We start from the raw sequence: 523,206 nt of genomic DNA, 5'->3' as shown, positions 1-523,206 counted from the left end.
CTGCTCCCCTTCCCCCAGGGGACTTACTTAAAAATAAGTCCCGGAAACCAGCCCCAGGTAACAAAGCTCAAACACAAGGGTGGGTCAGGCCAGGTGGAGACATCCGATCAGTGGGGGATGCATACTGTCTCCCTAGTTACCAAGGAGTATGGGCCCCGCCCTTTGGGCACCTTTTGGGCGCCAACTCTGACCAAGGTGATAGGCTGGTTCAAATGTCTACTAGGGTAAATTGTAATTCAATTGGTCATCTAGCATGACTATGCAGCTTTCTCTGTGTGTTACAGTTTCATTGGTCACCTGTGCGTGGCCAGGCCCAACCGCATGGCCTTTGCCCTTAAAAGCTAGTCTGTGAAACAAAGAAGGGTCGCCCTCTCTTGTAAGAGGTGCGTCCCTGAACGTTCGGTCTGATTCTTGATGCTTGGCGCGGAATAAACCTTTGCTTGACCTTCACTTTATATCAGTCTCACTCCTTTAATCATGGGCCCATTTTGGGGGGGGCATAACAGTAGGCAGAGAGGCAGGCAGAGAGAGAGGGGGAATCAGACTCCCCGCTGAGCAGAGAGCCCGATTTGAGGTTCGATCCCAGGACACCGAGACCATGACCCAAGCCGAAGGCAGAGGCCAACCCACTTAGCCACCCAGGCACCCCAACAGTGGCCTTTAGAGTTGGAAATAAAGGCAAAGGTAGTTGTCTTTGTTTCTTGCCCAATAAAAACCACATTGTTTGTGGTTTTAATTGACTATAAAGTAGAGGATAACCAATGATCATCAAAGCCAAGACATTCTAAGTATCATTAACATGTAAGCATAAACTGTATGGTTCAGAATAAAAAGAATTTCTATTTTGTTGCACTTTCTCTTTTGGGCCCATCCCCGTTATTCCTCACATCTTTCCTAAAGGCCAATATGACTCTCTACTTGATCTGTTAATATATCAGCTAGGAATAGAATACGTAACCAATAATGAGAGCACAACTTTGAAAATTTGGCCATAAATTCAATATTTTTTGGACCAAGTACTTAATAATAACCCACCACCAGAAAAGATAACTTTTTTTGCAATGACAAATGGAACTAAAGGTATTACTCTGAGTGAAATAAGTCAATCAGGGAAAGACAATTACCATGTGATCTCACTGATATGTGGAATTTAAGAAATGAAACAGAGGATCATAGGGGAGAGAGGAAAAAATAAACAAGATGAAACTAGAGAGGGAGACAAACCATAAGAGACTCAATCACAGGAAACAAACTGAGGGTTGCTAGAGGGGATGGGGGTGGGGGTATGGGCTAACTGGGTCATATATGTTAAGGAGGACACATGATGTAATGAGCACTGGGTATTATATAAGACTGATGAATCACTGACCTCTACCTCTAAAATCAATAATACATTATATGTTAATTAATCAAATTTAAATTTTTAAATTTTGCTATAAGCCAGACTTGTAGGAAGCTAGACTGCTATCTCTAATAATAATCCAGGAAACTAAATAATAACTTTTGTAACAGTTGGCCCCAAATGGCCAGGACTTGATTAATAACTACCAGCTTCCCTGACTTTTGTCTGAACTTCCAACTTAGGACCAACCAGAGAAGGCCATCTATGCTCCCCTAACCAATCACACAGAATGCCCACCCCTATTCTCCCATCCCCAGCCTCCAATCAGGGCACACCTGCAGCCTTCCTTCCTTTTTTCAAAATAAAGCTTCCCCACGTTCCTGTCTGCTTCTGAATTTCTGCCAATATGCCAGTGATGGTGGCTGACTCCCCTGTCCAGCAAATTCTAAATCAATAGCCTTTGCTTTTCTCGTTTGGTTGGTCTCTGTTTACTCCACAGGTTTTATTTTTTTTTTATTTTTTTTTTTAAGATTTTATTTATTTATTTGACAGAGAGAGATCACAAGTAGACAGAGAGGCAGGCAGAGAGAGAGAGAGAGAGAGGGAAGCGGGCCCCCTGCCGAGCAGAGAGCCCGATGCGGGACTCGATCCCAGGACCCTGAGACCATGACCTGAGCCGAAGGCAGCAGCTCAACCCACTGAGCCACCCAGGCGCCCACTCCACAGGTTTTAAACAGATGAGTGTCATACATCATCTGTCTCAGATTTTGAAAGGATCAGTGCCACTGTTGCATAGAGAACAGACAGTGCTTGGGAAGAGGAGGGCAAGAGCAGAGAAGGAGCCTACTTAGGAAACAACTGGACAGCCACAGAGAGACAACAGAGGTTTGGATCTACAGAGGAGCCACAGAGGTGGTGGGGATTGCTCGGATTCCAGACATTTGTGTGAGGTTGAGACCACAGCATCTGCTGATGGATATAATGCAAAGTAAAAGACAGGGTGAAGGAAGACACCTATGCTTTTTGTCTTTGTCTGAGCAGCTGGAGATTGGAGTGGCCCTGACTGAAACAGGGAGGTCATCAGGTGGAGCGGGAGAGGCAGGAGGATCATGAGTTTGCTTTTGTACGAGTTAAGTTTGACATGTCTCTTTGACTTCCCAGTGACCTCCCAGTGGAGATGTTGGGTACCATCTAGGTTTGGGAAAGAGGTCCAAGCTGAGATGTAAGATTTTTCCACATAAAGATAATTCTTAAAGCTCTGAGGCTGGAAGACTGTAAATCCAAGGACTAAATAACCATGAATCTGAAATATGCTTTTTCGGAGCACCTGGGTGGCTCAGTTGGTTAAGCGTCCAACTCTTCATTTCAGCACCGGTCATGATCTCAGGGTCCTGAGATCCAAGTCCTATGTCAGGCTTTGAGCTGAACATGGAGGCTGCTTAAGATTCTTTCTCTCAGGGGCGCCTGGGTGGCTCAGTGGGTTAAAGCCTCTGCCTTTGGCTCAGGTCATGATCCCAGTGTCCTGGGATCGAGTCTCTGGGCATCGGGCTCTCTGCTCGGCGGGGAGCCTGCTTCCCTCTCTCTCTGCCTGCCTCTCTGCCTACTTGTGATCTCTGTCAAATAAATAAATAAAATCTTAAAAAAAAAAAAAAGATTCTTTCTCTCTGTCCCTCTCCCTCTGCCCCTCCCTACCTGCTCACTCTCTCTCTGTCTCTAATAAATAAATAAATAAAATACGGTTTTTTGGTTTTTAATCTGTAAACACAGATCTTCATCATTCTTCCTAACAGCTGCCTTGTACACTGGGATGGACATGCCGGTTTATTTGCCCATTCCCATACGAGGGATATGCAGTTTTTTCCAATGTCTCACCATAAATGCTCTCTTTGTGCACATGCATGTTAATATAAGGGCAATAATAAAGAGAAGAATTAAATTTTCTTTGAAGGTATGATTTTTTTGAACACCCCAGACAGCAAGATCAGCATACCCATCTCTTCATTCAGTGCTCCCAAGCCACCTTCAGATTATAGTTTGGTTTCCCAAGCACATTTGCCTCAAGAGGAAGTGCTATCCTCAATTCACACATGCAGAACCCACTGCTTGGGACAGGTGTATGTCTCATTGTAAACTGCCTTTGTTTTAGGCAGTGTGTGTTTTAGGTTTTTCTTTTTTTTTTAGGATCTATTTACTCACTTTAGAGAAAGAGAGAGTGTTGTGTGCACACATGGGGGAGGGGCAGAGGGAGAGAGAGAATCTCCAGCAGACTCCCCGCTTGAGTGCGGAGTCCGACGACCCCTCAGTCGCACAACCCTGAGCTCACCACTTGAGCCCAAACCAAGAGCAGAATGCTCAATCAACTGAGCCATCCAGGAGCCCTTTTATGTTTTGTGTGCCTGTGGGCAGAGGTTCTTCTAGAAGTGTAGGAGGAAAAAAATAAAAAATTTTAAAAAAATAAATAAAAATAAAATTGTAGGAGGATATTCTTTTTTTTTTTTTTAAGACTTTTATTTTATTTATTTGACAGACAGAGATCACAAGTAGGCAGAGAGGCAGGCAGAGAGAGAGAGAGAGAGAGGGAAGCAGGCTCCCCCGGTGAGCAGAGAGCCCGATGCGGGACTCGATCCCAGGATCCTGAGATCATGACCTGAGCCGAAGGCAGCGGCTTAACCCACTGAGCCACCCAGGCGCCCGTAGGAGGATATTCTGAAACAAGTTTTGAACTGTTGTGTTAGTTTGGAGGCTATCCTTTCTGATAATCCTGATCCATTACACCGCCGAGAATGAGAGATGTCTACGCATTTAACAGAAAACAAGTTGGAAAAAAGAGCTACAGAAAAAAGAGCTTAAACATGAAGTCATGGGAGCAAATTTTAAGTCACTAAACATGTTATGCAAGAGCTTCCTAAAGCTGTCGAAAGATCTAGAATATATCACCGACAGTTGAAAAGTGGGGTTTTTTGTTTGCTTGTTTTTAAAGATTTTATTTATTTATTTGATAGAGAGAGACACACGGAGAGAGGGAACACAAGCAGAGGGAATGGGAGAGGGAGAAGTAGGCTTCCCGCTGAGCAGGGAGCCAATGCAGGGCCCATCCCAGAACCCTGGGATCATGACCTGAGCCGAAGGCAGATGCTTAACAACTGAGCCACCCAGGTGCCCCTGATTGCTTAAGCATAAACTTTTTAAGTCAAAAGGAGAATACCAAGAAAAATGTGGCTTGTAACTTTAGGAGAAAGAGTATTTTCCTCTCTTTATTTATTTATTTGACAGAGAGAGATCACAAGTAGACAGAGAGGCAGCAGCGAGAGAGAGGGAAGCAGGCTTCTTGCTGAGCAGAGAGCCCGATGCGGGACTCGATCCCAGGACCCTGAGATCATGACCTGAGCCAAAGGCAGCGGCTTAACCCACTGAGCCACCCAGGCGCCCGTATTTTCCTCTCTTAATAAGGTGTTCCCAAGCCTGGGTCGTGCTCTGGTAATACAGAGAAGCAATAAGTGGAGGAAATAATGTAGATCACTTCACCCCACAATCACTGCGATAATGATCTTCTTGACGTTCATTTGGGTAAAAAATCATCCTTCATTACATTTATGTTTTCAGATGTTGGAATACTAAATTAGGTAGTTGTCTTACTAATAAGCCACCCTGGGTATTACCTGTGTATGCCCTATTCAGACCAGCTGTTCAGGAAAAAAATTAAAAATGGAAAGGGGAGGTGGCCGTGGCATTAGACAATGTTGGTGGCAAGATCAAGGAGCCGTGGGACAGTTTTGGATGATGCAGTTGAAACACCACTTTCATAAATAACATGAGCAATAAATCTTCCTCTAAGGACGTAGAGGACATTGATGTCCATTCAGCTTTACTAACCATTGGAGACTATCGTGTTAGTTTCCCACGCTGTTTTAACGAAGTCCCACAAAGGGGCGCCTGGGTGGCTCAGTGGGTTGGGCCTCTGCCTTCTGCTCGGGTCCTGGTCTCAGGGTCCTGGGATCGAGCCCCGAGTCGGGGCACCTGCTTTCCTCTCTCTCTGCCTGCCTCTCTGCCTACTTGTGATCTCTCTCTCTGTCAAATAAGTAAATCAATAAATCTTAAAAAAAAAAAAAGAAAGAAAGAAAGAAAGAAAAGAAAGAAACAAAGAAACAAAGTCCCACAAACTGGGTGGCCTAAAACAACATAAATGTCTTCTCTCAGAGTTCTGTCGGCTGGAATTCTGAAATCAAGGTGTCCGCACCTTGACACCTCCCGAAGGGTGTAGGGGGAAGATCTTTTCTTGCCTCTTCCAGCTTCGGTTGGCTCTAGTCATTCCTGGCTTGTGGCTGCATGACTCCCATCTCAGCCTTGTCTTTTTTTTTTTTTTTTTTTTAATTTTATTTATTTATTTGAGAGAGAGAGTATGAGTGGGGCAAGGAGCAGCAGAGGAAGAGGGAGAGGGAGAAGCAGACTGCCCCCTTAGCAGAGAGCTCAATGCAGGGCGCAATCTCAGAACCCTGAGATCATGACCCAAACCAAAGGCAGACGCTTAACCAACAGAGCCACCCACACATCCTCTGCTTTGTCTTCACATGGGCTTCTGTGTCTTCTGTCTCTTATAAGACACTATTCAACTGGACTTAGGGCCCACCCAAGATAATCCAGGATGAACACATCTCAAGATCCTTAATTATACCTGCAAAGACTCTTTTTCCAAATAAGGTCACAGTTTCAGTTTCCAGAAGTTAGGACAGGGACATATCTTCTGGTGGTCCACCATTAACCTCACTGCAACTACCATGTCTGAATATTTACTCCTTTGGATGGTTAAATATCTTATCATCTCAATAAAATAATGACAAATCACAGCAAAAAAAACAAAGGCTAACTTACTGTGGGGTCACCAAAGGGACACTAGGGCAAATACCTCACTTTTATATTTACTTGGATTTTCTGGTTAGTTCTTTCACGGTTATTCGTTAGAAGGTCAAATCCTCCGGGTTGACTGAAATTGGAGCAAGCCATGAGAATCAAAAGTTAATTTAAATTAAGAATCTTTGATAAATCTCTTTCTTACATTCATCTTCTGTAGCATCTTTTTAGGCTCCTATTCCTTTGTGAGTCTCTAATCAATACAAGACCTAAATGTCCACCACTCCCTGAACACAGAATCACACTGTAATTGAGAATCAGTTTCCTCAGGCTGAAAAACACATAATATCTGGCCAATTTCATTCCTTACACCCAACTGCATAATCATCATTCAGGCACTGGACACACTACTTTCCAAGCCTCAAGCCTTCTGACTGGGTCTCTATTCAATAATTCTGGCATTCACTCACAGCCATGTGTTCATTAGGTAGCCAATGTTACAAAGCTGCTTAGTTAACTGACACCTGTATTCAGAATTCAAGTTTAAGTCAAAAAAAATAACATCACTATTAAATGCATCTGTTTTTAACTCAGAGCATTTTTTGAGATATTATTGAGATATTATTTTTACACCCAACATGGGTCTCGAACTCACAACCCTAAGATCAAGAGTTACATGCTGGGGTGCCTGGGTGGCTCAGTGAGTTAAGCCTCTGCCTTCGGCTCAGATCATGAACTTAGGGTCCTGGGATCCAGCCCCGCATCAGGCTCTCTGCTTGACAGGGAGCCTGCTTCCCTCTCTCTGCCTGCCTGCTTGTGATCTCTCTCTCTCTGTCAAACAAATAAATAAAATCTTAAAAAAAAAAAAAAAAAAAAAACGAGTTACATGCTGAGTCTAGCTGGCTCTGTCCAGTCAGTGCAGTGTGTAAATCTTGATCTCGGGGTTGTGAGTTTGAGCTCAATGTTGGCTGTAGAGATTATTTTTAAAAATAATAATAATAATAATAATAAGTAAAAGTTGCACATTCTACCAACTGAGCCAGCCAGGGGCCCTAACTCAGAGGGTTTCTAATCCATGGGGCCCTGTGTAGCAACTATTCCTACTTCAGTCTTAGGGTACCCCCTTGTAGTAAATAGTCATCGTTTTCTTTTTGGCTGCTTAGTATCTGAACCTCCTCCCCGGGTCCATAATCCCTCAGGTTATGAGACAGAACCCCCTCCCATTACAGCATCCAAATACATATCTATACCAGCCACCCAGTCTCACGGACAACAAGGGCAAGGGTTCAGACCTAGGCTCTGCCAACAGACACACCTGCCAGAGATTTTAAATCTCCAGTTAAATGTGGAAGCAGAAGCAACACCATTCTGAAAAGGGTGGTGATCTCAGAAGGCTCGGTTACATAATTTGGAGGACACACTGAAAAACCCAAGTGCAGTTTCTTGTTGGAAGGGCAGGAAAAAAAGTGCCATTGAGTATTGAAATATATAGCTTTTTCCTTTAAAAATACTTTATGACATATAAAATAGAATAGGAATAACAGTGATACATGAGTAAAAACAAACTTAAAATTGCAAAAAAAAAAAGACTGTAGTGTTTTAATTTTAAGAACACAATAAGACCTAATTAATGGATATCTTGATAGATCATAAGACTTTTCAGGCTGACTTTTCTGCAAATTCATTCATTATGTCACCAAAATTTATGCTCCCCCCCCAAATGCGTACTTCTTAAAACTTCATTTTCTTTTTTTTTCTTTTTAAAGATTTAATTAAAAAAAAATTTTTTTTAAGATTCTATATATTTATTTGACAGAGAGAGACACAGAGAGAGAGGGAACACAAGCAGGGGGAGTAGGAGAGGGAGAAACAGGCTTCCTGGAGAGCAGGGAGCCCGATGCAGGGCTTGATCCCAGAACCCTGGGATCAGGACCTGAGCAGAAGACAGATGCTTAACGACTAAGCCACCCAGCACCCCTAAAGATTTTATTTTTAAGTTATCTCTACACCCAATGTGTGGCTCAAGCTGACATCCCCAGGATCAAGAGTGGCATGCTTCACTGACTGAGCCAAACAGACACCCCTATATTTCACTTTCAAATAGCATAATTGAATATCATTTGGCAATTGTGCTATCACAAATAATTTGTGATAACGACTTTTCTGATGATGCAACTGTTACTGAAGTTTTGAAAACTATTTTATAGGCCATGGCAAATTTGAGCCAATTCTGGTAAATTATTTCAAAATATAAATTTTAGCACATTCATTACTGATAATTTTCATGAAATAATTTTTTTTTTTTTTAAAGTAGGTTCCACACTAATGGTGGAGCCCGAACTGGGGCTTGAAGTCAGGACCCTGATACCAAGACCTGAGAGGAGATCAGGACTGAGATGCTCAACTGACTGAGCCACCCAGACACCCCGGGGACAATTTTTATTTTTAAAGATTTAGGTCTTAATGCAGATCAGACAGTGAGGCCTAAACTTAATTTAATTTAAAAAATTTTTTAAAGATTTTATTTACTTATTTGACAGAGAGATCACAAGTAGGCAGAGAACAGGTAGATAGAGAAGGGGAAGAGGCTCCCTACTGAGCGGAGAGCCTGATGTGGGGCTCAATCCCAGGACCCTGAAACCCAGGACCCAGGACCTGAGCCAAAGACAGAGGTTTAACCCGCTGAGCCACCCAGGTGCCCCTAAACTTAATTTTAAATGCAAATGTATACAATATCAGTTTAATGTTTCCTCTGACAGTTCCTATGACTCATGGAAGTTGTACAAAAAAAAAGGAAGTGGATTTATTATTTGTACCTAACTCAGAACATCGGTTTATGCATTACAGGAAAAAAATCCATTTTAAAATTGTCTTTGTTAATAATTGGCTCATCTGAAGCATCATGTGAAAATCGTGTTTTTTCATTGAATGTGACAATCTTTACATTTAATTGCTATTCCTAAATCTGTGGATATTGTCTTGGCAATGCTGCAGGTAGTTTTCAGAACTGGAGATCCTAATAAACTCATTGAAGATTCTAGTAACTTTTTAAAAAGATCTGATTTATTTAATTTATTTTAAAGATTTTATTTATTTATTTAACAGACAGAGGTCACAAGTAGGCAGAGAGGAGGGGGTGGCGGGGTGGGGGGGTGACTGCCGCGGGAGGAATCAGGCAGGCTTCCTGCTGAGCAGAGAGCCTGAAGCAGGGCTCCATTCCAGGACCCTGGGATCATGACCTGAGCCGAAGGCAGAGGCTTTAACCCACTGAGCCACCCATGCGCCCCTCTAGTAACTCTTGATATGCTTTTCTTTTCTTTTTTAGGTTTTATTTATTTATTTGAGCTACAAAGATAGAGCGAGAGTGAGCGCGAGCTGCGGTGTGGGTGGCGCGAGGGAGTGTGAGAAGCAAGCTCCCCGCTGAGCAGGGAGCCGGATGCGGGGCTCCATCCCAGGACCCTGGGATCATGACCTGAGCCGCAGGCAGACGCTTAACCAACTAAGCCACCCAGGCGCCCCTCTCCATATGCGTTATTGTAATGTCCACCAGCACGCCTTTGTTTGTAGTAATTTACTGACAACGTTTCCAGGCCAGAGAGGTGCTGCTGGTTTGGGCTCGTGAGATCAGATATATGGATGCCCACCTCCCTCGTGACTTCCCAGGTGCAGCAACCCAAGACATCACTAATCTGGGCTCAGGGCGGGCAGCAGCCTGGGACCGCCAGAGGTCGGGGCATGCGAACTAAGCGCCAGGCCAGTGGTCCAGGGGTCCACCCGGTGAAGCCCGGAGGCGGAAGTGCAGGCCCTGCAGCCTGTTGATTTATCGCTTCTCGGTACCATCAGCCTTTACTTTCAAAACACAAGTTCCCACATAAAATTATTAAGAATTTCAAGACTGAAATCTTGCCATTTGCGACGACGTGGATGGAACTAGAGGGTATTATGCTTAGCGAAATAAGTCAATCAGAGAAAGACAAGTGGAGATGCGACGTGGGTGGTTTGGGGGGTAGGAAAAGAGTAAATGAAACAAGATGGGATCGGGAGGGAAACAAACCATAAGAGACTCTTAATGTCACAAAACAAACTGAGGGGGGATGGGGGGAGGGGGGGAGGGAGGGGTTGGTGGGGTTATGGACATTGGGGAAGGTTTGTGCTATGGTGAGTGCTGTGCAGTGTGTAAACCTGGCAATTCACAGACCTGTACCCCTGGGGCTAATAATACATTATATGATTATAAAAAAATAAAAAAAATTATAAATAAAATAAAATGGTTAAAAAAAGAAGAAGAAGAATTTCAAGACTGTAGCAGAGCATTAATCAAGGAGCGAGGGTCCTCTGGAGAGGCAGGGCTCTCCCATGCCCTTAAGGCGTCTCGCATCCCTGATGTCTGCAGGACAATAAGATGCTTGGCCCCAGCGGTCACTCTAGAAACACATTTTAATGTAAAGTGGATTTCAGATGAAACAAAGGAAACGGGAGTCTCCATCCATATAGTGGGTTTCCGCCACTTACTGGCTGTGCGCCCTTGGGCAAGTTGCCTACCCTCTCTAGACCTCAGTTTCTTCATTTGTAAAAGAATACAGCATTGTAGCAATGTTAATTTCCTGGCTTTGATCGTCCTGCCTTGGCTATGGAAGAGGTTAACATTAGGGAAAGCTGGGTGGGTGGTTGATGGGAATTATCTACATATTTTTGCCCCTTCTCTGGAAGTCAAAAATTTCAGCAACAGATGCTTTGGGAAAAAAAGGAGCACCTCCCACCCAGTATTAGGAATAGAATGCACAGGTACTGACAACTCCCGGCTTGGACTCAAGATTTTGTCTGGAACTAGTTATATGCCCTTGAACACACTGCTTAACTTCTAATCCTTTATCTTACTGGGGAAAATGTGGATATTGAATTGGGTTCTTTTTTTTTTTTTTTAAAGATTTTATTTATTTATTAGAGAGACAGAGATCACAAGTAGGCAGAAAGGCAGGCGGGGGGGGGGGGGAGCAGGCTCCCGCTGAGCAGAGAGCCTGATGCGGGGCACGCACGATCCCAGGACCCTGAGATCATGACCTGAGCTGAAGGCAGAGGCTTTAACCCACTGAGCCACTCAGGCCCCCCTGAACTGGATTCTTAATGTCATTTCTAGTGTTAAAATGTAAGAACAATGGAAGGGCCTCTAGGTTCTCATTTGCCTTCTTAGCGCTTCCTTATTTTTATTATTATTATTATTTTTTAATTCATGCTTCCTGTCCTTTCTAGATGTGCTTTCCTCTTATTTTTGGTCCACTTGGTATGTCCTTAGCTCATCCAAAAATTAGTAAATTATAAGCAAAGCAGTTCTTACTACAGATGAAAGCCCATCTCTAGCATATCCAAGTGAAAGAAGGTGATTGTAACCCAGCCATTTTCAGCTAACTTAGTGTCTTTAACTTCCTGGTGCATTGAAATCACCTGGGAAACTATTTTTAGAGAGGTGGGGAGAGAGAGAGGGTCCATAGTGGAGGAGGGGCAGAGAAAGGTGGAGGCGCTAAGAGGGGGAGAAATAATTTTTTTTATTTTTTATTTTTTTAAAGACTTTAATTGTTTATTTGACAGAGAGAGATCACAAGTAGGCAGAGAGGCAGGCAGAGAGAGAGAGGAGGAAGCAGGCTCCCCACCGAGCAGAGAGCCTGATGTGGGACTCGATCCCAGGACCCTGGGATCATGACCTGAGCCGAAGGCAGAGGCTTAACCCACTGAACCACCCAGGCGCCCAATAATTCTTTTTTTTTTCTTTAAAGATTTTATTTATTTATTTGACAGACAGAGATCACAAGTAGGCAGAGAGGCAGGCAGAGAGAGAGGAGGAAGCAGGCTCCCCACCGAGCAGAGAGCCCCACGTGGGACTCAATCCCAGGATCCTGGGATCACGACCCAAGCCGAAGGCAGAGGCTTTAACCCACTGAGCCACCCAGGTGCCCCCCAATAATTCTTTTTTTTAAAGATTTTATTTATGTATTTGTCAGAGAGAGAACGCGGGCATGCGCGCACAAGTAGTGGCGAGGGGCGAGGGAGAGAGAGAAGCTTGGCTTCCAGCGGAGCAAGGAGCCTGTCTCGGGGCTTGATCCCAGTCATGACCTGAACTAAAGGCAGATGCTCACCTGACAGAGCCATCCAGGAGCCCCCGCCTGGGAAACTTAAAGCTAATGATGCTCCAATCCCACGCAGAGATTCTGCTTTGATAGGGCTGGGTGTGACTAGGCGAGACTCCACTTTTTATATTTGGTGAGTTTGTGTTTATTAAATTGTGTTTATCATTGCTCAGTTTACATGAAAATCAATCCTATTAAAGCACATTTCAGTCTTTTTATAGAACATACAACACCCCCCTTTTCTTTTTTGCCCATATCATATAAATCCTCTCTCAAGTAAAATTATGGTACAAAAACATGCAATAATTTACAAATTGCACCAGATGGAAATGGGTGTAGTTACATATACTTTTTGTTTATACAACATGCGCGTCAATACATTTTTTTTTTTTTTGAGATTATAAACTCCAGTGGCACAGGGACCTACATTTTTTTTTTTTTTTTTTTTTAAGAAGACCCTCTGGCCTCTTTTTTTTTTTTTAATTTATTTGACAGAGAGAGATCACAAGCAGACGGAGGCAGGCAGAGAGAGAGGGAAGCAGGCTTCTTGCTGAGCAGAGAGCCCGATGTGGGACTCGATCCCAGGACCCTGAGATCATGACCTGAGCCGAAGGCAGCGGCTTAACCCACTGAGCCACCCAGGCGCCCGGGACCTACATTTTTTAAATAACAGCTTTATTGTGATGTAAGTCCCATACTATGCAATTAAAGTGTACAATTCAGTGGTTTTTCTTGTATTCACAGATTTGTCAGGGACCTAAAGTTTAACCTTCGCTATACAGGAGAGCAAATGTGAAAGGACCAACAATTACCATTTTATGGTAAATCTTTTAGTACTTTTTTTCCTCTAGCCATGTTATTCTCTACAAGCCTACTTAAAGGAAAGAAGGTAATTACCAATGATAAACTCATCTTTAATGAAAAGAAATTCACTAATGAGAAAAAAATGTCAGTTTTTTCTCCATGCTCATTTATCTTCCCTGAAAGGACATAGAACACTTCCAAACAGTGATGATTAGATCCAAAATTTATATGCTCTGCTTTATATACTCTTTGATTAATCCATAACAACCAATTACCATTACCTACCTTTATTATTAGATTTTCCCAGCACCATTACACTCCTGACTGATGAAAATGCTGAGAGTCTATTAACAGCATGCACAATATCATTTAGCTGATGCCAAATGGTAAATTGTCTTCAGAATCTAAGAAGGCATGGTCTTATGATCCATGGGACTGTGACTATACATCAGTGAGTCCATATAAAGTTTAGAAGAGCTCATAGCACAAAGTAAGTGCTCAGTGAGTAGGGGGATAATATAGAAACGGGGACACTTTTCAGAATGGCACTCAATGTATTAGCTGTTATTATCAGCACACAGCACCTATCTGTTTTACGTAGTTAAAATGAAAGTACCAATGGCCATTCTTAACATTCTTAAAAAAAAAAAAAAAGATTTTATTTATTTATTTGAAAGAGAGACACAGCCAGAGAGGGAACACAAGCAGGGGGAGTGAGAGAGGGAGAAGGAAGCTTCCTGCTGAGTGGGGAGCCCAATGGGGGGCTTGATCCTAGGACCCCAGACACCAGGATCATGACCTGAGCCAAAGGGAGATGCTTAACAACTAAGCCACCCAGAGGCCCCCATTCTTAACATTCTTAATTTCTAATTAAGCTTTGGGAGCTCAGGCAGAAGAGCATGTGACTCTGGATCTCCAGGTCAGTGGTGAGTTCAAGCCCTGCATTTGCGTGTACAGATTACTAAAAACAAACAAACACGCAAACAAACTGCTTAAAATCTTGGCAGAAAAATGCACATAGATTCTTCAAGATTTTCCTTAGAATGAATGTATATATAAATAAACAAAACAAGCATTATCCTCATGGGCTGCCACTTTTGAATCACCCTATACCCCCAACCAGAACTAGATGAGCCACTATACCTCTTAGTTATTTTTTTAAGATTTTATTTATTTATTTGACAGAGAGAAATCACAAGTAGGCAGAGAGGTAGGCAGAGAGAGAGGAGGAAGCAGGCTCCCTGCTGAGCAGAAAGCCCGATGTGGGGCTTGAACCCAGGACCTGGGATCATGACCTGAGCCGAAGGCAGCGGCTTAACCCACTGAGCCACCCAGGCGCCCCCCTCTTAGTTATTAAACAGCCAAAATAATACATGTGTTTGAGCCTGGTCAGTTCTTCTTAAGTCAAACATGCAAGCGCCAGCGGTGTGCAGATGCCAGCCCCTTACACATTTGGATTTCTGGAGCAATTAATCTGTCACTTTTCGACATCTGATCAATTTTCTAATAATTGAACTTTCAGAGGAATCGGTAGACAATGGGTCTTTGTACTCCAGCCATAAAGAAGTAAAAACAAATGAATTTTCCAGGTCACAGAAGCTTCTATCACCAGTGCTTCTCATCATTTTAGCTAGAAATCTTTCTAAATGTGTGAGATTCATAATGTTTTCCAAGAAAGTCTGCGTCTTTCTTTTAGAAAACCTCACTACAGATCCAGAAAAAAATATGGCTACTAGTCAGCCCAGTGCTTTGTACGTTTAGAAAAAAGAAAACATGAATGCTGGGGCACCTGGGTGGCTCAGTGGGTTAAAGCCTCTGCCTTCGGCTCAGGTCATGATCTCAGGTTCCTGGGATCGAGCCCCGCATCAGGCTCTCTGCTCGGTGGGGAGCCTGCTTCCCCCTCTCTCTCTGCCTGCCTCTCTGCCTACTTGTGATCTCTCTCTCTCTGTCAAATAAATAAATAAAATCTTAAAAAAAAATAAAAAAATAAAAATAAAAAAGAGAGAAAGATTCAAGAAGTAAAAATAGACAGAGGTTGGTGAGTGATTAGTTTAGGAAGGAAGTAAATGAAGAGTCACACATATACCAAGACTTCGATTTGGATATATCTGAATATAGGTGGTTTTCCACATTGGTGATTCCCAAATAGAGATCCCAGAAGAAAAGTGAGACTTAAATGGAAATATTATTAAATTTTTGAACATACATTTACAGGAAGAAACAGTAGAGTTAAACTCTGTTTGCCTTTTATGTTCCCAAGCACCTAGTAACTGCTCAATTGAACAAATCATTTAATGAATGAGCGAGCAGACGTAGGTATGGTTCTGAAGTCCAAGAGGGATTTGGGCTGAAGGTAGGGATGAGAGAGTCATTAGCAAATAGTGTTTGAAGCCACAGAGCTGGAGGAGATTGTCCTTGATGAGTGTGTACAGTAGAAACAGGGGTAGGAGGTAAGACAGAGTTCCGTGAAGGGCCAACATTCAAGGGAAAGACCAAGGAAGCAAGGCTAATAAAGAGGAAGCCTTGTCAGAGTGATATGAAGAAAACGAGAAGCTGGCTTCTCCAGTCAAGGAAGCAATACGTGCGTGTTCGATCTACAGATACAAACACTACTGACAGGATAATGAAGATGAGAGAAGAGTCCTTTTTTTCCTTAAGATTTATTTTTTATTTATTTTAGAAAGAGCAGGAAAGCACAAGTGGAGAGGGGGGCAGAGGGAGAGAGAATCTTAAGTGTACTCCCGGCTGAGCACGGAGCCCCACACGGGGCTTGATCTCACAACCCTGAGATCATGACCTGAGGTGAAATGAAGAGTTGGACGCTTAACCGACTGAACCACCCAGGTGCTCCAAGAAGAGTCCATCTTAACAACCAGAACAATCTTACATCCTAATCAAGAACTTCTGGGTGGAGAGGAGGGAACAGAAGCCAGAAGGCAGTGAGGGAGGTGGAAGGTGTGGAGGTAGAGATAGTGAGTGTGCAAAATTCTTGCAGAATTTTGGTTGTAAAAGGGAAGGGAGAGGTGGCAGTGATAACTGGAGATATTCTAGGGAGAGCTTTTGTCTGTTTTTTTGTTGTAGTTTTAGAAGAAGGGTTTAGAGTTGGTGTTGGTGAGGAGGGTATAGATAATAATGGTGATAATGTTATTGTCCTTGCTGTTACTTGAGATAGGGACACTGGAGTGATTTGAATGAAGGGAAGGAGGGAGAGACTAGTCCTTGATTCTGAGGACGGAGGAAGGAACGCGTGGAGAAATCTAATCCAGAGTTTGGGATTAGTTTTTGATGGAATAAAGGGCACATTTCCCCTTTTGTCCTGAGGGAAGGAAAGCAGAGTGAGTCAAGATGTAATTTAAGTACAGAACAGGCCAGAACATAAAGGCATTCTCTTCTGGTGGCTCCCATTTTTTTCTGTGAAATTAGAGACTGGGCACATTTGCTGATGGCATTAGAAGGCCCAGAGGTTTTAGGAGAGGAGAGGTTTGAAATAAAAATTAGGATGAGTGGAAAAGCAAGCTCACTAGGGCAAAGAAAGACTTGCCAGGCGGTGTTGAGAGTTCACCTGAGGTTGGAGACAGAGGCTTCAAGAAGGCAGCACTGAAATGTCCCAGTGTTTGGGTTTTGCTCAGTGAAGGTGACGAAAGGACAAAGGGCGAAAGGCTATGGCAGGAGAGTGATTAGAGTCCCCGGGACAGGACATCTGAGCTGGACCAGAAAGAAAGTAAAGACAGGGGAGGGGCAGAAGATTGAGAAAAAGTAACTAGGCCACCAAGGTATTTTATTTTCTGATGTCAGAAGCTTAAGTTTACAGCCATGTCAGACAGAAATCTCTGAAAGGGCATAGGGAGGAAGGTAGTTCCCTGACATAAGGAGTTATTTAAAATAGAGGGAATTTGGGACACCTGGGTGGCTCAGTCAGTTGGGCATTCAACTCTTGGTTTTGGCTGGGGTTGTGATCTCATGGGTGGTGGGACTGCCTGGAGGGCTCCAAACTCAGTGGGGAGTCAGCTTGGGGATTTTAGTCCTCTGCCCTCCCCCCTCCCTCCCTCTCTCTCTCTCTCCGAAGTAAATAAATCAATCTTAAAAATACATACATACATACATACATATGTAATAAAATGAAGAGAATATGCACTTCATCAGTGCATATGAAGTCAGGCATTATGCTATGAATTGCACACATGGATTAATTCATTTGACCTTCAAAATAAACCTAAAAATCAGGGATTATTCTCCCTGGCTTTTTTTTTTTTTTTAAGACTTTATTTATTTATTCGACAGAGAGAGAGAGATCATAAGTAGGCAGAGAGGTAGGCAGAGACAGAAGGGGAAGCAGGCTCCCCACCATGCAGAGAGCCTGATGCGGGGCTTAATCCCAGGACCTTGAGATCATGACCGGAGCCAAAGGCAGAGGCTTAACCTACTGAGCCATGCAGCCACCTCTCTTTCACATCTTTTATTTTATTTTTTTTTAAAGATTTTATTTATTTATTTGACAGATAGAGATCACAAGTAGGCAGAGAAGCAGGCAGAGAGAGAGAGAGAGGGAAGCAGGCTCCCTGCTGAGCAGAGAGCCCGACTAGGTGCTCGATCCCAGGACCCCAGGATCATGACCTGAGCCAAAAGCAGTGGCTTTAACCCACTGAGCCACCCAGGTGCCCCTCTTTCACATCTTTTAAAATTTATTTTTATTTTTTCGGGGCGCCTGGGTGGCTCAGTGGGTTAAAGCCTCTGCCTTCCACTTGGGTCATGATCCCAGGGTCCTGGGATCGAGCACCTAGTCGGGCTCTCTGCTCAGCAGGGAGCCTGCTTCCCTCTCTCTCTCTCTCTGCCTGCTTCTCTGCCTATTTGTGATCTCTATCTGTCAAATAAATAAATAAAATCTGGGGAAAAAAAAAAAGAGGCTCATGCTCTACCGACCATGCCAGCCAGGTGTCCCCAAATTAATTAATTTTTAAAAACTAGTTTAAAAAAGATGTGAAAGGGTGCCTGGGTGGCTCAGTGGGTTAAGCCGCTGACTTTGGCTCAGGTCATGATCTTAGGGTCCTGGGATTGAGTCCTGCATAGGGCTCTCTGCTCAGCAGGGAGCCTGCTTCCCTCTCTCTCTCTCTCTGCCTGCCTCTCCATCTACTTGTGATCTCTGTCAAATAAATAAATAAAATCTTTAAAAAAAAAAAAAAGATGTGAAAGAGGGGTACCTGGCTGGCTCAGTGGGTAGAGCATCCAACTCTTGGGGTCATGACTTCAAGCCCCACGTTGGGTGCAGAGCTTACTGAATAAAAAAAATAATAAAAATAATTTGTTAAATTTAATTAATTTAAACATTATTCAAAAATTTAACCCATAAAGATGTATAACGAAAGCCTTCAGGTGAGGCTGGTGCAGTAGAATGTATCTCCACCACTCTTAGTTTCTTCAATATCCTACTAGAATATTTCCTTGCACACACACATAGATGTGTATATGTGTATATACACAGTTACATGTGTTTTTTTTTTTTAAGATTTTATTTATCCATTTGACAGACAGAGATCACAAGTAGGCAGAGAGGCAGGCAGAGACAGAGAGAGAGGAGGAAGCAGGCTCCCTGCAGAGCAGAGAGCCCGATGTGGGGCTCGATCCCAGGACCCTAGGATCATGACCTAAGCCGAAGGCAGAGGCTTTAACCCACTGAGCCACCCAGGCGCCTCTACATGTGGTTTTTTGCCCTCCTTTCCATATATAGCGATAGATATTGGAATTATTTGCTACAACACTTTTTCCCTTTTCAGACAGCCCAATATTCCCGAGTTACCAGAAATTATTTAACCCTACAACAGATTTTAGGTTATTTCCCATCATTTCTATTACAACTAAATTAGTAATTATCACCCTTGCATATGTTTGTCTCCATCTGGAATTTCATTTTGAGGTGAGAAAGCTAATTACCTCTACATCATTTACTGACTAAATTGTATTTTACCTCAGCGACTTGAAATGTCACCTTTATCCTATACCATACTAACATCTCAAGTGAATTTTCTATATTTCCATACTTCCTGTCGTGTTTCATTGATCTAAATATTCTTGATCCGTATATTCATGTGGCAATATTAAATTGTTTCACTGACTGACATTTTACAAAACAGTTTGAAATCTGCTAAGAAGTCCCTCGTTCCTTTTATTTGCTGATTTTCCGAGTTTTCACAGCTAATATGAAGAAATTGCATGACTTCGAAGAGAGGAATTAATTTAGAGATACTTCTCATTTCCATTTTATTTTTTTCCTTTGTTGATTTTTTTATAACTTTTTAAATTTTTTATAAACATATAATATATTCCCATTTAAATAAAGTATATACTAGAGAAACTCAAAGAATCAGAGATTTAACTGGGGCAGGAAAAAGAGGGAACATTCAGATGTTAATTAGCTCAGCTAGCCCACACAGACACCTTCCTGAAAGAAAGAGAAGGGGGAAGAATTTCTACAGAGGAAGGGGAAGAGGAGAGGTGAAGCTGGCACTGCGCCCCCACCGACCCCCCCCCCCCCCCCCCCCCCCGCACCGACTTCCATCTGGCTTCTGCTCTCTCCACTCCACTTGCATATGTTTGGACAAGGACACTCGGTTTTCTGGTTCCTAAATACATGGATTCTTCTCTTAGGGTCCTGTGGCTAGTCTCCAAAATACAGCAGGACTTTGCTGGTATCTTCAGGAAGCTGTGAGACCAGGCGCAGTTTAAATGGCTTCAAACCTCAGCTCCTTTAGAATTTGTCTTTCCAGTTGGAGACAGTCCAATCCCCACACAGTAACATCCGGATCACACATAGAAATCTCTGCTTTATTTCCAGGCTTTCTCCTCCTCTCCACCTCACTCCCCACCTCGCAGCCTCCCCCCGAAACACAGTCCTTATTCTTGTCCCACTTGAGTGCCTAAGTATTTTGAGGGAGGCTGTGTATGGGGACAGACGGAGGGAGACCCAGAGGTTAGAAAAGATTCCCCAAGCATCTCCACCATTTGCCATACAGCATAATTTACCCGAATACATAGCTCTCTCCAGTTTACAGAGTCCACAGTAGTGTCTAGTACAATGTCTGGAAGCAGAGGTACTCACTATCTGTTGAATAATCAACTACCAAATTATCTGTTGCTTATAAATAAAAATGGCTGCCGTCCTTAGTGACAACTCTAGGTTATCCTAAAGAACTCATTCCTGTGGAACTTGACAAAGATAAAATTTGTTATAAATAAGTATAGTTTCATTGACATTTGGTCTACGGCAAGTAAATTACCCAATGAGGTGATTTATAAATTCATTCAACTTAATTCTCTGATAGGAAGCTGAGCAACGTGCTCTGGTCATTGGGTCTGATTTACATCAGGAAAATGTACAAAAGAAAATGGAGGTTCTCTATCTTGCTCTTGTCCTCTCCTGGTCTCCTGTTACTATATAACAGGCATCTTTTTCCTTTAATTACCTTCTTCATGGCTTGAGAGCTTTGATGACTTGATTAAGCCTTGCAGTGCAGTTCCAGTCCCTACCCATCTGATTAATTAGCCCAAACCTTATTAACTTCCTAATTCAGATCAATAAGGCACTGATGCTAAACTGTGCAAGGGCAAACTAAGGAGGCAATTTTATTTCAAGACAGAGAACCATTTTACTTGCTGCAACAGTCCTATTTGATTGCACTATTTGGGGACCTTGCATTAACAACACAAGACCTCCGTTATTCTGGGAATCAGGTAGGTGTTGCCCATAGCCAGAGAAAGAATGTGATGATGACAATGATGATGATGACCTTCTCTGCAGGAAACTGACAAACCAGATAACAAGAAACTCCTCCTCTCTAAACCCAAAAAGGGAGCTCCCTACCACGAACAGAATAGTTCAATATTCTAAACCAGCATTATCCAATGGAAATATTTTAAATTTTCTAGTAGCTACATTCAAAAAGGTAAAAATTTACAAGTGAGATTAATTTTGAAAGCACATATTTTATAATCCAAAACATCAAAAATATCATTGCAACATGTAAGCCATACAAAATTATTATGAGAGGGGCACCTGGGTGGCTCTGTTAGTTAAGTGTCTGACTCAATTTTGACTCAGGTTGTGATCTCAGGGTTGTGAGATTGAGCCCACGTATGGCTCTGTGCTAGGTGTGGAGCCTGTGTGGGAGTCTCTCTCTGTCTCTCCCCTCCTCCTCTCTCTCTCTCCTTTACCAAAAAAATAAAATAAATAAATAAATAAAATAAAATTTTATATATATATATTCTCATATATATTCATATATTATATATTCATATATATATGAATAATATATATATTCTCATATATATATATATATATATATATTCTCAGGCACCCTGAGAATCTACATTTCTAATAAACTCCCAGGTGATGCTTATAGTACTGGTCCTGAAACCCTACTTTGAAAACCATTGCTTTAAAAATAGGACTGAGGGGGACGCCTGGGTGGCTCAGTTGGTTAAGCAGCTGCCTTCGGCTCAGGTCATGATCCCAGCGTCCTGGGATGGAGTCCCACATCGGGTTCCTTGCTTGGCGGGGAGCCTGCTTCTCCCTCCGCCTCTGCCTGCCATTCTGTCTGCCTGTGCTCGCTCGCTCTCCTCTCTCTCTGACAAATAAATAAAATTTAAAAAAAAAAAAAAAAAGGACTGAGGGGCACCTGGGTGGCTCAGTGGGTTAAAAGCTCTGCCTTTGGCTCAGGCCATGATTCCAGGGTCCTGGGATGGAGCCCGACATCGGTTTCTCTGCTCAGCAGGGAGCCTGTTTCCTCCTCCTCTCTCTCTCTGCCTGCCTCTCTGCCTACTTGTGATCTCTGTCAAATAAAAAAAAAAAAAAAAAAAACCTTTAAAAATAGGACTGATTTCAACCCATCTTCTACAGGTTCCAGAGATCTGTACAAAAGCGATATCCCCTTCCACCCTCTTAGGGTCATGACTTCGTCTGGGTTCTGTTTCCCTCCATCGCTTTTCTTTTTTTCTTTTCTTTTCTTTCTTTTTTTCCTCCTCCATCACTTTCAATCAAAATCTGGTTTAGCTTCAACCCTCCAATTTCCTCCCAAATCACATGAAATTCGAAAGTTTAAGGATTTGACTAGATTTTGTTTTGAACCCTGAAATCAGGTCAGCACTAAGCATGTATAAGCAGACACCTGTTTCCCTGCCAGGGGCTCTCTCTACCTTGCAGAAGCCTCTGAGGAAGGCTTTTTACTCACCAGACACCAAGGCTCTGAGCGGCAGGGGCAGGGCCAGCTTCTGGCTCATTCTCTCAACCAGTCCCTCCCCTACCATCTCAGGCTGCTTTTCCCTTTACTGTCAGCTTAAGAAAATCACCACCGAATGAGCAGTTTCTTATTTTCGCTCCACTTCTTTTCGCTAATAAAGCAACGCACGCGCAAAGGAACCAGTTCAGACACTACAAAAGGGCAGCCAGTGAGAAAGTAGTGCCTCCTTCCCCCTTGTCCTGGTTTTCTCCATCTAATTGCCCTCCTAAGAACTTAAGGTGTTCTGACTGTTCTGTGTGCCTTTTCAGAGATAATCTACCCATAAATGTATATATACGCTTTTACACACACACACACACGCACGCACGCACGCACGCACGCACGCACGCACGCACGCACTTTTCTTTTACGTGAGAGAAACCAGGCAGCTAGCTGGCGGTTTCAGCCCTACTTCATCTCGGAGATGTAAAACAATCATAATAAATCATATCACAAGCACAGTTCCAGAGCCAATAAATACAGTACACGGCTCCCACAAAATTGGATACAACAGACTTTTCACGTGAAAGATGGGGAAATAGAGAAAGGTGAACTGCAACCAGCTAACAGCCTTGAGGTTTAGGCAGAGTAACTTGATGACTGAGCAATCTACATTTTCATTCCAGAAAGCTTTAAAAAAAAAAAAAAGAAAGAAAGAAAGAAAGAAAAATCCACTCTAATACTCAATTTTAAAAATTGGCATTCAGGGTTAAGAAAGCACAAATTAGCTACAATAAAATCTGATATTAAGAACAAAATAGGGGGCACCTGGGTGGCTCAGTCATTAAGCGTTTGCCTTCGGCTCCAGTCATGATCTCAGGGTCCTGGCATTGAGCCCCACATCAGGCTCCCTGCTCAGCGGGGAGCCTGCCTCTCCCTCTCCCATTCCCCCTGCTTGTGCTCCCTCTGCCGCTCTGTCTCTCTCTGTTAAACAAATAAAATCTTAAAAAAAAAAAAAAAATCAAAGAATAGTCTAAAAGGAAGGAAGGGAGGGAGGGAGGGAGAGAGAGAGAGAAGAAAGGAAGGAAGGAAGGAAGGAAGGAAGGAAGGAAGGAAGGAAGGAAGGAAAAAGAAAGAAAGAAGAAAGAAAGAAAGAAAGAAAGAAAGAAAGAAAGAAAGAAAGAAAGAAAGAAAGAAAGAAAGAAAGAAAGAAAGAAAGAAAGAAAGAAAGAGAAAGAAAGAGGAAAAGAACCGAGGGGGCACCTGGCTGGCTCAGTCTGTAGAGTGTGCAACTCTTCCTGTCAGGGTCCTGAGTTCAAGCCTCATGCTGGGGGTGGAGCCTACCTAATATAAAAATTAATAAAAATAAGGGCACCTGGGTGGCTCAGTCAGTTAATCTTCTGCCTTAGGCTCAGGTAGTAATCCTGGTGTCCTGGGATCAAGTTCCCACATCTGCTTCCCTGCTCAGCAGGGAGTCTTCTTCTCCCTCTGCCTTTCCCCCTCACTGGCTTATGCTCTCTCTCTCTCTCTCTCTCTCTCTCCCTCCCTCACTCTCTTTCTCAAATAATAAAATCTTTAAAAAATAAATTAATTCAAAAATCAAAACTAAAGAATCAAATAACATTCAAAAAAGAGAACAAAATCAAACAACATTCAACTTTTCAAAAAGAATATAAGATTTATAGCCAAGAAATACTTCGATATCATTGATTTGCTAGCAAAGAAATATGCACGTAAGCACGCTTCATAAATACTTCTTCAGTGACTGGACTGTGACTTCTCCAGATAGACAAGAAACCACAATTCCTCTAAATCTTAAAAGGAAATTTCAGAAGCTTAAGCTCTTTCTTCATATTCTGAAGATTGCAAAAAGAATATTGGGTTTTGGGGCACCTGGGTGGCTCAGTGGGTTAAGCCTCTGCCTTCGGCGCAGGTCATGATTCCAGGGTCCTGGGATGGAGCCCCACATTGGGCTACCTGCTTGGCAGGGAGCCTGCTTCCCCCTCTCTGCCTGCCTCTCTGCCTACTTGTGATCTCTCTCTCTGTCAAATAAATAAATAAATAAATAAAATCTTTTAAAAAACAAAGCAAACAAAAAAGAATATTGTGTTTCATAAAACAATCTTTTAACTTTGAAAAAGCAACACAAAAGACGTTCACAAAAGACGTTCGTAAAGGATTAGAGAAGCAAGGTGGGGAGGGGGGTAATTAGGTTTCAACCAACAGCTCTGTGTCACTCTCTTCAGCACTGTGACCATTGTTTTAGGGGAAGATGGCCATTGTTAGAGTAATTCAGAAATATGATCTGCCCACTCATACACTCACATTGCCTCCAAATGTTCTCCCCACTCTCCAGCCTTCTGGCCACCTCTGCCCGTTGTCCATAGTGCCATCGGAAAAGTCTACAGCAGCAGTCTGGGGTCGTTCTCGAAACTCTCCAGCGACCTCCCACTCTGGCATTCACGGCTTACAAGTCCCCTGCCTGATTCTGACTGTCATGTCTTTTCCATTCCCAGCCTCCCACTTCACCCTCCATCTATGGGACTGCTTCTACCTCCTTGTCTTCATCAGGATGTCTTCATTTTTGCTCTGCCTTCCAGCATCCTGTTCCCTCCACCTGGAAAGTTCTCCCCTTCTTTGTTTGGCTAACACTTGCTTTCCTTTTAAGACTCAGTGTAAGCACCACTTTCTCCAGAAAGCTTTCCCTGACCACCACTGCCCCGCTGTAATAAGTAACAACCTTCTAAATGGAGGTCATACCTCCTGACCTGACAAAACTGTCATGGGGATGGAAGGAAGTAATGATCATAGAAGAGCGCTGAAAATAATTAAGACTTTTAGATTGTTGGACAGCAGGGTATTGGCAAAATAACAGCAGAGTGGAGATGGGGGTGGAGGTGTGCTTGTGGAGGCAGACCATCTCAAATGTTGGCTCTGCCATTAGCAACTGTGTGACCTTAGATAAGTTCTAGCACTCTCTTAACACCTTGGTTATTACATCTCTAACATGCATGAGAGTCAGCCTCTTTCTCTGTGGCCTCCAAGCAAGTAGAGATGGAGGGCTCTAGGGTGTTGAAAACTCTGCCTTTCACAGACCACTCCCAAGGTCAAGACCTCAAACTGGAGTACACATACCCTGGAGTAGACACTTTCCAGAGATCATACGACCTTGGATGGTCTTAAAGAAATTATTTTCCAGACCCTTTACTTCTGTAGTTACTCAGCTTTGCAACTGCTTGATAAAAGAAAAGTGCAACTCTCATCCATCCCAACTGAACTGTGGTCCATTGCTCCAAGGTGTACAGCCCTCCTGGGGCCCCAAATGACCACACCCGGAACCTTTGATAAATCCTTGGGACTTGCATTTCCCTGTATAATCACAACTCTATTAAAGGAAAAGCATGGCCTTAGAAATGTGGTATTTTGGGGGTGCCTGGGTGGCTCAATGGGTTAAGCCGCTGCCTTCGGCTCAGGTCATGATCTCAGGGTCCTGGGATGGAGTCCCGCATCGCATCGGGCTCTCTGCTCAGCAGGGGGCCTGCTTCCTCCTCTCTCTCTCTCTCCCTGCCTGCCTCTCTGCTTACCTGTGATCTCTGTCAAATAAATAAATAAAATCTTTAGAATTTAAAAAAAAAAGAAATGTGGTTTGCACTTGGTATTTTGGTTTTAAATATATGATAGAGTAAATGGTGGGATAAGGAGAATTTTCCTCTTTCCCTGATCATTTGTCAAAGAATGCTTCATTCCTGAGAGCTGGTGCCAAGAAAAAAAGGAAAGAGCATCAGTAAGGCATGTTGAATGCTAAAAAAGACAATTATTTTTCAGTTTTTCTCAATACTCTATCCTGGGACTCTGCACTGTAGGGGGGTACTTTTAAACAGGCAAAAGAGTGTAGATCAGTAAAACATTTATTTCATAAAATGTTCAATATCTTCTACATCGTAGTAACTCAAAATGAAACTATATGTAGCGGCTGGATCAACTTGAGCATTTTAGGAGCATTTTAACTCTCTTTCATTAAACACATGGAAAAATGTAATCACAATTCATGTCAATAAAAGACGCATTTTCAGTAAGTTTACTTTTTATGATACTTGTCAAAATATGTAGCATACTTATACCAATTATGAACAAATAATAATAATGATAACTGAATACAGAATACATTTGTTGACAGCTGCCTCATGGTCACAGAAAATAAAACATTTAAATTCTATAAAAAATTTATTTCTGTGTTCCATTGTGAGAGAGACATATTCTATATGAAAGATATATTAATGGTTCAAGCCAGAAAATGTATAATAATCCATGGAGTAAGTGGAATACAATGTTCAGAGAGAAAGAAAGATATAATTTTTCCAAATGCTAAAGAATTAGCTTATTTTTAAATGGATAATGGTGGCTATTAAGTCATCAATATGCTGGGATTCTAATAGATACTTTTTTTAGATTTTATTTTATTTGAGAGAGAACAAGCAGGGTAGTGGCAGGCACAGGGAGAAGCAGGCTCCCCAGTGAGCAAGGAGCCTGTTGTGGAACTTGATCCCAGGACTCCGGGATCAGGACCTGAATCGAAGGCAGACGCTTAACTGACTGAGCCACCCAGGTGTCCCTCTACTAGATACTTTTTAAAAAAATAATATATATTTTTAAGATTTTATTTATCTATTTGACAAACAGATATCACAAGCAGGCAGAGAGGCAGGCAGAGGGAGAGGAGGAAGCAGGTTCCCTGCTGAGCAGAGAGCCCGATGTGGGGCTCAATCCCAGGACCCTGGGATCATGACCTGAGCTGAAGGCAGAGGCCTAACCCAATGAGCCACCCAGGCACCACTCTACTAGGTACTTTTTTTTTTTTTTAAAAGATTTTATTTATTTATCCGACAGAGAGAGATCACAAGTAGACAGGGAGGCAGGCAGAGAGAGAGGGAAGCAGGCTTCTTGCTGAGCAGAGAGCCCGATGCGCACTCGATCCCAGGACCTTGAGATCATGACCTGAGCCGAAGGCAGCGGCTCAACGCACTGAGCCACCCAGGCGCCCCTCTACTAGGTACTTTTTAAAGAATGTACAACCTTGGGGTGCCAGGGTCCTGGGATAGAGCCCTGCCATGGGCATCCTGCTCAGCGCAGAGTCTGCTTATTCCTTCTGCTCTACCCCTCCCCCATGTGCTCTTTTTCTCTCTCTCAAATGAATACATAAAATCTTTTTTTTAATGTACAACCTTTTTATTTTTATTTATTTTATTTATTTTTTTTAGAGAGTATTTTTTTTTTAAGATTTTTTTTATTTATTTGACAGAGAGAGAGAGAGATCACAAGTAGGCAGAGAGGCAGGCAGAGAGAGAGAGGGGAGGAAGCAGGCTCCCTGCTGAGCAGAGAGCCCGATGCGGGGCTCGATCCCAGGACCTGGGATCATGACCTGAACCAAAGGCAGAGGCCTTAACCCACTGAGCCACCCAGGCGCCCCTAGAGAGTATTTTTTTTAAGATTTATTTTTTTATTCTTTTTATTTGACAGAGAGAAATCACAAGTAGGCAGAGAGGCAGGCAGAGAGAGAGGCGAAAGCAGGCTCCCCGCTGAGCAGAGAGCCTGATGTGGGGCTTGATCCCAAGACCCTGAGATCATGACCTGAGCTGAAGGCAGAGGCCTAACCTGCTGAGCCACCCAGGTGCCCCTTTTTATTTATTTTTTTAAGTAGGCTCCATGCCATCATAGGGCTTAAACACATGACTCCAAGATTATGAGTAATGTGCTCTACTGGCTGAGCTACCCAGGCATCCCACAACCTATTTATTTTTTATTTTTATTTATTTTTATTTTATTTTGTTTTTTATTTTATTTTTTTTAATTAATTTTTATAAACATATAATGTATTATTAGCCCCAGGGGTACAGGTCTGTGAATCGCCAGGTTTACACCCTTCACAGCACTCACCATAGCACAAACCTTCCCCAATGTCCATAACCCCACCACCCTCTCCCTACCCCCTCCCCTCAGGCCCCCTCAGTTTGTTTTGTGACATTAAGAGTCTCTTATGGTTTGTCTCCCTCCTGATCCCATCTTGTTTCATTTATTCTTTTCCTACTCCCCAAACCCTCCATGTTGCTTCTCCATTTCCTCATATCAGGGAGATCATATGATTGTTGTCTTTCTCCGGTTGACTTATTTCGCTAAGCATAATACCCTCTAGTTCCATCCATGTCGTCACAAATGGGAAGATTTCATTTCTTTTGATGGCTGCATAGTATTCCATTGTGTATATATACCACATCTTCTTTAGCCATTCATCTGTTGATGGACATCTAGGTTCTTTCCATAGTTTGGCTATTGTGGACATTGCTGCTATAAACATTCGGGTGCATGTGCCCCTTTGTATCACTACATTTGTATCTTTAGGGTATATACCCAGTAGTGCAATTGCTGGGTCATAAGGTAGCTCTATTTTCAACTTTTTGAGGATCCTCCATGCTGTTTTCCAGAGTGGTTGTACCAGCTTGCATTCCTACCAACAGTGTAGGAGGGTTCCCCTTTCTCTGCAGCCTTGCCAGCATCTGTCATTTCCTGACTTGTTAATTTTAGCCATTCTGACTGGTGTCGAGGTTGTATCTCATTGTGGTTTTGATTTGTATTTCCCTGGTGCCGAATGATGTGGAGCACTTTTTCATGTGTCTGTTGGCCATCTGGATGTCTTCTTTGCCGAAATGTCTGTTCATGTCCTCTGCCCATTTCTTGATTGAATTATTTGTTCTTTGGGTGTTGAGTTTGCTAAGCTCTTTATAGATTTTGGATACTAGCCCTTTATCTGATATGGTGTTTGCAAATATCTTCTCCCATTCTGTCAGTTGTCTTTTGACAACCTATTTATTTTTAAAAGTCATCCTCTACGGGTGCCTGGGTGGCTCAGTGGGTTAAGCCTTTCCCTTCGGCTCAGGTCATGATCTCAGGGTCCTGGGATCGAGTCCCGCATCGGGCTCTCTGCTCCGCAGACAGCCTGCTTCCTCCTCTCTCTCTCTCTGCCTGCCTCTCTGCCTACTTGTGATCTCTGTCAAATAAATAAATAAAATCTTAAAAAAAAAAATCATCCTCTACAATTATTTAAGCTTACATTAAGCACATTTAGATGTTAAGTTTAAAATGTGGAGAGAGTATCCATGGTGTTCCGAGATTATTTTAGGGAGTAGGTGAGCCAAAGCAGTGGGGGAGCACCTTCGTTGCTGGTATTGGGTCTCCATGTGAGCTGGGCCCCATCCTTTCAGGCATGATGAGGAGTGGGGGAAAGGTCAGCTTGAGGGGAAGCTGCTCTAGCCCAGTGGGGTGCTGTGATTTCTTTGTGACATGTGGTTTGCCTCCCGGGCACTGGGGCAGTGTCTGGTCACCCTGCAACTCAATCAAGGCTGAACACAGCAGACCTGGGGTGGGGACATCCCACGTTCTTACCAGGACCATGGTCACCAGGGTTATAGAGGTTCCGGCAAATTCTATCAAGGCTGGGCTAGCCCGAATCATAATTTAAAATAAAAGAAACAGGCGCACCTGGGTGGATCATTTGGTTAACTGTCTGACTCTTGATTTCAGCTCCAGTCATGATCTCAGGATCATGAGATCAAGTCCCACGTGGGGCTCCATGCTCAGCCTGGAGTCTACTTGAGATGCTCTCTCCCTCTGCCCTTCCCCTCCCTGCTCACACATGCATGCTCTCTAAATAAATAAATGAAATCTTTAAAAAAACATACAGGAAACAAGCGAAAACTGTGCCCTCCCTTTTTCTTTTTCTTTTTTTTTTTTTTTTTTTTTTTTTCCCCTTTTTCTTTTTAATGGAAATCCTAACATTGCTGGAGGAGTCCCTGAACTCAGGGACCTGGCATCCTGGACCTGGTTCAGTTAGGAGTAAGAGCCTGAGATAACCTGCTCCCAGTGGAGTAATAGAAGGAAAGCTACATATTTGAGCTCTCCTCCTACTCTTGCCCCGGGCTAGGATTCCATCCATAGATAAGCTTATCAGTCCAGAGAATCACTGACCGCTTCAAGAAAGACCCAATCTCCCATTCACTGGGCTACTGAAAATATTTCACCAAAAGGCCAGAATTTGGGGAAAGTGAGAAAGACCAAGATTCCATGAGAAGAAGCCAGCCGTTTCGCCCACAGATCTACATATGGAGTGTCCTGGGTGCCTGCTGTGTGCCAGGGGGAGCTGGGGGCCCAGTGTGTAGGTGCTGAGGCTCCCCAGGGGCCGTCCCCAACCTTTCTGCTGCACACCTCTCCGCATCTCCTTGGCAATTTCAGCTTTCTTTGGATTTTTACTTTCACCCACATGCTGAGGGCTCCCAAATCTACGTAGCCAGAACCCAAGCCAGACCCTGATCCCCCAAAAGGCCTGAGAGCACCACCAACAGCAGGCAAATGCAGACTGGCTCAGACTATGCGTGATGGCAGTACAGATGGAGAGAAGCTGGCAACAGTAAAGGATACGAGAAAATAGAACCGATGGGACCAGACATCGTGTCCAAGTGAGAGGAAGGTAGGGATCAAGGACAAGCCCTTTATTTCTGACTCGGCATCTGGTGTCTCGGGATGGGGTGACAGTTACTGAGGGCACTGCTCGCTTGATGTGCCTGTGGGACATGCAGATGGAAAGGGCTAGTGGGACGTCTGGACTGGAAAGTTAGGTTCGGCAACCAAATGTGTAAATGCGGTATTTGACGTCAAGGGGATGAATGAGATCCCTAGGGAGACAGAGAAGAGAGTCCAACCCAGAAGCTTGGGGACCATTCAACATTGAAAACAAGGGCCACCAGGACAAGAGGACTCCCCAGAAGCCATCCTGTTGAGAAGCGAAGGGCAGAGAATGTTTCAAGGAGCGGGAATGGGAAATAACCAGCCCAAAGATGAGGACTGAAAATAGCCATTTCCATTACCACCAAAGCAATTTACATTTTTTATTTTATTTTTGAAGATTTTAATTGTTAAAAAAAAAATATTTTCTTTGTTTATTTGAGAGAGAGATAGTGAGAGAGAGCATGAGAGGGGAGAAGGTCAGAGGGGAGAAGTAGACTACCTGCTGAGCCCAGAGCCCAACGCAGGACCCTAACACGGGACCCCAGGATCATGAACTGAGCCGAAGGCATACCGAGCCATCCAGGCACCCCTAAGGACTGCTCTTCACATGGGTGGTGCAAACTAAGCTCTCTGCCACATTTTTGCTCATGCCAGCTCTGGTTCCTCATGAAACTCAGTGATGTGGATAGATAATGTTATTATTTTCTAACCAGATCTGGACAATGTCAAACTTCTAGACTACCATTTATGTCTTTTCCCTCAGGATTTTGGGAACTTTTCCAACCTTTTTTATAATGTGGAACCATTTAAATGACAGGCCTCATCTGTTTCTTAAAGGTTGCACAGATTCACATAACGTATAAAACCCTTGGGTCCTCATACCTTTTTAAGAAATAGATCTTTGGCAACATGTTCAGTTTTTTTCTAAGGTTATTGTCCTAATCAATATTTCAACCTATTTTTTAAAACAACTTTGTGGGCGGCTGAGTGGCTCAGTTGGCTAAGCCACTCCCTTTGGCTCAGGTCAGGATCCTGGAGTCCCGGAATTGAGTCCCACATCAGGCTCCCTGCTCAGCAGGGAGTCTGCTTCTCCCGCTGAGCTCTCTCTCATGCTCTGTCTCTCTCTCAAATAAATAAAATCTTAAAAAAAATTTTTTTAAACAACTTTGCTAGTTCATATATTCATAGGATATACTGAAAGAATATTTTTACATTCAATGATACATAGTTTCAAGTTTATTAATATTTTAAGTAAACTGTCCTAGTTTTTCATTTTCTCATGGTTTGCGGGAAAAAATCCTTTTCAGGATTTATTTCTTACTCCTAATATTTTTTTTTAAAGATTTTATTTATTTATTTGACAGAGAGAGATTACAAGTAGACAGAGAGGCAGGCAGAGAGAGAGAGGGGGAAGCAGGCTCCCCGCTGAGCAGAGAGCCCGATGCGGGACTTGATCCCAGGACCCTGAGATCATGACCCGAGCCGAAGGCAGCGGCTTAACCCACTGAGCCACCCAGGCGCCCCTTACTCCTAATATTTTTTTATTGGTATTTTCTTTTTATTTTTCTCTCTTTTTAAAATTTTATTTATTTATTTTTAATTTATTTATTTTTAAAGATTTTATTTATCCATTTGACAGAGATCACAAGTAGGCAGAGAGGCAGGCGAGAGAGAGGAAGGGAAGCAGGCTCCCTGATAAGCAAAGAGCCCGATGTGGGGCTCGATCCCAGGACCCTGGGATCACAACCTGAGCCAAATGCAGAGGCCTTAACCCACTGAGCCACCCAGGCGCCGGTCTTTAATTTTACCTTTGTCAGATTTCTCTATTTGCTGTCCCCCCCCCCCCCAAATAACCAGATCTTGATTTTATTTATATGTCAGCTTTTCTTTCATTTTCTCCATTAATTTCTGCTTTCCCCCAATTCATAATACCTTCATAATTTATAATCTGTCACTCCAGTTACGTTAATGTAAATTTTACCAGTCTTTTTTTTTTTTAAAGATTTTTTATTTATTTATTTGACAGAGAGAGATCACAAGCAGGCAGAGAGGCAGGCAGAGAGAGAGGAGGAAGCAGGCTCCCTGCTGAGCAGAGAGCCCGATGCGGGGCTCGATCCCAGGACCCTGAGATCATGACCTGAGCCGAAGGCAGCGGCTTAACCCACTGAGCCACCCAGGCGCCCAATTTTACCAGTCTTAACGATACACCAAGAACTAATTTTAAGAAGGCACAGAAAGATGTATTGATCAATACTAGAAGCCTTATAGATATTCATACGTCTATATTGCTCTAAGATTGGTTACATCTGGGTTTTTTTTGTGTGTGTGATAATTGCATTCTTTTTTTTTTATTGGTTACATCTGGTTTTAAAAATTTTAGGCCATACTAGAATTATTATAACCATGATCTTGTAGAGTTGTAGACCTCAGGGCTCCCAGGGTTCCCAGGGCTCCCAGGGCTCTAAGTGTCCTTTTATCTGCAAGTGAAGTGTGGATTTAAAATTATTTAAAAGAGAATTCTGGTCCTGTGAGCTGTTGCTGCCTTAGCCCACCTCTGCTGAGCTGGGATTGTGCTTTATGGAAGCACTGGTGATCACTAGGCTTCCCAGTTTTCACAGGTGCAGATGAATTTTTGTCTTTGTTCAGAAGGGGAATATGAAGTTGGCTCCTCAATCTCACTCGATTTGTTTACCCATCTGCAGAATGGGTATAACAATAAGTTACTCACAGTAATCTTTTGAAGACTTTGAAGATAACAAAAATAAAGCTTGAAAATATTTACTAATTTGCCTAAAGCCACACAGTGGATACAAAGTTGGAAGGAGCTACATCAGGGGTCAAGAACGCTGCTTCCACTGCAAAGTCTCCACCTACACGTTTCCTCAGTTTGACTCTTATCACACGTTTTTAAAATTTTCAACACAGGAATGAAGCTTATGATCAGTTTGCATTTAAGATATTACATATAGCATCTTAAATATAAAGAAATATGCTTCATTTGAAGGTCAAGTAGAAGCCAAATGCAACAGAGAGCTGCTAAGATTTTAAAAGTGTACTTGCGGGGCACCTGGGTGGCTCAGTGGGTTGAAGTCTCTGCCTTCGGCTCGGGTCATGATCCCAGGGTCCTGGGATCGAGCCCCGCATCTGGCTCTCTGCTCTGCAGGGAGCCTGCTTCCTCCTCTCTCTCTCTGCCTACCTGCGATCTCTCTCTGTCAAATAAATAAATAAAATCTTAAAAAAATAAAAATAAAAAAAATAAAAGTGTACTTGCAGGGGTGCATGGGTGACTCAGTGGGTTAAGCATCTGTGTTCAGCTCAGGTCATGGTCTCAGGGTCTTGGAATGGAGCCCCGCATCAGGCTCTCCACTCAGCGGGAAGCCTGTTTCCCCCTCTCTCTCTGCCTGCTTCTCTGCCTACTTGTGATCTCTCTCTCTGTTAAATAAATAAATAAAATCTTAAAAAAAAAAAGTGCATATGCATTCGCCAGTTAGGAGTTTATTAATGATCTTAGCAAGAGTAGATTCAGTGCTGTTCTGAGGACAGAAGACAATGAAAAGATTGCAATGGTCATAAATGCTTTGATGTAATAAGTGCTTTTATATTATACAGCATCATAGCACACCACATGCTCCTCCGAGTACAAGCTAAACCCTTCCGATGGCCTCCAAGGTCCTTAAAGACCCTGTGGTCTGCAACCTTCCCCCCCCCACCCCCAACTCCCACTCCTCTATCCTATCATTCTCCCTGCCCCTGCTCCAGGCAGCCTGGCTACCATGCTGTCCATTCATCACAGACACATGTTGCCCCTAAGACCTAATGTGCCTGCTCCTCAGACTGGTAGGACCCTCCCCAGATAGCCACCCACGACTCCCTTACCTTGGTGGTGAGGCCTGGCCTGACTCCCCTTGGGCAAATATAGTCTCCCAGACCTGGCTTGTTCTCCAAGGCTCTTGCTTTCAGACATACTAAACGTCTTTTATCATTGCATCTGTTCTCCCTGACTGTCTCCCTGACTAGAACTACCACTAGAATTTAAGCTCCGTGAGCTCAGGGGTCTGGTTTTTGATATCCATGTGTCCCACCCACCTGGAACATACCTGACACAGCATAGGTTCTCAAAAATATTTGGCGAAAGAATGAATGAACGAATTAACACATGAGAAAGAGCGTACTAATTACGTGTTTACACTTGTCACTCACACTTAGAATTCACATCTGGGCTCTGCCACTCACCAGCTGTGTAACCTTTTTTAACCTTCATTTCCTCACCTGTTGATATAAAAAAAAGACATCACCTCACAGGGTTACTGTTTAGATTAAAGAAGGCAATTAAAGTACAGTGCTTAGCACCATGCTCAGAGCATACACAGTATTTGCTCAGGAAATGTTAGAGGCTATCTTTCATTTATCATTACTGTAATCATTGTTTTATTTAATTTCCACACAAATCCTAAAAGGTTGTTATTATCCCTATTTTATTTTATTTATTATTATTTACTTATTTATTTTTAAAGATTTTATTTATTTATGACAGAGAGAGTGAGAGAGGGAATACAGCAGGGGGAGCAGCAGGCAGAGGGAGAAGCAGGCCTCTGCTCAGCAGGAAACCTGATATGGGACTCCATCCCAGGATGCTGGAATCATGACCTGAGCCGAAAGCAGACCCTTAACTACTGAGCCACCCAGGTGCCCCTATTTTATTATATTTTAAAGATTTATTGGAGAGAGAGCGTGTAAATGAGGGGAAGTGGGGTAAGGGGCAGAGGGAGATGAAGAGGGAGAAGAAGAGAAAGAGACTCCCTGCTGAGTGCAGAGCAGTGGGGCCCATGGTCATCTCATGACCCTGAGATCATGACCTAAGCCAAAATCAAGAGCTGGACATTTAACCCACTGAGCCACTCAGATACCCCTTATCCCTACTTTAAAGATAAGGAGGGGCACTTGGTTGATTTCATTGGTAGAGTAAGAGATTCTTGACCTTGGGGTGGTGAGTTTGAGCCGCACGTTGGGTAAAGATTACTTAAAAAATAAAATCCTGGGCGCCTGGGTGGCTCAGTGGGTTAAGCTGCTGCCTTCAGCTCAGGTCATGATCTCAGGGTCCTGGGATCGAGTCCTGCGTCGGGCTCTCTGCTCAGCAGGGAGCCTGCTTCCCTCTCTCTCTCTGCCTGCCTCTCTGTCTACTTGTGATCTCTCTCTGTCAAATAAATAAATAAAATATTTAAAAAATAAAAAAATAAAAAATAAAATCCTAAAGATTTTTTAAAATAAAGATAAGGAAAGTGAGCAGAAAAAGGTTAAATAACTTCTTCATCGTCAGAGCTTAGTCTCCCAGCTAGTCTGCTGAACACCTCTTTTCATGCCTCCTCGGTTCAACTGTTTTTCCTGCCTGACCCTGGAGTCCTTGGCCACCAAACTCACTGGCTCCTCCTACAGTTTCCAGATGCATCTAATTCATCAGACAGCAGAGCTTCTCCAGTGGCTGCCCAAGGGATGCAGACGTTAATTCCCCATGGCCAGAAGATTAAGTCCCTCTCCATTTTGCCTTCTGAAATATTTTGTAGAACATATTATTGCTGTAAAGTCTTCCTAGAAGAGTGTCTGTGGATGAGACTGTGTGCCTTCATAAAGCAGGGATCTCGATACACACTACTTTTTATTTTCTTCCTTTCTTTTTTGGGGGGGGGGCGGTTGGGCAGAGGGAAAAAGGAGAGAGAATCTCAAGCAGACTCCCCACTGAGGGCTGAGCCCAACCCTGAGATCATGACCTGAGCCAAAATCAAGAGTTCGAGTCAGACACAACTGACTGAGCCATCCAGATGCTGCCCCCACTTCTTTTCTTTCTTCCTCCTTCCCTCCCTCCCTCCCTTCCTCCTTTCTTCCTTTCTTTCTAAGTAATCTCTATACCCAACATGGGGCTAGAATACATAACCCCAAGATCAAGAGTCACATACTTGGGGCTCCTGTTTGGCTCAGTTGTTAAGCATCTGGCTTCGGCTCAGGTCATGATCCCAGGGTGATGGGGTTGAGCCCTGCATCAGGCTCCCTGACCCATGGGGAATCTGCTTCTCCCTCTCCCACTCCCCATGCTTGCGTTCCCTCTCTCACTGTCTCTCTCTCTGTCAAATAAATAAAATCTTAAAAAAAAAAAAAGTCACACACTCTACCAGGCACCCCACCTTATATTTTCTTCCCATCCTTTCCTGTTTCATTTTCCTTCCCTCTTGTTTCTTGGAGTCCCACCTCCCAATAAAGGACCAGCACGTAAGCCTTGCCTCAGGTTCAATTTTCTATGGAACCTAGAATAGATAATGGGCTAACATTCTGGACCCAAATCCAAAGCCCATGCTCTTCCCATCATTCAACACCTACTTTATTGACCACCTACTGTATGCCAGTGCTGCTTCTCACGACTCCCTAATGTAAGGTGTACAGGAAGTATGATGGTAGAAACTGGTGACTTCTCTTTTCCCAGGGATAGAAAGGAGGTGAAGTGCTCTGTCCCAGGAGATGGGACTAGAAATGGAGTACGGAACCTGAGAGAGGTAAGGATTCAGAACAGCCACTGTGAGGAATAGGAGGGAGGCTGACTGACCCCTAAGTGTGATTGGGACCCTGATGTCCAGCTTCAGGACTGATCTTTATTTCTAAATGGCTGGTTTATAGTTGTCTAGTCAATGGAAAGAGAGACCACATTCACAAAACATTTATTACAACATATTGTTATAATTGTTCTATTTTATTATGTTGTTGTTAATTGCTTACTGTGCCTAATTTATAAATTAAACTTTATTATAGGTATGTATTCATTGGAAAAAACATAAAATATACGGGGTTTGGGGCGCCTGGGTGGCTCAGTTGGTTAAGCACCTGCCTGCAGCTCAGGTCATGATCTTAGGGTCCTGGGATCGAGCCCTGCATTGGGTTCTGCACTCAGCAGGGAGCCTGCTTGTCCCTCTTCTCTTTCTGCATCTCCTCCAGCTCATGCTCTCTCTCAAATAAAATAAAATCTTTAAAAAATTAAAAATAAATATTAATTAATTAATTAATTAATTAAAACAGTTTTAAAATCTCCAAACTAATTACAGTACTTGGCAGTACTGTAAGGCTAATACTCTGCTTACAAAGCAATTATGACTGAGTGGGGGTAGGGAAGGGTGAGAAAGAGAGTAAAAATGTGGGCTTTGGTGCCTGGGTGTCTCAGTTGTTTGAGTGACTGCCTTGGGCTCAGGTCATGATCCTGGAGTCCCGGGAGGGGTCTGCATCAGGCTCCCTGATCAGCAGGGAGTCTGCTTCTCCCTCTGACCCTCTCCCCTCTTATGCTCTCTCTCTCACTCTCTCTCTCTCTCAAGTAAATAAATAAAATCTTAAACACACACACACAAAGTGAGCTTTGCTTCCAATATAGTGTATACTATGTTTAAAAATATCAGGGCAGGGGCTCCTGGCTGGCTTAGTCAGAAGAACAGGTGACTCTTGATCTCTCTCCTGGTTCTAAGTTTGAGCCCCACAGTGGGTGTAGAAACTACTAAATAAATAAATAAATAAATAGACAAAACATTAAAAAAAAGTATATATCAGGGCAGCTGTAAATAGCAGGGGAAAAGCTTTGCATGGAAAATAATAGAATAACTATCACTAACTTAAAAAGAATCTTGTCTAGAAAAATACCCTGAAACTTCACCAAAATTAACCCCTAGTAATAAATATAAAACAAAAATGTTATCTTGTTCCTGCCTTGATAATCGAGTAACCTAAATGGAAGACAGAAAATTCCAACTCTTCTGTTTAAAAAACTTCAGCTACAGGCTTTCCTGGATGGCTCAGTGGGTTAAAGCCTCTGCCTTTGGCTCGGGTCATGATCCCAGCGTCCTGGGATGGAGCCCTGAATCGAGCCCTGCATTGGACTCGTTGCTCGGTGGGAAGCCTGCTCCCCACACCCCCCACCTGCCTCTCTGTCTACTTGTGATCTCTGTCTGTCAAATAAATAAACAAAATTAAAAAAAAAAAACTTCAGCTACAAGAACTCAGGAGAATATGAATAGCTTTTCCACTTACAGGATGCTCTTAACAGTGAGGTCCTGTCCTCTTGTCTTCTACTCTGCATGAAGTACAATCTGAAATAAAAGATTTCACAATGAAAGCTTCCTAGACACCAACACTGATCTGTGAAATTACGCTCCTCTTTATTGCTCTACAAGGACCTTGTCAAATAGACCACAAATGTGGGTGACACTATCTGAAAAGATGTAGTTATTCTTCTGTCTGAGGAATATGCAGTCTCCCTCCCTCCTGTTCCGTTACTCAGTCTTTCACCTCGTTTGGACTGACCCAGAAATTAACTTCATTTTACAGCTCGTCACACCCAGCATATGCTCCGAGAAATGGATTCCTTTGTCCGGAGCCGAGTAAAATCTCTGTCTCCCCGGGGATTCTGCTCTAGCATTTATTCGAGGACAGTAATGGATGTCCTAACCAGTCCACGTTTTCTAAAGCAATGACAACTCAAGGTCATATCTTCAAAATGAGGCATGTTCGATATAATGACTGCAAAAAAGTGTACACATGCAACACACAGACATTCCCAGTGATGTCCATCATGCATTTTGCTTCTTTTTCCAATATGACATTTAATGGGGATTCTTATTCTAAGAGGCATTTGAAAAATCAACAAATCAATTTCTAGGAAGAAGCCTTTTGCATGAATTAGAGCAAATGTTCAATCAGTTCCCAGTGTTTGCTCAGAGATGTGTACCCAACCAAAATACGTACCAGATGATTAATGAAAAAATGGTCAAGACTGTATGTTCTCTGAAATTCATGCCCCAAGCCAAAAAAAAAAAAAAAAAAGATTTAGTTATGATCTCCACCAAACTATGTCAAAAGATAGATCAGCAACTCTCTATCTGAAATTCTTAGACAAAATATTTTCAATGATTTGGAGTTTCTTGTTCAGGAAGATAAATTGCCCGGTAAGACGGAAGACCGAATACATTTCAGTAACGAGGTTGTGACTTTACAAAGGAAAAAGAAAAAAGAAAAATGTCTAGAACAAAAGGACATTTCCCCAAACAAATGGGAAAGACAAATTTGGAATTTCAGGGAATGTGCAAAAAATGCTGCAGGACAAATCACAGAAAGTTATTCGAAGTCACATAATAAAACCAAAATACCTTTGGTATTTTTGTATTTTATATTTTGGTATTTTTGTCTCTTGCAGGCAAGTAGATTAGGCAATGCTTTCTGAGTATGAAAACTCAGCTAAAAGAAATAGATCAATTAACAGCTCTTCTAATAACACAACGAAAATAAATACCCATTGACTGAATTGGAAGGAGGTAGGTGATTTTGCTTTATGTATAGCTTGAATAGATGTGAATAGAATTTTTTTACCCTGTTTACACACACCTTCCAAACAATTTAATTACTCTAATCTAGACTTCACTCAATATCCATATTGCATATCGTAAAATCATAAAAAACCACCTGAATATGGATTTTTCATGTATAATTTTTACTTGAGAAAACTCAAACCAGTATGGGATTCAAAACTAAAAATGGTGGGCGCCTGGGTGGCTCAGTGGATTAAGCCGCTGCCTTCGGCTCAGGTCATGATCTCAGGGTCCTGGGATCGAGTCCCGCATCGGGCTCTCTGCTCAGCAGGGTGCCTGCTTCCCTCTCTCTCTCTCTCTGCCTGCCTCTCTGTCTACTTGTGATCTCTCTCTGTCAAATAAATAAATAAAATCTTTAAAAAAAAAAAAAAACTAAAAATGGTAACAAACATATAAAACTGAGCTTATCAAAATGAGCATGGCTCAGTATAGTTAAGCTGTTCTAGAATTATGGGTGCAGAAACTCCTGGTCCTCCTGAAAGACATCAGCCACCAGTGCACTGCCCAGCCTCTGAGACCCCCTCATTGCTCTTCCCTTGGCGGATGAAGGTTTTTAGTGAAATCCAGAACAGAGCTAGCTGAACAGAAAGAATAAAGAACAAAACTATATTGACAGGGGCACCTGGGTGGCTCAGTGGGTTAAAGCCTCTGCCTTCGGCTCAGGTCATGATCCCAGGCTCCTGGGATCAAGCCCAGGGCATCGGGCTCTCTGCTCGGCAGGGAGCCTGCTTCCCCCCTCTCTCTCTGCCTGCCTCTCTGCCTACTTGTGATCTCTGTCTGTCAAATAAATAAATAAAAAATCTTAAAAAAAAAAAACTATATTGACACAATTTGGAAAATGATCACAAAAATGGTAGAAATCACTATTAGATTCAGTGTTTTTTCTCTTTCACTGAGTATAATAAGAGACAAAAGCAAAATCATAGAAGACCAAAAAAAAAAAAAAAAGGAAAGAAAGGAATTAAAAAGAAAATTGGTCTATGAGGTAGATGCCAATAGAAATAATATCAGACAAATTTGAAATCAAGGCTGAAGGTCTTAAAGGGGCCAAGAGGAATATTTTAAATTCATAAAAGTTATGATCCACCAAAAATATAAAACAGCCAGGTAACTTTATGTACCTTAATAGCAGATTCAAAATATATACAGCAAAACCTGATAGCAGAGCAAAAAGCTACTGACCAACCCAAAAGAAAGTGGGAGATATTAACCTATCACTCAAAAATCAACAGATCAAATTTATGCAAAAAATGTAGATGGAGGGATTAAATAATACATTAAACAGGTACAGATTTTCTTACCCAACAACAACAAATACACATCCGTTTCAAACATCCACTGAATACTTGCCAATGTTAGCTGTATATTCATGAGGCCAGTAAAAAAGTTCAATGAATTCTTTTTTTTTGTTTAAGATTTTTTTTTTTTAATTTATTTGACAGAAATCACAAGTAGGCAGAGAAGCAGGCAGAGAGAGAGAGAGAGAGAGAGAGAGGAGGAAGCAGGTTCTCTGCTGAGCAGAGAGCCTGACGTGGGGCTCGATCCCAGGACCCTGGGATCATGACCTGAGCGGAAGGCAGAGGCTTAACCCGCTGAGCCACCCAAGATGCCCCGACAATGAATTCTTCAAATTAGAAATTACAGAAGCCACATTTATTGGCTATAATGTACTAAAACTTTAAGTTAACCAAAAGGTATGACCCTCTCTCTTTGGAATTTTAACCTTACTGTTCCAAAAAATTATTGGCTTAAGGAGGAAATCTCAAACTAGTCAGAAATCAAGAATGTGGCCAAAGTAATACTCAAAGGAATTATAGCCTTCAGTGACTTTATTAAGAAAAGGTGTTCTGAATATCTTCTACTGGTCTTTCATATTCACTCCTCCCCTTCTACATACTGTTTGGACCTGGAGAAAATGACCCTATGGATCGCATCAACGAGCTCCCTACCCTCTGGGGTCTTCAACACTGGCAGATATCAGAGAAGGGCATAAGGTCTGGTGTCTACTCCCCCAGACTCCCACCCTGGTCACTGCAGTTCTTCCCTCTTAGTCTACAGAAAGTAGAGGAGATCACACCTTTATAAGTAGTTCCTTTCTTCAACTTTCTTGAAGCAACCCTGTTTCCTGCTAGAATTTGCCTGGTACAAGACTGGAAACAAATGTCAACTCAAGAAACTAGAAAGAAGAGACACACAGTATACCTCTAAGAAAGCAGGAACAGTGATGGATAAAGATACAAACAGGGGCGCCTGGGTGGCTCACTCGGTTAAGCCTCAGCCTCTTGATTTTGGCTCCGGTCGTGATAGCAGGGTGGTGGGATCCAGCCCTGCACCCCACTGGCCTGGGCATGGAGCCTGCTTAACATTCGCTGTCTCCCTTTTTTCTCTCTTCCCCTTCCCTCCTGTGCTTGCAGGTGCTTGCGCGCGCGCATGCGCACAGTCTCTCTCTCTCTCTCTCTCTCTCTCTCTCTCTCTCTCTCTCTCTCTCCCCCACCAGCTCTCTTACAAAAAAAAAAAAAGAAAGAAAGAAAGAAAAAAAAATAAAGAGGGACGCCTGGGTGACTCGGTCGGTTAAGCCACCGCCTTCAGCTCAGGTTGTGATCCTAGGGTCCAGGAATCGAGTTCCGCATCAGACTCCTTGCTCAGTGGGGAGCCTGCTTGTCTCTACCTCTGCCTGCCACTCTGCCTGCTTGTGCGCGCCACTCTCTGACAAATAAATAAATAAAATCTTTAAAAAAAAAAGATAAAGATAAAAACAAAAATTGTTTATATAGGAAGCGTAAAAGCTACTAGAGTGGGGCCACCTCGGTGGCCCTGTCAGTAAAGCGTCTGCGTTTGGCTCAGGTCATGATCCCAGGGTCCTGGGATTGAGCCCCAAATAAGGCTCTCTGCTCAGCGGGGAATCTGCTTCCCCCTCTCAAGGTCTCTGCCTACTTGTGATCTCTGTCTGTCAAATAAATAAATAAAATCTTAAAAAAAAAAAAAAGGCTACTAGAGTTGATCAACAAAACAAATGACCAACAAAAGAAAAAAGTTTGTGTGGTATTGAAAAAAAAAAAAAGAGGACAAGAGAATGAGAATGAGGGAGAGACAGGAATAACATTAGGAACAGAAAACAGACATAATCCAGACACCAAGGAGGTTTTCAAATTATGAGAATGGTTTATACAACATTATATCAGTACATTTGAGGATGAAGTAGGCCCCAGACTTTTTAAAATGCTTATCCAAAACAAAATAATAACCTGAACACAATTGTAAAATTTATGTAGAAAAAAGAAATGAGTAATAAAAGTTATCCCCTCATTCTGGTATGTTCCACAGTTACATAGGATGTAATCAGTGGGGGAAAGGGGATATAAATACATGGGAACTCTCTGTAGTATTTTTTGCAACTTCCTTTAAACTTAAAATATTTCAAATGAAAACTTTGGAGACTTACGCAGTTTTACAAAGTTATAGCATGTCCTCACTCTAGCTCTCTAGGCTGTGATATCTATGCTTCCAAATAAAGCTATAAGCAGTAGCTATCCCCAAATTTCTATATAACATGTATATATTGCCATTTCTTTTCATTCCCTCTGTCTACCCTCACAATATGCTCAGAGTTATACATATTATTCTTTGTCACTATGGATGTAAATATTGTTCCCAACAGAGCCCAATTATGTACTGGTTACAGTGTAGTTTTCCTTTTTTGTGTGAATTTTTTTTTTTTTTAATCTCCCAAGTTAATAGCTATATGCCTTTTTTGGTTGTGTGCTTGCTTGGTTTCTGTGGGGTTTTCTCACTCTCTTCCCCATCCCTTTGGGATGTCCCTCCTGGTGGCCTCCATCTTTTTCTGTTTGGGACTGCTGTGTGACATGGCATCCTGTGACTTCTTTTGCCATTAACCTGGGATACAACACATCTGTGTTGTACCCTCTGTTTCCTGGATCCTATGACTTCTTTTTTCTTGGTTGAGGCCTTTTTTTTAGTAGAACACCCTTCTGAGCGTTCTAGGAAAGGGTGCTTATGGGGTAAAGGGGAACCTGTCATTTCTATTTGGATTTGGGGTCTTCTGAATTGAACTTTTAATTTTTTCTTCCCCATTTTCCTTTTTTTTTTTTTTTACCTCTTTGGTCTACTTTCTAGGTAATTTCCTCAATTTCAGCTTCTGCTTTTCCAACTCTTCTGGGGTTTTTGTTTTGTTTTTTGCTAACTTTTTTTTTTTTTTTTTTTTGCTAACATATTTTTAATTACTAAGAGGTTCTTGTCCTCTGGGTTCCCGCTTAGTGGCCCTGCTTTTGTTCCATGAATGCAAGATCGTCTAGTATGTCTCTCTACTAGAGGTCTGAGTTTTTTAAGAAGTTTTCTCCTGCTCTATACATTGTTTCCTCCCAGTTCATTTTTTGTTTGTTTGTTTCTTTTTTTTTTAAGATTTTATTTATTTATTTGACAGACAGAGATCACAAGTAGGCAGAGAGGCAGGCAGAGAGAGAGAGAGGGGAAGCAGGCTTCCTGCAGAGCAGAGAGCCTGATGCAGGACTCCATCCCAGGACCCTGGGATCATGACCTGAGCCGAAGGCAGAGGCTTAACCCACAGAGCCACCCAGGTGCCCCTGTTTGTTTGTTTGTTTCTTATTTTTATCTCTGTCTGGCATATTGAAGGGTTTTTCAGTGTCAGTGATCCTTGTTCAGGATAATTAGATGTACACTGTGGCATAAGGTGAGGACACACAGGCTGGGATAAGATCTGAGGATCTAACCAGTCCTTGTAAAACCTTCAACCAATTCTCTTAACTTCATCCCCACCCACACTCCCCCTGGCAGAAGAACTGGTTGTCTCATTTCCTGAACCTTCCTGGGATCTGTGGAGGGCTCCTCTTGGTTCTTGTCAGTCTTGGGAATCAGCTCTCTCAGGAAGGCTTCGGCTAACACTTGACCATCTGCTTTCCAGCTTCCAAAATTTTGTCGGAATATCTCATCCTCTGTTATTTCTTTTCCCTTTGTCCTTATACTTTGTCTGCCCCCCTTTTTTAGCCGTTTTTTTTTTCAAGATTTTATTTGTTTATTTGACAGAGAGAGAGATCACGAGTAGACAAAGAGGCAGGCGGAGAGGGGGAGAAGCAGGCTCCCTGCTGAGCAGAGAGCCCGATGTGGGGCTCGATCCCAGAACCCTGAGATCACGCCCTGAGCCGAATGCAGAGGCTCAACCCACTGAGCCACCCAGGCACCCTTTTTAGCCTTTTAGTATCATTTCAGTAGGGTTTTAAGAGGGAGTGGATATAAGCATCTGGGTTCAAACTTACATGTTTCCTCTGAACTTTCCAAACCAAGCAAGCAAAATAAAATCGACACTTTTTTCCTAATTTACATTTTTGCACAAGCTTACAGACTTAACCAATTTTACCATCTTTATCACACTTGCTCCCAGAAATACAACGAGGACAAAATAAACCTTTAGATTTTTCAAACTGCTTGACTTCTTTTATGATTTACCACAGCTTAAGTCAATCTTTCTAGTATGACAGTCTAATGAGACTTCATCCCTCTTCTTGAATGTGGTCCCTTCATTTCTCTGAAATTCTGTTCACAAGGTTCGCCTTGCATAAAGCTTTCCCTTCATTCCAGTTTCATTGTGTCCAACCCTTCTGGTTCACTGGAGCTCAGTAGGGGTACACCAGGTGCATATTTCACATTCATGCTTACTTTTTTTTTTTTTTTAAGATTATTTATTTATTTATTTGACAGATAGAGATCACAAGTAGGCAGAGAGGCAGGCAGAGAGAGAGAGGGAAGCAGGCTCCCTGCCGAGCAGAGAGCCCAATGTGGGGCTTGATCCCAGGACCCTGAGATCATGACCTGAGCCAAAGGCAGAGGCTTTAACCCACTGAGCCACCCAGGCGCCCCTCATGCTTACTTTTACACCCGGAAGTAAACACCGTATACCTCTCACGATTCATATTCCTCCACTTTCAGTGGACTGGAGATGACAGAGACAGATAGGATGTGGAGACATAAGGATGTGGAATTTAGCTAGGGAAACGGTGACCCAGGTAGAGAAAATGATCCACGCACAGGTCTCCATGCCCATCCTAGTCAGAGGACATTCCCATTAACTATGGTTCACAGGCAGGAAGCATGAGAGGCCGCCTATATTCGCGTACCTGATTGCTGTTTTGCACCAAGCTTTAGCTCTTTCCCAAAGAGTTGTATACAGACAGGTGGGTTATATATTAAAAATATATGTTCAGTATATGAAAGTACATATCATATGCATTTTCATCTATCAAGGAACAACTTAAGTGTAAGAGGTAGGCCCTTGCATTCAAGAAGTATACACAGCAGTGAAGGGTATACAGAACGTCAGCCTTCGGGAGAGTGAATAATGGAAACACTCACAAAATGTTAGGTGCGTGGTCTGCCCCAAGCTTGGACTCAAGGCTTCAGCCCTTCACTCCCTGACCAGCTCTCAAAACGAGAAGGTAAGGATGGAGGGAAAAGGCTACCCGCCCTTTGAGGTCTTGCTTCAGCCCTGCCCCACCAAGAAGCTCTTTCTGAGGTTCGGGACACGTGCCAGCAAAAACAAAAAGGTCACCAAGAAACACCAGTCCGCCCCATTTTAGCGCGCAGGTAGACAGCCCTGAGTTAGACCCTGTCCTCAACTGCCTGGTCTCTACCAGCAACCTGGGCGGCTTCGAAAAGTCAGAGGAGAGCCCGCCCAGCCTCCCGGTTTAGGGCGGTGAGCTGGGTGGGCCCGGGTTCAGCCTGGGGCGGGTCTAGGAGGAGCTCCAGCCCCGGGCTTCTCCTGGGGCTGGCGGGGGCTCGGGAGGGAGGGCAGGCGCGAGTCCTTGCCTCAATTCTCTCTCTCTCTCTCTGCAGGGCTCTCTCAGCCGCTGCGCTCTTCCGCGCCCTCTCTAGCTCGAGGCCAGACTTGGCGGCGGGGCTTACCACTCACCGGGGCGTGAGGGCTCCGGCAGCCGAAGGTGGAGGGGGAGGAGGAGGTCCGAACATGCAGGGTTAGGGAGGGAGAGGAAAAAGGGGAAAGGGAAAGACTGTGGGGTCCCATGGCCAGCGGCTCAGAGGAGGGTCACCAGTCGTCCTGGCCATTGTCACGAGCCCCCCCCCGCCACGCACACGCACGGGGGGGGCGGTGTGCCGGGCCCTGGATGTCACCTGGGAGGGACATCCATCCACAAACTGGATCTGGACCCTGTGTGTGCCTCTATCCCCTCCAGCACTCCCACCCCCACTCCCGATGAGGACCCTCTAGGCGGGGGCGGTCCTCCCTACCTGGGAAACCTCTGGCAGTCCCGGTGAAATCAGGGCCCTGCTTACTCCAAGAAAGCTCTGAATAATAATTAAGGGGGGAGGGGGGAAAGCCAGAGGGTAAGTTAGAAAGAAATAACAATAGCCACTGTGGAGGGCTCAGCCACTGCCTTAGTCTCTCCGCGGTGCTGTCAGCTATCTGCACACCTGGGCCCACCTTAAATCTTCCCATTCCTTCCCTATGTTTGGTCCCATTAGTTTGCGTCTAGAAATCGATTCGAATGAGGAACACTCCGGGTGCAGGCAAATATTTATCTACACAGATGTTTAGCACAGCTCCTCGTAATATTGAAAAATTGGAAGCTACCTAAATAGCCAACAGTACGCCATTGATTCTAACTCATAGGACATCCTTCTAGTGGGATTTAATGCGCACGTTGAAAGTCGTTTCATGGAAGAATACTTAATGATACACAGAAAACGTTCACTACGTAATAAGGGGGCGGACAGTTTACAAAACCATTTATGTTTAATAAAGAAGACATATAGACATAATTTGAATGGGCAGAGACTGGAAGATAATTATCTCTAGGTGGCTGGATATTACGCATCAACTTTCCCTAAGAGCAAAAAGGAAAAGAGTTATTTTAGAATTTCGACTCTGCTCCTCTGGGAATCCTCTCTCCCTCCTGCGTCCTCGCGCTGTCCGTGGGGGAGAAGGGTATTCGCTCGCGTCCCCTCCGCGTCCCCCCTCACCCCTGCCCCGGGCCCCTCCACGTGCGGGGAACCCACGCTTCCAAGGTGCGCTACAAGCCGGGGCCGAGAGAACGAGGGGTGGGGGTCGGCGGGACCCCCGCCTTCTGCTGGGGGGTGGGGTGGGCCGCGGGCCGCAGGCCGGGGTCGTGGCGTCTCCACCCTTCTCGCCGCGAGTGTTGATTTCGGGAATCGATCGGAAATTACAAGGCCAATTAAATGCTCTCCGATATAGAGTTCTGGTTACGCCCAGGAGGCTTCAAACAGCCCCTCTGTCCCTTGGAGGTCTCCGCCGCCGCGGTGACCTTTGGCCTCCCCTCACCCCGAAATCTGCCGAGGGCAATCACTGTAGGAAGGAGGAGGCAGCGCCGCGCCTCCCCCCGCGGCGCTCACCCCCACCCCTCCTGCTGGTGGGAAGGGAAGGTCTTAGCGACTCCGAATACTCACCAGACCCACGGCCACTCAAGACCATAGAGCACGGAGGGGGTGGAATCCGGGGCGGTCGCTGGCCCCCGGGGACGCAGCCAGGATAGGGTGTCCCGGCCATCTGCTGGCCCCGAGGCAACCGCTCGCGGGTCCCTAGGAGCGGTGATTGTATTCTTCACCACCTGCCCTGTTACCCACCCCATCCCCCAACATACTGGTCGCCCTATTCTGTTCTTTTCTCTCCTGCCTCAATTCCCCTGTTGGAAGCTGCTAGCTATTTCTAGAGTTTTCCAATTCAAATGTTTATTAGCTTTGCACCCCAATGGAGCCTTCCCAAATGGGACCAAGAAATAGGAAGTCCTGACAATGGCAGATGTTAACAGAGATGGTGGCTACCTTGCATATTTATTTGTTCACAGAAGCCTTAGCGATAATAATAGGGTCCCACCTCCTCATTTGACAGAAAAGCAAACTGAAGCCAGTGGAGGGACAGGCCAGTCCTGGATGGTGTGATCCCTTTCTTGCTTAGAAAGAGTCTTGAAAGAATTCGAGTTAGACCTGAAGAAGCTTGTTAGAAGGGTTTCCTATGTAATTTCCCTCCGCCTGGGGACTAACGCCTGGAAAATTGTCATCTTTATCTGTTTTAAATGAAGAGCTACATGTACCAATCTCTTTATAGACATACACTGCTAGTGAGAGTTTGGACTCTCTTTGGCCTAGCATTATATTGTAAGCTTTTCCCAATGTCACACTGGTTTGTAGAATGTCAAGCAGTCTTTGAAAAACTTCAAGAGCCACCCAGTACCCCATCCTATCGTCCTGCTGCGTCTTACCTTGTTATCCATTTTTGTTACTAACAACGGTGCAGTGCGGGCAAGAACGTGTTTGTTCACAAACCTCTGCACGTCTGAGTCTGTAGAAAGGATTCCTTGAACTGGAGCTACCAGGTTACAGACTACAGATCTTCTCAAGGCTTTGGATGCACAGCACATAACTACTTTCTAAAAGGGTTGTGCTGGGGCGCTTGGATGGCTCAGTTGGCTAAGCGACTGCCTTCTACTCAGGTCATGATCTTGGAGTCATGGGATCAAGTCCCGCTCCTGGCTTCCGCTGGGAGTCTGCTTCTCCCTCTGACCTCTTCTCTCGTGCTCTCTCTCTCTCTCTGTCTCTCTCTCTCTCTCTCTCTCTCTCTCAAATAAATAAATAAAATCTTTAAAATTATTTTTAAAAAAAGAATTTTGCCAGTTTTATATTGTTCCTGGTAGAATGAGTGTGCCCACCTCCTTTGATTACTGGTGATGCTGAGAACTTACTGAGTGTATGAAAGTAACAAGGTCTAGAAGCAGCTGGATGGTGGCCATATGGGATTTTCCAGAGGCATTACAGGGTAATGTACTTTCTTTTTTTTTCTTTTGAGAGAGAGAGGGCACAAGTGGGGGCAGAAGGGGCAGAAGGAGAGGGAGAGAGAGACAGACAGAAAATCTTAAGTAGGCTCCACGCCTAGTTCAGAGCTGGATCTCAGGACCCTGAGATCATGACCCGAGCTGAAATCAGCAGTCAGATGCTTCACCAACTGAGCCACCCAGGCGCCCCAGTGGGGTACCTTCTTTACTGCATCTTGAACACACTGTACTTGGCATCTCTAGCACCTAGGCCTTTGCATACTGTTGACTGAGTAAATGCGTTCCCACCTTGCCTCCCACGTCTCACCCCCAATCCCACTGGTCCTCCGGTGGATCTCAGGGCTGTCATCGCTGTCTGCTAGCACAAGATATAATAAACTCATCACTGTGCTGTCTTTCCCTTCCTTGTCTTCACACATGCTGTGCTTTCCTGTTTGTTCTTTTGCTTGGTGTCCTTGTCTTCCCTCCCCGGGCTGTCAGATATCCTGGGTAGCTGCTGTCACTCTTACATAGGGATATTTTAGCTCCACAGTAATGACAATAAAGGGAAGGCCAAATCTTGTCTTTCTTTCCTACACTTGTCCATTCATTTATTCATTCCACAAATATTTATTGAGCCACTACTATATCCAGGGCAATATGCCTGCTGGAAACGTAGAAGGAAATAATTACAGATTTTAGTATCTAACATTTATTGAACATGTACTAAATGCCATGCACTGTGTGGAGAACATGGTTTTATTTAACCTTATATTAGCTCATTTAGGTAAGTACTATTATTTCCCCCATTTTGTAGATAAGGGAACTGATGCCTGCAGAAGTTAAAGGTCACACGGCAGGTTAAATGGTGGAGCCTAGACCCAAATCCAAACAAGTGGCATTTAAAGCTAGATTCCAGAAGAGTGGGGAATGTAAAGGCCCTGGAGCAGGAAAGAGTTTGGCTCATTGGCCAGAGCACAGAGTTCCAAGAGGAGTGTGTCTCAGAAGGAAACAGGAAGCCTTCTGGCTAGGGTGAAAAGTTTTTGTTTTTGGTTTTGTTTTTCCCCTTTTTCAAAGATTTTATTTATTTATTTGAGAAAGAGAGAGAGTACGAGCAGAGCAGGGGGAGCTGTAGAGGAGAGGGAGAAGTTCCTGGCTGAGGAAGCCCGACAGGGGCAGTGCGTGGGGGCTCATCCCAGGACCCTGAGATTATGACCTGAGCCGAAGTCAGACGCCAACCACTGTACCACCCAGACGCCCCAGGGTGAAAGGTTTTGAATTATGAATGGGAAGTTAATTAAAGGTGCTCAAGCAAAGAAATGATAACAGATACGTGATTTGAAAAGATGCCTCTGGTGGCCTGGCCAGGAAGCAAATGATTGGAGGAGGGCAAGAGTAGACATGATAGCTACCCTGTGGGCCCAGGTTGAGATGATGGGCCCTTAGTTTTGTTTTGTTTTTTTTAATTTCTTCTTTTCTATTTTTTTTTTTTAATTTTATTTGATAGAGATCACAAGATCTGGCAGAGAGGCAGGCAGAGAGAGAGAGGAGGAAGCAGGCTCCCTGTTGAGCAGAGAGCCCGATGCGGGACTCGATTCCAGGACCCTGAGATCATGACCTGAGCTGAAGGCAGAGGCTTAACCCACTGAGCCACCCAGGCACCCTGGGCCCTTGGTTTGGAAATGAATTGTATGAGCTGCATGTCAGCCGTGACAACCAGGTTCCTAGGATGGCAGCTGGCGGGACCATTCGTAAGACAGGGATGTCGGGTGGGCAGTCAGGTTTGTAGAAAAGATCTTAAGTTTGGTTTCAGATGTGTCGAAATCAGTTGCTTCCAAGGCACACAGAGATTCCAAGTAAGAAGTCAGATCAAGGGACGCCGGGGTGGCTCAGCTGGTTAAGCATCTGCCTTCAGTACAGGTCACAATCCCAGAGCCCTAGGATCTAGTTGTGCATGGGGCTCCCCGCTCAGCGGGGAGCCTGCATCTCCCTCGGCCTGCTGCTCCCCCTGTTTGTGCACTCTCTGATAAATAAATAAATAAAATCTTAAAAGAAAAAAATAGAAGTCAGGTAAGAAGGTAGGAATTATCAGGGTAGAGAAGACCAGCGGAGCCAGCAAGGCCGAGGCAGGAGACTGGGATGACAGTGTATAGTGAGAAGACAATGCAGGATGGCTGCATTTACAGTTGAAGTCAGGAAGGGACCCTGTAAGGGCTCCCGAGGAAACAGGAGTGGCCAGCACGTCGGGAGGATTGATGAATTTCAGACACAGACTTGCATCTCTCTGACACCAGGTGGACATTAAAATAGACATGGGGTCGGGACGCCTGGGTGGCTCAGTTGGTTAAGCAGCTGCCTTTAGCTCAGGTCATGATCCCAGCGTTCTGGGATCGAGTCCCACATCGGGCTCCTTGCTCGTCAGGGAACCTGCTGCTCCCTCTGCCTCTGCCTGCCATTCTGCCTGCCATTCTGTCTGCCTGTGCTCGCTCTCTCTCCCTCTCTCTCTCTGACAAATAAATAAATAAAATCTTTGAAAAAAAAAAGTAGTCGTGAGGTCTGCCTGAAAGGCAGGTGTGGAAGTTACTTGATCTCTTTCTGGGCTCACACACTATGAGGCTGCCTAGCAATCCTCCCTCTGCCTCCGTGTGTTTCAGCAGGACAGGATTTTGAAGTGACTTTGAAGGCCTTTCTTTTTTATAGTCTCACCTAACAACAACAGAAAAGGGGGGTAATTTCATGAAAGAATACTTCTACTTCACTGTACACACTTTCATTACTCATAGTTCCGTTATGTGCACTATTAGCCACTAACAAATAAATACAATTGAACTTTTAAAATTATCTTTAGAACTGCACTAACAGAAATCGCTAATCAGCGGCACCTGGGTGTCTCACTCGGTTAAGCATCTGCCTTCGACTGGGATGGAGTCCTGCAACAGGCTCCGTGATCAGCGGGTCAGTTTACTCTTCTCTCGTTCTCTCTCAAATAAATAAATAGAATCTTAAAAAAAATAGTGGATCAAAATTTTTTTTAAAGATTTTATTTATTTGACAGAGAGAGAGAGATCACAAGTAGGCAGAGAGGCAGGCAGAGGGGGAGGGAAGCAGGCTCCCTGCTGAGAGCCTGATGCGGTGGGGGGGCTGGATCCCATGACCCTGAGATCATGACCTGAGCCCAAGGCAGAGGCTTAACCCTCTGAGCCACCCAGATGCTCCACAGTGAATTAAATTCTGGACCCTAACCTTTAGCAAACATCAGTGTACAAGTCCCAATTTTTTCCCCCTATCCCTCAATGACCAGCCTCATTTAGGCCCTATTTTTAACTCAACAAACTTGATTCTGTCCACAATCACTGAGTGTCAGTCATACAAGACACACAGCTGCTGAGATGCTCCAGATTAGGGGCTTGGTAATTATTTCATGAGTGTGAGATGTTGGGGGGGGTAGGGAAGAAGAGAATTGGAAGGAATTCTTGCCAAAGAGAGACCACAATTTGGTGGTAAAGATTTTCTTTATTTTTTAAAAAATTATCTTTAAAGATATTTGGTTAAATTATGGCACTATGCTTGTTTCCCATGAAATTGGTGGAAAATAAATTTCTGTGACTCTGGATCTAATAGGCATGCGAATATAAAATGCTCTATGGGAGATGAATAGTTTTACATAGAGTGTATAGACCAGTGGATTTGTGTTTGAAATGAAAAAATCAACTTAAATCACTCTGCATGATGGCTCTAGGCAGTGCACCCTGCAGGAGAGACGGTTTCAGCATATTTGCTTTTTAGCAGTTTATCAAGCAATCATTAAGTGAGTTAACTCCTCATCCAGGGAATGCTGATGGCAGCATTAGCCATAAATAAATAAGCTAATATGTACCATAGCTAAATGAATAGACTTTTCCTGGGTGTTTTATGGCCTGAAAAGAACGCAGCTTTTCATTAAAGGAATCATTTGAAAATGTGGAAACTGATACCAGCGCCGTTCAGCGCTCTCTTGCCCATTGATAATGGGCTCTGTATTCGTTGTGGGGGTGGGAGACTGATGTCCATTTACTTTAGCAAAGATTGTTATTGAATGAAACCTTTAATAGGGGCGTTTATGATCCCACTCAGCTAAGAGCTTGGGGCTGCCTTAGAATAGTCTTTCCCTCCACCTTGACAGCTCTTAGACAATCAATACAGGTAATATGTCAGCTGGTGGTCAGCAGCCCTGGGAGTAGAAAGGTAGAGCTGAAATGGAAACTGACAGGTAGCCACTTAGAGAGGGGGTATGGGGTAAACACTGAAAGTGAAGCTTCTCTCGGGAGTGAGGGAGCATCGGCCCTCAAATTCTGGGATCCCATAGGAAGGGATTAGGAACAAAGACTAGATAACAGGGGAGTAGTCATGTGGAGTTCAGGAAAGGCCTTCCATCTGGGTGGTACTTTTTTCTTTTGGGAGTGGATGGTACTTTTAGAACCCCAGAATTCAGATGGTTTGTCCATTTATAGTACCTGCCAATGTCTCAGTTTCTTAAAAAAGCTTTTTTTTTTTTTTTTTTTTTTTTTTTAAGATTTTGTTTATTCACCTGACAGAGAGAGAGCACAAGCAGGGGGAGCTGCAGGCAGAGGGAGAGGGAGAAGCTGGCTTCCTGCTGAGCAGGGAGCCAGATGCAGGGCTGCATCCTAGGACACTGGGATCACAAACTGAGCTGAAGGCAGACACTTAACTGCCTGAGCTACCCAGGTGCCCCCAAATTTTATTTTTTAAGTAATATCTACACCCAATGTGGGGCTTGAACTCACAACCCTGACATCAAGAGAGGAAGGTACCTTTTTAAAAAAAAAAATTTAAAAATTGTGGTAAAATAGGGGTACCTGGCTGGCTCGATTGGGAGAACATGCCACTTTTCATTTTTCATCCCCCCCCCTTTTTTTAAAGAGTTTATTTATTTGACAGACATCGATCACAAGTAGGCAGAGAGGCAGGCAGAGAGAGAGGAGGAAGCAGACTCCCTGCTGAGCAGAGAGTCCTGATGTGGGGCTCAATCCCAGGACCCTGAGATCATGACCTGAGCTGAAGGCAGAGGCTTTAACCCACTGAGCCACCCAGTGGCTCCCACCACTTCTCATTCCTACATGGCAGTTTTAAAAGCCTCTGAGACCCAGAAAGCCTTCCTGAGATACTTAGAAAAATAATGCCTGGTTTGGAGCATCCCTCCTGCCCTCCCCACCCGTGCCCCTCAGCATTTACTATTCAGAGTATATACTACAACAATGGCACAAAATGTTTTTAAAGACATTTCCCAAACTTCTGGTAAGAACCATCTGGGTGTTCATAAAAAGTTCAGATTCCTAGATCTTCACCTTACCCAGGACCGGGAGTCAGTGTTTCGGAGGAGGATTCAGGGGACCGAGGTTTAATAGGCATCCCTATTAGGGATCTTTAGGCAAGTTAGAGAAACTCAGGCGTTAGCTTGATATAGACCCCTTCACTACCAACAAACTCCTTCTCTTCAGGAGTTAAAAACATCAAACTTGGTAAATGAATGGCTGGTTGTATTTCTTTCAAAATATGGATTCTTGGTCTTTGTGATCTTTGTTATCTATTCTTGGAGTTTGTTATCTATTATTAGAAAGTTAGGGGCCAGGCACAGGATGAATAAGTGGACATCGGTAGCCACAAACCCACCCGTCTCATTTTACATCTGAAAGTAGTCTTTAAGTCAGACTGATAGACCCCACGGATGACCGACCTTGGTTGTGGGATTACCTTTCTCAGAATTCCCCTATTCTGTGCTGAAGTGTTTCTGCGATTAATATTATTCACATACAGACTCCCATTTTTTTTTTTTAATTTATTTGTCAGAGAGAGAGGGAGAGAGAGCGAGCACAGGCAGACAGAATGGCCGGCAGAGGCAGAGGGAGAAGCAGGCTCCCTGCTGAGCAAGGAGCCCGATGCGGGACTCGATCCCAGGATGCTGGGACCATGACCTGAGCTGAAGGCAGCTGCCCAACCAACTGAGCCACCCAGGCGTCCCTAGACTCCCTTTTTTTAGTGTCTCTTAACATTTTTTATTTGTTATTCAAGTGATACAGGTTATGAACACCCATTTCTTTTCTTTTCTTCTCTTCTTTTTTCTTTTCCCTTTTTTCTTTCTTTCTTTCTCTTTTTTTTCTTTTTTTTTTTTGATAGAGAAATAGAGAGCACAAGCAGCGAGAGCAGCAGGCAGAGGGAGAAGCAAGCTCCCCACTGAGCAAGGAGCCCGATGTGGTGCTCGATCCTAGGACCCTGGGATCATACCTGAGCCAAAGGCAGATGCTTAACTGACTGAGTCACCCAGGCATCCCTGAACACCCATTTCTTCATTTGTATTTCTCTTCACTCAAATCCTGCCACTCCTTGGGAAAAAAAATTGCATGTAAATACCTTGGCAACTAGTGAACCAGGAGAGGCCTTTGCAATTCATTTTCTTTCCTTTTAAAAAGTTTATTAATTTTTTACTTTGTAATGTCTAACACCTAACATAGAGGTTGAACTCACAACCCCAAGATCAAGAGTCGCATGCTCTACTGACTGAACCAGCTAGTTGTCTCTGAGGCAATTTGTATCAAAGTTCCTGGCAGCCATGCTCAAAGGTCATCTTTCAAACTTCACTGGCAAGCTCCCAGAGCTGGGGACAGCCAAAAGGGGCTCTGGTTTTTGTATTTGTGCACTATCTATCTTCAGCACTAGTCCTTCCAGGACCTTCAGCCTTCCCATCTGCCAAATGGAAAAGACTGGAATCCCATCTCAAGCTTGCTCTTGACTGCCCAGCCCTAGGCTTCCAGTCACCTGGGAAAATTTCAGGCCCTCCTGCTAAGGGAATAAACTTGCCTTGGGCTTGTCCAGGGATGTATTTGTAGCTGAGGGGGTTTGGTATTTAAGAATGGGAATGGCCAGAAGACATGAACAGGTCTTTCTCAAAGAAGACATAAAAATGGCCGACAGACACGTGAGAAAATGCTCCACATCACTCGGCATCAGGGAAATACAAATCAAAGCAATGAGATACCACCTCACACTAGTCAGAATGACTAAAACAAGTTAAGAAACAACAGATGTTGGCGAGGATGCAGAGAAAGGGAATCCTCTTACATGGTTGGTGGGAATGCCAGCGGAAGAGCCACTCTGGAAGACAGTATGGAGGTTCATCAAGAAGTTAAAAATAGGGGGGCACCTGGGTGGCTCAGTGGGTTAAAGCCTCTGCTTTCGGCTCAGGTCATGATCCCAGAGTCCTGGGATAGAGCCCCGCATCGGGCTCTCTGCTCCGCAGGGAGCCTGCTTCCTCCCCTCTCTTTCTCTGCCTGCCTCTCTGCCTACTTGTGATCTCTCTGTCAAATAAATAAAATCTTAAAAAAAAAAAAAAAAGAAGTTAAAAATAGGGTGCCTGGGTGGCTCAGTGGGTTAAGCCACTGCCTTCAGCTCAAGTCATGATCTCAGGGTCCTGGGATCGAGTCCCACATCAGGCTCTCTGCTCAGGAGAGGAAGAGGGAGAAGCAGACTCCCCGCCCCACCTTGCCCATTTTTAGTAGAAGAGTTTCAAAATCAAATTGAAGAATTTGGCTCTGTCACCTTTAAATCAGATAATCCACAAGAGTGGAATTCACCAAGAGGACTCCTGCCCCCCTTCCCTCATTCAGGTACTCCCAGTCTTCCAGCAGTCAGAGGTTGAGAAAAGCTTTGCCAAGGAAAAATGCTGCTATGTCAAAAACAAGCTCAAAGGGATGCGGGTGGACTGTGTTGCCTTCTTAGTTGTCTTGCTTCGTCTAACTGGTTAACAATGAGGAAAGAGCTTCATACTTGGTTCTAAAATCTTACCTGTTATTTTTACTAGCATTTTACAAAGAATGGCTGTAGATATATGTAGATATATACCGTGAGAGCAAGTGCAAGAGCACGTGGCATTCTTAAACCATTTGTAAAAATCAAGAATGGACTTTCAATGCTTTTGATATATATCTACATATGTATATTTTAAGATTTTATTTATTTATTCATGAGAGAGAGGGGGGGGCAGAGGGAGAAACAGACTCCCCACTGAGCAGGGAGCCCGATGTGGGACTCAATCCCAGGACCCCAGGACCACGACCCAAGTGGAAGGCAGCTGATTAATGGACTGAGCCACCCAGGCGTCCCTGATATATATACATTTTTATTTATTTATTTATTTTTTATTTTTTTTTTTTTAAAGATTTTATTTATTCATTTTACAGACAGAGATCACAAGTAGGCAGAGACGCAGGCAGAGAGAGGAGGAAGCAGGCTCCCCGCTGAGCAGAGAGCCCGACGCGGGGCTCGATCCCAGGACCCTGGGACCGTGACCCGAGCCGAAGGCAGCGGCTTTAACCCACTGAGCCACCCAGGCGCCCCTATATATACATTTTTAAAAGATTTTATTTATTTATTTGACAGACAGAGATCACAAGTAGGCAGAGAGGCAGGCAGAGAGAGAGAGGAGGAAGCAGGCTCCCCGCTGAGCAGAGATCCCGATGTGGGGCTCGATCCCAGAACCCTGGGATCATAACCTAAGCTGAAGACAGAGGCTTTAACCCACTGAGCCACCCAGGTGTCCCTATATATATTTTCTTGATAGCAAACTGCTTTCAACCCAAAGTACCATGCTAGAAATGAATCCAAATCAAATTTCATGAGTGTATAGATAGAATTTATACGTGAAAATGTACACAATTTATCCCACTTTTTAATATATGAGATTACAAAAATCTTGAGATAGATAAGACAAAAAAGTGACAGTGAAAGCATACTTCATCCCGAGAACGTATGCAAACATAAAACCACAATCTTCTCCCTGAAACTTCTTTACTTCTTTTTTTTTTTTTAAAGATTTTTTATTTCTTTATTTGACAGACAGAGATCACAAGTAGGCAGAGAGGTAGACAGAGAGAGAGGAAGGGAAGCAGGCTCCCTGCTGAGCAGAGAGCCCCATGCAGGACCCTGGGATCATGATCCCAGCTGAAGACAGAAGCTTTAACCCACTGAGCCACCCAGGCATCCCACCTTCTCTACTTTTGCTGTGATTAGGGCTAAATATGTCATTTCAAAATATTGCATTTTATCAATGTTACTTTAATTCAACAAAAAAATAAAGTAAGAATTCTTTGCAACAATAAAAGAAAGCTTCATGTGCTTTGTATCTTTTGTATAACTTCTTAGGGTAATCCAGAAAACTATCGTTTTCTATGAGATTGCCATACTCTATGAAGAGACTTTCGATGAGGTAGTTTATCTCTATATTATTTTAACACTCTTCTTCCTTAAGGGTTTTGGTTATTCCCTTTTGACGTATGTCAGTCAACAAAAAAAGTGCTGCAATACTATGTTCTAGTTAACTGGTTCTATGGAAAGAATTCAGTATAGAAATTTGTTCTTCTGAACTTTGGATAGCGCTCAAGAAATCACAGTTGGGTGTGATTACTGCCCCTAAGAAGTCATAAATAACTCTCAAAGTACTTAAAATCTTTGAATGAAATACTATATAATCCATGATGTCCAAATTAGGTTCGCAGATAATCGGTGGTCTAGGACAGTGTTTGTGACCTTATCTCTATCACGTAGTGAAGGCAGCTCCTCCCAGGCCCACCCTGCCCTGCACTGCTTGGGTACAAAGGGTGCCATGACTTTATGGCCCTGAGGCTGAACCCAGTGCAAGCGTCATAGAGGTCCGGAGCATCTGTCTGCTTTGATAGCTTTGTTCATTACAAATAGCAACTTCCCCCAGTCCTAGAAGGACGCCCCGAGGGCCCATTAAGAGCTCCATCAATATCAGGAAGACCACTTTACTTTGAGCCTAGTTATTTTTCCAGGGTTCAGATGTCCCTATTTATACATTAAAACCAAAAAACCAAAACAAACAAAAAACAACCTAAAAAAACCTCTAATGATTGAACAGATGATATTTATCATTAGACTTAGACTCAGATTGGGAAAAGAAATATAACCAGAGGAACTAACTCATAGAAGGCTTCTAAATTCCATCCATCCGGTACGAGCTGCAGAAGGAGTTCTGTTATTTCCAACGGTAAAATGACAAAACTGTGTTCTGTTGATATCCATTGTTTCAAGGAAGAGCTCTAGTGTGCCTGTAGTCTGCATTCTAATGGTTCCTTCTAAAAGACAGCTTTTGGGATTTTGCCCAGTCACCCAGCTACTTACTCAGTTTCACCCATTGCTACGCTGTAGGGCCAAGTTAGAGAAATCCAATACAGCCATATTTCTCAAATTTTAATATGGATTGTGGGCCCCTCCCCCCAGAATCTCTAATTCAGGAGATACTGGGTAGGGCTGGAGAAGTCGCCTTTCTAACAAGTCCCCAGGTGATATTGACACTGCTGATACAGGAATCACACTTCTTGAGAACCCTGAAAGGATAGATAGCAACAATAAAACCGACCTAATTCTCGCTTTGCGTGACTCACAAGAGAAAGGAAATGGCTTTCATAAGTATCACCCAGAATGGAAGTTATCTCATTTTATTTAATCCTCATCACACCCTACATAATTATGACATTATTTCACGGATGAGAATGTTAAATCTCAGATATGAAATGACTTGCCCGACATTATGCAAATGAGGAAATGGCAGACAAAACAAGTTTGTCCAACTCCAAAATCCGTATTGTAGGTGTTATGTTCGAGCAATGTCCAGCCAGTGTAATTGTATCAGCCCAGAGCTTTAATTTCACCCTACTTTTATGTATGGTTAGTCTTCTAAATTGACTGCCTTAGTCTTTTTAAAAATTATTGTTATAAGCGACTCAAATTATCTTTAAGAATTTTTAAAATACATATTTAAGGGGCATCTGACTGGCTCAGTCGGTAGAGCATGTGATTTTTTTTTTTTTTAGATTTTATTTATTTGACAGGCAGAGATCACAAGTAGGCAGAGGCAGGCAGAGAGGTGGAAGCAGGCTCCCTGCTGAGCAGAAAGCTCTATCCCAGGAACCTGGGATCAAGACCTCAGCCCAAGGCAGAGGCTTTAACCCACGGAGCTACCCAGGTGCCCCAGAGCATGTGATTCTTGATCTTAAGGTCTTGAGTTCAAGCACCATATTGGGTGTAAAGCTTTCTTTAAAAAAAAAAAAAAAAAAAAAAAAAGATGAGATACATGTTTTCAATAAACACAAGAGAGCTTAAGGGAATTACTAAAGAAGGATGTTGTAAACTGACTCCATTTTCCAAAAATTGAGCTCTGGAACCTGATCAGGATGATCCAAACCTTGTGGCCTGCTTGGTACACATTAAGTGCTATTTGGCATGCGGGCATTTTGGAGTGACTGTTAGAAAAGGGCAAAACAAAAACAAAAACAATAACAAACCCCAAAACAAAACAAAACAACACAAAACCATTATTACCTTCCTTTGCTGCTATGTTAGCTGGAAGAACAAAGTACTTATTTCGAAGGATTCAACTAGTGAAAAAATCGTCATCACATGAGTTCCTGATGTCTTGCTTTCCCGTTTGATTGTAGAATGAACTAGCAGTCAAAGAAAGGCTGCCTAATTACAGGATGAGCCCGGATTTTTTCAAAAGACCATTGTTCTGACTTAATTAACATGAACTAAAACAATCCTAAAACAACAGGGCACATTCCCATTAGGATAAATTACTCAGCTCTGGTCAACGCAGCCGAGGAGTCCCCAGAGGAAAATCTGTCACTGCCTTTCCACCTGCACTATGGCTCTTTCTCAAAGGACTCTGCTACAGCTGGGAGCCTCCCTCTGGATGGGGCATCTGTTCCATATTGAATTTGTTCCACTTTGAAAGCCACGGACCACGGATAAAGGGTGAAGAGAACTCCTAAGCAGTCAATATCACCATGGCTAGGCATGGGACAGAACAGCTTAGAAGTTAGGGTCACCATGGAACACCCATTCTGGTCTTAAATGTCCCATGTGAATATTTAAAAGTAGGTCATTGTTTGCTTTGATATAGGGATAACTGATAGAAAAGGGCCATGTCCTTACCAGGATTCATAGGAAGCCGGGCGGTGGAGTGGGCAGACCTGGCTTTGTCCCTTGGAGATGAAGGCTGCACCACTTCCTGACTCTTAAGCCTTGATTTCCGTCTCTGCAGATGGCGAGCGCAAGGGTACCATCTCACAGGGCTCATGCTCATTTATAAACATCGGCTACTGTTACGCACATGAGATGAGTTTCTCTCTCGCATGTTAGCACAGATATCCCCCCAAGATTTGCATCAGCCCACTGATAATGGATTTGGCACGTTTTTCTCTTCAGTGGGCCTCCTTTTTTGACATTCTAAATACTAGTGTGAACGGGCTAATCAGAACTGAAAAGATTCCACTTGTCTCTCCGAATGAAGTCGGGTTTGAAACTAGAGCAATACAAAAACATTTATTTTATAGTCGACTGCAATTTTTAAGCTTTTCTTAATTTGGTAATAAGAATTTTTCTTCCCCAATTACAAAGCTCAAGATGAGGTGAATAAGTAGCTTCTGTGTCCTAGGAGTAATTCTGTACAGTGCTAAACAAATTAACAGGCTTCTGTCATGTGATGGGGGAGGAGTGGGTTCTAGGGGTTGAAAATCAATCCAAAAAAGATGGGAGATTAAATTTATGTCATAACACTTAGTTGCAAGACTAATGAAGCTCAGGGTTGGATGAATTTTTAAAGAATTTATTCTATGAAGAATAGACCAGGTAACAGCCACAGCCATATTACAATTGGGGACCCAAGGCAACTAGTAGAGAAAGGGTCTTTTTCATCACAAAATCAAACTCTACTCCCAGTCCCCAAAGTAAAATATAGTCCCTCTCTCAGGGTTTGTCTTGAGTTTCCAGACCCGGAAGCTCAATATTAATAGCCAGCTCACACTATTTCTAGATAAATTCACCAAAACTCCATTCCTGAGAAACACATTTCTGTGCAAGCTGGCAAAAATCAATTTGATATTTTCCACTTTTCTGTTTCTCATCTCCATGTAGTTACCATCTGCCCCTATGACACACCCCAAAAGCAAGGAAAACCCAGACCGGATCCTAGCCTTTGGTCTTCCGTGGTCCCCGTACTCTGAGGGCTAGTAGCCTTCATGGAGCTTCACGTGGGAGTAGAATGCTTCTTGATCTGGGAAGGTTTTTCCACAGATGCTGCAAGAGCAGCCCTCATCCTCCTTGTGCGAGCGTCGCACGTGGCTGTCATGGGCAGCGTGGGATGCAAAGGATTTACCACAGTATTTGCACTTGAAGGGCTTTTCCCCGGAGTGCTGCCTGATGTGTGTGCGGAGGATGCTGGAGGCTGTGAACCTCTGCAGAGAATGAAAAGCAGAAGAAAAGGTAAACTTCCTTCACCGGGACAGCCAACTAGACCAAGGGCTTAAGTTCACCGTTACCGAGCCTTAGTTCTCTGATGGATGAATCTGGGTTTTCAGGCTACAGAGCAGCACGTCTGGTCAACAGTAGCCACCTTCATAAAAAAGGGCTTGACCGACAGGAGGCTCAGGAGCCTCCATTTCAACCAGAAATCCCAGCGTAGGTGGATCTAGGACCACAGCCCAAGAGAACTTGCATTAGGGGAGTAGCTACTCTTGGCCAAGGTCTCTGCATCAATCAGCATCTTACTGATTTTTTTCTTTTCTATGATTTTATTTTTAGGTAAATCTTTCTACCCTATACAAGGCCTGAACTTACAACTCCAAGATCAAGAGTTGCATGCTCCGGGACGTCTGGGTGGCTCAGTTGGTTGGACGACTGTCTTCGGCTCAGGTCATGATCCCGGGGTTCCGGGATCGAGTCCCACATCGGGCTCCCAGCTCCATGGGGAGTCTGCTTCTCCCTCTGACCTTCTCCTCGCTCATGCTCTCGCTCACTGTCTCTCTCTCAAATAAATAAATAAAAAATCTTAAAAAAAAAAAAAAAAAAAAAAAAAAGAGTTGCATGCTCCACTGACTGAGCCAGCCAGGATCTCTGGTTCCCTTTTTTTTTTTTTTTTTTAAACTTAAAACTTTCTGAGGGGCACCTGGGTGGCTCAGTTGGTGAAGCATCCGACTCTTGATTTTGGCTCAGGTCATGATCTCAGGATGGTGGGAGTGAGTCCCATGTCAGGCTCTGCACAGGGTGTAGAGCCTGCTTGGGGTTCTCTGTTCCTCTTCAATCCACCCCTCCACCTGACTCACACGTGCTGGCTCCCTAAAAAACAAGTAAAAACTTGAAACCTTATTATTGGAGATTCTGTGTACCCTTTACGGAGTGTCCCTGAGTGCTTGCCTCTTACATGACCATAGTACAGTGTCATAGCCAGGACGCGGATGTGGGCCATTTGTCAAACAACGCCTCAGGTTGCCCTTTTATTTTTTAAATTTTATTATTATTATTATTATTATTATTATTATTTTTTAAAGATTTTATTTATTTATTCGACAGAGAGAAATCACAAGTAGGCAGAGAGGCAGGCAGAGAGAGAGGAGGAAGCAGGCTCCCTGCTGAGCAGAAAGCCCGATGCGGGGCTCGAACCCAGGACCTGGGATCATGACCTGAGCCGAAGGCAGCGGCTTAACCCACTGAGCCATCCAGGCGCCCCTTATTATTATTTTTTAAAGATTTTATTTATTTACTTGACAGACAGAGATCACAAGCAGGCAGAGAGAGAGAGGGAAGCAGGCGTCCTGCTGAGCAAAGAGCCTGATGCGGGGCTCGATCCCAAGGACCCTGAGATCATGATCCCAGCCGAAGGCAGTGGCTTAACTCACTGAGCCACCAGGTGCCCTCAGGTTGCCCTTTTAGAGCCATACTGATCTCCCCCCACCCACCTCCCACTTTTTTCTTAAGCTGTGGCTGTCACTTATTTGTTTTCCATTTCTACTGCTTCACCCCTTCAAGATTATGTTTGGGATTGACTCTTCTCACTCAGCATAATTCTCTGGAGATCCATGGAGGTCTCCATGGATCCAAGTTCCCCCTCCCCTTTTATAAAGGTTTTATTTATTTATTTGAGACTGAGAGTGAGAGAGAGCGAGAATGAGCAGGGAGAGTGGGAGAGGGAGAAGCAGGCTTCCTGCTGAGCAGGGAGCCGGATGCAGGGTTTGATCCCAGGACCCTGGAATCAGGACCAGAGCCAAAGGCGGGGCTTAACTGACTGAGTCCCCAGGCGCTCCCAGTCCAGGCCTATTTAATTGCTGAGAAGTACTCCCTGGTGAGGGTGGGCCCCAGTCTGTTCAATCACTTACCCCTTGAAGGATGTCTGGGTAGTTTCTGGTCTGGGTTCTTAAGAATAAAGCTGCGACAAGCATTTGTGTACAGGTAAAGCCTTCACTTCTGAGGTTGAGTGCCCAGGAGGACAACGGCTGGGTTGTATGGCAGTTAAGAAGTTTCATTTTTAGTGCAACTGCCAAACTTTTCTAGAATGGCTGTAACAATAGTACTTTGCTGTTTTTACATTTTTTCTTGGCCACTTCTGTTCTTTCCCCGATTTATAACCTTCTCCTCATTCATTTCAGTACTATGCTTTGACCTTTGTCACCTTCAGGCAGTATATTAGAGATATAGTGACTCCATTTGGGGGTCCACTGACAGAAAACACCAGGTAGAACTGGTGGCTTCAGATTTGGGGGGCTGGGAGAGAAGCACCACACTCTGAGGGGTCTGGACTTGGGTTACTACCTAGGAAGGTGCACAAGCCACACTTGTTTGGAACATGTCAGTCTTCATCAGTGTAAGTAACTGGAGTCTAACCCGGGATGCCAAATAACTCGTTCATGTCCTAAGTGGATTTAGTTCCCCTTCAGAGAATCTCTCAACCCCAGCTGAGCTACAAGTCCAAGGTGGGGATCAGAGTAAGAACTCCAGAAACAGGATGTGTTGTGGGGCTATTTTGACCTTGCTCTGAATATTCTGCTAGACAGAATGTATCCCCCAGGATAGCTTGCCTTTTTCACACTAATTCATGGTCACCTCCTTCACTCTGCTGGTTCCATCTGGTCTACTCGTGTCTCAGCCTCATTTTTCTCTGTTGATTATTTCCATTCTATTGATATGCAATTTCTTCAGCAGTATTGTTTCCCTAAGCCTGGTACGGTACACTCAATGTTTTATGCTTCTTTGGGAGGCTTAGATGTCCCCCTAACATGGCCTGCATTTCTTTTATGGCTTTATCATAAAAAATTTAAGTAACTTGACGATAGGGTCAGTTTATTCCAGTGCTGTCAAACAGGGGCTTTCTGCAGGGATGGAAACATTCTATGTCCATGCTACCCAGCTTGGTGGTCACTAGCCACATGTGGAGGATGAAACCAAAATACAGAATTTTCCATTTCATTTCATTCTTATTAAATAGCCACATATGGTTAATGGCTAACTAAGCACTGGGCAGCTCAGATGCTTATCCTCAAAATAAGACATGAAGGGGCGCCTGGGTGGCTCAGTGGGTTAAAGCCTCTGCCTTCGGCTCAGGTCATCATACCAGGGTCCTGGGATGGAGCCCCACATCAGGCTCTCTGCTCAGCGGGGAGCCTGCTTCCCCCCTCTCTCTGCCTGCCTCTCTGCCTACTTGTGATCTGTCTGTCAAATAAATTAAAAAAAAAATAAAATCTTAAAAAAACAAACAAACAAACAAACAAACAAAAACATTAAGTGGGGCGCCTGGGTGGCTCAGAGGGTTAAGCCTCTGCCTTCAGCTCAGGTCATGGTCTCAGGGTCCTGGGATCAAGCCCCACGTTGGGCTCTCTGCTTGGCAGGGAGCCTGTTTCTCCCTCTCTCTCTGCCTGCCTCTCTGCCTACTTGTGATCTCTCTCTGTGTCAATATAAATAAAGGAAAAAAAAACAACAATGAGGTATTTTGGTAAGATTTCTAAAGCATGGTCAAACTACAGTTCTATTCCAGAAACCCCTAACCACTTAATTGTCTCTTCATTTTTATCATTCAGTATTCTGTATAATGTACATTAGATTCCAGCTGGGCAATGTTGGTCTAGAACGTTGAGAGCCTGTGCTCTTACATACTATGTAATCATGTGTGCCATCATCAAGTCTCCCTATAAATTAGGGGCATAAATTTTTTTTTTTTTTTTTTTTTAATTTTGTTCGGGGCACCTGGGTGGCTCAGTCATTAAGCATCTGCCTTCGGCTCAGGTCATGATCTCAGGGTCCTGGGATTGAGCCCTGAATCGGGCTCCCTGCTCAGCGGGGAGCCTGCTTCTCCCTTTCCCTCTGTGTTCTCTCTCCCTCTATTAGTCTCTTTCAAAGTAAATAAATAAAATCTTAAAAAAAAAAAAAATAGGGGCACCTGGGCGGCTCAGTGGGTTAAGCCTCTGCCTTCAGCTCAGGTCATGATCTCAGTGTCCTAGGATTGAGCCCCGTATTGGGCTCTCTGCTCAGCAGGGAGCCTGTTTCCTCCTCTCTCTCTGCTTCCTTTTCTCCCTATTTGTGATCTCTGTCTGTCAAATAAATAAATAAAATCTTAAAAAAATAAAATAAAATTTGGCTTGTTTGTTTATTTAAGTACTCTCTACATCCAATGGGGAGCTTGAACTTCCCGACTCTGAGATTGAGTCTCATGCTCTACCGACTGAGCCATCCCAGCGACCTCGGGGGTATAGTTCATGACACATGTCTTAAATGCCAATTTGGTAATAGGAGGTCGTATCTGACCATCTTAAGCAAACTGGAGCTTTTTTTAGGGGTGGCAATGGGGATGGGACTGATAATGGACTAACCAAGAACTCCTTATAAGCCAGGCTTTATGCTTCAAGTTCTTATCCATGAACATCCAAACAGGGCTCAAGGTAGATCCCTTGGAAGGAAGTTCCATTTACCTTTGTACAATATACACACTGGTATGGTCTGTCTCCAGAGTGGACTCTCGTATGTTTGTTCAGGCTGGAAGACTGAGAGAAACATTTCCCACACGTAGAACACTAAGGTGTAAAAGAAACATACAGTTAAACTCATGTCTTCATTTTACCATTATGTTTATCTGGGAGTAAGAGGTGAAATATTGTATTTATCTAGTGTATGGCTGTAGGCAGAGGTTATAGAACTCAGGCTGATGGGTCTAATTAGGACAGCAGAAAGACTACCCAGGGCTACGCTGACGATTCTGGAAGTATGGTTCTGGTCAGATGCTTTAGTTAATACTGCAAAAAGAACAGATCAAATCTCAAGTCTAAATACATGATCTGAAAAATAAGATTAGGGGACTGACTCTCTGAGAATGAGGACAAAAAAAATTAAAAGTTAAGCACAAGGAGGTAGATTCAACCTGATTATCTGGCCAAAAGGAGTTCCAGGAGAGAACAAAGTTCTAGGAGACAGATAATAACCAAAGAATGAACAAGAAAATTCCTGTCAGTTTATTACTTGTGCGTTCAAACGGAAACAGTACTTTGTACTTCACTGATTACAAAACAGGAAAAAAAGGAAAAGATATCCAACCTGACATGTTCTGTTAAAACCTCAGAATTCCAAAGATAAAGAACAATTTCCACAAAGAAGAAAACCAGTTACTTATAAACAGATAAGAAACAAATTGCCATCAAATGATGAGAGAAAATAGAAAGATGCCTTGAAGGTTTTTGAAAAGTTTTCTACCTGAAACTTTGTATCTAGTCAAACTATCAAAAACATATGCAAGTAAAACGTCCTCAAAGAAGGGGCGTCTGTGTGGCTCAGTCGGTTAGGCATCTGACTCTTGCTCTCAGCTCAGGTCTTCATCTCAGGGTTTTGAGTTCAAGCCCTGCACTGGGCTCCACGCTGAGCATGCAGCCCACGGAAAAGAAAAAAAAGACTCAATTTTTTCACTATGTACTTTTAAAAACAATTATTTGAAGATACACCCCAATATTACAAAAAGAAAATCAAGAAAGAGGAAGAGTGGAATAAAAAAAAAAACAGTGGGGGGCGCCTGGGTGGCTCAGTGGGTTAAGCCGCTGCCTTCGGCTCAGGTCATGATCTCAGGGTCCTGGGATCGAGCCCCGCATCGGGCTCTCTGCTCGGCAGGGAGCCTGCTTCCTCCTCTCTCTCTGCCTGCCTCTCTGCCTGCTTGTGATCTCTCTCTGTCAAATGAATAAATAAAATCTTAAAAAAAAAAAAAAAAAAAAAAAAAAAAACAGTGGAACTAACTAGGAAGGTGATGATAGCTGTCCAAAGTTGGCAGTTCATAGGCCTAGAAGGCAACAAAAGTTCCAATGTAAGTTTCCCTGTAGAACGCTTTCAAAAAGAATGTCAGTTATCATTACGCAATTAGGAAACTACATCTTCCACTTGGAATTAGAAATCCTAGTGAAAACAAAAAGCTTAGAAGTCAAAACCAAAATACAAAGAAAGTTAAAAGTCTGGCATAGTTTTGAGCAATTGATGGAATATAAGAAACAATGATTTTTGGAAAAACAAACTTCTCTCCACTGGTCAGGAATTTCAGGTTGGAGAGGACTGACATTTCTAAATTCCTGGATAAACTTTTGGGACTCAGGGATTTCCTCTGACATTTTTGTGGTCTTCGTTAATTTTGCTTGACCAGTCATCTGAAAAGGAGGCAGGTGCATTTAGGTTTTAAATGTTGGAAACAGGGGTGATAATACAGGGCTTTCCACTGCTGGTTATGCACCCACCATCTTCTGACATTTTTGTCAATTAATTTTTTTCTCTTTCATGAAGAAACTGAATGTTTTTGTTTTTTTGTTTAATGATTTATCTTAGTTTCTGCATGTCTGCTTCACTGGAGACTCCCTACCCCCCCTTTATTTTTTTCAAGTTAAATGTTTTGTTTCGAGCTTCTGCAAATTAAATATATTTCACCACCTTAAAAGCTAACTACCAAACTTAGTGTAAAATGAAGAAAACTAAAAGAGCATAAAAAATGCTTGGCAGTACAAGTAAGAAACAGAGGTGCCGTGAGAAACTCCACTTGAGATGCTCAGAATGCAACTAGACATACGCTACATGAGCTCAGGACAGAATTCTTGGATAGAGGTCCATACCCATGTGAAATGCTATTTATAGTCATGATGTATATATTTTAAAGGTTTTACTTATTTGAGACAGAGAGAGAACAGAGGGAGAGTCAAAGGGAGAAGCAGACTCCCCGCTAACCAGGGAGCCCGATGTGGGGCTCCATCCTAGGACCCTGAGATCATGACGCCTGAGTGACCAAGCCACCCAGATGTCTAACCAACGAACCCCGCCACCTGCCTCCTCCCGCCGAGTCATGATAAAAGACAAGACCACTCAGAGAGAGTTTGCAAAGAGAAGATCACTAAAGAACTCTCCGGAACACGAAGGACACAGGACTCATCCTCTTGAATTGCCAGTTTAAAATGATTATTCTTGGGGCTCCTGGGTGGCTCAGTCATTAAGCGCCTGTCTCTGGCTCAGGTCATGATCCTGTAGTCCGGGGACTGAGCCCCGCATTGGGCTCTCTGCTTAGAAGAAAACCTATTTCTCCCTCTCCCACTCCCCCTGCTTGTATTCACTCCCTCCCTGTCTCTCTGTCAAAACAAAACAAAACAAACCCTTAAAACAAATAAGTAAAATGATTATTCCCCTACCCTTCCATAAAACTGGCTCCTTGCTTCACTCTTCCCAGATTCCACGCCTTCCTTGTCATCCCTGTCATCTATGGACAGCCTGGTCTATGGTCCCCCAATTTCAAAGATTGCCGCAGCTGAGTACAGCTTCTCCCCTCAAACCCCTACCCGAGACCACCACTGTCTCCAGAGTTTAAGTGAAGGACACAGCCAACATTTTAGCAGAAATATCTTGATGGAGCTCTGATGACCTTCAAGAAGCCCTTCAGCTTTTACTTTCTTAACCAACACCCTTTGATCTAGCCGCAGCAAGTCTGACAAATATCCCAGCGGTGCACATCCCCTCAGGTTAGGATCACTTGGTATGTTAACTGGAAAGGAAAATGCTTCCAATGAAAATTATGGCATACCACCCCTTGTTAAACACATTCGGTTTCCAAAAACATAAGCTTCAGAAACATAAAAACCTAGAACTGATAAACTATGGCTTGTAAAATAGTATTACAAAAGCACGTAGCAATAGACCTATTTTCCAAGGACACATGTGGACAGATCACGTGACAAATACAGAGAGCCGGTAAAATATAGTTCAAACGTTTAATCCACATTATCAATTAAGATGCACATTAAATCAAGATACTATTTCATCTACCAAAATGGCAGCATGGAAGGACAACGGTTGGTAGGAGACCCTGCATTGCCTCCTTCACGGCAAGGCTCACCGTCTGCATTATAAACCCACATCTTCCCCAGAAAGCTGTTCAGCTCTCCATTCGAGCCTTCAAATTATACACAGTCTATGACCCAGTTTTTCTACTTCTAGGAATCTATCCCAAGGAAGTCATCAAACATGGAAAATTGTGATGATTTCCATGGGGTATAGTTCACTGCAGACACACTGGGGAGAAATCCGCACGTCGGGTGATCTGTTACATAAGTGAAGGCCCATCCATGTCACTGATGCAGTCATTCCCAAGTTTACAAATTACTCATGATGTAGAGTTAAGTCAGAAAAGCAGCCTCATCGTAACCCCAAGTATATTAAAAATATGTGCATGTTCACATAAACACATCGAAAAAAAATTACACCTTAAATGTCTTCATGTGGGGCATGGCCTATCAGGTGGCTTGCTGGGTTCTCTCCAAATTCTATTACCAAGCATACATTCTCTTCTCATGTTAAAAAGTAAAAACTGGAAATAAAAAACTAAACGTTGACTGAGTGAAAGTGAAAATTGCTCTTGACTTTATTCTTTTTTTTTTTTTTAAGATTTTATTTATTTATTTGACACAGAGAGAGAGATGATCACAAGTAGGCAGAGAGGCAGGCAGAGAGAGATAGGGGAAGCAGGCTCCCTGCTGAGCAGAGAGCCCAATGCGGGACTCGATCCCAGGACCCTGAGACCATGACCCGAGCTGAAGGCAGAGGCTTAATCCTCTGAGCCACCCAGGTGCTCTCTTAACTTTGTTCTTAATCATACTCCCAAAATGACAGCGGTTGGAGGCATTACTTGGTGTTTTTCCATTTGTGTGTGAGCATCATGCGTGGCCTCCATAATAAACCATTTCAAATTTCAAAACCATTATCACTCTATACATATTCTGCAACTTGTTTTGGCTTAATAAGCAAACCATAATTTTTACAGCCACTTGTGTTGATGAACACACAGTATCTCACTTTTTAATGTCAGAATACTGGAGTGTAACTTTTCCCCTTTTTCCTATCAATGGGTGAGAAATAATTTCACTTCATACTTCAAATGTTCATAGAATTCTGGTTAAGTATGTGCTTTTCTGTGGGAAGTGGGATTTGGAGGGGTCCGGGGTATCGTGGATATCTTCGTAGATCTAGACCACCAAGAGGCTGTTAAAAACTAGTTGTAGGGCTACCTGGGTGGCTCAATGGGTTAAGCCTCTGCCTTCAGCTCAGGTCATGATCTCAGGGTCCTGGGATTGAGCCCTGCGTTGGGCTCTCTGCTCAGCAGGGAGCCTGCTTCCCCCCTCCTCTCTGCCTGCTTCTCTGCCTACTTGTGATCTATCAAATAAATAATAAACTCTTTAAAAAAAATAAAACTAATTGTATTACATGTCTTTTAATGAGCAAAAAGGAATTCTTAGATTATTATAAAGATACTCAAACTTTAATGCCATGACTGTTTGGGATTCTTCTGGAAGCGTAGCTGTGAATGGGAGGGGTGCAAAAGGGCAATTTTATGAAAACCACTCTCAGTTTTCTAAAGAACAAGACTGGGACTCTGGAGTCACTCAGGTGGTAGCCTCATCAGCTAGTCCTGACAGGGCCGGGAGTCAAACCCACATCTATCTGCACCCAGGTCCCCTCCTTTCTTCTAGGTAAGCCCAACGGTCACTTGTACTTTTTTTGCACCAAGCCTGGCAGCGTGACCAGCTATATGGAGTGGCAGAAAATGGCTCCCTATTGCCATTGTTGCTTTTCTTCCTGACAAAATCCTCGGCGTGCCACAAAGGCCTTCCATTCCCTGGGTCATGCCCATGCTTCATGTTTGTCTATAATTGTAAATATGCCTGCACAGATAATGGAACAAAATGCAGTTACCTAAAAGCATGTATAGGCTCCTTCCCACCTGGAATGACTCAACCCTCTCCCATCCCCGACCAACCCTGCCCTGCATATAAATCAGACACCCGCTGTCCTTCTAGACTCAGCTCAAGACCACCCCCTTCCTCTGCGCCCCTCTCTACCTGTGAATCTGTCCCAGCACTCTGTCATGGCGCTAGCTCACATCTGCCCTTCAAGGCACCGTTCCCTCACAGACCCTGTGTCATCAGGCACTGTGTCCTAGCAGCTCAGACCTAGGGGACCCTCAGTGTGGACTCAGGGGTTTGAGGAAGGAGCACGGAAGCCAAGGGAGTCATGGGCCGCCCTTTATTCCCCGCCCTCCTTCTTACCTTGTGAGGCCGGTGCTTCTCATGGACGTGAAGGACATGGATCCGGAGCCGGTCCCGCTTCTCAAAGGATCGTTTGCAGAGATTGCAGGGGAATTTCCTGTCACCCTTGTCCACACACGGGGTGTACTTCAGATGCTTATCTCTGTAATATTTGTAGGTAAATACTTTTCCACATCTTTCACATCTGTAGCCTTCTGCAGCCTCTGTCAAACACAGGGGAATAAGGGCCCGTGGCTTAGTCAGTTCCCGTCCCTCATTCTTAACTTCCTCCAAAAGGATTTTTAAAAACTTTCATGACAGGGGCGCCTGGGTGGCTCAGTGGGTTAAAGCCTCTGCCTTCGGCTCAGGTCATGATCTCAGGGTCCTGGGATTGAGCCCCACATGGGGTCTCTGCTCAGTGGGGAGCCTGCTTCCTCCTCTCTCTCTCTGCCTGACTCTCTGCTTACTTGTGATCTCTCTGTCAAATAAATAAATAAAATCTTAAAAAAAAAAACTTTCATGACAGACAATTTTAAACATATGCTAAAGTCAAAATAATGGAATTATAAACCCTCATGGGCTCAACACCAAGCTTTCACAATGACAAACTCAGAGCTAATTTTGCTTTCATTTGTATCACTTGCCTCCATGACTATTTCAACACTAATAATCATTTTGGTTCATAAATACCTCAAACTGCAATCTTTTAAAGGTAATACTTTTTATTTTATTTTATTTTTATAAAAGATTTTATTTATTTATTTGACAGAGATCATAAGCAGGCAGAGAGGCAGGCAGAGGGGCAGGGGGAAGCAGGCTCTCCACCAAGCAGAGAGCCCGATGTGGGGCTCCATCCCAGGACCCTGAGATCATGACTTGAGCCGAAAGCAGAGGCTTAACCCACTGAGCCACCCAGGCTCCCCAAAATTAATACTTATTTAAAAAGTAGTAACCATATTGTCATACCTAAGCAATTAACTCTTATTCCTTAAAGAAATACATGTGTACACACAAGTTTAATTATTTTCCAATCAGTTCAATTTCAGAATCAAAGTCTTTTTGCTGTCTATGGTTTGTTATGTTTGTTCAATCTCTTAATTTGTAGGTTCTCCTTCCCTTTTGTGCCCTGAAATGTATCTGCTGAAGCCCTGCCTCCAGCCCTATTTAAGAGCACTTCAACCTTACAGTTCCTTTTTTTTTTTTTTTAAGATTTTATTTATTTATTTGACAGAGAGATCACAAGCAGGCAGAGAGGCAGGCAGAGAGAGAGGAGGAAGCAGGCTCCCCGCTGAGCAGAGAGCCCGATGCGGGGCTCGATCCCAGGACTCCAAGATCACGCACGACCTGAGCCGAAGGCAGCGGCTTAACCCGCTGAGCCACCCAGGCGCCCCCTTTTTTTTCTTTTTTTTAAGGTTTATTTATTTGAGGGGCGCCGTTTAGCTTGCCGTTTGCCTCCCTGAACTTCTGGAAAGGATTCCAGAGCTAGAACCAAAAAGCTGGGAGTAAGGATGACCATTATCTTGCCCTCTCTTATATTCAGAGGGTTATCATGATGATTAATTTAATCCTATCACTTATTGAGCTCTTACCAATATGAGTGATACTATCACTGAGTGATAGACTTAAGACCCAGAAAGGTAAATCTGTTTTTATCAATGGAGGAGGGAGGGGGGAGAGAGGTTAGAGAGGGTTCAGCGGACTCTAGCAAGGGAGGCCCCAGGTCCAGGGGTGTCTATTGTTGGGGGAGGGGAGAGGACTGGGGCCACCTACAAAAGCATCCCTGCTGAGGACACTCTGGATTCCGGAGGATCAAGTGGCTTTGACTGTGAATGCATCACTGAGACGCCATTGTCTGGCCCCAGGGAGGGAGAGAAGAGCCAGCAGTAAGTACATGCAGGAGTCTGTAGATGGAAATCTTCTTAGCACCAGGTCTGCAGGGAAGCTATCCATCAGGGGCTTTGTTAGTAGATAACTACATCCCAGGCACGTTTAACAGGTGGCTAAGGAAATAAACCATTCATTAAGTAAATAACCAGGAAGGCAACGGCCAACCCCAGGACTGTCCATTGCCTGGGATGTCTATCACTTTCATTGAGGTGCTAATCCGCTCAGAATTCCCTTGCTGGGATGGTTTTAGATCAGAGCTAGCATTTTCATTGGTCAAAAATACCGGGTCTTCCTGTTCCAGCAGTGGGAAGAGAGGGTCTACAAGATAGGGATCAGTAATATTACAATTCAAAGCACTAAAGCACAGCAAAATTCAGAATCATGGTTCAATATTGAGCGTGCAGAAGAACCGCTTAGGCAAAAAAAGGACAAGCCACCCTTCCTAATTAGGGCTTCGTTGCCTACATTTTCTGCTCAGGTCTTTGGAAATTTAACTTAACCTAATGCTTTTATCCTGCTCCCTTTTCTTCTTTCTTCCCCTCCCCGCCCCATGTCCCACCTTGGTCAACTACTTTTTTTAGCCAAGGGGTTTCCCGATATTGACAATGATGCTTCCTGCCCCACCACACACAGTTCAGAGTTTCGTAACAATTAAGAGCCCTCTTCACATTCCACACCTCCATCCCCCAAAACACACACTCTGCAGGCCTGCATACTCAAATAACCCGCCCACATAGGGTCCAGACTCTTCCCTCCCACTCAAGACCTGAAAAGGCGAAGTTCCCACCAATCCTCGCCAAAAGCCTTTGAGGAAAACAGTTCTTTTGAGAGGAGAGAGGAATTTTCATTTTTCTTTCATTTTTTTATTTTTTTTCTTTCCTTTTTAAAACTTATCCCAAACCACTTCACAATAGAAATGAATTCATCCATAATTCTTTCCAATGAATTAAATTGTTTACCAAGTTCCTTCCACACGTTGTCCCAAATACATATTATTCAACCCCATTTACTATTCTAAGCCTTCATCCCTATTCCTTGTTACCGGATGGGGATTTCTGATTTCTGCATATTAGTCTATACGGTCATATATCATCATTTGTGTAGGAATTATTCCGCTATTGAGCAAAATGCTGTAATAAAAAATAAGGGAAACCTTTGGTCCGTAGGATTTTTATTACGGTGCCATCCCTATTAGTGAAAATAAAAATCCTCACGGACAAAAGGTTTCCCTTCTGGACTATTTTCTGAAGACAAATTTCAGGAAGAGTATTCTTGAGTAATCAAAAGTCATGATCACTGTAATAGCTGACTGTAGTTTGTGAGTTATCAAGCATGGATTTTTCTCAAATCCATTTTTCACTTTTATTTCAAAAACAGTACACTTTGGAAGTGACCAAAAAGGTTACTTGGTTTGGTGCTAAGTAAGAAACAACTGTGAGGTCCACAGACCTCAGAGTCCTACAATCTCACCACCACCCCCGACCTTATCCCCACGCCATTCATATGTTGGGGGTAGCAGGAAGATAGTTTACCAAAACAATTCTGACAGGCCCTCATTATTTGGACTCTCGAAACAAGAGGCTGTTCAAGATTCACTTCCTAATCTCTGCGAGCATGTCTTTTCTTTGGCTTCACTATTACCCAAACTTGGGTTGCCTTCCCTCTCCCAGCCCAACACCATCTCATCCCTAATCAGCTTTTCCCGTGTTGGTCCTGATGTCTTCTGCTTTCATTCAATATACACTGGGATCCAGGAGACGGGGATATTAAGGTACTTAGAATTCTTTCCTGCTCTGAAGGGTCTCGGTTTACAAGGGAGATTTGCATGCATACAATCACGTAGTGTGTGACGAAAGCAATTCACTTTTCCTTTTTAACTTGTTACTTATTACATTTATTATAACATAAGGTGGGCTTCCATAGTATTACACGCATAGAGTAATTTGCATTTATCTCATATAACCTACTAGATAAGGGGTTCAGCTTTGGTGTGTATGCAAAGATCAGTCAGAGAGCGTTTTAAAAATGCAAATTCCAGAGGCTCACTCCCAGGGAGTGGGTTTCTGGTTCTCTAGGTTTGTGCTGCTCACATGTGGTCCAGGGGCCAACCGCATCAGCCTCCCCTGGAAACTTGATAGAAATGTGGGATATCTCAGGTCCCAGCCCTGACTGAGAATCTGCATCTTTCCAAGATCCCCAGATTCTCACATCCACATTAAAATTTGAGAGCAAGAGTGTAGCTCAATGCTTCCCAAAGGTAACTAAGATCCACAGTAAGAAAAACATTTTCTATTTGAGACTCAGCACACACACACATCTCCATTTGAAACAAAAACTTCACCAAAACAATGCTTGCTCATACTTTAGATTCGCATCGACAATTTCTATTCTACTTTATTCTAATTCCGTTATTTTTTTTCCTTTAAAGATGGTCTAAAACACTAAATTGATTTCCCACCACATTTAGATACTGCAACCCCCATTTGGAAAGCCCTGCTCTGGACAGAGCGTTGATGGAGTCATCGGCTGTATTAGTCTGAGCAGAAACGAACCAGAAACTGGCTCACCTAGGCAAGAGGTTGCATCCATTTATTTTGCTTCTATTTTTTTCTCCGGAAGGAGGTGAAGGGGGAAAAAGAAAAGGTATCCTTGTGAATAGAAGTAGCTTCAGCAGCTTTGGAAAGATAAAGGCATTTTCCTCCAGCCGGGTAGTGCCCCCTGGTTAGAGACACCCTCCCTTAAGTCTCCTGGGCAGCATTAGCCTCTGATGGGGAAGAGCTCCACAGGTTAGCAGACATGCTGTTGGGGGTGGTGGTGTTTCATGTTCAGAAAAGAGCCAAGTCCTTCCATCAGAAGAGCCTCACTGGGAAAGGCAAAGGTGTGCACTCACCTTCAGAGGGCCCAGGTGCCTGCTTCCCCTGTTCTGTGACTTGAAGGCTCACAGGAATATCCAGAAACTTTTCATAGCAGTCTCCGTACCACACAAGGAGCTCTTGGTTTGGGCAAATCTCCTTGCAGCTCTCATAAAAGATCTGCCCTTGACACTGCACGGCAACTAGGTTCTGCTCCTTGGGGAAACGGGCACAGTTGACATAGGACATCCAGTTCCCTGCACCTCCTTTGCCATCTATAAAGTGGCTCAAATGACCATCTTCAAAGATCTAAATAAAATAAAACAAAGTTTAAAATGTATTCCCCCCCAACCTATAAAGTAAAATTACTTACTAAAAATTTATAGTCCAAATCTCATGCATGAGTCCACTGAATATATTTATTATTTATTAGTATTAAGCCCAAATAGAATTATTAGTTTAAGACTATCTCTATAGGTGCTGTGACATTCTTTTTTTTTTTTTTTAAAAGATTTTACTTACTTGATAGACACAGCGAGACAGGGAACACAAGCAAGGGAAGTGGGAGAGGGAGAAGCAGGCTTCCTGTAAGCTCCCTGCTTGAGGCAGGGCTGGTTCCCAGGGCCCTGGGATCCTAACGACTGAGCCACCCAGGCGCCCCTGCTGTGGCATTTTTAAAAGATTCTTACTCTCATCACTTGCTTAATTTCCAAATTTCTATAGCGAGTATGTTAATTCCATAAGCAGAGAAAAGGGGAACAAGAGAAGGTTGCATTTAATTCCCAACTTAAAGACAACCAATTAGTTTTGTGCTTTATCCCCACCTAGTTGTCATGCATATTAGCGGAGCCATATTTTAATTCTTTCTCTGCTGTGGGCAATTCCAGCAGCTCCAGCGTTTTGTTATTATAAGCAACTTTGTGATTAACATCTCCACATACTCCGAATTTCAGATTACCTTAATAAACCATATTCCTAGAAGTAGAAAATGAAGGTCAAGGGGAGGGATCGGATATATTGACAAACCGGAGTCCTACTAGCATGTCCCAATCAGAATCAAGAGTATCCGTTTTTTCAAAATCTACAGCTAATTTCATGGGCAAATGATATCACAAATTTTAAAATGTGTTTTTATTCTCTTTGGCCTGTTCTCAGTACACTGTGTATAACCTCTAAAGCATCTGGTGTTACCTATAAATATAGACAAATACTAATTCTTTGAATGTATATTCCATTGCTACTCTTCCACAGAATACCAAGAATGCATGCAGAGGTGTTATCTTGGTGGAATGAGCATCTGCCTTTCCTTCTCTTCATCTTGTAAAATGGACAGCTGGGACAGCTTGGACAGCAAGAGTGTGCCCTCTCCCAGGCTAGGATTCTCCCAGAGGGCCAGAAGCCAACACTGTTCCCCACCAGTGTCAGTTCCCACTTTGTGGACCCACAAGAAACATAATTTCATTTACCTCCCACATCAGAGAATTGTCTCCAAAGGTCTTGACTTCACTGGCGTTGACCACTTTACCTTGAAAGGGCCCAAACCTGACTCCTTTAGCAATGAGGCTGCTGCAGAACACTCCAAAATGCCGCAGGTCACCGAACGTCGTCTGCTTGAGGCAGAGACCTAGCGGAAAGCCGAGGTAGGAAAGCCAGTGAGGAAACTGTATTCCTTCAGGGACAGAAATCCAGGCAAGAAGCCCTGCCTACCTTCTGGTAGCTGAAGGGAGTCTTTATCCAGAGTTTGACAGAGAGAATCGGATCCTAGAAAAAAGGGTTTAATTTTATTTTTCATAAGGTGTTTCCTTCCCTACTTCTTGGAGGTAACCATTATCCTTTATGTTTTTCCTGATCCTTTTACATATAAAATTTCTCCTTTGAGACTTAGAACAACCCTTGCAAAGCTATGTAATTAACCTCATTCTGCAAATTTAAATAACTTGAGAATCAGAGATAATGCTGGGACTAAGGTCAAGCAAGATGGTGAGGCTGGGACTCCAGGTAGAAATTGCATGAGGCTCTCAAAGAGATACCCGGTACATCCTGGTAGAATCTGATCCCAGCTGACAAGTCCACTGTGTGAACCATGTGTCTCCTGACCCTCAGCTTCTGCTAAAACCAACCTTAGGAATCATGCATTTAGGCAAGTAGAGCCTCAGAAATGAGCCGGGTGTCCCCAAGCTCCATACTCTGATGGGAAATATATACACTTTGCCCCAGACTTGGGACAGTCTCAGATCCACCTTGATGCCCCCTTTTCCACTCTTGCTCCCACCTCTATTCCCAGCCAATCTGACTCCCTCCCAATATGACAACCTTTACCAGAACTGTCCGTGGGGACCAGGAAGCCGGAAATTGCATGGTGCAGCGGGACGGAGTGCTCCACGCTGGGAATGACTCCGAACAGAACTAAGTGCAGGTCCTCCTGGGTGAAGTGGTAACGGTGAGACGACTTTCCTTGTTGGCTCGGGAGTCTGGAACCCTCCTCAGACCGCTTGCTGGGGGAGCAAGGTAATAACTGGGGCGTCTTCAGCCCCTCCGGCAACAAGGAAGCATTTGCAGCCGACGGCGGAATTAAAATCTCAGGTCCACAACATTGGCCACTGTCGCTTCGGCCACCAATGTGCCCCAAGTCTTCACTGGTGGCGCCTGTATACTCGTGGCTGCTGTTGAAGCGAGGCACCTCTCTGGGGAGGTGGGGGACTGGGTACCACGGAGGCAGCTTGCTGTACCAGGGCAGGTCGTAGAGCGGCTCCCTCTGCAGGGCCAGGCTGGAGCTCAGCAAGGGAGGCGCCGGCCGGAAGGCGAAGGCGGGCAAAGCGTGGGATGCAGACACTGCGGCCTCCAGCTGCGGAAAAGGTTGGAAGTCTTCCTCCGCAGCGGTTAGCATGTTACCATAGTGGCCATAGGGCGGGAAAGGCATGCAGTAGGCGTCCAGGTGTTGAGGGGTGCGCTGGAGCCTCTCGGGCGCGTAGCACACCTTGTCCTGGGGTCCAGCTTCACCTGGTGGCCGCAGAGCCATCCCCGGCAACAGCGCGCCGCGCGTCTGCGGGAAAGCAAGCGCAGCTGAGGGGCGCGGGGACGCGGCGGCCCCGCTGCCACTTGCCTACCCTCCACCATCCAAGCTAGCCTCGGGTCCAAGGGAATCGCATAAAGCTCCCAGTTCGATCCCGCAAGCCCTACCACCACAAACAAGGCAAAACAAAACTGCAATGCAAACAAACACACAAAACCCCAAACGAAAAACCTTCCGGGATCTTGCTCGACTCCAAGTTCCCGGTAAGTGTCGCTTTTGCCTTCCCTCCCCAAGCACACCTTGACCAAGCACAGCTGGTTTCCAACAACCCATTCTCTACTACCGAACCCAAACCCGGCTCCTGCAAAATCCTTTTGAAGTTCCCTCTTCCGCCCGCTCCTCTGCTCAACAAAACTCTTTTACAGGGTGGATCGGAGCCCCCCGGGCCCTCCCACTCCAGGGAACTGGAGCCGAGCGCGAGGCCTTACTGGGCTTTGGAGCAGGCGACTGCTCCAGGAGCTCCTCGGTACCCAGAGGCGAAGGCAGGGTCAAGGGACCCCGGGCAGTTCGCGCGGAAGGAGACGCGCTCCTGGAGCCAAGGGCAGGTCCGAAAGGCCGCCGCCCCTCCTCGAGCACAGGGTCTGACCCCGTGGACCCACGGGTCCCGCTACCGCGACGAGGAGGGCGCCACCTTGGGCTCTCCTCAGAGCTCCGCAGCCGGCGCCGGGTCTGCCACGTGGGCCGAGTCCCGCCACATTCCCCAAGTCCCTCCGGGAACCCCGGTCACTCCACCTGGGTGGTTAGGGAGTCTGGGGTCGCAGACAAGGACGAGCCTCAGGCCAGGTGGGAGACACGCCTCGGCGGCCACCGCCCCCACCCCGAAAGGATAGCGTTTTAATGGACACAAGTTCACCAAGGCCGAGGAGGGGAGCCCCTTCAGGGCCGGCGGGTCTCGAGGGCAAGATCAATGAGCCCAATAAGGAAACCCAGCGGGGTCGTGACTCAGAAATTAAAGAACACGGGGTCAGGAGAAGAGGTCAGCCACGACGAAGCATCTGCGGCTCCTCCTGAGCCCCCAAAGGTGCTCGACTCCTGCCCTCCCCTGACCGCAAAGATATGCCACTTGGGGCTTGCAAGCCACTTGAGTGAAAGCCCCAAGCGGGCAAAACGGCCACCCAGGACGAACTCCGCCAGCGTCTGCTTCCTACGCTCCCCCACCGCCCAGGCGGACGACGGCCCCGGGCCACCGCGGCGCCCCAGCCCTGCACCCACCTTCTAGAGCGCCGCCACTGGGCGGGCGCCTCCAGGACCCTGACGGTGGCGCGGGCTCCGCACCAGCAGGCTTTGGGCGGGCTGGGAAGGTCGAGCGGGGGGTTTAAGAGGGCAGCGGGCGGGCGGGGCCGCGGGGCATAGAGAGGGCGAGGGTGAGGAAGGGACGTGGCCCACGCAGGTCCTCAGTCCGTCTCCTCCCCGCCCACCGCAGCCATTGGCCGACGCTCCCTTTAGCCCTCCAGTCCCCAGGGGGTCGCGCATTTAACTCCTCAGGTCTCCAACCCCTCCCTGGGACCCTGCCGAGAGCGCTCGCCCTCCGCCTTCTGTGGCTGGCACTATTGCCCCTCCAGGTTTGAGAGCTTGGACAGGAGTTGCCAAGGGTCCCGGGTAAGGCCCCGTGCTCACGCATCGACCCCGACCCCGCCGGGTAAGGCTGGGACTTGCGTCCCGGGGTCTCGCCCCTGCCTCTCGGCTTTGAGTTCCCAAGAACCAAGCCTGGCCGAAGGCGGCGTCAAGCCCCAAGGACCGGGTGGATGTTTGTCCCTGATACCTCGAGGGGAGGCTGGCACCGACCGCCCCTTGGGCTGGGAAGCGGGGCCTCGCGGGTCGCGGGTGGGGGCACCTGGACGCGGTGGGCTCGGCGTCCGGGACGCTTCCGAGGTTTCTTGGGGGTCGTTTAGCCCTCCCCGGGACGTTTTCTCAAGTCGCTTTCGAAGTCGGAGCTCCCGCCCCTTGCGCCGCCACGGCTGCCCCCGGGGAAGTCGCCAGACCCCGGACGCGCGGGACTCAGAAAAGCAAGGTCCAGACCCGTACTCGGCGCTCGAAGACTGCATTTTTATTCTGTGTACCGGCCATTGAGGGAAAGAAAGGAGCACTTAGGGCCATTCACATTCACATGCAAGCATCTAGGGTGGGGGAGAAACCCTTGTAATGCCGGGTGACCTTGGCCAGGTTCCTTGCCACCCCAGCCGCTGCTGCTTTGCAAAGTGGGGCGTAAACCATCACGCCAGGCCTGACCTTGGCTGGTTACTAAAGGAGGAGGGCGGGAAAAGGAGGAAGCATCCAGACCGCTAAGAGACGCGGGAAAAGGTCCCAAAGCTGGCGGAGGAGAGAGACCCTTGGTCCGGCCCAGCTTCCTCCATGGCCGCACCGACCTTCGAGAGCCGCCGGAGCGGGGCGGGCGCCCAGGCCGCGGGTGCTGGAGCAGGGAAGGAAGGCGTGGGGGCCCGCGCTCTTCGAGGGCCCCCGGAGTGCGCGCCTTGTCGCATCCCGCTCGCACGTGCAGGGCCAGGTCACCGCGCCCGGCCTCCGTCCGCGGGGCCACGCTGCTCGCTTGCAGACCGGTTTCCCAGCCGCACCGAGCATGTGAGATGAGAGCGTTCTTTGCTCATCCCGGATGGGGTGACAAGGAGCTCAGGGTTTCCTTCTCTCCGTGTGTTAGATCTCTACCCAGTGCTTAGGAGAACTTGGCAAATAGTCTAAAGAGTTCCCGACGAATCTTTTCTCAAGGGACAGCAGCTCTAGAAAGGGTCTTCTCCTTGGAAAGGCCCAGTTAAGTCCTGCTGCCGGCTTATCCAGGAGGTACGCCCACCCTCGGACTCCACTACCCACTTCCATTACTCTATCCTCCTTCCGCCCAGACCTCACCTGTAGGATCTGAAGACATGCGCTGACACTTGGGTGGTCTGTGGCAGTCAGGTCCTTAGGCGCCATTTTTCTAGAGCGGTCACACACTGGCTTTATTTTAACAAAAGCAACGGGAACCTTATCTTTAAGCCTTGTTATGGAAATAGAGTTTCAGATATTTTTAAAAAATTAATTATAAGACTTGCTGGTTTAGAATAATCATAAAGTAAAAGAAGTCGCTGACTGCCTCCTCTCCCTACTCTCCGGAAGCAATACTGATGAATAGTTTGGTTTATTCCTATCCCCACTGGTTTATTTGGTTTAGTCCTACCCACATTCCTTTTTAAAAAATACCATACTTGGGGCGCCTGGGTGGCTCAGTGGGTTGAAGCCTCTGCCTTCGGCTTGGGTCAATGTTCCCGGGGTCCTGGAATCGAGCCCCGCGTGGGGCTCTCTGCTCCGCGGGGAGCCTGCTTCCTCCCCTCTCTCTCTACCTGCCTCTCTGCCTACTTGTGATTTCTCTCTCTGTCAAATAAATAAATAAAAAATCTTAAAAAAAAAACATACTTTTAAATTGCGTTTATGTATGTGGGATTTTTTTTAAACAAAATGGGATTATACTTGTGTGCAGCTTTTTCTCACTATTAATCATTGCTCCTATCAGTACAGAAGAATTAACTGTATTCCTTATAATGGCTGTAGAGTACAGAAATTATTTTTATGGGTGTGGCTTAGTGTTTTAGCCTCCTCTGGAAAAGTATTTAAGTTGTTGCCAGTTTTTCAACACTTCAAGCAACTTCTGGGAACATTGTTATACTACCGTGCCTGTTGGATAAGTACCTAGGTATGAAACTGGTGGCTTCACAGGTACCAACATTGACTTTTTTTTTTTTAAGATTTTATTTATTTGACAGAGAGAGACAGGGCAGAGAGGGAACATTAGCAGGGGGAGTGGGAGAGGGAGAAGCAGGCTTCCTGCTGAGCAAGGTGCCCAATGTGGGGCTGGATCCCAGGACACTGGGACCACGACCTGAGCCAAAGGCAGATGCTTAATGACTGAGCCACCCACATGCCCTAACGTTGAACATTTTGATAGGACTTCAAACCATGCCGATTTATACCTCCACCAAGGGCCAAGTGCCCTGCTTCTCCACACCCTCACCTAATACTGAATATTGCCAATCCTTTAAAGCTATCTTTCATGTGAAAAGTGGTATCTTATTTTAATTTGGTTTTAATCATCTATCCATTAAACTTCCCGAATGCCTTAGCTATTGATGTGCTGGGCACCAAGCCTGACCCGGGGAATACAATTGTGAGCAAAGCAGCCCCATCCAGCTTTGGTCCCTGTAACAGTCTTATGAGGAAGATAAGTGTTTGTGTGATTACTTGACGGATGTGCAGCTATGAACTGTGATGGGCCCAGAGAGGAAAATATAGGGTAAGGGGAAGAGGAGCATGTCCTGACCTAGGCAGGGAGGACAGGAAAGGTGCCTGCCCTATGAGATTGGCAAGATCTGCAGAAGTTAACTAGATGATGAGAGCAGGTGGTTTTCCATGTCCAGGGCATGCTTGGGGCCAAGACCCTGAGGCCTGGAGGGAGCACAGCTGCTTCACAGAACTGAAGGGCTCCTGGCATGGTGGAGACAGCTGAGGAAATCACAGAATCAGCAGAGGCCAGGTCTTTCAAGGGACACTGGTAAGTGTCCTTACTTCCTTACTTGCCAGTGTTTATTGAAGGAGTATTAGGCAGTCTTTAAAAGGGGTAAGAAGGGGTGCCTTGGTGCCCCGTGGGTTAAGCCTCTGCCTTCGGCTCAGGTCATGACCTCAGGGCTCTGAGATCGAGCTCCCCACTCTGCTCTCTGCTCAGCAGGAAGCCTGCTTCCCTCCCTGCCCCCTACCTGCCTCTCTGCCTACTTGTGATCTCTGTCAAATAAATAAAATCTTAAAAAAAAATAAATAAAATAAAAGGGGTAGGAAGCTATTACAGCCATCAGGACACTTCATGCCTAAATAATTTCAGCATAAATATTACAAACCGAAGTTCAATATATGTGGTTCTTTGTGTGTGTGTGTGTGTTTAAGGTTTTTTTTTTATTTCAGAGAGAGAGAGAGAACAAGCGTGGGAGACAGACTGAAGGAGAGGAAGAAGGAGACTCCCTGTCCCACAAGCAGGAAGCCCGACGCCAGCTCTGTCCCAGGACCCTAAGATCATGACCTGAGTGGAAGGCAGATGCTTAACCAACTGAGCCATCCAGGCGCCCTATGGTTCTCTGTTTTAAAGTAAAATTTACATATGACAAAATGCACACATATTCAGTGTACCATGAGTTTTGGCAACTGCATAAATCAGTGCATTCCTAGTCCCTCTCAAAATATGGAATGCAGGGTGCCTGGAGAGCTCAGTCGGTTGAGCATCCAACTCTTGGTTTTGGCTGAGGTCACGACCTACCTCCTGGTGGTGAGATCGAGTCCCATGTCTGGTTCCACCTCAGCAGAGTCTGCTTCAGATTCCCTCCCCCTCTGCTATCCCCAGCCCCGGCACTCCCACATGCAAGTGTACTCTCCCCCCCCCCCAAAAAAAAAAAAGGAATGCATCACCCCTTCAAGCCCCTTCCCTGGTAATCCCTGTATTTAACTACCCCAGAGACAATTGTTCTGAGCTTTCTTTCCCCCACTGATGAGTTTTGTCTGTTCTATAACATCGTATAAATGGAATCATACAGAATGTGCTGTGCTGTGTATTCTCAGAGCCTTTACTCCGACCATGAAATGTTTTGATGCACCCTGGGAAAAAGCATAAGCAATAAGAACATATTCAGGCTTCCCTGCAGGCAGTGATTATCTGCAGCTCATTTAGAAGACTTCAGATGGATCTTGAGGTTTGGACTCGTATCCATGCCCTGCCTCTCATGGTTTGCTTTTGCCTGGAGTGTATCATTGGCAGACGAGAAGTTCCCAGCAACAGCCTCACAGTTTAGAATGATGACCAGTGTCTGGACCACCTGTGTGGCTCAGTTGGTGTCCAACTCTTGATTTCCACTTGGGTCATGATCTGGGGGGGTCCTGGGATTGAGCCCTGTGTCCCGCTGCCTCTGCCTCTGCTGCTCCTTCTGCTTCTCTCTCACTTGCACTCTTTCTCTCTCAAATTAATAAAATCTTTTTTAAAAAGAGTGATTTTGAGATCTTTATGGCATAATCAGCCTGATCATTTACCATTTCTCCCTGTGGCTATGACCCATCAACTATCCGGGTCGAATGTGGACTGTCCAAAAGCATTTCTAGTAAGTCTGCAATGGGGTATGAATGATGCTTGTATAAAATGCCCAGGAAAATATGTTTTCCCTATTTCGGGGCTGGAAGGAGCATAGCAAGGTTCAAAGGCTGACAGTACTGAATAGAGATAAGTAATGATATTGCAGAAGATATAAAGTGTCTCGGCTAGGATCGTAGTATATTTCATTAAGTAACAAAGGTTGTACAGCTTGGGGGATGATTAGGTTCAAGGAAGATTCTAGAACTTCAGGTAAATTAGACTGACCAAGGACAGAGGATGGTTGAAGAGCTAGCTCCAGTCAGCAAAAGGTATATTCATGTTTGTGTTTCCAGGAGAGGGGCTCCATCACCAAGGATTTAGTCTGGTCCTAGAGAAGAAGCAATCTCAGGGAAGCTGGGAATTCTGTCTACCATGTCTCGTGAGACCTAGAATAATTTTTAAGTAGTGAATCTTGGCGAGTTCTGCACAGCCTGTCGTCAGTCAATTGGAGATAAGCAATTTGCCTGAGGCAAATCATATCCCAGGTAATGACCCTTTTGCTGGAGAAAATTGCAATTTTTTTGTCCTTTTGTGCTAAAAGTCAAGAAAGTTGATAGAATTTATTTTCATGCTTTCTCTAAGCTTTAAAGCTTGGTGAAAGCTCATCCTACAGCGAAACTTTGAGGTCCCGATTAAGAACTTGTGATATGTAAAGGACAGTGAATCTCTGGGGCATGATAATGCAGGTATACTGTGGGTTCTTCAAAAGACAGGTAAGTAGGTGTTTTTTTTTTTTTTTAAAGATTTTTATTTATTTATTTGACAGAGAGAGATCACAAGCAGGCAGAGAGGCAGGTAGAGAGAGAGGAGGAAGCAGGCTCCCTGTCGAGCAGAGAGCCCGATGCGGGGCTCGATCCCAGGACCCTGAGACCATGACCTGAGCCGAAGGCAGCGGCTTAACCCACTGGGCCACCCAGGCGCCCCAGTAGGTGTTAATTTCAATATATGAGAACAGGCTCTGAAGAAGCCAGATCATAGATGCACAACCCTAAACCTGATGGGTTTGCGTGGGGTTAGGATAAGAGTAGTATGGTATTGGCACCGTAGAATGTGAGATGTAATTTTATTAATGCTAACCCTGAGATAGCGAATAAATCTGTACACCCAGTTACTTAATATTCAGAGTGTTATAAGGACTAGTGCAAGGTGAAATGAGTCCTTTGTCTATTACTCCTTTTAGCATGGGCTTTAATTCATCCTTTTCTTCAGGCTTTAAGGACACTGCAGGCTTGGGTGAAAGTTGGGATGGATCAGTTTAAACCTTGAGGTGCTCAGCCTCAGTAATCCTGAAAATGGTAGTAAATTTTTAGTCCATTAGGACTCTGGTACCTCACAGAAATCTTCAAGTTATATCAGATTGATGTATTTGTTATCCAGATTTGCCGTGATCTGATTATGACTAGGTACAATCTCAAGAATTTCATGGAAGAGACCCATACTCTTATCCATAGTGGCCTCACAAATTCACATTCCCATCAATAGTGCAGGAGGGTTCCCTCTACTCCACATCCTTACCAACACTTGTTATCACGCATCTTTTTGAGTCTAGCCATTCCGATGGTGATATCTCAGCCTGGTTTTGATTTGCATTTCCCTGATGATGAGTGATGTTGAGCATCTTTTCATGTGTCTGCTGCCATCTGTATGTCTTCTTTGGAAAAGTGCTCTCTGCCTATTTTTTAATTAATTGTGTGTGTGTGTTTAGTTGCTTTAGTTTCTAGGACATTTTCATCTGTCAGTTCCATTTCCATAATAAGTTTTTCTACTCATTAAGTTTAAGCTAATGTGATATCATAAGGGAAGAATATGTTTTCAATGAAAAGACCAAGAGTAATAGCAGCTGAGACATAGAGGAAGTCAGGGCTGTTGGAACTACCCACTTAAGTTTTCACTGACTCTAAGGGAGAGTGATGAACTTACATGCAGGGTTATTATTAAAAGTATAACATGCGTAACTGTAAGAAAATAGTGTGGCCTAGAATAGTTTATGATAATTCTTCCTATGAGTTTTAAGGAAGGAATTTAGAGTTGTATACTACCTTCTCCCTTGAAACTCTCTCATTATCTATTAGATTTTTCCTTGCCGGGGCGGCTGGGTGGCTCAGTGGGTTAAGCCTCTGCCTTCAGCTCAGGTCATGATCCCAGGGTCCTGGGATCCAGCCCCGCATCGGGCTCTCTGCTCCACAAGCAGTCTGCTTCCACCCCCCCCCCGCCTGCCTCTCTGCCTACTTGTGATCTCTCTCTGTGTCAAATAAATAAATAAAATCTTTAAAAAAAAAAAAAAGATTTTTCCTTGCCAAGAGTGGGAATGTTGGTTTTCCAGCATTCTTTTTGTTATTTGTAGCAACAGGTATCCTTATCCATGGACATTTTGGGGAAGGCATATGGACTCTCTGGGGCCATCCCATTGTTTACTTTGAAAAACCATTAATTTGCTTATGGTCTAACTCTGTTTTTGTTCTACAACCTTCTCAGAATGTTTGGAAAAAGCTATAGATCTATTAGAGGAGTAATTTCTTATACCAGCCTTCAAATAGCCAAATCCTTGGTTTCTGGCTTACAACTATTCATTAAAAAACAAAGGTAGGGGCGCCTGGGTGGCTCAGTGGGTTAAGCCGCTGCCTTCGGCTCAGGTCATGATCTCAGGGTCCTGGGATCGAGCCCCGCATCGGGCTCTCTGCTCAGCAGGGAGCCTGCTTCCTCCTCTCTCTCTGCCTGCCTCTCTGCCTGCTTGTGATCCCTCTGTCAAATAAATAAATAAAATCTTAAAAAAAAAAAAACAAAGGTAATATGATCTTCACATTATTGATCTACCCCAGATTGTTATCTGAAGTCGATTTCTAAAATTGTCAATGAGTTTGCTCTTTCAAAAAAAATGGGAGGGGCGCCTTCCTCACCATGGGGTGGCTCAGTGGGTTAAGCCTCTGCCTTTGGCTCAGGTCATGATCTCAAGGTCCTGGGATCGAGCCCCACATTGGGCTCTCTGCTCAGCGGAGAACCTGCTTCCATCCCTCTCTCTGCCTGCCTTTCTGTCAATTTGGGATCTCTCTCTCACTGTCAAATAAATTAAAAAATCCTAAAAAAAAGATGGGATTAATGTCCAGTCAGTATGGATTCAAAATAAAATAGGTATTGTTTTTAGAATTATGTCATATTTTGTGCTTTCTTTTTCATTTGTTTTTGTTTTTTAAAATATTAAACTACATTTGTGTTTTAAATTTTATTTTTTTATTTTGAAAATTTAAGTCCAATTAATTAACATGTAATGTATTATTAGTTTCAGAGGCAGAGTTCAGTGATTCATCAGTCTTACCTAATACGCAGTGCTCATCACATCCTGTGCTCTACTTAATGTCCATCACCCAGTTACCCCATCCCCCCTACTTCCCTCCCCTCTAGCAATCCTGTTTGTTTCCTCTGATTAAGAGTTTTATTTTTTCTTCTCTTCTCCTATGCTCCTTCATCATTTTCTGCTTTCTTTGGTTCCTGTTCTATTCTGTTTGATGAACTTCAGGAATATATAGTTTCCCAGGTTCTTCTTTTTATTTATTAATTTATTGTTATTATTATTCCTCTATCCCATTATTACTGTTTTTTTTTTTTTTTTTAAGTAGGCTCCTAATATGGGGTTTGAACTCAGGACCCTGAGATTAAGAGTCACATGTTCTACCAACTAAGCCAGGCAGGCATCCCCCAGGTTCTTCTGACACTTTCAAGCAAGGGTTGAACATATGAAGGACCTATTAATATTTGTGCTAGTTCAGGTAGGTGAGTGAAGCTGGGATCACAGCTTCCCTGTACTATCTTAAATCATAAAGTTCTTCATATGGGTCATAAAAGGCTGACAACTGAATATTAAATTAAGTAATTAATTAAATTTGCTGAACCTCCTTTTGCTCCTTTGTTTTAAAGTGCTCCTAAGATGGACAGTTTTGCTCATACTGAAAGTTCCTCAAAGTGGTCACTTGGCAAACTATGCCATTTTGTAACATATACAGAAGCGTTTGGATTACAATGAGAATATACAGGGGCACCTGGCTGGCTTGGTCAGTGGAGCACGTGACTATTTTATCCTGGGGTCATGAGTTCAAGCCCCACTTTGGGCATAGAGCTTACTCAGAAATAAATAAAATAAAATAAGACTATAATAAGAAACAGAAGATAAGAAACTATAATAAGCCTCCCAGAAGTATGGGCTTGGGTGCGATGACCCCATAAGAATTTATTATGAGGGGCGCCTGGGTGGCTCGGTGGGTTAAGTAAGGCCTCTGCCTTCGGCTCAGGTCGTGATCTCAGGGTCCTGGGATGGAGCCCCACATCAGGCTCTCTGCTCGGTGGGGAGCCTGCTTTCCCATCCCTCTCTGCCTGCCTCTCTGCCTACTTGTGTTCTCTGTCAAATAAATAAAATCTTAAAAAAAAAAAATTCATTATGATCAGTCAGTTGTTGCTTGTATACCTGCCATCAAACCCCAGCCAGAGGTTGGCTATCTCTGGCCAGAGACTTAACAACCGCAGCTTCTGATGAGTCAGATTTTGGAGTAATTTTTTTTTTTCCCCTCCTAAACCAATTCTTAAGGATATAAGGACAGGTTGGAGGAATAATAGACTTTGTAAGCTTTTTACGTGGTTACCCAAGGCAGATTTCACTTGCCCGAGGAACATAGGCATGACAAGACCTTAAACTTTTGAGTCTTAATGACATGGACCTACTTGGATTCTGCTCATTCACCCTTCTTTACTCTTTACCCTGTTTAGCCAATGACACATTGTAAGATAGGGAAAAAAAAAAAAAAGATAAGTTTAGATGAGGAACATAGTTTCACCAAGAATTTTTAGAAATCTAGGTCGAATCTGAAAAACAGAGATTTCAATGAATGACATCAAATTTTCCAGAGAAAATGATGAATATCAATGAGAACTAAGCTCAGATGGAGTGTGTGACTCACCTCTTTCTGTTTTAAGTCAGAAACCTGAAATGGAAGAGATGCAAGATGTCTGGTACTCGGGTCCTGGTACCTAGCAAGAGGTCACGGCTGAGTCCCCGTGGGACTTCCAAATTGTGGAAAGCCTCTTTCAACAAAGCAACTTGTGAGAACATCCCACATACAGTGCTGAAATGCTTCTTGCTATGGTAAATTAGTATACAAATTTTATTTTTATAGCTTGGGTGTGGAAGTTTCTAGGATAGGATATCAGAAGTGAAATGACTCTGGCTAATTTCTCAAAGCAATAGTTGATAGAAGTTCTGGTTGAAGAAAGAAGTGGTACTCAAAGCACAAAACATTGCCATGATTGTAACTGAGGAACTGATAGAGTTGTTGCTTGGTTCTGTCTTACACATATGATGTTCACAATTATGGCAGTCAAAGCCATAAGTAGAAAAAAGATTCATAGCTATACTGCTTTCTATTTTCTTTCTTTCTTTCTTTCTTTTTTTTTTTTTATATAAGATTTAAGATTTTAAGGCAGAGAGAGCGAGCGAGCGTAAAAAGGGGAATGGCATGCAGAGGGAGAGGCAGACTCCCAGCTGAGCTGGGAGCCTAATGGGGGATTAGATCCCAGGACTCTGGGATTATGACCTGAGGCCAAAGCAGATGCCCAACCAGATGAGCCACCCAGGTGCACCAGCTAAAAATGCTTTCTAAAATGATTTTGAGGGCTGCCTGGGTGGCTCAGTTGTTGGGTGTCAGCCTTTGGCTCAGGTCATGATCCCGGGGTCTGGAATCTAACCCTGCATTGGGCTCCCTGCTCTGTGGGAAGCCTGCTTCTCCTCCCACTCCCCCTGCTTGTGTTTCCTCTCTGGCTCTCTCTCTCTCTCTGGCAAATAAATAAAATCTTTTAAAAATTTAAAAAAAAAAATAAAAATAACAAGACAAGGTCCTACCAACCCATGGGGCGCCTGGGTGGCTCAGTGGGTTAAGCCTCTGCCTTCCGCTCAGGTCATGATCCCAGGGTCCTGGGATTAAGCCTGGTATGGGGCTCTCTGCTCAGCAGGGAGCCAGCTTCCCCTTCCCCCTCTGCCTGCCACTCTGCCTACTTGTGATCTCTCTCTCTGTGTCAAATAAATACATGAAATCTTAAAAAAAAAAAAAAAAAAAGAACTGTGAAAGTTTGGGGCACCTGGGTGGCTGAGTCGTTGGGCGACTGCCTTTGGCTGGAGTCATGGTCCTGGGGTCCTGAGATGAAGGCGGGCATCTGGCTCCCTGCTCTGCCCGAAACTTGCTTCTCCCTCTCCCACTCCCACTGGTTGTGTTCCCTCTCTCACTGTCTGTCAAATAAATAAATGAAATCTTAAAAAACAAAACAAAACAAAAAAAAACCCTGTGAAAATCCTGAGATTTCACCTTATTCAAAGTTACCAAGATAGTCTACCACAGTTTCATGATGGCTGGTGGAAGACACCAGAATCCTGGGTCAGAGATTGATTGATTGATTGATTGATTGATTTATTTATTTATTTATTTATATTTATTTATTTACTTTTGCACCAAAACCGCTCTTTTTTTGAGGCCGAACGTGCAGCAGCCCCTACTCCCCCACCATGCAGGCCCCTCCCTGTAACCCCAACTTTGCCCTGTACATCTCCCATTCCCCGCCCCCCTCCCCCTGGGCGCCTCCCCACCCCTCTCTAGCAGGACACCTGCCCATCTCAGCTCAGGAGGCGGACTTCAGCCTCTGAGTTTGCCCACCACTGGCTTCGAGGGCTAAGCTCTCAGGTCCTGCTGGTCCAGGAGGAGGGACAGCTGCCTGCGAGGTTCTGATAGGGTCCGGCCTTGGCTGCCGCATAGGTATTCAAGGCCAGGAGGCGGGACTTCCTGAGAGCTTCGGCAGCCTGGCGGAAGGCTGCCTCGCAGAGGCGGGGGGAGGGCCTTGAAGGCAGCGTCTGCCTTCACACGCCCGGTGGCCACGTCCCTAACTTCGACGTCGGTGTCGCTTAGGCTCCAGCTGAGGTTCAGGCCATGGGAGGTGTTAGAGGTAGGAGCCAAGGGGACCATGGGGGCCACTGCATACAGGTGTGGCGTGGTATGGGCCTATGGAGGTGGCAGGCACGGCCCCAAGGCCCTGTCTAGGTTGGGCTGGGTGTGAACTCTGCTGGGTGTGAACTCTGCTCAGAGTTGGGGGTCATGGGAGGGGTCAGCCAGGAGACAGCTGGTGGCATAGAGGGCGGGCAGGAAGTGGGCGAGCAGGGCGCAGCCCATGCCCAGCACGCCCCCACGCGAGCCCGCTTGTCACTGGCGGAGAGGCAGCCCCCATATGTGGTTTATTACTCACAGCAATAGCAATCTTTTTTTTTTTTTTTTAAAGATTTTATTTATTTATTTGACAGAGAGAGATCACAAATAGGCAGAGAAGCAGTCAGAGAGAGAGCGCGGGAAGCAGGCTCCCTGCCGAGCAGAGAATCCGATGCGGGACTCGATCCCAGGACCCTGAGATCATGACCTGAGCCGAAGGCAGCGGCTTAACCCACTGAGTCACCCAGGTGCCCAGCAATAGCAATCTTAACTGAATTTTTTCCAATGTCATTTTAAAATTTTGCAACCTTTCTTAATAGTATATAAGGAGAAGCAAATGTCTTTTCATGATGGATGAATTTCATCCCGTTTTCTTCTTGTTTTGTCACCTGTTCTCCTTAGTGCCTGTGTTCTCCTCTTTTTAAAATATCTTTTAGGGGCGCCTGCCTCTGCTGCCTATTTATGATTTCTCTGTCAAATAAATAAAAATTTTTAATAATAAAAGAAAAAAGAAGCAAAACAGTGATAATGGAGAGGGGAGGATTACTGGGAACTCGGCTACCGCGAAGCAGGGAGCTTCATGCGGGGCTCAATCCCAGAACCTTGGGTTGATGACCTGAGCTGAAGGCAGACGCTTAACAACTGAGGCACCCAGGCGCCCATTTTTCTGGTTTTCACTACTTTTTGGAGTTTCAGTAATTTGTAACATAGACAACAGATTACTCCTATGTATAAAATTTTTACCTTGAAGAGCAGGATTCTCGCTGCACCAGTACAGCCCCAATAAGTAGTTATCTTTGTTGAACATTCTGTTAGTCTGGGACCAATCAGGAAAGAGAAGAGGGAAAAGCTTGATATAAAGGATATTAGGGACACCTGGCTGGCTCAGTCAATAAAATATGTGACTCTTAAGGCTCAGGGTTGTGAGTTCAAGTCCCACATTGGGTATAGAGCTTTAAAGAAAAAAGTAAAAAAAAAAATTATCTGTAGCACAAGATTGCAGTGATGAGGGAATGGTGAATAAGAAGCAAAGAGAACTCTAGAGAACATAGGAGTAGCAGATATATAATAGTAAACATAATGTATAATACTACATCTATTAGCCACCCCACACCCTATAAGTTGAGATGTAGACCTTATTGAAGTGGCCCCTGAATGCCGGACAAGTTGCCATGGTGCCTCTCTAGTGGAATTTGCTGGAAATGATCCCTCTAGTGTGCTGGGGGAAGTTGTTCATAGGGAGATGTCTCACTGGAGATACTCTGCTACAAAAGCACCTGAGGGGGCTGCTGAAGAAGCCACCATCATGGTGCGGGGGGGGGGGGGGGCGGATTGTGGGGGGGATACCCCTCCAAGATCCAGCAAAGTTCCTTCCTCCTATAGTGCCTTTGCAGTGCGCTTTTCTGACAAAGCTTCAGCGCCAGCTATCCAAAGGGCTCAGATTCATTTTCATAGAGCACTCCAGTGGGCTGAATTTGGGGCCAAGAGGACGTAGGTCATAAAGTCCAATAGGGAAACAAATCCAGGCCTTTTCCTGCTGCAAATCTAGCTGGATTTTCCTTGTTTTTAAAATAGTGGTGCTGGGGTGCCTGGGTGGCTCAGTGGGTTAAAACCTCTGCTTTTGGCTCAGGTCATGATCTCAGGGTCCTGGAATTGAGCCCCACATCCGGCTCTCTGCTCAGCAGGGAGCCTGCTCCCCCGCCCCCCGCCTGCCTCTCTGCCTACTTGTGATCTCTGTCTGTCAAATAAATAAATAAAATCTTAAAAAATAATAAAATAGTGGTGCTGGGGGAACTTAAATGTGAAATGCTTTTTGATTCTAATAGTTCACTATTATTTTTATACCAAGTAAGTGCTGAACAACTCCTCCCTTCCATTCTGTCCTCCTATTACTTTAACTGTGCTGTCTCATGAGTGCTGGGGGTTAGTTCAGCTGAGAAGGGTATCACCTTCGCTGGAATGAAGGGCCCAGGTGCCAGTGGGCCCATTGCTTCTGTCTCTTCTCATCTGTTGGAGGGGCCTGGGCAGTGGCCTTTGGTCTTAGCAGGGTATCTGTACATTGGGAAAACCCTATGGTTTCTCTCCAAACGTGGTCCCAGAGGGCTTCCCTACCAGTGAGGAGGCTGGTAGCACTTCCTTCCTTACCTGGAATAGGTCTCTCTCAACTCCCTGAGTCTCAGTCCTGCTCCTTGGGAAACCTTAAATGCTACCATTTCCAGGAAACCTTCCAGTGCAAAGTAGACACTCCAATTCCCTATAATATTTTATTTATTTGAGGATTTATTTATTTATTTGAGAGAGGGGTGGGGCAGAGCAAGGTCAGAAGGAGAGAGAGAATCTCAAGCAGACTCCACACTGAGTACAGGCCCTCGCCAGGGGCTCGATCCCACTATCTTGAGATCATGACCTGAGCTGAAACCTAGAGTGGGATGCCCAACGGTCTGGGCCACCAAGGCACCCCAACCCCTATAATATTTTAAACTGACTTCACTTGGGGTTACAATAACTTTAATCCTACTTGCTTATGTCTCTATCTTCTGGGTAGACTGTAAGCACATTCTTAGTGACTTAATAAATCAGTATTTTATGACTCAGCAAAGGAATGGATTACACGGGCTGCTCATCATTTTCTTCCCTTCCATTTTCCTCTGAACAACACCCCACCCCATCCCCTCCTGGCTCTTTCCCCTTTCCTCCTCTCAGCCAAAATGCTCCTGCTCTGTCTTTTCCATAGTTACATGCTCGAAGCCAATCTACCCAGTGGGACAGAAATGTGCTTTTCACTGTTGTGACCACAGTGTGCCAGTTTCTTAAAAGGAGCCCTTATACACCAGTCTGTCAGGAGCAGAAATAGAGGAGAGCTTCTTGTCACCGACACACACAGAATGCCCACACCGTAAGTGAACATGTGTTTGCCCAACAGTCTGCTGGTGAACGCATGTGTAATTCGGCACTCACACTACCCTGCAGATCCCGCGTGGGCACCCAGTGCCCTTCCACATGCAGGAGCCAGACCCCAGAGCGGTGGTGTGCTTTGTGTCGGAGCCCCACACTAGAGCTGGGCTAACCTGGCTGGATATTTTGTCCACTAATTTTGAGTCTCAGGGGCTTCTAGAAAATCAAAGCAGCCACGAAGGAGGGTGAACAGGCTAATTTGCTGTTTAGCATCACGGATTCTGACAATCCAACAGAACGTTAAGGGGAGTCTGTGCTGGTGGGCACTGGGCATGAGAGAACTCTAAGGGGGTTGATGAATTCAGGGGTCCTCATCTAGACTGCAAGGACGTTACCCAGTGATTGGAGCTTTGTTTCATTCTAAGAGGGTAAATAGATTCAGCAGGATTCGTCTTCATTTCTCGAATGGCGCTGTCTGCCCCTCCGAGCTGCCCCCAGGGCTTCCATGGTCCTGGATGGAGTGCAGTGTAATGATAGACACCCCACATTTCTCCCTTGTCTACCTGTCACTCACATGCTCGTCCCATGGGGACTTCTAGGCTGGGGGTGCAGGACGGATGGCCTGGGTCTCCCCTGTCTCCTGACCCTCCTGGTGTTAGCTGCTGTTACTGCGTACACATCAGAAATAGAAATGTACCCACACTGAAGTGAAATAAATCTCTAGGGTGGTTTAGAAAGGGACGATTCAGAGAAAGCACTTACTTTGTAGGTACGATCATTTTCCGTGATCTGTTTTGTTTGTAACTCTCCTTGTGTTATTCAGACTAAAAAAGGTCTGTTAGGAGAGCTTCCCTCTCTGCTGGAAAAACCACTCGCAGGAGAGTGTCAGCCTGAGGCTGGGTGCAGGGCTGTGTCTTTGAAACGGCAGGGAGACAGTTCAGTAGGAGAGAAATGGCCAGCTTTTGGGACCAAAAATAAGGGATCAAATTTTGAAAGGCAAAGCTTCGGATGATCTGGGTTCTATGATCCTGAGTGGGCTCTTGAGAAACTGCAAATACACTCGCTACTCCCCCTTCTGGTAGGCATTGCCGCCGGCATTAGCTTAGGGTTTGGGGCCCCCCAGTGGGGGAATCGTCATGCCTTTTGTGCACAGGGCTTGTGCGTGTGCATTTCTGATAATAAAAGTAGTTCATGGTCAGTCATTCTAGGATATTTACAAAGGTTAAAAAAGAGTTGAAGAAAAAAGTTATCTATAATCGGCTCTTTTTAAAGTTTTTTTTTTTTTTTTTTTTTAATTTGACAGAGACCACAAGTAGGCAGAGAGGCAGGCAGAGAGAGAGAGAGAGAGAGAGAAGGGAAGCTGGTTCCCCACCTAGCAGAGATCCCAATGCGGGGCTCAATCCCAGGTCCCTGAGACCATGACCCGACCCAAAGGCAGAGGCTTACACTGAGCCACCCAGGTGCCCCTATCAGCTCTTTTTAAACATCTCTCACAGTAGAAGAGAGAAAGAAAAATCATGCTAGTTTATAGTGGTACAAATATTCTTATACTGTTGGTGACAGAATAAATTATGGTGCATACTTTCAGAAAATCTTTGCTATGGCAGATAACCTGAAATACAGACATTTGTCAGCACAAAATTACTTTGGTACTATTCATATTATTGAAAAGTTAGAAACGACTAAAGTCAATGGGATATTATGTAGGCTATTAAACTTGTATAAGCCATTTTTTACTGACATTAGAAAATGCTTACTTCAAATAAGAAAAGTGGGATACACAAGTTTGATGCACTGGAGATCCAGATTGTTTTTAAAATGCATATGATGATGGGTGCCTGAGTGGCTCAGTGGGTTAAAGCCTCTGTCTTTGGCTCAGGTCATGATCCTGGGGTCCTGGGATTAAGCCCCACAATGAGCTCTCTGCTTAGCAGGGAGCCTGTTTCGCCCCCCGCCCACCTGCCTCTCTGCCTACTTGTGATCTCTCTGTCAAATAAATAAATAAAATCTTAAAAAAAATAAAATGCATATGATGGAAGCCATCTGGGTGGCTCAGTCAGTTAAGTGTCTGCCTTTGGCTCAGTTAATGATCTCTGGGTCGTGGGATCAAGTCCTTCATCGGGCGCCCCCTTAATCAGCAGGGAGTCTGCTTCTCCCTCTCCCTCTGGCCCTGCTCATGTGGTCTCTTTCTCTTTCTCTGACTCACTGTCTCTCAAATATGTAAAATTTTAAATAAAATAAAATGCATGTGATGACTACAAGAAAACATGTTAAAAAAGAGTGTCTTAGGTGAATTAAAAATAACACCCTCTTTCTGTTCCTTTTCTCTTGTAAATGCAATTAATTTATTTTTGGACATGTGGAGGATACAGTAAACCTATAGTGAAGGGAAAAAAATATCATCTCTATCTCTCTCAATGGAGAAACTACTGTTACTATTCTGGGCTATTTTTTTCCAGACTTTTAATGTCAAATATTTATTTATTTATATTAAAGTGTGGTTTCTAGCAATTTGCCTTTTTTTTTTTAAAGATTTTATTTATTTATTTGAGAGAGAGACAGTGAGAGAGAGCATGAGCAAGGAGAAGGTCAGAGGGAGAAGCAGACTCCCCATGGAGCTGGGAGCCCGATGTGGGACTCAATCCCGGGACCTCGGGATCATGACCTGAGCCGAAGGCAGTCATCCAACCGAGCCACCCAGGCGTCCCGCAATTTGCCTTTTGTACCTGTTTTTTCTTGTGGATAAAATTTAGATTATTTTGGCAAATTAAAAAAATCCCATTGAAACATGAGTTGAAATTAAACTTACAAATTAGCTGTGAAAATTTGACATTTTCATGTCCTTCTGCTTAAATCTTCTTTTATGTTCCTTAGTAAAATGAACTTATATACATTTGTAAATTAGGTTATCCTTAGGAACTTTATAATTTAAACTGGTATTGCGAATGGGAATTTTGTATCCACTATATTCTTTTTTTTTTTTTTAAGATTTTATTTATTTATTTGAGAGAGAGAGAGAGAGAGCATGTGTTTGCTTGCCAAGCAGGGGAGAGGGGTAGAGGGAGAAGCAGGCTGTCTGCTGAGCAGGGAGCCCCAATGTCAGAATTGATCCCAGGACTCCTGGATCATGACCTGACCTGAAGGCAGATGCTTAACTGACTGAGCCACCCAGGCGCCTCTAACCATAGCTCTTTAGTGATATAATCCAAGGTAGTCCAAAATTCCAATTAAAAAAAAAAAAAAAAGGGAGCTATGGATGACTAGATGCTGGGAGAAGAGGAACAGCAATTATCGACACTAAGACAAATAGGTTCAAATTGCTTGCCCCGAAACAAGCACTAGTGTTAAAATCAGCCGGAATCTGATGGTGGGTTTTCAGGCAACATAACACATCTCAATTTAAACATTCCTTTTCCTCGGAACCCAGAAGGTCCAAGGCACTGTTCCAGCGCCAGCAGCAAAGCTTTTCTAGCCCCAGGCTGCCTGGACCCACAATGGTGCCAGTTCAGAGCCCCCATCCACTCAGATAGCATTACCTTCCTCAAACTCCCGTACATCTCAGGGCCCCAGGACTGGCCGGTGCAGATTTCCTGGAGTGGCTCCTGGCCTGAGATTGAGTCTCTTATGGTTTGTCTCCCTCCTCATCCCATCTTGTTTCATTTTTTCCCTCCCTTCCCCCATGACTCCCCACCCTGCCTTTCAAATTCCTCATATCAGAGAGATCATATGGTAATTGTCTTTCTCTGATTGACTTATTTCGCTTAGCATAATACCCTCTAGTTCCATCCACATCCCTGCAAATGGCAGGATTTCATTTTTTGATGGCTGCATAGTATTCCATTGTGTGTGTGTGTGTGTGTGTGTGTGTGTGTGTGTGTGTGTGTATGTATATATATATACACACACCACATCTTCTTTATCCATTCTCTGTTGATGGACATCTAGGCTCTTTCCATAGTTTGGCTATTATGGACATTGCTGCTATGAACATTCGGGTGCACATGCCCCTTTGGATCACTACATTTGTATCTTTAGGGTAAATACCCAGTAGTGCAATTGCTGTGTCCTAGGTAGCTCTATTTTCAACTTTTAGAGGAACCTCCATACTGTTTTCCAGAGTGGCTGCACCAGTTTGCCTTCCCACCAACAGTGTAGGAGGGTTCCCCTTTCTCTGCATCCTCGCAGCACCTGTCGATTCCTGACTTGTTAATTTTAGCCATTCTGAGTGGTGTGAGGTGGTATCTCACTGTAGTTTTTATTTGTATTTCCCTGATGCTGAGTGATGTTGAGCACTTTTTCATGTGTCTGTTGGGCATTTGGATGTCTTTGCCGAAATGTCTGTTCGTGTCGTCTGTCCATTTCTTTCTTTTTTTTTTTTTTTTAAAGATTTTATTTATTTATTTGACAGAGAGAGATCACAAGTAGATGGAGAGGCAGGCAGAGAGAGAGAGAGAGGGAAGCAGGCTCCCCGCTGAGCAGAGAGCCCGATGCGGGCCTCGATCCCAGGACCCTGAGATCATGACCTGAGCCGAAGGCAGCGGCTCAACCCACTGAGCCACCCAGGCGCCCATCGTCTGTCCATTTCTTGATTGGATTATTTGTTCTTTGGGTGTTCAGTTTGATAAGTTCTTTATAGATTCTAGATACTAGCCCCTTTGTCTGATATGTCATTTGCAAATATCTTTTCCCATTCTGTTGGTTGTCTTTTGGTATTGTTGACTGTTTCCTTTGCTTTGCAAAGGATTTTGATCTTTTTTTTTTTAAAGATTTTATTTATTTATTTGACAGAGAGAGAGATCACAAGTAGGCAGAGAGGCAGGCAGAGAGAGGGAAACAGGCTCCCCGCTGAGCAGAGCGCCCAACGCGGGACTCGATCCCAGGAACCTGAGATCATTACCTGAGCCGAAGGCAGGTAACCCACTCAGGTAACCCACTGAGCCACCCAGGCACGCCGCAAAGGATTTTGATCTTGATGAAGTCCCAGTAATTAATTTTTGCCCTTGTTTTCCTTGCCTTTGGTGATGTTTCTAGGAAGAAGTTGCTGCGGCTGAGGTCGAAGAGGTTGCTGCCCATGTTTTCCTAAAAGATTTTGATGGATTCCTTTCTCACATTAAGGTCTTTCATCAACATTGAGTCTATTTTTGTGTGTGTTGTAAGGAAATGTCTAGTTTCATTCTTTGCATGTGGCTGTCCAATTTTCCCAGCACCATTTGTTGAAGAGACTTGTCTTTTTTTCCATTGGATATTCTTTCCAGCTTTGTCGAAGATTAGTTGGACCGTAGAGTTGAGGGACCATTTCTGGACTCTCTATTCTGTTCCATTGATCTTTGTGTCTGTTTTTGTGCCAGTACCATACTGTCTTGATGATTATAGTTTTGTAAAAGAGCTTGAAGTCTGAAATTGTGATGCTGCCTACTTTGGTTTTCTTTTTCAACATTCCTCTGGCTATTTGGGAATCTTTTTTGGTTCCATATAAATTTTAGGATTATCTTTTCCATTTCTTTGAAAAAAAAATTGATGTTATTTTGATAGGGATAGCATTAAATGTGTAGATTGCTTTAGGTAGCATAGGTATTTTCACAGTATTTGTCCTTCCAATCCATGAGCCTGGAACCTTTTTACATTTCTTTGTGTCTTCCTCAATTTCTTTCGTGAGTACTATAATTTTCTGAGTACAGATTCTTTGCCTCTTTGGTTAGGTTTATTCCTAGGTATCTTACAGTTTTGGGTGCAGTTATAAATGGGATTGACTCCCATAATTTCTCTTTCTTCTGTCTTGCCCTTGGTGTATAGAAATGCAACTAATTTCTGTGCATTGATTTTATATCTTGACACATTACTGAAATTCTGTATGACTTCTAGCAGTTTTGGAGTAGAGTCTTTTGGGTTTTCCACATAAAGTACCATACCATCTGCAAAGAATAAGAGTTTGACTTCTTCTTTGCCAATTCGGATGCCTTTTATTTCTTTTTGTTGTCTGATTGCTGAGGCTAGGACTTCTAGTACTATGGTGAATAGCAGTGGTGATAGTGGACAGCCCTGCTATATTCTTGACCTTAGGGGAAAAGCTTTCAGTTTTTTTTCCCCATTGAAAATGATACTCGCTTGAATGATACTCGTGGGTTTTTCATAGATAGCTTTGATGATATTGAGGTTTGTACCTTCTATCCCTACACGGTGAAGAGTTTTGATCACGAAAGGATACTGTACTTTGTCAAATGCTTTTTTAGCATCTATTGAGAGTATCATATGCTTCTTGTTCTTTCTTTTTTAATGTATTATATCACATTGATTTGTGGATGTTGAACCAACCTTGCAGCCCAGGAATAAATTCCACTTGGTCATGGTGAATAATCCTTTTAATGTACTGTTGGATCCTGTTGACTAGTATTTTGGTGAGAATTTTTGCATCTGTGTTCATCAGGGATATCGGTCCATAATTTTCCTTTTTGATGGGGCCTTTGTGTGTGTTTGGGATCAAGGTAATGCTGGCCTCATAAAATGAGTTTGGAAATTTTCCTTCCATTTCTATTTTTTGGAATAGTTTCGGGAGAATAGGTATTAATTCTTCTGTAAATGTTTGGTAGAATTCCCCTGGGAAGCCATCTGGCCCTGGGCTCTTGTTTGTTGGGAGATTTTTTTTTTTTTAAAGATTTTATTTATTTATATGAGAGAGAGACAGTGAGAGAGAGCATGAGCGAGGAGAAGGTCAGAGGGAGAAGTAGACTCCCCATGGAGCTGGGAGCCTGATGTGGGACTCGATCCCGGGACCCCGGGATCATGACCTGAGCTGAAGGCAGTTGTCCAACCAACTGAGCCACCCAGGCGTCCCATTGTTGGGAGATTTTTGATGACTGCTTTAATCCTCTTACTGTTTATGGGTCTGTTCAGGTTTTCTATTTCTTCCTGGTTCAGTTTTGGTAGTTTATACGTCTCTAGGAATGTATCCATTTCTTCCAGATTGTCAAATTTGCTGGTGTACAGTTGTTCATAATATGTTCTTATAATTGTTCATATTTCTTTGGTGTTGGTTGTGATCTGTCCTCTTTCATTCATTATTTTAATTATTTGTGTCCTTTCTCTTTTCTTTTTGATAAGTCTGGCCAGGGGTTTATCAATCTTATTAATTCTTTCAAAGAACGAGCTCCTAGTTTCGTTGATTTGTTCTACTGTTCTTTTGGTTTCTATTTCAACGATTTCTGTTCTGATCTTTTATTAAATTTCTCTTTTCCTGCTGGGTTTAGGCTTTCTTTGCTGTTCTTTCTCCAGCTACTTTAGGTCTAGGGTTAGGTTGTGTACTTGAAACCTTTCTTGTTTCTTGAGAAAGGCTTGTATTGCTGTATACTTTCCTCTTAGGACTGCCTTTGCTGCATCCTAAAGATTTTGAGCTGTTGTGTTTTCATTTTCATTTGTTTCCATGAGTTTTTAAAATCATTTTTTAAGGGACAACTGCCTTCGGCTCAGGTCATGATCTCGGAGTCCCGGGATCGAGTCCCGCATCAGGCTCCCAGCTCCATGGGGAGTCTGCTTCTCCCTCTGACCTTCTCCTCGCTCATGCTCTCTCTCACTGTCTCTCTCTCAAATAAATAAATAAAATCTTTAAAAAAAAAAAACATTAAAAAAAATCATTTTTTAATTTCCTGGTTGACCCATGCATTCTTTAGTAGGATGCTCTTTAGCCTCCCTGTACTTGAGTTCTTTCCAATTTTTCCCTTGTGATTGAGTTCTAGTTTCAAAGCATTGTGGTCTGAAAATATGCAGGGAATGATCCCAATCTTTGGTACCGGTTGAGACTATTTGTGACCCAGGATGTGATCTCTTCTGGAGAATGTACCATGTCCATTAGAGAAGAATGTTTATTCTGTTCCTCTGGGATGGAATGTTCTAAATATATCTGTGATGTCCGTCTGGTTCAGTGTCTCATTTAAAGCCTTTATTTCCTTGTTGATTTTTTGCTTAGAGGATCTGTCCATTTCAGTGAGAGTGTGTTAAAGTTCCCTACTATTATTGTATTATTGTTGATGTGTTTCTTTGATTTTGTTATCGTTTTATATAAATTGGCTGATCCATGTTAGAGGCATAGATATTTAAAATTGTTTCTTCTTCTTGTTGGATAGACCCTTTACGTGTGATATAATGTCCTTCCTCATCTCTTATTATAGTCTTTCACTTAGAATCTTATTTATCTGATATAAGGATTGCCTCCCTAGCTTTCTTTTGATGTCCATTAGCATGGTAAATTGTTTTCCACCCCTTCACTTTAAATCTGGAGGTGTCTTTGGGTCTAAAATGAGTTTCTTGCAGAGAGCGTATTGATGGGTCTTGTTTTTTTATCCATTCTCATACTCTGTGTCTTTTGATTGGGGCATTTAGCCCATTTACATTCAGGGTAACTATTGAAAGATATGAATTTAGTGCTATTGTATTGTCTGTAAGGTAACTGTTACTGTATATTATCTCTGTTCCTTTCTGGTCTGTTACTTTTAGGCTCTCTCTTTGCTTACAGGACCTCTTTCAATATTTCCTGCGGGGCTGGTTTGGTGTTTTTGCAAATTCTTTTAGTTTTTGTTTGTCCTGGAATTTTTTTTTTAAAGATCTTATTTATTTATTTGACAGACAGAAATCACAAGTAGGCAGAGAAGCAGGCAGAGAGAGAGAGAAGGGGAAGCACGCTCCCTGCTGAGCAGAGAGCCTGATGTGGGGCTCAATCCCAGGAGCCTGGGATCATGACCTGAGCCGAAGGCAGAGGCTTTAACCCACTGAGCCACCCAGGTGCCCCTGTCCTGGAATCTTTTTATCTCTCCTTCTATTTTCAGTGACAGCCTAGCTGGATATAGTATTGGCTGCATATTTTTTCTCATTTAGTGCTCTGAATATATCATGCCAGTCTGTTCTGGCCTGTCAGGTCTGCTACCAATCTAATATTTCTACTGTTGTACGTTATAGACCTATTGTCCTGAGAAGCTTTCGGGATTTTCTCTTTGTCACTGAGACTTGTAAGTTTTACTATTAGATGATGGGCTATTGGCCTATTTTTATTGATTTTGAGGGGGTTTCTCTGTGCCTTCTGGATTTTGATGCTTGTTCCTTTCACCAAATTAGGGAAATTCTCTGGTATAATTTGCCCCAATATACCTTCTGCCCCCTTCTCTCTTTCTTCTTCTGGTATCCCAATTAATCTAATATTGTTTTATTTTATTGTATCACTTATCTCTTGAATTTTCCTCTCATGGTCCAACAGTTGTTTATCTCTCTCTTTCTCAGCTTCCTTATTCTCCATCATTTGGTCTATATCACTATAGATCATATATCACTAATTCTCTTTTCTGCCTCATTTATCCTAGCATTAAGAGCCTCTGTTTTTGATTGCACCTCATTAACACCTTTTTTAAAATTTCAACTTTGTTAGATTTTAGTTCTTTTATTTCTCCAGAAAGGGATTCTCTAGTATCTTCTCTGCTTTTTTCAAGCCCAGCTAGCATCTTGATACTTGTCATTCTGAACTCTTGTTCTGACATCTTACCAGTGTCCATATTGATTAGGTCCCTAGCCATCACTACCACCTCTTGTTCTTTTTTTTTGAGGTGAGTTTTTCTGCCTCGTTATATTATCCAGATAAGAATAGGTGAATGAGAGAACAAAATACTAAAAGTGTAGCAACAACAGCAGAAAAATATATGCTAACCAAATCAGAAGAGACCCTAAACCCGGTGGGGTGGGAGGAGAAAGGAGAAAGAAAAGAGAGAGGAAAAAAAAATGTGTATATACACATATATCATTAGAACAGAGCCACACACTTGATTTTGGGTGTATTTTGGTCTGTTAGAAGAAACTGCCTCCCCAAATTTTAAAGAAAGAAAAACCTTTATATGTATACAAAAATAAAGGTAAACACAATGAAGGGATGGAGTATGAATGTAAAGATGAAAATTAAAAAAGATTCTAAAAAAGGAATTGATAAGTTGGTTGAATAAAGTAAAAAGGATGAAAAAAGAAAAAGGAGAGAACGTGATCAGGCTGGAGACTAGAACAAAGCATACGCTAGATTTAGGGTATATTTTGATTTGTTAGAAGAAACTGTATCCCAAAATTTTAAAGAAAAAAAAACCTAACATGTATACAAAAAATAAAGTTAAATACTATGAAGGGATAGAATATAACAATGAAAATTTAAAAATATTTTATTTTATTTTATTTTTTTTTTTAAAGATTTTATTTATTTATTTGACAGACAGAGATCACAAGCAGGCAGAGAGGCAGGCAGAGAGAGAGGAAGGGAAGCAGGCTCCCTGCTGAGCAGAGAGCCCGATGTGGGGCTCGATCCCAGGACCCTGGGATCATGACCTGAGCCGAAGGCAGAGGCTTTAATCCACTGAGCCACCCAGGTGCCCCTTTAAAAATATTTTAAAAAGGTATTGATAAACTAGTTTAGAAAGGTTAAAATAGGAAAGAGGAAAAGTGTAAAAAATGGAATAAGAAAAAAATAAAAAAATTTTGAAAGGCTAAAGAATCATGGGAAAAAAGCCGTGAAATCTGTGTTGCATTCCCCTAGCTCTGGAGTTCCACAGTTCTCATTAATCGGTGAACTTGGTCTTGGCTGGATGTTCTTGCTGATCTTCTGGGGAAGGGGCCTGTTGTAGTGATTCTCAAGTGTCTTTTCCTGAGGTGGAAGTGCACTGCCCTTGCCAGCCTAAGTAACCTGCTTGGGTTCGCTCTCGGGAGCTTTTGTTCCCTGAACGCTTTCCATAGAGCTTTTGGAGGATGGGAATGAAAATGGTGGCCTCCCAGTCTCCGGCCCAGCAGAGCTGAGAGCTTGGGGCCCCACTTCTCAGTGCACTGTCAGAGAAAAGCAGTTAATCCCTCCCACCTCCCTGGTCTCCAGCCATGCTCCTAGCTCACCCAGCCTGTGACGGAACATTTCTGTCTCTGGCGCAGGGCCCCCTTGGAGTCTCCAAACCCAGCAGATTCCTGCCGTGTGCTCCTGTGCCACTCCTCCTGGAGGAGGAAGGAGGGGGTCTCCCCGGATCTGCCACTTGTTAGGTCCCTGCTTGAGGAGCAGTGGCCTGACTGTTCCAGGAATTACGGTTTATGGCAACCCTGAGCTGAGAGTCCATGCCTCGGCTCTGTCTCTGCAGCCAGCTTCCCTGCTTTGATACCTGGGAGCTCTGCCACACTCGGACACCCTTGGTCTTTTTGTGACCCCGTGGGTCCTGAGACCACATTGTCCCTGTGAGGGCTTCACCCCTTGCTTAGCCTCTGGAGCATCGTCCCTCAGTGGAGCAGACTTCTAAAAGTTCCAATTTTGTGCTCCGCTGCTCTACTGCTTGCTGGGAGCTGGCCCCTCTCCCTGCGGTCTACTTTCCTGTATATCGCCTTGGATTACTACTCCACACTTCCTACTCTACAGAAAGTGGTCACTTTTCTGTTCCTAGAATTGCTGCTCTTCTTCTCTTCGATCTCCTGTTGAGTTTGTAGGTGTTCAGAATGGTTTGATAACTATCTAGCTGAATTCCTGGGACCTGATGAAATTTAGGTCTCCTACTCTTCTGCGATCTTGCCCCCCCCCTTTTTTTGCCTTTTTAACAGATTTTTATAGAGTGCAAGTGCACAAGTGGGGGGAGGAGCTGAAGGAGAGGGAGAGGGACAAGCAGACTCCCTGAGGCCTGGCTATGTGGGGCTGTGTGGGGCTACGTGGGGCTATGAGGGGCTATGCGGGGGTGTGTGAGGTTATGTAGGCTCTTGAGGGGGGGCATTGATCCCAGGATCCTGGGATCATGACCTGAGCTGAAATCAAATGCTTAACTGATTAAGCTAGCCAGGTGCTCCCAAAGGGGTTAACATTCTGACTGCAGATCGCACTTAATACTTTTCTCAGTATGCACCCCCTGCCCAGCCCTTCTGTTAAACTTTTCTGTACAATATAACTTCATTCTGTCCAGGTTGGGGAGATTGTCTGCTTGGAGCAGAGAAGCACATCCACCAGCTTTTTGGCCAGGCTTCTCACACCCACATCCAGAGGCATCGAATTCCTGAGACTCTAAGAAGTTCTGTGATGAGGATGCCTGGGTGGCTCAGTCATTAAGCATCTGCCTTCAGGTCAGGTCATGATCCTGGGGTCCTGGGATTGAGCCCTGAACTGGGCTTCCTGCTCAGTGGCAGGAAGCCTGCTTCTCCCTCTCCCAACTCCCCTTGCTTATATTTCATCTTTCGCTGTGTCTCTCTCTGTCAAATAAATAAATAAAATCTCCAAAAAAAAAAGTTCTGTGGTGAAACATTGCTTGCTTTCTGGCATCACTCATGGCTAGCTTAGCATTCAGCTTATAAACCCTTCCTGCTGTTGTTTTTGGCTCCTATCATCCCTGTCCTTGTGGGTTTATGCCCTTGAATGGTCTTTATTGTTTTAGTGGGATTTAAAATTTTTTTTTCTTTCAGATTTTTATTTAAATTTCAAATACATAGTGTAGTATTAATTTTAAGAATAGAATTTAGTAATTTTTCGCATATCCAATTCCCAGTGTTCATCATAACAAATGTCTTCCTTAATATCCATCACCCATTTACGTATCACATCCCTCCATCAACCCTTAGTTTGTTCTCTATCTTTAAGAGTATCTTAGGGTTGGGGCACCTGGGTGGCTCAGTGGGTTAAGCCTCTGCCTTCGGCTCGGGTCATGATCTCAGGGTCCTGGGATCGAGCCCCGCATTGGGCTCTCTGCTCAGCAGGGAGCCTGCTTCCCCCCTCTCTCTCTGCCTGCCTCTCTGCTTACTTGTGCTCTTTTTCTCTGTCAAATAAATAAATAAAATCTTAAAAAAAAAAAAAGAGTGTCTTAGGGTTTGCTTTCCTCTCTTTCCCTTTTTTTTTCCTTCTTAGTGGGATTTTTTTTTAGATGGACCTGAAGTCCTCCATCCTCCATTTTATTTTATTTTATTTTATTTTTTAAAGATTTTATCCATTTATTTGACAGACAGAGATCACAAGCAGACAGAGAGGCGGGCAGAGAGAGAGGAGAAAGCAGGCTCCCTGCGGAGCAGAGAGCCCGATGCGGGGCTCGATCCCAGGACCCTGGGATCATGACCTGAGCCGAAGGCAGAGGCTTTAACCCACCAAGCCACCCAGGCGCCCCTCCATCCTCCATTTTAAACTGGTCTCTTCGATAGCCTATTAAACTGGTTTCCTATAGGCTATTCTTCACACAGTAGCCAGTGTATTGAAAACATAGATAGATCATGTTACTCCCTTGCTGAAAACTCTCCAACGGTTTCCCATTGCACTTAGAATAAAATCCAAATTCCTTGCCTAGGCCTATAGGACCTTATATGATCTGGCCCCTGGCTGGCTATAAGGCCTGAGAATCAGGCCTTATATCCTGCTGCTCACCCCATCGGTTAGTTCTCTTCTCCAGTGTCAGTGGCCTTCTTGCTGTCCTCTGGACACCAGAGCTGTTTTCACTTTCATTAATTATCTGTTCCTATTCCGTGCTCATTTCCTAATTCTTTTCATTTATTGTTTTTAACATCACTTTGTTGCATTGTTTGCTCTTTCTTCAGTTTAACTTTGTTGGTAGAATATTAAAGTTTTATAAATTTATTCTTAGTAACTATTTTGTAAAAAGATTTTAATTAATTAATTAATTGAGAGGGAGAGCATGCGTACCCATGCACCAGCAGGGGGAGTGGAAGAAGCAAGCTCCCTCATGAGCAAGGAGCTGGACGTGGGGCTTCATCAGGGTGCATGACTTGAGCTGAAGGCAGGCATTCAACTGAGCCAGGTAGCCCATCTTTTGTCCTTTAAAGAATGCCTTCAGGGGGCGCCTGGGTGGCTCAGTGGGTTAAGGCCTCTGCCTTTGGCTCGGGTCATGGTCTCAGGGTTCCGGGATCGAGCCCCACATTGGGCTCTCCACTCAGCGGGGAGCCTGCTTCCCTTCCTCTCTCTCTGCCTGCTTGTGATCTCTGTCAAATAAATAAATAAAAATCTTAAAAAAAAAAAAGTGGCCAGTTGTTTCAAAATCAGTTTTTTGAGTGCATTCCTACTAATTTGACTAAAAATGCCATCTTTCATATAATATATGTATAATTAATCTATTTCTGGGTTCTGTTCTTATGTATTTATCCATTTCTATATAAGTATTTTACAATACTAATCAACAAAAGTCCCACATTGTTTTTTTTTTTTTTTAAAGATTTTATTTATTTATTTGAGAGAGAGACAGTGAGAGAGAGCATGAGCGAGAAGGTCAGAGGGAGAAGCAGACTCCCCATGGAGTTGGGAGCCCGATGCGGGACTCGATCCCGGGACTACGGGATCATGACCTGAGCCGAAGGCAGTCGTCCAACCAACTGAGCCACCCAGGCGTCCCCCCACATTGTTTTTCTTATTCAAAATTTCAATGATTGTAGGTCTTATCTCGCAAAGGCATTTTTACTTCTTAGATTTTAATTGGGACTTGTAATGATTTTGGGGAACTGATGGCTTTTAAATATTGGGCCTTTTTTTTCCTGGGTTCAAGATGTCTCGATTTTTACAGGTCTACTTTCCTAGATCTTTTTTTTTTTGTCCCTTCTGTGTCTTTTAAATAAGAATTTATAGTTTTCGGGGTGCCTGGGTGGCTCAGTGGGTTAAAGCCTCTGCCTTCGGCTCGGGTCATGATCCCAGGGTCCTGGGATCGAGCCCTGCGTCGGGCTCTCTGCTCAGTGGGGAGCCTGCTTCCTGCTCTCTCTCTCTCTGCCTGCCTCTCCGCCTACTGTGATCTCTCTGTCAAATTAAAAAAAAAAAAAAGAGTTTATAGTTTTCTTCACAAAGGATTTTCACACTTTGTATTAGCTGTAATCTTATTTTATAAGCATTGCATTATTGAATGGAGATTTGAAAAAATTGATTTTTAGTGTGGACAGAAGGTATCAATTTTTGTATATTCTAGCCATCTGACCGAGATTTTTTATTCATTCCAAAAGCCAGTTGATTCATTTGGGTTTTCAGGATAGATGGTCAGATTGACTAAAATGTTTTACCTTGTCTACTCTAGTAGTTATACCTCAATTCTCAGTGCTGGTAATGAGGTTTCCTTGTTTTGTTCCAACTTAATGGTAAAATATTGTCTATTTTTAATATTTTTATAATTTGACCATTAAGTAAGATGTGTCAGTGGGACTGCATCAGATAACCTTAAATAACTTTAGGACATTTACTTTTCCTAGAGGTTTTCTCATGAAAGGGGGCTGAAATTTATCCTATGCAAATTTACTAAAAGGTATCTACTGAAGTTAATCAAGTTTTTTCCTTCCTTTAATTTAGTACAGTTAACAGTATTGAGAGTTTTTTTTTTTTTCCCAAATATCTTATTTTTGAAGTAAATTTTTACACCCAGTGTTGGGCTTGAACTCAAAACCCGGAGATCAGGAGTCACATGCTCAGGGCGCCTGGGTGGCTCAGTCAGTTAAGCCTCTGCCTTTGGCTCAGGTCACGATCCCGGAGTCCTGGGATCGAGTCCCTCAGTGTGTGTGGGGGTTTCTGCTTCTCGATTTCCTTCTGCCCTTCTCCACCCCCCAACTTGTACTCTCTTTCTCTCAAATAAATAAATCTCAGGAAAAAAAATAAGTCACCTGCTCTACTGACTGAGCCAGCAGGTGCCCCAGCATTGATAAGAGTTTTCTATTCACTCATGTTGGTTTTATATCTTTTAAAAACACAATTTGGGGGCGCCTAGGTGGCTCAGTGGGTTAAAGCCTCTGCCTTCAGCTCAGGTCATGATCCTAGGGTCCTGGGATCGAGCCCCGCATCGGGCTCTCTGCGCAGCGGGGAGCCTGCTTCCCCTTCTCTCTCTCTCTGCCTGCCTCTCTGCCTACTTGTGATCTCTGTCAAATAAATAAATAAAATCTTAAAAAAAAAAAAAAACAGTTCTGGGGTGCCTGGATGGCTAAGTCAGTTAGGTGTCTGCCTTCGGCTTGGGTCGTGATCTCAGGGTCCTGGGATTGAGCCCCACATCTGGCACCCTGCTCAGTGGGGAGCCTCCCTCTCCCTCACTCCCCCAACTTGTTCTCAATCTCTGTCAAATAAATAAATAAAATCTTAAAATTAAAAAAAAAAATACAACACAGTTCCAGATTATATTTACTAGTATTTCCTGTAGTTTATGACTTGGGTTTTAGGAACTGTGCTTGTATTGTTTATCAACTATTAACAAACCAATCGATTAAAACCATCACGGGGGGAGGGCGCCTGGGTGGCTCAGTGGGTTAAGCTGCTGCCTTTGGCTCAGGTCATGATCTCGGGGTCCTGGGATCAAGTCCCGCATCGGGGTCTCTGCTCAGCAGGGAGCTTGCTTCCCTTTCTCTCTCTCTGCCTGCCTCTCTGCCTGTTTGTGGTCTCTACCTGTCGAATAAATCAATAAAATCTTTAAAAAAAAAAAAATCAGGGGGCACCTGGGTGGCTCAGTGGTTAAGCCTCTGCCTTCAGCTCGGGTCATGATCTCGGGGTCCTGGGATCGAGTCCCACATCGGGCTCTCTGCTCTGCAGGGAGTCTGCTTCCTCCTCTCTCTCTCTCTGCTTGCCTCTCTGCCCACTTGTGATCTCTCTCTGTCGGATAGATAAAATCTTTAAAAAAAAAAAAAAAAATCACAGGGGCGCCTGGGTGGCTCAGTGGGTTAAAGCCTCTGCCTTCGACTTGGGTCATGATCCCAGGGTCCTGGATCAAGCCCCGCATTGGGCTCTCTGCTCAGCAGGGAGCCTGTTTCCTCCTCTCTCTCTGCCTGCCTCTCTGCCTACTTGTGATCTCTGTCAAGTAAATAAAATCTTTAAAAAAAAAAAAATCACAAATATCCTAAAATCTAACATATAACCTGAATAACCAGTCAGAAGTCCACATTGTTCTTATGTTTTTGGAGAGATGTGGATGAGAGGTGGATAGTCTGGTGAGGAGAGCAGTTGACATCATCTGGGATTCACTGGGCCTCCGTTCAGTCTGTATTTGCCATTAAGTTGCTAGATAATCTTAAGACATAAACTCTCAGCTTCAAAGTGAAAATCTGTGAAATGGGGGCACCTGGGTGGCTCAGTGGGTTAAAGCCTCTGCCTTCGGCTGAGGTCATGATCTCAGGGTCCTGGGATCGAGCCCCGCATCCGGCTCTCTGCTCAGCGGGGAGCCTGCTTCCCCTTCTCTGCCTGCTGCTCTGCCTACTTCTGATCTGTCAAATAAATAAGATATAAAAAAAAAAAAATCCAAAAAACAAATTTTAAAGCCTCTGCCTTCGGCTGAGGTCATGATCTCAGGGTCCTGGGATCGAGCCCTGCATCGGGCTCTCTGCTCAGCAAGGAGCCTGCTTCCACCTCTCTCTGCCTACTTGTGATCTCTGTCTGTCAAGTAAATAAATAAATATCTTAAAAAAAATGTTAAAAAAAAATCTGTGAGATGGGTCAGCAGGGGAATCAAACATTAAAGTGCCAGAAATAGCATCAACTACTGTCTGAATGTGAGAAATGATTAAACTACAGGTCAGGCATTTTAAATTTAAATGCAGTTATGAATGAAAATACAATATAAACACATTAAAATCGCCCAAGCCATGTAAAACCCGAAGGCATTAAAATTTATTAAATGATGCAATAACAACAGAATTCTTTATTTACAATAGCATTATTTAACATCAAATAAGCAAATAGCATCAGCAAAGCAATATTAACTTGCATAAATGTATTTAAAATTTCTCTGAATATATCTACCTTTGCATAAACTGCTCACACTAGAAATACAAACATCAATGCAGGTGAACAAAGTGATGTTCAGAGTCAACTCCATTTTGAAAATAAATCACAACCTGAAACACTGTAAGCTTTCTCCTGAAGAACCATAGTTAATATATTGCTTAATTTTACCCTTGTATAATCTTTTCATATACACACATCTCAGATGCAACTTCATGAGGAACTGTACAAATAAAACCCACAAATGACAAAGGAACAAAAATGACAGTTAAATGTTTGAAGAAATGTAGCATCATCACTATTCAACAACATAAAGGTTAAGTGATGATGCACTTATTCAAAAATTGTACACAATTCACTATACAAATATAATACATTGGACAGCTATGTAGGAATATACAAGACTTAAAAACAGATCTAAGGCATTATGCTAGATTTTAGCATTTTGAGGTTCTTGCACATAGCTTTTACCTGTAGTAAGAAACTTAAAAGATTTTGTTTTAGTCTATAAAGAAACACCAGGGAGAAAATTCTAATTAAAATCGAAGCCACTACAGTAATTTTCTTTTGTGCAGAGAATGCTTTGCTCTTAGGCAGCATACTACCATACAAATACTAGAAAATTTTAAATTCACACCAACAATTAATGGCTTAAGTTGCATTTCAAAATTGATTGTGTATCTTTGGGTTCTGCAAGTGGATCTGTGCCACCCATTTCATGTGTTAAGCCCATATGAACTCCATTTTTAAACACAGATTAAAAATTGCATTATATAAACTGCAAAAACATTGCTTTCGGTTATTACAGGCCATAAGAGATACACGTGGGAGGGGCATTTTTAGTCTTTGAGTCAAACGAATTCATTGTAGTAAAACAGCTCACTTCACTTGTTAAACTTAGCACATTACATGAACACTTAAATGAGTTTTACAACCAAGTTAATGTATGTATACTTTTCACATTATGTGTTTTTCACATTTAGTAATATAAGTAAAACACTGATTATTTTGTTCTATTAAACAAAACCAAGTACTCAGTCTAACAAATTTATTGTTTACAGCATGAGAAATACTGATAATGAAGGGGACTGATTTTGGCTTTTGCTTCTATAGTGATCAATATGATCAGAGGATTCCTTCACTGACTTTTCTTAATTAGATGTAAAGCAAAATCCACTACCTGGTCTGAGCCACAGGAGAACTTATCATCTCTTTTCCTTCAAAACAGTAATGATCATGAATTACTCTAAATTACCAGTATCACAGGTTTGCAGATTTGTCTGAATTGGGATGGACATTAAGACAGTGGGCAGATGGGTCAATGATACAAGATACACAGATATTTTTTGGGACAGTGTTCTGGTGAAAAGGGACTGAAAACAAAACAAAGCCAGTTTAAACTCCATTTCTCCTTTGTGCTGTGTGAAGCTGAAGTCATTCCGATTCACATATTTCTAAAAATCAACTTAAAACCGGTCACAGTAAACTGTGTCATGTGAGCCTCATCACACCGATGAGGTCACGGAGTTCCGGGCCAACATCTGCTCATTTTTTTCCATCTCTGCTGGGCAACCCAGTGGTTCGGTGGAGACGAGCAGAGCCTCTCGAGGGGCCACGTGAACTGGTGGCCGCCGAGAAGTGCTGTTCCTTGGCCACCTCCCTGTAGTGAGACCCCTCTCAAGTGGAACAAGGTATCGAAATGCAAATTTCCAGAAAATTTCTTTAGTATGGAGCAACACTTTCAGACTGTCTACTTAACCATTTATCTTTGGGCTAGATCTCTTTCTATACGCCCTTATTTGCCCATAGAGAGAGAGAGAGAAATAGGGGGAGTTGGTACATTTTCCACCCTGCCACAAATAAACGAACAATCAAATTTCAAGGAAAAACCTCTCTGTTCCTAAAAAGCCTGGCTAATGAGATATAAAATGCTTTGCTTTTTAGACATCAAAAAGACATCATTCTGAAATTTAGGTAAGAAAGTATGTGAATTAGGGGTTGGGGGGAAATAGCTCAAAAAAGGCCATCAGCTTCTCGGTATTGCGGTTGTCTGAAACTGACGCCAATTAATAAAAGATTATTCCCCTACCAGAGTGGGCAAGAAAAACAACCATAAAAGTGGCCTGCTTAGTAACATGTAGTCTTTCTAAGGTTCATTAAGAAAGAATATAAACATATAAAAATCAAGAATTGGTTCCTACAGCGGCTGCATATCAGATAGATAAATGATTTGTGAGCAGAATCACGAGGTTTAGAAAATAAAAAGTCTTAAGTCTACAAATTAGGTCTAATCAAGGCATCGATATCCTTTACAAAACACTTTAGGAGACATTGCTATGAAGATATCTAATTTAATACTGAAGTACCTCAATTTTGAGTCAATTCCACAATATGTATACCTCACAAAAATTATACAATTAAAACACTTAAGTTCTCAACTTAAATTATTGCTTGTTTACATATAAATTGGATTTTATGTACCTTACAAAACTTCGGCTTAGTCAGCACTGCTAAAAAACAAAATAAAAAACACATGGCGGAGGTTCAATCTGTTGTGATATCTGCTGTCAATTTTAAACACACTGTTATTTTTGCCCATTTTTGTAGGCCAGTGTTGCTGGGGAACAGAATAAACATGCTTCCAAAGCAGGTATCCTTAGTTTGATTGGTATCAAGTCCTAACTTTGCTCCTCTCCTTGCCAGTAAATGCATTTTTCTAAAAGTTAATGATAATTGTTAAGTGGCTGGCAAAACATTTAAGGAAATAAAGGGCTTACCTGGTTTCTGTTGCTTTTAAAATTTTTTTTCTAGCAAGATGAGTGAATGTAGGAGAGAGGGGAGGAAGGCCGAGAGGGGAGGGAGGGTCGGGATCACACAGGGGAAGAAGAGGTGCGAGTCAAAGCTGTCTGAGCAGCCTAAAGGGAGCTTAGTTTGGAAATGAACAACGTTTCTTCTCGATTCACAATTTAGGTGAACTAGCTTGATTCTGACAAAGGAAAAAAAAAAAGGAAAAAGCACTTGATCTTACTAACAGCCCTCTCACAGGCTCCCTTCATCTGTTGGTAACTGGAAACTCTTCCCAACATGGTCTCTAGAACTTCTACAAAGATACAACTATGATTTTATCGGTCTTCACTCCTTGGGTGTCTGTACATACAGCGCTGTCCATGGTGTCTGCTCTGCTTTTATCCCAAATGCAGGCTTTAGTTTAGAACACCTCTAGTTTGATTTTTTTGTTTGTTTGTTTAATTCTTTTCTTTCCCCGAGATGAAATCTTAATCTTTTGCACTAGACTGATAAGCCAGGGAAAACAAAGCAAGAAACCAGTGTCTGGAACCAAACAGGAACAGAACAAGAGCAGGGTTGTTTTCCTTAAATACATACATTTAAATACATTCAATCTGACACGGGTATGAAATTTGCCTGTCGACATTTACTTTGCAGGAGAGATCTAAGTTGCACTAAGGTGAATGCAGTGAACAGACTGAGCAACTGTCTGGACGTGAGCTTCAGACTGTCAAGAGAAGAGGCCGCTCCTCCGGCAACAGCCAAGTGGACTCCACCCTGGGAGCCGGGGCCCAGGCCCATCTGCTGACCTGGCTCTGGCAGAACTGGCTGGCAGGTCGATTGGGTCAAAACAAATAGACACAGCTCTCCAGGCTGGTACATGTTTTGAGCAAGTGAGGCCAGTCGGCTGAAGAGAGAAGCGACCAGCTACCTTCAGGGTCAGCAGTATTTCTGCAGGAAAACAGAAAAGCGTCAAGTACTTCTGAAGTTGATATAAACACCGCTGTAATACTCATCATGAGATCATCAGAATACCTGGCCATTTTATTTTTTTAAATTTTTTATTAACATATAATGTATTAGTAGCCCCAGGTACTTGGTCATTTTAAATACTGTCTGTCCCGAAGGCGGCCTCTGGCTGAATTACACTCGATTCTGATGCAGACAGGCAGAAGGCACTCGTCCTAACTGGATGCGTTATTTCCAAAGGCAGCGGATCCTACGTACCGTTTTGAAGACGGAGAGACTGCAGTGGATTATTCATCTCTCCTGAATGACTGCTGCTCTCTTGCCAGCGATATCCCAGACCAGTTCAATCTCTCCCACCTTCTCCAACGAGATTACTAAGATACCTCGTTGCTGAACTGCCCTTGCTTTGTGACAGCACAGTTCAGAAGTGGCCACCACTTGCTTACTCCTTCCTCAGAATCATCTGGTACAAACCCACTTTCAGCAAAATGTCCATCTTGGCTCTCTCTTGTGGAGAGATGCCCCGGGTTCCGCGGGTGTTTTCCTGCCTTTAGCAAACTGAATAAGCAGGGTTTGGCTCTCAGGGGATTCGTGCTAGTTTTTGGCTGCTATGCAGTGACGGTCTGAATGACTGAACACGGAGGGCTGGAGTGAGCAAGACCCCGGTGGAGGTTATCTGCTTGGTTGGCGCCAAGTCTATCTGTTAGTGCTTTTCTTTGGCTATTGACTATGTTTCCCCCCGAGATATTTTATCCATGTAGGAAATACTCTGTGCCAGGTGCTGGGGATATCACTGTAACAATACATGTCTGGTCACTGCTATCAGAACACTGAGTGGGCCAGGCGGACACAGAAATAGCATGGTCCGAGTTCCGAGAGAGGAAACACTGGTTGGTTGCTGTGGGCACGAGTAACAACTGCTTCTGGGGTTTAGATCTTTAGGCACAGTTAGCACATCACGGCCACTAGAGATGGTCTAGTTTAAGTCAGATTGGAGAGGAAGTTTCACCTAGTCCCTTGGAAAGAGAGATCTGGGCAGACTGCTGCTAGATCGTGCAGTCTCACGGTCATAGGGGGGCTACCACCCCCCGCCCCGGCCGGCTGCGTGGCTCCCCCAAGTTTAACCCGTGTGCACGAGACCTGCTCTGGCTACAGCTCCTCGTGGAGAACAGTGAACATCCTTCTCTCTGTAATAGACAGTTGATGTCTACCTTTATTCCCAATTTGTGTCACTTACGTGATTTTATATAGAAATATTCCATGGCTCTGACTGAAATAGGAAAAAAGTCTTTCCATTTTCCAGTTAGTCTGGAAAAACAAATTCTATTGAGAAGTATCCCTGTCCTTAGCCACTTGAAGGCGGCAGTGTTCTCTCACACGAATGGACACCACTAAACAGCCATCAGGCAGGATCGGTGTGGTGAAAGAGAACACGGAGTGGGACACGCATCTCTAGAGGGATGCCGCTTGGCTTGGCCTCTGGCTGTGTCACTCTGGGGGGGGTGTCACTTAATCCTTCTGTCCCTCAGACTTCCTAGGGCTGTCATGAGGATTAAACAAAATGATGTGTACGTGGAGTCATTAAGTACTTCTCGCAACAGGGAAAGTGCTCGGTTGGTGTCCTCGCCACTATCACCATCACCACCACCTCAGAGCGGGTCCTCGTTAGTGATCGATTTCCGTAACACGAGCCAGTACAAGTAATTACAGCCGCGCTTTATACAAGAGCCCTGCAGCTGAGCGATAAACTCAATTTTGATCTGTTTAAGTATACGTAAACTGCAGAGGCGTACTCTTAAGTCCTTGTAAAGGAAGAATCGTTGGTGATACGAAATAACCGCTCTTCTCTAAATGGTGTTTTGGTAAATCGCTCTGCTTTAAGCAAGGTACAGTTTTAATCTCCATTTTAATATAAGTGGAACATAGATTCAATTAACAGTGAATCACAGTGGCTTCCAGCTCAACAAATAGAACCAGGTTATGGATAAAAATTCTGGAAACAGTTCTTTAATTCACAACAGCAACAAAGCTATTCCAGAAACACAAGAGGCTGCAGATGACTGGCTCGCCCTCTGTGCACACATCAGTAGCACGGTGACAAGGACGGGGTAACGGCCAGTCATCACTCATGGATTAGAAGAGCTACACTGTACATATTACCCCTGGAGGAAAGAAGAGCATCTGACAGACCGTTCTCTGGCGTTAACATTCACACGAACCAAGTACAGATGGGTGAGCAAGATTCAAGAGGGGGACTGGGAATAACAGGGAACGTGGGAGGGGCACGAATGGTCCAGGCTAGATGACAACAGGCAGAGCCTTCTTACCCTGCATCCTGATGGATACTTGGGATGGGCAGAACATCCTGTATTTACTGAAAGCTGCTTTTTGTGGTGCTGATCATTCCATCTCAGTTTTAGCGGGCACCCATTGGGCGCCTAGATGTGCATGCAGGTAAATACCCTGGGCCTACCGGCCCACCTTCCCTGCACCTCTGCCTCTCCACTGTGCCCAGGCCCCCTCTGTGGATTAGTCGATACAGTCTGGGAAGTCCTTGCTGCATTCTGCTTCCTGGAGTGGTCCCCCTCACTTCTAGGAGGGATACCCCCACACACTTGCTGTATGGAGTTGGCCAAATTCCCTAATTCTGAGTCTCCGTCTCCTCATCGATGAGCGCGGGGAAGGGCTAAATCTCTGATGGGCCCAGCATGTCCCTGTACGCTAGAGACTGAATGCTATGTTCCCTTTCTTCACATCAGAGGCTTTTCCCTCCTAAGATGAAGTTTCCTAGTGCCTGACGATGAGGGCTCTTCTCAACATGGAGCTGAATATTTACTGTCTGCCTGTCCTACAGAATGTGGGAAGGTTTCTTTTCCCTTTAGGATCTATAAAATGAGAGAAAGGAAAAGCAACCAATTTGTTTTTTGGGAGCCTTCTCCAATGTTACTTGCATAAAACCTTTAGAAAGGTATCACGGGAACTCTGTGTCCCCTTTGGGGAAGTGGGAGGTAGAGTGCAGGGACTGGGAATGCACCCTTTGGGGTCAGCCTGCCTGGGTTCCCTTCTTGGTGTGACAGAACCTCAGGAAAGTCATGAAACCCTCAAAACAGTAGTTCTACCATACGGTTGTGATGTGGTTTAAGTGATCTAGTTTAAACCAAGCCCTTGGCAGACAATCATGCTTGTGGTAAATGCTCAATACCTGTTGGTTGTTTCTGGAAAGACTATGAGGATGCTTGGGTGGGCTCAGTTGGTTAAGAATCTGCCCTTGGCACAGGTCATGATCCCAGGGTCCTGGGATCAAGCTCTGAGTGGGGCTCCCTGCTCAGCGGGGAGTCTACTTCTCCCTCTGCCCGCCACTCCCCCTGCTTGTGCTCTGACAAATAAATAAGATCTTAAACAAACAAACAAAAAAGACTACGAGTGCCTGCTTTGTGGGGGTGTTGGCCTAGGCTGGCACATAGTCACACTGAAGGTGGCCGGAGGGAGGTCTCATCCTGTGGTGGTGGGTTCAGGGAGGAAAATGTGATCCTGGCCCCAAATGCTTTCTTCCTCCCACAGAGCTTCAATGTGCCCAGAGGTTAAGCTCCCTGGAACTTCTAGGTTAAAATGGGCTATCCTTCAGTGGACGCCTAATTATACTAATGTCATTGTTCCTCTGGGAAGTGCCATCCTAGGTTTTAAGCATCTACTTTCTGCACACAAGGCATCAGTGGGTTATGTGGCCACTCTCTGTAGAAGTGCAGTGGGGTAGGGGTGGGGTGGGGAGGCAGGACTGGCAGCAAGAAGATGGCAGCCCTGTAAGGGGCTTCACACTTCAATAAATGGCACATTTAGAGTTTAAACACAGGGCCAATATGAAATATATTCTATTTTCTATATGATTCACTATAGCAACATTAACCATTTAGATGAGCTGTGTATCTGGGTACTTGCAGAAAACATCTATAGAACTCCCCACCCATGGGCCTCTCTGCAATGCATGACTATGGTTTTTTTTTTTTTTTTTTTAAGATTTTACTTATTTATTTGACAGAGATCACAAGTAGGCAGAGAGACAGGCAGAGAGAGAGAGAGGAGGAAGCAGGCTCCCTGCTGAGCAGAGAGCCCGATGGGGGGGCTCGATCCCAGAACCCTGGGATCATGACCTGAATGAAGGCAGAGGCTTTAACCCACTGAGCCACCCAGGTGCCCCGACTATGGTTCTATTTTTTTTTTTTTTTTTTAGTATTTTACTTATTTGTGAGAGAGAGTGAGCATGTGTGCACGCATGAGTGGGGGCAGGAAGGGGACGTCAGAGGGAGAAGCAGACTCCCTGCTGCGCAGGGAGCCCCATTCAGGGCTCGATCTCATGACCCTAGGATCATGACCTGAGCCAAAGTCAAGAGTCAGATGCTTAACTGACTGAGCTACCCAGGCACCCTGGATCTATTAATTTTATTTTACTTATTTTTAAAAATATTTTATTTATTTGATAAAGAGATACAGTGAGAGAAGAACACAAGCAGGGGGAGTGGGAAAGGGAGAAGCAGGCCTCCCGCTGAGCAGGAAGCCTGATGCGGGGCTCCATCCCAGGACCTGGGATCATGACCTGAGCCGAAGGCAGAGGCTTAATGACTGAAACACCCAAGCGCCCAATGGATCTATTACTGTTTAAACTTGGGTATTAACAAAACCACCCAAGATCCACTTCTTTTGTAGGAAACTGAACACTGATCCTACATTTTCTCCACTGAGAGAGAATTTTTAACTTAAAAAAAAGTTATCTACTGCTAAGGATTATATCCCTTAGCTTCAGAGGGCCCCTGTGGGCTCATTTATCTATGTGCTAAACTGCTTCCAGAGCCTTCCTGTTAACGGATCTGCTGCTAGGCACACAATTCAGTTGTGTTCTAAGTACCAATTATTCTTTTTAAAGATTTGATTGAACCCGGTAATATCATTCTCTTTAGAATAAGTGTTGAAGATAATAGACAAATAATATACATGACTATTGCCCAAACAAAATGAAATATAGAGAAAACCCTTAAGAAGAATAAACATACACTTAATTAAGGGATAGAGAACAATTAGCTCCTCTTCATCCTCCTCAAGATCTAACATCATGATTCAGAAAAAGTAAAAATAAAAGTTTGCTCAAACGTGACTGCTTTTTTGGCTAACATAATATCATTTCAGAGCAAAATTAGTGTTCTTAATTCATAACACCACCATTAGCTCAATTAAAATGAACTTAAAGAAATAATTTTTCATAGAAAACCACTGTATGCCAGATAAAATTACAAGGTATTTTTCAAAAATCACAAGCGTTACAACTATCTTCAGTCTACTTGCTGACAATGTATCTGCCAGTTTGGGTCTATAAAATACCCACGTTCACTTTACCACCCTATTCACCCTTTGCTATTTCTTACCCGTGATGTGTCTCCCTCCTGCTTAATCATATCCATTCCAGGCAGCTGGTTTGGGAAAAGGTTGCCTCCCCTCAGAGCAGGATCATTAACCTGAGGGCACAAGACAGCACAGTGGCTACCTTCAGTGGCATGTCCAAAAGTGTACTAGGGAAAAACCAACCATCAATCTTCCTCCTTGTCTTGGTTTTTAGGAACAGAATTATGGAGAAAGAGGACTATATAAAAAGAGCTCCATCCCTGTATCCACTCTCCCACGTATAGACTTGGGAGTATGGAGGAACAAGAAAATAAAAGTCACACTAACTGCCTTCAAAAGAACTGTGAAGAAATTTGACAGAGACAATAATACTAGAAACATTTTCATGCCTTAATATGTTCACCTTTTTGGCTGGTTCTAATGATACTGACTCGTATATGGGAGTATATAATGACTCGTATATGGGACTTTAGAGTCATCTGAGAAGCTCCTAGTATCTTCGCTATTTAAGTTAGTTATTGATTAGCAAGAGCAACTCTGAGCACCCAACAGTGCTGAATTTGGGAAATCTTCTACAACCAAGTGAACTATTCATTAGTATTCATACAATTAGTAAAGGTACAAATACTAATACTGTATAGGACTGATTTTGTCTGAAGAAACACACTACAGTTGTATTTTTTTGGCTTCTCAAATTAATTCTGATATTCAAAAGGTTTAAATCTATGCACAGGTTTCTATACAGAAGTGATCTGGGTTATAAAAAATGTACCAGTTTACTTCCAGATAGGCTGAGTAGGACCCATGCTAGACTAGACTATGTCAGTGGCCCTGGCTTTACAGTTTCCCTAGAAAGAGAATCAGGAACCACTACTGGTTCCTTTTTGTAGAAAATGCAAAATCAACACCATGTCTTCTCCACTGAAACGATTAAGAGTCTATCTTTAATTATGGTCCGTTTAATTTACCCAAGTAAGCATTTAGCCACCATCAATTCAACTACAAGAAGTGCAAATTATTACACACACAGAGCTTTCTTAAATTGCAAAGGGCTTTGAATTTTCTCATGCACTACTCTGCATTTTTATTAACATCTTCTTATAGAATAAAATGCTGAGGTGCTGTAAAATTTAGTAAAATTTTCACACAAACTGGTTTACCGACATCAGATTAAATAGACCTAATCAAACTCTGAATCGTTCACCATTCTCACAATCATCATCTAACTGGAATATACAGTTCTGTCAGTGACTTACTAAGTCATTTAAACCCTCCATGCCTCGATTTCTCCGCATATGAAGTAACACTCAGGGTCCTTGCCACATCTCTACTTTGCATGAACTACTGAGGTAGCAGAATGCCAAGCCATTTTGTGCCCTTTAGAAAGAAGTCTTCTATAAATACGGTTTAAAAATTACCAACTGATATTTTTACCTGTGGCTCAGCTGCCCCAGGTTCTGAATCCCCGGCTGGCGGAGGTAACAGTGTGCTGAGTCTCTTTGCCACCAAGTGAAGTTGGTGTGCTCTTAGGGATAGTAGAATCACTACAGCCTTAGTCAGAATTATAGTCTCAAGCAGAAGCCTTTTAAAAATACTGGCCAGAAAATTATGGCGCGCACATCCTCAAGATGATGTTTAGAATAGTTTTTGGATGACCGGTGTCAGTCTCCCTGCACGCATGATGTGTCATTTAAAGCTAACTGGATGGGGACCGGGCGGGGGACCGAGTGGGGAATAAAGCTAACGGGATGGCAGGCAGTTAGGTTCGGCCTTTGCGATTCTTCTGATTTTTCATTTAGAAGAAAATCAGTTCTTAAGCTTAAATCCAAAATAAAGCCATTTAGGAAGCACATTTACCATTCCATTTCTAGAGATTCACTTTAGAGATTGCTAAGTTCCTCAAATACTTTAAGTGACAAAGTTAAGAAGTACTTTCAAATATCCTTGAGCAGTCAAGAAGCCTTTCACGTTTATTTCGTCATTAACAAGTATTTCTGTTAATGGCACTAACACAGGTGAAAGTAAGGTGAGGAAACACTCATCAAAATAAAAGCGGGAGTTGATGGTAGATGTTAAGTACGTGGCAAGATACACTGAGTGCAGAAATAGGCAAAGAGTTTGGATCAGAAGACAGTGGGCTGCTTCTCAGGGTGCTCACCTGCTCGGGACCCATGGAGGACAGCCCTGACGTAGGCACGGAGGTCACTGAGGTCATGCTGATCTGTCCTGTCATCTGGTTCATGTTGCTCATCCCACCTGTGTTGGTCGCCATGGATACACTGATGTTCATATTGTTATTGTACATGCTGGTGTTTGCTTGTTGCCCAAAGTGTGGTGGGGACTGTTGTGAAAACATGCTAGAACCCAAGGAAAAGATGAAAATGTCAAGAGTTGCAGGGCAAACAGGCAGACAGTTCTGAGCGCTGGCTTCTCAGGCAGTTACTTCATTTACTTCAGAGTGAGTAAGTCTAGGCTGAAAGAATCCAGGGTGGGGCCGCCAGCAGGGGTGAAGCCCGAAATGGTAAGGGGAAGTGCTCAAGGAAGCTGCAGGGGTGACCACGCTCCTCTCCTTTTCCTAACATCACTGGGAAGGTCTAGAGATCTAGTTTCCACTTTCACGTCTGCACCTAACAAGCTTTTTATCTGGTTGCTTTTATTACATGTACTGATAAAGGATGGCTTCTAGGGCACTGCCATCCAGAGTAGTTTCCAGCTTGAACTGGTGGGGTGATACCTTCTGAGGGGAGTTCCTTTCATTCCTAAGGAAAAGATATGCTAAGCTTTTGTAAGTTCTGGCAACTTCTGCCCTAGGAAAAGTAAACCTCCTTACTTAGTAGTTTATTTGACACTGCTTGCTTGAGCAAAAAGTTAAGAAAAAAACAGAAAAGATGGGCACCTGGCTGGCTTAGTCCATAGAACAAGTGACTCTTGATCTCAGGGTTGTGAGTTCAAGCCCCTCTTGGGCATAGAGCTTACTTAGTTAAAAAAAAAAAAAAATACAGAAAGAGACAGGTGGTCTACAGAAAGATTCCCTGGTGATCATTTATATCAAAATGCCACATAAACATGGCATACCTGTTTCCAGCCATATTCCCCTGCGCCCATCCGTTCATGTCAGAGGAGGCCTGGTAGGCTGGATTTGCTTGAGACTGCTGCATCATGGGGCTCTGGGTATGCGCCATTCTGGGCGACATCAGAGGGCTCTGGGGCGTCGTTGCCCCGGTAAAGCCTGGATCAGGCTGCTGACTTATTCCTTCAAAAACAAAACAGAAGTTGGAAAGAGATTGTTAGTGTTATGGTAGAGACTAGGGAGAAAAAAAGAGAACGTTCAAATTCACATACACATAGAAAATTACTTTCAAATACCTGATCATGTGCTGGTTAATTATATACACCTTAAAGAGACTCCAAAATGGGATATAATTCACGAAGCAAGAAATTTCCATATCTTACTTCTCTACAGTGGTCACAAGGGTGCCTAAGAACCACATTAACCACCATGACTAGAGATGGAGAATATATTGTTCCGTCCCCTTATCCCTCTCCAAATCAAGAATGAGTCAACAGGTATACTTCTCTTTTACCTGAAATAGTCTTTACGTTTTTATGTATCAGTATAACTGGGTTGTTTATAAACTTTAGGTAAGATTAAAGTTCAGCTGTATATAAAAAGTTAACACCTGAATAATTTTTTATCGAATCAAGTCATTCTGTGATTAAATCAATGCATTTTAAAAAATAAGTAACTGCATCACGATTAGCTTGTTTTGTCTTTAGAAAGGGCTCTATGGTTCTTCAGTGCTATCTAAGATGAGCAAGAATCAGACAAATTCTATGTAAGCTTCTTGTTCAGTGTAGAAGCAAATGGCATTTGTGCTACAAGGAAAGAAAGAACTTTCAGAAGACTTTTCGAAGTCAACAAAAAGGACACAGAGGAAAGGAGCTTCGAAACAAAGGCAGCAACTCAGGAAATTTCAAGGACAGTAAGGGAAGCGTGTTTCTGCCTAGATATATGCAACATGCAGATTTAATTGATACTTCAATTAGCTGTGAAAGAGAAGTTTATGATTACACAGAAAAAGCTGCACAGTATCTGTTTCTTTAAAGAAACAGGAGTCATGAATGTAAGCACCACACAGACTTGATATTTATAGATAATTCTGGCAAAAGATAGGTAAAATCATTTCGAATAGGAACAACATAAGCACTTTTATCAATAATTTAACCATTCATTGAACGTGACATGCACACAAATATTAATGTTTATGACATCAGACGTCTGTCTCTTAAGACTGACATTAAACAACAAATCAACATGAAGAAAAACTAGAGGCCTTCCACTGGGGTTTCTAGATAACACCTCTCACAAATTATCGATTCATTAAAGCTTTATCTTTTTTTCAAAAATTACAGAATGTCTAATCGTTGTATTTATATAGGTCTTTCAACATTTTGTACGTTATCTGTTGATTTGAGTCAGACTCGAGGTTTTCAAACATAGCACATGGCTATGTCCCCGTGTGTCCAAACGCTGACAGAAACACGTGTATTCACACACACTCACACACACACACACAACCGAAGGACTGTATATACACACATTACTTCGGTCACTTTTAAAGTAAGACCTGCACTCAGAGAAAAGGCGGTACCTGAGCTGAGAGATGGGAAGGTACTGTGCTGGACCTGGGGGCTCCTGACCGGCCCCAGCTGTCCTCCTGGGTTGCCTATCACTCCCTGGTTAGCCAGACTCATCTGGGAGCCATGCAAACAGCTGTGAGGGCGGAGCTGAGACCCAAGACCCGGGGACACTGGGGAGAAAGGACTGGTGAAAGGTGGTGGGGATGGAAGCCCAGTACCGTAGTTCGGAGGGAACGGAAACTGCTGCGTGTTTGCCTGGGGCATCCGGGGGTTGCTCAGAGTTGCTGGTAAGCCACCAGGAGCCACCATGCTTGAGGTCATATTCAACCCTTGTCCTCTCATCATCAACGTTCGCTGCTGAACTTGCTGTTGCTGATGCATCTGTCTCTGTCGAAGATGCTGGTTCAGGATTTCCCTCTGTCTTTGGGCCAGCATCTGTGCGTTAATCGGTGCCTAAAATAGGGGCGAGGTGGGGAGTACACAGAGGTAAACATTGGGGGAAGACACAGGTTGAAAAACAAACTATATATTAGAAATAGGACAAAATCATTTGGAAAATAAAATAACAGGAAAGAACATTTTAGAGGTGAACAGTTGGTGGGTGAGGATGTGAGCTTCTAAATTCTATAGAGATGAGGATTTTTCTGAAACCCTGCAATGACTTAGAAGGGTACGTTCACTGTTAGTTCAAGTAACCAGGAACTCACTGTGAGAGGCATGGTTAACTGGAAGACCCCACAACATCAGTGCTATCTGTAAGACGAATGTCATAGAAACCTTAAAGTGGCAACCTGGGTCTCATTCAAGGGACATTCAGGTCTAACAGGAAATCAAACCATCTGTGCCAAAATGTGGCTTGAGGCACTTTGGAAAAGGCTGAATGGAGGCAGGAAGAAAGTGGGGAGTATAGGGAGAGGGGGTTAATAGGGACATACAAAACAGTCCAGGGCAGAACGAGGAGGAGGAAAGGAGGGATGGATGCAGGGAAGGGGTGCCAGTGCTTGCTGCCAACAAGAGGAATAAGGCCGTTTATGGGGTCCTAGCGATGCACAATCAATCTTCATCATTCATGGATTCCATACTGGTGAACTTACCTACTTGCTAAAATTTATTTGTAACCTCCAACTCAGTATTCACAGCACTGCCGCCATTTATGGACATGTGCAGAGAGGCAAAGAACTTGACACGTCCAAGGTGCGTATCGTTCCCACCAGAGGCTGAAACAAGGCAACACTGCCTTCTGTCTCAGCCTCACACTGGAAAGAAGTGCCCTTTTCGTGGACTCTTCAGATCCAGAATCCAGATTCCGTCGTGCTTTTCCCCAGTGAGCCTGCTGTTTACAATGGTTCCTAAGAGGAGTGCTGAAGTGCCGCCTCATTTTTTTTTTTTTAAGATTTTATTTATTTATTTGACAGACAGAGATCACAAGTAGGCAGAGGCAGGCAGAGAGAGAGGAGGAAGCAGGCTCCCCGCTGAGCAGAGAGCCCGATGCGATGCGGGGCTCGATCCCAGGACCCTGAGATCATGACCTGAGCCGAAGGCAGAGGCTTAACTCACTGAGCCACCCAGGCGCCCCATGCCGCCTCGCATTTCTAACAGCGAGAGGCTGTGACGTGCCTTCTGGGGAAAACACGGGTTAGATGAGCTTTGCTGATCAGGCAAGAGTCATAGCGCCACTGTCTCTGAGTTCAAGGTAGCGCATCATCAGTACGTATCACATAAAGTGTCTTCAAACCCAAACACACATGAGAAACAGGGTTCTGTACTGATGGACTGAGGACGACGTCATCACCACAGGCCGGCAGGAACCGAACCCTTTCTTTCTCCAGTTCGCTAATTCAGTGTCTGCGTTAACTTTATGGAACACGACCAAAGTAAATACTGAGAATCGACTGTACTTGGCAGTGAAAATGGCAGTGTTTAGGAGGGAACTACAAAAGTGACAGGCTGGGGTGCCTGGATGGCACGGTCGGTTAAGCACCCGACTCTTAGTTTTGGCTTGGGTCAAGATCTCAGGGTCATGAGGTCGAGCCCTATGCTGGACTCTGAGCTCAGCTCAGAGTCTGCTTTGAGTTTCTCTCTCCCTCTGCTCCTCTCCTAAGCATGCATGCTAGCTTGCTCTATCTTTCTGACATAAGTAAATCTTTTTTTTAAAAAAGGGGGCAGGCAAGATGGACATGTGAATGACACGACAGATCCATGGCATTGATCTGGGTCAGATGGCTTCTGAGTGACTCTGCACCGAATATCAAGGAGGAAGAAATGACAGAAAATCAACAGAGGCCGTGAAAGCGGACAGCTGGTCGGCTCCTTACCTGTGTTGGTACTCCAGGCCTCAGAGTCAAGTTCACGTTGGAAACATTGCTGATTTGATTCATAAGCGGCTGGCGATTCTAAATGCATGCACACAGAAGAATCAATACGATTTAAAACAGCGTATATTTTAATTCACTTTTATTGAGAGATCACCCTCCCCAATGTAACCTCTGATTGCCATTAGATACTGAAACCACATAGTTTACGGTGGAATTCCCTTAGAAAGCTAATTATCAGTAAGGTTTCACACTGCTTAAACAGAGAAGGTATTTTGGACTATTGCTGGAAATCTGTCTAGGCTTGTTTCAATGAGAACGCATGTGCTTGAGCTATCTAGGTGTTCCATAAGGCAGCACTGCTCTGTCCCCATTCAGCTAAGAGTGACTATTTCTGTCACGCGGCAGGACTCTGGACTGGAGCTACTGTTTTCCTGCGGGCTCACACTGGGTTAGAAACCACGTGAGGTCCTTTTACTCACGTACTCATTGTGCAACACCACACAACAGCCCCATTTTACAGACAGGAAAATGGAGGCTCGGAGAGCTCAAGGCTACATTGTTAATAAATAACAGGGCTGGGAAACACTGAAACAGACGGACAGCTACTCCGGGCTGGAGTGGAGTTAGCTGAGGGGACAGAAGAGAAACCGGCAAAGCAGGCAAGAGCAGGAGATGTAGGAGCATCCTGGAAGGGCTTTCAGCACTTCCCAAGGACACAGGATGGTCATGCCCCCTCGTGCCTAACTGCCCCCCAGCTGCCACCTTCCCAGGCACCCCAGAGAGCGCACCTGCTGGGCCTGGAGACGGTGTTGCAGCTGGAGTCTCAGCTGGTTTGGCTGGTTCTGCACCAGGCCGGTGGGCCTGAGGCCCGGTCTGGGCTGCATGCGGAGTGTGGCGTAGCTCGGCCGCTGGCCCATGCTGTGAAAGCTTGGGTCTTGCATGGCAGGATAGCTCCCCTGGGCCATCTGTGCCTGAGACGCATACTGCTGCGGGAAAACGGCGGCCTTCTGCTCCAGCATGATGTTCGAGTCCTGACTTGGGAACTGCTCTGGATCAACTGCCTGGCTCTGCAGAGAAAGCCCAGACACGACCCAGACAAGTAAGGAAAACCACTGGAAACAGCAGAGTCAACATCAGGTGAGTTTCTCTCACGGTCACATAGCTGAAGCTTTCTATCCTCACTTACGACTCAAGGTACCTGGTTTCCTCCTAAAGAGTATCTTTGTTCAACACACCCCTGTGTGTGAGGACAGAAGCGGTGCTGGCCCGGACTCCCAGTGATGCTTCTTCCAAAGGAAGCGAGAACGAGGCCTCGACCTCGCAACTCCTCCTCCTCACTTCGCCAGTCAGAGACTGACCTGGACTTTAAAATGTGCGTGTCCCCTAGAAGTGTTACATGTTCTCACTCATTTTTCATACCTGCATCAATCATTTTAGTCAGACAACCACCCTGGAGCCTAGCTGTGATCTGTTGTGTTGGGGTGCCCACCACTGTTACTCCTATTTTGCAGCTATCAAACACTGAGACCTGCAGCTGAGAGGCAAGCTGCAGCAGGCCCCTCTCGCTAGGTAAGCAGTGGGTCCCCCTCCGGTTGTGAGACAGCGCCCGAGCTCCTCGCCAGCGTGATACACTGCCCTGGTGTAACTGTCTTCTATGGCCGACAGAATTCTCTACAGTTGGCCCCCATCTTACTACCTCCTAGACATATCTGATGTGTTTGTTGTTCTTGACTTCTTACGGCTGCCTTATCTATCTGGATCAGAATGAGATAGGTGTAGAAAATCCAGAACTAATGCCAGGGGGAGCGTCTCAGTGTCTGTGTCTAGGGCATGAAGGAGCACCTGAGAGTTCCCTTCCTTCTACTTCTGGGTGGATTGCTCCAAACCTCCAGATGTAAGGAGGGAAGGAAAGGCATCTCTTTTGAGTTTTCTTCAGCTTAGTCATGTCCTAGGCCTCACTCAGACCAGTCTATCCAAGGTAGAGCAGGAGCCTGGGGCCGCTGCCTTCTCCTGAAAAAATGTGGATGGAACCTACCCCGGGGAAACCATTCATTATTGAATTACTGCTCTAACCACACCTACAAAACTATCTCAGAACTTTAAATATTTGCCCATCTTTAACAGAGAAGAAATTTAATTTTTTTTTAAAGATTTCGTTTATTTATTTGACACAGAGACACAGCGAGAGTGGGAACACGAGCAGGGGGAGTGGGAGAGAGAGAAGCATGCCTCCCACCGAGCAAGGCACCTAGTGTGGGGCTCGATCCCAAGATCACGGGATCATGACCTGAGCCAAAGGCAGATGCCTAATGGCTGGGCCACCCAGGTGCCCCAAGAAGAAATTTAATTATATAATTTCCATTTTTAAAGATTTTAAAAAATTTGTTATTTATTTGACAGAGAGAGAGGGAGAAAACAAACAGAAGGAAAAGGAGAGGGAGAAGCAGACTCCCCCACGGAGCATGGAGCCCAATGAGGGGCTCGAGCCAGGGACTCTAGGATCATGACCTGAGCAAAGGCAGACGCTTAACCCACTGAGCCACTCAAGTGCTCCAATAATTTCCCTTTTTAAAGAAAACACACAACTCTGATGTGTACAAATAAATCCATTTGTACTCTCCATTTCCTGACTCCACTGAATAATGTTTCTGTAATTCAGTTTAATATGATATTACTATACTCGCGACAGATGTGATGAGACAAAATAGAAGACAAAGAGATAAAGGAGACTAAAAATATTAATGATGAAATGACACTAGCTTTGACAAAAACAATGCTACAGGTGGCTCGCAATCCCAACAGCCATATTTTTAAATGTCACTTGGAGCAAACCTGAGGATAACAATACCGACGAGGCCGACTTCTAACTACCGCTAAAGCAGAGCCAGCTGGCCACACAGGAAATATTTAAATTCCATGCTCCTTTCTCGATTTACTTCAGGTTATATCATGTAACCTCTCCAGTCATTTCTTTCCATTCTGCTCTTCTCGATATGAATTGACAAGTCTTCACCCCCCCCCCCCCCCCCCGTCTGCTGCACGGCGGGCATGATGACAATACTGTTTCTGTGCTTTGGAGAAGCCTCTGCTGGCTCTCTGTTGCCTTCACACAGACCCTCCTGACACGCCACGTGCCCGAGAAGGAGGGTGGACACGGGAAGGTCCTTTTCAACAGTAAGAAATAAAGATGATTTGTGCTGAAAAAAGAAGATGGTACCGAGACTGCGATGGTTTTTTTAAATCTGTGGCTGTTGATATGCTTTACAAAGTGAATCAGGAGGTCTGCTTCGCGCACGGTTAGCCGAGTAGCCAGATACAGAAAATACGGTGCTATTGCATGAGACTGCGTGAGGTTTATTGTATTATTGCTATAAAGTACTCTTTAAAGCAGAGAATTACTTGAACCAACTAATTGTCGGGAGGAGGAAAGCTAAATAAGCACATTAAGACTGGTTAACTCCCTTATATTCCCATTTATGCTTAAATATCCCCCAAATTACTGTGGGCTCAACCCACACAAAGGTAAAAATGACTAATGAACTGCAGCTACTTCTAAAATGACTTCTGCTAACTTACGTGCAAAGTATTCGTTCAGCACAAGAGCTTCCTATCACCAGCCCACAAACGTAAAGACTGAATAAGATGATCATGGATACGGACTGGTTTTTTAGAAGAAAGGGTTCTAGGTCACTGGGGCAGCAATGCTCCATTCCTGACTTCCCTGTTCTCTGCTCCTTGCGGGTCTCTCCCTGTCATCAGCTGAGCCGGCCCTGACTTTCTGCCTTTCAGCTCAATAACCCAAATTCTATGTAAAGCACATTTTCAGTGTTTTCCATCCTTGGGCAAAAGTTTATGTGATGGTAACAAGGAGGGCAAGAAAGAAAACAGAGTTAGTTTGTTAGGAGGTAAAGCAGCACTCTAAGAAGCAGACTGCAGATCAACATAAACAGAAGAAAATGGACAATCTTGTGCCCACAAGAGTGCTGGGCCCCCACCAGTGCTCCGTGGCACGTACCTGGCTGACCAGTTCGGGTATCCCGAGCGCTCTGTCAATCTCCTCAAGGCCATCGAAGTTCCGCAGGGCCAGATAGAGCTGGTCCAGGAGAGCCCCTTCATCACTCGGAGAGTCTGCCGCAGGATGCGGACACAGCAAGTCATCTGGAGGGCTGCCGAACTGTGGCCTGTAAGGAGACAGACCTCACCTCAGGCCCGTGGAGACACTAGCAGACTAGAGAACACTTGCTTTCTCTTAAAACTTAACAAAAGTCAACCAGTTGGCTTCCAGGGTCTTCGTAATAAAATACCGTACCAGCCAGACATAGAACAAAATGCCAAGTCACCATGACAGACATACTTTTGTTCAGTGCCTAACACAGGCCGGACCCAACTCGAGGCATGGGATGTATGATTTCTGTTGTTACTGCCCCCACTTTAAGGCTCATAAAGCTAAATAAATAACTGTGTAATCGTCTCGTAATAAGAAAATTACTTCTAAAAATAAGAGATACACAAGGAAAGTAGGTGATGCGGAGGCTGAGGGACGTTCAGCCACGTGTCGGGGATCACAGGAGCGGACGCTGTGGTGCAGGGACACCAGCACAGGCATGTGTGGGTTTAGGGCCTGCCCGATCCTCATACTGCCACACGTGTACGCGGAGGTTTCAGGCGTGTGTATTTACTCTGCCCTGAAGTAATCAAAGGATTTTTCTGAACGTTAGTAGGAAACACAAAGTTGACGGAACAGCCTTATTTCATATGAGACTCTGATGACCCACCTGGGAGAGACTAGAGACCTAGAAGCATAAAAGGTATATTAATATTTTTGAATTCAGCTGTCGCTACACTAACACGGGCTGGACTAATTTAAACTTCTTAAACTAATTTAATTTAAACTTCTTAGTCATGCATAAGCAGGCCTTGTGAACATTTCTTAAAGCCCTCAGGAACTGTGGCTCTTGGCCTGAGTTAGAGACTCAAGAAGAGTAGATCACAAATGTACACGTTATATTTATTATTTAAGGTCATCGGTGATATAACCATAACACTAAATTCCCAAACTCTATGGAATATGAAACTCTTATAATTTAAATCAATTGACAAGTTGTGGGGGGTGTTTAAAAAGAAATTCTGAGTTAGCTTAATATCAGAAGGGAAAATGATACTTGTATTTTGCCAAAAGAGTCTAATCTGTACTCTTAGAGTTACCATATAATGTTCTGGAGAAAAGAAAAGTTTATGAGTAAGCAGCTTCATTTTTAAGTCACTGAGAATAGATCTGTCAAAGGATGAAGTTCTCTGACCCCCTTTCATAGGCCATGTTTTCTAAAGACAGCTTAACATGCCACTCTGGCCTAGAGTCCTGAAATGCTGACTATTAAAGCCAATAATTAATTTCAAACAGTTATAATACAGTGCATTAAAAAACAATTTATACCCCCCATTTATCCCTAGTAACTTGCAAAGAAAATCGCCCAATTTTTATGGCACCCTCGATGACACTGCTCGCCTGCTGTCACCGCCTCCGAGCCCACATTCCCACCACCTCTGAGCCACTGCAACCCCGCTATGTAGCCACCGCCACACGCCAAGCGGTGTGTGATGCAGCCAACCGGGTCCACTCAAAGGGTCTCCCGTTGCTAAAGGCAACTGCCACTCTTGGAGACTCGTGCTCTGCAGTTCTGGGGCCTTTTCTCCACCTGCCTCTTCCCCCTGTCACTGCCTGGCTTCTCAGTAAGACATCATTAGTGAAAATGGTTCCTCCTGCCCTTCCTGCTTCTCCAGCATCCGCACTCTTCCAGAATTCAGTTTTGAAACATTAAGGGTGATCGGGTCACTTACCGAGCGGGAGGAGGAAGGAGCAGGTGTAGAAAAGTGGCAACATGGAAGAGCAACACCACATGTGACAGAAGCAAAAGGAGGAGGAACTTCCCCAGAGGAGTGACCAACATTCGGATGTGGTTAAGTTTCATGAAAAAAAGAGTACAGGTCAGCCAAGAGTGTATGTTGTCTGTTTACCAAATCGCTTATACCTGGGACCTCATTCCCAAAGATGCTAGTTACATGAGGCATTAAAAGATTTTCTTGGTCTAGCTTTATTCCCTAATTTTCAACTTCTGTTTCTTCCCACACAAGCATACCCCTTCACCGATGGCAGGCTAAGGTGAAATTTACTCTCTTTTTTAAAAGATTTACTTATTTGACAGAGAGAGAGAGAGAGAGAGAGAGAGAGAGAACATGTGCATCAGCTGGGGGAGCGGGAGAGGGAGAAGCAGGCTCCCTGCTGACTCTGGGATCATGACCGGAGCCAAAGGCCGTCACTTAACCAACTGAGCCACCCAGGTGCTCCTGAGATCTACTCTCTTAAGTCTGGGAAGGCTGAGGGTTCGCATGAACCCAGAGTCTCCAGTTTTGGAACAGACGGAAACCCAGTGTCAGAAGGGAAGGGAGGTACAGTCGCCCTTTGCAAGACAAAGCCACCCCAGGAAAGATACATCCAAAGGCGTAAAGGAGAAAAAAAAACTAATGCAAATGCTTATTCGCATTTAAAAGAATTTCCAGCATAATAAAATAACCCATTTTTGTCCCATGCTTTTCTTTTCTTAATTAAAAAAACATCAAACCTGTGCATGATGCTGACTGAAAGTCAAACAGTACTTCCAGGCCTTCCTACTCTGGTCAAGGCCCTTGTCGAGTCAGCCTCTCTTCAGTTCTCCTTATACAAAGTTGTCAGGTTCCTTTTCCTAAAACGAATTTTACTGAGCTGATTCAAAATTCTTATTTCAGCTCTCTCGGAAAATGTCTATGTCCCCGGACAGGTGGTTGTGGTGGAATTTAAGTACACATACACTTTGGTAAAGCCGGATCGTTCCAAAACTCAATGTCCACAACTTCCCTGTCAGCCCCAGCCAACCTGGGCAATTGATCTTTTTCCAGAAGATGCCTTCTACACCACTACAAGGCCACAACTTGTCATTCCAGGCTTCCCCCTCTCTTTTCCACTTAAAACTTATATTGTTATTTATGTTAAAGACATCAGCTTTGGACTATACCCAGTGAAGAGATCTCAAATCTCCTTGTTACCCCAGTACTTGAAACTGCATAGGTTCAGTAAATTTCCAGCAGATGAAAATAAAAGGCTCCTGATCAAGCCAGGATATCATACCTTATACTCAGAAAAGTACAGTGCATTGTGGCTTGATGTGATAAACTTGGGCATACCACACATCTGTCACTTCCTAGAGACATCATAATATGACTGGCTTATGGGGAAAAACACCAATCCAGACTTTCAATCCCAACTTTAAAAATGCCTACCTATTACCCTGCATTTGGGCAATTACAAATACAGTTACAACTTAGACAGCATCTAGATCATGACCTGAGTTGAAACCAAGAGTCAGATGCTCAACCAACTGAGCCACCCAAGTGCCCCTGAAATCTGTTATTTTTTATTTTTTTTAATATTTCATCTATTTATTTAACAGAGAGATCACAAGTAGGCAGTCATCAGAGAGAGAGAGGAGGAAGCAGGGGCCCCGCTGAGCAGAGAGCCCGATGGGCTCGATCCCAGGACCCCAAGACCGTGACCTGAGCCGAAGGCAGAGGCCTAACCCACTGAGCCTCCCAGGTGCCCCAAAACCTGTTATTTTTAAAAAAGGTTTATTTATTCATTTATTTGAGAGAGAACATGAACAGGGAGAGGGCCAGAGAGAGAGAGGGAGAAGCAGACTCCCTGCTGAGCAAGAAGCCCAATGTGGGACTTAATCCCAGGACCCTGGAATCATGCATAACCTGAGCCGAATGAAGACACTTAACTGACTGAGCCACTCAGGTGCCCTAAAACCTATATTTAAAAAACAAAACAAACAAACAAAAAACCAACCTCTGGAAATGTACTCTACTTTATGACATTTCAGAAACCCTGTTGCCTTTCATCATCTGTGCATTTGGTAAGAATATTACATTATTTTAAACTAGAATAATCCCCAAGGGACAAAATGCTCAGTCTGCAGTAGGGTCCTCTTTGAGCCTCCAACTCCCAACTCCTTGTATATGAACCTCAAGTTCGTATTTCAAGTTGCTATAGTTTAAGTTTTCTAACAAGTTTGCTTTCTGGAAAACACTGTGGGCGCATCCTTTAAGCTCCCACAGTGCCTTCTGGCTTAGGCTTCTATCTCTCCACATAGGGACTCTTGCCATCCACCAACCAGCCAAGAGGTACCATCACCTAGGGCTCAAGGTCACCTGAGCACCATGTGCTTTCAGTGCACCACTAAAAACGACGAGATTATGCACAGAACATAATTGTGATGTTGGTTTGCAGGGATAGTGGAACTCTCAAAAAGCCAAGCACAAACAAAAGACCACCCGTGAGCTAAAACTTGAGCATCCTGAGCCACTGGTGATAGGTGTGTTTTATCCATAAAGCAGTAAGAGAGGGGGGCACCTGGGTGGCTCAGTGGTTTAAGCCTCTGCCTTTGGCTCAGGTCGTGATCCCGGGTTCCTGGGATTGAGCCTCGCATCGGGCTCTCTGCTCAGCGGTGAGCCTGCTTCCCTTCCTCTCTCTCTGCCTGCCTCTCTGCTTACTTGTGATCTCTGTCAAATAAATAATAAAAATAAAATCTTAAAAAAAATAAAAAAGCAGTAAGAGAGTTAGGGTTTTGGAGTGAAATAAAAGAGTTAACTTGAGGCTGCTGGACTGAACTGAGGGAGCCTGGAGCAGACCCCCACCCCTGGCAGAGAGCACTGCAAATTCACTTTTAAGGAAAGTGTCCACAATTTCGACCTTAGATGTTTCACTGGCCAAGAGACACTTACGAACTTCCAATGCAAGATTACCAAAATACTCAGGGAAATAGGCCTTCATAAGTGAGAGTCAACATTGGATTTTAGACCTCTAAGAAATCCAGATATTGGAATTAAAGAAATTCAGAAAAATAATGATGAACTTAATGCTTAAAGATATAAGGATGGAACCACAAAAATAAACAAACAATGAGGCTGTGAAAAGCAGACCAGGCAAATACAACTTATAGAAATGAAAAACATGACTGGACCAAACACAGCTGAAGAGATAATTAAAGAACTGGATAAAAATTCATCCTGATGTAGTACTGAGAGACGAGATGGAAAATACACAGATTAGGAAAGCAGAGTTTATTTTGGGGGGGAGAGGGGCAGAGGAGAGGGAAAGAGAGTCTGAAGCAGGCTCCATGCCCAGTGCAGAGCCCAACTCGGGGCTTGATGTCACAACCCTGGGATCATGATATGAGCTGAAATTAAGAGATGGATGCTTATCTGGCTGAGCCACTCATGTGCTCCTGGAGGGCAGAATTTTTAAAGATCCCCTGTTGGCAGAGAAGGTGTAACATAGGTCTAACCAGAATCCCGGAAGGACAGAATAGAGAAAATAGAGAGGGGGTAGAATATAAAGAGATAATGGCTATAAATCTTCCAGGACTGATGAAAACCACGAATCTACAGATTAAAAAGAGTACAGCATACACCAAGTACCAAGCAGTATAAATCAATCCACACCAAGACACGCTGTAGTAAAGGTACAACACAGAAAATACCAAGAGTATTTCAAAAGCAACTAGACAGAAAAGATCACCCACAAAGAAAAATTATTAGACTGATAATCTGAACCAAAAAAATCTCAATCAAACATGATCACTTACCACTTCCTTTCTCAAAAAACTTTTTCAGTGGCTTAATGAAAAAGTCTGAATTCTTCAGAGTTTGGGATTTAAGACCTATTACTAATCCCTCTTCTTGCCAAGTCTTCTCGTACTGCCTTTACTATATTAAGTGGTAAAATATATGTTGACAGAAAACTAGACAATTTTCAGTTACCCTAAACACGAGCTGTTTCTGCAGCCTCCAGGCTCTGACTGTGCTGCTTTGACCCGCTGGACTGGCCTCCTGCCACTTGCCTCCTGAAATACATCTTTCCTTCCAGATTGTGAAGCCTTCTCCAACCACTCCAGTTGGACGCTCTTTCCCAACTTATTCCTCTTAAGGCATTTATAGTACATACTACTTTCTATTGCAGTTATTAATGTACATCTTATTTTCCAACTAAATCATAACTTTTTAAAGACATGCCCTAGGTCTCCCTGATTTTTCGATTTCTCCTTCTCTATACCCTCTGTCCAATAACTGATGATCTAGTCTGAATACATGAAAACTGGCCAGGACCAACTGTTTAGAAGAAAAAGAGTAACTTCCGGCAGAGGTCTAAAGTAACTTCCAGAACTCACCATGAACCACGATTCTCTTGGATTTCCTGGGTGCTCAGGACTTACCTGTTTTGGCTGGCAAAGGATGCCTGGTCTATAGGCAGGATGCTTTCGGGCCACGGGGCAGTCTGATTTGGAGGAGCTTGTTGTTGGCTGTACTGAGGTCCCCCCATGTTCATCTCTAATTCAGATGGCCCTGAAAAGACAGAAGACAAAAATCCAAAAACTTCACAACTTGTCATCAGGGAAGTGCCTATTTCTGTTACGTAATATAAAGTGAAGTACCTGGTTTACATAAAGTGAAAAAGACAGATGCAATGATCATTAGGTGAAAATAAGAAGACTGAATTTTTGGTCTGAAACAGAAACAAAGGCAATGAATATCAAGGCCTATCACCCACTTAGGCAATATCTAGAATGCCAGCTCTAAACTTTTTATAGTCTCTTTTTTTTTTTTTTTGGAGAGAGTGAGAGAGAGCAAGTGGGTGCAGTGAAGGGGCAGAGGGAGAGGGAAAAAATCTCCAGCACACGCCCTACTGAGTACAGAGCCCTTTGGGAGTGAGGTGGGTGGAATGGGGGGGCTCAATCTCATGACCTGAGCCAAAAATCAAGAGTCAGAGGCTTAACCAATGAACCAGCCAGGCGCCCCGGCACCCTGATCCTGTAGTTTTGTTGGTGTGGGTTATATCTTATTGATACTTACTGTATGGGGAATTAACATTGGAAAATAGAAGGAAACAATTATTCACTCATTTAAAATAATTATAAGGGCGCCTGGGTGGCTCAGTGGGTTAAGCTACTGCCTTCGGCTCAGGTCATGATCTCAGGGTCCTGGGATAGAGTCCCGCATCGGGCTCTCCGCTCAGCAGGGAGCCTGCTTCCCTCTCTCTCTCTCTGCCTACTTGTGATCTCTCTCTGTCAAATAAATAAATAAATCTTTAAAAATAAATAAATAAATAAAATAATTACAATAAATCCACTATATGTTAACATAAACAAGCTTTTTTGGTTTGTTTTTTTAAAGATTTTATTTACCTATCTGACCGAGAACGAGAAAGCAAAGCAGGGGGAGGGGGCAGAAGGAGAGGGAGAAGCAGGCTTCCCACCTAGCAGGGAGCCCAACTCAGAGCTTGAACCCAGGACCCCGGGATCATGACCTGAGCAGAAGGCAGTTGCTTAACCAACTGAACCATCCCAGTGCCCCCGAACAAGTTTTTTAAACAAGAAATGGAAAAAAAAAAACCCCTATTACTGGCATTGTTTCAGACTTTGGAAAATCACTTTAATGTCTGGATTGACAGAGGAGAGCCAGACAGAGACTACTACGCGCTCTCATATTTCCCCTACGGCGGTAGCGCACAGCACGTAAATTCCAGAACTCTACCGTATGCTTGTGAGAGGCGAGAGTGAAGACGGCCAGGAGGGTCTCAGGATTATTACGGAACTGAGCTTTTATGTTAACGGTCATTCAGTTGGCTCTTCCTGAAGAGAGACAGTGGAACAGAAAGCAAGCCCCGACAACTCAGATGTGCTCTCTCTTAGAAGTTCTTTTTAGAGGTTTAAAGCTAATGGGTGACATGAGCTTTTCAGTGATTTTTTTGTTACCACCATCTGCAGACCTTTCATTACAATAGAGAATTTTCTGTTGAGTTTAGGGCTTTTGTGAATTTGTTAAAAATCGGAGAAATTCAGCAACACAATACACAGCTCAAAGGCCAGGTGAGGTGCCCTCCAGTAAAGAAACACAGAGAATAAATTAAATTTCCGGATATAAGGGATTTATTAATTATGATATTTATTTATTCTTTTCTTTTGTATTTCAAGCAACCTCCATATCCAACATGGGGCTCAGACCCACGATCCTGAGCTCACGAGTCACACGCTCTACCGACTGAGCCGGCTAGGTGCCCTTAATTATGACATTTAAATGAATAAATCAGGGGCGCCTGGGTGGCTCAGTGGGTTAAAGCCTCTGTCTTCGGCTCGGGTCATGATCTCGGGGTCCTGAGATCGAGCCTCGCGTCAGGCTCTCTGCTCAGCGGGGAGCCTGCTTCCCTTCCTCTCTCTCTGCCTGCCTCTCTGCCTACTTGTGATCTCTGTCTGTCAAATAAATAAATAAAATCTTAAAAAAAAAAACCAAATGAATAAATCAATATATTACAAGTTTCCCAGCTTAATTCTGGATGAAAATCTGGTCATTTTTAGCACTGTTCCATAGAAGCCTCAAATTATATGAATTATGTTTAGAAATCACTCATTAATTCGAAGTACATTCTCCGCAGAAAGGCTATCTGAATGTCACCTCTCAGAAACATGCCAAAATGTGCTGAGCAATTACACAACTAGGTAGGAAAGCGCAGACCAGAGGTAGGATGAGAATTCTGCATTGTCTTGTCAAAACAATCCTGGTAGCTTTCCGTTAATGATTTAGCTCTTACTCATTGTATCATACCTAAGTATATGACAAAGGACATAAACATTAACTTATCTGAATTATGCTAATGTGCAAGATTTAGAAAAGGTTATTATGTCAATGATTAAGAAAACAATCTCAAGTATGAGTTGTACAGACCATTAACATTTTTTTTTAAGATTACAGTTTTATTGAAGCATAATTGACGTGCCACATAATTCACCCATTTAAAGTATATGACTCAGTGGGTTTCGGTGTATTTGCAGAGTTGTACGACCATTACGACAATGGGGCTTAAAACATTTTTATTCCCCCAAAAAGAAGCCCCATGACCATTAGGAGTCACTCCCCATGTCTCCCATACCCCAATCCGAGGCAATCACTTCCCTACTACTTCCTCTCTCTAGAGATTTGTCTATTCTGGACACTTTGTACAAATGGTGCCGTATAATGTAACAAACCATTAATTTTAATAACATATGAACTGTATCCAAATAGAATTTTAGCTAGCCTCACACTTTATGAGATGTTCTAGAAGACCCTGTAGATGTACTAGAAGACCTTGTCCAGAAGAACCTGGAAAGTCTGGTTTAATAGTCTAGGATGGTGGCCCCAAGAATCTACATCTTCTTGTCCTGAGATGATTCTGATGATCACCCAGAGCTAGGAGCCACTGCTGTGACATTAAAATACTTTTTAAAAATAGCATATGTATAACATTCACAGTGTGACACTCCAATTCACTTCCCCCCAAGGTTGAAATGAGATAACTTAATAAAAATAAAACACTACAAATATAGTTGGTTCTCTAATGTAACTAGAAAGCTTTTCAGATTTTATGATTCTATACAGAGTTCTAGCAAAATCTCCCTTATGACAGCTTGCCATGAGGAGAATCATCTAAACTGCAAATGAAGAGCATATCTTGAAAAAACTTTTGGAGCTGTTACTGTCTTCTCAGAAAGCATGGTGATTAAAAGTAAAAAGCACTATAGGGGTGCCTGGGTGGCTCAGTCGGTTCAGCGTCTGCTTTTGGCTCAGGTCATAATCTTGGGTCCTGCGATTGAGCCCCATGGCAGGCTCTCTGCTCAGCGGGGGGGCCTGCTTCTCCTTTTCCCTCCATCCCCCTGCCTCCAGCTTGTGTGTGCGTGCCCTCTCTCATAAATAAATAAAATCTTAAAAAAAAAAAAAAACCAAAGGCACTAGAACTACCTTACCTATATTCATGACCTGAGACTGAAGCATCTGTCTTGGGCCAGGCTGGCTGTTGGGTCTCATGGGGAGGCTGGCTGTTGGGTTCCGAATCATCCCTCCTTGGATTGGCCGGTTCATGGCACTGGTGGTAGCAGCACAGGTGACTCTTACCGCAGAACTCTGTGGTGCCCATTCCCCAGACGGCATAGCGGGCCGGGGAGGATTGCTACCCACCATTCCTGCAGGCAAGCCAAAGGGAACAGACATAGAGTAACTGAAAGCAGAGGCAGCACGGAGGAACACCAGATGCTCTTACTCTGTATAAGATAGTCATTCTGTAATACACAGTTAGCCCAACAGGTAACGCCCTCGTTGGGACAGACGCAGACCCTTGGCGAAGAAACAAGAGTTGGCAATTTCTACAGTTTTCAAAGCACAGACTTGCCACTCTTCATGGTTCGGAAAAGCTGTTAAAATTGTTCCCATATGTACGCAGAAACAGGTGCTGTGGTGTGTGGATAACCCCAACTTCCTTCCTCAGGAAGTGAATCACATTAGCTGATCTACACGTCAGTGCTTTACTTTCCAAAAGGGAGGTGAGGGTGAAGAGAAACAAGGTTTAAGCTGGTCATCAATACTCTGGTTATAAATCCAAATCCCAAAACGGCCCATAAAGCTGATGTCACATCTTTAAATCCTCAGATCCCTTTCGGAGTACTATCATTTGTTAAGCTTCGAAACTGACCATGGTAGCCTCTAAAACATGAAGAAATTACAGGAGCTTTCTACCACAGTTTTTTATATCCAACGCAAGGGAACTCCCACTTCTAGGGAACTTAAGCATACTTGGACCACCACATTCCTGATCACATAGGTCTAGAATGGCTTAGGTCAGACTGGTAAAAATCTTCTTATATTTGAGATGTTATCAGTTATTGGGCCACACTTAACAGTAAGAGCACAATACTCCAGGCAGGAGCGAGTGTTCGCTCTCTCTGGCCTGGCCCTGCTGACAGTGGCCAAATATTGGCTAAAGGGGAAAAACTCCAAGTGAGAACCCAGCATTTTGAAATGTTTAATGATGGGTCTATAAAAGTCTTGCTTTCATGATGGGGTACCTGGGTGGCTCAGTCGGTTGAACATCTCCCTTTGGCTCAGGTCATGATCTTGGGGTCCTGGGATCAAGCCCTGTGTTGGGCTCCCTGCTCAGCCGGAGTTCGTTTTCCCTCTGCCTCTCCCTACCTCCGCTCATGCTCTAGTAAGTAAATAAAATCTTAAAAAAAAACAAAAACAAACTTCTGCTTTCAAATAGATGGCTTGCTTTCATTTACTTGAATTACGATAACTAAAAATGAGGTATATTTAAAAAAACGGAGAGAACATGTATTGTGGGTTGCTTTTCACTGGTGAAATGAGAATGTGCTACGTTAGGATAATCAGGAATAAAGGGTAATTAATCTGACTGAAAAAGTTAGAACAATATTATAGTACCATATATATTTATTTTATTTTTTTTTATTTTTAAAGATTTTATTTATTCATTTGACAGAGAGAGATCACAAGTAGACGGAGAGGCAGGCAGAGAGAGAGAGAGAGAGAGAGAGAGGGAAGCAGGCTCCCCGCTGAGCAGAGAGCCCGATGCGGGACTCAATCCCAGGACCCTGAGATCATGACCCGAGCCGAAGGCAGCGGCTCAACCCACTGAGCCACCCAGGCGCCCAATAGTACCATATATTTTAAAAACCATTTGAAGATTAAATTTGAACCACACAGGGGAGCCTGGGTGGCTCAGTGGGCTGAGGCCTCTGCCTTCGGCTCAGGTCATGATCCCAGGGTCCTGGGATCAAGCCCCACATCAGGCTCTCTGCTCGTTGGGGAGCCTGCTTAACCCCTCTCTCTCTGCCTGCCTCTCTGCCTGCTAATGATCTCTATCAAATAAATAAATAAAAATCTTTAAAAAAAAAAATTTGAACCACACAGTGTATTATGGGAGAACAGGTATTGTATTTTTCAGAAAATCTGGTCTCTAAATAATGTAACAAGATTATAGCAAGTCCAGAAAGCAGAAGGAAAAATGACCTGCAATTCAACAATATTCCCGCAATTATAGTAACTGGGGACTCAGTCTCTTTCAGGCTTTTTCTTTTCTGAAGCAAATCACAGGCATTATATGATCTTCAGAGTCTAGACATCAGTGATCTCTGGCGGCCCAAATTTCAAAACAGGTGTACCCCTGAATTCCTCCAAGAACTCAGAGCTTCTTGTGTTCTCCTAATAAGGAGGCACTTTTTTTTTTTTTTAAGATTTTTTTAGTTATTTATTTGACAGAGAGAAATCACAAGTAGGCAGACAGGCAGGCAGAGAGAGGAGGAAGCCCCGATGCGGGGCTCGATCCCAGGACCCTGAGATCATGACCCGAGCCGAAGGCAGAGGCTTTAACCCACCGAGCCACCCAGGCACCCCAAGGCACTTTTTTTTTAATTAAAAAAATTTTAAAAAAATTTATTTAACAGACAGAGATCACAAGTAGGCAGAGAGGCAGACAGAGAGAGCTCCCTGCCGAGCAGAGAGCCCGATGTGGGGCTCGATCCCAGGACTCTGGGATCATGACCTGAGCCGAAGGTGAGGTTAAAGCCGAAGGCAGAGGCTTTAACCCACTGAGCCACCCAGGTGTCCCTAAGGAGGCACTTTTAATAAGCCACTGGCTCCTCTGGTGTTACAGACTGCTGCAGAGAGCAGTATTTTTTTAAAGATTTAAAAAAAAATTTTTTTTTCATTTCATTTCATTTTATTTCTATTTATCTGAGAGAGAGAGAGAGAGAGAGCACGAACAGGAGGAACAGCAAACAGAGGGAGAGGGAGAAGCAGGCTCCCGACTGAGCAAGGAGCCTGATGCGGGGCTCAACCCCAGGACCCTAGAATCATGACCTGAGCCAAAGGCAGCCACTTAACCGACTGAGCCACCCAGGAGTCCCAAGCAGTATTTTGTTTATATAAATCAACACTTTATCTTCAATTATAAAATTAATACGGCCCTTATTTCTGTGGATATATAAAGTAGCAGAGTAGTCAGTGCCTGGCACATATGGTAGGAGCCCAATAAATATTTGTTGAAGGAATCAACGATTTTAATATAGCACGGTACACATTTCCTCATGAACTGCATCAATACCCGAAAATAAATAAATCCAAGTTTCCCCTTAAACTGAACTCTAATTTTCAGTTAGCTGTCTAAAATGGCAATGTGTATAGAGATTACACAACTAAGCTAAAAGAAAAAAAAAAAGAATACAAATTCTTTTTATAATATCTATTTCCTCCAATGACTTTTTCCTGAGTACTTCATTTTGCCAAAGAAGAAGGCTATGAATTGTGAGTTCTTCATTAGGAAACTTGGCATTCTGCTACTAGGTCTGTGATAAACAGATAGGGGGGACAGGACATGGTGGGAATAGCAATCATTGTTGCTGAGATGATTTCTAGCCTTCATTAGATGGAAGTTGGGGAACGTGGTAGCTGTGAGGATACTGACTACCACTTAGCAACTGTGCAGGGGCAACATGGCAGACACCTGAAGTTATAGCAAGCCAAGGTCCAAACCAGATCACAGGCAAAGTCAACCATCTTCAAAAGGGGAGCCCTGGACCTGGTCCTCATAGACCGAGCATATTACCATGTAAAGTTCTTTATTTTTAATTAATATTTTTCTGAAGAAATGTATCATTTATAAGTATGAAAAGTTGGCTGCATTTTAAACTTTCATTCTGAAATTCTCCGAAAACAAATCATCAATTGATAGGAAGTTTTAAAGATTATCAGCAGATTACATGAGATGCCAGCAACCACCAAATTATTTTACACAGAACACTATAATGTCTAGAACAGTAAACTGGAATAGAAGATATCAGCCTAGGCTATAGGATTAATGGTAAGAAACCTCGTCAAAGTAATGATCACAGTATAAAATGGTCAGCTTATGGGAATGCTTCCCAATGCTTCCATACCACTCTCCCAGTGAAAGTCTGTAGAACTTTCTTACCTTCTAGTATTAGTTTCTAACATAAAAAATTCATTTGAAAAATCCTACGAGTTTGATGTGGATGAATGCATCATTAAGTGAAATAACCCACCAAGAAAGTAACAGTGCATTTGAGCCCTTACCTGTACTACTGTTCCCTAAATTTCCTTGGTTTCCTATCATCCCTTGATTACCCATCATTCCTGGCTGAGGTATCACTGAGTAGGGACTACTGTTTCTGATTGGTGGGAAAGGTCCAGCACCAGTTGGGCTTTGCAATGTGATGTCAAGTGGTAAATTCTGGTTTGGCAATAACCTGCCCAGTTGCCCTGGTCGTGGGTTATTAAAAGCTAAGGAGAAAACAAATGAAAATTGAAGGTTAATATAGGATAATGGAAAAGAACAGCAACAGAAGCAGTCTTCAGGGAAAATGCTGTCTGTAACTTATCAAAGATATGCCCATCAGGGACCAACTGCCTATTAAAGAGAAGAACTCACAGACACCAAAACCATATGCAACACCAAAATGTGGACTCGTAATCGAATCAACAATTCTCTTATTTGACTCTTAACAATCTTGCACAAAGAGAGGAAAAACCTGCATGTCTTTTACCATGTGTTTTCTTCCCCAACACTAATCTCTAACATGTAGTCATATTTGCTAGGTAAAACGCTCAGATGGCCCTGTCCATTTGTGCCACTATCCATCCAAATTTAGGCTCACCGCTTTGACACAGCAAGGAAGCTAGGCACCGCTCCTGTGGAGAGCGCCAAACCCAGACACATGGGGTTTGGACGTATCATTTCTTAACTGGACTTTCCTGGGAGTAGAATTAGGTTAAAAGCATCTATTTGCCTTGGAAGTTAAAATCTTCTAAGTGTGAACTCTGCCCCCTGAAGTCAGTATTAAAGCTTTAGGGCCCTGTTTAATCTTCTAAATACAGCTTCTTTAAATTCTGGACACATTTAGATTTGAAAGGATTCCTATGGGTGTCTGGTAGGAATCCACTGTGAGGTGTGCACTGCATTGTACTGTCACAGAGACAACCAATAATTTGATGAACATGATTAAATTTTAAAAGTATACAGATACTATAAATAACAGTTTATAGAGCTACTTTGTTAAATAATATCAAGTATTTTATTTTTACTGACTTACATAAACATAGTATGAAACAGAACATTCAGAATAAATAAGTTCTTAACAATTAGTAACAGAAATAAAATATTTAGAAGAATTAGGGCTCGGAATGGAAATAGTCTACGCTTAATCACGACTCCCTCAGGTTTAGCTCTCTGGTTAGCACTCAATAATCTGATTACCATCAGGAGGTACAAACAGAGGAGAAAGCGTGAGTTCCCACGCCGCCCTTCATTAATGCCTCTGATTAATGAGCATAAGCTCTCTAGTGTGCTTCTTATTCACTCCCCAGCTCTTTGACCATGAGCGCCCATGGTCCAGAAGTACCTTCCATTCCTCAAGAAATACAAAGGTTTGAGAGATGATAACAAACACCAACTATTTTGTTTTACCCGTTTCAGAATCATTAAGAATTACTTGAGAAAAGACCTAGTGACTAAAGATGTTTTGTGAATTGGTTGATGGTTGCTGATTCTGGTTTCAGAACAAAGGCTGAGCACTCAATCAGACTGTACTCAATGAGGGAAAAATCATTCTGTCTACCAAATTCACCCTAAGGACGTCATTTATGTTTGTATAAGTTACGTCTCTTTGTACAGGAAAGATATTTTCTTCCACTCACAACTGTTGGACAACTTCAGGTAATTATTGAGCTTGTAAACTAAGTAATTTTGGTGAACAAAGAATTCATCTTAAACTTACAAAAATCTAAAATAAAAAGAATAAATGAAGAAAAAATGTATTTTCTAAATAGTCTAAGGTCTCCAAGCTTTATATCAAATTCGTTAATGTGCACTTAGAAAACATGTATGATAAAGTTCCATTCAAACTGACATTTCTAAGATTATTTCTAAGAGACAGGATGAGGTATTTTTAATGTGTGTCGCCCATTTATTAAGATTAAATATTAAGAATTTTAAAGAGCATTTTATTCCTAAAAAATCAGCCTAACTTTCTTATTTTCTGTATTTAAAGTATCCAGTTATATACTAAAACACATAAAGTCTATTTTAAACTCCATTTCTGAAGGCAGCAGCAAAAATAAAGGGAAACACGACAACCATCCAAAGAACTTTATCTATGTAGGTCAGTCTTACTCGGGCGCTGATGAAATGAACTGCACGAGAATGCTGGAAAGCCCTGTTCACTGGAGAGACCATTTTGAAAGGCGTTTTGAACAACCTGGACAGTAGATGGTGCTATTGGATCACAGAAACCTTGAAGTGACTAAGCTGTTTGTATCAGATTTTAATAATCACTGTTTCTAATGGTGATTATATGGGAATTTCTTGGCATAACCAATATCGCATACTCACTGCTCTGTGAAATTCGCAATGCTGTTTTCTGGGCTCCAACAGGTGCGACAGGACTGTTTTCGGCTGTGAGTTGCATGAGGTCATTGATGATGGCTTGCTTGTCAACTGATCCAGCAGGGGCGCCTGGCCTCGTGTCTGGGAAAAGCTGTGGTAATTGACTATTCTGCAAATCATCCAAAATCTCCTCCAAGTTGTCCAGCTCACTGCCAGGCTGCAGTTGACAAACAGAAGAGTTTATCCCGTCCCACCCTGAGAGTGGGCACCCCAGCCCCAACTGCAATTACAGACCCAGCTGGCCCGAGGCACCACCACGGCCACGCAAAGGACGCGGACACATGTGAGGACCTCTGGCCTAATGAGGGGCTTGATCATCTTTTAAAAAATAACTGACAAAGGCCAAATAACTTTAATCTCTTAGTCCTCTATTTCCTCATCTAGAAGAGTCGTGACTGAATTAGAAAGCTCCCTTCCAGTGCTGTGCTTCATGGGCAATGTATAAATTCCCCTTTATTGTATGCTAATAATAGTAATAATAATAATAATAATAATGTATGCTAATAAATAATTTAATAATTTATTAGTTATAATAATAAATGATTATAATAATCATCAGTCATGAGTATATGTATATTTCTGATTAACTCTGAGTATACTAGACTTAAGAGTCCAGGTCTAGGTTTTATGGTTAACTCTAAGAAATAACAACAATGAAAAATTGGTTAAAAAAAATTATCTAAATGTACACTACATCAGTATTTTGTAGGTGGTCATTCCCTTCTAGGACTTTTTTTTTTTTTTTTTTAAGGGGGGGGTGGTAAAATGCAAAATAAGCGAAAAATCAGCTCAAAGTCACCATGAATAGTTACATGCTGCCTTTTCAATTTGACTGGTGTTTTTTTTCCTGCTCGCACTTTCAGTTTCAAACGCCACTAGCTCTCTCAGTCAGTCACCAGCTTAGGCGACAAAATGTAGGGAAGCAGGATACAAACATGGGTGTCCCCATACACGGACGGCATCTATTAACCTGACTTCACAGAAGGCAGAACAGGGTTTCCTAGGGCTTTTCCTTCTACAGAAGTCATTTCATTTCAATGACCAACATCAAAATAATAAGGTACGTATTACCACTATCTCTCACCTACTACTTTTCCTCCAGAAGGCTCAACTTATTTTATATTCTTTTAAGTAGAACCTATCAGGCAGTGCCAACCACACAAGAAAAGGAAGACATTAAATGTTAGAAGTTGTTTCTTATGAAGAAAGTGCTGATCTCTTGGATGTGTAGGTGGAAACACAGAAGTTATGTAATTCCCCCAAAGTCATTGGATGGACTCGGAATCCTTGACCATGACTATTTTGTCCACCCAGGGCATTCAGATAGAATTGTTTACACCTGATAGGAGGTCTGCTTGAAGCAAAATGCCCCACAGTTTTGTTATACATAATTCCTATTCCCCATGCAAAGGTTGAATTTACTAAGGTTTTCTGCAATTTATGGCACATGTAATACCTGTATGAGAAGTCTTACTGGCCATGTTTCTCAAGTTAGGAAAGAGAAACTGAAGTAACATTTTACTTGATTCCTTCTTCAGAGTCAACTAGCTTAGAAATAACCTAAAGATCCACTTTTGAGGAAATTCCCAGTGTGTTGCTGGGGCAATCACGAGACCATTTTCTAGTTTAGTTTAGCCACCCATTTCAGACAAAAGATGGAGGCATCAAATATGGGAATGATACCTCTTAGGTAAGGGCTGGGCTCTGAAGTCAGTATCCTCGAGTATAGACAGAGAGATAAAATGAGACACCTCACTGTACACCTGTGTCCCCTCCAAGGACAGCACAGTCAGTTTCTCCTCCGGAGAGGAAACACAAAGCTGTTTTTTCAGCTGCGTCCTAAACAGTGTAGTGTGTAGCGTGTAGAGGCTGTGCTGCTTTAAAAACACGTAGCTACATGTTCACGCTGTTAGAGCCACAGGAGAACCCACACCCAGTGAACTCTTGTCACCCACCTCATGATCACTCTGCTAGGGTACGTACTGATGGGGTATAATGGTGGGCAGAACTGCTCACACTACTTAACCACTTCGTTGCTGCCCCCTTCCTTTCTTCTGAATGTGTATACAGGATTTTGTGCAAGTTAAATGTACAAATAAAGTGATTCCACTGCAAATCTATCTTGATCATGTTTTACTGAATACAAAAGGTATAAACATCAGCATGAACATTTATTGTCCTCCAAGGACAGTTCCTGGAACATAGTCATGGACACTCAGTCAATTGAATGAATTCCTTTAACCATATTATCCTGTGATTTAAGAAAATTTTTCATGATCAACTATATTTCTCATAGAAATTCCTATAATTGCCATTATTTTCTCAGAAAAATACTTAAGAATGTGTGATAAATACCCTTGCAATTGTATCATTAAAATAACTATAGACATAAGAAAGAAGTTCTAATAAACTGAAATTTATTGCTGTCCTATGAAACCAAGTTTCCCTACTATGCTGCTGTGCCTTGTCTAGAGCATTTTAAAAAGTGGCCCTTGAGGAAGCTCACTGTGTGTGTGGCAGAGGGGTGGGGGGGAGTTGGGGGGTGAAGGAGGACGAAGGAGGGGTGAGTAATAAGCTGCTTCTTGAGAAAGCTTTGCATATTGCCTTGGATGAGAAACAGCCAAAATAAAAAGGTTCATATAAACAATAATAAATATAAAGTATATTATTATCCTCAATAGATGCTCTTATACTTGCCCCCAATCCCATTTATGTGTAGAAGAAAGTTTTTTTTTTTTTAAAGATTTTATTTATTTATTTGACAGAGAGAAATCACAAGTAAGCAGAGAGGCAGGCAGAGAGAGAGGAGGAAGCAGGCTCCCTGCTGAGCAGAAAGCCCGATGTGGGGCTCGAACCCAGGACCTGGGATCATGACCTGAGCCGAAGGCAGCGGCTTAACCCACTGAGCCACCCAGGCGCCCCTAGAAGAAAGTTTTTACAATGTAGATTAACAACAGCCTGTGTCTAGACTCCTATCTTTCCTTTTTACCTTGACTCTTATCACGCAAATTAAATTATACTTTAAACCATGTCCATCAAACAGAAAGATAACTATCATCATAGTTTCAAAGAGTTCTGTCAACAAGATTCGTGATTCTTCCTTTTGTAATCTACTCTTGTGTCTAATATAATGAACTGAAAATAAGTCTAAACATTATACATATAAAATGTTAAAATATATTTGGATGGCTTGGGTGCCTGGGTGGCTCAGTTGGTTAAACCTCTGCCTTCGGCTCAGGCCATGATCTTGGGGTCCTGGGATCAAGTCCCACATCTGGCTCCCTGCACAGTGGGGAGTCTGTCCCCCTCTTCTTCTGTCCCCCACCCCCAGCTTGTGCTCTCTCCCTCTCTCAAAAAACAAAATCTAATAAATTATTTGGATGGTTTAAATCAACTTATTGGTTTTTCAACTTCAAATAATTAGAAAATGTAAAATCCAATATTTTCCTTGGTTGATTTTTATTTTTAAAAAGCATGTATTATAAAAAAGCAGGTATTAAAAACTGATTTCCAAATTTTAATCTGTGCCATTTTAATTGCTGACCAGATTCAACTAGGGGATCAGTCTAGTTCCGACAAGTAACTGAACACTTTTTTGTCTTAAGAAAGCCACGTGGGCACTTCTTGCTTTCATATTCAAAAGAAATTGGTTCTTTGGATCCCCATAACTATGGGCATTATTTGAATTCTCTCAGCTCTCCATCAGAAGAATACATTATGTAATTTTCCCCACTAGAGATAATACTGTTTTGCTTGTGTTTATTTCTTGTTAATTTCTGGAGTACACATTTAACATTCATCAGATTGTCTTAAGTATACTTTAAATGTTCTTGATCAAGGACATAAAATTCAGAATGTCTATTATAACCCCTTCGCCTGTTTGGCAATAAAATCTGACAATTATGGAATTTTCTTCTGTAGTCATGTAAGTTTTAGAAGGGATAGATTTGATCACATTAAGTTTCTGATCAAATATTACAGCCTCCCCCCCCAAATTCTTTTAAGCTTTAATTCTCACGGAAAGTTTTCTAGTCCATGTCTACTTTGTTAGGCATTTTCTTCACAAGACAAAAAGATTAATGCCTTCCTTTAAAATGCTTTGCCAAGATTCTTCAAAGTTTTGCTTAGGCATCTATTCGAATGCTCAAATTAGCCACATCAATTTGAATAGTTAGTTTAAACTATTTCAGGCAGAAAATGAGTCAGAAAGATTTTTATAAAAGTTCTACAAAATGAAAATTGGACTTGATTTCTTTAATTTTTCATTTTTCTGGTTTTATGAATTTTTCATGTGTCAAATCAACTTGTTCTCTGAAGGAAATATAAAGAGCACATGCATTTTAATAACATAAGTATTTTAATAAGTTACAAAACATCTTTTCGAAAATTTAAATAAAAAGTGTAATTTTACCACACTGGCCTAACATAAAATTGTTTAAAAAAATGGTGAAATTTTAAAAAGACGGTAATATAAATATACCCCATTTGGAGGGAAATTTTCAGGACACTGCCCATTTAAAATATGGTTTGCCTTTTTAGTGGAGCGAAATAACAACATGTTCCTTTTAGAAGATTTCTAGGCCCTCATTATAACTGGCCCAGTAGCATTAGAAAGAACCTAAGACCATCAACATGCTCACTGGGTAAGTAAGTATGTAACTTGAAAGTCGGTAAACATATTGGAAATTTTTCAGTCACTGCTTCCTGTTGGTGACGAAACGCCAGAGAAACAAATGTTGTTTAAATACTCTACCCAGTAAGGAACACTATTTTGGGTATAACAGCCCCATCGAAGTACTTCCTGTCCTTAATAAGTTATAGGTAGCTTAAACACACACTCGGTTAATGGCTCTTTTCTGAGTCAAAATAACACGACAGTTGAGTGTATAATTCGGGCTCCCTAACAGTTTATCTCATGAAATAAAAAACTCGCATTCCCCTGAAATGAAAGAAAAACTTTAACAAACTGGTCCAGCAGTTAAAAGGAGATACAATCAATCTGTTTTGGGAATAAAGGGGAGCAGCCGGTGAAAGAATCACTGGTTTTTCCTTAAAGTAAGTCATTCTGACTCTGATCTAAATTTAGGTAATGCACACTTCCTGTGGTAACTTTTCTTTTCAAGTTGCAATGTTTTCAATGTTAAATTTGCTCTGAAGCAGGATTTTTTGGTGGAGTTTTATTTTTGAATGGGAGTGAATGGAGGGTGAGACCAGGGACTGGGTTTCATTAAGAAAAAAAAATTCTACGTGTATGTGTGTGTACACTGCTTTTCGGTCCATCCAAAATAACAGGTTTGTGCTCATGTTCCCTAGGTAAGATGATTTTGATTAGAAAAATGTTTCTCCTAAACAACAATTAGAAATGGCAAGTGACTCAAAGTCTTAAAAAAAAAATTCTTTTTCTGTGTGTGTCAGTTTCTTGTCTGAAGTTAGCGTCATCACACACTAAATATAGATATGCCAAACAGTGTCCCCCTTCCCTGACCCTCTAAGTCCCTCGGGCCTCAGGCCTGGGAATGAAACAAATTCTGCGTATGGAGGGAGGGGCCGGCCGCTTAGCCAGGGAGCTAAGGTGGCCCTCATGAGTCACCCTCTTGCCCTCTAGCATGTGTTAGGGAGATCTGGGGGACAGTATCTGTGCCTGCCACCCACTCTGTATATTCTAATCTAGTAAACCTCAACACCGACAGTCATCAATACAGCTTCACCCTACACTTAATCCAAGGTATTGCTCTTAACTTTCTGCTGAAAGAAACTCTTGAGTTTCCCCCACTTAACAGATTTCATGGCATTACAGAATAGCTGTATTGTCAAACCCTCCACTAACGTCTACGTTCCAGGGTTAATTATCAAAGATGATTACAGAATTAGGATGTTTCTCTGGTGAACGGCACATAGGTTTAAAAAATCACGTCTGTCTTACAGGAATGTAGCAGCTGCCAAGACATCAAAGTGAAAGAAATGAAGGAAGCTAAGTACTTAGAACCTCGGTGGATGGAGCCCAGCTCTAGGGGCGGGGGTGTTTGGCCTCAGCCTTCCTGACTCCTGCTTTCAATCCTAGCCCTGCCCCTGGGACAGCCTCCGCTGACTCAGCAGAGTTCAAGACTGCAGCAAGGGAGTGCTGCCCTCTTCTCTCCCCATCCACACCTAGTCCCCCAAGACAGTGACACATAAACTCTCCACTTGCAAAATGAATTTCCAGACAAATTAGTGAACCATTTCAAGCAGAAAGGCCGATGTGGCTTCTTCACTTGTTAACAATCAGGACTTAAAAGATTTGAAGTCCAAGGCTGTTCCCAGGGATTAGAAAGCGAGCTGGTGATGCAGGGTGAAGTCCTGGATCATTAACCCAGCCCGACACTGAGTCCCCAGGAAACATCTTATGCCAAACCACTACATCAGAAAGAACTCTTAAAAATAAAAAAGCAAAGAAAAGAATTCTTTAACATTAACCAGAAGGTTCAGCTGACGATAAAGAAGGGTGCGATGATATTCATTAGGCTTGAAAACCAAACTCTGATCTTAAATAGAGAGAAAGGTAACTGGGAAATAATTCAATGAAGTCTGTCCTGACAGAGCCAGTTTCAAGGATGTGATTATCTCCGATTCAGGCATCTTCTATTAACAGGGGCAGCAAACTACAGCTGGCCTGTGGGCTAAATCCTGCCCACCACCTGTTCTCCTATGCCCTGAGCTAAGAATGGATTTACATTTTTTTAATAATTAAAAAAAAAATCAAAAGAAGAGCATTTTGTGACCCATGAAAACTGTATCAAATCCAAAGATCAGTGTCTGTCAGTAGAGTTTTATTAGCTCTCACTTGTTCACATAGTATCTATGGCTGTTTTTCGTACCATAGCGGCAGAGACTGGACGGTCCACAGAGCCTAAAATACTTACCACTGGCCCTTCACAAGAGGGAAAAAAAAAAAAAGGTCAGTCAGCCTACCCCTGGTCGATGGCGATGTCACTCGTTGGTAGACGGGAGTATCTCGGGCAGGGAGCTTCAGTGAGAATGAACTCTGTCTCCACGTAGGAACAGCAAAGGAGGAGGCTTACTTCTGTCCCATCACCTGCAGCCTCCCCGTGAAAATCCTTGCTGGGTATGGATTGGCACACCTGAGAGAACACAGGACCCAACTTACCTGCTCACTGGGCTCAAAGCTCATCTCCTCCTTCTCAGTTTTCATAGCTATTAATTTTGTGTTGCTGGCAGGGTCTGTCTTACTGTCCAGTCGCTCAAGTTTGGGGGTTATTTCTGGTAAACCAATATCTTTAGTATCATCTTTGTCTAGCAGGTAGCGAAGTAGTGCATTCTCTTTCTTCTTGGGGCTCACGGGCTCTTGTTTAACGGTCACTTCTGAGCCAGGAGCTGTGCTGTTGGCCTCCTGGCTCAGCTCTTTGCCCGTGGCTTCTGCTGTTAGCTTGGCCAAGTCCACGGGGGAGCTGCTGTCCTGCAAGAGTCTGTGCAAAATCTTATGCTTCTCCTTGAGCGAGGTTCCGTGTGTCGAGCCAGAGCCAGGCAGGCTCGCCGTGGAGTCCTTGTTTGTGTCCGACAGGGAGCTGGATAAGGGCGAAGGCTCCATCTGGTCAGATTTGGTGGTCAGCAGCTGGAGGAGTTTGGTCTGTCCCTTGCTGTCATGCAGCCGATTCTGTCCATCGGCTCTCTCACTGCTCACGGCCTGGGGCATGCTGGAATCGCTGGTCTCCTTCTGCTCTCCCGGATGGCAGCTGCTCTCTGCTTGACCAGGTGTACCTTCAGAGGGCTCCCCATAAAGTCCAAAACAGTCTTTGGAGTCTAAGCTTCCCATCTTGCTGAGTGGGGGAGGATTCATATTAACGGGGGAGTTTTGCAAATTGCCCATCTTTAGGTCTGGTGAAGCCAGCGACGACCCCAGTGAGACCCCGTGCCCCTCGCTGAGGGCCTGAAGTGCGTTGAGGGAGCTGTTGGTGTAGCTATGGCTATTTCCTGTGCTGCTGCAAACTCCCACAGGGGAATGCAAGCTTCCTGCAGGGGAAAACTGACTGGGTGGGATTCGAGGGCTGCCAGCCACTCCAGGGCTCATGCGATGCCGTGGCGAAAGCATGGAGTTGGGCTGTCCTGGATTCATGCCAGGGCTGCTCTGTGAGGGACTGTTCATTTTGAGTGCATAGTTACTACCCTGAGGAGTGGTTGCTTGCATGCTTGACACATGGTTCATTCCCCCGGAACCGCCAAACCTGCCCATGGGCATGCCCATTTGTTCCTTTGGGCCATTGATGGGAAAATTTATATTGCTACCGAGGGTCATGTCCTGACCTGGGTTCCCACTGCACATGGCCTGATGGGCAGGGCTGCTAGAGCTAAGTGGATTCAATGGCTTCCCCATCGTTTGTCCAGTCAGATCCGGATTCATTACACACACATTCTGCTCTCTGTACGATGAGGAGAGAAATATAAAAGGAAACGCATTTAGCAAGTTGTTATTAATTTTTTAAAAAATGAGATGGCCTCTTTTCTTTATAAAAGAACAGACTACATTTACAGGACAGATAATACTTGGATGAAACAATCTGCAATTATGGACAAGACTGAGCACGCATAATTCTGGACCAGGAGGGATGTTTTGCAGTCAACTCATTAAGATGTCTGCGGTTTTACAGAGGAGCTGTCTTTAAATGTGACTACTACTGGATTGAAATCGTAGTTACCAGACAAGACATGAGCGGGGTTCCAATTACATAATATTATCTTTCTCATTACATGGTATATTATCGTGGATAACTGAGAACTTGTCCCATCTTCAAGGAAGGACCCTAACAAGCAGAGCTGTCTTCAGTTATCCGCCAAATCACAATTCCTAACAGTAGACACATTTGTAAGCCCAGAGAGCCCTGAGGTATACTACTTGGCTCAAGACGGACAGCAAACTTCAAAACTGGCGGGTGGGGTTGGGGGAGCCCACCTCAACTAGTAGGAACTCCGCAAGTACCAGAGCCAGTGAAGTTATTGAAAGTATTGTGAATTAGATCACCTTGTCCAACAGAGCCCCTTGCCGGTCAAAGCAAGAGACTCTAGTACAGACAATGTGGGGCCGAACTTTAGAGTGACTGTGCTCTGTGATCTTACCCCCCAACGTCCAGACAACTCCAATCCACTCCCTTACTGGTGACTCAAGGCAACCTTTCTGGGCTAGATGATTTTCCAAGCCCTATGAGCTTTAATTTACAGCCTTGGCAGTCACTTGTGAGTTACCACATGTGTTCACAAATCCAAACAAAACAGGTTTCACAAATCATCAAACATCAGCTTTCACTTAGGGGGGTGAAATCTGGCACATCTGTAATCACTTTCAAATTGTTTCAGTTTGAGGTCAGATTTATTAACAGTTGGCAAACAGGACTGCCTGATTTTTTTAATTCCCAAATAAGAAAGGATACAATCGAGAAGTGTAATACAAGGGGACTCTTTCACCAGAGCAACTTTATGTATCTTCTGATAGTACTTCATAAAGTTTTATACAGTACATACATAAATATTTATGTAAGGCGAAATGTAATCATTTCCCTAAATTTGTGCTCTAAAACAATATAGTTTATGACATTTATTTTAAAATCAACATTCAATTTTCTGTACTGTAATTTTTTAATGGAAATGTTTATTACTTTTCAGTTGAAAGGCTAATGGCAAGAAGTTAACTTAAACCTGAGGGGGAAAAAGCCCTAAAACAAGTCCTCTAAGTAGATATACTTGGAAGTTTCAGATTTCCACGCACAGGAGCAGAAGTCCTGCTAGTGGCTTTCCTACTTCACCGCACGTGTCCCCACTGGGGGGACGGCCCAACTTCCCTTCCCTTTTAGGCGAGGCTTTCCTGTCGGCAGAAGCCTGTGTTCTTCCAGCGGGGTTTTAAAATTCACTAGTATTAAGGCACAAATTCAAGGGATAGCCCTCCTTTGCCGGTATCCCAAGTTGTCTCTTAGTCAGAAGTTAATAGCAACTAAATTTTATATTGTACATGTGTGCGGTCAATGAACAGACATGTCTAACAAGGCTGAAAAGCTCTAGGGGGATCTGTTGCTTTGGAACCATTTCCTCTTGATTTGGGGAAGGGAAAGAGTGATTTCTTAGAACGAGGATTACCTGTGAAGCATATGTAATGATATTACAAGCTGAGGTTCATTAGTAGTCTGAGAACGGATGAGTTTGCTCTTCGTCTGTGCAGCAACAAGAGTGCCATCAGACAAGGAAAAACGGTAGATTTGACTGAACGCCAATCCTTGTCTCAGCACTGTGGGCAAGCAAGGAAACAGAATTCATGTTTACAAAAAAAATAAAACTAAAAATCAGAGAGTGGGGGGGCAGGATAAGACACACTAACTAATAGTAATAAATTTCATTTTCATATATTCCTACTAGCATGTTAACAAGAGTTGGAAATACTATTTCATGATATTGAAATATTTTAACATTTTAAAAGCACATTTATTTTTTTACTCAAAATACTAGTAAATTCAATGTACTGGTTTTTTTTTAAATATGGCTTGGACCCTCGAACTATGTTCTTTTTTTTTTTTTTTTAGATTTTTTATTTATTTATTTGACAGAGAGAGATCACAAGTAGACAGAGAGGCAGCAGAGAGAGAGAGGGAAGCAGGCTTCTTGCTGAGCAGAGAGCCCGATGCGGGACTCGATCCCAGGACCCTGAGATCATGACCTGAGCCAAAGGCAGCGGCTTAACCCACTGAGCCACCCAGGCGCCCCCCGAACTATGTTCTTTTTAAAATCTTCAGTACCATGGTAAAAAAGAGTGTAAACCATTTGTTGGCTTAAAACTAGCTTTGCAATGGTATGTTTAAAATACCAGAAAACAATACAATGCATAAACATAATATCTTTAAAGATTACAATTTGCCTTTAATTTCCTTTTAAAATAAAAATATTACAGTAAAATTTATGACATTATATTCTCCGAATATTCATCTTCAAGTTATTACTATTCATCATCTCATAATACTATCCCCCATTCTGTTTCTCAGTGTGTAAGAAGTATTATTTCTGTGGACGGGACTACAGGAAGTAAGAGATTAACAGTCAGAAAAGTCTCTTCAGAAGAGAAAAAGGCTAAATAGAAAACTGAAACAATAAAAGTATAATTAGTTTAATTTCTGAATAAAGAATCTGGTGTTTCCATTTTCAAGGCAAGTGAAGAAAATATAACAAATCACCTAGGTTAAAATAATGTCTCTTAAAATAAAATTTCAGATTTATCTTTTAAAACAACAAATACTGCCTATTAAAAAGAACTTAAAAAAAAAAAGAACATCTCAATTCAGAAAAAAAGTAGACACATAATCTGGTAACCCACTTAAACAACTGTAAGAAAACTATCATGTTTTTATCACATAATCCTCTATACAAATTCTGTAAGTTGAAGAGCTAGCCCCACGAATAGACAGATTGAGCACATTCATGACTTTACAAAATTGCCACAAGGGAGTGAGGGAGGGAGTCGCTGACACACAGTATGGATTTGGGTTTTTCTTGGTAAAAGTTCACTTTGAGCAATTTCCCTAATGAAACCCCCTCCGCAGTTTCAGTTACATTCAGTGCTTAGGTATTTCTGCCATCAAGTGTTGCATGAAATTACTCAGGAGTGGCGGACCTGGAAATGAATTACTGTGCGTATGTGTATTTTGCGTTTTGCAGTGAGTAGGTTCCTATAAGGCAGATTAAATACAATATTTATAATAGGATTCCTATTTTGAAAAACTTACAATTTTGGAATTTCGTCTGTGATCCCTTAAGATTTTCTATTTCCATCTGGTCTACACCAAACATCTGTACTTAATTAGACATAGTTAAGCATGCACTGAATTCATTTAGGAAGCTCTTCCATTTAGACACAAACTTGCAGATTTTTACTCAATGTGATTGATTACCTTCGATCTTACCTACTTCATACGTTTGGATGCAGGGTATTTCATATGTTTTGTAGTTTCCCTTCAGTGGGTACCGCCTGTTTAAGCCTACCACAGTGCCTGGTACATTTCTACAAACCCTTTTGTAAGGAATCGGAAGACCACAGAGTTGAGTGTAGGGCATTGCTACTCAGGGCTCAAGGACACTGAATGTGTTTGCTCATGGTGATTTCTTATCCATGTTTCTTATTTTTACTGTTTTTTATTTTATTATTTTTAAAAGAATTTTTATTTATTTATTTGAGTGAGACAGATGGCACAAGTGGTGGGAAAGGGAGAGGGAGAAGCGACTCCTTGCTGAGCTTGGGCCTTGATCTCACAAACCTGAGATCAGGACCTTGGTGTCAGATGCTTAATCAACTGAGATGCCTAGGTGCCCCCTGTTGTTACTATTTTTTGGGAAAGATTTATTTGAGAGTGAGAGAGCAAGCGTGTGCAAGCGAGAAAGAGAGGGAGGGAGAATCTCAAGCAGGCTCCACGTCCAGCAGAGCATGGAGCTGGGCTCAGGGTTCAATCTCACCACCCTGGAGATCATGACCTGAGCCAAAAACAAGAGTCAGAGGCTTAACCAACTGAGCTGCACAGGCACCCCCATTGTTACTATTCTTTAAATTTTAAAACAGATCTGGTGAAATAGTAGGTTAAATACTGATTTCTGCCAAATATAGAATCTTTACTTCCTCATTCTTCCCAACTAAGAGAAAGATGCTGAAAGGCACAAATTGCTGGATTATGTACTTACTTCAAAGAAGGATAAATAAGATGAAAAAGAGGAATAAGATGAGACAAAAATAAGGGGATGGGGAGAGAGGTCATCTACTACGATTTGTACTTTTCCATAAGTGACCTTAAAGCACAGAGTGTAAGCATACAAACACTACTGGTAAAATGCTAAGGTCACAGATGCACATTAATGGAAGAGGACAACCTAAAACTCTGTCTTCAATTGGGGACTTAGGACTTTTTTTCTGCCAAAATGCGACAATCTGCCAAACTGAGTTACCAGGCACACTCTGCTGGGCCCCACTGGTCCCAGGCCTCACAGCCCCTCCCTGGTAATCCAGGCCTCCTACCCAGGTGCCCCCTGCCAGGACATGCAGTGTGCATGAGAGGACCGAAAGATCAGGAGAAGTGTCTCCTTCCCCCACTTAGTTCTGAATAAGTGCCAGGGAAAGGCAGTTTTTCTTCGTTCTCACAGATAGAACAAGAAACCAGAAGGCACTTGAGGAAATGTGATTGAGTACGAAGAGCTCCAGGAACAGCAGAGCAGAGGGACTGCACAGCAGAGAGATGGCAAGTTAGGCTCCAGTGCTGACAAGCCAGTCATTTCACCCGCTTCTAGGTCCCCATCTCCAGGTCGAGTCCTAACACCTACCTCACAGCTGTGCTGAGGGTCCATAAGACAGTGTAAGGAAGGAAGATAACTGCATAAAGACCACGTGCCCAGGAGGGCTGCTATTATTACTGGCGTAGGACTTTGAAGTCCTGGGTTTAGTTCTAGCCATCTCGCTAATTAACTGTCAGCTAGCTGACCCGTGACCTCAAGACAAGTGACTTCATTTCTTTGGGCCTTCTAGAAACATCTTCAGGGGTCATGATCTAGAAGGAGAGCCCAGGATCTCACTGTCCCCTCTACTAGAAATTCAGCTGTTCTTGCAAATTTCATTTCATTCTTATTTCCAGATTTTCCTTATGATTCAGAGATTTCTTTTGATATTAAGTGGCCCCTTATTATACAGTCTTATTTATGTACAGAAGCCTTGGGATCAGAAAAAATGATCTCTTTCCTTCCCTTTCTTCTGTTTTTATGAAATGACCTCCGATTTATCTCATTCTTCTGTCCTACAGGTTCTATTAAATTTTCCTTTTTTTTTTTTTTTTAAGATTTTATTTATTTATTTGACAGAGAGAGAGAGATCACAAGTAGGCAGCGAGGCGCCACCCAGGCGCCTCTTAAATTTTCCTTTAGATGGCGACATTTTCTGGGCCAGACGATGCAACCACATCTAAACATAAAAAGTCAACAGATCCAAGTTTCCTGAGGTGAACTTCAGGCTCACGGTTTCAGAGAAAGCTCCCGTAGGAAGCAGTCATACAGCAATGTCAACTGCAAGAGGAGTAGCACGTGGGGACGCTTACCTTCATGATGATGCCTCTTAGCATAGGACACAGCCTCCCCTTCATGCTGCGCGTGGAACTTCTGAATGCACCTTCTCACCAGGTCCTCCCAGCCTGGTTTCATGGCTGCCCTCATGGTGCTTGTGTCCAGTGAAGTGATCTTGCCTATGAAACGACAGCAAGCATTACACCTACACACTCATCTACTGTGTATGGAAGTGATTAGCATTTTACAAGAGAAAAATGTCCTTCTTTAGAATAGGCAGCACAAGTACATGGACCGAAAGGGCAGACAGTGAAAAGAAGTGTCCCTCCCTCTCCTTCCTGCGGCGCCTCGAGGCTTCTGCCCAAGTGCCCGTCACCATCCCCAGCTTCTTCGTTATCTCCTGAACAGAGCCCCTGCCTTACGAATAGGTCGATATTCTCAAATGATTGCTTTGGAGAGAAAATGTACCTTGGAGATCTTGGCGAGTAGTAAAACTTTCTGATGAGGGAAGAACTGGTCTCTCCTTCATAGGAACTCTTCTTGCCACACAAATCAAGCAGGACTGCAAATCTTCAATCACATACATTCATGGTTACCACATTAGGCCTTTCCAGCGAGTCACACAAACTCAAGTGTATTTATGAAAATGCGACCTTGCCAATCAGCGCGGGAGGGACGACCGAATACTGTGCACCCTGCTCTTCCCCAGCTTCACCCTCTCCCTGCCTGAGTGGGAAGAGCTGGGGGATGGGCAAGGACGTGCTGTGCACGACGAGCTGGGGGAGGTCAGGGAGACCGCTGAAGCCACGGACACATGTGGCCGAAGTCCACCCACCACAGCGGCTCCATGATCTGCAACCACCTTCCCGGGGACAGCGGGGGAGCGTGGCGGACCTCGACAAGCAGCTCATTTCAACATCAATACACAGAGGATGAAAACTCAAATCCCATACTCTGCTCTGACTGTCAAGCGTTTGGTTTTTGAGTTTTTGGTTCACTACGCTACCGGAACACTAGACGTCCCCTTTACCCAACGATGTGGCTGCCCCCAGAATGGCAACATGCGCTTTCAAACCAAGAATGTAAACCGAGGCTGGAGGTGACCTCGGAGAACAAATACTGGAAAGTGCAGCATGTGCCAGAGTGGCTGCGTTACCGGTCAGAATCTCGGCCCTGGCTGGCTTCTCACAGAGCCATGCTGAGCCTTCATTCCTTACCCACTGACATTGTTTTATTCATCCGTGTTCACTTCTAGAGAACAGGGAAATGTTTTATTTATCTTTGTAACATGCACGGCACACTGTGTAGCTCTTTCAATTTCAAAATGCTGGAAAAAAGGTCAAAAGCAGTTTTCATATCTTATGTTCTTGATTTATGATTGCTCATCTTGAAATCTGGGGAAGGAGTTCTTTAAATATACCCAGGAAGGGCGCCTGGGTGGCTCAGTGGGTTAAAGCCTCTGCCTTCGGCTCAGGTCATGATCCCAGGGTCCTGGGATCGAGCCCCGCATTGGGCTCTCTGCTCAGCGGGGAGCCTGCTTCCTCCTCTCTCTCTTTCTGCCTCTCTGCCTGCTTGTGATCTCTGTCAAATAAATAAATAAAAATCTTAAAAAAAAATATATACCCAGGAATAGTGGGTATCCCAAATATGAATGTAATCCTCGTTCTCAACATAATAAAAAGCTAAATTTCTGAGCACACACTACGAGGCAGACATCTCTTTTAGCTGCTTTAGAGGCTACCGGTTCGTGTCGTCCTTGTGCCAGCTCTATGAGGCAGGTCCTGGCGTTCTCTCCATTTAACACAGGAGGAAACCACAGCACAGAATTTCAGTAAGTTGCCCAACACCGTACAAAGCTGGTGAAGCCAGGATTCGAACCTGAGCACACTATGGCTCAGAAATCCCCCTCAGCCATACTGTGTTAACACTGAGAACCAGACGTTAAATGTACAAAAATGTTTAAATATACAGCACAAAACCACAAATTAGATCAGCTATATCTTTTTTTTTCCACTTTGGAGTGGCGTCCTAGATGGGTGAATTGGCAGTACTTAGTCTGTTGCATAAAAAGAAAAAAATATCCCTCAACATTGCATACTTACGTAAAAACTTAATTTTGAAAAATTATGTCATCTATGAGAGCTCCATTACTTTTCAATAAAATTTAAATTACAAATTACTTTCACATTCTTTAAAAAAAAGAATGAACTACAGATCTTCCTCAACTTACAATGGGGTTACATCCTGATAAACCTATTTTTATTATTCTTTTTAAAGATTTACTTATTTGAGAGAGCGAGCGAGAGAGAGAGAAAGAGAGTGAGAGTGCAAAAGTAGGGACGGGGCAGAGGGAGGAAGAGACAAGCAGACTCGCTGCTGAGTGTGGAGCCCGATGTGGGGCTTGAGCCCAAGACCCTGAGATCACGACCTGAGCTGAAACCAAGAGTCAGACATTCAACTGGTTGAGCCACCCATGTGCCCCCCCTTGACAAACCTATTTTCAGATGAAAATACTGTAAGGTGAAAATGCATTTACTACACCTAACCTACCAAACATTGTAACTTAGCCACTGCCATCTTAAATGTGCTCAGACACACTAGTCTACAGTTGGGCAATATCATCTCACACAAAGCCTGTGTTTTCATGAAGTGCTGACCACCTCATGTAATTTACCAGATACTACAATGAAGGCGAATGACACAACGGGTGCAGAACAGTCGGAAGTGAAGTGTGGCTTCCTCTGTGGCTCGCTGTCACTGCCCAGTATCCTGAGAGAGGACTGTAGGCATATCGCTAGCCCGGGGAAAGAGCTGAATTAAAAAATTTGAAGTATTGGGGCGCCTGGGTGGCTCAGTGGGTTAAGCCGCTGCCTTCGGCTCAGGTCATGATCCCAGGTCCTGGGTTGGAGCCCCACATCGGGCTTTCTGCTCAGCAGGGAGCCTGCTTCCTCCTCTCTCTCTGCCTGCCTCTCTGCTTACTTGTGATTTCTCTCTGTCAAATAAATAAATAAAATCTTTTAAAAAAAAAATTTGAAGTATGGTTTCTACTGACTGTGTATGGCTTTTGCACAGTCCTAATGTCAAAAAACAGTAAGTCAAGCCTCGGAAGTTGGGGATGTTCTGGACTATTTAATGCTGATCATGGTTCAGGCGTATTCATTTAATCCTTACTCTGATACTGGCATTGTTGATCTCACTTGATGAGAGGAGAGAGCAAACTGATGCTCAGAGAGGTCAAAAGACTGGCCCAAAGCCACAGAGTTGGGAAGCGGCTGAATGAGGAGCTGGCGTGTCTGATGATAAAGCCCGTTAGGTTTTCACCCCCGAGTGCCCCTCCGCACTTTCTCTCTTTCAAAGCCTCAGAGGAGAGAGGGACACTCAGAGGCACAGAATGGCTTGCTTGGAGGGCATCCGGGTGGATGCTACAGCTGCGTCCTTTAAGGGGAAAGGACTAAGAACCTGAGAGCTTGAAATCCCCTCCCTCAGTCACTCCCATCTCTATCCTCTCTTGTGGATCATTCTAGTACACTGCATTCTGGACCCTGCATCCATGGATCAACTGTATGGAATCCATGAACCCCCAGAAAGGATATGAAAAATACTTTTTGTACTTGCGCATTTTTCTAGGTCTGTGGCTCGCTGCTTGCAGTAGACAATCCAGAGGAGCCTCGGTTCCCCGGGAAGCTTAACTCTTACCAGAGCTTCTTTAGTACTACCACTAGTGGCTAGGTAAATGGAAACTTGATAAAATACAAAATTCAGTCCCCCAGTGGCATTACTGAAATTGCAAGTGCTCAGTAGGCACAGTGGGGCCTGCACTAGACACAGAAGATACACAAAACTGCCATGACTGCAAAACAGTCTACTGAACAGCGCTGTTTGAAAGACTTAAAAATCGAACCTAAGGGATATCTGGGTGGCTCAGTCAGTTGGGCGTCTGCCTTCGGCTCAGGTCATGACCCCATGGTCCTGGGATCAAGTCCCACGTCAGGCTCCCAGCTCAGTGGGGAGTCTGCTTCTCCCTCTGCCTGCCCCTGTCCCCTTGCCTGTGCTTGCGTGCACTCTCTTTGACAAATACATAAAATCTTTAAAAAAGACAAATTTATCACAAGAATTAAGTAGGTTAAAGAGAATGGAGAAACCACTTCTACATTCTTCTTTGTGTGGCCACTCATTTTAGATAATTAAGTATGAAAAGAGCAGCACAGGGATAAACACACAGACATGTAAGACAGCCTGCAGATTTTGTCCTACCTTCTCCTTCTTCTTTGATGGACTTTGGTTGAGAGACAGCAAAGCACTGCATAGTTTCGTATTTCTGGTGTGCTTCCTGGTTATCGTGACCTTCCTCTTCCGAATCTGGTAGAGGTTTTACCAGCATCCGACAATTGAAGGTATGGCTGTTCCGCCTAGGAAGTTCGCCAGACCAGGATCCCCCATTCACTGAGGGCGGTAAAAGCAATCCGACAATTACAAACCAACACCAGGCTCGCCGCTGCCAAATTATCGAAATGATGCTGATGCTGAACAAGCTGGGAAAAATGCTTGGGATTTCCAAAATAACTTTTAGCCTTCTTACTTTTCACCCTGACTCCTTCCTTCAAGGTCAGGCCTTGGTTAACTATTGTTAGAACACTGCTCTTCATTTTTGGATTTTCCTTACTCTGGTGTCTTGGAAATCTGGTTCAACCTACTTGTACTTTAGATATTTTACGCCCTTTAGATATGTTATCCCCGCTCAAAAATCTGGAACTGGCACCAAGTGCCGCACGCATCAAGCTCTTTAAGAGGATGCAGACTTGATGAAGTCAGGGATACGAAGGCCACTGGAACTGATGGACTAAATCTCACTAAGCGGCCCCATCTTACCCATCTAACCAGATCCCCCACACTGGCCCGCACAGGCCTCCCCCCGCAGCCTCCACACCTGGTCCCACAGGGACACCAGTGCTCCTGCCACCTTATCTGCCACTATTTCTCCCAGCCCAGCATACCCGGCTCTGAGGCCGAGATCTCATCATCCCCTCCTCTTCCAGACCTTTCTTCCGTAGAATTTTACAGAAATTTTGGTATGTATTGTGTAAGTCAGCTGTTGCTGAATGACTCTATTTTGTTTCATGCACATTTCCTCAAGTCGACTGAAAACTCCCTGCAGAGGCCCTGTTAATATCATTTATTTTTTACCAAGGGAGAGGCTACGTCACATGTCTTCTACTTTAGTGTCAATCCTTAGAAATGTATTAATTCAAGAAAGAGAGAACGACACAGAGGAAAGACACTTTTTTGGGGAAATGGGTTAAGCAATCAAGAGAAATCAAAGAAGAGCTGGAATCAGAACCAATCCTAATACTCATTTTGGTATCTTTTTCTTTACTGTTCTTTATGTTTTATCTAAAAAATATTACAATCAGTAGGACAATGAAAGAGGGGATCGAAAAAAAAGGGCCAGTGGTTAAGATAAGCAAACACACTCTCAAAGCTCACTCGTGGGAAAATACTTAAAAGGATATCTAGGTGCTCTGGTGAATGCGATGCTAAGCCCATAGCCACTGGGCTGCAAAGGAATAAAAAAGAAAACACACCCTGGAAAGAACAAAGGAAATATCAAGTTAACTGCAAGAAACTGTTTTAGAATTACAGGAGGAACCATAGCTAACTTTATACGTCGTGCAGACATTTGGGAAGTTTCTTCCGCCATCGGTATTCTTAAAAGCTTATTTACATAATGGATACTACAAAGAGAAAAATCAAAGAAGAAAGAAAAAAAGAGTTCTTATTAACTCAGGTTAATAAGTAATTTTTAAAATATAAAAGAAGTACAGTATAAAGTCAGGAAAAGAGCTCTTTAGACACGTGAATTAATAATAGTGAATTAATAAGTACAGGTCCTTTGAGGAAGTCATCAAATTACTGAAGAGATCTGAAATATTAGTTACTTGAAGAAATCCCATTTTCTTGTTCATATACTACAGAATATAATAAAAGAATCTCACATGAATATTCATGTGTTTTGTCTTACTGTTGCAGTCACTTTGAACAAAGGGTTATCCTGCCAAGGAAAAGCTAGCCCTCATGGAATTCAAAAAGGGCCTTCTCCTATTTACTGTGGTAACAATAAGACCGGCTAATAGAAACCGTTTGAAAAAAAAAAAAAGAACAGAAATACTTGCTAACTCAGGACTTGACCTTATTCTGTACTAAAATATGCACTTCCTTTTATCTGTGAAGATGTTCTTAGCATCATCAGTCTAAGTGAGAATATTAAAAAAAGAACCACTTAGTAAAGGAACGGCAATACTCTGGAGCAGCAAGGAAGGTGGGCCTACGCTGCGAACCACCCACTTGAAACCGTGGCCCTCGAGACTCCTAGACACCCTTGGGGAGCATCTTTAGAGAGAAAGGAAGTCGGCGCTGTGGACCAGGGAGAGTGGGTAAGGAGGCAGAGCCACCGAAGCATCTGGAATATGGAAGAGCCCGCTCAGGGCTGCTGGCCCGACAGCATCTGACCCTCCATGTGCGTCTTGTTCCTTAATGTCATGGCCTCAGGATACTGGAGGCACCCACACACAGACTCTCTTCATTAGCAGCACTCAAAATTTTGTTTTTCTCAAGTCCAATCTCAAACTTCTCATGACCTTCTACTTCTTAGAAACAAGGAGGACAAGCCCAATCAGAGGCGGCTGGCGCTGGACAGAGTGGGGGGCAGTGTGGCACCCCCTTAAAAAAACATTGAAACAAACCCTATGAAAACAGTTGCCACAGGAGTCCCTTCCATCTGAACTATTTTCATGTACTTTAAATAGAGGATCAAAACAATCTTTCCTTCAAGATCACTATCTGCAGATGTCCTCTTCTCCACGACTTTGAAGCTTAAATAGTTAATACAAGCCTCTCTGAAGAACTACCCAGTTACCCTTATCCCCAACTGACATACCACCCAGTTCTATGTGACCCCCTCCAACCATGGGGAAGGAGGGAGCAGCAGACAAGCATTTACCTATAGACTTTGGCAGCAGGTTTTTGACAAATTCAGTGTGGTCCCCAACATGCAGGATGCTATATACACTTTTGTTCATCAGCTCTTCTTGGTTATACCTTAGGTATTGTGTCACGTTCTCTGAAACAAATACAACGTTGCCTTCCAGGTTCACTACAAAGAAGAACCCATCAAGGGCCTAAGGGAAAAGGCACAAACCATGTTAGAAAGGACACAAGAGAAAAATCATATGCAGCTGTTAAGAAGGGATGATCCCCTTAAGGGAAAGGGTGGAATTCACACATGGACAAAAAAGAGATTTCTCTTTCTCTCTCGCCCCTCTCCTAGTTTCGGGGAACAATGAACACATTTTTGTGTGGTGAAATTGTTCCGTCTTAGTAAGTGGGAGAGAGCCTACATCAGGGTTTCTTGTCGCAAACTAAATGACAAATACTAACTCTGTTATGTTATCAGGAGATAACTACTGCCATGTAAGTGCAGGCATTTATCTGTATTTTCCAAATTATACTGATGGACTCCACCTGGCCAAGGACAACGCTTACGTTACCAACCCGGTACAAAGCGATTATGTTCTACCGTTTCTCATGTAACACAATGGGAGGAAAGGGTCATCGATAATTTTCCTTCAGTTTAAGGATTAAGAAACCCCAAACTTTACTACCTTTAAAGCTGCCAGGGTTTAAATGAAAAGAACTGCAGATGTTCTCAAACATCAATCCTTTATTGTTTAGGGGAAGGGTCTGAAGTATCTCTCCGATAACGGGGACCGCACGCTGAGACATCAGTGGTAGAGTCTAGAGACTGGAAGGGGACTTGAGGTTTTGGTTTTTGACAGTGAGAACTGGAAAGTTAACTAACTGTGCTCTTCTCTATGATTTGTTCCCTAGTCATGGAGATGCAGGTCCCTAACCACCTAGATAACATTAACATTTTCCTGCAATGTGGCTTGGCCCCACTCCTCCTTGTTGTCATTCCAATCTAGATTAGGGAAGGACAGAAAGACTCCAGGATCATTTGAGGAAATAAAGATAATGAGAGTAACTACCAAGCATGTTTACTGTGCCCAAACACATCGGGTCACCTGAATATTTACAACTCTGGAAGGAATGTGCTACCTTCTTCAATTAGCAGAGGAGGAAGAAACTGAGGCTCTAAGAGGGGCAGTGGTTTACACAAGCTTTTCCGACTCAGTCAGTGGCAGAGCTAGAATCTGAATCCAGGTGGACTCAAAAGCTCCGGCTTGCGATTACTCTGCAGCAGAGTTCTACTTCAGTGTTTGCCCCAAATCTTTTCCTATCATGTTCACCTTGGTGATACGGAAGTTTAGAGTTTGGCGTGTTTCTCTTTGTGACTCCTCCTTTTCCTTTTGGGTCTGTGCTTGTCAGAGCCCTGTTTTACAGATTAGGTGAGTGATCAAGACTACAGAAGGCTAGGGGCACCTGGGTGGCTCCGTGGGTTAAGCCTCTGCCTTCGGCTCAGGTCATGATCTCAGGGTCCTGGGATGGAGCCCCGCATTGGGCTCTCTGCTCAGCAGGGAGCCTGCTTCCCCCCTCCCCCGACTCCCATCTCTCTTTGCCTGCTGCTCTGCCTACTTGTGATCTCTCTCTCTCTCTCTCTGTCAAATAAATAAAATCTTAAAAAAAAAAAAAAAGACTACAGAAGGCTTGATACTGATCAGGTACACCTTGACATAGGGCCTCCTGGTCTACCCAGCTTGTGTCACACAGCTTCCCTGTGCTATGTATTTAGTATTGTTTTTGACATGAAAGTTACGTGTACATATTGACATGACAATGTGTATGGCTGGGGCACGAAGTATTTACTTTTATCCTAGTTTGCTTTTTCCTTAAGTTATTACTTAACAGGCTCCTATTTTGTGAGCTTTCTTTGAATATATTCCATCTTTAATTCTATTTTCATCACAAAACTAAGTGCTCTCTCAAATTAGAAATGACCATAAGGCACCAGTGAATAGCTCTTCAAAAAAAAAAAAAAAAAGTAACACCATTCAATTTTAAGTCTTTCTGAAATATTCTGTCAGGTTTTACCAATGGTGTGAACGATGTGCAGGGCAAAGCAAGACTGTATGTAAATGGCCTTCCACAACAGGTTGGCAGCAACCCTTGAAAGCCTTGTGTGAGTAAGCACATGCGGGTGTATGTCTGTGAAGGGGGAAAGGAAGGAAGTCAGTTGATGAGTTATGTGCCACGTGTCTTTCTAAACTAACTGCTTCGGATATACATTCACAGGGATTTTCGTAATTATATTACCTATAGCTCCCTTTTGAAAATGCAAAGAGCTCCCCACTGCTTTGCACCATGACAAAAAGACTGATTTATAGCATAGTATGACTGAAAGATGAAAGTGTTTCATCTTATAAGACCGTGTTTTTTAAAGCACACTGTGATATGCTCTGATGAAAAAAACTGACATTTGGTTTTGTTGCCTAGCAACCACTATGCTATGATGTAAGCATGAGTGTGCATCTATGCCTAGGAACAGCTCAAAGAGAACAAGTTTTCCCTGTTTAAATTATTCCATGTAAACAGGGATAAAGACTTCAAACCTTAAGCCACTAGATTTGAGCATTAACCCTCTAACCTATTCAGCACTGAAGTCCTGCCACAGAAGTCCTTGCCACTGAATTCTCAGAAGACTATTTTTTTAAAAATTTATTTATTTGACAGACAGAGATCACAAGTAGGCAGAGAGGCAGGCAGAGAAGCAGGCAGAGAGAGAGGGGAAAGCAGGCTCCTTGCTGAGCAGAGGGCCCGATGCAGGGCTCGATCCCAGGACTCTGGGATCATGATCTGAGCCGAAGGCAGAGGCTTTAACCCACTTGAGCCACCCAGGCACCCCAGAAGACTATTTTTATACAGTAAAAATGCTGGTCTGATTTTGTGAGAGAAGGCCCACTAATACCCAGCAGTCTGATTTCTATAATCAATGAACTTGCTCTCAGAGGGCCTGAATCATAGTCTTGTGGTTACTTCAAACATGTCTTTTTAGAAGTCTCAATAACCTTTTCAGGAGTTTCCACCCTCCTGTAATCTTCCCCCATATAGGGAACCAATGCAGATATCTGGGAATTTCCTAATAAGTTAATAATTTAGGTTACCATAATTTCCAAATCAGTTTTGTTTATAATTAAAAATTTTTTCACAGAAACCTATCTACTTTCATCTAATTCTAAATAGTCCACTTGGTTAGAGTTCTCTGATCTGCTTCTTAGAACCAAGCAGGAAGTAGCACTCTGGCTTTCCTTGTTGACTCTGGAAAATCAGGTTAAGTGTGTTTTTGCTTTTTCCCTGAAAATTGTACTTGGATACTGTCAAGCTAGTGACTCAAGAGGAATAAGCAAGGGACAACACAGGGTCATTGAAAGTCTTTTGGCTAGCAGGGCCAGGGTCAAGAATCTTGTCATTTCTAAATTCAAAGACTGGGTCAGACGATTTTTAATTTTTTCTGTGTCCCCCCACCCCACCTTCCAAGAGTAGGATAAATTTTCACAGAATGATATTCTCTAAAAATAAAGATCATCACATGTACCAACTGAAAGAAAGGGGGCAATTACTGGTGATCTTTGCTTTAAAAATCCTACTTTCTCCTATACTGGCAGCTACTGCCACGAGGTAAGTGATTGTACGTGACGAAGCCACCCAGCTTGTGGCCATGCGGTAATTTTCAATCTCATCATATCATCCGCAGAGTAAATTATCCTGAGATCTGACATAATTTATGTCTCAGGGCTCCTCTGCTTCTTGTTATATATTCACTGACATTTTTTTCCCCTCATCTTCCCATAGCCTACATCTTGAATTTTAATTTCGGAATAGGTACAGCAAAGCACTTGGTGTTTAATACTGTACTAGCTAATAAAAGAGGAAAACGAGACTTCACAAATTCTAGACAGGAGTCTGGTCATAAAACTTCTCAAAGTTAATAAAGAACAGGGAGTTAAGACCAATCACTACACTTGTGATGCTTACCTGAACAGCTCTGCCTATTATTGCCGTTTTCATCTTTATGAGATAAACTAGTTTGAAGCAGCATAAATAAAAAACATAAGCCTCCATCTGGTCCTCGAATTTTAACTGCCTGTATGGACATCCACACATGGCATAAGTAAAATCTAAGAATTGGGGGAATATTTCAAATGAAAATTCTATTGCTGAATTTAATAGGACTTGTGAGCATGATTTTCCAAAACAAATGCTTACTTTGTCAATTTATAATCTAGCTCAGGCAATGCTCTGATATTACTGGAAAATGTATGTAGGCTGAAATCTGGAGCCAGGCACGTATGTATTAGTAAGCTCCAGAAGTCAGCAGTACTTCAAGCTTTACGACTGAAAACTAAGTGTAGATTGTCGTGAAATTATATCCACCTGAGAAGGGAACACAATAATGTGACGACCAATGACAGGGTAGGGGACAGAGCCTGAACGAGGGTACGCTACCTCAAGCATCATAGGCCCCAGCGCATCCTTGTCGATGACGCCCTGCCCGGTTGATGACACGTCTGACTTCTGCACTTCATCTACGTTGGTGGCTGCTGCTTTTTCTGCAATAAACAGAAGTGTGAATTAAATGGCTGAGCTTCTTCAAGGACAGAATGACACAGAAATATCGTCATTGTAATGATCTGTAAGATCTCCAGTGGAATCAGCCGGGGCGCTGGAAGAGTCCAAGTCCGTCTGCACCGCCACCGAATGGGAGATGCTGCTGGAAGCAGGAACACAACACCACCTTTCACCTCCAGAACGTGGGGGCTCAGAGACCCTGCCAGGCAGTTGGCAAAATGAGTTTAGTGGTTTTGTGTTAGTCCCCGACAAGCATTTTTTTCCTCAACTACAAAACTGTTACACACTACGGCACAATTAGTCTCTGCTCCGGGGACTCTGCAAACTGGGATAACGAGAGGTCTGTTGTTCAGGACTCAGGAGCATAATCAGAGGTACATTTGCAGGTATTTCAAGAAGGAAGGAAGGGGAAGTCACTCCTGCTACGGCTGCTCCCACGTGATGTGCTCTCACAACTCCCTTCTGGACGCTTGTACTGCTCCACCTCCTGCCACGCTCACACAGGAGTAGCCTGAAAGAGGGGTCCCTATCCTGTAGAAGGTGCTCACCGATTAATAGCAGAGAGAAGAGGCACCCTCTCAGGCACAGGAGAGGTTCAGTGGCTGCCCTTTTGTCTAGTACAGAGACACACAATACGGGCTCCCGCGTTACAACGTGCAAGGCAGCATTCGGGCCCCGGGGAGGGCCTGGGACAGTGCCCCATCATGGATAATTCTCAGAGAACAAACAGGTGCGTAGTTATCGACATATATGCAAACTAATTATTTTAAGAACATCAAAAAAAAAGTTTAAAGCTTAACAGATACATAGCGTCAACTTGCGAGAAAACAACACAAAAACAATGTGTCGATTATTTGTACCTGAATAAATTATATCCTTGTTTACACTGCATGTTAGCATTGTAATTAAATGCAAATAAAGAAAGCTGTAAATCAATTTAGTACTCAGGATCAACCTGCTTTCATGACCTTGGTAAATCTGGCTGTCCCTCCTCCTCTCTCTCTCTCTTTTTTTTTTTGGTAAAAAAGATTTTATAGAGTATTCTGAAGATCTGGAAAACTTCACTTGTCCCCGAGAACCTAGAACATAATTAGGAATTACGTAGGTCCTCCAAATCTTGCCGCTGCTGTGATGGAGCGCTGCCACGTGTACACTCAGTGGGAAAGGGAAGATGACCTGTGTGAGGCTCAAGTCTAAGTTCAGCCATTTAGAATTACGAGCCAGAGGAAGTCATTCCAACTTTTTAAGGCCGGAGAGGACCTGCCTTCTGTACACCATGGACTGTGACAGGAGAAAACTGGATGACAGGTAAAATATGCCCTAAAAACTATAAAGTAGTTTACAAATGCAACTTACTACTAGCCTATCTGTGTGTGTTAGTTCTTCCTTAGGTAGAAGAGTTCCAAATGTAGTAACTTCTTCACAGAGCTTATCACAAGGAGACTGTATCTGCTTTTCCAATTACTATATTCTTGGTTCACCTCCTTAGATCTGAGTAATTGTGACATCCCATTAAGAGAGACAGGACTTGAGGCACCTGGGTGGCTCAGTCGCTCGGGCCTCTGACTCTCGAGGTCAGCTCAGGCTGTGATCTCAGGGTCGTGAGATGGAGCCCCGCACTGGGATGCTTGCTCAGCATAGAGTCTGCTTGAGATTTTCTCTCTCTCTCTTCCCCTCCCAACCCCTAAAACAAATAAATAAATCTTTAAAAGAGAGAGAGAGATGACTTTTCTGGTAGCCTTTACAACGCAATAAATACGTGAGGATCTGTCAGTCTTCATTTAGTTCCCTTCTTGCTGCCTTCCCTAGCTCCTGATGGCTGGGTACCTTACCACCTGGCTCTTTCTGCAGGCTTGGTCTCAGCTCAATTCCTCAGCCTCAATGGGGCAGGAAACAACTCAGGCTTTCCATACAATTACTGCATATGACCTCCCTCCCCCAAGGCCGTCCCCATTTTCCTAGAATCTTTTTCATTGCCAAATATACCCCAAGTACATGCAAACTGGGGCATATACATTTTTTTCCCCCTACCCTATGCTGGTTCACTCTGTAAGGCTACAGATTTCTCTTCAGTTTCCACTCCCTTTCCTATCCACCAGTCCAGGGACAGAACCGACCTGATCAACTACAAGTTCATCTAATTTAGCATCTGGGTACTGTGGAGGTCCCAGCAGGCTTCGGGCCTAAGGATCCTGAGTTTCATTAATATTAAATCTTAAAACTCATAAAATGGATATTATATATTTATGTGGTCTTCCTGTATCCTAATTCATTTTTTGTCTTTCGTGTTGTGGCACTGTGAGTGCGATGTGCCGAGAGCCCACAGAAAGAGGCAATCGCAGCCTTTGCTCCGCTTCCTCGCTGTTGGCAGGAGCGCTGTGCTCCCATCAGGAGCCTCCGGTGGCAGCAGCCAGGATTCTCAAACCGGAATGGTGTACATGAGAAGACAGCCTCCCCAGAGAGAATCTATCAGAGTCTGAGGACTAGAAAGGCCTTCTTTGCAAGACATTCTGGTACCTCTTCCTAGGAAGAGATTACTCCACTACCTGGAGTAATCACAGTCCAGGAAATAGTACTTGATCCCCCTCGGAAGGTTAAGTTTCACGGAGGGGGCACTGTGTCTGCAGCCGCAACGGGCACCATCCCTGTTTCAGAGCAAGTTTTCACTAAGTATTTGGAGGCTAACAGACCAGATGCACGTCGGGCACGTATTCCCAGATATGGAAGAGGCCACTGGAGGTGGGAGTGGGTGGAAAAAGGAATACAGTCCCCCACTTTAGGCAAAACAGCCTCCTAAGGGTGCAGGGGGAGGAATGGGACAGATAGGCAGGGTCAGAAATATAGGGAAAGGGTTTCCTGAGGAAATAAAACAGATCATCTTGCCCTGCCTTGCTCAGTAAAGTTTCAGGGCATCAGGTGTTCTCTCAGGTCTCCAGTTCTCTCATCCTTCCACTGTTGAAGCTGGCAGTTTTGTTCTTTTTAAAGAATGGACTGATGAATTCAGATTTATGTTGGGGGAAAGTGAGACGTGAAGCACAAGCTACTTACTGATCACAGGGCAATTCCGCCTCAACTGGTGACTGCTAGGAAACAGCAGGCTACTTGACATATGAGACTGTGCATTCACAACGGTAAGAAATTCTTGTTTTCTGTGGGGTCTATGATAATGCCATTTTTTGAGCAAAATAAATAAATAAAAAAAAAAAACCAGTATCTGTGATAATCTGTTTCCAAGCCTTTTAAAGGCAGTAGATATACCTTGTGAGATGTTTACACATTTTGAGGATCCGCTCGTCATTCTGAAGACCCAAATTTTCCTCAATTCATCCTTGAATATTTTGTGGAATTTAAAAAACAATGTAAGAAAACCCAATCATGCAGGTTTTCCTAAACACTGAGAAACTTCCCTGCTGGGGTGTCCTAACTATTCTAGCAAGATGCTCAGACACTGAATTTGGAACTCTTAGCAGAAAATATGTAGAATGAGGACCATAAGTGCACTGCCTTTTATTCTAGAAATCTAGAGATCAGATGAAATTTAAGATAAGAGCCTAAAATTTACAGATCAGATGAAATTTAAGATAAGAGCCTAAAATTTAAAGGAGATAATTCAGATCTGACAAAACATGTGTTTGGATAAAAACAATGATCCTCTTGAAAAATTACTGGTGATGGTGAGACATGCCATTTTTTTCTCTTTATCACATTCAACTGATAAATCTTTCAGAGGAGAAAAGCCGCTAACAGGAAGTCCCAGAGACTGAGTGGCCGCCACGAGGAAATCATCCAGTAACAATGGGATCTGTTCAGCAATCTCTCCGTCTCTGCGTCCCATGTCTCGTTGTGCATGTGGTGCGACTGGAGTGACTACTCCATGTCAGCTGAGAGAATCTAGCTGGGAGGGTAAAACAATTACAACTGAACTAAATGAGAGTAAGGCAGGGATAATTGCAAGGAACTAACTTAAAGTTCAAAGAAGAGATAAAAATCTCTGGACGTAGCTGAAAATACTTCACGTACGTTGTATCTGAGTTGGACTCGGCAGGATAAGCAAGTGGATGGCAGAACTAAGAGCCTAAGAAGGAAACCGGTGGGAATGGACACGTGGCATCTGGCTCTGAGAAAATGTCAGCCTGGCCTCTGAAAACCAATGCTAAGCTAAGAAACGTCGGCAAAAAGTTTGTCTAAGCTGGAATTCGAGGAATCCCTGACTAAAAATGAAAACAACACAAATTTCATGAGATCAACTTGAAAATTCTATTAGTGGAACATACGCTTTGAAAAAAACCTCTAAATGAGTCTACTGATTATTTGCAAGAGAATGTTGCAATATTTACACGATACATTCATGTAATTAAGGGAATGGGAAATTTTCACTATTCAGAGAGTAAATATGAAATAGAGACAAAGGGTAAAGAATCTGGGGCTTTTCACTCCTGTCCTCACTAAATGTTTGCATTGTATGCATTTCCAACTAACCTGTCATCTAGTATTCAATTCTGCATTGAATTTGTGCTTTCATCATTTCTCAATATTAAAGAGAATAAAATCAATAATACGAAATGATAGAAAACACGCAGAAGTATGGCTTTACCAATTTAAGTGAAATCTAAATTAAACTGGCCATGAATTTTTGTTTTTGGGTCCTTTTCATGAGGTAATTACTAGTTCTGTTCAACGTTCAGCTGAACCTTAAAATTAAATAGGAAGAAGGAAAGGACTCTAGTGAGAGATACATTATTATGATAACGGGACATATACGGTATCCTGATGGAACCTTTCAGTAATTAGTATGCTATTTTTAAGGGCCAGATATAAATAAGCTTAAATCCTTAGATAAATTTATACCTCCGTAAGTACAGCATTACTATACCAAAACATACTATTTAATATTTTTAAATTAGGCAGTTTTCTCAGCGGTCACAGATTATATTTACTTTTCTATATTTTGCATCCATTAGCCATAAAAATACATTCTGTTATAAAAATATCCTTCAGTAAACTCGAGAGTAGAAGGATGTCCTGCAGTTTCATATGGTCAAACCTTATGAAATCTCATTATTATAGATGGAACTCTTAAATCTGAAAAAGGGATGATAAAATTTAATTTTCAGAGCCTACAGAAAGATTTCTCCTTCATGCCTCGACTTCTATTTCTTTCTGCTGCACTTTCAGCATTAAAGTTATTCTTTTTAGATAAAGGATATGGCCTAAGAGAGTAACAATAAAAATAATAACGTTCTTCCTTTCTTCCTCACTTCCCCCAAAGATAAAAATGCCATAAAACAGCTATGATCTTTTTAATAGTACAGTTTTACAAATGCAAAACCCTGATGAGAGACTGTCCGAGGATGCCTCTGTAATCTTTCTCTGAGCGTCCCTTCCCTCCCGGGTGGCTGCTTCGAGAGCAATCCCGTCCGGTTCCTTCCTCCATTTGCCTGCACTCCAGAAATCCAATACCAATTAATTAGATTTCCAGTTTCAAAGCAAAGAACAAAACCCCATCTCTTCAGGGACCACGTTAGGATGAGTCATACCACAAACTGGGGGAAAATCATTAATATTATATTCCATATGCTTTTCTTTACAAGTAATTATTGTTCATGTTGTCTCTTAGAACAAAAGAAAAAGTGACTAGGGAAGTATTTGATCTCCAGAAAGGTTAAGTGATTTTAAAATACAGATATTTTTTGAAGCAATTGGATTAAGTTGCTCTTTATCATTGGCATCTACAGACACAAATTTGAAAGTAAAATTTAAGTTTCTGGTGAGAACAGCAACAAATCAGAAGCTGTGATCCTAGCAAAACATGTATTTATCTCAAAAAAATAAAACAAAACAAAACAAAACAAACTACAATTAGCTATTTTTAAATTACGGGGTGGCAATTTTTTAAAAAGATCCTTACATGTTCTTTTAAAACATCACTTACTGATTTTTGGTAACATCAGGCATCTTGTCTATTTGTTTATTAGGCAACTGAACCAAGAACATACATTCCAAGCTTCTTCCAAGAAACCATCAGCAGAACAGAGTGCTATCTCCTTGCAGGGATGTCAGTCTTGGCTCAGGGGACAGTCACATAATTGCTGTAAGCCCAGCAGCGGCAGTGGCAACCACCACTGATGAAGTCTTAGAACCCTAAACGCTGTTTACTATCTGCCCATTGGGAGGACAGGGTGATGTGGCCATTAGGGAAGAGGTTTATATTCTTCTTCATGGTTTTTTAAACCATCTGAAGAGACTGTGGAAAACTTGTGGAAATTAGTCTATCTTTAAGAAGTCAGAATTCAGGGGCGCCTGGGTGGCTCAGTGGGTTAAGCCGCTGCCTTCAGCTCAGGTCATGATCTCAGGGTCCTGGGATCGAGTCCCGCGTTGGGCTCTCTGCTCAGCAGGGAGCCTGCTTCCCTCTCTCTCTCTCTCTCTGCCTGCCTCTCTGTCTACTTGTGATCTCTCTCTGTCAAATAAATAAATAAAATCTTTAAAAAAAAAAAAAAAGAAGTCAGAATTCAAACAAATATCAATTATTCACTCTGTAAAAATACATCAGCGAAAAGGTAATCACAGGGTCTTTACATGTATGTAGAAAAATGTCAGCTCTGCCCAGGTTCCGATGCCTCTGACATGTGAAGCCAAGCAGCAGTCTAACAGTTACTTGGATGTGGGGTCAAGCATGAGGACAGTCGCTTTCACCGAAGCAGTGTTATTTCAAGTATTAGAATCTTTGACTAGACGGGAACCTGATACTTTATGCGGGTTTTATAATTAATGCCACTGCTTCAAAATGAGTAAAATCACTCACCCAGAAACTATCAATTTTTTAGCAGACTGACGTCAAACACAAGTCTAATCACCTCCACAACAAATTTTAAGACTCTAGTGGGAATAGATCCACAATTTTCATCTTTTCTTGCATTTAGGAGCTGGACGACTTCAGGTGAAGCGACCGTCAAACCCGGCACAGCAAGGCACACGTGCAGCCAAGTCACTGAGACAATGACCGGCAATTTCTGGCCCAGTGCTGGAGATGAAATATTACGGGGAAAGTTATGGAGCATCTCAAAGGTTCTAGAAGGTAAAACCAGAGAATTATGCATCTGCACCAACTAAAATTAGAAAAGCTGCCATATGGCTCTGTGAAGCCAGCAGCACATTCTTATTCATTAGGAAGCATTCTGCTAACATAAAAACACAAGGCCCTTCCTGCGCTCTCCAAATGTGTTTATCTTTTCAACATTAATGCACTATATATCATCGAGCTGCTGAGAGCTCCTGCCGTGCATATTAAAACCGCGCAGCTGCACTTTCTTTAGGAGTGGGAGGGACCTCAGCCCTGAGTCGCCTCCCTCTTTCTGACATTGAGATTCTTGCTAACATACCACGGTTTCTCTTCGGTGTGAAGAAACAGCAACATGAGCCAATCTCAAGGCTAACTCTACCCGGCCACCCCCCACCCCCCACCCCCACTCTGCGGCAGAGAAGGCAACACGCTTCGGTTTGTCTTCACCAATGGCACAGGCACGGCTACTTAAATAGAAGCGACAATCATGCCACAAGTTTGGAATGTAAAGGCCCTACTTTTAAAATTAATGTACTATGCTTATCAAGAGAAGACCGTAACCAGCACAGTCTCTAGGTATTAACTGATAAAAAGACAAGACTTTGTTTCGAAGAACGTTTTTTTACCATTGAATCTGCCATCCCCAGTATAGAATTCTATTTAGTCCCCACTTCACCTATAACTTATTAACATGGAATGCTCTGTGAGGTAAAACAGACCATGGACAGGGTGCCTGGGTGGCTCAGTGGTTAAGCGTCTGCCTTCAGCTCAGGACGTGGTCCCAGGCTCCTTCGATCAAGCCCCATATCGGGCTCCCTGCTGTGTGGGAAGCCTGCTTCTCCCTCTCCCACTCCCCTGCTTGTGCTCTCTCTGTGTCTCTGTCAAATAAATAAATAAAATCTTAAAAAAAAAAAAAGACCATGGACAGTCTCTCGCAGTTAAGCTATGTGAGTATATGACAATTGTTCAAAATATCTTCTTTTACACAGTCTAAATATACCTGTGCTGTGTGCAACCTCGGTACTAAGTCAGAATACTAAAAGCAGCATTCCCCAAAGAGCAAACTATACAAATGTTTTATTTCTTTCAGATATACACATTAACTTAAGCAAGGCCAACAAAATTACATTATAGGAGCACTTGATAAAGTTTCTGCCAAAGAGGTTAAAATATGGAAAGGGCAGAAAGAGTTGTCTTTAAAATCCTTTAAAAGATTTTGGTCTAAGAAATGTAAATATTTTCTCTCCCAAATCACTATTTTGTTTATTGGCATAGATACTAACACCATCTCCCAATATTCCTACCTTACACTCTAGCAATTATTTATCGCTCCAAATGCATCATACTGTTTCCAGATTTCAAGCATTTTCTCAGACCGTTCCATTTGCCCAGATGTCCTTTCAACCATTCTAAGACCCCATCACTGTTCCAGGAGCTCATTACAGTCAAGTGAGGGCCTTCCCCTGTGTATCTGCAATGCCCTGTGCCCATTCCCCTAAAAATCCACATTCAATGACCTAGTGCTTTGAAATGCTTGATTTGTTTACTGATCTGTCCCTTTCATGGCACTGGTGGCCTCTTGGCTATAAGAAAGGTCTTTGTGTTCACTGCCTGACATCTAGTGGGTGCTCAGTAACTTGGGTGTTAATACTGGACAGTTCTACAGCTGTAACTGAAATTCAGTATAGCCAGGATCTAAAAATCACAAATGTCTCTTTAGAGAGATCTGTTCTGAAGAGCCTTACTGTACATCTGACATAATGGAGATTTCTTTTAAGACTCTGATTTTTGGGGTAAATACCCAGTAGTGGAATTGCAGGGTCATAGGGAAGGCTTATGTTTAATGTCTTAAGTAATCTCCACACTGTTTTCCTAAGTGGCTGCACCAACTTGCATTCCCACCAACAGTGTAAGAGAGTTCCCCTTTCTCCACATCCTCCCCAACACTTGTTGTTTACTGTCTTGTTAATTTTGGCCATTCTAACTGGTGTAAGGTGGTATCTCAATGTGGTTTTGATTATAATCTCCCTGATGGCTAGTGATGATGAACATTTTTTCATGTATCTGTTAGCCATTTGTATGTCTTCTTTGGAGAAGTGTCTGTTCATGTCTTCTGCCCATTTTTTGACGTGATTATCCGTTTTGTGTGGGTTGAGTTTGAGGAGTTCTTTATAGATCTTGGATATCAGCCCTTTGTCTGTACTATCACTTGCAAATATCTTCTCCCATTCCGTGGGTTGCCTGTTTGTTTTGTTGACTGTTTCCTTTGCTGTGCAGAAGCTTTTGATCTTGATGAAGTCCCAAAAGTTCATTTTCACTTTTGTTTCCTTTGCCTTGGGAGACATATCTTGAAAGAAGTTGCTGTGGCCAATGTCAAAGAGGTTACTGCCTATGTTCTCCTCTAGGATTTTGACAGATTCCTGCCTCACGTTGACGTCTTTTATCCAGTTCAAGTTTATCTTTGTGTATGGTATAAGAGAATGGTCAAGTTTCATTCTTCTACACATAACTGTCCAATTTTCCCAGCACCATTTATTCTAGTATTTATTGCACTATTGGGTATTTACCCCAAAGATACAGATGTAGTGAAAAGAAGGGCCATCTGTGCCCCAATGTTTATAGCAGCAATGGTCACGGTCACCAAACTGTGGAAAGAACTAAGATGCCCTTCAATGGATGAACAGATAAAGACGACATGGTCCATATATATACAATGGAGTATTACATGTCCATCAGAAAGGATGAATACCCAACTTTTGTATCAACATGGACGGGACTGGAAGAGATTATGCTGAGTGAAATTAGTCAAGCAGAGAGACTCAATTATATGGTTTCGCTTATTTGTGGAGCATAAGGAATAACATGGAGGACATGGGGAGATGGAGAGGAGAAGTTGGGGGAAATTGGAGGGGGGAGATGAACCATGAGAGACTGTGGGCTCTGAGAAACAAACCGAGGGTTTTGGAGGGGAGGATGGTTGGAGATTGGGTGAGCCTGTGGTGGGTATCATGGAGTGCACGTATTGCATGGAGCACTGAGGCGGGAGGTCACCGCCTGAGGCAGGAGGGCCATCTAGAAAGAGGAAGGACTGAAATTCCTGGAGAGGCTGGTAAGGTTCTTTTCTCATCAAATTTGTTCACTAGGTGGGCTAACATAACATTTATGGCCATAATGATGTCCAACAGAAGCACAGGGAAGGAAGGGAGAGGGCGGGATGAAGGAAAGGAAGGAGGGTTAGTTCCTGCTTCCCATGATCCCTTGCTGCTGACCCTGCCACGAATCCTTCCTGCCTTTCCACTGCTCACAGGGCTTCAGTCCCAAGTCTCTGCTTCACCTCAGTGGTGGATCTTCAGGGACTAAAACGCATTCCAGGACCTGACCTTCATTTGTCTCCTGGGGGCACTCTTCCCCGCCCAGACGTCCTCTGTGTGCCCCCCTCCCTTTCACTGACATGCATCTTGTTCTTGGATTCATTTTACGTTCTCTGCGTAAGACCTACTAGCTTTTCTCTTTGTCTGTTTTTCTCCCATCTGGCTATTTGTTCCTTGCAGTTTTTCTCTACAGACGCAGGACCTGATGCCTAGGCCTCCTAGAGAGACTGTGACAGCTAGTTGTAGAGATATTTCTCTCTTTTCCCCCCACCGACTGTGATTCTAACAATACCACAGGGAAGCTGAAATTCCTGGTTTCATTTTGCCTACTACCATTTATCCTCTCACTTGCAGTCTCTGCTTGAGCAATCACAGGAGGGCCTCACAAGCTTGCTTTTTTCAAAACAGGTGTTCCCAATTTAAGGCACACCTAATGCAAGAAGCTGATAATAGAACATAGAATCATCCAATTTAGAGACCTAAAACATTAAATTATGCTAAATCATCTCATCCTAGTAGAGAAACCAAAGCACTGATAACAATGCGAGAACTCCGCATAAATATATGTAGCACCGTGGCTCCGGCCGACCACAGGAGGCAGGGGGGAGATGGAGCTGAGGGGAGGGCAAGCTATCAAGGGATCAAGCCCTGAGGATTCACAAGAACTGTAAGGTGAACACAGGGTCCACGGCAAGAGCTCCCTGTGGACAGGGCCCAGAGAGGACCAACATACACAGTGCCCACTCCCAGGGTCAGGAGGCCCCCAAGGGCCCAACTCTAGAGGTGGGCTCCAGAAAATTCTACCATTGTGACCACCAAACTCTCCTGTGGGTGAAAATCTCCAGTAGCTAAAAACGAGGTTCCTTCCAGATCAACTCTTCAGGCTAATTAGGACATAAATAAACACAAGGTAATTCCTATATGAATGTTTAAGGAAGAAAAGAAGAGACTATGGGAGGGGAAAAAATGAAACAAGATGGAGCGGGGAGAGAGACAAACCATAAGAGACTTTTTTTTTTTAAAATATATTTAAAGATTTTATTTATTTGACAGAGAGAGATCACAAGTAGGCAGAGGCAGGCAGAGAGAGAGGAGGAAGCAGGCTCCCCGATGAGCAGAGAGCCCGATGCGGGGCTCGATCCCAGGACCCTGAGATCATGACCTGAGCCGAAGGCAGAGGCTCTAACCCACTGAGCCACCCTGGAGCCCCAACCATAAGAGACTCTTAATCTCAGGAAACAAACTGAGGGTTGCTGGGGGGTGAGGGGGAGGGATAGGGTGGCTGGATGATGAACATCGGGGAGGGTATGTGCTATGGGGAGTGCCGTGAATTGTGTAAGGCTGATGATTCCCAGACCTGTACCCCTGAAGCAAATACTACATTATATGTAAAGAAAAAAGAAAGTAGGTCTTGTCTCAAGCATTTTAGGCATTTGAACAATCAACACAGGCCAAGTTTACCATTTCTCGTGAACCTGAAACCATCATCACTGGTTGTTTCAATAATAGTTCTCTGTGTTTGCTTATGCTCTTCCTGGTTCAAAAAGATAGTTTCTGCTTTAGGTTTTTTTCTTTCTTCTTCTTCTTCTTCTTTTTTTCTTTTAAACTTATTAGGAGCTATGCATGGAAGTGAAGCTACCTAACAATTAAAAAAAATACACACAAATAGAAAAACCTGTAAAGATTTTACATACTCATTTCAGAGAATGCCAGCTCAGGAAATTAACCAAGTTTATTCTCCAGGGCATCAGGTAGAAAGGAAGGAGTAAAAGTGAAAAGTGTGCAGTCGTGGGTCTAAGAAGAACTTAACTGTCAGAAGATCTATGTTCTCCAGAACAGGACTTTTGTGGAAGAAATGACACAAAGAATCATTTTTATCTCATACAGAAACAGAATATTAATCTATTATATTCAAATACTTGAAATGCTTTTGGTTGGAACTCATATTTTTACATACAAAAGTGTGAGTATCCCTCTCCTCGCAACAAATCTCGAACCGGTCCTGGTCCGATGGGACTTGGGCTACACGCTGAGGTGGCACCGCCATCAGTGCTGACCATGTCAAGAGGGTCCAGAGAGGGGCAGAGCCATTAGGAATGACTCATCCTTAGTGCCAAGGTTATCAGAGCCCTCACACTGGCTACAGCTGTCACCTTAGGATGGCATTTAAAACTGTCTGGACCAAATGTGAAATTTGGTAAAAGCCTGGTAAAATAAAGGGTCTGACTTATTTTGAAAGCCAAATAGAGGTTGCTTCAGAATTTTTTTAAAGCAAGGTCTGCCTAGCCAACAGAGAGAAACCAGATTTGTATCTGTACATTTTCAATACACGCACCCGAACTTTGTCTGATTGTGGAGAAGGATCACTGTATTTAGATTAACAGATTAGGCGGAAAGGGGGGAAAAAAGACTGGGAAGCATTTAGGAAATAATTCCAAAGTAGATCTTCCTAATTCCTAAAATAATGAAGTTTCATTATCAGTATCCTAAGTTCAAAAGACATTCTAGAAAGAGAGTTCCTGTCAAATATCCATCCAATACCACGTTTCATAATGACAATGGGAGGAGATTTAAACACACCTTTAAAGTGACCCTTTAAATACTGTATGGGAGTGGCAGTGAATCATCAACTAACCTTCCACAACTAAAGCAGTAGGCAATTAAAAAGAAAACCGGGACCAGCTTCACTCAGACACTAGGAGTAGGAGCAGTAGGAGCCGACACGAAGCCCTTAGAAACTGTTGACAGCCGTATGTATCAAAGCCCAGCGAAAGTAGGGACAAGAGTCGATCACAATTAATATGAGGAAGTTAAAGTGAAATAAAAAAAGGCTGACATTACAAAGACCCCTAAACTTGGTATCCATTTCTACAAGGAAATCCTTTCCTTTCTTCGTGTATAGTCCTATACTCTCTAGCAAATTTTTTGTTTGTTTTTTTTATTTCTCCAGCAAAATTTTTAAGTTAAGGGGGAAAATAGGATACCTCCTCAACAATTCCATAATTCTCACAGATTTTGTATCTGTTAAGTGCTCTCTCAGATACAAAGACTATTTAAGCAGTCAAATCCACTTGTAAGAAATTATCTTATTTAAAGTCTGACAATTTTGTTCTCCAACAGAAGTTATGGAAAAGTTGAAGCTACAACTGAGAGACTTACAAATGAGTACAAGGCTACCCAACGGATAAGTCAAAAAGAAAAATCCTCAGGGGGTTAATTTTGATCCTCCATGTAGACCATAGAATATATAAAAATTAACTAATTATGTCTGAAAAAAGATAAAATAGTGATTAAGTTACTTCCTATCAAGTTAACTGGTTTAAATTAGCTTAAGAGTACAGTTTTGTTTTACATACATTAGCCATGAGATAAGTTTCCCCACCATTCTTAAACTCTTCAAATAATGACATAAAATCTTCAGCAAATTTATTCTTCCTATTTTCAATTTTAATGATCTGCCTTTAGCTTCCACATGCTAGATGATTTAGAATGATGTTGTCATCAAGACTTTAGAAAAGTTCTACCCAATGGCATTTTGGACTAGGTTTAGCTCCAACACAGATGGGCAGGTTGAATTCCAGAAACCCATTTTTGGAAATCCTGCCTGCCAGGTGATGGCTTATCATGGAGCAGATGAAGCAGCAGAAGATGACAGACATGACAAGTGGGCAGGTCCAGGTTTGAGAGCCACGGCAAGAGCAGAGGTAGTCGCTCCCCCTGTAGATGTAGAGTCTGGACAGGAAGATGATGCTGTACTCTTGCTAAGTAATTTAGCTGCCTCCCAAGCCTACAGTCTTAGATTTGCTTCTTCAAAATGTAGTTTATTTTTTATTGTATCAATGGACATTGGGCTTCCCAGAGACTAGAATGGTAGCAGTTGTTAGCTCTGTATTGCCAAGGAAAATATTTGGCTGCATATAGGGTTTCCTGAGAGCAAGTCAGTACACGACCTCAATCTTTTCCAAGCTTATCATAATGCTGTAAGGCTGTGCTGATTCAGCAAAGCAATCTATAATCGCTTGCAAAATGCCCCTGCCTCCCAGGGATGTTATGAAGCTTAATAAGATAACGCATGAGAAGCACTCTGAGCTCCACAGAAGAAAGGCGCTAAGCAGTAATATTCTGCATTTATAATTACAAGCAGTCTCACAAAGCAAGAATCCAATAAACTTGTCCACAAATTACAAATAAAAATGACTTTAAATAATTTAACATAAATAATTATATAACAAAGGAAAATGTGCAATCATTCATCTTTAAAAAGTGGAATGGACACACTTCATAAGGCAAAGTCAAAATGAAAAAAAGAGAACTAAACATGTTTCTACTAAAAGAAAATTACATTCTGTTGTGGTAAAACAGAAACTGAATCAGAAACTTGAAAGAGTATATTTTACTGATGTTATCTTGAGACACTGCTATTAATGAACAAAATTTAGTATCATTTCTATAGTTTTTCTCCCAATAATTTTTTTTTAAAGATTTTATTTATTTATTTGATAGACAAAGATCACAAGTAGGCAGAGAGGCAGGCAGAGAGAGAGGAGGAAGCAGGCTCCCTGGCTGAGCAGAGAGCCCGATGCGGGGCTCGATCCTAGGACCCTGGGATCATGACCTGAGCTGAAGGCAGAGGCTTTAACCCACTGAGCCACCCAGGTGCCCTCTCCCAATAAATTTGTAAAAATCAAAGTCAGTATTAATAGTAGTAATTTCTTTAGTTATCAGTTAACACTTAAAATATAAATATTAACTCTCATTGGGATAAAACCTGAGTATTTTACCAAGTGTAAATTAAGAAAAAAAACTTTTTTAAATTAAAAAAAAAAAAAACATTAAGACAATGCTGCTTCCCCCCTCGCCATAGCATCTCCTAGATGGCAAACACTTGTTTCTTGTTCTCTGGCCAAGCCCAAGCGGCAAGTCTGCTTTAATTAGGATGTCCACAAAAGAGCAGGCCCAGACTGAGCCAGCATCACCGGGTTCTTTGGTGCCACTATCTTTCTTGGATTGTGAGTGGGGCCTTTTTGGTACCTGTGATCATTTCCTTCAGGCCATCTTCCTAGAATCTCAGAAAATCTTTTTTCCCTGTTTACCCTCTGTTCCTCCACAACACTGCCATAATATGACTTACTGCATCATATGGAAATCATCTGATTTGATCTGGACCCCCTCACACTGTTGAGTCCTTCAGCCAGAAATTTTATTTTTCATTTTTGCATCCCCATCTTCAGCTGCAATCTCTGACCCATGCAGATACACTCACTAAGCATGAGTGGAACTGATCCCCACTCTGAAGAAGGCAATGGAATGAATCCCTCAAGTGGTCTGGTTTTCTTTCACTTAATATGAAAATCAGTCTGAACAGAATCAACTCCAAGCACACAGACAGAACAAGTGATTTCACTTTCTATTTTTTATTTGTTTTCAGAAAGGTAGTATTTCATGTTTTATTTATTTTATTTATTTATTTATTTGAGAGAGAGAGAGGGAGAGAGAATCTCAAGCAGACTTCCCACTGAGCACAAAAGCCCAATTTGGGGCTCGATCTCACGACCCTGAAATCTCAGTTTGAACCAAAATCAAGAGTTAGACACTTAACCAACTGAGCCACCCAGGCACCATGGTAGTTTTATGTTTTTAAAAGAAACATAAGCATGGTATTAGATGGTGAGGATGCAAAGATAAAAAAGAAAAGGCTTATTATCCTCCTCCTCTGTGTTTAAGGTACACTACAATGATTAAGCCAAGTCCCAAAACGGAGTTGGTACACTTTCTTTGTAAAGTGTTGTGGATTTATGCAATAAAAGAAAAATGAAATTTATAAATTTGTAAGCATTAGGTTTTTTTATTTATTTAGCTGGAAGACTCAGCTAAGTTCAGGAAACTGCATTGATCCAGATGCTGAATGAAGAGAGACTCTTAATTATCTAAGATTTCACTAAGAATGCTTTCATCAGAGACTGAACATGGCAAGAGCTGATTACTTAACTCAAAATAAACTTCCATCAACACACCAGGAACAATGCATACACCTCAGGATGCTAACAGGGCCTAATTAGTTCTCTGAGGTGTAGCAGCTCAAAAGAATTTTGGAAAATAAAAATGTGAAGGTTAATGATCTTTTGTATTATCCTCTCCGGATAAACCCAATTGCCAAAGAACTTAGACTTATAGGTATCAAAAATTCAGGCATCTACAGGCATAAAAATAATCGGCATAAAAATAATCTGTCAATTTTTCAAAGTTAAATCCATTGGTGAACTTGAATTTATTTTTTTTTAAAGAAAAAAAAATTTTTTTAAATTTATTTGACAGAGATCACAAGTAGGCGGAGAGGCAGGCAGAGAGAGAGAAGGAAGCAGGCTCCCTGCCAAGCAGAGAGCCCGATGCGAGGCTCGATCCCAGGACCCGGGATCATGACCCGAGCCAAAGGCAGAGGACTTAACCCACTGAGCCACCCAGGCACCCCTCATTGGTGAACTTTAAAGAGAAAAACCTGTAATCACTTCACCATAAACGTGCCTAAAAGATGAATTGTGTATGTGTCCTTTCTAAGAAAAGGATGAGTCACTGAGTCAGGAGTGGAGCTAAAACACACAAGGGTCTAGATCTTTCCTTTCACTCCATAAGAAAAACAGGAGCTTGATTTTAAAACCTCATTTCCAAAGGAGGAGGATTTCATACGGTGCGTGGTAAGAACATAGGGATCCTAATATTAGTATACAGAAGGGATATAGGGGAATTATCACAATCAACTTCCTATAAGGAAAGTCAAAGAAAGGTGGGAGGAGAAAAATATTCAAAGTGACTATTTTATGAAAGAGAAAAACTGGGGAGGGGTGAGATGTTTCTGAAAGACAAGCTTTACTCTGGGAGGACACTGTGGTAAGGAAGCCAAGGCACAGACCTGATAGAAAAACTGAGAAACGCAGCAGCTACGACTTCACATGAGAATATTTAATACGGCAGGTCTTTACAGCTCCTGACATTGGATCTCTACTCCTTCAGGGTCATGAGGACCACTTCCCCCTCCCTGAGGGTCAATTTGGGCAAAATTAAATTGTTATCTTAATTCACGTGTGTGTGTTTAAAATATGAAAATAGCTTTAGTATGTTCTATAGGCAAAGGACAGGCAGTAAGTATATTCTTAAGTTCTGAGTAACTACTGTATTGAGAAGATGGATATCAAAGACAAAACTGCTATTGCTTCAAAGCCAGTAAATGGGGATCAAAAACTCCAATGTCTACCTGGTCAGTTAGATAATGTAAATTCACCTCAGTACTGAAAGGAGTCCAGAACAGCCTACAAGGGCAGAATGGAAGGAGAAAGAAACCATGCTCCAGGTTTGGAAATGCACCAGGTTCTGAAAATCCAGGAGAGATCTTCCCAGGAAATGTAAGGATGTGCTGACTGATGAGCTGTTACAGTACCTGTTACCTTGTAATAAACATCAGGCCAGTGGTTCCCACCTTTTGGAGTAGGAGGGCTTTTTAAAATATCAGTAATATGCATGGAACCCCTTAGTATCTATATTTGAAATGATATATAATAGAAAGAAAAGTTACAATAAATTTAGTAATGCTTCCAGAAGAATTTGTATCTTATTTATCTCTACAACATCTCTATATATTGGAAACACAGCTGTACATACCTCACATATTAAGAACTACTGTAATTAGAAGCATTATTGGTTACAATAGGCTTTATGGAACTGGTCCAGGAATCTAATCACCGAAATTGCACTGTTTTGATGGAAAATATCCTCCATTCCAAACAACTTACGTATAAAACTTAGGGGAAAAATGGTTTTTAAAGTTGAAGACTGCTTCTTTTTTCTTTCCTTTCCTTTCCTTTCTTTCTTTCTAGAGAAAGAGAGCAGCGAGCAGGGAAGAGGGTGGCCGCGGGGAGGGAGAAAGAGAGAGAATCTTAAGCAGACTCCATGCCCGGCAAGGAGCCTGATGCAGGGCTCAATCTCATGACCCTGAGATTGTGACCTGGGCCAAAATTAGGAGTCAGACGGTTAACTGACTGAGCCACCCAGGCATCCCAAGACTTTGTTCTTCTTAGGAAAGCATGGCAGTAGGTCTTTTCAACAAATAGAGTTGGGAAAACTGGACAGTCACATGCAAAAGAATGACACTGGACCACTTTCTTATACCATACACAAAAATAAACTCACAACAGGTTAAAGACCTAAATGTGAGAGTTGATACCATAAAAATCCTAGAAGACAGCTCAGGCAGTAATCTCTCTGACATCGGCTATCACATTTTTCTAGGTATTCCTCCTGATAAGGGAACTAAAAGCAAAATAAACTACTGGGACTTCATTAAAATAAAAAGCTTCTGCAGAGTGAAGGAAACAATCAATGAAACTAAAAGGTAACCTACTGGGGCGCCTGGGTGGCTCAGTGGGTTAAGCCGCTGCCTTCGGCTCAGGTCATGATCCCAGGTCCTGGGTTCGAGCCCCACATCAGGCTTTCTGCGCAGCAGGGAGCCTGCTTCCTCCTCTCTCTCTGCCTGCCTCTCTGCTTACTTGTGATTTCTCTCTGTCAAATAAATAAATAAAATCTTAAAAAAAAATAAATAAAAGGTAACCTACTGAATGGGAGAAAGTATTTGCAAATGACAGATCTGATAAAGGGTTGGTATGCAAAATATATAAAGAACTGATTTAACTCAATACCCAAAAACAAATAATCTAATAAAAAATGGGCAGAAGACATGAGTGGACATTTCTCCAAAGAGGACATCCAGATGGCCAACAGATACATGAAAAGTTGTTCAACATCATTCATCATCAGGGAAATGAAAATCAAAACCAATGAGATACTACTTCATACCTGTCAGAATGGCTAAAATCAACAACACAAGAACAACACAGGTTGGTTTGGATGTGGAGAAATGGGAACCTTCTTGCACTGTTGGTGGGAATGCAAACTGGTACAGCTACTGTGGAAAACAGTATGGAGGTTCCTCAAAAAGGTAAAAACAGAACTACCCTATGATGTAGCAATCATGCTACTAGGTATTTGCCCAAAGAATTAAAAAATACTAATTCAGAGGGACACATGCACCCTAGGTCTATAGCAGCATTATCTCCAATGGCCAAATTTTGGAAACAGCCCAAGTGTCCACTGGTTGATGAATGGATAAAGAAGATGTGAGATATCTACCTACCTACCTACCTACCTATCTATCTATCTGATGCAGTATTAGCCATGAAAAAGAATAAAGGATAAAATCTTGCTGTTTGCAACAATATGAACAGAACTAGAGGGTATGATGCTAAGTGAAATAAATCAGTCAGTGACACAAATACCATATGATTTCACTCATATGTGGAATTTAAGAAGCAAAATAAATGAGCAAAGGTGAAAAAAAGAGGCAAACCAAGAAACAGACTCTTAAGTATAGAGAAGCACCTGATGGTTACCGAGGGGAAGCTGGGGTGAGGGTGAAATAGGTAATGGGGATTAAAGAGTACATGATGAAACTAAGCTAAACTAAACTAATAAAATTTAAAAAAGAAACATGTAAGTATAAAAAAAATGAATTCTTCAAGCAGTTAAGGTCTAAAGAAATGGAAGACAGAGACTCCCCAAAATGGCCCAGGAATTCTATAATGTCCACTATCTGGCCTTAACGAGTGTGAAAAGGCATCTCAGTAATGAACATATGGGAAACAGCACCAAGCCAAGTACTGGCATTATTTATTTCGCTTTTCTTTTCTTCTACAAGACAAAATGTCTTATTTCTAAAATTGATGGGCCCAGAAGGACTCTAAATCTATTATAGGTGATCAAGGTTCTAACACTGTAAGAGCAGAATCCAAGTCCATTTCAATGAACAATTTTTCTCTCCTGGGTAAAATCAATGAAGTTTTGGTCTGTGACATGCTGAACTGGGGCTTTCTTCTGTTCAAAATGACAGAAATGAGAAACATAAGGCAAAATTACCCTTTTGCTATGGTTATCTAATAAATCCATTTTACAAATGGAAGTACGTGTTTTACGTACTTCCTTTTCAGCACCCAAGTTAAAACACACATGACGTAGTCTTGTATACAGCGAAGTACTCTTGTGTGAAACAGGGATCTCAGTTTCCGTTCCTTTCCTTTCCTCCTGGTCGATAAGGTAATGAATATCGGGGTGTTCACAGTGATTAAAATGGGTAAAGTCTGTTTTGCTCCCCGTATGTTTCCTGAAATGGGAGAGAACACCTAAACCAGGCCAGAACTGCTGTTTACCTAGAGGTTACACTGCACGAAAAGATGGACAGATAAAATGATGAGACGTTCACGCTGACAGAACAATTCCTCATCTGTTCACATCAGGGTACAAAATGAATGTTCTAAAACAAGCTTGGTATCCAATTTTCTGGCTAAGTCTTTTTCTGGCCTGGATAGCAACCCTCTATTTTCTTGATCTTTTATCATCTTTTTTTTTCCTGACAGGAAAGCTGAGCTGCCTTAAAAGCGTACATCTTCTGAGATAAGGATCTGCAAAAAATATCCTTCCCAGTAACTGAACCGGCACCAGTAGATCTTCTGAAATCCAGCCAATACCATGCTTACCCAATTCACTCATAACAACTTCCTCCAAACGGCAGACAAAAGTAAGAGTAAACAGCTGGGTGTCATGTGTGTTTATCCTTCCAGTTTACTTGGAGCAAGGCAGGGATCTGGATTTGCGTTCCAGTTCTACCAGCTTCTCGCTGTGTGACTCTAGACCAGCAACTGACACCCTAGGTTGCTTGTCTGCAAAACGGAGCTGGTAACTGGAGCTGCCCTCCAAGGGTGCTGCATGGGTGAGATGAGACAATGAATGTGAACTGCGGTGCGTGGCCCAACGTGACCACTGTGGACGTGTCAGCTCTCCTTTCCCCTGCAGAGGCGGGCCCTTTTGCTTTTCACCTAGTATATATTTGCTAGTTCATAGGGATGGACTGATGTTTTGTAGGATTGAAGCTTGTATGGTGTGAGGGGACTCACTCCAAGAACACAAAATTAAGTGTAATTCATTCTTATATTTAGAAAAGAAACAGTAGCAAAAAAACACCAGGGCTTTAAAAAAAAATTCAATTTCTTCCTCTGAGATCTCTTTAGGTAATTATCTGAAATGTTTATGAAGAAGTGCTTCCCAGTTGAAGTGCGGCTTCCCTGTCTCCACATGTGCTCCAAGTCCCAGCGCTCACAGGGGCCAGCACAAGTAAGAGGCCTTGCATCTTTTTTTTTTTTTTTTAAGATTTTATTTATTTATTTGACAGACAGAGATCACATGTAGGCAGAGGCCGGCAGAGAGAGAGAGAGAGAGAGAGAGAGAGAGGAGGAAGCAGGCTCTCCACTGAGCAGAGAGCCCGATGCGGGGCTCGATCCCAGGACCTTGAGATCATGACCTGAGCCGAAGGCAGAGGCTTTAACCCACTGAGCCACCCAGGTGCCCCGAGGCCTTGCATCTTAACTTTCATTAGCTTGGTGGTAATTCTGCTTCTGAAAGTATACAAGGCAAATTCCTAACTTAGTTCCCTTATTTTTCATGTCAATATCTGGCTCTTGGGGAAATATGAATTTTCTCATAGAAAATTCTATGAGAAAAGAATTTCTCATAGAAAATTCTATGAGAAAATTCATATTTCTCCAAGAATTTCTCATAGAAAATTAACAACACCTTAGCATCTTTCCCTTTCCATTCTTTGATACTGAGATAACTAGAAAAAAGACAATATAGACAGTACTGGGAGATACTCATCAGTAATCAAAGAAGCCTAGTTAGAACCGCAGAGGTGTGAGCACACAGGAACTGGGTTAGAGGCGTTAGAACCTTCAGGAGCCATCTACTCTCACGGCTCAAGCTACAAGGCTTCACAGCCCTTAACTGCAGCCTCCATGGATTTAAGACATTTAATGAAATCACATCTAACCCCAAATCCTCAAAATCTCTTCTATGATCTTTTAAAACTACCCCTAATGACACAGCAGTAACTATTGTAAATCTTTCTTTTGGTTTTGAGTATGTTACTTTTGGAATTTCTCTGTAGATCCACATTTTCTCTCATAATAAACAAAGGCAAAGTTGAAGACATGACCACCACTGTCAGAGGCACGTAATGGAACACAGTAGAAAGATCACAGGCTTTGGAATCACCAATAGACCGTGGATGGAATTCTTACTTGTCATGTACTAGAGTTAAGGCCTCAACCTGACCACTGTTTCTGCGGGTCAGTTTCCTTATCTACAAACACGGACCATAGTATCAAGTCTCCCTGAAAGAGTGTGAGTCTGGCCATGAGCAGTAACCCAATGACACCATACAGAACACAGGAGGCTTCCAGAAGGGATGAGAAGGTAGCTGAAAACAGGATGCATAGATACATTTATACGGCATTTAAAAAATATTGCTATAGGGAAGAAACAAAAACAAAAACAAAACCCAGCAGCCTTGGGTATAAGGAATCCCGATCCTTGACATGAGATTTTATCCCAGCATTACCCACACAGTAAACTTCAGTATATTCTTCTAGGTCAAAAGGTTGTATTTTCTACCTCTTCTGTTATCACAATCTGCCTTTTAGTTCTTACCTGATTTAGTTATAGATCTATACCCATCTATCTATCACAGCACTTCCTGCTGTATTTCTTCTTTTTCTTAGATGCAAATACTGGCTTAGTCACTTATTAATAAATGTAGGCACAGGCCAAGCTGAACAACCACAGGTCTCCCTCTCAGGTGTGTTCTCAAGTCAGGGAGAAGGAGTACGTATGCTGAGTATAAGCTATTCTCAAAAGGCTTTAATGACTTCTTTATTAATGAGCCCCTGGATGGTAGGGGCAGTGTTTGACTTCTTTTTGTATCTCTGAAGCACAGGACGTGGCACACAGAAGGCATGTAGTAAATGTATCTTGAATACAAGTACGAATTAATGAGAAATCATCATATTCCAAAATAATTATGATATGGGCCCTGGTCATTTCCAGACTACGCCGTTGAAATTTATTTTATGTGCTGGGATTTCAAACTCACACAGCTGTTAATGATGGTCCTTAAATGCCTTTAGTCATTTATCAGCCCCCATCATTCTAGTCACACCTTCTTGAAGTAGCTGAAGAAAACAGTGAATTTCTTGCTGCTTTCACATTTCCTCTAAACCCTAATTTTGTCCATTATTTACATAAACACTTATTAAGTATCTCTCATGTACAAGGCATTAGGGAAAGAACATAAAAATGAGTAAGTAATGGTTCTTCCATTAAAGAGTTTAAATGGTAGTAGGGAGTTTTTGTTTTGTTTTGTTTTGTTTTGTTTTTTTAAAGCTCAAACTATTATACGACAAGCCAAAATGAAATATTTTATCTAACAATGGCTCACAAGCTGTGTAGCTACAGGTTAAAGAGTAACTAAGTCTCAGGGCTCTGCCTAGAAGAATGTTTGGACAGATGGTACCTTAAATGCCAGGTGAGGACAATTTACTTTCATCTCTATAGGGGACACACAAAGTTCTGAGAACAGCAATTACATATCTATGTATTTTTAGGAAATGAATGTTGGTAGCAAACAAAGTTGTAAGGAGCTAAAACTGAATAAGGAAGGGATTTTAGTTGGGGACAAAAGGCAGCCCAGGGTTAGAAAAGGAAGAGAAGGCAGTGACCGGGTATGGACAGAGTATGCACCCAAAGTAGAAGTGCTTTGAGGAAGGATGGTTAACAGACACAGAGCCATAGAGAAGCTAAGCAGCTTGGGAAGAAGAGGAGGAGGAGGTCCTCGAGGAGGGCCTCGAGGGAGGAGGAGGAGGCCTTCGAGGAGGCCCTTCCTGTGGTGAACAGGAAGTCACTGCTGGTCTTCCCAGGAGCACTGCTTGATGAGATGTGGCAGGCCAACAGGCTAGATTTTAGTGACCACACAGTCAATGGGAGTGTGTAACTTACTTACTTCATTTGTATGGCAATAAGGGATGAAGAAAGATGGAACAATGTAGTGTGGAGAAGGAAACCATCATCAAAAGGCACTGGAGCCCCAGTCCATATCCTGATGTCTCTCTATTCACTCCTCCGTTAGCTAAGGCTGACTGCATCCATTGAAAGCCAACTAGGCACGGATTCTCTAGGAAAAAAACTTCTTTGATAACTCATTCTATCAGTATTTTTGATAGGCATGTACAATGTACACAAAATAATCATTTGTCTATAAACTGTATGCATTTACCACTGTTAGTATGTACATTAAACATTTTAAGAACTCAGTGTTTTGGGCCCTGGCTTATCTTCTCATCTCTAGTTGAAATGTCAGTGAGGACCTTCCATGAATCCCAGGCAAGAATATATACTTCCCAGGGCACACTGGCCCTACAGTGGAGATACATTTGGCACTGCTACATACTTATATCCATGGCCCAGCCTTCCTATTACTACATTCCAAGTTCCATGATGGCAGCAACCATGTTACCTAACATGTTGCTGTATCTAGGGCTCAGTAAAAAAGAAGGCCTCACAAGGTATTTTCTGACTCACAAAATTGTGGTGTTTTTGTTGTTGTTGTTGTTTTTCTTGACTCACCATGACCCGCTCTAACCAAGTTTCACAACTGGGAGCTGGGAGCATAATTTTCATTTCATGGTTCTACCTTATGACTATGGCAGTAATGACAACCACCACTGGCCTTTGGACTGTCCTCTGATAAACAGAAAAGGAAAAGGAAGGAGGTATGGGGAGTCCACTTGGGAGACAAAATAATACTTTAAGATTTCTAAGTAAGAGAATGGGGTACTTTGACTCTTGGTAAATTTTCAATCTAAACTTCAGCAAAATATTTTAAAACCTGATTTTAAAAAGTCAAATTACAGCCACTGTAGAAAACAGTATAGTGATTCTTCAAAAAATTAAATATAGATACTGCATGATCCAGCAAAACTACTTCTGGATATATATTCCCCTAAGATAAAAGCAAGGATTTAAACAGATATTTGTACACCAATGTTTGTAATGACAATTTACAACAGTGAAGAGGTAAAGAGAACCCAGATGTCCATCAATGGATAAACGGATAAACAAAATATGGTGTGTGTGTGTGTGTGTGTGTGTGTGTATATGCAATGTAATACTGTTCAGCCTTAAGAAGGAAGGAAATGCTTATATATATATATATATATATATATATATATATGAACATGGATGAACCTTGAGAACATGATGCTAAGTGAAATTAAGCCAATCACAAAAAATAAACACTATATGATTCCATGTATAATAGGTACCTAGAATAGCCTAATTCAGAGACAGGCAGTAGAACAGTGGTCTCTGGTCTCTGGGCTGGTGGGAGGAGGGGTGAGTACTATCTAACAGAGAATTTCTGTTTGGGATGATGACAAAGTTCTGGAAATGGATACTGGTGATAGTTGCACAACAATGTGAAGGTATACTTAATGTCACCCAACACTTAAAAATGGTAAATTTTATGTTATATATATTTTACAATAAAAAAAGGTCAAATTAAAATAAATTCTCAGGTTAAAGTTAATTGGTATCCACTCCCCACCACTCCCCGCAAGCAATGCGTGGCTTGAATTCACAATCCTGAGATCAAGACCTAAGCTGAGATCAAGAGACAGTCGCTCAACTGACTGAGCCACCCAGGTGCCCCTCCAATCTTTAGTTAGTAAGTATTATAAGCAGATCTGCAATGCTTATATTCTGTGAATTATCCTTCACTGTTGCAGTCTTAGAAAATAAAACAGGATTTGAGATTTATGATATGCTGATAAGACCACAGAGTCTAGGGTAACAACTGGACTAACAATTCTAAGGTCTAAATCTGCAGGGGGCCAATTTTTACTCGACTTTGTGCTGATAGCAAAGCATAAACTTGTAAAGGTCTTCATTTCTTACCAGCAAAGCTGAGACGAAGAACATGATCATTGTTTTTCTAGAATTATTACCTTTAAAACATCAGGGGTAACAGAAAAGATGAGAGAAGATTTAAGAAAAAACAACAACAACAACAAAAACAGACTACTGCACTTAGGACCACAGGTAAATGACCCCGTAATTAGCGATAAGTGAACATTCTCTAAGTAGAAATGAAGTAAAGTATCTTAGACTGAACAACAATAATAAGGGAACTGGGAAGTGACATACAGGAGTGTCTCTATTTGCCGACCCCCGAACTATCTATAAACCGTATGAACTATGAAGGTCGTACTCCTTCTTTCCCTGTAACCTACATAAAGAAGGCTAATGTAGTAAAAGGCTTCAGGGAGAGAAACATCCTTTAGGGGAACATGAGAAATGACTGAAATGAGGCAGAGTGTCTAAAAGAGAAATCTTAATTTTCCTACTGACCCCAGATTTGCCTCAAGGAGTCTTCCTGCACCTTAGAACCTCCTCCTCATCTTCTCAGCTTAAGGTCCTGTTCGGTGCCCTCAACTGTTGGGCAGTATGTGATACTAAGATATCTGACCACAGGGGGCGGTCAGTACTCCAATACAGTATTTGCTACTTACTCTTTTCAAAATAGTTCCTTGGAAAAGATATTCAACATCATTAATCATCAGGAAAATGTAAATGAAAACCACAATGAGGTATTGTTCCCACACACCTTAGGATGGCCACTATCAAAGAAACCAGAAAATAACAAGTGTTGACAAGGATATGGAAAAATCAGAACCCTTGTGCATTGTCAGTGGGATTGCAAAATGGTGCAAACGCTATGCAAAGCGTATGATGGGAGTACAGAGGTTCCTCAAACAATTAAAAACAGAACTACCATATGACACAGCAATGCCGCTTCTGGATATTTATCCAAAAGCACTGAAAACAAAGTTTTGAAGAGATATTTGCATACACACATCCACTGTGGCACTGTTCACAATAACAAGATGTGAAAAGAACTTTAATGTCCACTGATGGATGAATGGATAAAGAAAATTTGGTGTAATGGAATATTAATTAGCCTTTAAAAAGAAAAAAAAAATCCTGACCTACACAAGGATGAACCTTGAGTCCAATTACGCTAAGTTAAAGAAGCCAGTCACAAAGATACAAACTGATTCCACTTATGGGAGGCATTTAAAATAGCCAAGCCATAGAAACAGAAAGTAGAAGGTGTTTGCCAGGGGTTGGGAGAAATGGCAAGTTATTCAGTGGGTAGAGAATTTCCACCATGCAGGAGGAAAAAGCTCTAGTGGCCTCTTGTATAACTAACAATACAATAATGTACACTTAACGATGGCTAAGAAGGCAAATTTATGTTATATTTTTTTAAGCACCCCCCCCCACAAAGAAAAAACCAACCTCTCATCAACCTAGAAAAAAGTCTCCTTAGAAAGACCAATTACAATAGTTTCATGTCCAATAATTTATTACTGTATAATCCATTTAGTCCATATAGTCCAAAAGTTAACTTAACCTAAAGTACACAAAAACAGTCCCATTTCCCTCTTCTTCATTCTACTAGTACAACAAGTTGGGAAAATAGACTTGTTCGTACTCATTTGGTTTAAAAAAACAAAAACAAAAAAGAAAACAAGAGTAAGTAGAATGCCTAAACCAACCAGAGAGTAACAACAATTAACAGTCAAATACTGGTATTCGTGCTCTATATCTTTTATTTATTCCAATGTTAGTTACTATAAATCTGATAATTATTGTTAACCTTCAGTAGTGAATAAATTACATATACAGACACACTTATATAATAAGCAAACTATAATGCAACTGGAAACTCTTGTTCCTTTCTCCCTATCACATCCCAAATATTTAATTCATTTCTCAAAAATTATATTATTCTTCAAACTAAGAAGTATTAATCAGAGGTAATTGTAGCTCATGGAAATTTAAATGTATTCTGACAAGATCTGAGATATAGGTTCTTTCAAAACCAATACATCCAGTATATCACATAGCACTAAATATAAAATGTGAGCGTGCTTTCTATTTGCTACATATACTAGTCTAACACAATATGTCTATTTAAAATCAGGGAAAATATCCCAAATTAATTGAAGATCATAATAAAATTACAAAAACTGTAAAATACTCCCCTACCCTGCTTTTCAAAATATATTCTAGTTGACAAGTTGTGCACATCTATCATCCTTATTTTAAGACAGTCTCAAGAACTAAACTTATTAGAGCCTAAGAAAGTTAAAAGTTTACCAAACGCACTTGAGGAGACACAAACACACTTTCAGGACACAAACTAAAATACTATAAATACTGTCGCAAAAGAGGTTGTAATTTAACATCATCGTACAAGAGTCAAAATGTACTTAATTATTAGAATAAAAATGTCAAGTTCTTAAATTTGGGGTGCTATCTTCCCCCAATATAAAGCCATTATACAATGCTAGATAAAAAGCTAGCATCACAAAATTTTAAGGCATTTATTTTACAGACTAAGAACAAACACTGTGCTCAGAAATGCCACAGGTGTGAGTGGTAAGTAGATATGATCTCTGACATCAAGGAATTTGTCATTCAGTTGGGAAGGAAAAAGGAAAACCCGCATAAAAACTAATCAGAAGAAAAAAATGATATGGAGATTTACAAGAGACCAGTCTATATGGATTGGGATACAGAAGTTCTTTGTTCAGACAGCAGTATTTGAGACCAACCTGGAAGAAGGAACACTAAGACTCTAGTGGGAATAGACAGAAACAGGGTAAGGAGGCATTCCAGACAGGGAGGGAAGGGTATGAATAATGATGCAAAAGCAAAACCCCATAAATATGGGTTAGCAACAGTAAGTGGTCTAGGGTAGTAGCCTGAGGGTGCACGCAACTGAGGCTATGGGACATAACACAGTAGTGGGCTAAACAGGCCAGATGTGGGGTAGCGGTGAAGGAGCCTTGCCACTGGATATTCTACCAGCCAGCCTTTCACAGTGTCTTACAAACCTCAAGCAGCTGTAACACTCCACCCTCCTGGACTACTAATGGCGAGCGACAGTCAACCAGCTAAGGGGGAAGAGGAGAGAAGCATTCCAGGCAGAAGACACAGAGGCAAGACACTGTGCAGGTGTGTGTAGGCCTGTATCAGTACCAGGTATGCGGGAGGGGAGAAGAGTTCACGGAGTTGGTGGCTTTGAGCATGGAGAATATGACGGGACTAGAAGCGGATCATGGAGGGACCTGTATGCTGTGGTGAGGGCTGTTCTCCTGGACTCCATCACAGGACTTATCAGCAGTCTCTGAAGTTGAGGCAGAGTACCAACCTGGCCCCTTCCCGGGGTTTTAGGGAGCACTCCTAGCGGACTGCCGTGTGGGAATGGCCCAGTACTGCTCCCCTGTGCGCACTGACAGATGGGACTGTTTCTGAGTCCCAGCAGAGAGGCAGGCACGGAGAGACACTGAATCAGCTCCTGCTGACAAGGACAGGGGAAGGCTGAGCAGCCCGGACACGAGTGTGGGCGCTCTTCACTAAGGACTGGGGTGGGATTTACGCAGAAGGTAGAGGGAGCTAGGGAGCTAAGGCCACTGGCTCTTATCTAAGGGCTCACAGTTGTCAAATAAGACTATACTTGAAATGCCTGGATGGCTCAGTCAGTTAAGTGTCTGACTCAATTTCCGCTCAGGTGATGAGCTCAAGGTCCTGGGGTCAAGCTCTGCACTGGGCTCCGCGCTCGGCGGGGAGTCTGCTTGTCTCCCTCCGTCCTTCCCTTTACATGAGCATGCACTCTCTCTCTCTCTCTCTCAAATAAATAAATAAATCTATAAAAAAAAGACAATGCTTTAAGTCATTAGTGACAATGTCATAAGAGACTACAAAATAAAATTTGTTATCAAAAAATTTATCTTTTTGTTTAAAATATTTTATTTTTTTATTTGATGGAGATATCACAAGTAGGCAGAGAGGCGGGCAGAGAGAGAGGGGAAGCACGCTCCCCGCTGATCAGAGAGCCCGATGCGGGGCTCGATCCCAGGACCCTGGGATCATGACCTGAGCCGAAGGCAGAGGCTTTAACCCACTGAGCCACCCAGGTGCCCCAATAATCACTTTAAATGGACTAAATGCTCAATCAAAAAGACCTAGAGTGACTAAGTGAATTAAAAAATAAAATCCATCTCTATGTTGCCTACAAGAGACTCACTTCACACCTAAAGACACATGTAGACTAAAAGTGAAAGGATAGAAAAAGATATCCCACGCAAAAAAGAAAAAGTTGAGGTAGCAATATTTATAGCAGACAAAACAGACTTTAAAACAAGGACTGTAACAAGAGACAAAGAAGGGCATGATCAATTCAACAAGATATTCTAAGTATCTGTATACCCAACATGGGAACACCTAAAAATATAAAACAAGTATTAACAGGCAGAGAGGAAGAAATTGATAGGAGTACAATCAGAGTAGGGGTTCATCAATGGATGGATCATCCAGACAGAAAATCAACAGGTTAACTGTGGTTCTGGATGACACTTCAGACCAGATGGTCTTGACAGATATATATATATACACAGAACACTCCATCCCAAAACAGCGCAAGATACATTATTTTCAGGTACACAGGGAACATTCTCTGGGACAAATTGGGTTAGGTCACAAAACAAGTGTCAAAAAATTTAAGGAGACTGTAGTCACATCAAGCATCTTTTCAATAGTGGTGAGAAACTAGAAATCGGTTACAAGAAGAAAACTGGGGGGAAACAAGAAAAAAGAAAGCAAGTATGTGGAGACTAAATATTCTACTAAAACAAAAATGGGTCAACAAAGAAATCAAAGAGGAAATAAAAAAATACCTTGAGATAAAGGGAAATGAAAACAAAATGGTTCAAAAACTTTGGGATGCAGCAAGAGCAGTTCTCAGAGATACAGCCCAACCTCAAGAAATGAGAAAAGTCTCAAGTAAATGCTCCAACCTTACACCTAAAGGAACTAGAAAAAGAAGAACAAACAAAGGAAATTATAAAGTTCAAAGTGGAAGTGAGTTAAATAGAGATTAGAAGAATAATAGAAAAAATCAATGAAATTAAGAGATGCTTCATTGAAAAGATAAAAATTAGTAACAACCTTTAGCCACACTCATAAAAAGGGGGGGGCGGGGGAAGAGGGTTCAAATAAAATCAGAACTGAAAGAGAAAAAGTCACCTCTGACAGCAGAGAAACACAAAAGATAATAAAAGACTGATATAGAAGTTTATATGCCCACAAATTAGACTGCCTAGAAGATATGGAACCATTTCTAGAAATACACAATCTTCTAAAGCTAAATCAGAAAGAAACAGAAAATCTGAACAGACCGATTACTAGTAATAAAATTGAATCAGTAATAAAAAAAACTCCTAATAAACAAGAGTCCAGGATCAGATGACTTCCCAGGTGAATCCAACCAAACATTTAAGGAAGAATATCAGCTATTCATCTCAAACTATTCCAAAAAAATTGATGAGGAAGGAATTTTTCCAAATTCATTCTATGAGGCAGGCATTGCCTTGACACTAAAATCAAACACCGATAAACACTGATGTAAAGATCCTCAACAAAATATCAACAAACCAAATTCAACAATACACTAAAAGGATCATTCATCACGATTAAGTGGGATTTATTCCAGGGATACAAGGATGGTTCAGTATCTGCAAATCAATCAACCAATGTGATACAGCGCATTAACAAAATAAGGGGTAGAAATCATATGATGTCAATAAATGCAAAAAAAAGCATTCACAAAATTAGACATCCCCTGATGATAAATCTCAGTCAAGTGGGTATAGAGGGAACATACCTCAATATAATAAAGGTCATACATGACATGACAAACCCACAGCTAGCCTTGTATTCAATGGTGAAAAGCTGACAGCTTTTCCTTTAATATCAGGAACAAAACAAAGATGCCCACTTTTATTCAACGTGGTACTGGAAATCCTTGTCACAGCAGGCAGAGAAAAAAACGACATCCAAATTGGTAAGAAAGAAGTAAAACTGTCACTATTTGCAGATGACACGATATTATATATAGAAAACTCTAGGGGGTGCCTGGGTGACTGCATCTGGGGTCCTGGGACGGAGCCCTCAGGCTACCTGCTCAGTGGGGAGTTTCCTTCTCCCTCTGACCCGCCCCGCCCACTCTGCTCACTCTCTGTCTCTCAAATAAATAAAATCTTGGGAAAGGGGAAGGGAAGGGGGAGAAAAGGGAGAAGGAAAGGGAAGGGAAGGGAGAAATTAATTAATTCCTAGGGGCGCCTGGGTGGCTCAGTTGGTTGAGTGTCTAACTCTTGATTTTGGCTCAGGTCCTGATATAGGGTCATGAGATTGAGCCCCACACTGGGCTGCATGCTCAATGCGGAGCCTGCTGCTTGTCCCTCTCCCTCTCTGCTCCTCCCCCTGCTCTCCCTCAATAAACAAATAAAATCTTTATTTAAAAATTAAAAAAAAAAAAACAACCCAAAGACTCCACAAAAAACCCACCAGAACTAAAAAATGAATTCAGTTAGGTGGCAAGTTACAAAATTCTGTTGCATTTCTATACAATAATAACGAACCAGCAGAAAGATAAGTTGAGACAACTTCCCATTTACAACTGTATCAAACCCCCCACCCCCAAAAAACCCATACCCCCTCACACACACAAAAACCAAAGTAGGAATAAATTTAACCAAGGAGGTGAAGACCTATACTCTGAAAACTGTAAGATATTGATGAAAGAAACTGAAGATAACACAAATGAATGGAAAGACGCCCATGGACTAAAAGAATTAATATGAAAATGTCCATAGTAGTGAAAGTAATCTACAGATTCAATGCAATCCCTACCAAAATACCAACAGTATTTCTCACAGAACTGGAGCAAATAATCCTAAAATTTGCGTGGAGGCATAAAGGACCCTCAATAGCCAAAGTAATCTTGAGAAGGAACAAGCTGGAGGTAGTGCCACCCCAGATTTCAAACTATTCTACTGAGCTATAGTAATCAAAACAGTATGGCACTGGCACAAAAACAAAGACATCAGTGGAACAGAATAGAGAGCCCATGATTTTAGGGTCAATTAATCTATGACAAAGGAGGTGAGAATGTCTAATGGAAAAAGACAGTCTCTTCAATAAATGGTGTTGGGGAAAACTGAACAACTAACTAAATTAAATGCAAGAGAAGAAACTGGACCACTTGCTTATACCATATACAAAAATAAACTCAAAATGGGTAAGACCTAAATTTAAGACCTGAAACCATAAAAATCCTGAAAGAACACACAGCCAGTAACCCGTCAGACACTGGTCTTATTAATATACATTTTTAAATTTTTCTCTTCAGGCAACTGCAACAAAAGCAAGAAATAAACAGGTGGGACTACATCAAACTAAAAAGCTTTTGCATAGGGAAGGAACCCAACAACAAAATGAAAAGGCAACCTCCTGAATAGGAGAAGGTATTTGTTTTTGTTTTTAGTTTTACAATCATTTAATGGCAACTGGTAAATCATCAAATTAGCAATGGTTATCTTCAAAAGTTATTACACTTGCTTTGTTGTCATTTCTCAAGGATGATTATATACCTACAGTCATAGACATTCCCCACATACGATGCATCATGTAAATCAGACATAGGGAAAAAAAAAATCAGACTTGGTTTATCACCAGCACTGATAAAACCAGACCTAGGGAAAGAACAAAGTCTGGGGACACATGCATGGTCTTATTATAGCAAATGGTTAGCCTGCTGTGATTATTACAAAATCAGAACAGTGGAAATATTCACGGTGGGAGAAGATATTTGTAAATGATATACTGTGACAAGAAGTTGGTATGCAAAATATATAAAGAACTCAGACAACTTTAGCACCAAAACCCAAAAATCCAATTAAAAAATGGGCAGAGGACCTGAATAGATGTTCTTCCCAAGAAGACATACAGATGGCCGAGAGGTACATGAAAAGATGCTCAACAACCGCAACCACAACAACAACAGATGCCTCACATCACTAAGCATCCGGCAAATGCAAATCAAAACCACAGTGAAACAGCACCTCACACCAGTCAGGATGACTAGTATCAAAAAGACAAGAAATAACAAGTGCTGGTGAGGATGTGGAGAAAAGGGAACCATCTTGCACCGTCGGTGGTAATGTAAATTGGTACAATCATTGAGGGAAACAGTATGGAGGTACCTCAAAAAATGAAAAATAGAAGGATCACATGATCCAGTAATTCTACTGCTGGGCATTTACCCCCAAATAATAAAAACACTAATTCAAAAAGCTGTATGCACCCCTATGTTTACTGCAACATCATTTATAACAGCCAAGATACGAAAGCAACCCAACTGTCCTACTGATAGATGAATGGATAAAAAGGATGTGGGGTATGTGTTTATACCATGTACTGTTACCACTCAGCCATAATAAAGAATGAAATTTTGCATCTGAAACAACATGGACAGATCTAGAGAGTACTATGCTAAGAGAAAGAAATCAGACAGAGAAAGACGAATACTATATGATTTCACATACATATGTTATCTAAGAAACAAAACAAACAAAAAACCAGAAACACTTGTAAAAACACTTGATAATACAATACTCTTTACTGTCAATTCTACATAGCCAGAACAAACTGGTGGTTACTAGAGGGGAGAAATGAGACAGGGGGATGGGAGAAGCAGATGAAGGGGATTAAGAGGTACAAACTTCCAGTTATAAAATAAGTCACAGGAATGAAAAAGTATAGTATAGAGAATACGGTCAATAATACTGCATTCACTTTCCACGGTAAAAGATGATACCCTTATCATGGTGAGGCAATCTGTGATATACATAACGTCAAATTGTGAAAGTGTACACCTGAAACTAATATGATACTGTATGTTGACTATACTACAATTGAAACTTAAAAATAATAAAATAAAGGGGCACCTGGGTTGCTCAGTCGGTTGAGTGTCCAACTTCTGATTTTGCATCAGGTCATAATCTCATGGTTATGAGACTGAGCTCCATGTCAGACTCTGCGCTCAGCATGGAGATGGCTTGAGATTCTCATTCTCTTTCTCCCTCCCTCTCCACCGGTCTCCACCCTGCTCCCTCCCCCAAATCAATCAATTTTCACCAGCATTTGTCATCATTCTTATTTCCACCGTCCTCTATAGTTCCTCAGTTAGCTGTTTACAAGCCGATGTCCCTCCAAATGAGTGAAAGCTCCAAGGGAAACAATGACATTACTGACTGACTGTTGTATTCCCGCCTAGTGAAGAACAGTATGTCTTGCATGTAGTATTTACTCAATAAAACATTTACCAAATGATGCTTGCTTTTGAAAGAAATCAACACACGCAATGCAATGTCAGAATTACTTTCCTTTTTTAAAAAAAAGACTATTTATTTGAGAGAGACTGAGGGAACGAGTGGAGGAGGGGCAGAGAGAGAAGCAGACTCCCCGATGAGCAAGGAGCCCGATGCGGGGCTCAATCCCAGGTGGTCCTGGGATCATGACCTGAGCCAAAGGCAGACGTTTAACGGACTGAGCCACTCAGGCACCCCTCAGAATTAACTTCTTTCCATACTAGTAGATGATCAAGAAGAGAAAAGATGTCTACATTCTGTAGAGAATGGAAGCTAGTTTAAGTCTTGAAATCACAGCTCATGTCATAAACTGCTGAAATCCTAAAGCATTAGGGTACGTTAAATTACTTAAATCCTCTCCATTTGAAAGCTGTTAAATAAACAAAATAACCCCTTCCATATACTTAGGAAAAAAGTGGGGGGGATCCTAAGAAGAAATGACAGCAGGCATTCTACCCCTGCTCGCTAATTTTAAGGATTTCATTAATAATATGAGCCATTAATCCATATAAAACTATGAAAGTGAATTATTTATACATCATTAGAAAAATATCTTTATTAAAAATTGCAATGCCAAGAACATAATGCCAATCATTGACTATATTATCAATGAAATAAAGTCTGATTTATTACTGGATGTATGGAAACATGTAACAGTTTCAGGTCTTCAAGAGAAAACTAAGGCCAGTCAGATTCATTCCTGCATTGAAGTAAATACAGATGAAATAAAAACTGCCAAGACTCTGCCCTCTTTAGTTCTCCTTAAAGCAAGATTCTTGAAAATGCCACTTGGGTAACAGGGACAAGCAGGTACCAGAAAGGTCCAGCAGGAGCAACAGAGTCAGAGGGAGGGATCCAGATGTAGTCACACCCACCTATCTGTAATGTGTATTTTTTTTGTCTGACTGCGTAATTGGATAGCTTTTATTTACTTACTTCTACATTAAAAGTAAAAAGAATCAACACTGTAAGAACATTAAGGCTTAAAATCATAACAAAGAATCCAAAATCTAGTTTCAGTAGTGAGTCCCCAGTCCTGAAGTCCTCAGGGAGGAAACCTAGATCTTCTTGGATGATGATTCCAAGTACAGATGTAGGAAGCAATAATAAGAGTAATAACTACTGTTTAGTAGGTACATGCCAAGGACTAGATTAAGTCCTAAATAAACATTATTGAGCATATGCTTCACAAGAACTTACCCTCTTTTTACAGATTAGGAAGTTAAGACTCAAAGATGTTAAGAAACTTGCATGTGGTCATACAACTGGGGAGAAGAGAGACTGTGTTCATTTTAGATCATAAAGCTTATGATCTTAAAGAGATTATTACACAGATTATTATCTACAAATGCATGTCCAAGAGAGGTGGAGTTTCCTAACCCGCCTCTGCCATCAACACCGTAAGGTTTCATCACATGCTACCTAACCAAGGCCTACGAGCATCAACCCAAAAGCCTGATTTATAGAAATCCGATCCCTGAAAGACATCTGATAATCAGAGCCCTTCTGCTTACTTTGCTTCATGACAGCTATTAGCTCAAGCTCAGGCTTCAGCTTGAACGACAATTTCCACTGGAAGAACTTCATGCATTTAAGATGGTAAAAAAAGAATAGGAAAGAAAAATGTATTTTTAATAGGCTCCATATGAACTTTTATGGGCTAAGATTAGATTGTTTCCATTACTATTTTCTTGAATTCTTAAATAATCTCATTAGTTTATGAATCTGATTCACCTACATTTATAATCCAACCTTCCTACCTCCATGGCTACAAGTGGTTTACTGGGAAATACTTAAAAACCCAGCTCTCTGGGGGGAAAATAGTAAGCATCATGATGTTTACTACAAATTTTACTCTTATAAAGGATGTATAGCATATAATGTATAATGATAATACAATACTCTTTACTGTCAATTCTACATAGCCAACTGATTCTTACAGAATGCTTCCATGAATTTTTGCCAAATGTTTGGATTGCAACCAACCTTTGATTACCACAGATGAAAAACAGTTCCAATATGAATATTGGTTAAAATTTTCATTTAAGTTAACAAGACAAAAATGAAATAATGAAAATGTATGAAGATGCTGTGTGCAGAAATGCAATTGTCAATGTGCAACTGACTTCTTTTTGCTGAACTGGATATTATCTATTGTATATGCACATAATGGCTAATGTTAAAATGTCAGTTGATTAAAAAAATGTCAGAAGGTAATTAACATTTTCTCCATAATTTCCTCCCCCAAAATCTCCCTTACTTTTTAAGTCTAAAATGACAGCTAAGAAACAATAAACCAAGCCTTGATTTCCAGGGTGTCAAGATTGTTGATTTTGCAATCAGCCATGGTGACATTATTGAAGGTGGACTTAGGAAGAGATGCAGAGTGGCCACCACTTCATAGTATTTCTATCAAGTAGGTGATTCAAGTTGCCAAGAGCCTTTAGTGCATAGATAACAGCAAAATGCAGTAGAAGAATTAGAAAATGATAAATTTAAGTCTTCCTTGGCTTTTTAAAATATAATTTAATTGTAAGTCTATGTAATTTTTTTTTAAGTCTGTATAATTTTCAACAATGGCTGTGCTCATCAGTTGGCTTTAAAAATTCTTGAAACTGAAAAACTGGCTTTCATTGATTGATATGAGTGATTCTAGCATACCACAGGACCTCACCTTCTTTTAAAATACTTTTTTTAATGTTATTTTCTATATTAGGGGAAATTCACAAGTACAAAGCAATCTGGGATCCCAATGTTCTCAAAATGGCACTGAAATCAAAACTGTGTCATTAGAGTAATCACAATGAGAAACCAGAATGGTCTTTTAGGTAGCCTGTTCCTTTTCTTCTCTTTTTTCTTTCTTCTTCTTCCTCCTTTTTTTTTTTTTTTTTTTAAGGTTTTATTTATTTGAGAGAGAGGGATCACAAGCGGGGGGTAGGGGGAAGGACAGAGGGAGAAGCAGACTCCCCACTGAGCAGGGATTCACATGCGGGACTCTATCACAGAACCCTGGATCATGACCTGAGCGGAAGGCAGACGCTTAACCACCTGAGCCACTCAGGCGCTCCTCAATTTAATTTTTTAAGAGCACAGGAATTAATATGTATTTTCCACAGAAATTTTTATGGAAGTTTCCAGCTAAGGAGTGTGAAGTTGGACATAGTAATTCCAAATTAAATCATCTGTATTTTTCATACTAGTTATTCTTCTTCTGTGGAACAGAAGCAATATTAGCCTCCCCAATTATGAAAAAAGGTTATTCACTATTCATGAACTATTATCGTTGTTATAGGAGCCAGAAGTTTTAAACATTATCAGCATCGTCTCAAATGGGACAAAACATCACACCTCCATATCACAAACCTGGTGTAAGGGCCTGAGTCCACAAGAAGTGCATCTGCTCCGCTGCCGCGAGGTCCACACAGTGCGCGTGCTGTTGGGGGGCTGGGGTCTGTCAGGCCTGGGTCTCATAATGCGCTTACACAGGAGAAGGGTGACGTACTTCAACAGCTGGCAATTCTCCCACCAAAGTCCCATCATTTCGGTCACTTTAAAATACCCTTTCTCCTATTTACAAAGTGGATGGGAACTCAAGGGGCAGCTGATGACCGAGCAGACTCGCGAGGAAAAGTCCCGCATGCCTGGCTCAGCTCCCTGAGATTCTGACACCGGCCGGCGCCTTCAGTATGAGCCCAGCTTTCCGGAGGTGGATTCCGCACCCGCGCCCCGCCCCCCCCCCCCCCCCCCCCCCCCCCCCGCCCAGGTGGATTCTTTAGTGGGGATCCTCAAGCAATCCAGCTGAGGTGCTCTAGCACAATTAGGATTTTACTCAATCTGGGACCTGCGACTGAAATACAAATGAAGTTTGGAAACATTGGAAAGATGATGGCTGGACTTAATTTATACCGATCGAAAGGGGGATCTGTTGGGCACGAAGAACGAGAGAGAAGGGCTCGGGTCTGACTTCTGTGCTGCTCTTGAACTTCAGCTGGCAGCGGAGGAGTCTGCAAAGACTACGCAGAATTCTCTGGCCTCAGAACCGTACCTTCTTCCAACGACCCTATAGGAAAGGATATTCATAACCCTCTTTCCCACCGTTTTTATCTCCCATTCTCCATCTGAAGTAAGAGCTCGCTGAAGACCCTAGCATAGGTAAGGGAAAGAAGGCGACTTTCTGCTTAGTGTGAAAAAGATATTTACTGAATACCTACCAAACCTTCACGCTGACAGGTATTGGCTGAGTACATATACATAGCTCATAATTTCAACAACCGCACAACCTCAATATTATGACTGCTAAATTCTGTATGAGGAAACGGGAGTTTGAGAGAGAGAAAATAATTTGCCCAGGTTCAAAGAGCTTGTAAGTGGCAGACCCAGGATTCATAGCTAGCTTCTGTCTGATTTGATTCTGAAGTCCTGCTGTTTTTATTTTTATTTTTTTTTAAGATTTTATTTATTTATTTGACAGAGAGAGATCACAAGTAGACGGAGAGGCAGGTAGAGAGAGAGAGAGGGAAGCAGGCACCCCGCTGAGCAGAGAGCCCGATGCGGGACTCGATCCCAGGACCCTGAGATCATGACCTGAGCCGAAGGCAGCGGCTTAATCCACTGAGCCACCCAGGCACCCCAGTCCTGCTGTTTTTAAAAAAACAATTTGTTACACAAAAAATACTTGTAAAATATTAGATTAGAACATGAAAGTGCATCTGTGTTTTTCATTTGGTTTTTAATTTCTGCTTCCCCTTTCAAAACCCATTACTCTGCAAATTAATAGGAACATTATAAGAATAAGACATGACAGGGTGTTTATTGCCGCTGCTTCTTGGGTGGTTGCGGTATACGGCCTTATGATTAAACCTACAGTAAAAGTATGGCAGAGTCCCAGCGTGGCACATCTTAACGTGTTTTATGGTTGCAAGGGGGAATTACCAAGGTTTTGCAAAACTTTTAAGACCTTGTGCAAGACCTCGACAGTAAAAAATCCGCAACTGTTTTAAAGTGCAAAAGCACTGCCTAGCATGCAATGTTCACAAAATTCTATCCTTCAAAATCTCCAGAAGTCGAAGCAAGCAGCTTGCTTCTCCACCGTAATCTCAGCAATGAGAGAAACAGCAACTTCAAAGTACTATGAAACTTTAACCAATTATTTCTCCTAAGAGCTGTAGGAATATTATTCTATCCTTTGCTGGTCTGCCCCCCAAATGAAGAAGATATAAAATGGAGATTAAACTGGGTTTTTCATAACTGGTGGATCTCAAAGGGAAAAGAGGGAAGAAGGAAGAGATGAAGGGAGACCGAGGCAGGCACTGAGAGCAGAAACTCATGGAATGTTGACTGCCGAGTGATAGAACTTTGGTGGCGAAACCAGGAAATAAAGACTGATTTTCAGAACGGGCTTGTATTAGAAACTGTTGTTTCACCTCAGTCTGCTGTGTGCCTTAGGCATGTATTTTTAAGTTCTTAGAAGGCAGAACTACATTTGTAACACTGTTTTACATAAAACTTAGCTTAATAGTAAATGTATGAAAATGAAAAATGCTATGATGATGATATGCAAATAGGCAGCTAAGATTTGATAACAGATGGGAAGTTTCAGGTCATATACCTACACAGACAAAGACATTATTTTTCTAAAATCTGCCTCTTTTGAATATCACATAAAAGGTAGATAAAAAAAAAAAATGAACTGAGAGATGCATTCAAAAGCAGATTACAAGAGATCATAATCTCCTCGCCCCAAAGGAAAGCAGTGTGTGAATACTTTAAGAGCACACATTGGCCCTAAGCACCCAGAACACTGTTCGTACTTGCCTGATACTGAATTTTTTTTTTTTTTTGGCACCACTAAGTCCAATGTGTTTCTTAAAATATTATTTTCTTAAATTTTTTTTTTCTTCAAAGAGGCAGAAAATTATCTCAGGGAAAAAAAAAAAAACAAAAAACCCAGGAAGAAAGCTGTCATGTTCTGTGTTTCAACTCACAAAAGAATTCTGACTAGAGGCTTGAGCCTTTCAAATCTCTTGTCATTCAGGATATGAAATTCTAATCTAGCGGCATGGCCAGTTGAGGCTGAGACTTAATCAAATATGCTGACTAGCTGAGACAGGAGGTGGCTCACTTCCTTACTTCTGGTTTCCATCTTTAGTTGGCTCCTCACTTGCAAATTATGACAGACCCTTGCTGTGCAGGCAATGAAAATTCCAAGGTAGGGGAGGAGAATCAGTGGGCACCTAATTGAGTTTTACTAGATGAAAAGTTACATCACTCTGCCTCACCTCAGTCTCCTCTGTCTTTAGGGAATTGCTGAATTTTATATAAAGCCTATTTATAAACCCCTGCAAGTGATACTTGCATTCATCTGCACTGTGACATCATTTCCTCATCAATAATTTAAGCATAAGAAATGGATTAAAGGGACTCTGAAGGGACTTCTCACACATGAAAAAACAGAACCCGGCTAAACTCTCCAAAAGATTAATTCAGGCTTCTTACCTTGTTCTTTGATCTGACGAATTTGCTTCACAGTTTCTTTTAAGATTGCACATTTGTCAGGTTTGAAGTTAAAGTTGTCTATATCATTAAAATTTGCAAAAATCAGCTCTGCAAGTTCTTCGATGTATTTATTTTCCTGTTCACGATTACGTTTCTCAGTGCTCCTCTTGGGACTATTAAAAAAAAAAAAACGTAAGCATGTTAAACAAGTTCTAATATAAAGATAGCAAACAAAAGTTACTTATCTAAACATGGAAGTACTTTGCAGAGGGAAAAAAACCCCTCAACTTGCCTTAAGTGTTGCATGTGTTTTTTCTGAAATCAAACTCATCCCAGTACATGATCACAGATTTACTTGCGTGACTGTTTGTTCTATGTATATCATGTCTTCCACTGGACAGTAAGCTTCACGGTGACAAAGCTCAGGATGATTTGCTCATCACTGTGCTTAATACAACACCTGGCAGAGGCAGGCATCAAATTTATTGTTGAATACACAGAGGAAAAGTTTTAGAAAAGTAAGGCAGATTATGTTATAAAATTTTTAAAAATTTACTAGGGTTAGTAAAAGAAGAAAGGGAACCTAACCTCGTTATAATGGGAATAAATACACTGTGGGGATTTTTGGTAAAGTTTAAAAAGATAAAAGTAAATCTCCATAATTTCATAGACTTCTTTAGGATGTTGGTTATCAAACCAAACAATTATTTTTAGATAATGCAAAAAAACCACAGTACAGTCAGAAACAAAAAGTGAAACTGACCTAGGGTATTTGTTAACTATCCAAGCTGAATGACGTACAAAATATATACAAATGGTCCAAGTTCAACTAAAGTTTTAAAAAATTAATGCAAGGGAGGGAAAAATAAAAATTGGCAAGATCTTCTCATTTCAGTTTGACAAAACAGCAAGTTCCCTTTGATAATAACAGCATACAACTAGTTTTTTTTTTAGTAGAGAGCCCACTAAATGCCATTCAAACTACACAATAAATAAGGAATGTAAGTTGTTTCATGTAGCAGCTTTCTATATTTTTAATATATATAATACTAATTGATAAGAATTTGTAGTCTGTAATAGACTTCCATCTATTTGCCTCCAAGTATCAGCTTTATTTTCACAAACTAATAAAGCTGAGATAGAAGACAATTTCTCCATTTCACAGTGGTTACACAACTTGTCCAAGATCACCCAGTGAGTTACTGGTAGAGACGGGCCCAGAATTTGGTTTTTTGACATCTCATTTTTATTCCTAGCTTCTACTTCACTAAGTACAGGGAAAGGTAGGGAGTGGCTGGGACGCCTGGAGGAGACAAGTTGCCCCCTGGACCCCTCAGCCCCCCTCAACTTCTCTTCAGCTCCTTCTCCCCACGAGAAGGATGAACACATGACAAATAGGTGAGAAAGGGGAACTGTGTTACAAAGACCTGAGAGCGCAGGGGAGGGGGTCTGGAGGCTCCCCGCCCCGCACCAGGGCACCAGCGCAGCAAGACACAGGAGAACTGCCCTCCGTCAAAATGGTCTCCATTTTATCAAACTGCCTCCTCGAGTGGACTTCCGGGCATTAAAGGCAGTTTGCCAGACAGATGGCTGTGGACAGCAAGGAGGTACTGGGAAACCTAGAGGCCACATACTGCAGCCAAGGGTTGGGGGCTGGGATGTGTTCAGTAGCAATTTAATAGACTTGTTCTGTTTGGCAGGAAAAGAGGAAAAGGGAACATAAAATATTTTTGCTCTTTCTCCCTCTCTTCCTGTCTTAATGACTTTTCCTAGTCCTCTGCCCTGTTCTTCTCCAGCTGATCTTTTTACTGGCTATTTAAGAGAAGTTGCTGCTTTTATTGAACTTTTTATTTTATTTATTTATTTTTTTAAAAGATTATATTATTCATTTGACAGAGATCACAAATAGGCAGAGAGGCGGGCAGAGAGAGAGAGAGAGAGAGAGAGAGAGGAGGAAGCAGGCTCCCCGCTAAGCAGAGAGCCTGATGCGGGGCTCGATCCTAGAACCCTGGGATCACGACCTGAGCCGAAGGCAGAGGCTTTAACCCACTGAGCCACCCAGGCACCCTTTATTTTACTTTTTTTTAAAGATTTTATTTATTCATTTGACAGAGATCACAAGTAGGCAGAGAAGCAGGCAGAGAGAGAGGAGGAAGCAGGCTCCCTGCTGAGCAGAGAGCCCGATGCTGGGCTCGATCCCAGGACCCTGGGATCATGACCTGAGCCGAAAGTAGAGGCTTTAACCCACTGAGCCACCCAGGCGCCCCTATTGAACTTTTTAAATCATTTACATGATTTAAGTAACCAAAAGATTGAAGTCTCTATCCTACCTTTGTTCCCTATTAGACTAGTTCTCATCCCCCAAAATGGGTTAACAACTCTTAAGTGTTTCTTCATTATCCTAAAACAAATGGTTTATACGAAGGGGTGGTTTATACAAAGGGTAGTACTCCATACTCATGCTTCACAACTTGTTTTTCTCTGTAACAATGTTTTTAAGAGATTCTTTTTATATCAATCCATTAAACATCTTCACTCTTTTTCATTGCTGTATTGCATTCCAGATTATGGAGGTTATCATAGCTACTTAAATAGTTCCCTATAGACACTTAAGTTTTCCCTAATCTTCTGCAATTATTAAACAATGCTGTAATAAGTAACCTCAGTGTCTCATTTTGCCAGTGTGAAAGCATACTCTGGGAAAATTCCTAGAAGTGGACTGTAGTTCAAAGAGGATACACATTTATAATTTTACTAGACCATGCTAAATCACCCTGCATGGAGATCAGAGCAACTCACACTTCCATCTATAATATATGACATGGAACTTGCTTTAAATTACTTGTTTTACTCACTGAAGACCCATAATCTTTGTCACCAACTCAAAAAAATAAATAAAAATAAAACAGTGTAAAATTAACAGCAACTTCTGCTATGGGATCTTCTTGTCTTTATCATGTCTTGTGATCTAACAGAAAAAATGTGGAAGACTCAAAAATCATATAATAAGCCTGCTTTAACAGTCAAGTACACAGGTGACATCTGAAGCAGCATGAAGCTTTCGTCTTCTTGTAAAGAATAGTAAAATCTGTAACCAATCAGCATAACCAAAATGTAAGCCAAATAATACATATTCAAGGTTTAACTGTTAAGGAGAAAAACCAAACACAGTATTTTGACCGGGGGGGGGGGGGGGGGGGGTGGAGAGGGGGTTGCAAGTCAGTGCTGCACGCACGTGACTTTCATGGGGAATACTGATTCTGTTTCTCAGCAAGTTCTAACCTGGGTCCGAGCTGGTCAGGACATTCCTTGCGCTTTCTTGTCTCTGCCCTGGATGGGTCAGAGGTGTTTTCTCCAATCCCACTCATCTTGAACACATATCAGCAACTAAAACAAGAAATGGGGAGGAGGGAAGAGAGAGAGAACAGAGCTGATGATAAAGTGGCTGATCAATTTACCACCAATAAAAGAACTTCAACTTCAATCAGAAATTTGACCACAGTTACTAACACATTGTTTGGATTAATATGCACGTGTAACTCCTAAAGAAAGGGCTCTATTTTTTTTTTTGACCTTGTTTAAAAGTTAAGTGTTCATCAAGGTTCACACTTCAAAAGCCAACAAGCCTACCTCACTGGGCCCAGACTCTTTAAGCAGACGATGTATTTCAGCAGCACCATGAACTACAACCAGCTGGCCCCAGGTTTCTGCAGCCAGCCTTCAGTTTCAGGAGTGATCTTGCACCATGGGGAAACTACAGGTGTTGTAAGGGGCTCCTCCCAGTCTCTGTTTGGGGTTGACCAATGTGAAGTCTCACCCACGACAGACAGCCCTGGGAAGAGGCAGTGCCCCATCACTAAGCTCAATGTTTCCAAATCCGCCCAGGTACAATGGACCCTGGCCCTACACGAGGCTTCCAGAAGCAATGCTCCCCAAAGAGAGGAGGTCGTGCCTCCCAGTGGAGTCTCCCGTTCCCTCCACCCCTGCAGCAGCTGCCTTGCTGCTCCGCCCTCAGTGCCCTCTCTCCCCAGCAGCTCGCCTTCCTGAGCACACCTCCCCTCCGTGGTTTCCTCTCTCACATCCTGCCGCTCCTGATACTCCCTCCCTTGGCTAATTCTAGCTGCTATCACCAAAGGTCTTAAAATATCCTTAAAAAAAAAAAAATCAGGGAACATTACTGACCCTAATGAAGGAGGACAATTACTGGCTCCTGCTTGCTGGGTTCCTTCCAGTAAGAAAATAAAAGGACATAAAGTAAGGGAATCAGTGTGTTCACATCAGTCATCATTAATAAAATCAAAATAATATTTAAATATGCAAAGATCAGGGTGACAGAGGTTTAAATTCTAACGAGAACTAAACAAAAGAACTAACAAAGACACTGGGGGAATGATGTAGTCGCTTCAGCACACAGTGCTTAATAACTGCTTAGCAAAAGAAAAAAAAAATGCAGCCTAAAAAGATGACGTCAGCATTTAAACGTCTTTCTTAGAGTTCCAGTTCTCTGCAGCTTCCCCCTTCCTTCTGTCTCCCCGGCGTCTAAAGTCACCTTCGCCCTTTTCTTCCTTTCTAGACTGGAAAAACTGGATGGAAGGGCAAGACAGTAGAACACGTCAAGAACTTCAGAAAAAGGCCAGAGAGTAACAGGTTCAGGAAGAAAGGACAAAGAGGAAGGTGGGCTAAGAAAGCAGCACCCAAGACCCGTCACTGTAGCACTTTCACATACCCATCAAACTGCACAGCCTTCACTCCGTGAAATCTGCAGCGCTTAGTCTCCCTACAAGCACTCCTTCTGGTCACAGCTCTGATCCAAGGGGGCTGAGCAATGAATTTTCTGGAGAGTCATGTGGAAGCAGGATGAAGAAACACTGTATCATTGAGGGAGGCTGCACCAATTGCACATTATATTCACGAGGTCACACAGGAGGGGACAATCTGAAAGTTAACGCCTGAGCTTCCTGCCTTGGGAGCAATGTAGCCAAGTCCCAAGGTCCTGTACCGTGGGCACATTTTGGGGCTGATAATAAGTATAATCTGTATTGAGTTATTCATTTAGCATTTACTATGCATCCAGCAATTGCTGGACACGATTTAATCATCAAAACAGACTATGAGGGGCAACTGGGCAGAGCAGCTGTAGCCACGTAATCCGTGTCCCAGCTCCACCACTTGGTTAGCTGTGAGATCTTAAGAAGTTACCTCTCATGGCTTAATGACCTTTTCTGTTAAATGGGGATAAGCATAGCATCTCCAGCCCAGGGCAGTTGAGCAGCTTAGCAAATGGCAGAGCTGGGGTTATTTGTACACAGGGTCACACACTCCTACTTTTAACGAAGATGTTATGGCGAGGGTCTCCTCATCAAAGAGGCCATTCTTCCAGTAATCACGTAAGCACAGGTCAGGACTGTGCTGGTCTCCGTGCTTGACTCTTGGCGTCACCTCAGTGTCACTGTCATTGTCAATGTCACTCATTCACCCATTCATTCATTCATTCAAAGACTGCCTGACTGCCTGTAAGTGTCAGGCTCAAAGCATGAGGAGGAATGTTGCTCTCCAGAAGAAAACAAGGTAAGAGAAGAGATACATCCGTATATGGGGAAAATGGTAGTAAGTAAACTTGGTAAAAGTATTCTGTAACAGGCGCACAGTTCCACGTACTTTAAGGTCCAAGAAAGAAGAACACTGCTGGCTGGGCGAGGGAGGTACTGAGCTGGCCTTGAGGAAGGGAGCCAGGGCATTGCAGGAGGTATAAAAAGACAACGGTGAAGCAATAACCTCAACACCAAAACCCTTCTTGGATGATACTCATGAACATTCCTTTTCTCTATTTCTCTTGGAACCATAATTCTCATGGTTTCACTTATGAGCATGTAAGGGAAAACATTACCCATCCAATCTAAGTAAGCTTTTAACAAGTGACCTCCAGGATTTTCACTGTGAAAGGAGTATTCTATAAATCATAAAAATTCAAGTAAATTTTTATCATCAAAATATAACAATATATAACAAAATGCCCTCTATAGCAGCTGTATGTGTTAAGTCTGTTGATTAAAATGGTTATTCCCCCCCCCACAAAGTATCACTATATATATTATAAAATACAGTACTATCAGAAAGATCAGAAAGCTTTTCAAAAGATTATCTTACTTAAAGTCTGTACTTAGTTTTGGGATTTAACATTAGCTTTAGCCATCATCTATCTTAAATTTCCCAAAATAGATATCCTAGTAATTGTAATGTTGCACGGAGGGACAGAACTGATATATTTCAACTGAGGGGCTAGAAAGAGACAAGGAGCAGAGCAAGGTGCTAACAATTTCTGGTCTAAGTATAGAAAACCATTTGAGCAGACCGTTTATATTTTACTTGAGTCTACTCAACACTGGCTCACAAACCACTCTACTTGTAACTTTAAAACATGATTAATTTCTTCTTTAAGTAAGTTATTATGGGCTAAATTTTCTCTTTTATTATTATGTGATGGCACCTTAAACACATTTCCTCAAAAAAAGAAAAAAGTTTTATGAACATGCTTACTTATTTTTTGATGTCTACCCCCTATGTCCTCTTTTCTGAGCAACCTTCCTGAGGCTACGTATACCCAGTGCACACCACAACCAACCTGTAAACCACCAAAGAAAAAAGAGGGGGTCTGTAGCAATTGGAGGCAGGTGGGTGCACTCTGCCAGCCGAGGTATCAGGCTGGGGATGTTCCCTCTGAAACTCTGCTCATTAACCAGGGGAATAAAGATGAGCCTCTCAGGTGGGGGAAAAAAAAAAAAAAAAAGAAGAGGAACAGGAAGGCAGGAAAGAGAAAAGAAAGGAAGGAAAGAAGGAAGGAAGGAAAGGAAGAACTAGGAAGAAAGGAAAGACAAGAAAGAAAGAAAAGGAAGGAAGGAAGGAAGGAACAGAAGGAGGGAAGGAGAGAAAAAGAAAGGAAGGGAGAAAGAAAGCAAGTGAGAGAGCAAATTCAGGGCTGAAGCCTAGAAAGGAGGAGGGTGGCGGAGGTGCTGAGAGGCGGCAAGCAACAGGTCCTGGGCTCCTCCTTTTTGCCTGCCACAGGGCTGGAAGCAGATGAAATCCTGGAGCAGACGTGTGGATTTATGCCCTGGTCCTTAGTGGATGAACCAAATAAATAACAGTGAGCCTCATTAACGAGGTGCTCAAAGAGAAGTGTGGTGCTCTAATCTAGAGGACTCTAACTGATACTCTTCATGCCTTAGGTGAGGCTCTGCTGACAGCAAGCACCAGGATTTCACACGGGAACCTGCGCTGGGGCTAGGTGAGTGAATTTTTTTTCCCCCGCTCAAGTGACACAGCTACAAGAGAAAGAACGACAGCTTCAATACACAGATTTATGACCCCCAGTGTGCACTTAGGCATAGACAAATCAACCAAAATAAACTCTATGGATAGATGAGTTTTATTTATTTATTTACTTAAGATTTTAATTTATTTATCTATCTATCCATCTATCTATTGGGGGGGCACCCAAACCAGCACAGGCAGGGGGAGCAGCAGGCAGAGGGAGAAGCAGGCTCTCTGCAGAGCAGGGAGCTTGACACTCGATCCCAGGACCCCAGGATCATAACCTGAGCAGAAGTCACTTAACTGACTGAGCCACCCCAGGGATCCCTGGATTGATGAGTTTTAATGCATTTTTGTAGACCAAAGTAAAAAATCAATTCCCAACAGAAGGGTAAGAGAGAGAAATAGTGACGGGCAGCAGTGAAGGTTTAGAAATCCTATTTTATTTTGTAAGCGGGCTAGATTAATAGTTTCTTAAAGTTTCCGCACGTTTTCAACATTCCCGTGAAATTAAAATTCTCGAGCGTTTCACTCTCAGTTCCGAATTGGTTCAATGTAAATCACAACAACTGAAAACGACACAAGCCAACTCTTGGGTCGTATCTGATGGTAATTACAGTCATTGAGAACAGTCTCTACCAGATGTGGGGGGTTGTGAAAGGACAAGTCTGGAAAAGGAGTTTCAATTTGTCCGTTCTTGTTAGCTACAACAAATAATCCCACACTCACTGTTGACAGTCCCTCCTCCCTAACATCCTCTGATACCAACTCGTATAAACTAGATGGTAAAGTGTTACAGTCACCAGAATCAAGACCTGCTTTGTTTTTTGTTTGTTTGTTTGTTTTTTTAAGTACCGATATTCTGGGAGGGGTGAACAATGCCGGTTATATCCTTAGCATGAGGACAGAAAGCAAAACACAATGTTAAAGCCTCAACACAAAAACTGCACTCTTCGCTCATGAAATTCATCAATATAACTTATCAGGTAACAAAGCTGCAGCTCACAATACCACCTCATATCATTAAAGCTAGTTAATCATCCAGACTTCATGCGAACGATAATGTGCATTTTATCTTTTATCAGTACTGGCCATCTTCCAAACAAGGCCTGTAAAACTGTCAGATTTATTATATGTGGAACAAACTTAGTTAAAGAATAAGTAAGGATAACACTGTTGCTGAAATCCAAATATACTAAGTGATCAACATCAGATCTCTCTATTGCTGGTTCCAAGAAATATTTTTTAAAAGTTAGACCCTCTGAAATTCCTTACTTTGAGATGAAATTTATAATGAAATGACATACAAAGAGCTGTTGAAACAACTTCTCTCATTAACGCCTACAAGGGGAGGTGATGCCTGATAAATCATCTAGCTCTTATACGAGACCAGAAAGGCTCCTACAGCTTCCAAGGCCTTCCGGGTTCTTTCTGAATTCTCTTTACAAGAACTACATGACATCGCTGTGTATTCTGCAGTCTGATTCTTCATACTCTTTGTAAGACTAAGAAATATTCAATGCTACCGCTGTACCTGAAACTTCACTAAAACCCCCTTCGATTTCTATTCTATTAAATTAGGAAAGGATAATCTTTTCAGAAGCCCACCTCAGCAGTGAAAGATGCATTCACTATTTCTTTATCACAAGCGAAAAAACATTTGCTCATTCTAAACTCGAAACATTTTTTCCCTTAAAGTATACTGTGTTCCGGGAGGGGTCCCTTTTACTTTAGAAAGAACAATTTCTGCGCCAGTCTCTGATAAGTCAAAGAGAAAACAGTATCTAGTGCTCAACTATGCCAAATGTGCTTCTGGATGCAGATGCCTGAGAAAGGCAGAAAGCAAAGAATGGCCAGACCTTGGAAGTCAGTAACTGATACAGAGATAAAAACACGGAGTTGACGGAGGAGGGGAAAAAGACCTCTTTGCAAAAGTGTCAAGTGGACAAAAACATCCAAAGCAAACATTGTTCTGGCAAGACCCCAACTTTCGGCAAGAATTAAATAAATATTCTCTGCAGTAAATATACAGATTACGCAAGGATATACTGTTGCTTCATATAAATAAGCAAACAAAGGACGATTACACATGCAAATATAAATCTAACTGTGTAGATTTACTAACGGCAGGGACGAGAGCACACAGAAAAATCAGACTTTTCTTTTCCCTGGCAAAACAATTAGTGCACTGAACACAGTGACAGAAGGTATTATACAGTATTTCAAAAATAAACTGTAGCTCGTCAAAGGGTATATTATTTTTCTCAAAGTGTCAGAACCCTTTTTAACTAGATCATAAGAACACTTTTAACTTCATCTTTACAAAACACGATATTGCTTCATGCTTTACATAGAACATTACTCTACCTCACATATTACAGCATGCAGCTACAGAGTCAAACTCGTAAAACTGCACATTAATTCATACAGTGACAACAATGAGATTATTGTGAAGTTGTAGGAAACTCACTTCAGGTAAATACAGAATAAAAGGCATCTTACTTGGAAGCAAATTCTCTGTTTAACTTCACTAGTTCTAAGCAACTTACTATATGCCTGACTTTTTTTTTTTTATTAACTGCAGTAAGCCAAATGCAAAGTACTATTATTAGGACATAATTTTTCAATAATAAAATACTAGCAGTTTCCAGCTGGAGACGGGACTAAGGAAAATAACATGGCCTGCAACTCTGTCCAGCTATTCCCCAAGTAAAATGGCTTCAGCACCTACCTTGTCTCATGCTGTTTCTTACTCCACGCCAAAGCAGTACAGTGTATACACAAATGTTTAAGCTAAAAAAGTCCTTCCTTTTCAATATGCTCTTAGATTTACTTTTGTATAATGGCCTTAAAGTGGTATATCAGACAGTAACTAGAAGACATATTCCATTTTCTGACTGAAAGCCAATAATACTCATGAATTTTTTAGCTGGAAGACACGTCAAGATGCCATTGGGAAGACCGGAATAAACACATTAGGCTGCAAACGGGCAGCCGCAGCTCTGTAGCACATGCTGCAACAATCAAAGGCACAGTGAAGTTCACGTTCACCCGGTACACAGATATTTTGCTGTAACATTTCCCTCATCCACACAGCTCCTAGAGCAGGCAAACTCCTCTCTTGGAGCCCGAGCTGAGCAAAATCCCGTGCAGAATATGTGAACCGCAGAGAGCTGTTCTAAACTATCATTACCAACAGGGGGAAAAATGTCTAGTATGACATCAGTGGCAGAAGATGGTTTCTACTTTCTGAATTCTCATAGGCTAAGTTCCTTAATATAGCCGGTCGCTGGGCTGCCTCTATCCCCAGCGACGTCAGCCGGCGCTAATATGGCCAGGAATAGCAAGGCGAGGTTCAGTGAGGCCTCGGACGAGAAGACTCCACGAGAAGACTCGGGAAGGAGCTGGGTCCCTCGCACAACGTAGGCACGGCCCTCCCCTTCAAGCGCTGTGTACTCAGCCCCCAGTCAACATTCGGAGCCCCCAGCTTTCCCTGGAGGCTGAGCATTCTGGAAAGAAGTCATCAAACCAACAACTACAATGCAGGGCTTGTGTTGGAGTTTCCTAACTTGTCCAGATTAAAATTCATTTACCTGTCTTTATTCGGAAACGGTCTTTAAAATTCTGAGATTAAAAAAAAAAAAAAGTCTCAATTTATGAGAAAAACTTACAGAAATGGCAAGGGCAAGACCGTCTGTTTCTATATAAAGAATACTTTTATTATTCCAGTTGTAAAACATTCTCAAAATAAATGAAAGTCCTCTCATAGTATAGCATGTTGGGGTTTGCGTGTGTGCTCAGTAACATTCAGGAAACACTTACTATGAGGTTGAGCACTTGGCACACATCTTCTTGCTAAAAAATCCCCACTTTTATGTTTTTATACATGTGTCCACACACACTCTCTCTCTCACCTTGCAGATCACCTAAACTCTCTGACCTGTTTTCATGACTCATTTGCCCAAGTGATACAGATAATAAATGACAGGTCAGGAATCAAACTCAGGTATAATTGTAATAACTATCATTCACGGAGTACTTCCTAGCTTGGCAGGCGCTCACTATGGACTTCACATTTATGAATACTTCAGTGCCCGTAACCACCTAGGTTTAGCCCCATTTTACAGATGAGGAAATGGAGATACAGATAAAGCAACTTGACCAAGGCCACAGTTAGGAAGTTTTAGAGCTTATAACTGAATCCAAACACTTCCTCATTTCTTAACCACTGCAATGTGAGCGCTGAGGTTCCTGTATTTCGATACTTTCACTAAAGAGAGAAACTAATATATATTATAGAAAGCAGTATATTTTAATTTGATCACCAGTGAATACATAATTTGAAAGTACTTTTGTTCTTGTTAAAAATCTAACGGTATTATTGCAAAATGCAAAACATTTCTTTCTACAAAGAACATACATACTTTGGAATCATCTGTCTATCTGCTCAGTACCTGATTAAGGCCCCAGGTACCACTGTAGGCATTGGAAACAGGGCCATGAAAAAAACAAAGTCCCTGTCCTGAAGCTCACATTCTGGTGCAGAGAGGAAATCAGACCTCAGCTCACAAGCAATTACTCCCTGAAGGGAAATGAACTAGTATTGTTATTACTGAATTTATTATGAAGTTATTGAAATAACAAAACCAGTTAGAAATTTTCTGGGGCACACTAAGAAGGCTGTTTCATTCCAAACAGTAAAAACCTTCTTTTCCTATAGAACAGAAGTAGTAACTGGTTGATTTTAAAAGTCACGTATCAAGAGCAATGATAAAAATGACACCTTCTACCTTTAATCAATTTGGTTTGGCTTTAAACATAAACACCAGACTATCCCTCTCCACTGGAGTTTCGAACTGATATTAGTAAGGCACCGTCTACTCATTCTTTGTCTAAGACACAGCTAGAAATTGTAGAGAATCTGATTTCTTAACAGTGCTTATGAGGTATATTTTTCTTATTTTTTCTATTACAGTTGCGTTGCATATACTTAGTTGACAGTAATTTTTGTCCATTAGAGTTTTTCAAAGCATCCATCCTCGTTTTTACAGAAGCATGTGTGTCTTTTCAAACTCATACTTAGTTACATAATAGTTGATTAAATGATGTAGCAAGCAGTGGCACAAGCCAGTCTACACAAGAAGCCCGCTGGGTCGCAGTGCGGCGTCACTGCCGGGTATGGAGTGCCGCAGGCTCTCAGGGCAAATGTACAGAGGGGAGCAAAGAGCATGTGACTGTTGTAGCCCATCAATCCCAACGGAGGCTGATTAAGAAACTCAGAATTCATGCAAAATTCATTCAACACAACGGCGAGGTCATTCAGTCATTCAACACGTATTACTGAAGGGTGCCCTGCCACGCTTCTACATATTGGGGGCTACCACAATGAACAAGACAGACCAAGTCTTTTATCTGTGACTCTTACGTTCTAATAAGAAAGTGGAGAGGCAGGGCGCCTGGGTGGCTCAGTGGGTTAAAGCTTCTGCCTTTGGTTCAGGTCATGATCCCAGGATCCTGGGATCCAGCCCCACATCTGAGCCCCACATCCGGCTCTCTGCGCAGCAGGGAGCCTGCTTTCTCTTCTCCCTCTGCCTGCCTCTCTGCCTACTTGTGATTTCTATCTGTCAAATAAATATATAAAATCTTAAAAAAAAAAAAAAGAAAGTGGGGAGGGAAGAAATAGTAGAACAAATAAACATTTACTTTATCCGATACTGACTAGCACTTTAAAGAAAAGTAAGGTAGGGTTAGTGTAGAGCACAGTGTAGACTTTTAAATGGGTGGTCAGGAAAGCTCTCTTTTGACAGAGTGATATATGGGCAAAGACCTTTCTGACAGACCTCTAAGATTCATAATACAATTTATTACACAACCATGAAAAGCTGCACAATGTACAGTGGCTCAGAGCACATCCTCTGCTGTCCACTCTGGTTTGGAATCCCGGGAATATTACGTATTAGTTATGTTAATTATGTTAATTAAGCTCTTTGAACTTAAATATCTTCATCTCCTCAAGAAAAAAAATAAAAACCATCTTTTTTTTAAAAGGGTAAATACTACTTTCTTGTGAAAAAAAATTTTTTTTTAAAGATTTTATTTATTTATTTGACAGAGAGAGATCACAAGTAGACGGAGAGGCAGGCAGAGAGAGAGAGAGAGGGAAGCAGGCTTCCTGCTGAGCAGAGAGCCGGATGTGGGACTCGATCCCAGGACCCTGAGATCATGACCTGAGCCGAAGGCAGCGGCTTAACCCACTGAGCCACCCAGGCGCCCCTTGTGAAAATTTTTTTAAAAAGATTTTATTTATGGGGCACCTGGGTGGCTCAGTGGGTTAAAGCCTCTGCCTTCGGCTCTGGTCATGATCCCAGGGTCCTGGGATCAAACCCCGCATTGGGCGCTCTGCTCAGCAGGGAGCCTGCTTCCTCCTCTCTCTCTCTCTGCCTGCCTCTCTGCCTATTTGTGATCTCTGTCTGTCAAATAAATAAATAAAATCTTAAAAAAAAAAGATTTTATTTGTCAGAGAGAGAGCATAAGCAGGGAGAGCAGCAGACAGAGGGAGAAGCAGACTTCCCGTTGAGCAGGGAGCCCGATATGGAACTCTATCCCAGCACACTGGGATCATGACCTGAGCTGAAGGCAGACGCTTAACCGACTGAGCCACCCAGGCATTCCAATACCCATCTTTTTAAGTTTGTTGAGAGCAAGAGCTGTTAAAAGGCATACAACAGTGACTCGTGCCTAGCAAGGGCTTATTTAATAAATGTAAGCTATTATAGGTTGAATTTGATAGCATGTATATGTTTATGAAATAATTTAAGCTGATGGTGAGAAGAGATGGAGAAGAAGATTAATTTATAGAAAAAAACTAGAAGAAAATTCATCATAATATTAGCAGTTAAATTGTTTTGATGGGTACTTTGGCTATAATTTTCTCTTCTCCAAATTTCCTTTCATTAACACATCAGAATTCTATGAGTTAAAAAAAAATGGAGGGAGGGAGGAAGAAAAAAAGGAAGAAGGGAGAGGGGAAGGTGAGGAAGGAAGGAGGAAGGTAAGGGAGAAAGAAGGGAAGACTTTGAAAAGGGAGGGGGAAGGGAAAGGGGAATTGGGAAAGGGGTAAGGGGAGGAACAGAGGAAGGGAGGAAGAAGGAAGAGGAGGAAAGAGAAACTTGGCTGTACTGCGGGTGGGGGGCTGGTGGGGGACAAAGCCAGAAAGAGATTTTTTAAATAATCAGTTCTCTGGGATGCGGATTACAAATGCACAAGTTCTTTATATGCATATTTTTGGAAAGAATATTGCATGAACTGAAGTAAGCCTACCTTATAGTAAAATAAAGACAAAGGCTGCCCCAAATCAATGAAATAAGAAACTGACCTTCATTTAAATGAAATCTGAAGTATAAATTACTTCCTTTGATAAAAGATATCCCACAACGGTTTCCAGACTACTAAAATGATCTTACAACCAACTTATGCTTCTCCAAATTTATTTCAATGTAAGAAAGATGGAAGCTCTTGGTCCTTTTGGACTTATCACTTATTCTCCTTAACTTCGGGAACTTTCTCATATTTTCTCATATTCTCTCTCCTACTGATGTGACTCTCTTAAAGCAAGAAAAATACCCACATGATAAGAGCCTTCCAGCAAAGGTTACTAAATTGCTCTTCTTCCTCCGGAAAATCCTATCCCTTAAGCTCAGCTGAAAAACCATCCTCTTTATGAAGGCTTCCTGGATTCCAGCAGGAAAAATGAAAGGCTCCCTTCTACTTTTCCACCAGTTCAAGGTGCATAAAACTAAAACCACACTTCTCTCTCTTGCATCATTAGTCGCTTCCTTCTGGAGAGGGTCCAGGGCACTCTCCCAGAGGCAAGCTCAGCCGGTTACCTCCCACTGGCTACCTCCCACCGCAGTCTCTGGGTGCCACAGATGAGACCTGGGATACTTATTCCTCCCTGCCTTTTCTCATTCTCACTCATTTTAACTCCAGACTTTCTTGGGAGTTACTTTATCTCTAATCAAACAGGAAAACAAAGCATGGGCAAAATTTGTCAGCACATCCCAGGGATAAAGTATTAGGAACCAAATTCAATGCTTGTGCTTAGAGGAAAAACTAGCACAGGGCGACAAGCCCCTTTGGCAGTTTAAAAAATGTTTCCTGACTAGGGTAAAACCTGTGTGAGAAGTCTCTCTGAAGGTTTTTTTTTTCTTTTTTTTTTTTTTTTCTGTTTTTTGTTTTTTCTCTGTTCTCTACCACTCTTCCACAAAAGTGGAAAATGAGCAAGGAGGAAAAACTTGGTTTGATGGGAGGACCTCTGAATCATTTTCTCACCGTACCAATTCCTATAAACTTTCTTTCAGTCGCATCGTTACAATAACTTTGAACACTACTTGCTGTGAGGCAGCGGTTGCCATTAAAAATAGAAAAGGGCAGCTCCAGATTGACAGCCCCACCCCCCCATCCAATTTGGTTTTATAAAAATAAACCAAATTAAGCATTTTTACCTGCAAATAACATACCCACAGAATCATTTACTGAGAATTACCAGAATGTAGAAAGTTATTTATAAAAATCATTATTCTGAAAACATTTTTAAAATAAAGTTGGCATCTAAAAATATGAACCAAAACACTATTTTTTTTCCCTCTCTCAAATGCTGGATCTCAGTAACTGCTGAAACTGACCATACTACAGTAGTTGACAGGAGATTTATGTTTTGGTTCAAGTTTCAAACTTGGGATACACAAACAGCTTTCAGAAGTACAATCATATTGTTATTATTTTGACTATGTACAATAGAGTTCAATTCTCTGACCTCAGGATCCGAGGCCAGGGAGCCCTCAGGTTTTGAGGACTTTTGAAGAGGACAGAGTTGTCCTGGAGAGTTGTAAATGGAGGGTTTTCTCCCTTTAATAACTTCAGATGGAGAATTATGGTGTTCTGTAGAACTATAAATATAATTGGACTCAAGAATGGTAGCTCCTAATTACCTACTGGGTAGTTTACAGAATTCAGACCCAAATTAGCTTAAAGTGTATTTCAAATAATAATAACTTAAAGGACTAAATAAATAGTCTAGAATAGACACTGGAAAGATTAAAACCAACTCCCATTAGAGAATGTAGTGTTCTCTACCTTTTTTTTTCATTAGTCCTACAACATGCGAATAACTGTTTTGTAAGACCTACACCTGTGGATAAAGATTTGTAAGACAGCTGCATCTTATTTAAACGTAACAGGCAAGCAATAAACTTGAAATGACACTTAAAAGAAATTAAGATAATTACTTGACACCTCAGAGACAGCTAACTATATCATATTCCTTTTGTCTAGTCCAAAACCAAAAAACGGCTAAGAATTCATGCTGAAACCCAAAGCATGGCAGCAGTGGGCTCGACGACGTGGAGGAAATCCAGCCGGCTCTCAGTGCTATCACGACATACCACATGTGTCTACATAACACAGGCATATGATTTCTTTAGTTTGTTGTTTTATTTTAGGCCAGTGTTTCAAAACCTAGAGCAATGACTGTTACTTAGGACAAAAACACATTTGGTCCTGGGGAAATATGTTTCATATGAGATTAAGTTTCTAATTAATACAGGTAGGTCTCTTTTTGGTATTAAAAATATAACCTAAATTATAGGGTTTTAATTTAAAAATCTATTTGCATTTCTTTCCTTCTGATGTTCAACTGTACTGATAATTACTGAGTAAGCTGCTAAGGGCAAATTACTGTGTTCTACGGACACGGCAGTACAATTACTGAGTAAGAAACTCCACTTATTCTCAAGAAATCAAAGATTTAGGAAGAAGAAACAAGAATGGAATTACCAGAATCCAGTATATATGAGAAATACAAAGTACTACTAAGGAGAAAATTGCTTCTTGTGGGGAGCCGTGGTGAAGGTTAATGAACACCTGAGCTGGGTCTGGAAGAGTGGGCACGATTTTCCAAAGTGAAGCTGGGGTGGGGAGGTGGGGCAGGAGATAGGAGCAGAGCGCCTGCTACAGCTAAGGGCGAACAAGGCTGGGCCAGAGTTGCTGGTGACACATAGCACTAGGCCACTGGGGAGCCCCGATCTTTGTGTCCTCACCCACCCTCTCCCCCTCCCGGCGGGCTATCAGGCCCTGGAACTGTGGTCTGAAAGTGCTGCCCAGGAACGGTCACAAATGCACAGTCTGGCTCTAGCCCAGCCGGAGGGAAGGCAGCTATGCTCACCACTATACCACCAACGCTGCACTAGCCCAGCCCGAGGGAATGAGGACCTCTGGGGGTGGCCTCTGGGGGGCGGCCAACCCTCCACCAAGCCCCACTGACAGTCGTTGGATGCTTGCTAAAGTTTACCACTGCCCTAAACTTCAGAGAGAGGGTTTCTTGCCCCATCAGTGACCTGAAATCCGACTAACTCAGAGTAATTATCTTCTTCCCTGAGGGAGAAGGAAAGGGACAGATAAGGCAGAGTACATTTTATTCATTGGATTCATTTATTCACCAGATATTTAGTAAGTGCCTACTTTGTAGAGTCAGAGGACAGAAAACCTCAAATGCCAGAATGAGTAGTAGTTCCTGCTGCTTTCATAAACTAGGGGCACAACGAAAAGTTCTGAGCCAGAGGTGGTGAAGTCATAGCAATGCTAGGAAGACTGGCATGGTGGGGGCATAAATGACATTTCTGGCAGTGGAGGGGGGAGGGGATGAAGAATTGTGAACAGGATCCTGCTGCAGGCCACACAGCGTACAACTGCATTTATATGAACGCTTTGGAATTAGTAAATCCATAGAAACAGAAAGCAGATTAGTGGTTGCCAGGGGTTAAGGAGAAAAGGAAATGGGGGGTGACTCCTAATTAGTACAGGGTTTCTTTTCAGGTTAATGAAAATTATTCTGAATCTAGATGGTGGTGGCTATGCAATTTGTGAATCAACTAAAAACCACTGAATTGTACGCTACGAAGGGTGAGCTGTAAGTTCCGTGCAGGGAATCTCAGTAATGCTGTTATTCAAAACATATAGAGAACGACAATAACAACAAGCATCACGGCTTTTAAGCTTGATGTTGATAACCCGGCTAATTTGTTGAATAGATAGAGGGGCAGTCTGCAAATATTTAGAAAACACGCTGGTATTATTATGAGCAAGAATGACTTCTCCAACAATTCATCCCAAATGAATTTTGCTAGAGAGATTAAAGTAAGAATTTTAGGGCGCCTGGGTGGTTCGATTGGTTAAACGTCTGCTTTCAGCTCAGGTCATGATTCCAAGGTCCTGGGACCTGGGATCCCAGGGTCTTAGTTCTCCCTCTGCCTGCTGCTCCCCCAGCTTGTACTCTCCGCTTATCGCTCTCTCTCTCATTCTCTCTGTCAAATAAATAAATAAATAATCTTAAAAAAAAAAAAAAAAGAAACTAAGAATTTTATTTTTTTATTTTTTATTTGTATTTTTTTTTAAAGATTTTATTTATTTACTTGAGAGAGAGAGAGTGAGAGAGAGCATGAGAGGGGAGAAGGTCAGAGGGAGAAGGAGACTCCCCACCCAGCAGGGAGCCCGATGCCGGACTTGATCCCAGGATTCCAGGATCACAACCTGAAAAGGCAGTCGCTTAACCAACTGAGCCATCCAGGTGCCCAAGAATTTTACTTTTATAAAAGTTTTATTAGTTTTGCTTAATAAAAGTGATATGTGCTTAGTATAGAAAATTTAGAAAATACAAAATGCTAACATAAAATTGCATAGTTCCACGACCCAGAGAATCACCATTAACTTAAAAACATTTCTGCTTAGTATTTTAAGATGTATTGTATATATATATATACAATTTTATACATGCTTTGTTTTCTTAATATTACACACTAAAAATTTTCCATGATATTAAATGTCTTCATAAACACTTTTTTAAGTGGATCTATGCTATTCCATCATATGAAGATACCATATTTATTTTTAAAGATTTTATTTATTTGACAGAGTGAAGAGAGCACGAGCAAGGGGAGTGGCAGGCAGAGGGAGAGGGAGAAGCAGACTCCCCAGTGAACAGGGAGCCCAACAACATGGGGCTCGATCCCACGTCCCTGGGATCATGACCTGAGCCGAAGGTCATGACTGAGCCACCCAGGTGCCCACCATAATGTATTTAATCATTTTTTATAGTTAATTATTAAGATTGCTTCCATTTTTTATTATTATAAATAACACTGTAATAAAAACCCTTTATATAAATACTGATCCATATTTCTGATTATTAACAATAATAGATAGTCTCTGGGGCACCTGGGTGGCTCAGTTATTAAGGCGTCTGCCTTTGGCTCAGGTCGTGATCTCACGGTCCTGGGATCCAGCCTCACATCCGGCTCCCTGCTCAGTGGGGAGTCTCTTTCTCCCTCTCCCTCTGCAGCTCCCCTCCGCTCATGTTCTCTCTCTCAAATAAATAAAATCTTAAAAAAATAAAATTAAAAAATTTAAAAAGCAATAATCAATAATCTCAACACAACAATCTCAGAAATGTGATTGCTAGATCAAGGGGTGTGACTGTATTTAAGTCTATTTATGGGCATTAACAAGTTGTTTTCCAAAAAAGCTGTTATTAACTTACAATCACCTCAGCAGGGTATGAGAGTTCCCATTTCAGCAAAATACACAATAATAATAGGTATTATGATTTTTTTAACACACTCTAATTTGAAGATTATGGCATGACATTATAATTTAAACTGATTACTAGGAATTGAATACCTTTAAAATGTTTACAAGAACTTCATTTCTATTTTGATAAAAGAATGCTGAGTCAGGGATACAGCACAGGGACAGTATGTGCCAGTCCCCTAGGCATCTGACACAGTGTCACTGTGGAGATGAAAGAAAAATATGGGTTCCACTGGTGGTTCCCAAGGTTGGCTGCTAATGAATCATCCACAGAGCTTTTAAATGTATGGATTTCCCGCCCCACCCCAGACCAATGACACCAGAATCCCTTGCAGAAGGACCCCAGGTGATCAGCCAAAGCCTGCCCAGCACTATCTGGAAAGGAAAGCAGAACTTAGAACTACAGGGCTGGATGACAATGAAGAATCAGTCCAGGTTGTGGAATAACATTCTTGGCATTAATTAACTGGTTATTATAAACAAAGAGAAGTTCTCCAGTCTAGTCTGGTTTATTATTTTTAATCAGTGACTCAAAAAAAAAAAAAAACTATTTATCGGATAGGCAGATGACACAAAACACAGCTGTCATGTGTGATAACAAGATGACATTTAGGAAAATCTGAGTATTAGCAGTCCAGAATAAAAAGTCCAAACCAGCATGATGACACTATACTACATACCTTTGTATTAAAATAATGGGAATATATACAAAAACAAGTACATAAAAATAAAATAAAAAATTTTAAAACAGAAAAAGGAAAACCCCTCACAATCTCTCTATTCTAGTGTATTTGGTATTTGAATATGAGCAAAGATGAAACTACTCTCACATTTGGTCACCACCCATTATTCTTAATCTAACCTGTGCTTCTTCCCTAATACAACCTATAACAATTCTACTCCACCCTACATCTCTCCCTGTGCCTTCTGAAGCCCTTACTCTTGGTAACAAATTCCCCTACACCCTTGACCCGATCACAGAGTATGGAGCTACTTTGGCTCCCCTGCAGTCCATTCCAGAAGCTGCCCACTCGCTCATTACACACATACTTGGGGGAGAAGGTAGGGTCATACTCGCCACACTCCTCAGAGCAGCTATTAGGTCACGGCTCTAGTACAAGGGTTCCCTTGCATAAAGATCTGGTTCTTTGAAACCCATGTTGTAAAACACCCTCTATCGGTGTTCAAGTCGGAGATTTACCAACATGCCTCTCAATCCTCCACATTTACTGAAAAGCTTGAGCTATAATTAGTTCTTCCTCTTCAGCCCAAATAGGTCATCATCCTGGGTGATTTCAAAGTCTGTGGATGAGCTGATACCCATCCTCAGGGGTCCTCATCTGTCTCAGCTCCAACAAAGTTCACCTCCATTTCACTTTAGCCACTGCCTCCTACGATCGTACCCTGAGTCTTGTTACCACCCAGAATTGTTGCCACTTGAATGCCACTTTCCCCCACCATCTCCCAGCACACTAGGTTTCTTACTGTCTTCCTCCTCAATCACTGGTCTTCCTTGGACAAGGAAACCTAATCCATTGTGCCTTGCCCTCACCCCATTTCCCTCCCTACCTAGCTGCAACTACCACCAGCCCCTGGGCACCCTCAGTTCCCTTTCACACATCTCTCCCAAGATTCACTCTTCAAAACTTAATCCCAAGATTTCTCTACTCATGGAAGTGGCACTGACACAGAAAATCATACAGCTGAGGGGCAGAATAGCCCCACAGACATTTTAAGGCTTTCTAAACTTGACTTGGACCCGTAGTCCTGCCTGCCAACCCTTTTATTTGTTCTCAAGTCAGCTCCTTCTATTTATGCCAACAATTATTTCCAGCTTTTACCACTTCAGCAAATAGCTGTTCAATTTGACTTTACTCAACTTCCCTTCCTCCTTCTCACAAAGATATCCACCGCTATCTTCATCATCATTCCTGGTGTCTCAGAGGATGCATGATCCCTCCTCCTCTAAACACCAACATTCCAACCCCGTCTCCTACTTCCCTCCACATCTTCTCCGAGACTTTGCTACCAAGCCTCTTTTTGCCAAAATTTCTACCCCCTCCTCTCTACTTTAAGCTATAAGCACACTCAGGTCATTTCCATCCTAAAAAAACCCCATGCCCCTGAGCCTGAATCCTTCTTTAGCAACTGTTCAACCTCACATTGTTCCTTCATAACCAGATCTGCCCAGTGACTATAGGTCTGTGGTCCCTTATCCAAAACACTTGGGGGCCAAAGAATTTAGAACCCAGCTAGACAGATACACGTTAATCTTAGAAAGAGAACATGGGGCATACACCATCTATCACAACATCCCCACAGGGGCCTGTGGAAACATTCTGTAATTGAATTCAATATTATTTCTGCAGTGAAATGTATGAATATTCACACCAACTGGGACAAATGAAGATTACAAATCATTTCACATCCATTCAGGTCAGGTTTTACTGCCAAATGAGTTATAAAAACCTTTCCATTTTCAGAGTTTGTTCAACTCTGAGATTCAAAATAAGGGAATCTAGGCCTGTGGTTTATTCCAATTCCCTTCCACTCACTTCAGGATCCAAAACAATTACATTTCTTTCCCTGTCACTCCACCGAATATGGCATCCCTAGCCTTCCACAACATTCACATGCCAAACCTGCAGGACTCCTTGGCATACCGTGTGTGATGTTCGCCTTTCTGCTGGGTTTGCCTGTCGGGGTGACATCCCCCCAGGGGCCCTCCTCAATCTCTCTATTCCAAGGCTTCCACAGCAAAGAACTCTTCATAGGTCCTCCTCCTACATGGCTTCACTATCCTCTTCCCATCTCTTTTGTGGATCGTCCCCTTTGCAGGTATCCAGACCTCCATCTCAGCCAATCCTCCCATTGGCTGTTTTCTTCTTCTTTTTCTTCTTCTTCTTCTTCAAAGACTGATTGATTGATTATTCATTCATTTATTTTTAAGTAGGCTCGATGCTCAGTGGGGAGCCCAATGCAGGGCTTGAACTCAAAACCCTAAGATTAAGACCTGAGTTGAGATCAAGAACTAGGCGCTTAACCGACTGAGCCACCCAGGTGCTCCTTGAAAAATTATTTTCAACAGCTCTATTGAGGTATAATTCACAAGCCATAAGATTCACCCTTTTATTTTTTTAAGCTTTTTTATTTATGTAATCTCTACATCCAATGTAGGGCTTGAACTCATGATCCAGAGATAGAAAGAGGCATGCTCTACTGATTGAGCCAGCCAGGTACCCCCAAAATTCATTGTTTTAAAAAGATTTTATTTATTTATTTGACACAGAGAGAGAGAGATCACAAGTAGGCAGAGAGGCAGGTATAGAGAGAGGGGGACGTAGGCTTCCTGCTGAGTAGAGAGCCTGATGCGGGGCTCAATCCCAGGACCCTGAGATCATGACCTGAGCAGAAGGCATAGGCTTAACCCCACTGAGCCACCCAGGCACCCCATCCTGTCAAAATTCACCCTTCTAAAAACATGTAGATTTCATTATTTTGTCTAATCACATAATTTTGCAACGATCACATCTAATTCTGTAAAATTTCATCACCCCAAAAGGAAACCCCATACCCATTATGCAATTACTATTCATTCCCTTCTCACCCATGCCTTAGCACTGATCTCCATTCTCTGTCTCTGTGGATTTGGTCTAATCTGGACATTTCATATAAATGGGCTCATAAAATATGTGGCCTTCTGTGTATCTTCAAGTTTCTGCAATATTGCAGCGCATATCAGTACTTTACTCCTCTTTATGGCCAAACATTACAGTGTATGAATATGCCACTTTTTATTGCTCTACTTGTCAATGACAGACATTTGGGTTTCTACTTTTTGGATCAGAAATAATGCTGCTATGGACGTTTGCATGCAAGTTTTTGCAGAGACATAAGTTTTCAGTTCGCTTGGATAAATATCTAGGAATCAAAGTGGTGAGTAATATGGTAACTCTGTGTTTAATTTTTTGAGGAACTGCCCAACTGCTTTCCAAAGTGGATATACCATTTTAGTTTTCCATTTGCCATATTCAAAGGTTCCAGTTTCTCCATATCCTCGTCCACACTTAATATTTTCCTTTTTAAAAAATTATCACCATCCTATTTCATATGAAATAGTACCTCATTGTTGGGTTTCACCTTCTTTTCCCTAATGACTAATGATGCTTAGCAGATTTTCATGTGCTTACTTGGCTACTCTGTATCTTCTTTGGAGAAACGTCTACTCCAATCTTGGTCTATTTTAGAATTAGGTTCTACAGTGATTCCTAGTACCACTTTGGAGTCATGAACTCTTCTGAGAATGGGATCAAAGCCAAAACGTGAAACCACAGATATACAAAACAAAGCACACAATTCTTCTAAGAAGTCACTAACCCACGAAGACCATTTTATGGGTCTTCCAGATTAAGTACCCTTGTTCTGTATCACAGGTTCTCAACCATAACCACATATTTAAAGATCACTTGGGGAGCTTTTAAAAAATACAACATTACCACACGGTCCAGCAATTCCACTTCTGGGTTAAATACTGCAAAGAATTAAAAGCAGGGACTTAAACAGATACATATATATTCATAGTGTTGGCAGCATTATTCACAGCAGCGAAAAGATGAAAATAACCCAAATGTCCATCAACAGATGAATAAACAAAATGTGTACAAACATACAATGGAATATTATTCAGTCTTAGAAAGGAATAAAATACTGGCACATGCCATAACATAGATGAACCTTGAAAACATTACACTAAGTAAAAAAAAGTCAGACATAAATGGCCACATACTATGATTTCACTTTTATGAGGTACCTAGAATAATCAATTCAGAGACAGAAGGTAGAACAGAAGCTACCAGTGGCTGGGGAGAAGTGGGAATGAAGAGTTATTGTTTAATGGGTACAGAGTTTCTGTTTGGGATGATTAAAAAGTTCTGTAAATGAACAACATTGTGAACATACTTAATGTTACTAAACTGTGCACTTATAGTTAAAATGATTAATTTTAAGTTATGCATATTTTACCACAATTTTAAAAACGCATATAGACAAAACAAAACAAATAGGACATAAAACAAGATGACCAGGACACCACTCCAGACCCATTAAATCTTTGGACGTGCAGTCTGACCATGAGTATTTTGCTTAAAAACTCTCCAGGTAATTCAAATGTCCAAATCGGGCTAAGGATTTCAGCTTAATACTCCCCACAGTGGTATCACCTATCTCCATGGTTTTCCAGATCTTTCTTTCCAGCCTTGACCTCTCAAAGCTTCCACCTCAAAATCCAACTCACCAAATTAAGTCCATCCGTTCCTTCTCTGCACCCCAAAACTGCCTCACCTGGAAGAGCGACTGTGCACTGCATTCTTCAAGCTTCTGCATTCTTCCCATCAAATCATCAACAATCTGACTTCGCCTCATAAACAGTCTCCCCTCTTGTCACTATGATAATCATTACAGCTTCAAGTTCAGCTCGTCACCGCTTTTTACCTGGATTATCTCACTTAAGTTTCCTTACCTCCAGATTACTGCCCTTCTCAAAACCTCCAGTAGACTCTTCCTCCCAAGAGGAAGTCTGTGCTGCCTCAGATGTCACAGGTCTTGGGATCTAGCCTTTGCCTATTTCTCCAGGCTCCGCTCCCATACTCTTCTGTTTGACCCGGTAATGTAAACTGTCTAGGGTTCCTCACCTACTACATTACTACGTACTTGTCATCTCTTCCCTGTGCTTCTCGTACACAGAACAGACCATGTGTCTTCCCCCTTTGGGCTGATTACCTCTCATCTTTTAGAACCCATCCCACATGGCCCTCTCCCCAAAATTAAATTCACTTCTTCTATCTTTTAATAGCCTTTATATAACTCTACCATTAACCATGTATAGTGTAATTATTTATGTCTTTTTCACTCCCCAATTTTAAGCTCCTTGAGGGCAGAGACTAAGTATGCTTCATCTCTTTATCCTATCCTTTATCTCTTATCAAAATGCCTGACATAGAAGCCACTGGATAAATTGTTTTACAAACTGCTATTGAGTATAAAGTTATTTCGCCAACACAGGTAACCTCACTGAACATTTGCTATGTTATACCTGCACTATTACCGATATTATTTTATTTGATCCTCACAAAAACCCTAGGAAGTCATTATTATTACCATTCTCTGAAGCCCAGAAAAATAAAAAAAACACATTCAAAGTCAAATACAGCCAAGAGATGAGTGAAATGGGGACCGGAATCTGAGCTGCTGACTCTAGAGCCTACCTGAAGTAGGCTGCCTCTTTACCTAACGGAGACTGCAGGTCTTCGTACCTGTGTATGTCTCATGTCCTCTAACAGATACTCAGTTTCAGTGTTTTTCACCATGGTTATCAAGATATAATCTTAGCATACAGTTCTGTACCTTTTAAAATTTAAGAAAGCTTAAGCAGGTTACTACATAGTCTTCATAAACAGCAAGGTAACTACCCACAAAAGGAAGGGTAGAATCTTGCAATGAGATGCGGGGGGGGAGAATCAACCGTTTGAAGTTCTAAACAGGGGAAACCATGATGATGATCACTTAGGTGAGGATAAGCAGGAGATTTTTACTGATTGCCAGTTTAATGTGAATCAACCAAATGATTTGATCCTAGAAATAAAATAGCAATTGTACTCTTAGATTGCAAGAATAAAGGCAAAATTTAAAATCTGCAATTCATTTAGAAGCATGAGATTCTATGTTGCTCCAGAAGTTAGAAATAACAGGTTCATAGGGAATTTAGTCAGTGAACAGACACTAAGAACTTATTTAAATAAGCGGATGTGTGTGTGTGTGTGTGTGTGTGTGTGTGTACACGTTAAATTACTGGGGAAATGAAACATGAATAAGAAAACACACCAAGTATGCTGAAGGGATATCTTACAGAGAAAAGGTGTTTTAGGTGTTCGGTAATTATTAAGTGTTAGACACTGTACTAGGCACTGCATCATTTAATTTAATTCACAGGGTTTTACAAAGCAGATATCATCCTGTTTTACAGAGAAAAACCAAATTCAAGGAAGCCAAATGACTTGTCCGAAGTCTCAAAGCTTGTATGTTAAATTGCTAGGTTTCAAACCAAGCTCTGATTGCAAAGTCCATGCTCTTTCCACACTTATTCATGCTAATTAAAAGCCATTAAACGGGGGCTCCTGGGTGGCTCAGTGGGTTAAAGCCTCTGCCTTTGGCTCAGGTCATGATCCCAGGGTCCTGGGGTTGAGCCCCGAATCGGGCTCTCTGCTTGGCAGGGAGCCTGCTTCCTCCTCTCTTTGACTGCCTCTCTACTTGTGATCTTTATCTGTCAAATAAATAAATAAAATCTTTAAAAAAAAAAGGCCATTAAACGACTATCTCAAAATATATAGCAGGAGAGTTGTTGGGTGATGGTACAAGAAAATGATCTAGGTAAAATATTGCTAGAAAAAAGATGAACACATCACCCTCAAAGTTTGTGGAATGTCTTTCCATGGGGCTCTTCAACTGTAACATCATGAAAGGGACAGATAGTTTGCACCAGAACTGCCACATGTGGTTGGCACTGGCACACGTTGTTAATTACTGATCTTCCAATGTGAACTGATCAACCAACAGAGGACCCAAAAGCTGAAGCCCGCACAATGCTATGCTAGGAACGAATGAGGTTTTGTTCTCTCCTGTTGGTATCACCAAGGAAACACAAACTTTTCTCTTCCCTGAATTTCCTTTTGAGTTCTCATGTCACGGTGATATGCCCCTCTGCGCTTCTGTTCATTTCCAGCCCGCAGACTAATCCCACCACCTTCAAGTACCAAATGTAACTACAGTGAACACAGTGTATCACTTGCCTGAACCACAAAGTATTGGTGAACTTAGGTGGTATGACCTTTAAGATTATGCCAGGACCCCATAAACTCAACTGTGCCCCACTTTATCTCTATACCCACAGCCCACTCCTTCTATTCCAGTGAAAATCTGCTTTTTGTGTCTGGCAATAATTGGGTCAATTTCTCTCACTTTGGTATGTTGTGCTCACAATGACCCTTATATAAGAAACAACTTCCTGTTTACATCTGTTACTTTGTCTGTCTTCCTACTTAATCCTAGGTGCCCTGACAACATATCCAACCAAGTACATTAGAAAATTATGTTCCAGAATCTAATTCCAACTGTCTTAAGGTTACCTGGGAGTTGAAGGAATCTGGAGATGACGAAAGATCGGATCAGAGAAGCCAGAAGGGGCCTCTGGAATGGGTCACTGCAGGAATTCTATTTCTACCCCAGCAGAGGTAACTGTATGTAACTCGGCAATGAGTAACTCTGATAATAAACATACAGACCAGCTTCATCTACATAAACGACTACACTCTACCAACAACCAAGAAGAAAAGTCAGGGAACTGAAATCAGCCTTCTAATTTCCGATGTGAAGAAACACAAGAAACAGAGTAGATAGTCTCTGTATATGTCACGTAGCACCAGACGCTACTGTGCTCCGCTCTGGACCTAACAAGCATGTCCACACCCCTTCCTAAAGACCCTCAGGGGACTCTTCCAAGGCAGCTTTTATCCAGCTCCCTCCGGAGAAGACACAATCCCAGTATAATGAGGCACTCAACCCAGGTGTCCCATCTACAGGCTGCCCAGTGGTCTTCTGGAGTGATCTGGCACCCAAGTTCCTTCCAGGCAAAGATAAGGGTGATCCCCGGAGTCTAACAGATTCTCAGCCTGTGGAATATAGGAGGGCTGTTCGTGGGCAGAGAGAGAAGTTGAAAAGACACAAAGAAGGAAACCACAAGATAATAAAGGCATATGGAGCGACGAATGAGCCAAAGTTACAAAGCAGAAAAAAGATATGCATTGAGTTTTAAATGTTTGATTAGTTGGTGAAACAGAAGCAACTGAAGCAGACGGAGAGCACCTTTGCCACCACAGTCAACAAATACATGGCGGTTCTCAGCCTTTCTTCACAGTAAATGGTATCACAGGCTCCATTCCTCCAGATTCCAATATTCAGGCTATCGGACAGATACGGAAGCAGGGGAATTTGTAGACCAGGGGCTGCAACTCCACCCCTCCCACCGAAGACAAAAGCCCTACGGAGCATGACAGCTGTATTGAACTTCATCCCCTTCCTCAGCCCCCAAGGCAGACAGAGCCTGGCTCATCTCTCGCTTTCATAGTTCAATCACTGTGCAACACATTGGGACAGGTGCTTAACCTCTCTGAGCCTCAGTTTCCATGTCAGTAAAATTCAGAAATAATAATCACTTCCTAAAGTTTGTATGAAAACTGAATGAGATCAACTACGTAAGTACACAGCCTGATGCATAGAAATTGCCTCCTGAAAGAGAGCCAGCCGCCTTTATTAACAGTCATTATTATCTGAACTACTTGGCTCCTTGTAAGTACTCCACAAATAGCACCTCCTATTTGAACAAAGTGACACTGCCTCCCTGTTTCAATCCTTACACTATAAAAGGAGTATTCCTTCTGACGTATACTCAGGGCCACATTTTTCCTCATTTTTGTGCTCTTTATTGGTGACTTCCCTGTTTCAAATGGCCTCCGCACATAGTGAAGTGAGGTCTAGTGTTCCCAAGCACAAATCTGTGATGCGCCTTATGGAGAAAATACGAGTGTTAGATAAACTGCATTCAGGCCCAATTTAGAACGCTGCTGGTAAAGTGTTAAATGTTAATCTATGTTAAAGAAGGTGTATTTAACAGAAACACACTTAAAGGTATGTATTAATCGAATAACTAAAATGTCATGACCAGAGACACAGAGAAACCTAACTCTATTTTCTCTAGAAGCAATGGCTCTGCATTCACTAATTCACTGTTTGCCATGACTTTATAGAACATAACTCCCGTGAATAATGAGAATCAGCTGTAGTTTTCATTAAATGTAGAACATGGGACAGTGTCTGCAGTTGCCAGAGTTTGGGGGAGGGGGGCTGCCATGAATCTAGAAGAGTAGAGGCAGATCATAAGAGGCCTTCTATTCCCTGCCAAGGAATGTGGACTTCAAATTGCTGGTTACTTCTAATCTGGTTACAGATTAGAAGACAGTGGGCTTGGGAAGGGTCTATACCTTTCTGCTCATTAGCGTATCCCTTATGTCTGGCACAGATGTATCAACTATGAGAGAGACTGCTACCTCACGCCACCTCCCTTTACACATGCTGTCCTCCTGGCTCAAAGCAAAACAGAGGACAGAAGACACCCTGAGCCACCAATTGTCTAGTAGCCACTCTGCAAGTCAAAAGAAACATCTGCAGTTAAATTTAGCAATATATTTTAACACATCGTATTCAAAATAGTATCTTTTCAACATGCAATCAATACTGTAAAAATTACTGAGCTATTTTACATTCTTTTTTGGGGCAGTGTCTTCAAAATCTGAATGCATTCTGTGGTCAAAAAACACTAGCCACATTTCAAATGATCAAAAGCCACTTGTGGCTAGCGGCTCCTATGATGTCCAGCAGAGGCCTAGAGTGCCCTGTAAATCCACCAGGGCCTGCTGATCACCTAAGAAGCAGCTCAAACTTCAACGTCTCCACTAAGTGTCCCCTGATCAATCCTCTTCTCTCTGCACCCCCAGGGACAGTCGGTTATTCTTCTCCTGTACTAGTGAAGACCCTAACAAAATCCTACACTAAAGAATTAAAGAAATGAGCAGGAGGATTTAAGTTCAAGAATAAAACTGGCTACTTTTGCATTTAAGAAATAAAATGGAGGGTACATCAAGGGAGACCAAAGACAAATGATAAAGCTATATCCATACTTTACTCTCCCACTCACTCCCACTCAAATCCAATCTACAAGGATTTAGTAAGGTCCAGCCTTTTCTACCATGAATACTAATGAGAATGAGTGACATCACCTAGAAATAAATACGCCTGTTAGCTGTTAAAGTTTGACGAACCATAGGGATCCCCTTCTGAAAGACTATCCAGACAGGAACTCCTCTCTAAGGAATCTGTGTCGCTATGAAATGACTTAAAACAAATCTCAAGGCAATGGGTGATACTCCAGAGGTGTTTGTTCTCAGTGTTTGAATTCAGATTCTCTGTGGTTTTAATACCTGCATGCTCCATCACAGCAATGTGGTGAGTAAAGGGCTCCACTTGCCAAAAAAAGGGGAAGGTAGCTAAGTAAGAAAATACGTGATACACATCTTTCAGATCCCACAACTCAGAACCTCTCCTCGCCACACTAATCTCATGGTAATTCACAGTCCATTTCTTGCACTAATCTCTGCTACCCAGTATTAATGCTCTCCCTCATACCGCCTTCCTCGAAAGCACATTTCTGCCTTAGCTGAGTTACTTTTTATGAATGTGTTTCTTTTCAGTGCAAACCAAACACCATTTGAATGATGTTTTAATCTTACATATTTGAAATGGAACAGAAGTAAAACTCATCAAAGTACAAACGGAGAAACAAAATCATTTCAGTCTTAACACAGTTCTCTCCTGTCCCTCTGTTCATCCTGTTCTCATTCCAGAATAAACTGGCAACACCACTTGAACCCAGTTATATAGTAATTTAGAGCACAGACTCTGAAGGCAAACTACCTGTTTGAATCCAACTCTACTACTTATTAAGCTGTGTGAGCTTGGACGAGTTACTTTATCCCTGTGTCTCTGTTTCCTCAACTGTGAAACAGGTACAGGATAGCACAGTGTTGCTATAAAGACTAAATGATGGATGGAATGAGAAGGTATTATGCTCAGCAAAATAAGTCAATCAGAGAGGGACAGGTATCATATGATCTCACTGATTTGAGGAATTTGAGAACCAAGACAGAGGATCATAGGGGAAGGGAGGGAAAAATGAAGTAAGATGAAACCAGAGAGGAAGACAAACCATAAGAGACTCTTAATCTCAGGAAACAAACTGAGAGGGCTGTTGAAGGGGAGAGGGGTGGGAGGGTTGGGGTGGCTGGGTGATGGACACTGGGGAGGGTATATGCTATGGTGAACGCTGTGAATTATGGAAGACTGATGAATCACAGACCTGTACCCTGGAGCAAATAATACATTATATGTTAATTTAAAAAGACTAAATGAATAAATGTGAGGTCCTTAGAACTATGCCTGGCACATAACAAGCTCCAAATGAAAGTTAAGTTCATGATTAACAAAACCACCGTTAATTGTTTTGCTACTGTCGTATTCCTCATCACAGATGGGAAAGATAAAAGCCCACAAAATATTATCTTTAATAAACATACATTGGGGCGCCTGGGTGGCTCAGTGGGTTAAGCTGCTGCCTTCGGCTCAGGTCATGATCCCAGGTCCTGGGTTCGAGCCCCGCATCGGGCTTTCTGCTCAGCAGGGAGCCTGCTTCCTCCTCTCTCTCTGCCTGCCTCTCTGCCTACTTGTGATTTCTCTCTGTCAAATAAATAAATAAAATCTTAAAAAAAAAAATCTTCAAATAAACATACATAAAACTAACATTTGAAATTGGGTATTTTCTCACTTAAAATTCTCAAGCAGGAAAGCAAAAACTTGGAACGGCCAATTAAAAAAAACAAAAGTTTCAAAAGTTCTTGTTATCCAAGAAAGTTTTTGCATAATATTTATCATTTATTTTGACTTGAATCTAAGGATTTAGGCACAAAACATGAATTTTAAATATAAATCTCAGAGAGTGCTTTTACAACCCTTTATTCTAGCCAATTAATTTATTATTATAATTTGATTTGCTATCTAAAATGATGGAACCAAACTGTCTAGCTTCTACTTCAAAGTATTTCTCAACTCAGCTGGTTTTTAAAGAACAATTCATTCAATGTCAAAACTACAGCAACTGGTGTTTCTCACAAAATCTTTAAAAATAGATAAACAGTAATAACTAAGTTATCTTTACATTTAAAGCTAATGTAGGTCTATGCTATCCTATGTTAGTGATCATCATATTACAAGCTGTAACTCTTCGTGTTAACCGTAAGCTTGGTGAGAGAGTCACTGCTACACCTGTTAACAACACACCAGAAATGCCCAGTCTTCTCTCTTTAATGTTAAGGACTGCGACACCTGTAGGAGACATGTGCAAGCCAACGGACTCTAAGCTTCTCTCAGCATTCATGAGTGATCAGTTTTAGAGTAAACCCTGTAAAAGGTACCTTGGAACAATTTGTAGGCTATTGCACAGACTTCTTTACTTCATCACTTTTATATCCCCTTCACTTTCAAAGAATTAAACTGCCTAAAATATTGCCCAACACCTTCATCTTGCCAAAATCTTCCCAAACTTTGACTTTCTCAAAAAACAAAACAAAACAAAACCCTAAAATCTCTTAAAAACATAATTGATGGAGTTTTACAACACTGAATACTAAGATCACCTTTAATTTGGTATTTTCTTACCCTATCTTTCCTATAAATTAAAAATCGTTCCAAGAAGCAAACCCCCTCAGCCTGACAAGATCAGACCTGATTATAATATTTGTGGTTAATTATTGTGGTTGGAATTCTTAAGTGTAGCAGGATTTGCAAGTCTAGTCATCTGGCCTGTTTAGACACTACACTGACGTCAAAACTTCTGTCTTTTAACTCTAATAATAAGATTGGGGTTCTTACTCCCCAGCCTCCAAAAGTAAAGATATTTGTAGATAACACAATGTATCATTTGTACTTTTATAAAAGTAATTTAAAATTGTAAAGGCCGGTATTTGACATCCTAGGAGAAAAGCAACACGATCAGAAACAAAAACTATTCTAGTTTTATGAGACTGCAAAAAACGAACGTATTTCTGTCCTAAGTACAAAGGACATACGAACTGGCACAAATGGAGACCAGTTATAACTACCATTTAAGCCTGCTTGTGGAAAAAGTTGCAGAGTTATCAGGAATGTATTCTCTGATTAGCCAAACAAGTTTTACAAAAAATTCCTTTTAATAATGTAAAAGTCCTGTAAGATCCAGGATAATTACATTTATGAGACTGGGTTCCAGTGCCAGATAGAAGTTATCTTGTTCGTTTAAATATCTTATTTGCCTTTGTTTTCTCATAGTGTTTCCAAGAGTATCTTGTAATAATAGCAGGTACTCTGTAAAAACACCTTGAATTTTTCCAGAATCCTTGCATTGATTTAAAGTTAGGTAAGGAGGGGCGCCTGGGTGGCTCAGTGGGTTAAGCCTCTGCTTTCGGCTCAGGTCATGATCTCAGGGTCCTGGGATCGAGCCCCATATCGGGCTCTCTGCTCAGCGGGGAGCCTGCTTCCTCCTCCCTCTCTCTGCCCGCCGCTCTGACTACTTATGATCTCTGTCTGTCAAATAAATAAATAAAATCTTTAAAAATAATAATAATAAAGTTAGGTAAGGGAAAAAAAAAAGTCAGGTAAGGCAACAAAATAAAACTTAAAAGTAAAAACAAGGAAAACCCAATCAGTCTAGCTACACAAATTTTATTATTCAAAAATTTTAACATATGATGCTAGTGAGTCTTGGGCTTAAACCAGTATGTAACTCTGTCTTACAGCCTACTTACAAGAATGCGGGAGAGTCCTATGATTCAAAAAAAATTCTAGAATGATCACAATCACAGTTAATTAACTGTTTATTTGAACCAAGCTGTCTTTTCAAGTAGATCGACAAAAGTGCCAGTGTCTTTTTAAAAAGAAAATCTCAATAATATGAATGGTTAAACTCCATCATGCTAAGATATGGTTTGTAGATATAAACAGGAAAAGAATCTCTTGGGGGCGCCTGGGTGGCTCAGTCCGTTAAGCATGTGCCTTCAGCTCAGGTCATGATCCCAGGGTCCTCCAATCAGGCTCCAAACTCAGCGGGGAGCCTGCTTCTCCCTTTTGTCTGCCTGCTGCTCTCCTTGCTTGTATGCTCTCTTTCTTGCTATTTCTGTCACTGTCTCTCTCTATCAAATAAATAAGTAAAATCTTTAAAAAAAGAGAGAATCTCCTGCACTTATAATTAAAAATCATTTGAGCGGTTCTCACCATCTTTTAGTGGAAAAGATAAAATAATTTAATTCTTTGTACACTGTGTATACAGTGCATCATAGCCTGATAGGTTTACCTTCTCCAATGTCAATTTCAAAAAGAAGGTATAAAAAAAAAAAAGGTATGTACAAAATAGTTTAGTTTCAAAATACGTGATTTGGAAACATTCTCCCTAAGTGGGGCATATCTGCTCTAGAGGTTAAATGAAAAACATATTAGTGAATTCATTCCTTGGGTATACAACATTAACAGTTAACCCTTTTCAGATAAAGCTTACGATTATCTTTCCCCAGTCTCAGGTTTTTAAGTACTACACCTTCCAAGGTTAAGAACAAAGTACAGACTGCTAAGATAATTAATAGCATTAGCATGAGAAAAACGTGGACAAGCGGTCTCAAGATTAACTATGTTTTTAGCTCTCTGCATGTGATAGCATAAGGATGTAAGAAATCAGAGAAAGTTAGGTACTATATATAATTTTTAAAAAAATCATTCATTCAAGTCCTCAGCCAAAAAAGAAAGCTTTATTAACTAACCAAAAATTAAGTAAATTCAAATTCACTGCAGAGCTCTCTTAAGCTTGAATTACAAAAGGATATTGAAAAAGAAAAAAAAAAAAAAAACCCACAGAGATACAAATATAAAGCTTCTATTTATTCCTTAGTGATTAAGATTTGGATCGAATTCTTCTTAAAATGCTTATCAAAATATTTTCTAAAACAAGCATGAGATTGTATCTGGCCACATAAAGTCACTGTAAGAAACCTTTAATCATGACATAAACACAAAAGAAATAAGGACCACGAAGGACAGCACTGAATCTATCTGTTCCTGAGAACATTGTCACTGCCCGGCTGTCAGGCTCGGTCCTCTGTTGGACAGCACGCACCTCCAATCTGCCAGCACACAGAATTCCAAGAACATTACCAAATATTAAGTCAGAGCACTTGGGAAACACACCTTGTAACTGTCCACAGCCTCTGCAGTTCAAACCGGGGCTCAGCAGCTTGTCTTCCTCTTCACCAGTGATGTAAATAAAAATACCACACATCACTCTTCAAAAAAGCACAAACCCCCCCAAACCCCACAATTAGCAATACATTTATTGCCTCTGAGATAAATCTCCTCTATTAAACCAGACCAACATTATGCCTTGATGTGACCTAAGCACATGCTGAGCCCCCTGCAGCTTATCTCCTCTATCATTTGTTTCTAACGATAGCTGACAAACTAGCTTCACAAATCCTTTTTTAGCTGCTGATCAGACAGATCCCCCCTTTGACAATCCAGCATGGTGGAACACTCGAAAATTCTTCCTGCTTCTATTCTATTGCTTGCTCTAAAAACCGGTTTCCTTTTCATTGAGATAATAGCCTTTTCTGCAGTCACATGACTCAGAAGCTACATTAGCAGAGCTTTATGATAATAGACTAAGCCTCTACCCCTCCTGTTATTAAGAGAATGTCTTTTTCTTCTTCTCTCTCTCTCTCTCTCTCTCACACACACACACACACACGCACACACGTGGGCATAATGCACACATGCATTCAATACACATGTCTAAAATTATTTACTCTTCTTGGAATTACCATAATAAATTAAAAAGTATACCCTAAAATGAAAATGCTCCCAATTTCTAACTCTGCTGCTAAAAATAACTGCTAAGAACAAACACTGATGCATGACCTTCCGTTCAGTACGATGCAGCGTGCTGCCCATCAACAGTCCCCTATGAGCAGTGATATAAATGCTATAGTTAGAAGAAAAGGCGTGCTCTCTCATTCATTCTCTGGAGCCCGGCCCCCGCTGATCTAAATCTCATAGATCTGGCATAACAAAAACTTTGGAGACATTATAGCTATCCACATATTGGAAATGGGTTCCCTATTTTAGTAAAACACATGTTAAGCACACTTTGAAACACCAAAAGGTACTTTTGTTAGGAATATATCCTCATTAAGAAACTTATAAGTTGTTCCAAGAAGAAAAACGTTCCCATGGCCAAAGCCATCTTCCAAAATAATAATCAAAAGTTCCTTTCAGTCTGGCCAGTTTGATTTATTTCTGATAAACCACTGACTCGCGAAACACATCATGTGGAAGCACTCGCACAATGCCTGACACAGAGTCCTTGTCCCAGAACGGTTCTCACAGGTCTCTAGTAAAAGGTTAAAACACTAGGCAAAGAGACTGCAGATTACATTACAGACTTACATCATTTTCAGTTATGATCTTCTTATTATTAAAAACTTTTCAAATCGACCAAGCAAGCAATTTGGGGAAGGAGTTTTTAAGTGTAAGAATGTGTTGAGAAGTCAGAAAGAGATGGGGTAAGGAGCTGCCCCAGGAGAAAACCATACTGAAGCACAACGCACACTGGAAGACAGACGTAGACAATGAGGCTAGAAGAATCTGTTACACTGAAATCAATATATTAAGCTACATTTTACATTCCTTAGTTACAATTATTGCCTTGGTTTTCTCATCTCAAAAATGGAAAACAGGGATTTTTAAAAATTGAAGTATAATTAACATACAATTTTATATTACATTATATGTTAAAATTAACATATAATTTTATATTTGGGTCCGTGACATATGGGTTCAATAATTCTACACACTACTCAGTGCTCACTGTAAATGTAGTACAAAAAGTAGATATAATTTTTTTTAACTTTTAACTATGATAAAATACACATAAAAGTTTACCATCTTACAGTATACAGTCCAATGACAAGTTTATTCCCTATTTTGCAGATCTCCCAGACTTTTTCACCTTGCGAAACTGAAACCTTAATACTCATTAACAACTCCGCATACCTCCTCCTCCCCAGCTCCTGACAACTGGCACCTATTTTCTGTATCGATGAATTTAACTACTTTAGACACCTCATGTAAGTGCCAACCATACAGGACTTGTCTTTTTGTGTACAGATATTTTATAGAATAATTATTTTAATAGCTGGAGATCAAAACAAAGAGCTTTCATCTCACAAAATCATTTTACATGAACTACAATTATAAGTAAACCACGCCAAAATTAGATTCTTTAATACAGAAAACCCAAGAACTGTTACAGACACAACTATATACAGGGATTATCATATAAAAGTGACCTATACAGGGGCACATGGGTGGCTCAGTGGGTTAAGCCTCTGCCTTTGGCTCAGGTCATGATCTCAGGATCCTGGGATCGAGCCCCATATCGGGCTCTCTGCTCAGCAGGGAGTCTGCTTCCTCCTCTTTCTCTGCCTACTTGTGATCTCTCTCTCTCTCTCTCTGTCAAATAAATAAAATCTTAAAAAAAAAAAGTGACCTATACAAAAAAACTCTTAATTTCTCAGAACTCAAAAGAACTGGACAATTCTAATTCCAAGACTCTTAGTTTACTCTGATTACATTACCCACTCCACACTATATCAACAATTTGGGTAAGACAGAGTGGGTGTTTACTAATCCTCTCCACATCACTAACCGGAACCACCACTGCTCTGGAAGGCTGCCCTAATAACTAACAGAGCCTAAAATGACTACAGAGGTGTCAAGGAATATAAGCTTCCTAAAGACCTCTGTGAAGAAATTCAATTAGAAAACAAAATGTTTCTAAGAAAATAAATTTAAAAAATTTTAAATGCTGGCACATGTATCATAAAAAAAGCCAAAGCACAATTCAGAATTATTAAGATGACTAAAGTAATTGTTAAAAAAATAAACCCTTTTAGAGTTGTAATGATTTTAATAGATATCCAAATATTTTCAGTATGCACTTAAAATCTAAAGTCAATAGTCAGGGCATCACAGGAAATTGATGTATCATAGGAAATAATTCTCCTAGTAGATAATGAGAGAAAACTTTTTTTAAAGAATAGCACAGGAACTACAAGGGGCAGTTTTGTGAAATTCATCTACCACATATGTCCTTTTCCTGCTCATATTATCAAATCTTTGGTTATCACAGAAATCACTTCTACAGAGGTAGGTTGAGGTCACAGATACTCTAAAACAAACACCATGTGTCCTTGATTAGCTACAATGGAGTTTTTACAAATGATTTCTCAGCCAAATCACAGGCAACAGCAAAATGCTATGAATTCCCCGATCAAATCAACAGCAGTAAGAAAATGTCTCCTGCCAAACACATCGAAGTAAAATGTCTTGATCCAGATTCTGCGCTTACACTTCAAGATGTATTGCTGTTAGCAAATCTGTCCTTCTGTCATATTTTCTGCTGGCAAGCACAAATAGGTAAAATTTTCTAGCTCCCCTCCTGAGTACAGAAGGTGGCTGCAGCAGATTTTATCATTAGCAACTTTAAACTTTTCTCATCACCAAGACAATAGTGTTTAAAAGGGAATTAGACTAGATAATTTGCAAAGTTGTTTCTAGCTTTCATGTTTTCTGATGGTGGTTATATATATGTCAGTGCGGTTCATTCTTAAACCAAAGCCTGGTAAGAGGTAAAACAAGGATTCCGTAGAGTAATGCTTCATTTTTTATTAAAATGAGGTGAAATTTACATTCAGTCCAATAAACAGATCTTAAGAGTAAAGTTCAAGAGTTCTGAAAAATGAGGGGAGCCTGGGTGGCTCAGTGGGTTAAAGCCTCTGCCTTTGGCTCAGGCCATGATCCCAGGGTCCTGGGATCGAGCCCTGCGTTGGGCTCTCTGCTCGGTGGGGAGCCGGTTTCCTCCTCTCTCTCTGCCTACTTGTGATCTCTGTCTGTCAAATAAATAAATAAAATCTTAAAAAAAAAAAAAAGAAAGAAGAGTTCTGAAAAATGAAAGCACCTATGTAGCCCACACTCCTATCAAGATGTAGAACACTTCTGTGACCCCTTCAATAGTTCTCCTGTGCCCATTCTCAGACAATCTCTCTCTCCTTATCCCCACCACCAACTGCCAATCTTATTCTATTATTACAGATTAGTTTTGCTTCTTCTAGAACTTCAAATCAGTGGAATCATACAATAAGTACTCTTTATGCCTCTTTCAGCATAAAGTTGTTGAGACCCATCCATGTCACCACATATATTAATAACTTGCCCCATTTTAGTGCTAAGGGTATTCGAATATACCGCAGTTTGTCTATCCATTCTCCTCTTGATGGGGCTTGGGTTGTTTACAATAGGGACTTGTGGTAAAAAGAATTCTAAGATGGTTCTGCAAGCCTCCCCAATCCCTGGTCTACACACCCTGCATAAGCCCAAGTATGGTGAGTTTTCACCCCAGTGATTAGGCTGTATTATATGGCACAACTAATTTTAGGATAGAGAAGTTATTGGGGTGGGCCTGGTCTAACCATAATGAGTTTTCTCCGCTGGCAGCAGCAAGCCTCAGAAATGTGAAGCACAAGAAGGATTTGAAGTACCACTGCGGACATGAGGATGGAGGGGACCACTAGTCAAGGACTGCAGGGAACCTCTAAGAGCTGACAGTGGCACACAGCAAACATCTAGCAAGCAAGCAGGATCTTAAGTCCTACAGCTCAAGATACTGAATTTCGCCAACAAGAATGAGCTGGAAGTGGGTGTTTCTTCCCAGTGCCTCCAGGTGAGAACCCGTTCTTGCTGACACCTTCATTTCAGCCTTATGATAACCCTGAGCATAGAATCCAGCCATGTCATGCTGAATTTCTTTTTTTCCTTTTTAAGATTTATGATTTATTTATGGGGGGGGGTAGCAAAAGAGGGGGCGGGCAGGGGTGAAGAGCATCTCCAGCAGCCTCCCCGCTGAGCAAGGAGCCCGACAAAGGCTTGATCCCATGACTCCGAGATCATGACCTGAGCTTGAAATCAAGAGTCAGGGGACGCCTGGGTGGCTCAGTTGGTTAAGCAGCTGCCTTTGGCTCAGGTCATGATCCCAGCGTCCTGTGATTGAGTCCCACATCGGGCTCCTTGCTCATCGGGGAGCCTGCTTCTCCCTCTGCCTCTGCCTGCCATTCTGTCTGCCTGCGCTCGCTCTCTCTCCCTCTCTCTCTCTCTGACAGATAAATAAATAAAAATCTTAAAAAAAAATCTTTAAAAAAAAAAAGAAATCAAGAGTCAGATGCTTAACTGACAGGGCCATGCGGGCGCCCCTGAATCTCTGATCTACACAGAATGGTGAGCTAATATATGGGTGTAGTTTGTCTGTGGTCATTTGTTACACAGCAAAAGTAAACTAACGCAGAGTTATTATAAACAAGCTGCTACCAATATACATATACAAGTCTTTTGCAAGACATACACTTTCATTTCTTGGAGGTAAACACCTAGGAGCGGAATCGCGGGCCCACAGATATGTACATTCTTACCATCTCACATTTCCACCAGCCACGCACGCACCCACAAGGGCTCTGGGTGCCCCACATCCTCACCAGCATTTGGCGTTGTCAGTCTTTTTAATTTTAGCTGAAATCCTAAATCTGTTAGCAGCCTTCTCTACAGATGGGGCGCAATCCTCAACCATCTCCTTCTCTGTGGAGCTTTTAGAACATTTACAGCTAATAATACCACAGTCAGTCTTATTTTATATTCTGCATTAGCATCTCACAGGGGCGAGGTCCAGCCACACTGCGGCACAGAGACTGAAGGGCAGGGATCACGCCTCGTGTTGCTCTTACAGTTACTGCTCTTAAAATTCCCAGCACCAACTCTCCTAGCACTGCTTCTGGAGCTTACTCGTCCAATTTACGTCCTGACATTTATTTTACTTCTAAAGACAATTATGTAGCAATATGAAAGAAATAACTTTTGAAGAGGCCCCTTTATAGAAAGGCAGGAGTGCGACCTTGGGAGTGATACTTTAGTGTGAATCCATATACTACCTCTATGACCCCTAAGCAAGTTACCTAACCTGAGTCAGGTTCAGATGCGTAAATGGCGGGGGGAGGGGGGGTGCGGGGAGCAGCAGTGCCGTGCCTATACTCCATTGTTATTGTGGAGATTCTAGGAATTATATCGAAAGCAACTAGCCCAGCACCTGGCAGAGGAGGACATCAAGCAATGGGAGCTATTACCAGCTCTTAGTTTGATTATGTTCCACAAAAAGAAGAGGGAAGCCATATCAATTACAACTTTGAGGAAAGCGGAAAAGAATATATAATGTTAAGAGTTGTGTTAGGTGGATGGGACCACCTAAGTGATTTTCATCATTTTAAAATAATGGCATTACTTAAATGATCAGTTTTAAAAAGGTGGCAGCTTCTAAAGCTGGGTAAAGGGTACTTGGGGGCTTATAACACTATTCAAATTTCCAAAATACAAATAAATTGAGCCAGAAAATGGCAAACATTTAATCAACAAACATGTCGTGGTATGCTACTATCATATATTTTATTTATTCATATTTTAAAAATGAGATACACTCTGAAGATGTCACACTTAACAAATTGCCGAGTGTGAACAAACTAAATCATCTAGGATATTAATTTATAAACCCATTAACACTGTAATTACATAGATCAGATTTCTGAAACCTGATAAAATATCCTGGAATCATATATCTGTTAAATATATTTTTACCATGATGAGGAAAAGAAAAGTATGTCCATTTGAACTGGCTCTTTTCATTAGACATACAGTCCACAGAATTAGGTCATTAGACCCCTGACCTCCTTCCTCAAGAGCTGACTCCATGATAAAGGAAAAGGCCTACCTGTGAATATCCTGCCCGTGGATGTTATCCTGCCATCACTAACCAGAGATTTTGTTCTTTTGATACGGAGGAAAATGAGCCTTCGAGAAGGCCCAACTGTGCTAAGCGAGCAGTGAGTGCTATTTTGTTGGGTTATTTCCAATAAAAGGCTTATGCAAACAGCAGTGCATAAATGCCTATGATACTACTGCAGTCGATTATACCCACACAAAAGAGAGCTGAGGAGAAGGACGATAGAGCGCAATCACTTCTAAATATGACTCTGCCAAGTTACCACTTCATGAAATGAAATAATATACAAATAGCATACTATACTCCCATCTCAGCATTTGTACCTCATCCAAGGATTTCGGAGGCTTCAAGTACTGAATCAGATTCTTCCCAATTAGCACATATGTACCATCGAAAGTAAGTTGCCTTTAAAAGGTGCGGTTATTCTTTGAAGTCACTGGAGTACCACCATGAGATTACAATTAAAATGCTGAGGTGGTCTGTTAGCTAGAATTAACAAGAACCATAGGAGTCTATCGGGGTTTATACATTTTATACCTCAAGATTCCAAAAATGCCTAAGGCTCAGGAAGCAGATTATATATCTCAAGAATTGAATTCACTGGTAGAATCCATCCCTCTAAGATAGACATTATTCCCTAAAATGTTCTGCCAGGATCAATGACCATTTAGAATAGTAAAATCTCAGAACCAGAAAAAATGTGAGGGCCACCCAGTCCCAGGACTCTGGAAGCCATCCATTTCAATTTCCCAAACTGGGGTAACTCCGTAGTCGCCAGTATATACTTTTTAAAAGATTTTTATTTATTTATTTGACAGAGATCACAAGTAGGCAGAGAGGCAGGCAGAGAGAGAGAGGAGGAAGTAGGCTCCCTGCTGAGGAGAGAGCCCAATGCAGGGCTCGATCCCAGGACCCTGAGATCATGGCCAGAGCCGAAGGCAGAGGCTTTAACCCACTGAGCCACCCAAGCACCCCTTGTTTTTTAAACATTTAACTTCAGAATCATTGACATATTGAGGGAGAAAACGTCCCACACTGTTGCTGAGGGTCCAAAAAGTAACCAAGGGCGGAGCCTTGACCATATTGCTCCTTCAAAACATTAGAGAGGACTGTGATTGCAGGGATAACACAGAAGAGCAATAACATGTCCTTGAGCATGAAGTCTCCTGGCCTCACAAACCTTCTTGTCATCCTTAACTCTTGTGGATTAACCAGATTTGTTTTTCTGGCTCTGTTATTCTCTGAATCCTCTATTCATTAACTTCTCCCAAATAAAGCCAAAAGAACATGTCAGTCACACACACAGAGGACTGGAAGAATGTGGCTCACTATTCTCACTGTATCATAAAGGAGTGCTAGGCAGGTAGATGATAGTAAGACTTTTGTGTCAACCTGTTTTAACTAAGATCTGACCAGAAATTTTCATTTATTCACAAACTTGGCTACAGAAGCAGAATCATCAAAGTAAGACAAAAAGTTTCTCTTTGTGTGGGAGATGCCATATTCTGAGGCAAATAATTAATTATTCACCTATTCCAAATTTTACAGGCACAAGAGGCCCTTGTGACAAAAGGTGCTAAGGGACATGTGTTTTATGTTGGTCTATAAGAATGCATCCCTCACAGCAGATCACTGTATCTCAGAACCTCGAGTCAATCCCAACTCAACTTCAAGTGCCACTTGTGAATGCTTTTGAGGTGGATGATTTCTTTAACCTTCCCCTCACTGGGACTCCTTCTTTTTCTGTCTTCTCCTAGTCTCTCCTTCCTCTCAAAATATCATTAAGATTATGTTTCCTTGTCTGGAAGAGGGTAATAATGATTGCAATCACAGTCACAAGTGTAGAGAAAGAGGGAAAATCTCTTAAGGGGAAAAAAGAAATCTTTCCTTGGAACCCACAGGCCACAGCAATAGTTTCTAAGAAAGGAAAAACATTTTTGATACCTGACCTGCTGTCTTCCTCTCCTTAACAGTTTTCCTTTTTAAGCTTTAGATTAATTCATTTCATCCAGCCAATATTTATCAGTTGCCAATGTCATGTAAGGCACTAAGTCAGGTGCTGGGCATACAAAAATGAACAGGACAAAATTCCTGACCTCATGAGACCTATAATCAAGGAAGGCAAAGAGAAAAGTCGGCAAAATTTATAAAATAGGATAAAAAATGCCATTTCAGGGTCTGGGCTGTTATAGGATCAAGGAGAGAGAATGCCTAACTTTGGAAAGGAAGGCCCAACCAAGAAATATTTCAACGGACAGCAGAACACAAGTAGGACTGCATTGAGTGTATGAGGAAGTGGAGAAATAAGTGTACGAGCAGGAGAGAATAAAAGCAAATCTCTTACTAGGGCTCCAAGGAAACCCCATGAGGGTCCCTAAAAAAAGGTGGTGGGGGCGCCTGGGTGGCTCAGTTGGCTAAGCGACTGCCTTTGGCTCAGGTCACGATCCCAGAGTCCCAGGATCAAGTCCCGAATCGGGCTTCCAACTCAATGGGGAGTTTGCTTCTCCTTCTGACCTCCCCTCTCATGCTCTCTCTCACTCTCCCTCCCTCTCTCTCAAATAAATAAATAAAATCTTAAAAAAAAAAAAAAGTGGTGGGAAAAAATGCTGGAAAGGTGGGCATGAACAAGGTGAGGATAAGCTTTATCTGCAGAGCTAAGGAGGCTGAAATTCACCCTGCAGGGAATAGGAAACCCAGGTGAGCAGCTGAATAACATGATTTTTTTTTTAAAAGGAAGTTTAGGGGTGTCTGGGTGGCTCAGTGAGTTGAATGTCTAACTTTGGCTCATGTCATGATCTCAGGCTCCCCTCTCAGTGGGGAGTCAGCTTGTCCCTGTCCCTCCCCCTGCTTGTGGTCTGTCTCTCTCTCAAATAAATAAAATCTTTTAAAAGATTAAACTAAATGAGGAAGAGAGAAAGAGAAAAGAAAGAGAAAGAGAGAAACAAAGTTTACCAGTGGTATGGACTTTGAGAAATGATACTAGTTAGGGAGAATAGTTTGGAAACTGTACCAATAATATCAGTGAGAAATGATGAGACTAGATGTAAGCTAAGTTATCTAACCCTTGAAAGTCTAGCACAGCCCAAAAATTAACCCTCACATATATGGTCAAATGGTTTTTGACAAAGGTGCCAAGACCATTCAATGGGGTCCTTATATTTGTCTTTTCAACAAATGGTGCTGGGAAAATCAGATATTCACATACAAAAAAAAAAAAAAAAAAATTAGACTCTTGGTTTACATATACAAAACTAACTTAAGAGTAGGTCAGAGACCTTAACAGAAGAGCTAAAACTAAAAAAGTCTTACAAGAAAACATAGGGGGCCGCCAGTTACCGGAGGCAGCGGGGCGGCGACAGCGGTGAGCGGGTCCTTGTGGCCTAGAAAAATCCTGCAAAAATGTCTCTGTACCCATCTCTTGAAGACCTGAAGGTAGACAAAGTTATTCAGGCTCAAACTGCCTTTTCCGCAAATCCTGGCAACCCAGCAATTTTGTCTGAAGCTTCTGCTCCCATCTCTCAAGATGGAAATCTCTATCCTAAATTGTATCCAGAGCTCTCCCAGTACATGGGCCTGAGTTTAAATGACGAAGAAATCCGTGCAAATATGGCCGTGGTCCCTGGAGCACCAGTTCAGGGGCAGTTGGTAGCAAGACCTTCCAGTATGAACTATATGGTGGCTCCTGTAACTGGTAATGATGTTGGAATTCGTAGAGCAGAAATTAAGCAAGGGATTCGTGAAGTCATTTTGTGTAAGGATCAAGATGGAAAAATTGGGCTCAGGCTTAAATCAATAGATAATGGCATATTTGTTCAGCTGGTCCAGGCAAATTCTCCAGCCTCATTGGTTGGTCTGAGATTTGGGGACCAAGTACTCCAGATCAATGGGGAAAACTGTGCAGGCTGGAGCTCTGATAAAGCACACAAGGTACTCAAACAGGCTTTTGGAGAGAAGATTACTATGACTGTTCGTGACAGGCCCTTTGAACGGACAGTTACCATGCATAAGGATAGTATTGGACATGTTGGCTTTATCTTTAAAAATGGAAAGATAACATCCATAGTGAAAGATAGTTCTGCAGCCAGAAATGGTCTTCTCACAGAACATAACATCTGTGAAGTCAATGGGCAGAATGTCATTGGGCTGAAGGATTCTCAAATTGCAGACATACTGTCAACATCTGAGACTGTAGTTACTATTACAATCATGCCTGCTTTTATCTTTGAACATATTATTAAACGGATGGCACCAAGCATTATGAAAAGCCTGATGGATCATACCATTCCTGAGGTTTAAAAGTCATGGCACAATGGAAACTTCACTGAACTCCAGTTTACTTCTTGGGCAACTTAACTTTATATTATGCACATGAAGCTTTCTAGGAGCCAGAAAGCATATGCTGCATGAAGACCTTTCTATCTTACATTATGGCTGGGAATCTTACTGTCTTGATTGGATATCTTATTCACACTTCAAGATTGTTGTAGCCTTATCCTGGTTTTACTGATGTAAAACTTTGGACAGATTTTAACTGATTTTCATTGAGTAGTTTCTCTTCTGGAAACCTGATGCTTTTACAAGCCATTATCATTAGAATGACTGATACAGGCTTAGCTCTGTGTTAGAACCAATCACCTTTATCTTACATATCAAGTAGTGCTGTTCATATTACTTTAGTTCTATGGTATAATTGCATTTTTAATGTGTAACCATAGTACATGTAGAATGACTGCTTTTGATGTTTTTTTAGTTCTGTGTGTGTGTGTAAAATACCAATTAAGTACACTGGTTTCATTCCATGTAAGCATTATACAGTGTATGTAGGTTGCTAGAGATTGTGATCATCATCATTTAATTGTAACTACCTTTACTTAATATGCTTCAACTGTCGCCTTAACCGTGTTAAGCATCTAGAATAAAAGCCAAAATATAACTATTGCTGCCTTTCTAAAACCCAAAATGCAGTTCTGTGTTAAACTGAAATGTACACTAGCCCAGAACAATGTATTGGTACATACTGAGCTATAGCATAGCTGCTTAGTTGCATTTGAGATTTTCTAGTCAATTGTGTAATGGAAATTTCTTTCTTCTAAAACTTACTGATATTACTTTCTGAGAAATGATTCACTGTATATTAAATGTAAAAATTCTTATACCAAATAGGATAAAGCTTTGACTCCCTTTATTCATTTGTAGATTAAGTGGAATAATACCTAATTTTTTTTTAATTTTTTTTTATTTATTTTTTTTTTAAAGATTTTATTTATTTATTTGAGAGAGAGAGATCACAAGTAGGCAGAGAGGCAGGCAGAGAGAGAGGAAGGGAAGCAGGCTCCCTGCTGAGCAGAGAGCCTGATGTGGGACTCGATCCCAGGACCCTGAGATCATGACCTGAGCCAAAGGCAGTGGCTTAACCCACTGAGCCACCCAGGCACCCGGAATAATACCTAATTTTGTCTCTAACATTCTGTAACCTCACTGCTTTGGGGTGGTCTTAGGATGTTTCCCAGGTAATCTGTTCCATTTCCTGACCCCTCCCTACAAAATGGAAGTGACACTTTATCCTGATTTTTTTCTTTATGGTTTATGCCTATTTCATCTTAATTAAATACGTATAAATAAAAAAAAAAAAAAGAAAACATAGGGGGAAATGTCATGATAGTAGGTTCCGTAATCCAACAGATTTTTCAGATGTAACACCAAAAGCACATGTAACCAAAACAAAACAAAACAAAACAAAAAAAGAAAGAAAGAAAGAAAAAAAAAGTTGGGGTGCCTGGGTAGCTCAGTGAGTTAAGCTTCTGCCTTTGGCTCAAGTCATGATCTCAGGGTCCTGGGATCAAGTCCTGCATCCAGCTCTCTGCTCATCGGGGAGCCTCTCTCTGCCTGCCTGCCTGTGATCTTGCCTTGTCAAATAAATAAATAAAATCTTAAAAAAATTTAAAAATAGTTAAGCCAGACTTCAAAATTAAAAGCTTCTGTGCACCAAAAGATATTACCAACAGAATAAATAGGCAATCTATGGAATGGGAGAAAAGTATTTGCAAATCATATATGTGATAAGAGATCAATATCCAATATACAACATAAATAAACAGTTTGATTTTAAAAAATGGGGAAAGGATTTGAACATGCACTTCTCCAAAGAAGATATACAAATGGCCAATAAGCACATAAAAGGATGCTCAACCTCAATAGTCATTAGGGAAATGAAAATCAAAGCTACAAGGTACCATGTCACATCTACTAGGATGGCTATATTCAGAAAACTAGAGGGACACCCGGGTGGCTCAGTCAGGTAAGCATCCAACTCTTGATGTCAGCCCAGGTTTTGATCTCAGGGTCATGAGTTCAAGCCCCATTCTGGGCTCCACGCTGGGCATGGAGCCTACTTTAAAAAAAACACACACATACTAGCTAACTAAAAAACAAGTATTGGCAAAGATGTGGAGAAACTGGAACCCTTGTGCATTGTTGTTGGCCTATAAAGTGACACAGCCACTACGGAAAACTGGATGGTGATTCCTCAAAAGAATTGAAAATAAAATGACCAAATGACTCTTCTGGGTACGTAGTCCAAAAAACTGAAAGCAGGGACTTGAACAAATATTGATACACCTATGTTCATAGCAGCATTATTCACAATCGCTTCAAGGTGGAAACCCCAAGTGTCCACCGACAGATGAATGGATAAATAAAGTATGACACGTACATACGATGAAATACTATTCAGTTATAAAAAGGGAGGAAATGTGGACACATGCTACAAGATGGATGAACCCTGAGGACATGCTAAGTGAAATAAGTAACTAGAGGTTAGAACCTCTAAATGAGCTTCCCAGAATGGTCAAGTTCACACAGAGGAGACCAGTGTTTGCCAGAGAAAGGAGGGGAGAAGGAATGGGAAGACAGTGTTCAGTGGGTGCAGACTTTCAACTGAGTAAGACAAGTCTGGAGACAGATACTGCTGATGGTTATACAACAATGTGAACATGCTTAATGCCACAGAACTGTACACTTAAAATGGTTAAAACGGTAATTTTGTTATGTATATTTTACCCACAATTTATTCTAAGGAGTCTACTATATCTATCCCTGAGTTAGAGAATGTAAAAAATGTCGTCATATTTGGAATTTTGCTTACATTTTCAACAGTATCATTATTGCCTCAATGAAAGCATATTCTCTGTCAGCTGCCAAAAAAGAAAAGATTTACCCTGACTCATAAAAAAGAAAACAATAAGAAGTAATACCTTTAGACCTCAGTGGTTAGACCGAAATTATCCCTGGCCTCTAAGGAGGGAAGCCAAAGGACAACACACACACGTGACTATGCCTTTACGAATGACCACGTCTGGTCTGTTCTATAATGATTATAACCCCCGGCAGACAGTCTCTCTTTTGCTGCCCTCCCTGCTGCTCCCTTGCAGTATATTCAATAACCTTCTATCTCCTTTTTAAAGAAATGATTATAAGCCCCAAGTCTGGTTTAGCTGCCTGCTGTGTGCCCACGGTTTCAAGTGATTCATGTTCATTTACTATTAGTCCAATAAGTAGAATTACCACCAAAATTTTGGAGTATTTTCTGCCAGACTTACAAAATAAAGATAAAACCATGTGTTAACTAAGCAAGAGAACCTCAACAAAAAGGTCAGAGAACAATTTACTCATTTCGGAAGTGAGAAAATGAAGAGTAAGTTAGGTATCTAAGATCCTCCTTAATTAAAGCAATGAGAAAGCTCACAGAGGTAACTCTACACAATCTCAGCTAATACACGATTCTATTACTTCTACTTATTTGTACTTTACTGTAGAATAAAGTAACTGATCTATACGAATATGACGACAAAAATGCTGGAGCACAAAAATGAGACTCTCAAGGCTAAACCCTATCACGGAATGCACAAAGTCTGGCAAACGCACAGTGCACGCTTAGTCACCACTTCTCCTGAGGTACAGCAGACACTGCTAATTAATCACTTCTGAGCCTGTATGTGGCCTCTCAATTCTTCTCAACACAGCACTCCAGGCAATCACTATAATCAATAGGAGCTGGCACCAGAGATGAAGTCTGCTTGCCATCCCAACACCAGGGTGGGAATGGGAGAGGGATCTGGGGCGGCCAAGAATCACCGAGGAGATGCAGTAGAGAGTCTCTCCTAGGGGAGAGAGGATATCAACACAACACAGCACAACAGATTTTGCAACAGTAGCTTGCCACAAGAACGGGATCAGAATCTGTTGGTTTGACGCAGCCCCCTCTTCTATGAAGCCTGTTTCAGACACCAGTAAAGACCCGGCCACGCCCTCAGTGACATAATAAACTCTGTAGTTCTTTGAAAATAGAGCTTTTATACTTGACAGGACTGAAGAAGCGAGGGGCACAATTTGGTATATGTTCCTGGAATTTTGTTAGAAAAATGCCTTGCTAGTAAAAGAAAATCTTCCCCGGCAGGAGAGGAAAGGTTTCCAGATTGGCCAACTACTCACCACCTGTCCTTCCAATTTTGCTGCTTCCTCCTGGGTTCTACTGAAACTGCATTCCCCACTGTTCCTGGAAACCAGCTGGCAGAAGGGGGGGGCAGAGAAATGGAGGCAAATTTGCAAGTGACAAAAAGTTTTTCAAAGATAAGATCTAGGCCAGCCTGCCATTGCTCTGGAGTGGATCTTGACCAGAATGGGAGCCAAAGTGTAGCCTTTTCATTGTATATGGAAGATTCCAAGCCACAGCCATGTTATCCAGTCAGGCCCAACCACGAAGAGGCAGTTTTATTGTTTTTAATGTTTTATGATATTCTCCCCCATCCCACAAACATGGCCAATTTCATCATAAAGGGACCCCATTCTTTATAAGCAAGACATCCTACTCAGATGACATCAGGTTAAAACTACTTAGTAGACTAAAGAGAGGGAAAGAAAGCACTAAAGACACGTTTTTAGAAATCAGGCACATTTAGCACTGACCATGTGCCAGGCACGGGCCTAAGTTTTTTTTTATTGACACTCTTATCTGTTTTCCTCACCACAATCCTATGGGGCTGGGACTATGATTTCTCCCAATTTACAGGAAACTGAGGCATAGGGAGGTCAAGTACGGCTAGTAAGTAAAAGGGCCAGAAGCTGCATTTGCGCAGTCTGGTTCCGCAGTCTGTGCTCTTAGCCACTGTATTTATACACAAAAAGCAGAAAGGCACACATGCTCCGTGATTGCCAAGTACTCCGGCACTGTGCCAGCTAAGGGCTTTGCATGTGGGGTGTCACTGGTTCCTTCAAATACCACATGAGGTGGGTTTAATCTTCCCCTTTCAGAGACAAAAACACCGAGGGTCAGTGAGGTTAAGTAACTTATTCAAGGTTACACAATAGGAAGATTGCCAAACACCAGTTACTTACTGGGGGCCAACCACACATGCCAGCCACTGTACTATATCCAGCCACTGCATTATATCTGTAATCCTCTCAACAGCCCTGTAACAGAGGTGCTCATTTGCCCCCATTTTACAGCGGAGAAAAATGAGGCTTAGAAAAAGGCTGGATAGTTTGGTTAGAGTCAGATTAGTAAGAAGAAAAATTCTAAGACCAGTGGAGTCCAAAGCCCGAGTTCTTCCCCTCAGGAGGCTGGTATAAAGAAATGTTTATACCTCGGCCACCATGTATACAGCGCTGTAGGGGCGTGCAGGTGACTCGGCTCCATTCAGTAAACTCAGGGTATAAAGGGGGACAAAGAAGTGTTACACAAATCACTATAGTTTCCCAACATGTAGTCATCAACCATTCACTGAGATCCTTCCTATGTGTGGGGCAATGGGGGACACGTTCACAGAGGGCAGCCAGGGACTGTCCCGCTCCTTGCCAGACCTTCAGACATGTGGCAGGACTCCAATCCCTGTGACGGCCCCAACAGCGCCCTCCACCCCCCAGGAACGCGCAGAATCACGGGCCTTCCCGAGAACCTAAGAAGCCCTGTTTTCTTGCCACTTCCTCCAAGCCCTGTACAATCTGGCCTCTATCAGAACATGTTTTTCAACACTTGGCTTCATTGACACGGCACTGTTAGGCTTCTCATCCTATCTGCCTCACCTATGCTGGGCCCACTTCTCTCTGCCACCAAGCCAAAAAGGGGGAAAAAAAAAAGGAAAGAAAAAGAAGGAGGAAGGAAGGGAGGAGGGAGAGAGGGAGGGAAAGAAGAAGGGGGAAGAGAGGGGAGGGGAGAAAGAGAGAGGGAGAAAGCAAGCCCGCCCAGCACTACTTGAGTAACCTCATTGGTTCTCTTCCCCACACAGCCCCTCCTCGCAGCTAGTATCTGCAGATGCAGTTTCATCCATCTCATCTGTAGACCGGGGGTGGGGGGGGTGGGGGGGTACGGACGGACGGGGACACACACACACACACACGACACGGACGGACACGCACACCACGACGACGACGATGACGACGACCACCTGCATTTACACTTGCAGCCCCATGATACCACCTCCGCCCCAGGGCCCAGCTTCCAGCTGCTCACAGGCCTCAGACCCCAGCTATGGCAAAATGGCGCTCCTCCCCTTTCCGAGGAAGCCCCTCCTCCCACATCTGCTGCCTCAAAGTCTCTGTTGCTGGTAAGCTCTTCTAACTCTTTTCTCTCTCCATCTTCAAACCCAGTCCAGGATCTTTAGATTCTACTTTTGCAGCTTGTCTTGCAAAAAAGCACCAGCTTCTGTTCAATCTCTCTGCGACTACCAGGATTTCCTTCTCTCTTAGCAGGCTTCTCCAGGAACTTCTCCCTGTGTCAGGTTTCTCCCTCTCTCAACTTACCCTTAGGGCCAGTATCAAATTCTACCTCCATGGTTCTTTCAGGCTGAACACAGGATGGAAATTAACACAGAGTACTGAGGATTAAGTGTGATAATTACAGTAATCGACTACCATATTTCTTAACACATGGTAGGACTCAATAAACGTTGTCTCTCTCCTTTTACTTTTACTCTCTGTGAAATCAAACAGGAGCCTGGCCATTGTTGTCCACCAAACAGTCCCCTAGCTCCACAGTCTCACTTCCGGCCAAACCAGAGTACAGTATTCTCAGACGTGGCCTGACACTTCCCTGTGGCCACCACGTTCACACCCTTCTACTGACCTCTCCTGCCATTCATGCCAATGTAGATGTCTACAGACCCTCCAACGTTTATCATCTCAATGGCCTCCTCCTCAAGAAGTTGTCCCTAAGCCCCTTCACTCGAGGGAGACCTTTCCCAGGGTGGCTGGCTGGCTCAGTCAGTAGAGTATGCGAATCTTGATTTTGGGGTTGTGAGTTCAAGCCCCACACAGGGTGAGGAACCTACTTTAAAAAAAAAAAAAAAAAAAAAATAGCCCTTTACCCTTTCCCAATGCCCAGAAACCATCAAACTAATCTGATATCAACTTTCAGTAAAGCTATAAATATTTATTAATCACTTAATATGCGCCAAGCAATGTATCAGAACCTGAGGGCACAAATGTAAAAAACTACTGTATTCTTGGTGTATCATGGTTATTATAGTCCACATACTTATCATACCCTAAGTAAATTATAAACTTGAAAGTGGTCCAATCCTATGATTATAAGCTCTCTGATGTCAAAGTCTGTGTATTACTCATCTTTGTATTCTCTATAGCACTGATTAAGATACCTTGGTATGTAATATAAATTGCTATACTGGATGGCAACCATAATAATTTTGTTATATTTCAATATCATTTCCAGAGACTTTTATGGGGTTTCATAATGAAAAACTATTACTAAAACACATGTGAAAGAAATTACTATTATTTGTAAATTTTCAGATGAAAAAATTATTATTATATAGCTATTAGGTGTTTAAAAGTTTACTGCGATTTAAACATAAAACTAGGATTAGAATTTAAAATCTTAGATAATGGTGCCCAAATTTTAGAGTCTAAAGAATGCGTCAAAGCAGGGGCGCCTGGGTGGCTGAGTTGTTAAGCATCTGCCTTTGGCTCAGGTCATGATCCGGGGTCCTGGGATTGAGCCCTGCCTCAGGCTCCCTGCTTGGCGGGAAGCCTGATTCTCTCTCTCCTTCTCCCTCTCCCACTTGCACTGCTTGTGTTCTGTCTCTCGCTGTGAGCTGTGACTCTCTCTGTCAAATAAATAAAATCTTAAGGAAAAAAAAAAGGAAGAAGAAGAAGAATATGTCAAAGCAATGAATAAGACAAACTTCCCCAAATCCTCAATCCTTCTACTAACATTTCCTATGTATTTCTGTGTTTTGTAATTGAGGGGAGATGTCCCATGTTGAAGTCTAATGGCTGATATGCACTGTGCCATATATAAATGAGAAATTAAATGGACTAAATAAAGAACAAATTCACTGCACTGAGTCCCTGTCTCAGGTGTGAAACACAAGACTTATTAGTCAGAAGGATAAGGCAAATATAAAGTGTGAAGAAAATCTGACAGAAAACAACTACTTGAACTCTTCCCTCCATATTCAATATCTCTAAGAAATAGAACACGGTCCTCTGTAACAAAGTTATCTAAAATTAATTGAGAGGCAGTCACTCCAGTAGCTTAGCTATTATAAATATATGGCTACATGCTCAGAGAGTGGAAATAAATCTTAACATTTCAAATATATTATTTCTGCACCCTACTACTTTCAAATGAGTTTTAATTCTGTTTCAACAGGGTAGGGCTTAATGAGGATTAGCGGCCTATTTATTCTTGGTGGTGACCTAGGCATTACACCTAATCATTTGCTTTAAAAAGAACAATGAAGAACAAGTCAATAGTTTAAATGTTCAACTTCAGGGAGCCTGGGTGGCTTAGTCGGTTAAGCCGACTTGTCTGCCTTCAGCTCAGGTTATGATCCCAGGGTCCTGGGATGGAGCTCCACACTGGGCTCCCTGCTGAGTGGGGAGCCTGCTTCTCCCTTTCCTTTTGCTGTTCTCCCTGGCTCATGCTCTCTCTCACTTTCTTTCTCAAAAAAAAAAAAATAATAATAATAATAAAATAAAATCTTAAAAAAAATTATTGTTGGGGCGCCTGAGTGGCTCAGTGGGTTAAGCCGCTGCCTTCGGCTCAGGTCATGATCCCAGGTCCTGGGTTCGAGCCCCACATCGGGCTTTCTGCTCAGCAGGGAGCCTGCTTCCTCCTCTCTCTCTGCCTGCCTCTCTGCCTACTTGTGATTTCTCTCTGTCAAATAAATAAATAAAATCTTAAAAAAAAAAAAAAATTATTGTTAAATGTTCAACTTCAAGTGTTAAGTATCATAACCACAACTAAACAGTAAACTTGGGATGCCTGGCTGGTTCAGTAGGTAAATCATGTGATTCTTTTTTCTTTTTGAGAGAGAGAGTGAGCAAGCATATACAAGCGGGTGGGGGGTGGGGTGGGGGGGTGGACAGAGGGGCTTGTTCGTTCGGTAAAGCATATAACTTTTTTTTTTTTTTTGAGAGAGAGCGAGCAAGCGAGCAAGCAAGCACATGCAAGCTGGGGAGGGACAGTGCGGGGTAGGCAGAGGGAGAAGGAAAGAGAGAGAATCTTAAGAAGGCTCCACACCCAGCATGGAGCCTGACACAGGGCTCAATCTCATGAGATCATGACCTAAGCCGAAATCAAGAGTCTGACCCTTAACCGACTGAGCCACCCAGGTGCTTCACCCCTTTTTTGCTGGGGTGGGGGGAGGCGTGTGACTCTTGATCTTGGGGTTGAGTTCAAGCCCCATTCTGGGTGTAGAAATTACTTAAAATCTTTAAAAACAAAAAATAAAAATAAACAGTAAACTTAAAAAATTAGTGAACAGTACATTAATATCTATCTCACACTTTTAAGATGCTAAAGGCTATCAATTTGTTTTCCTTAAAAGCATGACCAATATCACTCATTTTGAAAAGAAACTTATTCCTTAAATAACAGACCTTTTAAGTTCCCAGATTTAAAAAAAATTAACTAAAAATGTTTAAAAAGAGCTTACCAAAAAAGAGAAGAATCACTATAATTACTGAAGCATGAACTGGTAAGTGAACAAAACAGCCACTTTATTAGGAAAAGCCACACTATCTGGGTTCCTAGGATAGGTCATGGTAAAGATAAAACAGCATATTGTATAAAAGGGGAATATTCAAAGCTAACCCCATCCCTTCATGATATGACAATATGCTTTAAGAGAAAAGATGAAGAAATGACAAAATCATATGCCTGCTCTAGTTGAAAGGAAAAGGTCAGGATATGGCAAATAGTGACTACGGTGGCAAAACACTGCAGTAAAACTTGAATCTTAGTTTAGTAAAACTTCTAAAGCTAAATCAAAAAACCCTCAGTACTTACAGCACACATTATAAAAATACTTGTAGCAAAGAAATTAGCAAGGACCTCATACTTTAATACCTTTTTAAATATCAAAGCTTCAAATTAAAGTAATTTTAAGAACTGCTAATGTTTATTGAGTGCTAACCAAGTGCTAAGCCTAGTGTTAAGCACTTTACACACATTATCTCATTTAATAACAACCCTATGAAGCAGATATTTATATTCTCCCCATTTGTCAAAGTTTGAATTCACACCCAGAATCTGACTTGGTTCTTTAACTACTACAGTAATATATACTGTATTAACATATATGTGTTTACGTATATATATTAACATGTGGTTCTTCAACCATGCATTAATATTGTATTAACTTGCATGTAAATTTAATGACCAAGCACATACACACAGTAATTAATATGCCTAATCCTCTTGTCAAATGGGAGTAACCATCTGGATTACTCAAATCTGATCTATACACATTAAAGTAGTTTTACATGGAGAAATGGGGAGAGGCACGGTAATGATAACTGGTTCCAGACATGGAAAAAGGAAACGAGAGTTACCCTTACTGCATTTCTTGGAATCATAACCCACACAGAGGCATGGCTGGGATCACTGTGGGAGGCGTACATGGGCACCACTGCCCATCCTCAGGCAAACCATGGTCTCTCAATAGGCTGGAGATGTAATGAGACATTGCAGGTTCGATTCCAGACCACCACAATAAAACCAGTACCGCAATAAAGTGAATCAAATGAAATGTTTTTCAGAGCATATAGACGAAAGTTATGTTTACACTATACTATAATCTATTAAGTGTGCAATAGCATTATGTCTAAAAAAATATAAAGACACTAATTAAGAATTCTCCCTTGCTAAAAAAGTGCTAACCATTGTCTGAATTTTCAGTGAGTAGTCATCTTTTTGCTGGTGAAGGCTGGACTGGTTACGGCAATTTCTTAAAATAAGACAACAATTAAGTTTCCTGCCTTGATTGACCTCCTTTTGCCAATGATTTCTTTCTAGCACGCAATGCTATTTGACAGCATCTGACCCATAGAACTTCTTTCAAAATTAGGGTCAATTCTCTCAAACCTTGCCACTGCTTTATCAACAAAGCTTATGTAATATTCTAAATTCTTTGTTGTCATTTCAACAACTGTCACAGCATCTTCACTAGGAGTGAACTCCATCTCAAGAAATTGCTTTCTTTGCTCAACTATAAGCAGTCAGTCCTCATCTGTTCAAGATTTGTCATAAAATTGTAGCAATTCAATCATATCTTCAGGCTCCACTTTTTATTCTAGTTCTTGCTATTTCTTTTCTTTTTTAAAAAAGAGAGAGAGAGCAAGAGCAGGAACACAAGAGGGGGAGTGAAAGAGGGAGAAGCAGGCTTCCACTGAGCAGGGAGCCCGATGAGGGGCTCGATCCCAGGATCCTGAGATCATGACCTGAGCCGAAGGCAGATGCTTAACAACTCCGCCACCCAGGCACCCCAAGTTCTTGCTATTTCTACTACACCTGCAGTTCCTCCACTGAAGTCCTGAACCCCTCAAAGTCATCCATGAGAGTTGGAATCAACTGCTTCCACATTCCTGTTAATGTTGATATTCTGACCTCTCCCCATGAATCATACATGTTCTCAATGGCACCTAGAACAGCGAATCCTTTCTAGAAGGTTTTTAGTCTAGTTTGTCCAGATCCATCAGAGGGCTCTCGATCTATGGCAGCTAAACTTTAAGAAATATACTTCTTACATAATAAGACTGTAAAGTCAAAATCACTCCTTGATCGATGGGCTGCAGAATGGATGCTGTGTTGGCACATGTAGTTTACAGCCTGTCTCAGCTTTCCTCACTGACCTTCCTCATTTCTAGCTTTTGATTTCAAGTGAGAGACAAGGAACTCTTCTTTTCACTTGAACAATTAGAGGCCATTGTAGGGTTATTAACTGGCCTAAAGTCAGTATTGGTGTCTCAGGAAATAGGGAGGCCGGAGCGAAGGGAGAGATAGAGGTAAGGGACCAACTGATCAGTCCATTTATCCATTAGGTTTGCCATCTTATATTTGCAAATGACATATCCAGTAAAGGGTTAGTAGCCAAATGTATAAAGAATCTATAGGGATGCCTTGGTGGCTTGGTCAGTTGATTGTCTGCCTTTGGGTTGGCTTGTGATCCTGGGGTCCTGGGATTGAGTCCTGCATCGGGCTCCTTTTATTTTTTTAAGTTTTTTTTTTTTTTTTTTTTTTTTTTTTTGACAGATAGAGATCACAGGTAGGCAGCGAGGCAGGCAGAGAGAGAGAGGCGGAAGCGGGCTCCCTGCCGAGCAGAGAGCCCGATGCGGGGCTCGATCCCAGAACCCTGGAATCATGACCTGAACTGAAGGCAGAGGCTTTAACCCACTGAGCCACCCAGGCGCCCCCCCCCTTTTTTTTTTTTTAAGATTTTACCTATTTATTCAACACAGAGAGAGAGAGATCACAGTAGGCAGAGAGGCAGGCAGAGAGAGAGGACGAAGCAGGCTCCCCGCTGTGCAGAGAGCCCGATGAGGGGGGCTCGATCCCAGGACCCTGAGACCACGACTTGAGCCAAAGGCAGAGGCTTTAACCCACCCTGGTGCCCCGTGCATCAGGCTCCTTGCTCAGTGGGGAATCTGCTTCTCCCTCTGCCTGCTGCTCCCCCCTGTTCATGCTCCCTCTTTCTCTTAAAAAAAAAAAAAAAAAAAAAAAAAAAAAAAAAAGAACCTATACAACACAACACCCAAGAAATGAATAGTCCAATTTAAAAAATGGGCAGAGGGGCACCTGGGTGGCTCAGTGGGTTAGGCCGCTGCCTTCAGCTCAGGTCATGATCTCAGGGTCCTGGGATCGAGTCCCGCATCAGGCTCTCTGCTCAGCAGGGAGCCTGCTTCCCTCCCTCTCTCTCTCTCTCTCTCTCTGCCTACCTCTCTGTCTACTTGTGATCTCTCTCTGTCAAATAAACAAATAAAATCTTTAAAAATAAATAAATAAATAAATAAATATAATAAAAAATGGGCAGAAGGGCGCCTGGGTGGCTCAGTGGGTTGGAGCCTCTGCCTTCAGCTTGGGTCATGATCCAGCAATTGCATTACTAGGTATTTACCTAAAGGATACAAAAATACTAATTCTAATTAATTAATTAATTATAAAATATGAATAAACTAATTCAAATTAATTCAAACACATGCTCCAATGTTTCTAACAGCATTATTTACAACAGCCAAATTATGGAAGCAGCCCGTGTCCATCAACTGATGAATGGATAAAGAAGTGTGATATGTATATGTGCACACACACAAATGGAATATTACTCAGCCATAAAAAGAATGAAATCTTGCCATTTGCAATGACATGGGTAGAACTAAAGAGTATAATGCTAAGCAAAAGAAGCCAGTCAGAGAAAGACAAATACCATATGATTTCATTCATATGTAGAATTTAAGAAACAAAACAAACCAGAGAAGGGGAAAAAAAGACAGAGAGGCAAAGAAACAGACTCTTAACTACAGAGAACAAACTGATGATTACCAGAAGGGATTAAAACAGATGCTGGGCATAAGGAGTGCACTTGTGGTGAGCACCAGGCGATGTACAGAAAGTGTGGAGTACTGTACACCTGAAACTAATATTACACTGTGACCACTCACTAGAATTCAAATAAAAACTTAAAAAAAAAGTTGCCCCCTTATAGGGGCACAGTTCACAGCACCCCAAAATAATAACAGTACTATCAAAGATCACGGATGACCAGGACAAATATAACAATAATGAAAAAGTTCAAAGTATTGTGAGAATTACCAAAATATGACCCCGAGACACAAAGTACGCAAATGCTGTTGGAAGAATGGAGCTGATCAACTTGCCTGATTCAGAGTTTGATGCCACAGACCTTCAATTTGTAAAAATTCAATAAAGTGAAGCACAACAGAACAAGGTACGCCTGTATACAAGTGTGGGGAAAAGGGAGGGAGCACAAGAGGCCAGGGAGGCAAGTGCTATCTGGCTAAAAGTCAGCTGGTGATAAATGTGGGAGGAAGGAAGAAGGCCTGAGAAAGCAGTCTTAACTTCAACCTTGATCGGAAAAAGACTGTAACTCTTTTATCTTTAAGGACATGAAGTACTAAGCAAGCAGAGTAATCACTCTCACGTCTATGGTTATGATCATTTTTAGAAAAAAGAAAAAGCCATGTTTAAGCCTCTTATTTTTTGTAAGTTTATTTATGTATTTTTATTTTCAGCAATCTCTACACCCAATGTGGGGCTCAAACGTACAACCCTGAGATCAAGAGTCCTACGCTCTTCCAACAAGCCAGCCATGCACCCCTAAGCCTCTTACCTTTTATGGCACCATTTTCCTTTTGTTCCAAAAATCAAGAGTTAGTCAAATGCATATAGTTGAATTAGGGCTGTCAACTATACATGGGTCTATCAAAGTTTAGCTAAAAGTCTGAAACTTACTGAAATAATTTCTTAAAAATAATACAAAGATACGTATGTCTCCACAGAAATCAAATTTAACAACTCTTCTAACTGAATCAGAAAATATGTGTTTATACTTTTAAATAGAATAGGACACAGTATACGTTCCTTATCTCAAATAGGTCACTAAATGTATGTGAAATGTTTTTCACATGTCAAATACTATTTTCCTATTAAATGACCACGTCATATTGGACAAGTATGCTCCCATAAAAAAGAAAAATCACATTGATGGGTTGAGCTAAGAATTTGGAGAGATCTGACCACATGCTGAAGAAGTGTATATTCCAGCAGGGGTCTGCGAACCATCAGTTATGCCCACTGGTTTAAGTCTATCTCTTCTAAAAATCAAAAGCAATAAAAAATGATCAGAGCATGGCCTCGTTAGCTGACCCCTCTCCATTTTGGACAATGAAAACTCAGGTAGCAGAGCGATACAGAAAGAAATTATGATACTCCCCACTTCCCTTAACAGAGTCTATTACTTAGGCTTAGGATTGCATAATCCAGATGTGGAGGATATATTTTAAGATGGTTTCTAAGAAAATTAAGACAAAGCTATTTCATTGGTGTATAATATGTAAGAAGCTAATGCTTTAACTCTCTTTCAAATAATTTTAAGTGCGAACATAGCTGCAACACTCCTCAAAGGGGTTTCTTAGATTCAGCTACGCATTCAGGCTCACACAAATATCCTAAGCGACACCTGGCCCCAGTCTCCTGAGAAGAACAGAGGCAGGACACAGCTTGCTGGCAGGGAAGCAGTAGGCCCCACTCTGCTGGGGAAATACTTCCGCCGCTGGGGAAATACTTCCGCTGGACTGTGCATCCATTTAGCTCAGGTCCATGCTGGCTACATGCAGGAGGTATCCCTTTGAGATGTTTCTGCTCCAAAGAAGCCAGCATCTCTTTTACCAAGTTTATAGGCAAAGCTCCCAAGGTCCTCCTAAGGGAACTACTCATTGCTAAGAGTCACGCACCCCGGGAAGCTCAATGCTAGGGCTCCCCCATCAGGTATTTATATTCCATGTAGCCTAGTCAAGATGCGGTTTACCAATCAGGTGTCATTGTTACATACACGACGTGTTACATACACCACGTTGCCTAAAATCAAAGTTGATACATAGTCTTTTTTTTTTTTTAAGATTTTATTTATTTATTTGACAGAGAGAGAGATCACAAGTAGGCTGAGAGGCAGGCAGAGAGAGAGGAGGAAGCAGACTCCCTGCTGAGCAGAGAGCCCAATGTGGAGTTCGATCCCAGGACCCTGGGATCATGACCCGGGCGGAAGGCAGAGGCTTTAACCCACTGAGCCACCCAGGCCCCCCCAAAGTTGATACATAGTCTTATCAGATTACCAAAGGAACAGGAGGCAGAGAGTTAACCAAAGGTTAAAAATGCCAACCTGAAGTATCTGGAATATCAGTAACTATAAATCAATATGAAAAATACAACCCAATTAAAAGTGGACAAACTATATTAACAGGCAATTCAGAGGAAAGAACCCAAATGCCCAGTGTGTAACCTCAATGGCAATCAGAGAATGAATTTTAAACTAAACGGAAAATAACATTTCACACCCTTGACACTGTCAAATATTAAATCCTTATTTTATTTTATTTATTTGACAGAAAGAGACACAGCGAGAGAGGGAACACAAATAGGAGGAGTGGGAGAGGGAGAAGCAGGCTTCCTACCGAGCAGGGAGCCTGATGTGGGGCTCATTCCCATGATCCTGGGATCATGACCCGAGCTGAAGGCAGACGCTTAAGGACTGAGCCACCTGGGCGCCCTCAAATATTAAATCTTATCACATATCCTAAAGTCCAGCAATCGATCACTCTGCTAGGTAACACCCCAGACAAACTCGCCTATGTACACAAGGTGACAGGTACAAAAATATTTGCTCCTGCAATGCTTGTAATTGCAAAAAATTAGAAACAACTTAAATATTCATCCAGCGAAAACCAGACAAATAGCCAAATGTTCATATAATGGAATACTGTACATGTGCCTGACCTGTAAATACACAGATTATTTGCTCAAGAAAACTATAATGGTATTCAAAAAAGGCAAGTTGCAGAAAAATATAGACAGTGTGGTACTGTTTAAGTTTTAAAACACAGAAAACAGGGGTGCTTGGGTGGATCAGTTGGTAAAGCATCTGACTTGATTTTCGTTTAGGTCCCTCTGCCTGTTGTGAGACTGAGCCCCGAGAGAGGCTCACGCTCGGTGGGCAGTCTGTTCAAAATTCTCTCTCTCTCACTCTTGCTCTCGCTCCCTCTGCCCCTACCCCGGTGTTTGCACTCTCTCTCTCTCAAATAAATAGGTAAATCTTAAAAAAAGAAAAAAAAAAAAGAGGGGAAAAAAATGAAACACAGAAAATAATACCAAATATTATAAAAACACAAAGAGTAAAAGTAAAAAAACGAAAATAGAAGGCATGGGTAGAACAAACAACAAATTCAGGATAGCAGTTACCTGTGAGAAAAGAAGAGGAAGCTATAAATAATCCCAAAAAACAGGGGAGGGGGTGTCAAAAAAGCATTATATTTTTAAGTTGCTAAAGAAGAACAAACATTTAAAATCCAGATAAAATCGGGGCTCCTGGGTGGCTCAATGGGTTAAAGCCTCTGCCTTCAGCTCAGGTCATGATCTCAGGGTCCTGGGATCAAGCCCCACATCGGGCTCTCTGCTCAGCAGGGAGCCTGCTTCCCTCTCTCTCTCTCTCTCTCTGCCTGCCTCTCCATCTACTTGTGATCTCTGTCAAATAAATAAATAAAATCAAAATAAAAAAATAAAATAAAATAAAATCCAATTTTAGTATATGTGCTGCCGAAGCGAGCACTAAAATAAAATCCAGATAAAAAGAATGCCATCTCTTGGCTCTGATCACAGAACTTCTGAGAACACACTTGGTTCTCAGAGCACTTTGAAACTATTATTCTATGTGTAATTCTATTTTTTTTTACACTGAATTTCTCTTTCCTAACACAATCAGTAGCCTGGTCCTGACAAGCTGCCTTCTTGCTGTCAGGACCCTAAGTCCAGCTGGAATGCTGTGCCCACTGTTCTAAACTAACACTCTCCCTCACTCCTCTCCTCCCCTCCATTTCCACCCTTCAAATTCACCCTATACCAAAAGCAAAGCAATCAACATAAAATGCCATTTTGGTAATGTCACTCATCAGATCCCAAACTTTTAATCTTTGAGGGCAGCTACTGACTAGAGAATAAAAGGAAAACACTTTAACCCAGCATTTACAGGCCTCAAAACCTGGCTCTAAGCTGTATGTCTAATGGTATCTTCTACTTACTTCTCTCTGTACAAAGGGCTCTCTCTCTGGCCAATGTTCTATTCAAAGCCCTGCAGAGGCTTTGCTCATTCCCTTCTCGTCCTCTTTGTTCAAGCTGTGTCTCTTGCCTGGAACACCACCACTTCAACACCACCCCTTTTCAGGTATCCAAATCTTACCTGTCTCGTAAGGCTTTGCCCCAAGTCTTCTCTCCCCCCATAAATTCATCTCTAACCAACTGACTCTAATGTGGACTCACTCATTCATTCATTTAAGTATTTACTGGATGTACACACATGGCAGGAGACATAGTTCTAGGGTTGGTCACTCATAGAATACCTATGTATCCTACACATGAATTAAAAAATGCCTTGGTCTATCTGCAACCCTATGTTTATTGCAGCATTATTTCCAACAGCTAAATCACAGAAGCAGCCCAAGTGTCCACCAACAGATGAAAGGATAAAGAAGATGTGGTATATAGACACAATGGACTATTATTCAGCCATAAAAAGAATGAAATCTTGGGATGCCTGGGTAGCTCAGTCAGTTAAGTGGCTGCCTTTGGCTCAGGTCATGATCTCAGGGTCCTGGGATCGAGTCCTGCACTGGGCTCCTTGCTCGGTGGGGAGCCTGCTTCTTCTCTCCCTCTGCCTGCCATTCTGCCTGCTTAGGCTATCTCTCTGTCTCTGTCAGATGAATAAATAAAATCTTTTAAAAAAAATTAAAAAAGAATGAAATCTTGACATTTGCAACAACATGGATGGAGCTAGAGAGTATAATGCTAAGTGAAATTAAGCCAGTCCAAGGAAGACAAATACCATATAACTCATATGTGGAATTTAAGGAAAAAAACACAAATGAACAAAGAGGAGAAAAAAAAAAACCCAAAAAACAGAAAGAGAGACAAACTGAGAAAGACTCTTAACTGTGGAGAAAAAAACTGATGGTTACCAGAGGGGAGATAGGTAGAGGGATGGGTGAAATGCATGAAGGGAATTAAGAATACACTTATCACGATGAGCACTGAGTAATGCACAGAATTGCTGAATACTGTACACCTGAAATTAACAGTGTATATTTACTGGAATTAAAATTTTAAAAACTTGATAAAATTTTAAAAATTAAAAATAAAATACAGTTAATCATCTTTAATCACCAAAATAAAAAACACAAACAAAAACCAAAAAACCCCTGCCCTGGTCTTTTTGTTAATGTGTATGGATCTTTTGGTTAATGTATACGTCAACATCACACACCTGTAAGCTTCTTAAAGGCAAGAGGGTTTTTAGGGTTTTATCTATTTATTCTTGAGAGAGAGAAAAAGAGAGAGTGAGCATGAGTGGGGGGAGGGGCAGTGGGAGAGGGAGAAGAGACTCCCTGCTGACCCGGGAGCCTGAAGTAGGGCTGGATCCAGGGACCCCAAGGTCATGACCGAAGGCAGATGCTTAACCGACCAAGCAACCCAAGAGCCCAAAAGATCATTTTTATCTCACAGAGCAACTTACATAGTACTTTGTGGTGGTAAGGGTTCAGTAAATATTCTCTGGTTAAACAAAATCTGAAATGTTACGGTTATATTGTCTAATTTTTTAATAAAAAGTAACTAATGCTTATACTTGGGAGCTTTGAATTTTTACATTTTCTTGTGATGTACATACATATGGATACAATAAGATCAATGGACTTGGAGTCAGAAGGCCTATGTTCAAACTTGGGCTCCACTATGTACTCTCTGGCCACGTAATTCTGTCATTAACCTCCGTAAAATGAAAACATTCACACCTATCTGAGAGGACAATGTAAAATGAGTAAATTAGGAAAAGACCTATATTACTATGCTAGGAGAATATCTACCACTCAATTCACTAGTCCTACAGATACTGACTAGGTTGTTTCAATAGATGCCAATATCCCCACTTCCTAAAAGGAGAGCTTATAAAGATCCATTCTCTTTCTGCTAGGTGATAAAAATGACATCTTTGGCTAATATATGAAAGAAGAGAGGACCAACAAAAATGGCCAATTAAAGCATCTTAATTGTATATTAAATCGTAAACTCTTGTGGCCTTAAAATTATTTGAGGTCTTTATCATTCTATTTATCACATTAAGTACAGGTAGTAGGTAGGCAGGCCCTGCTAAAACACCAAGGAAACTGGTGTTTGAAAGAGAATAAAGAAGTTACAAAATTGCTCATTAGAATAAATACGATCTCAATAAAATTTTACTTCCTTTTACATAAAATTACTTTAATATCTGACTTCCTATTTTAAGTAGCATACATGGGAATTCACTAAGGATTGGCTCTGTTTTTTCAGAATTATTAACCTTTGTTATAAATCCGTACTGCTACGTTAAGTTGCCCTTGTAAGAAGCAGCTGCTTTTGAAATCAATTTCTACAATTTGGCATCTGCCCTTGTGGCCTTCAACCGGAACTCATTCATTAAACCATTATTTGCTACCTGTCCTCACCGTCTTACCAGTCCTCACCGTCTTACCAGGCCCAACTCTCCCATTCAACAGTGCCACAGATCTCTCACTGTCCCCCCCATTTCAGTGACTTGGGAAGCACATGGAGATCCATCCCTGAAAACTAATATCCAGCAGACCATCTAGCCTATAACATACCCTCTGTATTTAATGATACTCAATCTGGCCATTTTTACATGGTATCGCAACAGACAGAAATTTCTACATTTATCTTTCAGTGTGTAGGCAAAGTCTAACATTGGACATAGTCTGACTTTTTTTTTTCCTTATATCTTTTCTTCTTAGGTCACAGTTTCTATTCACAATGCAAAAATTTAGGCAACCACTACATAATTTTAAAATTATTGACTCTCATGATAGACTAGTTCAAATCCTGGATGCACTGGTTTTTATGTGTGTTGTCTTAGAAAAATCATTGACTTCTCCATGCCTCAAGTTCTTCTCCTCTGAAAGAGCAACCCCCACCACCCACCACAAAAATCTCATAAAAGTGCAATATTAAATTAGTACAAGTAAAACAGAACAGAACCTGATACAAATTCTGTACAAATTCTGTACTTTTGACAGAAAGTAACCTCAGTTACTGGAGGAATGAGCTGTTAAATATAGATTCAGTGCTTAAACAGTAAGGTTAAACAGGTATCTTTTGGGTAAATTAGGTCCTTATAAGTTTAAAAAATTATAAATACATTATTAGCTATCTACTAGCTTATCAATAAGGACAAATAATTATAATTTAATTCCAGCTTATAATTTTTATAAGGAAAAATGTTTACTAGGAAAAAATGTGGAAAATAGGGCCAAGTAAAGAAAGGAGAAAAAAAACCATATTTCCACTGTCTGAAGATAATATTTAAGATTGGAATATATTTACTCCCAGGAATTTTTCTTGAACAAATATTATTTTTAAAAAATCAATTGTATAAATTGAATCCTACCACTGGCACCTAACAGCATTACAAAAGTAGTTTTCCTAATCATTTCAGGCTTTGAAAACATGTTATTAGTAGCACCATAATATTCCAGGTTGAACTCCTATTGTACAGCAAAAGCAGACCGGGCTTTCTTAAAACAACTGCAATCACACCACTGATTCTCACATAACACATAAGCACACCTGCCACAAGAGAAGGTTATCGATCTACATTCATGCGTGTCCTGATCATTTCTATGGTACAAACACCAGCAAATTCTAATGTTCAGATCGCCAAAAACAACCACTGCAGCATCGAACTAATGAACGCAAAAACAGAGAAACAGTAAAGCTGTGGTTTCAACTTCAATGCTAATTTTCATAGGAGTATTTCTAATTTTTCACTAGGAACACAGAAGCCAATTAACACTTATCAATATACAAAACACACACATTTACATTCTGATTTAAAACAAGTCAATCTAAATTCACCCACAATAAGAAATTTTATAGATGGTTCTGTGTCAACTTTAATTTTCAATCTAATAGCCTTAAGAGTGCCTTATCAGGTAGGTTTTAAAAGGAAACATACACATACTCACTGAAATCCCAATTAATGGATTTTGCCAGGAACAACACACAGTACATTTTGATTGACTAACAGCAACCAGTGCAAATGTTTCATTTACAGAAACAATTAGGGTTAAGCCATATGATTTGATAACAAGAGCCAATGAACTGGGAAGGTGAGAACCTGGATTCATGTCCCAGCATGGCGCATTAGTATCTATGCAACAGCCAGAAAATCATTTATTAACTTTAGGCCTTAATTTTTAAAGACTTACATGATTCCTGGGCCTCTTCTAGCTCTAAAACAAAGATGCTAAGAAATAAAGATGATTACACTATAAGCAAATGACATGCAAATCACTTACTACCAGACAGCAGATGATTCTTACTAACAGAAATCATATCTTACCACCACTTTAGGTCTTTCTTGCCACCCTGGCTCCCCTACCCCTTTTAATAACAATAACAATATTAAAATTAGATATTTGGAGTTGCTTTCATTGAAGGAACTTGCATTTGCTTTTCTGGTGCACAAGGAAACCTATTCTGAAATCCACCTAATAAAGAGATATTAATATTGTTTGTTTAAATAAATGTGCTCACATAGTTAATAAAAAAGAATGCTGTATGAAATCATGCTTGAATTCATTTATTTTGAACACACACATACGAGCAATTAGTTTAAATATAAAGAAAAAGACAACTATAATGAATTACCTACCCTGTATTTATTTGGAAGTACTGTTTTGTAGGACTTTTCAAAGCAATTTAAATTAGCAACCAAAAATCTATGAAAACACTTTGGAATGCTAATTTTGTTAATGATTTGTTTGTAATATGTAGTAAAAGGGAAGATATATGAAATATATCGTGGCCCATTAAAAAAGTCAATGAAGGCATATGCCTTTTCTTTTTTTAAACATTTTCTTTTCTTTTCTTTTTTTTTTTTAAGATTTTTATTTATTTATTTGACAGAGAGAGACACAGCGAGAGAGGGAACACAAGCAGGGGGGAGCGGGAGAGGGAGAAGCATGCTTCTTGCTAGGCAGGGAGCCCAATGTGGGGCCGGATCCCAGGACCCTAGGATCATGACCTGAGCTGAAGTCAGACGCTTAACGACGGATCCACCCAAGTGCCCCCTTTAAGGATTTTCTTAAAGCAAGCAAGGAGCCCTCTCTTTGCCATCTTTCAACTAAACATTCATTTCTCATCCTGACTGTAAACAAGATGCAGTACAGTAAATGACAGATTTGGAGGCTTTTTTTAGTTAACAGAAAATAATCACCTCAAAGAAATGGGAGCAAAGCAAGCACAGAGTGCTGTCAAGGAGGCTGAGCTTATTAATACTAATTTTTTACACGTTTCAACCAACTACATGAGCCTGTAACTGGTATCTAAGTTGTAAATTTAAACTGCTCCACTTCTGTGAGGACTGTATACTGAGCAGTCATTATGTGCTTTCTTTTGTGTTCTCTGATGGGAAAACTGAGAAGCTCCTCCCCTTTTCTTAAATTAAATGCTTTAATAAAGTAAGATTTGAAAGGGAACAAATACTCAACTTCTAAAGTTGTAAATTACTAAAAGATGCTCTCACTGGAACTGACTGTGTGGAAACTACAGTGACCGAACGCTTTCCAGAGCTTATATGTTCACGCTCTCAACGTCAGTTAAGTAAAACCAGAATCATGTGGGAGTTCTGTTCTGCCAAGCTTGGACAGAGAGTGAGCAATAGCCCAGGATGGCCAGGTCCTCGTCACTGGAATGGACACACACATCACAGCCAACTGGAGCGACCAAATGATGCTTTACTTCTGCTCTCGGGTACCTGTGCACCCCCTCACGACTCATGTGCTCATAAACACGGTGCATCCAACCACCCGCTCTTTCCCTCACTCCTCCATCACACTACCCAGTGAGGGGCGTTCCTATTTAAGCCCTTTCACTCAACATGGAAAATACTTTGCACAGGAAAACATTTTGTAGAGATTCTAGTAAATTGGATAAAGATCTCAAAAAACTCTAGGGACTCTGCACATAGGTACAATTACCAAAAGAAATTATTGTAAGTATGTATTTTGAGGCGACTGAGGTCCAACTTTGGGAAATTTACCTCTAAATACTTAACAGACTGTGTTTTGAAAGTACACACTTTTTTGTTTTGTTTTTTGGTATGTCAGCATGTGCTCAGATTTGGCAGAATCTTGTGGGATCTCTGAAACTTCAAGCCTTTTCACTTTTCTCCCCTCATCTTTAAACCACCTATAAACTTTCATCATCAGTATTCTGCTGCAGGTACAGACATGGCTGAAATGCATTGATTCATCCCCGAAGGAGGGATGTTTACAGAAATTAAGCCAGATTCAGTCAAAGCAAAGCACAAGTTTCAACACGAAAACCCTACCCCCGCCTCTAAAACATCCTTAGTTGTGTCTGTCTGACTTCTTGTCTCTCCTACTCCTCCCTTCATTTTGCTCTGTCATTTTTTATGTTATCATGTACTTTTCCTTTGATGGCAGTAATTTTGAAAGGATAAAGAAATTTTCTTCTGACCACCGGTTTAATACAGCGGCCTCTTAACTGATTGGTCTAAAAGCAGAGATTACTCCACCTTCTAACATCTGTCGTGAGAGTCAGATTACAAATCAACCCAGACGAGGCGATCAAGGGGGTATATAAGAGAAGAGGGAACACAAGGGAAAGAAAAAACTAGTGGTTATAGTGGTTGAGGTCATCAGCAGAAATCATGATAGTTCTTTATCAGACACTATCTTACAAAGGGACACCATGTCAGAAATAATAAACAGTTTAATGTTAAAAAAAAAAAAGTCTCAAATTTCCTAAAGAGAAATTCTCTTTTAGATGTAAAATAATAACCCTTTTATAGTTCAATCTATGAAGACATATTTAATAATATTAAACAGAGTTAAGTATTTCCAATAAAGAAAATGATCCTTTCAACGTCCCCGTTTTTAAGTCACTTAAAGCCAGGAGAAATATTATCAGTGAAATGCATTAATTACAAACACCCTATACAATATATATAGCTACTTACACATTTTATTAGAAAAATGAGTTTATCTTTGATATTTTATATTTGAGAAAAGGACTTGTGAACTGCTTTTAATGTCTGTGTTTATAAATCTTCTAAAATTACTGCAGTGAACAAAAACGTTAATTAGTACCTATTTATGTGTTACAAAAATATACCTCCAATTTTTTAAATGATAAAAGTAGCCTAAGGCAGTCAGCAAAGATCTCAGAAATCCTAGTCTAAATGGCTTTAACTTGTAATTCATGCCAAAAAAAAAAAAGTATGTCAAGGAAACACTGAAAGAAAGCAACAATAAAAACTCGGTGAAACACTGAATTTTTTAGGCTAAATGTTCCTGATGATTCTCTAATATATACAAGCACCCTAAAGGCAATTCAGAGGTCCAACTTTACCCCATTAAAACACTGAAGTTTCCTAAGTGTCTAGAGTGTAACCTGATCATAATTGCTGTGAAGGGTAAGAGTTGACTATATGCTAAACCTTGCCATCTGTAGGCGCTTTAACACAACTCTAGTTCGGGGTGGTGTTTTTTTTTTTTTTTTTTTTTTTTTGGAGGTAGGGTCAAAAGTTTACAGTACTTATTTCCAATCACAAAATCCTTTGATTTATGTCATCTTTGAACAATTCTCAGAACAATTTTGGTACTACCCAAATGTAAATTCACAGAACACAGAGCTCTGTCCCCAAATCTATTTCACATTCATATTACAGATAGTCTTTACTGATTAAACAAATTATGTTAATTTCCACATTTGGCAAAAGGGTTGAATTTTCCCCAAAATAATTTTCCCAAAGACTCTCCTTTCAGAATGCTAGTAATTATTCTCATTTTAAGACTCGTTTAAGAAACTGAAAGCTTGTGACCCCGAAATCTATACAGAAGGTGAACCAAAAAGTATTCATACTCAGAACCTCAGGTGCATTGCTACTAAAAATTCTATTTTTCAATATGCTCACTAACCCCACTCATTCCAGCTCCACTATGTACAACAGAAAGAAACGCTGATGTACTACTCCCACCACCGGGGTTCAGCACTGAAGAGCTGATAGTGAGTTCAACCAAACAGATTTACAATACACTTAAATCTATTAAAATTTCGGTCTGCATATAAAAAAGGCAAGCCACGTCTACTAAAAAGGACACGTTACCCAGTCAAGAGACTGGCCTACAGTGCTGATGACTTTAAGTCAGTGATCAATCCAAAATTTTTAAAAGGCACAAATGCCATTTTCTAAAATTCTCATTTTCAGTTTTATTTACTTCATTTACAGTTATCAAACTTCACCTGCCAAACTCTAACTTTAATTCACAAGAAATTTCCATTAAGCTGAAATCATCACCATAAGTTCAGTAGGAGTAATGGGAAAGTATCTAAGGGTAGAATATAGTCCTTAAAAAGAAATAAGAAAGTATTATTTGTTCCAGTTTAGCTTATAAAAGAACTGTATGCCTAAAAGACACTATGTAAATCATGTAAACTTGAAATTTATTTTTGCCGTGATCGTATAGTGGTTAGTACTCTGTGTTGTAAAATTTATTTTCAATGGACAGGAGAAATTAATATTTAAAAGAACACTTCTGAAGCCTTCTTTTAAACCAAATAATCTGGCAGTAAAAATGATTAAATGCTGCTTAAACTATTTATATGGAGGAACCTGATAATATTAAGACAAGTTGAATCAGGGGCGCCTGGGTGGCTCAGTGGGTTAAAGCCTCTGCCTTCGGCTCAGGTCATGATCCCAGGGTTCTGAGGGAGCCTGCTTCCTCCTCTCTCTCTGCCTGCCTCTCTGCCTACTTGTGATCTCTGTCAAATAAATAAATAAAATATTAAAAAAAAAAAAAAGACAAGTTGAATCAGTGTGATACTACTCTAATTTTAAAACAAAACCCCCCAAACCCAGCTAAACGAAGAAGTTCAGTGGAGAAAATATGAAAGAAATTTTGAATTAATGTTTCCAATTAGCAAGGACTTTCACATAGACTTAAAAGCAAATTCCTTCCCTGATTAATTAGGAAATTAACACAGAGAACTAAACTCTAATTGGCAATTCTTTCAGGGAACTAGGATGGGACAGATGTGACAACAGCAGACTACATGCACTCAAATGAAAACAACTGCAAAAAAAAAAAAAAAAAAAACCCGTGTTACTAGATAGATGTCAGTTCCTATGTTTAAATAAGAGCACTTTTCAAAATTATAAAGGCTATGCAGCTGGTGGTATAGCAGAAACATTTTGGCCAAAAAGTAAGTTCATTCTGCTGTCAAAATCACACTAAACTTTGCGAAGAGCTTTTTTGTCAATTTAGGTATAATGTAAAATACTGACTGAAAAGACTTTTAAAAAGATCTAGAATTGTTCCTCTATTAATGACTCTCTAATTATCAGAAACATACTTCGATGTTTGCCATTAATTTAAGTAGAATTTTACTCACTCAGAGAATACCAATTTCTTCCTAAGATAAAAAGAGGCACATCCCTAATGTGAAATGGATATGCAAAATTAAATGAAAAGAGAGAAAAATTAAGAAAGAAATTTGGGACAGGACCCATAACAGCACTGCAATTAAAAAGGTAAGGAGAGGAAATTCTCAGGAAAGACAAATAAATCCTCTAGCCTCTAAGATGAGGGACTTACTCTTAGGAGGGGGACAAGATTCAAGGATAGCAAATTGAGGAGACTTAAAAAGCAAATTAAAAAATGCCGCAGCAAGGATTTCTGAATGCCAAATTTTAAATAAAAGTACAGCTACTAGTCTTAAAACAACCCTCTAAAATTCGGATAGATGGACCCTTAAAATACACAGACATCATCTACAAATACACGACATTCTAAAATCTTTGATAATTTTTCATTCTTTATTAGCCACTAACATTCTATTCTACCTTATATTTTTGTTGTCTCATTTTACAAGTAAAATAATTGTACAATCAACAACAAAAAATGATGATAAAATACCGATATACTGAAGCCGAAATCTGTCTTAAAAATTTTCTTAAGATTCTCTCTAGGCAGACCACTGGAAGGTTTCTCCACTTTCTATCTTACCCATTATTCCCCAATCCCAACCATGGGCACTCTCTAGAACTTCTCATTTCCTTGGTTTCCTTATTAAGATAAAAATATTTGTTTTTGTTTTTTTCCCTGATTGGTTTAGTGATCCTATAGAAATAAAATGAGACATCATCCTAAGAGATGAAAAAAAATTTCTAACAATGAACAGTGATGGGTGTTATCTAGGCTTCTCGTGGCAATCATTTTGCAATATATGCAAATACTGAATCACCATGTTGTATGTCCAAAACTAACGTTATGTATCAATTATACCTCAATTTTTAAAAAATGCGATCAAAGGGCCAAAGTGGTTTGCAAAATGTTTTTGCAATAAAGTATAAGTGACAGAAATCATACATGTTTGGTGATGCTCAATGTCTAATTTCCTTCTGAAACCTGGTGGATTTATTGGTGTTACTTCACCTCCCATGATTATGCCATGCTTTCTATCGTGCTGCATTTTTGCCCTACATTATTAATGTTGTTGTGATTATCCTGCCTCTTCTGTTGTTTCAAGTAATAATCTTTTCTTTCCTCTTAAACTCAGAGTTAGGGGAGAAATTGTTTACTTGATCTCCTTTGAAGATGTGCAATACACTAAATTTTTCCATTAAATGCAACAGACCCTAAGAGTTTTTTAAAAGACCCTCCCCTCACAAAAAACCCCACCTCTACATTTTAAAATAAAATCACTCTAAAATATATTGATTCTTTGCCTTCTGAAATGGTGTTCTTTGGTAACACATTAATAGTATTAAGGGTTAGAGTTAGATAGGTTATTCCTAAATTAAATATTCCAAACATACTATTTTTTAGGACACATCTATAAATTATTAATTTTTTAAATGTAGATATATTGTCAGGATTTTCATTATTTCCTTTTTTATGAATTATACATCATAACTTACCCATTCTCTTATTGTTAGACATTTGAGTTTTTTTCCTTTTTTTTTTTTTGCTATTTCTTGATGTATTCTATACGCCTGGTTTTACCAGCTGGTTTGTTGATTTCTAGATAAGGGTGACTTTACTCCCATATTCATGTTTTTTCCAACAGACAATTCACCCATTTGGCATGTACAGTTCAGTGGTTTCACAGAGTTGTTCAATCAACACCACCATCAATTTTAGAATATTTTCAAACTCTAAACAGAAACTACGTATCCATTAGCAGTCTCTCCCATTTCCACCCCCCCTCGCCACCCCCAGCTCGTGTCCCTTGGCAATGACTAATCTACTTTGTATCTATACAGACTTGTCTGTTCTGGACATTTCACATAAACAGGATCATATAATACATTGCATATTAATAGTAGCTTCTTTCACAAAATATTTTGTTCATGTTCGTAGTATTTTGTAGCATTGTATCCCTACTTCATTTCTTTTTATTGCCAAATTATGTTCTGCAGTGCACATACACAACACTTTTTTTTAACCTGTTCATTAGCCAATGGACATTTGAATTATTTGGGGGCTACTATAAATAATGCTGCTGCAAACATTCCCCTATTCATATTTTTGTCAATACAGAAAATCTACTAATTACTTTTTGCTAATGGGATGATGTAGACCATAGGGGAGAGACTGGATATCCAAAGGAGACAAAACCCAGGTTTTTTGTAGGACCTACAATGATTCCTCCCTCCCTGAACATTCAATTACTGCCTTCCTTCCAACTTGCTCTCATATTCCTCAAGTCTCCTTAATCTCCATCACCTTACCTGGACTACTTCAATAGCCTAAAGGTGCTCCTGTCTTGTTCTCCTCCAGTCCATTCGCCCCAGCACAGGGGATGCATACTCAAAAACCTGTCATCATTTCACTTCCCTGCACTAAATCCTTCAGTAGACCCCATGGCACTCAAGATTAAAGTAAAAATGCCTTTGCAAGTAAAAGACTCTTATATCATCTGGGCCCTATTTGCTGCAGGTATAGGAACTACTTCAGTTAATGACCCTCTCACCACTGGACCTTTTTCCATGTTGCCCTCTTTGCCTGGAAATGCCCCCACCTACCCCATGTGGGTGCTTCCCTTAGCCACAGAACCGTTTGCACTGTACCTTTTTAAATGGCAACGTCTCCATGCTAATATAAGCTTCAAGGGAGCAAAATTTTGTCTTTTCTTCTAGCTAGTGGATCTAAAACAAGGAATGGCATAGAATGGATTCTCAACACTTAATTGTGACTTATTTGTGACTTTGATTAGGTACGTATTAGCATACCTAATTCCTGTGAGTAGGTAAGACTTTTCTAAATTTTGGACTTGGAAAAAAAATATGAAAGCAAGCAAACAAACAAACAAACAAACAACAACAACCCCAAAACACAAGACACAAACCTTAATCTTGGCTACTGCTCTCCAAGTGAGGCAAGCAGCCCTTCACTGTCAGGTCATATGGGTTCCTGTGGGGACCCAGATCCATCCTTTCACAGAACCCCTAGTGTGATCAGTGACTGACCAAAATGCTAGCTTTACCCTTAGCTCCTTGTCATGACTGGTTCTGAAATGGGTAGGTAGTGTGACCTGGGCCAATGAGTTGTTCCTAAGATTTTTGTTGGCGTTATTAGGGAAAAAACCCGCTCTCATTAAAGGGGAATATTGGCTGTTAAAATGATGTAAGCTGGGGCTGCTGCTGACCTTCTTTGCTATCACCGAATTCCTAAGTGACATAGAAAAAAAGTACAGACAAAAGAAAGAGAAAAGGTCCTGATGAGATCATTCACGTCCTCCTATCCACATGTACCCAGAGCTAGTTGTAGCCTTGGACTTCCCACTTAATAAATTCCAAATTTGCTTATTCTGTTTGAGCTGGGTTTCTTTGGGACAGTCGAGGATCCAGGACCACACATCAGGAATCACTTATCTGTATTAGCCCATAATTGGGCATCAAAATAAGATTGTACCTACCTTTCTATCATCTGTCATTTTGCACATTTATATGGTTTAGAGCCCAAAGAATATGCCCTATTCTTATGGATATCTTAGTGGAAAGCATGACTTCTGGACTCCTACTACTTCCTTTGGTGAGTGAAACAATGCAAGTAGGTTGCAGAGCCAAGGCAAAATCCTAGGACATCTGAAGCTTTCAGAATGATAAAAGCCAGCACGAGAATTAACTCAACTGAGAAAAGACCATGATTCTGTGGGAATTCACGTTACTCACTTTAATTCTTAGATATTTTTTGTTTTAACCTACACAACTATGGGTGAAATAAAAACTCACCTGTTTCCTACGGAATCCAACTGGGTAAAATTGAAGGATCAGGTTTGGTTATGTAAAATTCTCTCCAATTTCATGCAAAATATAGGAATACTAAATTTTATACTCAGTACACCAGCTGCTTCCCTATGAGTGAAGTAAGAAGGGTGAAGCCACTTTTTCTGAATAGAGTGTTCATGAAATATTACAAAATTGGGTGTTTACCTAGGCTAAATTTCTTTTCTTGGGCATAGAGGGAAAGTATTGAAATTAAGACATTATCTTTGTCCTCAGTGACTGGTAGAATATAGCACAACAAACAATATGACAAAGAAAAAATCAGAATTGGGTTTGAGGGCTGGTATCAACCCTAACCTACCAGACTTCTGAAGAACGGTATGGTATAACACTGTAGGTGGCTTCCCATTCCATATATAACAGCAAGGATGAGAACCCAGTGTCGGATGGGTGTAAAGAATACCACATCACTTACAGATAGCTGCAAGGGGAAGGAGGAGAGGGGAGGAGTGGCACGTGTATCAGTCATCCTGGCTATGGAAGCATCTAAAGAAGGAGCTAATTAAGCATCAGGACTCACGGGGCACCTGGGTGGCTCAGTGGGTTAAAACCTCTGCCTTCGGCTCAGGTCATGATCTCAGGGTCCTGGGATCGAGCCCCACATCGGGCTCTCTGCTCAGCGGGGAGCCTGCTTCCTCCTCTCTCTCTCTCTGCCTGCCTCTCTGCCTACTTGTGATCTCTGTCTGTCAAATAAATAAATAAAATCTTAAAAAAAAAAAAAGCATTAGGACTCACTCTTAAAATTTAGGAATGAATAGATTATTGGAAATTCCAGGTATGAAAGACATTTCTGTAGCTGTAGAAACTTAAATCCTTCCTCCCTTCAGGGACCATAATCTGCTGGTAACACAGAAAACATCATGTTTGTGGTCTCTAGGAGATCGGGGGGAAAGGTAAATTAACTGCAAGTGCCCAGAGAGCATTCTCAGAAACACCTCTATTGGAAACTCATCGTCCCATGGGGTTTTGTCAGATGGGAACAGCAAAAGTAACAACACTGAACAGAATCAGAGACCTCTAAGAGAAATGCAGCCTTCTGCTCACAGTGCCTTGTTTTAACACCCTGCAGCATTACGTGGCCAAATCCCAGGACTAAATGGTTAGAACATGGCAGGAGTTTTCAATATGTGTAATAGTTGCGGTATTAGTTTTGAAAAAACACTCAGCTTTAGAATTTCAAGTTTTCTTACCTGTGAAATGGGGAGACTATACAATAAAACCACTACTGATGAGAATGTTCAAGAAATGGGCATTTTGTGGTACTGGAGGCCCATCAACAAAAATAACCGTATTTCTATATTTTATTTCTAGCTACTCCAGCTGTAATGATCTAGAAGACATCACAGAGTTGCAGAGTTGAGGTATAATTTGCATAGCATGAAATGCACCCATTTTAAGGGTATTATAGGATGAGTTTTAGTGAACGTACACAGGTATGTGTGCCTTGTGTTTCCTACACATCTTTCTTTAGCATCACCCACAATCTAGTTTTAGAACCAGTCTGTCAGCCCGAAAGTTCCCTTGTATCCATTTTCAGGCGCTCCCCACTTCTGTTCCTTAACTCAGGATGGCACTAACCTGTTTTTCTCTCTGTAGTGTTACTTTTTCTAGAAATTTCAAAGTAATGGAATTACGTAACATGTTATCTTTGGCTTCTTTGATTTGGCACGTGTTTTTAAGGTTCATGTTGCTGCATCCACGAGTCATTCACTCCTTGTTGTCGAGTGGTATTCCAATGCATGGTGTCCTGCATTCTAGAAAATCCATCCTCCAAAGATAAACAGTTGGGTTGTTTGCACTTTCCAGCTGTTCTAAGCATAACTGCTAGGATCATCCTTGCACAACTGCTTGCACGGTCCTCTGTCCCCAAGAGAAGTGAAAACACACGTTGGTGTGAAATTGTTGGGTTATAGGATGAGAAACTTCCAATCCGTTCCCCAATGGCCATACCACTGTGCTTTCCCACCAACAAGGGATGTCATATGAGGGTTCTAGTTTCTTCCTGACCTTATCAACACTGTATGTTTTACTGCATGTCTAGCATATTTTGTTTTGGTTTTAATTTCTGTTTTTCTGATGACTAATGATGTCTCGTACTTTTTTGTGTGCGTTCCCCATTGTGTATGTTTCTTTCTTTCTTGAAAGGGAGATGGGGAGGGGCTGAAGGTGAGAGAGAGAAAATCCTGAGCAGGCTGCATGCCTAATCTCACAACACTGAGAGTACGACCTGAGCCAAAAATCAAGAGTCTGATGCTTAACTCTTCCAGAAATGAATATAGACTAAATTTGGCTGGGGAATGAAAAACAAGTCAGAGCTTGCAACTATCATGAAGTTCCATTGGTACCACTAGAAGAAGCTCTAAATTATTCTAGAGAGAGATTAGATTTGGGAAATATATAGTTCCAGGTTCAAATTTTAGCTCTAGCTACACCTCACTATCTGAGCTTGACTCATCTCTCTGAAACTCCCTATTTTCATCTATAAAATGGGAATAATTTCTCTCTCCCAAGCTGATATTAAGAATACAATGAAATAAAATATATATTAGGTACTAGCAGTATGTAGGTAGGCAAGAAAAGCTTCTTGCTTAAAACATGCTTATATTCGGATATAAAAATATTATTTCCACATTTTCTTTTGAAAGTATGTGGTCAAGTTGTTATTAGAGGGTATGTCAAAGTTTTTAAAAGACTCAGAGACTAAACCATGAGTTACAGTATAAAGACTCAAAAGCAAAATTTTTAGAGCTAAATTTAACCACTGATTTAAGAGGCAGCATGAACTATCGAAACATTAAAAGCATAGTTGACAGTATTTATTAAATTATAACTTCATCATGTATATGCTTAAAAACAGCTTTAAGAGAAAAGAGAAAAAGGCAAATGGCAGCTGTGAATAAAGTACATTTGAGGTGGTTTAAGTAATTAAAACCCTTTTGTATTCATGGTAAATATGACTATATCACAAAACTCATAAGCAACTAAAAACACTATACACTAATCCTACAGAGCAGGTATAATTTCCCTATGCAAAAAAACCTGGGAGGAAATCTGAGAAAATAGGTGGCCTAATTTTTTTTTACATTTGGTAAAATGTAAATGTCATGTCAGTTAGGTTACATCACAATTACCTGAAAATTAAGAGTCAACATGAAATAGAAACTGTACCTGAATATAAATTAAGCTTTTAAAAAGTAATTGAAAGGGTTCTCTAGTCACTCTAAGAAATATAAATTTGCTTTGGAATTGAAAATTTCCTTCGCTTTGTGTGAAACAGTCCTAAATAAGCTTATTATGGGAAACCCAGGAAATTCCTTTTTAATATATACTTTTTTAAAGATTTTACTTATTTGTCAGAGAGAGAGCACAAGCAGGGGGAGCAGAAAGCATAGGGAGAGGGAGAAGCAGGCTCCCCGCTGAGAAAGGAGCCCAGTATGGGACTTGATCTCAGACCTGAGCTGAAGGCAGCCTCCTAGTCCACTGAGCCACCCAGGTGCCCCCTTTTTAATATTTTTTTTAATTGAGGAAAAGTTCTAAAGTTATTTTTAAAGAAAAGAACAACAACAACAAAAAACTGGGCTGGCCCCTTTTTGCATCCTTCAAGCAAAAGTACCCATATTAAATCGATTTGTGTCTAAACACAAATCCTACTGCTTGAATTATCTATGTAACTTCATTTGAAGCCAAGGAACAGCTTAGTATCATTTCTGTGACCGGCATTTTCCTCTATTAATTAATGTCAAATAATCATTTCTGATACACAATTTAGCAACTTTATGGACTTTCAGTGTCACTAGTTGCCACAAGAATATGGGCCTACAGACCTTACTGGAAGGGAGGGGACAGTAAACACAATGCTAAGCCTTGGTGACACCTTTACCCGTACTTGGTTGGTTTGAAACTTTATTTTTGAAATTCCTTATCTTTTTCATTGTTGTTCTTTACTTTTTTTTTTTTTAAAGATTTATTTATTTACTTGACAGACAGAGATCACAAGTAGGCAGAGAGGCAGGTGGCGGGGGAGGGAAGCAGGCTCCCCGCTGAGCAGAGAGCCCGACATGGGGCTCGATCCCAGGACCCTGGGATCATGACCTGAGCCGAAGGCAGAGGCTTTAACCCACTGAGCCACTCAGGTGCCCCTGTTCTTTACTTTTTAAGAGAACAAACTTTCATAGGCAAAGCACTATCAATATTCACTGTATTAAAAGTACTGTGTTTATGTTTATCCTAAAGCTCAACTGACCAGACACTGAGCTAACCATCCTAGAGAAGCATGACTAAGATTCTCCATTTCTTATTCTTTTGTTGCTTAAAGAGTCCAATAAAATCACTTGCCATTTCTCTCCTCTGTGGCACAAGACACCTGAGGATGGTCCTCCTGAGCCCCAAGGGAAATGTACTCCATCTAATTATGTCTTTAATCAAAGAGAGGGAAAGAGAAAGAGAGAAGGAAAACAATGCCTCAACAACGTGGTTGATCAGCAGTGCTTTCTGTGAAAGAGCATGATCAAAAGAGAAAAATTTCAGTCTAAAATGGAACTTGAGGGGGCACCCAGGTGGCTCGGTTGGTTAAATGTCCGACTCTTGTTTTCAGCTCAGGTCATGATCTCAAGGTTGTGAGATCGGGCCCCATATCTGGGCCTTACACTCAGAGCAGCAACTGCTTGGGATTCTCTCTCTCCCTATCCCCGCAACCCCACCCTGAGCTCGTGCTTATGCTCTAATAAATACAAATCTTTAATTTATTTATTTACCAGGGAGAAAGAGTGCGTGCACAATCAAGGAGTGGGAGAAGCAGGCTCTCCAGTGAGCAAGGAGGCCTGAGCTGAAGACAGATTCTTAACCAACTGAGCCATGTAGGCATCCCACAAACAAAAGCTTTAAAATGGAACTTGAGGATATGAAATGGAAAACCCTTGCATATGCCCTCAGAACAATGGATCTTAAGAATCAAGGGACCGATTTCCACTAAATGTCTGATTTAGAGAAGACTGAGACTTATCTCCTAACCAATGAACATCCTCCCAAGAATCACTCCCAATTTTCAAGCCAACAAACTTACTGCTTGGGGTCTGGAGGGACTTTCCCCTCTTTGCCTTCTGGCTGGACTTTCCCCCATTTGCATATAAGTACACCCCACCTAAAACCCTCAAAAGACTCACAAGTAGCTTGTTACAACAAGTGTTTCCCAAACTGCAATTCCTCTGCTATTCCCAAATACACTCAATTTTCGGTAACAAAACAAAACAAAACAAAACAAAAACATCACCAATGACACCTGAGGTTTGAATCCCAATTTTGCTTCTAATGAGCTAATAAAAGCAGGTGAGCATCACTGAGCAAGTCAACTGGACCCCTCAGTGCCTTCAGTTCCCCCTACCTAAAATGATAATGTAACAGCAACTACTTAATAAATTGCTTTTGAGGATTATGTGGATTATTATGAGAAGGACTCAGAACACCACCTGGCACATGATAAGCCCAATACGCATGCTAGCCATTTCAAATCATCTTTCACTTCCAAGGACTTTCCATTCCACCCATACTATGGTTGAAACAGGATCTGTGTTGATAACACTTGTTTCCAGATCTGTGTCTCTACATTGAAATCACACTGATGATTGTTCTATAACTAAGAAATGTACTCAAATATAAGCAAACTACACTTAATTAAACAGATGACTTAAACATATACCTCTTAATTTATGTTCATGTCCTAGTTTCTACCCGTCTGGGGTTACATCATGGTTATTACTATTTGGTAATATAATGATATTTATACAATTAATTTATTTATTTTAAAGATTTTATTGTTCAGTGATCTCCACATCCAATATGGGATTCAAACTCACACCCCCGAGACCAAGAATCATGTGCTTCACCAACTAAGCCAGCCAGGCACCCCTATAGTGCTATTATTTTAAATAAGACAAATTTATATATACATAATAACACTGACACAGAAATTACATGTAAACATACAGGCAACTGTAATGTGAAGAATGTTCTGTGAATAAAACAATGAAAAAAACATCAACTGACATGTTGTTCTACCTAATGAGAAAAAATAAAGTAGGATACTTCTAACTCAATTTTCTTCACATCTTTGATTTACAACTTTTGAGCGTTTTCTTCTAACAAAGCTCATGTTGCAGTACCTGATGGGATCCGTTAATCAAAACTTCCCATTTTTGAGATCAGAATAATTTTTCCTACTTGTTTAGAAGGCGGCACAAAACGTCTTTGCAACTGTTACAAGATTCAATTAAAAGCAGGGGAGTTGAAAGACCTGGTTCTGTTTCACTATATACATTATGGCGTAAGAAATAAAATTTAATACTTTGAAAATAAAAAGTGGTTTTGTTTCAACTTCAAATCAGAGAATTTAGAGACACTCAGAACATGCTTCACATTCTGACACAAGGAATTTATCCCGGGTTTAAGTTGATACAACACATGCCAAGGCCAAGAACCACGTCTTGCCAAAAGGAATAGTAAATGTTTGTTTTTCCTTTTCTCTCCATCCCTCAAGGTAACCTATATTTATCTCTGCTTCAAATCACTGTGAAAACTTTAACCACCTCATGAAACCTCAACGTGCTATGTAAACAATGATCAGATATATTATTTTCATAACCAGCCCTTGTAATTTAGTAGGAAATAGGACTCTTCATCAACAGAGACCTCAGTAAAAATAATGACTTAATTAAATGAGACACTGAAGCAGAAGTATCACAACCAGCCAAAGATACCAAATGTACTGGAATAAACAAGTAATAACTAAATGCCTCTTATTTGCTATCCCTAAAATAATCACAAAGGCTCAAGAAGTAAGTGTATAGCTCCTGGTGTGGCAGGTGTAGACTTGCAGGACAGGGACTCAGGGACTTGAGGACAGCCACCATGGCAGCGTGTCTGTGGGGCCTGTGGCCGGCACAGCGGACAGCTTTCCTCTTAAAAATAAGGAGGGGAAAAAATAAGATGGGAAATAGATAAATAGGGTGAGTGCACATTATGCAATAATGCACTGGCATTTTGGGTATGTTAAAATAAAAATACATTCACAAGGTAACAGCAGTATTTTACAAAAGGCTCTTTTATATTTTCAAAAGATACTTTAAAGAGAAAGTGTGAACCTGACCATGACATATCATATAAATAAATCAGTGGACAAGTTCAAAGAAGTAATAACTTACACGTAAGACAATAAAGATTTTATGGAAAATTTGTGTGTATTTCGAAGCAGCAGCAACATTAAACACCTAATATCTACATTAGAGAAAAATCTTACGTGTTCCAAAGCATCTAGTTGCAAAGAAAAGATAAACTCTAGATTCCACTAGGTTAATAAAACAGAATCTATTTAGTATATAAATAATGCTCATGAAACAAGCCTAATTTGTCTAAAAGAAGTTTAAGTCAAAGGAATTTTACATTTCTATTCTATTCAAATATAATAGCATGAGTAACCACAATATAGTTCAAAACATGTCAGTTCAAAACTATCTTCTATTTTCACACTTTGTCTTATAACCTATGAAACAATAGTTTATTTTCTGGACTGTAATAAAACTGCCATTTAATAAAAGAAAGAATTAGAAATCTGGATCAAATCACTTTTTTTTTTTTTTTTTTTTTTTGGTATTTGCCAGAAAGAGAGAACACAAGAAGAGGGAGAAGAAGGTAGATGAAGAAGGAAGTCCCCCACTGAGCAGAGACCTTGATATGGGACTCAGTCCCAGGACCCTGGGATCATGATCTGAGCCGAAGGCAGACACTTAACCAACTGAGTCACCCAAGTGTCCCTAGATCAAATCACTCTTTGGGTGACAAAGAACTGAAAGAAATTGAGAGATCAACTGTCTCCCTTTCACCCCTACTCTTGTTACACTAATTGAAGTCACCAATTCAATAATTATGACACAGTTGTTTCTTTTGAAAATATTATTTTATAGTTTAAAATCAAGACTTAGAAGTCTCAGTATTCATATAAGGCACTGGTAGGTCTAAACTTCCCCATTCATCTTTCCACTGAAATTCACCCTGGTCTATGACACTTCTGCCTTTTCAGTCCTTTTCACTTCTCAAGGAAGTGTAGCAAAACTGTGCTCCAACTCTCTGACACTGAGAGGTGGCAAATTTCCAGACCTTTAGGTCGAGGCCACAAAATGTCAAGTGTATGATTTTGCTTATAAAATTTATGTAACTAGCACCAAAAAGTCAAAACTGTTAAAACAAAGTCCTCAAATTTATCAATTCAAAACCAATTCAGTATCTTTAAATACTTCAGAAAGAAAAAAAAAAAAAGCAGTGAAGGCAAACAATCCTATAGGCTAGGATACCACAAAAATCAACCTTGCATGCAGACATATATTTAAGAAATCCTTCAAAAGTAAACTACAGACATTTACAGTATATGGTTAAATTACCCTTAAGCCATTATTAAGTGCTAAATACATCTTATCCTCCTTTTGTTCTTTTTGGATGGGAAAGCAGGGTGTAACTAGGACAAAAAATATATTTCCATTGACTGTAGACACCTGTGAATCATTCATGAGGTAGCAAATAATGCTTAGACAACCTAATGCATGGAAGCACGTTAAAAATCACAATTTGTAAAATTTGCTGTTAACTTCTCTGGATTCCTCCAGTTTATCTGAGTCTTAAGCTAGCCATGGAAGTCTCAGTGGAAACATCTATATCCTAAGGCCAAAGAATCACAGAAAAAAAGAGAAAAGAAAAGAAAACCTATTTAATTATATGGATATGGATAATTTCATAAATAAATGTTTAATTTATTCTTTACATCTAGATATGGTAAACAATGGAGAATAACATAAATGATCTGAGCTTCAAAAGTAGACTATGACGTGTTTAGTGGAAGTAGCCTGACGTATTTGCTATTTTATCTTTAAGGAGATTCTGGCAAGGTCAACTGACTCAAATTCAACACCTATCTAGAAAATAACATGTGTTATCTTCTAAATAACATGTGTCACTTTCCTTCCAAAGTGAGAGTGAACGGCTTGGCTAAAAATCCTACTATCCTAAAATCAAATGCCATGTATTCCTCAAGTTACTGTGGTCTCAATGATGTGAAATTTTGCTTACTACAGACCTTGTCCTTAAAGCTAATGGCTCTAGTATCCAGATAAGTAAGAGTATACAGGCTTGAACTGAAATCTAAAGGCCATCACGACAAGAACAAAGCAAGAAAACACACTCTGCTAACCATCTATAAACCACTTCTCCCCATTTCCACACACATCCACCCGTAGTGCAGTACAGAAAACCACAGCTGAGAAATCAGAGTCCATTCTAACCTTCTCAGACAATTCCCACTCTGGTGCTATCTCCCCTAAGACAGTTAACTCAAAGGATTTATACACGTATAGACTGGTAATGCTTTTAATTTTAATGATTTCCCAAAAACTCCAGCTACGGCAACAGAAGTCACACTTAGGAACTTCCAATTTAAAAAAGTATTCTCGGGAGCCTGGGTGGCTCAGTCAGTTAAGCATCTGACTCCAGCTCAGGGGCTCACGTCAGGATCCCAGAGTCGCAGCAGTAGGAAGTCCTGCCTCGGGCTCCCTGTTCTCTCCCCACACCCGCTCTCTCAAATAAATAAATAAATAAATCTTAAAAAAAGAAAAAAAAGAAAAGGAAGTGATCTCACAGTAAAATGGCTCTAAACTGAAACTCAACTTTCTTATAATCTAAGAAACAGCCTTATGAATTTTATTTAAAAACATGTTTTTATTATTTTTTTAAGATTTTATTTATTTATTTGTCAGAGCACAAGCAGAGGGAGTGGCAGGCAGAGGGAGAAGCAGGCTCCCCACTGAGCAGGGAGCCGGATGGGGGACTTGATCTCAAGACCCTGGGATCACCACCTGAGCCGAAGGCAGATGCTTAACTGACTGAGCCACCCAGGTGTCCTCAAAAACATGCTTTTAAATTGCTGTCTGCAATTCTAAATTTTGCTATTCCAAAATTTAAGTCAATCAGAAAAATCAGGCTCCCCTGTATTTCTGGTATGTTTTTCAACAACACTCTACACTTAACAACAACACTCCGCTTGTCTGTACCTATGGAAATAGCAAGGATATGGTTCTAAACAGATTCCCTAGACTCTGTGATTACCTCAGCCTGAAGCACAGCACACTTACCTCAGGAGGTGTGTACCTTTCCCAGAGTCCACTTTGAAAGCCTTGTGAACTCCATACAAATGAAACATTTACTTACGACAGATAGCTTTTTGTTGTCATTGCTGGTGCTACAACCTCTACTGCTGTGGACAGATTAAGACTTTTAGTAAGAAAAGACATTCACAAATCAATGCTCAGGTTTTTTCCTTAAAAGAAAAATCAGAAAGCCAAAATTCAATGTGAAAACACTGAGCAAGGAAATATGGAGTTAAGCCTGTAGCAATATTCCTTTTCCAGTTTAATAATTTAGGGTATTGAAAGTGCTAGTTTCCACGGGACTTAGCATAGTCTAGCACAATATAAATAATTAATAAATATTTCCAAAAGGAAGGAGAATCAGAAGGAAAAGAGTCATGGCCCAAAGGTAAAAGGAAGGAGGGGAGCGAGAAAGTAAAGAGTGCTGAATGAATTTAGTTTCATGGGGAAAAGTAGGCCAGTCTGTTTACACTAGTGTGTACATAAAAAGGGAGGAAAGTGGAATAGTAAAAATGCTTTCAAAACTGGCCTGTCATCCAAACAGTTTCCAACTGATGGCTCTGTGTCAGTAACACCCACTGCAAGGCAATTTCCACCTACCAGTAGGCCTGAGTTCAGCAGTCCGCTCTGCTCCCCGAAACCAGAGGAGCCTACCCAGGGAGGCTAGGGTTAGGATTCCAGCTCCCATAGTTAAATGACTGAGGGCATTTTGCCAGCTGTCAAAATATTTGTTACTTTCCAGATCACAGTGCCTACCATGATGACATTTCAAGGAAATACCACAAAGTAGCAATACAATTAAAAGTCCGCAGATTTGGCCTAAAGCAAGATATATATATTTAAATGCTTTCAATGTTTGTTTATATTAATGCTGATTTTCAATGGCTCAGATCTCCAACTCAAATCAAGCCACCCTGTATTCAGGGGACTTTTAGACATCTCTTAGTTAAATCAGGCAGCCAATCATTCATCTCACATCTATGAATGAAGAGGGAATTCAAAACCCAACAAATACTCACTTGAAATGTACTTTCAACTATGTCATAGCTAACATGGACATAATTTCTTTTATGTCTTGAAATGAGTAATAAGATTTTTAGTATTTAGTACACAATAAAGTATATTAGTGTTACAAGAAGTGTATCACACTTTATTGTACTTTGGACAACTTCCCTCTCCATCTATTAGTATCGAAGAGTTTGGCTCTAACTAGTGGGTGTAAACAATTCTTCACCCACTCCTCCCCCACCATGTTCTCCCATCCCAAATCTTCTGGCATACAGAAAACAGATTTAGAAATAAATACAAAGTACATATGATTCCACACTGAGTTCAATTTTCCATAGTGAAGAAAAAATTACATTTCAAGGCTATATTGTCAAACAGATTTATCTAATGTTTGCTCCTGTTTTGACTATCAATTCTAAGAATATTTTACTGGCTAACTTTAAAAATGCTTAAAATGTGAGAGTGGAATGGAAATACTGATGTAGCTATAGATTAAAAAGCACAGTTTGGTCTGTTAAATAAATTTTGACTTTTTAATTCAAACTACAGAATTCCCTTTCCATATACTCAAATCTGAAATTTGTATTTGTACTCATAGACACAAACCTGTTGAAAAGTGTGAGGAAATGTAATCAATCTTGTTCTCAAATCAAAATTTTTATGATGTTTTCAACAACACTGTCTTCAAGAACATTTTGTCCACAATATTATACATGTAAGACTCAAAATATTTTTACATAATGTCCTTCTCAGCCCCGAAAATAAACTAAATAAAGTTCTATTTGAAGTTCTGTTTGAACCAACTCTGCTCTCAAAACCATGCCACTTCATTTCTTAAATAATTAAAAATATTTTGCCAGAGATATAAATTATTTTACCTTTCAAGATAAGGATTCTAAGTAATTCTATAGTCACTACATTTCATACAACCTGTTCTAAGAAAAATGATTCATCTCCCAAACTATAAATGCCATCTGTAAACTATAATTTCTAATATTTCAAGGGATAAAGAATGCTAACTCATAGCATACCACATTTATAATGGAAACACGAATCCAAATGGCTTTCCCCCATGTGCTTCTCCCCCGTCCCCAAAAGTGAGCATGAAATGAAAGTGCCAGGATGGAACTTTAGTTCCAACTTAGTAGAATTGTTTAGGTAGTCATTAAATTTCTAATGAGTTGTCATGTTTCACAGTTTGAAATAAAGGTTAAAAGTTAGGACCTGCTAATGAAATAGAAGCAAAATAATGTTTGACTTTTAAATTAATTTTGAAGTCCTCACGTATCAATATGATTTTCCTATATTATACTTACTGCCACAAATAGGCTTGTATTCAGGGCCATTGAGACATAAAATAGAGCTTGGTGGTTAAAATCAAGGTCTTTGGAGTGGCAAATTGCCACTTACTTGATATGACCTTGGAAAAGTCACTTAACCTCTCTAAGCTTCAATTTCCTTATCTGTTATTCTAAAGATAACTCAAAAGCACTTACATAATCCCTGGCACACAGTAAGAGAGCAATAAGTAATAGCTGCTGTTATTAATATTATCAAGGGAATCTCTGCAAGTTGCACTTACAAAATTAAGTGTGAATAAGAAATAAAAGAAAAAACCCTAAAGATCAGACTTAATTCTTTCTATATATGAAAATCATGGTGGCAGAAGAGACCAAAGCCTGAAGAAAGATCAAAAAACAAAACATACAAAACAAACAAACCAAGAAACCAATAAAAGCAACCAGTAACTTGGAACACCTAAAGAAAACTGCCAAGGACACAGGGGAATATGGTCTGCGTAATTCCTATAGCTGTATGTATGCATGTATGTACGTATGTAAGCTCGATGGGCAGTGTGGGGCTGGAACTCACCACCAAGGTCAAGAGAGCAAGAGCAGCATGCTTTACCAACGGAGTCAGCCAAGCATCCCTCCTATAGCTCTAGGATAATGAATTCAAACATCAATATAGATGGTGGAAAAATGACCAAAAAGATCTCCCCAATCTAGAAACAGAAAACTAAGTAAGGAAGTTAAATTTTGTCTCCAATGACAGGTAGTGGGAAATTTTTAAATTATCTGGGTTTTAGAGATTTTCAATTCCCTCACCCTACCAAGATACCACAAAACCTATCCGATATGGTAGCATAATCCAGTAAGGAAGTAAGTAAGAAGTTCTCAGACCTGCTTCAGGTTTGCCCATAACTTGGAAAGAATCTTCTAGAGTAGTGACAAAATAAATACAGAATTGGAGGCATTATCCTCTGAATTCTATCCTGATTAAGCACACTTTTAGGACATAAAATATACAACACAGGTAATTTCTCAGAACATTTAAGACCCATATACTTTAAGTACCTGATACAAATTAATTTCATATTTAAAAATAAGTATAAAAACTATTTCTAGCTTTTATTTATAGAAGCAGAGTTCAATGACTCTGAATATAAATAAATTCTTAGTATTTACTACCCAATAATTAAGCAAACATTTATTCAGTCTTTCCCATATACCAGGTGCTATTCTACAAGTCAGGGATACCATTTTTTCACCAAGACAAAAAATAGTCTCAATTTTCATGGAGCTTAAATTTTCATAGGGAAGACTATAAAAAAATAAGAATATATCAGGTGATAATAAATATCATGATAAAAATCTATCAGGATTGTGTGTTAAGAAGTGACTGAGAAGCTATTTCAGACTAGTTGGACAAGAAAAGCCTGCTCATTAAATTTAAAACATTTAGCTCCATTTGCTGCCACAATCGACAGCAGCTATTCCTTTATTTATATACAAAAAGAAATGTAAACATTTTGCCAGGCTGGGACATTCTCTAACACTTCATCCAATGGGTATGTGTAAACTCTTCCCAAATATACACAGTAAACACTGATAAATGGTAAGATCACCTGACCTTCAAATTCATTTCTGAACACATTCCCACAGAATTTTTATAATACAACAGAAATGCTGAGAAATATACATTTTGTTTCTTATTTATATTTGCTTTGTTTACAATTTATTTTGCTAAACTATACTTTTTAAATATTTGAGTTTACTTAAAAATCAAAATATTCCAACAGAATGACTTAACTTTGACTCACCTGTGCCTGTACACAGGGCAGAAGATCTATAAATTTGTAGCCAAATCCAAGAGAAATCTGCAATGCAAACAAACAAGCAAACATGAATAAAAAGACACAGAATCCTCTCGGACTCATTAGAGTGGATGTGATTTTTACAACCAATATGAAAGTAACTCATTAATAACATCTCGCCATTAAATTGCATGATAAATCAAGAAGTAGACTTGCTGCATTACTTCTGTTTGGTTAAAAAAAAACGTGAAATATGTAAAGCTTCACTTCATTGTGAATTATGAGGTGTCTAGTCTACAAATTTTGAGTTCCCACCATAATTCTTACTACATTTCCTTGTATCTGCTTAGGTCTCATCAGGAGCACTGGAAGCTGAGAAGCAGAGACCCGAGATCCCTATGTCGAGACCACCTCCTTTGGACCAGCCCAGCATCCAACGCATAATAACACAGTGCATGGTAAATGTTGGCTAAGTAAACAAATAAATAAAACTCACATCGCAATCTGAATTTGTTGATTCATAGTTTACTGTAAGGAATCAAAAGGCTCGAAACTGTTGAAATAAAAATCTAAGTCATAATTGTATAAAGAAGTTCAAAAGTGATGGAATAATTTATCTCAAGAAAAAACGAGTAAAATGATGCAAAAATGCCATATATATATGTGACATATATATAAATATGCCATATAAGTCACATATATGAATTATATGTACATATATGACAATCTTAACAATTTATAAGAGCAAATGTAGGTAAGGAAGAAATGAGCATTTCAATCATGAAGGCACCTGCTCTTCTGCATGTATCTTGAGAACAAAGACTTTGTAACTCCAAAGGCACCTGCAGCATTTTTTCTGATCCAGACAAGAATCACTTCCACTGCACTAAAGAAGTTTGTTTCCAAGATGGACAGTGAGGAATACAAACAAGTACATGCTTATGTTGTTTTCTGTGTATTAATGTTCACTACTTTAAATCCAAAGAGGTCTAAAGGGGAAGGAAAGAGAAAAAAGGCCATTTTGAGTTTTACCAGGACCTGATCGGTCTGGAGATCTGGAGATCATCCAATGTAATGAAATGCAGCTAGGGTGTTAGAGATGATTCATGAAAAACAAAAAGAAAATCTGTATGCAGATAAGAAGTTATCACCGTAAGTAAAACGAACGGATTCTCCTCAAGTGGCAGTCAGTAAGCAGTGTGCAATGAACTGTTATGTAATAGGAGTCATTAATTCTTTCTGCGCTGCTAGGCTAAATGTATTCATTATGCTGGCCTACTTAAGCCCATTATAATTCTATACCAACAACTAATTCGCTCAAGGACATCACACTATGCAACAATCAACAGCCAAAAGTTGTGATTATTAGTAGGAGTGATGTTATTAATCTATTACTGCTTGATCTATAATATTCAGTAAGTTTTCACTCATGTGCTGAGAGAGTATGAGGAGAAGGTGCCAATGCACCCATGCTGAAAAAAGATATAGGACATGTAAAGGTGTGGATCATTTCCACGGTACAAAATATCTTAGTGTAACATTCTGAATAAGAAGTATTAATAAAATACTTAAAAACATAGAATCACAAAATGTCTTAGAAGTTACTAAGGGAAAATCTCAGTCATTTAAGCCAGTAGTGCGGGCAGTAACAATTCTGCCAGAAAGCCACATCGCTCTACTCTCGATAGTTTTTCACCAAATTCCTTCAGAAGTGCATTTCAAGGAAGGGAGAGGGGAAGAAGTCTTTCCTGATCCTGGCAGACACAAGGGAGGCAGGAACCTTATAAGAAAGGGTGGAGGGATACATATCACCTTCTTTCTTACTACCATTGCTATTTCCACGGTATGAGCTAAAAAAGACAAACTGCCTCTCCACAAAGCAATGGGTCACCATTAAAAGGCAGCATGGAGGGGCACCTGGTTGGCTCGGTCCCTTAAGCCTCCGATTTTCGGTTTTAAATTCAGGTCATGATCTGAGGGTGGTGAGATCGCTCAACCGTCAGCATGGCATCAGCTTGAGACTCTCTCCTTCTGCTCCCCCTTCCCCAAACTCTCTCTCTAAAATAAGTAAATAAATCTTTAAAAAAAAAAAAAAAGAAGAAGAAGAAGAAGAGAAAAGAAAAAGAAGACAGCATGAAACAGTGGAAAGAATCTCGTAGGGCTAAGCATCATCAGACAGACCAGTTTTGAAACCTGGCTTTATCATATAAATACTGCTGCTGTTAATATTATTCTATCATTAGCAGCAGCTTAGGTATGTGACCTAGGAAGTGTTACTGTGGACTCAAATATAAAATGAGGATAATAATGTCCTGTTTGCAGCAGTATTAAATGAGATGATTACATAAAGCACCTGGTATACAGCAGGCATTACATTTATCCTACCAAGTATATGATCCTGCTAAATTATGCTAGTTCTGACAGGTAACTCAACGAAATGATGAAAAAATAGAAGCTTCAGGCCTGTCCTACCCTAAGTAACCAATTTTCCTTAGAACGTCCTAATGGCCTTATCTGCTCATAACCCTCCAGAGACATATAAACATGGAGACTGCTGGGAAATTTCTGAACCAGGGCTACCTTAAAACGACATCAACAGTTGGAAAAAAAAAAAACTACCTGATTTCAAATCTTACTATAAAGTTCAATTAAAACAGTTAGGTATTAGCATAAGGCTAAACAACAGAAGAAAACACAGTCCAGGAACAGTCCCACACATTTATATCAATTCATATTCAACAAGGTCCTAGGTAATTTACTGAGAAAAAGTCAGTCTTTTCAACAAATGATGCCCAAAACTGTTATACACATAAAGGAAAAAGAACCTTGACATTTACCTTTACCTCGTACCATATACAAAAATTAACTCAAAATGGATAGGAACATATACCTAAAAGTAAGAACTAAACTAAAAAACTTGTAGAAGACGATTCTTAGAGAAAATCATTGTACATTAGGAAAAATTTTTAGCTATTACACCACATAAATGCATGTATATTTTACATGCATAAAATAAAAATGAAGACCATAAAAGAAAAAACCTGATAAAATGAAAAATGGTTTGGAAGTTTCTCATCCTATAACCCAACGTGTGTTTTCACTTCTCTTGGGGACAGAGGACCGTGCAAGCAGTTGTGCAAGGATGATCCTAGCAGTTATGCTTAGAACAGCTGGAAAGTGCAAACAACCCAACTGTTTATCTTTGGAGGATGGATTTTCTAGAATGCAGGACACCATGCATTGGAATACCACTCGACAACAAGGAGTGAATGACTCGTGGATGCAGCAACATGAACCTTAAAAACACGTGCCAAATCAAAGAAGCCAAAGATAACATGTTACGTAATTCCATTACTTTGAAATTTCTAGAAAAAGTAACACTACAGAGGGAAAAACAGGTTAGTGCCATCCTGAGTTAAGGAACAGAAGTGGGGAGCGCCTGAAAATGGATACAAGGGAACTTTCGGGCTGACAGACTGGTTCTAAAACTAGATTGTGGGTGATGCTAAAGAAAGATGTGTAGGAAACACAAGGCACACATACCTGTGTACGTTCACTAAAACTCATCCTATAATACCCTTAAAATGGGTGCATTTCATGCTATGCAAATTATACCTCAATTTTTTCAATGCTAAAAAAATTAGAAATGATTTTTAAAAACCACTATGTACCTGCCCTTTCTTCCTAGGTGATAGTTATGATTACTGTGTCACTAAAGGACTGTAAGGGACAAAGACAGTGCTATGTTTTTTGTTTTTTAAGATTTTATTTGTTTGTTTGACAGAGAGAGAGAGCTCACAGGTAGGCAGAGAAGCAGGCAGAGGGGAAGGGGAAAGCAAGCTCCCGGCTGAGCAGAGAACCCGATGTGGGGCTCGATCCCAGGACCCTGCGGATCATGACCTGAGCCAAAGGCAGAGGCTTAACCCACTGAGCCACCCAGGCACCCCGAAAAAGGCAATTTTAGTAGCAAATGGTGTAAACATCTGACAAGGAGAGCATCAACTTGGCTCAAGAATAACACATCATGACTTTGAGGCAAAAAAACCAGGACTGAGCACACATCGCATGGAAAAAGATTGCTGACAGCATTAAACCTACAGATTGATGATTTTTCAAAAGGTAGCAGAGCGTTAGGAGAAGATAGGCTCCATACTCTCTCTCTCTCTCGATCTATCTATTTACATGGAGCGTTAGGAACAGAGCCAGAGGATGCAAAGCAAGCTAGGAAGAAAATGAAGTGACATCTGCGATACCAGCTAAAAGAGCATGTCATGCGACCAGAATGAGAGATGGGCCACAGACTGCTGTTCTGGTGTACCAGCACCACCGCCATCATCATCGTCAATCACTGCTATTTCTTAAATGCTGCTGGCAGAGGGCTTTATGTAAGTTACCCACTTTCATCCTCCTGACATCCCTAAGAGGCAGGTATTGCTACTCTCACCTCCATTTTGTAGATACGGAAATGTAACTGACAAGTGAAGCACTCTGTCCAAGGTCACGGGACTAATGCAGTGGTAGTACGATAATTTGTTTTCTTTTGGCTTAAAAACATAAAAACTCTCAAATAACTTAACAGACATGCCTTTTTAAAAAAATTTATTTATTTATTCATCAGAGAGAGAGAGAGAGCGCGTGAGAGAGCATGCACAAGCAAGGGGAGGGGGAGGCAGAAGGAGAAGTAGACTGCCGGCTGAGCAGGAAACCCTGTCAGGGGACTTGATCCCAGGACCCTGAGATCACCACCTGAGCTGAAGGCAGATGCTTAACCAACTGAGCCACACAGGGGCTCCAGAGAACATACCTTTAACTCAGCATGTTTCAAACTGTATTACATCAAAAGGAAAGTCATACTTTCAAGACTTAATTATGAGAACTATTTCAGATTATTAAACAAGATACTGTATTTATATTTTATCTATATTACATACATTTTATATAATATAAAAAGGTAACCTAAAATATGGCTTCCACAAATTTTAATAAAATAATATATTAAATATTAAGCAATAAATATTAAATATGTAAAATATTCTTATTAATTACAAAATATTATAATATTAAGATCCCAAATTTGATGTGTTGTGTAAGTCTTAATAATATAAATAATGTATAAAGAATGTGGACTATATAAGGTTTCTTTCCCAATTATTAAGCTGATGCTAAAAATAACACCTAGACTACTCAAGAATAATTTATAAGGTAACTGATTAACTTCTATATATACTTCAGACAGCTTATGTTTTCTTTGTTTAAAAGTCTCTACCTACCCTGCAGACAATGACTCTTAACTAATTAAACTCTTTAACACATAATTCTCATTTTCCAAAGTCTTTTAAGAGGCTCAACAGTGTCATCTAAAGACTGCCTTAAAACAACATTTAGTTCATAACTTTTGTATTAACATTAATTGACCTTGTAATTATTCTTTCCAACTACTCATTCTGCCTATTATACATCTAACTTAAGGTTCTTAAACTTGAGGTTTTGCTTAGAGAAATCTTCAGTTTTTGATATCTGGTGCCTAAATGACTGAAGCCCCATCTTAAGATATTCTTTTGTTACTTTTAATTCAGTTTAATAAAATGCTTTCAGTTAATTGTAAGTTAAAACAAGTAGAGACTCAGATTTGTAATTGAATAATTTCTACAGTAAATGTAAAAAAAAAGTTTGAAACAAATATATAGGAAAGGATATATCATCAGTTTTTAAATTCCTAAGCAAAATTTAAAAAATAAATAAATAAATAAATAAGCAAATAAACTCCTAAGCTACAGGCAGGTGCACATATATAATTGGTGTATATGATATAGTGAAAAACAATGTACCCATCAAATTCATAAATCTCATATGATCATTCCTTTCATTTTTGTCTCTCACAATGGTCCTAACCAAAGGAAATAAAGCAACTATCATAAAACAGTAACTCTTCAAAGAATAGTATTCTTGTCCAGAGACAGACTTACAGGAAAAATTAATGTCATACATGTAGCTGAATGAACATGGCTCACATCTGGAAGAGAACTAAAGATACTAATTTGGAGTCACTAGGGGCGCAGGGGTAAAAAAAAAAAAAAAAAAAATTGTGGAGTCACTAACCTAAATATAGCATTTACATCCAAAGAAATTATTAAAATTACTTAGGGAGAAGACAGAGGCAGAAAGAAGACCAGCAAAGACAGGTCCTACAGAGTCCAAGAGGAGACAGTTCCAAGAAGAGAGCTCTCCATGCTACTCAGAATTCCACGGTTTCTACTTGCAAGCTGAACGTGCTGATGACCTTCCTAGGACAGTTTCACTGGAATGACAAAGATACAAAGCAGACTGAAGAAACTGAGAGTATTGACAAATGAATAAGATACGAGGATTTGGGCAGAGCATGTGCAAATGATTACTATCATTATTACCTTATGCTAAAATTAATCTTCGCCTCTAGACTGTGGGCTTCTTGAGGGCAAGGCTAAGGTTTCGTCCCCCTTTGGTTAAGGAAACAACCTGCTGCTAGATTAGTGATTTTTAAACAACATTCCTACAGAAGTCCTGGGGCTCTAATTAGGGAGCTCAGGCCCAAAATTCACACAATAATACAGTCTTTAATGGAATTATAGGAAAGAATAGAAAAAACAAGTTACTGAGCAGAAATTAATCTTTCTTAAACAAAGATAAAAGGCTCAGAGATGACTCCCAACCAAGACTACAGCATGCCAATCTGACAACCAATCGGTCTTCCCAAAATAAAAGGCAACGAGTAGAATTTTAACTGTTTTTCTCCCAATAATGCAGATAATCTTTGCCTGGGATGTTTCCTTTCATTCTCCTTAAAATGAGAATAGCTCCTGAAGCTTACTGTGTATACCAGAATAGTAGAGGATTTCCATATATTATCAGTTTATTTTTCACAACAAACCAGTCTGAGAGGAAATGTCTACCTTCCCTAATAAAATGTATACCCTGCAAATATCAACAGTAGAGGAAAGAAATCCACTTAGGGAGAGAAAATAAAATAGGATTGTGAACTCTTCTCAGAAACTTACCTTCTTCTGAGGTTTTCCTCCCTAATTAATGCTGCAATGACCACTCTGACGGATACAAAATAAGCCTACAACCCTTCCCTAATACCCCTGAGGACAATGCACACAAGCCTGTGTAAAACTTACCTCAGTACCTCAGTACCATGGAGCAACAAGAGGTAAGTAACTACACCAAAAGCAACACAAACTACATAATCTGCCTACACAGGGCAGGGACACCATCTTCACCCCCAGCACTAGCAGTAATTTCAAAAACCAGCCTCACAAGGACCAGCACAAACTTTCTGTCCCCCCTCTGAGTTTCTGTTTTTCTCTCTCAGGACAGGCCTCTTTCCCCAAATTACTGTCAAAGTCAGTTCCCACCTCCTAAAAGGGGCGGGATGGGGGGGGGGAGGGGGCACGCCTTTCAAAAGCATATGACCATATTAAGCTAATCATCATTTCAACACAATAAAAGCAATATTCATTAGCTCCCCCTACATACATACATACATACATACACACACACACACAGAGTAAGGAGGAGGATAGGAGTCTTCTTTAAAAGATGTTCTGTCACACCTATTTTATAACCAGGAAAAGGTAACACAGTTTTTCTAAAGTTATAGGACGTGTGATGGAGCTGGTGTCGAGCCCATGACCACCTGGCTCCCGGCATTAAGTTCGTACCACTCTGATCGCCTGCTAGGCAGCACCAATCTTTAAAAAAATAAATAAAAGCAGAGGGAAAAGTAGCTAGCAAGCCCTAAATGGTACTTTTCAAAAGCTGAAAACAGTTTACACATATATATAATACATGTTCATGGTTGTAATCTTATGTCACAGGTAAGTTTTTAAAAAGTAAAATTATAAATTTATATAAGATAGTTAAATGTAGCAATATTTTACAGAGTTCCAGCAAGAATATGGTATTCCAAAAATTAGTACCAGATTCCTAAGAAAAAAGCTATGCAACTTACTATGTTGGAAATTGGAGAGCTTATCCCTGGAGTACAGTTAGTACCTAGTCAAATGTTTATTGTCTGTCTGTATGATCTCACTGAGTCAACCCATGGATCCAACTGTCACTCAGAAGAAATATTACCAAAAAAGATATTTCATCAGAAATTTGCTTTATTGTGTGGGCCTACATAGAGTTTCCTGTTTTGTTAAAAAATTTAAAATGCAGTTTTTCATTTTGCTGCATGTCTAGGTTCTGACAAAAACAGTGAAGAATATTGGAGAAAATGGGAATCCTGTGGCATTAGCACCATTCTGAATAAAAATTTAGCTCTAGAAGAAACTTGAAAATAACTTGTTTTAACTACTCGTTTTAAAGAGGGAAACTGAAGTTCAAAGAGATTAGTACCTCACTAGTACCTGACAACAACAGTACCTCACTCTATCATCTTACTAAAACAGTTTCTATGAACCCCAAAACAAACACTACCCCAAAGACACTGGTTTTCCCATCATATCTTAACTACTATAGAAACCATCATCAAATTTATGTGTCAACCTTCACATCACAGAAGGGCATTACATACACTAAAATGTATGAGAGGTAACTTAGTTGTGAATCTAGAACATGTAAGAAAACATCTAACAGAGACCCCTGAGTGGCTCAGTGGGTTAAGCCGCTGCCTTCAGCTCAGGTCATGATCCTAGGGTCCTGGGATCGAGTCCCACATCAGGCTCCTTGCTCAGTGGGGAGCCTGCTTCTCTCTCTGCCTCTGCCTGCTTGTGCACGCTCTCTCTGACAAATAAATAAATAAAACCTTTAAAAAAATCTAACAATACAAAATATAAATTAAACTTGAAAAGATCTGGAAATGAGTTTTCTAATATCCAAAATGTACAGGGTAAGGAGGAGAACTACTTTTTGTTAAGTATCAGGTATCAGCTGCTGTGATACAATTGTTAGCAGCATTATTTTTACTATTTCCCACAAGCAGGTTTCATTCACATAGCATCTATCAATTCCATTTTGCAGGTGAGGAAACTAAGTCAGAGAACGTAAGTGATTTGCTGAAGTTAACCAAGAGGAAGAACTAGTAGTGGAATCTCTGTTCTTCTGAATTCAAACCCTCCACTCTCCTCTGTTGTTTCCATCTCAGTTCCTTCTCCCGGGCTCCACTCCTCTGCACTTCTGGCCCCACCCACCATCTTCCTCCCCACCCAGAAAAAAAAATTTGGTGTCAAGGAGATGCTTTCTAACATCCAGCTATTACAAAAATAGCCACAAGCATCAGTCACCCAACAAATTCACTCGGTACGACCCAGTGAGTTGCCCCAAAATGCGTCACTAACAAGATTATTCAATTATCAGCCTGTTATGCCTATATAAGCAAAGAAAACGGAAGAAAATACTACTATTGCAGGCTAAAAGACAGGTGTGAAGAAAAATTTTCAAGAGCTGTGACAAAAAGAGAACTTTATCCAACACAAAGAATTGAATTTAAAAAGAAAAGAAAGCAAATTCTAAAATCTATTGTGGAAGAGCTAGGAAAACAACCCGTGGTGACTGAATTTTTCCTCCATCTGGGAGCCTCAAAGTCCAAGAGCACATAGGAATGTCCACAAAATTTTCTAGTATCATATTTTTGTTCCGATGACAATCTAAAATTACTTATATGGATATGCTAAATCATATGGATAACCATTATTATCACTGATGACTTTCTGTCATTTCATTTCGGTACTCACATTTATGCTTACAGGTGGAGTAAGACTAAGACGAGCATTATTTCAATGTCTTTCATATCAAGTCTTGAGGCACAAAGCTTCCTATTAGTTTAAGGAAAGACAAATAACGGGAGAGATGTGAAGTATCTTCACACGAATAATAGGATATGCTGAACTCGATGGAACCTGAGCTCAGCGGATTGCGAGTAGCAACTCTGTTACGACCAGACAACACTGCATGGCGCTGGTAATTTAAATCTTATTTTGTTTTATAGGTCCTAATGAAACTAACACCTTTCTGCACTGAAAAGGAATCGAGTAACATAGACTAAAATGGAGTTTCTCAGAAGGACCATTACATCAGTTAATTCCTCCATGGTTTACATAATAAATATGGCTATGAAATGTAGATTTTGAAAAATCCTTCAGGTACAACTTTTTTTTTTTTTTAAATTCCGCTGACAGATCAAAATAAGGCCCTACCAGAGTGGTTCCTAAAATGTCTGCGTACAGCTCAAGAACAAAGCTTTTCCAGGTTTAAACCTAAATGAGGAAAAAATGTAGAGGTTTATTTTTCTATAAAGGTAAATTTTATTAAATTTTAGCATTCTCCTTTATTATTAGATTGTGAGCTTATTATATTGTAGGGTTACATTTTCCTTCTTTTTTTTCTGAAATGGTGGTGGTAGCTCATGGTCATTTTTTTTTTTCATGTAATAACTTGACAAAATTCAAAATTTGGCAATCCTGTCATCAGTTCCCTAGATTTGGGGGGAAATGTTTTTTTTAAAGATTTTATTTATTTATTTGACAGAGAGAGAGAGAGATCACAAGTAGGCAGAGGGGCAGGCAGAGAGAGAGGGGGAAGCAGACTCCCTGTTGAGCAGAGAGCCCGATTTGGGGCTTGATCCCAGGACCCTGAGATCATGACCTGAGCCAAAGGCAGAGGCTTTAACCCACTGAGCCACCCAGCGCCCCGGGGGGGAAATTTTTAATGATACATAAAATCAAGATCTCTAAGTACCACTGCCATCTAGTATGAAATGGTGTATTTCTACACACGTGTATACACAAGCTCACATGAACACATGTACACAGAAATACAAATATAGGTACTCCCTTCTGGCACCATGGGGAAAATTCATTTTGAGCATGAACTCCCAACCAAAAAGTTCTTGCTTCTACCCAAAGAAATTTTTAACGCTCCTCCCTAGCACAGGTCTAAGACAAAGAGCACTCCAGGCAGTCAAGCCACAACATAGTGTGGAGACTGGGAGAAACGAGCTACCAACAGGTCCCTAAGTACTTAACAGCAGATGTTTTGCTCAACATCCTAAAATAAAACTACAACCTAATAAGGTTAATAGTAACAATGGCAAGTAATACATAAAGACTAGAAACTGGAAGCCTCATGATAGCAATAAACTCTTTGCCACTCCTCCCACTGAGAAGTGAAGAGTAACTGTCCTCCTCCTGACACTGGGGTTGCCATAGTGACTGGCCTGACCAACACACTGTGGCAGAAATGATATTCTGGAACTTCAGAGCTTTAAACCTGCAGCCTAGGACTTTGGAGCCCTTTATCTCAGAGTCTGAGCTGCTACATATGTCTGACTACCTTGAAACCACCATACTATGAGGAAGCCCAACCTAGTTATGTGAAGAGGCCATAAGAAAAAGATATGCTCAGCCAGTCCCCAGCTGTCCCAGCTCATAACAGTTCCTGGTCATATCAGCTGAGATTCCACATCCCTGCTATGCCTTGTCCAAATTCCTAACCCACAGAATTAGGAGACATAATAGTTTAAGCAACAGATAACTAGAATAAAAACTAACAGCTTTTCATAAATAGTAATAAAGACTTTAAAACGAAAAAGGAAATGTCTCAGGAAGACTAGCTAGAAACCAGAATGGTATCAGATACAAAAGAGGATTATGGTACATAAGATAATATAAATCCATTTATTCACTTATCCAACAAATATTTAAAATACCAGGACCTATCAATAGGGATATACACAGGCTCTGGAGATGTTTAAAAAAAAAAAAAAAAAAAGTTCTGACTTCAAGGAACTTACAGACTAGAAAGTATTATGTATGTATAACAATGTCTTCTTGTATACCTTTTTAATGTTTTTCACAAAAATAACATAATCAACAATTCAGATCAAACCACTATGCAGACCAACCTCATAGAGTGACTTGGGGTTCCTCTATGAGACGGAAGTGAAGACTGAATCAAAATCCCACAAAAGGTCATTTGCAGTTTGCAGTATCTAAGCATGCCTTAGGTAACTATAGTATACAGTAAAATGTTTGGATTCTCATTTCAGACTATAAATTCAAGGCATGCGTAGCTAATCCTTTTTATTTTTTCTTCATAAAGTATCAGGTTAAAGAACCTTTTAGAGCTATTATTACAAATGTGCCGAGGAGACTTTTTCTATTTTCCTGCAGTCGAGATTCGGGGACCCAGAATGGGCAAAGCAAGCAGGTCAGCAGTAAGTTGTTGTTTTAACAAGATTTATTTCTGTCTAGGTGTGCTACAGTTTAAACAAACAAACTTACTATTCCAGTGACTAAAATAATTTTAACTGCTTCTTTTATTAAAGCATAGACAATTTAACCTTTCATATTATTCTGAGGGTTCTAAAATTATTCACACTTTTTCTATTTACAGTATTTCTTTATTCAAATTTCACACGAGGGCAAAAAGAAGACAAATAGAGAAAATTATTTTAAAAGTTTTTTTTTAAACTAGGTATTTTTAAATACAGAAAAATGTTTGATCTCATGTTGTAAAAGAATGCAACAGTAAGTAAATATATTCATGGCCTCTTGGCCCAAAGACCATACCATGCCTTAAAATCATCGGCACCTAACAAACAACCTCCGTAGAGGGTACTCGGCAAATATGTATTGACTGATAACACATTTATTCAATACCCAGTTATTTTTTAAGTGTGCCCAATAAAAATAAGCAAAGCTATTTTCTGTCTCAGTAAATATTTGAGGCAAAGAAAAAAAGGATAATATTTTCAAAAGTGGCCACAAAGAAACATACCTTTTCATTTTCTCTTCAAAACACTGAAAGAGGTATGGTGGAGAGGGTATGTTAACAAATTCTATGTGCTCTAAACGTCAAAACAGTAAAGGTGTGACAAATAATAAATTATAAATGGCCCGTGTTTATCTTTTCTCTCATAATTTCAGTTTTAGCACATTACACAGTAAGTTGTCAAAATTTCTTTTTTAAAACATGACACAAAAGAAGAAAAAAAATCTACTGCTAAAAAGCAATTCCTTAATATTTTAATCAAAATATACTATAAAGTCAAAACAGAGCAGTGAACGAGAATTAGGACTTTAAAAATGATAATACTAACATCTCATTATAAAAAGTAACAATTATCTGGGAGGAAGATACTCAAGAATATCTGACTCAACAGGTAGCTCATTGTTTCTCTCTTCTAGACTGCTTGGGAGGCTAGCATGGAATGAGAACTTGCGTCAGGAGACCTGGCCATCCTCCTAGACTTCCCTATAAGACTCAAGGCCAATCACTTACTATCTCCTGGCTTCAGTTTCTCAGTAAAAAAAACAAGAGAGTGGCACAATTATCTCCAAATCCCACTTCAGCTCTAAAAAATTCTACTGTCTTAGGGGTGCCTGGGTGGCTCCGTTGGTTAAGCGACTGCCTTTGGCTCAGGTCATGATCACAGGGTCCAGGGATCGAATCCCACATCCAGCTTCCCCGCCTCTGCAGGGAGCCTGCTTCTCCTTCTCCCTCTGCCTGCCACTCCCCCTGCTTGTGCTCACTTGCTCTCTTTCTCTTTCTCTGTCAAAGAAATAAATAAATCTTTTTAAAAAATAAATAAATAATATTGTTGTCCTCAAATAAAGGGCCATTAGTCGAAATAAATAGGGTCTGAAGACACCCGCATCTTTTATTTGCTTAATATTAAGGCACAACCATTTCCCTAATATTACATTAAACTTAACAAGTTTCAAACACTTAGAGATTATTTTTCTCTTATTTTATCTTTACAACAATTCTGTGAGGTGGACTTTGAGTATGTAATAATTATATGTACTAGGCAAATGTCAAAAAGGAGCTTCGCTGGGATTATGTGATTTGATTAAAGTCACTCAGCACCCCCTCCAGAAAAGCCTAGAAATCTGATCTGACTCCTGGCTTTGCTTAAACTTCCAGAGCAAGCCACTTTTAAACTACAAAATAAATTATATACCGGGAAGAAAGAAAAAATATGGTGCTATTTTTGAGTGGCTACATTGTTTCTTTAAATCTTAATATCCTAGATCTTAAATCCCCTAAGATAACACAATTTGGGGTCTTTATGCCTCAAAATTATTTTTTTTAAAATGCCATTGGCTTAAATGTGTCATAAAAATTCTGCCATATATCAAGGTTCCCTAAATTGATGTACATCCCTTGACCAAAAGGGTTAGTGGTAAAATAAATTTGAAAATATATGTAAATTAATAGTGTACATAAGCTTTTCGGTTTCATGTACTATTTCGCAAATGTGTTGGTCAATATACATTTCAAACATTTTAAAAAATACCAACTCAGGGCACCTGGGTGGCTCAGTGGGTTAAGCCTCTGCCTTCGGCTCAGGTCATGATCTCAGGGTCCTGGGATCGAGGCCTGCATCGGGCTGTCTGCTCAGCGGGGAGCCTGCTTCCCCCTCCTCTCTCTCTGCCTGCCTCTCTGCCTACTTGTGATCTCTCTCTCTCTCTGTCAAATAAATAAAATCTTTAAAAAAAAATATCAACTCACACTCTAAAGCACTTTTATTCCAATGAACCCATCTTTGAAAATATTTCTGTACATTTTTTAAAAAAGAAAATCATTTGCTAAGCAAAAAAAAAAAAAAAAAAAAAATACTATAGTTTTCTCTTCCTTCCCCAGCATATATATATTTCCTGAAAAGGTGAAGTATCTTAAAAGTGTACATTTAATGTGACAGTGTTTCTCTTTATTTTTCCTGGAAAGCTGCTAATCAATACTGTACTTTACAATAAATAGCAACTTGGAGTAGAGAAACTACTGCAAAAACCTTCTCAAAATCATAAAGTGTGCTCTTGGTGACACAAATGACATCACCTGAAAATATTACCCTCAGCAGTCATGCTCAACAATTACTCAGAACTGACACTGAAGGACTTTAGCAGAGACCACAATTCAGATAGAAGCAAACACTTCGAAAAGGTATTAGCAAAGACATGTAATTAGGGGAAAATATTCATTACAGCAATAATATTTGAACCAATCTTAAAATATTATAAGGATTCATGTCTAAAATTGGGAGCAGGGGCGCCTGGGTGGCTCAGAGGGTTAAGCCTCTGCCTTAGGCTCAGGTCATGATCTCAGTCAGGGTCTTGGGATCGAGCCCTGCATCCGGCTCTCTGCTCAGCGGGGAGCCTGCTTCGTCCTCTCTCTCTCTGCCTGCCTCTCTGCCTACTTGTGATCTCTGTCTGTCAAATAAATAAAATAAATAAATAAATAAATAAATAAATAAAATAAAATAAAATAAAATTGGGAGCAAACATTTGCAAGTAAAGGGTGAGTCAAATTACTTAATCACTGGGCCCCAGTTAACCTAACAGTTAACATGGAAGTAACTATTGTAAGTGTGGGTTTTTTGCCCTATTTATAAAATAGCAAACTCGGAGGCAAAGGCTAATTAGCTAATCTGAATGTATCTTGTACTCCTGATTTTGTAACACTTGATGAATTTATTTAAGTCCCAAAGGAATGAGACATTTCTAACCCTTCGTCCAGACAACTATGAATTCTCTAATACAAATTAACTAAATACACTTTCTTCTTACTTCCATCTAATGATGTTTAGCAGGTCCAAAAATACTTTCAAATGCTTTTGGAAATATAAGGCAGCTTAGGAACTTGAGCTGTTTTTAGTAATGGTATTTTAAAAGTGGTAGAACTCACCACTTCAGGCAAAGAGGTATGACTTGTCACTGGTAATAGCGGTAACATGGCAGAGTGAAGAGAGCTATTTTGAGAAAATAAGAGATTGTGGCTTCTAGTCTCAAACCTCACTCTTCCCCTCATATATATGAAATTTAATGCTTATGTAATTCACAAATTAAATATGTTTAAAAATGAAAGAAACTACAGCAGAATAAGTTATGTATTCATTTTTAAAGTTACATCAAAAAAAAACTTTTTTAGGAATAGAAGCAGTCAGTGTTGCCTAAAAAATTCTGATATTTCTGTTCTTCCTAATCCTTAAATGTTTACACAAGTGTCCCCCCACACACACCCCTACCCACTTCTCTCTTAAATCCATTTTAGAATGTGGAAGATAATTCTCAGATACTGAGTAAATTTCAAAAGCCACTTCCTTGTCCACAAATACATGAACAAGTCATATTTTAAAATAAAGCATAGAATACCACAAGAAGACTCACAAAATCTGTCGAAGTATAGTATGCATCACCAACCTATAGTTATCCTATTTTTAGCTGTGGAGTAAAAGCCACCTTTGTGCAAATGAGTTTAGACTCTAAGTGCCCAATTAAGGAAGATGAACAAGTCTAAAAACCAAGACTCACTTATAAAATAGCAAAAGTAAAAATGTGTTCAGCTATTATGATTATTAACATTAAATAATAAACATTAAAACACAATTTTTAAGAAAAGAATAACTAGAGGAATAAACATTTATTGACCCGGAAAGATGGTTACAGTGTATTGGCAGATGTAAAAAGCAGGCTGTAAAAATAAAATATAACGTATGATCCACCCGCACCCAAAGAAAAGAGAAATAACAACTAACAGCATTTTTTTTTGGAAGGTCACATCAAAAAAGTGAAACTACCCAAACTCCATGACACAATTAGCTTCTCTAAGGGAAATAAGTGAAGAAATTTGCACTCTGCAGGCTGCTAAAATGGACCATTTATTCACCTTCAGTTCATTTTCAAGTATAACACTGGAAGTGAGGGCCTTGAAATGCTCTTTGCATATGTAAGCAAGCAGTATGTATTTCAACTTAAAAAAATAAGCCTAATGGAAAAGATTAACACTCAAGCATCTGAAATTTTTCATCAGTAGTTTAGCTTCTTTTTTTTTAGAATATAAAAATTGTATTTGTGTGTGTGAAGAAGACCGCTGCCTTTCTCAACTGTATTTTCAATAACATGTCTTCTAACTCTGAGAATTTAACCATTTCTCATTAATGAGCTCTCTTCAGACAGATTACAGAAACAAAGCTCTGGGTCAGTAATCAATGCTTTCCAGAGGACACAGCCTTCAGGTTACTGTTCCTTTTAACCAAAATGAGTACAGAAATGATAAACCCATGCAGACTGACACTGCTCACTCCTACACATCAGAGCCTTTTAGTTGAATGCCTAAACTCCAACATGTTCAATAAAATACTGGTAGGTAAGTGTGGAGTGCTAAAGAAGATAATGCATTGTGCTTTGTAATCACTCCTTGATCATAACTTATAGTAGAAATCAGGTAAGACACTTGACCCTGATTATAAAGGACTGATCATCCAACTTGCTGTTAATGTGAAAGTCCTTCCATCTGTGATTTCTTCTTCCCTTATTTTGGCTATTTCTTTGGGTTCTGAACACCTCCAAGGAAAAGAAAGGGTTGAGAAAATGAGGTAAAATTCCAATGTATGAATTTCATCCCCAGTAAAAGCACTTAAACAAAACAAACAGAATGATCTCGTAGAGACCTAAAAGAAAATACACTAAAATACGAAGTGGTTGTGTGAGGATGGTGCCATTGTGGGTAAATTCTTTAATGTCCACACCTTCGAAATATAACCGTATTACCAATAGTTATATTTAGACCGAACAATGAAAGAACTGTTGAGAACATAAGTTAAAACGCATGATTTCAAGTATTTTTTAACCATCCTGGGTTTATTTTCTGTAAGATAAAAGGGAAGTTGCCTATATAACTTGGCAATGTAAACAAATACAAAAATACCTCAAAGTTATTCCCTTCTCATTGTCTGTTGTGAAGGAAGGGAAAGGAATAAAGGAAATGAAAGCCGTGAGAACACACTCACAAACCAAAACCACAAGAAAAATAATCTAAAACCAGACTATAGGAGGCAAGAGAAAAGCAAGACTCTCTACATAAGAAGTGATTTTGCAACACTAATAGGGCAAACCCACATTCCTGCCACAAGCCTCCTGCTTTCAAACAGGCCACACAGCTGGCGGTCTTGAAAGCTTTCCAGATAGGAACCAAGATAGTAAGAGAAATCAGTAGGTCCCAGGACTGAGCTAAGCCTTCATCTGATTCTGATGAAATACCGCCCTGCTGGGCTATAATATTAAGGCAGCCAGAAATTCAGCTAAATAGATGATTATAACTTTCACGGAAAAAGCCTAAAGAAACACTGCTTCGAAATGGGCCTTTTTAGTTAATCATGAACTGTCCGAAGTATTGAAAAGTACATGCACGCTTTCTAAGGAGAAAAAGATACCCACCTGACGCATGATGGAGGCCGGAAGTGGCACCATGTGGGGAAGTAATTCACAGGTATGCCTCATGTAAAACCTGCTCTTGGTAAACTATGTTTGTGTAACCATTCAGAGTCTAGTTTCCTCTTAGAGTCGAAGAGAAAGTCTCTAGATTTGGAGCCTGAACTCTGTTTACAAGGGCTCAAGGGTTGTTTACTGCACTGTTTTAAAGACACCACATCTTCACCAAGTCCGGGGAGCATGGCCTATGAAACTATCTCAACCGACTCCAAGAAGCTAGACACCTTCCCACACAAATCCCAAACACTTTATCTCAATCCCTACAGAACTCTCTAAAACAGCACTTTTTTCTCAGAACATTCAAGAAATTACTCACTCAAAAGAGATCTGAGTTGGTTTACCTGAAGAGCTGGCTGTGCGACATCCATTTTCTTCCTCACAGAGGAAGTAGTGATACTAGGACATTCTTCACCAAACAGGAAGGAAGTAAAACAGCTTACTATTGTACTAGGAATGCCATTTCTTTTTTTAAGCTAGAGTGTACCTCATAAATTGGCTTCCTAGATAATGCTTTCCTCTAAGTTATAAAATAAAGTTTTGACAGGAAGGCAGAATGACAAAGCAGATAAACCTATCTATAAACTGCCAATAAGTTACTTACTTCATCACATCACCTAAATATAGCACTAAGAAAATCATCATGTTTTCCATTAAATATACACTGATAACCCATACCACAATATTTTTGGAATGGTTCTTACTGAAATCTGCTTTCTTAATAATGTCATTGTGCCTCTAGATCCTAGTCAAGACTATTAATATGAGTTCATTCCTATCATGAAGATTTGATATTTAAGATAAACAGTAGTGATTATTATAACACAAATGGCATAGATAAATGTTATGAACTTCCTGGGGCATCTGGGTGGCGCAGTCTGTTAAGAATCCACCTCTTGGGGGTGCCTGGGTGGCTCAGTGGGTTAAAACCTCTGCCTTCAGCTCAGGTCATGATCTCAGGGTCCTGGGATTGAGCCCCGCATAGGGCTCTCTGCTCAGTGGGGAGCCAGCTTCCTCCTCTCTCTGCCTGCCTTTCTGCCTACTTGTGATCTCTGTCATATAAATAAAATCTTTAAAAAAAAGTGAGAGAGAATCCGCCTCTTGGTTTCGGCTCAGGTGCTGATCTTGGTTGGGGTGGTGAGATTAAGTCCTGTGTCCAACTCCACACTTAGCACTGAGTCTGGTTAAGACTCTCTCCCTCTCCCTCTGCCCAGCCCCCATGATCTCTCTCTAAAATAAATAAATAAAATCTTTAAAGAAAAAATTATGAGCTTCCTTTTCACTTAGAAAGCAGTATTGATTCCAAGTACAGAAAACCACAGGCCTCAGTAAGCAAGACACCAACTATTTATGATTACAGGCAATACTATCAGAGCAAAAGGAAATTTACTAGTATTATTCAAAATGTTAGTCGCTAGCTCCATTATTATATCCATGCTTTTCCCTTTAGTATCCTCATCTCTGAGAGGTTTAAGACATAATTAAATTTATATAAGTTTTGGACCTCAATAAACCAATGTTCAAATACTGACTATGGCCATTTACCATTATGTATGATCCTGAACAAGCTAATTTAAAACCTCTCTTCCCCTTAGTTTACCCAACTGTAAAATGCAAATAATATGTACCATGTTGAGTTTTTGAGTGTTTAAGAAAACAGAAGAGAAGTAGAAAACCACGTATGGAAGGCTCTGGCCCACAGCAGGTGCCTAGTAATTACAGCAATGACTATGATCTTTACTCAAGTTGCAGAGATTAACCAACTAGCCAAATAGCTACAAAAGTGAAGTGCTCAGGACTTTCAGGAAGATTTCAAAGAATTTGTTTTAAAAGTGCTTTTACCCTTGTATTTCTAGGTGCCACAAAGCCACATAGCATCTCTGTCATTAGGCTGTGTCATAAGACTCTTCTACTAGATACTTTCTTGACGCTAGTGAGAGGCAAGCCACTATTCCATCACTACTTAAAACCCAAGGATGGCCAATTACTGAGTCAGATTTAACTAATTCATAAACTACTCAAACTATGTTAAACACTTTGGGAGGCTCATCAAATTTTTCAACAGCTAGTCAGTGAGTATTTATTGAGTCTACTGTGTATACAACCTAGTACTGGAAACTTGGCATACACGTCAATGATCCAACCTAATCCCTGCCCTCAAAGAGTTTACCATCTATAGGAAATAAACAAGGAATTAAAGAAAAATGCAGGAGAGCATAATATTCTTATTATAACAGTTGGCTGAAGATGGTTATGCAGAGTGGTTGGTGGACAACTGATGTTCACTAGAAAAGCTTCTTTGAGTCAGGGGTTTTTTTTAATGTTTTTTTGTTTGTTTTTTTTTTTTAGATTTTATTTATTTATTTGACAGACAGAGATCACAAGTAGGCAGAGAGGCAGACAGATAGAGAGAGAGGGGGAAGCAGGCTCCCTGCAGAGCACAGAGCCTGATGTCGGGCTCGATCCCAGGACACTGGGACCATGACCTGAGCCGAAGGCAGAGGCTTTAACCCACTGAGCCACCCAGGTGCCCCCTTTTTTTTATGTTTTAAAAACAGGAGAGAGGAGCACCTGGCTGGCTCAGTGGGTTAAAGCCTCTGCCTTCAGTTCAGGTCATGATCCCAGGGTCCTGGGATCGAGCCCCACATCGGGCTCTCTGCTCCACGGGGAGCCTGCTTCCTCCTCTCTCTCTCTCTGCCTGCCTTTCTGCCTACTTGTGATCTCTGTCTGTCAAATAAATAAATAAAATCTTTAATAAAAAAAAAAAACAGGAGAGAATATCACGGATGACTAATAGATGAGAAGCAGTTATAAATATAAATTACAATTTGGACACTGAATGTAGCAACAGTAAGAAAGCACATCAATGCAGGATGAAACGTAAGTAATTTTCACAGTGAAAAGCAATCTTTTCCTGCGGTAGGAAAAGAATAACATTAAGCAAACTTTTAAAAGTTATTGATTTTAAAAGTTATTGATTATTAAAAGAGTGGTAACAGCTTAACCTGGAAATTTAATACAGTATCTTAAATGAGTATTGAGTACATTAACCTCTTTGCTATTTATTCAAGCTGGGGTGGGGGAAATAATTTCCTGGGGATACTGAATTTATCACCAAGTTTCTATAAAACAATGGGTAAATCCAATTACTGATTATAGAGTTACGTTTTTTCACTTGGTAAATACTGCCGACCAAATTATCTTTAATCTTTCTGTCATCTGGTGTGAGCCTATGAGTGTAACTTTCAGATTTTCTAGGAAAAAATAAAATCCAAAAAAGGGCCAAAATTTATCCTTTCTTTTTTTTTTTTTTTCAAAATTTAAAGAATAACATATATATATATATAAACACACACACACACACACACAACTGTTCAAGTATTACATGGCAAGTTAAGTATTTCCATGCAATCCTGATCCTCAGAAGGGATGAACAAACGTCCCTGAGTATTCAGGGTCTGGCTTCCTTGGGCCCAGACCTTCAACTGCGACCATGACTGGTCCCACACATCCTAATTAGCTCTGCAACTACTGTTTTTCTCTCTCTCTCCCGATCTGTCTTAAATAACAGAGCAGTCCATTTCTCAAGGTTGACATTCATATGTCTGAGATACACATTCTTAGGACAAAATATACCAAAATAAACTGGTGATTATTTTCAAATTTCTCTATCATCTGCATCCTTTCAATATATATGGCATCTAACTCCAAAAAGATATGCTGACGTTTATCTTCTCAATTTGTGTCCAAAATCTAGAACAAAATTCATTCCTTTATTCCCTATAAATTTATCAAGCACCAGGTGCCAGAGGGTATAAAGAAGTTGTATTAAAATTGTCCTTACTCTTACAGAATGTACTCTATAAACCAACATTCTCTAAAAGAAAATTAATACCCTTTCCTAGTCATTCCAAGGAGATTCTGCCATCCCTGGAACTTGCTCCATAGAGAGCCGGAATAGGTCTTCTGTTCCCAAACTTGGCCTCAGATCTGGAGCAGCTCCTCAGGTGAAGTCAGTTCTACCTTTCTCCCTTTAATGAAGTTATTATTTACTCTGTTCTTTTTAGATTTCCCTTTTAGGATTATAAAATAAACAAATGTTCATTTTGAAAAACAGAGAAAAGCAGGAGAGAGAAAAATATGTTCACTACAATCCCTGCACCCCTAAAACACCTTTTGTTAATATAGTTCAGCTCTATTTCCATTTAGTGTATTTGTTCCAGTGTTTTTCTATGCATATCTTTATTACATGATTAGATTTAAGTCTAAATAACCATTTACTACTATGTTATTTTACCTTACTATTATTGCTGTTGCTTTCATAAGAATATATCAGCATTTACTTGAACCAGTTCGTCCCTATTTAACAGTACTGTTTCACTGTTTACAGAAATAGCAAGGTGGAAATCTTTGTACATAAATCTTCATCTAGATATACGAATACTTCCTTGAAACAGAATATTAGGAGTGGCATTCCTAGGTCAAAGGATATGACTGACTGATTGTAAGGCAAGGCCCCTGATCTCTGAAGCCAAAGTGATTTTCAGAAAATACAATTTACGGGGCACCTGGGTGGCTCAGTGGGTTAAGCCCCTGCCTTCAGCTCAGGTCATGGTCCCAGGGTCCCATGGTCCTGGGACTGAGCCCCGCATGGGGCTCTCTGCTCAGCAGGGAGCATGCTTCCCCATCTCTCTCTGCCTGCCTCTTGGCCTACTTGTGATCTCTCTCTATCAAATAAATAAACAAAATCTTAAAAAAAAGAAAATACAATTTACACCACAAATTAGTAGTTCATGAATATGTTCTTTAATTACAACCTAGTTAACAAAGGGCAGACTCGTTCATTCATTCATTTTACTAATTTGATAGGTAGATAATGGCATCTTACTACAGTTTTCACTTGTATTTTTTAATTTAAGAATCTAATCTAATTTTCACAGATGCTAAAACGAAACTTAGCTTTGCCCCACAATCTTTGCTATGGTGGTCCATTAACTTGGTCTAGCAGTCTGGTCTTTCTGGCCAAAGCTTAGTCACCCCTACCTCATCACCTCATAAATGGAAGCCATCACCACCAACATTCTAAGCAGCAGGCTCTTCTCCCCAAGACATATCTACCATACTAGTGACAGAGACAACTCAAATGGAGCCACCAGCAAACCAGCATGTACAACTCTTTACCTCTTCCATAACTAACTGGCAAGACAGGCCAAAAATTTCGCTTGTCTTGATTTCCATAGACTCCAACTGTTTTTAATAATATTTGTCTCAAATTTCCCTTAGTACCTATATGATATACTTCAATGTACTACTATTTTCAAAGTTGCATAGTACTTATAACACAAACTGCTGAGTCTGTGTGTGTGTGTGTGTGTGTATGCACATAAATTACACACCTTCTTACCTTTATTAAGTTCCTACCCAATACACAGCAGTCACACATATCTGCAGAAAGCACACATGCTCTTACCCTTATTATGTATGTTTTCTCACAAACACATAAAAGGATACAGGTATTTCACTGTTACTAGTTCAAAATGGTGACAGCAATAAAACTAATATAAAGTCATAGAAAACTGACCCTTCTGTTCTTCAAACACAGAGAGAAAGAGAGACACAGAGAAGAGATAGAGCACGCAGAAGCACAGTGTTGTAATCCTTGCAATTATACAGAGAACTTAAAGTAATTGAAGGACATATCTTTTGAAAAATTATCTGTAATATGGAAGGTTCACACAAGGAAAAGTGACAGCAAGTTTTTAGTTTTAATTTAATGTTACTTCTATATGATGAATCAGGAAGACTGCTGGCCATATCCAAACATATCCAATGTTGAAGAGTTAAGCCCCAAAGCTAGTGAAGTGCCCTTGTGTAAACTCACTCCTAAACACACTGGTAGCTCTAAGCTATTTTCCCAACCATCATGATCTTCTAGATGGGTAAACAGTAGAAGAGGAGAGGTGGTAAGAAATTTAACTTTCAGCGATTTTAAACTTTCAAGTAAATTTCTTGGTGGTAGTCTATAAACTCAACACTGATTTACAAAAGGCAGAAATGGTCTTTAAAAAATAAAAGGAGAGCGCCTGGGTGGCTCAGTGGGTTAAGCCTCTGCCTTCGGCTCAGGTCATGGTCTCAGGGTCCTGGGATCGAGCCCCGCATCGGGCTCTCTGCTCAGTGGGGAGCCTGCTTCCCTTCCTCTCTCTCTCTCTGCCTACTTGTGATCTCTCTCTGTGAAATAAATAAATAAAATCTTTAAAAATAAATAAATAAATAAAAATAAAAAATAAAAGGCCTCAGATACCTCACTGAGGTTCTAATAAATAACTTATTTACTGGGTTACTCTAGAGACGGCACTCTTGACAGGACAATCAGTAACTCACTCAGTTCTATCCCATACCTTTGCTTTAGCTTTCCTTGCCCAACCTCAAAATTTTCGATCTCTATTACAAAATTACATACATTCTTAAAGTTCACCCAGAGAGGTTAATACATTCTGCTTCATGTCATCTTTTTCCTTACAACACAAGCACATATGACCAGTCTTCAAATCAACAACAATCATGCCATCTATTCGTTTACATTTGGAATAATGGTATTATGTAAGGAATATACCTAAAATAAGTTCACTGTGCCCGGTAAAAGAATACTGTAGTATGCCTCATAGATGTACACCTACATTTATCCTAAAATTCTTATAAAATCCATAATCATTACAATCCATTCAAATACTGTCCAAAGGATACCTCAAACATTTCTAAGTACCAACCTGCTTTAACTGATTATATTTCAAAGATAAGTATTCTAAACAATTCTTCAACCCATTCTCTGTAATAATAATAACCAAAAAATAGTGGACCAATCACACTGACTGGTAGAGTTAATTCAGTTAAAAGGCAACCAGTTCAACAAAGCAGCAGTACAATCTGACAGTATGAGTTCACGAGCAACCAAAACATCCCAGCTAAAACAAACCTACTAAACTGTGGAAGGAAACCTACATGGATTTCCAAAGTCATGTTTAGTCTCACTAGAGAAAGCATTCATACATTAGATAATATGATTCAACAATGATGTATTCAAAGAGGTGAAAAAACAGAATGAAGATAGACAGACAGATAGGTTTTTAAAGCTGCATTACCTACCAAGTGCTTCCAATAATCCTCAGTCCTTTGGGAGCCTGCATTTTAATGAACCAACGACATGCATCCCAGAAGGCTCAACCCGCATTTCCTGATTTCTATGACAAAGATTGTCATTAACTTACCAAGATCACCAGGAATGCAGTACCAGTGTGGCCACACTTAAATAAACCTTTCATCTACTTGAGCAAAACACAAACACTATGAAACTGGTATGGCAAGTTCTACAACTCAGCACTATTATACATTAGTTTCAGATGAGACCGCCTGACTAATCAGCGTACCTGAGACTCATATAGGAAAGCCAAACACGTGGAACTTGCACGAACTTGGAAAAACAAGAACTGATCAAGTCAAGCCATTTTTAGTAGAATAACTTACATTAAGATCATGAAAACCAACCGATGAATAAAATCCTAGATCATGTTCTAGAGATCGTATGTCACTGCTGTATTTTGAGGCAAAAAAGACCTTGATTTTTCAGTGAGAAAGGTCATTACTGAGTTCTTCTACAATCTGTAAATTTGTGAATAAAGATCTTTACCATCTTAAATTTCTTTGAAAATTCCCTTAAATAAAATTCTGAATGAAACAAGTAGTTTCTAGAATATTGCACTTGTCCTTATTGTAGGAAAAATTTTATTAACTTCAGTGATTAAACAAGCAATCGAGGCTCGCTTTTAAAGACAAGGATTAGGAAAGAAACCAAAACCAAACCTCAGCAGTATTCAATTAATATCTATATATGAATAAGCATGTACATTTACATTCAATATTTTTTCATTCTAGAACATAACTTTCGTAAGTCAATCAGAGACAATATGAGGAAGCTGAGAGGCAATGTGGGGGGTTTGGGGGGTAAGAAAGGAATAAAGGAAACAAGATGGGATCAGGAGGGAGACAAACCATAAGAGACTCAATCTCACAAAACAGAGGGTTGTGGTGGGTAGGGGGGTAGGGAGAGGGTGGTTGGGTTATGGGCATTGGGGAAGGTATGTGCTATGGTGAGTACTGTGAAGTGTGTAAGCCTGATGATTCATAGACTTGTACCCCTGGGTCTAATAATACATTATATGTTAATAAAAAAATAAAAAATTAAAAAAAAAATGACTTTCAGTTTGACCTCTCTGATATAAAACTAGATACCCTGTCAGAGTAAGTAAAATTAAAAAGGGAAAAAATTAGTAAGACTGAGAATACCAACATATGGTAAGCAACTAGAACCCCTATACATTGCTGGTAGGAGGGTAAACTTACACAAATGCTTAAAAAAACTGATTGGCAGTACCTATGAAAGGTCACCATACTTTCTTCCCAAAAGAAATGAGTGCACAAAACATAGATAAAACTAAAACCACAGGAGCACCTGGGTGGCTTGGTGGGTTAAACGTCTACCTTCAGCTCAGGTCATGATATCAGGGTCCTGGGCTCTCTGCTCCACGGGGAACCTATCTCGTACCTCTCCATCTGCCCCTTCTCCCACTTGTGTTCGCTTGTACGCTCTCTCACTCTCAAACAAAATCTTTAAAAAAAAAAAACAAAAACCCTAAAAACAGACAAGAATGTGTATAGCAGCTTTATTTATAATAGCCAAAAAATGGAAATGACCCAGATGTTCATCAATAAGATGAATACATGAATTTTAATATATTCGCCTAACGGAACATTAAGCAGCAATGAAAAAAGAATCCAACACAAACGCTACAACATGGATGAATCTCACAGATGCAATACTGGGCAAAAGAAGCCTGATACCAAAAACTACATTTATAGGAGTCAGTTTTTATAAACTTTAAGAACAGGTAAAACTAATTAAGAGGGGACAGAGATCCATCTATGGGGATCAAGATTGGAAAAGTAGTTATCTCTGAGGGGACACTAAGGAGACGGGGCTCTGGAAAGATTCTATGTATTGATCTGGGTAGGATTTACAAAGATGTATGTATATTTACACATATGTAAAAACTCATCTGAGTCACAGTCCGTCTTGCCACTTACTGGCTTCCTAACCCTCAGTAAGTTTTAACCTCTCCAAATCTAACATCTTTCCTCTCTAGGATGGGGATAATATCTTTGATAAAGGGTTAATATTAACTTTATAAAACACTGAAAAAAACCATAACTGTTATTATCTCATATCTTATTTGCATCAAAGGAGGACCATGGTGAAAGGATTTATGAATATCAATAGTAGAAAGCACCAGCTGACACTTAGGGAAGAAAAAATGAGACACAATAAATGAAAACCTGTACTAGTCCAATGTTATACAGCATAAAAACAAAAAGTTGAACACAACAAAAATTAACGTGCAGTCCCAAGGAAAAAAATATTTATGTAACCTTAAAGATTATGAATGTGTATAATACACCTGGAAAGACTTCTAGTTGAAGTGGTTAGATAAAATAAAGCAGTTCTAACATCTAAAGTTGGTTATTCAGTCATCTGAAAAAGGGAGTTATGCAAAGCGAATAGATAAGAAATTAATACAGCAATTTCTTCTCTCTTAAACAAAAACTTCCAATAAGTTAATTTACTTTAAAGCCTCTCATGCTCTCATTCACTTCAGAAGAGTCAGCATAGAAAAGAGTTCTAACACAGAGAGAAACAGTTCATTCCAAATTGCTCATGAGGGCATTTAATTATAAAAAGGAAACTCCATGCTTCAATTACAACTTTGGCAAAATATTACATTTTTAACATAGTAATTCCTGGATTTTTTCTTACAAAAATGGTCAAAAGTAACATTATCACTTACAAACTATTCTGCGTATAGAAACAACAGCATACAGTTCTGTTACTAAACAAACCAAAATAGAATCTTTTACTGACCAGTGTGATGCCACAATGCTAAAGTAAAAAGCTTAAAATAACCCAACAGGATAAAGTATAGCACAGAAGTAATCATGGTCATTTCAATCTGTGAATTTTTACTATAGCTTCTAGAGGTCTTTGAATTTATTCTAACTCAAAATTCTACCTTGCCAAAATATAAAATGCTACTACAAATTTTAACTACTTTTAAAACCTCCACAACTATATAAATTGTATACAGATACTTTCCTTTTCACAATTCTTTTCAGTTCACTATGAAAATGTGTAGGTCAAAGTAACTGTGATATTCCTACCATAAGCTAAAATGTCTGAAACTACTGCTATGTATTAATTTGTGTCAAACAAAACACTTTGGGGCGCCTGGGTGGCTCAGTGGGTTAAAGCCTCTGCCTTTGGCTCGGGTCATGATCTCAGGGTCCTGGGATCGAGCCTGGGATCGAGCCCCACATCGGGCTCTCTGCTCAGTGGGGAGCCTGCTTCCTCCTCTCTCTCTCTGCCTACTTGTGATCTCTGTCTGTCAAATAAATAAATAAAATCTTAAAAAATAAATAAATAAATAAATAAAAAACAAAACACTTTGATGTTGTTTTTATATCTACATTTTTTTCTTTCTGGCATTCAACGGCATACCAACAGAGAAACCAAAGTAAAAATCAGACCTTATCCAAATTCATTTTAAGCTAGGCTTTAATTTTCATTTAAGCTTTATCTTTAAGTGCTTTCATTTAAATTTTCTAAAGCAAAATCTCATTCAGTGAGGCAGCAATCAAATATATTGTTAACAAAATCATTACGATGTTATAGTCCCAGGAAAGGAAGTATGAAAAAATGCATTTTCACACAGAGACAAATTACAGTTTTAAACAATAAGTCATGACTTCCATCATGACATGAATAGAGATGCTCGAAAACGTTAGACTGTAAAGTCCCTTTAAGGTCAACAGGATTTACTTTTATCTTCCCAGTTACATGAATTCCTTTACTAAGGTTTCAAAAAAACAATACTTATGAAAAGCACTCCCTATGTGATAATGGAAGCCATCTTAAGACCTGCAAATCGACTATTTTACTAACAACTCAAGTATATAGTAAACAGTAACTGCAATTCAGAAGGGGCTGGGGATGAAGCCAACACAATTGCTTGTAGCTAAAACTGGACAAAGTAAATACTCCCATTTTTTTTTTTTTAATCTCTAGGAATTAAAAAAAAGCTAGTCAACTTTTTTAGTTAAAAAACACAACTATACTCGTGTTTCAGCAGAGAGTATCTGAGCCAAGTTTAGCCTACTGTGAATTAAAATGGCTTGATTTGTAAGGTTTAAAACTTACAGGTTTAAAACTATGCTCAATAAATTAAAAGAAAACCACCTACAGTTGAACATGCTCCACAATATATTACAATATGATTCTGAGTCTATTTCAAGAATGCTGGTCTGACTAAAACTTTTTCCCAACTTATTCCTCGTTCTAGGTATTAAAATGAATCTTTTTCTGTGGAAGTTAACAGAAAATTCTGCCAAAATCCCCTCTGACTATTTTAGTCGTTAGGTTTTATTGTTGTTGCTGGTGTTTGGGGAGCAGGTGGTGAAAAGAATACACATTAAGGTATACAAAATATACTGCAATTTAAATAGATTTTACAATAAATATTGATGCTTATATCAAATTAATTTTTCTCCCATTTAAAAAAAAAACTCACTCCTGACCAAGGCTTGTTTTGGTGCTAATCTTTAAAGATCAAACTCCAGGAGTCCGCGGTTCAGGGAAACTCATGCTTTACAGAACTGGACATGGTTGCTTAATACAGAGTAAAAAGCACTGTAATCATCCCGTTGGAGATAGGGAATAAATTATTTTTATTCACAGAGTACAGTGCCTACATTTTACAGTTACTATCTCAGCTCAACTGAGCAGAATTGAAAGGTAAATATTAGCTTCATTTAACGAAGAAAGAGAGAAAAATTGAGTTTAAATAATCTCCCTACAGTCTCGTTGCTATGGGCAAAGCCAAGATTCGAACCTAAGATTTCATACTCCAAATTCCATTTTCTATCTCTATCCAACTCAATATTTGGTTACAGCCTTTGTCAAAGAGCTGGCAGGACTGGTCTTCTCCGACCGCTTGCAGGGCATGTTCAAAGACTGGACTTTTTTTATTAGCTGACTGGAAGAAACTAAGACCCAGAACCAAACTGCACAAAATCAAGAATAATCAGAAGTGTTCGCTATTACAAGGACATGTATCTCGGGGTGCCGGGGCTGTAAGATCACTCCAGATCCCCTTCAGCTCTGCACTGCTCGGGGCCTAGTAGGATCTCCTGAACCCTCCCCGGAGCAACAGGGAGCTGTAAACACTACTCTGTCCTCAGCACGGGCCTGAGAGGAAAGCTTCTTGCTCAGTAACAGCGTTCATTTCCCTTCTCCGGCATCACAGTGAATCATCTGGTCAGTTAGATTCTTTCTCACTTGCTACCAGACAATGTAAACAACCATATGCAAAAACTTTACCCAAAATTTCAAAATTTCACAGGGTTCCTGAAGGGTCTGATGTTTACTAGGGTGCCAAGGCATGGAGGTTTGAGAACAACTGGTGTGGATGCCCATGTGGACCCAGTCAACAAACCCAGTACACTGATGGTGACCATGATGTGCACTTGTCAATTCAGCAGTCCGAAAAGCCACCCAGGGCCCTCCACCAGCTGGCTCAAACCAAAATTCTTTACCTAGGGCCCCTCGTCTGACCAATACAGTATATCTATTTTCCAAGAGTGGGTAATACTGGTCAGTTATGCTGTCATGTAACAAATGCTACACACAGAAAATATGCTCATTAATTGTGAATTTAACTTCTTCCTCCCTTCCTCTCACCATTTCCCCTGTTTCTTATCAATCCTTTCCTCTTTTTTTACTGCTACTACCCTAGTCCAGGTCTTCATAATTTCACTGTTCAATAACCTTTTTCACTGATCTCTCTCATCTATACAATCTCTTCCTTACAATCTTTAAAATAGCTTTTATCTCTATGTTGTGATCCGAAACAATTCTTAACACCTCTCTCTAAATTATAAGGTCTGATTTGTATCCCTCCCAATTTATTTATCCAATCTAATTCCTACTTGGGATGGATACCAGAGAACCAAATCAGCCTCCCTAATTAAACAATCACAAATAGGACCAAGTCAGCCCTCCTGCTTCCTAACAGTGTATTTGTCAGCTTGACCTCTGATGGTGTCAACACATGTTATTCCCACAATAAAAACTCTCAAGATGGGGCACCTGGTGGCTCAGTGAATTAAACCTCTGCTTTCGGCTCAGGTCATGATCTCAGGGTCCTGGGATCGAACCCCGAGTTGGGCTCTTAGCTTAGCAGGAAGCCTGCCCCCTCTCTCTCTGCCTGCCTCTCTGCCTACTTGTGATCTCTGTCTCTCTCTCAAATAAATAAATAGAATCTTTAAAAAAAAAAAAAACCTCTCTAGAGCTCAACACTGTTTATGTAATTAAGTTCCAACTCTTAAGATGACAGTCAAAATACTCCATGATCTGGCACAAACTGTCTTTCTTGACTTCTTCTATTACAACTGACAAGCATCCTGTTCTCCATAGGACACTGAGCTTCTGGCCCTTCCTAGTACGGATCACCCTGGCCTTCTCTGGATCTAGCGCTCACCTTGGATCCATACCCCCTTCTCTCTACCTATTAACATCCTTCTTAGCTTTCAAGGTTCTGCTCCTACTTCATCCTTCCTTGACTTCACCTCTGAGAATCAGATCTCTCTAGTCTGTGCTTCCACAAAACTCTCTTTATACTGCTTATCAGATACTGTCTTGTATTTTAGTTCTATTGGTCCACACATCTTCTCTTCTCTTTTAGAGCATGCAGCTCTTACAGGCAGGGGATTCTGACCTGATCTTTCCTTCAATCCTAATAACTCACAGCACAGAACTGTTCTTGAAATACCAGTTATCATAAATACCAATAAATGAAATATACTGGATATATATTCCATTTTATATTTATATTGGATATATAAATGGATCCTTGGGAAAAGCCATCAAATACTCTACCTGGTAGATATGGTGAGAGATAAAATAGTTAAAATGACAAATGTGGATGTAATCAGCTAACGCCCTTGCCCGAATATAGACATTCTGCCCTTCCGACATAAACCACGATCATTTTCTCAGCCACCCTAACACGTTCCAGCTCTGCTCACACTGCCCCCCCCCCGCCACTTGCTTATCCTTTTCTTCAACTTCCACAATAAGCTTTTTCTGGAATGATAAAAACACACTCACACTTATACCACAATGTCTGTTCTCTAGAAAGCAGCCACTTGCCTGTGACCAGCTTGGAGCCAACTGCTACTAATAAGCGTCTTGTCAATTAAAACACTACACTAAAACACCTGAACAGATTTTACACTAGATTGGAAAGGCTTGTTGTTGTTTAATTGTGGTAAAACATACAAAGCATAAAACTTATCATCATGACCATTTTACAGGTGTAGTTCAATAGTACTGAAAGTGAATGTGCATTCACATTATTATCCAACCAGTCTCCAGAAATCTTTTTGCCTTGTGAAATTCTAATTCTACACCCATTAAATAATAACTCCCTTTTCCCTACCCCTCAACTCCCTCCTGCCTCTGGCAAGCACCATTTTATTTCCTGTCTCTATGAATTTAACCACTCTAGAAACCTCACATGAATGGATTCATTCAGTATTTGTCTTTCTGTGATGGACTTATTTCACTGAGCATACTATCTTCAAGGTTCATCCATGTTGTCAGAATGCCCTTCCTTTTTAAGGCTAAATAATATCCCATCGTGCACACAGACCACACTGCATTTATTTCTTCATCTGACACGGAGTCGCTTCCACCTTTTGGCGATTATGAATAATCATGAATAATGCTGCTGTGTACGACTCAGGGTTTGTTTTAAGATAACTCAAAATCGGGGCGCCTGGGTGGCTCAGTGGGTTAAAGCCTCTGCCTTCGGCTCAGGTCATGATCCCAGGGTCCTGGGATCGAGCCCCGCATCTCTGCTGAGCAGAGAGCCCCGCATCTCTGCTTCCCTCTCTCTCTCTGACTGCCTCTCTGCCTACTTGTGATCTCTGTCTGTCAAATAAATAAATAAATAATCTTTAAAAAAAAAAAAGATAACTCAAAATCACTCTTGATGGGGGGTGCTCTGCAGAGAGAGAGGACAAAGTTATGTCAAAGGCAAAGACAGTTATCTTACAAAGCAGGTGAAACTGAAAGACAAGTGCCCCTCCCAATACTGGTGGAGATGGGTTTAGACACCTAAAGATGTCCAGGACCAAGAGCTGCTCGCAAAACAAATTAGTGCTTAGGGCTAACGTAAATACGTGAATATTTTTTAATACATGGTATAGACCCAATATTGACAACTTTAAGAATGACAGCTGTGTACATGTGTACACACATAGATGGCCTCTCCTCCACTGCTGAGAAGAATCGCTAGTTATACTAAAACAAATGAGCCCTTGCTATGGCTTGTCCTGGAACGTATTAGAAAAGCCTTCCTGGACAAAAGCAGCCCCTTTAACGCTGGCACTTGTGTTATTATATACAGGGCTCATATTTTCCATTAGGCAATAATACTGTCTTCTCTCCTCTTCTTCCATATTGCTAGCTCCTCCCATGAACTTGAACATAGCTCACATTCTTAGCCCCTAATTTCCAGGATAAGAGGGTAGAATTCGTTCTTGATCCAGGAAACTTTCTGCTATAGAATGAGGATTTGTGAATGACTGTACACAAAGCTGGATCCAGGTCACTCACACTCAGAAGCTGTCACACTGCCTGCCTCGCAAATATCTAGAAGAGCAAGATGGTAAGAATTCCTGCCAACAAATCCCTCCCAGGATCCCCTGTCTGGTCAGCAAAAGCATGGAAGGAAGGGGCCTGACATAGGAAAGAATCTGGACTCAGCTTTCCGAGAAAGATCTTTCTGAATAAGGCAGCAGAGCACACACTCTGGAGGCAGCACTGAGATTCGAACAGTGGCCCTCTACATACTAGCTATGGGACTTTAGGCAAGTTACCTAACCTCTATGTGCCATCCGCAGAATAGAGGTAATAACCATACCCTCCTCACAGTGTTGCTCTCAGGTTCCAAGTAAATGCGTTAATAGTAATGAAGCACCTAGAGCAATGCTTGTCCCAAGGTGAGCACTACAGATACAAGTGTTTGTAAAATAAACAGGCAGTCTATGTTCTGTGAAAACAAGTGATACTGCAAAGACACAATGAAGTCCTGGTACTTCAATTTTTAAATGTGTACATCCCTCAATATACATGGGCATAGCCACAAATTGAATTATTTGTAACTAAAAAGTCAGTAAAACTAGATTGTGATGATGCGTGCCCAGAAAAAGTTCCTTCATTGATTTGTTAATTACAAATGAATATTCTTTAAACAAAGAAAACAGATATTACTCATGAATGTCTATTTAGTACTTAAAATATTACTTGATATCTTCATATTTGTTCATATTTTTCTAATTAGTCAATTGCAGCTTCTGGCAAAACAGAGCAGGAGAAATAAGCTAGGTGACTTTTCAAAACACCGGCAGATACATACAAAAAGGACCTGAGGCCAAATTTTCCAATACTCAAATACTCATTTAATAATACATGTTCAATACCACGTTGGCCCCTCAATGTATTTTGTGCAAATGTTACATTTCAGTTATACAAAAAAATTTAATTCCATACAAATCTCTTTTTTCTATGTCAGTAACTTCCAAACTATAGCCAATAAAAAAGCTCCTAGGATATGGAGAGGGTGGCTGGGTTATGGACACTGCGGAGGGTTATGTGCTTTGGTGAGTGCTGTGAAGTGTATAAGCCTGACGATTCACAGACGTGTATTCCTGGGGCAAATAATACATTATATGTTAATTTAAAAAAAAAAAAAAACTCCTAGGATTCTTTTCTCTTGAAGAAATTAAAGATTTTTTTTGGAATGACACTAAGATTTGAATGACCCTAGGATTTGAAGTATTTTTAAAGTCTGTTCTTAACTACTATAGATTTCAGTAATAAACCTGACATGATACAATATCACTGAAACAGTATCACATACAGAAGTAGTTATCAAAGTAATTTGTTTTGACAAACAAATGACATTTAAATTAAGTGCCTTGCAGTTTTAAAATACAAAATATCCAGGGGCACCTTGCTGGCTCAGTTAGTTAAGCGGCTGCCTTCGGCTCACATGATGATCCCAGGATCCTGGAATCAAGTCCATCCCACATCCGGCTTCCTGCTCAGAGGAGAGTCTGACTCTGACTTTCCCTCTCCTTCTGCCTGCCGCTCTGCCTACCTGTGCGCACACGCGCTCACTCGCGCGTTCTCTCTCTCTCTCTAAATAAATAAAATCTTTAAAAAACAATAATAATAAATAAAAATATCTAAGTTTTTTTTAAAAACTTAACGACATTAATGCTGTCAACTTTGGTATCTTGAAAATTAATGTAATAGAAAGCAAAACAAAACAAAAACCCTCAAACCGTCCCTCAGGGCTGTAGAAAAACCAAAATTTCTCTTATTATCTTTTGTAAGTCAATTCTAAACATCTAGGTTTCAGGAAATTCAAAATAATTCTATAAATTATTTTCTTAAAGTTTAAAACTTACAAATACTGCTTTGTTTCCTTAACATTCATACCAATTCAAATAAAATTTCATGTTAAGACCTTTTTAGTTTGATATGACATTATCATTACTTTGAGGGAAACCTAAATAAGTAAGCTTTTTTTCTCTGATTCTACATCTACAAACACATTTTTTGGTTTGGTTATCTTAAAACTAATCTAATGCGATTGCCAGCTTCTCATATGTTGAATTACTACCAACCATTATAATTCTAGATTGTACTAGGTATCACATATGTGCCAGAACACACAGTATATAACATTAATACATCATTATTCCATTCTATTTGGGCTTTTTATTTTTGCATTTTTAGAGGGGGGAGGGGCAGAGAGAGAAGCAGAGAGAGTTTAAGCAGGCTGCACTCGATCTCACAACCCTAAGATCATAACCTGAGCCAAAATCAAGAGTCGGACAGATGCTTAACCAAGTGAGCCACACAGGTGCCCCTTTGTTTATTTGTTTGTTTAAAGAAAAAGATAGATATCTCCTTAGCCCACAACTTACATACTTTTCTCCCTCTACAGTTAAACACACACACACACACACCCGTACATAGTTAAAAATCTCTTCTGGAATATTGTTTTGCTAAGCAGGAAAATTTATGTATGGTTGATTCCAAATATGCTTTTTAACACTTATAAAATATAAGTAACACCACTGGATAAAGTACATGAAAGTACTATTTCAGAAATAACAGCCTATAAGCCATTAACCATTAACTTATATTCTATTTCACTACAGGCACTAAGCAGAAAAGATAAATATTTAATATCCTCCTATGGTCAATAAATTTGAATTATTTCAACAGTCACTGCAAATACATTAGCAAATGCCTCTAGTTATAACCCCATAGGTTAGTAAACAATTTTCAAGGGACAAAGTCACTAGGAGAATTGAAGTTTATTCAATGCCCTGATCAAATATTCCTTTAAAATTTATGTTTTTGTGAATAAAATCAGTGCAAAATTTCTACTTATGCCCTTATGCCCCTTCTGGTCCATTAAGTTTCATTGTGCCATATGTAACACCTTTTACTAGAATATCAAAAATAACTAAAATAGTGGATGAATCTTTCCATACCATGAATACTTCAAAGATGATCCCCAAACCCAAGTAATCGGTAACGATTTACATTGGCATGTTAAAACCAGGACCCCTGGGTGGCTCAGTTGGATAAGCCTCTGCTTTCAGCTCCAGGTCATGATCCCAGGATCCTGGGATCAAGTTCCGCATCACGCTCACCGATCAGTAGGCATCCTGCTTCTCCCTCTCCCTCTGCTGCTCCTGCTTGTGTTCTTTCTCTCACTCGCTCTCTGACAAATAAATGAATAAAATCTTGGGGCACGTGGGTGGCTCCGTGGGTTAAAGCCTCTGCCTTTGGCTCAGGTCATGATCCCAGGGTCCTGGGATGGAGCCCCGCATTGGGCTCTCTGCTCAGTGGGGAGCCTGCTTCCTCCTCTCTCTGCCTGCCTCTCTGCCTACTTGTGATCTGTCTGTCAAATAAGTAAATAAAAATCTTTTAAAAATAAATAAATAAATAATAAAATCTTTAAAAAAGAAAAAAACAAAAACAGGCAACCAATGCAAAATTACGAGGAAAAAAGATCCCTATCTTCTCTTTCACTAAGAATCCGAGTCGTACTTGAAGCTTTTATTACGATACAGGGTTAAGAAGAGGCACCTTGCTGGTTCAGTCAGTAATCTCAAGGTTGCGAGTTTGAGCCCCAAGTCGGGGGTAGAGTTCACTTATAAAATAAATAAATAAATCCAGGTTAAGAAAAGTGAAGGAAGATACTGAACTTGAGTTCCATTACACCAGATAAAATGGTCTTCCTAGAAAAATATGTTTCAAGAAGCCGGTTTAGGTTAATTGTTTGGAACCTGGGACACTTTCAAAATGATAATGTTATATAAATGGTTATCACACTGCCTCAGACCAGCAACAAAAGCCTTTTTAATACATATATTCTATTTGTATAGCACTAGAGAATGCTTACAGTTCTGTAAAAGCTAACAGCATGAGTAAAAACATTTCAGCAAGAAAACTCCAAGGAGTTTCGGGCATCTCCCTCCCCTCCAGCAGTGGGATAGAGGACATGCCTGCCTCCCCTCAGCTGGGGAATGAGAGAACACTGTGTCTCTCTCCCACAGAGTGGGGCCAGAGGGGAGGCGCCCTGGGACGCAGGAAATGTTTCAGGACAGGTAATGGGCAGGGAAAGGTGGGACGGTTTAAGCAGGGCTGAAGACCAGGACAGGGACTGGAGATTTGAGGGCAGGTGCTAAGCTGAAGAGACGACCATGGGTAAGAACAGTGTGTGCCAGCAGAACTCAGCTGAGGATGCTTTCCAGCACCCCGGCCAGCCTGCTGCCTCTCTCTCATCTCACCCCACCTGCTACCTTCGCCCCAACTTTCACTCTGCCTCTGGCCAGCTACAAAACAGAACACAGCCTCTCTTATGTCTCCATTAACAACACATCCTTTAGATCTCCAAGGATTTTTTACTGCTAACAACACAACAGAGTGTTAAATGGGCTCTCTTATGCTTGATTAATGGTGAGCCTTTTTTTTTTTTTTTTGGGGGAGGAAAACGAGACTCCATTCCCTGAAGTGGGATGAGCTGTGGAGTGGAGGAAAGATGATGGCTTCTCTGTGGACCAGGGCAGAGATAAAAAGCGGGGCTGAGGGGAGCAGAGCTTCCGACAGCAATGGGGAGAGAACTCCCAAACTACCTAGGTCTTACAAAACAATTCAATTATGTAAATCCAGAGCTGCCTATTAACAAAACTTCAGCCATCTGAAAGACAAAATATGGTTCTGAATAGTATAAAAAGGAAACACTTAGCTGTCTCAAGAAGACAGTTAATTTATTTAATGTAAAATGTGTCTCAAAGTGGAGTTACTGTTAACATACTCTTTTCGACTGCTGATGCCAAAGCTGCAGTTTTGTAGTAAATTACAGTGGCCAAGATAATCTAGGAGTAATTTACCGTCCAAGTTCTTTAATCACACCTGGAAACATTTAAGCCTGTCATGCCATGTATGCTAATGGTTAGGAAGCGGGGCCTGTAGATTAACCACATCTGAGAAGTTAAATTATCATTTCATACAACTCCAAAGGATCACAAATAATGCAATATGGTTACTCCCCAGGGGTAAAAAGGCAATGTGTGACATATGGGAATAGAGGGATAAATAATCACTCCAAAGACCTTCAGAGACAAGTTTTTTCAAAGAATTTGTAAACGTGCCATGCATGGTTTATAAATTTTTTTCTCTGCTCAGGAGTTGTCCCCAGTAATTTTTCAGCCAGATAAAATTTCAAAGCATTTTTTTAAGAAGTATACTTAGTGTAATTTTTTTCCATGGGATTAACAGCACATGCACTCAACCACTGCCCCCACGAACACTATCTTCTCTCCTCACTTGGGGGAGAAGGAAGTACCACAGAACCCAGTGAGCTTACAGAAACAATTAGCAGCAGTTTGATAGCAACTAAACCTTTACTTATAGAAATACATATAATGCTTGGACCCAGTCCAAGTAACTTGTAAATCCTATTCAAATGACGAATCACTCATAATTTAGATTTGTTGAAGCTGTAAACTCCTAAATGTAACACAAGTATTGAATCCCTCTCGCAAATAATCTATGATAAACGCCAACTTATTTTGCCTACTATTTTCTGCGACTGCTCTCCAAATCAAAGATTTATGATTATGATTATTATTCACCAGGATCTGAAGAAATTCTATTCTAAAACTCTCAAAATTTTTTAAGTGACTGAGACAAAAGAATACAGGTGCTTTGCCTAAGTGTCAAAGGGGATGGCAATAAGCAACTTCAAGGTCATGGGCCAGTCAGCAGAAGCAAAGAGGAGGCGAGCAGGCGGTTAGGACTGAGGCCCCATGTCCACCATCTTCTCCCACACCAAACCGCAACTCCCACCCGCCACTGCTCATGCCCAAATACAAAGAATACAGTGTTTGCTGTTTTCCCATGAAATGACACTTCTAAGGGAGTTACCCTCACTATGAAGAGTTAGAATCTGGGGTACTGTACATACACCACTCTAATCAAGAAATAATCAAGTTATGTGTGTTCATAAACAGAGCTTGACATGGTTTCTTCAGACACCAGGAAGCGTACAGAAATCTACAGATGAAATCCTAACTGTAAATGTTTAATAATAAAACGTTTACTCGGGAATAGAACATTTTCACATGTGTCTCCTTCAAAGCTGTAAAGACCCTGCTTTTCTGGCCCTCACTCTGGCCCCACCACTGCACCTGCCATTCTGACCTGTAAAATGACTTTTTAATAACTGTTTACAGCCACTGGGCGTAAATATCAAAGTGCTTGCTAAACATTAATTACTTCTCGTAACATCCCTATTTACAGAGATAAGCCAACTAACTCCTGGTAACACCCCTATTCACAGAGATCAGTATACTAAGATTCAGATTAAAAAGTCTGTGCCTGTCCTGAGAACAGTATTTTTATACTTCTAAATCTTAAAATTCTGGTTACTGGTGAAATGACTATCAATCTGAACTTGAGCTACCTGCCTCTCCTTTAAAAAGATAAACACTGGGGAGGCGCCAGGGTGGCTCAGCGGGTTAAAGCCTCTGCCTTCAGCTCAGGTCATGATCCTGGGATCGAGCCCCGCATCGGGCTCTCTGCTCAGCAGGGAGCTTGCTTCCTCTCTCTCTGCCTGTCTCTCTGCCTACTTGTGATCTCTGTCAAATAAATAAATAAAATCTTAAAAAAAAAAAAAAAGATAAACACTGGGCACCTGGGAGGCTCAGTCAGTTAAGCGTCTGCCTTTGGCTCAGATCATGTTCTCTGGGTCCTGGGATCAAGCCCTGCACTGGGCTCCCTGCTCAGCAGGGTGCCTGCTTCTCCCTCTCCCTCTGCCTGCCACTCACCCTGCTTGTGCTTTCTCTCTAATAAATAAATAAAACATTTAAAAAATAAAATAAAAATATAAACTGTAAGAAATTATTTTCTCTTACAAAATCAGGAACTTTATCCTATGCATCTATAACCAAGGGGCCCACCGGCCTAGAAGCTCCTGGCAGGCAGTTTCGGGATCTGCATTATTCACCACCGCATCACTAATTTCTAGCCCAGTACCTTAATCACGCTAAGAACTCAGAAAACACTTGTGGAAGGCAGGCAAGGAGGGAGGGAGAAGTGGAAGCCATAGAACAAAGACTGGGTTAGCACATCCATCTCTGTACTCGAACTGTCGGGCAGAATAGAAACCTAACCTTCATAAATGGTAGCAAACTAATGCTTAATACAATTCTTATGTATATCTGTTCACCATATTCCCAAACATTCCCCAATCTTTTATCATGATGGAACTCCAAAAGTTTAATTTGTTGACAAGCTAATGGACAGGTTCATCAGGATTTTTCAAATCAGAATTCCAAAGCATAATTTTAATATTTGCCAATACCATCCAAGTAAAACATACTGATAGACTGGCCTAAAATGCCTTTCTTTAATGTAAATAAAATTTAATCTCTCATTTTTAATCATGTTCATTCTACAGATTGAGACAAAAAAGTGAGATTTACCTCTTACATTTATAGATCCACATTTCACATACATTAACTCACCTTAAACTTTAAAATACCCATCATGAGTTCTTGAAATCCTTCATTTAAACGAAATAAGCCCCATCCACCCACACAAAAAAAGAGAGAGATGACACAAGATACAACTGAGGCCTGCCACAGCGGAAACTCATGTTCTGTTGTGATGTCTCTAGACTCCCTCCAAGCAGAAGCTTTACTATTATAAAAACTGCACCTGTGAGAAAGGTAACACCAGTCCCCCAGGAGCAGGATGGGTACACCTGCAGCTAAGTCTCTAGAAAGGCCAAGTTTATGGCGCTTCTATAGTGTGAATTCACATTACAGTAAATGTTTTAGGAAGACTTAAGGAAGAGAGTGTAAGAAATTTCCTTGAAGTTTTTGCAATCAGATTTCCTGGCAACAAACTGCTGAGGCAACAAAAAAAGAAAAAGCTAAGAAACAATTCCTCCCCACTAGGAGTTTATGATCTAGTGTATGGCTCTATCACAAAGTGAGGTAAGTGCCCTAGGGATAAAAACAAACAAACAAACAAACAAAAAAACAAGAAATGCTCTGCAGGTTCCCAAAGGCAGCCAAGAATATAAGAGATTACCCTTGACAAGCTTCCTTTCAACAGACAGGGGGAAGGAAAGGGTATTCCTTGAAGAGTCGGCAGCTGGACAACACAAGAAAGCAACAGAGATGGAACGCTCACGCTGGAACACAAGCATGGGCAGGGCAGTAAGGGAGAGACACACCAACATGGAAGTGGGCATGAATTGCTGAAGACCTGAAAAGCTCAGGGGGTCGGACCTATTGGAGAAGGCTGCGGGAGAGATGCGCAACTTGAGTGAGGCTAATACCTGCGCTGATGATGGTGCTGTAGCAAGGTAAATCGTCCTTCAGTCTGGAAGATGAACGGGCTCGGCCAAAAAGGCAGGAGGTGCTGCACAGCCGGGGCGCAAAGTACTGAGGGTCTGCATGCACGTGGGGACAGAGGGGACAAACGGGATGCCTACGTATGGAGACCTGGTGAAGGTGGGCTGCAGAGAACCTGGCAGGGGAAGACACGTAGAAGAGAGGAGCGGCAATGACTGATGTTTTGCGCCTGGGAGAGTGGCAGCGCCAATTAACAGAAAACAGGAAATCTGGAGGCAGAACTGGTTTGGGTGGAGGGAAGGAAAGAGGTTTCACTCTGGTTGGGCTACACTGAAGGTGGAGCAGACAGAAACGTCAAGCAAGCAGTTGGAGCTTAGAGGAGAGGTCAGGTTGGGGTTATAAATTCGGGAGCTATCCAAGTAAAGGTGATGGCAATAGCCTGGACAGGATAAGATCACCAATAAAAAGAATACACTGGCACAGAAAAGAGGGAAAAAAATGCTTGAAAACGCCTGCCTTTGGGGATGGAGGCAAATGGGAAAGAAAAATGCGCAATGTACAAACACTACTGGCCAGAGACAGAAGAACTAAAGTCAGGCTCAGTTCAGTTCAGCAGAAGTTAACTGGGGGCCTGTTATAGGAGGGCATTATATTAGGGTAAAATGATGAATAAATAGTAAAGTTCCTACTTTATAAATCTGATGTCAAAAAGATAAGTGAAAAAAGAAACGGGGGGGTGGCAAAAAGAACTTAGGAAGACATAATTATAGCTACCAAGAGAGACCTCTTTTTAAAAATATTTTATTTATTTATTTGACAAAGAGAGCCAGAGAGCACAAGCTGGTGGGGGGGGGGGGGTGCCGCAGAGAGGAGAAGCAGGCACCCGGGTGAGTAAGGAGCCTGATGTGGGGCTCTATCCCAGGACCCTGGGATCATGACCTGAGCCAAAGGCAGGCACTCAACTGACTGAGCCACCCAGGCACCCCCAACAGAGACTTTTAATACCCATAGAAGAATACTATGAACAACTTTATGCCAATATTTGAAAAAATATAGAATCGATAATATTCCAGAAAAATATACATTATCAAAAATTTGCCTCAAGAATAAATTAAAACCCTGTGATAATCATGAAAAATAAATTTTTACCTGAGAGCACCTACCTAACAGACAAAATAAGCCAACTATACAACCATATCATTAGATACAAATTGGAAAGAAAAAAAAAAACCTATTAGCAAACTAAATACAGAAGGGGACTTCCTTGACGCCTTAAGGGCACCGAGAGGCGCTACACACCCCGGGTGGTCTCCAGTCATAACAACTCTGCTCCCCAAGCTTTCAAATGAAAAGTGACTGCATGTGCAGTCAGGTCAGCATTCCACCAAATTCTGAATTCTGTCTGACACTGAGGAAAACCTTCATGTCATTTTCCAAATGGAAAAAAACATCATTTTAGGTTATCTCCAGTTTTCTTTAATATTCTGTTATGCAGGATCATCTGTGAATCTAATTTTCATGAATGTTTTTTTCAATCTATAGCCTATCTGGCGGTACTAATTTCCACAAGTTTACTCTTGAATATATAGGAGAGCTCTTTAATTTATCCTAAAACTTAACTCTTATAATAAAATTCCTAGAAGCACTTTTAACCCACCCTCAATTCCAGCATGATGGACTTTGAATAATTTATCGAAGATCATATTTCAATAACCTCAATTATGTCCTCCTCTCGGTATTAACAGCTCTAAGAAGGATTTGTAGTTTACTGCCACGTGTCCAGTTAGTTCATTATTTTCATCTAACAGAAGAACATACAGCACTTCTCTTTTTTATGTGTCTAAAGCATAGTTTTGTACAAAGGCAAGATAACATGCTGTTCTCACATTCTTCCAAAGAATGCCTAGCATCTTACTGATCTTAGCACAGTAGCTATAGAGAGCCATCTACAACAGCTTATTATTGGTTCTTATCCCGATTACAACTGAATTCAGGACTCCTCAGTTAATAAATACAATTCATATGATTTTTCCTAAATAAACCACTGAAAACTATACCACACTAGTTCACTCAGTTTTTTTCCTCACATATTACCAGCAGTTAGAGGTTTTTTCCCTGAGGCATTCACTACCCAAAGGAGCTAAATGTTGACTGTATACAACCTTCTTTACAGCATTTACAAAAATACGGAATGAGATTATTCCTAGTACCAATTTCTTGGTGACCCACAACACACGTGTACACCCACACCCACACACACTTTTTCCTCTAGAGAAATGACAGTTCACAACCAATATTTATTTCCAGTTTTAAGCCATTGTGGCTCCATGAATAAACATTTTTCCTCCATTCTACAGTAACACAAAATTTTTTTATTCCTTTTGGATCTGAACTTTGGAAGGTTTTATAAAGCTTACACAGATAATCTTCACTGTTTCTCTCTCATCAACATACTCCAATAATCCTCTAAAATAACTCCAGTTTGCCAATGAAGGAGGCTTTTCTTTTGTAAAACTAGATTCAATATTGTTCCAATATCTAAATATTAAAATATAGCAATACTGAGGCACCTGGCTGGCTTAGTTGGTAAAGCATGCAACCCCTGATCTCAGGGTTGTAAGTTCAAGCCCCACACTGGGTGTTAGAGATTACTTAAAAATAAAATCTTAAAAAAACACATAGCCAGACTAGTTGACACACGATTTTCTGTGACTTCTCAACAAACGTTCTTATGATGGGATTTATATAGATAACCTATCTTTATATTACATAAATCCAGCCAACAGTTCCATTAACTCCAGCCATTAATTTTCTCAAAACTACAGAGTGAACCACTTTATGAAGTGATTGATTGAATCTGTTTGCTAATTAAGCCAAGAATATTCTATTCTTTCAACAGTCCTGTCTGCTTCTAATTTTAAACAACATTTTAGATCAAGATTCCATCTAAACATACCCCTATTTTTCATCCCTACGTATATAATTTACACATGAACATCAACAGTTCCAAGGATTACTAATGACTCTTTACCTGGGCTTTTTGACTTGAGGAGGGTTTACTTGGATTCATTTTTAATCTTAACAAGTAACTCTTTGATTTGATTTTGGCCTACTTGACTTCTAATTTACAACTTGCACATTACACTTTCTTAATTGCGAAATGTTTGATTTTTTTTTTTAAACGCTATCTTCTATAATTATGGCTTCTTTTTATTTTGCAAAAGGTCATGGGGAATTTCTACCCATGGATGTGATCCAATTAATCTTACACTCCATATTTCTTCCAGGATACTCAAAATAGTGTTTTAAAATAAACGCTAATATTCAATTATTTTTATAGCCTTTAAATTAACTTAATAAAATGTTTATTAAGCATCTATTATGTCCAGGCAAAATACTTGGTCTTTATAAGTGGTACCTCTCTTAATCATGAAGTACTATTATTTTCCTTTTTAAATAAAGAAGTGGAAGCTCAAGAGTACTTGAAAAAGTTGTCAAATGTTCCAAAGTTTATATGTGTTAGGACTTAAAAATAGAACCCAGATCTCTGACTCTAAAAATTAGTCCCTTCCCATCATGCACACTGATACAAAACTCAATGAGACATAGTCCCTATAACCAGGAAGGCCTCTGGCATGTAACAAAACCCTCCCAACACAGCATAAAACTTCAAGCAATCTTCTTAATGCCATTTTGTATTAGAAAACTTTACTGAAAGTGTTTTGGGGTCTCTCCCATACAGATTTACTAAATTAAATTTTGTGCAGCTCAGCATTTACTAACTGCCTTTTACCCTGAATATACTATGTGCTGTGCTAAGTGCTCATACTAAAGATGGAGGTCAGTGAAGAAATACATTTTACGTTGTGAACCAACATACACAATAACTGAAATCAAAGTTGCATGAAAAAGTGTTTACTGTCACTACATGTAATATACTGTCATCTATATCATATTTTTCCTTTTTCTTCCTAGAGAAAGAGCGTGAATAGAGGGGAGAGAAAGAAGGAGAGAGGGAATCCCAAGCAGGACCCACGCTCAGCATGGAGCCCGAGGCAGGGCTGGATCCCACAACCCAGAGATCATGATAGGAGCCAAAAGTCAAGAGTCGGACACTCAACCAACTGAGCCACCCAGGCACCTCTACATTATATTTTTCAGAATGCTAGCCATGACCCACTAAATTAATTTTACAACCTACTTACAGGTCATGTGCCCCAATTTGCAAAACACTCTCCTGTATAATAAGGCTGACCAGAAGAAAGCTCCATTTTTGCTTCTGATTCAATCTGCTTTTATAGTAATAAATAAAGCTTTTATAGTAAATAACACCCGTAAGGGCTAATTTTGCTACTATGCTTAGTAGTATTGTAACAGATCATTCAAACCACCCTACATTTTAATGTTTTTATATTTAGTGATATACTATTTTTGAGAGCTTCCAATTTTTCCTAATTTGAAAATACTAGGTTTTATCCAAACTACTAACACAAACTAAAATTTTACTTTGAGAATATTTTTTAAAAATTAACTGCAGCAATCTAGCTTGAAGTCACTTCACAGTGACAGTCAACTATCATTAAAGAAAACATATTTAAGAAAGCCAACCAATTTGAGTGTTTAAAAGAACCAAAACCATCCTTAAACACTGTTTAGATAAGCCAACTTTTTCCTTAAAAAAATTTGTTTTTAATCTGGTAAATCTTTTTTAGCATAATAGATGAAAAGAGTTTAGAAATAAGAAAATAAAAACATCATTTAGAAATGATCATACACACATTTCGAAAATGAAAAAAAAAAAGGATTAAGGAGAATTAAATAATTTGACTGAAGTCAAAAATGTCTTTAATATTTTTTTTAAAGATTTTATTTATTTATTTGACAGACAGAGATCACAAGTAAGCAGAGAGGCAGGCAGAGAGAGAGAGAGGAGGAAGCAGGCTCCCTGCAGAGCAGAGAGCCCGATGCGGGGCTCGATCCCAGGACCCCGGGACCATGACCTGAGCCGAAGGCAGAGGCTTTAACCCACTGAACCACCCAGGCGCCCCAAAAATGTCTTTAATGGCCCAGAACTTGGACTAAAACTTGGTTGCTTTATCTATCAGTGTGGTCTGTTTCCACCATGCTACACTTTGTCCACACCTTACAAAAATCACTACCACCGAGTGCCTGGGTAGCTCAGTCAGTTGAGCATCTCCACTGGCTCAGGTCATGATTCCTAGTGGTCCTGGGATCGAGTCCTGGGATCAGGCCCTCCCTGCTCAGCTGGGAAGCCTGCTTCTCCCTCTCCCAGTCCCCTGCTTGTACTCTCTCAAACAAACAAACAAATAAAATCTTTGACACCCCCCCTGCAAAAAAACCACTACCCCAAGCCAACAATGCTACCTACCTTATCTAAAATTCTAAGGTTTAAAAAAAAAAAAAAATTCTAAAGTAGTTATGCTTTGACCTACACAATTCAAGTATACTTGATTACGTAACTGTTTGCACTGTCCTCTAAGGGATTTCTGTGCTTACATTTTAACTTCTCAATAAAGTCTTTAAATATGTTTTACAAATAAACTGACCCTTATAAACTGTTAAGTATGGTAAATATAATTTAGCCACAGAACTACTTGAAAGTCAGTTTCATATTTAATCTCCTTAATTGCACATAATGCCTGCCAAGACCTTAGCCCTGGATTCCATCATGTTGCCGTATCCATCAAAAGAAAACCCATTTCTTCTCTGAAAAAAGGAATTGCTCTCTTTATTTGCACAATCTTCCTCTCCCAAGGGTATGACAAAGGTTTCAGCTGTGATTTTAAATGCATTGCAATGCGTCATAAACAATATGAAAACATACGTCATTTTCATTTTAGATTGTCAGGGCATTGTTTTGTATAAGAAATGATCTTAAAGTTATTTTTAAAAGTCATCACCATATAACCATGTTCTATTTTCAAATACTAAATCATAAATCTTACTGAACTTTACAACTGTTTATTTTCATGTTTTTTGATGCAGCTTTAGTTTAAGTTCTAAAAGACTGGAAAGAACATTTACATTCAACTACAAAACACTTAGAAGCTTGTGCTTTCTCATACAGATGCTCCCAAAGGTAATTCTAACAGAAAATTCAGAGATGATCTGTGCATCCCTGTCCTTTGAAGGCAGTAACAACTGTTTTCTCCAAAATTAGCATAGAATAACTGTACTATACAGCAGTCTGAGAATACATTAAAAACTGTCACACAGCCCTAATCCAACAGTTCAGAGACCAAAGACACCTGCCCTCCATCTTTTATGAAAAGTAACAATATGTCTCTAATTTCCCAAGGACAAAATCACTTGACAATGGCATCTACTAGAAAAATATTAAAATTTCTTAGATATATAATATTAGAAGTTTAATATTAATAAAAATTAAAACAAGCATCTACTTCATGCTAGCCTAACAGCTATCTTAAAAAATAACAGCACTTTACTTAAGCAAGAATGGAAAAAGACATTTATTCTTTCGTGTAGTACAGATTTTGAAAAAAAAAAAGTTGTTGGCTTATTATTCTCAGAGATTTGAACAGTTCCAATATAATGAATTTATTTATGGAAAAAATTAGGCCGATCAAAGCCTACTGTAATTAAAGGTGTTTTGGCACAGATGTTGGTCCTTGACTGTTTGCTTTGTCAGCTGTCTAATCCACATTGACATTGCAGTAATTAGCACACTGTCTATAATATTTTAAATGCAAATTCAACAAAATTAAGCTATTATATATTGGGAAATGAATACTGATCAAGCTATCAAATGTACTTCTATCTCTGTTACTCTAAGATGTCGACCATATGTGTGGCACATGGCCAGATCAGCCACGCTCAGTATGAAAAACATGCAAGAATATTCAAAACCAGAAGAAAGACTGTGCTGACCTAAGCTAATAAAATCACACAAACATCCACCTAAAGGGGAACAGATTCTGATGCTTAAACAAAGGAATCAAAGTTCAAGTCTCCAAGCCTGCCTATCTCACCAACACTTTCTGAAACAGATACTCATCTCTTCATTTATTTGTTTTGACGTTTACTGAGTCTCTACTTTGTGTCAAACACTATTCTCGGTACTGGGGATAAAGGAATGAATAAAATGAAGGAGAAAATTACCCTTGTGAAACTTACATTCAGCAGAGGACAGAAACAGGTTTCCTGTCACATGCTAACTCCTACATACTGCCCGTAGATTGAGAAAATTTCCAAGGCCAGAACAAAATTCAACAGAAAAGCTACGGTTTATTAGCAGTATCTGTTATGGATACAATGAACAGTGAAAGACAGAATGGGAACTTAAATTTGCCATCCCCATTTTAAGTAATTATTTTTCCTGTTTCTGTCCTACTTACTTATCATACAAAAGTTAATCTAATAATATGAAGTTTTTCAAAGTGTGCTGACCTCTTTTGTGATTCCGAATGGGATTAAATGGTTATCTCCACTTCGATAGAAGCAGAGGAATGCTATATTCAAATGAAACTATTTCCACACAAGAGCAAAGTATTTTCCCACTTCTCTGACCAAGCACACAATTACAATAATAGTATTTACCTGTATTTTTTTTAAATTTCAGAAGCTATGAAGAGATTTTATAGCCCTTGTCTCTGTTTTAAAAGTCGATTTCTTTTTTCCCTCCCAATTAATGTCCCTCTAGCACAAAACAGAAACATTAAACTTATCATTCTTATAGCAACACAGAGACAGTAATACAACACTAGTTGTTGTATGCCTAAGAAACTGAATTATAGAAAATTCTGTTAAGGAAACTACTGTCCCAATGATTTAAAATGTGAAAGGAGTAAGAATAAAGGCTGGAAAGTTTCATATACTATATATTTCAATACTAAAGGAGTATTTAATAATTTTAAGTAAACAGCTCTGTTCCCAAAAGCAAGTAGGTCACAATTTCCTGCTGATTAACTCTTTAAAACCAGCCAAACTCCCTAAAAACAAATTAGTTTCCCTATTAGTTCACTATTACACAAATTGATATGGAAACCGAAGGGCACCGGAGAAATCACTTCACCTTACATTTCCATAATGCCTTGCTAGATTTTCATGTATTTTCACCTTCATTACTTCATTTAGCCATCAAATGTTTGGCTAGTTGTTTTCACAAAACAGAAAACATCATTAGATATAGATTCATTTTTTCTTTGCCCTCTCCCTACTGTCTCATAATCTGTTTTCTATTAGAGTTACTATGTGTGCTTTTCCTCCCAGTATAGTTCTTTGCTTTCCCCCACTATCCCCATACAAATGTAGTTTAATAAATGTTTGTTCAAGGAGTTCTCTGTGCTTGAAATATACTTCTCCCACATTGTTTTGGCTATCAAATTCTATCCTTCAAAATTTATATTAAATCTTTGGATTTTTAAAAGTTATTTTATTTTTTAAATTTATTTTTAGCAATCTCTTTGATTTTTAAGTTACTTATTTACATATCTATATATCTACATATCTACACACACACACACACACACACACACACACACACACCAATTACCCAATGTGGGGCTTGAACTCATGACCCCAAGATCAAGAGTTACTCGCCTTCTGAGCCAGCCAGGCACCCCTCAAAATTTATTTTCAGTATATTTTCTGCCACAGTCCAAGATCAACACACAAACACACAAAACAGCTGTGTTTCCATGTATCAGCAATAAACAATCTATAAAAGAAATTAAGAAGGGGCGCCTGGGTGGCTCAGTCAGTTAAGCACCTGACTCTTGGGTATCAGCTCAGGTCTTGATCTTAGGGTCATGAGTTCAAAACCTACACTGGACTCCATGATGGACATGGAGCCTACTTAAAATAGAACAAGTGAAATAAAATAAAATAAAATGGAAATTAAGAAAATGACTCCATTTATAAGAGCATCCAAAATAAAAGACATAGGAACAAATTTAGCAGATAAGATAAAGACTGGTACAATGAAAAGTACAAAACACTGCCTAAAAAAATTAGATATATGGAATTGGTGAATCACTAAACTGTACATGTGAAACTATTGTAACATTCTATATTAACTTATTGGAATTAAAAACTTAAAAAAAAAAAAGAAATTAAAGAAGACCTAAATAAATGGAAAGACTTCATGTTCACACCTCGGGGGCTTAATATTATTAAAATGACAATATTACCCAAAGTAACTGAATGATTCAATGCAACACTTATCAAAATTCCAATAGCCCTTTCTGACAATGGAAAACCAATTCTCAAATTCATATGAAATTCCAAGGGGCTCCAAATAACCAAAACAATATTGGAAAAGAACAAAGTTTAAGGACTCACACTTCCCAATTTCAAAAGAAAGAATGGTCTATCCAACCAATAGTGCTGGGACAATTAAGATATCCACACAAAAAACAATGAAGCTGAACACCCATGTCACATAAAATACACAAAAATTAACTCAAGGGGAGCCTGGGTGATTTAGTCAGTTAAAAGCCTCTGACTCTTGGTTTCCTCTCAGGTCATGATCACATAAGTCATGGGATAGAGTGCCTCGTCGGGCTCCATAGGAGTCTTCTCTCTTTCTGTCCTCCCCCTCAAATCCTCTCTCTCTAATAAATGAATCTTTAAGAAAAATTAACTCAAAATAGATCAATAACCAAAACCTAAGAACCAAAACCATAAAACTCTTAGAAGAAAACATAGTGGTAAATCTTCACAACATTGGATTTGGCACCAAAAGCAACAACAACAACACAACAGTTAAACTGGACTTCATCAAAATTAAAAACAGTTGTGCATCAAAGGATTTTACCAAGAAAAGACAACCTACAGAATTAGAGAAAAATATTTGCAAATCACATATTTGATAAGGGTCTAGTATCCAAAACATAAAGAACTATTATAGCTCAGAAACAAGAAGACAACACAATTTAAAAAATGAACAAAGGACTTGAAGAGATATTTTCTTCAAAGAAGCCACACGAATGGTCAAGAAGCACATGAAAAGCCATTCAATATCACTGGGCATTTCAAAACCACAATGAGGGGCCATTTATACCCACTACGTTGGCTATAGTAATAATTAAAAAAAAAACAGAAAATAATAAATGTGAGTGAGATTACAGAGAAATAGAAAACCTTGTACATTGCCAGTGGGAATGTAAAATGATGCAGCTGCTATGGAAAAGAGTGTGATACTTCCTTTAAAAAATTAAACACAGAATTACCATATGACTTCATAATCCCACTCCTAGGTATATATCTAAAAGAAGTAAAAATAGTTACTCGAGCAAGTACATGTACACATATGTTCAAAGCAGTTCAATTCAAAACACACAAAAGATGGAAGCAGCCCAAATCTCCATTAATGGAAGACTGCATAAGCAAATTGTGGTATATTCATCTAATGTAATATCATTTAGTTATAAAAAGGAATAAAGTACTGATACACACTACAATGTGCAAGAACCTTAAAAACGCTTTGCTAAATAAGTAAAAGAAACCAGACACAAAAGGGTCACATACTGCAAGATTCCTTTTACAATGAAATATCCATAAGAAGTAAATTCATAGAGACAGAACACAGACTGGGGTTTGCAGGAGCTGTGGGAACAGGAAATGGGAAGTAACTGTTTAATGAACACAGGGTTTCCTTTTGGGGTAAGAAAAATCTTTCAGAATTTTACATTTTAGAATTTTACATTTTACAAATTTTACATTTTACAAATTTTAGAATTTTACATTTTAGTTTATATTTTACAAATATTAGATTTTACAAAATTTAGATTTTACAAATTTTACATTTGACAAATTCTAGAATTTTACATTACACGTAGGCATAGATTACACATAGAATTACGCATAGGTGGTAGTTGTACAACACTGTTAATGTACTAAATGCTTTTCTTCTAATCAACATTGTGATTATCATTTTACATTTTATCTGCATTTCAAATACATACACCCTACCCTATTCCTTTCTGTGTGGATCACTTCATTTTGCCTAACTGTACAGTCTTCTCCCTCCCAGTTCCATTCTTGTTAGGCCTGTTTCTCTTCCTAAACTCATCTTTATTTTACTGGAGTCTTTTAGGAGAGAGAAATGAACACAAAAACTTTAATATAAGACATGTATGCTGAAGGTATCCCTACTCTGCATTAACCAAACAAATTTAGTAATGTATTCCTTATTTGTAGTATATCAACATCATATACTAAATAATCTACCTGATGTAACCAAGCAAATTTTAGTACATTTTTTGTACATATTATATTCCAAAGTCAAGTCGGTATCAATGGGTAAATCATAGAGCCTAAAGTAAAACAATAGTAAATAGCTATGGAAATAAAAAATTTTGACTTGTCTCTCACCCTTATGTTTAGTTTTTAGACAGGTTATGATCTGAGAATTTAGCATGTATCTTTCTGGTACATTTTGATGCAAATTCACTATTTATACCTTCATATCACCTTTCAAATTACTGAAGTCCCAAGACAAAACAACACATAAATTAAATGCTGCCCTACAAGTCTTAACTATGAATTTAATTAGCAGTACAAACAGAGCCCTTATATTTAAAGGGTAGTTAATTACAGTACATGAGCCTTTAAAAGAGGTCACTGGAAGATTTTATGTTCATGGTTATTTCATCCCACCAAAAGGGTTTCTTGCAACACACCTGTTTAAAAGCCAAGGTTAACACAAAACCATTCATTTCCCCATGATCAGAGGACTGAAATACCTCTGCTATTAAAAATGTTATTTTTTAAATAATTCTAATATAGCTTCAGCTAAACACATCACTTAAATAGCAAAAACTACTTTTTTAACAAAAGCCAAATTAAAAATATTTTAGAGACAAAATTAAAAGTCTATGCCCAAAGCCAACCTTGCTAATAACTTTGCATTGTTAAGTAAAATGACCCTGATTCTTATATCTTATCAGCTTTTAACAATAGCTTCTTCATAACAAAACTATGTCTCTATAGACCATGTATTTAAAATGAAAACCTTAGTAAACGGAAATGACTGAGTAGAAAAGAATTAAATTATGATTATGAAATTCTAATTCACTTTAGATTCTTATATATAAATTCTAGCTCTTTAATGAGGAAAAATGAGGACCGTTTGACATATATTATCTCCTACCACTGATTCAAAAGGAATAGAATATGCTGTTGTCTTCAGATTTCCCTGAAAATCTATTTTTACAGACCTTAGAACCAACCTGTTCCATTATTATAGAAATCCAAAATAATCCAATTATATATAAATACATTTCTAAATGTCCACCATTTGCAGATGGAATGCTAATACTTAAGAAGTTCAGCCATTTTTCTAAATGAACTAAATACTTTAAGTCTATTCAAAGGCAACTGAACAGTGATGTAGGGGTTAACTGTAATCAGAAACCAAGCCCTCCTTAGAAAGGATCAAGAGGAAATGGCAACTTTTGGAAAATCCCAAATATTTTAAACACAGGAACACATCCAGTTTTGACAAGCTATATGACTGTAGCATAAATGCTTCCATCTTCAATAGCTGTTAAAACAAGCAATCCTTTTACAGAGAACAGAATTCATTTCCCTTATACAGCTGCATTGTTTCAAAGTCCATTAAACATAAGTGTGACAAGATTGATTTTTTTGGAGCATAGATATTTACTGTATTGTCCTAAAAGACCTAATTTACAAATAAAATATGGGTGTGTGTGTGTATGGGGAGAGGGGAATGAAGGGAACAAAGGCAAAGTCAAAGAAGGAAAATAAAATAGGATAATCAAAACCATACCTCTACATTAATGAACAGAGGCATACTTAGATGCTCTTGTTAAAAGCTTTTGTTTATATAGTATAAAAATCAATGCTCAGAATAATCCATCAAAAAAATTTATAAATGAAAAAAAAAAATCACCCCCTGGATGAAAATACTTACAAATATTTATACATCAACATAACTTAATAAAAGACTTCTGACCAGAATGTATAAAAAACTCTCAAAACTCAGTAAGAAAACAAGCCAATTTTTTAAAAAGATTTTATTTATTTATTTGACAGAAAGAGATCACAAGTAGGCAGAGAGGCAGGCAGAGGGAGGGGAGAAGCAGGCCCCCCGCTGTGCAGAGAGCCCAATGCGGGGGGGGGGGGGGGGGGGGGGGGGGGGGGGTTTGATCCCAGGACCCTGAGATTATGACCTGAGCCGAAGGCAGAGGCTTAACCCACTGAAATACCCAGGCACCCAAATCAATTTTTTTTTTTAAGATTTTATTTATTTATGACAGAGAGAGAGAGAGAGAGAGATCACAAGTAGGCAGAGAGGCAGGCACAGAGAGAGAGGAGGAAGCAGACTCCCTGCTGAGCAGAGAGCCCAATGTGGGGCTCGATCCCAGGACCCTGAGATCCTGACCTGAGCCGAAGGCAGCGGCTTAATCCACTGAGCCACCCAGGCGCCCCAAATCAATTTTTTTTTTAAAGATTTTATTTATTTATTTGACAGAGAGATCACAAGCAGGCAGAGAGGCAGGCAGAGAGAGAGGAGGAAGCAGGCTCCCTGCTGAGCAGAGAGCCCGATGCGGGGCTCGATCCCAGGACTCTGAGATCATGACCTGAGCCGAAGGCAGCGGCTTAACCCACTGAGCCACCCAGGCGCCCCAAATCAATTTTTTTTTAATGGGCAAAAGACTTTAATAGGCTCTTCACCAAAGAATATATATAAATGGTAAATAAATTCACAAAAACATGTTCAACATCATTAGTCATCAGGAAAATTCAAACTCAGACTGCAACCAGATATACTACTATACAACCATTAGAAGGGTTCCAAGAAGAAAAAACTTTACAGTAAGAAGTACTAATAAGGATAAAAAGCAACCAGAATTCTCTCTCATTGCTGGTGGGAATGTAAAATGGTACAGCTACTTAAGAAAATAGGGGCACCTGGGTGGCTCAGTGGGTTAAGCCGCTGCCTTCGGCTCAGGTCATGATCTCAGGGTCCTGGGATCGAGTCCCGCATCGGGCTCTCTGCTCAGCCAGGAGCCTGCTTCCCTCTCTCTCTCTCTCTGCCTGCCTCTCTGCCTACTTGTGATCTGTCCCTGTCAAATAAATAAATAAAATCTTTAAAAAAAAAAAAAGAAAAGAAAATTTTTTGTCTGGGTGGCTCAGTCAGTTAACTGTCCACCTTCGGCTCAGGTCATGATCCCAGGGTCCTGGGACTGAGCCCCACATCAGGCTCCCTGCTCAGCAGAGACCATGCTTCTCCCTCTGTTTCTTCCCCCACCCTGCCTCCACTTGTGCTGTCTGGCTCTTTCTCTCTGTCGAATAAATAAATAAAATCTTGGGGCACCTGGGTGGCTCAGTTGTTAAACGTCTGTCTTTGGCTCAGGTCATGATCCCAGGGTTCCGGGATCCAGCCTCACATTAGACTCCCAGCTCAGTGAGGAGCCTGCTTCTCCCTCTCCCACTCGCCCTGCTTGTGCTCCCTCTCTCACCCGCTCTCTGTCAAATAAATAAACAAAATCTTTAAAAATAAATAAATAAATAAAATCCTAAAAAAGAAAATTATTTGGCAGTTTCTTATGAAGTCTGTAAGTAAACATGTTTAAATTTACCCCACTCCTGGATAGTTATCTATGAGAAGTGAAATTTTATGTTCACACAATCTGTAGGCTAAAGTTTATAGCAGCTTTATTCATAATAGCTGGAACCTGGAAACAACCCAAACATCCTTTAAGTGATGAATGGATAAACTGTGGAACACTCATACTAAGGAATATTATCAGCAATAAAAGGAATGAAGTACTGATACACATAGTAGCCAAACCTGTGAGGCTGTATGATTCCATTTATATATCGTTCTAAAAATGGCAAAAGTACAGAAACAGATCACTGCTTGTAAGGGACTAACGGATGATGGTTGGGATGGATTGAAATAAAGCTCAATAGGATACCTGGCTGGCTCAGTCAGGCAACTCTTAATTGCAGAGTTGTGAGTTAGAGCCCTACTCTGGGTATAGAGAATACTAAAACAATAAATAAACTAAAAAAAAGCACAGTAAAGATTTGGGGTAACTATTCTACATATATGGTTACATGACTATATATTTATATACATTTGATTGTATATATTTGTCAAAATACACAGAATTATACTTTTTTTTTTAAAGATTTTATTTATTTGACAGACAGAGATCACAAATAGGCAGAGGCAGGCAGAGAGAGAGGGGGAAGCAGGCTCCCTGCTGACCAGAGAGCCTGATGCGGAGCTCGATCCCAGGATCCTGGGATCATGACCTGAACTGAAGGCAGAGGCTTTAACCCACTGAGCCACCCAGGTGCCCCAGAATTATACATTTTTATTTTTTATTTTTATTTTTTTTTAAAGATTTTATTTATTTATTTGTCAGAGAGAGGGAGAGAGAGCAAGCACAGGCAGACAGAATAGCAGGCAGAGGCAGAGGGAGAAGCAGGCTCCCTGATGAGCAAGGAGCCCGATGTGGGACTCGATCCCAGGACGCTGGGATCATGACCTGAGCCGAAGGCAGCTGCTTAACCAACTGAGCCACCCAGGCGTCCCGAATTATACATTTTTAAAATGAATTACACTGACTCTTAAATAATTTATAAGTTTAAAAAATGCTCAATGTAAGATCAAGAGAGTGCTGACCATCACCAGGAGTGTACTGGGGGGAAAAAACCATTCTCTATCTTGTTGTAAAACTATGTTTCTCCTATCATTTGAATACTATGTGCAGAACTGTGGGACACAACAGTGAAAAAACATCAACAGAGAAGACTCAAACAATGGCACAAAAATGATAAAGGGAAAAGAGTATTGTTATATGGAGACTCAATCCAGACAGACAAGGACTGAAAGCAGATGTCTCAATTACCAGGAAAAATATCCGGGGAGAGAACATCTTATTTGCCAATCCCAGAACACTAGAAAAAAAGTTATCACGTTGAGAAATGAGAATAAACTTATAAAACTCAGTCCTCCAATACAGTACTGCAGAAAGAGGAGGGAAGGGTAAGAAGAGAAAGTATAAGCTAAAAACATAAAATACGTGGGGAAACGTTTAATCAACTTTAAATTGAAGATAACAGCAATTCTGACTTTCTAAGGAAACTGTAATTTTTTTGGAGAGAAAATGGGGCAAACTGGGAAACAGCGAAAAACCGAGTCAAAGGACCCTGGAGAACTAAATCAGATAATACACACAGAAGTCCAAAACGAGTGCAGTGTAAAAATGCCAATAATAGTTGTTATTTAATTATACTCTTTCTGAGCTATAAACAATGAACAAGAAGGTGTTCAAGCCAAGATGCTAATCCCACAGATGATTACTGTCACAGGGTCATAAATGGAAGAGCTAAGCCTTGATACCCCATTTGTCTGATGCACAGCCTAAGCTCTTTTGACCACTACTATTTTATTGCTCAACAATACTTAAAAAACAATTTTATACCAATGAACTTAAGGAGCGAAGCAATATTCAGTAACTGCCAAAAGGGTCTATAAAGTAAGTGGAATTTGGGGTTTGTTTCTGGTTTGTTTTGTTTTTGTAGTCTGTACATATCAGCACAGGAATTCTGTGGTAGGAATGATCATCTCTGTTTGTGTGCTCTGATGCAGTGGCAAGTGTTTGCTGCACATATAGGAGCATTTCAGTACAATGACCAAATGATGTGGTTATTTAGCAATACCTTACTCTCTCCTAACATTTTTCTATTTATTTCCCATTTTAATGTAATTTATCTCATTGGAGGTAAATAGTTATCCGGTACAGACAAACAACTGGAACAGAAAAATATATTCACTTCAACCCAATGAATGCTTATAGAACACCAACTCACACCGCAGAGGACTTTATAAAATAAGCTGTAAGGAATAAGCCCAAAGAATAAAATCCTGTCCTAGCTGAAAACAAGGAATCACTACATATAGCCAATTTTATTTTTTCCTTTCTCTGAGCATTTATATAGTTTCTAAATCATCTAATTCAGGACCAGATTATATAGCATACTCTTTTTTTTTTTTTTTTTTTTTAGCCCATATGGTATTCTTTCAGAGAAAAACACCCTCATCTTTTTTTTTTTTTAAAGATTTAATTTATTTATTTGACAGAGAGAGAGAGAGAGAGAGAGAGATCACAAGCAGGCAGAGAGGCAGGCAGAGAGAGGGCAGGGGAAGCAGGCTCCCTGCCGAGCGGAGAGCTGATGTGGGGCTCGATCCCACAACTCTGGGATCATGACCTGAGCTGAAGGCAGACGTTTAACGACCTGAGCCATCCAGGTGTCCCCCAAAGTGCCCTTTTCCAATTACAGACATAAATGTCTTTAAAATGCCCTTCAAGCATTCCACACTGGAGTGTGGTGACAAAAGAGAAAACAGTTCCCTAATTTTGTCTTTCAGAATGGTAAGGAGAGGGGCTCCTGGGTGGCTCAGTCGGTTTACCACTCGACTCTCGATTTCAGTTCAGGTCATGATCTCTGGGTCATGGCACACCTCGGGGAACTCTCTCAGGCTAAATCTTTTTTTTTTTTTTTTTTAATGATAAGGGGAAAAAAGCAAGGGGTAAAATGGGCAAATACATGACAATAAAAGAAGAGGATAAATTAAAATGTGCAGAAAGATACTACCCAGGAAAATCAACAGGTGGAAGGGCCCTTATTCACCATGCATTTTAATGAAAGAATGAAGGAAAGGGGCAGGAGGAAATAATGAAATGAGCAAACACTGAATGGAATTACCCAAGTCTGCACCTGGTCAGGGAAAAGAGCTTTAAACAACAGCTACTAAAGCCACTAAAGCCACGAGCCACGTGCCTCTCTACCGGCAGAGCACTCTCTTCACTACCCTGCCTCCAAGGCCACAAGACTCACTTAGGGCCTGCATGTTGAATCTAAGCAGATTCCAAACCTGGGGGACAGCCCTCATAACACAATGCTCTTGTGACCACATTTTAGGGAGAAGAAGGGTATCCAAAAAGGGAGCTATGAGAGGACATAAGCTGGTCCAAAGAATACGGTACTCAACCGGTGCAAAGGATGGGGGGAACATTTAGAGTGTGGGTTCACAGAGCTCCCAAAGCAGGATCTGCATATTTTCTAAAATAATTATGGAAATAAAAAATATTATTTGGGCGCCTGTGTGGCTCAGTGGGTTAAGCCGCTGCCTTCGGCTCAGGTCATGATCTCAGCGTCCTGGGATCGAGTCCCACATCGGGTTCTCTGCTTGGCAGAGATCCTGCTTCCCTTTCTCTCTCTCTGCCTGCCTCTCCATCTACTTGTGATCTCTCTCTGTCAAATAAATAAATAAAATCTTTATTAAAAAATATTATTTATTATAATAATAAAATAATATGAAAAAGAACAAATAATATTAAGGATATTAAATGTTTCCAGGTGAACTGTCTCTAATATGGCCTTAGTCCAACTTAGTAAGAAAAGGCTCAAGACTAAAATGTTGAGTCCAATACTCAAAGACTTTGGTGAGAAAAAAATACCTGTGTGTAGGTATGTGCATATACATGTGTGTTTAAAAATGATAGCTGTCGGGGCGCCTGGGTGGCTCAGTGGGTTAAGCCTCTACCTTCGGATCAGGTCATGATCTCAGGGTCCTGGGACTGAGCCCCGCATCAGGCTCTCTGCACAGCGGGGAGCCTGCTTCCCCCTCTCTCTGCCTGCCTCTCTGCCTACTTGTGATCCCCCTCTGTCAAATAAATAAATAAAATCTTTAAAAAAAAAAATGATAGCTGTCAACCTAAAATTTACAAATGAGCTTTTTCTATTGAAGAGATTTTAATTCTCTTTTACATTGGCTTTTTCCCTAAGTACTCAAAATTCAGAGTTGTATTTCCACTGCTTGCATGAGTACATGTCTGTAAATAACATCCAGAAAATAAGCCAGAAAAACCACTCTGTAAAATTAAACAGCCACTGGTTGAAAAAAGAAAGAAAAAAGTTACCTGCAAGCTTGGCGTACTTATTAAATGCTTGCTGTTCTTTCCTAGAATTTTGGTTTTAGCAAAGATGGGATTCCAGGAGAATTCCATGGCTATAATTCACACATTCTGGTAGAATACTAGCCAAATACTAGTCAACCCCGTGTAACTATGAGATGATATATTGGGCTTTTTGTTTGTTTATTTGTTTGTTTTTAAGTAGGCTCCATACTCAGAGTGGAGTTCAGTGTGGGGCTTGAACTTGAGACCCCAAGATCAAGACCTAAGCCGAGACCAAGTGTCACTTAACTGACTGAACCACCCAGAGTACCCTGAGATGATTATTCTTTACTCCCTTAATGTGTTAAAACTTCCCAAAGGCAAAAGATGCACACAGAGTAACAGTAACCAGTATACTCCAAATCTATGTGCAACAGCCCATAACTGATACGGCACAGCAGAAACCTTCTATAGTTGTCCTAAAGGAAAGTAACAGCAACCCAATCACGTCCAACTTAATGTAGAACCTTTACAACACCATACCAACTCCTCGGGAAGACTCTTTTTTAGAAATAAATGCAAGTTACTAGTAGCCCAGTTTTCCCTTCAACTGTTGCTATTCCTTTCATACAACCCCCAAACCATTCTTATTTCTCCCTTCTACAACACTGACCTTGTTTCAGCTCCTATATTTCATTAAAAGACACTGAATATTGTTTTGAAATAAAATAAATTCAAAATAATAGCATTTGTGAGATTAACATGAAAAGTTTTGTGCCAATTTCTGAAGCTCTGTGGGAATAATGGAATTAAATGCTACTATTTTTTCCCTTTCTTCCTCAGGAGGTGGACTACATTTCCAGACAGAGTGAAAAGACTACCAACAGAGTCATAGTTACACCAATAACATATATAAAATAGGACTGCTGTGAGTATAACATAGATTTTGGAGTTACTGCACAGAGGGACCAATAATCACAGTACTCCAGCTTTTAGTAAAAACCAGTTCGCAGGTACAAACATTTTCAATTTAAATGTTTGATAATCAGTTTCCATGTATTAAGTAGTACTATTCAAAATGTTTGAAAAGTCTCTCTGTAAAATAATCACATATCTAAATGTTTAGGATTTCTTAAAAGCTACTTATAAAAAGCAACCAAAATGAAAAACAACTATGAAGTCACTGCTGAAATAAAAATAACACAGATAATAAAACATGCCCAAGCCATACCACGTTTTCAAGAAGATGCTATGCCCCCAAATCAACATTTATATGACTCAGGACTCTCAACTATAAATAACAACATTTAACCAATATTTGTAGCTCTAAAAATCTATAATTTTATAAATTCTATGTGTTTCGCATAGTTCTTTATGTGCATAATACTGAAGTAGATGCTACAGGAATGAACTCAATATAAATTCAGAACTAGAAAGCACAGGACACTACCCTCAAGAAGATCTCAAATGACAACCAGGAAGTGAAACAATATGAGAGTTTAATAATGTTATAAAACAACTATAGTAAGGAATGATAGCTTACAAACCAAAAGGAAGGCATAGAAATAGCAGCAACATTCTCATCAAATGTGAAACAAAAGTGTGCTCGCTTGGTCTGGAAAGTTAAATGAAGCTTTTAATCTTCTAAACTGTAAAGCACGCATAGGATCTGGATGGGCAGAGAGACTAAGAATGCCACAAGCAAGGATCAGTTAATAGCAGCCAAAGTTCAAGGACTGAGTTCATGGCATGAGGCTATAGAACACACTGGGCTGGGACTTCAACCAACCGGCAATTACAAGACACTGAAAAGTTAAGGGAGAAATGAAAGGAAAAGTTTTAGAAAGCTTAATCTCAAAGGGAATTGAGGGTAGATTAGATGAAAAACCAAAAAGGTAGAGTGCCTGGGTGGCTCAGTCAGTTAAGCGTCTGCCATCAACTCAGGTCATGAGCTCAGCGTCCTGAGATCAAGCCCTGTGTTGGGCTCCCTGCTCAAGTGTAGTGGAGTCTGCTTCTCCCTCTGCCCCACCCACCCCCTCACCCTCACCCCCACGCTCTCTCTCAAATAAATACAATCTTAAAAAAAAAAAAAAAGAAACACTAAAAAGGTAAAACAGTACATGATCAATTAAGGCAGAGAAATACTGCCATTATTTAGGTTTTTGAGTAAAAAAAAAAATCTACTAGAGGCTAAAGTAACTGGTTAACTATATCAGTGAAATTTATTAACTCTTCATTTTTCTTAGAAAACAAATTAAATACAGTCGAGATGGTTTATTTTATTAAAACCCTGCACTGTATTTCTAAAGTGTCACAGAACAAGCTGCATTTACGTAAAAATCTACATTTAGAAAAATTAAAACAACTGTTATTATTGGTTTTAAGCCTTTCTCAAAAGGAACTACATGCTGCTCCACAGCTTTGTTGATTCTCTTAGGCCACAGGGTACTATTTGGGCACTAGAAGGTCTCATTTATTAGTCAGTCAATCCAACTTATCCCTCCCGAAACTGAGCAATTTACTTTCTCATTCCCTGTAGGAAAATCTAGTTTGTTATGTACTCTGAAAGTTCATCATAAAATTAGCATCTTTGATGTCATCGCTACTAAACTAAAATAGTAAACAAAATTAAACATTCCAAAAATGCCAGGCGGTGCCTGGTGGGCTCAGTCCGCAGAGCATGCAACTCCTGATCTCACTGTGAGTTCAAGCCCCACAGTGGGCGTAGAGCTTACATAATAAAATCCTCTATAAAAAAGGACATTAGTCCCCCCAAAAAAGTTTATGACGTTCTTTACACTTTCCATGTCTGTTCTATTAACTACTTCATTATACATTTACTAATTTCTCTATATTTAACGTTATGCCTAAAAAATACATTTCGAAGACATTTTAAATGTTTTGTAATTTTTTATCCATTATCCAAATGCATGGATTTCACTTGAAACTCACAATTCACTTCAAACAGGATGTATTCTGAAAGTTCCCACACAAATTCGATTTTTGTAACTCAAACAGCTAAACGTGCTTTGAAAACTGTCCACTTAAGGATGCCATTAGTACAACTGATTCTTTAAAAAAAACTGGGATACACCAATGTAAAGTGAGTATCAGCCCCGAGTAATCTGCTTTATTAAATTGGGATTTTGTATCTTATTCAAGTTTGTGATTCTTAGCTAGTGCTATAAAAACTGGCTTATAAACATGGTACTAAAATTACTTCCATTATAACAGATCAGAGAGATGTTATAAATCGGAATTTAGTTTTTTGATTGGTAAATACATAATGTTGAGTAGCATGGACCCAATTAATCCACAAGTTTCAATGGTTGCTCCCTAGCAACATGAGGCAGCAAAAAAGAGCAGAAGGCACACAATCTTGATAATCAGGCTTCAATTTAAATTCTGCTTTTGCCAGTGATGAGTCTGAGACAGTGCCAACCATTCCACATGCTGAGTATACATGTAGGAGGTGGGGGGATGGCCAGGAGCTGCTAGGACATACCTCCTAGGAATACTGTGAAGCTTAAACAAGCCAACTTGAGTAAAGTTCTAGACACATAGTAGGTCCTTTCTGTCCTGCAGCCCATTATACCTTCCGCGTTTGCTTAAAGAGTAAAACAAGTTACAAAGTGGTAAAGGCAGAATAGTGTCTCATTCATCTTTTCTTCAAGATTATAAACGAAATTTTTTTTTAAGATTTTATTTATTTATTTGACAGAGATCACAAGTAGAAAGGCAGGCAGAGAGAGAGGGGGAAGCAGGCTCCCCGCTGAGCAGAGAGCCCAATGCGGGGCTCAATCTCAGGACCCTGGGATCATGACCTAAGCCGAAGGGAGAGGCTTTAACCCACTGAGCCACCCAGGCGCCCCTAAACGAAATACTTTAAAACACGCACACACAGGGAAAAGGTTAAGAGCTACAAAAAGAAGACAGACAAATGAAGGATATTATGTCAGAAAAGTTCAGGTTTCCATTCATGGAACTCTCTAGAAATTATTTCCCAATCAAGGAAATTGTATTTTAAATAATAGCAGTTATGAAATACAAAATTATTGTCCTCCCATAAGTACATATTCCACTTCAAAAGAAACTTATTTTTTTGTGATACGTGACAGTTTATATCATTTCCACAAGAGATTTGTGGCAGCTAAAAGAATAACGGGCAGTAGGAGAACTGGCACACTAAGTCATACCTAGCCCATGATCTTCCAAATGGCATCATTTAATTATAACTATGGTTCTCAGCCATGGTGACTTCATCTGAGCACATCTTGAGAAAATGTGTTTTGTATGCATAAAGATCAACTCTTACAGAAAAAAAAAAAAAACTTAAGTTTTACATGAAAAATAATGGATTTAAGGTGAAGTACATCTGCTTCCTCCACTTGTGTGGCTTATTCTTCATTTTCAAAAAAAATACTACTGTAGAGAGGCAAAAAAAAAAAAATAGAAAGAAAGAAAGAGAAAAGAAAGAAGGAAAAAAGAAAAAATGAGAATGATAAAGCAGGGAAAGTACCCTAAAGGAACAGAAGCTACAATAAGAAGCTCATGAGGGTAAGAAAATACAAGATAATAGTCCTAACACTGCAGAAAGCGGACCAGGAATAAACGGTATAGGGTCAACTTTTTTTAAATTCTAGACTAGGGATTTAAATTTCTTTAGAAGATTTTATTCATGTATTTGCAAGAGAGAGAAAGAGAGAGAGAGTACAGAGCAAGTGCGTGAAGGGGGAACAGCAGAGGGAGAGGAGAAGCAGGCTCCCCACTGGGCTGGTTAAGATGGTAAATCTTGTATGTGTTTTTTATCACAGTACAAAATACATAAAATAAAGGGAAGGTTTGCACAGAACAATCTAGGATTCTTAAATACTTGAAAGAGAGCGACCAAGGGCACCTGGCTGGCTTAGTGGGTGGAGTCCCAGACTCTCGATTTTGGGGTTGTGGGTTTGAGCCCCATGCTGAGTATAGAGATTATTTTAAAATAAAAATTTTTTTTAGGATTTTATTTACTTATTTGACAGAGAGATCACAAGTAGGCAGAGCAACAGGCAGAGAGAAGGGGAAGCGGGCTCCCCACCGAGCAGAGAACCCAATGAGGGGCTCGATCCCAGGACCCTGAGATCATGACCTGAGCCACCTTAAGGCAGAAGCTTAACCCACTGAGCCACCCAGATGCCCCTAAAAATAAAATCCTGAAAAAATAAATAAAATAAAAAAGTCACCAAATGTTTCGGAGTTCTCATTTAAAATATATAGCTTGATTTTGTGGACAAAAATGAACAAGGAACTTCATTTACAAAGGCACTAAAGAAGTAGTAAGTGATTTACAGAAAGTCCTGATATTCTGATAAAAGTATAGGCATTTTATTATCACAGCTATCAATGAAAGCTTTGATCCTATGAGTATAAATCTATAAAGTAGGTATTTCTGCTGTGTGTTTTTTTTTTATAGACTTTTTTTTTTTTTAATGTATGTATTTGACAGAGAGAAATCACAAGTAAACAGAGAGGCAGGCAGAGAGAGAGGAGGAAGCAGGCTCCCTGCTGAGCAGAAAGCCCGATGTGGGGCTCGAACCCAGGACCTGGGATCATGACCTGAGCCGAAGGCAGCGGCTTAACCCACTGAGCCACCCAGGCGCCCCTGCTGTGTGTTTTTTTAAACCATATAAACACAAATATACTACACTTGGGGAAACACATCAGTCCCAAGAGGACATAAGAACTGCTGAGGCTTTTAAAATACATTCACTGCATCAGTTTCCTCAAAACCCTGAAAAGGAAATTCCCTATCACTTCAGGCCAGTATCACAGAATCTCTTAAGAGATTTATTCCCAAAACTGTTAAGGTTTTTAAAAATTCATTATGAGATAATGGACTTCTTTAATGTTAAATTAACAAATAAAACACATTAAAATAAAAAATAGTAAATTTTCACAAATGCATACTGTGATGCACATAATTTTTTAAGGTATCCGGGAAAAAATTTTTATAGGCTAAAATTGTATTAACTGGAATCCATTAGACCAAAGAAAAATGAAAAAAAATCAGTCAGCCAGACTACTGAGTTAACAGAGAAGGAAAATAAAACAAGAAAAAAGATACGACAGAAAGGTACATTCATTTTGAAACCCTACAGACCAAAAAAAAATTCCAAGGAGAATTTAAAAGAGTATTTCTGGAAACCAGATTCTGTTCTAAAACTCAAAGAGCTCGAAGGTCATCCACCCCATACAAAAATCACTACTAAGGTTCTCTCAGGTACTGGAAAAGAAGGGAAAAAAAATTAATACAGAAATTAGAATTTAATATTTTAACATGTGTTCAGGAGTGCTTAAGGTTAGAGGTTATATAGAACTCCGGTCCTAAGCGCAGAGGAACAACTCCTAAGTAGGAATCCCCCTCCCTAAAATTCTACTCTCAGAAATGCCACAAATGCCCATTTTAAATTATTTTATCATTTAGCCTATCCTAAATTTGTGTGGTGGGGCAGGGGAAGCAGAACTGTAGAATTCACTCTCTTCTCAAAGGCACTACCTTCCACCATTTAAAAAAAAAAAAAAGCATCTGAAAGCATGTCTATACCAAAGCTTAGACCTTAGGAAACATATGTACAAATGTGTATAAAACAAATGTATACAGTTTGATAACATTTAACAGACATGTAACAATGTGTACTACTGCAATTAATATATGGAACATTTCTGTCACTCCAGAATGTTCCTTCATTTAATATCAATCCCAGCCCCACCTCAGTCAATCACTAGTCTGATTTTTATCACTACAGCTTAGTTTTGCCTGTTCTAAAGCTTCATATAAATGGAACACACAGTACATGTCTGGCTTCTTTTATTCAGCTTAACAGTTTTGAAATCCATCCACATGACTATTAGTTATTCATTAGTTTGTCCTTTTTATTGCTCAAGAGTATCCCATTGTAAGAATATTAGAATTTATTCAACCATTTACCCTGTTGATGGACATTTGGCTTTTTCCCAGTAGGGGGCTGTTACAAATAAAGCCTCTAGGTAGAAGTCTTTTTGCAGACATGTGCTTATTTACAGTCCTCTTAGATAAACAGTGAGTGACATGGTAAATGTTATGTTAAACTTCACTAGGAAGTTTCTAAGAAACAGGTCAACTTTTTCTAAGCGGAAGTACAGTTGACAGTCCCACCAGCCAGAAGTAAGTTACAGTTTGCTGCTTCACATTCTCCCTAACACCGTATTAGTTTTTCTTAATTTAGGCTGTTTTTTTTAAGAGAGAGAGAGAGAGAGAGAGAGAAACAGGCTCCCCACGGAGCAGAGAGCTTGATCCCAGGACTCTGAGATCACGACCTGAGCCAAAGGCAGAGGCTTTAACCCACTGAGCCACCCAGGCGCCCCTAGGCTGTTCTATTTTATTGTGGTTTTAATTTGCATTTCCCTGATGGTTTCTGATATCGAGCATCTTTTCATGTGCTTATTGACCATTTGCATTTTTTTTATGCAGTATCAGTCTAAAGCTTTCAAACATCTAAAAAATTTACTTGATTTCCTAATATTAGGTTATAACCTGAGTTCTTCTCATGTAATCTTCTGACTTTTTAAACTATGTAACTGTATAACTAACTCCTATAAAATTACTATCTTTAAAAAAAAATAATAAATACCTTGAGCTCTTTACATATTCTAAATACAAGTCTTTAATATTATGAGTATTTTCTCAGTCTGTGGCTTGCCTTTTCATTTTTTTTTCTTTTTTTTTTTTAAGATTTTATTTATTTATTTGACAGAGAGAGATCACAAGTAGACAGAGAGGCAGGCAGAGAGAGAGAGAGAGAGAGAGGGAAGCAGGCTCCCTGCTGAGCAGAGAGCCCGATGCGGGACTCGAGATCATGACCCGAGCTGAAGGCAGCGGCTCAACCCACTGAGCCACCCAGGCGCCCCGCCTTTTCATTTTCTTAACAGTTTCTTTAGAAGAGCAGATGGCTCGGATTTTGATGAAGTCCAATTTATCAATTTTTTTTTCTTTTATACTTAGTGTTTTTTGTCTTCTAAGAATATTTGCCTATCCCAAGGATGGTATGACTTTGTCTTGTATTTTCTTGCAAAGCTCTTATATTTAGGTCTATGAGCCATTTCAAGTGAAATTTTATGCATTTTATGAGAAAAAGGTCAAGGACAGGTTCATTTTCTTTCCTATACTAATACCCCATTGTTTTAACACCATTTGTTGATCAAAAAAGCAACTACCGTATATGTACGCATATATATGTAAGTTCTATTCTGTTCCGATGATCTATATGACGGTCATTATGCTAATACGACTGTCTTGATTCTTTAAGCCTATAGTAAGCCCTGAAGTTAGATAGTGTAAGAGCTTCAAGGTTGCTCTTCATTTTCAAATTAAATTTTGACTATGCTAGGTCTATGCATTTCCATATGAATTTTAGCACAAGCTTGTCAATTCATATAATTTTTCACTCTACTGAGTGGAAAAAAGCAGCCTGGCAAACAACATTAAAAACATAATCCCATTTAGTTTCAATCAAATCTATACATAAAAGTACACCTGTACAAGAAACTGAAAGCATCTACAACAATATGTAAAAGAATTCTCTCTAAAGAGTGAAACTGCAAAAAGATTATCTTTCTTTTTACTGACCTCTTTTTCCAAAATGGACAACTTTATAAGGAAAAAATTATATATAGTTAATAAACATAAGTCCATACAGTAACAAGTAGGAAAAATTAAGAACTGATACTTGGTGATTTTATTTCTTCATTCTTAATCTGAAATATCATCTGTAAATGCAAAAACAAAAAGGTATGAAATGAGTATATATTACTAACTCTTCTCAGGCAAGAGGACTGTTGAAAGAAAAATGAAAGACTCTCACTTGTTATCTTACATACTTCTCTAATGTTTGATTGTTACAATGACCATATTTTCCATAATTTAAGAAAAATCAAAATAGGGGTGCCTGGGTGGCTCAGTCGGTTAAGCATCTGCCTTCAGCTCAGCTCACGATCCCAGGGTCCTGGAATCGAGTCCCGCATCAGGCTCCTTACTCATTGGGGAGCCTGCTTCTCCCTCTGCCAGTGGCTCCCCCTTGGGCATGTGCATACATTCTCTCGCTCTCTGACAAATAAATAAATAAAATTGTTTAAAAAAAGAAAATTAAAATAATCATCAATAAAAATAAAACATATGTATTAGCTGAACCAAAGCACTGTTGAAAAGATCGTCCTAAAGGCAAGCTACCCAATTCTGTATCATCTGAATTTTAAGTTAAAGAAAAGGCTTTTTTGGCTAGGAATTTGCCTATGGCATCAGGTTAGATAGCTGCTTCAGAAAATCCAAAAAGGATTCATCCTGTGTCACAAGGAATCAAAAGCAACTAGAATACCCTGCTTCAATAACTCCCTAAAATAGCTAGAAATTACCACTGAAGGTAAAAATAATGAAATTTAGAAGATAAAGGGCTGTAATTTGATATGTTTGTGATAGTATTATTAAATATGAACAACATCCCAGGTGAATGTGCCATTGCTACTGGTACTCTGCCCATGTTTTATGATACTGACTCAGATTTAGGGACTGATCAGGAAATCAAGGGGAACCCATTAGGGATTCTTAAACACCTAGCACAGTCTCAAACTTGCTCAGGAGTCAGACAACACGGAAGAGGAAATTTCTGCTGAGAAAATTCTATCCATTAACATGTTTAGAAAAACACCCTTCCATCCAACTTCAGTAATGAAATACCTCAGTCCACAGACACGTTTTCTGAGAGCTATTATTCCATAACGTAACAGTAGTGAAGCAAGAATAGAGTAAGTATTTCCAAATACAGAATGCAGTAACAATTCTACAATACCTCACCAGAAGGTACACACACTATCACTTCCTATTTTAGGGATAAGCACCCTTAAAAAAAATTTTTTTTTAAAGATTTTATTTATTTATTTGACAGAGAGAGATCACAAGTAGACGGAGAGGAAGGCAGAGAGAGAGAGAGAGAGAGAGGGAAGCAGGCTTCTTGCCAAGCAGAGAGCCCGATGTGGGACTCGATCCCAGGACCCTGAGATCATGACCTGAGCCGAAGGCAGCGGCTTAACCCACTGAGCCACCCAGGCGCCCCAGCACCCTTAAAATTTAAATAAGCCATTAGTTGGTCTCCTTCAGGGAGAATAACTGATATTATCACATCTTTCCAGGTTTTCTGAGCAGAACTCACAGTGAAAGTAGTTTTACGCAGTGACCCAGTACATACACAAACACACACACCACACAGGAGCCTGGATACACAGTGCATACCTATCTACAGTTATACTCTGCCCATACTTCGTGTGATACACTCTGAAATTTTTCTATTACATTCTCAAGCTTTGTTTTTAAGCTGGTCATAATGCTCAAAAGTGATCAACCACTAACGGGGAATAACCTACAGTTTGAAAAACCCTATTATAGAAGAACGAGAAGAACATGAGTTGACTTAACATCTCTGAGTTGTTAGCTTATTAAACAAGTACAAACGCAACAAAATTTTAAAGGTCTGCGGTTGGATGGTTTACTTTACACTAAACTTCTATTAAAAAAAAAAAAAAAAGACCAATGAAAGTCAATGTTCATAGACCAAGGCAAAATTTACTCGTCATAGCCTAAGGTGACAGTGTTACAAATAAATGCAGCACTTTAATACCATTCCCTGTCAAAACCTTATTCAGGTTTATCTTTAATCTTCAGTCAGGGGAACTCTGGGGGCCCCCGCTCGGAAAGAGTTGCCCCAGAAAGTCAATCTCATAGTCACTGATGATATAAGAACTCAGCTGGCCTGCTCTTGACCCCTGAAGCACCCCCTAAGCTTTAACTAACACTGATGGCATGGGAGCATCAATCTAAATTTTGAAAAATATATATTGATTTTCCACAAATGATGATGATGGCCTTTTCTGCAGTAAATGCGCTTATACAATGTTTTTTTCTATACGCCAAGACTATGATCAACCAAAGGGGAAAAAAGGTGCTTTATTTATTTTTAAAACCTATTAATCAACCAAGCTCCCTAATGACTCAAAATTCATACTAAAACGTAACCAAAAAATGAGCACTTCTGTAATTCTTACATAGTAGGTAACATGCATTCCTAAAGTCCTGATTACATGGAAACTTTTTTTTTAAATATAAGCCCAACCTTTCAAAAAAAATCTTATTTCCCATTTATTAGAAATCTACAATCCCAACACACTGATATTTCTTTGAAATATCTTAAAAAGAAACAGTGCCATATGGTGAATCTGATACGGTATAAAAATGTAAAAATGTAATGCTTAGTGTGTTACATTTATTAGTAGTAGCCAAAGTACCCATTGCAAATGATTAAATCTTTTAATATTTCCTGTATCTTAAATCAGTCTGGCAATTTTATACTATCTTTTGAAGCAAAACAGGTTGGAAAACTTAAAAAAAAAGTTTTATCTTGTATTTTCAAATAAAACTTTTTTTGTGCTATTGCCTGATGAACTGGAATTTTTAGTCTAGAATTCCAGGCACTGAATTGAAAAGAATGTTTCCCATTTCTGCAATACTGCAAATGGAAATATGCAAATTAGTTCATGGGCAGAATCATTAATCTAGATAGAAAGTAAAAACACATTAATTGAGCACCAAAAATGTGACACTTCTTTGCACAAAATCTAAAAGGAGACAGCTGCTACCACTGGAGCTTATAAATCTAAATTAAATGTGAAAAAAAGCAGAGAACTTTAATTCTTGTTTTCCAAAGAAATGGCAAGTCTGATAGTCCTCCAATCTTTAAACTAAAAGTGATAAGTCTGCCTCTGATTTTCATAGGCTCATATTGGCCTAGTTATCAGTGCCCAAATCATAGTTTGGGTTTCAAAATGCCAGAGCTGGGCAAAAAATTTCCCCCCAAGTTAGAACCACAAGAGATCATGTTAAATGGATTCCCTCTGGTTATCTATTTCCTGGAAGATTTGGGTCAGTAACACAGTCTTAACAGAGATAGTGCTTACACCCTCTGTCTATCCACGATCTTGACTAAAATAGCCACAAGCTGACTCTAAAGACGATCCAAATAATTATTTAGCAATGATTAAATATGCAGACTTTCAAACAGACTTTTGTGATTATGAAACATTTTAAAATATCATTTTAATGATTTTATAAACTATATAAAATATGTTAAAATGTTTAAAGCTTGACAGGGAAACCTGGCTCTAGGCTGAAGGAAACAGAACCATGTGTAGTAATGAGAACACCAATACTTCTGAACAGGTACCCACCCCCATTATAATGTAGATCCATACATGTCTCTACACAGATGGCTGAAGTAGTACGTGAAATGAAATGTGGGGGGGGGGGGTCTGTGAAGTGAACGAGGTCCATTTTTTTCAAGGGAGATGGTTCCCTGCTTTCAACAGAATCTCAAAGGGATCTGGCAACTCAAAAAGCAACTTCACTGACTTCTTACCATAATCCCATGAGATATTATGACTTCAAAACTGAGGAAATTAAGGCTCAACAATTAGTAAATAGCAATGAGAATGCACGTTATGTCAGTTCCAAAGTCCCAGCTCTTTTAGCTGCTATGCTAAAAACTGGAACACAAAATTAAGAAACTATTATTCTTTCAACTTTGCTAAAGCAGCCCGTCAATGCTCATTGTAATATTAACAGTCATTTACAGTACTCTGACTACTTCTCAAGCCCTATTGTCAGTGCCTCCTTTCATCTTCCCAGCAAGAGAACCAAATTGCAGACACCACTATCATGATCCCCACAATGCCAGTGGCAGAACGGGATTTCCAACTCAGGTGGTTCTGGCTCCTCGGTGTTCTCATAACCACTCTGTGAGCCATCTTCGTCTCGTAAGGACCAGCAGTTACAGGATACTGGTAGGAAATGTGGGAAAGTGTCTCTCCTGATAAATTGCTTGATGCCTCAAGAAGTATTTTAGAAAATAATATTATATGGCATTCCCTCCTAATTTAAGCTAACATGTAACACCATGTAAGCCTAAATCATCAAAAATAGTTTTAGGAACAGTTTGCAGGTTCCTAAAAGACTTATAAAAACTCAAAGTATTATCTTTGTCTCCTATCAGGAAATCTATCATCTTCCACTGCAATACTTACTTTGATGAGTATAAGAGAAATCTTGTTTTAGAAATGCTTATTTAGGGGCGCCTGGGTGGCTCAGTGGGTTAAAGCCTCTGCCTTAGGCTCAGGTCATGATCCCAGGGTTCTAGGAGGGAGCCCTGCATCGAGCCCCCACATCGAGCTCTCTGCTCAGCAGGGAGCCGGCTTCCCTTCCTCTCTGCCTGCCTCTCTGCCTACTTGTGATCTTTGCCTGTCAAATAAATAAATAAAATCTTAAGAAAAAAAAAAAAAGAAGGAAGGAAATGCTTATTTAAAAGGTATGGGGGCACCTGAATGGCTCAGAGGAGCCTTTGGCTCAGGTTAAGATCTCAGTGTCCTAGAACTGAGCACTGCTAGGGCTCCCTGCTCAGCAGGGAGTGTGCTTGTCCCTCTCCCTCCGCTCCTCCCCCCAACTCATGCACACACACCCTCTCTCTTTCAAATAAATAAATAAAAGCTTTAAAAAAGAAAAGAAAAGGAAAAGGAAAAGGTATAGCATATGACAGGAGAAGGGAGACTCAAAATTCTCTAAGATTTATCAAGTGCTTCTCTCAACTGTTACAGTTGCCGAACAGAAGTATCCTTTTCTCTAAATGGATCTAGACAAATGCATTATTGTGTGATGAAGTCATTAGACTGCCCATCCTCCTCTTATCAGTAGTTCATGTTATCACTGTCACTTTATCTGTTTCTGCCACAATTTTAGTTTACTGGGTACAGTCGCTGGGAAAAATGAACTGCATTTATTGGTTATACATAGCATATCCCCAAAAGAAAAAAGTCTTCCTTACAGCAACTAAAAATCTTAATGTTAGGTATTAAAATTAGCAAGCAAACTGACTTGTCTGTATCCTTTATATATAACTCTGAGCAACTCAACTTTTTACTCTATCTTCTTATAATGATTTACTTATTAGCTTGCATATCAATGAAAGCTTGAGTAAGATGACCAACTGCTAGTTACAGACCGAAATGCTATTTTCTCACAGTGAGTTTTTTTTTTTTTTAAGAATTTTTTAATTCATTTATTTGACAGAGAGAGATCACAAGCAGGCAGAGAGACAGGCAGAGAGAGAGGAGGAAGCAGGCTCCCTGCTGAGCAGAGAGCCCGATGCAGGGCTCGATCCCAGGACCCTGAGATCATGACCCGAGCCGAAGGCAGCGGCTCAACCCACTGAGCCACCCAGGCGCCCCTCACAGTGAGTTTTGTATCAAATGATATAAAGATGTCAATGATTACAAAGTTTATAAATAACTCACCAGGGCTCAAAAAGGCAGTCAGAATAGTTCTAAATGCTTTGAATATGCAAACATGAGTACTTAACATAAAGTTTTTATGCCTTCTATAAATAAGATAGGAAAACAAGTGTCAAGCAGGTTATTAATGTGCGGGGGAAAAAAATGAAAGGAACAGTAATGCCACAAATCATCTGCACACTTTAGACTGATTATATGCACAAGCTTTCAAATGAACTTTTATTCTGTTTCATTTAGTAGTCACATGAATATAACTTCTTAAAATGAAATCCTACTAAGTTTCAGGAATCGGGTTTGGACAAAATCAATCCTCTCTCTTCTACAAAGCAAATTCTAATTCATTCTCTGCCCTCCCAATTTCCCCTCCCTCCGCACTTTAAATTCCAAATGACACTGAACACACATAAGACTCATTTACCAAGAAGTCCTTTTCAAACTAATTTTTTTCATTTACTCTACAAGGTGCCAGTCACTGTGCTCAGCAAAGAGGACAAGATCCCTGCCCTTCAGAGCTTAAAATTTAGTGTTATTACTCTAATGTCCACTACTGAGATTCCTTTAGTAGCAAGGGGCTCACTTTCTAAGTCTAATAGCAATATTCTACAATTACTTCACCATGAGGCAAAATTTTTAAAAGACTGGACAGCCCAAGATTTTGTTCCTTCAGCCAATATCTGTTAATTTATGTACAACCTGTGAATTTGGCTCTTTATAAAACTGGCTAAAAAGATGAAATGAGGGCGCCTGGGTGGCTCAGTGGGTTAAGCCGCTGCCTTCAGCTCAGGTCATGATCTCAGGGTCCTGGGATCGAGTCCCACATCGGGCTCTCTGCTCAGCAGGGGGCCTGCTTCCCTCTCTCTCTCTCTCTCTGCCTGCCTGTCTACTTGTGATCTCTCTCTCTCTGTCAAATAAATAATAAATAAAATCTTTAAAAAAAAAAAAAAAGATGAAATGATTTATCTGGGATTTCCTTCAAAGTAGCTGGAGGGTTGGGTAGGTCGATAAAGTATGAAATTTCATCAAATTTCATTGTATTATTTCTGTCTACTTTTACGTAGGTTTAAACTTTTCTATACTAACTTTTTTTTAAACTGTGAAAGACTTTTAGCCAATACCAAAAATATTAATTTCGGGAATTTCAGGAAGCTGCACAGAAAGAACAAAAAACAAGAGAGTAGTTCAATGAATTTTATTTAATGCTCCATGGGACCCTAAATCCTAATCTTAATTCAATTACAAATATCAAGTTTCCATTGTTTCAGACTGCCTGTTTTCTTTGTTAAACTGAAGGTAGTAATGTTAACCTATCTCACTGAAAATATACTAGGACTCTGTGATAAAAGTTGTTATAGAAAGCCCTACAAGGGACGCCTGGGTGGCTCAGTTGGTTAAGCAGCTGCCTTCGGCTCAGGTCATGATCCCAGCATCCTGGGATCGAGTCCCACATCGGGCTCCTTGCTTGGCAGCGAGCCTGCTTCTCCCTCTGCTTCTGCCTGCCACTCTGTCTGCCTGTGCTCACTCTCGCTTCTCTCTCTATGACAAATAAATAAATAAAATCTTTAAAAAAAAAAAAAAAGAAAGCCCTACAAAGGTACAATGTTAATGCTATAGACAGTAACACTAACCATGTAAAAGTACTTCCATATTTTCTTTTCCAGCTTAGTAGGTGAAATGGGGTTGTTAATGCAACACCATACAATTACCAAATGTAAATAATATTCCTTACATGATTCAAGGTTATAGAGGTGATGACAGAAATGCAAAATTGAAGGGCACCTGGGGGCGCCTGGGTGGCTCAGTGGTTAAGGCCTCTGCCTTCGGCTCGGGTCATGATCCCAGGGTCCTGGGATCGAGCCTCGCATCGGGCTCTCTGCTCAGCAGGGAGCCTGCCTCCTCCTCCTCTCTCTCTAGGCCTACCTCTCTGCCTACTTGTGATCTGTCAAATAAATAAAAATCTTTAAAAAAAAAAAAATGAAGGGCACCTGGGTGGCTCAGTTGGTTAAGTGACTGCCTTTGGCTCAGGTCATGATCCCAGAGCCCCAGGATCAAGTCCTGCATCAGGCTCCCAGCTCTACATGGAGTCTGCTTCTCCCTCTAACCTTCTCTCCTCTCATGCTGTCTCTCACACACTCTCAAATGGATAAATAAAATCTTTTTTTAAAAATGCAAAATTGGGGACACATGGGTGGCTCAGTTGGTTAAGCGGCTGCCTTCAGCTCAGGTCATGATCCCAGGGTCGTGGGATGGAGACCTGTAGCAGCCTCTGCGCTCAGCGAGGAGTCTACCTGAGAGTCTCCCTCTCCCTCCTCCTTTGCCCCTCCACTCACCCATGTACTCTCTCTCTAAAATAAATAATAAACTATTTTTTTAAAAAAAGATACAAAACCCACATATATACAGGAAAAAAATGTTGAACATGAGATAAGTTATCAATAGCCATAGGTGTGGTCTGGTGAAAGTCAGAAAGGAAGGAAATCTGCCATTTGCAATCACATGGATGGATCTTGAGGACATTGCACTAAGTGAAGTCAGAGTCAGACAAATACTGCATGATTTCACTTATATGTAGAACCTAAAAAAGCCCAAACTCATAGAAAAGAAAATAGACTGATGGTTTCCAGAAGTAAGGGGAGGTAGGGATAAAGGTGTTCAAAAGGTACAAAATTCCAATTCTGAGGCACATAATTTCTGGGGATGTAATGTATACAGCACAGTGACTACAATTAACAATACTTTATTGCAAATTTGACAGTTGATAAAATAGGGTAAATCTTAAAAGCTCTCATGGCAAGAAAAACATCTGTAACTATGTGATGCTAACTAAACTTACGGTGATAATCATTTTGTGGCTTAATCATAAGATCTTAAGACAGAAATCACTATATTGTACACTTTAAACTAAAACAAGGTTATATGTCAGTTACATCTCAATATTACTGAAAAAAACTAAATACATATTTTGCTTTGTTTCAGCAAGGAAGAAAGGAATAAAAAGGTCTTGGCTCCACGGTGATCAAGTCACATAAGACCAGGAAACACTAATATTCCTTGTCAGGAAAGCTTAAATATTTGTTCTCCAAGCCCACCAACAATATCTAGAATACAAAATGTAGTTATCAGATATTGTTGCTCAGGAATTCCAGAAGAAGAACCAGGGAGGGAAGTTAGCACATATCTACTGTAAATGAAAATGACAGTTTCCCTGTAAAAATGATTCTGATCTAAGTTAAACATGGATACATTTCCTTTGCAACATACCAAGAGAGCAAATTGGTACCTACCAACTGGTAAATTACTCAGTGATATCACACACTCCAGAAGGGTTAACACAACTAATACAGAAAAGCAGTTTGTCCCCCAGAGATTCATTTTTTCACCCTGATCCACTATAGAATCAACTGTGTTAATAATAATGCTTTGCAATTTTATATCACTTTTCCTGCTAAAAGCTCAAATGAGTTGATATGGCACATCACAAACTACACAGATGGTACCCCACAGTTTCCACAGCTCTGACTGAATAGCTCATTTGACTTACTAATAAATGTTCCTATTTCAAGAGTAAAAACAAATATGAAAAACTAAGGAAAACGGTAGAAGACGGTGAATTTTCATATCCAATTCAGTGGCGTCTCTCTGAAAGGTAAACGTGAAATGAAATAAAGCACCCAGAGCCTAACGGAGTTCCTTCGGAAGCTAGTGCGTTCCAGAAAAGCCCTGCAGAGCCAGCAGACTACCTAAAAATGACAAGGGGGAGCTAGGCAGTGAAAGAGGTTATGCTACTTCCCATGTGAATGTGCAACAATCATACCTAAATGAAAAACTCTCACCAAGGAGGAGACACACCTAGAATCATCATCTCCTTCTGTTTTAGTCCCTTAACCTGTCATTACTCATTACACGTGGTTTGAAACTTGTGGGGGGAGAGGTACAGGGTGATGGGTACTAAGGAGGGCCTGCGCTGTGAGGAGCCCTGGTTGTTATACACAACTAATGAACTGCTGGACACTACATCAAAAACTAATGATGCACTACACAGTGGCTAACTTAACATGATTTAAAAATTAATTTAAAAAAGAAGACTGACTAGAAGTGAAGTAGTAGATAACAGTTTAAAGTATAACAGTGTTGGGGCACCTGGGTGGCTCAGTGGGTTAAGCCTCTGCCTTTGGCTCATGTCATGATCTCAGGGTCCTGGGATCGAGTCCCACATCGGGCTCTCTGCTCAGCGGAGAACCTGCTTCCTCCTCTATCTCTCTCTCTGCCTGCCTCTCTGCCTACTTGTGATCTCTCTCTGTGAAATAAATAAATAAAATCTTAAAAAAAAAAAAAGTATAACAGTGTTACTAAGATTTATAATTCATATTTGAATTGGGAGTCCTTTAAGTCAAATATTTTTAAATGATTACATTCTATATATAGATGTGGACTATAGTCATCCTAGAAATTTTCTTTATGTTATTCAGAAGTGTTCTGTTCCTACTCTACTAATAAGAAAAGGCATTTATTCCTCTGACCTTCGTAAACCAATATTCTAAATGTACTTCACTGGTAACTATAACCATCTCATCTCTCCCCGCGATTTCAGCTCATGTCATGATCTCAGAGTCGTGAGACAGAGCCGGCCTCGGGCACACTCAGCAGCAAACCTGCTTCTTTCTCAATAGTCAAATGACTCCAACGTTGAGGTCCATTAGACATTTCTTTGAGAAATCTTCATATTATCTCCTGCAGAGAATACCATTGTCCACCAGTATGTCAAATAAGCATTCAATCTCCCAGGTTAATTAAAGGCAAATTTTATGCACTTTTTCTGAAAGCTTTAAAATGATAAATGAAACATTCTACCACCTCCAAGCAGCCTCCCAATGGGCACCCAGGAGGCTTAGTAGGTTAAGCATCTGACTTTGGTTCAGGTCATAATCTCAGGATCTTGGGATTAAGCCCCATACTGGGCTCCACGCTCAACTCAGCTTCCCACCCCACCCCACCCCCGCCGCCATTCTCCCCTCACCCCCCGCAACTCGTGCTTGCTCTCCCAAATATATCTTTAAAAAAAAATAATGTCTCCGGGACGCCTGGGTGGCTCAGTGGGTTAAGCCTCTGCCTTCAGCTCAGGTCATGATCTCAGGGTCCTGGGATTGAGTCCTGCATCGGGCTCTCTGCTCAGCGGGGAGCCTGCTTCCTCCTCTCTCTCTCTGCCTGCTTCTCTGCCTACTTGTGATCTCTGTGTGTAAAATGAATAAATAAAATCTTAAAAAATAAAAATTTAAATTTTAATTTTAATTTTAAAAAAGTCTCCAATTTTTCCAAAACATAAAAAGCTTTAATTGTATTGATTTAAAGCACTCTCCTCTCCATCTTTTGCACAAAAGAGCACTATCAGTTTTGCCTTCAACTACCATGGAACAACATGGACATAAAAAGGATATGAATGTTGATAGGCCAAATAATACATCAAATAATCTTTGTCCTCCTTCCCCACTCCCACTTGTTGAGAGCCACTGAATTAGACCTAAGAGGTGCAAAAATGCTAATGTGACTATAGTTATAATCATTCTATAATCAGAGTGGTAGCACATTTACTTCAAACAGTTGATAATTACAAAATAGTTTATAATGTATCCTTATAGACTCTACATACAATATAGAGTACTGCATAACCCTTGCATTTCTGGAACACACATTAATTGATAAAGAAAGGTGATTTAAAAAAAACTTGACCACAAATAATCTTGAACACATAGGCCATTCTAGTCTTCAGGATTAGCTTCCTAAACAGCTCCTTGAATCCCCCTCAATTTGCATTTAAAATGGTCTACTCTGAATTGCAATCACAAAAAACTAACGAAGATCTATTGAACATCAATTGTGTCTCAAACTCTGACCACTGAAGGAGATACAAAGTAATAATAACAAGAGTGCACATTTAAGGAAACTGGGGCACAAGGTCATACCTGTCCAAGTAATGGAGTCAGACCCACATCCCAAACAATGTGGCTCCCAAATGTTACTCCATACGGACTTCACAGAATTAAAAAAAAAAAAAAAACCCCAAGAACCAAAACCAAAACTCAAAACCAAAAACTCCTGCATGTAAAGAACTCCAAGGTTTGTTGAAATGTAATATTAACATCTACCAACAGAACATTCAAGTTTTTTAAGATTTTATTTATTTGACAGAGATCACAAGTAGGTTGGGGGGGGAAGGGTAGGAGAGAAGAGCAGACTCCCTGCTGAGCAGAGGGCCAATGTGATATGATGTGGGGCTCCATCCCAGGACCCTGAGATCAAAGGCAGAGGCTTAATCCACAGAGCCACCCAGGTACCTCAAACATTCAAGTTTTTAGTAAATTCTCTAAGAAAGATTTTATAATCTTTCTGCCCTGAAGTGACATCATCTCATGAGTGACTAAGAAGAAAAACCAATGACAAGATCTTGAAAGATTTTACTTTCATTCTATCCTTAAAAGTGAAAAGCCTTTCCCACGGATGAGTCTGTGCTTGATGGTATGTAAAATGTAATTACTTCAATGTATGGTTTTGTTTTGTTTTGTTTTTCATTGTATGGTTTTCTGATCTTTCTTTCTACTGAGAAATGTCTTACTATGGAATTGTGAGCTCCAATAGTACACGAAGATGCACAATAGATGGTCTTGCAGGGGAATCTGCACACTGAGGGTCCCTAACCCTGTAGTTCATCTCAGGCTGCTGGGATTCTTAGTGGAAAGAAGAATCCCATAACCCTAACCCTGGCTGAGGACCTCGACCAGAGGACTCTCAAGCCCGGCTCCCCACAGTATCTGAAGAGTCTCTAAAAAAGCGGAGACACCCCCCCCCCCACCCCCCACACACTTTTCTAAATCTCGATGAGACATTGGAATTTCCGTTTAGACAAGCAAAGCAGACCATTTATGCATTCTAAAATTTGGACTAGAGATTCAGAATAAAAACTCTTATCCGTGCTCCCAGCACAAGAAAAAAGCATCTTTTGAACAAAAAGCTGCCTTACTCTATAAAACTATCTGCTGAAGCAGCACCCTCCTGGTGCTTTCAGGGGGGACTATGTTAATTACTACTCATATCATGAGTGGCCTTCAGGGCTGGAAATGTTCCTGCTAAAACAAACAGTCCAAAAATACATGCCATTATCATTTGAGAGCTCTACACAGTAAATACATGCATAGGAAAGAAAAATAATGGGCCACATTTTTCTGTACTGAAAAAAAAAATTTCCGGGGCACCTGGGTGGCACAGTCGGTTAGGTGTCCGACTCCTGGTTCCTTTGGCTCAGGTTGTGATCTCATCATTGTGAGGCTGAGCCCAGCATCAGGCTCTGGGCTCAGCTCATCTCATGCCTGAGATTCTCTTCCTCTGCCCCTCCACCTACCCCCCACCTTGTGCTCTAGCGTGCATGGCCTCTCTCTAAAATAAATAAATAAATCTTTAAAAGAACAATTTCAGAAAGATTCACTAATGCCCTATAAACTTCCTGTTAATAATCCCTGATAAACAGAGAATCTGTTACCAGAAAATTTCTTTAAAATCATCTAATTCATTCTGGCTTCATTAATAATAAAACCTATTTGATCCTCAAGCACTCTGTGAGGCAAATAGTCATTATCCCCATTTAACAAAAATGGAAATTGGACTCAAACATTAAATCACTTGCTCAAGGCAACACATCCACCCATAGGCAATATATACTTAATCAGTACTAAATTTACTTTTAAATCACACAAATTTCCTACAGTTAAAAAAAAAAGTACATCATTTTTTATCAGAAAGTTCTTCTAAACATCTATCTAAAATCCCATTAGATATACTTTAAGAACACTGCCTTTTCTAGGACTAGAGAACAGCTGCTCATTACTTCTCATATAGAAACACTTTGGAATCCCAGAAATAATGAATCCTTCCTCTCTTCTCTTTTAAAGGGCAGTAACACTTGAAACTTTCCCCAACTTAGCCTGTTAACAGATGATGGTTCCCCAAGATGACCACAACCTTCCATCCCACATACTCTTCTTCTAATTCAACTTTCAACATTCCTGCCAAGGAGAGCTGGGAGTTATGGTCCCAAATAAGTGCTCTGAATCTGGATCTGGAGAAGGCAAAGGTAGCCCTATGTGACTTATGAGTTAAGTCATAAAAGGTGATTGCTTCCTTGGAACTATGACATCTTGCACCCTGTTGTCATGCTGTGAGGAAGCCTGAGCTGCTAGGTAGAGAGGCCATACAAAGGTATTTGAGGGAACTCAGCTGAGGGCCTGGAGAACAGCCTACATCAAAAACACAAGACATGTTAAGCGGACAAGCCTTCACTTGATTCCATTGCCAAGCCCTGGCTTTGAGACTTCATCCTAGCTGAATGCCAGACATCACGGAGCAGAGAAGCTATGTCAATCAGGGCTTTTCCAACCCTGGCCCGCAACATTTGTGGCATAATGCCACCAAGCATGGAACACTGTACAGCAACAGTAAACAGAACTCCCTAATGCAGAACACAAGGAGGAATTAAAAAGGAGACAAGGGAGGAAAAGACTCTTTTCTAAACATTCAAAATAAATACCCCAAATTTTGTGCTCTAAATATCACTAGTTTTATTTTGTTTTAATTTGACAGAAAGTACACAAGCAGGGGAAGGAGCAGGAGGAGAGGGGCAAGCAGACTCAGTGCAGAGCCAGATGCAGGGCTCAGTTCCTCGAATCCAAGATCATGACCCAAGCAGAAACCAAGAGTGGGAAGCTTTAACCGACTGAGCCACCCAGGCGCCCCAAGATCACTGGTTTTACAGATAAGAGTCTCTTAGATTCTCATGCAAATCTTATTAAAAGTGCATATGAAAAATAAAATAGAGGAGCGCCTAGGTAGCTCAGTCAGAAGTGCCTGCCTTTGGCTTAGGTCATGATCTCAGGGTCGTGGGATCAAGTCCCACATCAGACACCCTGCACAGCGGGGAGTCTGCTTCTCCCTCTCCCTTTGTCCCTCCCCCAGCTCAGGAATGCTCTATTAAATAAATAAATAAAATCTTTAAAAATAAATAAAAAATAAAATAGAAACATACTATAATATTTTCTATCTTCATCCTATGCATCTGTCTCTCTTTAGAATGCCTTTTCTCTTCTCTTATGAAATCTCAATCAGCCCTTTAGGCACAAATCAAATACTCTAGTGGCTGTAAAGCCTTTCCTCGCCTCACAGAATGAACCTTTTGCACCCATAAAATATCTGACCAGCCCTCTAATACAATTTCCTATTCTAATGCATATGTTGTAATTACTTGCCCACATGACTCCTTTCTTCCCTGTGAGATCTGCAAGGATAGGGGACATTTCTTTTTTAAATTTTTGGGTTCCCACTACCTAGTATATAGGAAGTGTTCATTAAATTTTTGCTGAATTAACAAATCTGGTTATCTGGTTTCTTTTGGTTTCTAAACCCAGAGCAGATACAATGCAGAAAACCAGAAAAGACAAAAGGCACTGTCATTAAAATACTACTACTACTACTACATACACACACACAAAATAACACCCAGTGAACAAAGACAGAAAAGGGCAAGTCCAGGAGTTACCTAGAATTGTGTTGCATGGAATCTACGGTTTACAGTTACATGGTGGAGAGACAAACAGATCTGTGCCTTAGAACAGAGCACAGGCCTTAGTGAATGCTGGTACATTTCAAATCAGTTTAGAAAATAGGAAAATATTTCACATTTGAAAAGTATTTTCTCCTAGGGGTGTCTGGCTGGCTCAGTCAGTGGAATAGAAGACTGATGACCTTGGGGTTGTTGAGTTTAAGTTCCACACTGGGTGCAAGCATTACTTTAAAAAAAAATCTTTAAAAGTATTTTCTCCTAAATGACAAGTGCTCAAAGGAATAAAGAAACGGAATCAGAAAAATTAGATACACAAACCTCTAATGTTCTGAGGGTTTTGTGTAGCCACTGTTTTACAATAATAGCACTTTCTATTAGTTCTGTGCCCCTCCTCCATCTGTCCATAATGTTGCTGCTTCAGTTACATTTCCTGAAGGACTTCCCTCCCTGCTGACCCACACTGCTACCTGCTACCTATCTGTCTGGAACGTAGCACAGAGCCACTCAGAAATGCAGCTACAATTTTTGTCCAGCCCTCTCTAATATGCCAACATTTTTTTTAAAAGCAGCAAAATATATATACAATGACAGGAACAAAGAGACTACCTCTTAGTATGTCTGGAAGACATTTCAGGAAATTTTTGCAAAAAAAAAAAAAAAAATCAGAAAATGGGATTTCTGAATTACTTGTTTTAAATTCTATGCACTTTAAAATTGCCCAGATTTGGGGACACCTGGATGGCTCAGTCAGTTACCTGACTCTTGGTTTCGGCTGGGGTCATGGTCTTAGGTGGTGAGATCAAGCTGGGCTTAGGGCTCTGTGCTCAGCCCAGAGTCTGCTTAAGAGGTTCTCATTCTCACTCTCCCTCCCTTTTGCCCCTCCCACAGCTTGTGCACATGTGGACACACTCTCTGTAAAATCAATCAGTCTGCCCAGATCTGTTCAATAAAAAGGCCTATGTACAATCCCATTTTCCTTCCATCCTTCAATTTGCTTATGGATCTCTTAAGTATATGATTTCCCAGTATAAATAATAACTCAATAATATTCTCATTATTCCTGAGCAGCATATTTTGTTTCATTTTATGATGCAGCAAGCGGGGGTGATGCTACCTTTAAGACAGGTACAGCGCAGTACGACGGATGTCTGGGCGGTTCAGTCGGTCAAGCGTCTGCCTTTGGCTGGGATCATGATCCCAGGGTCTTGGGATTGAGCCCCACACTGTGCTCCCAGCTCCACAGCAGGCTGCTTTTCCCTCTCCCTCTGCCTGCCCCTCCCCCTGCTTGTGCTCTGTCAAGTGCAACATCCATGGCCAACAGCCTAAAGATGTTCCACCTCCAAGAGTATTAACTTTAAGAGAAGAGAACCTTGGTTTCTGTTTTTTTTTCCTGGAGCCTGAAAGTTTCAAGTTGAGAGCTATTCTGGAGTTACTTAAATTCTTGTGTTATTTCTTGTTTTCTTTGAGTGCTAGTGTTCTTCCCACTCACAACTTTTCCACTGAGGCTTCCAGATCTACATTAAGAATAATTACTACTTCTCTACAGGCTTGAGTTGGTGAGATTAACCAGGTATCTCACTGGTATGATCTGCACACCTGTGAATGATTTTTACCTTTAGACTCTATTTCTCAAACTGAGAATGAATCCCAGATATCCACTGTGATTCACAAGGGAAGACAGGAGGGCTATCCTCTTCCTTAACAAGGTTCTGAAGCAGAAAAGAGAATAGGACGTTAAATAGAAACTAAAGGTAGAAATCACGGGGGCAGGCAGGAAAAGTCAAAAGGGAGAACAAATAAAGACACTGCAAACCCCCCCTCCAAAAAAAAAGGAAAAAGGAAACAGAAACCTTCAAATTCCAAGTTATGGAATAGTCATGTATTCAAGAAACTCAAGTTGCCAAACTCCTTAAACTCCCAGCAAATTTTTGTCTCTATGGTGTTACTCCAAGAAGTGTCTGAATAAAAGCTTTCTATTTAGCCAAGTGTGCTATAAAATTCAGTTTTCCACTCCCATCCCGTGCCTAAAAGAGAAATCTACTACTGCCCAGGAGGAAAACAACGCCTAGCGTTCTCTAACAGTAAAGGTTCTCAGAGGCTGCACCAGCTCTGTTTGCATCCCCCGAGCCAGACATGGATCTCCGTGTGAGGCACTCCTAGAACCCATGTCTAGGCCCAGACATGAGGCGCATCAGAGGGCATTGCCCACAAAATGTCCTGAGATGCCACAATCTCAAGCAATAAAGCTCTCAAAGCTTATGCTACTCTTCAGCCCTCATCAAATTAATATATTTTATTACTATTTTTTTTTAAAGTAATCTCTACACCCAACATGGGTGTGGCTAGAACTTAAACCTTGAGATCAGGCTTCAGTAGCAGGCTCTGCCAGGCACCCCAACAATTTAATTTTCCTAACACTTCTGGAGAAACTGAGGTATTTTTAATGTTTATATATTTGTTTGTTTATGTAAGTGATTTCTCACCCAACATGGGGCTCAAACTCACAACCCCGAGATTAAGAGTAACACACTCCTCAGACTGAGCCAAAGAGCCAGCCAGGAGCCCCTAGAGAACCTGATATTTAACACAGAAAAGTCTGGCTGCACAGCAACGTGAAAGCACTTAATGCACTTAACTACACATTTAAAAAAGAAGGTATAAACTGTGTAAGCGTTTTGCCACAATTCAATTTTTTAATTAAAAAAATGTTTAAAAAACTTTTTTTAATTAAAAAAAAACTAAGAAATAGCCTAAAAAACAAAAAGCAAACAAACAAAAACTAGGGTCAAGGTTTCATATTAAAAGAGACTACAGAACCAAATGCAAAGGGGGAACCTGATTAGCTCCTGGTTTGAAACCCAAAACCCTAACAGTTTGGGGACAACTGGGAAAACTCATTAGATAGCTGATATTTTTTTTTTAAGATTTTATTTATTTATTTGACAGAGAGAGAGAGATCACAAGTAGGCAGAGAAGCAGGCAGAGAGAGAGAGATCACAAGTAGGCAGAGAGGCAGGCAGAGAGAGAGGAAGGGAAGCAGGCTCCCTGCTGAGCAGAGAGTCCGATGTGGGGCTCCATCCCAGGACTCTGGGATCATGACCTGAGCTGAAGGCAGAGGCTTTAACCCACTGAGCCACCCAGGTGCCCCTAGACAGCTGATATTTGACATCAATTTTCTTGGGTTTAACAGTCACATTCATATGATATGCAGTTCTACAAAATGATGCCTTTATTTTAAGGCAATATGCTTTATGGATAAAGGGTCATCTGTAACTTACTTTCAAACAGTTCCTCCAACGCACAGGCACACATACACACACACACACATACATAACACACACACAGGAAGAGGGAGAAAGAAGCATACACAGCACTGAAATTGGCCACTTGTTCTACCACATTATCGCAGCATCACAGGAGCAAAGGCAGAGAGATCTATACGACACTGCAGGCCCCAAAGTACCACCCAGCTTTTCCACCTGCACTGTATACTGTTTCTACTACTTTAATTGGCTGATGACAGAATGTAAATAGGTGACGGACAGACAGACAGACAGCTTTCTGAATTGCTCTGCAAATAAAATGATCCCACAAAATAGAGAATTACTGTTTAAGCAGAGATTTGGGAAGAAGGTTGCGAATATCTTTATAGGTGTTGTCACAAGTATATATTAATGTGCAGGCTGTGAGGGCTTTGCTCTTTGGGTAGTTGTAGAATTTCATTATTTACCTATTGAGACATCAGCCCTTCAAGTGATGCTTCCATTCTCTTTTTTATCACTTCTTCAACGGAAGTATTTAAGTGCCAACCCTGGTATACTTTTCTTTGTGTTTGGTTTTGTTTTATTACCTTTCCAGAACTACTGAATTTCCCCCAAGGTTTTCTTTACCTTTTTTCTCCTCCTTCCACTATAAACTGAGATTATTAATCCCTCTTCTCACCATAGTATCAAAATATTCTGCAGGGGAAAAGATAGTAAGTCTCAGTGTGAAAAATGTTCAGTTTTACGGAAGCAAGAAAGCCCAAAATGTAAGTCTTTATTGTTTCTGTTTTGAAGGTAAGTGGACTTCTGTATTTTTTTGTAAAATCTGTATCCAATGTAATAAGCATCTTTACTAATAACCTCCGAATACTGTTGGACTCTATGTATACTCTTCTTGTTTTGATCATATACTTTGCTATTAACTAAGATCAGTAATATAAACTCCCAATAAATTGAGTTTTATAGGAGTGCCTGGGTGGCTCAGTGGATTAAGCCACTGCCTTCGACTCAGTGTCATGATCTCAGGTTCCTGGGATCGAGCCCCGCATCTGCCTCAACATCCCTGCTGAGCAGAGAGCCTGCTTCCCCCTCTCTCTCTGCCTGACTCTCTGCCTACTGGTGATCTCTCTCTCTGTCAAATAAATAAATAAAATCTTTAAACAAAAATTGAGTTTTATATCAAAGGGTTGCTTCCTAAATTTTAGAATAACTCATTAGTTTTCTTGAGGCAAATCAAAGAGCATGAACTCATATGGTCAAAGGCCAGGAAGAACAGACTAACGGGTACAAAGGCTCGAGTAAGAGTAGAAGTGGGGAAAAAAAATGGGTTTGTGATAGACCTATCTAGTAAGTGTTTGGGAATGTTATTCTGTGATGAGTGGGGACTTGTATTATTATAAAAGGGATATTTGGGGAAGATCAGTCTATTAATGACTTACAGTGCCAAAGAAGAATTTGTTAAATCAGTTGAAATACAGTTTAAAAATGAAAGCCTTTTTTTTTTTTTTAAAGATTTTATTTATTTATTTGACAGAGAGAGATCACAAGTAGACGGAGAGGCAGGCAGAGAGAGAGAGAGGGAAGCAGGCTTCTTGCTGAGCAGAGAGCCCGATGTGGGACTCGATCCCAGGACCCTGAGATCATGACCTGAGCCGAAGGCAGCGGCTTAACCCACTGAGCCACCCAGGCGCCTTTTTTTTTTTTTTTTTTTTAATGAAAGCCTTTAAGCTGCCTGTAATACTATTTTGAAGGAGGGGGACAAAGAATGAATGAATAAATAAAAAATATACACATACATACTCTACCCTTACTAATCAATTTTTATTTTTTTAAATGTATTTTATCTTGTTATTTATTTTTTTAGAAGATTTTATTTATTTATTTGACAGAGAAAGACACAGTGAGAGAAGGAACACAAGCAGGGGGAGTGGGAGAGGGAGAAGCAGGCTTCCCACCTAGCAGCAAGCCCAATGCAGGGCTCGATCCCAGGACTCCAGGATCATGACCTGAGCCAAAGACCCACACTTAACTGACTGAGCCACCCACGCGCCCCCTTACTACTCAATTTTTAGCAAACCCATAAGAAAACACGTACAATTTCCTTTCATTCAGATAAGCCAATGCATACTGTGATTTTAAGCAATTTACTGAACAAAAAAGACCGGCAAATTTTAATGCTTGATTATTCAAAGCATTTTAGTTTAGTTTTTCCTCCTTGATATTAAACTCCAAAGAATTTATATTAAAAAATTCTAATCTGATGGGGCACCTGGGTGGCTCAGTCGGTTAAGCATCTGCCTTCAGCCCAGGTCATGATCTCAGGGTCGTGGGATCAAGTCCCTGCTCAGCGGGGAATCTGCTTCTTCCTCTCCCTCTGCCTGCAGCTCTGCCTACTTGTGCTCTCTGTCAAATAAAATTTAAAAAAAAAAAAAATTTCTAATTTGTTTCACTGCTATTAGGAACTAATCCACGATTTATCTATCTCAACTTTCAAAAAAAAAGTTTGTATAAAAAGCCTATTCCACTTGAAATAACAAGTATTTTAAGTTAACTACTCAGTATGATCAAGTTGATAAACTAGTAGCAGGTCCTTAAAGCCGCAAGGGCATGTATCTGCTAGCCTGGATTTATTCTCTATATACCTTCACTAATTTATAGATTTCAGTCAGGCTACTCTATTACATTGCTATTTTCCATCTGCATGGTGTTAACCTTTTTAGCCTCGATTCAACATAGCAACTCCTCTCTGGGCCTCTCCAGTTTCTTTCTTAATGCGTTTCCTTCCTCCTCTCACCCCCCATATACACTTGATCTCTTTCTCCAAGATTGTCAACAACTCTGAACAACTCTGTCAACAACTCTGAACAACTGAGGCAGGTTCAGAAAATCTACAAGGAGCCTATGGGAGGCACCTGAATCTCAATGGGAAATTTCTCAAGAAGGGAATGGAAAAGGGCACCCATAGCCAGAAAAACTCGATCCCTTTGGTGGGGAAGATGCTGGCTTCCCTCACTCCTCTGAGGCCAAGCCAGGTAAAGGCAAGGTATTCAGTCTAAAAATCACAAGTCCCTGAAGGTCTTCCCTTGCCTTACCCTGTCTTTATCTGCTCTCACCTCACAGGGGTAGAAGGGCTGTGGGGCTCAGTGGTACCTGAAGGGAACAGGCCATCAGCACTGCCCAAATTATGGATCCAGATCAGAAGACATTATAATGTCAGAGCCAGACATCTCTTGGTGGGAAACCCAGATGCAAACAATTCTGCAGGTGAGCATCTGGGACCTCAATTGCCTGGGACTCACCCCAGACTCTGTCTACCACAGGCTCTTCCTTCCCTCCCCACTACAGGGTCAGCTGCTGCTCCCAGTGATAGTGGGAAGGGGAGGGGGGCTTAGTGAGACTTCTGACCTCCACAGGAGACCCAGCTCACTGGCCTTACCACAGGGAAGCAAGGCCAGGCCAGAGGTATCCGGACCCAGGTCCTTCCTGCCCAAGGCTTTGCTCGAAAATCTGGGGTTCCCTTTATCTCCTCTCTTTTCTCCTTAATGCCTTTTCTCAAAGTGAAAATATTTACTACTACAATGAGATCACCAATGATTACAAGAACGCTGTTATGTGAGCATCCTTTAACCAGAAAAGGGTAATGCTCCAATTTTATTTTCTAATGTCCTTCAACGTCCAGGCATAATGTTGACTTTTGTCACTATCAAATATCACTGTGAATATGTTCAGTTCACAGTGAATATCACATCATTTTTTGGTGTAACTGCTTAAAATCTTTCATTTATTAAAATCCTTAATTAACTATACACACTTCCTGCTTAAAATAAAAAGTAGCACAGCAAAAATCAAAGAGCTTTACATGACTTCCACTTCCTTCACTAGGTTCCACTATTTATACTTACCATGTGTTTATTTAGAAAAGATTCTAGTGGTACTATAATATATTAAAATAACATTTTTAATGGAATAAATTTTTTATATCACACTTTTACAGGAGTCTTGAGGAATCAAGATACCACTACTTAAAACAGCCAACGAGAACATTACATATAAACCTCAAAACAGAATTCCAGAAATTGAAAATACAATACACTATCAGAAACTCCAAAGAGGCAGGTATGCCTAAGGCTTTAGGCATCTCGTTACATTTCCATCCATCTTAAATTGTCTATTTCCAACTTATATCATTTGGACCACTTGAATCTAATGAACAGTTTCAAGACATCTAACACTACAAAGTTTGTAACATTATCCTTAAATAGGCAAGAAATAAAATACATAAAAACTAGGGACTGTAATACTCAGTCCTATTAGACAACAGAAGCTCAACCCCCCAGTCTGCTGGACCACAATGTTGTCCAGCAACCGACTAACTTCTAACAACAAATCAGCCAATTACTGCACTGCGCCTGTTAAGTGATCTGTTTTCAACCTAATGGCTTACTTAACAAATAGCTAGCTTCTTCCCTAAGTGCTGTTAGCAAAGCCAGTGTGTTTGATAAAGAAGGAAACCATAGATCACGATCATACATGAAATACCTAATGATAGTAACAGACTACCTCCAGAATCTTGACTGTGTTCCCTTCACTACCAGCCATCTTCCATCCTTTAGAAAAAAAAAAAAAAATTGAGAAAGCCAAGGAAGAAGGAGAAAAGTAGGCAGAGGAGAAGAGTCTACAAGGATTTATACCCAAAGTGAAGCAGTCCAAAGCCGTGCCACTATTTACCAGCCCATCCTCACTTCAAAGGACTGCACGCACAGAAGCTGAGTCTGGGTGCACTGCACACCCAATGGGATCCCCACCAAAGGCTGCAGGCACAAGGTGACCGGGACAGGACAGCACAATCCCCTCAAACACCCACGAGCCCCTACTGCCAGTCTCCGTAACTATGAAAACCACCTTCTCTAACTTCAGGAAACGCTATCAATGTTCACAGAAATTCGTACTCTGGACGTTCAGATTTTTAGCAAGAGATTTCCATATTCCTTATTAAGGAATCTAAAATTATATGTGAAAGAATTCACCTATGTTCCAACAATAACCTGATAAACACACTTATGAATAATTCTAGTTTTAAAATACATACAGGCACATTAAAAAACGTATTTTTAGTTTGTCTTAAGTAATCTCTATACCCAACATGGGGCTCAAACTCATGACCCCAAGATCAAGTCACATGCTCTAGCGACTGAGCCAGCCAGATGCCCCTGAAAGTTTGTTATCCGTGTAGCAATCTAAATTTCCCCTTTAGTTTGACTCTAGAAATGACTCAAGTAACAACCTAAATTCCTCTAAGATATGCAACTCCATTTTTTAATTCACATTTTGACAATAACTGAAAGCTTTTCACCAGTAAGCACATTAACAATAGAATTAGAAATTCTAAGATAAGTTAATATTAAATATTCTCACAAATGCAACTGTACCACCAAAGGCAAGGGAAGTCACTTCATGTCTGATTAATAAGCTGATTTCATAAACAGAAATAATCTGCTAGAAAAGACAATCATCATTTAGACGGCAACTTCAACGGGCAGAGGTCAGTCGGCAACAACAGGAACTTCCAGAACTCACTCACACTCCGTAAGCTGAGCCTTGGAATATGTGGGATCACATTTCACATGGACACACTAAATGAGTAACAGAGAATACCAGGCATTATATTTTCACCTATGACAACCGGTCTTCAGTCCCCGGGGGCTGGAAGCAGTGTGTGCCGCTCCCCACACGTGCACAGGTGAAAGAGTTCCCTGAAAGCTCTCCTCACTCCTTGCAAACAATTGAGCAGCCAGAAGAATTCCACAAATAGCAGAGCACAAGTCAGATGACTGCATACATTATCAGCCTTCTTTTAAGACTCCAGTATCTCAACACCAAGTCATCCACGCCACAGAGATTGCACAAAATCTGTAAAACATGCATCACACAATCACCACCTAACAGTTAAACATACTAGAATTAAATATATTGTAAAGAAATAAGAAGCCAAATACCTGTATCAGTGTTTTGTTCTTTCTAAAACCTATACTGCACAGAGTGCTCTCGCTCTATTTTCTTCCTAGTCCCCACACCCAAGTTTTCTTGAGCTTATTTTCCTAGCTTTTTTTATGGTGAGAAATAGGCAACCTGGATGGACTTTCTCAAAATATACTCCTACCCCCTTCCACTTCCCTAGGGGAGAATTACTCATCTGTGTCACCTCGACAAAGTACTCCAAAAGACACCACCACATTATGCTGAAAGAAGTGTAGCCCACCAGCTAACAGAACACCCATTAATGGGACAGAGCTGAGGGGCAGGTGTTTGCTTGGGTTCAAATTCTTCTCCAGTAGTCTGGCTGTGTGACCCTTGGCAAGATACTTGACAGTTCTGTGCCTCCACTTCATGAACCAGGTAATAGGAATGCTAATAAGCACGCCCACCTCACTGTGTTACAGCGAGAAACACGCACAGTATACAGTAAGGGCACCTGAACCCTGCACGGGTTTTTAGTAAACACTCAATAAACGTTACTTGTTTTTACTCCATCTATTACAGTTCTTATTTTTTTTTAAATTAAAAAACAAGAATCCTGCAATTTAAGAATCGTAAAACACTGGGCTGGTGACTAAAAAGCCAGAAACTGTGTGTAGATCTTAAGCGACACCTGGCCAGGTACAGGCCTGCCTGGATGCAAGGCTTTGCTGGACACCTACTGGCATGATCTGCAGGACTGGAACCACTCAAATCTATCCATCCCTTTCATGGACTAAACGCCTCCACTGACCGCCTTATAAAAAGGCCTGCAAACGTGTTCTTTATCAGATTCCTAAAAGGAAGACATTCTCAGACTCACCATTCCCTCTCATCCTTAGGATTTGTTTCCTTGCCCTTGCCGGTCAAGGGTAATCCGCCCCCCACCCCCCACCCCACCCCGGGAAGTTTTGCTCATAGGCACAAGGACTTAATCTCCCTTAAGCTTCATCTTCTGAAAAATGATGTAACCTCTATTTTACAGGGCTGTGGCAAAAAAAGAAAGAATGAAACACACCTCAAAAAGCCCCTAACAGGTTGTCGGCTCTCAGGGAGAGCTGCTATTATCATTTACACTGCATTGTCGTTACTCTCCCACTACAGACATTTCTGTCAAGAGCAAGAATGAGTTAAATCTAGAAAACTCATAATCATAGAAGAACACCTGTGTAAGGCTGCACATGGGAGTTTTCCATCCTTTAGAAACTGAGGGTGTGAAGGCCCAGAATATGTAGCTTTAGAGCAACAAGGCACACTCTCTCCGCAAAACTGGGAGGTCCCTGACTAAGCTGCCCTAATACCTTCCACCAACTAAAGACTGCCATGCTGACCACACACGACATGACTCCAGACAGTATAAAACAACACTAATTATAATATTATACCCCCATTAAAGGAAAATTATTTGATTGTAAGCTACTCAGCTAAGGAGACATTTAACAACTTACTATAAACAATCCTATTTTCGGGGGGGGGGTCAAACCCAAATCAAACTTTTTTGATAATATATAATTAAAATTACACACACCAAAAAAACAGATTAGTATCCAAGCAAATTGAAAATTAAGGTGAACATGTACCTTTCCAACTTCTCTGTGCTCCCCACTGTGAAAAAAATCACCCACTCTGTGTTCCCTCTTAAGTCACAGGATTCATAATAGATGGTTTCAGCTATCAATGTAAACCGCCAAATGCTGGGATACTCAAATACTCATCAAATAAATAATGAACAAATGAATGAAACAATGGTTAAATGAGGCAAGAATGCAAAGACAAGATCTAAAAGGCCCAATGCGGGATTTAAGTTACTCATCAGGAACCCTTAACAGTTCATAATTAGCTGCCTATAAGGCATAAATTCTACCAGATTTAACCTGCCAGGTATTTATCAACTGATACGTAAAATTAAAAATTGTTTTTTCTTTCAGAACCTTTAACAAGTTGCCAATAACTTCTACCTATAAGCAGTTCTCCTCTCTTTCTTAAAGTTAAGATTCTACATCTTAACCCTCAAAAGCAGCTAAATAAAACAGCCTTCATAGATTCCCTGCTTACTTAATTCTCCTCTAGAAATTTCCAACTAGGGAACCAACTGAAAATTGTCCTGGAATCAATTTTTCCACAATTGCATTATGTCATCATAGCCACTAGAAGCCAGAAATGTGGTTCCTGATGAACATTTCATAGGGCAGACATAAAATCTTTGCCCTAAAAGCCAAGAGCATTGTGATCTACCTACAGACCATCTAGCCCTTTCATTTCAATTACCATCAAATACAAGTTTATCTTTAAGATTTCCAGTCCTTTTCATAACCAGTTTTGCCTCAGTTTTACAACAGCTAGAAAAACTAAACCAGCTTCTAAAATATTCACAGAAGTCACAATCTCACCTCTATTTAGAAATTAGTACCTAGAATCCATAAAGTTTCTTTATGCTGTCTGAATTGAGGGACTATGACCTAAAACTGTATTTTATAGCTTTTCCAGACATTACTTTTAATAGACTCTAAGGAGTAACATGACATAACATTCCTTCTACAGTTTGCAATTCATAAACCCTTCTACAACTCTTTAAACAAAAAAGGAAACAAACACATAAATGCTAAGAATTTTTTTTGTTTGTTTAGAAAGCAAGTCATAGAGGTAAAATGAGCTCCAGGTATGAAAGTATAAGAAAAGGTTTTGTTCTCTTTTCCTTTGCCTTTCATCACTGGTATGTAAATAGAGTATGATTATTTCATTAGGGGAAAAGATACTAATTCCCACCAATTTTAAGATTTACTGCAGTAAAAGACCAATACCTTAAAAGCAATAATTTATTTTCTTTCTCCCTCCTATTCTCCTAAAATTGAGAGCATGTAATAACAAAAATCCCAAACAAAACTATAAACACAGAATATTGAAAAGCCAGTAATTTCTTAAACAGCAGTTCTGTCATAAAAATAGCTAAGCATTAATTAGGCTTTTAAATATAATTTCAACCATGACATAATAATGATCAAAACATCAAATAAGAACACACTGTGCAGGAGCGCCTGGGTGGCTCAGTGGGTTGAGGCCTCTACCTTCGGCTCGGGTCATGATCCCAGGGTCCTAGGATCGAGCCCCGAATCGGGCTCTCTGCTTGGCGGGGAGCCTGCTTCCCCTTCTCTCTCTGCCTGCCTCTCTGTCTACTTGTGATCTCTGTCAAATAAATAAATTAAATCTATTTAAAAAAAAAAAAAGAACACACTGTGCATTTCAGAAAACTGAACTTCTAGAAAAATTGTTTAAAGAGACTTTTTTGCTACCTAATATCCTACAATTGCGTAAAAGAATCACTTTTAAAACCAATACAACAGGGGCACCTGGGTGGCTCAGTGGGTTAAAGCCTCTGCCTTCGGCTCAGGTCATGATCCCAGGGTCCTGCGATCGAGCCCCATATCAGGTTCTCTGCTCAGCGGGGAGCCTGCTTCTCTCTCTGCCTGCCTCTCTGCCTACTTGTGATCTCTGTCAAATAAATAAATAAAATCTTTAAAAAAAAAAACAATACAACACAAACATTTTTTTCTAAGAAATTCAGCTGTCAACTTAAGGGTCACATTTAAACCTGATGTGATTTGAAACAGCTAAGGTACTGAATCCTTAAATGTAGGATGTGTAATGAAAGCACTGCCCACAGGTCCTCAATTGTGAGGCTTAGAAAGCTTTAATAAGATACAGCTATAGATAAAGCCAACCAAGGAGCATTAGCCCTTTATGCACTCATACCACAGCCCAAGTCCCCTTACATTTTACATTTCCAGTGAAATGTTCCTCTAATGGTGAATGAAAGTCATATAAATTATATTTAGCCAATAAAAGGTTAAAATCAGAGCCAAACTATCTAAAAAACATTAAATTCATAATTGGTGAGCTTTTTTCTACCCTGTTTCTGTAACCTGACATCTAAAAATCAAAGAACTCCTCTATTAAGACTGAAATCCCCAGGAGGAAGAAGGCTCAGATCTAGACTGAGAGCACACAATGGAATCACAGCGACGATGCACATCTTTTTCTAGATGTCTCCATATGCTTGAGAGGGTTTTTGTTTTGTTTTTTTTTTTTTTCCCTCTAACCAGGTTTTAGAGGACTTACTACTCTCTGCCACCAAGAATCTGAGAACATTTTCAAGGACTATTGTAGAAAATAAAGTAAAATAATGTGTTGCTCTTATACATACAAAAAAGAGAGAAGGGCACATGTCAGAGTGACCATCAGTAACTAAATTAACTAATGATGGGGGATTTTCAATGTTGTCAAATTTTGAATGTTGTTTATGATATTCCCCACTTCTGGCAGCTAAATGTTTTATCCCCACAGTTTTTGTTATTTTATCACTAAAATAACACCCAAAGGGCTACAGCAAAATGCAATTAATTTTTGTCTATGTAAACACTCAAAATTATACTGAATTAAGAATTCACATTATAAATTTGAGAATGGTGTATTGCAACAGAACACATAGAGTGTGGTAAATACTGTTTCCTAAAACTACAGTTCCTCAATTCCTTCTTATAGTAACCAAATATTAATAAAATCTTGAGAAAGCAGTAGATATGATAAATACCACGCATGTAAGATTACCCCCACACACACACCAAAAAAAAAAAAAGCCTCTCAAGATCAGTTCAATTCAAGGGATACTTAACACGAAATGAATGAATTCATTCTGTTTAACATGATTCATTCTTGAACTCCCAAAGATTTTACAAATTCCAGTTGGGAAAAGGATCCTTGCTGCTGTCAGTGTGCACTAAACCTCACCAACAAAGAACAGGAGCACACATACACACACATAAAAAAGCACTGTAGCAGCTGCTGCCTTTTTTAAAGACAGCTTATTCCTAAAGAGCAACCTGTGCTCTTTATTGAGAACCAAAGACCTATCCTCCCTATTCTTAAAAGTCAGGAGTTAATAAAGTCACTGGACTGAACCCAAACAACCAGCATAAAACAACCAAAAATGTCTCCTAACCCTGCAGAAACCAGAAAAGCACACACACACTGTACAATTCAGTACTGTGTTTAAGAACAAAACTAATTTATTTAAGAATCTTTTGTGTGGGAGGAATCCAGCAAACTACACTTTAGACTTTTTTCTGTAGACAAATATGCTTTGACTAGCTTTGCTTCTTAAATACCAACGCTTTATGTTTCAAACACTGATGCTTTGGTTCCTAACTTCACTTTGTTTACTCAGGAAAAAGAAAAAACAAAACAAACAAAACGCATACCATAAATGACAACTTTTTTTTTTAATGTCATCCCAAATGCCTAACTTCCAAGCGCACTTTGGGAGCTGGCGGTCTAACTAAACAAGGAACCAGTGAAGCCATGACAAACAATGATGCTTTACACTCCCAATAATCAATTGACGTAAGGCTATCCAGATGCCTTCATTTTCAGAGTACCCTTGCAAATTTCACTGTTCCCACCCTGGAGGAGCTAAGTGAAACTGAGGTAGGGGTAAACTGCTAACTCCGATGATCCTCTGCACGTAAACCCGCCGCTGAGGTCCAGAACACGATCACTACAATATATATGCCATTTTAGAAACGGGCCTCGGAGAGTTACTGCCACATACTAAGTGGCTTTAGACTTCGTCGTGTCTAAGACGACGTCTCTAGTGGTACCAAGAAAAATACAGTATCTCGCGTAAACTACGTGGCCCCCCGGGCCAGAGACCCTATAAGTGACACTACCACACAGACCAAGGAACGGGTGACTAGGGATGGACAAGACTGGCTAGCTCAGCGTCTCCATGACTCCCCCGCCCCGCGTGCAACTCTTCTCTAACTGGTCGGGAAGCAACCCCGCCCCTTTCCTTCCTCCGGTCCCTACGATTGGCTTACCGACACCCGGCAGGTCAGCTCCCCGCCTCCGATTGGCTCATTGCCCCATCAGTTACACGCAGCGAGATTCGGGTCGGTGGGAGGGGAAGGCGTTGGAGGAGGTGGAGTGGGAGTGGGATTAGAGGACGAGGTGGCAGAGGAGGTGTTCAGGTTTGGTCCCCGGTTTGGGAAAGTTTCCCCTACCAGTGACAGATCCAGAAGGCGTAAGGCCCGGTCCAGCTCTGGGCCGGTGCAAGGGGCTCGGGTCCCCGATTCCCGCCCCTCGGTCCCGCAGGCCCCGGAAACCACCAGAGGGAGGGGGGAAAAGGGAGGAACCATCTAAGCAGGGACCGACCCACCCCCGATCTCGGAAGAGGCGCCTCCGGGACTCCCCGGAGGGGCGGGGGACGGGGAGGTCCAGCACGCCGCGACGACCCTGGCCTTCTCTCTCAGCAGCCCCCAGAGGCCCGAGGGAGAAGTGTCCCCGGGCCCGGGGCGTGACCGTCGCGAGTCAGCCGGGAGGGCCCCTCCCGCTTCCCGCCTGGGGCCCTGAGGGCCTGTCCCTTCAGGGGCGGGGAGAAGGGGGAAAGAAAAGGGGGCGCTGGCGAGCCAACCCGGAACCTCCCGGACCGCCTCCCGCCCCCAGCCCCGGCCCCAGCGCGCCTCCTGCACACATGCCCGCACCCAGAAAGTTAAGTCAGGGGCGAGCCCAGCTCCGCGCCGCCGCGGTCCGGCCCCCCGGCTCCCCGCCCCCACCGCCGCCCGGCCTGCTCGGCCGGAGCGCGCCGCCCGCCCCGCCCGCCGCAGCTCTTTCCCGTCCGCCCGCGGCGCCCCTCGCCCCCCGCCCCCGGAGCTGACACGGGCCCGGCCCGGCTGCCGGGCCGCCGAACCCCTCCTCCCGGCATCTCAGCCCGCCCGCCGCCCCTGACATCGCGCTTCACCTTCACACACCCCCGAGCACTTCCCGAGTCCTGCCTCCCCTCGCCCGACTCCCACCTTCCGCTGCAGTCGCTCCGCGTTTCCATTAAAGAATGCACCTTCTTAGGATTCACCTTCCCGTCTCAGCCTCTCTGCCCCCGAGGGGACAGGAGCCTCGCTGCTCGCCGACCCCGCACCGGGCGGGCTGGCGGGCGCCTTGCTGCTCAGGCGGGGGCCGCGCCCGCGCCCCCGGCCTCCCCGCCGCGCCTCGGCTCTCACCTCTCGCCGGCGCCGCGGGCTGCAGCCTCCGCCCGCCTCGCGCTCCGGGACTCGTCTCCAGAGCTCTCGCAAAGCGCTGGAGCGCCTCCTTTCTCTCCCAGGGACTCCGCGTCTCCCCGCCGCTTCCCGCCCTCCCCACCCCCCAAGCCCCAACTCCCCAGCTTCGCGGCGCCTCCGGGATGCAACTCCCGTTTTCCGCGCACTCCGGCAGCGCTCCCCGCACACAAAAACAGCCCTCTCCGCGGCGCACGGCTCCGCCGGGCTCGGCGCAGGAAGGGCAGTCGCGGCCGGGGGTGGGGACGCGGCGCCCCCCGCCCGCCGCCCGCCTCCCGCCCGCCCTCGCGGCCCCCAGGGAAGGCGCGGTTACCGGCTCGGGTCGGTCACGCCGTCAGGTGCCGGCTGCCGTCGGCGCTGACCTTCGCCGCCGAAGCTGTGGCTGAGGCTGCGGCCGCCATGTTCCCGTGTTAATAACTGCTGCCTGGTTGTTTATTTCAATGGAGATCCTCCCCCAACTCCCTCCTCCTCCTCCTCCTCCGCGTCTCCGCACTTGCGGAGAGAGACACAGACCGCGCGAGCTCGCGAGCAGGGGAGGGGGCTCGGGAGCCAGGCCGTCCCTCCCTCCGCCTCCCTGGCCGTGGCCGCCGCCAAGTCCTGTCACTGGGGAAAGGACGGGGCGGAAACTTGCCTCCCGCGCCCCCGGGGAGGGGGCAAAGGTGGACGGAGGGTTCTCTGGGGAGCAGACCCTGGCTGCGGGGTCCGCAGCATCTCCATCGGCAGCGTCCTCTGAGAAGGCGACCCGGGGAGAGGTGAAGAGTGAGGGGGGAGAAGGGAAAGGGGACAAAATGGGTGACTGTGGCAAAGGGAGGGTGACCTATGGGTGACTGCAAGTGAAGGGAGAGTAAACAGATGACTCCATGGGAGGGCAAAGGGCAGTGCCAAAAAAGAAAGCGAGAGGGACTGGCCGGGGCTGCAGAGTGAAGGCAGTGGGTTCCTGGGGCTGCAGACGGCGGGGAAGATGCCCCGGACGAAGATCCGTGAAAGCCAAGTGCCAGGTTCGCCCGGGGAAGAGCCTCCCGCCGGCGCTCGGACCGGGCCCCTCCGCCTGCAGCCTGCACCCCTACGGCGCACCTCACACACTCCGCGTCTCCTGCTGCGTTGTAGAGGTACCCCTCGTCCATCAGGTCTCCTTCCGCTCGTACGAGGATAGGCTTCTCCTGTTGCAGCCCTAACTCCCGAAGGGATGGAGGGGGCGCGGCTGCGGGAGGCTAGCTGCAAGGGGTGCCACCCAGCAATCGCCTGATAAAGCAAAAGTGCCCACAGTGTGTAAAACCTAACGTGGCTGAGGATTCTCGTCCCGACATGAATCACAAAAGTTTTTTATTGGAAAGTCCACTTCCTAGACGTCAGAAAGTGATGTGGGGTGGAGGATGTGCAGGAAAGTTGCACCAAAAATTCGAGGAGAATTCTCACTTGACTATTACTGAGATCAGTTTCATGTTTTGGGAAAGCAGGCTCTTCCCCACTTAAATATAGTTGGAAAAAATGAACATTTGCATAACAAATTTCCTTCCAGTCTTATGAGAAAGGTCACTTGCCAAAGACATAATTATAGTATTTATTGAACACTTACTATGTGCCTGGCACTGTCCTGAGCAATTTGTATGCGCTATTGATTTTGATCCTCAAGACTTATAAGGTAATTACCGTTTTTACCTTTCACAAAAAAATTTAAACTTAAAGAAATAAAGTAATTTGCCTGTAGAAACAGCCAGGAAGCTGGAGAGGATTTGAGCCCAGTCCTGGCGGGCTCCAAAGCCCACACTTTTAATATCTTCAACCTCAAATTTGTGGGAATACCACCAATTTTATTTTGGGAAAGAAAATGTGTGGGGAGTATGTGTGTGTGTGTGTGTGTGTGTGTGTGTGTGTGTGTGTAACTATAGATGGAAAATGGAAGGCTATTACAACAAATTGTTAGCACTGGGGAGTATAATAAGTGGGTGTGTAATGGGGTACTTCCACTTTTATTTTGTACACTTCAGTTTAAAATGTTTGCATTGACTGTGTATTAATTTAGTAAATTTTAAAAGATTATTTTAATTAGCTGGCATAACAATTATGTTCCCTGAAAACCTACAGCTCTGCAAAAACCTGGGAGAAGAAACAGGAAATGGAGGGTTTTAAAGGACTGTCTTCGTTAACCAAATACTAGTCCGTAGTATTCCTACAATGAGGAAGTAGTCACCTGAGGTCTGTCACATTGCTGGACTCAGATTTTCTTTCCTGTCCTCACCCCTAACGCTGAGTTGTTAACAGATTCTCTTTCTTGCTTTCTTTTTGGCAGAAGTCCTGAGTCCATCAGTCCTCTGCAACAGTATATTTCACACTGTCAAAAACCACCCATGATATCTGTGCAAATAAATGACTCCCCATTGCATTTCCATATTTCTCAATAAAACTTACTATGTGCTCAAGATACACGACTGTTTCTACCAAAATAAAACGAACACATCTGACAGCATAGCATAGTAAGTTCCATGTTCAGCTGCTACTCAATTGCCTGGAACCTGGAGGAATCCTATAACTTCTGCTCTCCGGTCTCGGGGCTCCTTTGGGACTTCATGCTGCTGTTCTAGTAACACTGTGTTGTACTGGAGCTGTGTATATATTAGCCTCTCTCTTTCACTAGATTGTAAGCTACTCAGGGCTCTCAACCATGTCTTGTTCTAGTTTGTATTATACTCCTAACAAGGTCTCATATGCTTTTTTTTGTTTGTTTAACTGAATCTGTAAAACATAAACAGTAGTATAGTATCTCATTCAATCTCCATGTCCCCTTCCCCATCTCGCCCTCCAGTGCTTTGTTCTTAATATCTGTTTATAAAAAATGTTCTCAGTATTTTGATAGAACTAGATTTCTGTGAGACCTCAGAATAATTGTTATAAAAATCAGCCTTTAGTGAATTATCACTGAATAACCAGAATAATTGTTACAAAAACTAGCTATTAGTGAATTATCACTGTGATAATGTAACATGGAAAGGAAGAAAAGTCAGTAAATAAAGAAATTGACTTAGTGATGTAAAGGAAAAAAAAGATAGGAACTAGGTATATTACCAACAGAGGACAACCCAATAAGGGGAAAAAAAATGTGGGTAGAAATCATAAAGGGGAAGGAAATTATTGAAATTTAGTAAAAGCAGAAACTTGAGAGACCATGGATGGATGAGGCAAGCAGACAAACCAAAAAAAAAAAAAAAAAAAAAAAGTCAGCCAAATTATAAATGCAATATAAAATAGCAAAGAAAAATGATAATTTATATATTTAACAATATACCTAAGAAAAATTAGAACAATGTGAATGCAAATACTATAGGGCAAGAAAATTTATTTTTTTAAGATTTTATTCATTTATTTGAGGGGCGCCTGGGTGGCTCAGTGGGTTAAGCCTCTGCCTTCGACTCAGGTCATGATCCCAGAGTCCTGGGATCGAGCCCCACATCAGGCTCTCTGCTCTGCGGGAAGCCTGCCTCCACCTCTCTCTCTGCCTGCCTCTCTGCCTACTTGTGATCTCTGTCTGTCAAATAAATAAATAAAAATCTTAAAAAAAAAAATTTTATTCATTTATTTGAGAGAGAGAAAGAGCACAGAGGGAGAGTGAGAGGGAGAAGCAAGTTCCCTGGCAGAGCAGAGACCCCAAAGTGGCATTCAATACCAGGCCCCAGAGATCATGACCTGAGTCGAAGGCAGACACTTAACTGACTGAACTGCTTAACTGACTGAACCACCCAGGGGCTCCAGGGCAAGAAATTTCTATTTTGACTGTCTTTCTTCCCCATTCAGTTTCAAGCTACTCACTGTCTTCATAGTTAAACTACATAAAAATAGAAGGTTCAATACCATTTTTGTATTATTACTACTACAATCATGCATCATGATATGAAAGGGAACACGGTATGGTAAATACATAGAAGATAAGCAAATAAACATATAAATTGCACTTTGCTACTTACTGTGTGACCTTAGACAAGTCACTAAATATCTGTTTCTTATCTGTACAATTGTTGCAAGACTCAAAATGATGTGAATTAATGTACTTTAACTATGGAGCTCTTTATAAAGACATAAAGGAATATTATTTTGTTGACTAAATCCATGCATAGCACACTTACCTCTGTTTTGGTGCACTCTCCTTTCAAATTGCAAAAGCAAAAATCTATAGTTCATTTTATTTAAAAAAGGGTTTTTTTAATTAAAAAAAAATTATCACCTGGGGATCCTGGGTGGCTCAGTGGGTTAAGCCTCTGCCTTCGGCTCAGGTCACGATCTCAGGAATCAAGTCCCACATCAGGCTCTTTGCTCAGCAGGGAGCCTGCTTCCCCCTCTCTCTCTGCCTTCCTCTCTGCCTACTTGTGATCTCTCTCTCTGTCAAATAAATAAATAAAATCTTTAAAAAAAAAAGTTATCAGAGGGCGAATCAGTTAAAACATTTAACAATATGATTATTGAATAAAACAACTATTTGCCCAACTATTTCATTCTTATTATTTGCTCTTTCCAAATCCTTTAAATATTATAGCTACTATAAATGTGTCTAATATAGGTCAAGCATATTACATATATTTTTTCCTTTTTTCTAAAGATTTTATTTATTTGAGAGAGAAGAGCACGAGTAGGGGGAGGGGCAGAGGGAGGTACAGAGGGTGGGACAGAGGGAGAAGTAGACTCCCTACTGAGCAGGGAGCCCAATGTGGGCTGGATCCCAGTACCCTTGGATCATGACCTGAGCCAAAGGCAGACGCTTTACCGATTGAGCCAACCAAGCACCCCTATTTCTAGTCAAAGTAGGCATTATATGTATTATCATTCCTGTTTTACATGTGAGAAAATTGAGATTCAGAGAAATTAATTTATGCAAGATCATGGAGCTGATTTTGCAGCATGGCTAACAGGCTGTGCTAAGATTTTATCCTACTTAACTGAATATCTTTACTACCTTAGAACACACATCGTTTTCACCTTTATTTCCTCAGTACCTATAACAATTTCTAGGACATAATACAGGCTCATTAAAATTATAAACTTCTTATCAAAAGTGCCACTAGGGGGGCGCCTGGGTGGCTCAGTGGGTTAAGCCCCTGCCTTCGGCTCAGGTCATGATCTCAGGATCCTGGGATTGAACCCCGCATCGGGCTCTCTGCTCAGCAGGGAGCCTGCTTCCTCCTCTCTCTCTGTCTGCCTCTCTGCCTGCTTGTGATCTCTCTCTATCAGATAAATAAATAAAATCTTTAAAAAAAAAAATGCCACTAGGAAGAGAAAAAGCAGTCCACAGATTAGGAGGACATATTTGCAGCACACCTATCAGGCAAAATAACTGTATCCAAAATAAGTAAAGAACACCTCTGAATTAATAATAAACACTCCAGTAACAAATGGAGCAAAGCCTTGAAAAGGCACTTTACAACAGCCTGTGAATGGTCAATAAACATATGAAAAGATGTTCAAAGTCCTTAGTCATCAGGGAACTAAAAACAAGAGATACCACTTACTCCCTAGAATGACTAAAATTATAAAGTACAACAATTTCTAATATTGGTAAGAATTGGAACTCTCTTTCAGACTTTCTGTACTTTGGCAGGACTATACAACCACTTTGGAAAACAGTGTGGCACTTCCTTTTAAAGTTAGCATACACTTAACCATATGACCCAACAGCTCTCTCCTAAGTATTTACCTAAGGGAATATTGATCTGGGTGATGGTTACATTTTAACAATGGTTTGTCAGAACTATTGAGTTGTACGGTTACAATTTGTTCATTTAGCAGTCTGTAAATTATGCCTAAACAAGATACCACTGGCATCTAAAGAAATGGAGTAAGAGAATTTCCCCAATATAATGAAGTACATGTATAAAAAGCCAATGACAAGTGTCAAACTCAATGGTGAAACATCTACAGCCTCTCCTTCAGATTGGGAAAGAGAACTGGGGACAGAATGTCCACTATTATTATATTCAGTATTTTACATGTTGTTCTAGCCAATGTGATAAAGAAAGAAAAAAGTATAACTATTGTTAAGGAAGAAGTAAAACTGTCATTATTTGCAAATCGCTTGAACATTTATGTAGAAAATAAAAAAGAATCAACAAACTATTAGAATTAAATTTAATATCTCTGGAATGGAAGGTCAATATACAAAATTCAACTGTATTCCTCTATATTAAAAAAAATTAGAAAAGGAAAACTTGAAATGTAAATTGAAAAGTTGTTTGGCAATGTCCATTAATGCTCAGCATGTCTGCTTTATGACCCAGTAATTCCACTCCTAATTATATATCCAATAGAGTTCCTCAACAAAAGAATGAGAAAATCACATTGTTTTTGCTCAGTGGAATACTATATTGAAGTGAAAATGAACAATGACATAGGTGTATCATATACAAAAATAATCTTGAGTGAAATGTACCAGCTATGAAAGAACAGCCCTGTATGATGTTATTTACAAAAGGTCAAAGACAGACAAAACTAACCTATAGGGGCAAACACCAAGGCAGTTGTCACCACCTTCTTGGGGGTGGGGGGGGTAGGTGTCACCTAGGAAAGCACATGTGGGAGATTCGGGGATGCTGAGAATATCCTACTTCTAATCTGAGTGGAGATGACACAAGTATATTCTTTCATGAAACATTTTGTGTACAACTCATTCAAAATATGGGCATGTGGGGGCACCTGGGTGGCTCAGTGGGTTAAGCTTCTGCCTTCAGCTCAGGTCATGGTCTCTGGGTCCTGGGATCAGGCCCCAAATCTCGGGCTCTCTGCTCAGCGGGGAACCTGCTTCCCCCTCTCTCTCTGCCTGCCTCTCTGCCTACTTGTGATCTCTCTCTCTCTGTCAAATAAATAAATAAAACCTTAAAAAAAAGATATGGGCATGTGTACCTATGTATATTACACTTCAATTTTACAAGTATTATTGGTGCATTTACTGATGTCTCCCTAACTAGACTGCACGCTCCTTGATGGCAGGGATCACATTTTTAGATTTCTTAATATCCTTCACAGGTTTTAGCACAGAGACTTCCTAAAATACTACTTTATATAATGTAAGTAGATACAGGAGCCAGTAAAGCTTATTTGGTTTAGGGTAAGTACAAAAGGTAAAGTAAAGAAGAAAAAAAAAAAAACAAAGAATAAAGTAAAATAACATACATACAAATATAATCAATTTATGAAGTACTGACATTTTTCCTATAATTTTCCTCCCTTTTGTGTTTATCTGGAATAACTCCAAAGTAAGTTAACTACTAAAATGGAATCTAGGGGCGCCTGGGTGGCTCGGTGGGTTAAGCCGCTGCCTTCGGCTCAGGTCGTGATCTCAGAGTCCTGGGATCGAGCCCCGCATCCGGCTCTCCGCTCAGCAGGGAGCCTGCTTCCTCCTCTCTCTCTGCCTGCCTCTCTGCCTGCTTGTGATCTGTCTGTCAAATAAATAAATAAAATCTTTAAAAAAATAAATAAAATAAATAAAAATGGAATCTAATAAATTAAGTGCAATATGAGAATCACAACTCGTGTGCTCAGGTGAGTAAGAACTGGCGTGTCGATCTACCAGATGTTGACCTTAACTCACTTAATGTAAAAGTCCATGCAGGTAGGCTGATGAGGATCATGGAATAGAGAAGCATGTTCTAGACTAGCATCTAAACCCATAACCAGTAGGTCCTGCACATCTTGTTGGTTGATTGGTGCCATCTTTTTATTATGGCGAAATATTTATAACATAAAAATTGCCATTTAACCGTTTTTTTTAATAAAACTTTTTTTTTAAGATTTTATTTATTTATTAGACACAGAGAGAGAAATCACAAGTAGACAGAGAGGCAGGCGGGGTGGGAAGTGGCGGGGGGGGGGGGGGGAGCAGGCCCCCTGCTGAGGAGAGAGCCCGATGCCAATGCCGGGCTCCATCCCAGGACCCTGAGATCATGACATCAGCCAAAGGCAGAGGCTTAACCCATTGAGCCACCCACGCGCCCCCAATTTAACCGTTTTTAAGTGTACAATTCAGTGGCATTAGGTACATGCACGTTGTTGTGCAATCACACCACTACCCATCTCCAGAACTACTTCATGAAAATATTTCTGGACATGGTATTAAATGCATCTAGGACTCTGTTTCTTACCCGAATCTTAACTTTTTTAAGATCTTGCGCAGTTCAAGAATACTGTATCAGGGAGCTAAAAGCACACTCAAAGGAAAAAAAGACTCCTTTGGTTAAAATGTGAGATTCTTACAAAATCCTAGGTCTGGAGGGGGAATGTTAGTGTTCAATTATAGAGCCAGGACAAAAAAAATGTCTTCGAGAAAAAGAGCACATCTGAATAATGGCTCTTTTCCTTAGTAAAAGAGCCATCTTCTTGCTTCTTTTGAAATAGGCCTTTGTAAACATGGACCACTTGACAAATAGTCCTACTTAGCACAGACGACTCCTTCTAGCAATATTTCTTGGGCTTTAAAATATAAAACTCTGTTTTTATTCAAAACATTTACAGGGTCAATGAATGTTATATTTTAATTAGTCCTATTATTTATGAATGTCAGTTTTTTACATCCTTGATTAAGCGGCTTAGGCTCTTGGCTTGTTTTGTTCTTAGTTTTTCCCCAAGATGATTATGAGGTTCTGAACACACTACTACCCAAAAGATTGCAAATGTTCTCTTGCCCCATCCTAAGCCCTATGAGATGATGAATGGCTAACTTTTAAACTGAGTGGTAGGTGTGTGAATATTTATTGTTTTTAATATCTGTCACACATGTTAAACATATTCTGTGTATATTCAGTATTTAATAAAAACAACTTTAAAAAATTCCCCCTATGATAAATATTTTACTTAAGCACATTGTTTTTTCACAAAATAACAAAAGCTAATATTTAGATCTTGCTTTTCTTTTAGACCAAGTTTTTAAAAACAACCATTACTTTCTAATACGCTCAATACTTTCTAGTAAATTCAGTCCCCTGATTCATACCTGGGCAACCAACCACCTAAGATTGGCAAGGCTCTGGTTTGACTGGAACTTCCTTCTCTTTCTGCCACTGCCTGGACTTCTCCCCACTCTTGTTCCTTCTTCCCTGTTCCTTTGATAGGCCACTCAGTGGTTTCTTTCCGCCTCTTAATAGTGGTTTCATTCACAATCTCACAATTTCTTCGTATCTGAGACCTACTCTGCTCCAGAGCGGATTGTCTCCCTTGCTTCAAATCCCTGCTGCCATCCCCAGGATGAAATGCCATGCCCAGGTGAGTTTGAGTACTCGCAGAAGTGTACTCCCATTTCCGAGATTCACCTTCTTACTCTAGAGATGCTTAGCAGACTCCCTATGCAAGTGCAGCAGCCATAGCTCTGATTTCCCCCAGGCTCATGCGCATTAGGGTTCCACACTATTACCCCTGCAGTACTGCGTGGGGTGTCACAGGTTTTAGGAAGGCAGCTCTGAGAATCTATGCCCCCTTGCAAAACCTTGTTGCTAGAGGAAACATAGTCCATCTCACAACCAAACCAATGAACAAGGAGACTTCTGAAATAAGTCCATTCAGGATTGCCTGTCCTTTGCATGGAAGACTTCAACCCTCTCACAAAAACACTGTTTTCTCTAAAAGCTTTTTTGCCACAGCTAATAGTTATTTAGAACTTGCTATATTCACAACTAAGGACACATATATTCACAACTTTGGACCGAAGTATAGGAGATAATGCACAAATTATTACCAGTGGTGTTGGATATGCTTCTTTCCATTTATGAATCCAACACAAATTTATTGAGTTCCTATTCTGTGCAAGACCATTATTCTCAGCTTTGGAGACATAGCACTGAACAAAACAGGCAAACACCCCTATCTTAATAGATTTTACAGAGGATGTAAATACGAGGCACTTAAATATTTGTTGAATGAATGATTAAATGTGGCCAAGAAAACCATTAGACTATGATAAATATTTATGTTTTGTAAAATTCAGTGAAATCAGTGAACAAGGGGTTGCTGAACATAAATTAGGGGAATTGTTCCAGCAATCAAGGTTAAAATATTTCCTTATTATAATGAAGCTGTATTGGGTAGAAGTGTTGGGTGATCAGAACCAGAAGGACTAGCGTCTCTACAATGCACATGGCCCTGACTTTGCTGAGCACTGGTTAGGAGACAAGGACCATCCCACTGCTACCTCCGTAACTTTTGCAAATTATAATTTGAGACCAAAGTTTATTTTATCAACAAATAATTTTGATTTATCATCTTAATTAAAAGTACTCAGTGTCATTTTATGGCAGCATTATAACAAAGGACAAATTTTATGAAATACAATAGAGGTTTCACTCTATAATAATTGGGTGGCATTTTAAATCCCATCTTCATAGATATCCATAATATATTTTTTCTTTATAGTATTACCTAGGATTGCAATCCCTAAAATGGAAATATCTATATATCTAGAGACAGAGAGAGAGAAGCGAAAGAGAGAGAGACTGAGAGAGACGTTAGAGGTATTTATTTGAAGGAATTGGCTCGTTCATTTATGGGAGGTAGCAAATCCAAAATTTGCAGGGTGGGCCAGCATGCTAGAAAATCCTGGAGGAGTTGATATTGCAGTCTGAAAGCAATCTAGAGACAGAATTCCTTCCTTCCTGGAAAACCTCAGTCGTCTTCTTTTTTTTTCTTTTTCTTTTTTTTTTTTCAGATTTTATTTATTTATTTGACAGAGAGAGAGATCACAAGTAGGCAGAGAGGCAGGCAGAGAGAGAGGAGGAAGCATGCTCCCTGCTGCTGAGCAGAGAGCCTGATGTGGGGCTCGATCCCAGGACCCTGAGATCATGACCGGAGCCGAAGCAGAGGCTTAACTCACTGAGCCACCCAGGCGCCCCACACCTCAGTCTTCTAATGCCTTCAACTGATTGGATGTGGAGCATGCATATTATGGAGAGTAATCTGCTTTATTAAAAGTCATTGAATTAAAAGTTAAATCACTTCTAAAAAAATACTTTCACAGCAACATCTAGACTGGTGTTTGACCAAACAACTGGGCACCACGGCCTTGACAAGCTGACACATAAAATTAATCATCACAGTCTACTGCTTATCAACTTAATTTTTGTACACATCTCCTTAAACCGTACCTAATTTCCAAATAAAGACAATAACAAAGTCATACGTCCACCTAACATGCTACAACTATCCCTGTTACGACTGAAAACATGCTCTTTCCCTAGAAGAGATTCAAAGTCCTTGGATCATGTTCACTCTTTCCCTTATATCTAGTAACTTAAATACTATAATGTAAAGTTAACAATCCTTAAATACTATGATATAAATCATATACATCTTATATGATAAGGGAATAGAGACTGAGGAAAACAAATATATAGATACATGCACAAATACACACATACACACAAGCATATTCATAACAAAATAAGGAAGAAATATTTGTAACGATTATGGTCTTCATTCTGTAACTGGTCACATGGTCATAAGTGATAACTACCTTTCTCTCCTACCCATTCCATATACTTTTTGCCCTCAGCAAAAGTTGGTTATAGTTCTTTACCCCAATAGGGCATCCAAAACCTTCATTCATGAAGAATCTGGGCCATTAACAGTCCTGCCAGAATTAGATCATTATAGTTTTCCATTGGCTTTAATCCAGGACATAGTGCTAAGTGAAGCCCTAAGGGACCTCCTGAATTTCAGATATACTCTTCCTTACTTTCATTGTGTGGTAAACCACTCAATTTGCCCTTGGCAATCAGGATCAATGAGTTAGCCAGCACAGCAACTCCCTTCGTTGCCAGTTAATTCAGAGGAAAGAGAAGACCAAAGTGGACAGGTGGCAGTCTTAACTTCCAGTTACTGTATCATTGCTGTGTCTTCTGATGGAAGCAGGCTCTCCCTTTGGAGCTAAGATCTCTATTTTTTTTTTAAATGATTTTATTTATTTATTTATTTATTTATTTTAAAAGATTTATTTATTTATTTGACAGAGAAAGATCACAAGTAGGCAGAGAGGCAGGCAGAGAGAGAGGAAGGGAAGCAGGCTTCCCGCCGAGCAGAGAGCCCGATGCGGGACTCGATCCCAGGACCCTGGGATCATGACCTGAGCCGAAGGCAGTGGCTCAACCCACTGAGCCACCCAGGCGCCCTATTTATTTATTTTTGAGAGAGAGAGAGAGAGAGAGTGAGCACACAAGCAGGCAGAAGGAGAAGCATTATCCCCTTTGGACAAGGAGTCGATAAGATACTTGATCCCAGGACCCTGAGATCATGATCTGAGCAGAAGGCAGACTCTCAACCGACTAAGCCCCCCAGGTGCCCCTGGAATTAAGACCTCTAGACCAACAGAGCATAAAGGCACATGAACAGGAAGCAAAAGTTTTGCTGCTGGATCACTGGGTTAGTATTAAGTACTGCCATTCCAATTTTCATCTCTTGATTCTTGGACCCATCAATCCTGATTGTGGAAGAAAGAGCACAGGATTTTGGCTGCCAATTTAGAATATAAACAGACTCCTGGAGAACCTTTCAGCAGCCCTATAACTGGGTCTTCAAAAAGTCATTCCACTATTCCACTATCAAACAAACTGCTTCAAGATGGCAGGAACATAGTAAGGCTAATAAATTTTACCGTGAAGTGAGTTCCTTAATCAGAAGCAATGTTATGTGGAATACCATAACAGTGGATAGGGTGACCCATTCTGTGGCTACCAGTCCACCTCCCACCCCAGTGACTTTTGTCATCACGCCGTGGGTTCATGAACAATGTGGCCATCTTGGCAACATGGACTTTCATTCACCAAGGCCGACCTGACTATGGCCCCCACTGAGTTCCCAATCTGCCAGCACTGCAGACCAGCACTGAGTCCCCTCTATGGCACTCTTCTCCAGGGTATTAGTCAGATAACTGGTGGTAGGTTGACTACATTTGACCATTTCCATAATGGAAGGGGCAGCATTTGTTCTTAATGGACTAGACACTCTGGATATGGATGGGACCTCCCTACATACAGTGCTTCTGCCAAAACTACCATCATGGACTACTTTGCCAAGGAGCACTCTTTATAATATTTTGTAAATATACCCAGCACTGAAACAGTTGTTACAACAGCCTAACTCAACTTTCTCTTGTGACCAAAAATCTAGTACTTTGTTAGCAATATAGCAGTTTCATAAATTTGCTGTAAATGCAAAAAAAAGTCTTATTCATATATTACTGTTAGTTATAAACATACTACCAGCAATGTGGTATATCTGTAGCACTAAAGTGGGTATTATACTCAGTATACTGTCCATCAGTGTCCATAATTGGTTATCAGTGCCAGGCTGAAAAGTTTTAGAGCCCTCAGGCATAATTTCAGGATTTTTTTATAGTTGAAATTTCTAAGATTTTTGTAGAATTTTTTAGGAATTTTGGAGGATTTCAGAAAGAGCAAGATACCCAGATTCCTTACTGAGCAAATTCTAGTGCATTGGGCTTGATTTCACTGCTGACTCTTGACTTTTAATAGGTTGTTCATATGTTAAATTTTAAGTATGAACATTTTTGCAATTCTTTAAGAAGTTTTTTCTTTAAGCTTTATTTATTTTAGTAATCTCTATACACTGTGTGAAGCTTGAACTCACTGACCCCAAGATCAAGAGTCACATGCTCTTCTTTTTTTTTTAAATAATTAAAAAAAATTTTTTTATAAACATATCATGTATTATTAGCCCCAGGGGCACAGGCCTGTGAATTGCCAGGTTTACACACTTCACAGCACTCACCATAGCACATCCCCTCCCCAACGTCCATAACCCCACCACCCTCTCTCTACCCCCTCCCCCCATCCAACCTCAGTTTGTTTTGTGACATTAAGAGTCTCTTATGGTTTGTCCCCTCTCGATCCCATCTTGTTTCATTTATTCTTTTCCTACCCCCCAAACCCCCCACGTTGCATCTCCACTTCCTCATATCAGGGAGCTCATATGATAGTTGTCTTTCTTCGATTGACTTATTTCGCTAAGCATAATACCCTCTAGTTCCATCCATGTCGTTGCAAATGGCAAGATTTCATTTCTTTTGATGGCTGCATAGTATTCCATTGTATATATATATATACCACATCTTCTTTATCCATTCATCTGTTGATGGACATCTAGGTTCTTTCCATGTCACATGCTCTTCTGACTGAGCCAGCCAGGCACCCCTTTAAGAAATTCCTATTTTCAGTCTGCTCACTCCTACAATAATGGTTTTTTTTTAAAGATTTTATTTATTTATTTATTTTAGAGAGCCCAGTAGGGGGAGGGGCAGAGGCAGAGGGAGAGAGAGAATCTCCAGCAGACTCCACACTGAGCATGGAGCTCCACATGTGGTTCAGAGTTCCGTCTCACCACCCTGAGATCATGACCTTAGCTAAAACCAAGAGTAGGACACCCAAAAACCTGAGCCACACCGGTGCCCCTGAAATAATGTTCTGTTGTTGTTGTTTTAAGATTTTATTTATTCATTTGAGAGACAGACAGAGACAGAACATAGGCAAGGGGAGAGGCAGAGGGAGAGGGAGAAACAGACTCCCTGCTGAGCTGGGAGACCAACCTGAGCTGAAGGTCATGTTCTGAGCTGAAGACAGATGCTTAACCATCTGAGCCACCCAGGTGCCCCTAAAATAATGTTTTTTAAATGAACTAAAATGGTATATTTTATATAGCATATTTTAAATAAATAGTAAATGATTTTTCTGTAATAGCATCTTTTTTTTTTTTAAGATTTTATTCATTTCATTTGACAGCAGAGATCACAAGTAGGCAGAGAGGCAGGCAGAGAGAGAGAGGAGGAAGCAGGCTCCCTGCCGAGCAGAGAGCCCGATGTGGGGCTTGATCCCAGGACTCTGGGATCATGACCTGAGCCGAAAGCAGAGGCTTTAACCCACTGAGCCACCCAGGTGCCCCTAGCATCTGTTTTTAACCACTGTGCTATTATATGCAATCTGTTTTCTTTAAAATTTGTCATTTTTTTCTTCCCTTTAATATAGCATTGTGAGTTCTTGACTATATTTTAATTCTATTTTGGAATGATTATGCTTTCTTCATGAGGTACTCTTATATTTTGTTTATCTTGCTCTTTTTTCTTTCCTTACAGATTATTTCTATTCTATTCTTGGTCTGTCCTATTAGCCTTTTTCTCTTGTATTTTCCTTGCTTATTTACTTTTAATCTAACTCTGCAATCTTTTCCTATAATTCTGAATAATTTATCACCTATCAAAATGAGTTTTTTTTCTATCATTTATACTGATATTTAACCAGTTTTTGTTATTTCAAGGCACCCTCAAATTTGACCTCAATTTCAAACCCCATTTGCTATTGATACTACTATGGTGTTTATCTACATCCCACTTTCCTATAATTTCTAATTATTCTATTCTATTTTGTTTTATTTTAAGATTTTATTTATTTATTTGTTAGAGAGAGAGAGAAAGCACAAGCAGGGTGGAGTGGCAGGCAGAGAGAGAGAGAGAAGCAGACTCCCCACTGAGCCAGGAGCCCGATAGGGGGCTCGATTCCAGGACCCTGGGATCATGACCTGGGCCGAAGGCAGAGGCTTAAGCCACTGAGCCACCCAGGCACCTCCTCTTTTTTTTCTTTTTCTTTTCTTTTTTTTTTTTTTTTTTAATGTTTCAAGTTTTTATTTAAATTCTAGGCAGAGAATCCTCTACCTGGGGAGAAGGGGTTGTAAGTTTGAGAGAAGCCCCACTCTTCCTTCAGGAGGGCTGGGGAGGGAAATACGTATTTTTAAAAGTAACTATTGTCTTGAAAAATTAAAAGGAAAGATTCTAAGTACTTTCTAAAGAGGCAAACTTTGAAGAGGAAAGAATTTAAAATTTAAATTTAAAAATGAGGTCAGAGATTCCAACAAATGCTAATAAAAGGGCCCTTTGAGTTTCTTGGGCTTTTTACAAAAATATTCCACAGGCTCGCAAACACAGCACATGTATTGGGTACACAGACTAAGAGAAACGCATAAAGAAGAATAAAAGTTGACACAGAGAAACTTGACCAAAGGAAAACTGTTTTAAAGAATTAGTGGTCCCTAGACAGGCGTCTATACTGTAATTGAACTGCCATAAAAGCTCTATGTGGGTGTGGGTGAGAACAAGAAAGGATTTAAACGATTGGGATGTTTCAGTTGTATTGGACTTGAAGCCTAAAAAGTTCTAGCTCCTGCTTTGCTTCTAGTTTGGGGTACTTTTTTTTAAGCATTTTTTTTTTTTTAAGATTTTATCCATTTATTTCAGAAAGAGAGAGAGAGACTGCATGAGAGACAGAAGGGGGGGGGAGAAGCAGAGGAAGACGCAGACTATCCCCCCCCCACTCTTTCGGATCAGGGAGCCCAATGCAAGGACTCGATCCTGGGACTCCAGGATCATGATCTGAGCCAAAGGCTGCTGCCAACCAACTGAGCCACCCAGGTGCCAGTTTGTGGCATTTTTTTAGGCTGGTCTCTTCGCTTCTCTGGGGCTCAGCGTCCTCGGCCACAAAATGAAGGACTTGAAAGCTGGAACTACATGGGTGCTTCCCACAAAGCTTCTCTAACAGACTAAACATGCACCTCACAGGCTCTGTATGGAGGTAGCCTGAAGTACCCCAAGTCCATATCTTTTAAAAATCTCCTGTTTTGTCTTAAAAGTTTATGTCCTGGGACATGAATGACACCTCAATAAAACCATTTTTTAAAAACATTTCATGGGCTCTTTATCCCTTAGTCTTCTTTTTGTGTGTTTCCCTTTAAATACACTTGAGCTTATATTCTATCTAAAATTCATATTCTGCTTTGTTCACTAAGTATTATATCTTTACATTTTACATGTGTCCTTAAAAACAGTTATTTTTCTCTTAATAGCTATGCAATAGTCAGTCACCTGGCTATACTCTAATGTCTTAAACAGGTCCTAATTTGGGATATTCATGGTACAGCACAGTGTGTTTTCGCCACCATACTCCTTTCATTCTTCCTTTCTTGACTCCATGTAAAGGCTGAGATTTCTTTATAGGTTCTAATTGAATCCTCTGAAGTGTGAAGATTATAAGATGAAAATAATATTTTTCCTCTTATTACTGCAGTGTGTTAAACGGTCTCTTGGTGACGTAAGCTGTACTTCATTCTTTAAGATCCCACGGCTAAGGAGAGAAGAAAGAAACTAACATTCACTGAAGGTCTCTCTGTGTAAAGGTTATCACAGGTCATCCGCCCAGTAAGGTAATGATTCTATCCCACTTCATGGAATAATAAGCTGAGACTCAAAAGAACTGGTACACTGCCTAACGATGTGGCATACAAAGGTTTAAGTGGGGTCTGATCTCCCTGAGATCTGTCACAGGCCATCCTGTTCAGCACACTTTGGTCCCACAGCAGCAGAAGAGGGAGCACACGGCACTCCTGTCCTTCCCTCAGCCTGAATCCCTCTGGCCAATCTCTTTTCTTAGCAGGGCAGTGGTCTCTCCCATGATCAACATCTTGCTTTCTGATGAGGGTCCTTTGGTGCCTAGCAAATCTTTTGTTTTCCAAAGGATAAATAAATTAAGGGTTATTTTAATGCTTCCGGCAGGAGTCAGTAAACTTTATCTGTAAAGGGCCAGATAGTAAACACTCCAGCCTTGGCGGAAGGTGCGCCCTCTGTCTCAACTACTCAGCACTGCCCTTGGAGTAGGGGAGCAGCCATCACAGTAACTGACACATGGGTGTGGCTGTGTTCCAAAAAAACTTTATTTAGGGACGGAAATTTGAATTTCATGCAATGTCCACTTCTCACAAAATATTATTCTTCTTTTGACTTTTTCCATCTATTTAAAAATGTATATTGGGCACCCGTGTGGCTCAGTCATTTAAATATCTGCTTTTGGCTCAGGTCATGATCCCAGGGTCTTGGGATCAAGCCCCACATCGGGTTCCCTGCTCAGTGCAGAGCCTGCTTCTCCCTCTCTGCCCATTCCCCTGCTCAGGCTCTATCTCTCTCCCTCTCAAGTAAATAAATAAATAAAATCTTTACAAAAAATAAAAGTTAAAAACGTACAAACCATTTCTAGCTCATCGGCAGTTAAAAAAAAAAAAACCCTCGTGGACCATAGTTTACCCCTAGCCTCACCCCTAAATGGACATGGTGTTCAAATGTAAGGTTGCTGTGGTCTGCAGCTCTAGGTGAGTGAATGACGATGGGGGTCATGTTCCACTTGATCCAATAAGAAAATTCTAGAAGATGTAGATAAAATAGAGATCTTAGCCAATAAATCCCTATTATGTTGACGACAGATAAGTGATGTCAGAAATGCATCTCCTGGAGGCTAGGCAATAATGAATTCCCTCCATAGAACTGGTTCAGTTAGCACTCTCATTTCCTGGAAGGCATCCTTGCGCTAAGGATGACAGATCTTGCTGATTTCCACCTTGCTGTTCCTCTTTAAAGACTGCCCAGCACTATGTCAGCCACTCCCTCCTGTGGCCATATTGTAGCCTTAAACTTTAAACCGGCTCCCCTCTGGACCCCATGCCACCACCCCCATTCATCAGCTTTCTTACTCTTTTACTACCTCAATTCCAACCATCCTTCCTTGCCAGTGGAGCCTGCAATCAATTTTCCCTATTACCTGTCTCTTTCCTTCACCTACATCAGACCCTCACTTTCCCCCTCCTGCTGCCTGAACTTCAAGGTCAAGCCCTGACCTGTCTTCCTCGCTTATGCCCCCAGGAGCTGATTTTTAGCAAGTAGGTGGTATCTTTAATTCAGGAAACAATGGAAAAGAAGTGGAGGGTAGCAAAAGATGATGAATGAAAACCCTCCCCCAGGTTGCACTGCCCTTGAGGGTAGCCTCTTTTGCCAAAGCCAGCTGGCCTGGTGGAGCCTTCCATGCTAGGAACCCTGTGCATGATTCTGGTGGGGAACATTTCTCTAAGGACTGCCTGCTCTCCAGCCTGTCTTACCCTAAATCCACTAATCGTCTGGTCTTCCTAGCATCAGGTCTAAGGCACAATCAGAGATGGGAATGTAAATGAAGCTAGACTTTCCAGAATTATTTGGACCACTGTCTCCATATATGTCAGCTCTATCAGGTATATTTTTCATGGACTAAATCTGGGTGGATAAAAAAAATTAGATACCAGATACACAGCAAAACTCTTTTCTCTGTAGTGGGATAATTTGTGCCTTCTGGGTCAAGAAGACAGATGACCTCATACTTCCTACTGGGAAATAACAGGTTTGGGAAACAGACTAGTGATTCTCATCCGTTACGACTGATAAGCTGAACTAACATGCTCTTAAAAGTCCTGAACACATGTCCGAGCAAGCAAAATATATAAATGACATGACACTACCTTGATGATCAATAAAAACATTCATGCTAAGAAAAATCTAAGAAAAAAAATGGGGGGGGGGGCGCCCAGGTGGCTCAGTCATTAAGCGTCTGCCTTCAGCTCAGGTCATGATCCCAGGGTCCTGGGATTGAGCCCTGCATTGGGCTCTCTGCTGGTTGGGGAGCCTGCTTCTCCCTCTCTCACGCCCCCTGCTTGTGTTCCCTCTCTCGCTGTGTCTCTCTCTGTCAAATAAATAAATAAAATCTTTTAAAAAATGAACCATTTTTTTAAACAGAACTATAAGATTAATAGATGAAGTTATTACATGTCATAAGTTCGACTTCTGTAAGGCATTCATATGGTTACATGAAATTGTACTGAATAAATCAATTTAAATTGACTAAGTTATAGGCACTAGCAAATAAACTAAGAACTGATTAAAAGAGGAGGGGTGTGGGAGGGATGGGGTGGCTGGGTGATGGACATTGGGGAGGGTATGTGCTATGGTGAGCACTGTGAATTGTGTAAGACTGATGAATCACAGAGCTGTACCCTTGAAACAAATAATATATGTATGTTAATAAAACAAATTAGCAGAAAATACGGTCTTGCTTCAGGTTAATGGTATGCATGGCAAACTCTCCAATACCCGGCATGCCCTTGACTACAAAGCTTTGGTGTGCGGCTCTTTTATCTACCCGTTCAATATTACTTGATGCAAGTTCCTAGAGAATGGAGTCCAGGTCTATGTGTTTTGCCACTTGTCATTTCGTTTTAGTGCCTAGCGTTGTGCCTGGCATGTAGTAATAACCTGAGTAACAATGGCTGGAATAAATGATGATTAAATATGGGGGTAAGAAGGAAACACCACAGAATTCTGACTTGGTTTTTAAACCATTGAAGAAATTGTTACTTACAGTCAGTGTGTCATATATTCTAATTACTTGAGTATTGTTATTGGCTACTGGGTTAAATAGCAAATTCTCAATTTAATGCGATACCTTTGTTTTCTCAGCTGAGAATTAGGGTTTACAGACATATTATTGGATGGTAGACCCAGTGTTAACATTTTTTTTAAATTTTTTAAATTTAAAGAGGGAGAGAGAGCGAGCGAGCACAGGCAGACAGAGAGGCAGGCAGAGGCAGAGGGAGAAGCAGGTTCCCTGCCGAGCAAGGAGCCTGATGTGGGACTCGATCCCAGGACACTGGGATCATGACCTGAGCCGAAGGGAGCCGCTTAACCAACTGAGCCACCCAGGCGTCCCCAGTGTTAACATTTTTAAAGGTGCCCTTGAAAGTAATAAATATCCTTAGTTTTCAGGCGGAAAAATGGAAACATTTTATCAAAACAGAGAAACTTGTAAAACTAGAAATATAATGAAAATTAACCTAAGAGATAGGAATCTTTAAATATATCACTTTTACTTCAAAAAGGAAGATTAAAATATTGTCAGGTACAGAATTATATCTGAACATAAGTAGTGATGTGTTCATATGAATGCTTTACTAAAATCAAATATATGAAGGACAATACTTCTTTTCATTTATTAATCTTACATCTCTGTTTAAAAGCAGTTGATTTTTTTCCCAGATTAATTTTCTTTTTGTATGGATACTTTTTTAGTCAGCAAAATAGTGTCATGTCATGTAAATATTTTAGCACTGAACAACAAGGAAATAGTTCAATAACCTACCGTTTGAATATTCTGAAGCCCTTGTAAACTGTCTTAATGTTATAAGAGGTTGAGTAGTGGGGGGCCTGGGTGGCTCAGTCAGTTGGGTGTCCAACTCTTGGTTTTGGCTCAGGTCATGATCTCATGGATCATGTGATAGAGCCCCATGATGGGCTCCACACTCAGCAGGGAGTCTGCTTGGAGATTCTCTCCCTCTGCTCCTCCCCCTTCATGCTCACGTGCACTCTTTCTCTCTCTCTCCCTCTCATTCTTTCTTGCTCTCGCTCTCTTTTAAATAAGTAAATCAATCTTTAAAAAAAAAAAAAAGAAGTTGAGTTGTTATTTCCCACAATTTGCACAAATAGCTATACCTTCCCTGAGTTCTAGGCCCCTGTTCTATTCCTCTCAACTTACTGGAGCAAACTATTTGTAGCAAAAGTCGGTTGTAGGAGGAAGATGCTGTAAGAGCAGCCTGTGACCCCAAATTTCATGACACACATGTGAATCTCTTTTAAAATGATGCCAAACCATTGGTTTACGTTTATGTTGTAGGAAGTCACACCAGGCAGGTTCCAATCAGGCACTGTAGCTTCTCCAGCTTGCTAAGTGAGGTATTTTAGTTAGGTATAGACAAAACCATAAGCATGCCACAAGTGCCAATTTGCAGAAACCTGTGTGTATGAAGCCTTTTTTAGTGTAAATGGAAAGCCTAAAATTACTTCTATTTTTATTTTTTTAAGATTGTTATCTATTTATTTGAGAGAGGGAGAGAGAGAGTACATGAGCAGGGGGAGGGGCAGAGGGAGAGGGAGTAGCCGACTCACCACTGAGCAGGGAGCCCCATATGGGGCTCCATCCCAGGGCCCTGAGATCGTGACCTGAGCCAAAGGCAGACACTTAACTGACTGAGCCACCCAGGTGCCCAATATTTTAAATAAAATATATCTTAATAGCAGGTTAAGTGACATAAAAATATGGGAAAGTAGTGAGATAGTTCTCATATAGAGTTGATAATATATTTTTCCCTCTGAAGTTTTCTCAAGAATACTTTTGCTGTTAGGGTGCTGGGGTGATGCAGTCCCTTATATGACCAACTCTTGGTTTCAGCTCAAGTCCTGATCTCAGAGTCATGATGTTAGGGCCCTGATCTCAGGGTTGTGAGATCGAGCCCCACCTCAGGCTCTGAGCTCAGCGCAGTCAGGTTAAGTTTCTCCTTTTCCCTAAACCTTACCCATACCCCCCATGCTCATTTCCTCTCTAGAGGAAATAAATAAATCTTAAAAAAAATACTTTTGTTGTTTTATATATAAAAATTATTTTGTAAGGAAAGAGTTATCATGTATCTCAAAATCTTTAATTCCCAGCTGCTCTACTATCAATGATGATGGGAGACAGAAATTTAGTTTAGTATTTTGCCTGAAGCAAGGCAGCATAGCAACTACTCTGCAGGGCAAATTGCTCAGCAAGCAATATGCCCTCGGTGTGGAATCCTGCATGTGCCATGCTGAACTAATTTGCTAAGGGAAAAAAAAATGGCCTAGAATAAAGATTTCACTATATCTCAGTTACTGTGGGAAACTACTAACTGTATTTCGTTGCAATTTTCAGTTTCATATAAGAAGAATAAAAAAAAAGAAGAAAATTTATTGTGGTTGATGTCAGTATTTAATTGTTTGGATTCTCTGCGTTTCAAAACCTTAAAACTTCAAAATTCCAGTTTGCAATTTTACTGCCTTGTGCTAAAGCATGTTTGGCTGGGTCTGGCCGGGTACCATATGTGTCAGTTTACCTTAAGGAATTATCAATGCACAATTTTAAGATGTTTGGTTGCAATGCTATAATAGGCTCAATTTTTCCAATTATTTGAAGCCTGATAAAAATATGTGTGTGGTGGTTGGGGTACGAGCCTGAGCACCATTGTCTTAGATTGTTCCTCCCAAGTGAAGGCTATCTCTCTGCCCCCCAGCCCCCGGGAGGGATGCTGTCCCAGAAGGTGACAAGCCTTTCAATTAAGCAGAACTACTTGAATATGTCCTTATAAGAAAGGAGGAGTGCCATACATGTGTTACAATTCCGCTTAAATTAGCCATCTTTCTTAGTACTCCCTTTCTTCCCTCTCTTTCATCTTTTCTTTCTTCCTTTTTCATTTTCAAATTTATGCTCCTTTCTAGACTAAAGTCACTTGATACATAATGAGGGGCAATTTCTCCCCGAGTTGTGACAGTTGTAAAGTCATCCTTAAGAATCTTGTTTGACATCTCACTCTCTTCTTATCCAGAGAAAGACTTAAACTTATTAAATATGTATAATGGAAATATGAAACAATCATAATTAATCTTAAGTGGGGAGTATAAAAAATAATAAATGTGAGGTTTTAAATTTTAATCGCCAAACTGAAGAACAAAAAAGCTCAAAGACCAAGATCATAAAGACATCAGCAAAAGATGATTTGTGAACTCAAAACAATGTAGGACTTTAGTACATTTCTAAATTTCTGGGTTAAGAATCCTTTGCTTTGGCATTTTTAATGATGTTGCCACTATGAACCATAATAGAAAACAAGCAGAAGAATAAATAGAAAGTTATGCTCGCCTTAGGTAAGCTTTCCTAAATTTTCTAATTTATATCACAAATAAGATGAGGTAGAGGGAAAAACCTTTTACCCCTTGAGGAACATGGTATATATCAGTCACTTGATAATTACTTTTACTTTAATAATTACCTTTGCTTTTATAACAGAACTACTTTTTTAAAAAACAGCTTTATTAGGGGATAATTGGCATACAAGAAATCATGTTTAAAGGTACAGTTGGGGGCATCTGGGTGGCTCAGTGGGTTGAGCCTCTGCCTTCGGCTCAGGTCATGATCCCAGGGTCTTGGGATAGAGTCCCTCATTGGGCTCCCTGCTCAGCAGGAAGCCTGCTTCTCCCTCTCCCTCTCCCCCTGCTTGTGTTCCCTCTCTCGTTGTCTCTGTCAAATAAATAAATAAAATCTTAAAAAAAAAAAAGATACAGCTGGTTAAGCTCTGACATATGTACACACCCCCGAAACAACCAGATTGATAAAGACAGTGAACGCATCCATCACCTCCCCAAAATTCCTTGTGCCCTTGGTGGGTGGTTCCTCCCTCCCCCAGCTTGGTCCTAGCCACCCTCTTTCCTTAGGGCAACAACTGATCCGTCTGTCTGCTGTCACCAAGGGCTCATTAGTGTAGCACTACTTTTGATCATCTATAACTAAATGAAAATCATTCTTTTCACGCAATTAAGAAAAAGAAAAGATTTGCTTTGTTTCCTAACTGGAAGAAAAAGTAACACCGCTAGAGCAGAAGGGTGACACCCAGGTCATTAGAAAGCACCCTTAAGTGAGTAATGATCGTGCAGATTCTCTTTCATATTCCACAGCCTACTGCTAATTGGATTAAAGAGTCAAGAATCCAGGAAATGAAGTAAAAGAGGAGGTGTGTTGATTTTAATAAATAGGGTTTTTTTTCCCCCCCTGTCTCATCTGTCAGCTTATTTCTAATTAATAAATGGATTTTCAGAACCTGGCCAAAAAAAATAGCTGTTCAAATAAACTATGTGGTTCTTAAAAAAAAAAAAAAGCAGCTGTATGTTGGAGTTCTGGGTCAATAATAAAGTGCATTGTTGCAAATGACATTAAAACACTACCTAAACTTGGGGTGGCTGGGTGGCTCAGTGGGTTAAAGCCTCTGCCTTGGACTGAGCTCATGATCCCAGGGTCTTGGGATTAAGCCCCACATTGGGCTCTGCTCAGCAGGGAGCCTGCTTCCCCCTCTCTCTCTGCCTGCTGCTCTGCCTACTTGTGATCTCTCTCTGTCAAATAAATAGATAAAATCTTTTTTTTTTTTTTTTTTATTTATTTGTCAGAGAGAGAGGGAGAGAGAGCAAGCACAGGCAGACAGAATGGCAGGCAGAGGCAGAAGCAGGCTCCCCGCCAAGCAAGGAGCCCGATGTGGGACTCGATCCCAGGACGCTGGGATCATGACCCGAGCCGAAGGCAGCTGCTTAACCAACTGAGCCACCCAGGCGTCCCAATAAAATCTTAAAAAAAAAAAACAAACACTACCTAAACTCTACCTTACCAAAATAGTTTATTCTAATCTATCATTACCAGATGGAAAAATTAGATTGGCATATAAGTAAAGACTGGTTAAGAGCTTTAAAAGCTAGAGCAGTTCAATTTCAGTGGTTTTGTGGAATTACATATTTGGGGGTCTTTTTGTCTTTAATGAAATAAACATTTTTATAGTATAGGTCTAATAAATAATTTGCTTCTATCCCTTTCCAATATACATTATTTTGTTAAACTTGAAGGCACGCTTCCATGTTTTGAGAGTGTTTTTGTAAGAAGCAATATTTAAAGCAAACTCAGTTCTTCATTTTATAAACAGCACATTTTTCATTCTCTTGACATCACCAAATGAGAATGCTGTACACTGGAACATAAAACCAAAACAGACCCAACTTACTGGGAGTAGCAATATATGTAGCACTAATGTTACTTATTGATTACCACAAAGGTGTTTGTGTTTTCCACCGCAGAGCAAGAACTGGAAGTACAGTATTTGTGAGAGGTGGTTACAGTAAAATGTTTTCACATGGTGAGTGCCTATTCTATACTCTCATTAAGCAAATTAGTCTTTCATGATGAATGAAGTATTAGTTCCTTGGACTCTATGTATTCCAATCCTTGAAAATGCTTAGATACTTTTAATACCAATAAATCTATGTAAACTCCATGGTCTAATATATATTTATGCATGGCTTTGCGTGTGAATTTTAATTAAAATATGTTCCAAACAGTCTATTTGTTCCAACTACTGTTTACAGAGTTTTGAAAGATATGGTAGTGACCAGCCTGATTTTACAATGTACTGAAATGTTTTTATTCATATTATTTCTGATTTAAAAGATACGGAGGTATTCCCAGATTTATTCACACATTGAAACACAATTTTTGAGCACTCTGAACATAGCACCAGGCTAGAAGTAAAGGTATGTTCAGACGAAATAGTAAATGGCAAAGGGGATTGTGCCCTTGAGGTGAGAGTATGCAATTGGGGGTGAATTAAACACGAACTAGTGGTTGATAATAAACCTAAGTATGGATGGGTATACGGCTAAGTCCTGTGCAGGTACTGTATTTACATTACTTGTTAATACTGATGACTGAAAGAATTCTCCAAGTCCAATTTTATTACTAGTTTCAAATTTTCTAAGAATTTTCTTGACTGTTGAGATCAAAGTGGATAGTTTTGCTTCGCAAATGAAATATCTCTGTGGATCTAGTCCAATGGGAAGTACAGGAATTGGAATTTAAAAAAAGAGAGAAAGATGGGGCGCCTGGGTGGCTCAGTGGGTTAAGCCACTGCCTTCGGCTCAGGTCATGATCTCAGGGTCCTGGGATGGAGCCCTGCATTGGGCTCTCTGCTCAGCGGGGATCCTGCTTCCTCCTCTCTCTCTGCCTGCCTCTCTGCCTGCTTGTGATCTCTGTCTGTCAAATAAATAAATAAATAAAATCTTTAAAAAAAAAAAAAGGGAGAGAGAGAAAGAGAGAATGAGAGAGAGCACAGATAGGATGTATTTGCTTTACAGGATTTTATAAGATAGAGTCTTCATTCCACACTGGTGCTAGGCCAAAACCCTGGGCTCTTGAACTAGAAAATCCTGAGATTCACTCACAAAACAAAAGAAATATTGGACTCTCAAGAACTCAAATTATAATGTAAATTCTTTTTAATGATAATTTCACATTATATCTCCTGCAATGAATTTAGATTGGTAAATATGCTTGTAGCTACTGGTTACTATGATTCAATGAACTTTTATTCCTTCGAAAATTAAAATATATTGTTTGGTTGAAGTCCCAAGTTTTAGCAAAACAGTTTATTCTAATCAATTTCTTTAGGAGCTGTGTGTTGCTTGGGAATTCTGTTGTTTATATATTGATTATAAGCTATAATTACATTAAGTAAATTGAGAAAGCATGTCACAAACTGATTTTAGCAGTAGCTATATTTTTACATATTTGTCTTTTGAAAGAGCTGGACTGGATATCTATATTTTACTTAGTAATATCTCAATTTCCTCAATAAGTAAGTCTGTAAATTGAATTTATAGTTTATTTTGTCTTTCCTCCCATCAAATTATATGAATAAGAAATACTGTGGTCTCATAACATAATTTTATTTCCAAGAGAAAGAACATGCAAGTCTGTAAAATAATAGTCAATAGTGACATTGTTAAAATATATTTATTGAGCATCTACTGCATGTAGGACACTGCAGGAGTGATAGAAATATGTTTAGTCTAATGTCCTTGCTTTCAAGAAGAGCACACTTTAAAAAGAGAGAAGTACACTTTACTTATTTATTTTTTAAAGATTTTATTTATTTATTTGACACAGAGAGACACAGTGAGAGAGGGAACACAAGCAGGAGGAGTGGGAGAGGGAGAAGCAGGCTTTATGCTGAGCAGGGAGACCAATGACCATGTTTTCTTTCCTTTTTTCCCCCATGTTTTCTGATCTGTACATCAAAGGTAACTTTGGTGGAATTCGGGGCTTTTGGATTTAAACACTTTCAAAGTAACAATGCTTAAAAGAAGTTACATGTTTCCAAAGCTCAGGGTTTGAGTGGCAATGGGATAGTGTACAAAATGCACAATGCAGACAAGTAGGCAGAGGCCAGATCATAGAGGGTCTATATCCCTTAAGCAATGGGTAGTTATTGAAGGGTTTCAAAGCTGGGAGCAGTTTTCCAGGCAGAGGCAATAAGACTCCAAATTTAGGAACAGTAGTCTGACTAGATAGGAAGGTCTGAGAAACGCTAAAGAAGCATAATGGTCAAGTCTTGGTCACTGGCTGAAGGTGACAACCGGTTGGCTGATTTCTGGCTTGGGTGATGGGGTGGCTACAACTGTCACCCCTCAAAAACAGACACCAAGAGGAGAAGCACACATGGAAGAGATGACTACCTTTTGGATATGTTGGGTTTGGAGTGATTTGGGAGACTCGAAGACAAAATGTCCATTGCGCAGTCTGGTCCTTTGAACTTCAGGGGAGAAATCTTTGCTAGGATTTGAGGCTTCAGATTCATTAAATAAATGAGACCCATTAGCATATATGTTGTCATTAAAATCATAGGCATGGATGGAATTGCGCGAGGTACTCAATAAATGTTTATGGGGCTAATGAATAAATGAACCCCCAGGGGAGATGAAAAGAGGGAACTAAGAGGGGGAATGATGAGTTGCAAGGTAACAGGGGAAGGGCCAGGATAAGCTGTACCCACTCCATACACTTCCCTAGAATTTTCTTCGGTCATAGGAACCTAGAGTTATGTAACTAAGACAGATACCAACAGAAGTAATGTGTATACAGTAAATTCCATTTTAGCTGAGAAATGCATAATGGGGGCACCTGGGTGGCTCAGTGGTTAAGCCTCTGCCTTCAGCTCAGGTCATGATCTCAGGGTCCTGGGATCGAGTCCCGCATCGGGCTCTCTGCTCTGCAGGGAGCCTGCTTCCTCCTCTCTCTCTCTCTCTCTCTCTGCTTGCCCTCTCTGCCACTTGTGATCTCTCTCTGTCAACTAAATAAAATCTTTAAAAAAAAAAAAAGAAATGCATAATGGATTAATTGGTGAGAGCTGAAGTAGCTATTTCAGAACTGCCACATTTTAGCAGATTGTGAATCCACATTGTTATGCAGCACATGAATCCTCATTATTAATGAAATGTGTTACGCCGTCAATTTGTTCTCGGAGAGAAGAAAAAAAACATAACATGAAGATTGAGAGGCATTGTGAAATGGGAGTTGACAGCACAAACTCGAGAGTAGTGTCTCTCAACCTTGTTTTATTTATTTATTTATACTTTTAAAAAGATTTTTATTTATTTATTTGACAGATAGAGATCACAAGTAGGCAGAGAGGCAGGCAGAGAGAGTGGGGGGGGAGCAGGCTCCTCACTGAGCAGAGAGCCCCATGCGGGGCTCCATCCCAGGACCCCGGGATCATGACCTGAGCCAAAAGGCAGAGGCTTTAACCCACTTGAGCCACCCAGGCGCCCCTCAACCTTGTTTTTATTATTCCTCCCCCACAAGGAGACTTTTTAGACCTCTTTCTCCTACCCAACTCCCTGCCCTATCCCATGAAATGCTACTACCATTGACTTACCATATGTCTGTTTATGTACCGTGGCCCCTCAGAAGACCACAAACTATGGGAACACCTAAGACTGTCTCACCTCTCCACCCCCAAGAACTAATTTTTGGGGGTACCTGGGTGGCTCAGTTGGTTAAGAGTCTGCCTTTGGCTCAGGTCATGATCTCAGGATCCTGGATAGAGCCCCACGTGGGGCTCCCTGCTCATCGGAGAGCCTTCTTCTCCCTCTGCCTCTGCCTGCCTCTCTGCCTACTTGTGCTCTCTCTGTCAAATAAATAAATAAAATCTTAAAAAAACCCCAAACAAACAAACTAATTTTTTGCCCCTGTTGAGAATGCAACCCCTTGGAGAGCCACACTACCAAACCCCAAATCCTGGGTACACTGCTTCTGTGCTGTGTGATGTTGTGCAAACTATTTAACATCTGTGCCTGAGTTTTTCTCCCTGTGAGATGGAGATAACAATAGTACCCGGCCACACAGAATGCTGTGAGGACGCAATCGTACCAGTGAAGGACCTAGCAAGTCTCGCATGGAAACATTGGGTTATTAGTCTGTTCTACTTTATTTACATCTTCCTCTCGTTCTTTGGTCTTCTTGGTCTATTTTCATTTTATCTTGCTATATTGGTTCTTGTCAATGTCACTTTGCGTTTAAAAGTTGTGCTGCTTGGGACGCCTGGGTGGCTCAGTGGGTTAAAGCCTCTGCCTTCAGCTCAGGTCACGATCCCAGGATCATGGGATAGAGCCCCGCATCGGGCTCCCTGCTCAGTGGGGAACCTGCTTCCCCCCACCCCCCGCCTGCCTCTCTGCCTACTTGTGATCTGTCTGTCAAATAAATAAATAAAATCTTAAAAAAAATAAAATAAAAATAAAAGTTATGCTGCTTATAATTCAGAGACTACTCTGTCGTTAATAGCATCCATGATAGTTTTTCCTTCTTTGGCATATAAGGATGTCTTCAATTCATACCGTTTCCTTGAACGGTGTTTAATAAAGCCATACTTTAAAAAGAAGAAGGGACGCCTGGGTGGCTCAGTGGGTTAAAGCTTCTGCCTTTGGCTCAGGTCATGATCCCAGGATCCTGGGATCAAGCCCCACATCGGGCTCTCTGCTCAGTGGGGAACCTGCTTCTTCCTCTCTCTCTGCCTGCCTCTCTGCTTACTTGTGATCTCTGTCAAATAAATAAAGTAAAATCTTTAAAAAAAAAATTTAAAAAAATAAAAGGAAGAAAAGCAGTCATTCTTTTCTCAAAAACTAAGTACCAGTCTTCATTCACTGAAGGGTAGGGAGGAACATTTTAGCATATGATGAAATATATTCACTTGGTTTGCAAGGCCCTAGCAAGGGACATAGTCTGGCTTCTACCTTGTCTCCAGAGGCTCACTTGAATGCAATCTTATCTTCTTTCTGGTCTAGTCAGACATGCTGGCCAGTCTCAATTCCAAATACCCTCTCTCCTGCCCTATGATCTCTATGTAAGCCATTCCTTCGGCCTAGAACACCATTTCCACCATCTGTTCACCTAGTTGACTCCTAATTATCCTTCTGACACCAGCTCAAGTACCACAATCTCAGGGAAACCTTCCCTGACCTCCCTCACATTCTCCAACAGAAGCTCTGTAGCTTCACAGAATTCAAAGGTCGTTCATAGAATGGCTTGGCAAACATCTATCTGCCCCAGAGGATCATGAGCTCCGTGAAGGCACCAACTGTGTGTGTGCGTTATATCTTTTATTACCTGGACCAAGCATGGTGTCCAAAAGCTATCAGGTGATTAAAGTTGTTAAATGAATAAATAAATTAATATGAGACAAGGAAAACAGATGAAAAGGCACAAGGTGTTTGGAAACCAGTGAAAAATCTGTTTTGACTGAAAAAGTAATCCTCAATGTTATTTATTTTTTAAAAGATTTTATTTTATTTTTTTAAAGGATTTTATTTATTTATTTGACAGACAGAGATCACAAGTAGGCAGAGAGGCAGGCAGAGAGAGAGAGGAGGAAGCAGGCTCCCTGGTGAGCAGAAAGCCCGACGTGGGGCTTGATCCCAGGACCCTGCAATCATGACCTGAGCTGAAGGCAGAGGCTTTAACCCACTGAGCCACCCAGGCACCCCAAAAGATTTTTATTTTTTTAAGTGATCTCTCCACCCAACATAGGTCTAAAATTTCCAACCCTCGAGATCAAGAGTCTCAAGTTCTACTGAGTGATGCCAGCCAGGCACCCCAGTAATCCTCCAAGTTATGCTCTGAGACCACAAGGATGAGCAAGTTGTACAGAAGGTTTTTTGTTTGTTAGTTTGTTTTTGGGGGGGTAAAATTAAATAATGGCTGTATTTTCTCAATGCACAAAAAACAATATATTTGTGAATAGATTTTTTTTTACTAAAAATTTTCTCTAATATGTATTTCTTAAACATTTGAGGCCAGTTAGGGTGTTTGTTTTTTCCTGCTAGAGAGCAATAGTGAAGAACAAAATAAATGAATGTGCAGCAAATAATATTAGAAGAGAAAAGGTAATAATGATTAAATTTTCAACAGCATAATCATTATAGACATGTGCTCATGGATATTGTATTGTGCATACATGTGACAGTTATAGTTTCATGAGTTAACTTGTTCCTAAATGATATGATACACTTTCTACTGCAAAGACATGGAAAGGGTTGTCCAGAATGGAACAGTCATAGGAAAAATATAAGGTCATTAAATCCCCCAGATAATTTGGAATATTATAATTTTGCAACTGTGTAGACAAAATATCTGGGTAATTAGATGCATTTTTTTTTTCATTTTCTACCCAAACGATTTAGAGTTGTACACTCCTTTGGTAGACTAATATCACTATGGTAACTTTACCTTACGTGCATACAGTTTGCTTTTGCTATGTATTAATTATCTGGAAGTAATTCAGGACTTACAGATCACAATTACGATATCACTTTCTATTTGTTCAGAGAATTTCACTCTGTTTTTGTATTGTTAAGAGAATTTTGGGGCACCTGGGTGGCTGAGTTTGTTAAGCATCTGACTCTTGATCTCAGCTCAGGTTTTGATCTCAGTGTTGTGAGTTTTGGCCCTTCACTGGGCTCCACACTGGGCGTGGAGCCTACTTAAAAAAAAAAAAAAAGAAAGAAAGAAAGAAAAAGAAAAGAGAGATAGGGAGAGAGAGAGTTTTCCAGTTTTCCTGACTATTTTCTTATTCAAGAGCTTCTGTTAAGACTATATTGTAATTCAAAACTCTAGTTTGTTCAAAAAAATTTTTGCCCACTTTATTTTCCTAAAGTATTCATTTTATTCTTTTTTCTTCCTCTCTTTTATTTAATCATTAAATTATCTTATTTTATTTGGTTTTATACTAAAATAACCCAATATATTATACTGACCTCACCAAAGCTAGACATATGTACAGCATTTACTTAATTGAACCTTTCTGGCTTGTCTTGTTCTATATTTAAGCCTCCATTTTGCAATGCTATTTACTTGATTTATTGGGTTTGGCTTACATGTTTTATAAATTGTGACTGTTGAGAAAATTTTAAAGAGATTGACTTGGCCTGATTGGGGAGTTTTATATTGAGGACTCATTGCCATGAAGTTACATTTGTTTAGAAAAAAAATCCATTACAATAAGGATCTTGATCTAGGAGTAAGTAACACTGGCTCTCAGAAGCTAAGACAAAGGGTTGCTTCCAGGTTTAGATTTTTCTCCAGTATTTGAATTTGGTTCAAGTCTCCACTTTGAACTAAGTCTATGTGACACCAAACACTGGGGTGAGGGGTTGGAAATGCAGTCACTGAGATGTTTCAGATCTGAATAGAGGGCATTATGTGGGCCCTCAATTTTAAATAGTTTTCTATGTTGCCCTCTTTCCATCCAGAAATTAGGGTTCCCACCTAAATCGTCTTCTAAAGGCTTATGCTCCTTTTCCAAGGGTACCTTTCTGTAATATAGGTAGTGTAACAGTTACCTTGTTAACAAGGTTTAACAAGCATTACTTGTTAAATAATTTAATATCCTTTAATATCCTCTGATGAAAGGGACTAATTCAATATAGAATACCGCTTTTGCTTTTACTGTGGTTTGAATTCCTAATTTTGCATGGCTCTTGCTATACTTAGTCCTATATGGCACTGTGCTAAGTGCCAGCGAGTCAAAATGAAATTAAGTACAGCGCCTGCCCTTGAGGGGCTCATGGACACATGATGAAGTAATGGTGACATGCACCAGGTGTAGCAGGGACATCCCAGAAGGGCAGGGGACCGCACTACCCAGACAGTGGAAAGGAGGATCAGGGGACACTTCAGGGAAGAGGTGGCCCTTGAGCTGAGTCTTACAAGAAATTTGGATCTCATCAGTCAGATAGATGGGGAAGGCATTCCAGGAGAGGAAACAGCACAAATAAGAGATGTGGTACCTCATCATTCATGCAATGATTCAACAAATATTTACGGAGCAAAGTTCTATGAGCTGTGAATGAAAGGCATGGCTCTGCCTCAAGAAGTGTCCTAACGGGAGAGGGGAGACTCAACAAACAGATAATGTCAATATAATACTGTAAGCATAATAACAGGGGAGCTTGCGGGGAAATCTGGTGCTCAGAGGAAAGGCTTCCATCCAGATTCCTTGCCCAGCTTAACTGAAGGCATCACTCCATTTGGAGACTCCTGCTGGCTTGCTCCAAGGTATAGCCTCCTGGGTCCAGTGTGAGTTGACTGTTGATGCTGATGCTATCATTTGGTTGTCAGAGTTACTACTCCCAGTGCCTACCCTATGCTATGTTACTCCCCTGCCCTGGCTCCACCTACACCAGGTGCCCCAGGGGGTTCCCACATGCTCTATGGAATTAAGACATGTGTCAAGACAGCAATCCCCCCTTTTTTTTCTTTCAAAACAGCAATCTTGCCAAAGACTCAAAAGCCTGGACGAGCTATGGAAGACTGTTTAGTTGTGTAGCTCCTTGCTGTCTCCAAACTAGCAGTAGCATCTCTTTTTGGAAGCCTGTCAGGCATGCAACATCTCAGACCCTTTCTCAGATGCACAAATTTAACAGGATCCCCAGGTAATCAATATTCCCATTAGTGTTGAAGGTCACTTGGGTAGTTCACACACTTAGTACAGTCCATTCAAGCCATTCCAAGTGGATGGTTGTCTATTTCTAGGGCTGAACATTTACCAACTTTCTTAGGTATCTTAGCCTTCCCTTGGATGTTTATGTACATGAATCTCTCAAACAACACACTTGAAACCTTTGTTCTAATCTCAGTGGAAATGGAAATAGTTATTAATCTTGTATGTTAACCTTCCACATAGTTTTTTATTTTTATTATTTTTTTAAAGATTTTATTTATTTATTTGTCAGAGAGAGAGAGGGAGAGAGAGCGAGCACAGGCAGACATAGTGGCAGGCAGAGGGAGAGGGAGAAGCAGGCTCCCTGCCGAGCAAGGAGCCCGATGTGGGACTCGATCCCAGGACGCTGGGATCATGACCTGAGCCGAAGGCACCTGCTTAACCAACTGAGCCACCCAGGCGTCCCCCCACATAGTTTTTAAGTGCTTGGTTTCCTTACCTTATAAATAATTTGAAAACTTAATTTTGAGATTGGCTTAATTTGCACAAAAAGGGAAATACCTTGGGTTAGAAAATTTTGTTGACTTAAATAACACATGCATAATGGTGAAATATAGGGTCAAGTTTCTCCTTGAAGCCATATTTATTTTCTTGTAATAACTTTGCCAACAGCTACTGACTTCTGTTTTGCACAAAGGGTCCTAGCATGTGGTGTTCCTGACATACGAAGGTATTTTCACTTCCCCTGAAGCATTTGATAATTGCTCTATCTAGTCCTTCTGCTGGAGAGTAATTCCAATCTGTCCCACAGGAGGAATGGCTCTCCTTGGACCTCTTCAGAGCCACTGGTATGCCTAGCACAGTGTTACCAAGATGGTAAGAAATGATCAGAGACAGGATTCCAATGGACCACATTTTATTACCTCAGAGTACCCCCAAATAAAAACAGTGTTATTGACTAAGAAGGGGCATTGACTAAGAAGGTCACACCCTATGTGACCCATTCTACAAAAAAGCTTAAAAATTCCTCTGACTTGCAAAAACATAGTAAATGTCAAATTTTAAAAAGACATAGAAATGTATTATAATAATAGCCATAATACATTCTCTTTATTCTGTAATCTAAAGGATCACTATCTTTAGACAGCAGTGATTTTCTGTACTTCTTGTATATATTTTTGTAACTTCTTCAAGGACATGAACACTCTGCCTCAGGCAAATTGCTCTGTTCATAGTTCCTTGAATCCATCCTACGCATGCCTACTCTGTACTTTTGTTTTATACTTCCTCCTGCCTGGAGGGCCAAACCCCTGACCTCCCCATTTTTGTATCTGTATGTTCTTCTTTTAATGTTTAGGTCAAGTCTGAACACCTTCAAGATACCCCTACTCAATTAACTGAACTCTTGGTAATTCATCCCTTTGCGGGTTTCCCTACCTTTCCACTGATTTAGCGCTTAGCCTACAAGATTATGGTTTTGTGAATGTATTACTTCTTCAGGCATAAACTTGATCATTTATTTAATTGCATTTCCATGTTGTAGGAAGGATGATGAGGTAAATCTGCTGTAAGGGTCCTAAAAGCTCTTTATTTCCCACCAAAGAGTTATTCTTTTATGGACAAGGCTAAATTTTTAAAAACTTAAGTTTCTAAAATTCTGGTTTACTTTCTTATCTTTTTTAAAAAAACTATGTCCAGTTAGGCAGCATCAGTTAGTACAGCACAAGTTTTTGTTGCAGTGTTCAATGATTCATTATTTTCGTATAGCACCCAGTACTCATCCCAACACGTGTCCTCCTTAATACCCATCGCCCAGTTACCCCATGTCCTCACCTCCCTCCCTTCTGTAATCCTCATTCAGAGTCCAGAGTCTCTCATGGTTTGTCTCCCTCTCTGATTTCTTCCCGTTCAGTTTTCCCTCCCTTCCCCTGTGGTCCTCCACTCTATTCCCTATGTTCCATATATGAGTGAAACCATATGATAATTGTCTTTCTCTGCTTGACTTCGCTTAGCAGAATCCCCTCCAGTTCCATCCATGTCAATGCAAATGGTGGGTATTCATCCTTTCTGACGGCTGAGTAATATTCCAGTGTATATATGGACCACTTCCTCTCTTATCTTTAACATAAACTTCACATTGCCAGACTGATTACTCTGAAGCAAAGTTTTTATCATATTCAATCTCATATTCATATTCTCATATTCAAAAGGCTCCCTTATCTTTTAATTACCCAAACTCCAAAGGCCAGTTGTAGGCCTAACATTGAAGGTCACAGCATCTGATCAAAGGCACGATATGGTGTCACCACTCACTAATTCCCTACACAAACTCCTGTTCCAGTTGATAAAAATATTTTTCCTGCTTCTTAAGTTTTGCATTTCTTTTCTTTTCTTTCTTTCTTTCCTCCTTTTTTTTTTTTTTTTTAAGGAAACTCTATACCCAGTGTGGGGCTTGAACTTACAACCCCAAGATCAAGAGTTGCATAGTCTACCAGCTAAACCAGATGGGTATCCCTTGCTTCCTAAATTTAAAATGAGATATTTTGCTTTTGCTTTTGCCCTTGCAAACAAGGCTTTCCCTCTAGCCCCCTGTTAGGCAAATCCTCATCACTCCAAGTTCAGCTTGGGCCTAGGTCTCTTTAAAGTCTCCCCCATGAGCGAGTGATTCTTACCATCCATGCCCTTGTTGTGTTGCTTACATCATTCAGTGTCCAGAATGTAACTAAAATGCAAATTCTTTGAAGGCAGAATCAATCTCATATTCCCTCACTGGGCTTTGAGTCCCTTAAGGACAGAGCCAGTGTTCTAGTCATCCATGGATTTCCAAGGCATAATACAAGTCCTAGTATACAGTAGGTGTTTAATAGATGTTTTGAATGAATGAATGAATGAATGAACTCCTCTAAAGGGATACAAGGCTCAACATGTGTCCTTCTCTGAGTAGCCTGAGGTTGACAGGAGGAGAAGATGTTACAAAAGTGCATTTTATAGTCCAAGACTGGGGAAAGGGGGTTAGTCTACCCTGGCCCCAGAGGGTCTTTATACTATGCAGTATTTTTTTTTAAAGATTTTATTTATTTATTTGACAGACAGAGATGACAAGTAGACAGAGAGACAGGCAGAGAAAGAGGGGAAGCAGGTTCCCTGCTGAGCAGAGAGCCCGATATGGGGCTCCATCCCAGGACCCTGGGATCATGACCTGAGCCGAAGGCAGATGCTTTAACCCACTGAGCCACCCAGGCGCCCCGAACTATGCAGAATTTTTAGCTATGTTGAGCAATTGTCCCAACTCACTGTACTTGTGGGATAGCTCTGCCCTGTTCTTCTGTCTGGCAGAGGGTCCGGCACAGTGTTAACACTGTAATGGGTGCTAATAAATATTTGAACTAAGGGCAGATATTGAATTATTAGTAAACAGTCGAGCAAGTTGTTCTTGAGATGTACAGTACTATATTTTTACTGTTAAAATAATAATATATATGTTGATCATGGCAGTGAACACACTGATCTTAATGTGACAAAATAGCACAGAACTGAGCATACACACCCACACACACACGAGCACATGTGAAACTGAATACGGCTGCTGGCTTGGATCAGTGTTCATTTCCTGGTTGTGAGATTGTACCATAATTACGCAAGAAGTTGCCCGGGAGTAAAATTGGGCAATGGGTACGCGGACTCTGTATTATTTCTCACCGCGATCTGAGACTCTCCAGTGATCTCAAAATAAAAGAGTTTTTAAAAAACACAGCGATTTCTCTGAACCTGGAGCTAGTTTAGGAATTCACAAGACAAAATATATAATGCAGATCTTGAAACAGCTTTCTCTATGTGTGTAAATCATTAGTGCTATTTTTTGTCTCTGAAAGGGAACCTCCGCATTCGGCTTTCCCATTCAAAATCACACCCACCTGGTGGACCTCATCTCGATATCCTACATTTTCAAATTTGTGGTTTCGAGTTGTATTAATTTCGTTCACTTCTTAGTGTCCACTAGTTTTGCTAACAACTTCAGTAAATGTTTCTACTACTTAAGAGATTTTGTGTGAGACGTTGAATGCCGTATTATGGGCGCTCTCTATAAATACTGTTTAAAATTATATGGCAAAGGCTTTCAATTTACATCCTGCCAACTGTTTCACCACACTTTTTTTTCTTGCCTGTTTGCCTGCTATGTTATCCTCTATAATGAGTGAGTTACAGTAATTGTAGCTGGAAAAATCATCATGCAAGGGAGGGGGGTAGCTCAAAACCTGCCTTATTTTTAAATCAGTAAAGCTTCTGTCATTTTTTGGCCGCATTACAGCTCCGCAGTGAAGTCAAAGAGCCAGTGGAGTAAATGCCACGTGGGGAGAGCCTCTGTTGAAGCATAAATTAACTGTATTTCATTTTCCCTTAATAAAGAATTTCAGTTTTTCCACAGTTAACTGTATAATCAATTTGCTCCCCTGCTGGTTTGCTAACTTGCTGTTGGCTTTACTTCAATAGTATTGAGCCGAGCCTGGAACGAGAGAGAGAGAGAGAGAGAGAAAGGAGGAGCTGATCTCCCCGAGAGTACTCCGCAGTGACAGAACATAGTTTCTCCTTCTGGAATGTACCTGGGCCTTGTCTCCTTAAAGAGCCTACATGCGTTGCCCTTAGACGCCACCCCCCCACCTTCCCCGCCATCCAAGGCTCTCTAATAATACCTGGTATCTTCACAGAGTTGCTTCACTCAGGTTTGGGTGACTGAATGATTTTGAAAGTCTTAAATCCTCCATTTTCTGCAGCCTTGGGCTTTCCGTCCTCTGAGCACCTCTGGAAGACTTTGTGTTCTACTTTATTATTTTAAAAGTCACTTCACTGTGCAAAAATTGAGAGTGCTAAGTCAGAAAGGATTGCAAGTCGAGTTGCTTTCACGAGTAATGCAACATAACTTTCTATCAAACGCTGCTGCACAATCAGCACTTGAATTGTAAAATTATCCTACTGGAAGGGCTGGAGAGAGCGCAGAAAAAATACATTCTGTCCTAACTGCTGATTTTGTTCTTCCTGCCCTTCCCATGCCTAGAAATTATACCCTATAGTATGGGTTTGTTCACTAACTTACTTGTAATTCCACATTTTTTTTCCAGCGCTCTGGATTACAAGACACAAGTTAAACATACAAGATAAACAAATATTATCTTTAGTCACAGAATCGCCAGACAAAAAGCCCTTCAGAGCAAGAGGTCTCCACCCCTCCACATGGCTATTTCTGCTCCTCAGTCCTAAAGCAACACTTCCACCCAAGGACAGGACACTTGGTAGAACTGAGAGAAGCAGTTGTGCACCCCATTCGAACCGCCAACAAACCCCTTTACCTGCTTCAGGGCTAGGTGCCTAAAATTTGATTTGTTCCACAGATAGTGGCGTCACACTCACATTAACCCCTGAGGTGCCTTCTGGAGGGCTGTGGAAGAGTGTAGGATTACAACAACTTCATAGATTCTTGGTCGAGAGGGACATGCAGAACTTCCCGCTCTCACCATTGGGTATTTTCCTTATGGTGACAATTTTCACGGTAGGGAAGTTTTGGTATAGCTCTGGACTATAATTGTATTGCTCTCACTCCTGGGTCATCATTACATAATGATTTGGGATGAGGTTCTCTTTGCTTGTTTGTCTGTTTCCCTAAACATACTGTATATCTCCATTTTTTGTTTGGTTTTATTTTGTTTTTTTTTTTCCTCCCTGCCTTTCCCTAGAGGGTCCCCGGGAATGTTCTAATGAACTGAACTCATTCCTCTAATTCACTCGGTTTTTCCATCTGAAGGAAAAGTCCATTGAAATGGATTTTTCTGAAAGAAATGATTCTTTTTTCTGCAAGCTTTTTGAGACAGGGTAAAAAGAAATAAAAGGATGAAAAAATATGCCATTTAATACAACCTCTGCCCCTCTGGGATCTTCAAGGTTTGATGTACACCCTAAATTATGCCTAAAATGCAATGGAATATTCGTTATTGTTCTGCCAACTGAATATAACTCTAAGACTGCTGAGCTTCCTGAAATTTTATGTCAGCGAATTGGCCCAATCAAAAATTCAGCTTAACTGGCTTGAAATCAGGGCCATATTGGACATTCGAACACACTATAGTGATGGCAATTCATTTCTGGTTTATAGGCTCCACAAGAAAATTAATACAACCATAGTTCTGATTGAACTTCTCTTTAGCCATCTTTGAGAATTATTATTATTTTTTGAAGATTTCATTTATTTATTTGTCACAGAGAGCGATTAAAAGCACAAGCAGGGGGAGCAGCAGGGAGAGGGAGAAGCAGGCTCTCCGCTGAGCAAGGAGCCTGATGTAGGCCTCCATCCAGGACCCTGGGATCATGACCTGAGGGCAAGGCAGACGCTTAACCCACTGAGCCACACAAGCATCCCTGAGAATTATTTTTTGAAAAAAATATATAGTTAAGAATGGCATATTTATTTGAAGAAAACAACCCAACAAACATATTATCATCAAAACTGGATGTTCTGGTTAAAGGTATTCAAACTGCCATTTCTCCTCATGATCTCAACTAGATTAGGAGCATAGTCAGTCTCATCAAGGCTCAGAACAGCTGGATTGGAGCAAAGAAAAACACATTGAAGACAGTTGTTTGACTGCTTTGGGACAAGCCATGACAAGCCTAGGCAATAATTTGAGAGAAACTTTTCCAAAAGGTCATGTACCAAGCTCTTAATTTAGAAAGCAGTAGGGATCGTGTCCAGTCAAATAATGGTGGCCACACCCATTGTGCCCAGTCAGATAACTATCCAAGAGATTTATGGTGTGACTCACTTGGAATCCACCAAAAAGATGTTGCACAAATGTTTTCTTTGAGGCTGAAGTTTTTAATCTTCTAATCCCAGTTGAGAGCGAATCTGTATTCCCACTGTCATTTTTCTTCTCACTGCTTGCAGAAACGGTCACCATGTTTGGTGTATTAATTCAGTATTACTGATTTTGATAATCTTTCTTATTCTCATTCTAATCACATCACTTGGTTAAAAAGAATACGCACAGGCATATGTGTTATTTCTGATAGACATTTTTTCTTCACGTTTGTAGAAACTCTGCTACAAAGGGATAAAATGAAGGCTAATGCTACAGCTCTTTCTCCTTGCCCTCAAGAAAATTAGAGGACGGAGGGGCTCATTTATGACAGCAAAACAAGTTTTATTGGTCTGTGTAGGGAAGGTAGCTATGGAGTTCTTGCTTCTGTGAGAAAGCTGATAGTCTGAAAAGAATGTCTTTTGGGCCGCCTGGGTGGCTCAGTCGGTTGAGCATTGGACTCTTGGTTTTGGTTCGGGTGATGAACTTGGGGTCGTTGATGGAGCCCCGTGTAGGGCTCTTCCCTTAGTGCAGAGTCTGTTTGAGATTCAATCTCTCTCTCCCCCTGCCCCTTCCCCCCTCAAATAAAATCGTCTTAAAAAAATGTTTTTAGATAAGTATGTTTGAAAGTCAAAAATTCCTCTTTTTTAGCATATCTATGCTGAACACACACACACACATCCCATAAACAATCAAAACAGAAGAGAAAATCAGAGTGAACAAAGTGAAGGCAAAACTGAAAGAGGTAAGAAGACTAAAGCTAAAATTTATCGTACTACACTCACCTTTTTTGTTTGTTTGTTTGTTTTGTGTGATCAAAGCAGTCAGTGTAACAACTGTCAAAGACAGAAATTGGAATAATGAAGAAGAAAGAAATTGCAAGAAAAAGGATAGGAAGTTTTTGAAATGAGATAAAAACTATCCTTTTCTCTTTTCCTTTGATATTAAACTCACAGTGTCACACACATACACACACACACTACTTACATTGTATAACTTAGAAAAAATAATAAAATAAGAATATCCCTTGTTTCTACCTTTACATGCTTTTGCTGGCCATACAGAAAACAATATACTTAATTACTGTGGTGATACAATAAAGCAGATTTATCATACAATGAGATATGTTACTTGAAATTTTAAAATAAAAAATAGATTTCCCCCCAAAATCAATTTATATATTGAGTGCAAACTGAGAATTTATCAAGGCCATGGCCATTATCAAAAACCTCACCTCCAAGGGCCCCTGGGTGGCTTAGTGGGTTGGGCGCCTGCCTTCAGCTCAGGTCATGATCCCGGGGTCCTCGGATCCAGCCTCATTTTGGGCTCCCTGGTAAGCAAGGAATCTGCTTCTTCCTCCAACCCCCCACCCCCACTCATGCTCACTCTCTCACTCTCTCTCAAATAAATTAAAAAAAAAAATCTAAAAAAACAAAAGAAATCTCACCACTACCCGAGTAATTGTCAGGGGAAACAAGGTGAAATAGAAGCACATATTCCCTATTTATTCATTTATTAATTTTTTTCACTTAATTATTTAACAAATATTTGCTAAGCATCTACTAAAATATGGGGTACTATGAGGGACTGTATCGGTTAGGGTCCTAAGATGAAACAGATGACGCATTTAAATTAGGATAATCTGAAGGTATTTATTTACAAGAGGGCTTACTTAATTGCAAAGGTTTGGGTGGAGAGGGACTGTGCAGGGACCCAAGGCCAACATCAGCACAACAGTTACTACCCCCAGGTTCTGAAGGGACAAGGTGAAAGGAGGGTGAAGGAGCCCCGCCAGAGAGTTGCAAGGAGCAGAGGACCTCACAGAAAGGAGCAGGGGTGGGGAGGGAGGGGGGCCCAGGTATCCTGATCTCATGCTCCTTTCTCTCTCCAGTCTCCATCTAGTGCTCCCCAGTGACTAACTCAGCAGAATCTACCCGACAGGAAGCCACCAGGAGGCAAGAGCAGATGGGAGCAGCGTGGAAGGGAGATGTGGATGGGTGGATGGAAGACGCTGGCACCAGAGCGGACATGAGAATAAGAAAGCGCCTGTCCTCAGAGAGTTTCCTGTCTTACCAGAAGGTGGCTATGTTCACATGCAGCAATGAGAGCATTAAGTGCTAATATGCGAGTACAAAGCCAGGGCTAATGTCCAGTGGGAGCAGTATGAAATGCAATGAGTAGCAACAACACGTCAATGTACTTTGAACAGCTGCTATATTTCTTCAAGAATCGCCTTTTAATAGAATCCTAAGCAGGACTGTAGAATAAAATATATGTTTATCATTTTTAGAGACCTTGTTCTGTATGGGGTGATAATGTAAGAAGCTGGAAAAGGGAGAACAGAACCACCACATGAAATACACACTATTTTCTTTCCTTTTCTTTTCTTTCTTCACTTCTTCCTTCCTTCCTTCCTTCCTTCCTTCCTTCCTTCCTTCCTTCCTTTCTCTGTTTCTTTCTTTTTCTCTTTCTTTCTTTCTTTCAGATTTTATTTATTTATTTGACAGGGAGAAAGAGCAGCAGAGGGAGAGGGAGAAGCAGACTCCCTACTGAGCAGGGAGCCCAACGTGGAACTCGATCATAGGACCCTGGGTTCATGACCCGAGTCAAAGGCAGACGCTTAACCGATGAACCACCCAGGTGCCCACACGTATCCTTTTTTAAAAATTCATTCTTTTACTATAGGAGCATACGAGGTTGCTCTATGCATCTTGACCCTCTAGCACATATCTTGTACATATACTATGTTCCCTTAGTAAATCCTTTTAAAAAATGCCATTTGTCTTGATCTCAGTGCTCCCCCATCCTTCACGGCTGGAAGTTCTCTTTGTACTTAAATACTAATTTCTCTTACTTTATTAGTTATTTGTTTATGAATACATTTCTTCTATGCTCTCACCTTGACCTTACAAGTCTTATGAATTTTTAAATATTTCTTCAGATTCCTTTCTACAGTATCTAGCATTATAGGTAGTGCAGGGAGGGTATGTAGTTTAACTAATTTTATTTGATTATTTGGATAGATAAGTTGTCTCATTAAAATTAACATAACATTTATTCTTCAACCTGCGGGGTCAAGATCCTCCACAGGTGGCTTGATCATATATCCTGTTGTGTCTGGAACAGGGTCAGAGTATGCCTGTATTATCTGAAGAAGTACTAAAAGCTCTCTCCCTTCATTTATAAATGTATCTTGAAGAAAATATTTGTAAGTTATTTGTCAGGTAAGGGTCTAGTATCGGCAATACATAAAGAACTCTTACAACTCAACACAAAAAGACAAATAACACAGTTTAAACATGGGCAAAGGACTCGAATAGACTTTTCTTCAAAGAGGATCCCCAAATAACCAATTAGTACATGAAAATCTGCTTAACGCCACTCATCATTAGGAAAATATAAATTAAAAAATCCACAATGAGATACCATGTCCCATCCACAAGGAAGGCTATTATTCAAAAAAAAAAAAAAAAAAAAGAAAGAAAGAAAGAAAAAAGGAAAAATAATAAGTGTGATGAGGATATGGAGAAATTGGTATCCCCATAAATTGCTTGTGGAATGTAAAATGGTGCTGTCACTATGGAAAACAGGGTTCTGGCTCCTCCAAAACTTACATATAAATTCTCATAAGAGCCAGAAAGTCCTTTCCTGGTTATATAATCAAGAGAAATATAAACAGATACCCACAAAAAAACTTGTAAGTGGATGTTTGTAGCTGTATTATTCATTATAATTGAAAGATAGGGCCAAACCAAATGCCCATCAACTAATGAATGGATAGACAAATGTGGTACAGCCGTATGATGGAATAGTATTCAGTCACGGAAAGAAAGGAAGTACCGAGGCATGCTCTCACAGGGATGAACCTTGAAAATATTAAGTGAAGTGATTGAAGTCAAAAGGCCAAAGATTAGGTGATTCTATTTAGATGAAATGTCCAGAACAGGCAAATCCATAGAGACCAAAAGTAGAGGAGGGGCTGCTCGGGTTTGAAGGAGAGAGGAATGCAGAGGGACTGCTGACTGTGTACGGGGTGCTCTTTAGGGAAGATGAAAACATGTTGGGACAAGACCGAGGTGATGGTTGCACAACTCTAAAGATATCAAGAACCACTGAATTGTACAGTTTAAAATGGTGAATTTCATGTTATGTGAATTAAATCTCAATTTTAGAAATCACAAAAAAAGATCTGTAATAAAACAAAATCCCAAGTGTCCTGGTTTGGACAATTAGACGATCACCCTATTTGTAGGGCAATTACTGGGGAGTAAATGGAACAAAATAAAGATTACGAAGATTGCAGGGACCTGGGAGCTGAAGACTAGAAGGAAGGTCTTTTTCCCAGATCCAACTCTCTAGGAGATAGTCTGTGTTACAGGTACAAAGGTTTGATTTTTGTATTTTCAACCTGTTATTATTCAGGATCAAGGTCAGGTTGAAATTTTAAAGATTCTCTTGAAGTGTAAGGGTTAATACTCCTTAGTACAGAAGGTCACCTACCTAACAGGCTTTTAACCTAGAATTTTCAGATAGAGGGGCAAAACCAGAGGCTTATTAGCCTCAGGTTAATTCAGCAGAGTGCTAGGCACTTGGGACCTTCAAGGCCAAGCAGGGCCAAAGTGCTGCTGTTGAAACTTTTGTATCCAGCCCGTACTAACAGCCTGGGTCTTAGGGCACATTCTGATGAGCTCAGGGCCAGAGTCAACGGCAGGCATGCGACAAGGACGGTCTTACATGCTGCCCTTGCAGGGACATCCGGGACAAGAGATGCCTCAGTCTGCACATGGGCCATGGAGCTGAAACCAACCCATTCTTCACAGAGAGGACTGATAGAATGGGTGTTAACCTGCTTCTAGAGCTGTAGAGATGAACTCACACTCCCATTTCTGGGAAATGCATTTGAGAACTACGAGTTTATAAATCTGGACTGTCTGTAAGTAGAAAGCTGTATGGAATCTACTGTCCTTATTTTAACTCAGGTGTTGTATGAGAGGTTTCCTCATTAAATAAAATGTCCGGAATCTCCAAAGAAACCCTCTCAGATGGGCCTCTCCTCTGCCTCAGTTGGCCATATCATGGTCTTGCCTCTTCCTTCTAGTCTCTTCTCCCTGGACTTTCATCAAGGACTTTCTCTAGACTTAGTCATATGAAGAGCACACAGGCATAAACCTGGGTATTTGCCCTCCAATACATTACAATCAAGTTGAAGAGACAAATGAAACACACAGAAAATGCTAAATAATGTTATGCTTTAAATAACACATGAGCATGTCATCAAGTAATAGATGATGAAATTCTAAATGAGTGGTTTAGAAATAAGTACTATGAGTTTAGGAGGATGAGATCACCATGGGATAAAAAAGATTGAGACTAGTTCGTGTTTTGTTTAAAGAAACTCTCAGGGTGCCCTGTTGGCTCGGTCGGTTAAGCATCTGCCTTCAGCTTAGGTCATGATTCCGGGGTCCTGGGATCGAGCCCCTCGTCAGGCTCCCTGCTCAGCGAGGAGTCTGCTTCTCCCTCTCCCTGTGCCCCCTCCCCCTGCTTGTGTCCTCTCTGACTCTCAAATAAATAAAATCTTAAAAAAATGGAAGTAGTTTTCATTTTGAAGAAATCTTAAGGATTTTACACTGACGATTGAAATATGTTGCCCATTGACTAGGGTTTGAAAATAGTTTTGTTTCATACAATTGTGATCAGATTTGTTGTGTACTGTAAAATTCTAATACAATTTTCCTTCCTAACTCCAAATTAGATAGCCTCTTAGCATTTGTGGTAGCAGGATTTGACCTATAATACATCGTGTTTATATAATACCCTATATTTAGCATCAAATGGAAAAGTTTTCCAATAATGAGGTTTTGGAACACAGTCAATTCATGGGAATCAAGTCATGTTCATGACAGCTCAGCAGCTCTGAACTGTTCTTGAGAAGAGAGTGAGTGACAGGTTGCAAAACTAGCAATTGTGCAAAGAACAGAGCTGCTCCCTCCATCAAAACTTGACTGGAAACTTGCCTTTTAATGGACTATTCGGTTGTTTGACCTTTCTCTGGGGAAACTGTCCTTAGCGTCCATGATCCTCCCACCCCCGCCCCCTTAAAAAACCTTTTGTTCTATCTCAAAGGTAGTTCTAGACCATCAGCTAAATTATCTCAGAATTTCGGCAGGCTCCAATTTTTAGCTTGACAATGACTTCAGTGAAGCATGCTTTTTTCTTTCCCTTCTGAAAAACCAAACCAATCCATGACAAAACAAAATTTACCAAAAATGCCACCATCCCTGCCAATAACAAACACTCCCTTACCCCCAATAGCAATAACAACAAAAACATTCCATGAGACAAAATTCCCTGACCAACCTCACTTTGCAAAGATTTAGGGACATACTCGGTGAGCTGTCCATGCTGAGAATGTTCTGGCACCAAAAAATGAGAAGTTTTCCTGTTTCAGGTATGGTTTTTAGGAACAGAATTTTCCATACGGGATTAGATCATTTTTCCATCAAGGCCAATATCCTGCTTAGCTGACATGAAGTTAATGATGGTGAAATGCTTTGAAAACATAAATACCACATATATATGAGCAATAATGAGCCTGCGTACTAGTAACTTTATGGCCCTAAGCCCTGGTTCATGAAAATAAAGCTTAAAATCACACAAGAGACAAAGTATTTAAAGATTCATTTCTTGCTTTTCTTCACATTTTACATGTCTTGAGGAAATAAATAATTTTTTTTTTTTAAACCTGGAAGTGTTCCAGTTAAGGATGTTTCCAGAACACACCAAGCATGTGTTTTGTGATCTTCTTTACAACATGGAAGTGTTTCTTGGGTCTGGCTCTGAAGAACCGAGTGAAGCGGGTTGCCTGTAACTACAGGGCTCTCTGTCTAGTAATGATTATTTTAATTCTTTCTTCTCTCCTGTTGGACAGGGAACAGGAGGGACAGAAACTTTCCCAAGTAATATTTCTTCAGTTGTATAGCTTTAAATTTGCTCGGGAAGAGGGAACCATTTTAGTTCAGATCTGTTTACCTGGTGTTTTTTTTTCAGGTTAGTTCAATTTGTTTTCCACCTATGGGAAGAACTTTAAAATAAAGAGTATGGTTTTTGCTTTTTTACTTTTAAGTGTTGTTTTTTTGAACAATTTCTTGGATTCACAACAACTGAAGAGTGTCTGGGATTCATCCATGAATGATGATTGCTTTGCTCTCTACAAAGGCTGAAAAACAAGGGAGTTTTTTTCCTGCACCCAACAGACTCCCTTATTCTTTTCATTGCTTTTAAAAAGGGATCTCAAATTTTCCATTTCAAAAGTTTCCAGGAAACTTTACCATTTGGTCTTTATTTAATGTGGAACTGTTTAGATCATGTCAATAATAATTGGCTTTCTCAAAGACTTCAGAGCAATTAAGATTTTGATGCTTTAGGAGTATCTTTTTTATTTTTTTTAGGACTGGGAGCATCTATCTAGATTATATCTAATTTTTTTTTTAAGATTTTATTTATTTATTTGACAGAAAGAGATCACAAGTAGGCAGAGAGGCAGGCAGAGAGAGAGGAAGGGAAGCAGGCTCCCCGCTGAGCGAAGAGCCCCATACGGGGCTCGATCCCTGGACCCTGGGATCATGACCTGAGCCAAAGGCAGAGGCTTTAACCCACTGAGCCACCCAGGCGCCCCTATATCTAATTTTTGTAAGCATTACTGAATAGCAGACTTCACAAAATATATAAGAAAGGTGCCATATTTATATTTAGTTTCAATCTCAAATATCCCAAAGCATTTTGGATAAAAATATTTTGTCTATTTTATAGATGAAAAAATTTAGGGATTAGAACAGCCACCGTAGCGCCGTGCAGTGAGAAAGGCCCTTAGCTGGAAATAGACCTTGTTTTTTTTTTTTTTTTTTTTTGTTTGTTTGTTTTTAAGATTTGAATGTACCATCATAGACCTGGCATCTAAGCTCCCTGGGCTTCAGTTTCTCCAACTATACAATGAGGGATCTGGACTAGATATACTGAGGACACGAACCTTCTACCTGTCAAAACTTGAAGGAACTTTTCAACAGCATGAAAATGAATAAGAGCTAAATTTAATTTGTCAACCCTAGTGAAGGGGCCTGGGACAGAAGGTAGAAAGGCAATGGAAGTGGTGGCTTCAAGGTGTGGCTGGGATCAGGCTTCTCAGTGCTCTGGCCAAACCCTGGATATTGCTGGGAATGGCTCAGGTGATATGAGCTGGCATGTGTAAGTGTGGGCAGGCATAGACTGGGATGTAGGTGGAACCGAAAGTTCCAGTCAAGGCCCCCCACCCCCCACCCCCTGGAGGCTCAGTCGGTTAAGCGTCTGCCTTTGACTCAGGTCATGATCCTGGGTCCTGGGATCGAGTCCTGTATTAGGGCTTCCTGCTCAGCTAGGAGCCTATTTCTCCCTCTCCCTCTGCTCCTCCCTCCAGCGTGTGCTTGCTTGCTCTCTCTCTCAAATAGATAAAATCTTAAAAAAAGAAAAGAAAAGAAAAGAAAATAGTTCTAGTTGAATCAATCAGGGGAAAAAAAAATCCAGTCAGGTCTGCTATTTCCAGCCATGTGTGCCTAGTAGTTATCAGATTTCCAGAGCTTTCAAACCTTTGTTATCTTACTTTTGACTTGCTTTTCTAAAACCAACATAACCTGCTATGAGGTAGCTTCATAGCTATAATTGTACATACATTGTGCCAAGCAATAAATTAAACTTTCTTAGTTTCCAAATTAACTGATCCTGCCTAATCGCACCACTAAAACGTTCTCTGGTTGTAAGAGCCATGCCTGTTTTACTGAAGCACATTAGAAAAAGTTTTTAGAAACTATAAGTAAAACCAAGATGGGCAATGATCCTGCCATCCAGAGAAGGAATACTCGCTCTAAATGTTTCAGTATGTTTCCCTCTGAATTCCTTTGTTTTCAAGACTGGGATCCCATTGTATACATGGCTTTAAGTTTCTCTTTTTTTCTATTAAGGAGATACTGAGAGCTCTTTCACCTCACAAACAAACTTAACTAACAAGCTGGTATTTAATTCTGACGCCAAACATCTGGATGAAAAGTCAAAAGTCTGTCAATTATCTAGATATTTTCAAATACCCAGATGTTTGGCATCATATCGACGAAACACTAAAATCCTTGACCAAAATTTGCAGCTTTTGCCCAGATGTCTGGCATTCTGGAGGCAAACTCTCTGAACTGACTGGACCTTTTGGCAGAAAAGAGTGCTTATTACACGCGTTAGGTCAAAAGGCTTTCAAAGTTTAGCTCGTGTGTGCCTGAGTAACTTTTTCGTGGTTTCATAACACATCAGCAACCTGAAGAATATACACATTTTGGGGCACCTGGGTGGCTCAGTGGGTTAAAGCCTCTGCCTTCGGCTCAGGTCATGATCCCAGGTTTCTGGGATAGAGGCCCGCATCGGGCTCTCTGCTCAGCAGGGATCCTGCTTCTCCCTCTCTCCCTGCCTGCCTCTCTGCCTACTTGTGATCTCTGTCTGTCAAATAAATAAATAAAATCTTAAAAAAAAATACACATTTTAGGGACCATTCATCTATTTTGGTAAAAATCTGCTAACTACATTTTTAGTCATTTCTCAGCCGATTTGACTATTTGTTCACCCCAAGAACTCAGGGTAAAGTTGTGTTGCTTCATCCCAGTCCTGGTCTTGAGGATTTGTTCCCTACTTGGGGGTGTGTCTCATCTTTTTGCTCTAATTAAGAAAGTTCATTCTGGCTGCTAATTTTATTAACAGATTGCTCTGAATATTTAAAAGTCATGTGAACATGCTAATATCTCTGATATTGGCTTCAAATACATGAAGATTTTTTCCTAGAAGAGATATTTATGATTTCCTAATTATCTTGTTCCTTGGGTCATAGTTCTCCTTCTAGTTCTGTATTCTATATTTTCACACATTTGCCCTTTCTCGATTCCCGAAGGCATCATTTATAAACGTTCAGCAAAGTTTAGTGTTACCCACAATTGTGTCATGTCAAATTATGTAGTTGAAAACATATTTATAATTATCTTTGATACTATAACCTTAATATATTTTTCTACTTCTTGACATTTTCGAGTGTAGTTGTCTTTCATTTCTGTCCTATCTGATTTTCTCTTTGTTAGCGTTATTATGATTATGTCTACTACTTGTCTATTAATGTAAAAACGTTTCTACTTCTAGTTGCTGAAATGGGGGAAAAAGAGAATCTATCCAAGTTATGCCAAAAAGAGCTATGTACTGAATAATTCAATGCGTGAGTCAATTAGTAATGGGAACTAAGTTCATATCTTGCTTCTCACCCACACAGCTTGTCCTCTATGTTCTCCTCCTGGTTCTCCTGCCAACTTGCTCAATAGCCATAGGCAAGCCATTAGCTGGGCCTTTGCCTCACGTTCTTCATCCTTCATCCATAAAAATATGAGACATTCCCATGCTAGGATGTTTTGTGAAATAATTTGTGAAGGTTCTTTGACATCGTAAATATTAAGAGTTATTACTGTTGAGTAACTTGATTTATCCTAAGGAATTGCACTGACAAACCAGGTGGTTAGGTTTTTAAATTTTTTAAAAGATTTTATTTTTTAAAGTAATCTCTATATCCCACGTGTGGCTTAAACTCACAACCCCAAGACCAAGAATCACATGCTCTACTGACTGAGCCAGCCAGGCATCTTGTTTTTTTTTTTTTTAAAGATTTATTTATTTATTTATTTGTCAGAGAGAGTGAGGGAGAGAGAGCGAGCACAGGCAGACAGAATGGCAGGCAGAGGCAGAGGGAGAAGCAGGTTCCCTGACGAGCAAGGAGCCCGATGCGGGACTCGATCCCAGGATGCTGGGATCATGACCTGAGCCGAAGGCAGCTGCTTAACCAACTGAGCCACCCAGGCGTCCCTTGTTTTTTATTTTATTTTTTTAAGGTTTATTTTATTTATTTGCAAGAGAGGGACAGAGAGAGGATCTCAAGCATACTTGCCACTGAGCACAGAGACTGATGCAGGGCTTGATCTCAAGACCCCATGAGATCATGACCTGAGCCGAAATCAAGAGCCAGATGCTTACTTAACCTGCTGAGCCAGCCAGGTGCCTTCCTGCCCCGTTTTTTATTAAAAACAAAAACTTAAATCACTCCACATTTGAGGACTGACTCTTTGTTTCTTGCAAGGACAGTAATTGCCTCATTTTCAGCTTTGGTATCTGGGTCTATGTATGTTTTGCTATCATGAATATTTTCTTCAGATGTATTGAATATTGTATACTTGGTGTTTTTGCCCAATTGCAATTTACTTCTGATTTTATATTCTGGGTGCTTTCCTGGGATCTGAACAGGTCTAAGTAAAGCAGTCACTAATGAGGTGATATGCCACTGCTATTCTGGGATGATATCTTCACATGATTGCTATGTTTCATATGACAGCAAATCTTTGGATAAAAATGAGAATTTATAGTTACTTAGCTAGAGACCTGAGAATCTCTAGATGGTTGTCTTCTTTTCATCCAAAAGTACTTTTCACCAAAGTACTATGGTGCTGGGCTGTGAAAACAATACCCTTAGAGTTCTGATCTAGCGTCCTTCAGATGTAGATTTCTACCCGGCTTTATAGGCTGCATATAAAAATAAGCAGAGATACACATGTGGCCATACATACAAAAATTATTGAAAGAAACTGGAGTTTCAGTTCAAGCATTTACTTGGCAATTGATGATTAAACCCAGTCGCTAATTGGATGCTTTAAGGTGAAGTAGTTGTTTGACAGACTTCAACTCTTATTTCTTATTATTGGTGTAGGCGTGTATCTGGACACACATATTTCTATGCAGCTGAATTTTAGTGACTATTTTCTGATATCTACCATTGATGAGAAAGGTCAGACTCCTCTGTTTCTCTCACATCCCCCATCCAACCCATTAGCAAGTCCTGTGGCACTACCTTCAAAATATATTCTGAATCTAACCACTTCTCCCCATGTCTAGGACCTCCACCTTGACCTAGGAGATTGTCATTACACTAGCTAGGACTATAGCAATAGTCTGTGATCTGGTCTCCATCTTTCCAGTATTGTGTCCCGTAAGATCTCTTCCCTCCACCGATGCCAGAATGATCTTTTAAAACTGTAGTCTGGATCATGTTAATTTTCTGCTTCAAAGCCTTCAAAACTTTCCAAAATTTTCCAAATACAAGCTAACAGATAAGCCCTTGCATTATCTAGATCTCACTTCTCACTCTTCCTGTCTCTAGTTACACAGGCCTCTTACTGTTCCTTGCATACATGAAGGCAGTTCGTGTCCCGGGGCTTCTGGGCTCACTGCATTGTCCATGTGGAAGTGTCTTGCCTTGTAGAAGCATGTTGCCCCCACAGAGAGGCCTTCGAGTGCTATGTTCTCTAAATTAGGTTGCCGGGGGCACCTGGGTTCTCAGGGGTTAAAGCCTCTGCCTTCGGCTCAGGTCATGATTCCAGGGTCCTGGGATGGAGCCCACATCAGGCTCTCTGCTCAGTGGGGAGCCTGCTTCCCCCTTTCTCTCTCTCTGCCTGCCTCTCTGCATACTTATGATCTCTCTGTCAAATAAATAAGTAAAATCTTTAAAAAAAAATTAGGTTGCTGGCCCCTTGTCATTCTCAAAACCCTTAACATATTTTACCTTATTCTATGGTGCTCTTCACTATCTGAATTTATATTAGCTCTACTTCAGTTTATGCTTTGTTATTTCTCTCAGGTACCAGCATAGCATCTTCCTGAGAGATGAAATTTGGTTTGTCTTACGCATTGACATACTTTGGCACCCAAGTTGGTCTCTTACTTAGTACCTGCTTAGTAAATATCTTTCCACTGAAGAAATGACTTAGGTTGACTTTGGATATTGGTTCTCTAGATTTATATCATTCTATGACCCAGCTCTGAGTTTGTAAAATTATCATGTTTCTTGAGCCATGATTACCAGCAAATGATGTTTCCTGGACAGTTGACCTGAAGAAGTCTAGACAGTATGTGGAGATAGTTGAGTCAGATCATTGTGAGTCGACCAATTACCTGATTTGTGTTTTCAGCTCTGGTGATAATTTCTGGCAGGCAGCCCAGACTTGGGTCCTATTGGCTTACAGTGTGACTGGGGTTAGATGTGCCATCCTCCCATGCCATGTGGGGAATGGGACACACACACTCACTCTGTGTGTTATTAGGATCAGTTTTCTTTCTCATCTTGACTCACCTCACAAATCACTGAATATTCCCATGCACTGGTCATTTCCTATGTTGTTAAGAACATTATTTTCTCATATTATTAAAAATAAAAAAGACAAGAGTTGATCTGAAAGTCCCAGCTACCTGAGCAGAAACTTCCCCTTGTATGAATACTTGTGGTTAGTCCCATAACAAGTACATGTTGAATTATTCTTTCCATGTGTCAGATTGTTCAGTGAGCACTACGAAAAACCAAAAACACAACAGCCCTTTCGTTTGAATCACACTCTTTTGGAGCTTTCACAGATATTCTTTATCATCATTATTACTGAGTCAACCCTACCATCAACGTGGGCTTGAACTCACAACCAAGACCAAGAGTCACACGCTCTACTAACTGAGCCAGCCAGGCACCCTCACATATTCTTATTTATTTCATGGACAGTCCCCACTTTCAAGAAGTTTATAATCTATTAGTGGCTTTAAAAGCATAAAATAGAGACTAATGTGGAAGTATATAGTTAAAGGCAAATTGCTTGGTTGGAATAGAGATTATAGGAATTGAGAGTTGGGCAGGCTTGGACTGGACTCAACCTTTCAGAGAAGGTTCCAGAGAGAAGGCTATGGTTGATACAAAGCTTTGTCTGACTTCCTCACTGAATCATTGTTTATATTAATATAAGATGTATTTCATGCTCCCAAAGATCTTGAAATTGAGTAGGAAGGTTAAAAAAGTAACATTAAAAAAAAGTGGAATTTGGTACTAATATAAGAATATGTAAGTAAAACAGAATGGGACATCAGAGAAAAAAGAGATAGCTTCCCATCAGGCTATCAAAGAAAGCTTCATAGAGAAGGGGACACAGGACCTAAGCTTCAAGGATGAGGACCACTACCACAGGCACAATAAATTCACTCAACTGACAATGACTCAGCATCAATTTGGCCAACACAATCAAAATGTTTTCCAATCTAAGTACCTTCCCAGAGAAATGCATCCCTCAGGTTTACAATGAGATATTATTACTAAAGTAGTCTATATCAGGAAGCTATTTGAGAAAGCAGTTCAAACTTATACACAATTAAGCAAGAAGGATGGATCACACTCAAAATGGAGGAAATACCTGTGCTGAGTCAAAAAACTTTTCTCTACTCCCCAAATCCAAAAGAATAATACTATTTGCTCTTAAAAAGACAAAACTTAGTGCTAAAGAAAATAATCAGAATATTATGTCACTCTGTAAATCAATGCAGAATGATAAAAGGAGATGCATCAGAGAATTGGTAATGCACACAGAATTGGTAACTCTTTCACTCAAAGAGGTGTGAGGCTCACGAAGGTTAATCAAGTACCCAAACTTCCATAGCTCCTATGGGACAGGACTCCTGGAAACTGCAGACTACTGGTCTGTCTGGCTCCATCATAACACTGGGAGCTGCCCTAAAGAAAGCCTGTGAGAGAGGCTAGGTTGAAGAGGGAAGACACTGTACGGTAATCCACAAAGTGGACCGTTAACCCTCCTGTGGAAAAATCTGCAAGGTGCACGAAAGGATGCCACCGACTATCTGTCCAGGGTGATCACCTGCAGCAAATCTCACTTTTAATTTAAAGAACACTTCCACTGTTCCCAATAATTACTGACTTTGACTTTTTAGTTTTCCACATTTGCAATGATTTTTACATCAAATTAACCTGTGAGCAAAGGAAACACTTTGACCCAATCCCAAACAAACAAACAAACAAACAAACAAAACAAAAGTCCCTGAGTCAAGAAAGGGCAGAGGTTCTGGCTGGTGAGTTAATCTGTGGGGAACATGAGCAGTCTGCCAGGCTGTATGGGAAGGCAGAGGGCTGGGGATTAGACATTGGGATAAGGAGGCAAGACTCTCTTGACTCGTGCCTCCACTTATTTTTGTTTGCATTTTGAAATCAGATCTGCCCAGATGTAAGTGTGTCTGAACAGAAGCACATTTCAAAGCCAAATCTCAGTGCTGTTTCTGTCAACTGCCATTTTACCTCACTCTCAGGCACTGTTCTCTTCTGCTGATGCTATTAACTGAATGTTGGTTAGTGCTTAGAATACAAACAAAACATAACATGTCATAGTTACCACCCATGACATATTTCAAAAGAGAAGTAAGTGATACTGGCTATGACAATTCGAAGAAATTCCTATATAGTGCACCACCTCTGCTTTCAGTTTTCCCTGTATCTTCAGAGCAAAGTGCTGATTTTTAGTTCTCATATTATGTATATGTTGGTTCCTGCTTACCAAATGGGGGTGAGTTCAGTAGATTGCCCTGGTGGTTTTGGGGAAACAGGAGTAAAAACACCCACCAAGCTTATTCTGGAGGGAGCACTGAGAAGAGAATATTGGCAGGCAGAAGGATAGAATGAGGTACCAGGAATGGGCTAGGGCAATGGGTCCAGAACTCATAGGTTTCCTGTTATGTGGCACCTTGGTGACATAAGACCAGAATTAAGTCCTTCTTTTTTTTTTTTTAAGATTTTATTTATTTATTTGACAGAGAGAGATCACAAGTAGGCAGAGAGGCAGGCAGAGAGAGAGGAGGAAGCAGGCTCCCTGCCAAGCACAGAGCCCGATGCGGGACTCAATCCCAGGACCCTGAGATCATGACCTGAGCCAAAGGCAGAGGCTTTAACCCACTGAGCCACCCAGGCGCCCCCAGAATCGAGTTCTTAATATTGGCACCTATCCACTCCACCCATGTAGCAATCATATTATTATTACTTTATTATTTTAATGTATATACTATGTAGATACAGCTATAGTTATCATAAGATAGTTTTCAAAATCCTAGTGCTACTGTAATAATCTTTCAATTTGGTCTTAGGCCACTCCTGCCAGTTCTAAAAACCAATAGAATAAAACCTTAGGTCCTAAGACACACTTTATTTTTTACTATTTCTCTCATTTGTTATTTCAACTCACAGTCACAAAAGAACACAGAAAAACCTCCTTCAAACATAGTGGGAATACAACAGTGGGTAGCACTTGGGGAGCACCAGCAGCCTTTATGTGTGGATTATATTACCAGGAAACTTACTATAAGTGGGAATAAAGTGCATCAAATATTATTTTCTCATAGAAACAGTGCTGTAAGCAAAGGGTAAATTTCCTGACCTAGGTCGGGCCTTAAGCCAACTTTTACCAAATGCAAGACTTAATAAACTATAAATGATATATTTTATGTTTCAGAGCATAAAGCTTTCTAAAGCACGCATAAATCAATTAAGTGGAGCTACAAGGAGTCAATAAACATAAAATCCATTTAATATGATGCACTCTCTTTGACCACATTTTCCTGCCAAATATTGTACCAAAGCAAAACAACTCTAAGGAGCAGGTTTATTAGTTTTATGGATTTCAAAATGATTTCCTTGAGGACACTTTGACAAGCATATTGAAGGAAAGTTTGGGGCAGTGATCTGACGCCATTTTGGAAGACAGAAAAATGAACTCTGTGTTCTCTTGGTCAGTTTCCCTCATTTTCTTACAGTCAATTTTCCTGTCATAAAACCTTGAGATTAGAACTAATCATGGCCTGCTAGTGTACAAGAGGTTGGGATTCATTTCCTCGAAAGGGGAGAACAACATATGTTCATGTGAGAAACTGCCTGTGTGAGTGTCAGAAGTTAAAACATGGGTGTCATTGGCAGAGGGCTGTACGTGTGAATTGCTGTGAGCAGAAAACCCCAGAAGTATAGCTTGTGTGATTTCCCCCTCTCCAATTTACCACTGAGTGGAAGGGACACCAGTGGGGAGACGTTGGTTCTTATCATCCCAGTTAATAAATTCAAAACAAGAATGGGAGGACTCTGAGAAGGTCTGAGAGATCTAGACAAGGCCTTAAAGTCATCCCAAATGTCATTACGTTAGATGTGTCCATCCCACAATGAGAAATCTTCGGTTATCTTTTGTGAATCCAATAAATGTTGAGGGAAAATGGATCTTTAATAACTATTCTCCAAATCTTGCAATAAAATCCTGAGGTTTCTGTCAAGCCAGTCTGTGTGACAGGACACAGTGAACAGTACGATTTGTTCTAATTCATGGAGGGGAAAAAAAAGGGAAACTATTCATTTAATCTTGTATTACATCAAAATTGATTTGGGAAAAAGTCACAAATTAGTTCTGTCATTTCTGACAACATGATTTTTATCAGATGACTAAAAGCTTAGTTAAATGGTGGGGGGGCAGGGGAAAGATTTTATTTTAAATCTTGAGAAAAAGACCCTCGCATCAAAATTATTCAACTATCATTTGTGGATATCAGTGTTGAAAATAACTCTCCTATAAGTGTGTTTATTTTTCGCAGAACGCATTCTTTGTCAGTTCCATTTATCTTAAAAGGCCCAGTTATTCCTTCCCTTGGTGTACAACCAACTCGACCAAGTTGTGTTTATCTCTGCTTGTTTCCTAATCTAGTGGAATCAAGGAGGCAAGATGGTCAAGTATGATTTCCCCTTGAAATGGAAACTGCTGTGGGGCGCCTGGGTGGCTCAGTGGGTTAAAGCCTCTGCCTTCGGCTCAGGTCATGATCCCAGGGTCCTGGGATCGAGCCCCGCATCAGGCTCTCTGCTCGGCAGGGAGCCTGCTTCCTCCTCTCTCTCTGCCTGCCTCTCTGCCTACTTGTGATCTCTGTCTGTGAAATAAATAAATAAAATCTTAAAAAAAAAAAAAAAGAAATGGAAACTGCTGTTTACCTAGCGCGTTGCAAAGCGGTAGTCTTGTTTTCTAAAATCACCTAAAACACAGTCGAAAGCAGGAAGGTTCTCTTCTCAGAGCTGGTAAGCACATCGTCACAAACCAACTTCTCTGGGATAAAGGCATTAGTGTTGTTCAGAACTTGTCTTTCAGGAGGTAGAAGAAGTGACTTTCTCAGGTTTTGTAAAGGAGGATAGCCACCCTCTCCATTAGGTTCTTCTAAGTACTTAAAAAAAAAAAAGAAAAGAATAAATGAAGCAAAAATTGGTGATGAGTTTTGCTTCTTTAGCAAATCCAGCTCTCTTCACACTGTATCTTTTTTGTCTTCATCTCAGTGAGTGAATTCCTTCGAAACAAGGAGGCATTTCTTTCAAGGACAACTCTCTCTCCCTCCCATCCCCAAACCCAGCCTTTGTTTGACTTGACCAGTTGGGGAGTGGACACAGGAAAATCACAGAGAAGCTGCAGATTTGAAAAGGAAGTAAATAAAAGCATCTAAAGAATGAATACCAGTATGAAAGGAGTGTTAAGACCTGGCAGCGGACCACCACTGGGGCTACCAAGAGCAAAGATGCGAGCTAAAGCCCGCCTTTAAATGGAAAGGGTCTCACCAAATTCAAAACCTGTTCAAATGTCAACACACCTTGAACAAGGAGATAAGTTCTTTAAGCAAAACAGTGGAACCCATGAAGACGTACTTGTGAGATTTGAACTGAGAGGACCTCTCTCAGGTGACTTCTTGGAGGGGGAGGCGGGCGGAGTAGCCCCTCATCCTCATTACAGAGATCTTTGACACTGAACCGTATTAAGGATTATAAAATAATAATATCCACCGTTTATTGAGCTCTCATCTCATACCAGGTGCTTCACATATCTCATTTGACTTGCATAGCAGCCCAATTAATTAGCATCATTACCTCCGCTTTATGGATGAGCACGTGGCTACCTCCGGGCCAGCAGGAGTGACAAGGCTCGAACCTACAACTTTATGTTTTTTTCCTGCTACACAAAGAGATTTCCTTCAAGAGAAATAATCAATGAAACTGCTTTGTAAGCAGTAAAGTTCCGTGGTGTTTTCTCGTTAGAGTTTCCTATTCTGCAAAGTCTGGCCGGAATTCAAAACAGAACTCTGTTTTGCAAGGTGGCATGAGCCTGGGTTTTGTTACGACTCACTGTCTGCGCTAGACGCGCACCACGTTATTTATGTGTCAGAACCTCAATTGTTTTCATTTGGGAAATGGTGATGATAGTAGCTGTTTAAATACTATTTGGAAGAACAAATGAGATAATATAGTAACAAAAGGGCTGGCACGTCATGGGCAAAGCTGGCACTCCTAAATGTCCCTTTGTCCTCTTTCCTCCTAACTGTTGGAAGATAATAAAAGGTGTTCTCACCCGGTGAATGCCATTTCTCATCCATTCAGTCACCTAAACTGCAAACCCTGAAATAATCACTCATGGATCCGTTCAAAAGATACTTTATGAGAACTTTATGCCTGGTGTTGTTTCTAGATACTGAGATCAAGAAGTGATCAGAACCAATGAAGGGAATTTAACTACCATTTTCCATCTCCCCTACCTTTCAACCACATAACCACCAAATTTCTGTCTCCTATACCTCAGTATATTAGAAGGTGAGATCTGAACTTGCTAGAACATCTTAAATCTGTCCCGTCCTATTCTTTATGACTGCCTCCTCCCGAATATGGAAATGCTTTCTCTGCCATCTGTCCTTGATCAGTGGTTTTCAGACATTAGCAAGCGTTGGAATCACCCGGAAGGCTTGTTCCACCCCAGGTCGCTGGGAACCCCACCCAGAGTTCCCAGGTGACGTTGAAGCTGTTGGTCAGGGACCTTACTTTGAAACCCACTGACCCGGACTATCACTTAGTTTACTTATTCTCTCTCTACTTGTAACCTCACCATCTTCTAATCCAGGGGTCAACGCACTTGACTTCTCAGGCCAAATCTGGCCCACATCTTGTTTTTGACAATAAAATTTCACTGGAACACAACCATCCCCATTCGTTTACAACTATGACTGCTTTCGTGCTAGAAGGCAGATAGAAGTCCTTGTGACCGAGACACATGATGTATAACGGATGACCCACAAAACCTAAAATACTTATGATCTGGTCCTTTACAGAAAAAATGTGCTGACCTCATCCTCAACAGGCTATGAAAATGGGCTTTCCAAAAATAAAGCTCATCTCCTCACCTCCTGATTTAAAAATATCAGATGGCTCCTCATTGCCTACACCATCAAATCCAAAGTCTTCTATGATATGACGAGCGTCCAACCATCGTTTGCCAAACTTTTTGCACCCTACCCAATGATTAGCCATCCTGGATGGATTAGTCTTCTCTGAGCAGGCCAAAATCCTCTCCTTTTGCCTGGCTTTCCTCATCTTGTCTCCCTGCCTACAGCACCCTTCTCCCTTTACTTCACAAGGTGAGCAGCTACATAAGAGAGGAGTTTAATTTTTAAGAATTCGACTGTATGCTCTACAAGGAGATATGGAGAAATGGGACATTGATACCAGCTCATTCTCCTGGATGACTTTATGCTTCTGAATGAGCATGAGATGGGAGGCTTGAGTCTACTGTTTCTTCAGTCTGCTCCGATCCCCTGTGCCGCTCATATGTTAGTGTGAGTATCTCACCACAGAGGGTGTAATCCCAGTGTTTAAAGATAAGTGTTTTTCATACAACAGAGCCAATAAACACAAGCCAACTCTTCATCTGGTACTCAAAGAAGAGCTAACAATCTGTTCCTGAAGTGGAGGAAAATCTGGCTGTGTTGGGCTGACTAGACACTAGATATCTATATAGTATATATATGTAGATAGTGCCTTATGGGTGATTTGAATGGTTCACTTTATTTTTATTTATTTATTTAGGGTTTTATTATTTTTAATTTTTTTAAAGATTTTATTTATTTATTTGACAGAGAGAGATCACAAGTAGGCAGAGAGGCAGGCAGAGAGAGAGGAGGAAGCAGGCTCCCTGCTGAGCAGAGAGCCTGATGTGGGGCTTGATCCCAGGACTCTGGGATCATGATCTGAGCCGAAGGCAGAGGCTTTAACCCACTGAGCCACCCAGGCGCCCCTGTTATTTTTAATTTTTAAAAAGATTTTTATTTATTTATTTGCAAGAGGGAGACAGTGATAGAGAGCATGAGTGGGGTGGAGGGGCTGAGGGAGAGGGAGAAGCAGACTCCCTGCTGATCAGGGAGCCTGATTTGGGGCTTGATCCCAGGACTCTGGGATCACAACCTGAGCCAAAGGCAGATGCTTAACCAACTGAGCCACTCAGGTGTCCCTAGGAATTTATTTTTCTTTTCTTTCTTTTTTTTTTTTAAAGAAGGAACTTTAAAGATTTTTTTTTATTTATTTGACAGAGAGAGATCACAAGCAGGCAGAGAGGGAGGAGGAAGCAGGCTCCCTGCTGAGCAGAGAGCCTGATGCGGGGCTCGATCCCAGGACCCTGAGATCATGACCTGAGCCGAAGGCAGCAGCTTAACCCGCTGAGCCACCCAGGCGCCCCCTAGGAATTTATTTTTAATTGATCTCTATACCAAACATGGGCTCAAGAGGAAGGCTTGCATGCTCTACCGAATGAACCAGCCAGGTGCTCCTAAAGGGTCCACTTTAAATATCAGCATTTAGAACCCTAAATAGGACCTGATTCATTCTTTTTTGGAGGGGAGGGGTGATTATACTTTTTTTTCTTTTGGAAGTATAGTTGACACACAATGTTACATTAATTTCAGGTGCATAACATAGTGATTCAGCAAGTCTAGACCTTATATATACATATTTTAAGATTTACTTACTTATTTAAGTAATCTCTACACTCAGCCCTGAGATCAAGAGTCAAATGCTCTTCTGACTGAGCCATCCAGGCCATCCATCACCGTACGACGCTATCACAGTACCATTGACTATATTCCCTACACTGTGCCTGTGACTTATTTACTCCACAACTGGAAGCCTGTACCTCCCACTCCCCTTCACCCATTTTGCCCATCCCCCCCCCCCCCCCAGGACCTGAGTCATTCTGTAAGCCTTAGCGTGATATCATTTCTTCTCATTTCTTCTGATGTGGGGTCAGTCTTCCTCTTTGCTCCCATAAAGACCTTCTGTACCCTTTACAATTTATACGTATCTATATTATGATATTAATTTTGTAATTATTTATTTCCTTTGCAGGCTCTCTCCATTAGACAATGAGCCATTCAAGGACAACAGCGTATTTTAGTTGTCCAGGGTCTATGTCTTCCCCAGAATCTAACCTAAGTATAAGTATGTTTCAACTCTTTGCTGATGAAATGGACGAAGTCCCACCTCCAACTTTAGACCACTCCCTTTTCTCTGAAATGATGTATGAACTCCCACTGAACTTTCCGCTAATGCCTCACATTTAACATTTCAATGCATTTTGATTCTTCGGGTATTCGTTTTCTTTTTTCAAGCAGATTTAAGCTTGTTCAGGGAACAAGCTATATGTTTACTCCATTATGACAAGAAAATAATAGCTGTTAATGGATTGAGTGCTAATTTGAGCGTGATATGTTAAAAACAGAGAAAAACTAATCAAATAGTTTTTACTTGGTCAGAGGTTTGTTTATGCCTGCTTGTCTACAGTTATAAAGACCTTGCTATAGAGTGAATGTTTCTGACCACAACCTACACCCTGCCCCCATGGCCCTGAATATGTGCGTTGAAATCTAGCATCTGAGAGAGCTCCCTCACTCCTGCTGTTATGTGAAGACGCAGTGAGAAGACGACCATTTATGAACCAAGGAGTTGGCTTGTCTTAGACACCAAATCCACTGGTGACTTGATCTTGGACTTCCCAGACTCCAGAACTTGAGACATAAATTTTAGCTGCTTATAAGCCACCTAGCCTATGGTATTATGCTATAGCAGACTGAAAGGAATAAGACAAGTGCTAAATATGGCTCCACTTTGAGTAGAGGTCATTTCTTCTTATTTCAAGGGTCCATATTTGCAAATGAGCCATACCCACCTTGATATTGTTGTCTGGGTTGCCTAACCTGTGTCCTTTGCCTGGAATGTTCTTCCTTGCTGGCTGGCTTCTTTCTCACCAGCTGTGCCCAGTGCTGCTTCCTAACCCTTCATCAAAAGTTGCTCTCTCCCATGATCCAGTTTATTTTTTCTTATAGTATTGTGAAGAATGTAAGTTAAAGATTCCAAGTACATATTTGTCCAATGAATGTCAATGTGCCACAGGTATTATATTTAAGGTAGAAAACAGCTAAGCTATTTGACCCTGTATTTAATTTTTCTATCTGGGGCAAAAAGCACTAAGGAGGACATAATAGGGAACTGATTATTCAAAAGTTAGCCTAACTTAAAGACCATCATGTAAGGTATTTATTGTTCTGGAGTATTCAAACAACATTTTGGTCTCATTTGCCAGAGCTTTTCTGCAGCTCTCCATTTCTTAGAATTCTAAGCAATTATTTCTTTTAAAAATAATCATAATTTATCACAGTTTTGACACTACTTCTGATAATTCTAAGAAACTTTAGAAAATATTTTCGTTTCTCCTACATCTTTGAAAGTGAAATAGCAGGGTGCCTGGGTGACTCAGTTGGTTAAGCATCTGACTCTTGGTTTCCGTGGAGGTCATGTTCTCAGCATTGTGAGATTGAGTCCCTCTGGAGGCTCTGAGCCCAGCAGGGAGTCTGCTAGAAGATTCTATTCCTCTGCCGCTCCTCCCTTGTGCACGCAATCTCTCTCTCTCTCTCAAATAAATAAATCTTAAAAAAAAAGAAAAGAAAAGAAAGTGAAATAGAAAGGTCAACCAATAAAATTATGCTAAAAAGTTTGAGACTAAGTAAAAGAAGGTCCCTATCCTGATGTCACTGGGAGACAGTTGGAGTTGCCTAACCTGTGTCCTTTACTGGGAATGTTGGTGGGTAGGTATGTGTTTGTTCATTAGTTTTGGGCCCAGACACTTAGGGCTGAGTTCATTTAGAGATATCAGACTTTTTGCCAAAAGCCAAGGGGGAATGGTGTGGAATGGATAGAAGGACTAAAGCAAATGGTAGGGTTTCTCTCTCTGTATCCCCCTTTCTCTTTCCCTTGATTTCTTTAATATCGATTTTTGTTGTCTATCCCTTCATCCCTTCTGCATTTCCTTTCTCTTCTCACACACGAACCACCAAGATTTAGAGCTAAAATTAAAGTTGCAAAAGTTGCCAGCTATTAATTATTTTAAAAAATACTTTCTATTTTCTGATACAGTTTTTCATTTATTCCTCTAATATAATGTTCTGTTGCTCAGGTTGCTTTTTAAAAGAGAGTATTCCAGCCTTCTTTGCTTACTATTTTTAAATGGTCTGAATGAGTCAATAGTCCAAAAATGTGCATTTTTTTGACCCAGAAATTCTGCTTCCAGGAATTTTTATAAGGGAATAATTAAACAGGTATGTGAGGACATTTGTATAAGGCTGCTTATTCTAGAATTGTTGGTCATATTGAAAAATCGGTACCAGTAATAATGTTTTTTTTTTTAAAGATTTTATTTATTTGACAGAGAGAGATCACAAGTAGGCAGAGAGGCAGGCAGAGAGAGAGAGAGAGGGAAGCAGGCTCCCTGCTGAGCAGAGAGCCCAACGTGGGACTCGATCCCAAAAACCTGGGATCATGACCTGAGCCGAAGGCATCGGCTTAACTCACTGAGCCGCCCAGGTGTCCCATATCAGTAATAATGTTTTTAAATAAACTTAGGTACATTCATACAATTAAATGTTACAGAGTCATTAAAATTAATTACGTTGGTAAATATTTATTCCCATAAAATATATTTATGCTATATAGTTAAGCGGTATAAGTAGTTTACCAAATGATGTGTATCATGTCTGTTTTGCATGAATATGCATAGATACATGTATTAAGGAAAAAGATCTGAAAGAAAACATGATAGAAATTCAATAAATTATATAGTAATTTCTGGTGATGTGATTGTGAATTTTTCTTTTTTGTTCACAGGCAATTTCTAATTTTCCTTTCTTAATTTCCCTTTCCTATTTTACGATAGCCAAAAAATGTAGTGCTTATTCTGTGTGCTAGTCCACTCATTTGTGTAGAAAATGGCATCCGTTTTTGTTCTAATTAATTGTACAATCTTATTTTCTCCATCTTTCCAAGTTTTTTCCTTCTCTATCCCTTCTCAATTAGAGAACTTCTCATGTCTGGGAAAATCATGGTGAGCAACTTGTGGAGGCCACTGGAGGCTAACCGGGCCTTAAAGTTAAAAACAGATAAAATGAAAAATTCACTGCTCAAGGGAACTGTTCTTTCATGGAAATGTTCTTGAGATGACTACGATGTTCTCTCAATCTGACTTTAATGGATTTTCAGCTTTAGGATGTCTGAGGGGGGTCGATTTCCAGGGGAATTAATTCAACGTAACCTCCTTACGCAGACACGTAGTGACACATAGTTACTCTGCGAAAGCGCCCATTTTTAGGGGTGTATGTACAAGAGCAAAGAAAACTGGGAATTGAGACAGTTTTCCAAGCCTTCAAACTGTTCTTTCCTGGCCTATTTGTTTTTTTCCAGACAAACGCTACCTTGTCCTGAATTGTCCTAGAATTCTGCATTTTGCATATTTCCAAAGTTGGAGCCCCAGGATCCCTCCCTCCTGCCCTTTGTCAAAGGCAAAGCCAGGGCCCTGGCTTGGATAGTGGAAGCAATGAGCTCCATGGCAGGAGAGAAGCCGTCATTCCAGGAGACCCGCGGACTTCTAATATCTTCTAACATTGGGACCCCAAACGTGAGGTTAAAGGAGCTGAGTGAGGGATTAGGGCCTGGCAATTGCACGTGCTATTTTTAGCTCCTGTATTTGGTTCCAGGTCACGCGGGGAGGCACTCATCCTCTCTGCTCATTGGTTTCCAATTGACAAAATGAACAGCGTGATGTTGCCGGCAGGGGAGCTGCTTAGTTAAAGGCAAAGGAAAGAATGTGGCAAACACGGTATTCTCGGTATTCTCGGCAGAGCCAACGATGATAAGGGAGCCCAGAAATCTCTTCTAGATTTTTATCTCTGATTTGTGTGTGTGTGTCCCTGAGCACTTAGGCTATTTCTGTGACCTCAGCTTTCTCATGCATAGACAGGTAATAATGCTCTGTTCTCTCTACTTTCAGTGTATGGACAGTGTGAGGATAAAATAGCAAGTTAATGAGATTTAAAATAGGAAGAAAATGTTTTTCGGAAGCCTTTAGAGCAGTCTGAGATTTTGAGAGTTTTCAGGTCACGATTAAATAGAAGGTATTGTTTCGAGAAAGATCTGTACAGTTCATATCGTATACTTACTGTTTGCTTGAGTGCTGTATTTATTTGACAATTTATTTTTCCTTTCTACACAAATATGGAGGAAAAATGGAGGCAAAGTAAGATAATAAGAATAAGCAAGCCTGAAAATGAAAGTTACCTTCATGTTAAGCCTCGGACCCATACTCTGACCCATAATTTTAACGGCCCTCTGATAGATTTGGAAGTGCACATTTTATGGGGTGACTGAAATGTCCACCCTGGCAAGTGCATTTCTCACATGGAGAAATAGTGCGATTTCATTTTAGGAAAACGCTGAGAGCACATTTTCTGATCACATACAATACTGAGGACATTTCCTGGAAAACCACTGGCCTTTGCCTGGGACAATTGCATCACACGGAGATGTTTGTGGTTCGGATTTATAAGCAATGTAGGATCTGAAGCCAATATATGACTTTTGCTCAGTACAACCAGGGGCCAGATCTAAAATGTGAGGCATTCTCCTACCTCTACCTTAGAAAAATGTTTTCCAGGTTTTGCAAGATTCCTCTTCTACCTCTCTAATAAGTCAGCAAATCTAAACAATGAGCTACCTTCTTCTGAGAAAAACAAATTTATGTAGTTGACTCAGATTTTCATGAGAATATCCTGTGTGCCTTTTCTTTCTCTTGTTCTAAAGACACCTCGAAAAGAGGGTATGGGGGGAACGAACAGATATGTTAATATATTGTCTAGTGAATTATATGTCATAAATATTTAGCTTAGAGTGTGAACTCTGATGGAAGTGTTCTTTTCTCAATGTTATAAAACTCTTTATTCATTCTGGAAGGGCAAACAAAACTAATGGCAATAATCACCTGCTTTGGAGTAAAGGGAAATGGGTGGGAGGTTCCACTATTTCATAGTTTTTGATGTTTGCACCTGTATTGATAATCCACACCCAAATTAAAATACTAATAAAAACATGTTTACCTAAGAGGGGAGGAATTGGCAGTGGAGAATGAGGAGTTGGAAAGTTGTTGTTGTTGTTGTTGTTTTTTTAATGGAACCATTGTGATGTATTTGCACTTTTGCAGTATGGATGAATAAATAAATATACATTCATAATTCAAAGAAACAAACAACGGGAAAAAACAGAAACAAAATCCTCTGTATACCTTATGCTCTGAGTAAGAAAGGACGAGCCACCTGCTATTTTCTCTTCTTTTTTTTTAAAAAAGATTTTATTTAACAGAGAGATACAGAACGAGAGAAGGAACACAAGCAGGGGGAGTGGGAGAGAGGAGAAGCAGGCTTTCTACTGAGCAGGGAGCCTGATGTGGGGCTGGATACCAGGACCCTGGGATCATGACCCAAGCCAAAGGCAGATGCTTAACAACCGAGCCACCCAGATATCCCACTACGTTCTTACACACTTGGATATCTTTTCCATGTGCCAAAGAGCTACTCCATGGTGGTGGGATGAAGGGAAAGGGCAAAGTCCATTTTAAAAGCCCAAGCCAAATGTGATTATGTAGCTTTCTCTGTACAGACACAATAGGGTTACACATTCCCTATGAAAACGCTACAGACAGATTATACCAGACAACAGATCACCCTGCACAGAAACTGTAAAGCCATTTTAACACTTACTTCAGATATTATTACATGTGACAAAGTATTTGAAAGATCAACCAAATAAACTGTTCCTAGGAAATGTTTCCAATAGAATACTTTTGGAATAATGTTGCTTTTCTTAGGTCACTGGGAATTGAATTAAGACACTGAGACATTGACTCAAGATGAAAACCTACATTTTTAGCTGAATATTTTCATAGAAGCCTCTGGATACTATAATATTTCTCAATCCTTTTTTTGGCATACAAAAAACCTGAAATAGATTGTCTGCTTTACATGGCAGAGAATTTCTACGTGGGTATGATAAATGTGACAAGATTTCAAATTTAACAGGACATATCTATATAACCATTTATCTATGTGTTCATCTATCAGTCATTTATCTTAGTGAGGCTTGGTCTGAGATGCTCTGGAGATAGGGAAATGAAAAAGACCCCACTGGAGGAGGGGAGGCCAATGTGACAATCAGAGATCACAGGCTGGTGTGATAGGGAAGGTGCAGTCTAAGCGCAGGTGCGCTTTGAAGTTGGGCGAGGGGAGAAGGGAAACTAACACCTCCCCCCGGAGAGTGGTCGCCCAGCGTAGACGGGGCAGAGCACACAGAGCCCTTGCTCTTATGAAGAAGGTAGCAGAGGTATGGAGTATTTGGGGAAGAGCCCTGAAGAATATATAACTCAGCCTGAAAGTGGGAGAAAGGAAGGAGAGATGAAGAGATAGAGAGGAGGAAATACTAAGAATACGTACTTTACAAGCTAGCTGATAGTTTTTAGAACTGCATTATATTCACAACCAGCTGGTGATTGTACAACAAACAGAGGCTGGACTTTTGTCATGAACTCGAGTGCAAGCGGGGGCACTTCCCCTGCTATACTGGCAACAAGAGACCAAGGTCTCCCATCTTGTCTCCTACGGACATTTTATCCTGGTTTACCCTGGATTACTCTGCTGCGGGGAGTTGCGCTGCATATGGTGAAATGTCTAGCAACATCCCTTGTCTCTACCTCCTAGATGCCAGAAGCAGTCCTCCGGTTGTGACAACCAAAAATGGTGTCTGGCCTTTGTCAAAAGTCTCCTGGGGGTCAATATCCCCACCCCCCCCAACTAAGAACCACTGCCTCAGACGGAAATAATTTCATCAAGTATTTTTAAAGTTTAATAAGCTACTAAGCTGCGAATGGAAAAATTAAGGTTGATAGAGAACCAACTTAAATATTTTCCTTTTATTTTGATTGCTGCTAAATGTATTGTGATGAAACTATCAAATTAACATGTCTAGAGGCTGGGTTTGTTCTCATTTCCATTTGCCAGTCATAACAGTGTCTGAGACATAATCCAGGAAAAGGGCTTGAATCTGACATGGGCATCACTTACTCAGGGAAGTGAGAGCCTAGGCTAACTTCTAAATACATTTATTCACTTAAGCCTTCTTTGCAACAAATTGTAATATAGGGTGTTTCAGTCTTCAAGGCCACCACAGCTCCCAGAAAGAAAGTTGGGGACTCTGGATTCCTGATGCCTCTCCCTGGCCTGCTGGCACAAGGTCCTGGAGAGAGGTGACCCGTCTTTGATCATCTTCCTCTGCCCTGGACAGAAAACCGTCAAAAGTGAAGGTAACCCAGAGGATGCTGGGATATTTTTTGTTTACTTGTTGGGAGGATTCCATCCTGACTCTGCTTTTAAGTGCTGGAGCAAACTTAAGTCGTAAACCATGATGCATTGGAAGGTACTATATAAAAACCTGAACATTCTTTATTTTATCTTTTTGGGAAGAAAACAGGAAATTGGAAGAGGCATGTTTATACTTGAAATTCATTATTTAAAAAAAAAATGAAACCTTTAGGATGAGAGCTGGGTTTAGAGTAATGAGTCAAGGACGTCCTTAATCATGTGAAATTGATCAGATTGATTCTGCTGCCACTATAAAAATAATCGAAGTGGGGTTTTATTTTCTCTTTAGATGGTTTATACCATTTTTACTTCCAAAATGATATTAAGAGTTTTCCTAAACAACCACATATGTACATACATACATACATATATATGCAGGAATGGCCCTCTCTTTTTAATAATATCAAATTAGAGCATATTCTACACATTTTCCTATAGATCGCAATTTTTTTCTTAACAGTATATTATGGAGACTATTCTATATCAGTCCATAAAACTGTAATTTGTTTTTTTAAACAGTTGTATAGTATTCCATTGAATGAATGCATCATAATCTATTTAGTTAGCTCCTAATGATAAACATGTAAGTTGTTTCTAGTGTTTTGTTGTTAAAAATACTGTAATTTCATATAGTCTTTGTGACTTTTTTTTTTTTAAGTCTTTGTGACTCTTAACATAAATTCTTAGAAACCAAGCTGCTGGGTCAAAGATGTTAGCATTTAAACTTTTTTTTTTAATATGATTTGTATTTATTTATTTGAGAGAGAGAGAGCATGAGTGGGGAGGAGCAGAGAAACAAGCAGACTCCCCACTGACTTTGGAGCCTGACGCAGGGCTTGATCCCAGGACCCTGAGATCATGACCTGAGCCAGAGCCAAGGCACTTAACTGATTGAGCAACCCATTTGTTTTCAATACTAACAAATTTCCTATACAGGCTGTACCAATTTATCTTCTCACACTGTAGAGAGTGATTGTTTCCCCAGATCTCTGCTAGATAATGTATTTTAAGACTTTCTGTGCATTAAGAATATTGTTTTTAAATTTTGCATTCCTTCAATTGCAAACAAAAACAAATATGTATGTCTGCAAACAACTTTTTCATGTCTTGGCAAGTCTGTTTCTTCTTCTTCCCTCTTCCTCCTTTTCCCTTTCTTCCATTATTTTCCTGTCTCGGTCTCTTTCTCTTTCCTCTCTAAGGACTCTCAGAAATTTACCTTTTATTTGATCTTGTCTGCTGCAAATATTTTTTTCTGAGTTTGTTTTTGCTTTTCAACTTTCTCTATGGTAACTTTTCACATAGAAATAGTTAATATAGGCAGTCAAATGTATTCATTTTCTCTATGACTTCTGTATTTTTAAAATTTTATTTATTTACTTATTTTTAGAGAGCACAAGAGAGCAGGGGGAGGGGCAGAGGGAGAGAGAGAGAGAGAGGCTCAGGCCAATTCCATGCTGATCGTGGAGCCCAACGCAGGGCTCAATCTCATGATTCTGTAATCACAGCATGAGCCAAAATCAAGAGTCAGAAGCTCAACTGACTGAGCCACCCAGGCGCCCCTCTATGACTTTTGTCTTATGCTTTGAAAGTCTTCCCTTACTTTGAGATTAAAATGAAAAAAATTATTTTATGTTTTCTTCTAGTACTATTACGGTTCTACTTTTCATCTTTAAATCTTTGGGCTATCTGGATTTTATTTTTGAATATGGATTGAGGTGGGAATCCAAGCTTTATTTTTTTCCATATGGCTAGCCAAGTGTCCCAACAACATTTCTTTCCTCTCCAGATAGATTTATCACCTTTGTCTTATACTAAATGTTCACATTTAGAACTATTTCAGAAGTCTTAATTCTTTTCCATTTATCTTCATGCCTTCATCTACCAGTAGCAAACTGCTCATAATGTTTTAATATATGCTTTTCGTTTACTATTTTATTTTGTGTATTTATCAATATCTCCTTCTAACTATAAATGTGGTTTATTTCTAATCCTTCAGGTGTAGTAACAAAGGTACAGGGTGTTAGGATACAACTATTTTCTTTTAAAGATTTTATTTATTTTTTTGACAGAGAAAGAGAGAGAGCACACGGGCAGTGGTGGGGGGCAGAGGAAGAGAGAGAAGCAGGCTCCCCACTGTGCAGGGAGCTGGGCAGGGCTGGATCCCAAGACTCTGGGATCATGACCTGAGCGAAAGGCAGATGCTTAATGGATTGAGCCACCCTGATGCCCCAGGACACAACCATTTTCATAGTGAGAAACTTTTTGGACATTTATATTAGTTTAAGAATTCCTAAACTTAAGCCATTGAATGCTCAGCTAGTTTTGCTTATCTTTCAAACTCTGAGCATTACCTTAACTCTTAAGACCCAGCTTATCTTTCTCATCTCACGTTTCACCTCAAGAGCTTGAAACCAAAGTCAGCTTACTGATTATAGCAGGCATGAGGCAAGCCGAAACAGTAGGGTTGAGTTAACAGCCACATGGAAGGTCATTCAGACAGCTGAAGCCTCCAAGCCTGGATAGCAAGCTTGGCAGGTAAGAGGCCTAATACCCCAAGCTTACCATTGATGGGGACACAGGAACAAAGTTGTCTGGTAATGCAAAGGACTGTTTGATTGTATCAGAGTTAAAAATCCAGACCTGACCAACAGGATCCTGTACCCAATTCAAACTCAACAGAGCAAGGAGTCCTGGGCCCTCAGGCAAGTCCCAGACTTGAGTTCATTAAAAAAAAAAAAAAAAAAAAAAAAAAAAAATCCAAGGCACTCTTAACAAAAGGGGTTACCTTTAAGGAAGGTAACTATTTATTGCTATAAAACCACAAATGTATGTCATGAATCTTCTTCCTTGTCTTCCCTTAAAAAGACCTATCCAGGAATGTTTCCCACTAACCACACGAGTTCGGAGAGGGCTCTGGAAATCAGGACACTAGTGGAACCCATAGAAATCTGCATGGATGATCCTGGAGATGCTGGAGTGAGTCCATGTCCCCTGCAACCATTCTCTCGTCCACAGGAGGGAGTTCCTGACTTGCTCCGGGGCTCCTAAATTGCTCATGGTGGGAAGAGGGATGATTTGCCAGCGTTCATATTTGTGTGCTGACATCTCACGGGTTCCAGATGGGCCATTTACTGGCTGTGCTACCATAGGCAGCTACTTGGTTTCCCTAAGCTTCAGTTTCCTTTTTTGTAAAGTGGGTTTTACAAAACCCCTAGGTTCACCTCCTCGGGTTGTTGTGAGGATTAAATGAGCAAGGACATTTCATGTACTTAAACACGAACTGCCATATAGTAAGTCCTCAATGAATGGTAGGGTTGTTAATTGTTATTATCATTATTACTGCCACCATTTTGTTTAAAGAGTAGGATTCCATAGGGGGAAAACAGAAAATAACTTTATTGAGGGGAAGGGGGTAGGAGAGGTGGGGTCACTGGGTGATGGGCTTTAAAGAGAACACTTGAGGTAATGGGCACTGGATGTTGTACGCAACTGATGAACCGCTAAATTCTACCTCTGAAACTAATAATACACTCTATGTTAATTAAATTGAATTTAAACTTTAAAAAAAGGAAATAACTTTCTTTCCCCTACTGCCCACTCAAACCCACTCTGGAGGGCTAATATTTCCCTGTCCCTTGGATGAAATCTAAAGTAGGTCCTAGGATACCTCCAGTCACTCTTGGGCACAATAAAGCTCTCTGTCACGTATAGTCACAGAACAGTCACATTTTAGCAATTGCAATGTCCAGTTCTGTGCAAAAATTTACACTTGAAATTCATTTCCCCTTTCCCTGATGTCCATCCTAATTCATTATGTGAGTCCACAAAGGGAAAAGTGTTGGATGGGCTTTGGTTGGTTTTCTCTCTCTTTCCAACCTATGCTTGCCCGCCTCTGTACCCTGACTCCCTACCTCCCTATCCCACCCTTACCACCGGAGGAGCTGAGCCCTCTGTGATCTTCCTTGACTATCACCGGTTTTAGAGTTCTCTGGAGATAACAGATGTTCAATATGACTATTTCTCTCATGGAATGTTGCTGCAGGTTTCTTGGAGACCCTGTTTGGGAACATACTAGCAGTGCCCCTGACACCAGTCTGGGCAAGGTCTCTCTTGGGACTGGTCATTGTAGGCCCTGATGACCTCCCACTTTCTGCTTATAGTCCAGTGTCCCTGGTGCAGGCCCTTCTAAAATGACTCCCATGCCTGCCTCTCCTATTTGGCCATCTTATCCATGGAAATCACATACCTCTGATCTGCCATCCTCGGCATGTCAGCTTGCTCCTAGTGAAGCTAACTCTCTTTGCTCTACCCACACGTTCAAAGTCCCAGCCTGGGGTGCCTGGGTGGCTCAGTCATCAAGCGTCTGCCTTCGGCTCAGGCCCTATCCCAGGGTCCTGGGATTGAGCCTCACATCAGGCTCCCTCTTTGGTGGGAAGCCTGCTTTTCCCTCTCTACTCCCCCTGCTTGCGTTCTCTCTTTTGCTGTCTCTCTCTCTCTGTGTCAAATAAATAAATAAAATCTTAAAAAAAAAAGAAAAAAGACGGTCCCAGCCCTTTAGATTTTTCAGAAATGATGCCATACCCCTTTCACCCCAAACTCCAAGAGACACTGTGCAAGCTCTCCTTAATGCCTTTTTCACTAGGTTTGGGGTCAGGAAAATACCCTTTTCTCTTCCCATTTACAGTGTCCTTTTCCAAAGATGCCTTCTCCCTCCTTGCCTCTTTTATTGAAGGGTCAAAATGGTTCTTAGCTGCCTTCTTTGCATGTCCTGTGGAAGCTGGTTAGCCTCTCACTCTTGAATGTGGGCATTCTTGCTAATATTTTTTCTTAGCTGGAATGCAGAACTGGAAAGAGTCTCTTTTAAGCATCTTGTTATACTATTAGTGTCATCTTCATAGTGTTGTTATAGGTTTGTTTTGTTTTGTTTTTTTAAAGATTTTCTCTATTTATTTGAGAGAGAGAGTGAGAGAGCATGAGCAGGGGTAGCGAGACAGGGAGAAGCAGACTCCCTCCTGAACACGGAGCCCAGTGTGGGGCTCCATCCTGGGACTCTGGGATCATGACCAAAGCAGAAGGCAGATGCTTAACCAACTGAGCTACCCAGGTGCCTCTGTTATGGGGTTTAAGTGGGAAAAAATGCATGTAAAATACTTAGCATGGTGTCAGGCACATCATAAGTGCTCAATAAACATTAGGAGGTATTTATTTAACAAACATTTACATGGCATTAACTGAATAATCTAAGTGCTTTATAGGTAATAACTCTTTGAGCCCTCAATACAACTCTATCACCCTCATTTCATACACAAAACGGAGGCACAGAGAGGCTATATCTCTTGCCCAATATTAAACGGCTGGTAAATAATGAAGCTGGGATTCAAATCCTGACCGTCTGGCTCCAGAGGTCATATTGTTAACCACTGTGTTATTTCCCATTCCTGATAATAGCTGTTGTTATCCTCATCATAATGATTATTTGATATGTATGAGACCAGGCTTATGTGAGCCTCTGGGCCAAATCAGTTTCACGAGCACGCTGTCTGAATGTACAGTTTGACTTCATCTAATTTAACTACTCTCCCTCCCTAGATCAGAGCCAATGGCTGGCCTGGTTTTCCCAATGAGGTATTGACAGAGAATGAATACACGTGGGTCTGGTTCACAGATAGCTGCGCTCAGTATTACGGCACATTCCAGAAATTTCAGCTTTATGGATCCTGAACACTAGTGTGGGTATCCCTGAACACCAATGAGGATGAGGACGGCTCCTTCAACTTACCCTCATATTAAAAGGAGCATTGGCCTAGATCAGGGTTTATAGACACTTCTGTTTGGCCTGATAGGCAGGAACTTGGGAAGAGCAAGTTTGTTTACAAAGGAGGGACCTGTAGATCCTGCCGAGTGATTTCCAGCAGAAATAAGAGATCAATCATCCTCAGGGAGTACTACAGGAGTAAAGAACTAGGGACACCTGCCATCAGACAATTAGCCATATTCCTTTGTCCTAAGCAAAGTCCCACTCAGTGTGGCTGACTCCTTTCCTCTTGACTTCTGGTGTATTTTCATAGTCAATTGATACAACTAATTCAAGATGAGCATGCTTACAAGGCTTGCAACGAGAAGAACTTAATACAATATTATCCTCAACTAATGATAACCTAAACTTTCTCATCCCTAATGGTTATGCATGTCTCTTGGTTCTGTTTCTTTTCTTATGGCATTAGCTAGAAATTCCAAAATATTATTAAATAATAGTGGTGATAGCAAGAATTCTTTTCTTGTTACTGATAATGATAGTAATGCCTCTAGAGCATTTTTGGTATGCTCTGTCCCTATCCCTCTGAGATGTGATAAAAGCTAAGTCTAGAAAAATGCACATACACACAAAATTTGTTGATAGTTTTAGAAGTTTCAAGGACTATGGACCACATAGATAGTTTTTGTGAATTCCATTAAGTGTGTGGTTGGCTACTGACTTAAGATAATTTTTTTTACCATGTTACTAAAGATTCCCTTGTGTGCTAGTTTAGAAATAAGAATTTTTAAATGTATGAATTTCATAAAATATCTTTTTACCAATCAATTTATTCATATCTTCTTTCTCTTTAGCCTTCCTGATGCTGAATTATATTAATACACTTATCAATGTCAAACCACCCCTCATTCCTAGAATAAATTTTACTTGGATTTGATATATGTTTGTTTCAATATTCTGTCAGGTTTAATCTGCCAGTGTTATATCTGAATTTACTAAATGAATCAAAATGCATGTCAGAAATATTTTTGAGTATAAAGAAGTATAAGAACAGTTATTTTTTAGTTGAACCTCACTTGGCAAAAAATACTGTCATCGAGGCATTTTTTTCCTAAGCATCCTGGTAAAGATTAAAGAGTCAGAAGCTGAAAAGGAGCATCTGATCAAACCTAATTATTTTGCAAGTTAGGAAGGAGCTGTTTGGAGAGGTTAAGTGACTTGGACAAGATCACGCTGCTTAACAGTGACAGGCGTTGGAGGTACAATCACATCACTGAGACTGAAAGAGAAAATCAGGGGGGAAAGACTTGCCTCGTTTCCAGTGGAACCGCACTTTAATTCTATGAGAGAGTGAAAAGAGAACCAAGATTTGTTTCTGAAACAGTGGAAGTTTCACAAAGAAATGATGTCAGCATTTTATGGGGCACCTGGGTGGCTGGCTCAGTTGGTTAAATGAGGGAGTCTAGCTTTCAGCTCAGGTCATGATCTCAGGGGCATGAGATCGTATCCCATGTGGGCCCCTGCACTGGACCTGGTGTCTGCTTAAGGTTCTCCCTCTCCCTCCCCCTCTACCCCTCCTGCACTCTCTCATGTTGTCTTAAAAAATGATACAAGCATTTTAATAAATGAAAGGTATTATTATCCTCTTTGAGGAATTAAAAAATTATTTGGCTCGATTTTCCCATATCTTTCAGTTCCAACCATCTCACTTTATATGTGTAGAGCTGAAATTCTGAAAAAGCAGAGTTTCAGCTCCTTGGACAGTTTTCCTCAGTACACACCAGGGATGCCTTCCTGCCAAGAATGGACTCAATGCATTGCCAATACAGATGAAAGAAACACAGAACAAAGACAAGAGGCTTCGAGGCTATATATTTTAGAGAGTCGCCAACTTTTAAAACTATCTGGAACTATATTAACACATGCGTAGGACCCAGGCAAGGGAGGGGCTTCCTTTGCTTGCTATTGGTACAAGTTCACGCTGCTTGTCTCTTAGGGTCTCAAACGGGGTTCTGTGAATCCTGACCAGCTTTGTGCTCAACCTGTCTACCCACCTGTTACCCCGTTCCCTTCCTTTCACCTTGTTAGCACAGAGTCAGCTGGAGCCTTGCCGAGTGGTACAGCGTGAAGCTGAGGGGTGGGAGGGTGGGGGGGTAGGGGGCAGCCCAGTACCTGATTTCGAGTGTGGCCCAGGACTGACCGGGACATCTGTACTGTTTGGACATGTCAGTGAGAAACTCAGCCAAACCGGTAGTTTGGTGTCACATGGCAAAACAGTCGGTGAGATGACTGATTTTTTTTTTTCCTCCCCACGGCTGTGTTGACACAGATTCTAATCTGATGGTACATTTTATTGAACCCTTGCTACAAAGAGCACACTTAAAAAAAATATTTTTTTAATCATTTAAGGGGCTGTTATATTTACTATCGATGTGACGTTCCACTCTGTGCCACAGGTAGAGCCGCTAATATTATCCCAATCCAGTAGGAGATGAAACTGAACCCGGGAGGATTGGATCAATTTGCTCCAGGTCTCACCGCTGGTCCGTGGTGGGGCTAGAATTTCCACTGCCTGGGGCCTGCCTCTGCCTGCCGAGAGAGCCATGCAGCACGGCCCCTGTTTCATGAGCATTTCTCTTCCAGAATGTGTACTTTCTAGAAAGAAAGTTGTATATGTTCAGGTTTTAAAATTTTAAATACTTCCAAATATTTGTGGAATATGGGAACAGTCAATAAATACATGTTATCTAAGTTGTAAATATATTTTGAGGAGGAAATTTATTTTCTTTCTCTCTTTCGTTTTTTTTTTTTAAAACCTTTTCCCTTTATTTGAGAGAAAGAACACAAACAGGGTGAGGAGCAGAGGGAGAAGCAGGCCTCTCGCTGAGCAGGGAGCTGGCTGCAGGACTCGATCCTAGGACCCTGGGATCAGGACCTGAGCCAAAGGGAGGCGCTTAACCTACTGAGCCACCTACGTGTCTAGGAAATTTACTTTCATGTAGATTTGGAGGATCACTGAAGGGAACTGGAATTCTTTTCAAAGTAAATTAATGGTGTCTTTATGGAAATATTAATAAATTGAAATAAAGCCTGGTCTCTTATTTGGTATAGAGCCTGAATTTCTTTGAGTGTTTCCACCACATTGAATGTACATCAATACATTAGCTTTCTTACAAAGTTAGGACATGATTTTTTAAATTTTTCATTGTGAAAAGGTTCAAACATACAAAAGTAGAGCGAAGAATGTATAGCCCCCGTCACCCCACATCAACAAGGATCACCATATGGTTGCTCTTTTCTCCCCACCCTGGACTCTCCCCACCCCTTCCTTGGATTATTTTAAAGTAAATCCCAGACATTAAATGATTTCATCTATAACATTTCACTACATTTCTCTAAAAGATAAGAAAACTTTTTCTCAAGTCACAAGCTCATTATCACGCTTTGAAAAAGTTAACCGTAATTTCCTAGTATCATCTAATACGCAATTAGTGTTCAAATTTTTCTGATTGCTCCCAAAATGTCCTTTAGAGTCATTTGTTCAAATCAGGATTCAAACAAGATTCACATGTCAAATATGGCTGGTATATCTTTAAATCCTTTTTGATCTATAAAGTTTCTGTCATGAGAAATATTTAAATAACTGCTTCAGGAAGAATTATCTGGCTTTCGAGGGAATAATTTTATTTATATGTACCATACTTGATTGATTCTAAGGCACGACTAATTGTAAGACGCATTATTATTTTATGTACCACTAAAAAATTTAAAACGCTGACAATTATAATTGTAAGATGCCACCAACTGTGAGCTATGTTCCAACTTCAGAGAGAGAAAATGGGAAAATATATGATTTTAAATCAATGAAATATGGTAGTTGGAAGACAGATAACTCAGATGTCATTTTTTTATTTCAAAATGAGGTGTGGGAATGTCATATGGGCTGTGCAAAAAATCCTTTACACAGGGATGGTTTGCTTCTTTTTTTTTTTTAAAGATTTTATCCATTTATTTGATAGACAGAGATCACAAGTAGTCAAGAGAGGCAGGCAGAGAGAGAGGAGGAAGCAGGCTCCCCGCCGAGCAGAGAGCCCAATGCGGGGCTTGATCCCAGGACCCCGAGACCACAACCTGAGTCAAAGGCAGAGGCTTTAAGATTTTATTTATTTATTTGACAGAGAGAAATCACAAGTAAGCAGAGAGGCAGGCAGAGAGAGAGGAGGAAGCAGGCTCCCTGCTGAGCAGAAAGCCCGATGTGGGGCTCGAACCCAGGACCTGGGATCATGACCTGAGCCGAAGGCAGCGGCTTAACCCACTGAGCCACCCAGGCGCCCCAAAGGCAGAGGCTTTAACCCACTGAGCCACCCACGCGCCCTGGGATGGTTTACTTCTGTCCCGAAGCAGATGCAGAACAAAGAGTGATTCCCGTCCTTGTTTTCAAGGTTGATCATGTGTGGTAAAGTCCTTTCCCCTCTGAGTGTTTTGACTCCAAGTTTAGCATACAACTTGAATTTCTTAGAGTGTTTATACCACATTTAATATACATCAATACATAATGTTTTCTATAAATCAGGGTCTCTGAGAAGGCAATGAAATGCTTACTCTTTTGATGACACGGACTTTAGGATGTTAGGTGAGCCCAGTTTGAAAAACACATATTCATGAGGCCACGCTGTCTTGAAAATGCAGAATGCAATGGTAGATATCTTTTGTTCTTGGTTTGTGTCATCACAGATGAGTGGTTAATGGACAGTAATATTCTTTACAACAGCTGGATGACACAGAGAGGAAAATGAGACTTGGAGAAATTCTATTTGGCCTCCAAAGTGGTAGGTTCGGTTTTTACGTCTTAGAGATGCTGACATCACAGATGAGTTCCTGATAAGGCAAGTGTCTACTTCAAAGAATTTGGGCTTCTACTTGTGCCCTTTTTGTTAACAGGAGACTTCTGATAAGAAAGGGGGGGTGGGTAGGACAGTATGTAATTGTATCACGGGTATTGATGAAAGCAAGCTCTAAACTCTTTTGCCTCAGGTCCCTGGCAATTTGCAATTTTCAAGAAGCCAAAAACTTTGATTTTTCCCCAAAGAGATTCCAACCCGTGGCTAAAAGTATTTTGCTTCTGGCTATCTCTGCTTATAAGAAGAATCTGGATTGTTTATTTACCAAATCTGAACTTGTCCAAAGGCAATTCGCTCCAAGGGCTCTGAGACCTGGGATATGGACATTTTTAAACAAGTAGAAATGTATTGCCCAAATCTTTTCTGTGCACGTGCTCTCCGAGGTACAGAAATGGGTTTGTTCTAGCAAAACTGAAAAAACCTACTCTTTAAGGCACAGTATGATCCAGACTCTCTCTCTCTCTCTCTCTCTCTCTCTCTCTCTAACTGCATCTCCTTCTCTGACTAATTTTCTTGCTTGCTTGCTTGCTTCTGGCCAGCTTCCCTGACTCTTTTCTCTTTCTAGAATGTGCCAGACATTCCCTTTGCCCGGGACCTTTTCACTAGCCATCCTCCTCCTCTGGAACACTGTTTCCTGAGACAAAGCCAGAGCTCTGTCACTTCCCAATGAAAACCTTCTCAGCTCTTACATTTAAAATTACAACCGGTGACTCCATCCACTTATTTTGCCGCGAGAGAAGATTCAGTGACCATCAGTAGGTCCCTTCATCATATTAAAGGTTTCCAAAAGGTTATAAAATAATGCTTACCAACTGCACAGACTGGAAAGGCTCTTGTAGAGATAATTCTAAATAGTATATTTGGTGTACACGTTTCCTAAGTACGTCTCAAAATAACAGAATTATTTGGGAAAGAATTTTTTGGTCTAGTTCTTTTTTTTTCACATTTTATTTTATTTATTTATTTACTTATTTTTCATCATCTTCTTCTTCTTTTTTTTTTAATAAACATGGTCAAGTTCTTTTTTTATACAGACTCTCCTTCAAGTTAAGACAACCGCTTCACTCATGGTTGCTGGGCAAAGAATCTTGTCTTCAATCAGCTCATTAAGGTACCTTTGTAAGGATAGTATTTTTTTAAAAGGCACTTTGCCAGCTCGCTCAAACATAACATTGCAAATGGACAGCAAGAAAAACATGGCAAATCACTTCCATATGGCTCAGAGCAATGAGAAATTTTTTTAACACATTCAGTACAATAAAATAACTTCCAACTCTGCTAGAGAGATACTAACTTATCTGCTACATCTATTTGCTGTTTGATTTTTCATTGTTTTGACTCTCCCCAAGTGCTCCTAAACTCCCAATTGGTTCATTTTTAAACAACAGCCTCTTCCAAGACAATCACCTGTTCCTATTTGTCAGCTCTATCAAGCAAATAGTTGCTCTTAACCTTATTTTAGAACCAGCTGCTTTAGACATATGTTTCAAAAATTCAAAGGATGGTTTTTATGGACTCATCCATTGATAAAATCGTTAACATGTCATCTGCATATGCAAGTACTAGTTTAAACCTCTGAACTACTCTATTTCTTTCCACACCTGTCTAAATAGTAAATCAAGCAAGTTAGCTCACATCATAAATCTCATCAAAGACTTTTAATTAATACAGAAAGGACAAAACGGGCACCTTAGCCTTAATGTTGTCATTATCTGAATCTCTCTATTCCTCCCAGACAGAAACTAATCACATCGTTTTTGCACTCCTGACAAATTGAAAAGGTATGATGTAAGCCTTATATAACTTTAAACAACATGTCCTCACCCATCAAGAGCTATTTTTTCTTCTTCAAATGAAAGAGAATAAGACTCCAACTGCCTTTTACTGTGTGTTTTACAGTTTCTCTTGGTGTAACTAAACCATCTGTCACCTCTGTCCCTAACGCCTGGAATGAATCAAATCATCTTCCTTGCAAACATTGTTAATCTCACAGTAATCCCTACTAATCACTTTGTAATCAGCAGTCAGAGGGGCTAAAAGTCCTTGATTCTTAATCACAATATTTTAATCATCATTCCTGTGAGATGGCCGTTAGTAATCCCCAAATCTTGGGCTTATTTCTTCCCAATTTCCTAATTACTCCCTAGAACAAAGAACAGGAGCTCTCTAGATGTGAGAAACCAGATCTCTCTGGCTGGAACTGGCTGGGGGAGACCATGCCTGTGCCAGGGGGGGTGTTTCTGATGACTGTTATTTTTGATTTTGGATATTGAAGACAGATTCTTATTCTTGTTTTTCTTTATTTTCCTTTTTATTTTATTTTTTTGTTTGTTTTTACTTATTTATTCGTTTACTTAATCTCTTTTACCTCTATTGCACTTTTTACCTTGTTAAATTTTTGCATGAGAAACAACATTTTTCTCTCTGCATCCATAAAGGTCTTTGATTTCTGGGTTGTATAATTTCCTTTTTTATTCTTTCCCAAGCTGAGGAAATTTCCCTCTATTACTAGTTTGCTGAGAGGGCTTCTGTCATGAATGGGTATTGGACCTGGTCAAATGCTTTTTCTGCATCTATCAATAATGATCATATGAATTTCCTTCTTTAAACTGTTGGTGTGATGGATTCCATTAATTGGTTTTTGTCTTGTTTGGATTCTTTTTTTTAAAGAAGATTTTATTTATTTATTTGACAGAGAGAGATCACAAGTAGTCAGAGAGGCAGGCAGAGAGAGGGGGAAGTAGGCTCCCTGCTGAGCGGAGAGCCCGATGCGGGGCTTGATCCCAAGACCCTGAGATCATGACCTGAGCGGAAAGCAGAGGCTTAACCTACTGAGCCACTGAGGCGCCCCTCTCATTTGGATTCTTAAAGTGCAATGTTCTTACTCCTTTATATAACTTTATAACCTATTGTTTATTTTTCTAATTGTTTTCTCTGAAAAGGATGGAAGGAACTCATGAGGTAACTCAGAGGCTTGCTATCTTGTTAAATGGTTGAATACTCCTTCCTCTTCATTCTTAATTTTTTCTCCATCTCCAGTTTAAGATTATGTGTCATTTTCTCATTTCACAATGTTTTTCTTGGCCATGTTTATATAACACTTATCATAAAGTCTATTTTTATTCTTAAAATTCATGCATTTAATTTATCTTTAAAAACATTGTTGCGAACTACTCTGTATTGGGCACAAAACAGAAACTTACCATTTAGTGTGAGGCTCTATATTGACTAAATACTTCTTGCCCAGAATCTAAGTTAAATTCTTTACCTTCAGGGGTGCCTGGCTGGCTCCCATGTTGGGGTAGAACTTACTTAAAAAGACAAAAAAAAGTTCTTCATCTTTAAGGAAACCATTGAGAAATGGGTCTTTTCCCTTGGTGACTTAAATAATAGTGATCACTGAAGAGTTTAGCTCCTTTTATAATCTCCTTTTCCTAAGCCTCGCCCTCTAGCATATTCATCAATTTATCAAGCATAGATTTGAGACTAAGTGTATTGTAATTATATTTTAAGGGAATGGCATGGAGAGTGAAGAGAGAGAAGGCTTGAAGATGAGCGGTCTTCTAGGGTCTACCTTAGAAGAGTGGGCTCTGTGCTTTCAGTTTCTCTCCTCTCCCATCAGAGTGATCTCCCTCAAACACAGAGCTGTTTTTTTAAAAACAATTTAGTAGTTTTTTTTAGTATGCCCACAGAGTTGTGCAGTCATCACCACAATCAATTTTAGACCATTTTTATCATCCCGAAGAGAAGCCGTGCCCCTTCAATCTTACCTCCCAATCCTCTCATCTCTTCATCCAGCACTAGAAATCACTAATCTGCTTTCTGTCTCTATAGAGTTCCCGAGTCTGGGCTTTTCATATAAATGGAGTCAGACACTGTTGTCTTTTGTGACTGGCTTCTGTACCTTACCATATTGTTCCTGAGGGTCATCCATGGTGTAGAATGTAGACATACCACATTCTGTTTATTCACTGATCAGCTGACGAACATTTGGATTGCTTCCACCTTTTGACCATTATGATATTAAGTGTATGCCCGTTCATTTACAAGTTTTTGTGTGGGCACATATTTTCATTTTTCTTGGGTATATACTTAGGAGAGAAATTGCTAGAACGTAGGGTAACTCTATGCTTAATTTTCTGAGGAACTGCCATACTGTATTTCAAAATGGCTGCACTATCTTACTTCCAGCAGTATATGGGGACACCAATTTCTGCACATTGTTGTCAACATTTATTATTACCTGTCTTTTCTATTCTAGCCAAACTAGTGCGTGTAAAGAGCCCTCATGGTTTTGATTTGCATTTCCCTTAGGATAACGATGCTGAGCATTTTTTCATGTGCTTATCAGCCATCTGTATATTTTCTTTGGAGATATGTCTATTCATATCCTTTGCCTATTTTTTTAATTGGATTATTTGTTGCTATTGACTAGAATATTATGTATTTTAGATATAAGTCTCTTATCACATATATGATCTGCATATACTTTCTGCTATTCTGTGCTTTGTCTATTCAATTTCCTGATGGTGTACTTTAATAAATAAAAGTTTTTAATTCTGAGGAAGTCCAATTTACCTATTTTTTTTCCCCTTTGATTGCTTGTGCTTTTGGTGTCATATCTAAGGAACCACTGCCAAAGCCAAGATAAGATTTAGCCTTTGTTTCCTTCTAAGAGCTTATCTTTTAGCTCTTACATTGATGTTTTTAATCCATGTTTAGTTGGTTTTTATATATGGTATAAGGAAGGGTCCAACTTCATTCTTTTGCATGTAGATATCCAGTTGTCCCAGTACTATTTGTTGAAAAGACTATCTATTGAATTGTTCTGACAACCTTCTTAAAAAGCAATTGACCATAAATGTGAGGATTTTTGTTGGATTCTCAATTTTACTTTGTGTGTGTGTGTGTGTGTGTGTGTGTGTGCGTGTGTGTGCATTCTTATGCCACAACAACACAGTCTTAATTTAAAAAATTAAGTTTTAAAATTGAAAAATGTGAGCCCTTCAACTTTGTTCTTCTTTTTCAAAATTGTTTTGGTTATTCTAAGTCCTTTGAGTTTTCATATGAATTTTAGGATCAGTTTGTTAATTTCTACAAAAATGACAGCTGGGGTTCTGGTAACTATTGCATTAAATTTGTAGGTTAATTTCATAAATATTACTGTCTTCGCAATATTGTCTTCTGATTCATGGACATGGGATGGCTTTCCATTTACTTAGATCACTCTTAACCTCTTGCAACAATTTTTGCAATATTCAGAGTATACATTTTACACTTCTTTTGTTAAATTTATTCCTAAGTATTTAATTCCTTTTGATGCTTTCATAAGTAGAATGCTTTTTTAAATTTCATATTTGGATTTCTCATTGTATAAAAATAAAATTGATTTTGCATATTGATCCTATATCCTACAATCTTGCTGAATTTTTTATTAGTTTTAATGGGATATGTCTGTGTGTGTTCCTTAGTATTTCAGCATACAAGATCATGTCACTTGCAAATAGTTTTACTTATTTTACACCTGGCATGCCTTTTATTTCTTTTTCTTGCCTAATTGCCCTGGCTAGAACCTCAGTTACAATGCTGAATAGAACCGGTGAGAGCCTCACTTTCTCCCTGATCTTAGGGGGAAAGCATCCAGTCTTTTACCAGTAACCATGATGTTAGCCATGGGTTTTTCTAAATAGCTTTTATCAGGTTGAGGAAGTTAGCTGCTCTTCCTAGTTTGTTGATTTTTTTTTTCTTATCGTGAGGGTTTGTTTTTTCAAATACTTATTTTGCATTTATTAAGATATGTGGCTATTGGGGCGCTTGGGTGGCTCAGTGGGTTAAAGTCTCTGCCTTCGGCTCAGATCATGATCTCAGGGTCTTGGGATCGAGCCCCGCATCGGGCTCTTTGTTCAGCGGGGAGCCTGCTTCCCTTCCTCTCTCTCTGTCTGCCTCTCTGCCTACTTGTGATCTCTGTCTGTCAAATAAATAAAAGAAATCTTAAAAAAAATGTGGCTATTGTTACTGTTTGCTATTCTATCGTTATGGCAACATCACTTGATTTTTTTTTTTTTTTTTAATGTTCAACTAACCTTGCATTCCTGGGATAAATCCCTTTCGGTCATGGAAGATAATCCTTTTATAGGATGCTAGATTTGATTTCCTCGTGTTCTCTTAAAGATTTTTGCATTTATAATCATAAGGGATATCGGTCTATAATTTTCTTTTCTTGTGATGCCTTTTCCTGGTTTTGGTATTAAAGTAAGTAATACGTCTAGAATGATCTCATAGAATGAGTTGGGAAGTACACTTTCACTCACAAATTTTTAGACAAATTAATGAATAATTGGATTAACTTTTCTATAAATATTTGGTAGAATTCACCCAGTGAACTCAGCATTGATTTCTTTTTATCTTTCTGTTAAAAACACTTTAATGATTACCAATTATGAGTGAATTAGATACAAAATCTGGTACCATGCTGTCCACAATGTTACAGTCTGCATTCCCAGTCTTAGGTTCTACTATTTCCAGCTAATATCCCACTGGCCACTACTGAGAGGCAACTTGTCCACAGGCTACCCTACTTCCTGCCTTAACTTACGTTCCTCATGTACTCTTATTTCTCACTAGTCAGACTGCCATCCTTCTTAAGACATCTCAAGTCTACTTATACCTTGAAACCTTTTCTTGACTTTACTGTCTAATTAGTTTAGGCTTTTGTGCAATTTTCTAGCCAACTTTCCTTAATAGGCATTTCAAAAATCTCTATCGATTTCCAGAGGGAATCTTACTTACTTAAAAGTCCTCATAATAGGCTTCTGTAATTGATTAATTTAAAAAGGCACCTTAATGGGAAAAGCCCCATTCCAGTTAAATAGGGACCTGTTAGTTACTTTGGTAATGACACATAACTATCAAATGCTATATGGAATCCACTATGAACAGTATTTCTCTGTGAGTTCTTTTTCCAATGTCAGAATAATTAAAAAGAATTTTTGCTTGAGGAACTCATTATGAATGACTTCTCTGTGTTTCACCATATTTCTGAGGAAAATTTGTCTTAAAAAATTGATTCAGTGCTGGGGGAGGTTTTGCATGCCTTTTTGCTGACTTTCCAAGTCTCAAAATAATGATCTTCACAGTAGGGAATACCAAAGAAGCTAATGGCAGAGTTACAATGGTAATAGTTTTCTAAAAAGTATTTGTTCTTCCAATATCTAAAATAAAGTTGTTCAGTATTTTAAAGGGGATGTATAATTTAGTAATAAGCTATATTATCTTAGTGAATATAATATTTTATGTATAACATTGTTTTTCAAGTTCATATGAAGATTGCATTTTAATAGACTTCTGGAATGTTTATAAGGAAAAGAGAACTATATAGAGCCTGCTCGAAACCCTTTTCTGTTTTGCCATCTTTGTTAAGCTAACTACATTAGTGAGTTAAAACTTTGACAAAGGTGGGGCACCTGGGTGGCTCAGTGGGTTAAACCTCTGCCTTCGGCTCAGGTCATGATCTTAGGGTCCTGGGATCAAGCACCACATTGGGCTCTCTGCTCAGCAGGGAGCCTGATTCCTCCTCTCTCTCAGCCTGCCTCTCTGCCTACTGGTGATCTCTGTCAAATAAATAAATAAAATCTTTAAAAAATTTTGTTTTTAAGTAATTTCTACACCCAACATGGGGCTCAAACCCATAATCCTAAGATCGATCAAGAGTTGCATGCTCCATGGACTGAGCCAGTCAGGTGCCTCCTAAAATGGCAATGTCTCTCTTTTTTTTTTTTTTTAAGATTTTATTTATTTATTTGACAGAGAGAGAGACACAGTGAGAGAGTGGAAGAGGGAGAAGCAGGCTTCCTGCTGAACAGGGAGCTTGATGTGGGACTTGGTCCCAGGACACTGGGATCATGACCTGAAGTGAAGGCCGATGTTTAACCACTGAGCCACCCTGGTGCCCCTAAAATGGCAATGTCTTAAACAAGGGAGAATTTTGTTTCTCTTGCATAAAAATACAGAGGTAGGCACTGAAGTGTTGGTTTCACAGTTCTGCTTTACAAAGTCCTCTGAGACTATAGCTTTCTCCCTTATCATCGGCTAGTAGTTACGATGTCATCAGAGAGAAAAAGACGAAGGAAATGGGGGAAAAGTAACTGTACCAGCTTCCTTAGGAAGATTTCTACTATCTACATCATATTTCATTTAGAGCTCCTTGTCCAGAACTTAGTCACATAAAATCACCTAGAGAGGAGCTATATGCCCAGCTAAAAATTTGGGGACCTGAAACTCAGAGCAAGGAACAGAAGATATTAAAGGACAATAGATCCCTTCTCTGCCACAATATTATTAACTCTATTTTATAAGTAAGGAATGTGAAGCTTAGAACTATTTAATTAACTTACCCAAAGCCATCTGGTTAATAAATGCTTTAGAGAAGATTTAAACCCAGATATGTCTTTCTGAATAGTCTATGATTTGGGAGCAAGAGCAAAAAGTGTGAGGTAGTAGTAATTTCTCTTAGAAACCTAGTTATATTGCTTTAAACACTGTCTCAGTTAGTTATTACCACATAAAAACCATGCCAAATTAAAACAAGAAGCACTTATCTAACTTGGGAATCTGTGAGTTGGCTGAGCAGAGTTCTATGATCCAAGGTAATCTTGGCTGCTCTCTGCTTGGAGGTTGGCAGGGGGGCTAATCAAGAATTGCCTGGGTTGTGACAAATTGACATTGCTCCACATAGCCTCTCATCCTCCAACAGGTTAACCTGGGCTCATTTTTATGGAATAGTAGAAGTCCAAGAACAGAAGCATGCAAGGTTTCTTGAGACACGTGTTCATCATAACTGACTCAATATCATTTCCATTGCATTCTATTAGCCAAAGTAAATAAGAAGGCCAGCCCAGATTCAAGGGGTGGGAAAACAGACTCCATCTCTTGGTGAACCACAAAGTCACAGTGCAAAGAGCATGGTTAAAGGGAGACCACTAACAGCAGCTGTCAATTCAACAGTCTACCATGATGCTAATAATACAGAATTGTTGGTTGGAATTGAGAATAGTAAAGATAATTTTCAATAAAAAATATGAATAATACTGTCTTCCTTTATCATGTTATTAATCATAGTTTTGTTTTGTTTTTAGAGGAATTCATGCTCTATAATAGGTCTACTCAGCAGTCATAGACACACACATGAAGTGAAACATAGAAAAGGATCCCTAGATCTTGGGATATTTTTTTCTGTCAGACTAAACCTGGATTAAGTATAGGAAAGGATACAGAGAGAAAGAGTCTGTGGCTAAAAATTTCTTGAATGTTCTGTGAAATTGTAATTTGTCCTGGATTACATTTTTCTCTGAACTATGTCTGTGTTAAATCTTAATAAAAAGTATATGAGTGTTCTCAGGTTCTTGAGAAAGAAAATGAAAAGAGGTTTGTTTTGGGTTTTTTTTTGGGGGGGGGTGGTGGTTAGAGGGCAGGCAAGGGTAGAGGGAGATAAAGAATCTTAAGCAGCTGCATACCCAGTGCAGAACCCAATGCAGGGCTCGAGCTCACGACCCTGAGATCATGACCTGAGCCGAAATCAAGCGTCGGATGCTTAATGGACTGAGCCACCCAGGCACCCTGAAAAGAGTTAGTTTTGTTTCTTTGATTGTTTGGACCAGTTTGTTCATTCATTCATTTAGCATAAATGCCTTGAATTCTCCCCATATACCAAGCACCGTATTAGGCACTGAGATATAATGATTACCAAAAGTAGAAATGGTGCCTAGGTTCATGGAGTTTACCCCTGGTGGTTGGGGAGATGAGACATAAATTAAATGATCTCACAAAGAAATGCATCATGACAAAATGTAAAAAGTGACGTGAAGTAAAGGTGCATGATGATATGAGACTTTCTAAAATAATACGCTGATGTGGTCAAAGCTATTGAGGAAGTCTTTCTTGAAGAAGGGATGTTCAAGTTGTGATCTGAAGGATAAATCAGAATTAAGAGGGCAGGGGCGCCTGGCTGGTTCAGTGGGTTAAAGCCTCTGCCTTCGGCTTAGGTCATGATCCCAGGGTCCTGGGATGGAGCCCCGCATCAGGTTCTCTGTTCAGCAGGGAGCCTGCTTCCCCCCTCCCTCTGTCTGCCTCTCTGCCTGCTTGTGATTGCTCTCTCTCTCTGTCAAATAAATAAATAAAATCTTAAAAAAAAAAAAAGAATTAAGAGTGCAGGGGTAGAGGCTAGGGTTCGAGGCACAGAAACAGCATTCTAAAGGCCCGGAACTTACAGAAGTTACAGAAATTACAGAAAGCCCAGCACTTAACAAAGAGCTAGAAGAAAGGCACTGAGCTGAAATACGGAGAATGAGAGGAAGTGGGTTCTGAGGTGAGGTGGAAAAGTTGATGGCTGTCAGATTACATTAGGCCCTAGCTGATATAAGAAACTTTTGTCTTTATCTTCAGATCAAGAGGAGTCATAGGAAGTGAAATGAGCATATTGGAAAATTTGAAAAAATAATTTTGGGGGTTAGGTCCAAGATTGGTTACTCAGAGGCCAGTTAGGAGGCTGTTGCCGAGTACAGGTAGAACATGACAGCTCAGACTGGGAGGGAGATGGAGGATAGGGTAAGAAGTAGACCTATTCAGGAGATGGATAGGATAACATAAGCCCATGTAAAGGACAAGCTATGGGAAGTAAAGAAGAGGAAGCTGTGGTATATTGAATCTTTCACCCCTTCCTGCGTCTACACTGTTGACTTTGGACTTGAGTACGTGGCCTGCTTTAGCCAATGACATAAACAGAAATGCCAGTGTGCTGTTCCAAGTCTGGGATTTAAGCAACATTGTGTGTTTCTGCTTTGCTTCTGAGCCTCAGCCACCATCATAAAAGGAACATACCCACATGGGCGTACTGGTCTGAGAAAGATGAGAGACAATGTGGAGTAGCTCCACCCCCCAAATCTGCTCCAAGAAGCAGAGCATCCTGGAGGCTACAAGCTAGAAGGAGTGGTCCAATGAGCCCAGCCTGGTCCAGGCAAAATCCAAGTAAGCTCTAGATATGTGAGTGATAATAAATGAATGCTGTTTTAAATATTAAAATTGGGAGCTGTTTGTCACTCAGCAATAGCTAACTGATACCAGAGGGGTCCAGAGTTAAAGCTCCAGTCTTGAGTTTTAAGCCTGCAAAAGTAAACAAATGGTGGTACCATTCACTTCAGTTAATCCATTTCCTGTTTCTACATGACTTTCTGTGCTGTAGAAACAGCAGAAACCATTTCCCTAGTTCTTTTCCTCTCATATCTCATATAATTTCCTCTCATATCTCCTCCTGTTACCACCACTAAGTTGCTAGAGCCAAAGGTAAGTAGGAAGCAAGGTGGGAGGGAGGAAGTCAGGGTGATGTTATAGACTGAACTGTGTCTTCTTCAAATTCATATTTTGAAGCTCTAACTCCTAAAGATGACTTATTTGGACACAGGGCTTTTCTGGAGGTAATTAAAGTCCTAAAGTTCAGGCCCTGATCCAGGTCCTTATAAAAGGAGGAGGAAACCCTAGAGAGTTTCTGCTTTCTTTTTCTTATTCTCATTCTCTTTCCCACAACCCCCATCTAACACACACCCAACCTGAGTACAAAGAAGAGGTTGTGTGAGCTCATAGGGGAAGACAACCACATAAAGTCCAAGAGGGGAGGTGTCAGAACATACCTTGGGAGGTCCCTTGCCAGCACTTTGATCTTGGACTTTCCAGCCTCCAGAACTGTGAGAAATCAGTGTTGTTGTTTATAGCCCGCCCCCCAGGGTATGGTATCTTGTTATGGCAGCCAGAATAGATTACCAGGGTGGGTGTGAGGCTGAGTGATAGAGAGAAAATGGGGGTGATAGTGTGGATGACAAAGGACAGCTCTGTTGGGAAGAGGCATGGCTGGTAGAACACGGGCATCTCCTTAGAAGGATGTACTTCAGACAAGTCAGATACAATTCCACTGTTACTGGCCTAACTGAAGTTCACAGAGTAATCGTCAACCTTTCCAAAGAACCTATATTTTAGCATAATAAGCAAACTTGAAAAAAGTTGCAAGTTCATAGTAAAGTAAGGGAATGCAGGAACATCAACCACTACTGAATCCACATATTCCACTGTCCCAATTAGGGGACTGCTCTGTGTCTGCGGCCACACCCAGGACAGGACTCCATACCTCATCCAAAGTCTGTGAGGAACCAGAGTGAAAAAGGTTGAGGTGAGAGGATATTTTTCCTCCTGTTGACCTGACCCAATCCCTTCCACTAGCAGAGGCTGCAGACTGAGGTTCATGGGCAGAAAGAATTTCCATGATCTTGTTATTTGGCTTTGGCATTTCTTCTTCTTGGTTGTGGATCTGCGCTGTGGTGGATATAGAGCAAAAGTGGCGGTGGTGGTGGGGGGGTGTCCAAAAGGAGAGATGGCCTAAAACCACCACATAGCCCATGTTAGCATCTTTCCTGCTGCTTTTTAGAGTGAAACACTTATGACATGGCGGATCATAGTAACACCACTTGCTGTTCTTTGCTGCCTGAGAATTTCATACCAGCAATTATCGCCAAGTTTAAGTATCAAGCCAAAAGAGGATCTCCGCCCTGACACAGTTCTGATGGAGTGAATTCCATTTGTGAAGTGTGTGTGTGTGTGTGTATGGGAGAGACAGAAACACAGAAGGAGAGACAGAGAGCTGGTTGTAGCGTCTTGTTCCTATAGCTAAGCTGTTGGCTGTTGGCTGGTCTGGTTTTGGTTTCCCAGTTCTTTGATTACATTTGACTCTGTTGCCTCCTTAGAATAAGGTCTTTTATAATTTCCTCCCTTTCCCTGCATGATTTCTGCCCATCACTGGGTAAAGCAGAATTATTCCTAATGGGTTTTCGATTTGTTCTTTGGAGCCCCCATTTTTAGCAAGCACACAAAAAACTATTCATCCACATGGCCACCTTATACTAAACCTTCTTTGTTAAGTTAAATTCTACAGGCTGGGCAGCATAAACATTCAAGAAAAAAAAAATTCATTGTACAGCCAGTTCTGAGAATCTGGCACCAAACAGTCCTCTAAGGTTTGTTTAAACAAGAAACATATTAAAAGAGAGACATTTCTTATGGTGATGATGGCTTGGGCCACAGAAGTCACATATTTGAATCCTGGTCCTTGCAAGAGCATTAAGGGGCCCATCAATGAAGCTTTCCTCCAAGGAAACGCCAATTGGAAGGTTTCTTGACTTTGAGAGTTGTGCATTTCTTAGTTTTTCTAAGGATAGTTCTGCTTTTTTTTTTTTTAGGCTTAGCACATGTTAATCCTTGAGGAGAAGGTCAGAGAAAAGTGGCTAGAAGTGAAAATAATTTGCTTTAAGAACTCAGACCATTATTCTGTAAAATCATACTATTCATTGACTTTCAATCAAGTAAATCTTAATTTTCTAGCCACTTCACTTAGTTCAGTCTCCCCACACAACTTCAGCACTAAGGATCACAGTGAGCAGAGGTGGGGTCACGATGTTATTTTCCTGGGCTGCAACCCCATGACTTTCTCAGACTTTCTTTCCCTGCTCTGGGCTGCCACTCCCTACTTCCTTCTCTTCTGCTCAGACCTCCGTTCATACCCTCCTTGCTGCAAATCATTGCCCAGGTGTTTATTTCACCATGGAATTGGATCTTCTACTTCATATTTTGCACTGAAGCATACATAGACTTACAGGACGTTTAGAACTGACAGGGTCATTCATTCACTCATTCATTCATATGTTTGTCATGTGTTTGTGGTTTTTTATCAGGCAGTGTTCCCAGGCCCTTAGTAGCTTCTATATGGGACCGGTTAGGAGGTCAGGGGTGGATGTGCAGAGAAGCCATTATAATCCAATCCAATTCTATAATGGAAGTGTGAGCAGAGTTCAGTGGATGCACAGAAGAGGTTAGTCAGTTTTCTGGGAGCAGACTGTGAAGTCTTCTCACAGCTAGCGGTGGGCAGGTCATATCCAGAAAGCAGGTGTAGGAAGAGGATCTCCGTTGGAGAGAACCAAATTCAGGAACCGCTGGTAGCCGATGTTGCTGAGGGTATACTGCGAACCAGGAAGCCACAGCCAACGGCCCTGAAATGGCAGGAGAACAACTTGAAGGAGCTTGAATGCCATGCAGGGGTCTTTAGAGTTTAAACTAGCAGCAGAGGGAAAATCAATGAAGACGTTTTAACAGATTCTTTATGTTAGAAATGATCACTCTGAAATCAAGGGATCTGGTTGGGGGAGGAGGAGGAATCAGGGAGACCAAGTCAGGGAAAGGTAGAAAGACACTAGTGTAATAATCCAGGCAGTGGATGATGGCTTGAGCTGGGGCGGTGTGACTCTGGGCATAAAGGAGAGAGATGCTCGGGACTGAAGGATTAACTGGGTGGGGAGAGGGAGGAATCTAAAATGAATCCAGTTTTCCCTGGCTTCATTAATTGGATGGATGGTTGTACCATTCATCGACCGGAAATCTGGATATTTACAGAGTGGTTTAGGACCTGAAGAAAATGTCGAATTCGATTTGATTTTGTGCTTCTCAGGTTTGAACTGAAGACACAGAGTCCTGGGAAAATGGATGGCACCAGAGTGAGAGAAGTTTGAGAGAAGAACAAGGTTGGAGTTGTGAGGTGGTCCACATTTAAAGATATCATTAGAGATGATCTCCTCAACTCTGAATATTCTAGCTCCTTCAGCTAGATGATTTATAAGGTCTAGGTGGGGGTCTGAGGATCTGTTTTTAAAAAGTTTCGCAGGTGGGACGCCTGGGTGGCTCAGTTGGTTAAGCGGCTGCCTTCGGCTCAGGTCATGATCCCAGGGTCCTGGGATCGAGTCCCATGTCAGGCTCCTTGCTCCGCAGGGAGCCTGCTTCTCCCTCTACCACTCTGTCTGCCTGTGCTCACTCTCTCTCTCTCTCTCTCTGACAAATAAATAAAATTAAAAAAAATAAATAAATAAAAATAAAAAGTTTCGCAGGGGATTCTGATTAGCAGCTAGAGCTAAGAAGCGTAGGTCAAGTCCCACCCTATTCCAAGACAGAGTGGGAGACAAGGTTTCCTGGTGTGGGATGACTGTCCCAAGATCATAGAGTTCCTTGAGACTGATTGAGGCTCTGCTTTATAATCCACTGTCCTTTATCTTCTGTGGTGCTCAAGGTCTCCACCAGATCCCTTTGTCTTATTTAGATTTTAAAACACTGGGGCTGGGGCACCTGGGTAGCTCAGTTGGTTCCGTGTCTGCCTTTAGGTGAGGTCATGATCCCAGGGTCCTGGGATTGAGCCCCATGTTGGGCTCCTTACTCAGCAGGGAGTCTGCTTCTCCCTCTGTCTGCTGCTCCCCGTTTGTGTGCTCTCTCTCTCTGTGTCAAATAAATAAATAAAATATTTAAAAATTAATAATAATAAAATAAACCCCCGGGGATGGTCAGCTCTTCCTCTTGCATTTGCAACCTGCGTGTCAGTTACAAGGGCACATCTGTCCAAGCAGTGGATCTGGTAGGTGGAGAGAGAGAACTCTCACAAGTTCATGCCACTGGTTTCCTAACAATCCTGTCTTGCAGAGCACACTTATCAGTAGAGGAAAAGTGGATGTTAGGGGCTCAATCTTAAAAAGCTGCTAGCAGCTTTTTGTGGAATCTGGTCTTTAACCTAACATCTTCCTATATAATCTGGCTCATGGAATAGAAAAATGCCTCTATATTTTAAGAGATGCTCAGTAGGAGAAAAATAGCCCCAGGATCCACAAGTCTTCTTTCAAGAATTTATGGATGATATAGAAACAACAACAAAACAAAACAAATCACCGTGTTTAGGAAACTTAGAATCTCATGCGTTGTGGGAGACCTTACTAATGAATACCAAGATTTCTCTTCAGTTCTTCTCTCCTTCGGAACATGCATCCCCTTGGAATCAGTCACAATCATGTGATTTGCTTTAACCAAAGAGACTGTAGCATAAGGAACGTGTATCCCCTCTAGACGGACGAAACGTGTGAAACTTTCCGACCCCCACGCTTTGTGCCCCTGCCCCCAGCAAACCCCAAAGGTTCACACTGAGGTGACGGTGTCCCAAGATGGTAGAACTTCTGTGAATCTGGACCGCGGAATGGCCATGATGATCAGAGCCCCGCTGCAGGTCAGGGTGGGCGATATAGCACAAATAAGAAAAGAAAAGCCAAAACCATGGTTTTAAGCCACTGAGATTTAGGGGGTGATTGGTTTACAGCAACACAATTTAGCTTAATCTGACTAATGCACTGATCTAGAGGAAATACCCACAGGAAGTAAGCAGCTGATAACTCAAACCCAGAGGTGCCACAAAAGGAAAAGATTTCTGCAGGCTAGAGTAGTCAGAGAAGGCAATACTGGTCAGCCGGAATAATGGGACACAGGCCGGATGGAGTTCAGCAGAGAGAAATTCAGGGTTATGCACTTGGAGCTGAAAAGTGAACATATTCAAAGGCAAGGTGCCAGCCACTCAAAAGCAGTTGGCTGGAAAATTGAAAGTATAGCTTTAGTGGATGGCCCGTTGACCAGCAGGAATTGTCACAACCCTGCAGTTCTGATGATTAAAAAAAATGCAAGCAGAGAACTGTGGCAAATGAAAAGCATGTCTGTATCATGAGGTAATTGCTACACAGCTCTGCACTGATCTGAGCTGTAACAGAGAACTGGGGCTGGCTCTGGTCTCCGTAGCTCGATGGGATTGAGAGAACCTGAAGAGAGTTCACAGCAAAAGCCAAATTGTCATTCAGTGACCAGCCAAGAAGGGTTAGAGGACCTGGGATGATGCAGCCTAGAGAGGAAATGCTTTGGGGTGACTTAAGAAGCATCAACAATGGACATGAACTTCAGAGGAACCACTGCACGGAGGGGGATGGCTGCTTTTACTCTGTTGCCAAGAGCACACACACAGACGGACTTATTAGAGTTAAACAAAAGGAAGAATTTCCCTCCCCCAAGGGTTGCCTGACACCAGATAGGGTTGGAGATTTCTCTCTGGAGGGAGTTACAAGGATCAATGTTCTTTCGAATGTAATGGATTCAGTGGGTCCTTCCTGAAGCTAGAAGAAGTTGGAAGGTTCTCAATCTCTTTTCTGCCATGACCCAGATGATGGATAATGTGCACCGGGGACACACTCCCATGGGCATGTGAACATTTTACGCAACACCCAGCATCCCACTGGCAGCTGTATTTCTTTCCTTCCTCTCAAGAAAACAGACCAGAAAACAAGGAAGAGCCATATTATGATCAGGATAACCTCAAATCCTCTTTAAAAAAAAAAAAGGTAAATGTTTTGTAGATATCAATATTTTGACTATTGTAAAAATAACCTGTGATATGGTCATTCAACATTCGTTGAAAAAAATCATTATTGAGGGGTGTATGTGTGGCAGTGGGGGCGTGTTTAAGGCTAAATTAACACATGGTTACAATCTGGTGTGATAATGCTATGGTAATGGGAAATGTGATACACTGGGAGATGGTGGGGAAAGACCAATTAGTCTGTACTTGGAGGCATGCGGAAGGCCTCCAAAAGAAGGCATGTACAAGTGGAGATCCACAGAAGAGAAAAAGTTGATCAACAGAAGAGGAAAAGCAGGAAAGCAGAGAGAACCGTGTGTGTGAAGGCTAGGAGGCTGGAAGCAGAGGGAGGAATGGACAAATAGGAAGATATTTGGACACAGCCCTGGGGGTGAGGGGAACGGGTGATGGCAGGAGATGAGGGTAGGGTGCAGGAGGCAAGACTCTCGGGGTCCCATTGGCTGTGTAAAGAGGCTTGAGTTTCATCCTGGGAGCAGAGTGGGGGCACAGAGCTGTTTGAAGCAGGAAAAGGACATCATCGAGTTTATACTTTGGAAAGGTCATTCTGGCTAGAGGGCAGAACATTGATTAGAAGGGCTTTGAAATTAATCTGGCCTGGATTTGAATCTATGTTCTGCATTATTAGCTATTAGGTTTTTGACAAAGGAATCTCCCTGAAAATCAGTTTCCTCATCTGTGAAATAGACATAATGGTGTCTCTCTGACAGGGTAAGCGATGAGGACAAATTCAAATACTGTATATGAAAGGCCTGTGAAGTGTCTGATACCCCGAGAGGGTTCAACAAACACCGGTTCCCTTCTCTACGAATGAATTCATTGTCAATTAGCAAATGACCAATGCACTTGACACAGTACAGAATCCAATACTTTTTTCATTTGAGAGTGATTATTACATGAGTAGTTTCTACAGTCCTCTTAAAACTGTAGAGACCAGACTAGATTTTCCTTCAGTCCTTTAATCATCTTTGTGGTTCTTTGTGGAACACTCTCCAATTTTTCAAAATTCCTCTTCAATTGTGGCGAACACAGCTAGATTAGTCACCGTAGAGAATTCCTTATAATTAGATCAACACTGTGCAGTCGCTCGGGCGGCTGGCTCGGCCATGTAAACCCAGTCAGCCGGCCCCCGTCGACAAATAGGTTGTGTTCCAGGAGTTCATTAGTAAGTTGGTTGTTTGGAACACAGAAAGCCTTTCCCCATAGAAACAGAATTATAGATGGTGGCTTGTTTCCCAGGCCAGTGCACAAAAATCTATTTAATGCACATGCAGCTGAACAAGGGCCTGGCAATAATAGTCCCTCAAGCCCTTGACTTGCTTAAGCCCCAGTGGAACTTCTAGTCCTACGGAGCTCCCAAAACCTCTGAGCCCTCAGCTTCCAAGCCTGAGCCCTCTGACAAGGGTGAGAAGTAGGCTGCTAGCTTCGAGAGTGAGGACCATTTGCAGCAGGACTGTGAAGAACACTTCTTGGATCTAGGCCTTCCCCTGCAATTGTGCTGACTATTATATAAGCAAGTAATCAAGAGCTAGCTTATGAGAAATGCATCTATAATAGCCGGATACTTGACCTAAGTGATCTACCTAAATTATCTACATTCCGCACAATAATTCTGTAAGGAAAATATTCTTCTGCTCATTCTTCCCGTCTTGCCAGTGACTTAAGATTGTGCAGGGCCCAGGGAAAGGCAGGTAGAAGGGGGCAGAATCGTGTGGGAACCCGGGTTTTCTGGCTTGCAAAGCTAAGAGCTTTTCACTGCACAACACTGCCTCCCAGTGGAGAGTGCTTAGCACATAACCTAGCATCGCTAAACCAGCTATGTATAATCTAGCGAAGTAACAAGTTCTTCATTCATACGTCCAACAAAGAATCTTTGAGTGCTTCCAATGAGCTAGGCCTTGGGAACGCAAAATCAAATTAGAGTTGGCGCTCTTGCAGAGTAGTTGGGAAAAGGAACAAGTAAATCAATGACTGAAATCAATGAGACAAGGATATGATCAAATTTTTAAAAAATTACACAGAAAGCCAGAAGAGAGATTAATAGGACTGAGATGGTCATGATGGAAGGCTTCCTGGAGAAGGTGAGATGAGCTGAATTTTGACAGATGAGTTGGAGTTAGATGTAAATCTATATGACAAATGGTCAAAGAACATTCTTTGAGGAAGGAACAGCATGTTTAAATGCAGAGGGATATGAAACCCACCAAATATATGTTAAGCATTTCTTTGACCCATCTGCTTTTGTGATAGGTCAGCACCATGCAAAGACAGAGTAGTTGAGAGCCTATCTTGGGAGACAGACAAGTGAAAATAATATTTAATATAGCTTTAATTAGATTTTTAGATTTTTTAGATCTTTACATTTTAGATTTTAGATTCTTTACATATTAAAAATATATATTTGTGGGTTTTTTCCTGTCAACTGCCTGTATTTGTTGATTTTTCAATTGGGTGTTGGTTATTTAAAAATTAATTTGTAAGAAAATGAAAAAACTAACTTGACACTATACCTGCCTCTGTCATGTTCATTGAAGCTTTACAATAGCCAAGATACAGAAGTAAGTGAAGTGTCTATCAGTGGATGAGTGGATAAAGAAAATGTGGCATATGTGTACAGCAAAATATTATTCTGCCTTAAAAAAGAAGGAAATAAAAAAAAAAAAAGAAGGAAATCTTGCCATTTGCTCATTCGAGGGCATTATGCTAAGTGAAATAAGTCAGACAGACAAGGGTAAATACTGTACGATCTCACTTATATATGAAATTTAAGGAAACAAAACCACCAAACTCATACAGAAAACAGGAGGAGGGGGTGGGTAAAATCGGTGAAAGGGTAGAGAGGGGAAAAATTTCAGTTATAAAAAGAAATAAGGGGGCGCCTGGGTGGCTCAGTGGATTAAGCCGCTGCCTTCGGCTCAGGTCATGATCTCAGGGTCCTGGGATCGAGTCCCGCATCGGGCTCTCTGCTCAGCAGGGTGCCTGCTTCCCTCTCTCTCTCTCTCTCTCTGCCTGCCTCTCCGTCTACTTGTGATTTCTCTCTGTCAAATAAATAAATAAAATCTTAAAAAAAAAAATTTTAAAAAAAAGAAATAAGTCCTGGGGAGATCATGTACAGCATGCCGACTATGATAATAATAGTGTATTGTGTATTTGAAAGTTGCTGAGAGAGTGGATCTTTAAAGTTCTAATCACAAGAAAAAAATATTTGTAACTATGCAGGGTGATAGATGTTAACTAGACTTTTTGTGGTCATTCTGCAACATACACAAATACACACACATACACAAATTCTGCAACATTCACACATAATGTGAATCATTATGTTGTACACCTGAAACTAATATCATGTTACATATCAATTATATCTTAATAAAAAACTGATTTGTAAGAGCTCTTAATTCACTATATGATTATTTATCTTTTTTCTTTATTTTTTAAGAGGGATGAAGGGGCAGAGGGAGAGGAGAGAATCTTAAGCAGGTTCCTCGCGCAGATGAGCTCTGTCTCAGGACCCTAAGACCATGATCTGAGCCCAAACCAAGAGTCAGACGCTTAACCAACTGAGCTACCTAGACGTCCCCATCATTTATCTTTTGATTTCTAAAACAATCTTCTTCTAAAAACGTTCCCCAGCTCTGATTATTTTTTTTAGAATTAGATTCTCTTCTTACCTTTACATCTTTGATCCGGCTGAAATTTGTCGCAGTCGGAGAAAGGCGTGTGGTAGCGCTGGAACTACATTTCCCAGTGTGCCTTGCAGCGTTCGCCCTCCTGGCTGGGAGAGGAGAGGCCGGCTTACCGGATGAACCTGGGGCAGAGAGGGGCGTCCCCAAGTGTGAAACAAGTCTAAAAGAGCCGGGGTCCGTATGGGGCTGCAACTGGAATGAAGGTGCCCATTCACACGGGCAGGTTACGGCATAGAGCAGCAAGTACAGAACCAACTGCGAACTGTCTGGTGCCACTTCACTGTCCCTTCTTCTCTGTTGAAGGAGGATCCGGGAAACACCAGGTGCTAACGTAGCCCACCGCAGCAGCCTTGACGTGGGCAACAAGCAAAGGGCCCAAAGGCGGAAAGGGCAGAAAGGGCCGGATGGGTCGCTGGGGAGTGAGTTTGGAAAGAAATGACAAAGCAAACCTTTCAGCCCGCCAACACACACACACACACATCCCACAACAAAAACAAAGAAAGGAAAACAAAAGCCGCCAACAAAATCCCAAAACACATGAAGAAAACTAACAAACTAAAAGGAGATAATTTAACTGCTAATAAAAAAAAACAAAAAACAAAAAAACACTGGCAGCCTCTGCACCAGTCTCTCTTGAGTCTATCAGGACTCACCTCATTATGCCTTTAGCTCTGTTCACTCTTCGAAGCCCCCAGACACCAGGTCACTCCTCCTCTCCAGCCCTCCTAATCTCCACACAGGTATCACAGCTTCCTCGGTCTGTCCATGGCTCCTATGCCTCGCCGAAGTCCTGAAACCCTTACACGAGCCCTTGGCCATTAGCCAACCCCCCTATACTCTCTACCTCATTCCTGAATGTTCTCAGCTTCTTGCTCTGGACAACATATGCATCTTCCCTGACATCACGGCTTCCCTGTTGTCCTCTTCCCAATCCCCTGCACCCCTGCCTGGCGCCACTGAGCCAGGAGGGGCCCTCCTTTCTCCTCGTTGAGGCTTCTAGCCCATTGCCCCGCATCCTCCGTAGATTCGTCTGGCTTTACTTACTACACAGCAATTCGTAATTGTTCTCACAAGTTTGTCTCAATATCAAAATTACAATAAAAACAGACATTGGCTCACTTTTTAGGAAACACAAAGATTTGCAGTGTTTTTACTTTTTCTTCCCTTCTCTGATCACTGTCTTCAAGAAATTGAGATTGTGTCATAAATCCTTTCATCCACAATTTACTCTATCAGAGAGGTGCTAACCTGTAGGGCTTGATATTGGCTTATCTTAAATTGATCAGTTGGCATGAAGCCATTGACCTGGAATGCTGTGGTAAAGAAAGCTGACTGAAACCGCTGAGTGTGATCGTGGGGATCTTGCTTATTCTATTACCAGCATTTCCCAGTAAGACAATGTTCTCAGATCTCAGAATCAGAAATTGTGCTTTTCATGAGCACGTGGCTTATTTTTATCTCAGAAACCTGGATATTTTCCATTTTATAATGTTAGTTCCCGGGAAACTTAGAATAAATTTATTCTGTGTTGTTTATATCCTTGGAAACAGTCTTGAGCCCATTTAGAAATGAGATGAAATAGGAATCAATGTGACAAGGCAAAGATGTCTTTTAAGTCAACGGTGGTGACTTCCAGGGAAATAAGTGAGAGTGGCAAGAGTAAAAAATGAAAACAACTTAAAAAAAAAAAAGGTTTATTGGGGCGCCTGGGTGGCTCAGTCATTAGGTGCCTGCCTTCAACTCAGGTCATGATCCCAGGGGCCTGGGATCCAGCCCCATATCCGGCTCTCTGCTCAGCAGGAAGCCTGCGTCTCCCTCTCCAACTCCACCTGCTTGTGTTCCCTTTCTCACTGTGTCTCTTCTACCAAATAAATAAATAAATAAATAAATAATCTTTTAAAAAAATGAAATAAGTAAAAAAGGTTTATTTATTTTATTTGAGAGAGAGAGAGGGAGGGAGAGATAGAGCAAGTGTGGGGGAGGGGCAGAAGAGGAGAATCTCGAGCAGACTCCCTGCTGAGCATGGAGCCAGATGCGGGGCTTCAGTCTCACCACTCTGAGATCATGACCTGAGCTGGAACCAAAAGTCAGATGCTTAACTGACTGGGCCGCCCAGGTGCCCCAAGAGAGAAAATAACTTTTACTGTTTATTCATCTGTGTTATTTGAATTATTTGAGTATGAATTTCTATATTATTTGTAGAATTAAAAAAAGACAGGTGTACATTGAAAAGAAAAAAAAAGGAGAATATATTCAAGAGGTAAGACAGAACTTCCTAAGTAAGACGGGAGACCCAGAAACCATACAGAAATAAGGGACAGTTCTGAGTCAAAAATTAAAAACCTTTTCCAGCTAAAAAAACCATTAAGAACAAGTGCAAACATCAGTAATGAGTGGGAGACAATATTTATCACAAGTATTCTGGATGAAGATTAAGAACCCTAAAATAAATTAGTTCTTACAAATCAATAAGAAAAAGAAAAGAAACAATAAAAATGAGCAAGGGATTTACGCAAGCATTTCACTAAGGAATGAATTATAAGGGACATATAAATGTATACTAATTGAACTAATAATTGAAGAAATGAAGAAATGCAAATTAGTAAGAAAGTTTTTATCTATTGGATTGACAAAAATTCAAAAGATGCATATGATATATGTTTAACTGATGTAAGTGAGGGAGAAAAGGCATGCTGTTGGTGGTTATATAAAAGATCCCAGCACTTTGGGAAGGTATCTTTGGGAAGATAGTTGAGTACTATATGACCTATACCAGCTCCATTTCTTGGGCTCCCTTCTACAAATTCAGAAATACATATGAATATATACACATCCATACATACACACACATATAGTACTACTATTTATAGAAATAAAAATAATAGAAATGATTTCAGTGATCATAAATGGGGATATCCATTAATACTAAGCATCTAGTAAGGAAAATGTGGTTGCTCTCTCTATGTACTCACCTGAAAAGATGCCCATGATGTATTATTAAGGGAAAAAAAGCAAACTGCAGATTAATATAATCCAAGTTGCCTGTTAAAAAGGGAATCTTCATAGAGTATGAATGTGTCTGTATAAGCAGAGAAAACTTTTGGGAAGGACACAAAATGTTGGATAGTGGTCTCCCATGGGAACGGAAATGGGTGTGGTGAGTAAGTGGGGGCCTTTTCCTTTCCATTCTATATACATTTTTCTTCAAATGCAGTGAGCCTCAGGTTAATTCCTACTTGCTTTGGTCAAGTCTTTCAGTAACCCTCAAGCACCACTTGCTTCACACACATTGCCAGTAGATTGGGGATTATTTCTTAATCTTAGCAATTGGTTGTTTCTTTCTTTTTCACTTGTTTACAGTGGAAAAGTCACCTTGTTTTAAGAGGTAATAGGTGACAAAGCATATTCCATAATTAATTAGGTTATGGGATCAATTGAATAAAATAAAAATAAACCAGTTCAAGAGTATGTCATTAACAATGTTTGTTCAAAGGCAAAACACTACAAAAACATGGCATGGGGTAGGTATTTGGTTTTTGTGGTTTAGGGAGTACCACTTCGGTGACAGGGAAATAATCAAAGGCTGCCTAGGTACACTTACAGACATTGTATCTCTTGATGGTGATGATTGGTGGTGGTGGCGACACTACAGTAACAGTAACAGTATTAGCTCAAGATTGTGCACCCTGGGTCTCTTCCTTATGCAGAGACAAGAGGACCCCTTTCCTGGGCCTCGCTGTGACCCACTTAAGCCTATACTCCTTCCCATGGCACAGAGTCCATATGGCCAAAAGTTCCCCCACCTGGAGTGTGTTCCTGGCCTTCACATCCAGGGAATAGATGAGTCTCGGTGTTAAGTCTGCTGTCTCAGATGTAGGCTGTGCTGAGGGTATGTGCAGCTCTGGGTCCAAAGTCTGGCCAGGAGGCTGTTTTCAGGGATGAGATGGAACTTGGACATGTGGGTTGGAAAAACATAGGGGGAGGAGAGGTGTGAATGGGTAGGAAGAGGAGTGCTGGGTGCTGAGCAGGGCCAAGGATGGGAAGATAAGACAGTGCCCTGGGTGCAGGACAGAGCCAAGGAAGGGAAGAAAATGGGGTGTGCAGGACGCAGGGCAGGGTCAAAGGTGGGAAGTAGAACAGAGTGGCTGCAGCCTAATGACCCTGAAAGTTGTTCCACGAGAGAAGGCAAATGCTGCCCAGAAGAACCTTGGACCGCTGCAGTGCTGAGAACAGTGCAGGGTGGGGGGGGGGAGGGTGTCAAAATGGGGCTAGGGACATCCAGCACATGGAACACTTGAAATATTTTCTTGTTTCCACCACCATTTCTTTTTGGACCTTAGAATTATTTAAAAGCATAATACCTACCTTCCAAGCCATCGGGTGTTCTAAAATTATTTTCATGATTTCTAACCTAGTTCCACTTGACTGATCATAATTTTAATGATGCACACCCCACATAACTTTCTTTTCCCCTGGCCTCTTTTTATATTTATATATAATATATGCAGTATATAATTATATTACTTATAGTACTTATCACTTGCTGATAGATGACCATTTCTCTACCCTTCTAAGCTCTGTGCTGTTTTTGTTTTCTGTCCTCTTCCTAGAACGTAAGCCTCGGGGATAGCAGGGATTTTTGCCCATTTTGTTCACTGATGTATATTCCTGGTGCTCAGAATAGTTCATGCTGCAAAGTAGATACTCAGTAGTTTTTGCTGATCTATGAATGAACTTCAAGGTTGAGTTCCTTGAGGAAAAAAAAAATACAAAATAGAGGCATCAGTGGCTTTCAAACAATAAATTTCCTTGCCACTGAATCTTACCAGGACTTTCCCTTCTTCCTTCTCTCAGAAGACTACAGCTCCTTGCCTATTGGCCAGTCCAGGGATGAGAATTCTGCCCTCCAGTTGGAAGAGTCACCCAACACATGGCAGCCATTTTCCCCCACTCTTCTGAGCTCCATGCTTCCTTTCCCTGTTGTCATCCCTGATGCCTCTGGCTCAGCCCATTTGCACAAAAGTTTGTTTTGGGTAGAGGACTTTAGCCCCAAAGGTTGCGTTAGTTTATAAATACTATGAGAAATGTTTATAAATATCCCCTTTTATAATATAAAATAAAAATCATTTATAAATACTATGAAATGTGAAATAAAAATCATTTATAAATACTATGAGAATGAAACTCCTTTATGCTGAAGACATTGGCTTTTAAGCCTGGGTTATGTGGGAAAGACAGAGGGCAGAGGCACATGTGACTTGGGAAAGAGAGGAAGCAAGAATATGCACACAGGTTTCATCAAATATTTTATTTCTTTGGTTTGGTTGTGATAGTGTATTCATATTCTATCCTTTCTCCGTGGATTGATTTAAAGTGATTTACAAAGATACAGATATCTAAACTCTATGAGAGCAGGGACTTGGTTTTGTTCATATCCGCATTCCTGCCTAGGGCTAGGACATGGTAAATTCTCAAGTGTTGGTTGAATGAAAGAATGAGTGAATGGCAACACACTTTTCTAATCTCAACCAAAGCTCAAATATTGGGTTCTATGGGTCAAAATTGGATACTAACTCACCTCTGGACATAGAGAGTGCCAGAGGGAGTTCTGGCTTCTTCAGCTCTGTCTTGTGGTTTGATGGGCACTGGCCCTGCAAGGTCAGATTAAGGTTAGTTTGCCTAAAAGGATTATTGTGTGTAGGTATGTATGTGTGCATGTATATATGTGTGTGTGTGTGTGTGTGTGTGTGTGTGTGTAGCTTTGCTGTCCATATCTTTGGTTGGGGTCAGACTTTGAATTGGGTTCTATATTTGCTAATTACCCTATCCCCTCTGTGACTACCACTACTAATCTAGCAGGTGGAACCCAACAGGATCTTTAAGGAAGAGCAAAAACTCTCCAAATCCAGTAAGCCTCCATCTCCCCCAAAAGATTATACCCACACTTAGTATTGCTATTTAGAAACAAGTACAATAGGTGTTTAGAACCCTGTTACAATCTCTTTCCACTTTGGATCACTTTTAAATATCAAACTATGAATGAGGTGGGTGTACAAGTCTCTAGGATGTTAGGAGCTGCAGCCTTTTCGAAGAAAGGAGACAGACATCCTCAGGTATAATCTAGACCTACCTCTATGTTGTTGGATTGCCTTCATTCTCCCCTGTTTCTGCAAATGGTTAGCTAGCTAGGAGTGTGGCGTTGTCCTAGGGGTGAATGGAGAAAGTTTATGAAAGACTTACGGAAGCATCCCATATCTCTCCATGACATCCTCTGTACCCTCACAAACACCTACTAATGAGGAACACATTGCTATGCAAGTAACTGGGCTTCACCTTAGCAGGAATTAAATGGCTTGTTCCCTTTCAGAGCTGGCTCTTAATTTTTTTCCCCAGTTTTCTTTCTCTGTGTCCTTCCTTCCCTTTGTTTCTTGATTTAAAAAAAAAAATGCCATTTCTGATATCCTAGGAAATATCCCAATATAGCCTATGTGATTCCATTACAGGTAGTGAAGTTCTGACTTCAAAATGAATTGTTGAACCAAATTCTGCACACTAATGAAGGAATTATTCTATGAGCTTCTGCCAATAGCAAATATGCCAAAATTATGCTACAATACACATTTCTCAGAAAACCAAACAAAGGAAATAGGAAGGAACAGGCAAAGCCTTCTTTCTCTTTTATTTTCCCCTGTTGCCTAATTTTCAGCTTTCTTAAGGTCATTTGAAAAAGGACAAGATTCTGGAGACTCGGGCCTCTGCTTATTTAATCATATTTTTTGTAGTTCTTTCTCTATCTTTACCTTCTCTATTATGGCTTGTGCTCACGTAGAACACAATTGTACTATGAACAATATTGTTCTATATGAACGGCATTGTTCTATGTGAACAATATTGTTACCAGATGGCCTTACAGTGGCATAATCAAATAGGTCTTTTCTGGAGCAGTCTGTAATAAGATTCAAAAACACAGCTTGTGGGGTGCCTGGGTGGCTCAGTGGGTTAAGCCTCTGCCTTTGGCTCAGGTCATGATCTCAGGGTCCTGGGATCGAGCCCCTTTGGCTCAGGTCATGATCTCAGGGTCCTGGGATCGAGCCCTGCATCGGGCTGTCTGCTCAGCGGGGAGGCTGCTTCCCCTCCTTTCTCTCTGCCTGCCTCTCTGCCTACTTGTGATCTCTGTCAGTCAAATAAATAAATAAAATCTTTAAAAAAAAAAACCACACAGCTTGTAATTCTCAAAGGGTTTAGTTAGCATAGATGCCATCTTATCTGGGGAGATTGAGACTTACTGTATTTGAAAAGTTTTGGGGGACACCTGGGTGGCTCAGTGGGTTAAAGCCTCTGCCTTCGGC

General features: G+C 40.9%; 3 protein-coding genes, 1 long non-coding RNA gene and 1 other non-coding gene across 18 annotated transcripts; 2 read left to right on the top strand and 3 right to left on the bottom strand.

The window, feature by feature from the left end:
• Positions 1-62,785: 62,785 nt before the first annotated feature.
• PRDM14 (PR/SET domain 14) lies at positions 62,786-82,587 on the bottom strand. 3 transcript variants are annotated; one of them, XM_047727256.1, is made up of 8 exons: positions 82,530-82,587; positions 80,564-81,287; positions 79,952-80,005; positions 79,711-79,868; positions 78,283-78,553; positions 73,527-73,729; positions 67,890-67,991; positions 62,786-63,389 (listed from the first exon to the last, which is right to left on the bottom strand). In XM_047727256.1, exons 2-8 carry the CDS (start codon positions 81,261-81,263, stop codon positions 63,162-63,164), a joined length of 1,716 nt encoding a protein of 571 aa, XP_047583212.1. In that variant the 5' UTR covers positions 81,264-81,287; positions 82,530-82,587; the 3' UTR covers positions 62,786-63,161. The 3 variants fall into 3 exon arrangements, with proteins under 3 accessions (XP_047583212.1, XP_047583211.1, XP_047583213.1); XM_047727255.1 differs by lacking the exon at positions 82,530-82,587 and adding an exon at positions 81,746-81,876; XM_047727257.1 differs by lacking the exon at positions 82,530-82,587 and having other exon boundaries at positions 80,564-81,342.
• Positions 82,588-115,148: 32,561 nt separating this feature from the next.
• On the bottom strand, positions 115,149-414,025 carry NCOA2 (nuclear receptor coactivator 2). 12 transcript variants are annotated; one of them, XM_047728297.1, is made up of 23 exons: positions 413,905-414,025; positions 311,916-311,972; positions 222,891-222,995; positions 219,609-219,781; positions 177,295-177,398; positions 172,835-173,012; positions 170,092-170,280; positions 166,306-166,407; positions 165,873-166,016; positions 161,896-162,043; positions 158,921-160,190; positions 151,723-151,933; positions 149,409-149,615; positions 145,271-145,486; positions 141,707-141,836; positions 135,415-135,580; positions 132,188-132,466; positions 131,400-131,477; positions 129,303-129,537; positions 127,519-127,696; positions 126,602-126,800; positions 124,467-124,556; positions 115,149-119,034 (listed from the first exon to the last, which is right to left on the bottom strand). In XM_047728297.1, the coding sequence occupies exons 3-23, from the start codon at positions 222,974-222,976 to the stop codon at positions 119,023-119,025; spliced, it is 4,395 nt and encodes a 1,464-aa protein (XP_047584253.1). In that variant the 5' UTR covers positions 222,977-222,995; positions 311,916-311,972; positions 413,905-414,025; the 3' UTR covers positions 115,149-119,022. The 12 variants fall into 12 exon arrangements, with proteins under 12 accessions (XP_047584253.1, XP_047584254.1, XP_047584257.1 ...); XM_047728298.1 differs by lacking the exon at positions 413,905-414,025 and adding an exon at positions 413,538-413,656; XM_047728301.1 differs by lacking the exon at positions 413,905-414,025 and adding an exon at positions 413,378-413,400.
• Positions 211,408-211,539, bottom strand: LOC125099535 (small nucleolar RNA SNORA72). Its single transcript, XR_007127249.1, has one exon. It is a non-coding gene; the product is annotated as a small nucleolar RNA SNORA72 (small nucleolar RNA).
• LOC125098983 (syntenin-1-like) lies at positions 265,513-267,338 on the top strand. Its single transcript, XM_047728310.1, has one exon. The coding sequence runs from the start codon at positions 265,573-265,575 to the stop codon at positions 266,467-266,469; it is 897 nt and encodes a 298-aa protein (XP_047584266.1). The 5' UTR covers positions 265,513-265,572; the 3' UTR covers positions 266,470-267,338.
• A 200-nt stretch (positions 414,026-414,225) lies between the features above and the next one.
• On the top strand, positions 414,226-416,066 carry LOC125098984 (uncharacterized). The gene is made up of 3 exons (XR_007126993.1): positions 414,226-414,343; positions 415,677-415,787; positions 415,882-416,066. It is a non-coding gene; the product is annotated as an uncharacterized LOC125098984 (long non-coding RNA).
• The last annotated feature ends 107,140 nt before the right edge of the window (positions 416,067-523,206 follow it).

Source organism: Lutra lutra, chromosome 4, assembly GCF_902655055.1.
Source record: "Lutra lutra chromosome 4, mLutLut1.2, whole genome shotgun sequence".
Classification (NCBI taxonomy): Eukaryota; Metazoa; Chordata; class Mammalia; order Carnivora; family Mustelidae; genus Lutra; species Lutra lutra.
The sequence above is the reverse complement of the archived record's forward strand: the minus strand, read 5'-3'. Positions and strand labels throughout refer to the sequence as shown.

Coding starts and splice junctions, on each gene's coding strand:
- NCOA2 (XM_047728297.1), bottom strand. CDS start 222,976: ATGAGTGGGATTGGAGAAAACACCTCTGACCCATCCAGGGCAGAGACA. Junction 170,281..172,834: donor CCTGCTGCCAAAGTCTATAG/GTAAATGCTTGT, acceptor TACCGCCCTCAG/TGAATGGGGGATCCTGGTCT. Junction 162,044..165,872: donor TAAGAGGCATCATCATGAAG/GTAAGCGTCCCC, acceptor GCTTGCCCACAG/TGCTGAGACAAGGATTGGCG.
- PRDM14 (XM_047727256.1), bottom strand. CDS start 81,263: ATGGCTCTGCGGCCACCAGGTGAAGCTGGACCCCAGGACAAGGTGTGC. Junction 78,554..79,710: donor ACAATTCTCTGATGTGGGAG/GTAAATGAAATT, acceptor TATTTTATTTAG/ATCTTTGAAGATGGTCATTT. Junction 63,390..67,889: donor AGTGTGTATATTGTACAAAG/GTAAATGGAACT, acceptor CATTCTCTGCAG/AGGTTCACAGCCTCCAGCAT.
- LOC125098983 (XM_047728310.1), top strand. CDS start 265,573: ATGTCTCTGTACCCATCTCTTGAAGACCTGAAGGTAGACAAAGTTATT.